The sequence below is a fragment of the Neocloeon triangulifer genome, unplaced genomic scaffold (assembly GCF_031216515.1).
Source record: "Neocloeon triangulifer isolate White Clay Creek 2 clone unplaced genomic scaffold, ASM3121651v1 ptg000022l, whole genome shotgun sequence".
Taxonomy (NCBI): domain Eukaryota; kingdom Metazoa; phylum Arthropoda; class Insecta; order Ephemeroptera; family Baetidae; genus Neocloeon; species Neocloeon triangulifer.
The window spans coordinates 4,717,560-5,278,350 of NW_026775562.1; the positions used below are offsets into that span (position 1 = coordinate 4,717,560).

A 560,791-nucleotide genomic window follows, 5' to 3' on the forward strand; every position below is an offset into this window, starting at 1 on the left:
TGACCCAGGATCGATTAAATTTATTTAAATTATTTTCTTCAATAAGAGCCAAAAATTATTGAAAATGGTTAATTTGTTATCAAATTTCATCATAATCATGGTAAAAACTGAATAATTATAATTAATTTTTTTTTTTTAAATTAAATTGGAATATTTTCAATTTTTAGAACCAAAATTGCACTGGCCTCTGTTATTATTTGCATGGATAATGAGCACATGCATGTGCATATATCATTATCCAAACAGGTTATTCCGTTGAAAAATATACATAAAGTAGCAGATGATGAACGGAGCTTGAGTTAGTATAACATTATTATGCAAATAATGCATCGTTGCACCGCAAATCCGGGCTAATTGATCAAGTTTTCGCGCCAAACAAAATGTTCCGGTTCAAAATATTCTCCTTTTAAAAGTCTCACCTATTTTTTGAAAATTATTTAAATAATATTCAAATCGTTGTTTTCATTATTGTAATTTAATTTCTTATTATAACAAAAGTTTAAAATAAATTTGATTGATGTCTAAAAACAAATTTACAATAAATATTTTCAAAATTAAATAATTTTACAAGTTTTTATGAAAAATTTCAAATTTCCACTTCATACTTCATTTTTATTCCTAATTATCTTCTTAATTAAGAGAAAACGATATATTTTTTTTTTGGTAAATTAGTAATTTCAAGATTCGCATTCCTTTTCAATTTTTTTTTTTTTATAAACGAATGATAAGATCGAAAAAAAGAACAAAAATAATTTGATTCTGCCGGCCACATGTGCTGAAAAGCCCAAAAAATCTCAACTCACCTACCTGATTTTCGACGCTCCCCGCTGAGTTCCGCCTCCGATTCTTCGATCTCCATGACCTTTGACCTCTTCAGGATGAAAACCGAGGCACGACACTTCTCATCACGGCATCAAACACTGATAAATCACCAATAATTCGATTGTCCCGAAAATCTACACCCTGCACGTCGCTGGGTTCCAAAACAACTGCCCTCGTCAGCTGATTGCGGTGACTCATGAGGGGGTGTGGGATAAGGAGAGTCGAATGAGCGGAAAAACTCATTTCATCATTTCATCATTGGTTTTCTCTTTGAATGTTTAAAAACATAAGAAAATGTGTTGATGAAAATAAATTAAAATAAAATATAACATTCAAAACTCATTTATTTAATTTAAAATTGAATTTTATTTTAAAATTTTGCTTAATTATTTTAATCATTAAAAAATTTTTTACTTTTTATCTTTCAAGGGATGATTTTTAACTCTATTTCATTAATTCATAATTAAATTTGTTATAATTATTATATAATTTGTACTTTTCTCCGTAACATATACAAATTTTCATCAAAAATTTTGCAGAATTGAAAAATTAACAATATAATTTAATTGCATAATATATGTTTAACTATTAATATTTAAAAGTTAAATAATTTTTATATTTATATTTAAATTTATATAATATAATTAAGTTATTTTCTATTAATATTATTATATTTAAAAAAATAAATTTCTATAAAAATTGTTATTAATTAATTTAATTTAATATTTAAATTAATAAATAAAGTTTAAATGTTAATTTTTACAATAAATTTATGTATTCTTCAACATCAGATATTTTAATTTTCATTGAAATTCATTTTTATATATATTGATATCCAAAAAAAAATCCTGCTAAACTTTTTTTAGACGAAATTGACATAAATTTATCTTAAGTGAGAGTTTTTGCTTAGATTTTTTTTTCTTTTTTTGTTAGAAAAATGAGAAACTATAAATCTTTGTTATTTCGCACTTTCTTCCCATTGCAATTTAATAACAGGAAAGGCTCTACTCACAACTTCACGGTGATGCTACACATTACAATGTTTACGAGGAGTCGGCGAAGCGTGCCCAATGCAGGTCACTTTTATGCTATACTTTGTCAATGAAAGTCAAGGCCATCAATTAGTCTCCCGCCGCGGCTCGTGATTATTTTGCGGTGACCATAATAATGGGAATCATATAATCCTTTCATGCTTTCGCCTCCAGGGGACAACGTGACTATGAATCGTCAATTAAATGATATACAAATTTTAACCAAGCGAATATAATTTGCATCTCGGATTTCTGCTCTGAATGTCGCATTCAAACAAGAATATGTCAATTAAATTTCTCACCTAAATCCTGAAATTATATAAAAAATAAGATCCTCAAAGGTCGTTTAACTCAAATATAGCACCAAAAATTTCATTATATTTGGAAAAAGTTAATATTTTACTGCTATGAATTTGGTGAGTTGATTTTCTATTATAAGTGAACAACTCAATCAGTGGAATTTTGCCTTATTTAGAAGAAAAATATATTCCTTTTTTATTGCCACATCATGCTGTTCAGGTAGAATGGTCTCCTATGAGTAATTAGCTCCCATGTATAAGCAAATTTTATTACTTCGTAAAACTCAAAAGGGTCAGTGACCTCTCTGTGTACCTAAATATTGAAGTATAATAACTAGGCTCCTGCATTTTAGTTGGTTTTTAGGGGTAAAAAAGTCGACTATTTTTAGTTGATTTTAAATAAATTTAGTCGCCTTTTTAGCTGGTTTTTTGCCAAAATAGTTGGTTTTAGTCGATTTTTTAAATTGGATTTTTTGAGCCATAAAATACATGAAAATATTAATTTTAATCGATTTTTTCGGATAACTTTAAAAAATCTCCATTTTTGGAAGCATAAATAATAATTTATCACCCATTTTTCATCACTATTAAATTTCATAGAGCAATTATGCAGAGCTTCGTGATTTTATGATACAACACGTTATATAGATTAAGGAATACAATTGCTGAAACCATTGAATTTTTGTAATATTGTGTTGAAATATATATTTTGAAGATAGTTGCACAGGGTAATTTACTTAAATGCATGTTTTGATTGATATTTGCGAACAAAATTTATATTTTGTCGCTAAAATTTTAATTATGATGTTCTAAAAATGCTCAAAAACATGTTTTTTCCACTGTTGAAAATTATGAATTTTTTATCCATCCCATGTTTGATTTCCTTTTGATTTAATTAAAGATTAAAAATAGCTTTACAAGATGCTGCTTTCAGTCGCTTGAAATAAAATCTGTATGATACAATTTTTTAAATAAATAAATTTTTAGCTTTACATAAATATTTTTTGACAAATTAATTTTTTGGAAATTTTGTTTCCAAGTCTGGAAAAACCTAGTTTTTGCTTAAAAAGTTGAAAAAGTCTGTAATTTTTGTCTGTTTTAGTCGCTTTAGTCGGAAATTGAAGAAATAGTCGGTTTTAGTCAATTTTAAGTAGGTGCCAATTGTAATAAAATCCGAAAAATGCATTTCCGTAACGAGCGACGTGGAAAAAAAGTTGATCGACTAAAAAACACGAGCCTAATAATAACTTTTTTTATAGGTAAAAAATGGAAATTAGCACAATTTTATGCTCAAATTTTGGAAATAATTTTAGTCTCTAATATTTTCTAATCAAAACCATTTTAAAATTCTGTGATTAATTGAGCTCACAGAAGTTTGATCAAAATTCTCTTAAAAGGTGTTTCCGTTTTTCCAGCAATATTTTAATTTTTACTCAAAATTCTACTAATATTTTCAGTATAATTAATAATTTTTTTTTAAATTTGGATAAAAAAAATTAATAATTTTAATCTGAAAACAATGAAGGAACTGATTTTTAATAATTGACATTTCAAAATATATTTCTTTTTTCAAATTAAAAGAGATACATTTCCTTCCATTCTAATGAAGTTATTAAAAACATGTACTTTTAAAAAAAGGCTAAACATTTTCTCCATAAAAGTTTAAACAAATATTTCACAAAAATTGTTATGCTTTGAAAACATTAAAAATAAATATTTTTTTCTCACTTTTTTTAATCACAATGAAGGAAATTGAGATTTCAAGACTAATTAAATTCACAGTAAATTTCAAAAGTAAGTCAAAGTAGAAATAACTTTTGCGTTTAAAAATGTCACTATTAAAATAAATTGGTCCAAATTTTAAGCACTCGTCTCTGCCTCTTCGCAATTTAGAGGCAAGGCAGGTTGCAATTAACCAAAAATACGGGTCTCTCTCTTGGTAAAATATTTGCAATAAAAATCAAGAGCATCCTTCTTTTTTTCGGCAAAGTGACCAGCGCAGGATCCTGCGCCACTGGCTGGGCTGCTGCGCGACCGCTACTTTTTAATTCCGTCAGCTGGTGCTGCTGACCCATAAAAGGCTCAGATGCGCCGCACCGCGAGTTCATTCCGCAGGTGGATCGCGTCGAGAGCAGACGTATAGTGTGAACATGCACCGGTGATCAGTCGATATATTGTAGAAAATAGAGAGGAAAAAGACGCGCAGTGAAAATAATCGAGACAGAACGCGGAAGAGACAAAATCAAAATGAGGTCGGTGCTGGTGATTTTGCTTGTGTCCGTGGCCACGTGTCTCAGTTCGGAATCGCCCGAAGATGCGCTTTTGGACAATATTGTGGTGGACTGCACGGAAAAGGCCGACCTGAGTTGCATCAGTAAAAACACATACAGGTAAGACCAAATTTACACAAAATTAGAGCAACAATTAAAGAAAAATGATTATAATTTGATTTTTAAAGAGAAGTTTGTTTTAATTCATTCAAAGTGAAAATAAAATGAATTGAAGATTTAGAAATTATGATTATCGGTATTTGGCTGTTTATATTTTTGTTTTTATATTATAAAAATTAAATTTTGTGCACAATTTCTAAGATTTTTTTTACTCGCAAAAAGTCATTCAAAACTTTAATTAAAAACAGCCCAATTGATTTTGTTGATATTTTAATTTTGTAGAATTCATAGGAATAATTAAATGAATTGGGACGAAAAAAAAATTTAAAATTTACATATTTTTGCGATTTTTTTTTAAACCAACGAACTCAAAATTGGTTTAATTGATAGAAATTTCATCAAATTAAAAAACAAGTCACCCCAATAAAGCGACAAATATTTAAGGATGAGTTATAGAATTCAATCCAATTTGAAACATGAAGTTAGAAATTTAATTAATTATAAAAACAGTTTTTATTTTATAACATTTCACTCTTTTCTTTTCAAATCTTCAGTTTTCATAAATATTTTTAAAATTAAGCGCAAATGAAATAAAATTTTAGGATGTTATTAAAATTATAAGAATTAATTTCAAAATCTAATTTTTTTTGTTCTAACTTATTGAAATTTTCAGGTACTTGGAAGGCACGTTCAACAACAGCACCTCCGACTGGCAGGTGACCGACGACATGGGCTTCACTCGCAACGGCCGGTCCGAATCGACCTTCCGTCAGGGTCGCACCCTGGGCGAGGACGGGACGGACGCTCTGTTCGCCAAGGCGCAGCAGTTTGTGGCCACCCACGACTTCACGTGGGCCCTTCCCGAGACCCTTTTCGGCGGAGCCGTGCTCAGGGTGAAGGCCCCTGATCAGGGCGCCACCTCACGCACCCTTTTCTCCGTTGAACTCGAAGCGCCCGAGGGCGGCGTCGACGCCGATTCGGAGCCGCAAGAGCCGCAGGAGAGGAGTTTGGAGACGGGACGCTTTTTCCTCAAGAAGATTTTCAGTGAGTTTTCTGATTTATTTTGTTTTGTTTTATTGATCCAAATTATTGCAAAGATAAAATTTTAGGATTGAATTATTATTATTTATTCTTCTCAGTCAAAGATAAGAAAACAGTTAATTGAAAAAAAGGTTAAATTTTTTGCTAAAACTTCCTGAGATCAAAAATACATTCTGTAAATTAATTTATTTATTTGCTTAAGATTTGAATAAAGGCTTAATTAAGTTATAAAGTTAATTACGGTTGATGATTGAGGCAATTTAACGCTACATTAACCTGCGAATATAAAATAAGCATTGCCCGTAGATGAAAAGATGATCTAGCTCTTTTTTATTTTATTAATTTTTTGTTTAATGATGCGTCGACTATTAACTTATATTTTTGCAATATTCCACGGAATGTAATTGCTCGGCTCATTTTCGCGTGTGTTATCTAAGAAAAGCCCGAATCAGAGCTGAGCCGTCACAGAGAACGACTCTCATCTCACTCGTTTTGTAACTGTTTCCATTTATTTACTCTCCATTAAATAAAAATACAGCGAGCTTCAGCTTTTCGGCTGCTGAATAATTATTTCCGTTTCTATCATTCTTCTTGGGAGAATTCGCAATCCACCGTTTACTTGCTTTGATCGTGGGCTTTTTTTTAATAAAAAAGAGCGAAACGGACAGAAAAGCGCCGGCAGTTTAAAAATAGAGGAAAATCGAGTGTTAAAAGCAGAGACAGAAACATCTGTAAAAATATTATAAATTAATCAATATGATGTTCTTAATTGACTTATAAATTCATTATTAAATAAATAAATTGATTAGATTAAATAAATAAAAAAAATTTTAAATTGAAAATTGTATTTTAAAAAAATTTTAATATATTTAAGACACTAAAAGTATTTTGGTTGGTTTTAGTCTTTTTAATTGAAACATTCAAAAATTTTAGTCTTGAATTAATTCTGTCTGGCATTAAATTTTAAGTTCTGATTTATGTGATTTATTCTGAATTATTTATTATCAAATCTTTGAAGCACGTCAATGGCAGATTTCGCGCAATGAGGCTGCGAACAAGCGCAAAAAGTTCTCACATTGCGGCTTTCAGTGCAAATCGCAGCGATAGGAGAGAATATAATTATTATTCCCTTTGGATTCTTTTTTTGTTTGTTTGACGAATTTAATTACAAATCGTGCCACTTTAAAAAATATCTTCGTCTTAAAAAGACAAATAAAGCAGGTGCTAAAATATTCCGAAATCCTGTTTTGCTTTTCGCGACCGCACCTCCCGATCGTAACTGTAAAAATGAGAAAAATATATTAGTCGTCAGGTATCCTTTACCTACTTTTGAGTGCTGCCATCACTTTTGTTATTAGCCATAAATCTCGGACGAATTCCATTGTCTGGCTATAATTGATGAGCCAGTTTGTTGAACCTTTTTTTTTCATTTTCAAGAGAAGAATTTAATTTTCACAAGGAAAAAATTCGGTGAGAGACACGGAAAGGCGCTTCTTGTAATTACATTTTTTTTTTTGACAAAGCGCGACTATTATTATCTTTGCACCTCTCCGGAGATGCTGAGAATTCGTGTATAACTGCGTCGGTTCGCAAGCTATAAAATTATATAATTTTATGCGAATTCCGGTGAATCTCCTCTCCGAAAAGAAACAACAAACCGGTTTTATTAGATAATAAACGTAAAAATAAACCTCCGTTCTATTAATAAAAATTATATTTGATGGAAAACCGAATTTTCTGGGCGAGCGGGCGTTGCATCCTCTCGGTCAGACCTACTTGCCTACATTTCCATCGGCGGAGAATAAAACGAGCCTGGCCGGTGGAACCGCGCACTTGTGTAGGAGTGGACAGGATAAAATAAATTTGTACCGAGAACGTGGCCTCGATTTTCTCCTCAAAGTCTGGACTCGATTCGGACGGACTCGATGAGGATTATGTTCTCTTTTGTGAGAGAGCTAGGATTTATGTCCCCAGTGCGTTATGAGATAAAAAAAAAGAAAGAAAAAGGTGCCACTCATCGCTTCCTCATCGTTTGCATTCCATTCAAAAACGTGATTTGGAAAGGAGAATTGGAGGCTTGCCCGCGATAGTAATAATAAATTGTACAATGTCATTGCGCTTGAATTTTAAATAGGGTGCCGTCATGTCTTTGTTTGAGAAGTCATAAAAAGAAAAGTTGTAATAAAAAAAAATATACTTCATTATCCAAAAATAAAACTAAAAACAAAGGCTGTACTATTAAAAATTGAATAAAAAATTTTATTTACGTTAAATTATGCAAATCTGCAGTGGTTTTTCATTAGAATTTTTGTAATCCAGAATAAAGAGGGCTTCAGATGGACTGCGACACGATTTATATGAGCAAGAAAAATTTTGAGAAACAGATTTTCAACGAGTTTATTAATTAAAAATAGAGTGCCTGAATTCTTCTCTTGAAAGATATAGTTACTATAGATGACTGAATAAATAGTTCTAATTTTTTGCTTTTGTTAATTGAAATTTTTTCAAAGGGAGGGAGAATTTTTGGACAAAACAAGCAAGAATTTTGCTGTATTTTTTTTTCTATTGAACTACACAAAAAATGTGTTATTACACGACTTTTATTACAATTAATTAGGAGTATGCTCTTAATTTGCAATGCACCGAGGAACATAATTTTTTTTCGTACTGTGAAGCCGAAAGACAAAAGGGGCTTAATTACTTGTACCTGATGCTGCCGAATTAGCCTTGCGCCGGCTGTTTACTTTGCTGGCGCGCGCGTCTAACTGTTCTTCAAATAACGACAACAGCGTTAACCATTCTGGCACATTTTTTTCTATGTTTTACATTTCTTGCTCACAACACTTCCTATGTAATAAGTGCTCATCATTTGTTAAGTTTGTTGATTTTTTGTTTTAGCTTGGACGAAAATAATTAAATAATATCCGATTTTTTTTAAATTAGCTATAAAAAAATCATTATGTCTTCACATTATTACAAATTATTTCATTCTGATTCAAAATATACATTACAAATAATTTTTTTAAATTAAATAAATTTCTTTTTAGGTGCTTTGACTATATTTTGAGACAAAAACTTGATTGTGACTATTTTTATTTCATACATTTTTATGAATAAATCAATCGGATGGGGTCTTTTTGATCTCGGAAGTTTTAGCAAAATTCTTACTTATGGTGGTGCCATTTTGTCCCACAGCTCATTTTTTCAAATAAATTGTTTTCAACAATTGAATGTAACAATTTGCGCAAATAAACAACAGTAAAAAAGCCTCTTTTAATAAAAAATGAGACTCTGCACCAGAAATAAATCGACTTATTTTAGGAAGGCTGCTTTCAAGATATTTCTCGTTGATCGGCCATCAGTTCAACCAGAACTTTTTAATTTACCAAAGCGTTTTTATAACTGTTTCCGATCCCTCTTTGTTTAAAAGAGAAATTCTTCAGCGTGAAGGTGCATCAAGTTCGGGCTTAACATTTTGAAATAATAATAATTTGATGGGTGATTCTGTCATGTTCACAACGCGAAATTAACAAAACTGTTTATTGTACTTTTGTCTCTGCCGCGATTATTATCGTGGAAAATCGCTTCGGGAATTAAGCATAATTTTTGCGGTCGGTGCGGAATGTAGTGCGAATTACCGGTCTCGTCTTTGCTCTTTCCATTCAGATTCTTGACGCCTGCGTTTGTGAGAAACTGTCGCGGGTATCATTTTCAAGGATCAAATTAAATTAAGCCCTCGCCGCGAAAATGCAAAACAATACCTTTGAGAGACTTTCTCACGCCGCCTGCGGCCGATTATCGCATTGTTAATGTTGCGTAAGCGCCTTGATTATTTTTCAAGTCTCCAAAACGTGAGCTATTAATTATATTGCCACTTCCTCGCACTCCGGTCAAATAAATTATCGTGACTTACTAAAGAGGAAAACAAAATGTGGGTTGCCTACTTAATAAAATTTACAGTTCGGTCGGAAACTGATTTTTTGAAAATTCCCAAGCCAAATATTACAAGAAATTTACCACAAATTAATAATTGATAATTATTGAAGAATTGCAGCCGCAGGAATTTATTTTACTCTTTTGTTTAATTTGTTTGGTGCGTTTCGTTTTTTTTTTCAGGCCAGAAAATCAAGAAGAAGCTGTTGTTTGGCTTCTTCGCTCTGCTGCTCATCATCAAGCTGATCAAGATCAAACTGTTCTTCCTGCTGCCGCTGATTTTGGGAGTGGGCACGGTCAAGAAACTGGCCATCAAGTTCCTGTTCTTCGTTTTCCCGGCGCTCGCCTCCCTCTTCAAGACGTGCCACCAACACCACCACCACGGCCACGTCAAGCAGTACCACATCCACCACCTCAAGCCGCACCACCACCACGACGACTACCACCACGGCCCACCCGACTACTGGAAGAGACAGGACGCCGCCGTCCCCGAGACGTCCACCGACTACTACGTCGAACCTGATAACTCAAGGTTTGGATAGTATAAAAATTTGTTATTGTTAAGTAATTGCAATATTTTAATATTTTCTTGTCATATGAAAAGCTCTAATTCTAGAAGCGCACTGTTCGCAGTTCGATTAAATTACATTCAAATCCAACTAAATTTAATTTTGAAATTTAGAACTTTCAAAGAGGACACATTGTTTTTGTAAAATTTTCCATTTATTTCTGAATATATTTTCATTTTTATTTCCTAAATTTAAAATTAGATAGAGTTTTTAGTTTTACGTTGTTTTCAAAATTTGAAACATGGACTACAGGGAGAAGACCTTGCTTTTAAAATTTTTTAAATTAATTCAGTCCTGCTCTTCTAATTTAATTTCATTTTAGTCCTTCTCTTCTAAATTCATTTCAATTTAGTCCCTCTCGTCTAAATTGATATCATTTTAGTCCCTCTCGTCTAAATTCATAGGACTATCGTCTATATTAATTTCAAATTTTTGAAATTATTGCGACTATTAAAGTTGACGTAGTTTTTAAAATTTTAAGCATGGACTACCTTAAAAAGACCTTGTTTTTGAAAATTATCCATATCATTTTAGTCCTTCTCGACTAAATTCATTTTATTTTAGCCCTTCTCGTCTAAATTCATTTTATTTTAGTCCTAATCGTCTAAATTCATTTCATTTTAGACCTTCTCGATTAAATTCATATCATTTTAGTCCCTCTCGTCTAAATTCTTGGGACTATCGTCTATATTAATTTCAAATTTTTGAAATTATCGACTAAATAAGTCATTTTGGAAGGGAAACGATTAAATTTAAATTTTTTTTCTTAAAGCCTTTATACAATTAGGTTTTGAATGCCTTAAATACCTTAATTTTGGAAGGGAAACGATTAAATGAATATTTTATTGTCTAAAAGCTTTTTCGTAAAATTAGGATTTGAATGCCTTAAATACCTTAATTTTGGAAGGGAAACGACTAAATTAAAATTCAATTTTCTTAAAGCTTTTTCAAAAATTAGGTATTGAATGCCTTGAATACCGTATTTTTGGAAGGGAAACGATTAAATGAATATTTTATTTTCTTAAAGCTTTTTCAAAAATTAGGATTTTATTGCCTCAAATACCTTATTATTGGAAGGGAAACGAATAAATGAAAATTCAATTTTCTTAAAGCTTTTTCAAAAATTAGGTATTGAATGCCTTGAATACCTTATTTTTGGAAGGGAAACGATTAAATGAATATTTTATTTTCTTAAAGCTTTTACAAAAATTAGGATTTGAATGCCTTAAATACCTTAATTTTGGAAGGGAAACGACTAAATGAAAATTCAATTTTCTTAAAGCTTTTTCAAAAATAGGTATTGAATGCCTTGAATACCCTAATTTTGGAAGGGAAACGACTAAATGAAAATTCAATTTTCTTAGCAGCTTTTTCAAGAATTAGGTATTGAATGCATTGAATACCTTAATTTTGGAAGGGAAACGATTAAATGAATATTTTATTTTCTTAAAGCTTTTTCAAAAATTAGGATTTTAATGCCTTAGATACCTTATTATTGGAAGGGAACCGATTAAATCAAAATTCAATTTTCTTAAAGCTTTTTCAAAAATAGGTATTGAATGCCTAGAATACCCTAATTTTGGAAGGGAAACGACTAAATGAAAATTCAATTTTCTTAAAGCTTTTTCAAAAATAGGTATTGAATGCCTCGTATACCTTAATTTTGGAAGGGAAACGACTAAATGAAAATTCAATTTTCTTAAAGCTTTTTCAAAAATAGGTATTGAATGCCTTGAATACCCTAATTTTGGGAGGGAAACGACTAAATGAAAATTCAATTTTCTTAAAGCTTTTTCAAAAATAGGTATTGAATGCCTTGAATACCCTAATTTTGGAAGGTAAACGACTAAATGAAAATTCAATTTTCTTAAAGCTTTTTCAAAAATTAGGTATTGAATGCCTTGAATACCTTAATTTTGGAAGGGAAACGATTAAATGAAAATTCAATTTTCTTAAAGCTTTTTCAAAAATAAGTATTGAATGCCTTGTATACCTTAATTTTGGAAGGGAAACGACTAAATGAAAATTCAATTTTCTTAAAGCTTTTTCAAAAATAGGTATTGAATGCCTTGAATACCCTAATTTTGGGAGGGAAACGACTAAATGAAAATTCAATTTTCTTAAAGCTTTTTCAAAAATAGGTATTGAATGCCTTGTATACCTTAATTTTGGAAGGGAAACGACTAAATGAAAATTCAATTTTCTTAAAGCTTTTTCAAAAATAGGTATTGAATGCCTTGAATACCCTAATTTTGGAAGGGAAACGACTAAATGAAAATTCAATTTTCTTAGCAGCTTTTTCAAAAATTAGGTATTGAATGCCTTGAATACCTTAATTTTGGAAGGGAAACGATTAAATGAATATTTTATTTTCTTAAAGCTTTTTCAAAAATTAGGATTTTAATGCCTTAGATACCTTATTATTGGAAGGGAACCGATTAAATCAAAATTCAATTTTCTTAAAGCTTTTTCAAAAATAGGTATTGAATGCCTTGAATACCCTAATTTTGGAAGGGAAACGACTAAATGAAAATTCAATTTTCTTAAAGCTTTTTCAAAAATTAGGTATTGAATGCCTTGAATACCTTAATTTTGGAAGGGAAACGATTAAATGAAAATTCAATTTTCTTAAAGCTTTTTCAAAAATAGGTATTGAATGCCTCGTATACCTTAATTTTGGAAGGGAAACGACTAAATGAAAATTCAATTTTCTTAAAGCTTTTTCAAAAATAGGTATTGAATGCCTTGAATATTCTAATTTTGGGAGGGAAACGACTAAATGAAAATTAAATTTTCTTAAAGCTTTTTCAAAAATAGGTATTGAATGCCTTGAATACCTTATTTTTGGAAGGGAAACGATTAAATGAATATTTTATTTGCTTAAAGCTTTTACAAAAATTAGGATTTTAATGCCTTAAATACCTTAATTTTGGAAGGGAAACGATTAAATGAAAATTCTATTTTCTTAAAGCTTTTTCAAAAGTAGGTATTGAATGCCTTGAATACCTAGTTTTTGGAATGGGAACGATTAAATGAATATTTTATTTTCTTAAAGCGTTTTCAAAAATTAGGAAATTATTGCCTTAAATACCTTATTATTGGAAGGGAAACGACTAAATGAAAATTCAATTTTCTTAAAGCTTTTTCAAAAATAGGTATTGAATGCCTTGAATACCTTATTTTTGGAAGGGAAACGATTAAATGAATATTTTATTTTCTTAAAGCTTTTTCAAAAATTATGATTTTAATGCCTTAAATACCTTAATTTTGGAAGGGAAACGACTAATTGAAAATTTAATTTTCTTAAAGCTTTTTCAAAAATAGGTATTGAATGCCTTGAATACCTTAATTTTGGAAGGGAAACGACTAAATGAAAATCCAATTTTCTTTAAGCTTTTTCAAAAATAGGTATTGAATGCCTTGAATACCTTATTTTTGGACTACACTAAAAAGATCCTGTTTTTGAAAACTTTTCATTTCATATTAGTCCTTTTAGTCTAATTTAATTTCAATTAAATCCTACTAGACATTTGGACTAAGCTTGGTATTTCGAGCACCAAACATTAATTCCATTATAAAATCTTCCTCATGGTTTTTAATTTAAATTTGGGCTAATTAACATCCATTTTAGTCCTTCTCTTCTATATTCATATAGGATCGTCTAAATTTATTCAAACATTTGAAATTATTGACCATAAAAGCTGATCAATTTCTTCAATTATAATTTTTAATACCCCTCAGAATTTAAAACGCACTTTTTAACTGCTTTGTGTGTAAACATAAAGAAAAATGATAACTCTCTAAATAAATTAACTTGTTTAAATTTTTGTTTTTAGATTTTCGGCCACGTACGCGAGTCCGATCGATCCGATCAGCCAGCAGCGCTTGGACGAAGAAAAGCGGCGCAAGGTGCAGCAGGCGTACGATTTCGAGATGAAGCAACAGTTGGCGCAAATCAACAAGAACAACGTGCACAGTGCCGTGGGCATCGTGCCCGTCAAGCGGGGCAACTTCAACCACCACGCGGCCCCGTTGGTGGCCTCGGCGGAAAACTACGACCCCTTCTATTCGCCCATCCTCGCCAGACTGGACAACATCTTCAGCCAAATGGGCTTCGGCAACGCCATCGCCGGCGCCGACCAGTGCAGATATCAGCTCGTCTGCCAAATGTACCAGACGCCGGAAAAGTACGCGCCGAACAGCAACCTCGTCTCGGCGGAACTTAGCAGGTAATTTTAATTAAAGGGCAAAATTTTCGATTCGTTGATAATTTTAGGTTAAATTTTTTTGAAAATTCAAATTTAAGGTTCTCATTAGAGTATTTTTTACCAATTATTATTATTATTGATCTTTATTGACGTATGAGGCGTCACCACGATGTAATTACTCATTGCGACATAGTACAAAACAAGTAGAAAATAGAGAGTAAAATACAACAAAAATTATTTTTTTTTTTTTTTAATTTTAAGGAACGCACAGCGTTGACTAGTATATTGGATCATGTTTTTTTTTAAATTTGAAATAAAGCACGCCATTGACTATTAAAAATTGCTAGTTTTTGAAAATTTGAAATTTAAATTTTTCGGTCGGGATTTTGATTTGAGCAATGGATTTTTGTGTTATTTAAGGAATTTAAAGATCCTCTCTGGTCCTTTGTATTGCTCTCTTTTCTGAAAGATTGCTAAATTTCGAGTATATCTTATGAAAACACTGTGTGAAAATTCCAAACCATTGCGTCGCAATCAAAAGAAAACCTAAATGAGAGTGATTCGCGCGAAAAACATTCGAGAATTGAGTTGCCAATCAGATCCATTCAAAAACTGCAGGATTTGGTCACATTGGCGCTGCGATCGCTGATTTTGCCAAGTTTTCTTGCACGTGGGGCACGAGTGGCACAAGAAAAATTAAATTACTAGATGGGGTCTTTAATGAGTATTTTTTTAGAGGTTTTTTTTTATTTCATTGAACATGATTTGAACGCATCATTTAAAGAATAATGTCAAATTTAAAATCTTCTCCACCCAAAAAGTGGGAATTTTGTTAAAAAAAGCCCTTTTATTTAATTTTTATATCTTCAAATAACACAAAAGATGTCCCAATAATTGCATTCCAACTTTGACGAGCGTCAATTTTTTCTGCGTTTTTTTTCTTCTTCGGAGTTGATTAGGATGAGTAATGGATTTGAATCGCCAAAACAAAGCTCGCTCGGTCAGAGCAACACGCTAACGGTATTTAATTGCACACACCAAAGAGCGCCGCGGCCTGCAGAACAAGCAAAAGTCCGAGTCATCTCCCCAGTTTTCTACGATTTGTGAATTATTTCGAGAAAGACGGAAACGGACTCTCGGCAATAAACTAGGATTTGAGTCGCGAGCGTGCAGCGATTATATTTGCCGCGCGGTCAGGCCCCGAATAAAACGTTCCATTTACTGCAGTCGCGCGCGGCGGCACACAAAAAAATTAACTCGCAGACTTGCTCTTTGCCTTTTCGTCGACGCTGGCCAGCTAACCTGCTTTCAATTCGCCGCCGATTCACTGTGTCTGACTCGTCAATGTAAGAGTGGTTCAGTGTTTACTCAAGAGAGGTTAATTCCCAATTAGATCTTCGTGAAAAAGCTAAAATTTCGCCATATTTTACGAAGTTCTCTAAAAAAATCAAATTTTTAATTAAAAATGAAAACTTTAATTTAGACTTTATTGAATATTATTTAATAGAGCTTTGATGAGTAAATCATAAAAAAACTGAATAATGATTAATTTTTTCATAAACTGTGCTGATAATTTTGAAACATTTATTAATTCCAATTTTATTTAAATTCCAAATGCAAAAAATAAAATTATCGGTAATGAATTTGAAACATTTTTTTATGTACCATTAACTTTTATCTTTTGTATTGGAACTTTAAATTATTCAGGAGTTCTTGATCATTTCCTATTTTTAAATTATTGCTAAAAATGGCTCTTATTCGATTTTTGCCAATTTTTAATTCAAATCTAATCTCTTTTACATTTGATAATTTATTTTGTTTCGGTTAAGCATTAATAATGAATTATTTTTGTTGTTTATTTGTCCAAATTGTTTCATCACATTGTATACATTTGATTGTTTAAAACAATTATTTAAAAAGAGAGGATTTGTTGGACAAAACGGCAACACCACTAGCAAGAATTTTGCTAAAACTTCTGAGATCAAAAAGAACCCATTCGCTGCAGTGAGCCTCGTTTGACTTGGTTTCTGTTCTTATCACTTGTTTTGATTTTCCTTTCTATTGAGATATTTGTTTACTTTAGCAGATTACGTGACGATTTTAAATTTTAAAATTGTTAATTAACATTTAAATATTTCCAATTAAAAAATAAACCTAAGCTTTAATTATCTTTATTTTGTATTCTTTCAAAAATTGAAATTTATCACGTTAAGTTGCATTTTTTATTTTTTTTTATTTTGGCCAGAAAGAAATCGCAGTTTCCGTAATTTTGAGCGTTTCTTTTTTTCACTTCTTCCATTCGCAGTCCGAGTCTGCTGACCGTAAAAATTCCCACGACCAGCTACAAAACAAACAGCGTCTTTCGCAATGGGCGCGGATCTCTTGTTGCATTGTTGCTTTCACCTCTCTTTCGTCGGCCCTTTGTGCGCACCTTCGCTTGCCCTACATGATATAAAGTGATGATTGAAAGAAAGAAAGAAAGAAAGAGAGTCGAGTAAAAAACACACAAAAGAGGAAGGTCGTAAAATTTAACCTCGTCGGTTTCTCTCCTTAATTCTTTGTTCGTCCAAAATTGAGCTCAATTACGCTGACAATTATTGATATTAAAAAAAAAATAAATAAATAAGTGTGTCGCCACATTTTATATCCGTCTTTTTCATCTGTTTATTGTTGTCCTTTTTTGCTTTTCTCTCTTCAGAATGTCATATTGTTAGTCTCAGTCAAATCGACTCAGGCCAAGCGTGACAAATTCTGGCTAATAGAGTTGGACCTGCAGAAACCGCAATTATTGTGCACATTGGTCACTTTTCGGCGTGCAGTTTCAATTTCATCCCATTATCTCCAGTAGAGCGTGACTCGTCCATTTGATTTGCAATGAAAATCGTGGGAAGAGAGACAAATTTATTACAGTCTCCTAAAAAAATAATCATAATTTTTTTTATTTTTCTCTTATATGAATAAATTTGATTTTGATGGAATTTTCTTTAATTTTATTCAAGCAATTTTGTAGTAAAATTATTTTCCCAAACTAATCAAAGTGACAGTTAATTTTATACAGAAATAAATCGCTCTGATTTTTGCGGTTTAACTCGCTTGGTATAATTTTTTATTTTTTCGGTGGTGTCCGAATTAATTTAGCCGAGAGAGATGCGACTTATTGAGCAGGAGGTTCACGCAAATGAGGTCGCGGCGGGTTCGAGTCGGCAACCGGTTCCGAAGAAGCGAAATAAATATTTCAGAGATGCTGGTAGCGGCACTTCCGTGAGCCGCGACAAAAAAAATCCTCTCTTTTGGGTCAACCCGTCACTCAAATCAAATCACCGACCTGCAGATTAAAATCAAATTAAAATTCCTCAGATGCAATCGAGTCTATTGTCCAATAGGACAGGAGAAAAAATGGTTCGTTAAACTAAAAAGTTTGCCGAAAAAAATATCAAAATTATTGTTTAATTGCTCAAACAAGCGTGGATCCGATTGATCTAAATTGCTCTTTCCGTTGACGAGGAAATAATAATTGTTGTTTGCTGGCCGTAATTTTACAGAAGGTCATCAGCCTACTAACTTTTTGCGGCTGATGGTCCCTAATTACTTTTTCCACCAAAGGATTATTTTGAAATCTTCGTTAAAAAAATCAAGAGAAATTAGGGATTTTAATTATTTGCATCAATTTTCATGATCATTTCAATCAACTTTAGAGGATACAAAATTTTAACGCAGATGAATTATAAAAGTGAACCAAATAAAAATGTGTTTAGGGTTTTTGGAAATTAAAATTGCAGTTTTTTAATAAGAAAATGATTATCTGAAATCACTAATCAGCTATTAATTATTTTGGCAAAACGGCGCCTATAAATTGTGTTTTTAGATCATAGTTCAAATATTACAGAATCTTAATTTAATTCAAATTCGCCAAGTTACAAAAAATTGATCATGAAAAAAAAATCATCACAAGAATAAAACAGTTAAATTTTAGAGCATAAAATTTAATTTGCGCTATAAAATTAAAAACAACTCACAAAATCTTAATTTTTTTTATTCAATCAGAATAAAAATCTGCAATTTATTTAAATTAAAATTTCCCTGTTTTCAATAAATTCTAATTCTGTTTTTTTTTCCTATTATTTTTTGCAGAGAACCCGAGGAGTTGCAGAAACCGCAGTCGGCCAACGAGCCGGTGCGGCGCTTCTTCCTCTTCGTGCAATCGGCCAAGGATGGGCAGGACCAGAAGAATTGCCGCCAGCTATACCAGGGGTGTCCGGTCAGTGTGGAACCGTAATCTGGGCACCCGTAACTGCGCGAGAGCTAATCTCGCCACACTGCATATTTTTAACGATGGACTCGAACCGCGAGCGAAAAGCAACGGACTCTTCGATAAGTGTGCGCGCGTGATTTCGTCGCGATCATACACACGGCTGCAGAGCTTTTTTCATTAATTTATTTTCAAAAAAATTGTGCGTGGCCTACTTTTTTATGTGTAATTTGTATAAGTATCTAGAATGGTGGAAAAGGTACGAGAAAATTTAGTTTGAAATGCAGTTTGTCTTTAGCGCTCGAAATTCTATATTTAGGAGTTTTCATTTTATTTTTAATCTCGGCAATGATTTTAAATTAATAAACTGATTCATCCTTATCAAAAATAAAAATTGCCAAATATGTTACAATAAAATAAAAATTTCTGGGAAAAAAATTAAAAAACTAAACAAGTCTTCAAGTAATTCAGAAATTAAAAAAAATCCGAATTTTATATTTTTTTGCAATAAATTTATAAAAAAAAGTATAATTCAATTACGCACATTTCTGAATCAGATCAATAAACAAATTTTATATTAATTTATAAAAAAAAATCTGAGATTTTTTCCACCATTCTAGTAAATATCAGGGTCCTCTTATGTATAATTTTCTCACCTTTCTCCGAATGCATTTATTTATCTAATCTAATCTTCGGCTTGATTTCTTTATAATTAACTCCGATTATATCTTTGCTCAAAAAGGAGTTTTTTTCTGATTGTAAATATTGAGTGCGGTGGCTCGACCGTATAAATAATATTTCACTTACCAACTGAACATTTATTTATGCTGCAAGTCAAATGGAGCAGCAATGAGGATGAGGCGTTTCGTTATTTGCTCGGGTGACTCTGCATAAATTTTTTCATTCTTCTCAGTCCGAGGTGAAAAGTGCTGGCGCATCAGGAACACTGTCGATTTCCACTTGCGCTAATTTTTCTGTGGGAAAATGGTTGACCGAATATTTGTCCAAATTGTTATAAAAAAATTTTAAATTGATTTGTTGAAAAATATGTAAAAAATTTTGCAATTGAAGCAAGGAGTGTCAAAAATTTTGTAAAACACCAAATCAGTTGAATTTTTAAATATTTTCGAGAAATTTTGTGCGGTAAGACCGCCAAGAATTGCAATTGCAGCCTTTTGGACGGACAAAGGCGTGCAAGTGTGCAAATCGAATATCCAGGCCGTTGCCTCTGCGACGTGCATGTCCAATAAAATAATGTGCAGTTTTGTCGCACCACTTCCGAGAGTGACCGTGCATGTGCATTATATTTTCATGCATCACCCAACAACCGAGCCACTGATTTGTATTTTCAGCACGAGTGAATGATAATTTATTTATTAAAAAAAAAATTACAAAAAATACAAAAATGTATCAAATACTCTCTGCCAGACAGTTGAGGATTGCCATTAATTTTGCTTTGTATATCAATTATATGCTTGAGATGCAATAAAAATGGAGGAAATATTTAAGAGCGAGTTGAATTTTGTTTTTTGTTATTAATTGGATTTTTTTTAAAGAATTTTACCCAATTTGTTTTGGCTGAAATTTTATTGTAGATTTGAATTTTTCCATATATAACAGCAAATTTGCATGATGGGTCTTTATTGAAAATTTTATCAAAATAATGGAGATTTTAAATACTGAAAAATGAGTTTTAATGAAAATTATAAGAAATTAAAAATATGAAATAAGTGAAAAATAATAAAACACAGTTTATAACATAGACCGTTGAAACTTAAAGACAATATCTGAAATTTTAAAAACCAATTTTTTAATACATAATTTAGTTATTTTAAACATTTTCTTAGACATTAATTTAAATAAAACTTCCGCAATTGTAATTTTAGCATTTAAATTTGATATATAAAAATGCTTTTTTTTATTGCGTTATTTTCCTGCTTGGTGTTTTTGTCACTGAATTAAAAAAAATTATATGTTAAATTAAACAATGCGAGCAAAATGAAAAATATGCAAGTTATACCCTTCATGTTTGCTGCCTGCCTCATCTATACCTGACCGGGTCAAGGTTAAATAGCTGGACCGGTGAATTTGGTTGCGCAACCAGAGTTTTTCCCAGCAGCTCATCTTGCCAAGCCCAGTGTAATTCCGATTCCGCCTCTCATTCTTTCTTAATCGGAGAATTTTATTTTTCCTCAACCTGTCGCGCCGCCGCGGACGAGTGGAGCCGCGCATAGCCAGGGAGGAGAGGGTTACTGGGCCACTTGACGGCGGGGTGACGTCACGACACCTCGGCGCAGCTAGCGGGATTCGCACGCGTGCAAACTATATTATATAGGATGGTAAAGAGCAAGACAGAATTGAAAAAAAATATATGTAGAAGTAAAAAAACAAATAATACTCCTTGCCGACGCTGACAACCAGGAAAAGCCACTCTTATTATAATTAACTGAATTAAAATATGAAAAATGTCAAATAAATAATTTAAAGGAAGCGAATAATGAAATTGAAAAAAAAATAATGTAATATTGAATTAAATTTAGTCGAAATATATTATAAAACATTTTAAGGTGAATTTCATTTGAAAATTATCAAAATGGTTCTTCAAATTCTAATTTTTCATGTTAAAAATGTCTTAATATGACCCCGACGTGACTCGAACACGCAGCCTTCGGAACTGGAGTCCGACGCGCTACCATTGCGCCACGGAGTCGTGACAATTGGTGCCAATCAATTAATACAACTCACCCGGCCGTTCGCGGACAACAAAAGAAACGCAAAAAGATGCATCGGCCGGGAATCGAACCCGGGCCGCCCGCGTGGCAGGCGAGCATTCTACCACTGAACCACCGATGCTTGCATATTAGACGTGGTGAGAAATTCAGTATTTAATCGTAAGACTTCGCTCAGCGAGGGTTTTTTGCTCCGTAAATTTATCAAATTCGATGTGTTTTCGCAATAAAATTTTTGATATTTTAATAAACTGTTCTTTATTTTCAGTTTACGTCGCATAATATGATTCACTGGATTTTGTGTACATAAAATACAGTACATAAAAAGCAATTTTAGTACAGTACATTGTATTCTATGCTTCATAGATTTTAACCAAATCTGTGCATAAGAAATCAACGCCGAGGGTAATATTTTTATACAACTTTTTTTCCATTATTTTAATTCCTAAAGACGAAAAATAAATAAAAGCTGCTTTAATACAAAGCACACTGGTATTTAAATTCAAACAGCAAATTTCAGGTTTTCCTCTGTGCAATTTTACTAACACTTGATCAGCAAGTGACGAATAAATAATAATTATAGCACAAACTTTAAGCAAAATATAATATAATAACATATATTTTCGCATTTCCTTGCAAATTGTAGAAAATTAAAATAATTATTGTCATAAAATAAGTTTTTAAGTGACGATTTTGACGGGTCTGTCTGATAAGTGACTTTATCGGCGATCGACTTTTAGTTTTACTACAGTGTCCGGAGATCATTTACAATTTATAAGTTTCAGTAGCGGCTCACTATGATTTTTGCAGGTGGAATGTATTTTTAATTTTGAAGAAATTAAATAAGACCCCCGATAATTGACACGTTTTCCGTGAAATAAAACTTTTGGTAAGTAACGCGTCAATCGAAGAATTCCCATCAAATTTATTTAATTAATTATACATCTACGCGTAAAATGCTTTTCCGGTTAATTAATTTGAGAGCGCAAGTGCAGTATAGGAATGATTGCTGCAAAACCATAGAGATTTATTTATCTTCAGTTACTGCACCGTATCACAGAGTCCTCGAGTCTGACACTTGGGCCAGTCAGAAGGAGCGTCGAGTGTCCCGGCGACTGTCCATACAAATCTGCACACAGCCTGCTCAAAAACTGGGACACCTTCCTCAATCACACTTGGAAAAGTCCCAAAATAAACAATCAGTGGAGAGGGAAAAATTTTCAAAATCACCTGACAAATTCAAATTTTGAATTTGGAGGGATTTGATTTTTAAACTCTCCACCAGACTTAATTTTGAGCCTGAGATTTTTTTAGAATATTGTGGCCGTGTGGAAATCAGAAGTAAGAGAAAACTAAAACATTCACAGACACTTTTGGACAAAATTTGAGTTTTTTTTCTTCAATGCAGCTCGAGACGAACGGGCAACGAAGTGTCGATTTCGTCGTCGCCGTTCATCTCCAGGGACACTTCTTCCTCATCGTCTTCGTCTTTGACCTCCGAGTGTCCGTTCTGCGCGACCACCGCACTGTTGATGCTGTTCAGGTTGGCGCTGATCTGCTCTCGCAACGCTGCGTTTTGCTTGAGCCAAGCCGCGTGCTCTCGTTTGTAGTCGACGACGGGGATCACAAATACGGAAATGTCGTCGATGGTGGCCGACTTGCCCTCGGAGGTGCGCCAGTTGCGCTCGGTCAGTTTGCCACGCGAGGACATCACTAAGTCCTGAGCTGCTGAGGTGTATCTGAGAATGAAGATTAGGAAAATTAAAAAATTGTTCTTTACTCACATCATAATAATTTAAAATAGAAAATATGAATAAAAATAAATAAATAACAATAGATTATAATATCAAATTTTATTTTACATTTGCAGATATTCCATAAATTTAATGAAAATAAAAGACAGATTCTTATTTTCCAATTCAAATTGAATTTTAGTTTGTTGCAAATTTTTTATATCCATGCCTTTATAAAAATCAACAAATATAATATACTTTTTTTAGAAATGGAATATTTCTGAAAAATTCAATTATTCAGAATTTCTTCAATTCTAGGAAAAATAACAATACCTTTTCTTCAATTCTGTTTTATCAAACAATAAACTCACCGGTACTTATTACGATTTTCGTCTGAAGGAAACTGCCTGAAGCTTTTTGTGACTATTTCTGCCACCCTCTCGTTACTCGTCACGTCCCAGAGGCCGTCTGTGCCCATCACTAGAACGTCTGCGTCGCTCCACTCTTCATCGTTGTCCAAATTTAAAACTAGTACCTGATTTGAACAATGCGGCTCAATTAGATATTCACAGAGATTAGAAAAAAAGCGCACCTCTGGTTGACACAGAAGGAATGGTTTGATGGGAATGTTCGAATAGAGGGCTTTCAGTTCGTGGTCGCCAAAGCCGCGGGTCACACCTATCGTGGCCAAAACTCGACTCTGCAAAACGATTAATTTTCATAATTACTGGATCTATCCACTAAAAAGAACATTTAATTTGTCATTTAACCTGTTTTGACCTCTTAAGTAAAATTTTTATTGGGGGAAGATGAGACAGGAACCAGATATTTACTACAATATCAAATTTCCTTTCTAGACTAAAACTTTATATTATTTATGAACAAAACACTTGGAAATTGTTTATGTCAAACAGGAAAACTGATAAGGAATAAAATTGAGATTAAGAAAAGAGGCCACTGACCCGCTTTCCTTCACCGTGCACGACAGGCAGTTTGAGATCGCTGGGGGTGACGGTTTTGTAGCCCCAGCCGGTCATGTACCAGTCTCGGTACAAAATCCTCTTGCCTATGTCTTTCTGCACCGGCCGCTGACAGTAGTCGAGATGTGTGTACTCGTTGCCCAACAATTCAGGCTGCAGAGCGGCCTTTCAGGAAAAAATTTGATTCAGATTAATAAAATTATTTACAAATGTAGAAAAAACTCACGAGTCGCCGCACTCGTTGTCTCTCAGACTCGGGGGTGAAGTCGTTGGACATGGGCTGAGCTCGGCTGTCCCGAACCAAAACGCCCCTCGAGTCGCCAGCGTTGGCGACAAAAAGCTTGCCGTTGATGAAGAGCGCCACAAGGGCTGTGCAGCCTCCCTTGACTTTGTATTTTAGTTTGTCTTCACCGATTAATTGGTCCTGTTTAAACAAAAAGACAGAAAATTAAAATTTAATGAAGTGAAATTCATAAAATTGAATTTGCTCCAATTTTGATTAAATTATTCTAACTCTTAGTAAACATAAATTAAAGTATTTCCCAGAGGAAGATTTAAAAAAAGTTCAACCCTGTTTTGTGAAAAACAGTTTTAGCCCAATTTTTGGTTTGTTTTATTTTCTAATGTATTTAAAATCTAGTCCTTTGTTTTTTAATTTACACAAGACATACCATGTCCCAAAAAGCGGACTCCAAGGCACCAATAATGAGAGACTCCTTGCTGACCTCCTTGCCAGGAAAGAAAAAGGCCAGTCCGCCAGTGCTCGACTTACTTTCCATCTGCGCCACTGGCGGAATCAGGTGGTCGATAATGTCCACCAACTTATCCTACAAAATTCAGTTTACAATTAAAATCATTTTCTTCTGGACTAAGAAAGTTTACATGGATGATGTGGTGAAGCTGGTTGGCGGCGGCCACGGCCGCTCCAGCACCAGCGTGGCCGTCGAAGATGCCGAAGTAGACGTAGGGTAGGCTCGGCGTTTTGTGGGCGTCGTTGAGATTCCTCTCGGGCCTCGTCAGCAGCCCCCGATGGACACACGCCTGGTCCTCGTTCAGAAGCGACTTGCCCGCGTTGACAGCCCTGAAAATTAATGTAAGAATAAAAGTGGCAAATTTGTTTTAATTGATCATCACATACTCGGCGTAACCAGCGCTCCAGGGCATGACGTTGACGTCCCTGGGCACGATGATGGGTCTAATGTGGTGGTCGGCGGTGACCGTGACCTCCTCCTCGGTGTGCAGCTGCAGAAAGTGCGGTCGCGTGTACGGAAACTTGTGCGGAAGGTGGCGGTCGCGCTCGTCGGGGCCGCCGCCGTCCACGTCCTTCATGCCGACGACTGGCTCGATGCCGCCGACCACGTTCATGAAGGCGCTTCGCACGCGGCTGAACATGGTTGCCGCCGGCTGATTTCACTCTCAAGCTGAATTCGACATGCGAAATGTCCGAATCGGTCTCTTATCTCTCGAAGGAGCTTCGAGCTGCGGAAGGAGTGGATGCAGCTGACAGGAAAACACGCAAAAGAAAAGGGAGTGATTTGGAATCTCGATCGAGGCGCCACCTGTGGTGGTGAACCGAACTAAAAACGTTTTTTATACTTTCGGGAATTTTTGGAAAAAAAATGCTAATGTTTATTTAAAAACGGGATTTTGAATTTTGAGTCACACAAAAAGTTACATGCCAAAAACTTAAGATTGATATCAGTTGATATTGGCAAGAAAATACATATTTCTGAAGGAATCCAAAATTTCCCGCGCTGCAATGTTTGAATTTTCTGCCGATAGAGGACTTAAAGGAACCTCGTGTTGCGTGCTTTTCGGGCGGCATCAAAACACAACAACAAACCAAAACCACCTTTTTTTAAACCTGAACCTGAAAACGTCTCCTGAGATTGAGAGGCATCGAAATCTCTTGGGTTTGCGCCTTTGCGGCTGATAAATATGGTTTCACTTTACAAAGAAATCGTTTTTAAAATAACCAGCGTCCAGCTGGAGGGCGACAACCCACACCTTCGAGGGTTTCTGATGAATCCAAAAGAGTAAGGCTTATGCATTTGTACTCAACTTTATTGATATAAACATTCGTGATCCAATTGTACAGTTTATTAATTTTTTCATCTATTCACAGGTTCGATAACGAGCTAAATAAAATTTCTGAGGCGATAGAAAGTCCGTCAAAGTCCGTGCCAGCTACACCTGTATCTTTGGAGTCTGTAACCGCCAAAAGAAAGAAAAAGGAGAAGAAGGCTGATGGCGAGGGCATAATGGCCCTGTCTCAGTTCCAGCAGTCCCTGATGATCCACTCGACGCCGATTCCTGGAGTCACAGCAGACCTACTAAAAGGGAAGAAGCGTAAGGCGGGAAAAGAGGACGAGGTGTGGCAAAGTGAAATACAAGACCTTGTAAAATTGGCCCACAAGGATCTAGAGCCACCAAAAAAGAGGAAGAAGAAGGTCCTAAAGCACCACAAAAGCAAGGAGGCTAAGCAGGTTGAATCTTCGTCAGCTGACTCGGACGAGGCTCCCAAATCTCCTATCAAGGAGCCCAGTGCATCAAAGGAACTGCTGAAAATAAACGGATGTGTAGGAAATTCGTCTTCAGTGACACCTAAGAAAGAAAAGAAGAAGGAGAAGAAATTGCTTGAAGATTCGCTAAAGGACGACATAGCCCAGTTGAATGCTACCCGAGAGTCGCTTTTCTCTAAACTTGTAGAAATTGACGACGATGAGGCACCAACGCCAAAACAAAAGAAAAATAAAAAAGAGAAAGAAGCCAAGAAAATAACAAAAGAGAAGGAAGCCGAGACAAATAAAAAAGAGAAAGAAGTGGAGAAAATTATAAAAGAGAAAGAAGCTGAGATAAATTTAAAAGAGAAAAAAGAGAATAATAAGAAGAAGGCGCAGAAAGAAAGTAAACCAAAAGTGGAAGAGAAGAAAAAGAAGAGCAAGAGCAAACCAGTGAAGAAAAAAGAAGCAAAGGAGCCAAGCGGGGAAGAAAGTGGGGAAAACTTTGCAGATCTTGATGTAACTGCAATTGCCAAAATGCTTTTAGCTAAGACCATGAAGGACATTTAATTTTTTTTTTCAAAATCGTGTAAAAACTGATTTCATGAACTATTAATTTTTTTTGCGGAATGAGCGAACTTTTTATATTTTATAAATCATGACATTAATGAATGGGAGTGCAATGTTTTATAATTCAATTGTTGTTAAAGTAATTCCTTTTGGAAATTTTAAATCGAAAATGTACGAGAAATTTGCAAAAGAATAAAATGAGAACTGAGAAAATATTAAAATTTATTTTATTTTCAAACACCCTAAAAAAAAAATAACTTAGCCGTGCCCCATTTATAGATAGTTGAATTGAATTCAAGTTAAGCTTTGCTTTAATGATTTTTAAATTGCTTCAAGTTTTTAATTGAAGTAAAAAAAAAAGGAAAATCAATGAATAATGACAAACGTGGTTGAAGTGTAAGCTTACTTTATTTGAGTAGACAAGTTCAGCACACATGATCGTGTGCAAACAATTTGAATGGCCATCTCGAGAAACACAATTGTTTGAGACCGAAACGGAAAATGCGTAAAAAAGCTTGCCGCTCAGTTCAAGCGACAAAAGTCTCAAAATCTGACTGAGTCTTTGTAAAGTATTAACATTAGAAAAATGCCACATGGGTAGTCATTGACAGACAGTAGGTATTGGTTTGTCATGTTAAATCATACAAATATAATTATATATGTATATTATCTTACCTGGAATCACAAAGTATCAAAATCGAAGTGCCAAAAAGCAAGTCGGAATATTATTTAATCGAGATGAGACAGACACGTCACTGCCTATTATTATACGCAATATACACAGGAGACAGTGTTTCATTGTTTCTTTTTATACACAATGCTCTATTTTAGCTTCTGTCAAATTGTATTCTTATCCAGTACGTAAAAAATGCATTAAAAATGCCGGCCTTGCACGCCGCTTCCTTTTGATTTTTGCACCGTTTGCTTTTTCTTCTCATTCCGACCAGGAACACATCAGTTCGGGGTAAGCTGCACAGACTTAGGTGTCCTCAGCGGCTAGGTGGTGCAGGTCGATGTACGTCATTACAGCTCGGTGCAAAAATTCGTACTGGGCCTTGATTTGAGTTCATTAGAAAATCAATCTTACAATTTTTCCCAAAAAACTTACATAGCTATCAAGCATGCCCTGTCTTTGGCAACGAAGTTTTCGGACGACAGACAAAATGTCCACTCTCTTCTCAGTTTGAATTTGCTGGATCAGGATGGCCAGGGCAACAAAAATTGCACTTCGATCCACACCAAGGCTGCACAAACAACGAAGAACAATTCAATTAACAAATAATTCCATTAAATTCTCTATACATACTGGCAGTGGACAGCAATGGGTCCAGAACTACCATCGGCTTCGTGGTGAGACAGAACGTGATCAACAAGGTCAGTCAACCCCCTGGCGACGGAAGGCATTTCACCATCCGCAGTGGGCCAGCCGTTGTATTGAAATTGGGTCACATTTATACTCTCGTCAGTCTAACAAAAGACAAAAAGGGTTAGAAATTAACAAATCAAAATTTAGAATTGTTCAAACCTTGCAATTAGTGACGTTGAACTCCCTCTTGGTGAAATAAGGGCCACTTTCACTCTGACTGTACTTGACTTTAATGTGGTTGTGGCTGATTTCGTCGTCGGGCCAGTAGCGAGGACACTTGGTGGTGCCTTCCTTCAGGTCCGACAGCATCACTAGCGTTGAAATGCCCTGCTCGGAAAGCATGCGCCAAAAGTCAGCGATCGTCCCCTCCAGAGGGTCCTGCGTGATGATGAATGACTCCGAGTTGTCATAGCCCTGGGTTCAAATTGATGTCAATTTAATTAATTCAAGTGCTTTTGAAAGCAAATTACCTCGATGAATGATGCATTAATGTAGGTTGAGTGCTCACGAGCTGGCATGGGTGTTAGGATGACTCTGTTCCGGTCGTATGGCAGAATTGTCTCGGAACGATTTTTTGATTTGTTTTCCTCACCGCTGGCGATGGTGCACACCTTTGGCTCTTCGTTCAAACGCTGCACCTTCTGGAATTCACAATAATCCAGTATTAGAATTATCCAAATATTTAAATTAAATTATTTAGCTCATTGCTAATTAAAATTACCTCATATTCTTCCTCAAGAGGACACTTGGTCTTGCCAGTCTCGACAACCTTTTTCTTCTCCAGTTCAACCTTGAACTTGGTCACCTTGCACTCGGTGTCGCCGAACTGCGAGAACTCGACCAGCGCTCGGTACACAAAGATGTACTGCTTGAGGTTCTGGACGAGGAAGTTGCGTTGGTGGCGCAGATCGCACACCGTGTTGAACACGGACACCTCTCCCTCCTCCTGGATCTGCTGCAGCAGCGAGTCGAGTGCGACCAGAGTGCCGGTGCGGCCGACCCCAGCACTGCAGTGGATCAAAATGGGTCCCTTCTCCAGCGAGTACACCTCATTCATCCTCTTGATGAACTTGAGGATGCCGTTCGGATGCTCCGGCGCCATGAAATCCTTCCAGGCCAAGTAATGGTACTGCACAATGCTGCGCTCGTCACCTTCCTCACTCCCCTGGTTAATTTTCAGCTCACGCACAATGTAATCTGAAATGTTTGGAAGTGTAATTTTTGTATCTATTCTGTTTTGTTCAAAAAACAACTTACCAGAGTATCTCTTTTCTTGAACATGGACAACGGTGATGTCTCCGAAAACCTTTTCCCCTTCGTCGGGCCAGTACTTGTAGCACTTGGTCTTGCTGTACTCCTCGAGGTTGGTCAACATGAGCACCAGTTCCAAATGCTGCTCCCAAATCATCTTCCAGAAGTCACTGACCGTGTTCTCCATGGGTCCCTGCGCGCAAATGAACTTTTTCCTCTCCTTGTAGCCGATAACAAAATTGGCGTTGATGTAGTCCGAGCCAGTCACGCCTTCCACCTGCGCCAGTTTGACTCTCGTCTGGTCGTACGACTTGATGTCTGGATACCGATTTTTATACAGATTTTCACGCGATTCCGAGGCCTTGGTTGTACGATCCGAGAAACGGTCTGGTAAGAGCTATGGATTTTAAACAAAAATTTAACCAATAAATCAGACATCTTTAATTTGAAAAGTGAAAAAGAATTTACCTCAAACTCATGTTGGAATCCATAGTCTGAATCCTTGTGCCTTTCCTGATATGCCGATGGCATGTCATCACGCAGAATGGGCGTCATGTCCGGAGGGTTGCTGATGACCGGCACGCGTCCGTTGCCGCCGCCCGAACGAAGACTCTGGCACAAATGCCTGCCACACACCATCTCGACTTCTGAGTAGCCCTTGTTACACAACACGGCTCTGCCAAGAGGAAAGAATATTCGATCCAAGTCAAAATTTTGCTCAGCGGAAATCCAAATGTGTGCTTAATAATATGCTTTCCTCAAGGAGGCAAAGTTGACTACTCATCAATGAATAATAAAATTTGATTGACAATTAAAAGGCATGCCCTTGTTGAAAGTAAAGAAAGTGGCCAGAAAATTTGACAAAAAATTACCTGAATGACTCTCGAAGTGAGAGCTCGACACCCTGCTGGTCGGCAATGCTCTTCGAGTATCTGGTGACTAGACAAATGGAGAGCAGCAGGATTAGCACCAAGACTAGCAATGCCATTGTGATGTTCAGGGCTAACGAAAGTATGTCCGTATGTGTGTCAGCCACAATCACATGGCTGTTGGGCCGAATTGCAGTGAAGTAATTGCTGAAAGTCTGCAGCATTGTGTTGTCTGGGCCGTGGACTATAAAAAAGAAAATACAGTTTAGAATAAAAATGGACTCTTAATGAATACAGTTTATCTTCCTGGGCTCAAAAGTAAGATTTACCTATGATTTGCATGAACCCTGTGTACTGACTGTCGATGTCAAGCGGACCATCCTGGACATGTGTAGGAAAGAGTTCAGCAATGGTGACTACCCTCTCTTTCTTGCCAACCAGGGCAGAAAGCAGTGGCGAGGTTGTGTTGTTTGGTGACGGCGCAGGCGGAACGGTGGTGGTTTCGGGAATGACTTCTGGTTCACGGAAGCACGCTCGACACATCATTTCACCATCAGCGCTCTTCAGACTTCCGTCGCCAATGAAGGTGGATGGCTTCAGGGAGCCGCTGTCTACCGCCTCAGCCACATAAGCACCACCCCTCTCACTCAGACGGACCTCGTCATATGAGGAAAGAACTGTGTTTTCAGGAGGTGGCAGATCAACAACCTGCATTTAAGAAAAAAAGGAACCAATTATGATAACAATTGATAATAAAAATAATAATAAATTTTTAATGTAGGAATTTAAGAAATAAGTGAAATATTTTTCATGAAACAAACCTTCTCGTTAGCTCCAAGTTTGACCACAATGACCCTGTAGCAGCAAATGGCACCATTGCGTTCAGTGATCCTTGAAGTAAAGAGCTGTAGCACGTAGCCAAACTTTCCGTCCTCAATGACACCCCAGTTAAAGGACGTCGTCTTGTCTTTGTCAGGAACCGTCGGTGGCATCTGGCACTCCATCTTGGCCTCGTCACCTCTCATTCGGTACGTATTGACACCCACAACCTTCACCGAATAGTTTGTGTTCGAAGGTAAATTTTCGAATGTGGCATCCTTTCGCTCAACGCTCTTAGACTTTGGTCCAAACGTGTCACTTACTATAATACCCCGCTCGTTTAAAAATGTGGCTGAACCCTGGATTTCCAGCTAGAGTTTCAAATAAGAAAATGTTAATTGAACCTAGTAAAAATCTAGAGAAATATGTCTTACATAGTATCTGGTGATGTTGCCACGAGGATCTTTTGGTTCTGCCCAAGACACAAAGACAACGCTGCTCTTGCTGACGTTGTCGTGTTTGCAGGACACTGTCAAGTCCGACACTGGCCCAGGAGCTGAGAATGGATTGATTTTATCACCAAATTCTATTTTGGAGCCAGAATTAAATCTTACGCAAGTCCATAGTTTTGCCCTCAACCAGTTTCGACCAGTCAAAGCATTCTTTCGTGTACTCGCTGCACGCTGCTACCCTGAGAGAGTAAGTGGTGGCCGGCTCGAGGTTCTGCAGCATGTGGAAGATGTGTTGACTGCTGTGTTCAGCCATCTTGACCGCCATCATGTTCACTTTTTCATTCATTAACTCCACTTTGTAATAGTGAATGAAGTCTTGCATTTTTTGCGGTGGCGAGTTCCACTTGAGAGTAAGGGAGGTACCCCCGTTCCCCGAAACGGAAGCGTCCGGAACGAAAACAGGATCTACAAGAAATAAATCAACCATTTTTATGGTTAAATGGATAATTAATAAAAACTTAAAACTTACCCTCTTTGAGAGTTTTGATTGGAGATCGGAAGTGAGCAAAACCGTGGCCAATGCTGTTCTTGGCCTCAAGCTGGATGCGGTAGGGCTTGTTAGGCTCTAGACCGTCCAGCACAAAACTTGTGTCGTTGACCTCGACCTTCTTGCTAGCATATTGCCAGCCTTTGTCTTCAGCCTGGGTGTACTTCAAGTGGTACGTCTCGATTGGCATGTTGCCGTGGTTCACGGTCCAGTTGACAAAAATTCGCTTGCTTCCGATTGCCTTGACATGCGAAAATGCCAAATGAGGCTTGTCTGAAATTAAAGATTTTAATTAATAAGTTTTAAGATTTGAAACATTTCAAAGCCTCACCTAGCACCAGTAAGGTAACAGGAGATGAGGCAACTTGGTTGTTCAGGGTTCCAGCCTCGCAAAGGTAAGTGCCATTGTCAGACCCTTTGGCCCGAGATGCCACATTCAAATGAGAGGTCCAGTGCGTCTTGTTTTGCTGCGTCACTTCTGAGCCATTTCTAGAGAGTCGATAGAAATTTTTAGTCGTTTAATATTTTAAAATATTGGGGGGGGGGGGGAAAGGATAAATATTTTGCATTAAGATATACTTTGCTTAGCTTTCGCAAACATCCTGAACCTAATGGATAATAGAAAATAATTACAGTTAGATTATGGCAATGGATATTCATTAAAGATTCATGCTTTTTTTTAATTTCCGCTGAAATTTTAGATAATTTTTAACTTACAAAATTTCTTCAAGTCCGTCAAGGCGCCATTGGACGAAGTAAATAGGGTAGCCCTTGATGTGACACGCCAGTTTGGCAGTTTCGTTGGCCCTGACCTTGACCACAGCGTCAACCAGGATGACGGGCTCCACTGAAAGAATGACTCTATGAATATTAAGAACTGAAATGCTTGGCAAAACAGTACCAAATACGGTCAGGTTTCCAATTCGAGTTTGGTTGTCCAACTTTGATCTGCAGACGTACTTGCCCTCGTCCTCGAAGGAAACCTTGGTGATCGTCAGGACGGTCGACCGCTTTGGCTCCTCTTCATTGAAGTCGTTGATAATAATGTGCCTTTGAGAAAAAAATCAATAAAGAATTAAACAAACAACAAAGCATTATACTTTTTGTTCGACTGGAGCTCAGGACCATCTTCACCCCTTTCCCATGCGAGTTCAGACTCAGGTTCGTAGGTGGTGCAGATGAAGGTTGCGTTGCTGCCCAGAGTCACTGGCTCAGCCGCTTTGAAGTGAATGTCCTGCTCGACTGTAAATAGAAAAGTTGCGTTTCAGTTTTCGGCCGGCGGAAAATTCGAATTCGGAGGAACTCACAAGTGTCCGAGTCTGCTGAGGCTGGGAACAAGAGGAAGGCCAGGAGGGCCAGCGGCCAGAGAAGCCCTTTAAGGGCTGGCCTGCTCAACATGGCGCCTGACAGGGCGGAGAGAGAGCCGGCGACTCGACGACCCTCGCTCTAATCGGCACAGCCGTCGGCGGGCGGGCCCATTTCGGCGTGCGAATCACTCGGGGCCGGTTGAGGGTCGATTCGCGTGGTCGGCGGCTCGGCGGACGATCGGGGTTCGGCGAATTCGGCGCTGCTTCGCCCCTCAACAACCATCCGCTGCGAAAAGAAAACAAATGCTAACTTCGGGACAAAATTTTAATTCGCAAATCGGCCGCGCGAGGCGCCTCGTTAATGACGAAAGAAAAATAATAATCCGACCAAATTATGCAAGATTTACAATCGATTAAACTGAAATTTGACTTAATAACATTCTCTATTTCGTCCTATCAATTTCTCATTTTCATTTGAGCCAATATTTCGCCATTAATTTCCTTTTTTTCAAAGGCGAGGGTCGAGGATGTTGGTTGGGGAGACAGGATGGGTGACGAGAGGGGGGCGTGGGGGTGGCAAACATGGCGGCAGAAAATCGTAAATAGCGGGTGACGAAAATGAATTTCGACCGAAGATGAAGCGAAAGACTGTGTGACTGTCGCGTTTGCTGTCGCGAGCCAGTTGTGAGTAAAACTCTTTAGCTCCCGTGCGTATCCGTTTGTCAAACAAAGTAATATTTCCACAGGGGATGATCGATTAGGAAAGAAATTCAATTGGAAATTTCCACTACTGTTGTTGTTGGCAGATCGGCATGAGTGGAAATCCGATGGCAACGAAGGCCGTCAACGCCTGGAGGCACTGGGTGGTGCTGTGGAAAAGGTACCCCCTGTGTCGAGGGATGGTCACTTACTCACTGGTCTGGCCCTTCTCCAGCATCTGTCAGCAGAAAATTGCTGGTGAGCATCAAACTTGACATTGTCATAAACACACAAATTTTGCAACCGACATTGACCTAATAATTTATTTTTGAAATTGTTTAGGCAAAGAAGAGATTGACTGGAAACAAGTGGCCCGTTTCAGCTTCTACGGGGGCTGTTACGTGGCTCCAACTTTATTTTTCTGGGTCAGATTGTCCAGCAGTATGTGGCCGTCGATGAATCTGAAAAACGGAATAAGAAAAGTAAGAAATTTTAATTAAATTGGAAGTTTTAAATTTTCAAATGTTTCAGGCTTTGGTGGAGCAAGTTTCGTATGGACCATTCGCAATGACCAGTTTCTTTTTCTTCATGACCCTGCTCGAGGGTCGAGGAGTTGACGCAGCAAAGAAGGAAGTCGCTGACAAGTTCTGGCAGACCTACAAAGTAATATAAAATTTAATTTCTTTTTCAGTTTGTTCTTGTTTGGAAGTACAAATTATTGTATTTATTTTAATCAAAATAATTTTTGCTTCAGGTCGGAGTTTGTTTTTGGCCAATTATGCAGACGATCAACTTTGGATTTTTACCTGAAAAGAACCGCGTTCCGTTCGTTGGCGGATGCAGCCTGATCTGGACCATTTTTCTCTCCTACATGAAATCTCTTGACGCTGAAAAGCAGGAGCAAAAGAAAATAAAAGAGGAGGCGGAAGCTGCAGAAAAAGCAAAAATTCAATAGCCTGTGCAAGTCTGTGGTAGTTTTTTTTTTAAGTTAAAACAATGGCATTTTTATAAACCAGAAAATCAAATGCCTCCAACAAAATGTGTGATAATCATAAAATATAATGTATATTTATATATTATTGTAGAATCCCTGTTATTTGTGCACAAAATGTTGTATTTTGACTAGAAAAAGTTGTTGGTCCTCTTGTTGAATGTGGTGTTATTATAATCGATCAAACGAAACGAAATCGAACTTTTACCCAAATTATTGCTGCACTTTTTAATTTATTTTCATACCCTTTTTCAAGAATTTTATTTTATTGAAAAAATAAATAATTCAAATTAGAGATCGGCAGTGATTGATCTTATAAGCAAAGGTTAAAAAATTAAATTTTAGTCTAAACTTGAGCGCTAGATCGGCTAGATTAAAAAATGAAGTCCATACTTGGTGCTGGAGTGGTTTAACCTTTAGAAGCTTCCAAGTTTTGCAATAGTAGTGCGCGCGCATTTCACTCCTCTCCCATCTCAGGCGCATTTTATTATAATTTCCCAGTCTGCTCGCAAGTATATACGGACAAAAAGACAAGAAATTTTAGCTTGTAAGGACTTAAAAGGAGGAATTCAAGAAGCAGGTGAGAATTTTTCAAATTTTAATAATTGAAAATGGGTTTTCCTTTTATTGAGAGAGTGTATGAGAACGAGTTTTATAAAAAAAATTCTTTTCAAAGCGGTTCAGTGGATCAGCGAAAGGCTAATGCCCTTGCTCTTGCTCCAACACACGCATGCTGCTGGAGAACGCAGCATTAAAAATTCAAAGAATCGCGCAAATGTGAAATGTTGCAACTGTATTTTACAAATTGTAATTTTTTAAATGATTCCATACCTATCTATTTAAAAAAGTAATATTTAAATAGTAATATGAAATTACACCGTTTGTCTGAAAATTATGCCAAATAATTTTTCAATGTCTTATTTCATTATTCTTGATTTTTTTTTCATTCTTACCGCATACTTATTTCTAATCTATGATGTAATGCAATAATGACGGGTTAAACCTTTAAACTTTTAAATCCCAACCCAAACATATGCGCTCACTCATAAATTTATTTGACATAATGAAATAAACCCGGTTCTCGTCGGTGATGTCATGCTTTTTTTCTGCATCGCAGCGATCGTGTGGCCGCGCGTTCTTTCTTTCTCTCCTCTCATATAATATACTCTCCAATGTATTTATGTATTTATTATACTCTTTTTATTTTACCGTTTGACCAAGTTTACTTAATTCACCTTTACCGCACACCAATGCGTTGCAGCACTACTTTTTTTTATGGTGGCCGAGGCGAAGAGTAAACTCGCGCCTCGACAAAATAAACAACTTTGAGCACCAGTCTTTCCTTCAACATGGACAAAATCACAAGTGCTTACCACTGGCTGCGCGGCGACCAAACTGACAGTGCAGTAAATCAGCAGAGAGGTAAGCAAATAATTTAAAATTAAACTCATTAATTCTAAGGTTAAGCGCTAAACAGATGTAGAGATCAACAAGATAATATGATGTATTTTTGGTTCAATTCAAAATTTTAAAAATGCATGAAAAATCTAAAAAAAAAATGACGAATAAATAATTTATCAATAATAATTTTCGAATAAAATTTGTTTAAATATTAAAACTAGAATTAAAAATATTTTACGGATGAATATATGGATTTTTATCGGTTTGATTAAAGACTTTATTATAAAGGGGCGATCTCTGACTCAACGAATCAATCATCAAATAGATCTTTTTGAGTGTTTAATTTAGGCTGACTCTGAGAGATAACAATCGAGGTGCCAAATATTTGTTCTGATGCCAGCTGCAACTCTTCTTTATTATAAGTGATAAGAGGAGATTTGTTGGCAGCGCCGTATACTAATTGACTATTAATCAGGGGCACTCTTTTGATATTGTAAATGACTCAAGCTACTCAAAATCAAGCCGACAAATTTTTAACACTTAACAAAGAGAGTAATTTAATTGAAAAATATTAAATTCGATTTGGCTCCTCAAGAAATGTTACACTTGTAATCTTTTAATAAATTGCATTTTTTATATTTTATTTTTGTTTTTGCTTTTTTTTTAAATTGATGACTCGTAATATTAAATAAAACTAAAATTAGCACCGAACGCATCTTTTGACACGTCTGTCTGTCCGCGTGTCTCAGCAAATTGAGATGTACACAAAAGAAAAAGCGGTGCTGCGCGGCCAGTCTTCAAATTGGAGTGGGGTTCGCCGGTGGGGTCGATGAAAACGAATCTATTTTAAATAGACCAAGAGAGAGGTCAAGTGGTGGGCCAGACGTCCAAAGTCCATGGTGTATTTAGTGTCTTCAGAGTTCAGAGGCACCCCAGGAGGAATTGACACCTCTCTTTGTTAAAAAAAGTAACTTCTTTTTGAAGAGCAGGAAAAAATGCTTTTCTTTGAATATGAGGAGGAGGGTAATGTTGCATGTTAAAGTATTTTTAAATGATTCTTAAATATTTTTGTTGTTTACTAATCAAATTGAAATAGAAATCAAATTAAATATTTGAACAAGAATTTCTAAGATTAAATTAATCAAATTGATACAGAGTTTCATCAAATTTAATATTTATTGTGATTTTTTGAAATTTATTCTATAATCTTAATCTTGCATCAATAATTAATCAAAAATTTATTGCTATAAATGATATTGTAATTTATATTAAATATAATTTTACTCCTAAAATCTGTTGTAGACGAGAGTTGATTGAAATTAAAAATTGGAGTCGGCCTTTCCTCAATTAAGTGAATCTTTAGTTCCCATTCTTTGTTTATTAAAAAATTACTTTTGTTTTATTTTTCCCAATAAAGGACAGCAAACCATCTTCCATTGAACTAAGAAAAAATTAAATTATTTTGAAGAAAAAAAACTTCCGAGACCGAAAGTAAATAGAAAACAATGGTGCAAACCACTGATTGTCTCTCAATGTAAAATTTAGATATTTTTATTTTGCATAGAGGTCAGTCAACACAAGCAAAAGCCACGATTGCAAAGTAAACAAAACAACATTTTGTCACATATTTTCGACTTTGCCAGCACCTTCAAAAAATTCAGGCGTCAAGTGAAAAAAATTATTTACTCGTAACTCAACATGCGCGTAATATAGGTGATTTCATTCACGTACGGCCGTAAATATTATAATCTTATCAGTTATATGAAAATTGTTATCAAAGGAGGACGCGTTTTGTGTAGCGTTGCAAACACGCCGGTCGCGCCGTTCCAGCATTTCCTCGCGCGATGTCGAACGGGGGTTTGCTCTCCAAAAGCAACTACGTCGTCTCCGAAACGCACAACCCTATTTTCCTGCTTGGTGTTTTTATTTTTGTCTTTAATTTAAAAATGTTATTTTATATTAAATTCCTATTCATTTTTTGTAGACCAACATGAGATCGAGCAAATCACGAAGACACTGAGCCGCGGCGCCTACCTGTGGAAGGTGCGCTCCTTCTCGCGATGGTTCCAAAGGTGGTTCTACGTCGACGCCAATTCACACCTGCTCGGCTACCACCGCAGCGGCTACAGGAAGGCAATGTGCTTCGTCAATTCAAAAGTCATATGTAAGCAATTTTTTTAAAATTAAATTTGCTTAGAGCCAAAATAATTTTGTAAAATAAATTTAAAAAATCGTTTTAAAACTGTAAATAATCCATAATATAAAATTTAATTTTATTATAATTGCAAAGAACTAAACTATAATGTAATTTTTTGCTAAATTGTTGCTTATCTTTTGAAAATGCATATTTTCGGAAAAAAATGTAAGTAAAAAAAAGGTTGAAATAAACAATTCTTTCCTAATTTTCTGTGAAATTCCAAATTTTACGATTTCGTACAATTTCCATTTTCTAAAAGATTGAAACCGGGCGAACCTCGTTGCAAAGAAAAAATGAAAAAATAAAGGACAACTGACCCCAAAGGCGACCTGCGGTCTGCTGGTACTTTTTTTTCATTTTTTCTTTGCAACGAGGTTCGCCCGGTTTCAATCTTTTATGAAATCCACCTCGAGTGTTACCATTCAATTTCCATTTTCGTTTGGTTTTTTTTTTCGTAAATTTTATATGTGGATTCATATATTGTTTAAAGTTGACTTTGGGGACATCGTGGATGTGCGCAAGGGTTGGCGAAGTGACGTCTTCAACCAGGTGGCGAAGGAGATCGAGCGGGGGAAGCATCGTCCGGGCATGGAGATCAACGAGGGCGCGTGTTTCACGGTGGTGCTCGGCGGCAACAATCGCAACCGCACCCTCGACCTGGTGGCCGCCTCGGCCGACGAGTGCGACGCGTGGGTGCGAGGCCTCAAGCACCTGCTGCACCTCACCAAACACCAGGAAAAGAGCCAACAGTTTGACAGGTGCCGAAACTGCCGAAAGAAAAAATTTTTAAAATTGACTAAAGTTAAAATTTAAAAAAAAAAAAAAAAAAAACAGTTCCTTTTTTAGAACCATCAGATAATTTTTAAATTTTTTTATATTTTTTAAATTGAAGGTGGCTGATGAAGATGTTCAAAGCGGCGGACGATAATAAGGACGGCAGTTTAAGTTTCGACGAGTGTTTAACTCTTCTCAAACAAATGAATGTGAAACTCAGAAAGAGCTACGCTAAGAGACTTTTCAATGTAAATTTCTAAAAATTTATTGAAATTTATTTAATTTTATTTAAATTTTGTATTTTTGCAGCAAGCCAACACCGTCACCAGGGAGCAGGATAAAGAAAAAGTACTTGACGCCAATGAATTTGTCGTTTTCTATCACCTACTCATGAGCAGGCCCGAAATCAACACACTTTTCAGCAGGTCAGAAAAAAGTTTTATTAAGTGGAAAATGTTATTTAATTTATACAAAAATATGTAATATGATTAAATTCTGAAAAAGTAAGAAATTTAATTTAATTATTTTTTGAATATATGGCAAATTATGTTATGAATGAAAATGTTCCTTTTTTCCGGATATGCAATGAGTTTCTGTTTCTTGTTGTTATTCGGAGCTCTTCAGTAATTTAATTGAAAATCTTTAAAAAAAAAATCATCATGCTTATAGGTATGCCGATGAAAATGACGAGCTTGACTCGGAAGGTCTGAGTCAGTTTCTGGACACAGAGCAAAAAATATCGAAGCACCCTGACGACTGCATCGACCTTATAACCGAGTTTGAGCCCTCGGACTTGAAACAACTCATTGAACCCAAGATGTCAGTCATTGGTGCGTTTAAATTTTTTAGTTCATTTGTAAAATTAAAATTGTTACTAAAATTTTACAAAACATCAAATTATTTCACAAAAAGACCAATATTTTGCTATCCAAGATGGAAATATCTTCTGGAAAATTTATTTCCCCTTTTTTGTTTTAACTTTTAACTGATATCATAATTTTAGGTTTCACGAATATGCTGTTAAGCGACGAATTTCAGTTATGCAACCCGATGCACCTGAATGAAGTTTACCAGGACATGACGCAGCCCCTTTCTCATTACTATATCGCAGCTTCCCACAATACGTAAATTGAACAATAAAAATGAATACCTTTTTTAAATTAACTTGAAATTTATTTAGGTATTTAACGGGAAATCAGTTGAGTGGGGAAAGCACTGTTGAGGGATATATCAACGCTTTGATGAGAGGCTGCAGATGTGTTGAATGTGAGTAAAATTTTATAAAATTTAAAAAAGCTTTACTTTTCATAAAATATATCTTCAAGCAAAGTAAAGATTTTTTAACATAAATATTTGTTTTTGTTTTAAAAGTTCTCTTTTTTTAAATTAAATAATTTTGATCTACATTATTTTAAATAAAACTTGATTTTTTACATTCAATTTTATGTAAATAATTTCATTGCACTAAAGCCCAAAACAGCGGCTCTATATATCTATTTAGTTAAATACAAATATAAGGAAGCTGGTCTCTGATTGGCTCTTGGATAAAATTTTAAGAAAAGGCCTCTCCGTCCAAATTATTTGGAGATTCCAAATTAGCTAAATAGAAATATAAGAACAGACCAATGGGAGAGGCAGAAATAAAAATTTAGGCTCGAGCGCCTAGCGCGGCAACTCTTGAAACTTTAAAGCAGCTGAGTGAGGCTGGATGGAGTGAAAACAACTTTGCTTTCCGCAAACTCGCAGACGGACATTTAATAATTATGGCAAATTTTAACGCTGTTTCTGAAATTCGGAGAGATCTCATAACTTTAGCAGGTCTCGAAGCTATATCAGTGGTAGCATCAGTGTATTTTGAAATTCAACACTGTTTGAAGCGAAAAAGAAAATCTGGTAAAAAAATCGGACATAGCGTGCACGCTATGAATAAACAACAAAAAAGAGAACAACAAGGCAGAGCGTCGTATTAATTTAATGAAATGTAATATTTAATTGTCAAATTGCATTTTAGGACATTTTGCTCATGCCTACCAGGAGTTGCGAGCAGACAACAAACGATTGTTTAAATACGCAAAGTTCCATAAACCAATTAAGAACGAAATGAGACTTGTTATTACGCTGGTATAATTATATTTATATTATATTTATTGGCGAGCTCATTGGTGGAAAGCATATATTTTTATTTCCGCGCTTCCCATTGGTTCGTTCGTATATTTCTATTTAGATACAAGCGAGAGCCGCTGCGTTGGTGATATAGAAATATAACTAAATTCATATTTAGGAAAATAGATATTTAAGAAAAACTAGCCGCTGTTTTGGGCTTTAAATGCTAAAATATTTGTTAATGATCAAAATAATATGCGTTTAATTGAAATGAAATGTGCCTTTAATGATAATTTTTGGACAAATTTTTCTTAGTGGATTGTTGGGACGGGCCGAAGGGAGAGCCAGTCGTGTACCACGGCTTCACCCTGACGACGAAAATAATGTTCCACGACATCCTGAGCGACGCCATCAAACCATACGCGTTCCGAAAGTCGGACTACCCCGTCATCCTGTCCCTGGAGGTGCACTGCTCCGCCGAGCAACAGGCGCGAATGGCGCACCACCTCGCCTCCATTCTGGGCGACATGCTGTACCTGGAGCCGGTCGACGACCTCGTCCAGCTGCCCTCGCCCGAAGAGTTGAAGCACAAAGTCATCGTCAAGGCCAAGAAGCTCAAACAGTGTGTCCGGGACTCGACTGACGGGACAGAAGAGTCTCTTTCGGCGTCCGAGGGAGAGTCGGAGGAAGAGGAGGAAATTGATGGAGAGGCTGCTGTAAATTCTGGAGTAAAAAAGGTATTTTTGTTATCCATTTTAAAGATTATTTTTTAATATCTGCTTAAAAATTTTACTCTTTCAAAGGTGAATTACTTTTTTAGCATAATTTTTTTTTAAAGCTATCAAGACTATAAAAATTACGTAATTAAAATTTTAAATGTTTAAAAAGTATTTTTACTAAAATTCCAATAAAAGTCTTGAAATATATTCAAAACATTTAGAAAGTCTGGAGTCCCGCAATAGGGCCGAAAAGAACAAGGCCGAAAACGGCTGAGCGGAACAAGGCCGAAAAGGAATAGGGCCGAAAAGGAACAAGGCCGAAAGCTGAAAAATAACCGATAACCGCGAGCGCGTTCAGCTCAGCGAACATTCAATCCTTTGCGCGTCAATATCAAAATCCGTCATGCGGCCGTTTCGCATTGCAAAATAGATGAAAATTGATTTTACACAAGATTTCGCAAAAAAATCTTCATTTTGGGCGAGACACATAATCACAAAATCACATAAATTTGGGGGACAACAAGATGAAGATAAGTTGATCTCTTGCACAGCTTAAAAAACCATACTGCATCGGAACTCGGAAAAGATCTTTCAAGAAATTATTTGTCCAGGAAACTTATCACTTATGTGTATAAACTTCTCAACCTTTTCCTATAAGATCATTGTAAATTTTTTATGTCCACTGACCTATTGATTTGAAAAAAAGCTTATTTTGAAAAAAAAAATAAATTCTAGGAAATTCTCATAACAATGCTAAATTTAAATTTCAAAAATTTGGTTCTCCTAACAAATTCATTTTGTCTTAACTATGTCTCCTTGGAACTGACATAAAAAATCCAATGCTAAAATGTAGAGCAAAATTAATTGGGTCATTTTTTTGCAAAAGCTCTCCTTAATATTGAGTTTTCAAGTCTGCTGGTCAGTTTTTGGTTCACGTGTTTCCAGCATAAATAAAACCAGGAAACTGAAAATTTCCTCCCTACCACATATTTAATAATTTAGATATTTCTTACTTTGATTTATAAGGGCGATGATAAAAAATTTGTGTCCTGAGACCCGAGGCGTTCCATTTCTTATTGGGATGGCGGGTTGACATAACACGGTAATCGCGGTGATTTCCCAAAAAAAATCGGTTCTTCCTAGTTTGTTTGCACCGGTATTTCGGCCTTGTTCCTTTTCGGCCCTATTCCTTTTCGGCCCTGTTCCGCTCAGCCATTTTCGGCCTTGTTCTTTTCGGCCCTATTCCGGCACTCCGAAAGTCTGTCTCAAAATAATCTAAAATTTAAAAGTTATATAAAATTTCATATTTTAAATTGTATTGAAACAATTTTAGAAAAAAAATTCAATTAATTTATTCTCTCCCAAAAAGTCATTTATATTGTCTGAATTATCTTTAAAGCTCTTATAAAAGTGAAAAAAATTTACCATTATATTTTTTTTTCTTTTTAATATAAAATTTGGAACATTTGCAGCCTGCCCATGCCGTAGAGTGCCACTTGTCCGATTTGGTCAACGTTTGTCAAGCAGTTCATTTCCACGGATTGGAGGCTGCGAAAAAAAATGGTATTTTTTTTTAAAATTTTGATTTTTAATTAAAGTAATGCTGAATAAATTTTAATTCAAAGGAAAGTGTTATCAAATGTCTTCATTTTCTGAGGGCAAGGCGAAGAAGTTGATTTCCAGTGATGTGGACGGGTTCGTTGCCTACAACATGCGTCAACTGTCTCGAATCTACCCTGGCGGAAAACGCGCCGACTCGTCCAATTTCAACCCCATCCCCTTTTGGAACGCAGGCTGCCAAATCGGTATTATATTATTATTATATTCCATGTTAGGAATGTTAAAATAGACATTTTAATAAATATTTCTTGAAATCAACTTAAATCGCACAGAAGAAAAATAAATAAAAATTGAAAATTTTGGGGGTGCTCTTTTGGGATTCTTCAAAAATCACCTCTTTGCAAAATATATATTGAATTACATTTACACCCTAATTGAAAACAAAAATTAAATTTAGAAAGTTTCACACTAAAATTTATCGGTTTTTATAAAAATAATCACATTCATCTAAAATAAATAATTGTTTTCCATAATTAATTATGTTTATTGTTGATCAAATTGTTTATTATCTAATTAATTTTGCAGTTGCTTTGAACTATCAAGGCAAGGAGAGCCCGATATTTTACAACGAGGCAAAATTCCAAGTGAACCAAAATTGCGGCTACCTTCTGAAACCTTCGTATCTCAGAAATCCAGCTTCGTTCAGTCTTGCTGCAGAACCATCTTGGTAAATTTTTTTGTTAAAAATTAAAATTAATGAGAAAAGATTATCAATGTAACATTAAATCAATGATTTTTATTATTATTATAATTTTTTTTTAACAGGAAGCCAAAACTCCTGAGGCTTAAAGTGATAAGCGGCCAACACATTCCGAAGCCAGACCAGTCGAGCGAAGGTGAAATCGTCGATCCTTATGTCAAGGTGAAAATAGTCGGAATGGAAATTGACCAGAGAGAGTTTAAGACTAAAGATATTCATGATAATGGTAAATTATTTCATCCATTTTTACTTCTTTTAAATTCTATATTTTTTTAAGGTTTAAATCCTGTTTGGGACGAGACTTTTGAGTTTCCTGTGTATTACCCTGACCTGGCGATGCTCTACCTATCTGTCAAGGACGAAAACAGCACCGGGGCCAACGAGTTGATCGGCGCGTACACGTTGCCCTTCACTAGCCTCCAGCATGGTATGAATTTGGTTAAATTGAGATTATTTGTCTAATTGTGTGCATTTGGGTAAAGGTTTCAGTCATTGTCCTCTGCTGGGGGAAGTGCGGCAGAAACTCTCCCCAGCCACCCTGTTCCTCCACGTGTCTGTCGATTGAAGATTTTGCAGGACGGAAAATAAAAGCACTGCCAGAATCGACGTCAAGCACAAATTTTATCTCTCGAAATGAATTCAAGAAAATTGTATTGAAAATTTTAGAAAATATCAAATATGAATTTTGGAGAAAAATAATAATAAATGTACCTTTCCAACAATAAAATGTTTTTATTCGGATATCTAAAAATGCATTTTTTCATTATTATTATTATTGTTAGAAGCTATTGTATTTTTTGTATTATTTGCAGAAAAAATTCAATATGTACATATGTTGTCTAATAAGATCATTGAAAATATTAAAAAAAAATTATATTTCTAGATTTTTACTGTGCCACGGTAAATTCAATGCGGGTGGGGTGTCCTTGCGTGCAAACAAATTAGTTAAGGCTGCATAATTGTGTGAAGCTCAAGCCCATGGGAATTTTTCCTGTTAAATTGAAATTAAGTACGCAGGGTGTTTTTTGCAACAGCCGAATTTTTCAAGAAATTTCGATCATCTCAATAATTGTTTTTTGAAGATTTGAACATTTAATTGAAATTTCGTCTTAAAATTAGTTTGGTACCAAGAAATGAGAATTGTTTAACGCTTAAAAAATATAAATAATTTCAGGGCAAAAATGTATTTTTTAATTTGGCTCAAAATAAAACAGTTATTTCTTTTCGCTGCTGAAAATACTTTTGCTCCCATTTTTCGTTGAAGAAAATCAACAATGCGGGCACTCGTCCGTCACTTTTGAGAGTTCTCTGCACTTATTTAGAGCGGTTTTATGTAAATGCCGGTAGATGTTTATAAAATAATTTAAGTTTTAGGCTACATTGGCAATGATTAATTATAACGCCAATTATATTTTGCTCTAGATTTTGAAAAAAGGCGTTCATGATATACTGCAATTTTTATAAAAACGTCTAAACACAATGCAATTATTCTCAACATATTAATTTTTTCTTTTTAATGAAGAAATATGCGGGCGCACCTTTTAAAGAGCAGAGGTGTTTGCACTTGGCGGCCAATTCACTCAAGTCAGTCGAGTTTCTGACATTAAAAGTGAGTGAACAGGAAGACAGTCATGCTTCTGAAAATAATTGTTTTCTTTCTCGCTGTATTGATTTCACTCCACCACGTAAGTTTTTACCAAATTTATTTTAAAGATATGAAAATTAATAAAAATAAATTTGAGCAGGCTTTTGCACTATATGAGAATGACAATCACCTTGGTAAGATTATTAAAAAAATGTATAAAATATAATTTTTTTCATTTCTTTTTGAATTTACTAAAGGAGTTGGCCATGCAACGGAATTGCCCATTTCCTCACTGACCCTTTTCATGTCGGAACCAAAAGTGATAAATAACGAAGCTCGGAACTTGCCCACGGAGATGAGAAAGGAAGACGAAGATACCGGTATTTTATAATTAAAAATATTTAAAAGAATTCATCATTTAATAAATTAATCTATGTAAAAAAAATGCTGATTAAAAAAGTTGGAAACATAGATTCTTTAAATTAAATTTAATTTGAACAATGAATTAATAACTGCATCTTATTTTGCTATGTCACAATTAGCGGTTTTTATTAGTTTAAATTTTAAATTACTCTTTAAGATTAAGGAAAATTATATTTGATAATTGAAAAATCAGAAGATTTCTGATAAAAAATTCTATTAGGCGAAGGTACAGTTCAATTGGTTCCTGTCAACTCAATCAAAGTTCGCTTCAATCCGCCAATTCAGCGCCAGAAGCCGAATTCGCCAATGACGAGTGGACAAAAGATCTGCGAGGCAGTTATTTTATAATTGATTTTTTCCCCAAAATTAAGGACCATTTTTTTTCAGGAAAAATGCAAAATGCCTAGCTTGCCAAGGAAAATGGCTGAAGCTGCCAAAAACTGCAATTCTGAATCTGAAAATCTGGGATCACTTTGTATATAAAACAAGATTATTCCCTTAAATTGTTTTTAAGAATGAAATATTTTTAGCCCAGAGAAATAGAGAAGGGCGTCCGGAGCTCAGGAGAATCAGTACAACGCACAGAGCATTGGTAAATAAAATTTTGTACGAATTAACTAAACTTTTTGGTTTATTTATTTGTTAGATTTGTGTATTCTAAAATTACTCTCAAAAATTATAAAAATTTATTTATTTCTTATCATTTCAGTGCAGTTCACATTGTGTTTTGACCCGACTTCATTTGGTGAGTTTTTTTTCACTGTTGCAGAAAATTTCAGGCATTCATTTAAAAATTTTAAGCTAGAGGAAAACGGATTGCCGAATGCTGACAGAGTGACCGGTTTCTTTCTTGAGCATTTCGGGTTCAAGTGGACGAGTGCATTGAGAACAGCAAATCTAGTTTGCTCAAAGGCCATTGAAAGTATTTTATCCTTTTTTTATATTTCCTATCTAATTCAAGTTTACGTTAGACTTGGCGCTCAGTGATTTTCACTTCAGAGATGACAAAGTGAAATTCTGCGAGATTTCGGTTACCTTCATGAAATGCTTGCACGAAACTTTGGAGAAAAATTGTCCTGAATCGTTTCTGGCTCCAGGTGAATCTCAGATTTTACAAAATTGGGAATAATTTTTATCAATAATTATGATTACTTTGCAGATTGCGAACAAGTTTAATGCAGTTTATTAGAAGATCATTACGATTGATTATGGCGCAGTTTTTATGTATCAAAAATTATAAAAAAAAAAATTAAATTACATGAATGTGATTTTTATTCCTTTCATTTACATCAAATAAAAAATTGCTTATTTTATCTTATAATTTTTGTTTTATTTAACACTAAATTATGAATTAAAATTTGATAAATGTGCTAATTGACTTGGTGCAACGTGCAAGTAGTGGACAAGGTCACCACCTGTGGCTGCGTTGGCCGGCAGCAGCTGCTGCTCTCTCGCGGCGCAAGGGTGGTGGTGGGGGTGCGCTTTGGGCAGGGATGGTGAGCGCGCACCGCATGACCGCACTTGGCCTGCGCATTTCGCGGAGCACGGACGCGTCGCGAGCGAGCTGGAGCAGCACCTTCTGCCGCAGGACACCCACTAGACTACCCTCCGTGAGATCAAAACCTGCATTTTACTTTCAAGAAAGTCCCAAAGAAGAAGAAAAAACGTCGAGCCAAAAAAAGGTAGGATAATATTTTGCTGCTTAATTTTTTTTTTTTTTTTTTAATTTTAAAATAATTTTTCTCAAAGAAATCAAAAGCAATTGATCTTGAGTTAATGAAATTTTAAACTAATTTTATACTTTGCTAGAATAGCAACTTTAATTGGGAATTAAACTCCATGTGATCCCGTGACCTTTGGTGGAGCAGTGTGGGTTTTCATATAAAATTCTTTGTGTGTTTTTCATGGCAATCGAGTCCAGTACTAGCTACAGTATTTTTTAAATTCAGTTCCATTGAGACATAAATTTGTGTTTTTATCAGTCCCAGAAGTTCACCTTTTGATGAGAATTTTATTATGATGAGCAGTTATTTGCTAAAAATCTACCCAATTATTGCAAAGTTTGCTAATTCATCCCTAAAAATAAATTCCATGTAAACTTCACATTAAAATTTTCATCGAACTTCGAAAAATTTTGATGGAAACTATTTCATTTGAGTCAAATAAAAAATTTTACAATGATATGATGCGACATTAGCAATTTTTTTAAAATCTTAAACACCTTAAAATTTTTTATTCACTGAGAGCTATTTATGTTCGAGCGAAGATTCCAAGATCGAAGTTTTTCAATTTTGCCACGGGAGGAAATTTCATTCAGCGCAGCATTCCAAATTCCATAACTGGCCTCAGGGCGTGAAAAGCAAATCGGAAAATCACTCGGATTTTATTGGATCGCAACACTTTCATTTTAGTGTCTCGTTTATGCTACAATATAATAAAAAGCTTGCATTTTTTCATTGTTTCAAGGCTCAAGAAAAATCTTATCAGTTTGCTCATTTTTGTGAGAATTTAAATATTAATAAAGCTGTGCAAATTTGAGAGCACATTATGTGTGGGTTTAGGTGGAACTGCTTCTTTTGATGTCGGGAATTCCAGTTTTATGAGTTTTATAATTCATAATTTTTATGATATTTCATAAATTTGTTTATAACAAAAGCAGTAATTGATCTGCTTAGGAAAAAAAGAAATGATATTTAAAGGACGCAACGCGCATAACGTAGATGTGCTGCAGGTTGCTGCTTGCTCCTGCTAGTTTAATTCCATTGATTTTCTTATTTGCAGAAATAACAATGAAAATTTAAAAAAGGCCACTTTAATTTTGTTTGAAATCTTCTGATTCCATCTTTTTTATTGAAGGAATAGGCATACAATTTTCAGTATACATTTTATTTTGTATAATTATTGAGGAAAATGGTATTGATCTTTCTGTAACAATTAAAATTTGTTTTAAAATGCAATATTTTTGGGGGAAAAATGGAAATTAAAAAAGTTTTTCTGGAAAACCAAGATGAGTTGAAAGTATCCGTAAGTCCAATTTTTATTCTAATTAATTGTAATAAAAATATTTATCTGCATCCTCAACTTATTGATTTTAATTATCATTTATCAAGATATTTTATAAAAATTGTTTCTAAGAACATATTATCAAAAATAAAAATAAAGTGAAATTATTCTGAACATTTTTTTTTTTACCAATTTGCAACTCCTTTCGAGCTGTACATAATAACATGGGGCACTGGGAATACAAAGGAAAATTTCCTTTTAGAATAGAAATGTGTGTGTACTCGATGTATATGTACGATTGACAGAGCGATTGCAATTGTTGTGTGCGAGTGCATTAGGACCGTGTCACGCCAGTTGCACCTGTTGCTCGTGGTGATCAATGGGGAAAAAGGGACGGCGCCGACCGGGGTCGTCAGCGTTAAACGCACACCCTCCGTTATGACAAATTGCTCGCAGGGCACACATACCACTTTGCAATGACAATCAATCAATCAGTTCAATCAGACGTTTAAATAAGGCAGCCAGATTCAAACTCTATCCCTTTCGAAAAATGGAAATAATGTTTTGTTAGGGGAGCAAAAATTTAATAATTATTTAAAGCAAATATTATATGAATTGTTTAAATCGCCATTGAAAAGAGATGAATAATAATTTGAAATTCATAACCAAAGCTTTGTTGATCTGTTCCGAGTAAACTAATTATTGAAACCACCACTACACCTTCAAAATCTATTTGATACGTTTTATTTTCATTTTCCGGGTTAGGACTTGTCAAGTTCTCATGAATAACGAAAAGATTCATTTTTAAATGGTATCAACGTCCGATTGAGCGATATGTTAATTTTTACTCCTTGGCCTTTATAGGTTTCTTTTCTGCTTTGATTTTTTTAGTGTTCTCGTATCTTAAGATAATGCAAATTATTTTAAAATTTCCATTTAATCCAGGTCAAGCAGTTATTTTTTTTTAATAATAACAATAAACAACAATTTCAACTGATAATTTTCCATCTATGATTTACAAAATTAGAAATTGTCACTTAGTTCAAATTATATTTCTACAAACATTTTGACTATATCCAAATTTGTACATTTATTGTTTTGTTTTATTTTGATAGAAACCAAGAGGACGGGGATGATTTTATTAAATTATTGAAATTAATTGTCCTTGTATTTTTTTTTATATGGTATAATTTGAAGTGAAAGTTTATGGAGTCAGAAACGGGCCTTGTTCTTGATAAAAACAACAACTTTTTTGTTTAATAATATCAAACGGATCTGTAGTTTAGGTCAAAGTGAATTTTTAAATTTTGAATATTTTATATTTTATCTTTCTCGTGAAATATACTTGGTTGCAGATTGTGATTATTCTGTAATTTTTAAAATTGTTTTGGTAATTATTATTATAATTGAAAACAAAACGCAAACTTCACGAGTAGTTGAAGATTTTAACTTTTAACAAAAATATATTTTTTCAAACTTAATTTTTGTTATTAAGGTTTTTTAAACTTTTTAAACAAGCAAAAAACTACCTTCTCAATCAAATCGCATTTATATTTTATTTTCAGTCAGTGCATACTTATAATTTCAATTGCTTTCACAAAGAATTTTCTCTGAGGAAGGATTGCGGTACGGAAAAAAAATACCACTAAATGTTTTAATAGTGAGAAAGAATCCTTGTGCATTTGTATTCTGCTCAACTATTTCCTTTTGTTGCATCACCAGCTGTCTTGATGGACACGTTATTGCCGTTTTATTTACGCTTGGGTCAATGTAGTAAGCAGCAATTAAGTAACCAGATACACCCGTTGGATAATCCACTGGAAAATATAAAAATTATTTTCTTGGCGAGCATCAGATTTGAATCGATTGAACTTACTAAGATAAACTTGAGTCCTCAAACACGTTTGCTTTGTTGTAGTATCAAACATGAACAGTCTGAGGCCGAATTTGCAGCAAATTGCAAACGCTTCAGGAAAACTTGATTTATTCTTATTCGTTTTTTTTATTTAGACAGGATTGCGGAAAATAATTTTGAGTGCACTTACAATTGCCATCGAGAGTGGCATAATCAAGCCCAGCAACCTTTTTCCACATGCCTCGGCCACTTTTCCAGTACCGTAAATAGATTTAAATGAAGAATTTGCTGCATTGAAAATTGAAATACCTTAAAACAACAAAAATTCTGGACTAAAATACCTGGCGCTCCATCAAAAGTTGCTTTCAAATCCACCTTAAAGAGGATAAAATAAATTATAAAAATTTCAGTTAATTAATTTTATTTTACATCCACAACACATTTGTGAATAGGGCATGTGGATGACTGGTTCGGTAACATAACAACAGCGTCATCAACGGAGCCATCCTTTGAAAATAATGTTTAAAGCAACCCATAAAATATTATTTTAACCGTTTTGATCACCTTAAATGTATTTTCTAGGTTATCAAGCAGGCTTGAAATGAGTTCTGGTGAATTTACTTGTCCGCATTTCATCAGGGCTGAAGCTCTGTCGCAATCATCCATTCCCTCTGGGGTAAAGAGTGAGAAAGGATCAAAGATTATATCAAATTGTCAGTTACTTGTAACATGCGTGCAATAGTCGAAAGTGCTGTATGATTCGGAAAGCTTGTCTACGTTGCCTTGTGACAGCGATTGAAACTGGGCGAGAATTTTTTCCTGCACTAAATCTCCATCCTTCATCTGGAATTTGCTGCCAATAAATACGGCACAAATTGACAAAAAAAAAATTGCAATACAAATCCCGTTTCCTCTCCAAAGCATTTTAAAAAACATTTTTCTGCGACATTTTTCGCGCTGTCGTTACGAAGCCTTGATACTTGCCCTAGCAATTTGTGTGTGATTTTAAGGGCTTAAAAATTTAGAAATTTGATCTGTTAACCAGCTGTCAACGAGTATAGGTCGGCACACTCTTTCTGAATCGTTTCGATAGTCCTCGGAGACTTTCCCTATTATATTATTTGCTTTCAAATCAACTACTTATTCGCTGTAATCAATTATTTACTTGGCAAATGTAGCGCATTTTTAGATTGCAATCCTCATCACTCAGTAGAGAATCCGTCATATTGACATAGATTGCCAAGCAATTTTGGCTTTTGGTTAAATCATCTGGTTGTCCGAGGCCCCATCTGCAGAACATTTTCTTTAAAATATTAATTAATTGATTTAAACGTACCTTGCTTCCCTTCTAAGAAGTCTATTTGACGAGCAATACCCAAAGCTACCCTCGCAGCCTAAGTCGGTACCAGATGTCCAAAACTGTGCCTGTGATATTTTTCCATCTAGTTTTTTTTTATTAAGTTACTTTCAATTTTTTCCAACTTTGGAACCGTTCATGAATGGTTGACCGCGAATTGGCCTAAATTTTTGGTTCACAATGCCATTCTGTAATCAAAGTATGTTGTTCGGGTTGATAAGAGGGTCCTCTGACTAAAATTTGAAATCAAAATTTTGAATACTTTTTTTGGAATTCGGGTTTTTTGTAAAAGTCAAAATTGCAAATATCTTTGCTTCTAGTGGGAATTTTGGTCTGTTCTCTTCACTTCCTGTCGTAACTTTTTATTTTGAACAACTTTTCTGTTGACCATTTTTGTGTAGGTCAAAGGTCAAGGTCACTGAAATTTAAATTTAATTTTTAAGTCGATTTTTCTCAAAAAAAGTATATTTTTGATATTTTTTGAGTAAATGCAAAAAATGTAGCTCATGAAATTCTGCTTCTGGTGAGTGATTTTCAGAATGGCATTATTTTTAGTTTTTCTGCAATTCTTGTCCGAAGATCGAAAAACGCGTTTTTTTCGATACTTGGCATTGGCAAACTTTGGTATATTTGGGAATATTTTCAAAATCTGTGAATAAAATACTAGGAGAAACCTCATAGACCATAAATTGTCAGAAATATTTCTTAATATCGCTAATATACCAAAGTTCGCCAATGCCGAGTATCGAAAAAAAAACGCGTTTTTCGATCTTAGGACAAGAATTGCAGAAAAACTAAAAATAATGCCATTCTGAAAATCACCCACCAGAAGCAGAATTTTATAAGCTACATTTTTTGCATTTACTTTAAAAATGTCAAAAATACACTTTTTTGAGAAAAATCGACTTAAAAATTAAATTTAAATTTTAGTGACCTTGACCTTTGACCAACACAAAAATGGTCAACAGAAAAGTTGTTCAGAATAAAAAGTTACGTCAGGAAGTGTAGAGAACAGACCAAAATTCCCACTAGAAGCAAAGATATTTTCAATTTCAACTTTTTCAAAAAACCCAAATTCCAAAAAAAGTATTCAAAATTTTGATTTCAAATTTTAGTCAGAGGACCCTCTTATCAACCCGAACAACATACTTTGATTACAGAATGGCATTGTGAACCAAAAATTTAGGCCAATTCGCGGTCAACCATTCATGAACGGTCCCGAGCACAAAAATCACTCGAAAACCTTTAAAAGCATTTTTTATTAGATCAAAAATGAAATCTTGGTGCAAACTGATGAGCTTCAAGCCAATAGAGCAGCATGCCATCAGTGATTGTTCATACTTTATGTTAATAATTACAAATTTTATTTCCCAACAGCCAAAATTGCACTTACCGACCGAGTGTCGTTTGGGTAACTGAAAACGTAATATCTTCCTTGCGTTGAAAACCACTGCCCGTGCATTGAAGGGTCTGTTAAGTAAAATTGACTGTATTGAAGCACTTTTTCTCAGTTGATTTTACTTTTTAAGTAATTGATGGCGACAGGACTGGAATTGTTTGAAAAAAAATTGCTCTGCAATTTTTTATAATTAGTTGTTTAGAAAGGAGTTGAGATTATTTCAAACATTAGACGTGCAGGTGATATTTGGGCACTGGGGCGCAGAACAGGCTGGCTTTGGTGTTGTCGGCCCCTGCACGAGAAACAATCGTAAATATTTTTTTATTTAGGCGTGATATTTTCGTCACCATGCAGGCAAAAGCACTGATTTCTCCACAGTACTTATCAGCTAATAGTGCAGTGTTGTTTCCTGGCTTTATTATAAGCTGAGCACAATTTTCCGACTTGTTAACGTTGTTGGGTTCCCCAGACTCCCAATAGTAAGATGATACGTTTGCTGTGGTTTGGCAAAATACAAATCTGGAAGGACTGTCACGCAAGCCTGATGTCCAATACCGAGTATTGTATGGCCAATTGAACCCTACATAATTTTAATTAACAATTTTTATGAGACGCGAAATTGTTTTAGTCGGGTATGAAAATAAAATGCATAATACCATTTATCATTCGATTGAAGCACATAAATTTATCCCGTGCCTCAAAGAATATTGGTACCATTCCAAGACTGCAGCATTTATCAAAGTTCTGCTGCCAGTTTGCCTATTAAAATTTTGTTTCGATTTATTTTCGCCTTTGATGATTATGATAAAATCGCAGTATACCAAAGTTTTTCCAAACACAAAAAGACTTCCGCACGTAGTTCTCCAAAATCCGTGGGCAAATGGATCTCCAAAATTATGTAAATTAAATATGTCAAAAACTTCACGAAGTAAGACTTCATTAAATAGGTTAAACATAATTGCACTCTCAAATATAATCAATTCTTATCTATTGCTCTACGTACCTCTTATTGACATATCAAGATCTAACAGTGATGCCTTCAATTATCAAATTTTAATTTCCATTGTATACAATTTAAATTTTTTTGCTTACATCACGTTGACATGATGTTGGGCATTTCGGATAAATCTATTTAAGCAAAGAAATATTTTTATATATAATTTACACAATGATTTTACTATAAGATATTACAATTGTAAAATGGAAAACTAAGGTCAATACCAAACCCTGCTCATCCCGAAATTATGTTGGTACACTCTGCTGCCGTCAGAGCCATGGGGCCTTATGGCTCTGGGAGGTAGACATCTATTTTTTTGGCCAACATAACAGAGCTGATGAGCAGGGTTTGGTCAATACCATATCCTAGTATTAATCAATGAAGTGCTTAGTCCTCGACAAATTACATTCTACATTTCGCAAAATCATATTTTTTTCAAATAAGAGTAAGGAAGGTTCAATTTGATCCTATAATTTCGGGGTTCACGTGGTATGCCAAATCTGTACCACTGACATATACTTAGCCCTTGATTGATTAGTTGCTAAAACATATCCATGATTGCCGTAGATTTAAATAATTTCTAAGTAAACATCATAGTGGCACAGATTTGTTACACCCCGTGAACAGGATCGTATTGACCTAAGTAGTCCTCTGATTTAAAAATAATGGGGGAGATTCAATGGACTTAGCTCTCCCGGGATAAAAGATATCCCGAGATATATCCAAAGGGATAAGATTTAGACCACTGTCCCCGGTTAAATATTTTTCGTCCCGCCTTCAATTTTTTCTCCCCAAGTCATTGGGGGATATCTTTTCTTAGCCCCCTCTACGGGATAAATATTATTATTTTTATTAATATTATTATTTATTTTAATAAATCAGCTGGTAAATAAAAGATCGTCAACATGCTCGAAAACTTTTTAGATTTTGGCCAATTGCAAATTGAGCAATTTGAGGTGCTCATATGTAGGTGCTCATATGTGCACCTGATATGAGGTGCTCATTTTAGGTGCTCATATGAGCACCTGATATGAGGTGCTCATTTTAGGTGCTCATATGTTCACCTGATGGCTGATATGAGGTGCTCATTTTAGGTGCTCATATGTTCACCTGATATGAGGTGCTCATTTTAGGTGCTCATATGTTCACCTGATATGAGGTGCTCATTTTAGGTGCTCATATGTTCACCTGATATGAGGTGCTCATTTTAGGTGCTCATATGTTCTCCTGATATGAGGTGCTCATTTTAGGTGCTCATATGTGCACCTGATATGAGGTGCTCATTTTAGGTGCTCATATGAGCACCTGATATGAGGTGCTCATTTTAGGTGCTCATATGTTCACCTGATATGAGGTTGAATCGTGGCAACGGCCTGTTCCACCAACGACTCAGAACTAAGAGAATAACTTGACTGAACTCCGGTCACCTCCTTCGTTCAGTCGTATTCTCTCAGTCTCTCTTTTCTGCAATTTCCTTCTTCTCCACTCAACTTCTTACTTTTCTTCTCTTAAACTATTTCCCTCTCTCTACTCTACCTAATCTTAAACTAAATCCCACGGGAAACTCCAACTCACGAACGAAAACCGCAAAGAATTACAATTTAAACTGAACCTCTATTTATTCTACTTGCTAACTTCACGGTACTTTACACTTGAAACGGCCAACAGCGCCTCTACCGGCAAAGGGAGGAAGGGAAACAAACTAACTCGATGGGAGGAATCGGGCCTCGGTTACCGCCGCCGCCGACAGGGCGCGCTCGGTTCACCGGTTTACACAAAACTCGCAACTTCCACTAATCTGACAAAAATATGCAAATTAGCGGCGAAAACAATTCAACCGCTAATTATTCCGACAATTTCCACGCAAAACTAAACAATTTCGGGACTTACAACTCAAAAATCGGCGGGGTTCAGCACCACGTGCGGCCGACGTAACTTCTCAAACCGGGCAAAATTAACTAAAAATCCAATAAACTCACCAAATAAACGCCTAACCAACACCAGACCAACTCAGGGAACAATTCACACTACCAGAGAACTCGCAAATCTAGGCCGAAATTCGTCCGAAACCCGTCGGCAGCCAAGAGCTCGCGGCGCGCAGCTCTTGCTCCTTCAGCGTCTCAGCACGAACTCTCTCGCTCAACTGCCCAGCGCCAATGAGAGAACGCATCGGTCGGCTTCTACTCGCTTCCAGAAGGTTCCGGCCAATCAGATCGCGAGTTCTCAAATCGGGCCTTATATGGTCATTTTCTCCGGGGATTACCCAAACATGGACGGCGGAGATGACGAGAAACGACAAAATGGGTTTAAATGACTTGAGCGGGCAATTAAACTCAAACCTGATGACTTATTCGGGTCGGGACTGGGACGAGTTGGCCGGCGGCGAATAAAAAGTGAGTCTATTTGCTTTCTTTCTTCTTTCCGGCGACAGCAAAAACACGAGGCGGTTTGTTTACTTTCTGATCGTTCCAATGTTGACCGGTAGATGGCCACGATCCGCCACTCACCGAGAAAGCTCGGCGGACAATCGCGGGCTATTCAAGCGGGCTCTCTCTGGTTCATGCCCCCCAAGTTTTTGTCATATGTCTCGAAGAAACATTTGGCAAAAACTTACTTAAGGAGCTTAGGGCGAGGGAATCGGGTGGATGATGACTTGGATGAATGTAAGGACGACACTCAGCAAATCTCGGGTCAGCCACGCAGAATGTGCGCAAGGGCAGCTTATCTGGTGGTTCTGAGGGAGGAATCATGTAAGGGGTAGCCCTGCTTGAACGCCTGTCAGACGACTTTCGCAGTCTGACCGCCCTGGATCCCACGTAGGTGTCCGATTGTTTCAGGACACATGGAGCAGTTTGGTTGTTATCAGCCTTGTCTTCCTTCAGAGTGATGTCCGGTCCATGCGGCTCGTCCAAGATGTTGCACCTGTTGTTGAAGAATGTCTTCTGCAGTGCAGGTCCGTTGGCGCGTACAGTTGTTGTCACTTGTGGCAGCAGGCCAAAACCAGAACCAGCATCAGCGTCTGCTAGCTTCGCAAAAGGTCTCACTTCTGTGTAGTCGTGCTGTAATGAGGCTTCTGTTTCAATGGTCAGCATCTCGTCCTTCACACAATCCTCTAGCGCCAGCTGGTGGTCCTCGTTGATGATTGTGCACGTCTCCGGCTCATAAAACAGGTCACTCAGTCCTAGGTTGACTTCAAGGTCAGATCCAGGATCCACATCTACGTTTCCCATCTGCACCAGTACAGGGTCATCTCCAGGTTCGGGGTCCTTTTCTGGCTCACAGTCATCATTAGGGGGATTGGAGTTCAATTTTTTAATCAGCTGGTTCAGCTGATAATAGGACAATTGTAGGTACAGGGAGGGCTCTTCCTTCCTGAAATAGGCTTGGGGTTTTGGAAACAGTTCCGTTTCACACCTGGGAACATTGGCGGTGTGTTGAGGGGACAAAGAGAGCAATGGAGTAGTATCACGAACATGTTGGTCAGGACGACGTAGAGGCTGAAGATCCTCATTCACTGCCAAAGAGCTGGAACCTTTACCATCTGACTGATCACCTCTACTAACTGCTGCTAACGGCCCCCCATCTTGTGAGTGCTGAGAAAGCTCGGCAACACCTTTCGGAGAATCTTCAGGACTCGCCAGTTCTTGTTGTGTTGATGTCAAAAGGTCACCACTAGAAATACTCTCTGAAGACGTTACTGCTCGGTTATGGACACCAATAGTGTTCTGCGCTCTTTGTGCATGAAGATCAATGTGTGCACCATGAGCATCACTGTTTGAAACTGGGCTGAGAGGAATACCACAATTGGCAACATTGTCAACAGGAGCACTAGAATGAGCACCAACAGGGCTAATGTATGAAGGAGCGTCACTATCAAAAGGATGCGAACCATCCTGCAGGCACTGAGGGAAGAATTGCGTGCGGAAAGCCGAAGCAAAAGTCACATAGGAATAACCTGGTGGCGTGTACACCTCAAAAGACTTAAACCATAGAGCTGCATGAGCCTCCAGAAGAACCTTCATCATGGACCTGCAAGCAACGTCAATGGAGACGGGAAGATGCAAAGCATATGTCTCAAACTGAGCTAAAAAATCTACTGGGTCAACCACGTCACCAATGCCTTTGAAATGTGGTGGTCGTTCGTGCAGCCAGGAGGACGATGCTGGAATGTGTGCAGTATTCACCGGTTGGAAACCTACAGCGGCCTGTGGAGAGGGCTGAGCACCGCTGGCACCAAAAGCAATATTCCCCTGTTGAGCACCAGGCGTTTGCGGCACCACAGCATGCACCGGTTGAGCACCAAAAGTTTGACGAAGGTTGTTGTTCACCATGGAGGCTGGTGTAACATGAGCACCATAAGCATTCTGCCCGCCATAAGCATACAGATTGCCGTGGGCTGCATGAGCACCATTAGAATTGGCTGGGAAGGGAACTGATTGGGCACCACTAGGGTGAAAAGGGAGGTGAGCACCACTTGCTACGCCAAGCTGAGCACCATTTGGAACCATAGGGACACTATGAGCACGAGCTGAGTTGACAAAGAATGGAATGGCGGGAGCACCACCGTTCACCATTTGAGCACCATTGTGCACCATTTGAGCACCAGGAGGAATTTGGGCTGATTGTGCATCGGGAGGTCCACCAAAATGAGCACCGTTTAGTACCATTGGTGCACCATGAGGTCCACCAAAATGAGCACCGTTTTGCATCCATGGTGGTTGCTGAGCCACCAGTCGGCGACGTTCCTCGGCAATCAATTGATGAGATAGTTCCACAGGTATCCATTTCTGCAACGGGGTGGGTGGTTCGCTCAATCGCAAACTATCGACATATGGGTAACATGGAGTCGATTGTGGGACAGGGAAATGGTTTGGAGAAAATACATCCATTGTATTACTCCTTTATTTACAGCAAATTCACACAATTTTTACAAAATGCAATTTCCAATTTTCTAATACTACAAGAAAAAAATTCACTCGAAACTAAAACTCCAAAATTTTCCTACACCTCGCGGGTACTATTTTCTACACTAACAAGGCCCCCAAGGACACTTACAAAGGGTTACCTTCAAAGACTTTCCACTAAAACCAAAAAGAAATTTCTAAACGCAACCAACTTTCCACTAAAAAGAAAAATTAACACACCGGATTACACCGTGGAGTCACGCCAGACGACGTGAGGCACGACAAGGCCAGGCCCCCAAGTTCTGAATCGTGGCAACGGCCTGTTCCACCAACGACTCAGAACTAAGAGAATAACTTGACTGAACTCCGGTCACCTCCTTCGTTCAGTCGTATTCTCTCAGTCTCTCTTTTCTGCAATTTCCTTCTTCTCCACTCAACTTCTTACTTTTCTTCTCTTAAACTATTTCTCTCTCTCTACTCTACCTAATCTTAAACTAAATCCCACGGGAAACTCCAACTCACGAACGAAAACCGCAAAGAATTACAATTTAAACTGAACCTCTATTTATTCTACTTGCTAACTTCACGGTACTTTACACTTGAAACGGCCAACAGCGCCTCTACCGGCAAAGGGAGGAAGGGAAACAAACTAACTCGATGGGAGGAATCGGGCCTCGGTTACCGCCGCCGCCGACAGGGCGCGCTCGGTTCACCGGTTTACACAAAACTCGCAACTTCCACTAATCTGACAAAAATATGCAAATTAGCGGCGAAAACAATTCAACCGCTAATTATTCCGACAATTTCCACGCAAAACTAAACAATTTCGGGACTTACAACTCAAAAATCGGCGGGGTTCAGCACCACGTGCGGCCGACGTAACTTCTCAAACCGGGCAAAATTAACTAAAAATCCAATAAACTCACCAAATAAACGCCTAACCAACACCAGACCAACTCAGGGAACAATTCACACTACCAGAGAACTCGCAAATCTAGGCCGAAATTCGTCCGAAACCCGTCGGCAGCCAAGAGCTCGCGGCGCGCAGCTCTTGCTCCTTCAGCGTCTCAGCACGAACTCTCTCGCTCAACTGCCCAGCGCCAATGAGAGAACGCATCGGTCGGCTTCTACTCGCTTCCAGAAGGTTCCGGCCAATCAGATCGCGAGTTCTCAAATCGGGCCTTATATGGTCATTTTCTCCGGGGATTACCCAAACATGGACGGCGGAGATGACGAGAAACGACAAAATGGGTTTAAATGACTTGAGCGGGCAATTAAACTCAAACCTGATGACTTATTCGGGTCGGGACTGGGACGAGTTGGCCGGCGGCGAATAAAAAGTGAGTCTATTTGCTTTCTTTCTTCTTTCCGGCGACAGCAAAAACACGAGGCGGTTTGTTTACTTTCTGATCGTTCCAATGTTGACCGGTAGATGGCCACGATCCGCCACTCACCGAGAAAGCTCGGCGGACAATCGCGGGCTATTCAAGCGGGCTCTCTCTGGTTCAGTGTAATTAAAAAAAATTCGCGAATTTAATTTATCTACAAATAAAAAAATTAGCTTGAGAATTTTAATTTTTCAGAGTTGAGAAATTTGAAATTTTATGTGCACAAAATTTGAAAAGAAAAAAATCCTTGCATAATTTCGCTTTGATGAAGAGGTCTTTAGAAATTTCTGAGCAAAATAAATAAGCAATTTTAAATTAAGATCGATACAGAATTTTGTGTTACCTTTGGATTTCAATTTTGCCCTCATTTCCATGATCCTCACAAAAATTTGATTTGAAAAGTTTTTTGTTCATTGCAATTGGCCAAAATCTAAAAAGTTTGCGAGCATGTTGACGACCTTTTATTTACCAGCTCATTTGATTTAAGCGCGGGTTAAATATTTATCCCGTTGAGGGGCTAAGAAAAGATATCCCCCAATGACTTGAGGAGAAAAAATTGAAGGCGGGACAAAAAAATATTTAACCTGGGACAGTGGTCTAAATTTTATCCCTTTGGATATATCCTGGGATATCTTTTATCCCGGGAGAGCTAAGTCTATTGAATCTCCCCCAATGTGACATGACGTGTGATACATTATAATGTATTTTGTCTTGTAAAGAGCACTTCATTGATTAGTTGCTAAAATAAATTGATGCTGGTTTGTCGCGAAAATGGCCCTTGATTGATTTGTCGCCAAAACTTATCGTGATGTGATTGTCGTGCAAATGAATCACAAGTCATTTGTCGCTGAAAAACAGCGTGCCATGATTGTCGTGCATTTAAAAGATTTCCATTTGCGCGACAAACCCATCATGATTTAATTCATCAACTAATCAAGGAAGCTCCAAATGCACGACAAAATGCAATCTACATTTCGCTACACTAAATCATGTTTTTACAAAAAAGAGGACTACTTAGGTCAATTCGATCACTGGAATCCTAGGATCGTATTGACCTTAGTAGTCCTATTATTTAAAAATAATGTGATTTGACGTATCATACATTATAATGTATTTTGTCGTGTAAAAAGCACTTCATTGATTAGTTGCTAAAATAAATTGAGGCTGGTTTGTCGCGGAAATGGCCCTTGATTGATTTGTCGCCAAAACGTATCGTGATGTGATTGTCGTGCAAATGAATCACAAGTCATTTGTCGCTGAAAAACAGCGTGCCATGATTGTCGTGCAAATGAATCTCAAGTCATTTGTCGCTGAAAAACAGCGTGCCATGTTTGTCGTGCAATTGAAAGATTTCCATTTGCGCGACAAACCCATCATGATTTAATTTATCAACTAATCAAGGAAGCTCCAAATGCACGACAAAATGCAATCTACATTTCGCTACACTAAATCATGTTTTTCCAAAAAAGAGGACTACTTAGGTCAATTCGATCACTGGAATCCTAGGATCGTATTGACCTTAAAAATAATACGATTTGACGTATGATCCAATAAAATTGCCCTTTCCTTACACGTGAAATCCGTTTTTGGAATTACCTCTGGTGCTTTCGTCGGTGCTGCAGTCGGTTTTATGAAAATGATCGTCTTCATGTCAGTGATTGCAGTTGTTGTCCCAGCAATTTTTCCAGTTGTTGATCCACCTATTATTTCGGTTGTTCCAGCTATTGTACCATTTGTTGTTCCCATTATGGTTTGTAAATTTGACGTTGAGGATGAACTTGGAACATTTTTTTGAGAGGCTTCCGGTGCCGCTAAACTACTATGTTGCAAACTATTCAAATTTGTAGTGCTTTCAACTTGTGCAAATGTTGATAAGGTAGTTTCATCTGCTTGCATTTTAGTTATTGGATCTGGAAGTATGGAGGAGACCGGAGTTTCGCTCTGGATCGTTACAGTGGTTTCTGTTGTGGAGTCTGACACGGCTGGTAAATTTTGTTCACTCGAAGATAGAGCTGACTAAAAATAAACATTCATCATATGTCATTCACAAAAATTAACTTTTCCTTGCAGTAATTTCATTGATGATTGCTGTTGTTGTTTCCACTGATTGAACAGGGGCATCGCTGATTTCGGACGATTGCGTTTCAGATAGCGTAACTTGGACATTTGTCACTCTCAACGTCATTGTCGACGCGGAAGAGGCAGACCCATTAGTTATTGCAGTTGTTGCTTTGAATATGGCGCTGAATTGAGTACACGACTGTGCACCACAACAACGAATAACTTTGTGCCTGGCTGAATTGCGATTGTATTTGGCTGACGAAAGCAAAAATTGAAATATTATGAAAGTTTATAATATTTTTTGTGCTATATATCACAGCAAACCTTTTCCTCGCCCATCCTTACGTTTTTGAGCCTAAAATGGGTAGGAAATTTTTCCAGTTAATCAAACAAAAGATAGCTTTCAATGATGTAACATTACTAATAAATATTAAGTAAAAATGAGGAGGCTAATTTGTTGCAAAGCGGTGGCACAAAAAATAGTACTTTTACAAAATTCGTAAAATTTAAAAAAAAATGTTTAATTAAATATTATTATTTCTTCTAATCTCTTTAAATAATTAAGATAGTTTTAGTTCATGTAATGATTTATGCTGGCTTGTGGATCAGGGATCAGCAAATTTAAGTTTGATCTGTGCTCTTTTTTATACGAAATTTTTTATAATTTATCCATTGAAAGATAGAAACACCCTCTATAATCTCACATTTAACGTCCCACTGGTGATTTTGGAAATTTCGTTCATTTTTAACATTATTTACAACAACTTACTTGGCTGATGTCAAATAATTTGGTGGAATGAAGCACTATTATCAATATAAAATAAAAGTAATAGTTCATTTCATCAGACAGATTGCTGTTTGCAAAGCATTTATAATTCAAACGACTACTCTGGTCGTCATGAGCTTGCCTCTCTTTACAGGAAGCATTACTTCCGTTTTTCAATTTTTATTATTTTCACCGCACCGACAGCTGGGAAATATGAGTAATCAAATAGGAAGTTTAGAGCGGATGAAAATTGCTCGCAAAAATTTTTATTGCATCATTCCAAAAAAGTGGCGTAACTTTCAAATTTGGGGCCGTGGGACCCCTTGTAAAGTAGGCTGCTTTGTAAAGTAGGTCCTTACCTAAAAGCAAAGCTGGTTGCCTAATTTTTCTTTGTTGGGCCCTTTTTGCTAGTGGGCCGTGTGCAGGCCCACTCTGCACAATAGCTGTTTACGCCACTGTTCCAAAAGAACTGAAAATGTAACAACGTTTTACAGTCATAGAGCTATTTATGTCGCGGGCGAAGATTCCAAGATCGACGTTTTTCAATTGTGCCACGGGAGGAAATTTCATTCAGCGCAACATTCCAAATTATATAACTGGCCTCAGGGCGCGAAAAGCGAATCGGAAAATCACCCAGATTTTATTGGATCGCAACACTTTCATATTAGTATCTCGTTTATGCTACAATATAATAAAAAGTTTGCATTTTTTCACTGTTTAAAGGCTCAAGAAAAATCTTATCAGTTCGCTCATTATTGTGAGAATTTAAATATTAATAAAGCTGTGTAAATTTTAGAGCACATTATGTGTGGGTTTATTGTGGGTAAGAGCTTCTTTTGATGTTGGGAATTTCAGTTTTATGAGTTATATAAATCATCCTTTTTTTATGATGTTTCATTTATTTGTTTACAGCTAAAGCAATTATGCATTAATCGGGTCTGCTTAGAAAAAAGGAATTGAAACCCTGTTTTTTAAAGGACGCAACGTGCATGACACGAATGTGCTGCAGGTTGCTGCTTGCTCCTGCTAGTTCAGTTAATTTCACAATCAGTATTGTCAGAAACCACCATGAAAATTTAAAAAAAAGCATCTTTAATTTTGTTTAAAATCTTCTCTTTCGTGTTTTTGTTTTTGTTTTTAGAAGAAATGGGCATTACATTTGAATTTTATAATACATATTTATGTCGTAGTCGTAGGAAAATGGTATCGATCTTTATGTAACAATTTAAATGTGTTAAAATGCATTATTTTTGGGAAAAATTGGAAATTATACCAAGATGAAACAAAGATGAGTTGAAACTATCCAAGATAATAACTTTCAATTTTTTTCTAATTGTTTTTAATAAAAAAATCTTAATAGTAAGCAAAGATAATCTCGATATCGAATTTATTTCGATTTTAATTATTATTTTGAAGATTTTCTAAAAGAAATCGTTTCTCAGCCCGCCAGTTGCACCTGTTGCTCGCGGTGATCAATGGGGGAAAAGGGACGGCGCCGACCGGGGTCGTCAGCGTTAAACGCACACCCTCCGTTATGACAAATTGCTCGCAGGGCACACATACCACTCTGCAATGACAATCAATCAATCAGTTCAATCAGACGTTTAAATAAGGCAGCCAGATTTAAACTCTATCCCTTTTATGGAAATAGATGTTTTGTGAATTGATTTAACAAAAATGAATTGGTTAAATGTCCGTGTGGAATAGTAGAATGATATAATTTAAAAATAAATGCCAGCCAAAGAACTGTTTCAGATAATAAACCATTTATTGAAACATACTCTAAATCTCTAAATTTTCTATTACTACTATATAATTTATCTCCGGGCAAGATTTATATTATCAACTAAAACAAAAATGCAAATATATTTCTAATTGTTTTCTTTACTATTTCAATGCAATTTCTAGGTTCCAATAGTTAAGACCAAGAATTTTACAAGAATAAACATGAACTTTTTACAGTTTTTTTAGTCGTCGGATTTAAAAAAAAATCAGGATTACAAGAAAATTAATGATTCATTTTGAAAAAAAAACCACAGCATCTTACTACTTTAATCGAACCACAAAAAAATCAGTTTTTAAAGTCTTCCATGAGAGGTCTCTTTTACTGATTTCTAGTCCATGTCATTTCTAACATCATTGGGAATTTTCAAAATCGAGGACTAAAAAATATTATGCCTCAGCACAATTCATTATTTTAGACGTTGGGACTATCATTTCATTCTGTCGTGGGTTCAAACATTTTAGTCCATGTCATTTCCAGTATCTTTGGGAATTTTCAAATTCGAGGACTAAAAAATATTATGCCTCAGCACAATTCATTATTTTAGACGTTGGGACTATCATTTCATTCTGTCGTGGGTTCAAACATTTTAGTCCATGTCATTTCCAGTATCTTTGGGAATTTTCAAATTCGAGGACTAAAAAATATTATGCCTCAGCACAATTCATTATTTTAGACGTTGGGACTATCATTTCATTCTGTCGTGGGTTCAAACATTTTAGTCCATGTCATTTCCAGTATCATTGGGAATTTTCAAATTCGAGGACTAAAAAATATTATGCCTCAGGACAATTCATTATTTTAGACGTTGGGACTATCATTTCATTCTGTCGTGGGTTCAAACATTTTAGTCCATGTCATTTCCAGTATCTTTGGGAATTTTCAAATTCGAGGACTAAAAAATATTATGCCTCAGCACAATTCCTTATTTTAGACGTTGGGACTATCATTTCATTCTGTCGTGGGTTCAAACATTTTAGTCCATGTCATTTCCAGTATCTTTGGGAATTTTCAAATTCGAGGACAAAAAAATATTATGCCTCAGCACAATTCCTTATTTTAGACGTTGGGACTATCATTTCATTCTGTCGTGGGTTCAAACATTTTAGTCCATGTCATTTCCAGTATCTTTGGGAATTTTCAAATTCGAGGACTAAAAAATATTATGCCTCAGCACAATTCATTATTTTAGACGTTGGGACTATCATTTCATTCTGTCGTGGGTTCAAACATTTTAGTCCATGTCATTTCCAGTATCTTTGGGAATTTTCAAATTCGAGGACTAAAAAATATTATGCCTCAGCACAATTCATTATTTTAGACGTTGGGACTATCATTTCATTCTGTCGTGGGTTCAAACATTTTAGTCCATGTCATTTCCAGTATCTTTGGGAATTTTCAAATTCGAGGACTAAAAAATATTATGCCTCAGCACAATTCATTATTTTAGACGTTGGGACTATCATTTCATTCTGTCGTGGGTTCAAACATTTTAGTCCATGTCATTTCCAGTATCATTGGGAATTTTCAAATTCGAGGACTAAAAAATATTATGCCTCAGGACAATTCATTATTTTAGACGTTGGGACTATCATTTCATTCTGTCGTGGGTTCAAACATTTTAGTCCATGTCATTTCCAGTATCTTTGGGAATTTTCAAATTCGAGGACTAAAAAATATTATGCCTCAGCACAATTCATTATTTTAGACGTTGGGACTATCATTTCATTCTGTCGTGGGTTCAAACATTTAAGTCCATGTCATTTCCAGTATCTTTGGGAATTTTCAAATTCGAGGACAAAAAAATATTATGCCTCAGCACAATTCCTTATTTTAGACGTTGGGACTATCATTTCATTCTGTCGTGGGTTCAAACATTTTAGTCCATGTCATTTCCAGTATCTTTGGGAATTTTCAAATTCGAGGACTAAAAAATATTATGCCTCAGCACAATTCATTATTTTAGACGTTGGGACTATCATTTCATTCTGTCGTGGGTTCAAACATTTTAGTCCATGTCATTTCCAGTATCTTTGGGAATTTTCAAATTCGAGGACTAAAAAATATTATGCCTCAGGACATTTCATTATTTTAGACGTTGGGACTATCATTTCATTCTGTCGTGGGTTCAAACATTTTAGTCCATGTCATTTCCAGTATCTTTGGGAATTTTCAAATTCGAGGACTAAAAAATATTATGCCTCAGCACAATTCCTTATTTTAGACGTTGGGACTATCATTTCATTCTGTCGTGGGTTCAAACATTTTAGTCCATGTCATTTCCAGTATCTTTGGGAATTTTCAAATTCGAGGACTAAAAAATATTATGCCTCAGCACAATTCATTATTTTAGACGTTGGGACTATCATTTCATTCTGTCGTGGGTTCAAACATTTTAGTCCATGTCATTTCCAGTATCTTTGGGAATTTTCAAATTCGAGGACTAAAAAATATTTTGCCTCAGCACAATTCATTATTTTAGACGTTGGGACTATCATTTCATTCTGTCGTGGGTTCAAACATTTTAGTCCATGTCATTTCCAGTATCTTTGGGAATTTTCATATTCGAGGACTAAAAAATATTTTGCCTCAGCACAATTCATTATTTTAGACGTTGGGACTATCATTTCATTCTGTCGTGGGTTCAAACATTTTAGTCCATGTCATTTCCAGTATCTTTGGGAATTTTCAAATTCGAGGACTAAAAAATATTATGCCTCAGGACATTTCATTATTTTAGACGTTGGGACTATCATTTCATTCTGTCGTGGGTTCAAACATTTTAGTCCATGTCATTTCCAGTATCATTGGGAATTTTCAAATTCGAGGACAAAAAAAAATTATGCCTCCTCCAGGACAAATGCCCGACCGCATATTCCCCGGTGAATACCAATGATACTAGAATAAACCTTAACTCTCTTGTTGGAAGATTTCTTCTCACTCACAAATGCCCATGAAGGCATCTAAGTGTGCTCTCATGCTCTGTAAATGCTTTAGTCGAAAATTTCAAAAATACTGGATATAGAATTAGACCTGGCCGGGGAATCGGCGGCCGGGCGTTTGTCCTGGAGGAACCTTTTCTGCCGCTCACTAAACATTGGGGGGGGGGATGCAAATTAACTCACAAGGCCAATTACAAACATCCCTGGCCTCTGGTAAATTCAATTGATACATTTCACACATTAGATTACTAGACCATCAAAATAAATTCTTTCAATTACTCGGTCATTGTTCAGTGAGAAATCCATTTTCATTAATCGTTCACAATGAACGAATAATTTTCTTGTAATCCTGAATTTGTTTTCAAATTCTAGGTTAATTGTCAATAGTCGTCCAATACTACAAGAATGTACATGAACATTTTGCTGATTTGATAGTCCTTGAATTTGAAAATCATATTCAGGACTACAAAAAATTGATCGTCCATTTTGAAAAAAGCACAGTTTCTTGCTGATTTAATTGAACCACTAAAAAATCAGATTTTTTAGTCCACTGTGCGGAGGTCTCTTTTTATCTGATTTTTAGTGGTTCGACTAAAACAGCAAGAAGCTGTGATTTTTTCACAATGAGCGATTATATTTCTTGTAATCCTGAATTTGTTTTCAAATTCTAGGTTAATTGTCAATAGTCCAATACTACAAGAATGTAAAAGAACATTTGCCGATTTGATAGTCCTTGAATTTGAAAATCATATTCAGGACTACAAAAAATTGATCGTCCATTTTGAAAAAAGCACAGTTTCTTGCTGTTTTAGTCGAACCACTAAAAAATCAGATTTTTTAATCCACTGAGCGGAGGTCTCTTTTTATCTGATTTTTAGTGGTTCGACTAAAACAGCAAGAAGCTGTGATTTTTTCACAATGAGCGATTATATTTCTTGTAATCCTGAATTTGTTTTCAAATTCTAGGTCAATTGTCAATAGTCCAAAGCTACTAGAATGTACATGAACATTTTGCTGATTTGATAGTCCTTGAATTTGAAAATCATATTCAGGACTACAAAAAATTGATCGTCCATTTTGAAAAAAGCACAGTTTCTTGCTGTTTTAGTCGAACCACTAAAAAATCAGATTTTTTAATCCACTGTGCGGAGGTCTCTTTTTATATGATTTTTAGTGGTTCGACTAAAACAGCAAGAAGCTGTGATTTTTTCACAATGAGCGATTATATTTCTTGTAATCCTGAATTTGTTTTCAAATTCTAGGTTAATTGTCAATAGTCCAATGCTACAAGAATGTACATGAACGATTTGCCGATTTGATAGTCCTTGAATTTGAAAATCACATTCAGGATTAAAGAAAATTGATCGTCCATTTTGAAAAAAGCACAGTTTCTTGCTGTTTTAGTCGAACCACTAAAAAATCAGATTTTTTAATCCACTGAGCGGAGGTCTCTTTTTATCTGATTTTTAGTGGTTCGACTAAAACAGCAAGAAGCTGTGATTTTTTCACAATGAGCGATTATATTTCTTGTAATCCTGAATTTGTTTTCAAATTCTAGGTTAATTGTCAATAGTCCAATGCTACAAGAATGTACATGAACATTTTGCTGATTTGATAGTCCTTGAATTTGAAAATCACATTCAGGACTACAAAAAATTGATCGTCCATTTTGAAAAAAGCACAGTTTTTTGCTGTTTTAGTCGAACCACTAAAAAATCAGATTTTTTAATCCACTGAGCGGAGGTCTCTTTTTATCTGATTTTTAGTGGTTCGACTAAAACAGCAAGAAGCTGTGATTTTTTCACAATGAGCGATTATATTTCTTGTAATCCTGAATTTGTTTTCAAATTCTAGGTTAATTGTCAATAGTCCAATGCTACAAGAATGTACATGAACGTTTTGCCGATTTGATAGTCCTTGAATTTGAAAATCACATTCAGGATTAAAGAAAATTGATCGTCCATTTTGAAAAAAGCAAAGTTTCTTGCTGTTTTAGTCGAACCACTAAAAAATCAGATTTTTTAATCCACTGAGCGGAGGTCTCTTTTTATCTGATTTTTAGTGGTTCGACTAAAACAGCAAGAAGCTGTGATTTTTTCACAATGAGCGATTATATTTCTTGTAATCCTGAATTTGTTTTCAAATTCTAGGTTAATTGTCAATAGTCCAATACTACAAGAATTTACAAGAACATTTGCTGATTTGATAGTCCTTGAATTTGAAAATCACATTCAGGACTACAAAAAATTGATCGTCCATTTTGAAAAAAGCACAGTTTTTTGCTGTTTTAGTCGAACCACTAAAAAATCAGATTTTTTAATCCACTGAGCGGAGGTCTCTTTTTATCTGATTTTTAGTGGTTCGACTAAAACAGCAAGAAGCTGTGATTTTTACACAATGAGCGATTATATTTCTTGTAATCCTGAATTTGTTTTCAAATTCTAGGTCAATTGTCAATAGTCCAATGCTACAAGAATGTACATGAACGTTTTGCCGATTTGATAGTCCTTGAATTTGAAAATCACATTCAGGATTAAAGAAAATTGATCGTCCATTTTGAAAAAAGCAAAGTTTCTTGCTGTTTTAGTCGAACCACTAAAAAATCAGATTTTTTAATCCACTGAGCGGAGGTCTCTTTTTATCTGATTTTTAGTGGTTCGACTAAAACAGCAAGAAGCTGTGATTTTTTCACAATGAGCGATTATATTTCTTGTAATCCTGAATTTGTTTTCAAATTCTAGGTCAATTGTCAATAGTCCAAAGCTACTAGAATGTACATGAACATTTTGCTGATTTGATAGTCCTTGAATTTGAAAATCATAATCAGGACTACAAAAAATTGATCGTCCATTTTGAAAAAAGCACAGTTTCTTGCTGTTTTAGTCGAACCACTAAAAAATCAGATTTTTTAATCCACTGAGCGGAGGTCTCTTTTTATCTGATTTTTAGTGGTTCGACTAAAACAGCAAGAAGCTGTGATTTTTTCACAATGAGCGATTATATTTCTTGTAATCCTGAATTTGTTTTCAAATTCTAGGTTAATTGTCAATAGTCGTCCAATACTACAAGAATGTACATGAACATTTTGCTGATTTGATAGTCCTTGAATTTGAAAATCATATTCAGGACTACAAAAAATTGATCGTCCATTTTGAAAAAAGCACAGTTTCTTGCTGATTTAATTGAACCACTAAAAAATCAGATTTTTTAGTCCACTGTGCGGAGGTCTCTTTTTATCTGATTTTTAGTGGTTCGACTAAAACAGCAAGAAGCTGTGATTTTTTCACAATGAGCGATTATATTTCTTGTAATCCTGAATTTGTTTTCAAATTCTAGGTTAATTGTCAATAGTCCAATACTACAAGAATGTAAAAGAACATTTGCCGATTTGATAGTCCTTGAATTTGAAAATCATATTCAGGACTACAAAAAATTGATCGTCCATTTTGAAAAAAGCACAGTTTCTTGCTGTTTTAGTCGAACCACTAAAAAATCAGATTTTTTAATCCACTGAGCGGAGGTCTCTTTTTATCTGATTTTTAGTGGTTCGACTAAAACAGCAAGAAGCTGTGATTTTTTCACAATGAGCGATTATATTTCTTGTAATCCTGAATTTGTTTTCAAATTCTAGGTCAATTGTCAATAGTCCAAAGCTACTAGAATGTACATGAACATTTTGCTGATTTGATAGTCCTTGAATTTGAAAATCATATTCAGGACTACAAAAAATTGATCGTCCATTTTGAAAAAAGCACAGTTTCTTGCTGTTTTAGTCGAACCACTAAAAAATCAGATTTTTTAATCCACTGTGCGGAGGTCTCTTTTTATATGATTTTTAGTGGTTCGACTAAAACAGCAAGAAGCTGTGATTTTTTCACAATGAGCGATTATATTTCTTGTAATCCTGAATTTGTTTTCAAATTCTAGGTTAATTGTCAATAGTCCAATGCTACAAGAATGTACATGAACGATTTGCCGATTTGATAGTCCTTGAATTTGAAAATCACATTCAGGATTAAAGAAAATTGATCGTCCATTTTGAAAAAAGCACAGTTTCTTGCTGTTTTAGTCGAACCACTAAAAAATCAGATTTTTTAATCCACTGAGCGGAGGTCTCTTTTTATCTGATTTTTAGTGGTTCGACTAAAACAGCAAGAAGCTGTGATTTTTTCACAATGAGCGATTATATTTCTTGTAATCCTGAATTTGTTTTCAAATTCTAGGTTAATTGTCAATAGTCCAATGCTACAAGAATGTACATGAACATTTTGCTGATTTGATAGTCCTTGAATTTGAAAATCACATTCAGGACTACAAAAAATTGATCGTCCATTTTGAAAAAAGCACAGTTTTTTGCTGTTTTAGTCGAACCACTAAAAAATCAGATTTTTTAATCCACTGAGCGGAGGTCTCTTTTTATCTGATTTTTAGTGGTTCGACTAAAACAGCAAGAAGCTGTGATTTTTTCACAATGAGCGATTATATTTCTTGTAATCCTGAATTTGTTTTCAAATTCTAGGTTAATTGTCAATAGTCCAATGCTACAAGAATGTACATGAACGTTTTGCCGATTTGATAGTCCTTGAATTTGAAAATCACATTCAGGATTAAAGAAAATTGATCGTCCATTTTGAAAAAAGCAAAGTTTCTTGCTGTTTTAGTCGAACCACTAAAAAATCAGATTTTTTAATCCACTGAGCGGAGGTCTCTTTTTATCTGATTTTTAGTGGTTCGACTAAAACAGCAAGAAGCTGTGATTTTTTCACAATGAGCGATTATATTTCTTGTAATCCTGAATTTGTTTTCAAATTCTAGGTTAATTGTCAATAGTCCAATACTACAAGAATTTACAAGAACATTTGCTGATTTGATAGTCCTTGAATTTGAAAATCACATTCAGGACTACAAAAAATTGATCGTCCATTTTGAAAAAAGCACAGTTTTTTGCTGTTTTAGTCGAACCACTAAAAAATCAGATTTTTTAATCCACTGAGCGGAGGTCTCTTTTTATCTGATTTTTAGTGGTTCGACTAAAACAGCAAGAAGCTGTGATTTTTACACAATGAGCGATTATATTTCTTGTAATCCTGAATTTGTTTTCAAATTCTAGGTCAATTGTCAATAGTCCAATGCTACAAGAATGTACATGAACGTTTTGCCGATTTGATAGTCCTTGAATTTGAAAATCACATTCAGGATTAAAGAAAATTGATCGTCCATTTTGAAAAAAGCAAAGTTTCTTGCTGTTTTAGTCGAACCACTAAAAAATCAGATTTTTTAATCCACTGAGCGGAGGTCTCTTTTTATCTGATTTTTAGTGGTTCGACTAAAACAGCAAGAAGCTGTGATTTTTTCACAATGAGCGATTATATTTCTTGTAATCCTGAATTTGTTTTCAAATTCTAGGTCAATTGTCAATAGTCCAAAGCTACTAGAATGTACATGAACATTTTGCTGATTTGATAGTCCTTGAATTTGAAAATCATAATCAGGACTACAAAAAATTGATCGTCCATTTTGAAAAAAGCACAGTTTCTTGCTGTTTTAGTCGAACCACTAAAAAATCAGATTTTTTAATCCACTGAGCGGAGGTCTCTTTTTATCTGATTTTTAGTGGTTCGACTAAAACAGCAAGAAGCTGTGATTTTTTCACAATGAGCGATTATATTTCTTGTAATCCTGAATTTGTTTTCAAATTCTAGGTTAATTGTCAATAGTCCAATACTACAAGAATTTACATGAACATTTGCCGATTTGATAGTCCTTGAATTTGAAAATCACATTCAGGATTATAGAAAATTGATCGTCCATTTTGAAAAAAGCACAGTTTCTTGCTGTTTTAGTCGAACCACTAAAAAATCAGATTTTTTAATCCACTGAGCGGAGGTCTCTTTTTATCTGATTTTTAGTGGTTCGACTAAAACAGCAAGAAGCTGTGATTTTTTCACAATGAGCGATGATATTTCTTGTAATCCTGAATTTGTTTTCAAATTCTAGGTCAATTGTCAATAGTCCAAAGCTACTAGAATGTACATGAACATTTTGATGATTTGATAGTCCTTGAATTTGAAAATCATATTCAGGACTACAAAAAATTGATCGTCCATTTTGAAAAAAGCACAGTTTCTTGCTGTTTTAGTCGAACCACTAAAAAATCAGATTTTTTAATCCACTGAGCGGAGGTCTCTTTTTATCTGATTTTTAGTGGTTCGACTAAAACAGCAAGAAGCTGTGATTTTTTCACAATGAGCGACTATATTTCTTGTAATCCTGAATTTGTTTTCAAATTCTAGGTTAATTGTCAATAGTCCAAAGCTACTAGAATGTACATGAACATTTTGCTGATTTGATAGTCCTTGAATTTGAAAATCATATTCAGGACTACAAAAAATTGATCGTCCATTTTGAAAAAAGCACAGTTTCTTGCTGTTTTAGTCGAACCACTAAAAAATCAGATTTTTTAATCCACTGAGCGGAGGTCTCTTTTTATATGATTTTTAGTGGTTCGACTAAAACAGCAAGAAGCTGTGATTTTTTCACAATGAGCGATTATATTTCTTGTAATCCTGAATTTGTTTTCAAATTCTAGGTCAATTGTCAATAGTCCAAAGCTACTAGAATGTACATGAACATTTTGCTGATTTGAAAGTCCTTGAATTTGAAAATCATATTCAGGACTACAAAAAATTGATCGTCCATTTTGAAAAAAGCACAGTTTCTTGCTGTTTTAGTCGAACCACTAAAAAATCAGATTTTTTAATCCACTGAGCGGAGGTCTCTTTTTATCTGATTTTTAGTGGTTCGACTAAAACAGCAAGAAGCTGTGATTTTTTCACAATGAGCGATTATATTTCTTGTAATCCTGAATTTGTTTTCAAATTCTAGGTTAATTGTCAATAATCGAATACTACAAGAATTTACATGAACATTTGCCGATTTGATAGTCCTTGAATTTGAAAATCACATTCAGGATTAAAGAAAATTGATCGTCCATTTTGAAAAAAGCACAGCTTCTTGCTGTTTTAGTCGAACCACTAAAAAATCAGATTTTTTAATCCACTGAGCGGAGGTCTCTTTTTATCTGATTTTTAGTGGTTCGACTAAAACAGCAAGAAGCTGTGATTTTTTCACAATGAGCGATTATATTTCTTGTAATCCTGAATTTGTTTTCAAATTCTAGGTCAATTGTCAATAGTCCAAAGCTACTAGAATGTACATGAACATTTTGCTGATTTGAAAGTCCTTGAATTTGAAAATCATATTCAGGACTACAAAAAATTGATCGTCCATTTTGAAAAAAGCACAGTTTCTTGCTGTTTTAGTCGAACCACTAAAAAATCAGATTTTTTAATCCACTGTGCGGAGGTCTCTTTTTATCTGATTTTTAGTGGTTCGACTAATACAGCAAGAAGCTGTGATTTTTTAACAATGAGCGATTATATTTCTTGTAATCCTGAATTTGTTTTCAAATTCTAGGTCAATTGTCAATAGTCCAATACTACAAGAATGTACATGAACAATTTGCCGATTTGATAGTCCTTGAATTTGAAAATCACATTCAGGATTAAAGAAAATTGATCGTCCATTTTGAAAAAAGCACAGTTTCTTGCTGTTTTAGTCGAACCACTAAAAAATCAGATTTTTTAGTCCACTGTGCGGAGGTCTCTTTTTAACTGATTTTTAGTGGTTCGACTAAAACAGCAAGAAGCTGTGATTTTTTCACAATGAGCGATTATTTTTCTTGTAATCCTGAATTTTTTTCAAATTCTAGGTTAATTGTCAATAGTCCAATACTGCAAGAATGTGCATGAACGTTTTGCCGATTTGATAGTCCTTGAATTTGAAAATCACATTCAGGATTAAAGAAAATTGATCGTCCATTTTGAAAAAAGCACAGTTTCTTGCTGTTTTAGTCGAACCACTAAAAAATCAGATTTTTTAGTCCACTGTGCGGAGGTCTCTTTTTAACTGAATTTTAGTGGTTCGACTAAAACAGCAAGAAGCTGTGATTTTTTCACAATGAGCGATTATTTTTCTTGTATTCCTGAATTTTTTTCAAATTCTAGGTTAATTGTCAATAGTCCAATACTGCAAGAATGTGCATGAACGTTTTGCCAATTTGATAGTCCTTGAATTTGAAAATCATATTCAGGACTACAAAAAATTGATCGTCCATTTTGAAAAAAGCACAGTTTCTTGCTGTTTTAGTCGAACCACTAAAAAATCAGATTTTTTAATCCACTGAGCGGAGGTCTCTTTTTATCTGATTTTTAGTGGTTCGACTAAAACAGCAAGAAGCTGTGATTTTTTCACAATGAACGATTATTTTTCTTGTAATCCTGAATTTGTTTTCAAATTCTAGGTTCATTTGTCATTAGTTATTAGACATTAATTAGTTAGACCGCTACTTTACATGATTTAACATAAAATTAGATTTTAAGAAGTAAGTGCGAAGTGAATTTGGCTAATTATAAATTATCAAGTTTTTTTTTACTTTTTTTACTAATTTTGAATAAAGGTTGAGGCCTGTGCTCTTTCCTAGTGGCGCAGAAGGAATTTCGACTTTTTTAATTAAATCCGTTTGGGGTTAAATTAAAACTACAAATTGTATCATAGTGGTCAATCTTAACTTTTGGTTGTCTTTGTATTATCTAAACCGTTCCACCTTAATTCTTACAGTGAAAGGAATTTAAGGTGCCTAAATAATTAAAAAATCTGCATTCTGCTTTATGCAAATGTAAAAGGCAAGCGCAATTATATACATTTCCCGCAGCCTGCGGCTTGAATTCTAATGCGTCCCTAACTGTAAACAAATTACATCGCTGCGCCTGTGTTTAGATGTGCAATTTTTATATATCCTCCCTTTTTAATTAAATAAACTCGCAGGGAATGAAGGTAGGAGCAAAAAGAAAAAAATCACAGAGATAAAACAGAGGAAATGAGAGAGGGAAAGTTATTTTTTTGCTTCCGCTGTTGTGCGACGAGAGCGGTTTTTCCCATTTTTTTCTTCTTCATCTCGAAAGCAGAAACGCTAATGAGGAAAAGGTAGAGATTCTATGAAAAGCAATTACATGAAGAAACCTCCCAAAATAAAAGTTCCGCGAAATAAAGTGCAATCGATCTCCGTAGCCAATAAAAAGTTGATTGCTGGCATTTAACGCGAGGCAGATGAGAGGTTTCCTCCAAAACCGCTTTTCTCCCGAATCGGTCCAAAGTTGCTCTTTGCAGAATTATGTGGTGCTCAATTATTCACCAACGGCGCACTCGCTGCCGGCAGGACCAATAATTTATGAGCTCGTAATTGGGCGGACGGACAAGCAAGCCTTTCTGCTTGGCGGACGATCCCGTCGGGGTTAAAAATCTTGCCTCCGCTTACAACATTAATCAATCTTGACCACAGCTTTTCTCCTCCGCAAATTCCATCTTGCTAAGAAATTGTTCAAATAACTTATTTTATTGGACAAAAATTGAGGATACAACTATAGTATAGAAATAATTTTATTCTTTATAAGTCACTCAAAATAAAATATGAAAATGGATCTTCGTGAGTTTTAAAATTTAAATCCAATTATTTAAAAGAGTAAAATTTTTATCTCGTTTGTCTTTATTGCTTTTAGATAAAATTTATACAATTAAAAATTTGTAATATTTTTTACTTGTTTCAAATATATTGACAGCCATTTTGGTTTAAACGATTTTTTTCAGTTTTTACCGTCTTTTATAATTTATTATTAACATTTTGCTCGTACGAATGGAGCCTTAATGATTTCGCTACGGAAATTGAAAATTGACTCTGCATACGCAGCCTGTACGTATAATATTTCATTTTCGGCGAGCCTTAAATCTCAAGTTGACACCCTCCAAATTAGAAAACGAAAGTGCGGCGCCAGCGGAAAGCGTGCGAACATTAATTACCGCCATTAGCGAGAGCGCATTAATTTCAACAACCGCAATTTAATTCGAGAGCCACTAGAAATGTGTCCAAAACTTCCAGTGGCGTTTTACCCTGAGGAGAGAAGCTGCTGCATAATGCAAAAGACTGGCAATTACAGACGAACATCTCGGAGCGTCCCCAGAGATGAGAACAGGCAGATTTATGGAGAACGATAGAGGTGTATATCTATAAAAATAGAAAGGGATGGAAAATACGATCGTGCGCTGCAGCAACGCGTCTCCTCGCATTTATTTTCTTGTTGTTGCAACAGAGACATTTATATACCGATTTGTGTTCACCGCAGCTTCTGCTAGGGGCCACACTTTGTCCGAAAATATTAAAAACTTATATACTTGAAAAGTTGAAAACTCGAATATCCAATTATTTGCATCTTGAAAAACCAATCTGATATCGGCCTAAGCTCGAAACATATCGTCATTTCTTGTCTCTCAATCAATGATCTTTATCTAAATTGTGCTCTTTTTAATAATATTTGGATCAATAAACAAAAAGTGATGAATTCCTTTTCCTATGTGTTGGTCTGAATAATATTTAAGGAAAAATCTTGAATATTTTTGTCTAAAAATTAATTTACAAAAAGAAGAAGAAGTAGATCCGAACATATTAAATAGGATTATGAGCACTATTTAAAAGAGAATTTACTTAATTTTTAAATCTACACTTTCCGTTATGGTTTATTTCTCCATAATAGATTGCCTGTTGAAAAGTTTATCAGGTAAAAAAATTGTTCGATAAATGCTTTCCATTATTGGTCGTTTTGTTGTCTCCCAGAACTCAATTTTTGAAAAATTTCATAGCATTTGTTGATCATTTTATAAAGTAATTGTATTTTTCTAAATCTCTTTTATACTATTTATTAAAATTTCATCAAATCAACGGCAAATCATCCTAATTTAGATAGAAGAATACAATTTTGGGATACCCGATTTATCCTCAAAATTGAATGTTTTGGGGAAAATTTTAACACCTGAAAATCATAAGTGAGAAATAAACATTACTAAAACAAAGTTAATCAATTTTTGAACATCTCGTTTGGCATTGTTTTATATTTTGGCTCTTTTAGACAACGTGCGGGACCCCCTTGTTTTCCTGTAGCCCGAATAAAACTAACTCTCCCCGGCCAGTGTTCTTGTCTTTCTCTCTCTCTCACTTATTTTATGTATGATAGCTACAGCTTCAATCGATACTTTGCTTATCTAAATACGCGGGTAGACAACGCCTTTGTACATATATTCTGTGTTTGTCGCATATGTCCGCATTTATGGCGTCGAGCACCGATGCTGTAAATAAAGAAGAAATGTTCGTAGGGTAGGCGTGGAAATTCGCAGGTGCAAACATTTTTACGGCATCCGCATCTGCGACGCCAACTTATTTATTTCTGACTGACGTGAGGATAACAAAAGGGAGGTTCAGTATTCTCACCGGGAATGCAAAAGATCTTTGTGACAAAACAAAAATAATGACATTTCTTTAGCATCGACCTATTGACGTGCGATAGTACAAAAGTTTTACATTTTATTGTGCTCTTTTCCAACCTTTTTGCAATTAAAAAACAAAATTATTTCGTCTGGTTAAAGAATAATATATTGAATTGAGATTTTCAGTCCTATTTAATTGCTTTAAATTAAAAAAAACCCCTATTGAATATCATTAATGCTAAACAAATGGGTTCTCTTATCTTTAATATTATTATTGAATTAAGTAAATTTTTGTGCATATTTCAAAAAATTTAAGCCAGATGAGAACTCTTTAACTTCAATTAATTTTTTAAATACAAAATACAATAGTCAAAAAGTTACAGAAAAGTGAGAAATTTTTAAAATAAATTGGATCAAAATGATATTCATATGAATCTGAAATTTGAATCTACAATTGATTGGCCAACTCAGAATTTTCCAGCAGAAACACTATTTTCAATATTTAGTGATAAATAATAGTAATTCTCCAATTTCGTGATTAACTTAATGTTAAAATTGATATTACAAATGAGCAATGCATGAGGTCCTTCTATTCTATAAGATTGAAAAAAGACTTACATGAATAAAAGATAATTAAATGAATAAAAGTCAAGTACTTTCTGTAAGCATTGATTTTGAAGATGCTTTTAAATTATATTTAAAAAAGTCATTTTTAAAAATACAAAAATGAACCATAGTTTCTTTGGTTTATATTTACCATTTAATCTTTACATACTTTCGTTTTGATGCGAACAATACTTTCAAAATCTGATTTTTTTTTTTTTTTTTTTTTGTCTACATTTATAACTTTTCTTGGTTTTTGTTTAATTTATACGAGTGGCTGGAAAACTCTCGGGGAGAAGTTTGCGATTCCCCGCATCCATCCTGCGGCGGCGGCGCCTCTACTGTTTGTTTCCGTCACAAGAAAAACATAAGTGTGTTTGTGCGCCTTGAGGTTTGAAATAAGTTTCACGATCGCGCTGCATATCATTTTCCGCTCGAATGCTGTTTTTCCTTCTTGCGAGCCAATAAAGAGCATCTCATCTCTCTGCGTGTGCAGCGGGAAAAAAAAGAAAGTTCTGCACCAAAGAATATAAATTATTCATCGCGTATGCGGTCGTTTTTTCGCGCCCCATTGTTCTTCATTTCCAACAAGTTCATTTGCAGTTCGCGGAGACAAAAGCAAAACAAACACACCATGCAAGAGCGTGATAAACTTTCCTCCCTTTCACTTTTGCTCCCTCACTCGGACGCAAACACACGACACAGAGCTTCATTAGCTTGCGTGTTCCTGCAGTAATTTTACACACAACCCTTCTGCTAATTCAATAAAGCATAAAACCGGAAACACCTGTAACGGCAACAAATGTTGTCAGTCTCTGAAAATTTGAATTTTTGAACATCCAAATATCATTTTGTATATTGTAAAATTATATTTTGGATTGACATTTTTTATTGAATTTGCCAAAGCTATTTAATAAAATAAATGGAATAGGAAATATTGTAAAAATGAATTAAATTGTGATTAAAATTAGGGCTCATGAAAATTTATGACAAATGAAAAATGAATACAAACAGAAATGTGATTGAAATTTAATAATTCTAAATATTCTCAAGTTGTAGTTTAAAATTAAAGTAAAATCAAAACTTGTCTAATTTTAACTATTGAAAAAATGAATTTTACAGCACATTAATTATTTCTACTTTTATTCTACAGAAACCGTAACTAACTCTTGGTGCGGCATTGCTGTTTTATAAAAATAAAATATTGCAACACAAAAGCTCTCAATAGAACATCGATCGCGACCCACTCGTTTTATATAAAGACGAAAGCAATAATTTCGCGGCGGCCGTTTCTCATATTCCTTACAGAGACCTGCTTTTTATGAAACATTAATTTCTCTTTCTATTCGCGGCAAGCCCCGGGTCGTAAAAGCATAGGCACGTCGCATTATTCTCGTCTCGATGCAGTTGTAAAACGAAAACGCGTAAAACGTCGTTAACGACCAGACGACTATACTTACTTTTCCCTTAGCCAAAGAAAAATAATACAAAAGTGTCTAATGGAATAATTGTAATGGTTAAAAATCGGTACTTTTTATAGATCAAAAAAGAATTTTTAAAATTATTCCCAATATTAAATTTTCTAGGGTTCTTAAAATAAGCTTTTGTTTAGACTTCTATTTGAAATTATTTAATAAAATTTGGATTAAAATCGTTATGATTATCAATTTTATAAAAATATTCTTTTGAAGAGGGTTTAAAATAATGTGATGAAACAAAGTTTCTTAATTTCACCTTTGCACAAAGAATTTAGTTCAAAAATATGTTTTTTTTAAATGATATGAAAGCAAGTGTGTGTGAAAAATATAATTAAACATTTTCAGAACTATTTTGATGAAGAATATCTGGAGAAATTATTAAAAAAAGGAAAAAGCAGAAATTTTATGTCTTTTTTTTTAATTTTTTCGTCAATGCTTCATTGTTCAAATAATAAAGATCTCTACTTTTGGAAATACAAAAATTATAATTACTTTCTGTGATGTTACAAAATACAGAATCTCCGTCGTAACTGATTTATTAATGTTGGTTGAAAATAAAACTAAATAGGATTATGATATATTCCAAAAAAGCAGTGATGGTTATTTTTGATCGCAGGTATTATATTTATGAACGGGGTCGGCTCCACTATATACTCTTGTTGTTCGCGTTCTCATAATATTACACGCACAATGAGTTTCACAACTCGCTCTTCTCTCACGCATTCCTCTCGGCCCCAAAGGGGGATTGCAGTCGTCACAGCCAATCAGCATCTCTGTTCGTGGAACAATTACGATAAACATTTTTGCGCGAAAACAGCCAACTGTCTAAAAATAACCGCAACTAGGCTTGCAAGCAGATTTCGGAAACGGGGAACACCGATTTAGGTAATCATTGCAGCAGAAAGCTTTAATTCGTCTGAAGATTTCAAAATTTTGTTTCACCGTTAAATTTCTGCAAATTCGATATTTATATAAATTTAAATTTTTCTTATAATCTGTTCTTTAAAAATTACCAAAGTAAACCAAATCCGCAAAGTAATTCTTATTTATGAGCGTAATTTTACTCCTATACGCAATTTTATTTCCTAATAATTTACATTTTTCCATTGTAAATATAATTTTTATATTTAAAAAGCAACAATTTTGGTTCAAATTGTTAGCTTTAATTGATAAAAATAGAATTCGAAGAGCAAAACTACTAAAAAAATTGCAATTTAACTTCATTAATAAAATTTATCCAATAAATTGTTACTGAAAATCGTTTTAAATTAATTTACATAAAATTTCTTCTTCCCAAATAACATTTTTCTTTACTTGAATTATTTAAAAAAAGATATAATTGACGATTCAGAATTCAATTTCTATTTTTACCTGAAGCGCAATTTTATTACCGATTATTGCGTCACTGCTGTGCGGGTTGCAAACATCTGCGCAAACGGTCAGTGCCCGTGCATATTTATTTTCTTTGATCCTCATACGTTTCAGGTGGGCGCTAATACCTGCTCGCTCCTTTGTCCTAATCTTGTGTACATAATTAACCAGCATGCTGAACAGTTAATTAGCACCGGTGTGTTTTTCTCTCTCTCGTATTCGTCAGCGCAGCGAGAGTAGCGGAGAATAAGAGCAGAGAAGGCTGCTGCGGGTAGGTCTGTGTCTATCTATAAGCGCGGCGGCAGTGCAAATCCGGCCGTCAACGGGCAAAGACAAACCTTTGCACTCAGAGCTCGCTTTGACGGGATTAGTGGAAGCTCGAGAGCCGCTCTGCATTATTTATCAACAAAACAAAACATGCCCGTCCGGCCGAGGTGAGATACGTTTGAAATAGTTGAGAATTATTGTTAATTAAGGGAAAAGTTGATGAATTTTCTCATTTATATTGTACAATTTTAGTTATTTTTTGTATCCTATAAAACCTAAAATATGAACTAATTCATTTCTTGAAGTATAAAAATATTTTTCTAGCAGAATATAATTGAAATAATTGAAAAATCAAATTCAAAATTGATGCAAAAGTTAAGTCAATAGTTTGCAGTGTTTAATTTTTTACGTTTATTTGGAGTTATGAAAACAGTTGATATAATATTTGCTCGTGTTACTTTAGTTTTTAAAAAGTAAATCAATGATCAACAACCATTATGTAAATTATTGATGTAAGGACGTACAAAATTGGAAAGAAAATTGTCAAAATTTTTAAATTTAAAAGAACTTCCAAAACTATAATTTTTCCTAATAATATTTAAGGAAGCTTCAAGAATTTCAAATCAAAGAAACTTGAATCTATTTATCAGTGGAATCTCATAATCGAGATATATTTTATGTCAAGTCGGCGCCAGCATAATGGATTTGGTGGTGCAACTTTTGATTGGCTGTTAAAGCGCGGTGGTGCAAAATTTAAATTTAATGAATAAAATGAAGAGGAATTAAAATTTACAAATAATTGCAAACCTCAAATACCTGGGATAGTTTTTATGAGTGGTCGGCTCTCGGCTGGTCAAGTAAATTCTGCTTTCGGCCTCAATTCGTTGAGATACGACGGCGATTCATGAAATTTTCTTTTCACCTTCTCGCCTTGTCCAAGGACACGTTGGGCACAAGGGCAGCGGCGAGTGAAAAGAGAGGGAGGGGGTTTGGGTGGGAGCGAATTCCATTCCAATGCTGCTGCATCGTGCAGGGTCGTGCCTCCTCCCTCCCTACCCTCCCTCAATTCCTTTTCCTTCGCCTGCTGCCCATGCGCTGGCGTCTCCAGAAACTTCCTCGCTGGAGGAAAAATGGCGAATCAAGCAAAAATATCAGGAATCTCACCGAATTAAGGTGAATAATGAATTTCTCGCCACATTCATGAAATGTCCCCAGGTATGTACCAAATGATTTGATTCTCATCCGTGTTAACATCTAAAATTATTTCTTTGATTAATTCACTTTTCCATTCAAAAATTAAGTTTCTACTCCGTTTGCGCCATCTTTGCAAAAGACACCTTTCAAGCACAAGTCGGTTGGCAAGGGGTTGTGGATTTATTTACAAAAAATCAGGTGAAAAGAATTCATAATTCGACCGATTTTGGCGTGGAAAAGTCAAACATTTTCCAGGAAAATACGCTTCTGCATATAGCTTAAAAAATGAATATCTCGGGTTCTATTTGAGATACAGAAATGCGGCTTAAAACAAAAAATTTTCTTTTCACCTCCTTTTCAACTCTATAAAATCTAATTATTCAAAGGTCAAGGTCATTTTCTAGAGTTAACAAAGATAAAAAAATTCCAGCAAAAATATACTGAAAATATTTTCTAACATAGTCCTTACATGTCATGTAGGGATAACATAATTATTAAAAATTCAGAATGGCACCTATTTTTGGTTTTTTTTTTAAAAAAAAATCACAAAGGTATGAAATAATGTCGGAAATTAATTTTTGGAATTTCTGAAAGATTTTTCTGCAAATTTAGCAATGACTTGTCAAAAAATTAACATATTTTCCCATGTTAAATGCATTATTTCTCGTAAGAAATTTTTGTTCATCTGTAAAATGTGAAAATTACACGGTTTATTACTTTTTTTATAAATGTCTAAAAAGATGTCATGAATTTTTAATATGATTTTCCTGCATGTTAATTAGGACTATTAAGGGCCTCCATTAACAGTTTTTATTAATGAATTTATATCAGATCTGCACCAAGACTAGACTAGTTTGGGACTTCTAGAATTTGCTTTCTGTATAATTTTGGCGAGAAATGGTGAATTTGAAGAAACCCTGTCTTAAGTTTCAACCCTTGCAAAACTTGTCTTGTCATCATGGTTTGGTTTCATTCAACGTAATTTTATCGACTTTTGAACTCAAGAAAAAAAAATCAATGCTGGAGAGACTCTCAAAGCCTAGTCGTTTTAACCATTATTTCAAGCGCACCCCGACTTTTTCTTTCTGTTCTTTTCCACGTAAATATATTTTGGGGTTCTTTGGTGCGATAGAGCAAGGCGTGCGAGAAAACGTGCAACCCGAGTTGGCGTACGTGACAAATGGCTAATTGGACGCGCAATGTAATCACTCTCCGGTATACCGTGCGCTGTTTACACGCGCGCATAACTGATTGACAGTGGCCGGTCCGAACGCCCCCGCACTAATCCCCGCTTAATTAAAGCGCACTCCGAACAATTTATATGTATTTGCAATAAAAACATTAATTAATGGCGGCTGAAAATAGAAAATTAAATTTGCCAGCCGAAAACGTGACAAATCCCTTCGGACTTCGTTCGCCTGACCCAAAATCCACAACACCAAACTGTTTGATGTCCTGTCCGGGTTTATTTGAAAAAGCAGTTGTTTAATTTCTTTAATCAATATTGATAATTGAGAGTTACAAAATTTGCCAACTTGTCATCAATTTTTTGGGTTTTAGTAAAAAGACAAAATTAATGTAATTAATTAAAAAGTTAAGTGAAACAAACAAAATTTAATAAATTCATTTATGTATTTAAATCTTCTCCCCTCAAATAAATCAAAATAACATTAGCATAATCATCTTATAAAATCAATTCAGCAAAATCAAGTAATTTTTATATTGATCAATTTATTATATTATAAGATATTCTGTTTTCAACATCTTAATCATTAATTGCTTTTTTAATTTCAATCCATTATATTGCATTTTTGATTCACGTGTTGCATTCTTTCATAACTTTGAACAGATTTTAATTAAAATGGGTTCTTTTCGGTCTTGAAGGTTTTAGCCAAATTCTTGCTAGTGGTGGTGCCGTTTTGTCCAAAAATTCCTTTATTTTCAAATAAGTAGTTTTCAACAGCTGATTGTAAACAAGGTTATGTAAAAATTTGGGCATAATAAAGAAACTGTTTTAGGAATTTAATTAAGCAATTATGAAATTTTCTTATAAATTAATATGCAAATTCGGGCATTTTTCATGCTTGAAATTCTGATATAAAGTTTCTTATTAAAACTTTTTACTATTTTATTTTTGTCCAAGCTTTTATATTAACAAACAGAGAAATTCCTAGATTTGTTTCTTCATAAAATGTTTGAATTTTATTAAATTGTCAAATATAGTTTTGTTTCTGATTTTTTTTTCAAAATATTGAACAAAGCAAACACGACCTTCTTAAACACATGTTCCATTCATGACTATTGATTTTGTCTGGCGTCGAGCGTGGTGTTGCAGGCAAATAAGTAAATCCTCAATCGGGACTCACGTGTGGAGCACAATATGCGTTTTGTGCGACACCCGCAGTACGGGTGATCAGCATGTTTCGCCGCTTTGTCATTGTCACGCTGCCGCTGCGGTTCATACACATGCGATTCGAGCTTTTCTTCTCCGACTCTCTCGTCAGCAGTAATAATACAACACACCGCTCGCTCCAAATGTGCCGCGCATTTAAATATTTGCTAAGTGGGCTTGCGGGTTGTGTGTGCCGGCCAGGGATTTAAATTTTGTGCTCGGCGCCCTTTCAGCATTTTGGAACTCTTTGTTTGCATAATTATAGAGTTCAAGGGCACACACGCTTCACACTATGAAAAAATTGCTTTTTTTATGAAAAGAGAGGCGAAATTAAAAATTCGAAACAGAAAAACAGTCGCTTTTGTTCTTGTAAGTGGAGTCAAGTGGAGTTTGCAAAACGGTTTCTAAAGAATATTTTTTAGAAAGCTAATTATTGAAGTTCATAAAAGTAAAAATGAGGAGTAAAGGCTCTGAATTTCTAATTAAAAAAATGACACAGGAAACAGGTTTGCTTATAAAAATTTCAATTTAATTTAATTTGACAGTAAAAAATAATAATGCGGGATAAAGTTTAAGCAAAGTTCTTGCAAGTGGTGGTGCCGTTTTGTCCAACAAAGTTAAAAAAAATCGAATTTTTCAACAATGTGATGAACGAAGTGGACAAATAAATAAATTTTCTAATTCAATGTAAGCGTTTTGACAACATTTATATGTAATAAAGTACACACAAGTATGCAAAAAAAGTTTAAAAAATTACTACAAAAATCTCTAAAAAAAATCTTTTTCGTGAAAAAATTAAAAAAAATTTAGAATTAAAATGACAGAATTTACAATATTTTCATGTGAACTAATAAAAAAATGTTATAAATAAAAACATTTTTCACCAATTGAATATAAAATCATATCTCATATCTTTTGGTGATATAAAATCTTAAATTTTGCTCGAAATTACTTTTTCATTTTAACGGAGCTTTAATTTGCATGTTGTTCGATTTTTTTTATACCTCTCGTCCAATTAGGGGAAGCTCGCTCTTGTACTCTTGGTGCTCTTGCAATAAAATAAAAAGCAAGCATGATTACGAATTGAAAAAATGCGCATCCCAAATGAACTCGAGCACGCGTATGAAAATAATCTGTGCTATGCGTGTAAGTGGCGTTTTCCCAGCAGAAATCCCATTTAATCTCCATCAGTGAGGCGCACACTGCTTAATATTTAACGAGGCCCGACACGCTAGCGTTTCTTGCTATAAAAGTAGTGCGTGTAATCATATTCGCAGCATCTCTAGCTCCAAAGGAGGAGAACTTTTTTGGCTTCAGAAAAGCGTGCTGCGTTGCGGAAAATCAGTCTGCAAATCGAAACCGATTCAATTCACCGCGCTATTAAAAAAAAGAAAAAGTTGCTGAGCGTTCAAACCGAGATAATTTGTTAAATGCGTAATAGGCAACCCGCGTGACACATAAATGAGTTTTATTTTATCTCTGTGGTTATAATTCATCCGAGTCTAAAGGGAAATTGTTTTTTTTTTTTAGGGTCAGGCCAAGACAAGGTCTTGTCGGCCTGTGCCCTTTATTGGTGGTACAGAAGGCACCACCCAATTAATTTTTTATTTTTTTATTTTTGGGTTCAACTTTATTTAAAAAATCATCATTTTTTGCTGGCATATCCTTAATTTTGGTCCACGCGATGATGACAAACAAAGCTGAAAACTAAAAGAGAGAAAAAAGATTAAGAAAGGATGTGGATTTGTTTGGGGTAGGGGAAGGTCAGATTTTGATATCTTTTGGTGTTAAGGATTTACCGCATAATTTTTTGTTTCAATCATTATGTCTATTTTTATTTTTATTTGTGCTGCAAATTAAAAATAAAAAGGTTTAATAAAATTTATTAAAATAAAAAATGTATTTTTGACAGATTTTTCACCTGCAAAAAAAAACTAGTCTTCAATTCATTATTTTTTTTATCGAAAAATCTTGAGACAAGTTTTAATCTATATTAGTTTTCATTGATATAAATATTGTTCGAATTTGCGCAAACAATAATAATTTTTTGACTTATTTTATAAAATATTTTGACAAATTTGACGCCGAAAAAGGACATTTTTCTGTTGATAGTTTATTTTACTCCTATTTTAAAATATCTAGTTGAACGTCATTAATTTAGCCAATCACAGTTTGTTGTCAGGAATTACTAAATTATTATTCTATATCAAACAAGGAAAATGTGTGAAAATCGCAGAATGATGCGAAAATAACAACGGAAATTCATGAATAGTAAATTGAAATATTTGAAAATTCAAAAACTTTCAAAACTGATCTAGTTTAAATTGGCGGTCTTAAAAAAAATTCAAATTTCTTTGTAAAGGGAATTATGATTAAATTAAAATTAATGGATAAATTATTCTCATATATCATAAATTAGCAAAAATTTTAAGTTATTTAATTTTCCTTAAAATAATTTTTGTTAAATTATATCATTTTATGCTTGCAAATTTTAATATTCTCAACAATACTTTTAGCGCTGACATTGAAACAAAACACGCATCAGCTCCAATCCAATAAATCTGTTTTAGAGAGCGAAACGCTCAGACCGAGAAAATTCCTCTCTCATGATCGTCATACCGACGAGTGCTTTCAGAAACGGCAGCACCCGTGATATGCCAGTTGATAATTTCGCATTCCAGCCGAACACGTTTCCATGACTACACCTTGCCGAAAGGTAGTCTGCAGAGATTAAAAAACAATACACACGCATATATAAACGCGAAAACAACTAACTGCTTTAACCTCTCCCTTCCGCCTGCAGCCCCTTTTCCGCAAATAATGAGCACCGTGTGCCCACTCGGGTGGAAGCCATTTTCGCTCAGTATTAATTTGAGCAACGTGCCTTTTGCAAAAAGCACAGCACGTTTCCCTCAAATCACTGCGCCAAACGCTTAAAGTTTATAGCGCTCGGCTGCTTAAATTTCTCCACGGTTCAGATCTTTGCCTAACCAAATCAGAAACAAACTAGAAATTTTGTTTTATATTGGCTGATATTAAAAAGGTATAGTTTTTTTTTTAATTTTTAGTTAGAATTTCTCAAGATATCTTGGAATTTCAATAAATTTGCAAAATGCAAAAAGGATGTTCATTATTTTTGCACAATTTAAAGATCCTCTCCGGTCATTTGTATTGCTCTCTTTTCTGAAATATTGCTAAATTTCGAGTACATTTTTGAAAAAACTATGTAAAAATTCTAAACCATTGCGTCGCAATCAAAAGTAAACCTAAATACGAGTGATTCGCGCGAAAAACGTGTGAGAATTGAGTTGCCAATCAGATCCCTCAATTTCATTCGAAAACTGCAGGATTTGGTCACATTGGCGCTCCGATCGCTGATTTTGCCACTAATGCCCCACGGCGATGCAGAAAACTTGGCAAAATCAGCGATCGCAGCGCCAATGTGATCAAATCCTGCAGTTTTTGAACAAAACTGATGGATCTGATTGGCTACTCAATTCTCACATATTTTTCGCGCGAATCACTCGTATTTAGGTTTTTATTTGATTGAGACGCAACGGTTTGGAATTTTCACATAGTTTTTTCGAAAATGTACTTGAAATTTAGCAATCTTTCAGAAAAGAGAGCAATACAAATGACCGGAGAGGATCTTTAATATTAAATTAATGAAAAATTTCATTTAATCAAAATTTGGTTTAATAATGTTGTTAATTGGGGATTTTTAATTAATTCATGAAGCCAATCTATTTAAAAATTTGACTCTGTTAGTTGCTTTATTTTTTCCCATTTTCATGATCAACTAGAAATTTAAATCAAGTTTGTGAAAAACACCTCAGGTGGTGTTTTAGTTGGTTGTCCTGTCACTGTTATTTTACTCAATATTCTCTTCAATCCATCTTGATTTAATTTGGAAAATTACCAAATTTTTGTAGCTAATGATGAGATTAGTTACCAAAAACAGTTTTTTTTTTATCAGAAACGAATTGAATTAACTGACCATTTTTAACTGTTCAGAAAAAAGGAGTCACAGATCGGGAATGAAACAAGCATAGAATAATTTTATTGAAATAAATTTCTTTGACGTTTTATTACTTTAGTCGCCAATTGCCTACCTTTTTAAATTGAATTTAATTTCCAAAGTTTATATTATAATCTGATTATAATAATATTTTGTTACAAAATTGTCCAGAATAGAACAAAAAATTACTCCATTTATTCCAAATTATTTCGAACCGAATAATATTGCAGTGGTTTTAAAAAAAAAAGCAAATACGCACTAATGGATGAATTTTTTACGACTGAATTGGAAAAAATTTCAGACGGAGGAAAAGAAGGAAAACGTCAAATATGAAAGAAGAGAGCACGGGCGGCGTGTTTTTATTTGAAAGAAGAGGCGCACCATTTTGCAAATGAAACGCGAGACTTTCTCCAAACAAAAGAACGCGCGCCAAACGAACAAAAATGTGCTGCGGGGGTTGTTGTGTTTGGTGCGGGTGGAAATCTCGAATTCAAACAATGGCAGCCGAGCGTGCATCAGGTGAATATTGTCTCTGATAACGTCTCCTGCAGGCAAAAGTAAAAAATAGCTCGTTAAATTAGCATCGATTTCATTTCTCGGAGGAGCAAATTAATTGAGAAAAAAAAGGCGAGCAGGAAACATTAATTACAGCTGTTCTAATTTCCAATATCGGTACACAAGATAGAGATACTTTCCTCCGTTCTGCGCACAAAATTACGCAATGTTTGTAATTAAAAACAACAAATCAGTGCAAAGTGCTTGTCTATATTTAAATATAAAAACTGAAATTTTGGTCAAATTTGTATTTCATCACATCATGATTTTAAACTCAGAAAAAATGTAACAGAAATTTCTTATAATTGACTCACTGAATTGTTCAGACGTAAAATTAAATCATAAATTTAAATCTATAATTGAATTCAATTGAATTTATTTAAAAAAAAGGCTCACTGCAGCGCACGGGGTCTTTTGGATCTCCAAAGTTTTAGCTGAATTCTTGCTAGTTTTGTCCAAAAATTCCTCTCTTTTCAAATAATTGTTTTCATCAATTGAATGTTAACAATGTGGACGAATAAACAATAATAGCAACAGCGGTTATAAAAATTATATTTTGTCAACAAATTTAATGAGGGCGATTTTCAAAGACAAATTTTAAATTTGAATTCCGTTTCTTTAAAAATTTTCCAAGAGTTAACTTTGCTGCCTCAGTCAGGTTATAGGCTTAATGAAGTTTCAGAGTAATTTGAAATCTTTCAAAACCGCTTTTAAATTTTACTAAAACAAATCATTTCACTTTTTTATTCGAAGAGTTCAAATTAATTCGACCGATTTCAAAACACTCTTCAGTATTGATTTTTATTTGAAATTTTTGAAAATAAATCCACATAAAAAAGTTTTCAGAACAAATTTCAAGCTTGAGTGTTTTTTTAAATGTGTAATTTACACTGGTCGGAAAGAAAGTTTACAAATCAGTCCGTCAGCCGGAGTGTTGCTCGCGCAAGTGTCAAAAGGATTTGTTAGCACTTGTTCTCGACTCTGCGCCTGCTGGATCAGTCAGTTAATTTAGTCCGGCGGCGCAAAGCGAACTGCTTTAGTTTGTCTTCGCCGCCAGCACAGATAAGCAGCTGCTCTCTCACCACACTCTGTCGACAACTAAAACTTTTGATTCGCGGCGCACGTGTGTGTTTTCGGGTTGTTCTGTGCCCAGGAATTGCGTTTTGTCAGAGGGAGATGCACCCTTAGAGCAGGATTATGGTTCGAATTTTGAGCCCCTTTTCGGCGAAGGAACACTTCAAAGGGGTAAATACAAATCCGTCTTTGATTTTAGGATGTTTCCATTTATGATTTGGAGAGGAATTTAAGTAATACTATCAAATGATAAACAATTTTGTTTGTTTGTCCACATTGTTTAAATTTTGATTGTAACAATGAAGACAAAAATAACAAAAATAATTGCATTAAATCATTGAGAGGAAATTTGTTTTGAAAAATATAGGAAATATTTGAATAGAAAATTATTATAATTTGAAAGTAATTTTTGTTGGATTATTTGTTTCCTTTCAATTAAATAATTTGATTTTAATTAAAATGAAAGAAAAATATTTAATATTTGATGGAATAAAACTAACTTTAATCGCCCCTTTATTATAAAATTATCTACTTCAAAGTTGCAGTCATTCAAATGTTTTTTCCGTCTAGATTGAAATTCGCAGTTCATTTATTCTTAATTACTTTTTTTTATTAATTTTATTTAAATAACTATATAAATTATTTCTAAAAATTTCTTTAGAGTTATTACTTTGCTCAGTTTTCTTCTTCTTGAAAGATGCACAAAAAATTGTAAATATTGGAAAAATTGGACGCAGAAGAGGCAAAAATGAAGATGCTGCAGCGGACACGCAATATCGAGAAATCGGATTTGATCAATCATCTGATAATGGGAGAAAAATTTCGCTCCGGCCTATCCCTTGCCCATCCGATAAAGGATGAAAAATTCACCAAGCCATTCTCATCTGCAAGGTGAAATGATAATACCCCCCGTGCGTCTTCCCCCGAGACTCTCGCTACTTTTTTTTCCGGCGTGCTTTTCCAATCATCTCTTGCATCAATCCACGATGAGAGCAAGGCCAAATCCTTATCCATCATCGCACGCAGCCCCATCTGATTTATTTTCAGCCCTCCATTAACCGTTTCTTTCCGGCCACGAACGAATCTCGCCGCGGCCCCGCCAGGCACGCAATTATTTTCTGTACCAACGTAATGCACACGCCGGTTTTGTCTTTGGCCGATGAACGAGCGAGCGATCCGTTCGTGAGGCACGAAACACTTTTGCGAAAAGAAAGTAGTGTGTGTTTCCAGCTAATCGAGAGAGGGAGGCTTTCATTTCGCACCTTCGGTGTTTGGCGCCGATAGAGCTGCAAAATAAGCAATTTTCTGGCTATTTTGTTCAAGGCTTCAAAAAATCGAAGGTGAAAATTCACTCCGAACATTTAAACCCGACGATTTTTTATATTTTTCTGATGAAACTTGAGCGAAGCCATCATGGACGTGAAGAATTCGGGCTTATTCCTCGTTGTAAACATAGTTTTTAAAAACTCCGTCCGATATCGCTTGGCGCCGCAGACGTTAAAACAATATTAAGGTAGATGTAAATTAACAACAAATTAATTTAATTTAAGCATGGAAATGAAGAGATCGGGCTTTTCCTTGTTGCAGTAAAAATGTTTTTATTCAAATACACATTTAAAACGCTTTGAAGCAAATCGTTTTTTGAAAAAAGTAGTTTTTTTAGCAATTAAATTTCCTTTTCTTTTAAAATTAATTTTTAAGAATATTTTTATTTCCTTGTTGTTTAAAATTTGATGACCGATTTTCAGCAAAATTTTTTACACTCAAAAATCATATTTATAAGATTGAAGTTCTACAATGAATTGCCAGATTATAGCGCTAATTAATCTTAATTATTTAAATTATTGTAAAACTGTGACAAGAGAATAGTTTTTAATTATATTTGAAGAAATGGACACCTTAGAAGATGATCATGGAAATGAAGAAGTTCCTCGTTTTATGGTTTAACAAGGAACTTCATTATTTTCATTTTAAAATGTATCCTGAAAATTCTATTTCAATTTTAAAAAGTCTGAAAACAGCCCTGAAATTTGAAAAATTGTAATAAAATAGTATAAAACGTCTCTTCAGTGAAAATTTTAGGAAATAATAAACGGTCTGATATTGTCAAAATTGTCATCATGGGAGTGCAAAAACTTCATTTTTTTCTAATTTATTGAAAGCTCATTGAAAAGGCATTGGTTCCATTCCCACAATTAATGAAATTTTTTGTTATTTCATAGAAAAAATTTATTACTTTTTTATTACAATTACAATGTGACATTGCTTTTAAAATAAACCTGTTGTTCCATTTGGATTTTGTTGTAACTTTTGATTTGCGGAAAAGTTAAATGTAAATAAATAGAACGGCCGCGTCGTTCCACTCTCGAATCGATTGGCAAACTTGTCAGATGCAAACCGCAGAGACATTCCCACGCAAAACAGCTTTTGAATTTAATTAAAATAATTGATTTGCCTCCATTCGCATCTCACTCAACTTAATCAAAAAGCCATCGGCGGTCTGTTTTGATGATGGAAAGTGTTATTATATTTTTCGCAGGGTGCCGTCGGCGCGTCTTAGAATGATAGAGCAGCAGCATGTTTACAAAGAGCGCGAGCATGAATGAAGAGCCCCTAACGAGCGCCCCGAATGCAGATCAACAGAGCAGCCCGCTGCAGGAAAAGAACGGCAAGGGAAAGCGCTTCAGTTTCAGGACGGCGCGATCCGAGAGCACCGAGGTGAGTTTGCGGCCACAACAAAACTTGCGCACCCCTCTATCGCATTTCCGCCCCATTCCGAACAACCCCATCCGCGTGTTCTATCGAGTTTATCGCGTGCTTTTATTTTTGTATTTTCAGCTTAAGAGAGTTTTTCCGGCCACCCATTGACATTTAGAGAGCAGACGGAGATAAGCTAGAAAAAAGCAAAATGGATTGAGAAAAAAATAGCTCTAAAAAGTTAAAAAAATCATAAAAAAATTAATTGCTTTTCCATTTTTATTTAATTAAGGATCAATTTCAAAACGGGATTGAAAAGATATAATCGATTAATAATCCTCTCTGGTCTTTTGAATTTCTCTCTTTTCTGAAAGATGGCTAAATTTCGAGTAAATCTTGCAAAAAAACTATGTGAAAATTCCAAACAATTGCGTCGCAATCAAAAGAAAACCTAAATACGAGAGATTCGCGCGAAAAACACGTGAGAATCATGTTGCCAATCAGATCCCTCAGTTTCGTTCAAAAATTTGGTCATATTGGCGCTGCGATCGCTGATTTTGCCAAGATTTCTGCAGAGTGCTGTGGGGGACGAGTGGAAAAATCAGCGATCACAGCGCCACTGTGACCAAATCCTGCAGTTTTTGTACAAAACTGATGGATCTGATTGGCTACTCAATTCTCACAAGTTTTTCGCGCGAATCATTCGTAATTATAGGTTTTCTTTTGATTGAGACGCAACGGTTTAGGATTTTCACATAGTTTTTTCAAAAATGTACTCGAAATTTAGCAATCTTTGAAAAAAGAGAGCAATACAAATTACAAATGACCGGAGAGGATCTTTAAGAAAGGTCAAGTTCTATGGAATTGACCTTTGACCAACTACGGCGTCATTTTTAGAGTAAAAATGAATAAATTTCTCCCACCACGAAAAACACGCTACTTTTAAAAAATCTTTAACTTTGATGTAAGTTAATTTAATGATGATACAAAGAATGTTTTTTGCAAATGCCGAGATTATCGTGCAGAACACTGATTTGAACTTTTTATAAGGGAAATTTATCATGACAGAGAAAACCGAGAAAAACTATTAATATTGTTGTTTTTTCTTCAACATTATTTATTGACTTTGAAATTGGAGCAGGGAAAATAAATTTATTACTTATAATTTGTAGAACTTTTATGCTCAAAATGAATATTTTAAGCTGGAAAATTACAAATCATAACTTTCCACTTTCTATTTCGATCATGTATCATAAGAAACGCACTCAAAGAGCAAATCGATCCTCTCTTTTAATATCTAGAAAGGAAGTAAAAGAAAATAAGTGGAGCGCGTGAGTCGGTTACAAAAGCGGCGAACATAAAGAGCAAATCCCCGTTCCAAATCCGCACCACTTTCCGCCAATTAATCGTCACACATGAAAATCCGCGCCGCTTTCCTAACGAGTCTCGATTTGCCGGCGGATGGACGGCAACTTGTAAGCTGCGCCGGTGAACAATTTCGCTGTGTGTAATTTTTGCACACTGCCATTGTCGGCACGTCGTGTAAGCGCTCATTAACCGGATTATGTTATGTCTGCACATCGCCAGTTACGAGAGCTTGTATAATCTTTTACCGATTGTGCAATAGAGTGGAAAGTTGGTAACTCTCTCTCTCTCCCGTACGGATTAACAACCGACGTGCAAATTTGCCTTCTCCGTCGTGTGTGGCGATTTTACGCTTTTATTGCCACAACGTGCATGTAAAATCCGCAATAGGGTAGTAATACCGATTGTTCTAATGTGAAGAATTAATGGCTCATTTTAAGGTTTTGACTTTTGAAACAGACAAGCCTGGGGAAAAATCAATGAAACTTTGATTGTTATTTTTTAATTTTTGTTATAGAAAACATATTTATATTTTATTGAAAAAAAAATTGCTTAAAGTCAAGAATTAATATCATGAAAATTTTGTTTTTAAAATAAAATGTTAATGAAAAAAATTTGAAATGAAAAATTAAGACTATTCTCTCGGTAAAAAAATCCTTTTTCTAACCATTTTTCAAGCAAACTTCACTTCAGTAGGTTTAAATTGAATAAAAAGAGTTTCAGAATGAAACCTGACCTTTCTGAAGTACCAAAATAAATCAAAATTTTCCTTGAGAGAATTTAATTGCTACCATGGAAATTTACATGGAAAACGCCCCCAAAGTTTTAAATTATTTTGGCGGTAAAAATTAACCTTTCTTGAACCCCTGTTGACCTGCGAATTTTTTTGATTGCAATTTTGATTCCAGCAGTAAAATTTTGCGTCCTCTTGATTTGAAGTTTATAATTAATTAATTAAGTGCTCCTTTAACATAAATTTTATTCGCTAAAATCAAACAGATTAACAGAGTTTTTGGATCAATAAATAATGCTACAAAACGTTGTGATTTTGCAATCCGTGAAATTTTACCTCTCGTGTGGATTTACCGTTTTCCCTGTTTGCTAATTTTCAGTTATTTGCGTTCAGATCGAATTAACGTATCACGCACAAAACGGATGGCGTCGCGAGGGAGATGAATGGGAAATTAATTTGCATTAAAAGAGCTAATTGGGGCACGTGCAATAATAAAAGGCATCGGCGCGCAGACACTGCTGCGAGAGAGAGAAACAGGAAACGGGTGTAATTATAGCTGGAGAGCTGCGTCAGCCCTTTTGTAGTCGGCGGCGGCCAAATTGTTATTCACCAGGGAAAAGTTAATTTGCGCCGCCCGCCATGAATAATTGCTGCCCAAGCGTCTTTGCTCCGACAGCTGGAAAATTTTATAGCGAGAAAAAGTGCGAAAAGCCACAAGGCGGAATTGCAAAATTAACTTTTATCCTCGGCATTTATTATGCAAGAATTCCGTTTGAAGTTTTTAAAATACACAAAAAAAGCGATTATATAAAATGGATTTCTTTTAACAAAGTGGAACATTTGAATAAAAGAATTGGATAAAAGTCAATTTCAAAGAAAAAAGGTTTCTATAGAAAAGCTCAAAGTAAAAATTTAAACATTTAGAAAGTTACGACGAAAATACTTTTCCCGGGAAAGTTTGAAATTTTACACAAAATTTGAATTTTAAAATTTCATTAATTATTATCAATTCTTCATATACCCAAATTGAATTTGCCTCTAAAAATTGCCTTTATTAAATAATTTTCCAATTAAAATCACTTTGACAGATTTTTAGCGAAATAAGATTTGATTCTATTTTCAGTTCCGCAGGTAAAGACAATTTTAATTAAGTAAATAACGGGTTGATGATCAAAGACTTTGACTTTTCGTGCAGATTTTCCTCCTTGAAAATTCGTCTCAATGCTCCTTTCTAATTAAAAGGATCGTCCGCCCTCGCGCGCTATTTGCCCTCTTCGTCGTAAAACTCGTCGTGTCACCCCTTCCGAGAATCTCTGTCGACGAAAATTGAGTACGGGAAAGCAAATCCCACTTGTTGCCCTTGTCGATATGCACGTGATTACCAAAAGGGCCTGCAGTGCTGTCGGAGAGATCGCAGCTGTTGCCCTTTTCCTTTCATCTTGAACGAACACACACACCTGTCCTCCCATTTCACCTTTCTGCTCTCCTTCGGAGCGTCAAATTTGCTGTCTCAAATCTCAAAATATATATTTACAACTGATTCCGCGTATGAAAACAATTTATTCCGCCGTCTCAGTTTGCCCTTAGGGCAAAATATGATGCAGCGACGTGGAATATAAATCCACCATCCATCGCGGGGAAAGATGAGGGTCTTCCAGAAGGTTTTCTCTTAGAGAATTGAAAATTTCCATAAATATCTAATTTGAATACAAAATATGGATCTTGAAAAGGAAAGGAAAATGGAATTTACAAAAAAAGGAGACTTTACTCAATTACTCTAGTATTTTGGTTAGAAAACTACTTTTTGATTGATTAGGAAATTTATTTTTTCATCATTAATTAATTCCAATTTCTTCCAAAAAATATGAACATGTAAATAAGAAACTAAATGCATAGTTTTCATCAGATTTTATTAATGCCTCTTTTGTTGTAATTCAATCATTTTTTTTTTCATCACGAAGTTAAATTTTAGGTTATTTTAACCAACGGAAGAACTTTTAAAAGTTAAGCAGAAAAAATGTATTTTTTTTTCTGCAAAAATATTATTTCAATTTTCTTTTATATTTTTCATCATTTTCCCAGCTATTTCTGTACAAATTTTTCATTTTCAAAAGATAAATTAGAGTTTTGCGAGGCTAAATTTTTTGAAATCGAATCAAGAGAAAAAGTTTGCCCAATCATTTTGTCTTTGAAAAATATGTGTATAATTTCCAGAGCAAGCTTATTTATAAAATAACTTTGAAACTATTGGGAAAAAAGTCCAATTTCCAAACCACTTTTCTCTCTGGTTTGTATAAAATGAGAATTTGTGGGACGAGAAGGTGTGCGAAAGTTTTTCGAGCGAAAAGTTGGCCGTTTATATACGCGCGATTACCGGGAAATTTTTAATTCCTCTTCCCAGGTCGGGGCACGTCGGTTCAAAAGGGCTGCTGCCGGTCCAGCTCTCGCTCTTCTTGTCGAACTTTGTTCTCGGAGGCGCGCGTGTCAGCCGCGGCAAAGGCTTTTCCTTTTGACGAGAAAAGACGCTCGCGGGTCTCTTCTTTGAGAAAAGGAAGCTGCCCCGCTTACACGTACAAAAAGAAAAACGCATGCGGCGGAATCTCTCTCTGATAATAATAATAATGCGACCCGGTGTAGTGCACAGTCACCGCCAAATGGATATTGAATTTCAAGCGAGCGAAACGCGAAACCCGCCGCCGCCCGCCAGTTAATTGGAAATTCGACTTGCTCGGCAGCGTCGTTACCTAGAGTAATTGCCATCAAACGGGCGAATTGTCTCACACAATTACACGCCACACCTATGTCATTAAATGAAATTGTCATAAATTAATTCCGCAGTGAATTTCAAAAGAAATTCCAAAGTAAGAATTTTTCAGCCAATCAAATGTGAATCGATATTTTCATAAAAGTTTGCGCTCTAGTTTTTTATTTTTTATTTTCAAAAATTGGTTCCTTGTGACCGACTGACCTTTTAATCATGATGGGTCATATTTTGAATGTTCATGAAGTGAGCACAAATTTGGTTGTGCGGAACTTCTTCCAACCAATTAATCGGAGCGCTTAAATTCTATAATTATAGTTTTTTGTGAATTCTCATTGTTTGTACACTAATCGAATTTTTTTATTGTGATCTCTAATTTTAAATAATGCATTATTCAACCCCTGACTCAATTCAAAGATTCATCTGCATTTTGAGAAGAAATTTGAGGAAACCACTAATAAATTTAATTCTGGAGACAGATTATCTCTAATCAAGCTTAATTGAGAAATCCCATAATTTTCTAGAAATATTGAGGGCGATCCAAAAGGCTAACTTGGCCCGGTCTAAATTAACCTGGCCCGGTCTTATTTAACCCGCCATTCAATTTTGCTGGGGGGCTAAGTTAGCTCGGGGCCAAGTCAAGTTAGCCTGGGCCAGGTTAGGCTTTTGGATCGCCCTCATTGTGAAAACTCTTATTGTCCTCTTTATAATAGTGGTGGTTTCATAAATCCCCTTTAAAAAATAACAATCTAAATGATCTCAATCGCTCTGCATGTACGTTGAAATATAAATGGCTTTTTAAACCAATTTGTGTCAATCTATAAAGGGAGAGTAGGAATGTTTCTTTTATAATTTTATAGAAGAAAAGCGCAAACATATAACTCTTTCATCCCTGAAGTAAAAGGCAGACGCGAGTTCTATATTAAATCATATTTCCTCAAGTTCTTCCAACAGTGTCTCTTCATCTGAGGAAAGAGACGACTTTGTTATAAGTAGTTTTGCAACAACTTCGCCTGAAATAGCTTTTGCATGCTTAATTAGCATCAGATAATTGGAACTAGCGAAGAAATACTCATTTCCACTTCAGAGTGACTAAGTAAGTCGCTTGGATGATTCTCAGTTACAACAATTCCTAATTTGGTTAAATATATGTATAAGCGGAGGAATGAAAAATTAATATGATTTCAACATTGAAAAGTATATCTCTTATAAAATTCTTTAATGGTAAGAAATAAAAATTCCAATTGTGGATCATTTCTCTTGCCCTAGATTTAAACCTTCATTACCAAATAGTTAAAAATGGTCAAATAAATTAACATAATTACATATTGGCAAAAGAATTCTGCCGATTGGCCCGGCCCGAAAAGAGTACTTTTGGAGTGCTCATCGCTTCAATATTGTAAATCAATTATTGAAGAGTTAATATGAACATATTCAATTATCAATAGATTATAAAGTAAATTTAAAAGCAATTATTATTCGTAAAAATTAATCCTAAAGACCTTTATTTTTGCAATAGCATGCTTTTGCGATAGTCGCATATTTTAAATGTGAAATTTGATCCTTGTTTTTTTTTTAAGGACTGGTAGGACTAACATTCTGCCAAATTTAACCACGTATCTCTAGAAAAAATCAAAGTTTTCAAATAAACGACACTCAAATTCCATTCCAAGCGGATGATTTTGAAATATTCAGAAAATAAGCAGAAAGATGCTTGGACTCCACAGCGATAATCCTGTTTTTTCGAAATATTTCGGCCCATTGGCCCTGCCCGTGAAGATTTCTTTGTGAGGGATCTTCGCTTTAATATTGTTAATCGATGATTGAGGTGCTTATATGAACATAAACAATGATCTACAGCTCGCAATTAATATTTGAGAGGAAATATATGTAAAAATTAATCATCTGAAGTTGTCCTGAAATGGAGCTCCAGTTGCAAAATTATTTTGAAGAATTACATTTTGCAAATTGATGTCTTCAACGGACTAATAAGTCCCAGATACATGTCATAAAACGTTGATTTTTTACTCAAATGTAGTTTTTCATCAAGTAATGCTCGTGCAAACAATAGGAAATCAAAATAGTCGCTCATTTTGAAAATTTATGTAGGTGGTCTATTTTTAAAAAATTTAGTCCAATTGCAAGATGAGAACTAATCGGGAATTTTGAAAATTCATGTTCAATTATAAAAGTCACGTATCAAGTTACGACAAAGGCCCTAAACGTAAGTGTACAATCATGGCAGAGAAAAACGACTAGAACACCTTGTCGTTCTAAACAGCATGATTTTTTAATTACGTCTAAAGCGATTTGTCGTAAAATGTCACTTGAGATTTGTATAAAAAATGAATTTTCAAAATTACCGATTTAACCGATTATTCCTCAGTTAGCCAAAGGTCTAAATTTTCTTGCCAGAAAGTGTATGTTTCGGCTTCACCACAATGTTCGATAGTCGCTCATTTTGAAAATTTATGTAGGTGGTCTATTTTTAAAACATTTAGTCCAATTGCAAGATGAGAACTAATCGGGAATTTTGAAAATTCATTTTCAAATATAAAAGTCACGTATCAAGTTACGACAAAGCCCCTAAACGTAAGTGTACAATCATGCCAGAGAAAAACGACTAGAACACCTTGTCGTTATTAACAGCATGATTTTTTAATTACGTCTAAAGCGATTTGTCGTAAAATGTCACTTGAGATTTGTATAAAAAATGAATTTTCAAAATTACCGATTTAACCGATTATTCCTCAGTTAGCCAAAGGTCTAAATTTTCTTGCCAGAAAGTGAATGTTTCGGCTTCACCACAATGTTCGATAGTCGCTCATTTTGAAAATTTATGTAGGTGGTCTATTTTTAAAACATTTAGTCCAATTGCAAGATGAGAACTAATCGGGAATTTTGAAAATTCATTTTCAAATATAAAATTCACGTATCAATTTACGACAATGCGCCTGAAACGTATGTGGGCCATCATGCCAGAGAAAAACGACTAGAACACCTTGTCGTTCTAAACAGCATGATTTTTTAATTACGTCTAAAGCGATTTGTCGTAAAATGTCACTTGAGATTTGTATTTAAAAAATGAATTTCCCAGCCGATGGTTTTGAGATTGAAAAAAAATCAGATAGATGCGTCGACTCCACCCAAAGTTTACGATTAGTTAAATATTGAACGTGAAATTTTTTCGTTACTTCAACCAGATTTAACCTTATAGATTGCGAATTATTATTACACAAAATAAGAAGCGCTGTTAAGTAAACCTGTTAATCCTGACTTAAAATTTATGAAAATTTAATGAAATTACCGCCATTGATTGATGGAATTTGGGAAAGGCATAGATTTATATTTCTTTTTCGTTATTTTTTCACATTTTATTTCCAATTTTCAATTCAATCACAGTGTATTGATGTCCCATGAAGAAACCAATCTCGCTAAATTTCATTCCAGCTCCGCGACTCCCTCTCGTTCATTTTTTTTCTAATTTTCTTGTGTAGAATCGATTCGCTCTCTAAGATGCAGAAATAAATTACTTTCAGCCAGACATAATTTTCACCGCCAACTTTCTCTTATTTTTCTTTCGGCACGTCCCTTTATTTGTTCTCAATTTACATTTGGCGCACCAACCTATCCGAGCAAGAGTGCAAATGACGAGACGAGAAGAAGAGCTAACAAAGAATCATACATACTTTTCCCTGAGGGGCCGAGTACGAATCTTTCTGTACTCAAATAGTCTGCAAAGTTTATTTAAAAGCAGTCTCTCCGACACTATTTGTCTTGCCACTTTTTCCGGGAAAACAAACGACACCAAAATTGATAGAGGTCACCACTATTTGCCCAAAAATAGAATGTCATCAAATAAAATTTTAATTGATAAAAAGAAGAAATCAATACTTTGTCTTTAGAATAAAAAATTATTTATAAATGACATTTTCTAACAAATTTTTGAATGATTATATCAAAATATTGTTAAGGAGATTAGTATAAAATCAGTTTTCTAGGTTTTCTAATTAACCACCAAGTGTTTTTTTTTCTAGATAAATAACCTAAAAATTTAATTACTGTTTTTAAAGAAATAGTAATATTGACGTAGCAAAATTCACTTTCTCAGAAACATTCTTATTATGTATAAAATGAAAGTTACTTTTTTTGGACGGATAAAAAAAATATTTATTGACTCTTGGAAAAAATATTTTACTACACAAAAACACTTCACTAATTATTATATTTTACTCAAGTTCTATGTTGTTTACTCATCTTTTTAGATATAACTTATTTCCAACTATTCAGTTTTTGGGCTTAATGTGGGACCCCAAACTGACAAAAGCAAGTTTTTCGTCTGCTAGAGCGAGGAAGAAGAAGGAGTGCGGGTGCCATTTTTGCCGAGAATGAAAAACTAATTCGATTTTGAGCGAAGACGTATATTATCCGTCCGCAAACTGCGCCCTCTCAAGTTGCGAGGAGAAGAACACACGCAGTGGCGAAAATGTTTGTTTTGCACTTTGTCGGCAGCAACAGGAGGGAATTTGGCAAAGTTTTGCTGTCGGTTGGAAACTCGTCGGGCGGCAGCTGCCGAGATTCGTCATGCGGAAAAACACGGGGTCTACATCAAAGCGAGACGGAAAATCGTCTATTAAAAGATGAAAACAGAGCTTACAAAAGTGGCATCGCAGGGTCAAAGGGGAAAATCCGAGGACAACTTGCGGTTTGTTAAAAGAGAAGACATCATGGTGTTATGTAAACTCGGTTTTTTTAGGGGAGCTCATTATTTCACCTAATTTTAATTACCCGTGAAAGTTTTACAAATATATATGTACCCTTAAATGTAAAACAATTTTTAAATGGTATGTATTAAAATGGGTTTTTAAGGAATTTTATTTCTACAAAGTTGCCATACATTAAAAAAAAAGAACGTGAAGGTTTCAGCTCAATATTCTTTTTATTAGATGGAGTAAATTTGATCAAATTTGAAATATACTTTGATTTATGTAAAAATTAGATTTATTACTTTCAAACTTTTTGTAATATTTTCTTCTGTTTGAAAGTTTTTGGTTTAAAACTGAAATTAAGTTTAAATTAAATTTTCTAGAATGATTTTGCAAAAATACAATTTTTTAATTCGGCGAAATATTAAAAGAATGTGTAAAAAATGAGCATGAGATATTAATATTTTTCATAATTTATGACTCCTTACAAAATGGTTGTTATTTTAAAAATTCGTCTCATCTGTCTTAAGAACAAACAACTTTTGTTTTGAGCAAACGTTTTAGGACAAACTGAAATCCATGAAAAATTTTTTATCAACAGAAGGCTGGGTTTTTTTTTAAATAAATTTTGGAGAAAAAACTGCGACCCTCGAGCTTTTTGTAGAGAAACGGAAATTGCTTATCTCCTCTGGTGACAAAGTCCTCTTAGAAATGAAAAATGACATCAGAGGTTATTCCGCTCGCTTTTTAAATACGTACGTGATCATTTGCTCGGGAGGCTGCAAACTTCGTGACCCCTTTTTTACTTTCGTTTAGCCTCTCGGCAATTATGCATTAAGTTTGATGGGGCGATGTAATTGAAGAATCCGACGTCGGGCGCATGTTCCAATTCGTTTCATTATCCAATTAGGATTCTTGTAGAAGCAGGGAGAGACGCACTGCCACGTGATTAATAATTTGCATAATGATTCGACTGCTAAATATAGAAGGAAACGTGTCATTACAAGAATTCTTGTTTCCAATTATTTTTATTAATTTCCATTTCAATTTAGTAAATCCAGATATAATATTTTTTTAATTGAAATAAAATCGCTATTTAATTTTAAGATTTTTTTGAAATTTGTGCACTTTTTGCCTCGATCTTCTTGTTAAAAAAAATTTGAAATTTATATCTCTTATTTAATGATAATTATTAAGCAATATATTTAATTAATGTTCCCCAAGATTTAAATATTATTAAGGTTTTAAGAGAAAGGAAGATGGAATCATTTTAAATAACTTGGCATCTGAAATTTGAAATATGGTAAAATAATTATTATTTTTTCCCCCAAAGTTTTAGTTTTTTAATTTTTGTTTGCATTGAATAAAATTAATTTTTTGGTTGGAAAAGACTTTAATTAAAAAGTGCTTAAAAGACAACTTCTGAGTTAATATATTTCTGCTTATTTAAAATTATTATTATTATTTTTGATGAAACCTTCTTCATAATCAATCAAATCAGAATAAAAAATACACATATAAATTAACATTGATGCTCTATTTTAAAATACATGAAATGATCGCCGAAATTCATCGATTGATTGGACTCGTGCATTTTGCAGACGGCCCAGATGGCGGCGGGCAGCAACACGGTGGTGAAGACGCGGCGGTCCCGCAGTCTGCGGCACCCGTTCCGCGTGAGCACCTCGACGGCCGTCGAGTCGGCCAACAGCACCGGCAGCATGGTGTCCATCGCGCCGCACTCCTCGGCCAGCAGCACCAACCTGCAGCGCCCCAAGAAGTCCAACTGGGAGGTCATCGAACACTTCAACGCCTCCTCTGGACTCATCGCTTCCACACTCAAGGTAAAAATATTCAATTTAAAAAAATAAAATTATAATATTTTTTTGACTAAAATATTTTTAAGGAAAACAGAATTGTCAAAGAAGTTGTTTTTCGACGTTTTTTTTTTTTTAACTTTCAAGTTTCATTTTTTACCATTTCAATATAACTTTTTAATGGTTTTTTTGTTTTAGTTACAATTTTATTCATGCTAGTTTATCGACGTTTATGTGCCGAATATCATCAGTTCTATAAATGTCGGAATAGGCACATTTCTATTCCTTTATGGACGCATCGATCGCGTTGCTAAAATAACATCAATTTATTTGCATAGTGTAGACAAACAATACGTGTTTAGCCCTCGAAGGCCACTTCAGCTCCGGCTGGGCCACTTAATAAGTAATAGGGATGTTTCGTATTCGACTGCGCTCATCACTTTTGATTAATTAATTAATTCAAAATGGTCCTTCATTATACTGTTATGTTTGGTGGTAGCAAAATTTCCACGATTGAAATTTTCTATTTTGCACCTTATTTCTAAAACTGATTTCATTAATTTTTTTTACTTTTTTCTTCTTGATAAATATATATTTTTGCTTTTGCTATCCAAAAATATTCTGAATTATGATAATATGAAACTATAATTTGAGTCGTTTATTTTTTCCATTTGATCCATTTTCTCGTTTTCTGATCTAAATTACTTGAATTTCGCGATAATTTAGCATTTCTTTCTTTTGTATTTTTAATGAAACAAAACTAAAATAATATTAAGACACCTACATTTTGGCTTTTGTTGATATTGAAACGACCAGATTTCATTATTTAATTTTTTTACGCAACTTGGCTCCTTAATGATACTTTTCTTAATAATATAAATTACATGTTATGTAATTTTGAGGGTTGCATTGTTACAATTTTTGTTGAAGCCAAAAGATGAGGACGAGAACACGCTGGCCTTGAACGGATTTGACGATCTCGGCTTCGGTCACGCCTCGTTCTGGGAGAGATGCAAATACTTGTTGGGCAAGGCGTGGAATTCGCGCGGATTTGAAAATCCAGAGGTGAGTGGTCTCGTAAGTGCTTGCGTTGGCGGCAGAATGAAAAGCCGCTAGCTGGAATTTTCCACCCACATTTTTGTGTGGCAGAAGAGTGCGTTTATTTAAATCTCTACAGCAAATCCACATCCCCCTCCATAGCCTTTTTAACTGCAAAAAGATATATAATTTGTATTCTTCTTATAATTTATTTTTACTTTTGATTTTGATTCTCTATTTGCTGTTTGTTTTAAAAAAATATTATTTTTAGATTAGAAAATTTTATTGAACACAACATGTGTACGACTTAACAGAAGAAGAAATATATTTAATAAAAAAAAAAAAAACAATTATTTATTTTTTTCTAGGTGGAAATGCTTTATCAGCGATATTTCCTCAGAATGAACCAGAGCCATTTAATTCACCTTCTCGTCCTCCTGGTCGCTCTATCGTCCGTCCTTCTCCTCATCGTGCTTCTTAATTCAGGTAAATAAATAAGTGGATTTTTTAATTGATTTGAGTTATATTCAAAATGAGAAATTGGAAAATCTGAACTTTCCGAGAATGTTTTTAAAAATATAAGTCAACTCAAAGTATTTATACTTTATTAAACAGATAATAAACAATATTATTAAAAAAAAATTAGAAATTTTTAAAATCAGCCGTTTTAATGTTTTTCACCGATTACGGTTGTTAAACTTGCAAGCAATCCACACATTGCATTCGAATGAGGTCACGATTGATTTGTGACCAAAAAGTTAAGGTATCTCCAAGAAAACTCATATTTTTATAATTTTAGTAATTTGATTGGTCTGGTAGATTTCCCTCTCTACCAATTTTAAATTGACTTGAACTCGATTGTAATGCGTGCCAAATCTCTTTAGAAAGGTCTGAGGAATCAATCTGACCAAAAAATGTAAATGTTTTGGAAAAAGACATTTCTATTGAAGTAATTTTCAGAAATAACATAACTTTATTTGGTCAATTTAGCACTGTCTACATTTTGAATATTGAAATTTTCACCCGCAAATTTAGAAAAAAATGCTCATTTTATCATTTAATGAATATTTTCTATTTTCCTCAAGAAAAATTAATTGCTACAATTAAATTTCTTACCAAAGATTTTTTAATATAAAAGGTTTATGAGGAATAAATAATTCCTAAGCTAATATTTTTATTTATTTATAATAATAGAAAAAACCACTTATTTTTTTATAATAAGTTATTTTGTAAGTGGTCGTAATCGTACATGATTATTTTGTTTTTATTTGTCACATCTGTTGTTTCATCAGAAAAGAGAAGTATTTTCCTGTATTTCCTTCTCTCGAAATCAGTCACATTCAATTTATCACTTGATTTCGCCCCCAACGGAACTTCTCGTTGTCAACGTCAGCCTTGGCATCCAGTTTTTTTCTTTAGTAAAATAATATTACCCTCAGGAAAAGACAATTTTATTGAATTTTTTATGGCATTTATATAATTTTGACAAATGGGCAATTAAATTTTTCTACATTCGATTGTGTTCAATATTTTAAAAAATCGTTTTCCCACTTTAGGCCCGCGGTTGTTGGCCTGCTCGGTGCTTATCACCTGCATGTTGGTCTACCTGGCGCTGCTGGCCATGCTGTCCAAACCGTCCCTGAACGAGCTGTACCTGATGGCCGCCTCGTACGTGGTGATGCTCACCTTCGTCGGGCTGACCCTGTTGATGGCCCTGACGCCGCACAACTCGGTCTCGGCCATCATTTCCCTGGTCTTCCTGACCTTCGCCATGCTGCCCGTCCACCTTTTCGAGGCCGTGATCGCCTCCATCCTCCTCACAATCGTGCACCTCGTCGCCGTCGACCTCACCCTGGAGGAAACCTCCGTGCAAAAGGTCAGTCAGTAATTTTTAAAATGAGAAAAAATTTCTTTTAAAATTTGAGGTAAAGGAAATAAACTCTGAATAATCTCATTTGAAAGTTTCTCCTCAAAAATAATATTTGCTATTTTTGCTCTGGCTGGAATTCAAAGCAGCAGGGAAATTTCCTTCCGCTTTTTGCACGTGCGAAACGTTGACGTGCACTTAAATAAATACACCTACCTGTAGAACGACGAGCGCCCACGCGTTTTCGCTGCTGCCGTTTATAAATAAATAAACGGCCAAACACGAGCGGCGAAATTCAAGCTCTGATGCACCTACGAATAAACACCCGACGTAAAAAAGCAGCCGTACGTTAAGGGGCTGCGCGAGAAGGGCCATCAACATCAACAACAACGGAGGCCGCTTATCTCTCCCCTCGCTGCAGCTCAATTTGGAGGCGTATTTATGGCCCTCCGCATTACACTCAGCTGAAAAAAAAAGACGAGGAAAAAGTCGTCGTCCGTTCTTTCATTCTGTTGTGACACTTTTTTTACACTTTCTCCTTACTTTTTTTGCATTTCCGTCGCTCCGTGTTGAGAGAAAAGTGGTGCGAAACTTGAGCTCCTTGAGAAAAGACAAAAAGCAAAGTTTTCTCTCAGGCATTATTATTGTCTCTCCCCAGAGCGGCGTGGAGAAAAAATTACAGCAAATGAGTCGTCCTCTTCCTCGGGCAAACTTTTATACAAAGATGATTATACGCAACTCTCTCTCGCGGTCTCACTCTGATGTTCTAACGAGGAGGAAAAGTTGGCGTTTAGCAGCCAACTATATTTATACACGTAACAAATTCCAATTAGCAAGGCCGAACCGCTTAAATAAGTGGTAGGCAACCTGCCCGACACTGCGCATAAACGGGTTGCATAACCTTTCATTTTCAATTTATTATTATTATTATTATTATTATTATTATTATTATTATTGTTGTTAATTTGTCCAAATTGTTACATCACATTGTTAACAAACAAATTGTTGAAAAACATTTATTTTAGAAAAAAGAAATTGTTGGACAAAAAGGCACCACAACTAGCAAGAATTTTGCTAAAACTTCTAAGGCCAAAAAGACCCCATCTGAATTCTTGAAACGAATTTGAATTCCAAATTTTTATCGGTTAGAGAATTTATACCCTATATATTGAAAGAATTATCTATCAAAGAAAATTGTTTTCATGAATGTAAACAATTTGTTGAATTTTAATTAGACACATAAAAAACGAGGATTGAGTGTTCTGGTTGTTCAATCACAAGATTTCAATATTTGCCGTCCAATTTTTTTTAAATTTCATATAAACTTAATATTTTAAATAAGCTTTCTTCTTAAAAAAGAGAGTGAAAGATAAATGATTAATGATAACCCGGATTGCTCCTGGATGAGAATATTGATATTTGGAAAATTTTCCCCTCCTGAAAGCAATTTCTGTATTTCTGCTTACGTCAATGCAAATGAAATATCAAATAACTTTGAAACATATTTTTGTCTTTAGAGGGGGGGGGGGGATAATCCATACTGACAAAAATTGAAATTTGATCCTCTACGATTGTGTTGCGGAAAAAAATTAATTGCTGAGTTTCTTACCGAATTATCTTTGTGAGAAAAGACCTGGGGAATCTTAGAATTCCGAACTTTATGTAATAAAAAAAAATCAATCAAAAATATTTTTGGCTTAAAATCTGACTTAGTTGCAAATTATATTTATTGATTTATCACAGAGGCAATCGCTGTTTATATTCGGAGTATGTGTTGTTTTAGTGGAAAGAGAAGAATTTCTTCCTCTAGGAATCTGTCTCATCAAATTTATTGCTTGATTTCTCCACCAACGAAACTTCCGCGTTGTCAACGTCAGCCTCGGCACCAAGTTTTCCCCCCTTATATAATAATATTGTTTTGAGGAAAAGACAATTTGATCACAACTGCGAGTTTTGGATGGAATTACTAAATAATTTCTACCACTTATGCAATTAAATTTAATAACATTCTACCATAGCTTTATTGTTCAACATATTCACTCGAACATTTACGGTGGGAGGAAAACATCAAAATTTACATCACGTAGAGGAAAAAAAAAGCGACGTGCTTTGTGCAGCATTTCCGTGAAATTGGAGCAGCGGGAAAAAAATTCATTATTGCTTCAATTTGCGAGAGGCGAAACTTTCCGATGATCCGCCTTTTTGATGTAGTGCCGAATTTCAAAGAATAACGAAACACGCCTGTCGCAGCTCGGATTTCGCACGTTTTGTTTCGCAACCTGCTTTTATAGTGCGGCAAAACCGATACTAATTAACTGCTGCCCGCATTCAAACCTAGGTCACTGCAGAAATAGCTGCACTCTGCTGCAACACAGGACGTGGTCATACGTGCAGATCCGGGTGTGACCGCGATCCAATGCAAACAGTCCGTTAATTAACTCCAGAGTGCAGAGGCTCGGAAATGTATTTAAACAATTTATTTATACTGCTTCTAATACAACAAGGAAATTATGAATACAAACCGGAGCCCTTTTTGTTGTTTGCAAGTGTGTATTCATTTTAAACTAAATGCCGTATTTTATATTACAAATTTCAAAGGCTTGGAAATTATTGTAAACTAATTATAAGACGCTTTGAATGCATTTTGAAAATGAATAAAAGATAAATATTATTTAAATTTCAAACAAATTTATTATTTGTGCATGATGTTTGTTCATCAACTAGAATTTTTACATCATTTTGAGATTGTGCACGAACAGCGGAAAAAAGCAATTCATAATTTAAAGAAAATTAATTAAAGTTTTCTCTAAAGAAAGGGTGTAGCCGACATTGAATTAAGGCAACCTTAGCGATAATCGAGGATTTCGAAAAAATTTATTTAAACATTGAAAATTCTCGAAAAAACCCATTAAACTTAACAGTCAGTACAAAATCAATTAAAGCTACTCATCCACGACTAAATGAAACAAACCTTATCACAAGGTTCGTAAGGTCTGTTGTCTAAACCTATAGTCTAAGTTTGTTGCATGTCACTGACCCAAAAATATTATTGATCGTTAAATTTGAAAATAAGTATGGTCTGTTGTCTTAACCTATGTGTTGCAGTTCAATGACCAGAAAATATGATATGTCGTGAATTTTGAAAATCAATGTGGTAGGTCTATTTCTTAAAAAATTAGTCCGTTTGCAACTTGAACAATAATCGAGAATTTCGAAAAATATAAATTTTAACATTGAAAATAGAAGTGAAATTTGTGGATCAAACGAACTAAACCAAAACTTTGGGACAAAATCAATTAATGCTACTCAACCACGACTAAATGCAAATATATGCAAGCCATTTTCGATGACATAACGTTCTATTCGAATCTCTCTGGAAAAAATCTGTTTATGCTAATTATCAACGAATGCAATGAACCTGCATTCATTTATGTAATATAAATTTTCATAAAATTGATCTTGAACCACTCTTCCAGACTATTGATTTTTTTTTTATAAATTTACCAACAAGCTTTTGCTTTAATTTTTGTGCAGTTTTATTTTATTCCTTTATTCTCTGTTCGTTTGAATTAGTAGGAACAAAAAAAAGCATACATCATATAATCAACACATTACAATTTAATAATTTAAGCTTCATAATTTATTTAAAATTATTTTGTGAAAAATATTTTCTTTGTAGGTCAACCATAACAAATTGTGCAAAATTTTGATTTTACGAAATTAACTTCGACACAACGAAAATTCGTCTAAACATCTCAAATGTGCTCATATATTACAATTTTTGCAATCCAGGCATAAGAGAGGCGTTTGCAATTTGCATTTTGATTGGAAAACGTATCACAAGTGGCTCTAATCGCATTTGCATGCGCATATTGCAACTAGTAGGTCAAGCAGATTAAATCCTCTTTGCATTTTTGTTTGTTTATTTGAATGCAGAACAATAAAAAGGGATTGATTGATTGAATTTTTTTCCGTTGGCAAATAAAACGATCTATAATTTCTGTGACTGGAACGAAAATACTCTCGTGTAGGAAGTTCAAGAAGTGCCACTCAACTCTCGACCGCCCACTCGTATTTTATTCACTTTCAGGCCATCACGCTAGTTCGTATCTTTCTCTCTCGGGTCACATGGTCGGTCGGACAATCAATGAATTTTCCCCGAGGATTCGCGCTTCCTTGAATGTACACACAGGTTAGCGAACTTTGCAGAATTGCAGGGGTATTAAATAAACATGCAGCACGTAATGAGGTCGATGCAACCTGGCAGGGCAGAGCTGATGTGCAGGTTGCCTACCTTATTACATTTTATTTTTAATATAAAGCAAATTTCCTCTCAAAAATGATAAAACTGATGGAAAAGCTACATTGATTTTCATTTAATGCAGTAAAAACGGAATGATGACGAGAACGGATCTTCACTTACAATTAATTAATTAATTATGATATTAAAAACTGAGTTTAAACTCAGTTTTTAAACAGTTTAATAATATTTTACAAATGAGGCCAGGGAAAGTAAGAAAAATCTAAAACATTTGACCCGAAAATAGACAAATTACAATTTTTTAATTAAATTGAAGCTCTATAATTTAGGCTTTTTTAATGCAAGTAACAAGAAAATTAACATCAGACTATTTTTAATTCATATAGTGTAGAGCTCGATATGGATTAATAATTTAACTATACTTTCCAACTGGTGCCGACATAAAATATGTAAACATTTTCCTCTGCTGCAAATGCTGCTACTAAAAATACCTATTTCCAGGTATAAGAGTTTCCTGCAAACTCTGTTCCCAACGGAATTCATGATTTGAAAGCTTTGTTGTTCATTTTCCACATCCGAAAATGCTCCAGGGCGTTTTGTCGAGCTGGTTTTACCTATTCAGAAAATTTCAGTTTTTTTCATCTGAAATAATAAGACTGAATTCATGATTCAATTTTTAGAAGATTAGAGCCTTTGCTGAGAAGTTGATCCTTTGCTTTTCAGCTGCTGACCGACGGCCTGCTGCTGCTGGGTGCGATCGTTTGTGGGGCTCTGACGCACTTCCCTGGGGAACAGGCCCGCAGGACCGCCTTCATGGAGACCAGGCAGTGCATCGAGGCGAGACTTCGGACGCTGCACGAAAACCAGCGACAGGTGAGACACAACGTTTCTTCTAAAAGTTCTAAACCTTCCCAAAGTAAGTAGGTTTTAAACCAATCATTTTAAATTTTTTCAATTGCATTTTGTGATGAATGGAAAAAAATATTTAAGCGCCATGAAATTTTAGTACAAAATTCTAGTTTCTAATTAAATAATTTAAAATTATTATCAATTAGACATACAACTTGCAAAAAAATTCTAAATATTTTGAAGTTAAAAATTTGGAAGATAAACTTAAATCAATTTGAGCTCATTTAATATTACACGTATGAATTTAAATTATCTCTTGTTAATTAAATTACCCCAAAAAATATAGTGTTTTGGATAATTTTCCTTTTAGAAAAACTGCGAGTTAGTCGGAAAATTCGTGAGCAGATCGGTCAACACGCGAATATCGCCGTCTCTGTGCAATTTGCAAATTAGAGTGTGGTGGACGCGGATAATTGGTCCCAAATAGGACGTGGCCGGTCGAGTGTCAAATGAAAGGGCGGATGGACACATATTCGCATACAAGAGACGCGCGCGACCTGTTTTCTTGTTTGCCCTACGCAACACATGTTTATTATTCCCGATCATGAGTGTCGTCCGTCCCCGGCCAGCTTTGTCCGGCTCGTATTGAAATGGACTCTCCTGGGAGTCGCTCTCTCTCTCTCTTCGTTTGTTAAACACAAACAAACACGTACATGAGTCGACTGACAAATGAAACTCTTTGATGCAAACGATGTGTGTCCGCGTCGACAGAGAGGAAAACGACTCAAACTTCTAAAAAAAATTGTAGTTTCACCGTTAAATTATTTAAAATGTCTGTAGAGATAAAAATTTAACGTTATTTATTTACCAAAGGTCAAGAGTTAAAAGTGACCATTTCCATGCAATTTTTGAACTGATTTACTTCACAATCGGTTGCAATGTCTGATTCCGGTTTGCTAAAATGTTAATCTCTGGATGTTTTGGTCGGATATTTTAAGAATCTGATTTGTTAAAGAAATGCATATCCGTTGATTTTATTATCCTTAATTAATTTAAAACCTCTTTAAATTAAATTGTGAACTCACAATAGGAGGAAAGACATAAGAGGCGAAATTTCTGCAGTGGTTATCAATATAGATTTTTTTTCAGCATTTAATTATAAAAGCATGAAAATCTTCTCATTATCAGATCTTTTTTGATGCTATGTTGCGTATCATTTGCTTCGTTTTATAGTAATTAATAATTTATAAAAAAAAAGAGCAAATTTAGCTCCAGAGAAAGTTTCAGCTTATTACACGCCTTAAGGAAATAATATAAAAAAGTCAAATAAATCAGAAAATCGTTATTTTTTTTGTCAACTCTAATTTAGAAAAATATTCAGTGCTGTGTCAATATCTTCAATTTTAAATTCTGTTTTCTTTTTACTGATTGTGAGAAAAATAGAAATCGTGTTCCTTCCAAGGACGAACTCGCCCACTTTCAATATAATCGAACGCCTCGGCGATCCATACGTATAGAGGGTTGCAAAATTAATCAAGACAGACTCTGCGTTTCAATTAAGTCTGCATTTGAAATTGTGGTGGAGAGTCGACGGTGCTGATTAATCGGAAGGAAGGAAACGTGCCCCTGTTTGATGTTGCACTGACGCGAGAGAAACTGAAGAAGAGAGCAAAAGCAGTGCAAAGAAAAGGGCCCAAGGCTGTTTACACGCTTAACTTGATTCGCGCTGCATCCGATCTGATAAATTTTTTGCTCGACATTTCATTGCACTAATTAGAGCCTCAAGATGCTCTCTTTACAAAACGTCCTTGCAAGAAAAAAAAGAAACTGTCGCAGCTAGTTTATACCTGCAACCCTCGTAACAGACAAAATCAATAAAATGTTTCAAAAAATTGCTGAATAAATTTATTTCATATCGAATTATTTAAAATTAGGTTGATTTATTGGCAAAAATAAAGTTTGTAAACGGCAGATTTTTTGAAAATTTTGGTTTAAAATAAATATTTTCTCTTAAAATGCCAAAAATTCAATAAAAAATAAATAATTGGGTGCAAAATCACATAATTTTGGTAATCTTTCTGAAAATAAAAAATGAATGCAGTAATTTTTTAAGTCCATTTGACTTTCAAAACTGTTTGTAAAAATGGCTATTTTAGGATCAAAAAGAGACGATTCAGAAAAAAATTATTCAAAACCAAAAACGAAATCGATCTACAACATTTTTTGCAATCCAAGTCACAACCAAAATATATTCAAACATAAAAAAACCTGAACATGTGATTGATGGGATTTAAACCTGCTTTGAATTTGTCACTTTTTGCACATTTTCACGTGCCTCGACATTCTTGTCTCTCTCTCTATATTACGCCGAGAGCTTCAACGAGAGATCAAAGCCCTTTCTGGCTTGTGCATCTGTTTTAAACATTTCTCTCGTCGTATACGTATATGACACTTTTTATTTTTTGGATTCAACCAGGAGAGGCTTCTGCTGTCGGTGCTGCCGCGTCACGTAGCCATGGAGATGAAAGCAGACTTCGCCGGAAAACCCACCGACTCCATGTTCCACAAAATCTACATCCAGCGGCACGAGAACGTCAGGTGAGCGCGAAATTCCACATAAATAACACTTTCCAAAATAGAATCTCTCGTTCTCATTCATATATTCAAATATGCAAATCGACAAACACGGAAATATAAAATTATATTTGATATTGATCTGCGAAAAATTCATTCGGCTGTGCTGATTGTTGATAATTTTGTCGAAATGTGATTTTCAATAAAGACCGAGTTAACCTGCGCACTCAACAATTTGATTTCAGCATTTTATTCGCAGACATTTGCGGATTCACGAGTCTCTCTGACCAATGCACGGCTGAGGAGTTGGTGTGTTTGCTCAATGAGCTTTTTGCCAGGTAATGATAATTTCTATACATAATTTTGGAATGACTGAAATGAGAAAAGACCCTTTTAAATAAATCTACTTAATTAAAAAAAAAATATATTATAAAAAAAGTTAATAATAAAAACTCCTAAATTAAGTTATAACGTAATGGCATTAATTAAGGAACATTAATTAGAACAAATTTTGATTATATTTATTTATTTTACTCTATTTAATTGTGTCTCAAGCTCATAAATAAATATCTGCAATTTAAATATTACTTTTATATAAAATAAGTAAAACTTTATAAAATTATAATAATTTATATTATTACATTTAAGTGAATCTTAGTTTGTTTTTAGAAAATTAATGATTTTAAGTATTATTATTTTAAAATATTCTTATTGAATATTGAATACTAATCTCATTTTTAACGAGTAATTAAAACTATATAAACTTTTGACAAAAAGATGCCAAAGGTCAATCTTTCATAATTTAAAATGGATTAAATTGAATGAACCTTATTTTTCCATTTTTTTTTTAATTTAGCCCAAATTTTGTCTTCAAATTTCAAAAAACGTAACAAGTTTGCTGTCACAAGCAAGCGCCGAATAATTTCCTCCCCTTTGTTACGTGCCAAGCCTTTCATGTGTTTGTGTGTCTAAATATTGATTGGCATTATCTGCGGACAAACCACTAAATGTGTCAACAACACTCGTGACAGATTTGACAGATTGGCTGCCGAACATCATTGTCTGCGGATCAAACTGCTCGGCGATTGCTACTATTGTGTCAGCGGCCTGCCCGAGCCACGACCAGACCACGCGCAGTGCTGCGTCGAGATGGGTCTTGACATGATCGACGCCATAGCGTGAGTTCCAACAGTTTTTACATCTCATTGTCTTTACGAAAAACTTTCAAAAATAATTTGATTATAATCAAAATTGAAGAAAATTTTGGCATTACTTTTTTTTTCAAATTTTAAAGTCTATTTTAAAAAAAAATTCATTATTTTACTAAAAAAAAAATCCTTGCACTGAACCCTGACCACTGAATTAAGTTTTTTTAACAAACTTAACCAAATTACTTTGGTTTTACCATCAATTCTAGATATAATTTCAGATGAAATCTGCTGAAAATATTACTAAAAAGTGTAAAACGATTTTAATTTTCATACTCAAATTAAATTAAATTTAAAACACAATTTTTTTTTACTTTCGTTTAAAAGGTTGAAAATTAAATTGAAAAAGATGTCGTTTTTTCTAATATTTTAAGAATCTTTCAAATCCATGAAAAATTAAAAATTTCACCCCTTTTTTCCCTTTTTTCTGAATATTCTAAAAAATTCATCTACTGTCGGATGTTGATTCTCATTTGTATGGAGCCGCATTGTGCAAAAAGTTGTTTGGGTGCGCGGCCGTGACCGAGCACACAGCAGACGGAACTTCTTTTCCTTTTCTTTCGGTCCTTTTTGCACGCGTGGTCTTCTGGCTGACTTGAGAGTTTATTTTAATGACTTTGCTCTTTTTGCTCACCACTGTCTGCTCGCTCACGCCAGTTTAGCCCCGAGCAACGAAATTTCTTTTAAAAATTCAGCTGTCGGATCAAGTTAAAAATTTAATTTGCTCTGCCGGAAAAGTGGCTGACGCGTTTATATAATCCCCAAAATCCCTCGTCAGAAGCCTAATTACAGTGAATTTTTTTCATCTCAGTCTCTGGGTCTCAGCAATTTTAACAAAATGGGCTTGAAAATTTATCAAAAATATACACAATTTTGATGTTAGCTAATTTCAATGTTGGTTTTTATGGAATTTGCAAAAAAATTATACTGTCTTTGATCATCTTAGAAAGTTATTGTGAAGATTAATTCGTAAGTGGAAGTTTATTGAAATTTAAATTTTTTCTTGATGAGAAATTCAAAATTTGATAATTAATCATCTAAGTTTTGAGTATTTATTTTTTTAAGAAAAACGCATTATTTTCAATAATTTTGTAATATTTTTTTAAATTATAAAATTTCCAAAATTTTGGCAATGCCAATCTTTTTAAAATTTAATTTCTTGATAAAGAATTTAATATAATTTTATGCAACGCAGACTCCTCGGTGTCAAAAGTTTTGTTATTGATTCAATTATTTATATTAAGAATAAGAATAGATTTTTATTTCTTGAGACAACTCTGGACTTTCACGTTTCACTTTTTATTTTGCAGGCTGGTGCGCGATGTCACCGGGGTCAATGTAAACATGCGTGTCGGCATCCACTCGGGCCGCGTGCACTGCGGGGTGCTGGGCCTGCGAAAATGGCAATTCGATGTCTGGTCTAATGATGTCACCCTCGCCAACCACATGGAGAGCGGCGGCATTCCGGGGTGAGTACCCATTGTACTGCGCAACAATTTGCAAATTTCGCGAAATATGAGGAGAGGAAGAAGGGCCAAAAAATCCACTCAACCGCTGACATTGTTACGCAAAAGCAGCGAGGCCTTTTTCTTGTCGGGGTGGTTGTCTTAAATTTCCTATAAACTCTAATTTAAAAAAATTTCTACTTGAAAAAATTCATGCCAACTAATGTTAATTTAAAAAATTTATATTCTGCTCTAAGCTATGTTCTTCAAAAAATTAAAGTGCATAGTAAAAATAATTTTTTAGAAGTTAATTCCTCGAACTAGTATCTTCTAATCTGTTCTAATTTTCTTAAAATTTTAAAAAAGAAATCGTAAAATGTAGCTGAAAATCTATTTTTAAAAACTTCTAGTTCGTCCACGACTAGAGGATTCTGCACTTTGCAAAAATGAAAATAGTCCTTGGTTTAAATTAGATTACCTAATTCATCAGCGACTTAATGCTTTATGTATATGAATATGTATTCCAAATTCTAAATATATATATAGTTTTAGTACCTGTACTAACATAAATAAGGAGCAGGTTCTACGAAAATATCTACACCTTCGGCAACTGGTGGCTGTAACAAAAGTCGAGAATTTTGAAAAATCTTTCATCATTGATATTTAGTTACATTTTCATGGATCATTTAACGACAAATGATCTAGACGAGGCAGCAGTCCGCTATTATTCAAATCGATTAATCAACGACAATGCTCATTAGTCGTAACGTAAACGTAAATGAATCAACAAGCTCTTTATCCGGTAAAATCGCTTTAAACGTGTTTTTCTGGATAATATACCCATGCGACTGAGTAAACGTCAAAATGCTTGAGCAATCATTCAGTGTTTATTGAAATTCGTGGCAACTTTCACGAAAAAGTAAACTTGAACCTATTTTCTGGACTATGGCATTTTATGGTAAAATTTATCGACCACACGCAATTGACGTAAATTTTAACGGTAAAAGGCTTCCAAAAATATGAGAAACCTAGATTATTAAAAAAATCAACAACTTATTACTTAGTTCCAGGAGTATTTGATGCATGCACAATCCCTTAATGCCAGTTATCGGCTTAAATGTATAACTAAATCATACTTGTGTTTTTCTTCAGCTTTCCAATTCTCATCAAGAGCGGTCTTCAGAGAATGCTTTATGTATATGTATTCCAAAAATTCAAAATATATATAGTGTTAGTACCGGTACTTTTAAAATAAATCAGGAGCAGGTTCTACACAAATATCTAGACCTGCAGCAAGGGCGGCTGTGACAAAAGTCGAGAATTTTGAAAAATCGTTCAACATTGATATTTAGCTACATTTTCATGGATCATTTAACGACAAATGATCTAGACGAGGCAGCAGTCCGCTATTATTCAAATCGATTAATCAACGACAATGCTCATTAGTCGTAACGTAAACGTAAATGAATCAACAAGCTCTTTATCCGGTAAAATCGCTTTAAACGTGTTTCTCTGGATAATATACCCATGCGACTGAGTAAACGTCAAAATGCTTGAGCAATCATTCAGTGTTTATTGAAATTCGTGGCAACTTTCACGAAAAAGTAAACTTGAACCTATTTTCTGGACTATGGCATTTTATGGTAAAATTTATCGACCACACGCAATTGACGTAAATTTTAACGGTAAAAGGCTTCCAAAAATATGAGAAACCTAGATTTTTAAAAAAATCAACAACTTATTACTCAGTTCCAGGAGTATTTGATGCGTGCACAATCCCTTAATGCCAGTTATCGGCTTAAATGTATAGCTAAATCATACTTGTGTTTTTCTTCAGCTTTCCAATTCTCATCAAGAGCGGTCTTCAGAGAATGCTTTATGTATATGTATTCCAAAAATTCAAAATATATATAGTGTTAGTACCGGTACTTTTAAAATAAATCAGGAGCAGGTTCTACACAAATATCTAGACCTGCAGCAAGGGCGGCTGTGACAAAAGTCGAGAATTTTGAAAAATCGTTCAACATTGATATTTAGCTACATTTTCATGGATCATTTAACGACAAATGATCTAGACGAGGCAGCAGTCCGCTATTATTCAAATCGATTAATCAACGACAATGCTCATTAGTCGTAACGTAAACGTAAATGAATCAACAAGCTCTTTATCCGGTAAAATCGCTTTAAACGTGTTTCTCTGGATAATATACCCATGCGACTGAGTAAACGTCAAAATGCTTGAGCAATCATTCAGTGTTTATTGAAATTCGTGGCAACTTTCACGAAAAAGTAAACTTGAACCTATTTTCTGGACTATGGCATTTTATGGTAAAATTTACCGACCACACGCAATTGACGTAAATTTTAACGGTAAAAGGCTTCCAAAAATATGAGAAACCTAGATTTTTAAAAAAATCAACAACTTATTCCTTAGTTCCAGGAGTATTTGATGCATGCACAATCCCTTAATGCCAGTTATCGGCTTAAATGTATTACTAAATCTTACTTGTGTTTTTCTTCAGCTTTCCAATTCTCATCAAGTGCGGTCTTCAGAGAATGCTTTATGTATATGTATTCCAAAAATTCAAAATATATATAGTGTTAGTACCGGTACTTTTAAAATAAATCAGGAGCAGGTTCTACACAATTATCTAGACCTGCAGCAAGGGCGGCTGTGACAAAAGTCGAGAATTTTGAAAAATCGTTCAACATTGATATTTAGCTACATTTTCATGGATCATTTAACGACAAATGATCTAGACGAGGCAGCAGTCCGCTATTATTCAAATCGATTAATCAACGACAATGCTCATTAGTCGTAACGTAAACGTAAATGAATCAACAAGCTCTTTATCCGGTAAAATCGCTTTAAACGTGTTTCTCTGGATAATATACCCATGCGACTGAGTAAACGTCAAAATGCTTGAGCAATCATTCAGTGTTTATTGAAATTCGTGGCAACTTTCACGAAAAAGTAAACTTGAACCTATTTTCTGGACTATGGCATTTTATGGTAAAATTTACCGACCACACGCAATTGACGTAAATTTTAACGGTAAAAGGCTTCCAAAAATATGAGAAACCTAGATTTTTAAAAAAATCAACAACTTAATCCTTAGTTCCAGGAGTATTTGATGCATGCACAATCCCTTAATGCCAGTTATCGGCTTAAATGTATTACTAAATCTTACTTGTGTTTTTCTTCAGCTTTCCAATTCTCATCAAGTGCGGTCTTCAGAGAATGCTTTATGTATATGTATTCCAAAAATTCAAAATATATATAGTGTTAGTACCGGTACTTTTAAAATAAATCAGGAGCAGGTTCTACACAAATATCTAGACCTGCAGCAAGGGCGGCTGTGACAAAAGTCGAGAATTTTGAAAAATCGTTCAACATTGATATTTAGCTACATTTTCATGGATCATTTAACGACAAATGATCTAGACGAGGCAGCAGTCCGCTATTATTCAAATCGATTAATCAACGACAATGCTCATTAGTCGTAACGTAAACGTAAATGAATCAACAAGCTCTTTATCCGGTAAAATCGCTTTAAACGTGTTTCTCTGGATAATATACCCATGCGACTGAGTAAACGTCAAAATGCTTGAGCAATCATTCAGTGTTTATTGAAATTCGTGGCAACTTTCACGAAAAAGTAAACTTGAACCTATTTTCTGGACTATGGCATTTTATGGTAAAATTTACCGACCACACGCAATTGACGTAAATTTTAACGGTAAAAGGCTTCCAAAAATATGAGAAACCTAGATTTTTAAAAAAATCAACAACTTATTCCTTAGTTCCAGGAGTATTTGATGCATGCACAATCCCTTAATGCCAGTTATCGGCTTAAATGTATTACTAAATCTTACTTGTGTTTTTCTTCAGCTTTCCAATTCTCATCAAGTGCGGTCTTCAGAGAATGCTTTATGTATATGTATTCCAAAAATTCAAAATATATATAGTGTTAGTACCGGTACTTTTAAAATAAATCAGGAGCAGGTTCTACACAATTATCTAGACCTGCAGCAAGGGCGGCTGTGACAAAAGTCGAGAATTTTGAAAAATCGTTCAACATTGATATTTAGCTACATTTTCATGGATCATTTAACGACAAATGATCTAGACGAGGCAGCAGTCCGCTATTATTCAAATCGATTAATCAACGACAATGCTCATTAGTCGTAACGTAAACGTAAATGAATCAACAAGCTCTTTATCCGGTAAAATCGCTTTAAACGTGTTTCTCTGGATAATATACCCATGCGACTGAGTAAACGTCAAAATGCTTGAGCAATCATTCAGTGTTTATTGAAATTCGTGGCAACTTTCACGAAAAAGTAAACTTGAACCTATTTTCTGGACTATGGCATTTTATGGTAAAATTTACCGACCACACGCAATTGACGTAAATTTTAACGGTAAAAGGCTTCCAAAAATATGAGAAACCTAGATTTTTAAAAAAATCAACAACTTAATCCTTAGTTCCAGGAGTATTTGATGCATGCACAATCCCTTAATGCCAGTTATCGGCTTAAATGTATTACTAAATCTTACTTGTGTTTTTCTTCAGCTTTCCAATTCTCATCAAGTGCGGTCTTCAGAGAATGCTTTATGTATATGTATTCCAAAAATTCAAAATATATATAGTGTTAGTACCGGTACTTTTAAAATAAATCAGGAGCAGGTTCTACACAAATATCTAGACCTGCAGCAAGGGCGGCTGTGACAAAAGTCGAGAATTTTGAAAAATCGTTCAACATTGATATTTAGCTACATTTTCATGGATCATTTAACGACAAATGATCTAGACGAGGCAGCAGTCCGCTATTATTCAAATCGATTAATCAACGACAATGCTCATTAGTCGTAACGTAAACGTAAATGAATCAACAAGCTCTTTATCCGGTAAAATCGCTTTAAACGTGTTTCTCTGGATAATATACCCATGCGACTGAGTAAACGTCAAAATGCTTGAGCAATCATTCAGTGTTTATTGAAATTCGTGGCAACTTTCACGAAAAAGTAAACTTGAACCTATTTTCTGGACTATGGCATTTTATGGTAAAATTTACCGACCACACGCAATTGACGTAAATTTTAACGGTAAAAGGCTTCCAAAAATATGAGAAACCTAGATTTTTAAAAAAATCAACAACTTATTACTCAGTTCCAGGAGTATTTGATGCGTGCACAATCCCTTAATGCCAGTTATCGGCTTAAATGTATAGCTAAATCATACTTGTGTTTTTCTTCAGCTTTCCAATTCTCATCAAGAGCGGTCTTCAGAGAATGCTTTATGTATATGTATTCCAAAAATTCAAAATATATATAGTGTTAGTACCGGTACTTTTAAAATAAATAAGGAGCAGGTTCTACACAAATATCTAGACCTGCAGCAACTGGCGGCTGTGACAAAAGTCGAGAATTTTGAAAAATCGCTCAACATTGATATTTGGCTACATTTTCATGGATCATTTAACGACAAATGATCTAGACGAGGCAGCAGTGCGCTATTATTCAAATCGATTAATCAACGACAATGCTCATTAGTCGTAACGTAAACGTAAATGAATCAACAAGCTCTTTATCCGGTAAAATCGCTTTAAACGTGTTTCTCTGGATAATATACCCATGCGACTGAGTAAACGTCAAAATGCTTGAGCAATCATTCAGTGTTTATTGAAATTCGTGGCAACTTTCACGAAAAAGTAAACTTGAACCTATTTTCTGGACTATGGCATTTTATGGTAAAATTTACCGACCACACGCAATTGACGTAAATTTTAACGGTAAAAGGCTTCCAAAAATATGAGAAACCTAGATTATTAAAAAAATCAACAACTTATTCCTTAGTTCCAGGAGTATTTGATGCATGCACAATCCCTTAATGCCAGTTATCGGCTTAAATGTATTACTAAATCTTACTTGTGTTTTTCTTCAGCTTTCCAATTCTCATCAAGTGCGGTCTTCAGAGAATGCTTTATGTATATGTATTCCAAAAATTCAAAATATATATAGTGTTAGTACCGGTACTTTTAAAATAAATCAGGAGCAGGTTCTACACAAATATCTAGACCTTCAGCAAGGGCGGCTGTGACAAAAGTCGAGAATTTTGAAAAATCGTTCAACATTGATATTTAGCTACATTTTCATGGATCATTTAACGACAAATGATCTAGACGAGGCAGCAGTCCGCTATTATTCAAATCGATTAATCAACGACAATGCTCATTAGTCGTAAAGTAAACGTAAATGAATCAACAAGCTCTTTATCCGGTAAAATCGCTTTAAACGTGTTTCTCTGGATAATATACCCATGCGACTGAGTAAACGTCAAAATGCTTGAGCAATCATTCAGTGTTTATTGAAATTCGTGGCAACTTTCACGAAAAAGTAAACTTGAACCTATTTTCTGGACTATGGCATTTTATGGTAAAATTTATCGACCACACGCAATTGACGTAAATTTTAACGGTAAAAGGCTTCCAAAAATATGAGAAACCTAGATTTTTAAAAAAATCAACAACTTATTACTCAGTTCCAGGAGTATTTGATGCGTGCACAATCCCTTAATGCCAGTTATCGGCTTAAATGTATAGCTAAATCATACTTGTGTTTTTCTTCAGCTTTCCAATTCTCATCAAGAGCGGTCTTCAGAGAATGCTTTATGTATATGTATTCCAAAAATTCAAAATATATATAGTGTTAGTACCGGTACTTTTAAAATAAATCAGGAGCAGGTTCTACACAAATATCTAGACCTGCAGCAAGGGCGGCTGTGACAAAAGTCGAGAATTTTGAAAAATCGTTCAACATTGATATTTAGCTACATTTTCATGGATCATTTAACGACAAATGATCTAGACGAGGCAGCAGTCCGCTATTATTCAAATCGATTAATCAACGACAATGCTCATTAGTCGTAACGTAAACGTAAATGAATCAACAAGCTCTTTATCCGGTAAAATCGCTTTAAACGTGTTTCTCTGGATAATATACCCATGCGACTGAGTAAACGTCAAAATGCTTGAGCAATCATTCAGTGTTTATTGAAATTCGTGGCAACTTTCACGAAAAAGTAAACTTGAACCTATTTTCTGGACTATGGCATTTTATGGTAAAATTTACCGACCACACGCAATTGACGTAAATTTTAACGGTAAAAGGCTTCCAAAAATATGAGAAACCTAGATTTTTAAAAAAATCAACAACTTATTCCTTAGTTCCAGGAGTATTTGATGCATGCACAATCCCTTAATGCCAGTTATCGGCTTAAATGTATTACTAAATCTTACTTGTGTTTTTCTTCAGCTTTCCAATTCTCATCAAGTGCGGTCTTCAGAGAATGCTTTATGTATATGTATTCCAAAAATTCAAAATATATATAGTGTTAGTACCGGTACTTTTAAAATAAATCAGGAGCAGGTTCTACACAATTATCTAGACCTGCAGCAAGGGCGGCTGTGACAAAAGTCGAGAATTTTGAAAAATCGTTCAACATTGATATTTAGCTACATTTTCATGGATCATTTAACGACAAATGATCTAGACGAGGCAGCAGTCCGCTATTATTCAAATCGATTAATCAACGACAATGCTCATTAGTCGTAACGTAAACGTAAATGAATCAACAAGCTCTTTATCCGGTAAAATCGCTTTAAACGTGTTTCTCTGGATAATATACCCATGCGACTGAGTAAACGTCAAAATGCTTGAGCAATCATTCAGTGTTTATTGAAATTCGTGGCAACTTTCACGAAAAAGTAAACTTGAACCTATTTTCTGGACTATGGCATTTTATGGTAAAATTTACCGACCACACGCAATTGACGTAAATTTTAACGGTAAAAGGCTTCCAAAAATATGAGAAACCTAGATTTTTAAAAAAATCAACAACTTAATCCTTAGTTCCAGGAGTATTTGATGCATGCACAATCCCTTAATGCCAGTTATCGGCTTAAATGTATTACTAAATCTTACTTGTGTTTTTCTTCAGCTTTCCAATTCTCATCAAGTGCGGTCTTCAGAGAATGCTTTATGTATATGTATTCCAAAAATTCAAAATATATATAGTGTTAGTACCGGTACTTTTAAAATAAATCAGGAGCAGGTTCTACACAAATATCTAGACCTGCAGCAAGGGCGGCTGTGACAAAAGTCGAGAATTTTGAAAAATCGTTCAACATTGATATTTAGCTACATTTTCATGGATCATTTAACGACAAATGATCTAGACGAGGCAGCAGTCCGCTATTATTCAAATCGATTAATCAACGACAATGCTCATTAGTCGTAACGTAAACGTAAATGAATCAACAAGCTCTTTATCCGGTAAAATCGCTTTAAACGTGTTTCTCTGGATAATATACCCATGCGACTGAGTAAACGTCAAAATGCTTGAGCAATCATTCAGTGTTTATTGAAATTCGTGGCAACTTTCACGAAAAATGAAACTTGAACCTATTTTCTGGACTATGGCATTTTATGGTAAAATTTACCGACCACACGCAATTGACGTAAATTTTAACGGTAAAAGGCTTCCAAAAATATGAGAAACCTAGATTTTTAAAAAAATCAACAACTTATTACTTAGTTCCAGGAGTATTTGATGCATGCACAATCCCTTAATGCCAGTTATCGGCTTAAATGTATAACTAAATCATACTTGTGTTTTTCTTCAGCTTTCCAATTCTCATCAAGAGCGGTCTTCAGAGAATGCTTTATGTATATGTATTCCAAAAATTCAAAATATATATAGTGTTAGTACCGGTACTTTTAAAATAAATCAGGAGCAGGTTCTACACAAATATCTAGACCTGCAGCAAGGGCGGCTGTGACAAAAGTCGAGAATTTTGAAAAATCGTTCAACATTGATATTTAGCTACATTTTCATGGATCATTTAACGACAAATGATCTAGACGAGGCAGCAGTCCGCTATTATTCAAATCGATTAATCAACGACAATGCTCATTAGTCGTAACGTAAACGTAAATGAATCAACAAGCTCTTTATCCGGTAAAATCGCTTTAAACGTGTTTCTCTGGATAATATACCCATGCGACTGAGTAAACGTCAAAATGCTTGAGCAATCATTCAGTGTTTATTGAAATTCGTGGCAACTTTCACGAAAAAGTAAACTTGAACCTATTTTCTGGACTATGGCATTTTATGGTAAAATTTACCGACCACACGCAATTGACGTAAATTTTAACGGTAAAAGGCTTCCAAAAATATGAGAAACCTAGATTTTTAAAAAAATCAACAACTTATTACTCAGTTCCAGGAGTATTTGATGCGTGCACAATCCCTTAATGCCAGTTATCGGCTTAAATGTATAGCTAAATCATACTTGTGTTTTTCTTCAGCTTTCCAATTCTCATCAAGAGCGGTCTTCAGAGAATGCTTTATGTATATGTATTCCAAAAATTCAAAATATATATAGTGTTAGTACCGGTACTTTTAAAATAAATAAGGAGCAGGTTCTACACAAATATCTAGACCTGCAGCAACTGGCGGCTGTGACAAAAGTCGAGAATTTTGAAAAATCGCTCAACATTGATATTTAGCTACATTTTCATGGATCATTTAACGACAAATGATCTAGACGAGGCAGCAGTCCGCTATTATTCAAATCGATTAATCAACGACAATGCTCATTAGTCGTTACGTAAACGTAAATGAATCAACAAGCTCTTTATCCGGTAAAATCGCTTTAAACGTGTTTCTCTGGATAATATACCCATGCGACTGAGTAAACGTCAAAATGCTTGAGCAATCATTCAGTGTTTATTGAAATTCGTGGCAACTTTCACGAAAAAGTAAACTTGAACCTATTTTCTGGACTATGGCATTTTATGGTAAAATTTACCGACCACACGCAAATTACGTAAATTTTAACGGTAAAAGGGTTCCAAAAATATGAGAAACCTAGATTTTTAAAAAAATCAACAACCTATTACTTAGTTCCAGGAGTATTTGATGCATGCACAATCCCTTAATGCCAGTAATCGGCTTAAATGTATAACTAAATCATACTTGTGTTTTTCTTCAGCTTTCCAATTCTCATCAAGAGCGGTCTTCAGAGAATGCTTTATGTATATGTATTCCAAAAATTCAAAATATATATAGTGTTAGTACCGGTACTTTTAAAATAAATAAGGAGCAGGTTCTACACAAATATCTAGACCTGCAGCAACTGGCGGCTGTGACAAAAGTCGAGAATTTTGAAAAATCGCTCAACATTGATATTTGGCTACATTTTCATGGATCATTTAACGACAAATGATCTAGACGAGGCAGCAGTGCGCTATTATTCAAATCGATTAATCAACGACAATGCTCATTAGTCGTAACGTAAACGTAAATGAATCAACAAGCTCTTTATCCGGTAAAATCGCTTTAAACGTGTTTCTCTGGATAATATACCCATGCGACTGAGTAAACGTCAAAATGCTTGAGCAATCATTCAGTGTTTATTGAAATTCGTGGCAACTTTCACGAAAAAGTAAACTTGAACCTATTTTCTGGACTATGGCATTTTATGGTAAAATTTACCGACCACACGCAATTGACGTAAATTTTAACGGTAAAAGGCTTCCAAAAATATGAGAAACCTAGATTATTAAAAAAATCAACAACTTATTCCTTAGTTCCAGGAGTATTTGATGCATGCACAATCCCTTAATGCCAGTTATCGGCTTAAATGTATTACTAAATCTTACTTGTGTTTTTCTTCAGCTTTCCAATTCTCATCAAGTGCGGTCTTCAGAGAATGCTTTATGTATATGTATTCCAAAAATTCAAAATATATATAGTGTTAGTACCGGTACTTTTAAAATAAATCAGGAGCAGGTTCTACACAAATATCTAGACCTTCAGCAAGGGCGGCTGTGACAAAAGTCGAGAATTTTGAAAAATCGTTCAACATTGATATTTAGCTACATTTTCATGGATCATTTAACGACAAATGATCTAGACGAGGCAGCAGTCCGCTATTATTCAAATCGATTAATCAACGACAATGCTCATTAGTCGTAACGTAAACGTAAATGAATCAACAAGCTCTTTATCCGGTAAAATCGCTTTAAACGTGTTTCTCTGGATAATATACCCATGCGACTGAGTAAACGTCAAAATGCTTGAGCAATCATTCAGTGTTTATTGAAATTCGTGGCAACTTTCACGAAAAAGTAAACTTGAACCTATTTTCTGGACTATGGCATTTTATGGTAAAATTTACCGACCACACGCAATTGACGTAAATTTTAACGGTAAAAGGCTTCCAAAAATATGAGAAACCTAGATTTTTAAAAAAATCAACAACTTATTCCTTAGTTCCAGGAGTATTTGATGCATGCACAATCCCTTAATGCCAGTTATCGGCTTAAATGTATTACTAAATCTTACTTGTGTTTTTCTTCAGCTTTCCAATTCTCATCAAGTGCGGTCTTCAGAGAATGCTTTATGTATATGTATTCCAAAAATTCAAAATATATATAGTGTTAGTACCGGTACTTTTAAAATAAATCAGGAGCAGGTTCTACACAAATATCTAGACCTGCAGCAAGGGCGGCTGTGACAAAAGTCGAGAATTTTGAAAAATCGTTCAACATTGATATTTAGCTACATTTTCATGGATCATTTAACGACAAATGATCTAGACGAGGCAGCAGTCCGCTATTATTCAAATCGATTAATCAACGACAATGCTCATTAGTCGTAACGTAAACGTAAATGAATCAACAAGCTCTTTATCCGGTAAAATCGCTTTAAACGTGTTTCTCTGGATAATATACCCATGCGACTGAGTAAACGTCAAAATGCTTGAGCAATCATTCAGTGTTTATTGAAATTCGTGGCAACTTTCACGAAAAAGTAAACTTGAACCTATTTTCTGGACTATGGCATTTTATGGTAAAATTTACCGACCACACGCAATTGACGTAAATTTTAACGGTAAAAGGCTTCCAAAAATATGAGAAACCTAGATTTTTAAAAAAATCAACAACTTATTACTCAGTTCCAGGAGTATTTGATGCGTGCACAATCCCTTAATGCCAGTTATCGGCTTAAATGTATAGCTAAATCATACTTGTGTTTTTCTTCAGCTTTCCAATTCTCATCAAGAGCGGTCTTCAGAGAATGCTTTATGTATATGTATTCCAAAAATTCAAAATATATATAGTGTTAGTACCGGTACTTTTAAAATAAATCAGGAGCAGGTTCTACACAATTATCTAGACCTGCAGCAAGGGCGGCTGTGACAAAAGTCGAGAATTTTGAAAAATCGTTCAACATTGATATTTAGCTACATTTTCATGGATCATTTAACGACAAATGATCTAGACGAGGCAGCAGTCCGCTATTATTCAAATCGATTAATCAACGACAATGCTCATTAGTCGTAACGTAAACGTAAATGAATCAACAAGCTCTTTATCCGGTAAAATCGCTTTAAACGTGTTTCTCTGGATAATATACCCATGCGACTGAGTAAACGTCAAAATGCTTGAGCAATCATTCAGTGTTTATTGAAATTCGTGGCAACTTTCACGAAAAAGTAAACTTGAACCTATTTTCTGGACTATGGCATTTTATGGTAAAATTTACCGACCACACGCAATTGACGTAAATTTTAACGGTAAAAGGCTTCCAAAAATATGAGAAACCTAGATTTTTAAAAAAATCAACAACTTATTCCTTAGTTCCAGGAGTATTTGATGCATGCACAATCCCTTAATGCCAGTTATCGGCTTAAATGTATTACTAAATCTAACTTGTGTTTTTCTTCAGCTTTCCAATTCTCATCAAGTGCGGTCTTCAGAGAATGCTTTATGTATATGTATTCCAAAAATTCAAAATATATATAGTGTTAGTACCGGTACTTTTAAAATAAATCAGGAGCAGGTTCTACACAAATATCTAGACCTGCAGCAAGGGCGGCTGTGACAAAAGTCGAGAATTTTGAAAAATCGTTCAACATTGATATTTAGCTACATTTTCATGGATCATTTAACGACAAATGATCTAGACGAGGCAGCAGTCCGCTATTATTCAAATCGATTAATCAACGACAATGCTCATTAGTCGTAACGTAAACGTAAATGAATCAACAAGCTCTTTATCCGGTAAAATCGCTTTAAACGTGTTTCTCTGGATAATATACCCATGCGACTGAGTAAACGTCAAAATGCTTGAGCAATCATTCAGTGTTTATTGAAATTCGTGGCAACTTTCACGAAAAAGTAAACTTGAACCTATTTTCTGGACTATGGCATTTTATGGTAAAATTTACCGACCACACGCAATTGACGTAAATTTTAACGGTAAAAGGCTTCCAAAAATATGAGAAACCTAGATTTTTAAAAAAATCAACAACTTATTACTCAGTTCCAGGAGTATTTGATGCGTGCACAATCCCTTAATGCCAGTTATCGGCTTAAATGTATAGCTAAATCATACTTGTGTTTTTCTTCAGCTTTCCAATTCTCATCAAGAGCGGTCTTCAGAGAATGCTTTATGTATATGTATTCCAAAAATTCAAAATATATATAGTGTTAGTACCGGTACTTTTAAAATAAATAAGGAGCAGGTTCTACACAAATATCTAGACCTGCAGCAACTGGCGGCTGTGACAAAAGTCGAGAATTTTGAAAAATCGCTCAACATTGATATTTAGCTACATTTTCATGGATCATTTAACGACAAATGATCTAGACGAGGCAGCAGTCCGCTATTATTCAAATCGATTAATCAACGACAATGCTCATTAGTCGTTACGTAAACGTAAATGAATCAACAAGCTCTTTATCCGGTAAAATCGCTTTAAACGTGTTTCTCTGGATAATATACCCATGCGACTGAGTAAACGTCAAAATGCTTGAGCAATCATTCAGTGTTTATTGAAATTCGTGGCAACTTTCACGAAAAAGTAAACTTGAACCTATTTTCTGGACTATGGCATTTTATGGTAAAATTTACCGACCACACGCAAATTACGTAAATTTTAACGGTAAAAGGGTTCCAAAAATATGAGAAACCTAGATTTTTAAAAAAATCAACAACCTATTACTTAGTTCCAGGAGTATTTGATGCATGCACAATCCCTTAATGCCAGTAATCGGCTTAAATGTATAACTAAATCATACTTGTGTTTTTCTTCAGCTTTCCAATTCTCATCAAGAGCGGTCTTCAGAGAATGCTTTATGTATATGTATTCCAAAAATTCAAAATATATATAGTGTTAGTACCGGTACTTTTAAAATAAATCAGGAGCAGGTTCTACACAAATATCTAGACCTGCAGCAAGGGCGGCTGTGACAAAAGTCGAGAATTTTGAAAAATCGTTCAACATTGATATTTAGCTACATTTTCATGGATCATTTAACGACAAATGATCTAGACGAGGCAGCAGTCCGCTATTATTCAAATCGATTAATCAACGACAATGCTCATTAGTCGTAACGTAAACGTAAATGAATCAACAAGCTCTTTATCCGGTAAAATCGCTTTAAACGTGTTTCTCTGGATAATATACCCATGCGACTGAGTAAACGTCAAAATGCTTGAGCAATCATTCAGTGTTTATTGAAATTCGTGGCAACTTTCACGAAAAATGAAACTTGAACCTATTTTCTGGACTATGGCATTTTATGGTAAAATTTACCGACCACACGCAATTGACGTAAATTTTAACGGTAAAAGGCTTCCAAAAATATGAGAAACCTAGATTTTTAAAAAAATCAACAACTTATTACTTAGTTCCAGGAGTATTTGATGCATGCACAATCCCTTAATGCCAGTTATCGGCTTAAATGTATTACTAAATCTTACTTGTGTTTTTCTTCAGCTTTCCAATTCTCATCTAGAGCGGTCTTCAGAGAATGCTTTATGTATATGTATTCCAAAAATTCAAAATATATATAGTGTTAGTACCGGTACTTTTAAAATAAATCAGGAGCAGGTTCTACACAAATATCTAGACCTGCAGCAAGGGCGGCTGTGACAAAAGTCGAGAATTTTGAAAAATCGTTCAACATTGATATTTAGCTACATTTTCATGGATCATTTAACGACAAATGATCTAGACGAGGCAGCAGTCCGCTATTATTCAAATCGATTAATCAACGACAATGCTCATTAGTCGTAACGTAAACGTAAATGAATCAACAAGCTCTTTATCCGGTAAAATCGCTTTAAACGTGTTTCTCTGGATAATATACCCATGCGACTGAGTAAACGTCAAAATGCTTGAGCAATCATTCAGTGTTTATTGAAATTCGTGGCAACTTTCACGAAAAATGAAACTTGAACCTATTTTCTGGACTATGGCATTTTATGGTAAAATTTACCGACCACACGCAATTGACGTAAATTTTAACGGTAAAAGGCTTCCAAAAATATGAGAAACCTAGATTTTTAAAAAAATCAACAACTTATTACTTAGTTCCAGGAGTATTTGATGCATGCACAATCCCTTAATGCCAGTTATCGGCTTAAATGTATAACTAAATCATACTTGTGTTTTTCTTCAGCTTTCCAATTCTCATCAAGAGCGGTCTTCAGAGAATGCTTTATGTATATGTATTCCAAAAATTCAAAATATATATAGTGTTAGTACCGGTACTTTTAAAATAAATCAGGAGCAGGTTCTACACAAATATCTAGACCTGCAGCAAGGGCGGCTGTGACAAAAGTCGAGAATTTTGAAAAATCGTTCAACATTGATATTTAGCTACATTTTCATGGATCATTTAACGACAAATGATCTAGACGAGGCAGCAGTCCGCTATTATTCAAATCGATTAATCAACGACAATGCTCATTAGTCGTAACGTAAACGTAAATGAATCAACAAGCTCTTTATCCGGTAAAATCGCTTTAAACGTGTTTCTCTGGATAATATACCCATGCGACTGAGTAAACGTCAAAATGCTTGAGCAATCATTCAGTGTTTATTGAAATTCGTGGCAACTTTCACGAAAAAGTAAACTTGAACCTATTTTCTGGACTATGGCATTTTATGGTAAAATTTACCGACCACACGCAATTGACGTAAATTTTAACGGTAAAAGGCTTCCAAAAATATGAGAAACCTAGATTTTTAAAAAAATCAACAACTTATTACTCAGTTCCAGGAGTATTTGATGCGTGCACAATCCCTTAATGCCAGTTATCGGCTTAAATGTATAGCTAAATCATACTTGTGTTTTTCTTCAGCTTTCCAATTCTCATCAAGAGCGGTCTTCAGAGAATGCTTTATGTATATGTATTCCAAAAATTCAAAATATATATAGTGTTAGTACCGGTACTTTTAAAATAAATAAGGAGCAGGTTCTACACAAATATCTAGACCTGCAGCAACTGGCGGCTGTGACAAAAGTCGAGAATTTTGAAAAATCGCTCAACATTGATATTTAGCTACATTTTCATGGATCATTTAACGACAAATGATCTAGACGAGGCAGCAGTCCGCTATTATTCAAATCGATTAATCAACGACAATGCTCATTAGTCGTTACGTAAACGTAAATGAATCAACAAGCTCTTTATCCGGTAAAATCGCTTTAAACGTGTTTCTCTGGATAATATACCCATGCGACTGAGTAAACGTCAAAATGCTTGAGCAATCATTCAGTGTTTATTGAAATTCGTGGCAACTTTCACGAAAAAGTAAACTTGAACCTATTTTCTGGACTATGGCATTTTATGGTAAAATTTACCGACCACACGCAAATTACGTAAATTTTAACGGTAAAAGGGTTCCAAAAATATGAGAAACCTAGATTTTTAAAAAAATCAACAACCTATTACTTAGTTCCAGGAGTATTTGATGCATGCACAATCCCTTAATGCCAGTAATCGGCTTAAATGTATAACTAAATCATACTTGTGTTTTTCTTCAGCTTTCCAATTCTCATCAAGAGCGGTCTTCAGAGAATGCTTTATGTATATGTATTCCAAAAATTCAAAATATATATAGTGTTAGTACCGGTACTTTTAAAATAAATCAGGAGCAGGTTCTACACAAATATCTAGACCTGCAGCAAGGGCGGCTGTGACAAAAGTCGAGAATTTTGAAAAATCGTTCAACATTGATATTTAGCTACATTTTCATGGATCATTTAACGACAAATGATCTAGACGAGGCAGCAGTCCGCTATTATTCAAATCGATTAATCAACGACAATGCTCATTAGTCGTAACGTAAACGTAAATGAATCAACAAGCTCTTTATCCGGTAAAATCGCTTTAAACGTGTTTCTCTGGATAATATACCCATGCGACTGAGTAAACGTCAAAATGCTTGAGCAATCATTCAGTGTTTATTGAAATTCGTGGCAACTTTCACGAAAAATGAAACTTGAACCTATTTTCTGGACTATGGCATTTTATGGTAAAATTTACCGACCACACGCAATTGACGTAAATTTTAACGGTAAAAGGCTTCCAAAAATATGAGAAACCTAGATTTTTAAAAAAATCAACAACTTATTACTTAGTTCCAGGAGTATTTGATGCATGCACAATCCCTTAATGCCAGTTATCGGCTTAAATGTATTACTAAATCTTACTTGTGTTTTTCTTCAGCTTTCCAATTCTCATCTAGAGCGGTCTTCAGAGAATGCTTTATGTATATGTATTCCAAAAATTCAAAATATATATAGTGTTAGTACCGGTACTTTTAAAATAAATCAGGAGCAGGTTCTACACAAATATCTAGACCTGCAGCAAGGGCGGCTGTGACAAAAGTCGAGAATTTTGAAAAATCGTTCAACATTGATATTTAGCTACATTTTCATGGATCATTTAACGACAAATGATCTAGACGAGGCAGCAGTCCGCTATTATTCAAATCGATTAATCAACGACAATGCTCATTAGTCGTAACGTAAACGTAAATGAATCAACAAGCTCTTTATCCGGTAAAATCGCTTTAAACGTGTTTCTCTGGATAATATACCCATGCGACTGAGTAAACGTCAAAATGCTTGAGCAATCATTCAGTGTTTATTGAAATTCGTGGCAACTTTCACGAAAAATGAAACTTGAACCTATTTTCTGGACTATGGCATTTTATGGTAAAATTTACCGACCACACGCAATTGACGTAAATTTTAACGGTAAAAGGCTTCCAAAAATATGAGAAACCTAGATTTTTAAAAAAATCAACAACTTATTACTTAGTTCCAGGAGTATTTGATGCATGCACAATCCCTTAATGCCAGTTATCGGCTTAAATGTATAACTAAATCATACTTGTGTTTTTCTTCAGCTTTCCAATTCTCATCAAGAGCGGTCTTCAGAGAATGCTTTATGTATATGTATTCCAAAAATTCAAAATATATATAGTGTTAGTACCGGTACTTTTAAAATAAATCAGGAGCAGGTTCTACACAAATATCTAGACCTGCAGCAAGGGCGGCTGTGACAAAAGTCGAGAATTTTGAAAAATCGTTCAACATTGATATTTAGCTACATTTTCATGGATCATTTAACGACAAATGATCTAGACGAGGCAGCAGTCCGCTATTATTCAAATCGATTAATCAACGACAATGCTCATTAGTCGTAACGTAAACGTAAATGAATCAACAAGCTCTTTATCCGGTAAAATCGCTTTAAACGTGTTTCTCTGGATAATATACCCATGCGACTGAGTAAACGTCAAAATGCTTGAGCAATCATTCAGTGTTTATTGAAATTCGTGGCAACTTTCACGAAAAAGTAAACTTGAACCTATTTTCTGGACTATGGCATTTTATGGTAAAATTTACCGACCACACGCAATTGACGTAAATTTTAACGGTAAAAGGCTTCCAAAAATATGAGAAACCTAGATTTTTAAAAAAATCAACAACTTATTACTTAGTTCCAGGAGTATTTGATGCATTCACAATCCCTTAATGCCAGTTATCGGCTTAAATGTATAACTAAATCTTCTTTGTTTTTCTTCAGCTTTCCAATTCTCATCAAGAGCGGTCTTCAGAGAATGCTTTATGTATATGTATTCCAAAAATTCAAAATATATATAGTGTTAGTACCGGTACTTTTAAAATAAATAAGGAGCAGGTTCTACACAAATATCTAGACCTGCAGCAACTGGCGGCTGTGACAAAAGTCGAGAATTTTGAAAAATCGTTTAACATTGATATTTAGCTACATTTTCATGGATCATTTAACGACAAATGATCTAGACGAGGCAGCAGTCCGCTATTATTCAAATCGATTAATCAACGACAATGCTCATTAGTCGTAACGTAAACGTAAATGAATCAACAAGCTCTTTATCCGGTAAAATCGCTTTAAACGTGTTTTTCTGGATAATATACCCATGCGACTGAATAAACGTAGAAATGCTTGAGTAATCATTCAGTGTTTATTGAAATTCGTGGCAACTTTCACGAAAAATGAAACTTGAACCTATTTTCTGGATTATTAACAGGCACAGACCATTTTTTAGAAAAAATGAAAATAGACCTTGGTTTAAATTAAATTACCTAATTGATCACCGACTAAAGGATTATTAACAGGCACAGACCATTTTTTAGAAAAAATGAAAATAGACCTTGGTTTAAATTAGATTACCTAATTGATCAGCGACTAAAGGATTATTAACAGGCACAGACCATTTTTTAGAAAAAATGAAAATAGACCTTGGTTTAAATTAAATTACCTAATTGATCACCGACTAAAGGATTATTAACAGGCACAGACCATTTTTTAGAAAAAATGAAAATCGACCTTGGTTTAAATTGACAATAAAGTCCTTGTTTTTGCAAATTTGAAACTTTTCAGAATATTTGTCAGCATTTGTGTCAGAATTTTTGTCAGAATGTTGGTCAGCATTTTAGTCAGAATTTTTGTCAGTATTTGTGTCAGAATTTTTGTCAGAATATTGGTCAGAATATTTTTCAGAATTTTTGTCAGCCCGTCGGTAGACCTCACCTCGACATAAAGTCCTCGATTTTGCAAATTTGAAACTTTTCAGAATATTTTTGTCAGAATATTGTTCAACATTTTTGTCAGAATATTGGTCAGCATTTGTGTCAGAATATTGGTCAGAATATTTGTCAGCCCGTCGGTAGACCTCACCTCGACATAAAGTCCTTGTTTTTGCAAATTTGAAACTTTTCAGAATATTGGTCAGAATATTTGTGTGCATTTGTGTCAGAATTTTTGTCAGAATATTGGTCATTATTTTTGTCAGAATATTGGTCAGCATTTTTGTCAGAATATTGGTCAGTGTTTGTGTCAGAATTTTTGTCAGAATATTGGTCAGAATATTTGTCAGAATTTTTTTCAGCCCGTCGGTAGACCTCACCTAGACATAGAGTCCTTGTTTTTGCAAATTTGAAATTTTTCAGAATATTGGTCAGAATATTTGTCAGCATTTGTGTCAGAATTTTTGTCAGAATGTTGGTCAGCATTTTTGTCAGAATATTGGTCAGCATTTTAGTCAGAATTTTTGTCAGTATTTGTGTCAGAATTTTTGTCAGAATATTGGTCAGCATTTTTGTCAGAATATTGGTCAGCATTTTTGTCAGAATATTGGTCATAATATTTGTCAGCCCGTCGGTAGACCTCACCTCGACATAAAGTCCTCGTTTTTGCAAATTTGAAACTTTTCAGAATATTGGTCAGAATATTTGTCAGCATTTGTGTCAGAATTTTTGTCAGAATAGTGGTCAGCATTTTTGTCAGAATATTGGTCAGCATTTTTGTCAGAATATTGGTCATAATATTTGTCAGCCCGTCGGTAGACCTCACCTCGACATAAAGTCCTCGTTTTTGCAAATTTGAAACTTTTCAGAATATTTTTGTCAGAATAATGTTCAACATTATTGTCAGAATATTGGTCAGCATTTGTGTCAGAATTTTTGTCAGAATATTGGTCAGAATATTTGTCAGCCCGTCGGTAGACCTCACCTCGACATAAAGTCCTTGTTTTTGCAAATTTGGAACTTTTCAGAATATTGGTCAGAATATTTGTCAGCATTTGTGTCAGAATTTTTGTCAGAATATTGGTCAGCATTTTTGTCAGAATATTGGTCAGCATTTTTGTCAGAATATTGGTCAGAATATTTGTCAGCATTTGTGTCAGAATTTTTGTCAGAATATTGGTCAGCATTTTTGTCAGAATATTAGTCAGCATTTGTGTCAGAATTTTTGTCAGTATTTGTGTCAGAATTTTTGTCAGAATATTGGTCAGAATATTTGTCAGAATTTTTGTCAGCCCGTCGGTAGACCTCACCTCGACATAAAGTCCTCGTTTTTGCAAATTTGAAACTTTTCAGAATATTTTTGTCAGAATATTGTTCAACATTTTTGTCAGAATATTGGTCAGCATTTGTGTCAGAATATTGGTCAGAATATTTGTCAGCCCGTCGGTAGACCTCACCTCGACATAAAGTCCTTGTTTTTGCAAATTTGAAACTTTTCAGAATTTTGGTCAGAATATTTGTCAGCATTTGTGTCAGAATTTTTGTCAGAATATTGGTCAGCATTTGTGTCAGAATTATTGTCAGAATATTGGTCAGAATATTTGTCTGAATTTGTGTCAGAATTTTTGTCAGCATTTGTGTCAGAATTTTTGTCAGAATATTGGTGCCTAATTCATCAGCGACTAAAGGATTATTAACAGGCATAGACCATTTTTTAGAATAAATGAAAATAGACCTTGGTTTAAATTAGATTACCTAATTGATCAGCGACTAAAGGATTATTAACAGGCACAGACCATTTTTTAGAAAAAATTAAAATACTCCTTGGTTTAATTAGATTACCTAATTGATCAGCGACTAAAGGATTATTTACAGGCACAGACCATTTTTTAGAAAAAATGAAAATACTCCTTGGTTTAATTAGATTACCTAATTCATCAGCGACTAAAGGATTCTAAACTGGCTTAGACCATTTTTCTTTAAACTTTAAAATTAGTCGTTGGTTACTTGCATTAGCAGTATTAGTACTTTTCAAATAAAAAATCTATTTTTCTGTATGAATAGGAGCAAAAGTTTCTCAAGCGTTGCTCTCTTCTCCGTTATGCAATTAAAATTAGACGGTAGAGCTCTTCTCGCGAATAGAATCGTGAATATTTCATTGAGATGCGCTTTTTCTGCATTACAGCCGAGTGCACGTGACAAAAGAAACTCTGCAGTACCTGGGCGACAGCTACGAAGTGGAGCCGGGAAACGGCGGCCAGCGAAACTCTTACCTCCGAACGAACAACATTGCGACGTACTTGATCGTGCCCAAGGATGAGTGCCGCATCAATGTGAGTAAACATAGATTATTTATTAATTTCCACTGAGTGAATCGATTTGACCTCTGTTGTGCGCAACTCACTGACTGACACATTCAAATTATTCAGCAGATTCAATGCAAAAGATAATTTTTCCGCACAAAAATTTGATATTTTTTATAATTAAAAATGATTAAAGTTATGCTCGGCTTTCTTTGTTTAGAAATACAATTTTAGTTGTAAAATGGGGAAAAAATTAGGCAATTAACTGTTCAGTACTGTTTTGAATAATTTTCATTCAGAAATAAAATTTCACTGGCCACCGCAGTTTATAATTTTTTATCTTCTTATAAAAAGGACAATAATTAATCTTGCTGGAAAAAAGGAAAAAGGAGCAAAAAATGACACTCTAAAAAAAAGCGACTGTTTCATCATTAGTCATGATTCCCTCGTGAGCAACTTTCTATGGGGGAAAAAGAAATGAAAAGAAACAAGAGAGTATTCAAAAAACATATTGTGGGAATCTCAATTGCAATAGTTTTTAAATTTAATAATAATTTATAAATTCCAGCATAAACAAAATTAAAATAAAATAAATAAAATGGATTTTTGACGTTATTTCATAATTTTTTAATTCTAAAACCCTCAATTTATAAGTAAATTAAAAATTAAAACCTTTAAAATTTGACAATTAGGAGGAAGGATTTTTATTTTATCAAACCTGCAAGATTAAAAAATGATTACAAATAAAAATGGATATTACGATAATTTGAAAATTTAACTTTTATTTAAACATTGCACATAAAATAAATTTTCATAATTTTCACATATTTTATGTTGCACAAAAAATGTGTTTAAATTTCTCATATGCTTATTATTAATACAATTGTTTTTCTTAAAAATTAGAAAAATTTTTATTATAATATTCGAATATTGCACCTAATTTATGCACAAATTGATTTAATTATTCTTTAAACAATAATTTTAGTGCCCATTCTTTTAAATTCATTTTTAGGAAGTTATTTAACTTATAAATAACTTCCCTCACTTAAATCATCCGTTCACCAACCTTGAATGTCAATGACACATTATTTATTCAAATCCTCTATATTATATTCAAAACAATTTAAATATTTTGTAACGTGTGCGTGTGTTTTGTATTTAATTTGAATTTGATTGCGTGCAGCCCCAGAAGCAGGCGTGCAACTCGAATAACAAGGGCGCGAACGGCGTGAGCGTTTCCAAAGAGCTGAGGGTCATGGGCCATCACCTGATGGTGGAGAACAGGTTCGATTGATTTTTTCCAACTCGTTTTATTAATTAATGAGGGCTGAATTTAGACTGGAGGAGCCGCGTGACCAGCAGGAGGAGCTCAACGACTACCTCAAACGCGCCATTGACGCGCGCAGCGTGGACAGGTTGCGTGCCGAGCACTGCAAACACTTCATGCTCAACTTCAGGCAACCCGACGTCGAGAAAAAGGTTCGTTTTTCTCACTTTGCGAATCGCGCGTGGCACCTCCAAATCCGTCGGAAATTAGGAATAACGACTTGTTTACCGAGGAAATAATAAACAAATTTGTACTAATGGCAAACACAGTGGAAAGTAATTTTCGGGGATCAAAAAAGTTTAGTGTAAAAATAAAAGTGGAAGAGATTATTGGGTAAATACAATTGGAAATTAATGTTGATTTAATTAGGGCTTAAATTTCAAATTCGGAAATATTTCAAAGGGTTTTTAGGCAACAAAAATCTTAATATGTTTGAAATAAACATGATTTCCGAATTTACGTTAAAATTGATTCCCTTATTGAGTCAGTTTTATTTTGATATAAATTTCTCTATTTCATTTTTTAATTTTTCTAAAATTTTAATTAGTGTTTTAAGGTTATAAAAATGATCCGATAAGTAGCCAAAATGCCCAGCAAAATTTTCTTCTCGAGAAAGAATCAAATACGTGAGAACAAGCATAATTGGATTATAGAATGATTTTATTATTTTTTATCGAAATTTATTTAAAAAAAAAATATACATCATTATCAAAATATTTACAGATCCACTCCGGTCCTTTGTATTGTTCTTTATTCTGAAAGATTGCTAAATTTCGAGTATATCTTGTGAAAAAACTATGTGAAAATTCCAAACTGTTGCGTCTCAATCAAAAGAAAACCTAAATACGAGTGATTCGCGCGAAAAACCTGCAAGAATTGAGTTGCCAATCAGATCCATCAGTTTCGTCCAAAAACTACAGAATTTGGTCACATTGGCGCTGCGATCGCTGATTTTGCCAAGTTTTCTGCAGCGCCGTGGGGCTTTAGTGGCAAAATCAGCGATCGCAGCGTCAATGTGACCAAATTCTGTAGTTTTTGGACGAAACTGATGGATCTGATTGGCAACTCAATTCTTGCAGGTTTTTCGCGCGAATCACTCGTATTTAGGTTTTCTTTTGATTGAGACGCAACGGTTTGGAATTTTCAAATAGTGTTTTCACAAGATATACTCAAAATTTAGCAATCTTTCAAAATAGAGAGAGCAATACACTTAACCGGAGAGGATCTTTAATTAAATTTTCCAATAAAAGATGAATTTTTGAGTTTTTGCACTTTCTCATTTTTAATTTAAACTAATCAAAATTTTAGTTTCCTCACTTCCAAATCAATCCATTTAGAATTATTTATCTAAATTTTAGTTCACTTTTAATGCAAATTGTTAAAAAAAAAACTAACTGGTATATTTTTTTTGTCTGAAGTACTCGCACGAGCAAGACAAACTGCTGGCGGCGTACTTTGTGTGTTCCTTGCTGGTGTACTTGCTTGTGATGCTGGTGGAGGCGATCGCGAGCAAAAGGTAATTTGCATGGCGATTAATCAAAACTCACGAATCTCGGTGTCATATTTTTGGGTGTGATTTTTATACACAATTTGTACATTTCTTCTATTTTAGCTTACTTGCTCTTTTGGCCTGTGCTCTATGCAGCATACCTGGACTGATTTTAATAGCATTTATCAACTTTCTGACTCTATCCTATAAGCGTGAGGTAAGAATCGGTGTTTTATTTCTGCTCTTTCACTTTTCAAAATAAAGATTTGCACGCCCATCTTATTTTAAAGGGTCTGACGAACTAAAACTCAAATCAAAGATTCTCATAGATTTTTGCGAGACTATTCAAAGCTTTTTTAGAAAATTGTTTTTGAACAAAAATTGACGGAGTTATTAACTTTTAAAGATTTAAAATCTGCAGCCATCTTTGTTTTATCGAGAAACTTTGAAAGTGAATTACTCTGTCAATTTTTTGTTCAAATACAATTTCAAAAAAGTTTTTGAAACTTCATATACAAATTTTATCAGAATCTGCACAAAAGAAATTTTGTTTTTCAAAAAGTTGATGGTCCCTTTAAACTTTTATTGAAAAATGCAGAGCTGCAGCAATGTGTGCGGCAAACTCGTGACCAAAGTTTCGACCAAAATGAACCAGAGTCGTCAGGTGGCGCAAAACGTGGCCATCTGCAGCGTCGTGTGCATTTACGTCGCAGCCGTGCTTCCACTGGTGAGTCTCGCCAACTCGAACTTGTTGAAACGTGATCGCTCTGTTCTCTTTCAAAAGTTATTCAATTCGTGGCCAAGCGAGTGCAACGTGGACCAGCAAATGTTGCGAAACTTCAGCGAAGGCAACGCGACCGCCCAACCCGAGCTGAATGGCACCGTCGGCTTCGTCTACAACGTCAGCCTTTGTGATACCGAGCAGATTCCGGAGGTCAGTTTTTCCTACAGAAATTTCACTATATTCTGAAATTTTACGGAGAGAAAAATAAAATGTTTAACAATTGCACTATAATTGGTTAAAAATTTAAAGAAAAATTCAGCAATTAAGATTACTTTCGATTTAAACCTCAAAATTTCCAAAGTCTGAAAAACCTGATTTGTATTTTTTTTTTAATTTTTGGACTTTAATTTATTTAAGAATTATAGCAACACTTTTTAATGTTTTATTTATTATTTATTCTCGAAAATTAATTAAAATATGAATTTTGATGTTTTGACGGTAAATTTTGTTAATTGAAAGTGGAAAATTCATTTTTCTGTCAACGCTGAGCATATTAAGAAACCGTTTTGCTCCGGCGCTTCGAAAAAAATTGATAGGATTATTTATTACTTTTAACTTCTGCTCCAGTGGGTTGCCGGTTGCTTTGTGCTGGCGATGGCGGCGTGTGCCGAGAATAGGGCACTCACCACCCCTGTGAAACTGTCGCTGCTCGGTCTGGGCAGCATCAGTTCCATCCTCTGTTTGATGCTTCCACCCATGTCAATGTGAGTATTTCAACGATTTCTCTTTTAGGTAAAAATTTCAATTTTGATATTTTTATAAAATGCTGATAAAGAGAGAGAAAAATTGATGGTATAAAAAAAGAAAGATTCTAACAGTTTTTCCTCGTTTTTCAATTATAGTGAGGAATTTTTTTTTTATAATTTCATTTCCATTTCATGAATAAGTTGATAGCAAAAATTAATTAACTCAAAGTACTGTAAAAATATTATTTTGCTTTTTCATTAGAAGGATAGTTGGCCTTTTTATTAATGTATTTTTTTTTACAAAAATAATTTTCATTTTGTTTTTGCCTCTTGTTCTCTTAAAATGTTAAAATCATTTAAAATATATAGTGGAATTAAAAAAATGTTCTTGATTGTGAAGGTGGAGCCTTGGTGGTGATTTGACCGGGATGCCGGTCTTGCTGACCGCCTCTTGCATTTTATTTCTGCTCCTCGCCGCACTGATTCACAGCCAGCAGGCGGAGACAACTTCGCGCCTCGACTTTTTGTGGAAGCTCCAGGCAAATGGTGAGAATTTTTCTGTCCATTTATTGAGTGAAAAGTTTTAATTTATGAGAAGCTTTTTTAAAGATATTTTAAAATAATTGAAATCATTTATAAAATAGTTGTTTTGATATTATTTTGTTTTAAATTCAATTCAAATTCAACATTTTGTTAAATGAACAAAAAAAAAATTAAAAAATAATTGGCTTTTTATGTCCTTTTGCTTTATTGAGACTCAATGATTCATTTTCGGTATTTTTAATTTATTTTTTTCTTACTAATCAATTGATAAGTGGGAAATATAAGAATGACCCACAAAAACGAATTATGCAACCTGCTCGTTGGTGGTGTCGTGCCGGTTGCATATTCTCGCTTCGCAGCAGGCGCTCGCCAAATGGTGAAATCTCTCTCTCTCTCTCTCTCTCTCTCTCTCTCTCTCTCTCTCTCTCTCTCTCTCTCTCTCTCTCTCTCTCTCTCTCTCTCTCTCTCTCTCTCTCTCTCTCTCTCTCTCTCTCTCTCTCTCTCTCTCTCTCTCTTTCAAGCAATTTAATTTATTTCGAACGCGTGTGTTGCAGAGGAAAAAGAGGAAATGGAGCACTTGCAGGCGCACAACAGAAAACTGCTTTCCAACATTCTGCCCGAGCACGTCGCGGATCACTTTCTAGGCGGCGATATTGAGGTAAGGAAATCAAAAGTATTGGCGGAAAAGGCCTCCGCCGCGAGAGGCTTCTCCTTACGAATTTATTTCGCTCTTGGGCCTCTCCCTTTTAGGAAATATATACATAGTTCCCCTTCGAATTCATTTTCTCTTATCGCGAAATGCGTGGGATCAATATGGAGTTTCTCGGAAACTTCACCTTGTTACTCGGAGAAAATGATTTCGGAAACCTTGAGAGAATTTCATTCATTACTTTTATCAGTTCTAATATTAATGATAATTTAGTGAAAGTTGCAACAATATTTAATTTAAATTTACATAAATAACTCTGAGTTATGAATAAAACATTAAATTTGACTTTTCACTGCAAAAATTATACCAGAATTACAAAATTAGGGATAATATAAAAATTTTATTGTATCAATTACCTTATTGTCAAAATCCATTTTAAAAAAAAGCATAAAATTTGCTTGGATTTGATTTCAAATAAAAATTTTCAATAATTTTGCAGTATTTAAAGATCCTCTCCGGTGATTTGTATTGCTCTTTATTCTGATAGATTGCTAAATTTCGAGGATATCTTGTGAAAACACTATTTGAAAATTCCAAACCGTTGCGTCTCAATCAAAAGAAAACCTAAATACGAGTGATTCGCGCGAAAAACGTGTGAGAATTGAGTAGCCAATCAGATCCATCAGTTTGTTCCAAAAACTACAGAATTTGGTCACATTGGCGCTGCGATCGCTGATTTTGCCACGTTTTCTGCAGCGCCGTGGGGCATCAGTGGCAAAATAAGCGATCGCAGCGCCAATGTGATCAAATTCTGTAGTTTTTGTACAAAACTGATGGATCTGATTGGCTACTCAATTCTCACACGTTTTTCGCGCGAATCACTCGTATTTAGGTTTTCTTTTGATTGAGACGCAACGGTTTGGAATTTTCAAATAGTGTTTTCACAAGATGTACTCGAAATTTAGCAATCTATCAGAATAAAGAGCAAATGACCGTAGTGGATCTTTAAGTAAAATTATTAAATTTCTACAAAATAAAATAAATTACGAACAAAAATTCGTTAAAATCAAAAAATTTAATGAATGATTTCAAGGTTTCTTACCCTTACTTTGGTGCCTTAAATAAGAATTATTTTAAAGGTCGAAACATGATAAAATAATTTAAAAGTAAATTGTTTAATAAAATATTCAAATTCCACTGCTGATTTATTTTGTTCTTGTTGAATAAATAGGAGCTGTACCACCAAGAGTGCGAGTTTGTGTGCATCATGTTCGCGTCGATTCCCAACTTCTCGGAATTTTACGTCGAGTTGGAGTCGAACAATGAGGGCGTCGAGTGTCTGCGGCTGCTCAACGAAATCATCGCCGACTTTGACGAGATTTTGGCGGAAGAGCGGTTCAGCTCGATCGAGAAAATCAAGTCGACTGGCGCCACTTACATGGCTGCGTCTGGTGCGCACCGCCGAATCTTGCCGCAAATAATAATAATAATAATGCGCGCTTTCAATTTTGGCAGGCTTGACAGAGGAGTCTTGTGATCTCATTAACTTCACGCACGTCACCGCGATGGCCGATTACGCGCTGCGCATCAGGGAACAATTAGAATATGTTAACGAACATTCCTTCAATCACTTCAAAATCAGAATAGGTGAGACGAAAAAGTGTTGATTTTTTTTTAAATTGTTAAAAAATCAAAATAATTAAGAAGTTTATAATTATTTTCTTAAATTTTATTTATTTATTATAGTTTTTTTTAGTAATGTTTACTTTTTAAAATTAATTTAATAAAAAAATGGAGTTTTTTACTATATAAAATTAATTACAAATGAAATAAGTTCACAACGAATAAAAAAAAAATTAGAAATGATAATTATTTAATTTAACTTTTCAATTATAATTATATTAAAAAAAAGCATTCTTGTAATTGATAAGGTATGAAAATTTACATTTTTTAAACTTCTAGTTATGAAATTAAATTTCACAAAAAAATGCGTATTTGTTATTTTATTGAAGTAAATTTAATTAAATCTAAAATTTTAATTTTCTTAGGCATAAGTGTGGGTCCAGTGGTAGCAGGTGTGATTGGGGTGAAAAAGCCGCAGTACGACATTTGGGGAAATGCCGTGAACGTGGCCAGCAGGATGGACTCGACAGGCCTACTAGATTCCATTCAAGTAATTTTTCATTATTAAAACTTCTCATTAATTTAAAATTTTAATTATTTTTTTTTCAGGTGACGCAGGAAGTGTACAAAATTTTGTGTGAGCGCAACTACTCGTTGACCTGCAGAGGGCCTGTCGATGTCAAGGGCAAGGGTGAAATGGTGACCTACTTGCTGACCGGAAGCAGTTAAAATTTTGTGATCTTTTTAATTGTATAAAATCTCAGAGTATTTTCAGAGTGAAAAATACGCAGGGCTCCCTATTGAAATGTCATTTGATGCAAAGCTGTGGATGTATAGATATTTTATGTATAAAAAAATAATATGTTATTGTTACACACAAAATTATACTAAATTAATTCGGTTGTTTTCCAAAATTCAAAATTTGTTTGAAAAATTTAAATCAGAGAGAACAATAATTGCTTGTAAATATAAAATATTTTAATGTCGGAATCTATATTTTGTGGAGAATGTGAAACTGAATGTTATAGCAGGCCTACGAAAGAAATATCTTAAAATCTCTCATTCCGTGGTTTTAATGAACAATAAGATGTGAAAAAATGTCCTATTGTGTTGGTATATAAAAAACTGATAAATCAATCTCCTTTTTTATTTTTCGGCAACAAGGAGGCTCGTCATGAGTCCGCAGTGAATTGTGACGCATTATTATTTGGCAACTCATTCACGAAATAATTGTTCAGGAAGTTTAGGATTCCTCAACTATCACAAGAATAGTTGGCATTCCAAATAAAATTCCAAAATGTTTCATTTTTATTATTTATTCCTTATAAAAACACGATTTTCTTTAAAGAGAGAGATGAAATGCACAAATGTTGCGGATTGAGAAAATGCTAAAAGTGACCCCCGAGATGGATTCTATTCAAAAATTTTAAATTATATTTTACTAGCGAGTGTTACCGTTTTCAGGTGAGATATGATTGTTGTGAGCCATTTTCTTGTTTGCGACCGTTTCCTGATTTATAGTAAAATTTCAAATAACTGTTAGTAAAATAAAATCTTTCGAGGCGTGACATTTACCAGGATTTGGGAGGCAATGGAGCTGATCTGATTGGTGAAACTCTGGAGCTGTTCGAAGCGACGCCTGGTTTGCACGGCCAACACGTGGGCAGCTCCGTCGAGCCGCAAACTCTGGGAAAGATTCGATTTTTAAAACAACAGAAATATTTCAAATTGGAAATAATCTTTATTTTTTAATTGGAGGATAATTCATTTCAACACAAAAAATTGATTCTTTCTTTAAAATCAAAATTGTCTCACATGCAGAACTTCGATGAGCAAATGTGAGAACTTGCTGGAGGCAGCGATGGGCAGGGCGGTGAGGAGGTTCACCACGTGCACCAGCCGACGAGCGCTCTCCCTCGCCAACAGGGTGGTTCTCTGCTCCAGGGTCTCAGGTGCAGGCTGGTTCTCAGGTTCGTCTTGACTCAGCTCGCGCCACAAATTGGCCAAATAATCGACACTGCCCTTCGGATCAGTTACAGCCTGGAAAAGAAATCAAATTTAATTGTTTAAAATTCTTTTCCAGAAATTTAATTTACTTTTAAATAAAATAATGTGAAATTATTTGTAATATTTAATTTAAAAATTACACAATTAAAATTAATTATTTAAATGAAGTTACTTTAAAATAGAAATAAATGTAATCATTTAAAAATTAATTAATTAAAATTCTATTCCTCAATATTAAGTTAAGATTGAAATATCCAAATGTAAAATTGTTATTTTTAATATTTAATTTAAAAATTGAGCTACTAAAATTAATTAAAGTTCTATTCCTCAAAATTAGGTTATTTTGTAAACAAAAAAATCTCAATTTACAATGTTTTTTGAATATTTAATTTGAAAATGAAACATAATTAATTGATTAATAAAAATTATATTCCTGAAAATTAAGTTACTTTGAAATGAAAAAATTTTAAACTATTATTTTTATATTTTTTAAAATTTCAAAAATTAAACAAATTTTTTAAAATTCTTACAATTTTGGCGACGCCTAGCAAAAGGGTCACAGCATCCATGGCGTGCTCCCTGAGCGACTTGACCTGAGCAAGGGTGCGCCTGGTCAGACGGCGCTGGAGGGTGCGCGTGAGTCTGTCGACCCGATGCACAGTTTGCAGAGCTCGATGCGGATCTCGGGAAGGATTTTTCTTGAAATCAGTCTCGTCCTCACCTGAAATGAGGTTTTAATTGAGATTCTAGAGTGTTTTCAGTGGAAATACTGATGTGAATGTGGACGAAAATTATCTCAAATTTGGGAGACATGTGAAGTGTGCGTATCGACGAAGCAAGACTACGATTTGTTGTTCAATCTCATGACTGACTTTGGCAACTCATTCTGAAGAGCGAGTTTATTTTTAGCCTATCGAAGTCGTCATGTAATTTTGCTAATTATAACGCATGAGATGATTATGATCGTTAAAGTTTTCCAATGAAATTGTTCATAAAGTTGATAAAAAATGAAAAATCCAGACCAAATTTTTTTGGAAATTTACAAGCAGCAAATAATTAAAAAAAAAATTAACTATATTCACTGAATATGAACTTTTTTGTAATAATTTGCTGAGTTAATTAAAAAACTTGGGAATTAAAAGTATTTATTCTGGATAAATTTGAGGATCAAAATCAAATCATTAAAACTTTAAATAACAGGTATGTAATTTAATTATCTTTGGATTTAAATGACAAATCTACTTATTGCAATTTAATGAGCAGCCAAATTTAATTCATTTTTGCATGTATTAATTTTGTGTTAATATCTGTACTGAATTGATTAATTAACAAAATTATTAACAATTAATCAAGAAATTAATTTAATTTCTTTCTATAATTTTAATTTTTAAATGGATAATTTTACCATCTTTGAAAATAGCCTCATCAGAGGACTCTGGTGGCAAGTAAGTGTCCATCAACTGCTCAGCCAGTTCGAGTCCGACGTCGATGGACTCGGCAGCGATGGAGCCAACCCTGGTGTTCATGGCCTGGTCGGCCCTCTGCAGGCTAAAGTCGCAGGCCGAGTGCATTCCTCGGGCGGCCACTTCCTTGACCGAGTTGGCTCTGACGAGCACCGGCCGAGCGATGGCCTCGGCTTTCTCCGACACCAAACCGCGCATGTTGGACAAAATCTGGAATTTTAATCATTACAATTTGATTTGCTGTTAAAATTAAAGAAGGACTTGCCACTTCAGGGCGTTGTTTGATGGCTGGAAAATTGTCCTCGACAAAGCCGAGTCCGAAGCAAACGGCCGTGTCGGCCAAGTGAATGGGCAACTGCAGAGGACGGGAGGAAAGGGTGAAGGTGGCCACCGAATTTAGCTTTGATTCAGCCACACCGAAACTCCATTCTGTCACTTTGGTGCTTTTCTGAAAAATGATAGGAAAGTTGTTAATTTTTAATTTTGATGATATTTTTCTGAAAACTGAAAATAATTATTCTAGAATCTGACAAATTATGAAACTAAGTCTCAATGCCACATTTAAATTTGACAAAAATTTAAAACTAAATCATAAAATTAATATTAATCTCCTCAGGCCTTCTATTTTCATCAAATTAAGCAAATTTAAATTAAAATTATCACCTTGAGGCGGTCGTAGAAAATTCCAACGGCCGAAATTGCTGAATCCAGCACCGGAATCTCATGAATTCTGCCGACAAACTGCAGCTCGACCGGCGAAGGGCCGTGGCCGTTGGTGCCGTTGGCCGCCTGCTTGTGGCCTCTGGCCACTCGTTGCTCGTTCATCGCGCGGAGGTGTTTGACGCGGCGGTGGTTCAGCTTGTTCTTGAGCATGAAATCGTACGTAATCTCGCTGCGACTTTGGTCACCGGGGTCGCGGACGGCGTGTTCGCTGCGTGATAAGCTCTCGACGACAAAGACCGGCCGCATGACACCACCTCACCCTCTCTCCGCCGACCTTTGCTCCCGGCATTCTCGAACAGACTCGAATTCCGAGCGTTTGACCTAGCCAAAGGTCGATGCATCCGAGGAAGGATGGAATGCGGAGAACGCGTTTTTCTTGTCCGACGAACACCGCCGCATTTTTTGCCACTCTGAACCTGTGAATTTAGTGTAAATATAGAACTACATACTTGCAAATAAATCACCTACAAATCAATTAAATTAAATAAACAAAATTAGAAGAAAATAATGTTGTGTGCCAGTTTGAAAAAAGGCATTTAAAATAACTTAAATTTAGAGTTTTTAATTTATACCAGTTGTGTCAATAAGCAGAGGTTCATTCCGACAACTCTTCTTCTTCGATTTCTGCAAAAATTAACTTTAAAACCGAGTTTGACATTATTTTTCATTGTGATTTTCGCTTTGTTTTGGTCGTTTTTTGTAGCTTTGAAAGGTGTGTAAGTAAAGGAGCTAGAGATCTTTTGACTTAAGAACACTTTTACCTAGTTAAAAACAGTTTTATATGAACAAGTATCAGTTTGAGATTCATATTATCACATATATTAAGAGATAATGCATATATTTCTTGTATTATGGCAAAAAATTACACCTTTTTATACGCATACTTCCAAGCTCCTTTGCATACTCACTCAATTTACATTGCGTGACACCTGCTGCCTCTGGTGTCAAATATAACCAACTTTTTGCAGAGCCAAACACGGTGTCGTTATTATAAATTTGTCTCCAACATTCACTCATTTCACTGTGCGAATTCGTGTTAATTCCTACGTAAAATAAATTACCGCGATTTTCATCATCTAATGATGGATTTTTTTGGAGAATATCAGTTATGACTGCGACGCATTCTTCTCATGACGATGACGCCGACCAGCTGTTCCAGATCCAGAGGTATGTAAAAATAATTAATTTTCTAAATCTCTCATTGTGCATTATGTATACTCTTGCATTTCGTTTGCGTTAAAATATACAAATTAATTTGCGATATTTTTTGTTTCGACCATGATTAATTATTTAAAAAAAACCAATTATAATTATATAGATTGTTTATACACAAAAAATGGATGTATGCAAGATATTATATATGCCACATGAATTTTATATTAAATTTTAAAAATGAAAATTAATCTGGTTTTTTAATAAATCTTGTAGTTATTATGGAAATTTTTAGTTGCAAAAATGTATTTTTATGGATTCAATTTGGTGGGAAATGAGCACCATCTACAAAAAGGCTAGAGATAGGGTTAGAGAAACAATCAGCAGATCGCTTGTCTCTTTTAAAGCACCTTTTAAAGATCGCAATATATATTTATATTATATATATATTTGTCAATTTCCTTATTTGGTCGTAATTTCAGGTTGATTAATTTTTTAATCCTGTAGACGACTTTAAGGATTTAATAATTAAAAAATCAAAATTTAGTCAAGAAAAGTAGATAAACAGCTAAAAATTTGGATTTAAAAAAAAATATAAATATAAAATGAAAAAAAAACAATTGTTTAAAATTTGATGTAAAAGGAAATGTAAAAAAGACTTGCCCTTGACAGATTTATTGGAGTGTGAATTTTTGTGAGCGCGGGAAGCGGGAATCAACCCCGTGCTGCAGCCTGGGGGTAGTTTTGCGAAAACTGTGTCTGCGCACGTCGGTCGGTCATATTATGTGGCCGCGGGGTGGGAGGCCAGGCAGGGCGGCCACAGCGCGCCAGTCGATCTCAGCAGCCCCCAAATCTCGGACACACACTGCACTCACACACTATATCGCACCCTAAAACCAAAACACCACTCACGCAAAAACACACTCTTAAGAATAAGAGACGAAAACACACAGGTAGAAAAAATTCGCACTGCCCCCGCAACTGATCTGTGTTTTTGCTGTTGCTCGATTTATGTATTTGTTTGTTGCCCGCCCGCCCGCCCTTTGCGCCGGCCTTTGATGTTCGACCGACTAACCGAGTGCCAGCGCACTACCCTCCGCCACCCACCCACCCACCCCCTCACCGCAAAACACCCGCCGAGCTTTCCCTCGAGACAAACGCTTTGTGTCAACCCTTGATGTGCCCAAACGTGACTTGCGCCGAAAAAGACTTTTTTGTCGCCCAACAAATAAATGTGAAACATCCCTTTTTCTTCTTGTGTTGATTGCGTTTAGAAGGTTTTTGGATTAAAATCACAGATTTTAAAATTACTCCTCTTGAGTTACATAATTTCTTCGGATGGATTTAAAAAGAAAAAACACTTCGATTTAAAAAAAATATATTATTTTTTTCAATTGCTTCTCTGGAAATTCGCACAAAAAAAATCCAATAAATTTTCTCTTAAAACACATTTATATTAGTTAAATTCTAATAAGAATTGGCAAAAGAAAATTAAGACACGTTGAGTTAATTTCATTAAAGGAAAGACTTTTTTGTCGTACACTTAAAAAGTGATTTTCTTACATAAGAGACAATTATAGTTAAAATGAATCGGAATTAATCAGTCTAGAATGGGCAGTTTTAGGAACAAAATAGTTAAAAAAAATTATTTTAATGCCGTTTTGACATGGAAGTTGAAGTTTAATTTTAACTTAAATAAGAAACGGAGAAACATTTCTATTCCTCCGAAATTTGGTAAACTAATAAAGAATTAAATGAATTAATTGAGTTTTTGTTGATAAATTTGTTTTAATTTCTTAAATTATGACTTCCGGTATAATAGAGGAGATTTTTTGCAAAATGTTCCAGCAATTCTAAAAATATTGAACTCCATTTTGCAATTACAATTTTATCAAACTTTATTTGTACAATCTTTTTAAAATCCTATACTTTTATTACAATTCTCAAATTTTAAAAAGACAAAATTGCTATAAAAACGAGCTCTTGTGTGTATTTTCGTCATGAAACCTTTCATCTCTCATCAGCACATTATTTGTATGTTCTTGAGGTTTTGCTTTAATTCAATTGCAGAGCTTTTCTGCGTCATTTCTACTCAATGACCAAATTAGCTGACATTTCGCCGGCGCACTGCTTTTTGCGTCCAATTACGCCGCAGCAGGGATGAGAGAGGTTGTCGTTGTATATTCATAATGCCGAGCGTCGGAGGGTTGGTCGACAAAGTGACGCATTTGCAACCCCCTTTCCGTTCTCTGTGCCTATTAATTAAACCGCACTACCTCCCGCTGCGTTTGCCACAAAATCACATTAAAATCAATCATTTCAGGTATCAAACTCTAAAATTTATTTCTAAAACAACAATGAAGGCACTTTTTTCATAAATAAATTCAAGTGTGTTTCTCAGTCGGCGGAATTCTTCTTCAAAGCTTCTTTCAAGTTGTTGCCTCTCTTCATGGCTCCCAAAATGTTCATCATTTCCTCCACGGCTTCGGTGTTTCGTTTCTCCAAAGGTTTCTGCACTGGCCTCTAAATTTTCAAAATAAATTTATAATCAATTCAAAATTGAAAGATTGACAATCATACCTTGACAGCGGACCTAAGGGTAAATCTGCCACCCCTGATTTGATTGATGACGTCATCGATCGCGGCTGAAATTAACGTTATAATTTTAATCAAAAAATAAAAAAATTAATTTTACCTCCAGCAGCAGGTTCTTCCACCTTTTTCTCAGCTTTGTTGATTTTCAAGGAGCCACTTGGTGCGAGGCCTCCAGGAGGCATTGGAGGTGGTGGCGGTAGAGGGGCAGCCGGGGGTGGTGGAGGTGGAGGCGGTGGTGGGCCTGCCATTGAAGGTGGCGGTGGTGGTGGAGGAGCCGAGCCACCAGCCTCCAGTTCCTGTACTTTTTCCTCCAGTCTGGCGCTCTTTTTCTGTTCGCACTCAAGCTCAGTTTCCACAAGACGCAGCTTTTCTTCCAAAGCTTCCACTCGACCTTCCGATTGCATTTCGGATATTTTGAACTGAAATATTTGTTGATTTATTAGGCAAACTAATGAATCATCCTATTGATAATGGCAATTTTACTTTCCTCAGTTTTCCTTCATTACAATTAAGTACTCAAAGTAAAACGTATAACCTTCTTTAAATTGGCTCCCTGTACCCTTCTTAATTTCCCCTCTTTCGAATCGTTTCCCTTTCCCCCATCCTTTCAAACCCATTTCTCCTCTTTCCCCTATCTACCTTTCCCAGCGCATGTTTCCCCTACCGTCTTATCTCCATCTTACGTTCTCCCCTCTTTATTAATCACCCTTTCTTTCCTCTCCTTACCCCTTTCCCCTCTAGCTTCATATTATCTGCCATATATACCTGTAATTCCTCTACTTGCTCGTTGTGTTTATTACTCTCTTCCTCGAGTTTGGCTTTGAGATTTTCCACCTCCTGGAGCAAAAGCATGAGCCTGTCGTTCCCAGCCACGTCGACCATGAGCAGGGCACTTTGGTGGGCCAGAACGTTTCGTTCCTTTCTCGCCTGCGCAAACACACACCACAAGAATCAAATTCGCTCTCACAAAGCAAAATATGCGCCTACTTTGCCCGCTTCCTTTTTGACGTCGCTAATTAGCTTCTTTTCCTCCTCGAATTTCGCCTGCAGAGCTTTGTACTCTTGCGTTTGCACGCTCGTTATTTTCTCCAGGTTGGCGTGTCGCTCGCGCATCTCCTTCAACTCCAGCTCGAGCTTCGCTCTGTTCTGCTTTTCCTGTTCCAGCCACACGGACGTTTCGATCAGCTTTTCCTGCGCCTCGAACTCGTCCAACTTGGCTGCGTTCAGCTCCACTTGCAGAATCGAGTTTTCCGACGCCAAATCTAAATTTTATTTTTAATGTTGAACAAATTTTAATTACATTTAGTTAAGAACTTTTTAGAAACATCAATTTCTAATCTTTCTGGTTTGCAAGTTTCTGACAAAAAAATTCACCTTGTTGACCCTTTCTCAGGGAATCCAGCTCGTCGAAAATCTTCTTGTCGTTCTCATTTTCGGGAATGGTACTCAGATCTTCCGTGAACCCATTTGGAGAAACTTGCAGGTACTTTTGCACAAGCATGGCGCTCTGCCTCTTCAAAGCTCTGTTTTCCTTGTACCACTGCAGCGAAACGGAGATAATTTAAAAAATTAGAAAAAACTTCTTGACAAAATATTTGCAATTTCTCACCCCGGACGCCTTTTCAATCGCACCCTGCATCGCAGACGTTTCGACTTTGTACAACTCGGCCAACTTTTCGTACTCTTTACAAACGGTCTCCGAGGCTGATAAATTAATTGTTATAAATTGAAGTTTAAATTTATTCCAATTTACAAACCTTTTTGCAATTTGCCATAATCGGAGACTTTTTTCTGGTAGTTTTCTTTGAGGTTGTTGAACTCGGCCGCGATGCTCCGGTATTTCTTTTGAAGAGCTTCATTTTCTCGAGAGACTGCAAATATTAAAAGTAATTTATTTTTCATTAGTTTCCTCGACTCTTTTAATTAAAGAGAACTTTTCACAAAATTCATTAGAGAACAATTTCTTCTTGAAAGATATAATTAATTTTTATTTCATTTTTTACAAGTATTTGTGATACACTGAACAATATATTTAAAAGAATGTTGGATCTTTTGCTTGAAAACACTTAATATGGAATTGAATACAATAAAAAAAAATAGCTAAAATGATTTAAAAGCAGTTTAAAGTAAGTAAAATATTTCATACAATTATTAAAATACTTTAGTAAAATAAATATTTTATATCGTGAAAAAATTCACCATTTTATTTCCCTAATTTTTCGAATTATAAATTATTTGAATTTAATTAAATTGATTTATTTCTTATAGTTGTATTAATATTTCATTAGTTTGTAAGACGACATTAATAACAAATGGAGTACTTGGAATTATTACCATTTTAATTTACACAAATGACCCCGGAAGTGAAACTAAGTTTTAAATTTTTAGATTAGATTTCAAATATTTACGCCACAATTTAAAATTCGTCTTACTCTTTTGGTTGAGGACGACCAAGTCTTTTCTGCGTCTCTCGCAGTCGTCGAGTTGCTTCTTCAAGCGCACCTCGACCGCCTGATTTGTATTCCTCAGCTCGGCGACTGATTTGGCCGGATTGTTCCGCAACGTCGGCAGGGATGACGGTCCTGCTCTGCCGGCCTTGTTGACGCTCTCCGGCATTCTGCAGCTGCACCAAAAGATGTGAATAATTTAGTATTTTTCTCGGACTGGAAAACAGAAGTGAGGAAAAGGCTGCGGCACGTTCCGTTTTATATAGAGAGTAGATTTGCTGCGTTATCTTTGTTTGTTTTTCATATATGTGAAGTGTGGCGTTGTTGTGCGGTTTTTCCTTCCCCACCATAACTGATTCACTTAAAACGTTGGGAGGAAATAACAAAACCACTTGCGTCAAATTTCAAAACTATAGTGGATGATTAAACTACTATAGGCATCGGTCAAAAACTTCTGAAAGCTTTCGTGGAAATTCTTATCTTTGAATTGGCGTAGACGGATTTTTTGTTTTGCACTCAGAGATTTATTTCTTTTCCGCCAACCCATCACTCATTCACCACACTTCTATACCTTTTTTATGGTTGGAGCAGGCTTGAAAACTTAAAAATAGAACTTGATCATGTGGGAGCGTTTTTTCTCGTACGTGGGAGAAACCAATAAGTATAAACAGCTAGGTGCGTTATTTTTAACTCGCCTGCGCCTTCCACGCAACAGGCGCAGAGCAGGAAATTAAATTCAAGTTGAAAGAGTGAACGAAAGCTACACTTCCGTGTTGAAACGAAGGAAAAATCAAATTCATTAATGTGAAATTTAAGTTTAAAGGAAAATCTATTTAAATAAAGAGTCTTAAAAAAAATAAACTTACAAACAAATTCACTTTTTTAACTTCCTGTGATTTAATTAAGAGTGAAGTTTTTATTTCAAAATATGTTTTTTAAGGTAAATTAGAACGGATAAAATGTTTTTAAAGAAAATTTTCTAATTTATTTTACAATCCGAGTATTTATTTAATTTTATAAACAATTAAAGTAATTTTTAAGAGATTCAGAATTCAAGCATTTAAAATTATTTTTAAAGAGATTTTTATCTAATAATTTTAGTCCAAAATTGAATTCCATTAGTATAAATATTCTCCTTACCCTTTCGTAGTCATAATAAATAAATAATTGGGTCTCAACTCTCAATGCCGCGACATCGATCTGGCAGCAAATTAGCAATCAACCGCATTCTGCCGCCGGTATTGCTCTTGTTTACGTTTCGTGACGCAGACGGACGTCTTATCACTCTCATATAAAAAACATACATAATCCTCTCTTTCTTCTACTTTGACTCACCGCGCGTTAAGCAAATTGCGTCGCGAAAATTAACTGCCCATTGTTGGCGCCCGGTCTCGAAAAATCACAATCCTTTCCGGCGACCCAGTTCAGTGTCTGCGCTGACAAAGAAAGAAAGAAGCAAACCGCGGCGAGACGCTGCCGAGACTGCTGCTCCAGATGACTTTTTCACCTCGCGTCGGTGCTCAACCGAGAGCGCAATATGAGAAGTGTCGGCCAGACCACCAACTAAACCCCTTATCGCTCGCACTCATTTCAATTTGCTCCATTTTTTTTCATATTGTTTTCCGTGTTGGTTAATTTTATTGTGCGCATGATCGAGTTAATTGTTTATTTTGTAATTTCTAAGCGTTTTTAATAGGAAAAATTTAATTAAAATTGTCAATTGAAAATAAAAACCGGCCTTAAATTTTCGTTTCCTTGTTTCAAGAGGTGGAAAACGTGGGAATTCAATTATTCTTAATTAATTAAGGATTTTTTCAATTCGTCAATCTCTTTGATTTGCCAATTTACTTCAAAAATCCACCCCTGTATTGCTTAGGGGTGAACTTCAGCTTGTTCTAATATTTATCAAAATTATAGGCGATTTAAAACCTCAAATAAAAGTGAGAGGATGAAAAAAACCGGTTTTGATTAATTGATTAAAAAATTAATTGAAGCAGGTATTATTAAACTAAATAAAAACGATTTTGTAGAAGAATTGCACGATCGATACTGCTTGAATTATGAAATTATGATTTTCTTCAAAGGGTCAATTGAGTCGCTTTCTTATTTCAAAGAAAGAAATAAAATCAATAATTATCCTGCTCTATATTTTAATTGCGGTTTGCATATTTTTTTAAATTTATTTGTTAATTAAATTTTGAAAAAAAATTTGTACAACATTTCAGACACTAGAACAGATTTTTGTTTTAATTTCCATATTATTATAAATTTAAATGGCTCTGCATCCCAATTTGAATCGTTTTTATTTTGAAAATTTAAATTTAATCAACTACGCTTTCTCAAATTTTTTCCTTGTCGGAGAAAGAGACATGATGGTGGAAGCCGAAGAAGCAAAAGGGCAGCAGGCGTTCTTCTCTCTCGCACTATTGATTTTGTCGCGCGCAATTAACAAAATTACTTTCGAGCTCTCGGCACGACGGAATGCTTTTTGCGGCGGTCCAAATTTAAGTCAGTTGCACAACCCTCTATAAAAGTGGAGGTTTGGTGGGAAGACGCGGAAAGCAGTGCTTTTTTTATTTGCTTTTTAATTCTTTATGCATGACGCAATCTCTTCTTCGGACAACACACACTTGAGGTCATAAAAAAAGTATCAAAGTGTACTTTGCAGACCGTTTGGGAAGATGAATGAAGTGAAATTAAATTAAGAGTGTTATTTAAAAAAAATGACGATATCGGTCAAAAGAATAAAAAAAATCCAAAATAAAACAAAAAATATATATAATAACGAGAAATTTCTTAAATATTAAAAAAAAAATTAAAATCTCTGCCAAATTGCTTTCAATTTCTTCAAATCAACTGCTGATAAGGAAAAAGCATTTGAATAACTGGGTTAAAAAATCAACTCTTTAAATTGAAATGAATAGTTTTACTTCCTTTTTAAGTGCAACAATTTTCCCACTTTTTAGATTTTTTTTGCTGTTATTATTTCCATTAAAAACGCAGCTAACCATTGGTAATTAAATTTTAATTAATTGTAATAAATTATCCGGCAAAATTGGAGAAATTGTTAAAAATAATAATGAATGCAGCAAGGAAGCAAAAATTATCTTCGCGTACATTTAGGCAACTGGCAGAACAGGCTTGTCAAGCGGGTTGCCTGCTTAGGCTCATCAGGCTGAATAGTTTGAATGAATTAATTAGAATTATTTAAAAATTTAAACAAGCAAGAATTTCATTAATTTAATTTAATTTTCTATACCTGCTGCAAAAAATTCATAGTTTGGCAAATAAAAATACATTTTTTTTCACTGTAATTTCCCTTTTTAAAAATTTGCACTTTTTTAATTAAATCTCTCTTTTTTCATTTAAATTCATATAAAATTACAGGTTTTACTTTCAACTGTAAATTGATACGCATCAGGATGTGCATGCTAAAGTGAGGGGTATAATATTTTGCGACTCGCTTATCAAATACAAATTTCCTGCTGCCCCAGCAATATCACCGTCGTCATCATTATTATTATTATTATTGCTCTCCGGTGACGGGTGTCTCCCCATAGTGCGCGCGCCAAAGTAATAATACTGCATTAGGGACGAGACTCACCCCCTGAAAGCGCCCCCAGCGATCACTCCCTTGCTCCGCATCACACAAGATACATCGCATGATTATTATTGCGCGACGCCGTGTTTGCCCAAGACCGACCGGCAAAGAAAGTAAAAAAAAATATGGATCTTTTCGCTTTCACATTGACGAGTCCATTACTGCTCGGCAAATACCTAATGGCCTGTCTACATAGTCATGAAATTAATGCACTTTAGGTGGAAAAAGGGTGCTTGTTAATCCATTTTACATACGGAAAAAATCATACATTCAAAACGTAAATATAATTAATTTGATTAAAAAAAGATCTTGTTTCAATTTTATTATACATTTTCTTTAATTTGTCACAAATTGTAACAAATTCGAGTTAGTTTAATGAAAAATACGGAAAAAATATAGATTTTAGTTCTTATATGATGACAATAATTATTTTTAAGAATCTTCATAAAAAAATAAAATTAAAATTACATTTAAAATTTTATTAGTGAACTCATGTTTTTGTTTTTCTTTGAATGAAAATTGGTCGTAACAATTTGTATGAGAAACCAAAAATAGTTTAAATAATTTTCAGGAAGTCATTTTATATAAATGCAGGAAACCAAGGAAAAAAAAACACCTTCTTCTGAATTCTGAAGTAAAATTGAGCAATTTCGTTTTCAATTTTTCAGAATACATTACAACAATTGATTTTTATAAATCTAATTATGTGGAAAAATTAATCAATAAAATTATAAGTAATTGAAATAGTAAAATTATTAACATGATTTATCTTTTAGCCTAATTAAATATAAAATATACAAACAAACAATTAACAAATTCATGTGGCAATTTATAATTTTCTATGTTGTTCTTTTGCACAATTTCATGCTTAATGGAAAATTTTAATTTAAATTTTAATTACCATCCAATCATTAATGAATATTATTCAAAGGCCGCGCATCAGCTCTATTATGTTGGCCAAAAAAAAGATGTCTTCCGCCCGAGGCATAAGGCCCCATGGCTCTGACGGCAGCCGTGTACCAACATAATTTTGGAATGCGCAGCCTTTGATATTATTAAAGAATTTAAAGAAAATGGCAACGCCACTAAAATATTTTAATAAAAACTAAGAAATTAAGAAATCAATTTTAACGAAAAATTAACAGGTAAATTTTTAAATTTTTCATCACCTTTCAATTTATTCTAAACTCTCAATGAAATCAACATGCAAATTTACTTCAAATCGTTTAATTCTTTGCTTAGATCTAAAAAAAAAAAATGAAATGAAATTTATATATTTATTAAAGAATCTATTTTTTCTAACAAAATGGGATTAGAAAATTTATCAAATAATTCAAAGAAATAATTTGTAAAGAAAGTTATGAAAATCACTCTTCATTTTAATTAAATCCGGGTTTGAAGGGGTGCGTGGACCGGCCGTTGTCTCTCGTTTTTAGCTGCAGGGCGTGCGGTAAAAGAGCGCTGGTGCATTATTATTTTTCACAGGAACACACGCGCGCGAGAACGTCTGCTCTCTCTATTTATTAACTCAAATCAACAGGCAGTTTTAATGATGTGCCGGCCTCTTTCATGTTGATTCAGTTAGTCATCAACTCTCTCTCTCTCTCTCTCGCTGACTCGGTGGTTGAGCAAAACTACCCCCGAACCCGCGCTCTCCCCCTTCCCTCCCTCGGCACAGAAGCAATATCGCTTATCCCATCACAAGACGACTCAATTCTCCCAGCCAACGATGAAAGCGACTTTGAATAGACAGATTTACTCCTCTCCGGCCGGAATTAGCACAGCCGCGGCTTTTAATGATTCTCTCAAAGACTAACCACGTTTCAATTCGGAAACCTGTAAATTTTGCCTCCTGTAGATGAATTACATATAATCAAAATTTATAAAATTAATTGTTATTAACAAATTAAAACATTTTTCCATACTAAATATGAGGGGAAAGGCTTTCGGAAAAATTAAAATTGAGAATTTGCAAATACAAATGTCAGACTTTGATTTAAGAAAGTTAGTTTGCAATTTTTGCAGAAATTTTCAAAACTTGAAAACTTCCAATTAACTGCCTAAAACTGTAGAAACACTGGTTTCAACAAGGTTATGTTGGTTAAAAGCTTGGTTTAATTTCATTATCATTTGTCGAAATTGTTCATTTCACGTCCAAGGTAGGATTAATGGTTTGCCATTAAAATTGTACATTTTTAGTTGAAATTTTTTTATATATCTTTAAGTTAATAAAAAAAAATTGTAATAAAATATTTAGTGTTTCTTCTTGTAATTTTTACTAAAAAACATTAAGTCGGAAACTACAATTAGAACGCCGGGAGTAAATTCCAAGTAAAAAATAGAATGGGAAAATTTGAATAAAAAAAATTTACCAAATAATGTGAAATTTGTTTAGAAAATGTTTTAAAATTATTATTTTGCAATCCGAACAATTCCTTTTTGAAAGTAAAATGTTTGCAGATGTGATGTAACAATTGATCAACCCGGTTCAACCAAACAACAGTGATAAGCACTACTTAATTGGTTGTTAAAACAGATTTATTCTGATAAATTAAATATTTAAAAAAAGGAGAAAAATCCTTCAAAGGTTGGAAAATAGTTTTTTTTTTAATCCCTGTTATTTTCCTCTCCTTGTAAATATCAAATGTTTAAGGAAATTAACATTGTGAAAAATATTATCGATTTTTGGGTCTCTTTAGACAAAACAAATGGGATTATTTTCAATAAAAGAGAAGCTCTCTGTAATTAAAAAAAAAAAAAAAAAAAATTGAAACTGTCCCAAGTTTTTGACTTTTTTCCCTCTTATGCAGCTTTATTTTTTTTTAAACAGTTTCTTCTGTTTATTTTCTCTGTAATTTATCAAAATATTCCTTTCCTTTATTTCATTTTTAAGCGTTTTTGCATCATAGATCTGTGATTTTTTTTGCAAACGTTCATGCGCGGTTCTCTTTCATACGTCAGCTCCAACGAGCGTAACGTGGAGTAGCGGCGGCGGCGAATCGATTTTCATATAACGCTGTTTGCTTTCATTACGAGTATCACTGTTGCATCTTTTTCGTTCTCTGAATGAGCTTCAGAGCTAGGCGGGGGCGAAAGGGTGGGTTGCATCGGGGTGCACTCGGCGTGACCATTTTCGCGGGGGACGCCAACAAATCCCCGGCGATATTATTATCGTGCGCAGCCGGTTTCGCTGTTGCTCAAAACGTCGGAGTGATGATAACCGAGCGGCAGTTTTGTGCAAGTGCCCTCTGAGATTTAAATCCCCCCATTCTCCATCTCAATCAATTAGTGCCGAGGATTTTACGTCGCAATTTCAAGTCTCCTTTGTTCCTCGTTAAAATTGCAAACAGCTCTTTCATCAGTAAAAACTTGTCTTTTAAAATATTTATGTGGACTTTTTATATATTTTCCATCAATTTATTTGAAAAATTTGCAATGAAAATACAGAATTATTAATATTAATAAGCACGATATACCTCAGGATTATCTAATGTTTAATTGATTGTGGAGCTGAAAAAAATTATAAAAAACCCCGTAATTTATTTCAGTCGCCGCTATTTGTCCAAAATTTATTTGTCAGAAAACAGCATTTTACATTTATTAGAAAATTAATAGGCATTCATCAGAAAACCTTTTTTTCATATCAGAAATTAAATCGTAAGCAATGCAAAGGTCAGAATTTTTTCTTTTGGATTTTCATTTTTTTAGTTTTCGAATATTTTTTCGGAAAATTTTGCCTTCTGTATTTCTGAACAAGGAAATTCAGCAAATTGTTTTTGATTTTCCTCTATAACATTTTCCTCATCTAGAATTCCTGACCAAATATTATACAAGTGTACGCAATTATTTGAGGAAAACCACAACCACACAATGATAACTTAATTTATTAAAAAAAAGTTGTTGATAAAATTTAACCAATGAACAACTATGTAAATTTCTTTAAAATCATCCGGCTTTGTTGTAAAACACGTGAAAATTTCCGTATAAAACTAATAAATTGTACATTTTAATGTTGGCAAATTTTGAAATAATTAACTGGCATTCTTGAGAATAAAACTGCAAATGATAATTTCCATTCAATTTTAAATGTTTTGTAAGAAATATAATCAATTCGTTGATAAGATTGGTTTAACTTCCAAGTTTTTAGTGATAAATGAATCTAAAACAACAAAAAAACAATTCAAAGTAGAGAAGAAAACTATTTGTTATAAATTCCAAATAATTTCATAATTTTTAATTATACAACAGTCGGTTTCCTCTGATTGTGAAATGCAATAATTGATTCCAAATAGTGATATGAAATGGTTCAAATTATATCAAGAGTTGAGCTAATACAGTTGAAATTATGAAAATAATTTATCGCTCGATCCCATAAAGTAAAGTAAATCCAGAATCTAAAATAATTTACAAAAAAATTTGCATATTTTTTTAATTAATTGTATTCAAACTAGTTTTTTTATTGCAATTATTGATCCAAGTTAATTGTAAAAAAAAACAATATTTAAAAGAATCCTAAATTTCTCTCGAGAATTTTTATGCTGGGAATTCAGCTCATAGAGATTGAAATTTAACTAAAATTAATGGAAAATTAGTTGTTTATGCGAATTTCTGGAATTTATCGAAAATTCTACGACATTCATTCAATGACCGGATGGTATTTTAGTTTATAATGCAGTTCATGAATTCAACTTTCTACTTTTAAGGCAGAAAAATTATCAGAAAAATGTAAATAGTTCATGCTTGTGAACATAAAATCTGTAGATTTCAATCTGCTTTTAACATTGTCAAAATCAAATTAATTATTCTAGTGATTCTCACGAATTTATGCCAAAGCTTGGCCAAGCCAAAACATAAATTGATTTTAGTTAAAAAAAAAGCATGAGAAATAAAGAGGTCGTGCATAAAAATAATTTAATATAAAAATTTTTTATGAATATTTTGCAAAATTTTCAGGGTGCACCCTGCCCGGAAGGGCGCGAGTTGGAGTGGCTGGTGTGTGCGGCCGGCGGTGACCACGCCTCCGCGGCCACGGGCGGGCGGGGAGAAAGCGCCGCGCAGCCAGGCCCGAGGACGAAGAGAGCTCGTCAGTCGGTCGGGCTCGGGCAGCGTTGAGAGTGCACGGAGGAGATTTGCGTGCCAAGTGACCGCCGCAGCAGTGTCCCCGAAACGAGGAACAAGTGTCCCCCGCCGCAGTGACCCCCGGACGCCCCCGCCATGGACACCCTCCTTCCGATCATCGCACTCATCGTCCTCGCTGCCCCGCACCAAGGTAAGTTTGCAAAACTAAAATTCCAGTCCTTTATTTCTGGCCCACAACGGGTCCAGAAAGCAAAAATAAAATTTATAAAATATTTTTAAAATTAGAGAAACTATCAGGAACACCAAAGTTGGTATCACAAGGTTGCTAACTTATTATTCAACTTCAATTAAAAAAAAAAGATAAATCTTCATCTCAGAAGTCAAAATGAGTAAATTATCAAAAAAGTTAGCATTCGATGAGTTTGCTAACTTATTCACCCATTATTTTATGTTTATTAATTTTATGGACCTTCAGAATTGCAAACTATAGCCAGGAAATATCGGTGGGATTAATTTCAGGATTAAATTCCACTCAGAAAATGTTTGAATCATACGTTTTCCCGCAAGCTCAGTATTAAATTTGAGGTGAACCACTTTTTTTTTCATCAACGAGGATGATTTGAAGTACGTTTCAGCCGAATTTACATTTAAATTTTTGGGTAAACTTCAAATTTCCATAAATTATTTTGTTTAAAAAATTCGCTAATCACATAACTAAATGATTAATAAAAAAAAAAAAATATTCTGTATACAAATTAATGTGATTGAAGTATAAAAAAAGCTCTAAATTTATTAAAATAGATATTTAGATTGAAATAGTATATAAACATTTCAATCTGATACGACCAGAGAAACTTTAAAACCGTGCGAATTTTAAAGGCCAAAGTTGAAACTTTAAACAATGCTAATGCACGTCCATTGGTTTTTGCATTTTCTTTTGTTTTAAATTTTTGAATGCAATTCTAACATTTTTATTCATGATAACATTTATGGTCCAGAAATAAATGTCACATTTTCAAATATGTGGAACTTTGATTTGGGCCTCTTTTGATTAATAAAAATATAGATTTCTTGGCTTAAATTAATTTAAATTGTAAAAAATGCAACAGAGAAGCATCATAATCAATCACAAAACTGTTAAAAATGACAGCATTTTGAAAGAGGTTTGTTTGATCTTGATGATGATTATTCAAACATAAAAATTTTGCAGACCTTCTTTATACCTCTTAAAACAGACTGAATTTTATATCTCAAAATCAGAAAAAGTTGTTTCCAAAATATCAAAATTGCATCGAAACTACTTCAAAACAACCCAATCAAGTTCTAATAATGTAAAAGTCTTCAACGATTTGCGATTTGTGACGCTGAAAATCATACACTTTGTAAAAATTGTATTTGTATAAACATTTTTTCTGTTTAGCCGTTTTATTGTTCACAACATTTAAATTTTAATATTTTAAGTTGAAGTTAAAATTGTTCTGGGGCATTTTTAAATTTTAACTAGCCATATTTTTTTTTTTTTTTTTGAGCGGATGGAAATTCGCATAAATTAACTCTCAGCAGCAGGCAGTGCTTGTTTTTGCAGATTCGAATGTTTATATGTTCCCCTGCTGTTTTCTATGCTTTTGTGTCAAACTAACGCGAAACCGCGAGCCGGGAACTTTTATTTCAATTAAGCCGCTCGTCTTGTTTAATGTTCATGCAAATTGCACTGACGATGCTCGACGCAAAGCAGAGGAGAGAGAGCTTTCAAAGAGACTCTATACGAAACGCTGATTCGGCACACACAGCCTCCCCAAGGGTGTTCCTCCCTCGGTCCCATCAGGTTTCAACTTAATTAAATGTGCGTGTTTCTTATGCATGAGTTTGAAAAAAAAAAGCACAGAGAGAGAGATAATCTCGGAAAGAATTCGTATAAAGTTGAAAGAATCTGAACGGTCATTTAGAATTATTATGATGGAATCAGTAATAAATTTAAGTGTCTGTTTAATCGGGGATTAAAGTTATTTTTATTACAAAATATGCCAGGATGATTTGTAAAGATCAAGAGTGACTAAATTATTCAAATGATTTTCTCTTCTGAGGATTTAATATTGTTGGAATTTGGAATTACTTCGATTTCTAAACGTAAAACATTTAATATTTCCAACAATATCTTTTTTATCTCATATAAATTGTTTTCAGCAATTGAATGTAAACAATATGATGGAACAATTAGCACAAATAAAAATAACAATAATAATTATGAAATAAGTTAAAATAAAAATTTTAACTCCGCCAAATTTCTTAAAGAAAGTATGAATTTGATTTGTTTCGAACAATTGGAAAGAATTTAAAAAATATATATGTTCTATTTAAATGAATTAATTTCTAAGAATTTTTAAGTCTCAATTTAATCATAATGAATACATTTCATTAATTTTTGTCAAGATTTTTAAAAATATTGGAGGACTTGAACCTGAAATAATTTATACTTTCTTTGTTATTTTTATAATAACGTGTGAATTTTCTCAAAAACGTTCTCCTCGTTAATTCCTTTTCACTTTTGGAGTTTTTCTGTCTCAAATATTTGGACACCGGGCGTGTAAACCGAGAGTTAAGCAATCACAAAGCGTTACAATTTCGACCAGCATTGCGTGTCGACGCCCGGTTACGTAAAATTTTTGAAAACACACGGCCGACATAAATGCGCGTGCTATCAACAGATTCTCATCAAATATATTATAATGCACTTTTAAGCGGTCGTTTTGATAAAATAAAAAAATAAACGCACCGGTTGCATAACCGGGCCAATTGAGTGACTCTTCAAGGTCGTGAGAAAATAAATAAATAAAAAAACCTACCGGTTTGTATAAAACTGCCAGTTCGTCTCGGGTATATAATTTGGTCTGTTGTTTTCGCTTTTCGGTGAAAGTTTTTGACAATGACACATAAAGTTACAACATGGTATGCATCCTTTTATTTATTTTCTGAAATGGAATTAATCGAACTTGATTAATTTAGAAGGAATTTCGCAATTCCTCGTCCTGCATTTCTATGCCACCCTTTAAGCACAGCTCGTTCCATATAAGTTCTATTTTGTGCTGAGACTGGCGAAATACACCCCTATATATACAGTTCGTTTTCTAATCTAAAGTCAATCAGCTAATGGAGCCACGCAATTACGGGTGGGAAAGCAGGAGAGCAGATGCGGCCCTTTGTGTGTCCGAAGCATCAAGTGGCGCAGAGTAATTTGAAAATAATTCGGGTTTAATTCCAAATTCCGTCAGTGATTTGACCGTGATTGCGAAGAATAACAACAGTATTTAAATTTAAAATATTAGTTAATTTTAATATTTTTTGCATATTTTAATTTTTAAAACGCTCTCTAATTTAAAAATTATTTAAATATTTACTAAAAACCAAATGAGTAAACATTGTTCATTTAAAGTTCCAATAATGTTTATGAATTTGAATAAAAATTTTAAAACTTGTGCCTGTTTTAGCTCATTTCAGTGTTTATTATAAATTCCAATTTACAAGAGTTTTTTTTTATTATTATTTCAGTTTGTTTTGAAAGTCGATACTCCAGATCCAGAGTGCATATCCGAAGAGCCGTTACATTGCACCGGTGTTATAAAATAATAATAATAATACAGAGCCGGCGAATTGATGCCGAGTCTGCAGCACGAATGTAGTTCAGCAGCCGAATCGAGTACGGTGAAAGTTCGCGCCGAAGAAGAATTAAGTATCACATACCTGAGCGCGATATATTGCGTTTTTGGCTCAATGAAGAAGAGCCACTTTGTGTGTACGAAATGAGCGAAACGGGGTTTTGGGAAGTTCACTGGCGAGAGTTAAAGTCAACATTGACGTTCTTTCAGTGACTCATTCAATTTCATGCAAATTTTTACTGTTATTATTTACTTAGATTTTTTTTCGCGTTTTTAAATATAAATTTTTTACCAATGATATAAAAATCTTCATGATCAAAAGTAGCCAAAATAGCAAGAAAATTTTTATTTTGCTCTTGATGAAAATGATTTCAGGAGTTTAGTAACAATCAAGCACAAATAAATATCAATAATTTTCAAATTTAATAATTTATAATAAATAAATACTTAGTAAATGTAAAAATTCAATGATTTTTAAATTTAATAATTTATAATAAATAGTTCAAATAATTATTTTTATTGATATTCAGGTTATTTTTTTAATAAAACAAGCACCTACATGAATTTTAAATAAATTTTGATTACATTTGCTGGGTTAATTCGTTGACCTTTTTTTTGGCTCCGAGTTTTTTAATTTTTTAAAATAAGTGCAAATTGTTTTCATTTTTACTGCGCTTTTCAGCACTGTGAAGTTCTTTATTTCCATTAACACATTTTTCATGCTAATCGAGTCCCACAACACTGAAAGTTCTACAGTTGTATGCACCTTTCGCGTTATCTCGCAGTGAAAACTGTGCCACACACTATATTCCTCTTCCCCCCTCCTTTTTTCCTGACTCAGTGTCTGGCAGCTAATCTCGTCAGGTCGTTGCCCGCCGCTCACTTTTCATTTATTCTAGCACATTCACGTTTGTTGTTTTCGTTTTTCATCGGCAGGGTGCCAAAAAATTTCCAAATTCTATCAAAATAAAGTCGATAACATGAAGAGTGATTTCTACTTTCCAACTTTCATTGAGGTCAATCAATTTTTCAAAATTTTATATTCTTGATTTTTGTAGAATTAATTGACATTAACCATCACTGAACAATAATTTTGATTTAAAATCAAATTCACTAGAGTCAAATTTTGGAATTAAAAAAGTTAAGCCTATACAATTGTGATTTTATAAGTAACAACTAACTTTAATTTCTCATTTAAAATTTAAATCAGAAGGATAGGATAACATAATAATTAGTTCCATTATTATTATTTTTTTTCTTTTTTTAAATCGGTTGGTAGGGCAAAATTTCCTACAGTGACTTTTTTACAGATTTATAAAGAAAAAATCAAAGTCTTAAACAATCTGAAAATTTAATTATAAAAATTATAAAACTTTTTCCTTTTATAAACTTTTAAGTCATCAAACCGTAATCAAAAATGCAGCTTGTGCGATAAAATATTCCACATCCGTTTTGTGACTTTTTCCTCTACAATCATAGGATTAAAATACATCATGTTAACACACGCAGCTGTAAAAATTCTAATAATTTCTTTTCTGAATTATTTCAAAATCAGAATTAATTCAATTTTGAATCAGATGAAATTGAAGTTCTCCAAATTGATTTCCCAGACTTTTAAATCGAATCCTTTGAGAGAAAAAACCAAAAGTCAATTTTCGTAAAACTGGGGAAACTTAATGGTTGCAAATTTTATCTCAGTTTCAATTTCTGAACTAATTTTGTGTGTGTCAGTTTTTAGTTTGTAAGCACATTATCGGTTAAAAGATTGAACTTGAGACGTAATACAAAGTAATTCTGTTGGAGAATAGAATTAAATCTACTTTTAATTAAAACAGAATAAAAATTTATGATATTGAACAAAAATACTTAAATGGAACAATCGAGTAGTTTTACAAGATTTTATTTTAAAAAAATGTTCTTAAAATAATTCAAATTTAACTTTATCTTGTAGAGAATAATATTATTTAAATTGATTTTAAATCATCCTAATTGATTTATATCAACAAAAATGCTAATCTTCCGCCTAATCAAAATAGAGAATCAACCAAAAATTCAAAGTGGGGCAGACGAGCGTTCGCCATTTTCAATGTTGGCGGCGTGGTTAGAGCACCGATCTCGCACAAATCGGAGACAGTCGCCATTTTGTGTCCGGAGGGTTGCAGTTTCAAAGGGGCTGCGCGCGTTTCGCCAGCAAAGCGGCGGCTCTTCTCTCTCTCTCGCTCGCGCACCAAAAGTTTTGGGCCCGAAATCACGAGGCGCCGGCAGACGGATGGATCGATACCGCGAAACGCCGGCGTTGCATCTGCCGTGCTCGCTCCGCATTGGTCCGAGTGCGGCCCGCGTCGCTCGCAAATCCCCAATTATGCCACCCGCCCTTGCCCAACAATCGTCCAAATCAAGTGAAAAAATTTCCTGATTCGGGGTATTTTTCTCAAATTTCCAATGCGATTTTAAGAAGCAAGTTGGTTTTTTTCTAATTTCAAGAACCAATTTTTCAAATTATCTTGACAGAAAGTAGACGATTTTTTCATGTTTTGTTCTATCACAACATGAAGAAGATCAAATTATTTTAAATTCATGTGAATGTATTTTTTATAATATGATTTTAGAATGATGAAAAATGGTACTAAAAACTTATAGGCAGGGATGGGAAAAACCCATTTGTCGGAAAAGAACTAAAATTTGATAAGAAAACTCAGATATGATCAGCTTAAATTGTGGTTTTAAATTCCCTATTTTTCACTTATTTGAGTAAATACAAATCCATTTCAATGATCATCTCCTCACGTGTCAATTTCTTTACAAATTATTTTCACTTATTTGGAGATTTTTATCTTTTAATACCTTCGTTGACACACAAAATTTAACAGAAAATCGTGTATTTTCGTAATAGAGTAGCTTGCTTCAAAAATATTCTGACGTTTACTAATAGTAAATATTTTAAACTATTAAAAATTAAAATTGTCAGATATAAAAATCATTCAGAATCCCGCGCCTCCAGAATCTTTTTGAATTGTTGTAATTATGAAAAATAAATTAATTGAAAATAGGCAGCCTACATGACTTTCGTATGAAATTCAATATTGAGCTTGTCACCAGGGCTATTTGATCATGTCCGCACCACTCGCGCCTGCTGCTTTCGAAAGTATGCAACCTGCACGTCGCAGGGTCTCGTTTCTGGTCGATGATTTTTTATTTAGTATTCAATTTTTCTAAATAAAAAAGGCGTTCATAAAAAACTAGTATTTTGCAAAGAAATTTATTTAATTGTTATTGAAAAACAAGGCCACGGATTTCCATAATCAAGAGAGAAAAGTAATTTAGGGCAAAAATTCAAAAAAAATTGTCAGCAGCGTTTTTATTATTCCTCTCTAGCAAAAGTTGATAGATTGATTTGTGAAATTATTGAAATTGGGGTAAAAATTTTTAAATCATCTCTTTTAAAATAAAATTACTCGGACATTGTATTTGTAAATTTTTAAGCAATATTTTTCACTTAAATCTTTAAATAAATTGTGTTTGCTGACTATTTCTTGAAAAAAAGGTCAGAGATGAAAGTCTCTTTTCCTTGAAATGCATCTCCGTTTCGACCGAAAAATATGCATCTCAAGAATTATGCAGTTGCCTTGGCGCGTTCTGCGGGTTGCATTGAGAAATGCGGTTGCGCATATTAAATAACACGCCCACACTCGATCACAATTAGAAACGGAATCTCCATAAATGCAAGAGAGCAGAGAACTTTCAACAGTTTCAATCAGCAGAAATGAATACCGCAAGGTGGAATGAGTTTAGTTAAATATCATGACATTGTTTTTGAACAGAAACAAGTTAAAAATTCATTAATTGATAATTTATTTCATATTTGTTTATTCTAGTTCTCAATTTATTTAAAATGTATCAGAAATGCCTCTTGAATGTCTCGAGTTAAAATTAAACACCGATTTTTAATGGAGGTTTTTTTAATTTTTGAAAATTCTTAATTCTTTTATTTGAAAAATTAAAACTGATAATACAAAGTAATTTAAGACTTTGCATCACTTCAAATCAGAAATATTTTGAATCCATATTAATATTTTGCCTCAACTCTTTCAACCCTAAAGGATGATATTTATTTACATATCCAGGTGCAGAGCTAGCGGGAATGTCGAGGAGTCGTCAATATCGATCAGCCAAGCTCTCATGAATGTCAGGGGAAAATATATAATGTATGATTATATATTTCTGCGAGCGTCCAACATTAATATGAATGGCAGCTTTTCGACGCGTTGTTGGTGCAGCATTTTTATAAGGAGATGATGAGGCTAATCGCTTTTATTGTCGTACACGAGACGCGCGGAATTCCTATTTATGTACGCGGGGGATCGTCAGAAATGTCGATTCCTTGTCACCCGTGGAGACGATCTTGTGAGAAAAATTCCCCCGCGAGCTGAAAGGAGTCGATTTCCATAAATATGCAGGAGAGACTTCAGCCGTAGACTGCATGAATCAATTAATTGAAATAATTTTTTTATTTAATTTTAGCATCGGTTTTTAACTTAAAACAATCATTTAATTTTTAGTCTCCCGAAATTTATTGAAAAATTGGAAAAATATATGAAATTTTTTAATATATATTGATTTTATCATAAATTTTGAAGATTTGTACTACATTAATTTATAAAAAATTGGAAAAATAATCGAAAAGTGAAGAGATTTCTTTTTTTGGTAATGTTATAGTACGCGCGACGTGTTTCCCAAAATCCCTGATTTCAGTTGGCATCACTTGCATTACGTCGCGCGTTTAATAGTGGTTTTACGTCGCGCATACAATAATGGTTTTACGTCGCGCGCTCAATACTGGTGGCGGTGAAATTGTTAAGGAAACCGATTATTCCATCGATACCTCGGAAACATGTACAGCACGCGCGACGCAATTCTTTTCCTACAATCTTAATTAAGGGGACTGCTAGGAAGAATAGGGGCCCTTGGGATGGGTTCAGAATGGGGCAAGACGACCTCTGGAGGGCCGTGCGCACCCTTATAGCAGGCGCGACGTATCACTATGGGACGCGCGACGGTCGAAAAGCGAACTCCGGAGGGCGCTTTTCACCATCGTCAGAGGCGCGACGCATGGTTATAGGACGCGCGACGCATGCTTATAGTACGCGCGACGCATGCTTATAGTACGCGCGACGCATGCTTATAGTACGCGCGACGCACGATTATAGGAGGCGCGACACGCGCGGCAAATTAATTGAAAGGTGTTGCACGCGGCCGGAGTTGTGGGCACCCCACGAACCGGCAACTCGGAGGTGGGCAACCCCCAAGATTAATTTTTGCAGAAGCCGCGAGCGAGGGGTGGAGGCGCAGCGAGGTCGAGGACGTGGGGAAGGCCGTGCGGAGGGCGAGGACAAAAGGGCGGCTGTGTTCATGAGGGGGCTCCGCAGGAGCCCCCTCACGAACCCCGCCCTTTTGTCCCGCCCGGAGCCGGCCTTCACCACGTTCTCGGGCAAGCGCGCCTCCAGCCCGAAGCTCGCAAACCCACAACGGAGTTGCCCACAAAAGGTGTTGTCAGCAAAGGGTGTTTTGAAACCAAACGGTGTGGGTGACCACAACTCCCTTTTGTGGGCAACTCCGTTGTGGGTTTGCGAGCTTCGGGCTGGAGGCGCGCTTGCCCGAGAACGTGGTGAAGGCCGGCTCCGGGCGGGACAAAAGGGCGGGGTTCGTGAGGGGGCTCCTGCGGAGCCCCCCCACGAACACAGCCGCCCTTTTGTCCTCGCCCTCCGCACGGCCTTCCCCACGTCCTCGACCTCGCTGCGCCTCCACCCCTCGCTCGCGGCTTCTGCAAAAATTAATCTTGGGGGTTGCCCACCTCCGAGTTGCCGGTTCGTGGGGTGCCCACAACTCCGGCCGCGTGCAACACCTTTCAATTAATTTGCCGCGCGTGTCGCGCCTCCTATAATCGTGCGTCGCGCGTACTATAAGCATGCGTCGCGCGTCCTATAACCGTGCGTCGCGCCTCTGACGATGGTGAAAAGCGCCCTCTGGAGTTCGCTTTTCTACCGTCGCGCGTCCCATAGTGATACGTCGCGCCTGCTATAAGTGTGCGCACGGCCCTACGGAGGTCGTCTTGCCCCATTCTGAACCCATCCCAAGGGCCCCTATTCTTCCTAGCAGTCCCCTTAATTAAGATTGTAGGAAAAGAATTGCGTCGCGCGTGCTATACATGTTGCCGAGGTATCGATGGAATAATCGGTTTCCTTAACAATTTCACCACCACCAGTATTGAACGCGCGACGTAAAACCATTATTGTATGCGCGACGTAAAACCAGTATAGAGCGCGCGACGTGATACTTTTACATGGGAGCATAAGTGTTGCCAACCTATGAAAAAACACGTCGCGCGTACTATAACATTACCCTTTTTTTTAATATGTATCAATTTTATCATAACTTTTGAAGATTTTTATCATATTTTAAAGAAAATTATTAAACCTTATCAAACCTTATATTACAAATGATAATAATAAACAATTTTGCACTAAGTCTGAAAGACAAAATAATAAATAGAAATCTAAAATTGTGACGAAAATGATCCTTTTTTTTATTTGTCATGGTCAGTTGATCTGACGCCGCTTGTGATGGTCAAGATGCGAGGAAAATGCATCTTTCATGGTCCACGGCCGCTATTATTCGCATCAATCCACGGTGAAAAGTCTCCAGAGACTGGCTGTCAAAAGGATCGGGCCCAATATTGCTTTTTTCTTTCGCTCTCTCTCGCCCCCCCTGTCCCTTTGTCGAATCCCTCGCGACATTTCGCAACTCGAGCACGTATCCCATTCGCAGCACTGTTTGCTCTGCTCTCTTAAAAAGAAATCAAAACCAAAAAAACAGTGTCTGAACCGAAAGAACAATAGAGATGCATGGAAAAACCATAAAATTATAATTTTTTGGTTTATTTTTCTATAATGTGTATTTTAATTGTCAAAATTTAAGAAGGTATTTATATAATAAGCAATTTTACTATTATTGAAAACTGAATTTATTCAAATATTACAAATAAAATAATTATAAAAAATATTTCCTTAAAATTTTGGTTCTTGATGATTATTTAAATAAAAATAAATTACTTATTTATGCAATAAAGATAATAATAGTGTATGATTATTTGCTGTTGATAAAGTGCGACTAGTCTGTTATTTAGTAATATAGAAAATTATAGAGAGGGTGGGGGAGGGGGTGGTTGACACGCTCGCTCGTTTTCGCCTAGCTGCGTGTGCGACACCATGCATCATCAATTTGTCCGGGGGTGGCTTTTGTGCATGCATTTAAATCGGCGCGCTGGTGGAGAGGGTGGGAGGGAGGGAGGGTGGGTGGCACGGCGCGGCACAATGCGAAATGCACCCCGACATAGACAATAGCGCTAATGGACCACGCTGCTTTTCTGCTGAGAAAGCAGCCGCGAGTGTGTGTGTGCGATTGTGTGTATTAAAATCGCGCGCTCTTTGAATCTTTTCAAATCTCGGCGCTTTCTTCTCAAAACGAGAACATTTTTTTCATAAAGCAGGCGCGGGACATGAAGTGTAAAATATAAAATCATTGGAAGAAGACACGAATTTACATAAATTCCAAAAGTTATCTTTTCAATTTTAGTTATTGAAAAGATTTAAATTTGTTTTTAGCATATTTTTTTTTAAAATTATTAATGAGGTTTTTTTGTGTAGAATTTTAAGATCGAGGGTGTTTTGAATTTAAAGTTGGCTTTTCCTAAAACTTACGTTTCAATGTTCTGACCAAAATAATTATAAAAATTAATTTGTTACAAAATTTTGAATTCAATGGTCAAATTTTGTGTTAAATTCAAATCACCTTGTATTAAAAAGGAGTTCACTTGAGTTGGAAAACCTGCAAATTTAAAAATAAAAAAATCTACAAATTAAAGAGATTTAAATGTGAGATAGGTGGGATATTTATTTTCTTCAAATCATAGGTTTCAACTACTTTTTAATTCAAACTTTCCTTAATAATTTATCTATTCTTCGTGACCTCCAGTGACCTCAGCTTTCAAATGGTGCATTGTTTACAGGAGAACCAACCGTATTAATAGTTTTTTTTTTTTTTTTAAATTCAAGAAAAAAGTGATAAAACCAGTTTAATTAATGTAGTGATTTTATAATATTCTAGATTCATGCTTGATTAATTGCATCACAACTATTTTTTTCCAATTATCCGTATTTAAACTTAATTAATATTAATATAGTATTTTTATTTAACAATATTAACAATAAAACTGTAGCAATAACTATCATTGACATTTTAAAATCGAGATCTTTAATAAATTTCATTCAATAAAGTCAAACTTCATAATTTCACCTTTTAAAGGCAAAATCTTTGAAAAAAATTCGTAAAATTTGATCATGTCAATTTGTAAGTTTCTTTAAAAGATTTTTTAATTTCCCTTTTTTATTTTGGAAAATTCAATTTCCTGACGATTTCCAAGAAATTTTTAGTTTTTTTTATTGGCTGTTCCTTTGAAAACTTTGAAAGTTTAAAATCCATCAACTTTTGCTAACAAAATAGAGCTTTATACGTTGAAACCGAAAACATCCCACTCATTTTAAAAAATAAAAGTTATCAACCCTTTTTTCCTAAAAAAAATGTACCCATCGGTTTAATCACTTTTGAAACTTTATTAATTTAGATGTTGCGCCCTCTTTTAATTGCTCGGGAGCTGTTTGCAAAGTCAAACACAGCGTGTGCACGTATAAATAAACAGCCGTTTAATCCGCGCCCCGAGTAAAACATGCAAAATCCAGATAAGTTTATACCCCGGCTCTAGAGAGACCGGCCCGTTTATATAAATGTTGGAGCGCTTAATGGAATCACTTGAGCTCACTCTCTCGTATTTTCCTTCTCTGCACCCCTCTTTTCGACCAACATCGCTGATAATCTCTGGGATTCTCCACCCTGTCCGCACCCCAGCGCACGGAAAATAAAGCACACCGACTTAATACACTCGCTCTCTTTCTCTTGATCCCGCCAAATCCCCACGGCCGAAAAACGCACGCTCGCCAAAACACACTCCCCGTCCCAAGCATAAAATTTTACAAAAAGATCTGTTATCATAGTTTAGACATAAGAAATTTAAAAAATTTGGCGCACAAGAACAGAAAAATAAATTGTTTAAAATGTTGTCGAAAAAAAAATATTCTGAAAAAAATTAAAATTGCAGATACAACTTCAGGTTTCTCATCAAGTCTGCACGAAAAGGAAAAGAAAAGCTATTTTTCAGACTGGAAAATTTCTGAAAATTTCCAGTGGAAATTGAAGGACCTGTAGCTTAAAATTAGAAGAGCATCCTAGAGACGATACTGATTTTTTCACAATTAAGGATTTTCAAGGATCAGGTCAAGTTACTTGACCAGCAGTCCTGGAGACGTCACTGAATCTTGCGTAATTAAGGACTTTTTAGGTTCCACCACTAAATTTTAGAGGGCAGTCCTAGCCATGATTCTGATTTTTTATATTTGAGGACTTTCAAGGATTAAGGTCAAGTTACTAGACTAGCGATCCTAAAGGGACGATACTGATGTTATAACAATTAAGGATTTTCAAGGATCAGGTCAAGTTACTTGACCAGCAGTCCTGGAGACGTTACTGAATCTTGCGTAATTAAGGACTTTTTAGGTTCCACCACTAAATTTTAGAGGGCAGTCCTAGCCATGATTCTGATTTTTTATATTTGAGGACTTTCAAGGATTAAGGTCAAGTTACAAGACTTGCGATCCTAAAGGGACGATACTGAAATTTTCACAATTAAGGATTTTCAAGGATCAGGTCAAGTTACTTGATCAGCAAACCTTTAGACGTTACTGAATATAGCGCAATTTAGGTCTTTTTAGGATATGCTTCAATATTTTAGAGGGCAGTCTGCGCGCTTTTCATACTTTTATTTTAAGTCTCATTTGACCGGTTTTGATAAAAGAATCTTCAAAGAACTGCACCAACCGACGCGCCCTTCTTTCTTTTTTTCCTCCCTCATCCATAAGAGGTAAATCGCGTTACTGTCTCCAGGAAATTCAATTCGGTGCCGCTCGCAAATTAACTAAATCCCATCAAATCCGCGCCTCGAACAACAAGTGCATTACACGTGCTTTCTTTCGCAAACGCAGCCCTCCTTAAGGCCCTGCACACGGAGAGAGACGTGATCGATGGCCGATTGCGAAAGCAATAAACGACGCCGAAAAGTGTAAGGAGCGTTCTCGTCTCGCCCTCGAGAGCGAAACTTGATCGCCTTGTCTTGCTGCCGTGGGGTGGAAAAATGATCCCCGCAGGCGAAAATTGGAGCGATCATTCTCTCCGATCACGCCACCGATCACTTTTGACTCTTGGCAAAAAAATTTACAAATTCTGCACTGGAATCGAGGAGAAAGCGATATTATTTTCGTATAAACGCAGAAAAAAACTTGTTTTAAAAGGTGGGGATAAATGGCTTCGTTTAGTTTAACCAAATTTTATTTCTCTTTCAATGGGAAAAAATGTGTCATTTTTGTTGGAAATGTAAAAAAAAAAACGTGCAAAAATGACGCTGAAGTATAACTTTTTAAAGTTAAAATTGAGTTATTTGATAAAAACACCAGAAAAAAACATTTTTTCAATCCAAATTTCCTATTTTGATGGTCCTTTACGTTTTATAATTATCTTTTTAGTAATAAAATTTTCATCTATAATTAAAAAATTATTTTAGAAAAATTCCCTATTAACTGAAAAAATACTTTACAAAAGAAACATCAAATTTCTTCTTGGTCTCATTCTTACTTAAAATCTAGGAACTTTTAAGTTTATCTGATCTCAAAATATATAATTATATAAAATTTGTTAACATTAATTTATTTTTAAAGTTCAAAGGGTTACTATGGAAAATGTGATATTAAAACTGTGTTCAATTTAATCAAAGATGCTACTTTATTGAATTCCTAAAATAAAATCTAAATATTTTATTAAATTTTGTTCAGAAAATTTATTGAATTTCACAACTTGTTTGATAAAAAGTTTCGCCTTCGACACACAGTAATAAACAAAATTTTCTTTTCATAAAAAGGAAGAAATTCTTCCATTGTGAGAATATTCATAGCAACCCCATCCACCCCCTGAGATTCAGATTGAGTTTCGCCGACGTTTCACTTTTCGAGCGCACTTTGCTGATTGCACCCCCCGCCCGGGTTTCGCCGCAGCGCATGACTCAATTTTCATTTTGAATTTATTTCATCCCTCGCTTTTTTTCGTACCCACCACCTTTTCATGCGTGTGCCGCCGGAGTAAGAAGTAATCTTAATACCCACGTCAAGGGAAAAGTTCTCAGCTGGACATCGATTTGGCGAGAGAGACGAGAGTGAGTGAGGTGGAGCAGAAGTAATGCGCGCACATTTCCTATATTAAACTGCAGCTTTTTGCCTCGGTGTGGCAATTCATCAAACGGCATGAATCACTCGTGACAGAGGCAATCAAAGGCTTTGACAGAAAAACGACTGCCAATGACTCGCTGAAATTCATGTGCAGAAGCTTTTCCTGCAGACGAAGAAAATGAGCTTTCCGAATATTAACCGATTTTTTAAATAATCTTGTTCACATCAAAAATCTTGAACTATTTTGCAGAATTACTTAAAGTTTAAATTAATTAGAACCAGAAAATGGGAACAATTTCTTATTCAAAATTTTTAAATTGAACATAATTTATCATAATTATCAGAAATTTAAAAACTAAAAGAATGACTTTCATTAACAAAAATCTAGGCCTGGAAGAAAATCAATTCGTAATTTTAAACTTTTAATTCACATGATGCAATATAATTTTGAGTAACCTAAGCTATCTTTTAACAACTTTTTGATACAAATTTCCTCTCAGTTAGTCAACGAGACAAGCCAGCGCCCTGAAAAATATTAGAATATAGTAAAATATGTTTTAAAAAGCATTCTAATCATCAATATTTTGAAAAATATTCTTTAAAACATATTAAAAAAACCCCTAAAAATATTCAAACCTCTCATTTTCAGTCGACTAGAGATCTACCAGTGCCCTGAAAAGTATTATAAACTATTTTTTTTAAAAATATGGTAAAAACTATTAAGAATACTTTTTTTTCTCAATTCTTCGCATCCCCAATAGAGAATAATACAATCATTTGGATTATTTAAAATATAATTATTAAAGATCCACTCAAACATGAATACTCTGAAATTGTGCCGACTTGCATCCCTGACGTGCACAGATGAAATCTCATTATCCGTGGCGCACCCCTTCTTTTTGCGGCGCACGCGGCCATATCATCTCTCTCCGCTCGTTATATGTATATTGGCCATCGTTCTCTCTCTCTTTCTAAATTATCGATTTGCTTTGTGCTCACTCACGAGATGACGAGATGTCCTCTGAATAAAACATGAGCGAGCGAAAAAAGAGAAATCCCGAATGGGAAAATGTACTGTGCTTATTGGCTTTTGCATCTCTCTCGTTTGCGAAATGTGTTTGTTGATCGCATTCAAATTTCAGAGCGAAAAATTTGCGCACCCCACTCGCGTTCGTCGAGTACACGTAAACACACTTGTCAATGAATAAAGCCGATCGACGACTTGTGTCCTTATTATTTGCTTTTATTCAATATAAGCAACAGAAAATTAATGTGAAAATATGGAACAGTTTGTTCAATATATCATAGGGATGGAATATTTTTATGTTGAACGTGTTAAGTTTTAAACCTTATTAAATTTGAAAAACTTCTTTGGCCAGGACAGTTGAATTCTAATGACCTTAGTATTAAAACCTTGGACTAATAATTACAAGAAGACGATAAATTTGATAATCTTCTTTGGCCAGGACAGTAGAACTCTAATGACCTTTGTTTTAAAACCTTGGACTAATAAATACAAGAAGACGATAAATTTGATAATCTTCTTTGGCCAGGACAGTAGAACTCTAATGACCTTTGTTTTAAAACCTAGGACTAATAATTACAAGAAGACGATAAATTTGACCGCAACAAACATTTATCAATTCTATGGACCTATTTATCATATTATACGCCTGATTTTACATTTCAAAATATTTTTTTATCAAAATTTTATCACATCTAGAGATGATGGATTTATTTCATTACCTACGATTTTATTTGTTTATTAATCGGAATTGTTTGTACATATTTCACGTTTCACTGTTTGAAGTAAAAAAAATTACATGAAAATGACAAATGCAATTTCCCAGAGTAATTAAATTCTTATGTGTATTAACCAAAAATTAAATCATTCGTGCCTTTGATTGCAGCACACTCGCAACGTTACTCGGAGAGGACAAAATATGGCCGACTGGTCGGAGAATTCAAAGAGTACGCGCACGGAATCAAAGGCACCGTGTACGTCGTGGACGAGTCGACGCTTTTCATCAAAGGCTTCGCGTACGATGGCACAGGACCCGACGCCTTCTTCTGGGTCGGCAACCAGACGAGGCCGTCGCCAGAGGGTGAAATTGTCCCCTACCCCAAGGACTACAAGGGACGGTGAGATCACTTTTGCAATTTATTTATTTTCAGAATCTAGATAGCTTGTTGAATTTCCTTTTCATTGTCAGAAAAAAAATAAAATTAATTTATTTAATCACTATTTCTCTATTCTGATTAATTTAAAATAATAGGAAATAAAATAAATCTTAAAATACATGGCTATAAATATAAATTTAATAAATTTATTTTGGCTAGATTTCGTGATTTGTGACGGAATTATTATCATTTTGCTCTGTTTATTTTTCTCAATATTGTTGTTTTTATTGGTTCGACATTTTTATTTTTATTTTCAATTTTCTCCGAAATTGATGAAAAAGTAGCTTTGAAAATAGAATCGTTTGCAAGGCTTCGTCAACAGTTCTTTGGTTCAAGACGGTCGCTTTCATCTCTCACTGCCAGATCGTCACTTGATCTCTAATTAAAGCCCTAGCAACCCCCCAAGTGCAGTGCGGGGGTGGCAACCGCCCTGCTAGTCAAATTCAGACTGCAAATCAACAAGTACGGCGCGAGTGCAAAAGAGCGGAGGAAGAATGCGTTGTCGCCTGCGGGATAATTAAAATTGACTCTCCCTCTCCGCCCTCGCACTCTTGCCCTGCGAGCGAAATTGTCTCTGACTGTGCAGTTCAGCTCTCATTTCTATGTTTTAACTTTGACAAAATCATTTCTTTTTCCGAGCGAAAGTTCTATTTGACAATCAGTTAAGAACTAATTAATTGACTCTGGCTTGCAATTTCTGATAAATATACTTTTGTTTTAATGTTTTTTATTTTTTAAATTGATGAATAAAAAAATATTAATACAATTTTTCAAATAATTTATATTAAATTTCACAAAGAATCTAATTGTTATTATTTTTTTAAAACATTATAAAACTGGCCCAACTAAAGTAGTTTGCAAACTTTAACCCATTTTTTTTCTTTTTCCTAATAAAATTAAATAAATTTCAATGTATTTTTTACGTAACACAATATTTTTTGGCAGTAAATTGTTCAATTTCATGTTGTGTACAGAAAAAATCCGTTTTTCAAACGGAATTTTAAAGAAACAAGAATTTTTTGTAAATTTCGGACTTTTCTCTATTCAAACGATCCTCAGGTGTTAAAATCCACTAAAATTTTGTTAACCCTTTTCAACTGGACGCGAAACTAATGTTTCTCCATTTATAATTGTCGTTGACCGTGCCCGCTGTTGACCTTCTTAATTAGGAAAAATCACCAGTTCTAATCAAGTTTTCCTCCCCCATGAAAATTCTCCACTTTTCACTCGCGATAAATTTATTTCGCAAACTTACTTCTCCTCAGAGGCTTTTTCGAGTAAAATGGAACACTTATCACCGATCTGTCACCTCGATTGCGTTGACTTCTTGAACCGAAGTGATTGATGAATTTCCGCGGAGACTTTGTTTTATTTCCCCGGAGAAAAAAATCAATGTTCAATCAGGGAAAAAGTTTTTTTTATAAATCTTGTTATTTATCTTTGTAAAATTAGTCTGGTCAGGAAAACCACTAATTTGTTTTCTGATTAAAACGCTTTGCACATTTCAGAGAACCACCGATTCTTCCTGCCATAAGCAACGCCGACATCATTCTGCGACTTCCTTTCCCAAAAAGGATAAGGGATATCAAGTGGTTGGCCGTTTGGTGTCGCCGTTTCACGGTATGTGGTTTTCCTTATTAGTTTTTAATTAAGTTTACTGTTCTTGAGAGCGATACAGATAAATTTAAAGAGTTTTAGAAAATTAATTACTGCAGGAGATCTTTTTGAAACAGTGATTAGAAAATTACTCTGGGACAAAAATGGACTTTAAGTAAAAAAATATGATTTAAAATCGTTAAATATGTAATTTTATCTGTCTAAAACTTGCCACACCCTTTTAGACCAAAACTTTAAAATTAATTATTATTATTATTTTGTTAATAAAATTGTTCTTTCAACAAATTAACTTTGTAACGGGCAGCGAAAGTATATATTTTTTACTGGACGTCGGCAGAAAAGAAAGCCTTGGTCGTAAATAAGAGGTCTTAACGAGAGGAAATAATAATGTATTAATTTTATCGCAGGCTGAATGTGTCTGATCCGCGTGCACACGTTATCTCGCTTTCCACATTACTGCAGCACACCCCTGGGGGACGCCGCTAATAGGGGTGGAGCTCTCTCGCTCCGAGATTTCCACACCACTTGCACCCTTGACGGAATAGTTTCGCCCTGCCCTGCCAACTTTTTGGTTTTCCGGCTGGAAAAATTTTAATGGTGGAAAATAAATATTTTATAAAATTTTAAACAGAAAAGTAAAATGATTTCAGATGCAATTTTTTTGTTCAATCTAAAAGACGCAAAGACAGAACTATAATATTAACTTTTCCCAAAGTTAATAATTAACTTGCGATTGAGAAAAAGGAATTTTCATTTTTATATAAATTTTAAAATTAAATTTTCACTGTTTTTAGGAAAGTTTCATTGCAAAATTTCAGTGAAGTTGAAAAAACTATTGATATATTGATATACTTTTTTTAATACTTAATTTTTCTTTCAATGAATTTCGACCGACACCGATTTGCATAATAATAATAGAACTGAAATTTAAATTGTAAGCAAATATTTAAAATAATGCACTCTTTTCCATAGAAATATTGATTTCAGAAAGTGTAAGACGCATTTTGCTTTTTTTAAATTAAGATAATTTCTGAACGTACAAATTTTGTATATTTTTTAAGTATATTTCTATAAATTTAAAAAAAAACCAACATTATTATTTTTGTTAAATCTTTCCCTCTTTTTAAGTTCCAATAAATTTAGAAAAATCTTTTTACATTTTAACCTTTCGAAACGTTTTTTCGAATAAAATTTTATATTTCACTCCCTTTTTTTAAATAGGAATCGATTATTTGCAAAGAGCTAAAAGCATTTTGCCATTTGTTCTCAAAGTGGGGGGCGCCTCGTTCCGGCAATCGGTCGGACACGGGCGTCGAGCGGGTTGCCTGGCCGTGCAGGGGCCCCGCGCGCCGCATTTGCATGCGTTGCGAACGAATTTGATGGTTTTGTTACGATTTGATGCGCCCGCACAATGGTCTGGCGGGGGAGGCGAGAGGGTGCATTCGGAGGCAATCGAGTGCTCACAATGAATAAGGAAATGGACAAGCGTGAAAAGTCAGCCCGTGTTTGTGGCGGCGGCGGCGCCCGCCACGGGGGAGAAACTGCGAAACCGTGTCAAATGCGACATTGCGAGGCTAATGCGTTCATTTTTCATTCCGTTTTTTCCTCCCTGTTTTTTTTTCCACGTCCGGCAATTCAATCAAATCGTTATTTTGTAGAAAAAAATCACTGTATTGCTCCTCACATAATTAAAATATTTTCAAATTGATAAAAATTTGTTCAGTTTAAATAAAAAATCGTTCAGTTAATGTTTCGTATTTAGAAATTTCCCCTGATTTTTTTCTTTCAAAGATAATTTTATATAAAATTTAAATGTAGGCAAAAAGTTTTGCTTTTAAACATTAATTTTTCTCCATTTATTGGAAATTATATAAGAAAATATCTCTTACTTTTCAGAATGAAATTTTATTTATTATTTTTACTCAGAAATAATTTTTTACGAAATTCGTCTCAATTTTTTTTTGACGTTCTTTTAAAATTTCGTTTTTCCAGGTCAATTTTGGCGACGTTTTCATCCGCCCAGACTTGGACATTCCCAAGACCAAGGTGCTCCCTGAGTTCAAAAGACTGGCGCACGGCCTCCGTTCGGGCAACATCAGCATCCTGGACGCCAAAACCTTCTACATCCCCAACCTGCACTACGACGGCGCCGGCCCCGACGCCTACTTTTGGGTCGGAAACGGGTCCGAGCCGAGCGAATTTGGCTTCAAAGTGCCCAACGAGCGTGGATCGTGAGTTGGATAATTTTGTTTGAATTTTTTAAATTGCAATACACTTCAAAATTTAATAAAAAAAGGTTTTTTACAATGAAAGTGGATATAAAAGTTTGATTTATTCGATTTTAAACTGAGATTAGAATTTTCGTAAATAAGCGATTCTTAATTAATTTTAAAATGTTTAAAATTATCCACAAAAATATTAAAATTGGCAATTATTTTCAATTTTCTGATTAGATCCTTAAATTTGAAATCGATCGACAACAAATTCTTATAAAAGTTGCTTTAAAAATACAATCAAAATTCAAAGTTCCGTCAAATTGTAAGGTTAAATCGGATTTATCACTTCAAGTCTTGAAATTTTATTGTAATTTTTTTGTTCGATTAAATAAAAATTAAATTAATTTGCTTATTTAAATTTAGATTGGAACCACTGAGAGGATATCAGGGCGAGGACATAGAAATCCAGCTGCCCAACAACCTGACCGTTTACGACATTCAGTGGTTGGCCATGTGGTGCGTCCAGTACAGACACAATTTCGGTCACGTGATGATTCCTCCGAACCTGGACGTGCCGCCGGCTCTGGGCCAAACCAAAATAACTGTGAGTATTTCCGTGCTTTTTTCAACACAGAAAAATACGAAACTCACTTTATCTCACAATCATTCCCCGCTCCCTGTTTTTCTGTTTTCCCATTTGCCGAATTTTCCAAATTTATTTCTCTGATGACAAATTTTTGCGCAAGCCTCCATGGTGGTACAATCCAGTAAGTACACCTCATTCTCGTTTTTCGGTTTTTATTCTCTATATAATTAGCAGTAGCGTGTGCTTTTTCTTTTCTTTTCCACGATCCACTACTTGATTCATGTTGTTCCGGGCGATTGCGAGATTTTGCTGATTTTTTTCCCTCCGAATTATATAGACGACCAGCACGACGCAAGACCCGCTGCAAATGCCCAAAATGACAAATTGCAACGTGCTGCTCAAAGATCGGCTGCAGGTGCAGTGGGAAATGCACGGCAACGAGGTGCAGGTGCAGCTCTCGGGAAGAATCACCATAAATCAGTACATGGCTTTCGGCATCAGCGGCGAATCGGGAAAGTAAGTCGGGAATTAAATTACTTGAATGAAAAAAAAAATGCTTAAAATTGGAAATTTTCAGATCAGAAATGATTGGATCGGACGTGGTGGTTGCTTTTTACGACAAGGACCAGAAAGAATTCAGGGCTGTCGATTACCACATCACAAAATATGCCCAGGTATTTTATAAGTTTATGAAAATCTTCAAGATTTTTTGTAATAATAATCATAATAATCTTCAAAAACCTATGAAAAAAAGATATAATTTTATTACCAGCTAAGCGACCTAATGAATTATTTATAAAATTAGTTTAAAATAATAAATAATTAATTATTTTCAATTTATTAAATTGTAATTAATTCATTAATAAGCTTAAATTTAATATTGGACATCATAATACAATTAAAAACAAAGATTTAAAAAAATATTATAATTTAAGAAAGTTTATTCTCATTTTTTTCTCTTCAATTTTATATTAAATTATTTATTAAAAACAATAAGAAATTATTTTTATTATTATAATTAAATTATGATTTGAAATTTTTTGCCAATATTTCCCTTTCTTATTTCAAGTGTGATGGAGCGGAAGGCGTTTGTCCCGACGAGAGAATCGGCGGCAAAAACGACGCGATGGTCATTTCGGGCGAGCAAAGGGACGGCGTGATCACCATCACCTACAAGCGACCTCTGCAAACCAGGGACGGCAACAAGGACAAGTCCATTCCCTCCGACTCGGACGTCAACGTGATCGCTGCGATCGGCCCGCTCAACTCGAGGAAGGAGGCGAACGCGCACAACGCCGACGACCGGACGATCGGCGACCTTCGAATCGACTTCAGCAGCAAACACGACCATCAGTGCGCCACCACCCTGTCCGAAAAGATTGAAGGGCCCGTCCTGAAGCCGTGGGATCCTTTGAAAATCGAGGGGACGAAAGAATTCACTGCCCGAATTGGCCCAACTGGAGGAAAAAGGGGTTATATACCAATTACAGGTTAGTGATTGAATTGAAATTACAAATAAATTTATAAATAGTAATTTTACTTTATCTAATCATAATTTTTATTTATGTCACATCAGTTTAGTCATTTTTTTTTTATAAATTTATCAAATTAAAGTATAAAAATAATTAAAAAAATTAAAAATAAATTATTATATTTTAAATTTATTATAAAAATTAAGACAAAATAACAACAATAATAATAATGTTTCGTTAACTATATAATTCAACAGAAAAATTAATTAATTAAAAAAGTAACAACTAAATATTATATTTAAAAAAAAAAAAAACACTTATATGCCTAAAACTGAAATAAATTGTTTCAATTAAAAAGCTAATAAAATTGAAAAATTTATAATTTTTAAAAAACCCTTTCTTCTTCAGGTCATCCTTCTTGGGGCATTGCCTGGTACATCAACGATCTGCTGATTCCTGAGATCACCGTCGAGCGCGGAGAAACGTACATTTTCAAGGTTGAAGGAGGCTTCGACCGGACCAACCCTGCCAAGTACCACCCCTTCTACATCACAGACAGCAGCGAGGGTGGATTCGGACAAAAGACGACCAGGGAGCAGTTGAGGCAGAGGGTGTTTGCCGGCGTTGGTTACGACTCGGAGGGAAATCCGTATCCCAATTCCGGTAAAAATTTAAATATATTTAATTAAAATTCATAATTATTTTAAATTTCCATAGCGGGTCGGTATTGCGAATGGGTGCACAAAACCATTGACCAGTCGGCAAACGAGGAAACGTTCCAGAGTTTTACAAAAACGTTGCGATTGGATTGCGAAAATGGCGAGCCAGCAATTTTGAATTGGACCGTTGCTGCAAACACCCCTAATATTGTTTACTACCAGGTATAGCTATGAATTCAAATTTTTAAAAATGTAGAAAATAAAATTCATAAAAAAGAGTTAAATTAATTTGAGTCCCAACAACTAAAACTCATAATTAAAATGATTAAATTAATTTTGTTTATTTCCATCGGTCAATAATAATTATTAATAAAAAAAAAAATCAATAAATATTAAGAAGTAAGAAGAGAAAATTTTGTTCATCCTGAATGTGAAAGAGGCCAATTTACAAAAAAATTATACTGTGATGTTTTGGTCAAGATAATTTTGTAATTTTTCACATTCAGGAGTAAAAATTCCTCTTTGAAGTTTTGACTGACTTTTAATTATATTGAATTTTGAAACAATTACTTTTCCCATTGTCAAATTTAGAATGATTTCTATCATTTTTATGAAAAACGATTTAATTTCAGTGCTACACACACAACAATCTGGGCTGGAAGATCCGAGTGACGGGCGCGTCTGCAGGCTTGAGCAGCGCCACGCCGCTTTACACGACCTCCGCGGCAGTGCTGGTGCACCTTTTGGTCTTGGCACTCAACAGGTGAACAAGAAACAGAGCGACTTACCTATAAGCGTTTGCGTGATCTTTACACTACGAGGGACAATAATTTTAATGGATAGGTCGAGAGCAAGAAAATCGAATTTTTTGCAGGAAAAAAAACGTAAAAGTCAAATATATTATATGTGTAAACAATTAAGTTAAGGAAACAGGTGTTTAATTGTTTCAGGCTGGAGGAAAATAATGTAATGTCGAGATTTAAATTAAACTGTGTGAAAATTTTGTGATCAAATTATTAAAAAAACAAAATGTTATTCGGATTTGTCGAAGTACAAAAGCATTTGTCGAGAGATGGGGGGCCTTGTTTTTGCGGGATTGACTCAAATAAAGTTCTACAACAAAATAGCTCATGACGAGACAATAATTATAATGTAATGATATGGATTTTAACGAGTATGTTAACAACTTTGTCTTATAATTTCTCAGTAGATACAATTTTTAAAATTTCATTTTTTACTATATACAAAACTTATTACTGTGCAATGTGGGATGACAATAATTTTCACCTACTCTGCTGCAAAAAGCATTACTGAGATAAATGAATGAACTTGCGTCTGAAAAAGACAATAATTTTCACTGGTATCATATTTAAATATAACTGAAAACAATGAAACTGTTCGCAACTATATATACTTGAAATATATTTCCCCGAACCGAAAAATATTAATAATTTTTATATTAACTGATGCGCCAAACGGCGATCAGATTTTGCTTCGTGTTATATGAAATAAAAGACGAAACTAATGTCGAGATTTGTGGTCGAGAAGGAGATGCGTAATTTAAGGGTCACTTAGGGCCGCACACCGAAACTTTTAGGTCAATTTCCCGATGTTTCCGAACTTGATAGTTCAAAAACGTGTAAATATTTCAGCGTTGTACATATCTGACAATAATATAAATCATTTAGAGCTGTTAAAACCGGAATTTCTGTTGCCACCGAAAATGTTTCTTTGTAGAGAGGTTTATGTAATGTTACTAATAACTGTACCAAAATGTTAAATACGAAACAATGTCAGAGATAAACTGTAAAAATGTTAGAATTTATGACAAACTTCATATCCCTTTACAAAATCTTTAATTGCAAAAACATATCTCAACAATATCCAAATTTTTACTTTTTTCCATCTTAAAATTAAGGAGAGTAACGCGCGCTGGCGCTTTTTAATTTTTGCTCGATGTTGGCTAGAAATGTGTAAAGATAGAAATTGATTTTATTTTATACTTTGATTTTTACTTAAGATTTTAGGTGTTGCAAAATATAGGAGATTTAATGTTGTTAATAATAAAGCTTCCAAATTTCTCTCAAATTTCAAAAATTAAAAATTTTCTGGACTCCATTAAAAAGATAATAAACTTCTACTAGTAAACTTCACAGCCATACAACAAAAATATATACTCGCTAAGTTCTAAATTATTTTGCTGAATTTGCACTTAAAAAAGAGTGAAATCAAAATGCCATCAATGCTAATTAAGAGGTTCATAAAATTTGACCCTTTATTTAAAAAAATTTCAAATCTAATAACCAGCACAATTTTCAGGTCTTATTGTTAACTCTAAAATTATATTCCATTCAAACTTGCAACTAGATTTTTAATGTGCCAAGTGCCAAAAGTTAACAAGTTTGTTCTTATCTCTCAAAAAGTTTAAATTAAATTTCTCAAATTCTTAATGGCTTGTTAATTTTTGTTATAATAATTCGAGTGCCTGCTTTTGCAAGGGAAAATATGAAAAATCGAACTTATTTAATGACAATAACAAATGATAAGTCCAGATATATAATCTATAGGACAAAAACTGAAAATGAATGAAAATAATTTTTAAGTGTTGAACAAAGCTTTCAATTATTGTATAGGTGGAGAATCAAGAGGCATTTGTTTCAAATTAGAGTGCATTTTTCTCAGCATTTCCATCCCTAACAGTTTTCAAGCTCTGAAAAATATCTCTGTATAAAACGATCTTGCTGTCTTTGCCATCTAATAATTTTCTGTTAAATGTACATTATTTTTTGCCGGAACAATAAATATCTCAGTCTTGTTGCATTCAAGTGGAAGTTTCAATTAAAAAAATCACATTTTGAATGTATTACGAGAAATCACAATGCTTTATTTATTGGGATTAGAGAACTATGAAGTTTCGCCAAAGCAGGAAAAGTGTTTGATGACGTTGGAAATAATATGACTTCACAATACAATAGAAAGCCTTCAAAATATTAATTAATTGCAGTTATGCAAAAAACAAAAGTATTTACACTTAAATAAATTAATTTCAAGCAACAATAACCTCGTCATTATTTACAGACGGACTTAAGAGAAATTTAGCAAGCCTTCAGTACAGTTTTGACTACAAATCACATAAATTTTCAACTTAAAATCATTTGACATCAGCTACCAATTATCATCAATGGAAAAACACATTCTTTAGATTTAATATTTAAAATGCTACTAAAGAAAAAAAACTAGTACACCTTGACAATTAAGAAATTTGACTCAATGCAGAACAAATTAATCAATATTTTTTTTTAAATTAAATTAAAGATTTGCTCTTTCTCTCAAGTCCAGAGTAAAAATTGCATCGTCACTTTACAGGCTCTACATGAACGTCCATCTGTCCACCCAGAAGAGAAATCAAAGGTATCGACGGATAAATTAAATTGTTCAATCTTTCTTTTTTTAAATGGGAGCACGAGGACAAAACCAAGGAATGCACCACTAATTATACCAACAATAAAATGCACAGATTTTGGCCCTACAAATATAATTTATGAGGTATATAATTATCTTTTCAAGTAAACTCCCTTGCATTCCAAACAATTGCTAAAATTACCAAGTGAAGAGTTTTTTTCCATATGAAAATCGTTTAGAAAAATGGTCTGGCGAGGGAAATGATGAGTCCTACTTTACACATGAAAATCTCAGGGGCGTTGTTAGAATACGGGTTACATGAAAAATTCTTCCGTGGACAGAGAAAGGGAAAGTCATGACCTAGACGTCGCAGTTGCTGGCTCATTTAAAATTGAAATCTCAATCTGGAAAAAATGAATAAATTAAATAATTTTAATCATCCTTTTTAACAATTTCTATTCCTACAACTCTTAGCCCTCTCTCGGAAGGGTCTGTCAACAGAAGTCCTCTTGGTACGTAAACTCTTTCGTTCTGCTCCACCACAAATTTGGCAATTTTCTTCAAACACTGCAAAAATATTTAAGTTGTGATAAGTGAAAGGAATCTATGTCAACGTCGAAATGCTAACAGAGAAGAAGCCATGAAAAAATAGCTTACAAAACCACTTTGGCTTAATTCAAATTTAAAATGGGCTTCTTTAAAATTTTCAAAATTAAGAGAAATACGAATGCTCCGAACTTATATTCTAATCTTACTTTTTCGTAGTGAGTCTCCGTGCACATGTACATGAGATAAGCTGTGAGGCAGGCCATGCACCCCTCACAATAAGTCCCGCAACCTGCTTTTTCCGCTTCAGTGTACATTGCGTTCAGTTGGTTTATTGTGTACTCGAAAGCGTGCCTCTCTATCTGTGAAAACAAAAAGCTTATCAATCAGCAATAGCTTATCGCACAAAGGCAATTAATTAGGAAAGATTAGTCTAGAAGTAAATAGTCATCATTTTCTGTGATGTTATTTTTATAATAAAGACTGATTTAAATATTTATGATGTCCGAGCAAATTCAGTCATATACTTTGTCCTCGAGTTCAGGTGGGAACCAGGTGTTGAACTTGACCAGGGTGCCATCGCTGTAGTCTCTCTGGACAAAGACCTTCATGCAGCCCTGGTTCGTGGTGGTTGTTCTTGGCTGCTGGTTGCTCTGCTCGTGGCTGTGATTCTGTCAAATGATCAAATTTTAGAGATTTCTTTGACGGAGCAGGTCGAACTCACCATTTTGCAATCGTCAGAAATCCGGGCGCACAGTCATAGCCGACGAATGTGGACAAAGTCGGCCGATTTCACCGTTTATTTACGTCAAAGTCAGCAAAGTTTCGGAATTGTTTCGTTCGTGATCTGAATTTGGTGCCACGCCCCTTTTTTGGAACTTTTGCATTCGGGCCGCCAGGGGTCTCACGATTACTTGCCGTGCCGAAATTTTTTAGATCTTTGCATTTTCCTAAATAATTGCCTTAAACACATAAAAAAAAAACAATTAAATTAAAAGAAAAAATCAATCCAAATCATTAATTTCTCTTGTAGGGTCCACGGATAAAAATTTTGGTTAAAATTGCGGGAAAACGTTGCGCGGCGAGAAAACACGACTTCGGAGAAAGGCGCGTGCTGTGATTGGCTGGCCTTGGCCGAAACGCGCGCTGATTGGTCGGCCAGGAAATTCCTCGCATCCTTGTGCTCCGTGATCACGGGTGAGAGCAGATCGCGAACGCGAGTTTTTGGAACAGGCTCGCATGCGTCGGCCGTAGGTGCGATTTTCGCGGGTCGTCTCGTGTGCGACGCATGCGCCTTCGCGACTCCCAAATCGTCAGCATTCAATTGCGGCCATATTGCTGTGTGGTTTGTCCTTTTTCAACTAAACGTTCAACTTTCGAGGTAATTTTTTCACGCCGCGACGTGACAACATTTTCCGAAACGGGCACCTTCGGTCGGCCGAGGTGATTTCCTCCAATTCGGTGCCGACCAAAGGCACCTTTATTTCAAATGAGGCCAACGCGGCCCGATTTAAAACGGGCCTGCCTCGGCTCGGCTAATACGTATTTACTTGGGATTGAAATGAGGCCCTCGTCCGAGGGCACAGTTTTTCGTGTCTTTCGCCCAGAAACGTTTGCCTCTGCAAGTCTGGCACGCAAAGTGGTCTTGTCCATCCTGCATTCGAATTAAAGGTCGCTAAACGCAGAGGCTGAGACACGAGGCCTCGTCGTCAAATCTGGGCCTAAGAAAAGTGATTTGGCTTTTAGATTGACTCGGTACATAAATTCTTGTCGATTTCCGGATGCCTGAAGTATTAAAAACGTCATCGTTCTCATCAGTTTAAAAATTATATTTTTATTAATCCCAAATTTCTAATAAAATTGTTGTATTTTTCAGAGACATTTCTGGTGTCATCCTTCAATCATGACCGACTCATTAAAGTTTGGTCCCGAGTGGTACGTTTAAAGTTTTTGCTTATTTGACTAAAATGAATAATTTAAAATTTCAGGCTCCGAAATCTAACGCAGGCGTCTGACAGTGGCTCCGGCGGGACAGGAGGAGGAACAGCCAACATAACGCCTCGGTACCAGCTGGCAGATTACCGATACGGCAGGGAGGAGATGCTGGCCATGTTTGGCAACATAAAGCCCTCAGTGCCGGACGGTCTGGACAGCTTCCCGATGCTCTTCTTAGAAAAGCCATTGCCACCTCTGGCGCTGATTCAAATGACAGAAGAAGAAACAGTTTGTTTTCCGTCGTCTCTTGTTTATGTGTTTATTGATTATTCCAATTCCAACAGAGAATGTGGCAAAGGGGAATAAACAGCGAGGTGGCGGTCCGGACTTCTGGCTACGGACGGGGATCGGGCCCTGTTCCTATAGGAGGTCGAGGTCTGCCGTTGGTAAAGACTAGTGATTTCTCTTTAGACGTTTTCACTATTCTCTTTGGTAGCAAAATTCTTCCAATTACGGGCCTGTGGTCGGACGGGGACGGGGCGGTCGATTCAGTAACGGCAGGGGTCGTTTCGATGAAGACGCACCTCGGGAACCAGGAGGCGGCTTTCCAATCAACAATTACGCATCCAGAGGCCGATTCGAAAGATCAGTTGTAAGTCCTTTTAATTTACCAGGAAAAAAATGTGACATTTCTATGATTTGTGGCAGAGTGGCCAAGAACGGACTTGGAATGACAAGGCCGAAAACGGGGTTGAGTGGAGTGGAGGCTCTGTTAGTCCCCGTCGAGAGCTAAAACCGTTCTTCGGGAAGCCGCCTATTGACAATTGGAGAAACAACAGCATCGAGGGAGGGGAGGACGGACCTCCTGTAAGACGACCAAGCGGATCTGGAATGAAGTGGAGTCAGTCCATCACAAATTTTAATTTCTTCTCTTTCTAATGATTGAGAAATCCTAGACCGAGCTAGTAGTTGGCGCGACGCAGGAGGCAAGGAGCGGGAGGATTGGCACGGAGAGGGTGATCACGGAAAGGACTACAAGTATCATGACACACAAGAGAACGACAAGGACAGTACCAGTGAAAAACGATATAGGTAATAACAGTTTTTTTTTTTACTTTCAAAAGCAGGAAAGGGCTAATTTGTTTCAATCTAATCAGCATTGATCCCAGTTTCAAGATTCTTGACGCAATCAAAGAGGTGAAGGAAATATCGCATCGCAAAGAAATGCTTACCAAAGAGCTGGATGATTTGGACAAAAAAGTGAAATATTAGTAAGTTTGATTAAATTCCATGTTGAAGAATCATAATTATTGTTTGTCAAAACTAGTGAGGAGCAGGAAAAGTCAGGATCTTGCCAGATTGTGGACTATGCGGAGAGTTTTACCAAAAAGCATTCGATTCAGAGTGACATCAAAAAGCTGGGAGAGATAGAGGAAGCGCTAATCGAGAAAATCAAACTGCACCTGTCACAGAATCCCAGAGCGGCCGAAATGGATCCTGGAGAGGGTCACTTCAGAAGGCATCACGATGGCGATCTTCCCGAGTGGTAATTCTATTGCTAAAGAAAACCTTTGTAACACTTAAACTTGCTTTCTCTTGCAGGGCAACTAGCAATCCCACGGAGGAAGGTGGCTCTTTCGACGACAGTGGGGCATTCCACGGAGGGGTGTTCTTCTGTGAAGATGGCTCCGAGGGAGGATGTTCACCCATGGCAGGAAAAATCAGCACAGAACCCAGTCCTGAACGACTATCTGAAGGCCACAAGAACGCTAAAAACAGGCAGGAGGAGGAAAAACGAGAGGAAGTGAAGCAGCCAAAGCAAGTGTCCCACGTGAAACCCATCATCCCCAAGTACGAACAGCAGCAGGAGAGCATCAAGAAGCAGCCGAACAGAAGCGAACAGCCTGCGAACATTTTGCCTCTGATCATGGGTGAGAAGAGCAATGAAAAGTGGCCTGAGAAATTGGTTGATGATGTTGTAAAAGACGATATGGGTAAAGAAGACAATGTTCGACCCACCGGCAAAGAGGGCTTTTGGTTCTACCTCGATCCGCAGGGCTTTGAGCAGGGCAAGTTTTCTTCAGAGCAAATGCTCGCCTGGACCAAAAGTGGCTTCTTCCCTCCCAATCTGAAGGTCCGCAGGGACAGTGAGGGTTATTTCTCAGAAATTTGTAGATTCCCGGAAATCTGGGAGCAGGCGAGTTTACCTGCCACCGTACAAGAGCCTATTCGTAATGAGGTACTAGAGTTAAATATGGTTTTTTGCTGAACTAAATGTATTTCCCCTCAGTTGCCCCATATCCCAACCCCTTTGAGTGCTGCAGCAGGAAACAGCGGGAACCCGGCGAGCAAAATAGTCAATAACTCAAGCCATAATATCCAGACTGAATTTATCTTGCGTCAATTTGAGGAGGTCGAAAGGTGAATTTGTGATTAACTTCTTTGTTAGTCTTGCTAATTGTATTTGGCACAGGGTAAGGCTTGACAGGTTATCCTTTGAGCCCGAGGATGGTTATTTATCACCAGATGAAAGTTTCGAGTCCAGGAATTTTGATAAGCAAATGATTTGGAATGAACTCAAGAAGGAAAAGGAGAGGAGGGAAATGCACAAAGGACTTGGTGGCACCTTCAGCAATTACCTTCCACTGGACCCCTCCACTTACCCTAGCCTAAAACCAACCACTGCCTGGATAAGCCAATGGCAAGCAATATATTCTTCTTTATTAATAACATTTGGAATGCTAACAATTCATTTTAACTTTTAAGGATGCAAAAGCAATTCGCCAAATTGGCCAGCGGCAAGAAGCGCTTTTTGCCGGAGGAGAAGGAGATGCTAATTTTGTTCAAGATGCATGAAAAGAAACTCGAACTGGACAAGAAGGAGAAGGTCATGCGGGTCATGCCAAACGTTGCCCCCGGTGATTCGTGGCACCTTCCCACAGTTCCTAGTGTGCCTGACTCGCTCTGGGGCTCTGAGCCTGCGGCGCAGCCCACCTCGAGGCTTGTTGAGTCGTTGTGGGGGGATCTGGATCCCATTCCACTGCCGCAGTCGGTGCCATCGTCCATGTGGGGTCTGGCCAACAGCAATGGCATTCCGCATCCGAGGCAGCAGTTCAGTGGCACCTTTGACAAGGTAGAGGCGGACGCCCTCGAGCTGGAAAAACTGGCAGCCGAGGCCACAAGTCGAAGGGAAAATCACAGGCGGGAGGAGAATTTGCGTATCCAAAAGGAGATTGAGGCTGCAAAGAAGGCTATTGAGATGAAGAGGCTTGAGGAGGAGAAGAAATTGCAGGAAGAGGCTGAAAAACAAAGACAAGAAATGATTGCCAGGCAGATAGAGATGGAAAAGGAAAGGATTCGACTTGAACAGGTGTGCAATGGTCCATAAAAGATTGGGATTGTTTATTGAGATGGATTCTTTTTACTATAGGAAATGCAGAAAAAGAAAATGGAGGAGGAAGCTGCGATGAGACAAAGGGAGATGGAAAGAAAATTGGCCGAGGAAGAGGAAAGGAGGCGAGAGCATGAGGAGAAGGAGAGGAAGAAAGCTAAAAAGTATGTAAATTTTTTTCATGATTAGACTATAGTAATTTGTTTTATAAAATATTTTGTTTTGAAATTCTCAGGGCACAAGAGGAAGCGCTCAAGAAACAGCAGCAGCAGGCAGCTGCTCGGAAGAAAGAGTTGGAAATGCAGAGTGTACAGCAGGTGGAGGCGCAGATGAAGCAGCAAAAACAGGAGCAAATGAAAAGGCTGAAGGAGCAGCAAAAACAACAGGAGCTGCTCAAGCAGCAGCAGCAGCAACAGGAATTGCAAAGGCAGCTCGATATCCAGCGGCAGCAGGAGCTCCGGAAACAACAGGAGATCATGCTCGAGCAGCAGAGGAAAAAGGAGGCCAAGGCGGCCGGAGCGGCCAAGGCCGCAAAGACGGCCCCTTGGCTCCAACAGGCCGCCACTATGAAGAACTCGGTGACCAGCCTGGCTGAAATCCAAAAACTGCAGAAGGAGGAGACGCAGAGGGAAATCGCTGCCGTGCAGGAGCAGCGCAGCAAAATGCAGCAAAGTCTGTTCGTGGAGGAGCCGAGCCGGCCGTGGGAAGCTTCTGCACAAAAGGTCTCACAGACCATGCTCAACTTGCAGCAAATTCAGGAGGAACAAGTAAGTATTTTTCTTTAGTAGGAGTTTTAAACTAATTAATTTTGTTTTATTAAATTCATCAGGATTGGAACAACAAAATTGAAATTTTAGATGTAATAAAATCTGATTTCTATTTTAAAAACCATTTTAAATCTAAACTATTTTTATATGAAATTTTATTTGCATTATTTTACAGAAGAAGAGTAGAATTGACACCTCGACCTACAGTGCTCCTCCGATGCCAATTCCTATGCCAATCTCAAATCCTGTGAGCAACACCTGGAATTCAGCATGGTCTCAAGCTCCAACCCAGACTGTTGGCATCTGGGGTCAGAGCGCGACCTCTAAGGTCATCGCCAAGCCTGTCCATTCCACTCAGCCTGCGCCACAGGCGCCGGCGCCAATGCCTGCCAGCATTTGGAACGCAGACCCTGAGCCAGGTGATAACCACAAGCACTGAAAACTTACTTTGAACTAATTTGTCTTCCAATCTCCAGTTCAATCAGCACCCCCGGCAGCTCAAAAGACAACTGCGGCTGCCGCCTCAGCAGCCAAAAAGAAGCCCGCAAAGAACAAGTCCAAGAAAGAAGAGGCGCAAGTCATGAAGATCTTTGAGTCAAAGTCCTTCTCGGATGACTTCACGGCGTGGTGCGTTCAATCCTTAAGTGCCCTTGATTCGGACGTCGAAATCGACAGTGAGTCTCTTTTTTATATTTATCAAAAATGGATTTTGATTTTTCATTTATCAGTCCCCACGTTTGTGAGCTTCCTGAAAGATATTGAGTCTCCGTTTGACATCAACGACTATGTGCGTTCGTACCTAGGCAACGGCCAAGAAGCGAGAGAGTTTGCCAAGAATTTCATCGAGAAGCGGTCCAAGTGGCGCAACTCTCAGAGGAGGGCTATTGCCGAGGACGACATGTGCAAACCTGCCCCGGCGGTCAACCCTAATGATAGCGATTTCCTTGAAGTCAAGGTAAAAGAAAAACAGCCTTGTAATTTTGTGTGTGTAAATTTGCTAATTAAAATTTCTTTTTCACAGGGCAAGGCTAAAAAAATCAAGAAGAAGCCAATGATGAAGGTGGACAGTCGCATTCTGGGCTTCAACGTCACCGCAGCTCCGGACAGACTCAACGTGGGCGACCGCGACTATGGCGAATAGTGATTTGAAAGACTTTTCCAAGAGACTCATAACCAATAATCGCTTTCAGTCAACCACAATAACAATTAACCTTTCTCTCTCTATCAAAAATCAAAAGAAACAAATCCGAGCAGTATTATTACTTAATGCGCGAAAGTCTCATAATTTATTGAATTGCATTGCGTTGAACTTTTTGATTCCATTCCTTAAAGACTTATATATGATTGAACCCTCCTGCCTCTGACAAGAGAACAATATAATTTGCACGCGGCCGGATAAAATAAAGTATGTAGCCACATGAGCCACGGGTGAACAAACGACTGAAACACTTACCACGCACGGACGCTTCGTCTTGTGCTCGAACTTTGGAAAATTGTATTTTGAAAGAAAAAAAAGAAGCAAAGAAATTTGAGAATCATCTGCAAAATGATAATTGCTCCTTGTACAAAATGATATTTATAGTACGTTGAAAACAAACTGCAATAAATTTTATTTCCAACTACACTAATTTGCCTGTGATTTTTTAAAGATAGAAATTTAGGAAAGATGAAAGAGGGAGTTTCGTGTCCTCAACTAAATAAGCAAACCTGCTGCTGATTAAAACAGCAAACAAATAATTAGCGGCCTGAATACATAATTAAGTGCTAAAAGTTGTCAGACCATTTTGTAAACTGGTCACGTCAGGTAGCGCTGCTTTTTAAAGGTTTGAAATGAGGATTACTTTGATGAAAGCAGAAAACATTTTCAGCAATTTATTTTTTTGTAGTCAAGAGATTTTATTTAAAAAAAAATGTTGCTATTTTGCTAGCTTAGATTATTTTTATTGGAATTAATTAATATTTTTCCTTCTTAAAATTTGAAGTTTTAACTTATTCAATTCTGGAAAATTTTCGTACAACTTTTCTTTTTAATTTGATCATTTTTAATAATTTTGATTTAAATTTGTGTTTCTAAAATACCATAACTTTTGTACATGATTTTTTTTAAGTTAAAAGCGGTAGATTCATAAAAATTAATTTTAATTAAACAAAATAGTGCTTTTCCTGCGCACATCAGGGCCTTTTCCTCAGGTGGTGCTTCCGGTTCTCCATGATAACCGATGGCGCTCTCTGATTGGCTGTCGGTGCGTGACGTCAGGGGTGCCTCCGAATTTGTCCAAAATCTCGGCAACGAGTGGACGAATTTAAATTTCGAGTTCATAAATGGAAACTGCAGATCATTTCCAATCCAGCGATGTGCGAAACATAATTTCTTATGTGAGAAAAAAACCGCCAATCGGTTTTTCAATATCGATATTCTTCGCCAAAACCAAACGTAAACAAACACAGGCAAGTGTCATCGGCAGGTGTTGTCGGCCGAATTCGCTCGTGCGGCGGCGAAATCGGTGCGGTTTCGGCGCCGAATCGAGTCGAGAAGTGTGTCAGCCGTCGTGCGAGAGATAAATCGCCGACGTCGGCGGTTCGCGGGTCAAATTAGAGACTCGGACGCAAAAGTGCATTCGCAGCACCATTGCTCCTCGTTTTCTGTTTCCACAAGCCTGCTTTCTTATCTCGCTGTAGACAAACAATAACACTTGAACCCTTTCGAGGCCGTGGCCGTCACTCAGCACCGACGTGGCCGATCTGTCGGCCGATCCGTCTCCGACTGGTTATCCGGTTAATTAATTGTTCTCCGTATCATTCGATTGCCGCTAATCTTGGTTGAACGATAAGGAGCCTCTGGAGTTCTAATTGACCGGCGTTTACAACGAATTGTTTGCGATTGCTGTGTGAGTTGGCCGAATTTTGAACTTAAATATTTGTAAATTTCGGGTATTACAATCAAAATTATTATGTATCGCTTTAAAGATGAGCAATTTGTTATAAACATGGAGCCGAGTGGTGAGGACGGACGGGCACAATTTTTAATTTGATCTTCAACTGAAATTTCAATTCTGATTTTAATTTTTATAAATTTTTTTACAGAAGAACCTTATTCAGATTCAGCCTTGAGATGGTGAGTTTTCGTTTTGAATTTAATAATTAATTAAACTTCTATATATTTCATCCAAAATTTCAGTTTTCAGCCGTCTGAGTTCATTTCACTCCGTTTTATTAGCAAATTATGACAAATATGAATGAAATTGACAATATTTTGTGAGTCTACGCTATATTTTGAGTAGTTTGAAACTTAATGGAGTGTGTTATATTTTTTTGTAGAATTAAACCAGTTTTATTAAGTTGGAACTTTTAACTTTTCCAACGTCATCAAGTTGGAATGGGTTATCACTTTTTAATTTTGTGTTATCTTAGTTAAAACTATATAATGAGTAACAAGTGTACTTGAAACAAGTTTTAACAAGTCTCATCAGCTAAAATTGACGTTTTTATTGCAAAGGTCATTTCAATCAAGCTCTAGTTTAATGAGAAAATTTGAATTTTGATAAACAATTGATTAAATATTAATTTCTTTTAAAAACTTTCTCATTTAATTAAGTTTTGTGGAAATTCTTAACTTGAAAATACTTTTTAAATAGAAAATCAATGAATTTTGGTAAACTTACAAGAAAAAGTTGAAAAAAATTCCTGTTTTAAAGATATTTTATTTGTTGGTTAGCATTAAGATATCAAATAATATTTTGTTTTATCAAATCCTGATTTTCAATTTTTTAAGAATTAATTTTTCTCAAGTATATATAGAAGAAGTTGTTGAAATGTAAAATTGTGAACATTTCTTATGTTTTTCCAACATTCATCTAGGTTGTGGTCCCAAAATTCTCAAAATTTACGACAGAAATTTGTTAAAAAAAGATTCAAAATTAAATAAATTCTAATTTTTTTTTTTTTTTTTTTAATGAAAATCATATTTAATTTTCAGTTGAATCTTAGACTTTGTAATCCAGAGATATTAATTTTTTATAGAGTTAATTTCTCTCTCTTGAGTATTTAGAAAAATGAAAATTATTGAAAACGTTTCTTATTTTTTTGGTTGTGGTCCAAAAATTCTGCAGAGTGCGGTTTGTGTTGTTTTGATTGAAGGGGCGGGTCGTGCTAAAAATAGGCAACCTTTGTCTGGGGGTGAGGAGAAGCCTCCTGCAATTTATTCAGTTGCTCTTTCCCGTTTATCCAACTTCAGGATTAAGGTTTTCCTTCTCTCTCTTTCTCGTCTGATTTGCAAATTTGTGCCTTTCTTGTAAAATTGATATTTTATATTAATTCGATTTGAATTTCGGCAGGGGTGCCTACGAGTCTGGGAGCGAAATGCCGCCCAAGGGCGCGAGTAAAAAGGGCGGCCGGCACAGAAAAGGACGCAAAAACATGGCGAGTCTGAACGGCACGGCCGAGGACGAGGTGAGCCTGATGGCCGCCGGCGAACTGGAGCTGGACGACGACTTCCAGCTGCTGCACGACACCAAGCGGAAAAAGCAGCCGTCGGCGGCCAAGCACAAGTTCGAGCCCGAGGAAAACGTCTCCACCATCGCCGTCCAGGTCTTCATACCCTTCCTTGTGGCCGGACTCGGCATGGTCGGCGCAGGTCTCGTCTTGGACATTGTCCAGGTACAAGAATTTTTTATATAATCAAATTTTTTTATAAATTATTTTGAAATTAAGTGAATTAAACCTGTAAATTTGAAATTTAAATGAAAAATATTATAAAATAAATTTTTCCTGTCAATTTTATACAGAAATTTAAAAAATTACATAATCACTTTTTTATTATTTTTAAATTTGTCATGTTAATTACTAAATTTTAATTTTATTGCAGCATTGGGAAGTGTTCCGAGTAGTTTCCGAAGTATTTATCCTGGTGCCAGCCCTGCTCGGCCTCAAGGGCAACCTCGAAATGACGCTGGCCTCTCGTCTCTCCACGCAGGCCAATCTCGGCTACATGGACACTCCGAAGCAACAGTGGAGTCTCATCGTCGGAAACCTGTCATTAATTCAGGTACGTCTAAAACCTAGCTTAATTATTCAATTCTAAATTTATTGAGTCGTTTCAGTGTCAGGCGATCGTGGTTGGGTTTTTGGCTTCGATGGCTGCTATGATCATGGGCTGGATCCCAGAGGGAAAGTTCGACATCGACCACGGCCTTCTGCTGTGCGCTAGCAGTTTGGTCACTGCCTCTCTTGCTAGTTTTGTTCTAGGCAAGTTAGAAAATGCACTAAAATATAAATTTTTCAAATGGAGGGTTAATTAAAAACATTTTCAATGAAAAATGTAAAAAAATAACTAAAATTACCCAAATGAGGTTTAAATTAAAATATTATTATCAATTGAATCCATTTAAATCATACAATTCCATTTAGGAATATACAATTCCATTTAGGAATTTATTTTTGCTCCTAATTATTTAAATTGATGAATTCAGGTATTGTGATGATTGCTGTGATACTCGCTTCGAGGAAATTCAACATAAACCCCGACAACGTTGCCACTCCCATTGCCGCCAGCATGGGAGATCTGATCACCATCACCCTGCTCTCGTGGATTGCCTCGCTCCTCTTCGAAGCAATTGGTACTTTGACAATTTTTATTCAATTTTAAATTAAATTAAGAAAAGTTTATATTTTGAAAATTCAAGAACAAAACATATTTAAATTTATCATTTTAAACGTTTCTGAAATTGAATTTTGAATTAATTCTCTTTGATTCCCAAAATTTTAGGGAATTGATTTGTAAGCAATATTAAATTTTATTTTAACTTTTCTCTCAGGTACTCGGCCGTGGTTGGCGCCCCTGATCATCGGCTTCTGTCTGCTGCTGACTCCGTTCTGGGCCTGGCTCTGCCGGCAGAACAAGTACACGAAGGAGGTGCTCAGCTCAGGGTGGACGCCCGTCGTTCTGGCCATGCTCATCAGCAGCATCGGAGGCGTCATTCTCGACCTGACCGTGGCTCTGTTCAAGGGTATCGCCGTCTTTCAACCGGTCATCAACGGCGTGGGTGGCAACCTGGTTGCGGTCCAGGCCAGTCGGATCTCGACCTCCCTGCACAGGGACGGCAAACTGGGCGTCCTGCCGTCCTACGCGTCCAAGATCTGCATCAACCCTATCACCGTTTTCTGTGCCAAGGGTAAAATTTGAAATAATCTTCTATGGCAAAAATTAGATTTGTGTAAATTCTACAGGAGGCCATGCGAGAACTGCTCGAGTGTTGATGGCGATGGTCATTCCTGGCCACTTGATATTCTCATACACAATCAGCTACTTACAAGCGGGTCACACATCCTTAACTCCCATTTTTGTTGTTATTTATTTGATAGCAGCTGTCATTCAGGTATGAAATTTTTATAAATGCCATATTCATTTATGCACAATTTCCTCCTGGACTGATTTTGCAATGATATTTAATTGGAAAATTTTAGCAAAATGCATCTGGGTCAAAATCCAAGTTTTTTGCACAATTTTTTTTATTAATTTGTGAAATAATTTTTATGTTATTTTGTTATTTTTTTTATTTGATTTGCTAATTTTTTTTATTGAAGAACTGCTTAAAATTTGCAAATCTGAAGTTGCAAAATTTGTCTTGAGAAATGCAATCTCCACTTGGTATTTTAAATCATGAAGTAAATTTGATGATATTGTTTAGGTATTTTTGTTGCTCTACGTTGCTCACGTGATGGTACACTGGATGTGGACAAAACGGATCGACCCCGACAACTCTGCGATCCCGTACCTGACTGCCCTGGGCGACCTTTTGGGCACAGGTCTCTTGGCCATGGCGTTCCAGTTCCTCTACGTGATCGGCGACCGCGACAGTGACGTCGGAGACTAAGCGAAAGAAAGAAAGACAAACGAAAGTATAAATCTCAGAACTTGTTCAGTGATGTTGTTGGTTGGTATGGAGCCTCTAGTCCTGCTATGTTCACTTCAGGTTTGCCATAAATATTTAGAAAAACTCGTGTCATTTGTGTAAAGAGAATCAAAAGTAAAAAAGACAAATTTTTTAATAGTTTTGTCTGAATTATTGTTTGGCAGGAGAAAAAGATGTATTATTTTTAAGAAGAGGTTTATATTGAAGGAGTCTGATGAGGACAAATAATTATTGCAAACATTGTTAAGTTTTAAATTGAATTCTGCTGTTGTTTATGATATCGGGAGATTATTTCGAATCGCGTGACTTGCCAAGTGAAATTTTAATTGAACCAAATGGTGCCTTAAGAATCAATTCTCTTGATGTTCTCTTTGTGTTTTTTTTCGCCCACCAAAATGTGTTTTCGAGTTTAATTACAAACAAACAATGATAATATCGTTCTAAGCTCTGATTTCAAGAACACGAAATTTATATTAACTTATTATTGTTTCCCCATTGTAACGTGTAGAAATAAATAAATACATATCAATTAATCTTTGTGTTTTTTTGCCACTTCCGAAGACGAAAGTAATATAGACCATCAGTGCTGTGTGACAATGACATTCAATGAAATCATAGAAGGGCTTTTCAACAGCAGTGTGTTGTAATGTAGCAATTTGTTCAGCTGTAAACTACGAACAAATTCAAAGATTGATTTCTTTTTGCTAGAATTTTTGAAACAAAATAAAAATTAGACTAAAATAATTTCAGATTTTTAAAAAAAGGCTAAGCTTTAAAATTTTTTGCAAAAAAAAATCAACTGGGAGCAAGTTTCGTTTCGGAAGCGGAAGTGGCCGTTTAAGTGAGTTCTATCTTTGGCGAAAGATTGGCGGATTCTTTCTGTCACCTCGACGAGGGATTGAAGGACTTTCCGGGGCTAATTGGCCGCCTCAGCGAGAGTGGCAAAAGGCGCGGAGAAATTGCGTTGGCTCGACCACACTCCGAGTCGTCCTCTCGCCGCGACACCCGCCCGCACCATCCAGGCCCGCCGACGGCCCCTCAACACCATCCTTTCGACCGCTAATTCAAATTTTCAGCAAAATTAGTGAGTAGTGAAAATTTCCCTAAAAAATAAGACCAAATAACTTTCGCTTTCAAATTAAACAAAAAATTATTATACACAATCTTTATTATTTTAATTTGCATCTTTTGAATTTTATTTTTCAATGGAATTTTAAGTGAGTTTCGAAAGATTCGTTTGATGAAAACCGAGATCAAATTAATTGGCCGCTGACATTTAATGGAGAAGATTGATTCTAATTTGCATGCGGAGGCGATCACTTGCAAATCATGTCCCTCTAACGTGCACACACACATGAATCCACAAATTGACAAGTTACGCAACATTGACGATAGAATGAGTGAGCGCTGATTGTCTTATGCAAAAACGGCCGTGGAAATACATATAATAAAGGGGCACGCTGAGTTTCGAAATTCGAAAATTCCAAATGGAAACGAATCGCTTTTTGATTGCGTTTTTGTCGCGACCCAACGGCGGGATAAAAAATATGGCGACTCTCAAATCACAAGGGTCGCCACTTGGCATATAATTAATTAATGGGCTCGGGTGCGAAAAAGCAAACGTCGCAATTTTATTTCCAAACCGCGGCTACATCCTGCGAATTTAAATTGCAGAGATGATCGATTAAAGATGATTATAATCTTATATCTATACCTGAAATTTTATAATTTTTCAAATCGGATGTAAAAGAAGGTAAAAAATAAATAAAGGAATTTAAAAAAAGTTTAGAGTTTCATAATTTTTACTTGGATTATTCTTATGTTTGTCAATATAAACTTCTTTTCATGGCTGGGGACGAAATTATATCATGAAAAATAACTTTTTGCTACCGCGGTTGCATATTTTAAATGACATGCATCACAATAACTACTTTATTTTATGTTTTTTTCTGAACAATGAAGTTGGGAATTTTTCGAATTTTTTCTTTTAATTGCATAATTTGAAAGTATATTTTACTGTTTTTTGGCTCTACTTTATAAGCAGCAGAAATTTATAAAAAAAAATTATCCCATAAAAATTTCAACCCTTATTTCTTGATAAAATTTTAAAAATATGCTAATTTTTAGTCACTTTGGTTAATACAAGTAAATTTTAAAATTTCACTCAGAAATTACAGTAATTATCATTATTATAATGTAATTTTTTTACATAATCGAACCCATTTTAAATATGATCCCCTGGTAGATCTTTAATTAAATAAATGAACACAATTTAAAAATAAAATAAAATTAAAAAATTGTTATGCCATGAACGTAATTTAAAAATTTGCTCCTTGATTTCATAATTTCTCGGTTCCCATGGAATACCATTCTGATGAAGATTATCTCCGTTCAATGTTTTTGTTAGTCTTTCTATTTGAGACATTTCAAAAAAACCCTCTTTAATTTTATAAAACCTTATTATTTATAAATTACATTCATTCATTACAATCAATTTACATCAAAATTAAAAACTGTCTTAAATTTTATTTATTTAATTAATTTCTCAAATTCAAATCTTCAGACTTATTGTTTTATGGTCCCGATGAGGTCCTAAAAGGATTTGGCCAGACTCGAAAGTTATTTCTATCTACTTTAAATGTGCAAGGGCGGGAGGCGTTATTTCAGTTCTAAATTGTGCACACACGAGCTGCTCAAAAGCAATTGAAACGCAATTTTGTCCCATTAGCAATATGAGAGCGAGCGCGGGCTTTGTGATGGCACACATCATTATTGGTGTATCATATATATTTATCTGCTCAGTCAGAGTGTGGTGCGGATGAACACAGTACGTACCACTTTTGTAACGCAGCGATGTATTAACTCACCACGGATGTGAAAGAAATTGAATTAAAATTTATTTAAGAAAAAATTGATAATTTACGTAGCAAACAGATAAATTAAAATGAATAATAATTGTATATTTTAAGGAGTAGATTTAAATTAGTGATTTAAATCATTGAATTTTCAGTTAAATTACACCACAAGTGGTTTCAATTGAATAATTTAGTTCAGTATTATTTGCAATAATTAATATTCAGGCGGTTGCTCAAGATTCAATTAAAATTCACACTCCCGATTCTCAATCTGATTAATGACGTATTGATTAATCACGCCTATTCTTAATCAGATAATATTATTGCATCAGTATATAAATCGGATAATAGGATTACGCGTCTTTTGCAATAATTTCTCAGTTTTGTTTTGTGACGCACTTTGAAACTTGACGTCTGAAAAGAAAGATTTCTTCTCTATTCCAAGGCAGGCCCACTCATCACGACAGCTTTTTTGCGATTAGACCTTTTGTTGAAAAAATAGTCCAACACTGTCATAACAGAGATTGGGCATAAAGTCATGTTTTTGCGTCGCGAATCTCCCAGTTTAATAATAATATGAGCCACGAGTGGTCGGAGTTTCCAAGCATTTCACATTTATCCACTGGAACTCGTCGTCAAAATCAGGTCAGGATTTTTTATTATTAATTTTTTTTGTCAACCTTGTTCATTTTTTTTCGTAATAATCACTGAAATTTTTTAAAAACACAGAAAAAATGTTGTAAAGAGTTGCGAAGTGACCTTGAGATAAGATAATTTATCCTGCCAGATAAAGCGCAAGCTAGGAAAAATTAATTTTATGCGTGACATTTTTACTTTTCTTATCTCTGGCTCGGTGCTGAATCGTTTGAAGTCTACCCAACATGAAAGTCGAGTTGCAAAAACATTTTCTGGACGTTAAAATAGTTAAAGTTGGTTAAAATTTTGAAATTCCTTTCCTTCACAACAATTTGTCAATTTTGAATAAATTTTTGTGTCAAATGCAATTAATTTGTTGTTAAAGACAAAATTTTTAATCGAGATATTTTAAATTCGTAATGACTTCGGGGGGGGGGGGGGGGTGTAAAATTGGACGCGAAAATTATCCGCCTAAGGCTTAAAGTACCGAATTGAAAAAAAAATTTAGTGTCCCGTTCTTTTTTTCCTTGATTTGCCTGAATAAATTGAATTGAATTTTCTACCTTAGCATTAAATTATTTTTAATGACAAAAGCTATCGCCAAAGGTAAAATCGCGAGGAATTTCCCATAAGTAATTTGATATTAAGAGGGTTGAAAATTAAGGCGATAAAATAGTCCACTATGATGAACAGTAATGTGGATTTTGCACATTCAGTCAACGATTTAACATTATTAAACTTGTTCAACACTATCGACAACTATTTTTATTTTATCTTCAGTACTTAAAAATTGGTTATTTTATTAGTTTTATTATTTTCATCAATAAAATTTAGATAATTGAAATGTCCATTTATTTTACTTTACTTAAATTCAGTTTCCAATAAAAAAAGTAAACATTCTTGTGGTCAAAATTTTCACCACTGCGCTTTCGGCTTGTCTTCTCTGTTAATCACCATCATCGCCGGGCCAAATTTATGCTACTTCCTGTTTGATAAGCAGCTGTTGCCGGCAGGGGATACGAAATTTATACAAATCTCGGCTCCGCGTTTCTGTGTCAAGAGCGCGTAAAGACCAAAAATAAATAAGCCGTTCACTTGCTGACCAGAAAATAAATAACGCGAGATCTTATTACGCGTGACATAATTTTTGAGCCCTTCCCCAAAACAGGATTAAAAAAATCAAGGATAAAATTTAATGATTTAATTATTTTATAATTTGTGGTCATTACAACTAAAGTCTAGATTTGCTGCATCCTCATTCATCACATTGGTGATTTTTTACATCAAAAATAAGACTTTTAAATCAATAAAACTGAATCGCCGGAACGTGAATTTTCTTCTGTCAGGTTTGAAAAACCTCATCAAGCAATAAAAAGTATAAAAATCACAAACAATCCCGTTTTAATTAATTACGGCGCTCGATGGAAATTCTTCTAAATTATTAATTTTTACGTCTAAAATCAGACTTTTGAATCAATAAAACTGGAACGCCGGACGGTGAATTTTTTTCTGACTGGTTTGAAAAGCCTCATCAAGCAATGAAAAGTAAAAAAATCACAATCAATCCCGTTTTAATTAATTACGGCGCTCGATGGAAATTCTTCTAAATTGATAATTTTTACGTCTAAAATCAGACTTTTGAATCAATAAAACTGGTACGCCGGACGGTGAATTTTTTTCTGTCTGGTTTGAAAAGCTTCATCAAGCAATGAAAAGTAAAAAAATCACAATCAATCCCGTTTTAATTAATTACGGCGCTCGATGGAAATTCTTCTAAATTGATAATTTTTACGTCTAAAATCAGACTTTTGAATCAATAAAACTGGTACGCCGGACGGTGAATTTTTTTCAGACTGGTTTGAAAAGCTTCATCAAGCAATAAAATACACAAAAATCACAATCAATCCCGTTTTAATTAATTACGGCGCTCGATGGAAATTCTTCTAAATTGATAATTTTTACGTCTAAAATCAGACTTTTGAATCAATAAAACTGGTACGCCGGACGGTGAATTTTTTTCTGACTGGTTTGAAAAGCCTCATCAAGCAATGAAAAGTAAAAAAATCACAATCAATCCCGTTTTAATTAATTACGGCGCTCGATGGAAATTCTTCTAAATTATTAATTTTTACGTCTAAAATCAGACTTTTGAATCAATAAAACTGGAACGCCGGACGGTGAATTTTTTTCTGACTGGTTTGAAAAGCCTCATCAAGCAATGAAAAGTAAAAAAATCACAATCAATCCCGTTTTAATTAATTACGGCGCTCGATGGAAATTCTTCTAAATTGATAATTTTTACGTCTAAAATCAGACTTTTGAATCGATAAAACTGGTACGCCGGACGGTGAATTTTTTTCTGTCTGGTTTGAAAAGCTTCATCAAGCAATGAAAAGTAAAAAAATCACAATCAATCCCGTTTTAATTAATTACGGCGCTCGATGGAAATTCTTCTAAATTATTAATTTTTACGTCTAAAATCAGACTTTTGAATCAATAAAACTGGAACGCCGGACGGTGAATTTTTTTCTGACTGGTTTGAAAAGCTTCATCAAGCAATGAAAAGTAAAAAAATCACAATCAATCCCGTTTTAATTAATTACGGCGCTCGATGGAAATTCTTCTAAATTATTAATTTTTACGTCTAAAATCAGACTTTTGAATCAATAAAACTGGAACGCCGGACGGTGAATTTTTTTCTGACTGGTTTGAAAAGCCTCATCAAGCAATGAAAAGTAAAAAAATCACAATCAATCCCGTTTTAATTAATTACGGCGCTCGATGGAAATTCTTCTAAATTATTAATTTTTACGTCTAAAATCAGACTTTTGAATCAATAAAACTGGAACGCCGGACGGTGAATTTTTTTCTGACTGGTTTGAAAAGCCTCATCAAGCAATGAAAAGTAAAAAAATCACAATCAATCCCGTTTTAATTAATTACGGCGCTCGATGGAAATTCTTCTAAATTATTAATTTTTACGTCTAAAATCAGACTTTTGAATCAATAAAACTGGAACGCCGGACGGTGAATTTTTTTCTGACTGGTTTGAAAAGCTTCATCAAGCAATGAAAAGTAAAAAAATCACAATCAATCCCGTTTTAATTAATTACGGCGCTCGATGGAAATTCTTCTAAATTATTAATTTTTACGTCTAAAATCAGACTTTTGAATCAATAAAACTGGAACGCCGGACAGTGAATTTTTTTCTGACTGGTTTGAAAAGCCTCATCAAGCAATGAAAAGTAAAAAAATCACAATCAATCCCGTTTTAATTAATTACGGCGCTCGATGGAAATTCTTCTAAATTGATAATTTTTACGTCTAAAATCAGACTTTTGAATCAATAAAACTGGTACGCCGGACGGTGAATTTTTTTCAGACTGGTTTGAAAAGCTTCATCAAGCAATAAAATACACAAAAATCACAATCAATCCCGTTTTAATTAATTACGGCGCTCGATGGAAATTCTTCTAAATTGATAATTTTTACGTCTAAAATCAGACTTTTGAATCAATAAAACTGGTACGCCGGACGGTGAATTTTTTTCAGACTGGTTTGAAAAGCTTCATCAAGCAATGAAAAGTAAAAAAATCACAATCAATCCCGTTTTAATTAATTACGGCGCTCGATGGAAATTCTTCTAAATTATTAATTTTTACGTCTAAAATCAGACTTTTGAATCAATAAAACTGGTACGCCGGACGGTGAATTTTTTTCAGACTGGTTTGAAAAGCTTCATCAAGCAATGAAAAGTACAAAAATCACAATCAATCCCGTTTTAATTAATTACAGCGCTCGATGGAAATTCTTCTAAATTATTAATTTTTACGTCTAAAATCAGACTTTTGAATCAATAAAACTGGTACGCCGGACGGTGAATTTTTTTCTGACTGGTTTGTAAAGCCTCATCAAGCAATGAAAAGTAAAAAAATCACAATCAATCCCGTTTTAATTAATTACGGCGCTCGATGGAAATTCTTCTTTCTTCTAAATTGATAATTTTTACGTCTAAAATCAGACTTTTGAATCAATAAAACTGGTACGCCGGACGGTGAATTTTTTTCTGACTGGTTTGAAAAGCCTCATCAAGCAATGAAAAGTAAAAAAATCACAATCAATCCCGTTTTAATTAATTACGGCGCTCGATGGAAATTCTTCTAAATTGATAATTTTTACGTCTAAAATCAGACTTTTGAATCAATAAAACTGGTACGCCGGACGGTGAATTTTTTTCAGACTGGTTTGAAAAGCTTCATCAAGCAATAAAATACACAAAAATCACAATCAATCCCATTTTAATTAATTACGGCGCTCGATGGAAATTCTTCTAAATTGATAATTTTTACGTCTAAAATCAGACTTTTGAATCAATAAAACTGGTACGCCGGACGGTGAATTTTTTTCAGACTGGTTTGAAAAGCTTCATCAAGCAATAAAATACACAAAAATCACAATCAATCCCGTTTTAATTAATTACGGCGCTCGATGGAAATTCTTCTAAATTGTTAATTTTTACGTCTAAAATCAGACTTTTGAATCAATAAAACTGGTACGCCGGACGGTGAATTTTTTTCAGTCAGGTTTGAAAAGCCTCATCAAGCAATAAAAAGTACAAAAATCACAATCAATCCCGTTTTAATTAATTACGGCGCTCGATGGAAATTCTTCTAAATTGTTAATTTTTACGTCTAAAATCAGACTTTGAATCAATAAAACTGCTACGCCGGACGGTGAATTTTTTTCTGTCTGGTTTGAAAAGCCTCATCAAGCAATAAAAAGTACAAAAATCACAATCAAACCCGTTTTAATTAAATACGGCGCTCGATAAAAATTCTTCTAAATTGTTAATTTTTACGTCTAAAATCAGACTTTTGAATCAATAAAACTGCTACGCCTGACGTTGAATTTTTTTCTGTCTGGTTTGAAAAGCCTCATCAAGCAATAAAAAGTACAAAAATCACAATCAAACCCGTTTTAATTAATTATGGCGATAGATGGAAATTCTTCTAAATTGTTAATTTTTACGTCTAAAATCAGACATTTGAATCAATAAAACTGGTACGCCAGACGGTGAATTTTTTTCTGTCTGGTTTGAAAAGCTTCATCAATCAACAAAATGTACAAAAATCACAATCAAACCCGTTTTAATTAATTACAGCGCTCGAAGGAAATTCTTCTAAATTGATAATTTTTACGTCTAAAATCAGACTTTTGAATCAATAAAACTGGTACGCCGGACGGTGAATTTTTTTCAGACTGGTTTGAAAAGCTTCATCAAGCAATAAAATACACAAAAATCACAATCAATCCCGTTTTAATTAATTACGGCGCTCGATGGAAATTCTTCTAAATTGATAATTTTTACGTCTAAAATCAGACTTTTGAATCAATAAAACTGGTACGCCGGACGGTGAATTTTTTTCTGACTGGTTTGAAAAGCCTCATCAAGCAATAAAAAGAAAAAAAAATCACAATCAATCCCGTTTTAATTAATTACGGCGCTCGAAGGAAATTCTTCTAAATTATTAATTTTAACGTCTAAAATCAGACTTTTGAATCAATAAAACTGGTACGCCGGACGGTGAATTTTTTTCTGACTGGTTTGAAAAGCCTCATCAAGCAATGATAAGTAAAAAAATCACAATCAATCCCGTTTTAATTAATTACGGCGCTCGGAGGAAATTCTTCTAAATTATTAATTTTTACGTCTAAAATCAGACTTTTGAATCAATAAAACTGGTACGCCGGACGGTGAATTTTTTTCTGACTGGTTTGAAAAGCCTCATCAAGCAATGATAAGTAAAAAAATCACAATCAATCCCGTTTTAATTAATTACGGCGCTCGATGCAAATTCTTCTAAATTATTAATTTTAATGTCTAAAATCAGACTTTTGAATCAATAAAACTGGTACGCCGGACGGTGAATTTTTTTCTGTCAGGTTTGAAAAGCCTCATCAAGCAATAAAATACACAAAAATCACAATCAATCCCGTTTTAATTAATTACGGCGCTCGATGGAAATTCTTCTAAATTATTAATTTTCACGTCTAAAATCAGACTTTTGAATCAATAAAACTGGTACGCCGGACGGTGAATTTTTTTCAGACTGGTTTGAAAAGCTTCATCAAGCAATGAAAAGTAAAAAAATCACAATCAATCCCGTTTTAATTAATTACGGCGCTCGATGGAAATTCTTCTAAATTATTAATTTTTACGTCTAAAATCAGACTTTTGAATCAATAAATCTGGAACGCCGGACGGTGAATTTTTTTCTGACTGGTTTGAAAAGCCTCATCAAGCAATGAAAAGTAAAAAAATCACAATCAATCCCGTTTTAATTAATTACGGCGCTCGATGGAAATTCTTCTAAATTGATAATTTTTACGTCTAAAATCAGACTTTTGAATCAATAAAACTGGTACGCCGGACGGTGAATTTTTTTCTGACTGGTTTGAAAAGCCTCATCAAGCAATAAAATACACAAAAATCACAATCAATCCCGTTTTAATTAATTAAGGCGCTCGATGGAAATTCTTCTAAATTGATAATTTTTACGTCTAAAATCAGACTTTTGAATCAATAAAACTGGTACGCCGGACGGTGAATTTTTTTCTGACTGGTTTGAAAAGCCTCATCAAGCAATGATAAGTAAATAAATCACAATCAATCCCGTTTTAATTAATTACGGCGCTCGGAGGAAATTCTTCTAAATTATTAATTTTAACGTCTAAAATCAGACTTTTGAATCAATAAAAACTGGAACGCCGGACGGTGAATTTTTTTCTGACTGGTTTGAAAAGCCTCATCAAGCAATGAAAAGTAAAAAAATCACAATCAATCCCGTTTTAATTAATTACGGCGCTCGATGGAAATTCTTCTAAATTATTAATTTTTACGTCTAAAATCAGACTTTTGAATCAATAAAACTGGAACGCCGGACGGTGAATTTTTTTCTGACTGGTTTGAAAAGCCTCATCAAGCAATGAAAAGTAAAAAAATCACAATCAATCCCGTTTTAATTAATTACGGCGCTCGATGGAAATTCTTCTAAATTATTAATTTTTACGTCTAAAATCAGACTTTTGAATCAATAAAACTGGAACGCCGGACGGTGAATTTTTTTCTGACTGGTTTGAAAAGCCTCATCAAGCAATGAAAAGTAAAAAAATCACAATCAATCCCGTTTTAATTAATTACGGCGCTCGATGGAAATTCTTCTAAATTATTAATTTTTACGTCTAAAATCAGACTTTTGAATCAATAAAACTGGAACGCCGGACGGTGAATTTTTTTCTGACTGGTTTGAAAAGCCTCATCAAGCAATGAAAAGTAAAAAAATCACAATCAATCCCGTTTTAATTAATTACGGCGCTCGATGGAAATTCTTCTAAATTATTAATTTTTATGTCTAAAATCAGACTTTTGAATCAATAAAACTGGAACGCCGGACGGTGAATTTTTTTCTGTCAGGTTTGAAAAGCCTCATCAAGCAATAAAATACACAAAAATCACAATCAATCCCGTTTTAATTAATTACGGCGCTCGATGGAAATTCTTCTAAATTATTAATTTTCACGTCTAAAATCAGACTTTTGAATCAATAAAACTAGTACGCCGGACGGTGAATTTTTTTCAGTCAGGTTTGAAAAGCCTCATCAAGCAATAAAAAGTACAAAAATCACAATCAATCCCGTTTTAATTAATTACGGCGCTCGATGGAAATTCTTCTAAATTATTAATTTTAACGTCTAAAATCAGACTTTTGAATCAATAAAACTGGTACGCCGGACGGTGAATTTTTTTCTGTCAGGTTTGAAAAGCCTCATCAAGCAATAAAATACACAAAAATCACAATCAATCCCGTTTTAATTAATTACGGCGCTCGATGGAAATTCTTCTAAATTGATAATTTTAACGTCTAAAATCAGACTTTTGAATCAATAAAACTGGTACGCCGGACGGTGAATTTTTTTCTGTCAGGTTTGAAAAGCCTCATCAAGCAATAAAATACACAAAAATCACAATCAATCCCGTTTTAATTAATTACGGCGCTCGATGGAAATTCTTCTAAATTGATAATTTTTACGTCTAAAATCAGACTTTTGAATCAATAAAACTGGTACGCCGGACGGTGAATTTTTTTCTGTCAGGTTTGAAAAGCCTCATCAAGCAATAAAATACACAAAAATCACAATCAATCCCGTTTTAATTAATTACGGCGCCCGATGGAAATTCTTCTAAATTGTTAATTTTTACGACTAAAATCAGACTTTTGAATCAATAAAACTAGTACGCCGGACGGTGAATTTTTTTCAGTCAGGTTTGAAAAGCCTCATCAAGCAATAAAAAGTACAAAAATCACAATCAATCCCGTTTTAATTAATTACGGCGCTCGATGGAAATTCTTTTAAATTATTAATTTTTACGACTAAAATCAGACTTTTGAATCAATAAAACTAGTACGCCGGACGGTGAATTTTTTTCAGTCAGGTTTGAAAAGCCTCATCAAGCAATAAAAAGTACAAAAATCACAATCAATCCCGTTTTAATTAATTACGGCGCTCGATGGAAATTCTTCTAAATTATTAATTTTAACGTCTAAAATCAGACTTGTGAATCAATAAAACTGGTACGCCGGACGGTGAATTTTTTTCTGTCAGGTTTGAAAAGCCTCATCAAGCAATAAAATACACAAAAATCACAATCAATCCCGTTTTAATTAATTACGGCGCTCGATGGAAATTCTTCTAAATTGATAATTTTTACGTCTAAAATCAGACTTTTGAATCAATAAAACTGGTACGCCGGACGGTGAATTTTTTTCTGTCAGGTTTGAAAAGCCTCATCAAGCAATAAAATACACAAAAATCACAATCAATCCCGTTTTAATTAATTACGGCGCCCGATGGAAATTCTTCTAAATTGTTAATTTTTACGACTAAAATCAGACTTTTGAATCAATAAAACTAGTACGCCGGACGGTGAATTTTTTTCTGACTGGTTTGAAAAGCTTCATCAATCAACAAAAAGTACAAAAATCACAATCAATCCCGTTTTAATTAATTACGGCGCTCGATGGAAATTCTTCTAAATTATTAATTTTAACGTCTAAAATCAGACTTTTGAATCAATAAAACTGGTACGCCGGACGGTGAATTTTTTTCAGTCAGGTTTGAAAAGCCTCATCAAGCAATAAAAAGTACAAAAATCACAATCAATCCCGTTTTAATTAATTAAGGCGCTCGAAGGAAATTCTTCTAAATTATTAATTTTTACGTCTAAAATCAGACTTTTGAATCAATAAAACTGGTACGCCGGACGGTGAATTTTTTTCTGTCAGGTTTGAAAAGCCTCATCAAGCAATAAAATACACAAAAATCACAATCAATCCCGTTTTAATTAATTACGGCGCTCGATGGAAATTCTTCTAAATTATTAATTTTAACGTCTAAAATCAGACTTTTGAATCAATAAAACTGGTACGCCGGACGGTGAATTTTTTTCTGTCAGGTTTGAAAAGCCTCATCAAGCAATAAAATACACAAAAATCACAATCAATCCCGTTTTAATTAATTACGGCGCTCGATGGAAATTCTTCTAAATTATTAATTTTCACGTCTAAAATCAGACTTTTGAATCAATAAAACTGGTACGCCGGACGGTGAATTTTTTTTCTGTCAGGTTTGAAAAGCCTCATCAAGCAATAAAATACACAAAAATCACAATCAATCCCGTTTTAATTAATTACGGCGCTCGGAGGAAATTCTTCTAAATTATTAATTTTAACGTCTAAAATCAGACTTTTGAATCAATAAAACTGGTACGCCGGACGGTGAATTTTTTTCTGTCAAGTTTGAAAAGCCTCATCAAGCAATAAAATACACAAAAATCACAATCAATCCCGTTTTAATTAATTACGGCGCTCGATGGAAATTCTTCTAAATTATTAATTTTCACGTCTAAAATCAGACTTTTGAATCATAAAACTGGTACGCAGGACGGTGAATTTTTTTCTGACAGGTTTGAAAAGCCTCATCAAGCAATAAAATACACAAAAATCACAATCAATCCGTTTTAATTAATTACGGCGCTCGATGGAAATTCTTCTAAATTATTAATTTTCACGTCTAAAATCAGACTTTTGAATCAATAAAACTGGTACGCCGGACGGTGAATTTTTTTCTGTCAGGTTTGAAAAGCCTCATCAAGCAATAAAATACACAAAAATCACAATCAATCCCGTTTTAATTAATTACGGCGCTCGATGGAAATTCTTCTAAATTATTAATTTTCACGTCTAAAATCAGACTTTTGAATCAATAAAACTGGTACGCCGGACGGTGAATTTTTTTCTGTCAGGTTTGAAAAGCCTCATCAAGCAATAAAATACACAAAAATCACAATCAATCCCGTTTTAATTAATTACGGCGCTCGATGGAAATTCTTCTAAATTGATAATTTTTACGTCTAAAATCAGACTTTTGAATCAATAAAACTGGTACGCCGGACGGTGAATTTTTTTCTGTCAGGTTTGAAAAGCCTCATCAAGCAATAAAATACACAAAAATCACAATCAATCCCGTTTTAATTAATTACGGCGCTCGATGGAAATTCTTCTAAATTATTAATTTTAACGTCTAAAATCAGACTTTTGAATCAATAAAACTAGTACGCCGGACGGTGAATTTTTTTCTGTCAGGTTTGAAAAGCCTCATCAAGCAATGAAAAGTAAAAAAATCACAATCAATCCCGTTTTAATTAATTACGGCGCTCGATGGAAATTCTTCTAAATTATTAATTTTTACGTCTAAAATCAGACTTTTGAATCAATAAATCTGGAACGCCGGAGGGTGAATTTTTTTCTGACTGGTTTGAAAAGCCTCATCAAACAATGATAAGTAAAAAAATCACAATCAATCCCGTTTTAATTAATTACGGCGCTCGGAGGAAATTCTTCTAAATTATTAATTTTAACGTCTAAAATCAGACTTTTGAATCAATAAAACTGGTACGCCGGACGGTGAATTTTTTTCTGTCAGGTTTGAAAAGCCTCATCAAGCAATAAAATACACAAAAATCACAATCAATCCCGTTTTAATTAATTACGGCGCTCGATGGAAATTCTTCTAAATTATTAATTTTCACGTCTAAAATCAGACTTTTGAATCAATAAAACTGGTACGCAGGACGGTGAATTTTTTTCTGACTGGTTTGAAAAGCATCATCAAGCAATAAAATACACAAAAATCACAATCAATCCCGTTTTAATTAATTACGGCGCTCGATGGAAATTCTTCTAAATTATTAATTTTAACGTCTAAAATCAGACTTTTGAATCAATAAAACTGGTACGCAGGACGGTGAATTTTTTTCTGACTGGTTTGAAAAGCCTCATCAAGCAATAAAATACACAAAAATCACAATCAGTCCCGTTTTAATTAATTACGGCGCTCGATGGAAATTCTTCTAAATTATTAATTTTCACGTCTAAAATCAGACTTTTGAATCAATAAAACTGGTACGCCGGACGGTGAATTTTTTTCTGTCAGGTTTGAAAAGCCTCATCAAGCAATAAAATACACAAAAATCACAATCAATCCCGTTTTAATTAATTACGGCGCTCGATGCAAATTCTTCTAAATTATTAATTTTAACGTCTAAAATCAGACTTTTGAATCAATAAAACTGGTACGCCGGACGGTGAATTTTTTTCTGACTGGTTTGAAAAGCCTCATCAAGCAATGAAAAGTAAAAAAATCACAATCAATCCCGTTTTAATTAATTACGGCGCTCGATGGAAATTCTTCTAAATTGATAATTTTTACGTCTAAAATCAGACTTTTGAATCAATAAAACTGGTACGCCGGACGGTGAATTTTTTTCAGACTGGTTTGAAAGCTTCATCAAGCAATAAAATACACAAAAATCACAATCAATCCCATTTTAATTAATTACGGCGCTCGATGGAAATTCTTCTAAATTGATAATTTTTACGTCTAAAATCAGACTTTTGAATCAATAAAACTGGTACGCCGGACGGTGAATTTTTTTCAGACTGGTTTGAAAAGCTTCATCAAGCAATAAAATACACAAAAATCACAATCAATCCCGTTTTAATTAATTACGGCGCTCGATGGAAATTCTTCTAAATTGTTAATTTTTACGTCTAAAATCAGACTTTTGAATCAATAAAACTGGTACGCCGGACGGTGAATTTTTTTCAGTCAGGTTTGAAAAGCCTCATCAAGCAATAAAAAGTACAAAAATCACAATCAATCCCGTTTTAATTAATTACGGCGCTCGATGGAAATTCTTCTAAATTGATAATTTTTACGTCTAAAATCAGACTTTTGAATCAATAAAACTGGTACGCCGGACGGTGAATTTTTTTCAGTCAGGTTTGAAAAGCCTCATCAAGCAATGAAAAGTAAAAAAATCACAATCAATCCCGTTTTAATTAATTACGGCGCTCGATGGAAATTCTTCTAAATTGATAATTTTTACGTCTAAAATCAGACTTTTGAATCAATAAAACTGGTACGCCGGACGGTGAATTTTTTTCAGACTGGTTTGAAAAGCTTCATCAAGCAATAAAATACACAAAAATCACAATCAATCCCATTTTAATTAATTACGGCGCTCGATGGAAATTCTTCTAAATTGATAATTTTTACGTCTAAAATCAGACTTTTGAATCAATAAAACTGGTACGCCGGACGGTGAATTTTTTTCAGACTGGTTTGAAAAGCTTCATCAAGCAATAAAATACACAAAAATCACAATCAATCCCGTTTTAATTAATTACGGCGCTCGATGGAAATTCTTCTAAATTGTTAATTTTTACGTCTAAAATCAGACTTTTGAATCAATAAAACTGGTACGCCGGACGGTGAATTTTTTTCAGTCAGGTTTGAAAAGCCTCATCAAGCAATAAAAAGTACAAAAATCACAATCAATCCCGTTTTAATTAATTACGGCGCTCGATGGAAATTCTTCTAAATTGATAATTTTTACGTCTAAAATCAGACTTTTGAATCAATAAAACTGGTACGCCGGACGGTGAATTTTTTTCTGTCAGGTTTGAAAAGCCTCATCAAGCAATAAAATACACAAAAATCACAATCAATCCCGTTTTAATTAATTACGGCGCCCGATGGAAATTCTTCTAAATTGTTAATTTTTACGACTAAAATCAGACTTTTGAATCAATAAAACTAGTACGCCGGACGGTGAATTTTTTTCAGTCAGGTTTGAAAAGCCTCATCAAGCAATAAAAAGTACAAAAATCACAATCAATCCCGTTTTAATTAATTACGGCGCTCGATGGAAATTCTTTTAAATTATTAATTTTTACGACTAAAATCAGACTTTTGAATCAATAAAACTAGTACGCCGGACGGTGAATTTTTTTCAGTCAGGTTTGAAAAGCCTCATCAAGCAATAAAAAGTACAAAAATCACAATCAATCCCGTTTTAATTAATTACGGCGCTCGATGGAAATTCTTCTAAATTATTAATTTTAACGTCTAAAATCAGACTTGTGAATCAATAAAACTGGTACGCCGGACGGTGAATTTTTTTCTGTCAGGTTTGAAAAGCCTCATCAAGCAATAAAATACACAAAAATCACAATCAATCCCGTTTTAATTAATTACGGCGCTCGATGGAAATTCTTCTAAATTGATAATTTTTACGTCTAAAATCAGACTTTTGAATCAATAAAACTGGTACGCCGGACGGTGAATTTTTTTCTGTCAGGTTTGAAAAGCCTCATCAAGCAATAAAATACACAAAAATCACAATCAATCCCGTTTTAATTAATTACGGCGCCCGATGGAAATTCTTCTAAATTGTTAATTTTTACGACTAAAATCAGACTTTTGAATCAATAAAACTAGTACGCCGGACGGTGAATTTTTTTCTGACTGGTTTGAAAAGCTTCATCAATCAACAAAAAGTACAAAAATCACAATCAATCCCGTTTTAATTAATTACGGCGCTCGATGGAAATTCTTCTAAATTATTAATTTTAACGTCTAAAATCAGACTTTTGAATCAATAAAACTGGTACGCCGGACGGTGAATTTTTTTCAGTCAGGTTTGAAAAGCCTCATCAAGCAATAAAAAGTACAAAAATCACAATCAATCCCGTTTTAATTAATTAAGGCGCTCGAAGGAAATTCTTCTAAATTATTAATTTTTACGTCTAAAATCAGACTTTTGAATCAATAAAACTGGTACGCCGGACGGTGAATTTTTTTCTGTCAGGTTTGAAAAGCCTCATCAAGCAATAAAATACACAAAAATCACAATCAATCCCGTTTTAATTAATTACGGCGCTCGATGGAAATTCTTCTAAATTATTAATTTTAACGTCTAAAATCAGACTTTTGAATCAATAAAACTGGTACGCCGGACGGTGAATTTTTTTCTGTCAGGTTTGAAAAGCCTCATCAAGCAATAAAATACACAAAAATCACAATCAATCCCGTTTTAATTAATTACGGCGCTCGATGGAAATTCTTCTAAATTATTAATTTTCACGTCTAAAATCAGACTTTTGAATCAATAAAACTGGTACGCCGGACGGTGAATTTTTTTCTGTCAGGTTTGAAAAGCCTCATCAAGCAATAAAATACACAAAAATCACAATCAATCCCGTTTTAATTAATTACGGCGCTCGGAGGAAATTCTTCTAAATTATTAATTTTCACGTCTAAAATCAGACTTTTGAATCAATAAAACTGGTACGCAGGACGGTGAATTTTTTTCTGACAGGTTTGAAAAGCCTCATCAAGCAATAAAATACACAAAAATCACAATCAATCCCGTTTTAATTAATTACGGCGCTCGATGGAAATTCTTCTAAATTATTAATTTTCACGTCTAAAATCAGACTTTTGAATCAATAAAACTGGTACGCCGGACGGTGAATTTTTTTCTGTCAGGTTTGAAAAGCCTCATCAAGCAATAAAATACACAAAAATCACAATCAATCCCGTTTTAATTAATTACGGCGCTCGATGGAAATTCTTCTAAATTATTAATTTTCACGTCTAAAATCAGACTTTTGAATCAATAAAACTGGTACGCAGGACGGTGAATTTTTTTCTGACAGGTTTGAAAAGCCTCATCAAGCAATAAAATACACAAAAATCACAATCAATCCCGTTTTAATTAATTACGGCGCTCGATGGAAATTCTTCTAAATTATTAATTTTCACGTCTAAAATCAGACTTTTGAATCAATAAAACTGGTACGCCGGACGGTGAATTTTTTTCTGTCAGGTTTGAAAAGCCTCATCAAGCAATAAAATACACAAAAATCACAATCAATCCCGTTTTAATTAATTACGGCGCTCGATGGAAATTCTTCTAAATTATTAATTTTCACGTCTAAAATCAGACTTTTGAATCAATAAAACTGGTACGCCGGACGGTGAATTTTTTTCTGTCAGGTTTGAAAAGCCTCATCAAGCAATAAAATACACAAAAATCACAATCAATCCCGTTTTAATTAATTACGGCGCTCGATGGAAATTCTTCTAAATTGATAATTTTTACGTCTAAAATCAGACTTTTGAATCAATAAAACTGGTACGCCGGACGGTGAATTTTTTTCTGTCAGGTTTGAAAAGCCTCATCAAGCAATAAAATACACAAAAATCACAATCAATCCCGTTTTAATTAATTACGGCGCTCGATGGAAATTCTTCTAAATTATTAATTTTAACGTCTAAAATCAGACTTTTGAATCAATAAAACTAGTACGCCGGACGGTGAATTTTTTTCTGTCAGGTTTGAAAAGCCTCATCAAGCAATGAAAAGTAAAAAAATCACAATCAATCCCGTTTTAATTAATTACGGCGCTCGATGGAAATTCTTCTAAATTATTAATTTTTACGACTAAAATCAGACTTTTGAATCAATAAAACTAGTACGCCGGACGGTGAATTTTTTTCTGTCAGGTTTGAAAAGCCTCATCAAGCAATAAAATACACAAAAATCACAATCAATCCCGTTTTAATTAATTACGGCGCTCGATGGAAATTCTTCTAAATTGATAATTTTTACGTCTAAAATCAGACTTTTGAATCAATAAAACTGGTACGCCGGACGGTGAATTTTTTTCAGACTGGTTTGAAAAGCTTCATCAAGCAATGAAAAGTAAAAAAATCACAATCAATCCCGTTTTAATTAATTACGGCGCTCGATGGAAATTCTTCTAAATTATTAATTTTTACGTCTAAAATCAGACTTTTGAATCAATAAATCTGGAACGCCGGAGGGTGAATTTTTTTCTGACTGGTTTGAAAAGCCTCATCAAACAATGATAAGTAAAAAAATCACAATCAATCCCGTTTTAATTAATTACGGCGCTCGGAGGAAATTCTTCTAAATTATTAATTTTAACGTCTAAAATCAGACTTTTGAATCAATAAAACTGGTACGCCGGACGGTGAATTTTTTTCTGTCAGGTTTGAAAAGCCTCATCAAGCAATAAAATACACAAAAATCACAATCAATCCCGTTTTAATTAATTACGGCGCTCGATGGAAATTCTTCTAAATTATTAATTTTCACGTCTAAAATCAGACTTTTGAATCAATAAAACTGGTACGCAGGACGGTGAATTTTTTTCTGACTGGTTTGAAAAGCATCATCAAGCAATAAAATACACAAAAATCACAATCAATCCCGTTTTAATTAATTACGGCGCTCGATGGAAATTCTTCTAAATTATTAATTTTAACGTCTAAAATCAGACTTTTGAATCAATAAAACTGGTACGCAGGACGGTGAATTTTTTTCTGACTGGTTTGAAAAGCCTCATCAAGCAATAAAATACACAAAAATCACAATCAGTCCCGTTTTAATTAATTACGGCGCTCGATGGAAATTCTTCTAAATTATTAATTTTCACGTCTAAAATCAGACTTTTGAATCAATAAAACTGGTACGCCGGACGGTGAATTTTTTTCTGTCAGGTTTGAAAAGCCTCATCAAGCAATAAAATACACAAAAATCACAATCAATCCCGTTTTAATTAATTACGGCGCTCGATGCAAATTCTTCTAAATTATTAATTTTAACGTCTAAAATCAGACTTTTGAATCAATAAAACTGGTACGCCGGACGGTGAATTTTTTTCTGACTGGTTTGAAAAGCCTCATCAAGCAATGAAAAGTAAAAAAATCACAATCAATCCCGTTTTAATTAATTACGGCGCTCGATGGAAATTCTTCTAAATTGATAATTTTTACGTCTAAAATCAGACTTTTGAATCAATAAAACTGGTACGCCGGACGGTGAATTTTTTTCAGACTGGTTTGAAAAGCTTCATCAAGCAATAAAATACACAAAAATCACAATCAATCCCATTTTAATTAATTACGGCGCTCGATGGAAATTCTTCTAAATTGATAATTTTTACGTCTAAAATCAGACTTTTGAATCAATAAAACTGGTACGCCGGACGGTGAATTTTTTTCAGACTGGTTTGAAAAGCTTCATCAAGCAATAAAATACACAAAAATCACAATCAATCCCGTTTTAATTAATTACGGCGCTCGATGGAAATTCTTCTAAATTGTTAATTTTTACGTCTAAAATCAGACTTTTGAATCAATAAAACTGGTACGCCGGACGGTGAATTTTTTTCAGTCAGGTTTGAAAAGCCTCATCAAGCAATAAAAAGTACAAAAATCACAATCAATCCCGTTTTAATTAATTACGGCGCTCGATGGAAATTCTTCTAAATTGATAATTTTTACGTCTAAAATCAGACTTTTGAATCAATAAAACTGGTACGCCGGACGGTGAATTTTTTTCAGTCAGGTTTGAAAAGCCTCATCAAGCAATGAAAAGTAAAAAAATCACAATCAATCCCGTTTTAATTAATTACGGCGCTCGATGGAAATTCTTCTAAATTGATAATTTTTACGTCTAAAATCAGACTTTTGAATCAATAAAACTGGTACGCCGGACGGTGAATTTTTTTCAGACTGGTTTGAAAAGCTTCATCAAGCAATAAAATACACAAAAATCACAATCAATCCCATTTTAATTAATTACGGCGCTCGATGGAAATTCTTCTAAATTGATAATTTTTACGTCTAAAATCAGACTTTTGAATCAATAAAACTGGTACGCCGGACGGTGAATTTTTTTCAGACTGGTTTGAAAAGCTTCATCAAGCAATAAAATACACAAAAATCACAATCAATCCCGTTTTAATTAATTACGGCGCTCGATGGAAATTCTTCTAAATTGTTAATTTTTACGTCTAAAATCAGACTTTTGAATCAATAAAACTGGTACGCCGGACGGTGAATTTTTTTCAGTCAGGTTTGAAAAGCCTCATCAAGCAATAAAAAGTACAAAAATCACAATCAATCCCGTTTTAATTAATTACGGCGCTCGATGGAAATTCTTCTAAATTGATAATTTTTACGTCTAAAATCAGACTTTTGAATCAATAAAACTGGTACGCCGGACGGTGAATTTTTTTCTGTCAGGTTTGAAAAGCCTCATCAAGCAATAAAATACACAAAAATCACAATCAATCCCGTTTTAATTAATTACGGCGCCCGATGGAAATTCTTCTAAATTGTTAATTTTTACGACTAAAATCAGACTTTTGAATCAATAAAACTAGTACGCCGGACGGTGAATTTTTTTCAGTCAGGTTTGAAAAGCCTCATCAAGCAATAAAAAGTACAAAAATCACAATCAATCCCGTTTTAATTAATTACGGCGCTCGATGGAAATTCTTTTAAATTATTAATTTTTACGACTAAAATCAGACTTTTGAATCAATAAAACTAGTACGCCGGACGGTGAATTTTTTTCAGTCAGGTTTGAAAAGCCTCATCAAGCAATAAAAAGTACAAAAATCACAATCAATCCCGTTTTAATTAATTACGGCGCTCGATGGAAATTCTTCTAAATTATTAATTTTAACGTCTAAAATCAGACTTGTGAATCAATAAAACTGGTACGCCGGACGGTGAATTTTTTTCTGTCAGGTTTGAAAAGCCTCATCAAGCAATAAAATACACAAAAATCACAATCAATCCCGTTTTAATTAATTACGGCGCTCGATGGAAATTCTTCTAAATTGATAATTTTTACGTCTAAAATCAGACTTTTGAATCAATAAAACTGGTACGCCGGACGGTGAATTTTTTTCTGTCAGGTTTGAAAAGCCTCATCAAGCAATAAAATACACAAAAATCACAATCAATCCCGTTTTAATTAATTACGGCGCCCGATGGAAATTCTTCTAAATTGTTAATTTTTACGACTAAAATCAGACTTTTGAATCAATAAAACTAGTACGCCGGACGGTGAATTTTTTTCTGACTGGTTTGAAAAGCTTCATCAATCAACAAAAAGTACAAAAATCACAATCAATCCCGTTTTAATTAATTACGGCGCTCGATGGAAATTCTTCTAAATTATTAATTTTAACGTCTAAAATCAGACTTTTGAATCAATAAAACTGGTACGCCGGACGGTGAATTTTTTTCAGTCAGGTTTGAAAAGCCTCATCAAGCAATAAAAAGTACAAAAATCACAATCAATCCCGTTTTAATTAATTAAGGCGCTCGAAGGAAATTCTTCTAAATTATTAATTTTTACGTCTAAAATCAGACTTTTGAATCAATAAAACTGGTACGCCGGACGGTGAATTTTTTTCTGTCAGGTTTGAAAAGCCTCATCAAGCAATAAAATACACAAAAATCACAATCAATCCCGTTTTAATTAATTACGGCGCTCGATGGAAATTCTTCTAAATTATTAATTTTAACGTCTAAAATCAGACTTTTGAATCAATAAAACTGGTACGCCGGACGGTGAATTTTTTTCTGTCAGGTTTGAAAAGCCTCATCAAGCAATAAAATACACAAAAATCACAATCAATCCCGTTTTAATTAATTACGGCGCTCGATGGAAATTCTTCTAAATTATTAATTTTCACGTCTAAAATCAGACTTTTGAATCAATAAAACTGGTACGCCGGACGGTGAATTTTTTTCTGTCAGGTTTGAAAAGCCTCATCAAGCAATAAAATACACAAAAATCACAATCAATCCCGTTTTAATTAATTACGGCGCTCGATGGAAATTCTTCTAAATTATTAATTTTCACGTCTAAAATCAGACTTTTGAATCAATAAAACTGGTACGCAGGACGGTGAATTTTTTTCTGACAGGTTTGAAAAGCCTCATCAAGCAATAAAATACACAAAAATCACAATCAATCCCGTTTTAATTAATTACGGCGCTCGATGGAAATTCTTCTAAATTATTAATTTTAACGTCTAAAATCAGACTTTTGAATCAATAAAACTGGTACGCCGGACGGTGAATTTTTTTCAGTCAGGTTTGAAAAGCCTCATCAAGCAATAAAAAGTACAAAAATCACAATCAATCCCGTTTTAATTAATTAAGGCGCTCGAAGGAAATTCTTCTAAATTATTAATTTTTACGTCTAAAATCAGACTTTTGAATCAATAAAACTGGTACGCCGGACGGTGAATTTTTTTCTGTCAGGTTTGAAAAGCCTCATCAAGCAATAAAATACACAAAAATCACAATCAATCCCGTTTTAATTAATTACGGCGCTCGATGGAAATTCTTCTAAATTATTAATTTTCACGTCTAAAATCAGACTTTTGAATCAATAAAACTGGTACGCAGGACGGTGAATTTTTTTCTGACAGGTTTGAAAAGCCTCATCAAGCAATAAAATACACAAAAATCACAATCAATCCCGTTTTAATTAATTACGGCGCTCGATGGAAATTCTTCTAAATTATTAATTTTCACGTCTAAAATCAGACTTTTGAATCAATAAAACTGGTACGCCGGACGGTGAATTTTTTTCTGTCAGGTTTGAAAAGCCTCATCAAGCAATAAAATACACAAAAATCACAATCAATCCCGTTTTAATTAATTACGGCGCTCGATGGAAATTCTTCTAAATTATTAATTTTCACGTCTAAAATCAGACTTTTGAATCAATAAAACTGGTACGCCGGACGGTGAATTTTTTTCTGTCAGGTTTGAAAAGCCTCATCAAGCAATAAAATACACAAAAATCACAATCAATCCCGTTTTAATTAATTACGGCGCTCGATGGAAATTCTTCTAAATTGATAATTTTTACGTCTAAAATCAGACTTTTGAATCAATAAAACTGGTACGCCGGACGGTGAATTTTTTTCTGTCAGGTTTGAAAAGCCTCATCAAGCAATAAAATACACAAAAATCACAATCAATCCCGTTTTAATTAATTACGGCGCTCGATGGAAATTCTTCTAAATTATTAATTTTAACGTCTAAAATCAGACTTTTGAATCAATAAAACTAGTACGCCGGACGGTGAATTTTTTTCTGTCAGGTTTGAAAAGCCTCATCAAGCAATGAAAAGTAAAAAAATCACAATCAATCCCGTTTTAATTAATTACGGCGCTCGATGGAAATTCTTCTAAATTATTAATTTTTACGACTAAAATCAGACTTTTGAATCAATAAAACTAGTACGCCGGACGGTGAATTTTTTTCTGTCAGGTTTGAAAAGCCTCATCAAGCAATAAAATACACAAAAATCACAATCAATCCCGTTTTAATTAATTACGGCGCTCGATGGAAATTCTTCTAAATTGATAATTTTTACGTCTAAAATCAGACTTTTGAATCAATAAAACTGGTACGCCGGACGGTGAATTTTTTTCAGACTGGTTTGAAAAGCTTCATCAAGCAATGAAAAGTAAAAAAATCACAATCAATCCCGTTTTAATTAATTACGGCGCTCGATGGAAATTCTTCTAAATTATTAATTTTTACGTCTAAAATCAGACTTTTGAATCAATAAATCTGGAACGCCGGAGGGTGAATTTTTTTCTGACTGGTTTGAAAAGCCTCATCAAACAATGATAAGTAAAAAAATCACAATCAATCCCGTTTTAATTAATTACGGCGCTCGGAGGAAATTCTTCTAAATTATTAATTTTAACGTCTAAAATCAGACTTTTGAATCAATAAAACTGGTACGCCGGACGGTGAATTTTTTTCTGTCAGGTTTGAAAAGCCTCATCAAGCAATAAAATACACAAAAATCACAATCAATCCCGTTTTAATTAATTACGGCGCTCGATGGAAATTCTTCTAAATTATTAATTTTCACGTCTAAAATCAGACTTTTGAATCAATAAAACTGGTACGCAGGACGGTGAATTTTTTTCTGACTGGTTTGAAAAGCATCATCAAGCAATAAAATACACAAAAATCACAATCAATCCCGTTTTAATTAATTACGGCGCTCGATGGAAATTCTTCTAAATTATTAATTTTAACGTCTAAAATCAGACTTTTGAATCAATAAAACTGGTACGCAGGACGGTGAATTTTTTTCTGACTGGTTTGAAAAGCCTCATCAAGCAATAAAATACACAAAAATCACAATCAGTCCCGTTTTAATTAATTACGGCGCTCGATGGAAATTCTTCTAAATTATTAATTTTCACGTCTAAAATCAGACTTTTGAATCAATAAAACTGGTACGCCGGACGGTGAATTTTTTTCTGTCAGGTTTGAAAAGCCTCATCAAGCAATAAAATACACAAAAATCACAATCAATCCCGTTTTAATTAATTACGGCGCTCGATGCAAATTCTTCTAAATTATTAATTTTAACGTCTAAAATCAGACTTTTGAATCAATAAAACTGGTACGCCGGACGGTGAATTTTTTTCTGTCAGGTTTGAAAAGCCTCATCAAGCAATAAAATACACAAAAATCACAATCAATCCCGTTTTAATTAATTACGGCGCTCGATGGAAATTCTTCTAAATTATTAATTTTAACGTCTAAAATCAGACTTTTGAATCAATAAAACTGGTACGCCGGACGGTGAATTTTTTTCTGTCAGGTTTGAAAAGCCTCATCAAGCAATAAAATACACAAAAATCACAATCAATCCCGTTTTAATTAATTACGGCGCTCGATGGAAATTCTTCTAAATTATTAATTTTAACGTCTAAAATCAGACTTTTGAATCAATAAAACTGGTACGCCGGACGGTGAATTTTTTTCTGTCAGGTTTGAAAAGCCTCATCAAGCAATAAAATACACAAAAATCACAATCAATCCCGTTTTAATTAATTACGGCGCTCGATGCAAATTCTTCTAAATTATTAATTTTAACGTCTAAAATCAGACTTTTGAATCAATAAAACTGGTACGCCGGACGGTGAATTTTTTTCAGTCAGGTTTGAAAAGCCTCATCAAGCAATAAAAAGTACAAAAATCACAATCAATCCCGTTTTAATTAATTACGGCGCTCGATGGAAATTCTTCTAAATTATTAATTTTAACGTCTAAAATCAGACTTTTGAATCAATAAAACTGGTACGCCGGACGGTGAATTTTTTTCTGTCAGGTTTGAAAAGCCTCATCAAGCAATAAAAAGTACAAAAATCACAATCAATCCCGTTTTAATTAATTACGGCGCTCGAAGGAAATTCTTCTAAATTGTTAATTTTTACGACTAAAATCAGACTTTTGAATCAATAAAACTGCTACGCCGGACGGTGAATTTTTTTCAGTCAGGTTTGAAAAGCCTCATCAAGCAATAAAAAGTACAAAAATCACAATCAATCCCGTTTTAATTAATTACGGCGCCCGATGGAAATTCTTCTAAATTGTTAATTTTTACGTCTAAAATCAGACTTTTGAATCAATAAAGCTGGTACGCCGGACGGTGAATTTTTTTCTGACTGGTTTGAAAAGCCTCATCAAGCAATGAAAAGTAAAAAAATCACAATCAATCCCGTTTTAATTAATTACGGCGCTCGATGGAAATTCTTTTAAATTATTAATTTTTACGACTAAAATCAGACTTTTGAATCAATAAAACTAGTACGCCGGACGGTGAATTTTTTTCAGTCAGGTTTGAAAAGCCTCATCAAGCAATAAAAAGTACAAAAATCACAATCAATCCCGTTTTAATTAATTACGGCGCCCGATGGAAATTCTTCTAAATTGTTAATTTTTACGACTAAAATCAGACTTTTGAATCAATAAAACTAGTACGCCGGACGGTGAAATTTTTTCAGTCAGGTTTGAAAAGCCTCATCAAGCAATAAAAAGTACAAAAATCACAATCAATCCCGTTTTAATTAATTACGGCGCTCGATGGAAATTCTTTTAAATTATTAATTTTTACGACTAAAATCAGACTTTTGAATCAATAAAACTAGTACGCCGGACGGTGAATTTTTTTCAGTCAGGTTTGAAAAGCCTCATCAAGCAATAAAAAGTACAAAAATCACAATCAATCCCGTTTTAATTAATTACGGCGCCCGATGGAAATTCTTCTAAATTGTTAATTTTTACGACTAAAATCAGACTTTTGAATCAATAAAACTAGTACGCCGGACGGTGAATTTTTTTCAGTCAGGTTTGAAAAGCCTCATCAAGCAATAAAAAGTACAAAAATCACAATCAATCCCGTTTTAATTAATTACGGCGCTCGAAGGAAATTCTTCTAAATTATTAATTTTTACGTCTAAAATCAGACTTTTGAATCAATAAAACTGGTACGCCGGACGGTGAATTTTTTTCTGTCAGGTTTGAAAAGCCTCATCAAGCAATAAAATACACAAAAATCACAATCAATCCCGTTTTAATTAATTACGGCGCTCGATGGAAATTCTTTTAAATTATTAATTTTAACGTCTAAAATCAGACTTTTGAATCAATAAAACTGGTACGCCGGACGGTGAATTTTTTTCTGTCAGGTTTGAAAAGCCTCATCAAGCAATAAAATACACAAAAATCACAATCAATCCCGTTTTAATTAATTACGGCGCTCGATGGAAATTCTTTTAAATTATTAATTTTAACGTCTAAAATCAGACTTTTGAATCAATAAAACTGGTACGCCGGACGGTGAATTTTTTTCTGACTGGTTTGAAAAGCCTCATCAAGCAATGATAAGTAAAAAAATCACAATCAATCCCGTTTTAATTAATTACGGCGCTCGGAGGAAATTCTTCTAAATTATTAATTTTAACGTCTAAAATCAGACTTTTGAATCAATAAAACTGGTACGCCGGACGGTGAATTGGTTTCTGACTGGTTTGAAAAGCCTCATCAAGCAATGATAAGTAAAAAAATCACAATCAATCCCGTTTTAATTAATTACGGCGCTCGATGGAAATTCTTCTAAATTGATAATTTTTACGTCTAAAATCAGACTTTTGAATCAATAAAACTGGTACGCCGGACGGTGAATTTTTTTCTGACTGGTTTGAAAAGCCTCATCAAGCAATGATAAGTAAAAAAATCACAATCAATCCCGTTTTAATTAATTACGGCGCTCGGAGGAAATTCTTCTAAATTATTAATTTTAACGTCTAAAATCAGACTTCTGAATCAATAAAACTGGTACGCCGGACGGTGAATTTTTTTCTGACTGGTTTGAAAAGCCTCATCAAGCAATGATAAGTAAAAAAATCACAATCAATCCCGTTTTAATTAATTACGGCGCTCGGAGGAAATTCTTCTAAATTATTAATTTTAACGTCTAAAATCAGACTTTTGAATCAATAAAACTGGTACGCCGGACGGTGAATTTTTTTCTGTCAGGTTTGAAAAGCCTCATCAAGCAATAAAATACACAAAAATCACAATCAATCCCGTTTTAATTAATTACGGCGCTCGATGGAAATTCTTCTAAATTATTAATTTTAACGTCTAAAATCAGACTTTTGAATCAATAAAACTGGTACGCCGGACGGTGAATTTTTTTCTGTCAGGTTTGAAAAGCCTCATCAAGCAATAAAATACACAAAAATCACAATCAATCCCGTTTTAATTAATTACGGCGCCTGTGGAAATTCTTCTAAATTGTTAATTTTTACGACTAAAATCAGACTTTTGAATCAATAAAACTGGTACGCCGGACGGTGAATTTTTTTCTGTCAGGTTTGAAAAGCCTCATCAAGCAATAAAATACACAAAAATCACAATCAATCCCGTTTTAATTAATTACGGCGCTCGATGGAAATTCTTCTAAATTATTAATTTTAACGTCTAAAATCAGACTTTTGAATCAATAAAACTGGTACGCCGGACGGTGAATTTTTTTCTGTCAGGTTTGAAAAGCCTCATCAAGCAATAAAAAGTACAAAAATCACAATCAATCCCGTTTTAATTAATTACGGCGCTCGATGGAAATTCTTTTAAATTATTAATTTTTACGACTAAAATCAGACTTTTGAATCAATAAAACTAGTACGCCGGACGGTGAATTTTTTTCAGTCAGGTTTGAAAAGCCTCATCAAGCAATAAAAAGTACAAAAATCACAATCAATCCCGTTTTAATTAATTACGGCGCTCGATGGAAATTCTTTTAAATTATTAATTTTTACGACTAAAATCAGACTTTTGAATCAATAAAACTAGTACGCCGGACGGTGAATTTTTTTCAGTCAGGTTTGAAAAGCCTCATCAAGCAATAAAAAGTACAAAAATCACAATCAATCCCGTTTTAATTAATTACGGCGCCCGATGGAAATTCTTCTAAATTGTTAATTTTTACGACTAAAATCAGACTTTTGAATCAATAAAACTAGTACGCCGGACGGTGAATTTTTTTCAGTCAGGTTTGAAAAGCCTCATCAAGCAATAAAAAGTACAAAAATCACAATCAATCCCGTTTTAATTAATTACGGCGCTCGATGCAAATTCTTCTAAATTATTAATTTTAACGTCTAAAATCAGACTTTTGAATCAATAAAACTGGTACGCCGGACGGTGAATTTTTCTCTGACAGGTTTGAAAAGCCTCATCAAGCAATAAAAAGTACAAAAATCACAATCAATCCCGTTTTAATTAATTACGGCGCTCGAAGGAAATTCTTCTAAATTGTTAATTTTTACGACTAAAATCAGACTTTTGAATCAATAAAACTGCTACGCCGGACGGTGAATTTTTTTCAGTCAGGTTTGAAAAGCCTCATCAAGCAATAAAAAGTACAAAAATCACAATCAATCCCGTTTTAATTAATTACGGCGCCCGATGGAAATTCTTCTAAATTGTTAATTTTTACGTCTAAAATCAGACTTTTGAATCAATAAAGCTGGTACGCCGGACGGTGAATTTTTTTCTGCCTGGTTTGAAAAGCCTCATCAAGCAATAAAATACACAAAAATCACGATCAATCCCGTTTTAATTAATTACGGATTTTTAAAAAACAGAGCCATAGACCTGGAAAAAATTTATACCTGATTTTGACCATTTGTCACATTAGTCGTTCTGAACACTGAATTTTTTCAGACCTTTCCCACTGTTCTAAAAAAAATCAGATTTTTCACTACTAAAAACAAGATTTTACAAAATTCAGGGCTAACGATTAATTGTCGTGGATTTTAAAAAACAAAGCCATAGACCTGGAAAAAATTTAAACCTGATTTTGACAATTTGTCACATTAGTCGTTCTGAACACTGAATTTTTTCAGACCTGTCACTCTGGTCTAAAAAAATTCAGATTTTTCACTACTAAAAACCAGATTTTACAAAATTCAGGGCTAACGATTAATTGTCGTGGATTTTTAAAAAATAGAGCCATAGTCCTGGAAAAATTGTATACCTGATTTTGACCATTTGTCACATCAGACGTTCTGAACACTGAATTATTTCAGACCTGTCACTCTGGTCTAAAAAAATTCAGATTTTTCACTACTAAAAACCAGATTTTACAAAATTCAGGGCTAACGATTAATTGTCGTGGATTTTTAAAAAATAGAGCCATAGACCTGGAAAAAATTTATACCTGATTTTGACAATTTGTCACATTAGTCGGTCTGAACACTGAATTTTTTCAGACCTGTCACTCTGGTCTAAAAAAATTCAGATTTTTCACTACTAAAAACCAGATTTTACAAAATTCAGGGCTAACGATTAATTGTCGTGGATTTTTAAAAAACAAAGCCATAGACCTGGAAAAATTTTATACCTGATTTTGACCATTTGTTACATTAGTCGTTCTGAACACTGAATTTTTTCAGACCTGTCACTCTGGTCTAAAAAAATTCAGATTTTTCACTACTAAAAACCAGATTTTACAAAATTCAGGGCTAACGATTAATTTTCGTGGATTTTTAAAAAATAGAGCCATAGTCCTGGAAAAATTGTATACCTGATTTTGACCATTTGTCACATTAGTCGTTCTGAACACTGAATTTTTTCAGACCTGTCACTCTGGTCTAAAAAAATTCAGATTTTTCACTACTAAAAACAAAATTTGACAAAATTCAGGGCTAACGATTAATTGTCGTGGATTTTTAAAAAAAAGAGCCATAGACCTGGAAAAAATGTATACCTGATTTTGACCATTTGTTACATTAGTCGTTCTGAACACTGAATTTTTTCAGACCTTTCCCACTGGTCTAAAAAAATTCAGATTTTTCACTACTAAAAACAAGATTTTACAAAATTCAGAGCTAACGTTTATTTGTCGTGGATTTTTAAAAAACAAAGCCATAGACCTGGAAAAAATTTATACCTGATTTTGACCATTTGTTACATTAGTCGTTCTGAACACTGAATTTTTTCAGACCTGTCACTCTGGTCTAAAAAAATTCAGATTTTTCACTACTAAAAACCAGATTTAACAAAATTCAGAGCTAACGATTAATTGTCGTGGATTTTTAAAAAAAATAGAGCCATAGTCCTGGAAAAATTGTATACCTGATTTTGACCATTTGTCACATTAGTCGGTCTGAACACTGAATTTTTTCAGACCTGTCACTCTGGTCTAAAAAAATTCAGATTTTTCACTACTAAAAACCAGATTTTACAAAATTCAGGGCTAACGATTAATTGTCGTGGATTTTTAAAAAATAGAGCCATAGTCCTGGAAAAATTTTATACCTGATTTTGACCATTTGTCACATTAGTCGTTCTGAACACTGAATTTTTTCAGACCTTTCCCACTGGTCTAAAAAAATTCAGATTTTTCACTACTAAAAACAAGATTTGACAAAATTCAGGGCTAACGATTAATTGTCGTGGATTTTTAAAAAACAGAGCCATAGACCTGGAAAAAATGTATACCTGATTTTGACCATTTGTTACATTAGTCGTTCTGAACACTGAATTTTTTCAGACCTTTCCCACTGGTCTAAAAAAATTCAGATTTTTCACTACTAAAAACAAGATTTTACAAAATTCAGAGCTAACGTTTATTTGTCGTGGATTTTTAAAAAACAAAGCCATAGACCTGGAAAAAATTTATACCTGATTTTGACAATTTGTCACATTAGTCGGTCTGAACACTGAATTTTTTCAGACCTGTCACTCTGGTCTAAAAAAATTCAGAATTTTCACTACTACAAACACGATTTGACAAAATTCAGGGCTAAAGATTAATTGTCGTGGATATTTAAAAAACAAAGCCGTAGACGTGGAAAAAATTTATACCTGATTTTGACCATTTGTCACATAAGTCGATCTGAACACTGAATTTTTTCAGACCTTTCCCACTGGTCTAAAAAAATTCAGATTTTTCACTACTAAAAACAAGATTTGACAAAATTCAGGGTTAAAGATTAATTGTTGTGGATTTTTAAAAAATAGAGCCATAGTCCTGGAAAAATTTTATACCTGATTTTGACCATTTGTCACATTAGTCGTTCTGAACTCGTTAATTAGGAATCTTGCCGTAACTACCCATTTACTCCAAATAAAATTTTTAAAACCAAGCACTCTTATTAATTTACCAGAACATTTAATTTATTCAGGAATCTCGCCGCAACTACCATTTTACTCCAAATAAAATTTTAAAAACCAAGCACTCTTATTAATTTACCAGAACATTTAATTTATTCAGGAATCTCGCCGCAACTACCATTTTACTCCAAATAAAATTTTAAAAACCAAGCACTCTTATTAATTTACCAGAACATTTAATTTATTCAGGAATCTCGCCGCAACTACCATTTTACTCCAAATAAAATTTTAAAAACCAAGCACTCTTATTAATTTACCAGAACATTTAATTTATTCAGGAATCTCGCCGCAACTACCATTTTACTCCAAATAAAATTTTAAAAACCAAGCACTCTTATTAATTTACCAGAACATTTAATTTATTCAGGAATCTCGCCGCAACTACCATTTTACTCCAAATAAAATTTGTAAAACCAAGCACTCTTATTAATTTACCAGAACATTTAATTTATTCAGGAATCTCGCCGCAACTACCATTTTACTCCAAATAAAATTTGTAAAACCAAGCACTCTTATTAATTTACCAGAACATTTAATTTATTCAGGAATCTCGCCGCAACTACCATTTTACTCCAAATAAAATTTTAAAAACCAAGCACTCTTATTAATTTACCAGAACATTTAATTTATTCAGGAATCTCGCCGCAACTACCATTTTACTCCAAATAAAATTTTTAAAACCAAGCACTCTTATTAATTTACCAGAACATTTAATTTATTCAGGAATCTCGCCGCAACTACCATTTTACTCCAAATAAAATTTTTAAAACCAAGCACTCTTATTAATTTATCAGAACATTTAATTTAATCAGGAATCTCGCCGCAACTACCATTTTACTCCAAATAAAATTTGTAAAACCAAGCACTCTTATTAATTTACCAGAACATTTAATTTATTCAGGAATCTCGCCGCAACTACCATTTTACTCCAAATAAAATTTTAAAAACCAAGCACTCTTATTAATTTACCAGAACATTTAATTTATTCAGGAATCTCGCCGCAACTACCATTTTACTCCAAATAAAATTTTTAAAACCAAGCACTCTTATTAATTTACCAGAACATTTAATTTATTCAGGAATCTCGCCGCAACTACCATTTTACTCCAAATAAAATTTTTAAAACCAAGCACTCTTATTAATTTATCAGAACATTTAATTTAATCAGGAATCTCGCCGCAACTACCATTTTACTCCAAATAAAATTTTAAAAACCAAGCACCCTTATTAATTTACCAGAACATTTAATTTATTCAGGAATCTCGCCGCAACTACCATTTTACTCCAAATAAAATTTTAAAAACCAAGCACTCTTATTAATTTACCAGAACATTTAATTTATTCAGGAATCTCGCCGCAACTACCATTTTACTCCAAATAAAATTTTAAAAACCAAGCACTCTTATTAATTTACCAGAACATTTAATTTATTCAGGAATCTCGCCGCAACTACCATTTTACTCCAAATAAAATTTGAAAAACCAAGCACTCTTATTAATTTACCAGAACATTTAATTTATTCAGGAATCTCGCCGCAACTACCATTTTACTCCAAATAAAATTTTAAAAACCAAGCACTCTTATTAATTTACCAGAACATTTAATTTATTCAGGAATCTCGCCGCAACTACCATTTTACTCCAAATAAAATTTGTAAAACCAAGCACTCTTATTAATTTACCAGAACATTTAATTTATTCAGGAATCTCGCCGCAACTACCATTTTACTCCAAATAAAATTTTTAAAACCAAGCACTCTTATTAATTTATCAGAACATTTAATTTAATCAGGAATCTCGCCGCAACTACCATTTTACTCCAAATAAAATTTTAAAAACCAAGCACCCTTATTAATTTACCAGAACATTTAATTTATTCAGGAATCTCGCCGCAACTACCATTTTACTCCAAATAAAATTTTTAAAACCAAGCACTCTTATTAATTTACCAGAACATTTAATTTATTCAGGAATCTCGCCGCAACTACCATTTTACTCCAAATAAAATTTTAAAAACCAAGCACTCTTATTAATTTACCAGAACATTTAATTTATTCAGGAATCTCGCCGCAACTACCATTTTACTCCAAATAAAATTTTAAAAACCAAGCACTCTTATTAATTTACCAGAACATTTAATTTATTCAGGAATCTCGCCGCAACTACCATTTTACTCCAAATAAAATTTTAAAAACCAAGCACTCTTATTAATTTACCAGAACATTTAATTTATTCAGGAATCTCGCCGCAACTACCATTTTACTCCAAATAAAATTTGTAAAACCAAGCACTCTTATTAATTTACCAGAACATTTAATTTATTCAGGAATCTCGCCGCAACTACCATTTTACTCCAAATAAAATTTTAAAAACCAAGCACTCTTATTAATTTACCAGAACATTTAATTTATTCAGGAATCTCGCCGCAACTACCATTTTACTCCAAATAAAATTTTAAAAACCAAGCACTCTTATTAATTTACCAGAACATTTAATTTATTCAGGAATCTCGCCGCAACTACCATTTTACTCCAAATAAAATTTGTAAAACCAAGCACTCTTATTAATTTACCAGAACATTTAATTTATTCAGGAATCTCGCCGCAACTACCATTTTACTCCAAATAAAATTTTAAAAACCAAGCACTCTTATTAATTTACCAGAACATTTAATTTATTCAGGAATCCCGCCGCAACTACCATTTTACTCCAAATAAAATTTGTAAAACCAAGCACTCTTATTAATTTACCAGAACATTTAATTTATTCAGGAATCTCGCCGCAACTACCATTTTACTCCAAATAAAATTTGTAAAACCAAGCACTCTTATTAATTTACCAGAACATTTAATTTATTCAGGAATCTCGCCGCAACTACCATTTTACTCCTAATAAAATTTTAAAAACCAAGCACTCTTATTAATTTACCAGAACATTTAATTTATTCAGGAATCTCGCCGCAACTACCATTTTACTCCAAATAAAATTTTTAAAACCAAGCACTCTTATTAATTTACCAGAACATTTAATTTATTCAGGAATCTCGCCGCAACTACCATTTTACTCCAAATAAAATTTTTAAAACCAAGCACTCTTATTAATTTATCAGAACATTTAATTTAATCAGGAATCTCGCCGCAACTACCATTTTACTCCAAATAAAATTTTAAAAACCAAGCACCCTTATTAATTTACCAGAACATTTAATTTATTCAGGAATCTCGCCGCAACTACCATTTTACTCCAAATAAAATTTTAAAAACCAAGCACTCTTATTAATTTACCAGAACATTTAATTTATTCAGGAATCTCGCCGCAACTACCATTTTACTCCAAATAAAATTTTAAAAACCAAGCACTCTTATTAATTTACCAGAACATTTAATTTATTCAGGAATCTCGCCGCAACTACCATTTTACTCCAAATAAAATTTGAAAAACCAAGCACTCTTATTAATTTACCAGAACATTTAATTTATTCAGGAATCTCGCCGCAACTACCATTTTACTCCAAATAAAATTTTAAAAACCAAGCACTCTTATTAATTTACCAGAACATTTAATTTATTCAGGAATCTCGCCGCAACTACCATTTTACTCCAAATAAAATTTGTAAAACCAAGCACTCTTATTAATTTACCAGAACATTTAATTTATTCAGGAATCTCGCCGCAACTACCATTTTACTCCAAATAAAATTTTTAAAACCAAGCACTCTTATTAATTTATCAGAACATTTAATTTAATCAGGAATCTCGCCGCAACTACCATTTTACTCCAAATAAAATTTTAAAAACCAAGCACCCTTATTAATTTACCAGAACATTTAATTTATTCAGGAATCTCGCCGCAACTACCATTTTACTCCAAATAAAATTTTTAAAACCAAGCACTCTTATTAATTTACCAGAACATTTAATTTATTCAGGAATCTCGCCGCAACTACCATTTTACTCCAAATAAAATTTTAAAAACCAAGCACTCTTATTAATTTACCAGAACATTTAATTTATTCAGGAATCTCGCCGCAACTACCATTTTACTCCAAATAAAATTTTAAAAACCAAGCACTCTTATTAATTTACCAGAACATTTAATTTATTCAGGAATCTCGCCGCAACTACCATTTTACTCCAAATAAAATTTTAAAAACCAAGCACTCTTATTAATTTACCAGAACATTTAATTTATTCAGGAATCTCGCCGCAACTACCATTTTACTCCAAATAAAATTTTTAAAACCAAGCACTCTTATTAATTTACCAGAACATTTAATTTATTCAGGAATCTCGCCGCAACTACCATTTTACTCCAAATAAAATTTTAAAAACCAAGCACTCTTATTAATTTACCAGAACATTTAATTTATTCAGGAATCTCGCCGCAACTACCATTTTACTCCAAATAAAATTTTAAAAACCAAGCACTCTTATTAATTTACCAGAACATTTAATTTATTCAGGAATCTCGCCGCAACTACCATTTTACTCCAAATAAAATTTTTAAAACCAAGCACTCTTATTAATTTACCAGAACATTTAATTTATTCAGGAATCTCGCCGCAACTACCATTTTACTCCAAATAAAATTTTTAAAACCAAGCACTCTTATTAATTTACCAGAACATTTAATTTATTCAGGAATCTCGCCGCAACTACCATTTTACTCCAAATAAAATTTTAAAAACCAAGCACTCTTATTAATTTACCAGAACATTTAATTTATTCAGGAATCTCGCCGCAACTACCATTTTACTCCAAATAAAATTTTAAAAACCAAGCACTCTTATTAATTTACCAGAACATTTAATTTATTCAGGAATCTCGCCGCAACTACCATTTTACTCCAAATAAAATTTTTAAAACCAAGCACTCTTATTAATTTACCAGAACATTTAATTTATTCAGGAATCTCGCCGCAACTACCATTTTACTCCAAATAAAATTTTTAAAACCAAGCACTCTTATTAATTTACCAGAACATTTAATTTATTCAGGAATCTCGCCGCAACTACCATTTTACTCCAAATAAAATTTTAAAAACCAAGCACTCTTATTAATTTACCAGAACATTTAATTTATTCAGGAATCTCGCCGCAACTACCATTTTACTCCAAATAAAATTTTTAAAACCAAGCACTCTTATTAATTTACCAGAACATTTAATTTATTCAGGAATCTCGCCGCAACTACCATTTTACTCCAAATAAAATTTTTAAAACCAAGCACTCTTATTAATTTACCAGAACATTTAATTTATTCAGGAATCTCGCCGCAACTACCATTTTACTCCAAATAAAATTTTAAAAACCAAGCACTCTTATTAATTTACCAGAACATTTAATTTATTCAGGAATCTCGCCGCAACTACCATTTTACTCCAAATAAAATTTTAAAAACCAAGCACTCTTATTAATTTACCAGAACATTTAATTTATTCAGGAATCTCGCCGCAACTACCATTTTACTCCAAATAAAATTTTAAAAACCAAGCACTCTTATTAATTTACCAGAACATTTAATTTATTCAGGAATCTCGCCGCAACTACCATTTTACTCCAAATAAAATTTTAAAAACCAAGCACTCTTATTAATTTACCAGAACATTTAATTTATTCAGGAATCTCGCCGCAACTACCATTTTACTCCAAATAAAATTTTTAAAATCATTTTATTTATTTAAATTTATACACTTAACTTGTTTTGTATGTGCTTTACGTGTTGTATTTGAATCAAAATTTGCATCGTCCACACTTTCTCCACAAAACATTTTAGTGGTCTCAAAAAATACTGCATTTGTTATTAGCAACATAGAGCAATAGCCGACACATTTTGTGCTGAGTGCGGGTCTTAATATTCACAGAAAAAATACTATTATTGTCTATTATTTTATGTTTGCGTTTTGCAAGCATTTTTTCACGAGCACTTTTTTTCGCAATCTTACTCAACTCGGCGAGCAGTTGCGTTTTCCTTGAGCCTAAAAGTGTGTCTTGTGTTTTGTTGATTAAATGACGTAAATGCACTTTGGGGAAATTAAATGTCTTGATCGCGGGTCTTTCCTTATAAACATCATTTTCAAATGAGCAGAAAACGAAGGAAGCAGTCTTGCAATATCCGTAAACAGGATTTAAGGAAATTTTAAATAATAGTGCATAGGAATTTTTGTGGTCTTTCTCTCATATTTTTTTTTAGGAAATAAAGTTTAGCTGTAACAAGCACAAATATTTCATTTAATTTTAATTTTTATTGCTGCAATTAAATTTTATTTTATTATTATCAGCTCCCCAATTTTATTATTAAAATTATGCAAATTTATAATATTTTACTTAAAAATAATATTTTAAATAGAAGCTATCGCAGATTAAATTTTTACATTTCAACAAAAATTATTAATTATAATTTAACCGCATTTTCTTAATTCAGATTAATTATATTATTAAAAAGTAGCAAGCTTATGAAATTAATTTATTTCACCATAATTTGCGCAATTTTTTCATCAAATAGAAAATCTGAAAAAATGGTCCTTTCAATGAAATTTTTATCCTTGAAAAAGTTCAATTGAACAACACAGAGGTGATTCACATGTGGTTGCATTCGCTGGAGCAATACGCGTTTTTTTAAAATCGAGCGCCTCCGAGTCCGTGTTATCGATCGCATGCGGAACATCGGTGGGGTGGCGGCGGCGGCGCTGAGTAGAGGCGGCGCTGCCGACAAGTCCGTTGACGTCAGTTGCGTCGACCGTGCGCACGTCACGGGGGTGCACCAGCGGCGCCAGGCAACGACACGGGGGCTAAAAATTAGGACCTTTAACATCAAAGAGCGAAAGAAACACTCGAGAATGATCCAGAGGGCAACGAACGAGAATTGAATAAAAAAGATAAAGGGAAAAAGTTTGGTTTAAAAAACGAATAAAATATGGAAAAAAAATAATAAAAGGTGACTTTAAATTAAACGAATACATAAAATTGGATTGATCAAATGTCATAATAATTTTTTTTGCTATTGATTTTTTCTTAATTATTCCCACTTCTTAAAAGAATAAAATGGATTTTAATATAGACTATTTATTCATAATAAAGTTAAGTTAGGTCAACTATAATTTTTCAGCTAATTTTCAATTTAGAATTTAAAAACGGTTGATTTTTAAATATTTACTTCAATTTTTAAGTACAAACACCGTTTTTTTTAATAATATTCTTAATTAACAATTAAATTAAAATATCTCATTGTATGTAAAATTTTTAATCAAATTTTATTATTATTAAGATTTAAAAAATATTTAATATTGTAAAATTATTTTTTTGTCCTTTTCAATTATTTATTTTATTCAAATTTGCATTTTTTATGAATTTAATTTTAGAATAAAAATAATAAATAAAACCGAAAAAAATATAGTTACTTTTTTCATGAAAATTGTCCAACTGCGTCCGTACTTGCATTAATTTGCACTCGAGTGTTTAAAGCGCTCGTGTCGCAGTCACCGGTTCGAGTCCCCTTGCGAGTGACGTCACAGGCTAGCCGAGCAGCTCGAGCTCGGCCAGAGAGCAGCTCTTTAGTATGCCACATGCTGGTCGTTGGCATCACTCGTCGATCGCGCGCCTATCGTCGTGCTCAGCTATAATGTAATTCATCGCAGTTATTAATGATTATCCATAGCGCATTGGACTTTCCAAAGGTGAGTTTCGTTTTGACCTTTGTCTCACCGGTGTCGGCCTGGGCGCGGCGACCGGGGGGCAGCAAAAGCAGTGAGGAGTGCAGCTGCAGCCCCTACGGTTCGTCCATGCTGTTTTCTCTGCGTGAGCTCGCACGGGCGCATGAAATAAAGGGGCTTGAAAATTCCGAAAGTATCAAAATCAAAATGCTAATTTATTAGTGGGAGTTTGAAATTATTAACATTTTAGGTCAATTTCGGTTTCAGTGCAATAAAATAAGTTTAAAAACTAAAAATCAATATAAAATTTTGGACATTCTAACAGTTTTTATTTTAGATTTTAAATAAAAAACGGGAAATTATTTATAATTTCAAACTTTTTTTTCTCCAAAAAGTGATGCAATAGTTCCGGTTTATTAAAAATCAATTTATAATTTAAATAAACCGTTGCATTTCTCTTCATTCTAATAAGAATAATAAATCCGTGTTATTTCCATGATTTTTAAATAATTTATTATTCTATCGGATTTTCTGGCTAGTTCCGTCGTTCCGTGTTCTCCATTCGCCGAGTGTGCCAGTATTGATCCGGCGCGACCTAACTTTGACCTGAAAAACTGGCTCATTTCCAAGCCAACTCTTTAAAATTTCGCACACATTTGTCTTCTTTTTTTTTGGTGGACCACGTGGTGTCAGTCGCAAACTTTGTCCCGCACGCGAAAGGTGAAGGCCGCGGCTGTGTCGCCGCGAGGCAGATAATTTCAAAGAATTCGACCCTCAGCACAATTGGCTTGTTTTCAGCTGAGCAATCGCTGCAACGCTCAAATATAAATTTATACAATCCGCAACCTTGCATGCTGCCAACGAACACACACCCCGCCCGAAAAGTCGCTCAGCCGCGAAAAGCTGATAACGTGTTAGAAGAAAAAAAAAACTATATTTCTCCGGTTTTCCTACGTGACGCCAGCCAGCATCCTGATAATGCTTCTTTTCCTCCTTCGAATACCGCCAGTCAATTCGTGCGGCGCCGCGAGACAAAAGTATATAAAAAAAAAAATTGTTAAATAAAAAACAAATGTGAAAGATCTGCAGCCGCGTTTCAAGGCGAACGCCGTCGTTTTTTTTAGTATTTTTCCTTGTACGCCTCATTCCATTCATTCACCTCTTCTTTACTTTCGAGCGTGTGTTTATGTGCATTTTAATTAAACACAAGAGTCACATGAGTGGTTTTTTTTTTGTTCGACGCGGGAATTTTTATCATTAGGGTGGCAGGAAACGTCCGTCGCTTGTGCATGTAATATTGGATTATGGACGACGGCTGGTGTTGGATTTCTTTTGATTCCCCAAAGAATTTTCGAGAGGGGGGAACTTCATAACAAAAAAAAAACGCACACTTTGTTGTAGAACACATTAGAGCGACACGTGTAGAGAATAGCCTAGCCGACCGAGACGACCGCTGGAAAAAATATCATCTACCTGAAAAAGAACAAAAAAATCGGATTATAGATGAGGCTGAATTTTAAAGTAACTTATAATCTAGAATTTTTTATTTTAAAATTTCTGGTAATTTTATTTTCTTGATTTTTTCTTCTTTGGACCGTGATAACTACAAAACTGAGAAAATGACCATTTTGAAAATTACCGGGTCGATGTAAAATTTCACGGGCAACATTTTTTCCTATACCACGAAAAAAATCGGAGGGGGGTATCATCGTCAAAATTTGACTTTAATTAAATAATTTCCAAAAACTGAGATTTCCCTTAAGCCTACGACTTTTGTGTCAACAGCAAAGTTGTTCAGCGTGAAAAGCTGAGTTAGGAACAGTTTAAACCGTTTTTCTAACGTAAGCTGTTCTAAAGTTATAGAAAATCCTAAAAATTTAGGGTCAATTTTTCACACCAAAAACGTCTGAAAATTTGTGAGAGGATCCTTTTGGGCATCCCCTTTGGCATAAGTAAAAATCAGATAGGGTTATTTTTTTGCGTCCAATGCCCCCTCAATCTCACTCGGAAACGCTCTCTTATTTATTGAAAATTTCATAACTAACGAAAATTTTACTGTATTCCGTTGCAAATGGAAAAATGTTGATATTTAAAGAAAAATTGGCGCCCAAATTGTTCAGAAATTGAAATTGATGAAATAGCTTGATTAAATTATACCAAAATATTGTCACTTTTTAGGGGATATTGGAAAATTATTCTAAAAGAGTGACTTTTGATGAAACTTTACCAGAAAAACAAGTATTAATATTAAATTGGTTGGTTTTAATGAGAACATTGTCCTGAATTTCCGAAATAGGCAAGAATTGGGTGAATTTCCCCATTTTTCACCACAAAATTGTGATTTCGAAAGGTTTTAACAAATCTTTGTCATTCTTTTTGTCCCCGTAAAATGAATTTTTTTTCTCCCCAGCAAAATTTATTTCCTTTCAATGTTGAATTTTTGAAACAATTTGGACAAATAAATCAAAACAAAATAACAATTTAAGGTTGCATTGTGCATTTTTAGCGACTCATTTAATTCTTATAATTCTAGGAATTCTAACATTCTTGCTTGTGCCATTTGTCCAACGATTCCTTTTTTACTCACATAATTTTCAACAATTGAATTAAACAATATGATCTCACAGAAAAAATTTAGATCCGCATCGTGTTTACTTTTGCGATACTTCAGCTATACTTTTGCTATTCACTTGCTTTACTTTTTAAAAACTGTATACCTGTTTAACACGGGCCTTATGAGGGAGGGTTTTTATACCTGCTCGTCAAACTATTGTGTTTTGTAAAGAAAGGAGGGGGAGGGATGCAAACGCATGTATTTTAGAGCGCGGCCGGCAAGGGTCGCGCAGCAGGCGAGCTGTCAAAAGTAAACCTAGAGTATTGCAAATGTATGCGTGCGGGACCGAAAAATAAGCGTTTTAGACCGCGAGACGTGATGAATACTAAAAGTATACTAGAAGTATCGCAATTGTAAACACGATGGGTACCTAACCGATTTCTGTGAGATGAATCAATTCTGAAAAAAAATATTCTTTCTTAATTATAACTTCTTGATTATTTTACGCAAAGCGGTCATAAGTTTTTTTTAAACATAAAAAAATATCTGGCTGAATCAGCAAAATCCGATAAAATCACTTAAATTTATAACTCTTTTAACTAATTGCGTCGAGGAAAATTTCTAGAACGAGCTATTGCTAGAAACGATCGAGTTTCGCCAGAAATACACATTTCACTTTCTAGAGCAAGGGTTGAAATTCCCCCAAGCTGTCGGGGGGTGGGCGGGAGGCGCAGCTCGCCGCTATCACCATCCAGCGCGACCTAGATTTCGTGCAGTTTGGCGTGTGCAAAAATAAATACATAAGTTGAAATCAGGATTTGCGCAGGTAACTCGATGTACAGACTGACAGAGGCGGCGCCCCAAAATAAACATCAACAGACGTAAGAAGACTCTCGAAACGACGCAATTAGTCTACGAAAATTAATGTGATTAAGCCTGCGACTTGCGTCACCACATTTTATCACAAATAGAGAATCTTCCAAAATTATGCAAGAGAAACAACTAATTTTAAACCATAATTCTTGATAATTCTCTTTAATCTTCATTCCTACTTATTTACACAAAATTTAGTAGAAACTTCGAGCAAAGAACCTTTATTTAAATTAAATTATTTTTCTATTAAAATTTAATTTAATATTTTATTAAATTCAAACAATTTTGAATAAAAAATTGTATCATTTGATACGAATTTGAGAGGTAATTTATCCTTCTGACAGTTAAAAACTGCAAACTTGAGCTGAAAAAGCTTATCATTTTATGAGTAATTCACGGAAAATTTTGGCAAAAATAGGTTAGGCGCAGAGATAAGTAAAAATCGATGACGATTAGTGGCTCACACACGCTGCAGCAAAGAGAAAGACCCGTTCTTTCGAGCTGGCGCCCCTCGAGAAAGAGGATCTTTTCCAGCACGAGCGGAAAACGCTGGCTGCGCCACTTTTTTATTTTTTCTTCTAGTGCTTCTCGGCGTCAGCTTTGGAAGGCTCTTGATAATTCTTGCCCTCTTGCCGCGTCGCATGACTCCACGCGCCACAATCTGTCCTACCCTTGCAGTTTACACAACGATTAATGTGATCATTGCTTTCGAAATAACTCGCAACGCGAACGACTGCAAATTGGATTTGCATCATTTTTACTCGAGTTTCTTCTTAATTGGTTCATTAAATGTTTAATTGATATCGAAGGTTTTGCTAATTTTAGATTATTAAAAAAAAAATCCGCAGAGACAGAACTTAAGATGAAATTTTAAAATGGTTTAGATAATTTTAACTTCATTTAAAGCAGTTATTATGAAATGTGTCAAAATTTAAATAAACTCTTAAAATACAAATCTGCAGTTGTTGTTGAAATTTTGTTTCAGGTCCTATAATTTGATATTGTTTAAAAATTCCAGTCCTAAATCATTCATTAGTGAAAAGGATTGAAAAAAAAAATACCCATGCTATATAGTAACCGAAAAAGTGCTCTTAGAAATAATCTTTGGCTTTAACCAGGGCTTTAACAAATATTTAATTTTATTTATGCCGGAAAAAGTTTCTGTTTTTCTCAAAAGACGATTTTTAAGTTCAAAAAGTCCCTGGTGAAGATAATTTTTTAAGCAAATTCGTTTTTTGTAACATATTTTTAAATTCTTTATAGAAATAAATCAAATTTAATATATTTTTATTTTTAAAGACATAAAAATCTCTTTAAAGGGGTTTTCAATTAAACAAGGTAAATAAGGCAAAAGAATGAGAATAGCAATCAAAATTTACGCCAAAATTCTTGAATTATCCAGAAATTTGAAATAAATTTAAAACTATAAGTATTTTAAAAACATTATTCAATAAATTTAATATTTTAATCAAAAAAACACAATTTTAAAGTTTCATTGGTATGATTAGCGCGAATTGAAACAATTAAAAATACTTTTTTTTGTCTTTTTATTATTCCCGCTATTATTTTTAAGTTCTGCATCACTCAGAACAATTGACAAGTACTGCACAGATTCACTTAGGCTCTCCTCTTAGTTCTTATACCGCGACATATGAGCGAAATTTTCTTCCACACACGCGAATGCTACCTGAGCGAAAAATTATGCCAGTCCGTCTAGACAGACTCAAATTTCACGCCGTTCGCGCAATTCAGCCAGAAAATGAGCCGCCGAGAGATAGACGAGCCGGTCCCCTCGTGTTGCAGACCAAACTTGATCAGCCATGACCCCAGCCAACAAAATTCTGATTCGGCGAATAAAAAAAAACGAGGGTCGACAACCCGCCAGACACTCGAGCTCAACCGGTTGCATTTCACAAAATTAAAGTTTCCTTCTCTCTCTGTTTGGCAGGGGGCTGCATTGTACAGGGTATGCCCAGATCCGGTTTGGAGCTACCCAACGTCGACCACAACACCAACACTCACCCTAAACCAAGCTTCATCGCGAGCTGCGTCTCTTCTGACGGTCCCGTTCTCCGAAAGCAGCAACCATTTCGGCATCAAAAGTAAAATCGGCCGCCGCGGCCTCGACTCCATCAAAGCTGCTGAGGATGCTGTCAAAGGACAAGGACGCCACCGCGCCCATTTGTCTGGGCGAAGAGGTGGTCGAGCTCATCGTCGACCCCATTACCATCCAGGTATTCAACTATGAAAAAGTTAGTTTGGAATCCAAATTTTGATTTTTTTTTAAAATGTCCATTTTTATTAATTTATATATAAAAATTCATTATTTTTTAATTAACTGCATTCTTTCAACTAGAATTTTTAAAAGGAAATGAAAAATATGTTTATTATTTAAAAAATGAAAGTAATATTCATGACATTTAAAGTTTAAAGTATCATACAGGTCAATAATAAAGTAAAATTATTCCAAAAGTAAGCTAGATTTCATCATTATCATCTAAATTGCGATTAAAAATTCACACCTTTGTCTTTTCCTTCCCAAATCATTTGAACCTTTGAGGGAATCAAAAGTGATTTATTCTTACAAGCTTAAAAAGTTCAAATTAATTTAGCGGGAATAATAAAAGCCGCTAATAATAAAGGTTTCAACCTTTAAAGAGTGCAAATTTTTTTATCCCGATTTCGATTTTTTTCGTTACTTTCAGAATTTAAAATAAAAAAATTTGCCGTGTGATGGTCTTTAAGTTTAAAACCGACAGAAAAATCTCTGATCAATGCAAGGGTCACCGACCGCCCGTCTATTTAGCCATGCGCGGTTATATTTATGCACAAAAATATTGCACATTGCCTAATTGCATTCTTGCGTGTCTGCCAAGGTGGTCAAGGAGCAACTCGTGGACGACCCTGGCGACACCAACGGCGGACGCTTGCCAGACGTGGTGGCGGAGACAACAATGTTAGCGGACCCTGCGGAGGTGGTTCAGAGGAAGGATGAGAGCTACAGGGCTATGGCCATTCAAGTTTTTATTCCGTTCTTGGTAGCTGGACTTGGAATGGTTGGAGCCGGACTTGTTCTAGACGTCGTTCAGGTTTGTCAACAAGAAAATTAAATGAAATTTGAAAATATTTTTCCTTTTGCAGCATTGGTCAGTGTTTATGGAGGTAAAGGAGTTGATGATTTTGGTGCCTGCCCTGCTGGGGTTGAAGGGAAATCTGGAAATGACACTCGCGTCCAGACTCAGCACTCAGGCCAACTTGGGACACATGGACACTCCAAAAGAGCAGTGGAGCATGATTGCAGCAAATTTAACACTCATTCAGGTGTGAAAATTAATTTATTCATTAAAAACAGAATTGAATTTGAAAGTTTTATTTGAAATTAGAAATAAAATTGGCAAAAAAAAACTAATTATCTCTTTCTTGAAAGACGATTTTTAATTATAAAAGCTGTATTTTATTTACCCATTTACAAATAAATTATTCCTCTTGAAACTATAATTAATTTAAAAACAGGGCAAAAATTGAAATTCAAAGCTGAATTTTGAGAAAAAAGATTTGAATATTATAAGCAATTGAATTAAATTACAATAAAATACTATTTGAAATTAAAATTTTGGATGGTTTTTTTTAATAGAATTTTTATTTTTTTTCCCTTAAATTTATTTTGAACCGGCCACAAAATTGAAAATCCCTTTAAATTCATTGTATTATATATTAATATAAAAGTTATCTTGCACCATCTTATGTAACAATGGTCTTTGTTATAAAAATTGCAGTGCCAAGCTATTGTGGTCGGCTTTCTCGGCTCGGTGGCCGCGTTGATCATGGAGGCCAGCAAGACCCAGACCTTCAACTTGGACCACGCTTTTCTTCTGATCGCCAGCAGCCTCGTGACGGCATCAATCGCCAGTTTCGTCCTAGGTACATTTCCATTTACATACCAGAGATAAAACGAAAGCAATTGTAACTAAGACAGCGGGGGCGCGCAGGTCACATGGCGACCTGCTTGACCCCTCGCTCGCGAATATAAATCGAGTTAAAAAATGAACGCTTGCCCTCGCAGGTCTCATCACGGCGGCCGTCATCGTCTTCTCCAGGCACTGCAACATCAACCCCGACAACGTGGCCACGCCCATCGCGGCCAGTCTCGGCGACATCATCTCCCTCGCCCTCCTCTCATGGACGTCGACCCATCTGTACCACGCTGTGGGTGCGTTTTTGAAAAAAAATTTAAAACAAAAAAGTTGAAACTAAACTTAAATTATATTTGCAGGAAAACAAGACTGGCTCGCACCTCTCATCATCTCAGGGTTCGTCCTAGTCACGCCGTTGTGGGTTTGGATCGCCAAAAAAAATAAGTACACCCACGAAGTCCTCTACACTGGCTGGACCCCAGTGGTGATCGCCATGATGATCAGCAGGTAAAACAATAAATTGTTATTCAAAATTAAAGCTTATTGAATAGGTCTGATTTTATTACTAAAACGGCAATATTTCTTTAATAAATTAAAAAAATCCACCCAAATTTTCAAATAATGAATTTAAATTAGGTCACTTTAGTCTGACCCTTGACGCGTTAGGTTCAAAAAATATAATTACTCCAAATTTACATTATAAAAGAAACTGGTATGTTTAAATTTAAGCAAAATCCTTGATACTGGTGGTGCCATTTTGTCCAAAAATTCCTTTTCTGCCAAACTAGTTTTCAAATTAAAACAGTGATAATTGTTACAACTTTACTACAAGACTTAACAGCAATAGCAATCTAAACAAAATTGAACTTTTTTCCTGGCAGCTCTGGAGGTTTCATCCTCGAGGGGATGGTGGCGCGATTCGAGGGCTTCGCCGTTTTCCAACCGGTCATCAACGGCGTCGGCGGCAACCTGGTGGCGGTGCACGCGAGCAGAATCTCAACCTCCCTGCACAGGGACTTCCAGCCTGGAATGCTGGACGAGGAGGAGGGCGGCCAGAGCAGGGTCTGCATCACGCCTGGCCAGTCCTTCTTCGGCAAGAGTCTGCACGCGCGCACCTCAAGGGTCCTGATGGCCATGGTGGTGCCAGGCCACCTCATCTTCATCTACACCATCAACTACATCAAAGTGGGCAACGGCAACATGTCACCGCTCTTCGTCGCCGGATACTTGGTCGCCGCTCAACTTCAGGTGAGACAAAAATCAATTAATGTCGGATTTTTCCCATTTCAAACAAGTCTCAAAAATATATAAATTCTAACGTAGCAAACCTCAAATATTAAATACATGAGTTTTTTGCACAATTATTTCAACCTTTTTGGATCAAAATTAAGGAAAAACTTGATCGGCATGATTCAAATAAAATAAAACTTTCAAAATCAGAACTATATGAGATTTACTTATTTAACCTTTAAATTTTATTTAACTGAAGTTTGATTTTATGCCAAAATTTTGTTTTTTGTTTGCTCTTTAGGTCGGTCTCCTTTTGTACATCGCCTTCATCATGATTCACTGGATGTGGAAGAGGCGAATTGATCCCGACAACTCGGCCATTCCATATTTGACAGCTCTCGGCGACCTCTTGGGAATCAGCCTCCTCGCCATGGCCTTCGGCGTCCTTTACGCTCTCGGCGACGACGACATTTACATCACCGAATAATTTTTAAAACTTTGCCCAACCATACCAAAGACTGCTACGATTGGCTTGTAAAATTTTGATATATTCGAAGAAGAAAACGGAAATCTCGATTCGGACTTATTTTTTTGAGCAAAACTGAAAATTGGCTGGACCAATAGATCGAAATTCGGAAATGAGAGCAGTTAGCAAAAAAAGAGAAGCACAAGCTGTGAAAAAATCCTCTCTTTGGGAAAAGAAAAGTACGTGTGCTGACTTAAGTAATTATTGTAACACTAATCTTTGTCTGCTGTGCTGTTTATTTCACACAGTTCCATCGTCTTTAGGGAGAAAATTATTATACACACGTGTTTCGGAGCCTTTCTGTTTAAAAACGCGGTATAAAATAATGGAGTTAATAATTCACGTGCAATTGACAAGGGTCTTATACTGCATAGGTAGCTACACCGAGTAGAACAGTTGAAATTTTACTGTGATAGAGTTGACGAAACACCCAAACGAAAACGACCTCAGATAAACAACTGTCGAAACTATAACTTCCGAAAAAGAAAGAAATTTATTCCAAAAAGCTACGAACAAACTTTGTCACAAGAAGTCTTGCTTGGAATATCATCCAGTCTGATCATGTAATCCTCGTTTTGATAAATTTTAATCAAGAAAAGCACGTTCCAATTTTGATGAGAATGATTTATAAATTGTATAAAACTTCTTACCCTTTATTTACGCAAAAAAGAGACCAGTGGATTGTAATTTTTCGAATCTTAGCCCAAAAGAGCTCTCATGCCCCCTCTCTAGTCTTGAAAAATGGTGATTATACTCGCTATACTTCCAAAAACAAAATCCAAAGTTCAGGTCGAGAAGTGTATGGGGGCTTTCTATGGCAATTTATCATTGATTTTCCTTTAATTTTAGTGACCAATTCCAAAGGTTTTGAAATCGAAACGTAATGTTTTGATATAGTTCCTTCTCGACGCAATACATAGCAATGTGTGTAAACTCGACAGGCCTGAACATCATTCCGAGAGTTCCATCTCAGGCCCAGCGCGAGAGTAGAAATATCTGCATCGATTGCATTTATATCGAAACGAATCTTCAGAATTAACTATTTATTTCAAAATTTCAGTACTCTTTTCGGTCAGAAAACGTACGAATATCTTTGTAGTTTTAAGTTATTTTTAAAATTCACACTGTCAAAAAAACAAACAAATTTCGTCGCACTTTTAGTACTTAAGTAAAAAATTTGTCTCAAAATTTTGCGGAAATTTCCAATGTATTATTTTCTTACAGGCCAATTTTAAGAGAGAGTGTGTGCAATTTTTTTCAAACCCTGTTTTAATTATTATAAACATTACGAAAATTGTTAAAAATAAATACGATTATTTTTGAAAACACTTGATTTGCTAGTTTCTTAGTTGAGATTGCTGTTGCTATATCTACTTGATGACTTGTTGTGTTCCACGTCGAGTATAACAATAATTAGACTTTGATGCCGGTTTGTAACAAGAAGTGTTTGTGCCAAACATCCTGTACATGTGAAATAACGAGAGATCAATAAAGAAGGAAGTGTTGATTTGAATTCATTTATTATCATTCGAATACCTATCGACGCGTAACATCAAGGTTAAATGCGATAATGAGATTTGTAATTATGGCTGCTCACTTTCTCAACGACTCTTCAATTTCAAGCAGCGTCTTGCCCTTTGTCTCGGGCAAAAAGCAGTGGACAAAGGCCGTTCCCAAAATTGAAATCATTCCGAAGATTAGAAAAACGCTTCCTTCTCCCAACAAGGTCAACATGTAAGGGTAGGATTTGACGACGATGAAAATGTAAATGTAGACGATGGCTGAGATGATCCCTGAAGCCAATCCTCTGCATCTCTCAGGAAGCAGTTCTCCGAGCATCACCCAAGGAATAGCAAAAAATCCTGACAAAAATATCAGAATAAATATGTTGAAATTGAAAATTCTATATAAATATAAAATTCATTACTGAAATTTTAAGAAAAAATTGAGAATAACTGATATATTATATTATAATTTTTGTATGAAAGCTGGATTAAATTAAAGCGATTGCGGTATCAATTAATTTTAAATAAACCTGATTTTGGAGTACTTTTTATCAGATTTTGAGAAATTAAAAAATATCCTGAAATTAATATTTAAAAAAATTGAATTGAATTGTATTTTAAGGGAAATTTTTCATACTTTCAAAATAATGGCTTAAAAACGATAATTTTTCTATTGTTTGATATCCATAAAAAACCAGAAAAACTTGTTCAAGTTATAGTTTGAAAAGCTTTGAAGATTAGAAGGCAAGGTTTTTAAGACTATAGAAGTGTATAAACTCTGCAGAACATTTTTATTTTAATTTATACCATTTTCACGTTCATTTGCTATAAAAAAAATGAGTAATCAATGTAATATTTCATTTCAATATTTACCAAAAGTGTTGAATGCAATGAATCCAGTCATGCATGTCAGAGATGCTGCCAAGGGTGGTTTGCCCTGGAGGTGGATCACAGTGCCGAGGGTCAGCATGGACAGGGCCATGCCAATCCCCGAGATTATGGACACAGGTCGTCGACCGACTCTCGAGAGAATCGCGCAACTGACGCAAATGACGACGAGTCGAGCTGCTCCGATGACCACGGCTGACTGGTCGTCGGTCAAAATGCCACCTTCGGCCGACTGGAAAATCTGAACGGCGTAGAAAATTACGGCGTTCATTCCACAGAACTGTTGGAAGAAGAAAAAGACAACCAGGATGAGCAGCGGTCGCCGAGTGTGTCTCGAGATCAGCGACTTCCACGCAGAATCACATGGCGATTTTGAACTGAAAGACGTGAGAACGAATTAAATTTTTTGAAAGATCTAATTTTTTTTAAATTTAAAAAGAATTGTTTCCTCATGATTTGAATGTTGATAAAAAATTTCATTTGGAGAAATATTGATCGAATTATTCAATTTTTAACTTTGGAAATCAATGATTCCGTAAAATTTTGTCGGAAAGTAATTTTTCAAACAATTTTGTATCTTACATCAACGAATACAATTTGATTTTCTGGAAGTTGTCAGTTCCTTTTTAATGATTTTAATTAATTCTCAAACCTAGTTTCATCAGAGATTTGGCCTTGAAGCCACACAGGACTCTCAGGTAGGAAAATGAGCACCATGAAGTGGAGGAGAGGGACGACCGCACAAATTGCGGCGATGAGGTTCCACTGCAGGTGGAAAGCGCCCATGGTGTACACGGACAGCATCCCCATGGAGAAGATCAGACTGGGCGTCGAGGCCAAAAAGTTTCTCAAATGTGGGGTTGTGATTTCACTTATGTAAACCTTTCCGAATATTTTCATATTAATTTGATTTGCTTGAATTATTTGTTAGTAATTTAATTAATTACTAACAATTTTTAATAAAAAAAATATCATTTATTCTGCATTAGGATCGATTGGGACAGATTCTTGAAATATAAATGATATTGAAATAAGTAAAAAGACTTCATAACATCGACAAATTATAAAATTTTAATAAAATTGATGTAGTTGAAATTAAATAATTAAATGTAATTTTTAACAACGTTAATTATCAAACAATTTAACGTCAAAACATTGACATACAAATTTATCCCAATCTAAATATTTTTTAAATCAAATATGTTCATATTTAGATGTTTTTAATTTAATTAAATTACAATAAAAATTAATTTTCTATACTTGAATTGTGCAGTCAACCATGCCGCCGCCGAGACCGGTGAGAAGGCGGCCAATGTACAGCGTGTGCACTTCTGTGGACAGGGCCAGAAGAATCCAACCAATGAAATTCGGCACGCATTGAATTTGCAGCGTTCGTTTCCGGCCGAATCTGTCCATGATAAAGCCGACGAGAAAACTGCCGACGGCGAAACTCAACGCAGCCAAACTTGCTAAATTAAAAACAAAATAATATTAAATTAGAATTCAAAATTTTTGGACAGAAATTTTACTAGCTAGATTAGTTCTGGAATTTCAATCTTATTAAATTGAAGAGTTTCAGGAAACGTTTAATTAAAACTTTCTCTTTAAAGACACCAAACTTTTGATGATCGTAAGTCTTGAAATTGAAATTTTTGAAGTTTCTGCAGGTTTTACTATTGACAAAACAGACTTTTGTTAGAAATGAAATTTTTCATAATATAATTATGCCACATCTGGGTGAAATTTTTATGCGATTCAAAATAAACAGTAGATCTTTATGGACAGAAAAGTATTGCGCATTATGTATTAAATTTTTTAGCATTAGACATTGAAGAAAACAAACTTTTTTGCGCATCAGAATCAAAATAATTGACGCTAATAGAAGTTGGTAAATATTTGCCACAATCGCATGGCAATTGTTCACTTTCCAACAAGTGCACTCGCTCTCTCATTAGTTTTGCTTTTAGGTCACGCGCGCGCACCGACGCTGCTCATTATTATTTATCGGTCGGACATGCTTTTGCTGACCGATAAATAAGTGCACTTCTTCTTCTTCCGAGAGAGAAAGATCAATTGATATTGGCCCTGAATCTGAGCTGTTGATCAGGCTGATAGGGCACACCATTGATTATTCTGTTTTGCTGCTGGAAACAGCTGCTCTCGAACAATATAATTGCTCAAGAGAAAGTACTCCTTATTTGCATATTTAAAAAATTTAATCTTTAAAATAGAAAAATAAGCATTGAATTTTTTAATTATTTTAAATTTGGTTCACAATCTATCCTGAAATCCGCATGTTTTATTTAGAAAAATTACACTTTTTAATTTTTTGCAATATTTTGCTGATTAATTTTTTAAAATTAACTTAATAACTGAATTGATTCGTAAATAGTTTTTAAAATAATCAAAATTAATAACATTTTTAAAATTAAAACCTACCGAGAACCAATTTTGCTGAAAAAATATCTTCATCTTGGACTTTTAAATAAAAATTTAGACACACATAAAAGAAAAATTAGGAATTTATTCACCTATCCATGAAGCTTCGTCCTCTGTGACTGGCAGCCAACTTTCAGGGTGCTGCAGCTGCGGCAGGGCAATGGCCGAGTATCCCAAAATCATCCCATTTCCAAGCGAGGACAAGTCGGCCAAGAGGACTGTCACGATCTGCGATAGAAATTACGTTTAAAAATAATTTTACCTAAATTAAAAATTTACTTCTTTGCATTTTCCTTCCTTCAAATTTTGACTTGCGACTTTTGAAATTATTCGCGGCGGTGCAGAACCACCGAGCAAGATATTTTTCTCTTCTTCCTCCTGATCAGCAAGTTCGTCTCCACGACTGAAGATCAAAAATCATATAAAAAAAAGTGTGAAAGAACGTTTGCGTGCGAGTCAACTATCGAAAAGGTCGTACATGAACGAGCAAACCGAAAACTGGTTTGTATAACCAGAGAGAAGCAGTTATGAATGTCTCCCTGAAAACGTCCACAATCCTTGTAAATTATTTAAATTCAAAGTAAATTGAAAATTGTAATTTTAAATCAATATTATTTATTAAGCAAATAAATAAAACAAGTAATAATTAAAAAAAAAAACGTTTAGTTTATAACTATGAACTAAAACAGGATCCTTTATTCTTTTTAAATTTAATAAAAAATATTAAAAAAAAAAACGATTTTTAACATATATTATTAAAAAGCAAAGTTTTCTTTAATTAATTTAAAATAAAAATTCCAATGAAAAAATTTTTTTCACAATTTACCTAACATGTACTTTAAATTTTAAGAAATCTTTCCCACTCATTAAACTTGACGAAACATTCTTTCTTAAACTGATAATGTAAGAATTATGATAAGTGTTCACTCACCTGCACTCTTGATTTAGGTCCATTTTTGGCAAATGATTCTAGCCGGAGGTAACAACGAGGCGAGTCAGAGGCGCTGCCGAGCCAAGTGAGCCGCCGCCGACAACACTAACTTTCTGCCGCATTATTTTTCTCTCGCTTTATTAAAATGAGAGTGCCTTCCTTGTAGGGCGTGCAATAATCTCGCCGTGTCTGCGCGCACAAACTCGACTATGAAAACTGGAAGCTGGCCAAGAAGTGGCCGAAACGAAATGGATCTGCTGACTTTTGAGATAAAACGTGGAATTTGGGAATTTTGTAGTATCGAGCGACCCCGTTTTCGTCACAATTGAACCTTTTGGTGATATTTTAAAAATTGCTTCCAAAAAAAAGTTATGCAACTGACTCGTTTGCCGTGTAGAGCAGGTTGCATACTCAGTGGTTGGGAATTTATTAATTCAAATAGGAGTACATGGTGATGTGTTAATTGGTAGAAAGGAACTCTGTACATCGCAAAGCGCTGAATAATGCTTATTTTGCCCCATCACTGGTGGAGCTGGGGAATGCGTTGCATTGCCCAAATTCAAAGCCCACCTGTAAATCAAGTTTGAATTTGTCTTCCGGCTGAGGTGAAGGGAAAAATAAGTATGCTGACAATGAGAAGTTTGGCATCCAAGCGCCAGGCAGAATAGTATGAAATGTGAACAGTGACTTCAAAATGGCCGAATTAAAATAATCCACGATTAAGGACTTTGAGCTTCAGCTAATTCAATTCCATCTCCCATCCTATTAGTTTCCGTTTGAAGAATTGAATGAGATGAAGTCTTGAAAATACAGGATTCTTCCTGTGTAATTTTGAAAATATCAATAAAGTCCCGAATTTTTAACGATTTTTATATAGAATTCTTAAGGGTGCCATAAGACTTTTTAGGAGTGTCTTCAGACTACTCAAGAAGCTCTAAAGAACTCACGCAGACCTGCCAATGGATATCACACTGTTATGTACAGTGGAACAACATACACAAACAGGAACTATACATTGCGAATTTTTAAAATTCACGACTACTGTAAAATTTTTAAAATTCAGGACTACGCTTAATTAGCAAAATTATCGTCTATTGCTCAAATTTTGACAATTCAGGTTTCATTCAGAAGACGTAAAATTTGAAAAATATCGCTATTGTCGTGAATTATGAATATTTTCATTGAGACGAATTAGAGTTCTTAAGACTTCTTCAGAGTTCTTAAGAGTTCTTAAGACTTCTTAAGGGTTCTTTAGACTTCTTAAGATTTCTTAAGTTCTTAAGAAGCTCTACAGAACTCGCGAAGACAGTGTGCAAACGCGACGGAGATCACAATGTTATGTACAGTGGAACAATTTACCATACAAGAACGCCAAATATACATTGCGAATTTTTAAAATACTCGACTACCGTAAAATTTTCGAAATTCAGGACTACGCTTAATTTGCAAAATTCTCGTCTATTGCTCTAATTTTGAAAATTCTGGTTTCATTCAGAAGACGTTAAATTTGAAAAATATCGCTATAGTCGTGAATTTTGAAAATTTTCATTTAGACGAATTAGAATTCTTAAGACTTCTTAAGAGTTCTTAAGACTTCTTAATAAGACTTCTTAATAGTTCTTATGAATTCTTAAGAGTTTTAAGACTTCTTAATGAGCTATTAAGAACTCACGCAGACATTGTGCCAACGGATATCACACTGTTATGTACAGTGGAACAATTTAACATACACGAACGCGAATTATACATTGCGAATTTTTAAAATACACGACTACTGTAAAATTTTCAAAATTCAGGACTTCGCTTAATTAGCAAAATTATCGTCTATTGCTCAAAATTTGACAATTCTGGTTTCATTCAGAAGATGTAAAATTTGAAAAATATCGCCATTGTCGTGAATTTTGAAAATTTTCATTTAGACGAATTAGAGTTCAGACTTCTTAAGAATGAATGTGCAGTGATCTTTTCGAACACATGGCAAATTAATTAAAATTATTGCTCTTGAACTAAAAGTGGCTTATCATTCATCAATAAAACTAAATACAAATAATTATTATTTTCTTAAATTTTAAATTTAAACTTAGGTTTAGACCAACAGGACTATTCTATTTAATATATAAAGAGTGTATCAGTTTAAAAAGTTGATTGCATGAAAATATATCACTTTTCAGTGTGCAGCTACACTTTTTCATCAACGAAAAAAAGCTATAGCTTCCTGCGCGGTTTTTGAAATTTGAACAAAAACACGTCTACTCTTTAAGGCCACTAATAAGCTGTGAGTGCGGGTCGTCTCTTGGGTAAACTGCTGTCTGCGTGAGTTCTCAAATTCATTAAAACGAGTCTTAAGAGTTCTTAAGAATTCTAAAGAGTGTCTTAAGAATTTTTAAGAGTGTCTTAAGACTTCTTAAGTAGCTCTTAAGAACTATTCCATTTTTTAATGAGTTTTCAATGAAAGTCGTGAATTTAAAAAATAATTTAATCAATCCTTCTCACGCCGCGTGATGAATTACTCACGCCGCGTGACCTGGGTCTATGTTCGGAAATAGTCGAATTTTTAATGAGTTGACCCTCGCTGGGTTTAAATATGAATTTCCAAAATCAGTGACTTTTAATAGACGCATTCCATTATTGAAACGTAATTACGCTGTCATGACACGGAATTACACTGTCATGAGAAGGTTACAAAATTAAAGACTTATTGTTAGACGTATTGGACTATTTTGATTCTTTGATTTTGAAAAAACTTAAGTTGACCCTCGCTGGGTTTAAAAATGAATTTCCAAAATCAGCGACTTTTAATAAATTTATTTTATATAACTTGGACGAGAGAAAAACGCACAAGACCTCTTTTATTTCAATTGTTCACATAGACGAGAGAAGGAAGCACAAGACCTCCTTTTTATAAATTGTTAACTTTGACGAGAGAAAAACGCACAAGACCTACTTTTTATAAATTGTTCGCATAGACGAGAGAAAGTAGCACAAGACCACCTTTTTGTAAATTGTTCACATAGACGAGAGAATGACTCTTTATTTTAGTACTAGAATTTTAACAAATATAGAGTTTGCTTGCTATATATTCAGAAGACTGGGGCAAATAAATCAGTTAGTCGATAATTTCAAGAAAGCGTCAGGACTAAAAAATTTGGGGCAAAAAATTTTCAGCCCCAAATTTTTTAGTCCTGGTGCTTTTTTGAAATTATTGACTAACTGGTAGCAAAAGACCTCCTTTTTATAAATTGTTAACTTAGACGGGAGAAAAACGCACCAGACCTACTTTTTATAAATTGTTCGCATAGACGAGAGAAAGTAGCACATGACCACCTTTTTGTAAATTGTTCACATAGACGAGAGAATGACTCTTTAGTACTAGAATTTGAAAAAATATAGAGTTTGCTTGCTATATATTCAGAGGACTGGGGCAAATGCATCAGTTAGTCGATAATTTCAAAAAAGCGTCAGGACTAAAAAATTTGGGGCAAAAAATTTTCAGCCCCAAATTTTTTAGTCCTGGCGCATTTTTGAAATTATTGACTAACTGGTAGCACAAGACCTCCTTTTTATAAATTGTTAACTTAGACGGGAGAAAAACGCACAAGACCTACTTTTTATAAATTGTTCGCATAGACGAGAGAAAAACGCACAAGACCTACTTTTTATAAATTGTTCGCATAGACGAGAGAAAGTTGCACAAGACCTCCTTTTTATAAATTTTTAAATTAGACGAGAGAAAAACGCACAAGACCTACTTTTTATAAATTGTTCGCATAGACGAGAGAAAAACGCACAAGACCTCCTTTTTATAAATTGTTAACTTTGACGAGAGAAAAACGCACAAGACCTGCTTTTTATAAATTGATAACTTAGACGGGAGAAAAACGCACAAGACCTACTTTTTATAAATTGTTCGCATAGACGAGAGAAAGTTGCACAAGACCTCCTTTTTATAAATTGTTAACTTTGACGAGAGAAAAACGCACAAGACCTACTTTTTATAAATTGTTCGCATAGACGAGAGAAAGTTGCACAAGACCTCCTTTTTATAAATTGTTCACATAGACGTGAGAAAGTCACACAAGACCTCCTATCTATAAATTGTTAACTGAGACGAGAGAGAAACGCACAAGACCTCCTTTTTATAAATTGTTAACTTTGACGAGAGAAAAACGCACAAGACCTACTTTTTATAAATTGATAACTTAGACGGGAGAAAAACGCACAAGACCTACTTTTTATAAATTGTTCGCATAGACGAGAGAAAGTTGCACAAGACCTCCTTTTTATAAATTTTTAAATTAGACGAGAGAGAAACGCACAAGACTTCCTTTTTATAAATTGTTCACATAGACGAGAGAAAAACGCACAAGACCTACTTTTTATAAATTGTTCGCATAGACGAGAGAAAGTAGCACAAGACCACCTTTTTGTAAATTGTTCACATAGACGAGAGAATGACTCTTTATTTTAGTACTAGAATTTGAAAAAATATAGCGGCGAAAATATTTGAAAGGTGTATACTTTTGGCAGGGTCAACCGATCTTAACCATATTCTAGGACCTTAAAGATCATGCCAGGAGGTTTTCAAAAATATATAGTTTTACCCCGTTATCTCGAAATTTATGGGTTTTACGGGACATTCAAATTTGGATTTTGGAAATTTTCAATCAACTGTATCTTGGCTTCCCGTGGTTGTAGAACAAAATTCTGGATATGGTTGAATTCGTCTTGTTGCCCTCTACAACTTTGCTGTTGATTGCAAAATCGTAGGTCAAAGTGCAAGGTCACTTCCGGTGACCTCGTGACCTTTGACCTCAAAATTGAAGTTTATCCCCCAATTTTATTTTTATTCTGAAATAGCCATTTTGTAGAGCGTAAAATTTTACGCTATATAGGAAAATAAACCAGATGGCGTTTTTTGATATTAAATTAATAAAAAAATAAAAAGATTAAAAAACGTGGTTTTCCGAGCAAATTTCCTGGTAAAATGTCTTTGAGCCTCTGTAACTTTGTCCCTGAGCAAGATGGCCCAAAGTACCTAATGACAAAAAGTAATTGTCTTGACACGGTCTATCCAGAAATGTATTACACATTGTGACCAGGTCACAAAAGGTCATTGACCCCGGTGACCTTTGACCTTACCATATTTTTCCATCTTGTGCGACACATGGTTCGAAAGAAGACATTGAGGCGGTCATTTTCGTACCCGGAATTTTGCTGTAGCTCCAACAAAACTTGAGTTATTGACGTTTTTAGTTATTAAAATTGTAAAAATTGTAAGATGAAATAACTAAAAACGTCAATAACTCAAGTTTTGTTGGAGCTACAGCAAAATTCCGGGTACGAAAATGACCGCCTTAATGTCTTCTTTCGAACCATGTGTCGCACAAGATGGAAAAAAAATGGTAAGGTCAAAGGTCACCGGGGTCAATGACCTTTTGTGACCTGGTCACAATGTGTAATACATTTCTGGATAGACCGTGTCAAGACAATTACTTTTTGTCATTAGGTACTTTGGGCCATCTTGCTCAGGGACAAAGTTACAGAGGCTCAAAGACATTTTACCAGGAAATTTGCTCGGAAAACCACGTTTTTTAATCTTTTTATTTTTTTATTAATTTAATATCAAAAAACGCCATCTGGTTTATTTTCCTATATAGCGTAAAATTTTACGCTCTACAAAATGGCTATTTCAGAATAAAAATAAAATTGGGGGATAAACTTCAATTTTGAGGTCAAAGGTCACGAGGTCACCGGAAGTGACCTTGCACTTTGACCTACGATTTTGCAATCAACAGCAAAGTTGTAGAGGGCAACAAGACGAATTCAACCATATCCAGAATTTTGTTCTACAACCACGGGAAGCCAAGATACAGTTGATTGAAAATTTCCAAAATCCAAATTTGAATGTCCCGTAAAACCCATAAATTTCGAGATAACGGGGTAAAACTATATATTTTTGAAAACCTCCTGGCATGATCTTTAAGGTCCTAGAATATGGTTAAGATCGGTTGACCCTGCCAAAAGTATACACCTTTCAAATATTTTCGCCGATAGAGTTTGCTTGCTATATATTCAGAGGACTGGGGCAAATGCATCAGTTAGTCGATAATTTCAAAAAAGCGTCAGGACTAAAAAATTTGGGGCAAAAAATTTTCAGCCCCAAATTTTTTAGTACTGGCGCTTTTTGGAAATTATTGACTAACTGGTAGCACAAGACCTCCTTTTTATAAATTGTTAACTTAGACGGGAGAAAAACGCACAAGACCTACTTTTTATAAATTGTTCGCATAGACAAGAGAAAGTAGCACATGACCACCTTTTTGTAAATTGTTCACATAGACGAGAGAATGACTCTTTAGTACTAGAATTTGAAAAAAATATAGAGTTTGCTTGCTATATATTCAGAGGACTGGGGCAAATGCATCAGTTAGTCGATAATTTCAAAAAAGCGTCAGGACTAAAAAATTTGGGGCAAAAAATTTTCAGCCCCAAATTTTTTAGTACTGGCGCTTTTTGGAAATTATTGACTAACTGGTAGCAAAAGACCTCCTTTTTATAAATTGTTAACTTAGACGGGAGAAAAACGCACCAGAACTACTTTTTATAAATTGTTCGCATAGACGAGAGAAAGTAGCACAAGACCACCTTTTTGTAAATTGTTCACATAGACGAGAGAATGACTCTTTATTTTAGTACTAGAATTTGAAAAAATATAGAGTTTGCTTGCTATATATTCAGAGGACTGGGGCAAATGCATCAGTTAGTCGATAATTTCAAAAAAGCGTCAGGACTAAAAAATTTGGGGCAAAAAATTTTCAGCCCCAAATTTTTTAGTCCTGGCGCTTTTTGGAAATTATTGACTAACTGGTAGCACAAGACCTCCTTTTTATAAATTGTTAACTTAGACGGGAGAAAAACGCACAAGACCTACTTTTTATAAATTGTTCGCATAGACAAGAGAAAGTAGCACATGACCACCTTTTTGTAAATTGTTCACATAGACGAGAGAATGACTCTTTAGTACTAGAATTTGAAAAAAATATAGAGTTTGCTAGCTATATATTCAGAGGACTGGGGCAAATGCATCAGTTAGTCGATAATTTCAAAAAAGCGTCAGGACTAAAAAATTTGGGGCAAAAAATTTCAGCCCCAAATTTTTTAGTACTGGCGCTTTTTGGAAATTATTGACTAACTGGTAGCACAAGACCTCCTTTTTATAAATTGTTAACTTAGACGGGAGAAAAACGCACAAGACCTACTTTTTATAAATTGTTCGCATAGACGAGAGAAAGTTGCACAAGACCTCCTTTTTATAAATTGTTCACATAGACGTGAGAAAGTCACACAAGACCTCCTATCTATAAATTGTTAACTGAGACGAGAGAGAAACGCACAAGACCTCCTTTTTATAAATTGTTAACTTTGACGAGAGAAAAACGCACAAGACCTACTTTTTATAAATTGATAACTTAGACGGGAGAAAAACGCACAAGACCTACTTTTTATAAATTGTTCGCATAGACGAGAGAAAGTTGCACAAGACCTCCTTTTTATAAATTTTTAAATTAGACGAGAGAGAAACGCACAAGACCTCCTTTTTATAAATTGTTAACTTAGACGGGAGAAAAACGCACAAGACCTACTTTTTATAAATTGTTCGCATAGACAAGAGAAAGTTGCACAAGACCTCCTTTTTATAAATTTTTAAATTAGACGAGAGAGAAACGCACAAGACCTCCTTTTTATAAATTGTTAACTTAGACGGGAGAAAAACGCACAAGACCTACTTTTTATAAATTGTTCGCATAGACGAGAGAAAAACGCACAAGACCTCCTTTTTGTAAATTGTTCACATAGACGAGAGAATGACTCTTTAGTACTAGAATTTGAAAAAAATATAGAGTTTGCTTGCTATATATTCAGAGGACTGGGGCAAATGCATCAGTTAGTCGATAATTTCAAAAAAGCGTCAGGACTAAAAAATTTGGGGCAAAAAATTTTCAGCCCCAAATTTTTTAGTACTGGCGCTTTTTGGAAATTATTGACTAACTGGTAGCACAAGACCTCCTTTTTATAAATTGTTAACTTAGACGGGAGAAAACCGCACAAGACCTACTTTTTATAAATTGTTCGCATAGACAAGAGAAAGTAGCACATGACCACCTTTTTGTAAATTGTTCACATAGACGAGAGAATGACTCTTTAGTACTAGAATTTGAAAAAATATAGAGTTTGCTTGCTATATATTCAGAGGACTGGGGATAATGCATCAGTTAGTCGATAATTTCAAAAAAGCGTCAGGACTAAAAAATTTGGGGCAAAAAATTTTCAGCCCCAAATTTTTTAGTCCTGGCGCTTTTTTGAAATTATTGACTAACTGGTAGCACAAGACCTCCTTTTTATAAATTGTTAACTTAGACGGGAGAAAAACGCACAAGACCTACTTTTTATAAATTGTTCGCATAGACGAGAGAAAAACGCACAAGACCTCCTTTTTGTAAATTGTTCACATAGACGAGAGAATGACTCTTTAGTACTAGAATTTGAAAAAAATATAGAGTTTGCTTGCTATATATTCAGAGGACTGGGGCAAATGCATCAGTTAGTCGATAATTTCAAAAAAGCGTCAGGACTAAAAAATTTGGGGCAAAAAATTTTCAGCCCCAAATTTTTTAGTCCTGGCGCTTTTTTGAAATTATTGACTAACTGGTAGCAAAAGACCTCCATTTTATAAATTGTTAACTTAGACGGGAGAAAAACGCACCAGACCTACTTTTTATAAATTGTTCGCATAGACGAGAGAAAGTAGCACATGACCACCTTTTTGTAAATTGTTCACATAGACGAGAGAATGACTCTTTACTACTAGAATTTGAAAAAATATAGAGTTTGCTTGCTATATATTCAGAGGACTGGGGCAAATGCATCAGTTAGTCGATAATTTCAAAAAAGCGTCAGGACTAAAAAATTTGGGGCAAAAAATTTTCAGCCCCAAATTTTTTAGTCCTGGCGCTTTTTTGAAATTATTGACTAACTGGTAGCACAAGACCTCCTTTTTATAAATTGTTAACTTAGACGGGAGAAAAACGCACAAGACCTACTTTTTATAAATTGTTCGCATAGACAAGAGAAAGTAGCACATGACCACCTTTTTGTAAATTGTTCACATAGACGAGAGAATGACTCTTTAGTACTAGAATTTGAAAAAATATAGAGTTTGCTTGCTATATATTCAGAGGACTGGGGCAAATGCATCAGTTAGTCGATAATTTCAAAAAAGCGTCAGGACTAAAAAATTTGGGGCAAAAAATTTTCAGCCCCAAATTTTTTAGTCCTGGCGCTTTTTTGAAATTATTGACTAACTGGTAGCACAAGACCTCCTTTTTATAAATTGTTAACTTAGACGGGAGAAAAACGCACAAGACCTACTTTTTATAAATTGTTCGCATAGACGAGAGAAAAACGCACAAGACCTCCTTTTTGTAAATTGTTCACATAGACGAGAGAATGACTCTTTATTTTAGTACTAGAATTTGAAAAAATATAGAGTTTGCTTGCTATATATTCAGAGGACTGGGGCAAATGCATCAGTTAGTCGATAATTTCAAAAAAGCGTCAGGACTAAAAAATTTGGGGCAAAAAATTTTCAGCCCCAAATTTTTTAGTCCTGGCGCTTTTTTGAAATTATTGACTAACTGGTAGCACAAGACCTCCTTTTTATAAATTGTTAACTTAGACGGGAGAAAAACGCACAAGACCTACTTTTTATAAATTGTTCGCATAGACGAGAGAAAAACGCACAAGACCTCCTTTTTGTAAATTGTTCACATAGACGAGAGAATGACTCTTTAGTACTAGAATTTGAAAAAAAAATAGAGTTTGCTTGCTATATATTCAGAGGACTGGGGCAAATGCATCAGTTAGTCGATAATTTCAAAAAAGCGTCAGGACTAAAAAATTTGGGGCAAAAAATTTTCAGCCCCAAATTTTTTAGTACTGGCGCTTTTTTGAAATTATTGACTAACTGGTAGTAAAAGACCTCCTTTTTATAAATTGTTAACTTAGACGGGAGAAAAACGCACCAGACCTACTTTTTATAAATTGTTCGCATAGACGAGAGAAAGTAGCACATGACCACCTTTTTGTAAATTGTTCACATAGACGAGAGAATGACTCTTTAGTACTAGAATTTGAAAAAAAAATAGAGTTTGCTTGCTATATATTCAGAGGACTGGGGCAAATGCATCAGTTAGTCGATAATTTCAAAAAAGCGTCAGGACTAAAAAATTTGGGGCAAAAAATTTTCAGCCCCAAATTTTTTAGTCCTGGCGCTTTTTTGAAATTATTGACTAACTGGTAGCACAAGACCTCCTTTTTATAAATTGTTAACTTAGACGGGAGAAAAACGCACAAGACCTACTTTTTATAAATTGTTCGCATAGACGAGAGAAAAACGCACAAGACCTCCTTTTTGTAAATTGTTCACATAGACGAGAGAATGACTCTTTAGTACTAGAATTTGAAAAAAAAATAGAGTTTGCTTGCTATATATTCAGAGGACTGGGGCAAATGCATCAGTTAGTCGATAATTTCAAAAAAGCGTCAGGACTAAAAAATTTGGGGCAAAAAATTTTCAGCCCCAAATTTTTTAGTACTGGCGCTTTTTTGAAATTATTGACTAACTGGTAGTAAAAGACCTCCTTTTTATAAATTGTTAACTTAGACGGGAGAAAAACGCACCAGACCTACTTTTTATAAATTGTTCGCATAGACGAGAGAAAGTAGCACATGACCACCTTTTTGTAAATTGTTCACATAGACGAGAGAATGACTCTTTAGTACTAGAATTTGAAAAAAATATAGAGTTTGCTTGCTATATATTCAGAGGACTGGGGCAAATGCATCAGTTAGTCGATAATTTCAAAAAAGCGTCAGGACTAAAAAATTTGGGGCAAAAAATTTTCAGCCCCAAATTTTTTAGTCCTGGCGCTTTTTTGAAATTATTGACTAACTGGTAGCACAAGACCACCTTTTTATAAATTGTTAACTTAGACGGGAGAAAAACGCACAAGACCTACTTTTTATAAATTGTTCGCATAGACGAGAGAAAAACGCACAAGACCTCCTTTTTGTAAATTGTTCACATAGACGAGAGAATGACTCTTTAGTACTAGAATTTGAAAAAAATATAGAGTTTGCTTGCTATATATTCAGAGGACTGGGGCAAATGCATCAGTTAGTCGATAATTTCAAAAAAGCGTCAGGACTAAAAAATTTGGGGCAAAAAATTTTCAGCCCCAAATTTTTTAGTACTGGCGCTTTTTTGAAATTATTGACTAACTGGTAGTAAAAGACCTCCTTTTTATAAATTGTTAACTTAGACGGGAGAAAAACGCACCAGACCTACTTTTTATAAATTGTTCGCATAGACGAGAGAAAGTAGCACATGACCACCTTTTTGTAAATTGTTCACATAGACGAGAGAATGACTCTTTAGTACTAGAATTTGAAAAAAATATAGAGTTTGCTTGCTATATATTCAGAGGACTGGGGCAAATGCATCAGTTAGTCGATAATTTCAAAAAAGCGTCAGGACTAAAAAATTTGGGGCAAAAAATTTTCAGCCCCAAATTTTTTAGTACTGGCGCTTTTTTGAAATTATTGACTAACTGGTAGTAAAAGAACTCCTTTTTATAAATTGTTAACTTAGACGGGAGAAAAACGCACCAGACCTACTTTTTATAAATTGTTCGCATAGACGAGAGAAAGTAGCACATGACCACCTTTTTGTAAATTGTTCACATAGACGAGAGAATGACTCTTTAGTACTAGAATTTGAAAAAAAAATAGAGTTTGCTTGCTATATATTCAGAGGACTGGAGCAAATGCATCAGTTAGTCGATAATTTCAAAAAAGCGTCAGGACTAAAAAATTTGGGGCAAAAAATTTTCAGCCCCAAATTTTTTAGTACTGGCGCTTTTTTGAAATTATTGACTAACTGGTAGTAAAAGACCTCCTTTTTATAAATTGTTAACTTAGACGGGAGAAAAACGCACCAGACCTACTTTTTATAAATTGTTCGCATAGACGAGAGAAAGTAGCACATGACCACCTTTTTGTAAATTGTTCACATAGACGAGAGAATGACTCTTTAGTACTAGAATTTGAAAAAAAAATAGAGTTTGCTTGCTATATATTCAGAGGACTGGGGCAAATGCATCAGTTAGTCGATAATTTCAAAAAAGCGTCAGGACTAAAAAATTTGGGGCAAAAAATTTTCAGCCCCAAATTTTTTAGTCCTGGCGCTTTTTTGAAATTATTGACTAACTGGTAGCACAAGACCTCCTTTTTATAAATTGTTAACTTAGACGGGAGAAAAACGCACAAGACCTACTTTTTATAAATTGTTCGCATAGACGAGAGAAAAACGCACAAGACCTCCTTTTTGTAAATTGTTCACATAGACGAGAGAATGACTCTTTAGTACTAGAATTTGAAAAAATATAGAGTTTGCTTGCTATATATTCAGAGGACTGGGGCAAATGCATCAGTTAGTCGATAATTTCAAAAAAGCGTCAGGACTAAAAAATTTGGGGCAAAAAATTTTCAGCCCCAAATTTTTTAGTCCTGGCGCTTTTTTGAAATTATTGACTAACTGGTAGCACAAGACCTCCTTTTTATAAATTGTTAACTTAGACGGGAGAAAAACGCACAAGACCTACTTTTTATAAATTGTTCGCATAGACGAGAGAAAAACGCACAAGACCTCCTTTTTGTAAATTGTTCACATAGACGAGAGAATGACTCTTTAGTACTAGAATTTGAAAAAAAAAATAGAGTTTGCTTGCTATATATTCAGAGGACTGGGGCAAATGCATCAGTTAGTCGATAATTTCAAAAAAGCGTCAGGACTAAAAAATTTGGGGCAAAAAATTTTCAGCCCCAAATTTTTTAGTCCTGGCGCTTTTTTGAAATTATTGACTAACTGGTAGCACAAGACCACCTTTTTATAAATTGTTAACTTAGACGGGAGAAAAACGCACAAGACCTACTTTTTATAAATTGTTCGCATAGACGAGAGAAAAACGCACAAGACCTCCTTTTTGTAAATTGTTCACATAGACGAGAGAATGACTCTTTAGTACTAGAATTTGAAAAAAATATAGAGTTTGCTTGCTATATATTCAGAGGACTGGGGCAAATGCATCAGTTAGTCGATAATTTCAAAAAAGCGTCAGGACTAAAAAATTTGGGGCAAAAAATTTTCAGCCCCAAATTTTTTAGTCCTGGCGCTTTTTTGAAATTATTGACTAACTGGTAGCACAAGACCACCTTTTTATAAATTGTTAACTTAGACGGGAGAAAAACGCACAAGACCTACTTTTTATAAATTGTTCGCATAGACGAGAGAAAAACGCACAAGACCTCCTTTTTGTAAATTGTTCACATAGACGAGAGAATGACTCTTTAGTACTAGAATTTGAAAAAAATATAGAGTTTGCTTGCTATATATTCAGAGGACTGGGGCAAATGCATCAGTTAGTCGATAATTTCAAAAAAGCGTCAGGACTAAAAAATTTGGGGCAAAAAATTTTCAGCCCCAAATTTTTTAGTACTGGCGCTTTTTTGAAATTATTGACTAACTGGTAGTAAAAGAACTCCTTTTTATAAATTGTTAACTTAGACGGGAGAAAAACGCACCAGACCTACTTTTTATAAATTGTTCGCATAGACGAGAGAAAGTAGCACATGACCACCTTTTTGTAAATTGTTCACATAGACGAGAGAATGACTCTTTAGTACTAGAATTTGAAAAAAATATAGAGTTTGCTTGCTATATATTCAGAGGACTGGGGCAAATGCATCAGTTAGTCGATAATTTCAAAAAAGCGTCAGGACTAAAAAATTTGGGGCAAAAAATTTTCAGCCCCAAATTTTTTAGTCCTGGCGCTTTTTTGAAATTATTGACTAACTGGTAGCACAAGACCTCCTTTTTATAAATTGTTAACTTAGACGGGAGAAAAACGCACAAGACCTACTTTTTATAAATTGTTCGCATAGACGAGAGAAAGTAGCACATGACCACCTTTTTGTAAATTGTTCACATAGACGAGAGAATGACTCTTTAGTACTAGAATTTGAAAAAAAAATAGAGTTTGCTTGCTATATATTCAGAGGACTGGAGCAAATGCATCAGTTAGTCGATAATTTCAAAAAAGCGTCAGGACTAAAAAATTTGGGGCAAAAAATTTTCAGCCCCAAATTTTTTAGTACTGGCGCTTTTTTGAAATTATTGACTAACTGGTAGTAAAAGACCTCCTTTTTATAAATTGTTAACTTAGACGGGAGAAAAACGCACCAGACCTACTTTTTATAAATTGTTCGCATAGACGAGAGAAAGTAGCACATGACCACCTTTTTGTAAATTGTTCACATAGACGAGAGAATGACTCTTTAGTACTAGAATTTGAAAAAAAAATAGAGTTTGCTTGCTATATATTCAGAGGACTGGGGCAAATGCATCAGTTAGTCGATAATTTCAAAAAAGCGTCAGGACTAAAAAATTTGGGGCAAAAAATTTTCAGCCCCAAATTTTTTAGTCCTGGCGCTTTTTTGAAATTATTGACTAACTGGTAGCACAAGACCTCCTTTTTATAAATTGTTAACTTAGACGGGAGAAAAACGCACAAGACCTACTTTTTATAAATTGTTCGCATAGACGAGAGAAAAACGCACAAGACCTCCTTTTTGTAAATTGTTCACATAGACGAGAGAATGACTCTTTATTTTAGTACTAGAATTTGAAAAAATATAGAGTTTGCTTGCTATATATTCAGAGGACTGGGGCAAATGCATCAGTTAGTCGATAATTTCAAAAAAGCGTCAGGACTAAAAAATTTGGGGCAAAAAATTTTCAGCCCCAAATTTTTTAGTCCTGGCGCTTTTTTGAAATTATTGACTAACTGGTAGCACAAGACCTCCTTTTTATAAATTGTTAACTTAGACGGGAGAAAAACGCACAAGACCTACTTTTTATAAATTGTTCGCATAGACGAGAGAAAAACGCACAAGACCTCCTTTTTGTAAATTGTTCACATAGACGAGAGAATGACTCTTTAGTACTAGAATTTGAAAAAATATAGAGTTTGCTTGCTATATATTCAGAGGACTGGGGCAAATGCATCAGTTAGTCGATAATTTCAAAAAAGCGTCAGGACTAAAAAATTTGGGGCAAAAAATTTTCAGCCCCAAATTTTTTAGTCCTGGCGCTTTTTTGAAATTATTGACTAACTGGTAGCACAAGACCTCCTTTTTATAAATTGTTAACTTAGACGGGAGAAAAACGCACAAGACCTACTTTTTATAAATTGTTCGCATAGACGAGAGAAAAACGCACAAGACCTCCTTTTTGTAAATTGTTCACATAGACGAGAGAATGACTCTTTAGTACTAGAATTTGAAAAAAAAAATAGAGTTTGCTTGCTATATATTCAGAGGACTGGGGCAAATGCATCAGTTAGTCGATAATTTCAAAAAAGCGTCAGGACTAAAAAATTTGGGGCAAAAAATTTTCAGCCCCAAATTTTTTAGTCCTGGCGCTTTTTTGAAATTATTGACTAACTGGTAGCACAAGACCACCTTTTTATAAATTGTTAACTTAGACGGGAGAAAAACGCACAAGACCTACTTTTTATAAATTGTTCGCATAGACGAGAGAAAAACGCACAAGACCTCCTTTTTGTAAATTGTTCACATAGACGAGAGAATGACTCTTTAGTACTAGAATTTGAAAAAAATATAGAGTTTGCTTGCTATATATTCAGAGGACTGGGGCAAATGCATCAGTTAGTCGATAATTTCAAAAAAGCGTCAGGACTAAAAAATTTGGGGCAAAAAATTTTCAGCCCCAAATTTTTTAGTCCTGGCGCTTTTTTGAAATTATTGACTAACTGGTAGCACAAGACCACCTTTTTATAAATTGTTAACTTAGACGGGAGAAAAACGCACAAGACCTACTTTTTATAAATTGTTCGCATAGACGAGAGAAAAACGCACAAGACCTCCTTTTTGTAAATTGTTCACATAGACGAGAGAATGACTCTTTAGTACTAGAATTTGAAAAAAATATAGAGTTTGCTTGCTATATATTCAGAGGACTGGGGCAAATGCATCAGTTAGTCGATAATTTCAAAAAAGCGTCAGGACTAAAAAATTTGGGGCAAAAAATTTTCAGCCCCAAATTTTTTAGTACTGGCGCTTTTTTGAAATTATTGACTAACTGGTAGTAAAAGAACTCCTTTTTATAAATTGTTAACTTAGACGGGAGAAAAACGCACCAGACCTACTTTTTATAAATTGTTCGCATAGACGAGAGAAAGTAGCACATGACCACCTTTTTGTAAATTGTTCACATAGACGAGAGAATGACTCTTTAGTACTAGAATTTGAAAAAAATATAGAGTTTGCTTGCTATATATTCAGAGGACTGGGGCAAATGCATCAGTTAGTCGATAATTTCAAAAAAGCGTCAGGACTAAAAAATTTGGGGCAAAAAATTTTCAGCCCCAAATTTTTTAGTACTGGCGCTTTTTTGAAATTATTGACTAACTGGTAGTAAAAGAACTCCTTTTTATAAATTGTTAACTTAGACGGGAGAAAAACGCACCAGACCTACTTTTTATAAATTGTTCGCATAGACGAGAGAAAGTAGCACATGACCACCTTTTTGTAAATTGTTCACATAGACGAGAGAATGACTCTTTAGTACTAGAATTTGAAAAAAAAATAGAGTTTGCTTGCTATATATTCAGAGGACTGGAGCAAATGCATCAGTTAGTCGATAATTTCAAAAAAGCGTCAGGACTAAAAAATTTGGGGCAAAAAATTTTCAGCCCCAAATTTTTTAGTACTGGCGCTTTTTTGAAATTATTGACTAACTGGTAGTAAAAGACCTCCTTTTTATAAATTGTTAACTTAGACGGGAGAAAAACGCACCAGACCTACTTTTTATAAATTGTTCGCATAGACGAGAGAAAGTAGCACATGACCACCTTTTTGTAAATTGTTCACATAGACGAGAGAATGACTCTTTAGTACTAGAATTTGAAAAAAAAATAGAGTTTGCTTGCTATATATTCAGAGGACTGGGGCAAATGCATCAGTTAGTCGATAATTTCAAAAAAGCGTCAGGACTAAAAAATTTGGGGCAAAAAATTTTCAGCCCCAAATTTTTTAGTCCTGGCGCTTTTTTGAAATTATTGACTAACTGGTAGCACAAGACCTCCTTTTTATAAATTGTTAACTTAGACGGGAGAAAAACGCACAAGACCTACTTTTTATAAATTGTTCGCATAGACGAGAGAAAAACGCACAAGACCTCCTTTTTGTAAATTGTTCACATAGACGAGAGAATGACTCTTTATTTTAGTACTAGAATTTGAAAAAATATAGAGTTTGCTTGCTATATATTCAGAGGACTGGGGCAAATGCATCAGTTAGTCGATAATTTCAAAAAAGCGTCAGGACTAAAAAATTTGGGGCAAAAAATTTTCAGCCCCAAATTTTTTAGTCCTGGCGCTTTTTTGAAATTATTGACTAACTGGTAGCACAAGACCTCCTTTTTATAAATTGTTAACTTAGACGGGAGAAAAACGCACAAGACCTACTTTTTATAAATTGTTCGCATAGACGAGAGAAAGTAGCACATGACCACCTTTTTGTAAATTGTTCACATAGACGAGAGAATGACTCTTTAGTACTAGAATTTGAAAAAAAAATAGAGTTTGCTTGCTATATATTCAGAGGACTGGAGCAAATGCATCAGTTAGTCGATAATTTCAAAAAAGCGTCAGGACTAAAAAATTTGGGGCAAAAAATTTTCAGCCCCAAATTTTTTAGTACTGGCGCTTTTTTGAAATTATTGACTAACTGGTAGTAAAAGACCTCCTTTTTATAAATTGTTAACTTAGACGGGAGAAAAACGCACCAGACCTACTTTTTATAAATTGTTCGCATAGACGAGAGAAAGTAGCACATGACCACCTTTTTGTAAATTGTTCACATAGACGAGAGAATGACTCTTTAGTACTAGAATTTGAAAAAAAAATAGAGTTTGCTTGCTATATATTCAGAGGACTGGGGCAAATGCATCAGTTAGTCGATAATTTCAAAAAAGCGTCAGGACTAAAAAATTTGGGGCAAAAAATTTTCAGCCCCAAATTTTTTAGTCCTGGCGCTTTTTTGAAATTATTGACTAACTGGTAGCACAAGACCTCCTTTTTATAAATTGTTAACTTAGACGGGAGAAAAACGCACAAGACCTACTTTTTATAAATTGTTCGCATAGACGAGAGAAAAACGCACAAGACCTCCTTTTTGTAAATTGTTCACATAGACGAGAGAATGACTCTTTATTTTAGTACTAGAATTTGAAAAAATATAGAGTTTGCTTGCTATATATTCAGAGGACTGGGGCAAATGCATCAGTTAGTCGATAATTTCAAAAAAGCGTCAGGACTAAAAAATTTGGGGCAAAAAATTTTCAGCCCCAAATTTTTTAGTCCTGGCGCTTTTTTGAAATTATTGACTAACTGGTAGCACAAGACCTCCTTTTTATAAATTGTTAACTTAGACGGGAGAAAAACGCACAAGACCTACTTTTTATAAATTGTTCGCATAGACGAGAGAAAAACGCACAAGACCTCCTTTTTGTAAATTGTTCACATAGACGAGAGAATGACTCTTTAGTACTAGAATTTGAAAAAAATATAGAGTTTGCTTGCTATATATTCAGAGGACTGGGGCAAATGCATCAGTTAGTCGATAATTTCAAAAAAGCGTCAGGACTAAAAAATTTGGGGCAAAAAATTTTCAGCCCCAAATTTTTTAGTCCTGGCGCTTTTTTGAAATTATTGACTAACTGGTAGCAAAAGACCTCCTTTTTATAAATTGTTAACTTAGACGGGAGAAAAACGCACCAGACCTACTTTTTATAAATTGTTCGCATAGACGAGAGAAAGTAGCACATGACCACCTTTTTGTAAATTGTTCACATAGACGAGAGAATGACTCTTTAGTACTAGAATTTGAAAAAAATATAGAGTTTGCTTGCTATATATTCAGAGGACTGGGGCAAATGCATCAGTTAGTCGATAATTTCAAAAAAGCGTCAGGACTAAAAAATTTGGGGCAAAAAATTTTCAGCCCCAAATTTTTTAGTCCTGGCGCTTTTTTGAAATTATTGACTAACTGGTAGCAAAAGACCTCCTTTTTATAAATTGTTAACTTAGACGGGAAAAAAACGCACCAGACCTACTTTTTATAAATTGTTCGCATAGACGAGAGAAAGTAGCACATGACCACCTTTTTGTAAATTGATCACATAGACGAGAGAATGACTCTTTAGTACTAGAATTTGAAAAAAAAATAGAGTTTGCTTGCTATATATTCAGAGGACTGGGGCAAAATCAGTTAGTCGATAATTTCAAAAAAGCGTCAGGACTAAAAAATTTGGGGCAAAAAATTTTCAGCCCCAAATTTTTTAGTCCTGGCGCTTTTTTGAAATTATTGACTAACTGGTAGCACAAGACCACCTTTTTATAAATTGTTAACTTAGACGGGAGAAAAACGCACAAGACCTACTTTTTATAAATTGTTCGCATAGACGAGAGAAAAACGCACAAGACCTCCTTTTTGTAAATTGTTCACATAGACGAGAGAATGACTCTTTAGTACTAGAATTTGAAAAAAAAATAGAGTTTGCTTGCTATATATTCAGAGGACTGGGGCAAATGCATCAGTTAGTCGATAATTTCAAAAAAGCGTCAGGACTAAAAAATTTGGGGCAAAAAATTTTCAGCCCCAAATTTTTTAGTCCTGGCGCTTTTTTGAAATTATTGACTAACTGGTAGCAAAAGACCTCCTTTTTATAAATTGTTAACTTAGACGGGAAAAAAACGCACCAGACCTACTTTTTATAAATTGTTCGCATAGACGAGAGAAAGTAGCACATGACCACCTTTTTGTAAATTGATCACATAGACGAGAGAATGACTCTTTAGTACTAGAATTTGAAAAAAAAATAGAGTTTGCTTGCTATATATTCAGAGGACTGGGGCAAATGCATCAGTTAGTCGATAATTTCAAAAAAGCGTCAGGACTAAAAAATTTGGGGCAAAAAATTTTCAGCCCCAAATTTTTTAGTCCTGGCGCTTTTTTGAAATTATTGACTAACTGGTAGCACAAGACCACCTTTTTATAAATTGTTAACTTAGACGGGAGAAAAACGCACAAGACCTACTTTTTATAAATTGTTCGCATAGACGAGAGAAAAACGCACAAGACCTCCTTTTTGTAAATTGTTCACATAGACGAGAGAATGACTCTTTAGTACTAGAATTTGAAAAAAAAATAGAGTTTGCTTGCTATATATTCAGAGGACTGGGGCAAATGCATCAGTTAGTCGATAATTTCAAAAAAGCGTCAGGACTAAAAAATTTGGGGCAAAAAATTTTCAGCCCCAAATTTTTTAGTCCTGGCGCTTTTTTGAAATTATTGACTAACTGGTAGCACAAGACCTCCTTTTTATAAATTGTTAACTTAGACGGGAGAAAAACGCACAAGACCTACTTTTTATAAATTGTTCGCATAGACGAGAGAAAAACGCACAAGACCTCCTTTTTGTAAATTGTTCACATAGACGAGAGAATGACTCTTTATTTTAGTACTAGAATTTGAAAAAATATAGAGTTTGCTTGCTATATATTCAGAGGACTGGGGCAAATGCATCAGTTAGTCGATAATTTCAAAAAAGCGTCAGGACTAAAAAATTTGGGGCAAAAAATTTTCAGCCCCAAATTTTTTAGTCCTGGCGCTTTTTTGAAATTATTGACTAACTGGTAGCACAAGACCTCCTTTTTATAAATTGTTAACTTAGACGGGAGAAAAACGCACAAGACCTACTTTTTATAAATTGTTCGCATAGACGAGAGAAAGTAGCACATGACCACCTTTTTGTAAATTGTTCACATAGACGAGAGAATGACTCTTTAGTACTAGAATTTGAAAAAAAAATAGAGTTTGCTTGCTATATATTCAGAGGACTGGAGCAAATGCATCAGTTAGTCGATAATTTCAAAAAAGCGTCAGGACTAAAAAATTTGGGGCAAAAAATTTTCAGCCCCAAATTTTTTAGTACTGGCGCTTTTTTGAAATTATTGACTAACTGGTAGTAAAAGACCTCCTTTTTATAAATTGTTAACTTAGACGGGAGAAAAACGCACCAGACCTACTTTTTATAAATTGTTCGCATAGACGAGAGAAAGTAGCACATGACCACCTTTTTGTAAATTGTTCACATAGACGAGAGAATGACTCTTTAGTACTAGAATTTGAAAAAAAAATAGAGTTTGCTTGCTATATATTCAGAGGACTGGGGCAAATGCATCAGTTAGTCGATAATTTCAAAAAAGCGTCAGGACTAAAAAATTTGGGGCAAAAAATTTTCAGCCCCAAATTTTTTAGTCCTGGCGCTTTTTTGAAATTATTGACTAACTGGTAGCACAAGACCTCCTTTTTATAAATTGTTAACTTAGACGGGAGAAAAACGCACAAGACCTACTTTTTATAAATTGTTCGCATAGACGAGAGAAAAACGCACAAGACCTCCTTTTTGTAAATTGTTCACATAGACGAGAGAATGACTCTTTATTTTAGTACTAGAATTTGAAAAAATATAGAGTTTGCTTGCTATATATTCAGAGGACTGGGGCAAATGCATCAGTTAGTCGATAATTTCAAAAAAGCGTCAGGACTAAAAAATTTGGGGCAAAAAATTTTCAGCCCCAAATTTTTTAGTCCTGGCGCTTTTTTGAAATTATTGACTAACTGGTAGCACAAGACCTCCTTTTTATAAATTGTTAACTTAGACGGGAGAAAAACGCACAAGACCTACTTTTTATAAATTGTTCGCATAGACGAGAGAAAAACGCACAAGACCTCCTTTTTGTAAATTGTTCACATAGACGAGAGAATGACTCTTTAGTACTAGAATTTGAAAAAAATATAGAGTTTGCTTGCTATATATTCAGAGGACTGGGGCAAATGCATCAGTTAGTCGATAATTTCAAAAAAGCGTCAGGACTAAAAAATTTGGGGCAAAAAATTTTCAGCCCCAAATTTTTTAGTCCTGGCGCTTTTTTGAAATTATTGACTAACTGGTAGCAAAAGACCTCCTTTTTATAAATTGTTAACTTAGACGGGAGAAAAACGCACCAGACCTACTTTTTATAAATTGTTCGCATAGACGAGAGAAAGTAGCACATGACCACCTTTTTGTAAATTGTTCACATAGACGAGAGAATGACTCTTTAGTACTAGAATTTGAAAAAAATATAGAGTTTGCTTGCTATATATTCAGAGGACTGGGGCAAATGCATCAGTTAGTCGATAATTTCAAAAAAGCGTCAGGACTAAAAAATTTGGGGCAAAAAATTTTCAGCCCCAAATTTTTTAGTCCTGGCGCTTTTTTGAAATTATTGACTAACTGGTAGCAAAAGACCTCCTTTTTATAAATTGTTAACTTAGACGGGAAAAAAACGCACCAGACCTACTTTTTATAAATTGTTCGCATAGACGAGAGAAAGTAGCACATGACCACCTTTTTGTAAATTGATCACATAGACGAGAGAATGACTCTTTAGTACTAGAATTTGAAAAAAAAATAGAGTTTGCTTGCTATATATTCAGAGGACTGGGGCAAAATCAGTTAGTCGATAATTTCAAAAAAGCGTCAGGACTAAAAAATTTGTGGCAAAAAATTTTCAGCCCCAAATTTTTTAGTCCTGGCGCTTTTTTGAAATTATTGACTAACTGGTAGCACAAGACCACCTTTTTATAAATTGTTAACTTAGACGGGAGAAAAACGCACAAGACCTACTTTTTATAAATTGTTCGCATAGACGAGAGAAAAACGCACAAGACCTCCTTTTTGTAAATTGTTCACATAGACGAGAGAATGACTCTTTAGTACTAGAATTTGAAAAAAAAATAGAGTTTGCTTGCTATATATTCAGAGGACTGGGGCAAATGCATCAGTTAGTCGATAATTTCAAAAAAGCGTCAGGACTAAAAAATTTGGGGCAAAAAATTTTCAGCCCCAAATTTTTTAGTACTGGCGCTTTTTTGAAATTATTGACTAACTGGTAGTAAAAGACCTCCTTTTTATAAATTGTTAACTTAGACGGGAGAAAAACGCACCAGACCTACTTTTTATAAATTGTTCGCATAGACGAGAGAAAGTAGCACATGACCACCTTTTTGTAAATTGTTCACATAGACGAGAGAATGACTCTTTAGTACTAGAATTTGAAAAAATATAGAGTTTGCTTGCTATATATTCAGAGGACTGGGGCAAATGCATCAGTTAGTCGATAATTTCAAAAAAGCGTCAGGACTAAAAAATTTGGGGCAAAAAATTTTCAGCCCCAAATTTTTTAGTCCTGGCGCTTTTTGGAAATTATTGACTAACTGGTAGCACAAGACCTCCTTTTTATAAATTGTTAACTTAGACGGGAGAAAAACGCACAAGACCTACTATTTATAAATTGTTCGCATAGACAAGAGAAAGTAGCACATGACCACCTTTTTGTAAATTGTTCACATAGACGAGAGAATGACTCTTTAGTACTAGAATTTGAAAAAAATATAGAGTTTGCTTGCTATATATTCAGAGAACTGGGGCAAATGCATCAGTTAGTCGATAATTTCAAAAAAGCGTCAGGACTAAAAAATTCTAGGCAAAAAATTTTCAGCCCCAAATTTTTTAGTCCTGGCGCTTTTTTGAAATTATTGACTAACTGGTAGCACAAGACCTCCTTTTTATAAATTGTTAACTTAGACGGGAGAAAAACGCACAAGACCTACTTTTTATAAATTGTTCGCATAGACGAGAGAAAAACGCACAAGACCTCCTTTTTGTAAATTGTTCACATAGACGAGAGAATGACTCTTTAGTACTAGAATTTGAAAAAAATATAGAGTTTGCTTGCTATATATTCAGAGGACTGCGGCAAATGCATCAGTTAGTCGATAATTTCAAAAAACCGTCAGGACTAAAAAATTTGGGGCAAAAAATTTTCAGCCCCAAATTTTTTAGTCCTGGCGCTTTTTTGAAATTATTGACTAACTGGTAGCAAAAGACCTCCTTTTTATAAATTGTTAACTTAGACGGGAGAAAAACGCACCAGACCTACTTTTTATAAATTGTTCGCATAGACGAGAGAAAGTAGCACATGACCACCTTTTTGTAAATTGTTCACATAGACGAGAGAATGACTCTTTAGTACTAGAATTTGAAAAAATATAGAGTTTGCTTGCTATATATTCAGAGGACTGGGGCAAATGCATCAGTTAGTCGATAATTTCAAAAAAGCGTCAGGACTAAAAAATTTGGGGCAAAAAATTTTCAGCCCCAAATTTTTTAGTCCTGGCGCTTTTTGGAAATTATTGACTAACTGGTAGCACAAGACCTCCTTTTTATAAATTGTTAACTTAGACGGGAGAAAAACGCACAAGACCTACTTTTTATAAATTGTTCGCATAGACGAGAGAAAGTAGCACATGACCACCTTTTTGTAAATTGTTCACATAGACGAGAGAATGACTCTTTAGTACTAGAATTTGAAAAAATATAGAGTTTGCTTGCTATATATTCAGAGGACTGGGGCAAATGCATCAGTTAGTCGATAATTTCAAAAAAGCGTCTGGACTAAAAAATTTGGGGCAAAAAATTTTCAGCCGTCCAATTCTTTCTGTTCTCACATACCCCGCCCCAAGTTGAAGATATCAATATGAGATTTGCACCACTTGATCATCTTAGTTCCAAGGCAAGTCTCCTAAATTTTTATCAAAAAATTTTCAAAATTGCGGGTTTTATGGGACATTTTGAAAAAATAAAAAAACGCAATTATCTCGGCTTCTAGTGGTCGTAGAACAATTTTCCGGATATGGTGGAGCTCGTCTCAGCAAGTTCTACAACTTTTCTATAAAAAGCAAAATTGTCGGTCAAAGGTCAAGGTCAATTTTTTTGAGCGTAAATTTTCAAACTCAAAATTGAAAACCAGCCGACCATTTTAAATTAATTTTGAGATAGCCAAACGATTCCTCGTGAAATTTTACGTAATATATGTCAAAACTGCGATGAGGTTATTTTTTGTTAAATTTAAAAATAAATAAGAATATTAAAAAACATGGTTTTTTGCAACTCGGAAGGCAGGGTCAACATTATAATCGCTTTTAACTTCGTCCCTGATGATTTTAGGTAAAAATAGATAATGACCAAAGTTAATCCCCACGTCAAGAACAATCGAATGATGTATGGGTCAATGACCTTTGGTGACCTTCAGGCCAAAGGTCACCCAGTTCGGTGACCTGAGGTCACCTGACCTAGATTTATGATATGTTTTTGAAAAGGTCCTGTTGAGAAGATAATTTTGGTTACCACTTTTTGGTCTGTACCTGTACTACAAACCAAATGATTGTACTTTTGTTTAATTAAATGCACAATTATGTGAGCAGTGAATTCGAAAAGTACAATTATTCGGCTTGTAGGCGAGGTAAAGACCAAATTATGGTAACCAAAATTATTTTCTTAACAAGACCTTTTCAAAAACATATCATACATCTAGGTCAGGTGACCTCAGGTCACCGACCTGGGTGACCTTTGACCTGAAGGTCATTAAAGGTCAATGACATATACATCATTCGATTGGTCTTGACGTGGGGATCAACTTTGGTCATTATCACCTTTTACCTAAAATCATCAGGGATGTAGATAAAAGCGATTATAATGTTGACCCTGCCTTCCGAGTTGCAAAAAACCATGTTTTTTAATATTCTTATTTATTTTTAAATTTAACAAAAAATAACCTCATCGCAGTTTTGACATATATTACGTAAAATTTCACGAGGAATCGTTTGGTTATCTCAAAATTAATTTAAAATGGTCGGCTGGTTTTCAATTTTGAGTTTGAAAATTTGAAGGTCACTAAAGGTCATTGACCTATACATCATTCGATTGGTCTTGACGTGGGGATCAACTTTGGTCATTATCAATATTTACCTAAAATCATCAGGGACGAAGTTAAATGCGATTATAATGTGGACCCTGCCTTCGTAGTCGCAAAAAACCATGTTTTTTAATATTCGTATTTATTTTTAAATTTAACAAAAAATAACCTCATCGCAGTTTTGACATATATTACGTAAAATTTCACGAGGAATCGTTTGGCTATCTCAAAATTAATTTAAAATGGTCGGCTGGTTTTCAATTTTGAGTTTGAAAATTTGAAGGTCACTAAAGGTCATTGACCTATACATCATTCGATTGGTCTTGACGTGGGGATCAACTTTGGTCATTATCAATATTTACCTAAAATCATCAGGGACGAAGTTAAATGCGATTATAATGTGGACCCTGCCTTCGTAGTCGCAAAAAACCATGTTTTTTAATATTCGTATTTATTTTTAAATTTAACAAAAAATAACCTCATCGCAGTTTTGACATATATTACGTAAAATTTCACGAGGAATCGTTTGGCTATCTCAAAATTAATTTAAAATGGTCGGCTGGTTTTCAATTTTGAGTTTGAAAATTTACGCTCAAAAAAATTGACCTTGACCTTTGACCTACAATTTTGCTTTTTATAGAAAAGTTGTAGAACTTGCTGAGACGAGCTCAACCATATCCGGAAAATTGTTCTACGACCACTAGAAGCCGAGATAATTGCGTTTTTTTATTTTTTCAAAATGTCCCATAAAACCCGCAATTTTGAAAATTTTTTGATAAAAATTTAGGAAACTTGCCTTGGAACTAAGATGATCAAGTGGTGTAAATCTCATATTGATATCTTCAACTTGGGGCGGGGTATGTGAGAACAGAAAGAATTGGACAGCCCCAAATTTTTTAGTCCTGGCGCTTTTTTGAAATTATTGACTAACTGGTAGCACAAGACCTCCTTTTTATAAATTGTTAACTTAGACGGGAGAAAAACGCACAAGACCTACTTTTTATAAATTGTTCGCATAGACGAGAGAAAAACGCACAAGACCTCCTTTTTGTAAATTGTTCACATAGACGAGAGAATGACTCTTTAGTACTAGAATTTGAAAAAAATATAGAGTTTGCTTGCTATATATTCAGAGGACTGGGGCAAATGCATCAGTTAGTCGATAATTTCAAAAAAGCGTCAGGACTAAAAAATTTGGGGCAAAAAATTTTCAGCCCCAAATTTTTTAGTCCTGGCGCTTTTTTGAAATTATTGACTAACTGGTAGCACAAGACCTCCTTTTTATAAATTGTTAACTTAGACGGGAGAAAAACGCACAAGACCTACTTTTTATAAATTGTTCGCATAGACGAGAGAAAAACGCACAAGACCTCCTTTTTATAAATTGTTCACATAGACGTGAGAAAGTCACACAAGACCTCCTATCTATAAATTGTTAACTGAGACGAGAGAGAAACGCACAAGACCTCCTTTTTATAAATTGTTAACTTTGACGAGAGAAAAACGCACAAGACCTACTTTTTATAAATTGATAACTTAGACGGGAGAAAAACGCACAAGACCTACTTTTTATAAATTGTTCGCATAGACGAGAGAAAGTCACACAAGACCTCCTATCTATAAATTGTTAACTGAGACGAGAAAGAAACGCACAAGACCTCCTTTTTATAAATTGTTAACTTTGACGAGTGAAAAACGCACAAGACCTACTTTTTATAAATTGATAACTTAGACGGGAGAAAAACGCACAAGACCTACTTTTTATAAATTGTTCGCATAGACGAGAGAAAGTTGCACAAGACCTCCTTTTTATAAATTTTTAAATTAGACGAGAGAAAAACGCACAAGACCTCCTTTTTATAAATTGTTTACATAGACGTGAGAAAGTCACACAAGACCTCCTATCTATAAATTGTTAACTGAGACGAGAGAGAAACGCACAAGACTTCCTTTTTATAAATTGTTCTCGTAGACGAGAGAAAGTAGCGCAAGACCACCTTTTTATAAATTGTTCACATAGACGAGAGAGAAACGCACAAGACTTCCTTTTTATAAATTGTTCTCGTAGACGAGAGAAAGTAGCACAAGACCTCCTTTTTATCAATTTTTAAATTAGACGAGAGAAAAACGCACAAGACCTCCTTTTTATAAATTGTTCACATAGACGTGAGAAAGTCACACAAGACCTCCTATCCATAAATTGTTAACTGAGACGAGAGAGAAACGCACAAGACCTCCTTTTTATAAATTGTTCACATAGACGTGAGAAAGTCACACAAGACCTCCTATCTATAAATTGTTAACTGAGACGAGAGAGAAACGCACAAGACTTCCTTTTTTTTAAATTGTTCTCGTAGACGAGAGAAAGTAGCACAAGACCTCCTTTTTATAAATTGTTATCTTAGACGAGAGAAAAATGCATAATATATCCTTTTTAGAAAAAATGAAAAAGGCCTTGGTTTAATTAGATTACCTAATTCATCAGCGACTGAAGGATTATTAACAGGCTAAGACCATTTTTTAGAAAATATGAAGATAGTCCTAGGTTTAATTAGATTACCGAATTTATCAGCAACCAAAGGATTATTAACAGGCTCAGACCTTTTTTTAGAAAAAATTAAAATATTCCTTGGTTTAATTAGATTACCTAATTCATCAGCGACTAAAGGATTATTAACGGGCTAAGACCTGGGTTCGGAAATAGTCAATTTTTAATGAGTTTTCAATGAAAGTCGTGAATTTAAAAAAAAAATTAATCAATCCTTCTCACGCAGCGTGATGAATATCTCACGCCGCGTGACCTGGGTCTTTATTTAGGAAATAATTTAATAAATATGATAACCTCCTTCTATAGATTGCCCCGATTATGTTAATTTTTTTCCTAAAATGTTGTTAAATAATAATATTGAATTAATTAAAAATTTTTAATTCAATTTTCTTATTATTTATAATTGGATTCTATTTTTATTTAACTTTTATTTTATTTTAATTCAATTTTAATTGAACTTTAATTCAATTTATCCTCCTTTGAGCTAACGTTTCTTACTGCAATTTTCAGGATTCAGATTGAAATTAGATTTATAAATCTAAACCACTATCAAACTCGAAATATTATTTTATTCCTCGATAGAGGATTTTTTTAAGAGCTGGGTTGTTGACACTCCCCTGTTGGCCGGTCCTCGATTGGCCAATCTCGCATCTTTAAATTTAACATAAAAATATGCTAAATTTTTGTTTTGTAAATTTTACGACCGGCGGTAAAATAACGAGTTGGTAAGGTCTGGTTTTTCCGGTGGGCTCGTCGTTACGTTAAGTGTCGCCGCTTCTTCTTTAATACATTATTCGCCGCTCTTGACCTTTGCCGGTGTCGTCAGGGTCAGGTGGCGGTGACGGACCTGACGCAAGACCTGCAGATGATCGCAGGCGACTCGTGCATCAGTGCGTTCCAGAAGTCAGCAGCATGAAGGTGTCGGCCAGGGTGCGCGGAGAGTGGCTCCAGATCCCTTGCAAGGATGGTCAGTACCTCAACAAATTTAAAATTGAGCCAAAAATCTCACCCAGTTCGTTTGTTTGCCTGTAGTTTTGTTTTAAATGTTTAAAATTGGGGGCAAAATTGGTTAGATTTAAAATATGAAATGTTTGGTTTTATGGTTTTTAACATTCGCAAACAATCAATTTATGTATTTGGCAAAATAAAATATTTGTGAACTATTTTGGAATCCTCCTATTTAATTGTTATTATTAGAAATATATTTAAGTTAGTTGCATTTTTTAAATAAGTTTTCCATATGTATGAAAAAATAAACAACCATTTTTTTGTCCGATTTTTACTATTTTAATTATCATTTTTATCCAAAATTATTATTATTGAGCTCTTTTTTATTTTATTGCGTTACAAACAATAATAATAATAATAATAATGTAGAAGAAATCGAGTTTCATAAAGACAAATTGTTAATTTTACTTGCTTATTTTTCAGTGAAATGTTTTTTTCATGCTCAAAAAATTTTTAAAATATTTCTTTATATTTGCATGATATCATATCCTGATAAATAATGGCCTTCATATTTGTTAAAGTAACTTGTTTTTCTTTCCCAGGTCGGGGAAGATTTACGGTGACGTAAAATTACATTCATATTCCCTCTCGTAAAAAGCAGGTTTTCATTTCGCAGAGTGCGCATTATTTGCTTTATGGTTGTTTATCTCTTTAGAAATTGCGTTTTTCAACCTGCGCTTGGCCTTTTGACACTGGCAACCGGTCTAGCTCGTCTAACGATTAGAAATTAAGTGTAATAAAACGAGCGAATAATGTAGAAATTTGGTTGTTTTCGTCCGGACAGGTAAAGTGAGCATCAGTTGGCTCGGAGGAGAGGCCATCAGACGCTTCCAGAAGCTGCAGGGGCCAAACTCGAATCTGAAAGTTGGCGAGGAGCAAATCCAGGAGGTGCGCAAAACCAAAGGTGGCGCCATCTTGGACCCTGACGACCTCGTCAAGGACGTGCTTGACGACAACGATTTCGTCTCCATCAGTATGAAAATTTTGAATTTTAATATCACTCTCAGGTTAAATCTTCAAATATAAAAATGATGCGTATTTACTAAATTTGGAGAGTTAGAAATTTAAATTTATTCCTCAAGAGGTTACATAAAAGCAAAAGAATAACAAGTTTTAAAACATTGAAAATTACAAAGTACACTGTACATTTTAGTTTTTTGGTTTAATTTCCATGAGTGTAAAAAACTTTTCTTATTCTAATATATTTTTTGAGCTACACAACAACAAAATACTGATCTTTACTTACAATAATTATGATCAATTGTGGTTGATTTTCAATTTTAATGTAAATTTCAATTTCAAATCCTCTAAAGACTGAGAAGATCTTCTGGAACAACCAAAGTTTTGGGACAAAATCACATATTTTGGTTTGATAAAACTTAATTTATCTGTAATTTTCAGTTTTGTCATCCGACAGGACGACCCAAGTCACGGATAATTCCGAATTGGCCAAGAATTTGGAGGAGTACAATTCTCTGTGAGACTATTTAATTTATTAATTGCAATTAGTATTAAATTTTTACTTCACATTATTTTGCAGGAATGGGAAATACGAACCACCTGAAGAGGTATTTTAAAACGTTTTACTTTGTACCTGACTTAATAATTAGACTTTTTTAAATTTTCTGCAGTATCTGTTCCTGGACGGAAACAGCCTGTCCACCGACGACTTGGTCCAACTTGGGAAATGTCGCTACAAAATCAAACTCACAAACGAATCAGAGCAGAATGTTACCAAGTCTCGCAACCTGATCGAGAAAATCCTTCAAGAGAACAAAGGTGAGGTTCTTTAAAAGTTTTAATTAAAAAAATAGTCAAATTAAAATTTCAGTTGTTTACGGAATCACCACCGGCTTTGGAAATTTCGCTCGGACCACTATATCCGTGGACAAACTTGAGTAAAGCCTTTCCTTTATAAAAATGATGGTTTTAATAAAAAAAATTATTTCAGGGAGTTGCAGTACAACCTGATCAGGTCGCACTCGGCCGGGGTAGGACGACCTTTGTCCTCGGAGAAGACAAGAATGCTTTTGGCGCTGAGGATCAACGTCCTGGCCAAAGGGTACAGCGGAATTTCGCTGCCCACCCTGAAGCACATCATCGAAGCGTTCAACGGTATTTTTTTTTTTTTTTAAACTGAAAAGTTCATAATTATTTTTAAAAATATTTTAGCTTCCTGTTTGTCGTATGTTCCGGAGCAAGGGTCTGTGGGTGCGAGTGGGGACTTGGCACCCCTGGCCCACTTGGCCCTCGGATTAATTGGCGAGGGCAAAATGTGGAGCCCTGAAACCGGCTGGGGTGATGCCAAAAATGTGAGAAAATATTTACAAAAAATATTTTTTAATCTTCTTCAAATTAATAAATTTGCGATATTAGAAATATTTTACAAATCAATTGATAACCCTGACTGGTGAGTTAAGAAATAAATTTAATTCAAGCAAAGATGGCTGCTCTTGGAAACGTTTCGCGAGTCAATAAATCCACCAATTTTCGTCCAAAAGCAATTTAATTCAAACCAATGAAATTTTCTTCCAAAGTTCTATTATAATATCTCAAGTTCTTAATTTCAATTTTTTAAAGCTGACACCCCCTTTAAGAATTCAAATTTTTAAATTGAATTTAAATAAAAAAAAAAAATAACCAAATTTTCAGTTTATTAAATTTGTGAGCTCCAATGAAATTTACTAAATTATTTCATACAACTTTTGAAGAATATTTGAGTAATTTGAGAAGAAAAAACAAAGAAATTTTCCCTACCTTTTCTGTCCAGGTTCTCGAGGCTCACGGGTTGACTCCGATCCGGCTGTCGGCGAAGGAAGGCATCGCCCTGATCAACGGGACGCAGCTGATCACGTCCCTGGGCGCCGAGGCCGTCGAACGCTCCTCCCTGATCGCCCGGCAGGCCGACGTGGTCGCCGCCCTGACCCTGGAGGTCCTCAAGGGCACGTCCAGGGCCTTCGACTCGGACGTGCAGATGATCCGGCCGCACAAGGGCCAGATCGCCGTGGCCAAGAGGCTCAGGGCACTTCTGCACTCGGAGACGTACCCTTCGCAGATCGCAGGTACACAATTTCAAAACAAAATAGGTCCGAGAGACAAACACACTGAATCAGGAATCAACACATCGATGATTGTTGACGTTTACTTTGACGTTCCAGATGAGAAAAGGGGGAAAAAGCGCGCGAAATGTTCTCCCTACCCCCTCCCCTCCTCTCCCCTGTCATTTCCCGCATTGTATTTAATTCAATTTTTTAATTCACTCTTTTTACCGGTGCTGATTTCAGAAAGCCACCGTTTCTGCAACAGGGTTCAGGACGCGTACACCCTGAGGTGTTGTCCTCAAGTTCACGGAATTTCGCACGACACTATCGAGTTCGTCCAATCCGTCATCACCACCGAAATGAACAGCGCCACCGATAATCCGGTAGTGAATAAAACCTGTATAGAACTTTCTGAAATTAACTCAGTTTTGAATTAAAAACAAAATGGATTTGGAAGGAACAAATTAGAAAATTATTTTCCACAAAAATCTTGTTATAATTTCTATTTTTATTAAAAACCAGTTTGAAAATTTCTTATACTTTCACTGTTTCATTTTTATTTTCAGTTTCATCTTTTAATATTATAGTTTTTGGTAAAATTTATCCATTAAAAAGCACTGCAAATTTAGATTCCCCTGTAGTTTTTCTTTTAAATAATTTTATTAGTGGATTTACATGAAACATGTTCAAAACATTGTTTTTTTGCTATAAATTGATTTTAATTTCCTCTCTCGTTCTTCTTTAAGATCGTCTTCGCGAATCGAGGTGAAATTATTTCCGCCGGAAACTTCCACGGCGAATATCCGGCGAAGGTTCTCGACTACTTAGCAATTGGCGTCCACGAACTGGCCTCGATGAGTGAGCGGAGGATTGAGCGACTCGTCAATCCAGGTTTTATTTTTATATTAAAAAAAATAAATATAATAAATCATTTTCTCATCAAGCACTGAGTGAGCTTCCGGCGTTTTTGGTCAAGGACGGGGGACTGAATTCTGGATTCATGCTTGCACATTGCACGGCAGCATCTCTGGGTAAATGAATATTAAAAAAATAATAAAAAATCACAAAATTTTGATTAATAATAAATAAAAATAATATTATCAAAAATTCCAATTTATTAAATTATTGTCAAAAAATTAATTAATTGCATTTTTTATAGCACGATTGTGATGTCAAAAGTATTTGATTTTGCCTTTGTTTTCATGATAGAAAATCACCTGTTTTGAGAAGTAAAATACGATATCCTGTATTTAGCAAAGCGTAGACAAAATATTAAATTTCTTCCTTGTTTTTTGCACAGTTTCTGAAAACAAAGTGCTTTGCCACCCATCATCTGTGGACTCATTGAGCACAAGTGCTGGCACTGAAGATCACGTTTCCATGGGCTGTTTTGCTGCCAGAAAGTCTCTCTCTGTAAAACTTTAAATTTAAGTAAAAATTATAAATTAAACGGAAAATGTTCAGGTAGTGGAAAATGTGGAGCACGTGATTGCGATTGAACTTCTTGCTGCCTGCCAGGCCATTGAATTTCTGCGTCCGTTGAAGACGACCGTCCCCTTGGAGGAGGTTTACAAACTCGTCCGTTCCGTCGCTAGGTTTTAAATTATTTTTTTATTAATTAAATTGTATTTAAATTGAATTTTTAGACCCTGGGATAAGGACCGCTTCATGGCGCCGGACATCGAAGCAGTCACCGATCTGCTGAAGAGCGGAAAAATTTGGTCTGTGGTTCGACACCACGTTGATTTCTATCACGCGCCTCAGGTAAATTTAAAAATTAAATAAATTTAAGATTGCGAAATTTAATTTTTTTTTTCTTTTTTTTTAACCAAAGGAAATTGAGACACGTGTATTCAGTCCAACTGCAGTGATGGTTGGAGGGCTGCAGAGAGAAAAGGCCAGGGTGAGAGCAGGCTCTGCCAAAAAAAGGAAGGCCAACGACAACGGCCAATGAAAATTTTAAATGGAAATATGGTTTTAATTAAGGACCCTTTCACAAGAATTAATGATTATGTTCGTCGAAATATTGCTGTCAAATTTCTCATATATTATGTTCGATTCACTGTTTGGTGGTGGAATGATTTATCATTGATTGCAGTTTTAATAAAAATTTTAAACAAAATATCATAATTTAAAAGCTCTCTGATTAATTTATCAGTAATTAAATTTGTCTCTATGAATATGTCTAAACAAAATCAAAATTCTATTCTCATTAGCTAATTCTAATTGGATTTTTGACAAAAATTAACCATACTGATTTTGCTTCATTTGACTTGCTCCACCTTGCCGTCAAATTTATCTATTTTTTTTTATCGTGCAGCCTTATATTTTCATCTCTAGTAAATAATTGAAAATAACAAACATTCTAAAAAAGCTCCACACTAATGTAGCAATAAATTTACTTGCAAATTCATTTACATAAAAAAAATGTATAATTAGAAATGGTTTTTTATAACTTTATGCGTGTATAAACTAAATCGGTTGCAGTTAATGAGACCGCAGACGATACCATCTTTAAAAAAAAAATGCAAAAAATAAAGAAGCCACTTTAAATCTATCATCCAAAATTTATGTGGCGCAAAAATGATAGACGAAACACGTGAAAATTAACAAGAAAAATTCCTGCATATTGAATCTAAAATGAAGGAGTTCAGATGATAAATTTATATGGCCAGATCAAATTTTTCGTCGCGAGTTTGCGGACGTTGGGTAATTGCTACAATTAATTAAAACACAGTAAACTGCGTTATTAAACTCAAAAAAACTTTTTAGTTGAAACGAAAATAAAGGATTTTGACAAGATTTAAATATCACGTAATAGACGATTGCGTTTCTAATCGTCTGTTTTAAAAATTCATTGGCCAGCTTAAATTTTCCGTCGCGAGTTTGGAGGTTGAAATTAGTAGCATTAATTATTTAATGTATACTAAACTGCTTTATTAAATAAAGGAAATCTTGATAGTTGAAATTAAAATAAAGGATTTTTACAAGATTTAAATATCACTAAATAGACGATTGCGTTTCTAATCGTCTTTTTTTTAAAATTCATCGGCCAGTTCAAAAATTTCGTCGCGAGTTTGCGGACGTTGGATAATTGCTACATTTAATTAAAGCACAGTAAACTGCGTTATTAAACACACAAAAACTTGTTAGTTGAAACGAAAATAAAGGATTTTGACAAGATTTAAATATCACTTAATAGACGATTGCGTTTCTAATTGTCTGTTTTAAAAATTCATCGGCCAGTTCAAAAATTTCGTCGCGAGTTTGCGGACGTTTGGGAAATTGCTACAATTAATTAAAGCACAATAAACTGCGTTATTAAATACAAAAAATATTGTTAGTTGAAACAAAAAATAAGTTTTTTGACAAGAATTAAATATCACTTAATAGACGATTGCGTTTCTAATCGTCTTTTTTTTAAAATTCATCGGCCAGTTCAAAAATTTCGTCGCGAGTTTGCGGACGTTGGATAATTGCTACATTTAATTAAAGCACAGTAAACTGCGTTATTAAACACACAAAAACTTGTTAGTTGAAACGAAAATAAAGGATTTTGACAAGATTTAAATATCACTTAATAGACGATTGCGTTTCTAATTGTCTGTTTTAAAAATTCATCGGCCAGTTCAAAAATTTCGTCGCGAGTTTGCGGACGTTGGATAATTGCTACAATTAATTAAAGCACAGTAAACTGCGTTATTAAACTCAAAAAAACTTGTTAGTTGAAACGAAAATAAAGGATTTTTACAAGATTTAAATATCACTAAATAGACGATTGCGTTTCTAATCGTCTTTTTTTTAAAATTCATCGGCCAGTTCAAAAATTTCGTCGCGAGTTTGCGGACGTTGGATAATTGCTACATTTAATTAAAGCACAGTAAACTGCGTTATTAAACACACAAAAACTTGTTAGTTGAAACGAAAATAAAGGATTTTGACAAGATTTAAATATCACTTAATAGACGATTGCGTTTCTAATTGTCTGTTTTAAAAATTCATCGGCCAGTTCAAAAATTTCGTCGCGAGTTTGCGGACGTTGGATAATTGCTACAATTAATTAAAGCACAGTAAACTGCGTTATTAAACTCAAAAAAACTTGTTAGTTGAAACGAAAATAAAGGATTTTGACAAGATTTAAATATCACTTAATAGACGATTGCGTTTCTAATCGTCTGTTTTAAAAATTCATCGGCCAGTTCAAAAATTTCGTCGCGAGTTTGCGGACGTTGGGTAATTGCTACAATTAATTAAAGCACAGTAAACTGCGTTATTAAACTCAAAAAGACTTGTTAGTTGTAACGAAAATAAAGGATTTTGACCAGATTTAAATATCACTTAATAGACGATTGCGTTTCTAATCGTCTTTATTAAAAATTCATTGGCCAGTTCAAAAGTTTCGTCGCGAGTTTGCGGACGTTGGATAATTGCTACAATTAATTAAAGCACAGTAAACTGCGTTATTAAACTCAAAAAAACTTGTTAGTTGAAACGAAAATAAAGGATTTTGACAAGATTTAAATATCACTTAATAGACGATTGCGTTTCTAATCGTCTGTTTTAAAAATTCATCGGCCAGTTCAAAAATTTCGTCGCGAGTTTGCGGACGTTTGGGAAATTGCTACAATTAATTAAAGCACAATAAACTGCGTTATTAAATACAAAAAATATTGTTAGTTGAAACAAAAAATAAGTTTTTTGACAAGAATTAAATATCACTTAATAGACGATAGCGTTCCTAATTGTCTGTTTCAAAAATTCATCGGCCAGTTCAAAAATTTCGTCACGAGTTTGCGGACGTTGGATAAATGCTACAATTAATTAGAGCACAGTAAACTGCGTTATTAAACACACAAAAACTTGTTAGTTGAAACGAAAATAAAGGATTTTGACAAGATTTAAATATCACTTAATAGACGATTGCGTTTCTAATTGTCTGTTTTAAAAATTCATCGGCCAGTTCAAACATTTCGTCGCGAGTTTGCGGACGTTGGGTAATTGCTACAATTAATTAAAGCACAGTAAACTGCGTTATTAAACTCAAAAAAACTTGTTAGTTGAAACGAAAATAAAGGATTTTGACAAGATTTAAATATCACTTAATAGACGATTGCGTTTCTAATCGTCTGTTTTAAAAATTCATCGGCCAGTTCAAAAATTTCGTCGCGAGTTTGCGGACGTTGGATAATTGCTACAATTAATTAAAGCACAGTAAACTGCGTTATTAAACTCAAAAAAACTTGTTAGTTGAAACGAAAATAAAGGATTTTGACAAGATTTAAATATCACTTAATAGACGATTGCGTTTCTAATCGTCTGTTTTAAAAATTCATCGGCCAGTTCAAAAATTTCGTCGCGAGTTTGCGGACGTTGGGTAATTGCTACAATTAATTAAAGCACAGTAAACTGCGTTATTAAACTCAAAAAGACTTGTTAGTTGTAACGAAAATAAAGGATTTTGACCAGATTTAAATATCACTTAATAGACGATTGCGTTTCTAATCGTCTTTATTAAAAATTCATTGGCCAGTTCAAAAGTTTCGTCGCGAGTTTGCGGACGTTGGATAATTGCTACAATTAATTAAAGCACAGTAAACTGCGTTATTAAACTCAAAAAAACTTGTTAGTTGAAACGAAAATAAAGGATTTTGACAAGATTTAAATATCACTTAATAGACGATTGCGTTTCTAATTGTCTGTTTTAAAAATTCACCGGCCAGTTCAAAAATTTCGTCGCGAGTTTGCGGACGTTGGATAATTGCTACAATTAATTAGAGCACAGTAAACTGCGTTATTAAACACACAAAAACTTGTTAGTTGAAACGAAAATAAAGGATTTTGACAAGATTTAAATATCACTTAATAGACGATTGCGTTTCTAATCGTCTGTTTTAAAAATTCATTGGCCAGCTTAAATTTTCCGTCGCGAGTTTGGAGGTTGAAATTAGTAGCATTAATTATTTAATGTATACTAAACTGCTTTATTAAATAAAGGAAATCTTGATAGTTGAAACTAAAATAAAGGATTTTTACAAGATTTAAATATCACTAAATAGACGATTGCGTTTCTAATCGTCTTTTTTTTAAAATTCATCGGCCAGTTCAAAAATTTCGTCGCGAGTTTGCGGACGTTGGATAAATTAAAGCACAGTAAACTGCGTTATTAAACTCAAAAAAACTTGTTAGTTGAAACGAAATTAAAGGATTTTGACAAGAATTAAATATCACTAAATAGACGATTGCGTTTCTAATCGTCTTTTTTAAAAATTCATCGGCCAGTTAAAAAATTTCGTCGCGAGTTTACAGACGTTGGGTAATTGCTACAATTAATTAAAGCACATTATACTGCGTTATTAAACACACAAAAACTTGTTAGTTGAAACGAAAATAAAGGATTTTGACAAGATTTAAATATCACTTAATAGACGATAGTGTTTCTAATCGTCCGTTTTAAAAATTCATTGGCGAGTTTGGAGGTTTAAATTGGTAGCAATTATTAATTTTGGCTCGCTAAACTGCGTTAATCAATGAAAAAAATTCTTGCGTATTTATTCTAAAATGAAGGATTTAAGACATGAAAAATTTACTTTTAAGACGATTTCGCTTTGTATACTGTTTTTCTAAAATTTTTTGGCCAATTCAAATGGTTTAACTGCGTTTAACTGTATGAGTTTTTTTTATATATATATTTTCACTGGAGTTGAATTCCACGAGAAAATTTTTCAATTGTGTTAATGTACTTTTTTTTAAATGTTTTAATTGAACAACATTATTAAGGGCTTATAATTTATAATGATTCTATTTGCACAATACATTACGCTGATCTTTGGAGCTTTTCGAAGCGCTAGAATGTGCAAAACTACACCAGGAAAACTCATTCCATCCGTCTTAAATTCTTGCCATTAATTGCCAGTTGAGCAAAAAAAGAAACACGAAAACAAACGGATATTATTGCACATCTGCCGTCTCTCTCTTTCTTTCCTCCTTGTCTGCACGCGCCTCTGCCAGTTCGCGCCTCTCCTCAGCCAATGAGCGCTCGGCCCCAGCAGCCGACCAATCAGCGCTCGGCTCAGTCTTCAGCGACAGCTGACGCGAATTTTCGCAGCGAGTTTTGCTCTCATCGGGAATTCTGCACTTGAGTGGACCAGTTTCGCGTCCGAGGTGAGTGAAACGGGACCTTTTCGGTTCGAGACGCCGTCCCGGACACTCGGCCGACGCCCTCGAGTCGGCGTCAAGCGTCGCTTCGGCGTCGATCGGCCCTGAGACGGGCTTCTTTATTATTCATGTGCTTTGTGGTCTCTGCGGCTGTTTTATTACGCACGACCGTGTTGTCTTCCGACTGATTCAGCCCGAGCAAATATCACTTATCAATCGAGTTACAAGGATAAGCTGTCCGACAGGAAAGGGTTGAACCCAGCAGTGACGGTATTTTATTTAAAAAAAAAATCATAATTTCTCACTCGTGCACTGTAAAAAAAACTGGGTGGGTCCAAGAGTCAGTGTTTGACATTTGAGCGTTGTCAGGCCTCGCTAGACCGCATTTGACACACTTAGCCTGCGTCCTGACGCGTGAAACTTCTCCGAAACAAGTTTTGACCTCGATTTGAATTAATTTGAATTTTATTAAATTTTTTTTATTTTCATCAACTTAATAATTCCGGGTTTGTCCCCCGCGAGTTTGTTGACGTTTTTTATTGCTTGGGGCGGTCGGTCTGAAATTAAACTGCAGGAGGAGGGTCCGGGGGGTGGTTGGGCGTTCTATTTTGGGGCCGGAGCGGCGTTCGGGAGGATCCGACCGTCTCGCTCGCCGAGAGCAGCAATTTAAATTTGTCGAGATTGTGCATCATGTGGTGTTATTTTGCAGAATGAGCAACTGAGTGACCGTCCAGATGCGGCGGCCATGACCTTGTGAGAGCAATCGGAGAACAAAATTAAGGGCCTCTGTGGATAAATGGCTACGAAGGCGCAGGGTAAGTTGATATTAATCAAGATAATTTCAGTTTTAATTCGGAGCCAAATGTTAAAAAAAAAATCTTTAATTTTGATACCGATTTAATTTAGTTCAGCTGGGAATTCAAGTGACTCAGCCGGCACTTCGGAAATTCACGTCACGTGTGTCTGGATCAATTTTATTGTTCTCGAGTCGCGTACCATCTTGGGCCGAACGTGAAAGCCATTGTTTCCGTGCACCTGTTGCCAATTTTTAATTTTCCTTTTGCCGCAACTCGCACGACGAGTATTGATTTCTCGACCATTAGCCGGTTTTGTTAATTTAACAGCTAAAAAAAAATCTTCAGTTTCTCACAACTGGTTGGAAATACGCTTGATTGGCCTTGGAAATCGGATCCGCAGACCCTTATTACATATTATTCGACACCTTACACGCCGCACCTAGGTTGAAATCGAAATATACCCTGAAAAACCGTACCTTCAGGTCTCTACCCTGAGAAATTTTATTCAAAATTATGAATGAAATCATTTTAAAAACATATAGTTAAGAAAAATTTAGAGTCTTGAGTTTTGTCTACCCTGACAGATACAAAAATTACCCTGGCAGGTTTAAAATTTACCCTGAGACGCCTGAAATAAATTTTTGCTTTTTTTCCAAAATTTATCCACTATTAAATGAGTTTATTCTTCCTCAAATTTGAAAGGAATTATGTTATATTTTGTTCCTTGTTATTCAGGTCCAGGTCTAGGACCCTGAGAAAGGTTGCGAGTATTTATGAACAAAATCTCGTTGTGTTTGGTGTCGTTTGATGGGTTTTCGGGGTCGCCGAGTGCAAATCAAGTGTCAAATTGACAATCAAAAGTGGTCCTCGACGTGCTTTCTAAATAATCACAATGGTGCCAGTCACGTCCTTGAATTTTCCGGCCGAGCGCACACCCTCTCGCCGCTCGACTGATCCTCTCGCTTTCAGGGAACAAGATTTGCCTTCCGAAGCCGTCGCTGCCGCCAAAGCCGTCGCCCGAGTTGCTGAAACAGTCGCCCGGCAGACGTTCGCTGCGAGCCTCGATCGTCAGCAAAAATGCCCCCATCAGGTGAATTTGCGCCCCCTCTCCGCTAACACCAACCAACCCCCATCACTAACCCTTAAAAAGTACCCCTGCTAGCATCATCCGGACAAATTCTCTCACATTCATAGTTACATCCAGTGTAAGTAAAAAAGTTCAAGACCAATAATCTCTCAGTAGACGCACTTTAGCTGTTCGTAGTTTAAAGAAAAAATTAATTCCAACCGAAAAGATAAAGTTTAAAGTTGACACATTCTGTCTTTGTCGCAAGAGCTGATAAGACACCCAATTTAAAAAGTATTGTTTATTTTGTAATCGGGCACGCTCGAACCACTTTTCGGTATGCGGAGGCGTGTATAATATGTTGTGCAATCGGTTGGCAATTTTGTTTTTTTTTTCTTGCGCACACACAAACACACAAACACACACAGTCCATCACAAGCATATTGTAAGTTGTTGAAAGCATGTCGGTTTTTGTGTCTCTCGTTTGTCAAGTGTTTCTGCGATAGCGCGCTGAGGACAAAATATTTATTGTGACAAAAAAATTGTACATTTGAAGTAGTTGTTCCCTTCTGAGCGCAGCCATATACATAACAACTTCCCCCAGTAATCCACTAACGCTGTAGCAGAACTGGTAAAGTGCATGTTCGGTGTCAATCTTAGTAATTGATTAATTTATTGATTTATTTATTCAAAATATAGAAATTTCCTGCCTTTTCTGTTAAATTTTTAATAAATAATCATTATTTTAAATTGATTATTGAATTGCGGTACTATTTAAATTACAATTAAAATTTACAGAAATGCTCTAAATTCAATTAATTATTTAAAATTCTAGATAAATTTGATTTTAAATTGCTAAAATATTTTAATTTTAGTCAAATTGCAATTAAAATTTAAAGAAAAATGCTCAAATAATATTTAATTTATTATTAAAAATTCAAAAATATTATGATGTTTAATTGCAAAAATATTTTAATTTGAGTCAAATTGCAATTAAAATTTAAATAATTGCTCCATATTCATTTTATTAATTTATATTCTAGCTAAATTTGATTTAAAATTGCAAAACTATTTAAATGTTTGTCAAATTACACTTAAAATTGAGAAAAATATTTAATTTATTATTAAAATTCAAGATTATTATGATTTAAAATTGAAAAAATAATTCAATTTTAGTCGAAATTGATGATTCCATATAAATTTTTGTTTTTAATTTCAAAACATTTTATTGCGGCAGGAAGTTTTAGCAGCTTATCACGAGTTAATATTATTTCCTGTGCCTTTAATGTAGTGAGCGTTTAACAATCTTTAAGCAACCAGCTGTTTTTTTTTTCTTCCTATAATTTTCACTCTCTTCTTTCAGTCCTGAGCTCGCCCAGCGGGCCCTTCCCCCTCCACCGAAGCCCGTTCTGCCGGTGCGGACGGTGCCCCCGAAGCCGCAGCTGCTGCCCAAGCCACACCTCCCGAAGGACCCGGACTTGGTGTTGTCCAGCAAGAAACAGGCCCCAGTCGCGCGGTTGGACGAGTTCTCGGACAACCCGGTGCGACCCCCTCGCGCCCCAAAGTGCCAAAGACAGCCGGGATCGCCGCCCCCGGTGCGTCCGAAGCCCTTCCTGACGCCTCCGTGCGCCGCCACCAAGCAGAAGAGCGCCAGTCTCGGGAGGGACGTCGACCCTTCGGCGTGGTTCGTGTGGCAAGGCACGCCCATCAGACCGCCGAGGAGAAAGGGTGGGTGTCCGGCGAGGGCGTCGCAACCGCTCGGACGGAGCGTTTCGCTCTTCAGCTCCATCGAGCAGGCGGACAAAAATAACATCCCAATCTACGCCACCGTCAATTACAGTCTGAAGAAGAACCGACGGGTGCAGCAGCAGACCAAAAGCGCCGACTGTCTCGACTCGAAACCGAGGCGATACAATTTGTTCACCAATTCGGAGGAGCTGCTGGACAAGTCCGAGTTGTCGGAACAACCCGAGGAGGAGGAGGAGCGGAGAATCTCGACGGAGAAGAAGAATATCTACGAGGAATTGGAGAGCAATCTGGAGAGCTTCAGCAGGGAGCTGGAGGCGTTGGAGAAAAGCATCTCGGAAAAAAGTGACGAGCAGGTGCTGGTTAGTCAATCAGAGCCGGCTAATCTTATCAGCGGCCAAGATAAAGATTGCATGGGAAACTCGGAGTGCGCCAGTCTGCTCGATTTGTGCGCAAAAAACGTGGACAGGATTGATCTGGAATCGGGAAAGACGGAAGTGAAGGCCGAGTCCAACGAGGATGAGAATTCATCAAAGGTTAGTTTCCTGAATCCCAATTTTAGATTTTTTACATTCTTCTTTTTTCAGCTGGAGGAATTTTTCTCGGCCAACACGTCACATCACAGTAGCTTAAATGACATTATGCCGGATATTTTGGACGAGGAGGGGAAGCAACGGCCCGTCCGCGAGGATGACGAATCATTCGGCAGTGCCGAGAACGTAGTGCCGAGCGACAGCAACTACGTCACCATGTCCGACCACAAAGGGTCGCCGCACCTCAAGCACAAGAGCCTCTCAAAGTCTCTCTTGACCAGGAAAAAGCGGCACAAGCTGAAGAAGGAGCCGGACGGCGAGTTGTCCGCCGGCGTTTTGGGCGACCTCGATTCGGACACGGCGCGCTCCGTGGACGACGTCCAGGGCGACGAGCGCGAGCGGAAAAATTCCTTCTTCAACAATTTCATCCGCGGCAAGCAGAACCGCAAGTCCAAGGACAAGAAGGAGTCGAGCACGTTTTACCTCCGCAAGGGCAAGGAAACGCCCAGCATTGTGATCAACTCGGACTTCGAGACGGAGCCCGAGGAGGAGGAGGAAGAGGAGAACCTCAGCGTCAATTCAACCTACTCAAAGTTGTCGATAGAACCCACCCTGAGCACCAACTCGATTAACTCGACCAACTCGGTGTGCTCCGAGCCGGACACGAACTCGGACCTGAGCGAGGAGCAGAAAAAGGCGTTGAAAGCGTTCAAAACTGCCGAGGAGCTGATGACCTCTGAAAGGACCTACGTGGACTCGTTGAAACTTTTATGCGTTGACTTTCGATCCTACGTCAAAGTGCAATCTGGGAAGGATTCGAAGAATCCCATTATTCATGGTCAGTAAAGTTTTATTTAAAATAAAATAAAAAATTAAAAGCAAAATTCCAATCTAAAGGAAGGCTTAAAAAATTGATTTCGTTTAAGAGTTGCATTTACTCAATATCAAATTTATCTAGAATTTTAAACAATAAATTTACTTTTGAGCATTTCTCTCATTTTAACTTTAATTTAACTAAAATTTTACTTTTTTTGAAATTCAAAATCAAATTTATGTAGAATTTAAATTATAAAATGAACTTAGATCATTTCTCCAAATTTTAATTGTAATTTGACCAAAATTTTAATATTTATCTGATATTTAAAATAATTTATCTAGAATTTTAAACAATAAATTTAATTTTCAGCATTTCTCTCAATTTTAATTTGACTAAAATTTATAAATATTTTTGCAACTTTATATCAAATTTATTTCTAGATTTTGAAATAATAATTTTATTTGAGAGCATTGCTTTTAATTTCAATTGCAATTTGTCTAAAATTTAGAACTTTGCAGTTTATTATCAAATTTATTTAGAAATATTAAATTTGGAAAATTTTTCTATAATTTTATTTGTGATTTGACCAAAATATAAATAATTTTGCAATTTAAAGTCAAATTTATCTAGAATTATTAATAATTAATTGAATTTTGAGCATTTCACTCAATTTTTATTCAAATTTGACTGAAATTTTCAATTTATCAATTTATATTAAATCAAAATATCTAGAATTTTAAACTAAATGGAATTTTGAGCACTTATCTCAATTTCAATTGTAATTTGACTAAAATTTTCACATTTTTGCAGAGAGTGACCTGAACAAGATACTAAACCATTTGCCACAACTGCTGGTCCTGAATGAGGATCTGTTGCGCGACCTCGAGAATCGCATTGTCTGTTGGAACGAGAACGAGAAGATCTCGGACATCATCGTGAAAAAGGGTCCTTTCCTCAAGCTGTACACTTCGTACATGCAGGACTTTGAGGTGCAGGTGCACTTTCTGGACGAGTGTTGCCACAAGAGCGCCGCGTTCGCCAGGGTCGTGCACGAGTTCGAGGCGCTGCCCAGGTGCAACAAGCTGCGCCTCAGCCACTACATGCTCACGCCCGTGCAGAGGTTCACCAAGTACCGACTGCTGCTGCAGCAGTACTTGCACTACCTCGACCAACACTCGCCCGACTACCAGGACACGCAGGTGGCGCTGCAAATTGTCTGCGAGGTCGCCGAACATGCCAACAAAAGCATGAGGGAAGGGGTCAGTATTGACAAAAGGCTTAGAATTTATTTCAAAAATTAATATATTTACTGTATTTTTCAGGACGCCTTGTCTAAAATGTTGAAATTGCAATCGTTGTTAGGCTGTGAACTGATTAAACCGGGCAGGGTCCTCATCCGTCAGGGTGAACTGCAGAAGATCTGTCGAAAGGGCATCCAACCTCGATACTTTATTTTAGTAATAAATTCAGAATTAATTTTTTATTAAAATATACATTTTTGTAAAACAGTTTAGTGACTGCTTGATGTACACTTCGTATCACGGCTCGGCTCTTTTGAACGGGCTCAAAATGAATCTGGAGATTCCTCTGCAAACGGTCCAAGTGCGAGTTTCCTCGACCGAGGACTACAGCAATGAATTCAGTATTATCAGCGTTAAGAGAAGTTTCACTTTAGTCGCTAGGTACATCAAAATTTTGTTTTGAAATTCACAATCTCATTTGAATACGGTTGCAGTTCTGCCAAAGAAAGGGATGCGTGGGTTGAAGACATGAAGGCCGCGGTCAAAGACAAGGTCAGCAAGCAACAGTCATTCCAGCAGGCCAAGCTAATTGCTGATGGACTAAATAGGCCCATGACCACCTTGGGTCACACGGTAAAGAATAAAAAAAATGATTTTCTTAAAATTTGTACCACTTTGGAAATATTAGATTTGGAAAAGAGTTTTTTTTTTATTTAAACTTTCATTTACTTTTAAAATTAATTTTTTTTATCAATAATTAAATGTTAAATAAAATTTAACTTTTTTATTTAATTAAATTATTATTTTTAAATTTAACAGTATAAATTAATTTATTTTTTAATCAATACTCAATTTTATTTTATTATTAAATTTAATTTTTTCATTATTAAATTTAAAATACTAATTTAAGGCTCCTCTTTGGATTCCGGACGACCGTGTGACCACTTGCCAGAATTGTGCTGTTCGTGAGTTCAGTCTCACCCACCGAAGGCATCACTGCCGGGCCTGCGGATACGTTGTGTGCGGAGACTGCTCCACCAACAAGGCCCTGCTCAGGTACATCCAGTACCAGGCAGCCAGGGTCTGTGACAAATGTTACGACATTCTGCAAAAAGGTTGAGATTTTAAATAAATTTTAATATTTTACTAAAAATGAATTTCTAGAGTTTGACGATCCGCTGTTTTCTCTTCCGGCCGATCTTTCCAACGAAGCCATCAACGAGATCATGGAAAACGCTAAAATTTACTACAGGAAAAACTTGCCCAGCGGAAAGAAAACCAAAGCTCCTGTCGTCCCCCAAAGACTTTTAGAAGTAATTTGGAATTGTTTTAATTAATATAATTTAATTTAATTTTAATTTAGGTAACTGCAATGGAGTCCGAGTGCACAATCAAAGGCTGGTTGCAAAGACTGGTGAATCGTTCGTGGAAGAAGATGTGGTTCGTTTTGAAGGACCAGGTGCTCTATGCTTACAAAGCCTCCGAAGATGTCGTCGCCATCGAAACCACACCCGTCCTTGGCTTCTCTGTCGAAACACCTGTAAGTCTTTTGAAGAAATAAAAAGGAATTATTGTTAATCAAAATTTTGCTTCAGGATCACATGGTGGAAGGGGTGCATCCGGAGCTGGTCTTCACCCTTAGTCACAAAACAGCCTCCCATCTGCCTCTGCAGGCGCAGTCAAGTGTTCCGAAAATGGTTTTCCACGCAGAGTTCAAAGATTGTGCAGAGAGGTAGAAATGATTGATAAAGATTTTAGAGGAAAAACGACAATTTTAACTAAACTATTGAAATAAAGTAATTTAGCATAGTTATTTTTCGGATATTTTAAAATATTTGAAATTAAAATAACTAATTCTTAAATATTTAGAATTTCTAAATAATCAAAACTAATTATTTTTTAATTTAAAATCTTTTTAATTTTAAATGTTTAAGAAATATTTTTCTAATTATTTTCTTTTAATAGTTTAATTGAAATTTGACACTTTTCCTCTAGAATTTTTATAAATTTTAATTTTTTGATTTAATATTTATTTGTTTTTAATGAATATTTACTAATGAATTTTTTTCTAATAGGTGGATCGAAGCATTTAAGTCGGCAACTGTGCTGAACTGACGTGATTTAGACAATTGTGAACGCATCCGGTAGAAGATGTTTGTGCTCCTCTGCGTAATCAAAACTGCTTTCCCGCGCCATTTCTTGTTCATTTTTTTACATCGTGCTGATGGTGCCAATTACTAAAGAATCTGACCGTATTTGACGTTTTCCTAGGCAGCTGCATATCAATACAGATTTCATAGTCAACGCCCTCAGCGAAGCAACTCTAGGAGATTACGTTTTATTTGTTTACAATATATAGGCTCAGTGATTGAAGCAATATTTCATAAGTCATGTACAGCACACTTTTCCAGTCGACTGTTTTTTTATTCATTGCACCGCATGTCGCCATGTAACCTCTTTATTGCCATAGGCTTGTTGCAGTTGATTAGAAAAAATTGTATTTCGATCGTTGGTGTCTTAAAATTTAACACGTTTGTTAATTATACTTGCTGTTGAAAAGGAAATTGTTTAGTCAAAAAGCTGGAATTTACTTGAGAAAAGTTAGACTTTGTGATGCGACCAAAGGCATTAAGTGTTTTTGAAAATTGTAATCAGATCATGTCATTTATCGCTTGTAAGGCAAAAACATAAAACAGTGTGATATTCTACTACGATTGATTGAAGTTTTAGATGAATCTAAATTCGAGATGGTGTGTTATTGTGTCACAAAAATACCAGAGCAATATTTATTCGTAGAGATTTCAACTTTTTATTTTTCTCTAATTTACATCACATGTTGATTATGTACATTCGAGAGAACGAAATGGAATCGTTTCTGTCTCAAAACGACAGAATTATCGGAGTCAGGCGGATCCCTAGAAAATATAGTCACTTTACACAAATGATTTTTTTGAGAGAAAATAGAATATTCAGTCCGACTAGTTACTCATGGTCAATGTACAAAAATAGAAGGGTATGGTACACACTCGCCTCGGGAGGGAAGCTCAATTATTTTTTTTTCAACTCAGTCTTTCCCTCGGACAGCCCCTCGTCCGCACTGCACTACTTTCAGAAAGTTCTTTTGATTCTCGTATCCTAATCAGTCGTTGAGGAAGGATTGTTCTGGCCGAGGTCAAACGGCACTCTCGTCGTCCGGCCGGGCGTACAAATTGTAGTGGGCCGAGGTGGGCGAGGCGAGGGGGTGGCCTGGGAAGGCGAGGGGCGCGTAGCCGGCGTGCTGGTGCAGGGCGGCCAGTCGGTCGAGGATGCTCCTCGAGAGCAACTCGTCGCGCCACATGATGTCGCCGTTTTTGGAGTAAATGTCCGAGCCGACCGCCGAGTCGGGGCTCACGTCCTCGGAAGGGCCCCGTGGGTGTCGGGAGCCCCCTGAGGAGGAGGACGAAGAGGGCGACGACTCGTCGGTGAAGTCCGAGTCGGAGGGGTGGTGGCAGTGCGCCCAGCGCGGTTGGGGAATGGGGGGTCGGGGTCCCGGGAGCCCCACTGGGTGCCCCATTCCCCCGTTGCGGGACATGGTCCTGTGAAGAACTTCCTCCATGGGCTGCTCAGGGTCGGCCGAGGTGCGAAACCGGACGAAGCCGTCCTCGGCGAAGAGCATCGAGGAGGGCCGGTCGGTCTGCGGCTCCACTAGGTGGGGCACGGCCATGGTCACGGGAGGGGGAGGAGGGGCGACCAGGGTGCGCAGCTGGTAGGGGTCCTCGTAGAGTTTCTTCTGCACGGCGTAGTTGGCGCCGCAGACGGCAGGGTAGAGGTCCTGCGAGCAGTCCCTCGAGGGGTCCTTGAAGGCCTTTTTGGAGGGCGACGGCACCCTGAGGGCGGCCACGAAGGCCATCAGCAGACTGATGGACACCTCGATGACCCTGACGGAGAAGTGGAAGCCCCACCAGGGCCAGGGTCGGGGCGGTTGTTCGCCGAAGAGGCCAGCGACGCCGAAGACTCCGTAGAGGTGGACGCAGACCAGCAGGAGGAGGAGCATGGCCACGGCCAGCAGGGAGCGCAGGACGAGGCCCAGGGAGGCGGGAGGCACGTGCTGCGTGGTGGAGAACATGGGGTTCAGGGTGGACAGCGACCTGGAGAGCAGCGGGAAGGCGGCCAGGTAGGCCAGGGCGAGGGCCACGGCCCACACCAGGAGCAGCCACTCGTTGATCAGCAAAAGCCGCTTGGCCGTCGGTTGGGCCACGAGGCCGGCGGCCAGCTGGAGGCCAAGACAGGTGACCACCAGGAGGACGGCGCCGGCAGCCGCGGCCACCAGGGCTGGCCTCCTCAGGGACAAAAGCTGCGTCCGCGTGAACCGCGCCACAAATAGGAAGAGCAGGGCGAAGGTGAGGCACAGGAGGGGAAGCGCAAAGTGGAGGAGAATGGGCGCCAGGGACTCAGGGTAGGCGCGGTGCAGGTTGTAGGCGTCGTGCAGGAGGAAGATCGCCCTTCCGACGCCCACCGTCAGCAGGAGGCCGTTGCTCAGGTGCAGGTAGAGGGGGGAAAGGACGCGGCCGCCTCCCCTCCGCAGCCAGGTGATCAGACACACCAGCACCAGGACCAAGAAGAGGCCGCCCATCAGGTAGACGTGGACGTCCCAGGCCACACCCCACACCCTCAGGTCGTAGTCGTCCCCCTGAGTGAGGCGTTCATCCTCAGGTCGCTGGTCAGGGCGAAGGTCGTTGTTGAGGTCGTTGTCCACGTCCGGCACCTCCGACGGTTCCTCCTCTTCCTCCTCAGGTTGATATTCCTCCGGAAGGTCCGTCTCAGGTGGCGGCGGAGGAGGGGTGGTGGTCGAGGTGGTGCTCGTCGTCGGGTGCTCCATGGGGAACATTTTGTTCAGGTCGAGCAGCAACCTGGTGGGGCGGTCGTCAGGTTCCTTCCTGCCGTTGCTGCCGGACAGAATCCTGGTCACGGCCGGGTTCTGCAGAATGGGCACAAAGTTGATTTCGGTCTCGTTGTGGGGGTCCGAGTGCCTCTGGCCACCTGAGTTGGACCCTTCCTTGCCACCTGAACCGCCCCTGGCAGGCGTGTTGAGGGGTTTGTGCTTGAGGGGCAGGTCCGGGGGCCTGATGGGGATGCGCTCCTGCTCCGGCGGGCCTTTGGGCGGCACCGGGGGCGGCCGCTTGTGGCCTCCGTGCGACCCTTCGCTCAGGGAGCCGCGCAGAATGGGCTTGTCCGCGAAAGGGTTGAGGTACTCCGGGGGCAGGGGGTGTTTGAGCCGCCCCCGGGTGACGGGGGCCTCGGTCGAGGAGGTGGGCCTTCGGGGGGCCGGCGTGATGGGCCTCGGAGGCGGCGGGGGCGGCCTCCTGGGGGTGGTGGGAGGCGTCGGGGGCGGCACGGAGGGGGTGGTGCTTCCGTAGGCCGCGCGTTGGAAGACGGCGGCGATGTCCTTCTCCTGGGAGCTGTGGTTCCAGCCGAAGGGCAGGTCGAGGAACGACACGCTCGGCATCACGGCCGAGTTGGGGCTGGTGCTCGGCTCGACGGGGACGGCGGCGGCGCACGCCCACGCGACCAGCAACACGCGCAGCACCATCATGGCGATCACCTCATTCCAGGCAATCTGCAAATTTAAAAATCAGTTAGAAAAAAAGCAAAATTACATATTAATTAAAGAAAATTTTATATAAAACTGTTTGTGATTGTTCTCGTTCACTTCAGGTAAACCGAATAAATAATATTTAATTATTATTTATTTTTTTTCCATTTTAATTTAGCAACTTTTAAACTTATTTTGATTTTTTTTTTGTTATAAAGAAACAGCAAAGTCAGCTTATCAAATTATTTGATTTTAAAATTTATTTTAGAATTTATATCAAACCGAATTTACGTCCAATGCAGAAGTTACAGAATTTCACTAAAAAAATACATTAAAAAATCAACAATTTTGTTAATTTACTGGGTTTAAATTTCTATTTTATTATATATTTAAAAACTTTTTATTTCTAATTTATCTTAAAAATCAGTTCTTTCTTGATGATTTTACATGTTTACAAAACTTCATTAAATTAAATTATGACTTCAAAGCCTAATTTTTATTTGAAATTTATTTTTTTTTCCTTTGCCAACAAATTTATATTAAACTTTATTCAAATGAAAACCAATTAATTAAAATTGTTTTTGAATTGGAATTTTTGTGGCTGCCGAGAAGGTGATAAAACACACCGCATTCGTTATGCCACGACAAAAAAGGCCATAACTCTTTATTCCGATTCAATTAGAAGAACGGAAGTGCCGCCATTAAAAGAGGATTAGACGTGTAAAATTTGCAGTCGACGTCGCCGGCTTAGTAATTTACGGCTTATTGTGTGCATAAAAAATAAAAAGAAGGAGTTTTTCTTCGGCGTGTTATAATAATTTTACGCGCGGCGACTCATTAATGATATAACCCGAAAAAGGAAATTTATGTGACAGTAATTCAATTTTATGCGCAGTTGTAAAAATTCCTTTCACGCCTGCTTTTCAAGCGAGCGAGACTTGAACTGGGACAAAAAATATAAATTCAAAAATTACATACCTGCTGAATTGACGAGTCCGCCGCGGCTCACTCGAAGTCGATCGCGACTCACGATGACGTCATCGCTAATTATCTGAAACAAGCACAATAGGTTTTAGTTTTTTTTTATACTTTTCAAAAGATCTAGACAAATTTTATTATTATTATTTTTTTTCCGAAGACGAGTAGGTGCGGAGAGCGCGGAGGCGCGGAACGTCTCGCACCTGCCTCGCGGGCAATCAGACGCGTCTTTCTCTCTTTTTTATTGGGCTCGGGAGTATTCAAAGGCAGATGGCCAACAATTTTATCAGCGGCTCCTGCATGGTGATTTACTCTGTGTTTTTCGTCCTCATTTGTCCAGGTGGAAAAAAGAGCGCGTTTATTTAAGGCTTTGACACCCTCGAGCGCGCATTAAAAGTCACACCCGAGGGATAAAATTTTAAAATTTATTGACGGGGTGCGCATTAGTTTGTTTCCAGCACGTCCGGTCGTCACCTGGCACGAAAGAAGTGTCAAAAGGTATAAAACTGATAATTATTTGAAATTTAATGCGATTAACAAAACTATTTGGAGAGCAAAAAATTCTTCTCTTTGGCTTTTCAAATTGATCCTTCACGAGACCAACAAATTCATCCAACAGATATTTTAGTAAATTAATATTGTTTTTTTCAAGCAGTTTCCATCAATTCAGTTAATTTCATTTTAAAATAGTTTATTTCTTCAAATTTCAGCGTTTTCAATTCGAAATCAGTTTTAAAATTAATCCATTCTCCAAATCTTCAATTTTAATATTTTGCTTTATAATTTAATTTTATAGCAAGATAAGTCAAATCATGAAGTCTAAATAACTATGATGGTTAAAATTTCCAATTATTTGCCAATATTTACTTAATTTTTTAACTTTGATTGAAGAAACTGGCATGGAATTGAAAAAAACCAACGGCTCTACCAGTTTCGGTCACGATCTGCGAACCTATTTCACGAGCAAGTAAAAAATATAAAAAAAAACAGCAAATTAAATTTTTAGGTTTTTGAATTTTCTGATTTTTGCTTTCTCAGTAAATATTAGGGTCACAGACAGTGACCGAAACTGGTAAAGCCATTTGTTTTTTCTTTTTAATAAAAAACAATTTTTCAATGAGAACAAAACCGATCTCTTCATTTCCAGTCCTTATTTTTTACTTTCTAATTTATCAATTTTTAACTTATTTTGCTTTGTTTCCTTCACATTTTTTCCATTTACAAATTTGAATTTTTTCATATACATGTGGCAAACAAAGAGATTGGTTAAAATTTATTAATTATAAATTTATAATTTTATTTCAATCAAATACTTGACGACTACACAATTTTCAAGTACCAATTTATTTAATAATCTTTTAAAACAATGCAATTTTTTTAATCAAACCAGTTTATGCACTTGAAAGTTTGTTAACCCTCGAGTACACTACTTACATGTAATGCCTATAATTTAATTTTGCAGCATTACAAGAGACGGATTAACGACAATAATTGCGGCGAAACTCATCGATAATGCGCCCGAGCAAGAATTCGGGGCGAACCCTCAATTTGCCAACGGACCAGTTTGCCCAGGCGACTCCTTTTTTCTCTTATTTTTATATTCCCATTTAATCTGGAGCCGTAATCAAAAATCCAAGGCCGCGCTCGGCGCGCGTTGAAAGGAAAATAATTTTATTCTTAACAAGCATCAGCTTCTTTTCTTGTCCGTATACATTCTTCTATATAAATTTTCATTCCCTCTGCACGGATGGGAATTTGATTGTTCTTTCGCGAAGCTCCCAATAAATTTCATGTATAAATTGCGCGACGATACATATGCCGCGCTATAAATTTTTCAGCGCGGGCAGACGGCACCAATAAAAGATCTATTGTTTCGTCCCGAGACACAACCCGCAGCAACATCCTCTCTTGAAAAAGAGAGAGACGCAAAATAACACTATAAAAAAATGGCTGAAACTCGCAAAACATCGAATTGCCATTAGGAAAAGAGCTGCTATTTGAAAAAGTGGTCGCGCAAAACAATTTCAATCCGACTATCTCATGCAAGCCATCAACAATTTCAGGCATGTTAATGGATTTTCTACAAATTTCTTTAGCTATTAATTTTCCAAAAATCTGCCTATAAATCAAACAAGGAATTCAGATATTGAAATTAAACTTCAAAATTCCTAAATAGAAAATAGGTGAAAATGAATTCTGGTTACGTTGAAAATAAAAATTGATTGATTGTAAAAATTTAATTTTATAAATTTAATTAAAATTAATTAATAATTGATACTGTGTGATGTGTGATGCTTGTACTTTTTGAATACTTGTAAGTTTCTGATTTGAAGAGATTTTCAAAAGTATAAATAATAATATTAAATAATAATGATTACAATAACAATAATTTATTGCTTATAAAACGTGGTGTTGCAGGTAAATTACAGCACAATAAGTTGCTCCAAATTTTTTTTTTTTTTTTTAGGGTCAGGCCAAGACAAAGTCTTGTCGGCCTGTGCCCTTTATTGGTGGTACAGAAGGCACCACCCAATTAATTTTTTTTTTTTTTTTTTTTTTTTTGGGTTTTTTGTTTTTGACTGACCAATTTACTGGATAATTATCAGGCTCAAATAAAATTCATTGTAACTTCAGTTTTTTAAGTCTTCTTCAAGATTGAAGAATAGGATTAATTTCTTAAATTTTTATTTTTATTTCTAAAGCTTTCGATAATTCGTTTCCATTCCAATTTCTAAAAATTATAACGTTGCGTTTTCAGGTTTGGTGTTTTGTTCATTAGAGATTTTGCCGGAAAGATTACAATTTTATTGCACCCTATCATTTGCACGTCTCCGCCAACTCATTGTGTAGTTTATTTTGCAGCGAACGAAAAACCGTTTTTCTGACCTGGCTCGTTCCTTCGTAAACTTCACAAACTTATCATTTTTGAGTCTCTCCGCACTTTTAATTGGCCCAACACTTTTGAAACTGGAGATGAACGCACGATCTTTCTTTCTCTCTTCCTCTTTGCGGATGTTTTTAGCCTTAATTAAGAACAAGCGAAATGAGCAAAACCAGAGAAGAGAGGTCAAAACATGTGCATCAAATTAGGATGATTTATGGAACAAGAATCGCTCTGAGCACTGCTAATGATGCAATGAATTTTACGTTTTCGGAGGTTTTTATACCTTTTAAATAAAATTTATTTATTTGCTTTTTCTCTCTCATTTCAGAAGATTTTTCTCTCAGTCTCGGATGAATTCATTAATTTTCCGAGACGAGAGCGGAAAATCGGCCGGCGGTCACATCAAAGCACTTCGAATTCTGTTTGTTTGTTATTTCTTTCAAAAGGCCGCCGCCGACGCGTAATTTGAGTCACCGGAGCATTGCGGATTTTTTCGTTAATTTCTTCTTCCGTCCTCGACGAGACTCAAAATGGCGTCTTTTTAATTGGTCTAATGAGGCTGAACCATAAATTCCGATTGCGGCTCAATAAATATTTGATCCAAGTGAAGCGGACAGGTGGAATTAAATTAATTGGCACCTTTCGGGCTGGACTCTCTCTACAAAGAATGAAATATTATTCGGCTTCCACTTGAGGAAAGGCGACTCTGATTTTATTCTAACCGGCAATTAAAAACATTGCATTGAAATTACACTGTATAAAAAATTTATTCAGATTTTTTAACTATTCAGAGAAAGAGCGATTTAAAAAAATTAAAAATAAAAAACAAGCAAAGAAAAATAATTCAAGATCAATTTTTTGGAAAAATTTCATATGATTTCAAAGTAATTAATTAATTTCAACTAAAAATTCTCTTTATTATGTATTTATTATTCTAATTGGTTTGCAAATTTAAAGAGTAATTTCAATTCTGGTTGATAAAATTATAATTTTATAAAATTTAAAAATGAAAATAAAAACAAAATTTTATAATTAATTAAATTAAAATGATTGTTTTGTATTATCAAATGAAATTTTACTTTTAATTGAATCTTTGGATTCGATTTTTTTATTTAATTCAAATAAAATTAAGTCTAACAAAAAGTAAAAAATAAGTAATTTTAAATTTTCTAGAGATTTCGTTATACAATAAATTTCGGCATTTTTCTTTTGAAATTTCAAAAACGTGCCACCTTCATGGCCGTTGCAATTCAATACGCAAACTTTCCGTTATAGAAACACGGGTCGTCTACATTTTTCGCCCGAAATTGTCCAAATATTGAATCGCACACGTTTGAAATTTCAGCTTGCGTCTCATCAGCTGCGATATCGGTTTTTTTTTGTTTAATTATCTCCTCGTGCAGGACTAGGTGGAGCGAGAGAGACGCGTGTTCAGTTTCAGGTCGACATCGACACCTCGCCCTCGAACGAAAACCTGCTAAGGCTTCCCATGCCAAGATGTGCAGTGACACCCGCCGCCGGCTCGAATTTTCCTTGTCTCTCCGAAATTAAAAACGTGAAAATCGTCAAAAAAGAGAGAGGAATAAGAAGAGACACCGATGAGGGTTGAAGTTTTTTTTATAAAAACGGGTGCGGGCGATTCGTCCCCTAATCAGGTGCACCTGCATGGACGGATCGAATTTGACACCATATTAATATTTTAAAGTGAAAGGTGGTTTTCAAATAAATTAAAAATATTAAAATGTCATGTCAATTAATTTATTATGAATTAAAGAAAAACTGACAGAACAATTTTTACCTATTCTTTTGTTTTTCATTATGTAAATAAAAAAATTACATATTTCCAATTTCTGAAGGATTTTTTCACTGTTTCAACAAATAACTTTTAAGAAAAATTGAAAAGCTAGCAATTTTGTTCAACTTTTGGAATCTTTGGATTGTCGGAAATTGGATTTTGCTTGGAAAACTCAAATTGACCGTGCAGTTGAAAAGCTATGAGGTTTTGAAGTTTAAAAATTTACTGTTTTTCCAATAATTTATAACTTGACATTTTTGGTACTTTCGGGTACTTTAAAATTTAAAACAAACAAAATCCAAACTTTTTCATAATTTTGCATTTTGTCTCACCTTAAATTGCATGGAAACAGTACGAAGGTCAGCAGACGGTGCGGCTCGCAGGGTCTTTTGACCTTTCGGCGGCGCGGTATGCATTCCTCTTTTGGGCCTCTATTGTTTCTCGGGCGGCCATCTTACATTAATTGAGAGCCGCTGCGTGTAAGGTACAAAGGGTCCGTATTAAATTGCGCCTTTCATTGTGCGTTCAGTCTTTAATTTAAAAAATTTTCAGCCGAGCAATAACAAAATTTCAAATTTATTTCCGGCGTGGGAAAGTTTTTTTTTATATTTATTCCGATTGAAAATGTAATTCCATCGACTCTTTTTATTATTTAATTGGATTTTTTTTATTCAGGTAAAGGGTTGGAAATAAATGAATTTCCCACACTTTACTGCTTTTACACTTTTCGGGAGATATTTATTTTCGGTCCGACTGGGGTCTCTTTTTTCCGCGTATCACTAATTTGAAAGGAGAACTTTAATTGATTGGATGATGCGTCAACTTTCTTTGTTGCGGCGTCTGGAAATAATTCCAAAACCGGGCATTCAAATCACCGCATCTGCCGCCGGATATTTCATGCAGTCCAATTGCGATAATTAAAGAAGCAGAAGAAGAAGTACCTTATGTTTAATTAAAATTTTCCCCGTTTTTTTCCTATACACATCCCCCCTCCCTATTACTATAATGGGTATTTCCGAGAAAAAATAAAACGCGTGTGTTCGCAAACATCAGACAATATGTCATGAATTTTTGTTGTATATTTTCATTTATAAATGTGAGGGGGAAGAAGAGAAATGGGAATAATAAAAATATCGCGCGTGACAATCATCTGAAAATCACTTTCGCACGAACGCATCATGAGATGTAAAACAAAGGGAATTTTTCTCATTAAATTCTTCTCCCCAGCAGCATTTGCTATTCATCTGTCGTGCAGAATTCTCATCTCGTCGATATTATGCGTTCCTCTGGCTCCCATTCAAGTACGTCTCTCATGACACATTCAAAGCACGTCGCCTTTTGAAAAGTCCTAAGCTGGGATGCAAGTGGAACCGATTTAATTTTCGTTTTCGTCGGTCTCATTAGAAAAAGTGCGAGTTGCAGCGTCATGCCTGATAAATTACAAGTATAATGAAAATAGATTGCTCTCTCTCGAGCGCGTCTCGCCGTTTCTTCATTACTTCAATTAAACACTGAATTTTTTTCTTTTTTCACACACTGTAAAAATTTGTACCGATTCGTTTCATTGCAGTGAATTTTAAGGTCAAGCTTTTCTACAATTTTATTTTGTCCTCTTGTAATTTTAAATAATTTTATTCCTTTATTTAAAGAACCACTCCGGTCATTTGTATTGCTCTTTATTCTGAAAGATTGCTAAATTTTGAGTATATCTTGTGAAAAAACTATTTGAAATTGGTTTGGAAACCATTGCGTAGCAATCAAAAGAAAACCTAAATTCGAGTGATTCGCGCGAAAAACGTGTGAGAATTGAGTAGCCAATCAGATCCATCAGTTTGTTCCAAAATCTACAGAATTTGGTCACATTAGCGCTGCGATCGCTGATTTTGCCACTAATGCCCCACGGCGCTGCAGATAACTTGGCAAAATCAGCGATCGCAGCGCCAATGTGACCAAATTCTGTAGTTTTTGGACCAAACTGATGGATCTGATTGGCTACTCAATTCTCACACGTTTTTCGCGCGAATCACTCGTACTTAGGTTTTCTTTTGATTGAGACGCAACGGTTTAGAATTTTCAAATAGTTTTTTCACAAGATATACTCAAAATTTAGCAATCTTTCAGAATAGAGAGCAATACATTTGACCGGAGAGGATCTGTAAGTCTTGACAGATTTGGGGTGAAAAATAGTTTATAGACAAAATATCTGCAAAAAAAAATTCTAGAATTATTTTCAAAAGTTAAGTTTTACTTTTCGAAGTTTAAGCAAAATTGAAATCCATGCATACAAAAATTAATAAAGAAATAAATTATCATCAAATTTTTAAAATATTTAATTTCAAGCTGATTTTTTGATGACATTCAGCGTTAAAATTGCTTTTTGCACAGCAGCAGTTTCATCCTCTCTAGAAAATTGGCACGCGATCCGGATCATGTTTTTGTTGTACACACATATTTGCATTCATTTCTCCAATAAATGACTGCTGCACATTGGAGCGGCCGCATCTGTCACCAGGCGTGCGCCGGATTATATTAAAGAGGTGCAGCTGGTCCTTTGTACAGCTTCTTTCCTCCTCGGGCGATAATTACCCGCGGCGGCATCTGCATGGGGCGAGGCAGGCGCGAAAAGCAATTTGTTTCGTCTACTTGACTGCATTAAAGTCACTTTGCGGACGTAAAAAATAAATTAGAGCATGAATAATATTTGCTCTATAAGCAAAAAACGGGATAAGTTCTCAAATTCAACAAAAAGGAAATTAATTAATTTAATTTCAGAAGTTTCTGCAATTTCATTTATATACGTAAACGCGTTTTAAAGTCAAAATGTTTTTTTTTTTAATTTCAATAAGTGTCAATATTAATAATAAATAAATCATGTTTTTAAATCGTTTTAGTAAAAAAAATAATAAGAGTATTTAAATTTAACAAAATCATTTGTAATTTAATTAACTTATGAGGAGCAGACTTAGAAATTACTAAAATAGCATTAAAAAAAAAAAACAATAATTTGAATTAAAAATTATAAATAATCTAAAAATCTAATTTTCTCTACTTCATTTATAAAAATACCAAAAATAAATTTACTAATTCTTATTTTTATTGAATTTGTGACTTCCCCGCAAACTTTACTAACAAATTCATTTAATTTAAGATGTAAAATCCAAATTTTTACCCCTTTTTTCATCTTTCTTCTGCATATTATCAGAGCCGAGCCCTCAACAAAAACAAAAATAATAGCAAGTCTAAATCGAATATTATTTATTATTATATATTTAACTTGTTCCCATTTCCAGCTAACGATTCATATAATGAATGGCAAGCGAGGCCTTATGGGCGTCTCAGGACCTCCCGCGGCTCGTCGTCCCGCTTTCGCAGAAACAACGCCCGGGGCGCCGATTTCGCTCTGCCTCATCGAAAATTATACAAATAAAGAAACCGATCAGAGGAAAGTGGGAAAAGAATGACAGGAAACTGGTCGGCCGCAAGAAATTCAAAGTTTACCCTTCACTTGTGCGGGTATATATATTTTTCTGCGGTTTCATGCACCGTTGCCCTTCTTCTTCTTCTCGTCCACATTGAGATCGAAAATACAAAACTGTGTGAATGATGCTAATGGCGCGTCAAAGGAAGGGTCGCTTTCCCGCTGTGTGTGAAAAATCGGTCTGCGTTTTCACGCGCGCTTGAAATTTAATTTCGGATATATTCATTCTTTCGGGCCGCTGGAGATCATTCATGAAAGAAGAGCTGCGCACTTTGTCATGATAATTCGGCCATTGTGTCTTGCTGGAATTTCGTCACTTTCAAATATGATGATCAGCATCCCTTCCCACAGATCCGTTGATAGAATCCGAAGAATGCGTTTATGAGATTTATCGAAAAGAGTCTGTTTAATTAAAGGGTCTGACAACTTGAAGAAAATGAAGATTTCATAATAATTTCAGATCCTGATAGTTATTTTTGTAATTGTTGGAATGTTTTAAGGAAAGTTAAATTTGGACAAAAATTGATTGAGCAATTAATTTTCGAAGTTTTCCAAAAATAAAAAAATGGCTGCCGTTTGAGTAAATTTGGAAATTGTTAAAAGCATTTTTTTTTTATAAACTAAATAATCTATGAGATGTATGATTAATTTTCAATATTATTTATCCGGTTATTTGTTGCAAATTCACTTTTAAAATGAAAAATCCTTGAAATTGAAACTGATTGTAAAAAATCTCAAATTTTTTTATTCCATCGGGAATTGAAATTATTCATCCTCTCCCTTATACGAGGGTAACTGAAATTTTATTCAATCAATTTTTTTATATAATCCATCTCAAATCTATCGAATCAATTTTCGTATAATTTTCCTATTTTTGTATCAAACTTGATCCGCGCAAAACGCACTCATTCCCCCTCAAAATAACAACATTACGGCCTGTCAAGTTCTAGTATTTCATATGCCATCTGACAAAAGCGCTATTTTCCTCCTCCTGGAGAAGGAAAACTAGTTCCCCTCTTGTTGTTTGCTGGTTTGAACAAACTGCGGTTATAACGAGGCCCGTCTGCCTGATCAGGAGAGAAATTTGGCCGTCAGCTTTTTGAAATCCAATACTCCCGTTTGCCCTATCATTAGAAAAAAAAATAACCACCCCTAGATTAAAAGTATAGTGTTTTTTTCTCGCTGTCATTTCTGCGCTCCAGAGATCGATTTAATTATACATTTTGTGTATATAAAAGAAATTTACGCCGTTCTTCCTTTGCGATTGACTAATTGAACCGGAAGTTCTGATATATATACGGGGGTGGAAAAAAAAACTCAAAACTCACCTCTGCTGCAATTTTACGCTGTCCAGATCAACAGCACTCGTCCATCTGCAAATAAAAAAAATTTATAAAAATTTGAAATAATTAAGGAGCAATAAAAGGTGGACAATTAGTGTTTTCACTGCGGAAAGATAATTTACAATCAAGTATATAAATTCTGGCCCGGTGCCAGCTCGTTTTTTTTTTTATATAATAATGGCTTTTTATTGAGGATAATTTATGTCCCCGCTTGCAGGTGAGCCGCTGCTGCTTCTTCGTCGGGTATTAACGAGCTGAATTATTGTGCCTTAATGAACTTTGAGAAACGACTCTTGGGAAAATAAATAGCGCCCGTACAAGAGAGAAGGTACAATATTCGGCGGACGCTAAATAAATAGTCTGTCTAGTTGGATGACGAGAGAACAGAACTTGAAATTTATGGCCTTGGTGACTGTTCGTGTATATATTCGCAAAAAGTTTGAAGAGTTTTGCTGACTCAAGCAATAAAGATTCGATTTTTTTATTGCATCGTCAGATGGCTATTGATGTGGACGATGATTTCAATTAGTTGGGATATACAACGTCAAGAAAAGAGCAATTACCAAATAAAACTTGACATAAAAAGTTTAAATTGATGGTCAAATGAAGAGAAAAGTTTCTAATTAATGCTTAATTTCATAACATTAATTTTTAAATTTATAATTGCAGACATAAAGAATCAAAATTAATAGATTTTTATTATTAATCTTAATTAAATTTTAAATTTGTGCAAATTCTAAATTTCTGAAAAAAATTGGATTTTTTTTTTAATTCCTGAAAATTTACATAATGAAAAGCTCTTCTATGATTCAGTAATTTTTGTTCCAAAATTAATTGATACTTTTGAAAAGGTTTCTGAAAAGTTCCACTTTTGAGATAATTATTCAACAAGACCTCCACCTTTGTGTTATTTCTTATGAAATTATAAGCAATTTGGGATTAAATTAAAGCGAAAATTTTCAAATAATTCATTGAAGGTTGATTTTTATCAAAAATAACGAATAAAAATTCCACCAAATTCCATATTTATTTAACTTAAAATTTATGCACAAACAGATTGCATCTGTCATAAATTTCGAAGAAATATAATGCAAATGCAAACGTGAAAACAACGGAAACTTGTAATTTACTCCCTCTCCGTTGTTGTTCTTTGTGTTGTTGAATTGTTAAGTATCACATGCCTATTAATGTTCAAAACGAATTTCAGCGCGCCCAGCAGGGGTCGCTCCGAAATTCGCGGGTAATTACGTTTTTCCTCACCGGGCGCCGCTGATGAGAATTGTATTATTAAAATTACAAAAAAAAAAATTAAAACGCTGCACAAAGAGGAGATTTTCCGCAGAGATATCGGCAAACCCTCTCCTTAAAAGCTTGCACAAATTTTATATTGTGTTTTAACGAGAGCGATTTGGCAAAGAAAGCACCAAGTGGCTCTCTCGCAATATAATTTTATTTGGCCGTCGTTGTAAAAGAATAAAAGTTTCAGAATAAGGATCGAGAGATGCTGTTGGTTTATTTTTTTACTGCGGGACGTATAGTTTAATTTTTTATACGAATAAAAGGAGGCTTGTCGGCGCGGCCCTCGCGCAGATTTATTTTCCTTGTTCCATGTGCGAAAATCCGATTTTGCAATTTGTAAACCCGGTGCTAATAAAAAGCGCGGCCCGTTTCTTCCTTTCCGAAAAATAAAAACATTAAAACTTGGGGGCAATAAAAGTTTAGATAAGCCGTTAATCAAGAGATATAAAATAAATATATATATAAAAAGTCGAAAGTTTTAAATTCATTCAAATTTAGAAATAAAATCGTGGATAAGTTTCAAATAAATTAAAATCAGTTTGGATTCATTAATAATATTTCAAGAACTGCTTACATCAAAATTAGGATTTTGTAAAAGATTTGATTTTTTAATTAAATTCCAAAATCCTGAAATGGGTTTTAAATTTAAAAAAAATTCCATTATATTCTTTAAAATTGAGCAATAAATAGAAATTTAATACAAACCAAAAGAGAAAAATTAGGCAAAATTGTTATTATTTAATAAAAAACATACAAAATTTTCACTAATTTGACATTTTTTTTCTTAAATACTAGAAAATAAATTTTCAGGTGGCATTTATTTCTAAAGAAGATCCCAAATAATATTACCTTTCAAATTTTCTGAACGTTTTTTTTTGTACAGACTTTAATTTAATTTCACATCAACTTTGAGCCAAATAAATTTGTACCATTTTAAATACTTAAACTGATTTCGAGGTGTTTTCGAGGCAAAAACAAAACAGGAAACCTTCCTCAATCAACTAACGAACTAAAAGGTGAGCAGACGGCGTCCTTTATTTCCGACCCTGCCCTCGTCGTCGCCAGGTTGAAAAGATCATCTTTTTTTCTAACACACGCCCTCCTTTTTTTCTTTGTGCCCGATCCGGACGAGAAAGAGTGAAAAAAAATTTGTATTCATACATAATAGGAGGCCATTTTTTCCCACTTCTTTTGTTCGCGGGCGAGAGCAGATAATTCATATGTGGAGCCGCCCAATCAAACGGCGGACGTGTTTTAATTAATTATCGCGCTTGGATTTTGGCACAAAGCGTTCGGCAATTAATATCTGTCGGCCGGTGCGGCTCTCGGCGCGAGTAATTAGGCGAACGAGATAAATTAGCATTTTTTCTGCGAAGATGGGCTTGAGAAGGGAATAATATTTAAGAAAAGTATGCAGCGCTCGCGGTTTGCTGGCGAAATCATCAATTTTCATGATATGCACAGGGCAATAATTACCGCGGTTAATTATTGTTCGTCCCACTTAAAATTCCGTGGAAAAATATACGTGCTGGAAAGTTTTGTGCCTCCAAACAAAACCCACAATGAGGAAAAAGAAGATTTTAAGTCAAAATTTGGTTAATTATTATTTTTAATAAGGATAAACAAATAATTAAGAAAAAAGTAATTTGTAATTATAAGTAAAAATACAATTTTAACGAAGGATTATTATTTTTTCCAAATTTATTTTACTGCAAAGTTTCCAGCATTGAAAATAATTGTTAAAAATGAAAATCGTCTTTTTTTAAATGCACTCATTAAATTATAATAATTTAAATGATAATTTATGATTATTTAATTTTACTGCTGGCAATAGAAACTTTATATTTTCTATGTTCATACGTCTGGTGAATCTCAAATTTAATTATTTGATAATTCATTTGCTTATGAAAAAAAGGTTGTAAAATTTGATTTTTTTTTTACATTTGAATTTCATTCTACGTTTTTGCATTTGCAAATCATAATTATTCGTCTACTCATTTGTCCTGCTGCGCGAAAATTACTGCTGTCAAGCGCGTACATAATCGCAGAGAATGAAAATTGCCCGTGCAAAAAGGAAGTTGGAATAAAGAATAAGAACGCGCGCGGTACAAATTCTTCGGCACCTCTCTCGCGGTTATTACGAGGAGACGAGACTATGATTAAGGTCCTTGTCGGGCGGGAACCGCCTCCTCAATGACAGAAAAATATACACCTCCTGAGAGATAGAAAGAAAGAAAAGACAGCCCCGAGAGAAATAACAATAAAAATAGGCACGTTCTCATAAGGGACCCTGCCGAGCTCAAAACGGCTCAAAGGGTGCGGGTGGTTATTTTTTTTATTCATTCCACGATTTAATGATGGATTATTATTATTATATCCCGATACGAGCCAGGGCCAGTTTGTTTTGTTCTCACGCGCGAGATGACCGCGTGCGCGCTCTCGATCGTCGCGACCGCCTCTTAATTGGATGAGAAATCTACTCCTTGCCGGGCAGAGAGATGATTATTGTTTCTAGAGCGTGGTTCATATTAATAGTCTTTTGAATTTCGTATACAGATTGATCCCGGTGCAATGTAGATGAGGTCAGGATAAATAAATCGCCCCCTTTTTTTGTTTACTCAATCACGACAAACGTGTTCTGTATTCTCCGAATTTGACGGCCAAGGTCGAAATGCTTCAGTGATTCTAGTTCATTTTGGCCTCAAATTGGAAGAAAAGGAACAAAAAATTTGGTATTCTTATCAAAATCTCATTTAAAGTTAATTTTCTCCTTACAAATTAGCTTTTTATTAAATTAAAGAAAAATCATCACAGTTGATGACAGAAAAAGTTGACTTTCCCGCCGTAAATTCAAATTCCAAGGTAGTTGTGTCGATTTAACACTCAACAATGTTCAAGTATGTTTCATTAAATTTAGTTGATGAACAATTGAAAGGATTAATTAAAAAAAAATTCAATAAATTCAAAACTAAAAAATTGATTTATGATGGTTTCTTCAATTTAGAAATCTGAAAACGGAGATTAATCTGTAAATACGGTTGGTACACCTGTAATCAATGCAACACTGGGAATCTGAGGTCACAGGGAATTGATTTGTGACCATAAACTTTTGGGTCACAGCAGAAGTTTTTGAGAAAAGGTCGATTAAAGATCTAAAACCTTTGATTGGCTGAAAAAGTCACTTTCCTATTGGCTGAATTCGGATATTTGAAAGGTTTGCAGGTTGGCCAACTGTCTAATTAAAAACGTTTGCAGGTTGGCCACCTGTGACAAAAGAGAATAAAATCACAATTTTCAATTCAAATAATTGGAATTAAACAAAAGTAAAAAAAGAGTATGATAATTTAATATTAATTTAAAAAGTAATTTTACTTATTTTTCTCACCACTCGATTTTCAACCTGACGCCTTGCAAGCACCTTTCGTGGAATAAATAATAATTGTCAAACGAGATGTTAGATAAAAATCGCGGCTCTGCCTCTGGCTGCGCGCCGAGAGATGAAACAAAAACAATTTGCGGCGGTTGTTGCGCGGCATTGTATTTAAAAAAGGGCGCGACACGTTGGTAGGTCGGTCGGACTTCTTCTCGAGATGAGGACGACAATGACGCCATTGTTGCCGCGCTCATTATTTACATCGTGAACAAAAAAGAAAGATTCAGAAATGAGCAGAAGAAGAAGTGTTATTGTGATATATTAACTCCGAAGAGAAACGCGCAGCCCGGGCCATTGTGTTTGCTGCGGAGATGAGATTTATTTTTCAAGTGTCACCGCCGCGCATCTCTTTAAAATATGTATTCGTATTTATATCTACATATAAAATAAACGTTGATGATAATAAGCTGGTTTGGGCAGGTATACGAATGAATATATACAGCAGGGGCGCTGCCTATTCTTTTTCTCCGAACCATTTTTCAAGCGGGCCCGGCCGTAATGAGTCACAAAATGACACGAGAGCAGGACACCTTTTTTTCTTTTGTTGCGCCCAAAGTGCGATTATTTGTGTTGAAGGGACGAGCAGCCAATTTGCGTGGAACAATCAACGCAGAAATTAGATTTGCACAACTTAACAAAATTATTATGTAGAAAAAAAATTAACATTCCTTTTTTGGCCAAATTTTTTTCTTATTAACTGGAATGAATTAAAAAACTTAAAAAGAGGTAATTAAATTGTTGAAAAAACCTCAATCTGAGCTCAAATCTTTCTTGTTAGTCGCCAAAGTTTCCCTAGTTTTTAATTTTTAATTCTTTTGTGCTTCGTATATAAAATAATGATCTCATCCTTGACGAAAATGAGAGATTTTAATTAAAATTTTAATCAGCCGTCGCTTTTTTTTCAGAGCTCAATTACGGCTCTGGCTCAATTCGAGATCCGCTATCAGTCTTTGTCATGAAGCATTTTGCACCTGAAGACAATTTCGTATATAATTTTCTCATGCGCCGACGAAAATGAAGACGTTTTTGACTCGAAAAAAAGTGCCAAATCCGTCTGCAAAAATTTAACGCACGGTAATAATAATTATATTTGCCGAGTGGGGCAAAAAAAAAGGACTTTTTCCTTCGTAACGCTGCAAGAAAGAGAGTCTCCAATCAGATAAGCCTTTATATTGGAGGAGATTGTTAGTTGTTTTGTTGCTGGAAAGATTTGTACATAATATAAAAGTAATAATTACTCTCGTCGGGCTCGCTGCTGCGGCCAAAAAGCGCGAGATAATGACGTTCATTATTATATATCGGAGAGAAAAAGCAGCTCCTCTCTGCTCGTTGTTATTATATATTTTTTCTCTCTCTCTTTAATTTTGGTGCACATAAAATATTATACACATTAAACAAAATCGCCTCTCTCTATCAGGTTTTCTGCCGGAAAATTACATAAGTTGAAGGGAAAATGTTTTTATATATATTTTTAATCTCCCCGCCAGCTGGATAAACGTTTTGAGCCGACCAAAGTGTGGAGCCGAGAGGAAATTATTTTAATTACCCATCAACGCGGCGCGAGGAACAGTTAGATTGGCCAGTGAGTTTTACGGCCAAAAAGCAGCAGAGTGACCTTTAAATTGAGAAATTTGGAATTTCTCTTTGATCGCACCCTCGAATTCCGATTTAGGAATATAACTGGCCAGTGGCAAAGGTCGTCGATGTAAAACGCGCCGTGAGAGAGATGAAAAAAAGTAAGCCGCTGAATTTAGGAGAGGTCAAAACTCTAGAAACTCCACAATTTTGATACTCAAACTAAAATAAAATTAGATCGAATGAAATTTTGTTCTTAAATTATTTAAAAAAATTATAATTTTTACTGATTTTCTTTGATTTTGGTCAATTTAAGAGGAAAGATTTATAATTTTGAAGAAAATTTTGATGCTCACTGCGGTGGATGGAGTCTTTTTCATATAATTATCTTAGAAGATTTAGCAAAATTTTTGCTAGTGGTGAAGCCATTTTGTCCAACAATTCCTTTCTTTTCAAATAAATTGTTGTCAACAATTGAATTTTATTATAGTCATGTAACAATTTCGACAAATAAACAGCAATAATAATTATAATACATTTACCGAACCATTATTTCTGAACCAAATTTGAGCTCTTTGTCATTGTTTAGCTCAAAAATTAAATTGAAAAGGGCAGTATTTGTTCTAATTTTCAAAATTTGTAGAATCTTCTGAATCAAACTCAGTTCTAAAAATGAAAATTGACCGTTTACTTACAGAGTTATGGGATTTTGAAGGTTTGAAAACGTGATTTTCTTTTCTACTTTGATGGAATTGGGCCGACCTAGTTTCAAATTTGTTTTGTTGATAGAGAATAATTTATTTATTATTTTATATTGCAAGAAAAAAATGTTTGGAAGGGAATTTTGAAATTTTGAACAAAAATTGCAATGATATCGCTTTCCAGATCATTTAATTTATTTATTTTGGTTCTTGTCACTTTTAAAATAACAAGTTTTTAGAGTAAAAACTCCAGTAAAAGTGTTTCGCTCATCAACAAACAAACGTCTGTTCCAAATTAGGAAGGAAATCGGCAATAAATTTTATTGAACTCCTAAAATTTTTCCTGTTGGCCAATTTCGGCAATTTTTCTCTCTCTTTTCACGCAGAGTAATACGTTATGTGTATTATTATATTATATTCGAACAACACGGCGGGTTTTGTTCCAATCAAGGTTGTGGGGAATAAAGGAGGTGCGCAATAGCAATCCTTTTCCTATGGAGAATATTATCATGTGCGGCGCTCTTTTTATAAAATGTTGCCAGCAAGGCACACAGCAACTTTTATAGAGGAGGAATAGCTCGGCATGTATATATTTTTCATTTGTGCTGAGCTGGCAAACCGGCCGCGAGTGTACAAAATAAGGATTCCTCTCTCAAGGTTAAAGAATAAAACATCTCATGTAACGCGGCGGCGGCGGCGGCTGCAGAGAAGAAAAGAAGAGTTGCAGGAAAACGCGCGGCGCGTTACGTTGCTCCAGTGCAGAATATCCTCGGGTTTCGATCGCGAAATTTATGGAGGCCGCTCTGGTGTGACCTGACATTGCTGCACCGAGTGATATTGATATATCTCGGTGAAATATACGCGCATAGCCTTTCAATAGTTTCAATTATCAAAAACCGCCGATCGCTTTGTGGTTGAAAATGAAACTCTCAAGATTATGAATGGATTCTATTTTAAATATATTCAAGAATTGGAAATTTAGAAAAAAAGCGAATATTTCAAGGACTTTTTGTTATTTTTGTTTTTTAATTGTCAAAATGCATCATATTGTTTGAAAATAATTAATTTGAAGAGAAAAAACAGCAAGAATTTTGCTAAAACTTCCGAGATAAAAAACACTCCATTCGATAGAATTTATTTAAAAAATTTATATTTAAATATAATTATAAATTTAAGTTTCAATTTTCCGTATGATTTGAAATATTAAAAACTTACTTTCTGCATTCTGCACCAAATTAATACATATTTAACCAAATTTTATTAAAAAATTGTATTCTTATATAAAAACAATTTTCATAATTTGAGAATTTCAGTCAATTTTTTATTTTTAAAATTAAATGCTGTAGATCTGCTTTTATTTGTTTTCGAAATCGGTGGCCATTATTTCCACAAAATAGGCGCGTCTATTTAGCAGAGAGCAAAATGGACGCCGCGTCTTTTAATTTATTCTGATTGCACTGAATTAAGCCCTTATTTCCGTTGGTGCGCTTCCTTCACGGCTTCCGCCCTCTCGTTTTTTAATCGCGCCTCATCCCCCACCTTTTGTTATGCATACAACTGATTAACAACTTCACTACACTCGTTTTCTTGCACGCACCTCGTTTTCCAACAATTCAAACTCTGTCGAGCGAGACGCCGACAAATTTAAAGTAATTTATATAAAATTTCAAAAATTAATAATTGGATAAAATTAATTTAGAAAAATATTGAAAAGGTTCAAGTTTAATTCTAAATTTCAGCTTTAATTTGTAAGTTAATTTGAAATTATAAGTGTCCAAATTGACAAAAATCTCTAAATATTTGTTCTTGATTTTGATTTATTTTGTTTGGTCTTATTCAATAATTTTGATTACATCCTTAATTGAAAGAATTATTTATATTTTCAAAATTTTCGCGCGAAAAACGTGAGAATTGAGTTGCCAATCAGATCCATCAGTTTTGATCAAAAACTGCAGGATTCGGTCACATTGGCGCTGCGATCGCTGATTTTGCCAAGTTTTCTGCAGCGCCAATGTGACCAAATTCTGTAGTTTTTGGAACAAACTGATGGATCTGATTGGCTACTCAATTCTCACACGTTTTTCGCGCGAATCACTCGTATTTAGGTTTTCTTTTGATTGAGACGCAACGGTTTGGGATTATCAATTAGTGTTTTCACAAGATATACTCAAAATTTAGCAATCTTTCAGAATAGAGAGCAATACAAAGGACCGGAGAGGATCTTGAAAATTTTATTTCAGTGAATTAAAATAAAACGGTAACTTTTAAACCGTCCAACCATTTTTTTTTTCAAATTTATGAAAAATTTCTGTATTTTTTTTTTCAAATTTTTATTTTAAAAGTTTCTTTACCTGTTCCGATGGTGAAATTCCAGCTGCTCTGTGCCGGCCTAGAGAATTTCTGTGAACAAAATAAGGCACACACATGAGTCGTTTTGTATATACAGAAAAAAAAATGTTTATTCTCGCAGGGAGCGCGTTTTTTGGGACAAGTTCTGTCCAAACACATCTAGCCAAAGGAAAACACAGAGCAGCTCGTCAGCTGCCTCCGCAAAGGCAAACAAACGCTGCGCGGCGTTTGCTCTCCAGAAATAATAAATATCATAAAAGTCGAAAACTTTACGAGCAGTCAAAAGAATTAAAAGCGTGCGGTTTGAACACATTAAACATCGCTCGGGTGTCGACAGCTCTTGTTTTTGGCCAGAATAATTTTCCCGCCGCGAATTTGTGCATAAATTTTATTCAAAAGCCTAGGAATGAATTGGTCGTGTTGAGCGAGTGATAATGACCTGTGTATAGAAAAGAGCGCCCGCGGCGTCTCCGCGGAGAGTAGAAAAAAAACTCGTTTATCAGAGCACACACTGACAAAAAAATTTATGAAGTAAAAGAGAGACGGCGTGAAATAAAACATGAAATATGAATTCGGACAAAGGAGAAAATTATACGCGCGGCAAAAAACGCGAGAGGGCCGCAAATGATGATGAGGTAATGAGCGCATGTGGTTTTTATTTTTTATTTTTCATTCTCTATAAAGTCTCGGGCACCGAGCAAATCAGAAAACTCGCATGAGTTCGTGTGTGTTCTCATCACAAGTGCAAACAATATCAATTATAACAAACCTATACAATAAAAAATTACTCCACAATGAAGATGCAAAGTTTATAAATAAATTTTTTCCAGCAAATTCATGCAAAAAAAAATCTAAAAATTTGAATTTTTTCCCAGCATTTTAATTGAGGATTAAAATAATTCCAAATGTAGCCAAATTCTGGCACTTTTTATGTATCTTTCAGAAGATTCATAATAAAGTGAAATGTATAAAAAAAAATTTATTTTAATAAAGAACCAATGCTCGGAAAACAAATTTAACTGTCCAAATTACAATTTTTAATTCGAATTTTATTTAAAACTGACAAGGATTTCTGTTTCCAAGAAATTAATTTTACCATTTAAAACTTAAAACTTAATAATCAAGACAACATGATGTAGAGTGTGTTGACTTTTGTATTGATTTTTAAGTTTTAAACGGGAAATTTAATTTTTTTGGAAACATTAATGTTAAATTTGTTTGGAAAAAAATTATAAGATTTCTAATTTCAAGTTGAAATTTGGACATTTTTAATTCATTTTCAGAGCATTTTGGTTTTCTCGATCAGTTTCTGAATCAACGTAGAATTTCTTTAGAAAAATACATTATTATTTCCAACAAAATATATACTTAATTTACGAAAACAATATATTTAGAAAATTTTAATAATTAGAAGTAAGATATCTTTTTTCTAAATTGACTGTTTAAGGTTTGAAGTCTGCAACGTGGGACAAAGAAGTGAGCAACTTCATTACCTGATTTAAAAGAGAGAGAAAATAAATAAAAAAATAAATTACCTCTAAATAAATTAGAACCTATTATGATTGAAAATTGCCAATTTGAAAAAATTTCATGGAAGAATTTAATTCGAGGGTATTTAAATTTCATTTCATTTTTATTTTAGTTTCATGATTAATTAAATCTGTATTCAAAATTCGGAAATTGTAAAAGAAATTAATGGTGCAAAAATAATAAGAAAATGTGTCGATTATTTTTACATTTACAATAAATTTTTAAATTTCAGAACTTTATATCATAGAAAATATTAAATATAACAGCATTTTAAGCATTGAATTGTCCTTTGGACTTTCCGACTTTTTGTTCCAACTCGATCGAGGACAGTGAACTTGCATGTGTTTGTGGACGCGGTGTCGGGCGCGGCGTGATTAATCCAACACACGGTGCGCGCAGCGAGATGAATGTAACTCGTTTCCATTTGATGCATCGCAGGTGCGATTCTTTAATTGTTAATTGGGAGCATTATTTTAACACGGCAGAGAGAGAGAGACACGAAGACGAGATTCGTTTGCGAAGATTAATTCCGAGAAGCTAATTTAATTAATTCGGACTGACGCGGCGGCACACACGAAAAATTATATAGAGGGGGGACACGACTTCATTACCTATTAATTCATTAAATCCGCTAATTCACTCTCATCAAACGGGATCTATATATATAATTTTATTAAAAAAAAAGTTCAATTTTTTTTAGTTTTGAGAATTTTCAGAGATCGAAATTCAATTAAAGCGTCGTGGGAATGCATAAAAAAAGTTTCGTTCCTTTTTCGACCTGAGGTGTGTGGGAATGACCATAAGGTTGAAGACCATAAAGGGACGAATTAGTAACACCAGTCAGAAAAACGCATCAATTATTTGGCGACAGAGAAGAGCGGACAAAATCAAAGCCCTCGGAATTCCACGCTTTTTATTATTTGTCTCGCTCGAGAGACAAAAGCGACTTCCGCTGTCTGACGAATTTTTTTTACTGGAATTAAAACTATATTCAGGAAAATAAAAAGTTCCACAGTTCAGAAACTGCTTTATTGAAAAATAAAAAATTCAGATAAATTCCCAGAAAATTATAAAAATTAGAATAACTTGATCAATTTTTGTATCAATATTTTCTAGAATAACTTTTTATTACCGTTTATTTGTCCAAATTTTCAAATCACATTGTTTACATTCAATTGTTTAATTAATTAAATTAAATTAATAGAAAAAAAGAACCGCTAGCAAGAATTTTGCTAAACCTTCAAAGATAAAAAAAGACCCCGTCCGCCAAAGTGGGCCTCTGATGACTCGGTTATTTTTCTTATCACTTTTTACTGAATCAAAATAAGATTCTACTTATATATTTGGAATATTTCCTGACCCTTTTTGTATAGAAATATAAAAATTTTGATGATTTTCTGGTCAAAGTGCCGAACCTTCATTTGAAAGTAATTTACAGTCGTCTTTATAGAATTTTTATTGCGTCATTTTTAAATGCGCCGCCGTAAATAATTTCTCTCCCCTGAAAATTATTCCATTCGGCGCAGATAAAAATCTCCGGCAGCACAATAAAAAAGCACACGCAGGAATTCTGGAACAATAAAAATGACACTTTCCTCCGCAGCCGCGCGAGCCTCCTTTATGTTTTTTGAATTTTTCTTCTCTCTCGGCTCACTGTGCGGTCGGTACATAAAATTTATCCCCCTTTGATAATTTTTTTTTCCACGGGAAATTAATTTCTCCGATAAAAATGTACATATACGACTTTTTTTACGGAAAGAAAAGAAGTCCCAGCAGGTGCCGGCAATTTTTTTTTTGTATGATTGACAAATGACCCTTGAGTTTTTCAAGTTCTCTGCTTCCCCCTGTTTTCGCTCACAAGTTGACGTGTTTTTCGTGCTCAAGTTGTGGGTTTTTTCACAGCACATAAAACTATTAGGTGCAGAAATTGACAATTGCACGCTGGTGGGAATAACAGGGACAATCCGACCGTTTTAATAATTTTATTTTGGCGATTAAAATCTTCTCCGCACGCAAAGACACTGCAATTTTCTCGGAATTTCTACGAACTCTTCTTTTTGCCAGAGATCGACACCAAATAATTTAATTTTTCTCGACAAGATGAAAAATAATTCGCTGCCGAGGTAATTAGCGAGGAAAAGCTAATTTCGGAGATGCGACCCGACAGATAAAAACAACTAATTTCGTTTTACTCTCTCGGGAGGCGGATCGAGCGGTGGATTTTCGAAAAGCCTCACCGCCATTTTTCACGGCGAGATATAATAAAATATGATTTTCTTCAAGGCCTGTAATTATAGGCCGGGGTAGAAAAAGGATCATAATACACGCTGGCCGGGGCGGAGTAGGAAAGGAAATTAATAGATTCCCTTCCAAAGTGACTCACCGAGCGGAATTTTCGCTCTTTTTCCCTCAGAATTAATCCCTGCTCTGATGTGAAGGGTGAAGAGGGAGGAATATTATTTCGGAATATGAGTGCGCGGGAGGGGTGTCAAAATTATTATTGCTGCCGATAAATGAGTGTGGGCTTTATTGCCTGCGAAAGACCCTCAGCTATATTAATTTCTGATATACTTTCTTCCTTCATATAACATTTTACCAGGGGCGTGACGCCGGAAAGCCACAAAATTGTATTAATTCGGTGGCCAGACCAATATCGTTCTCAAATATTTGCAGACTTTGACCACTAAAGCAGGAAAAGAAATGAAAACGTTTGCAATTTTATTTCATCTTTGATAGAAAAATTAATCAATATAAATATAATTCATTAAAAAAAAAATCAATGTTTATTACTTTTTAACAAATTTCTGTCATTTTTTTAATTGATTTGTAGTAAAAATCATTGATTTTAATTAAGTTTTTTATTGGATAAATAATTTATTGATAAGAGACTTGAAAAATTAGATCAATTAGCTAATTTTTTAAAACTGACAGATACACAAAAGTAAATTTTTTAATTAATAATTACTGTTTCACACTTTACAACAACAAATTGTGACGAAAAAGTTTTATATTTATTTCCAGTTTTATAGTAAAACAGTTAAAATTGTAGAAACAATCTCATTGATTTTATTTGAAAAATTTAAAAAATAATTAAATAAAAGACTTCAAGATCTTTTAAAATTTCCTTTTTAGCTGCAAATTTTTTTTTTGAGAAGTGATGAAATGTAAAGTATTTTGCTGGTTATTCTTCTTAGAAAATTACAAGAAAATTAATCTTTTCATTATATTTATATATATATTTTCTTCTTTAATGTTATATTCATTTTTGATACGTTTCTCTTCACAATTTGGAATTTACACCACATCTCATTAAAAGTTATTCACAGAAAACGTGCCCGTCTGGATTGAATACCCTGAATTAGGGTCGACGATTTTGTCCCGAGTGATGTAGCAAAATTGAATGTTTGGCTGTTCAGCCAGAGTCAACGTTGCCATTTGACAAAATACGTACCCTGGGAAATTTATTATCGACCTGCTTCCAAATAAAGGTTTGTACTCTGAGGAGAAGAAAACAGAATTGTCATGAGAGTAACAATTTGAGGTTTGAAATTGGGACAAATTAGAAAACAAATTTAGAAAAATGGTTAAAAGTAAAAAAAAGGTTAAAAAAGTCAAACTATAGAGAACAAAAATATAATTAAATTAAAATTAAAAACAAATTATGGTAAAAAATTTGATTTTTTCCCCAACAGTTCAAGTTTTTCTCCCATAGAAATTGGTTTTCATTATTTATATTGATATCAATTATTAAAAATTATCAATATTAAATGGACAAAATTAAATCTCTGTGAAGTTAAAATTTTTATCACATCTGCATCTCTCCTTTCGTCAACCTCTTCAGCTGTTTGGACTTCTCACTCTTTTTTTTTTGCTCTCTTGTCGATTTCCCCCTGTCAAGAATCAATCACTTTTTCAGATGTGGAATCTGATTTGAGAGAAAAATTAGCCCCACTTTCGATGTCCGACGAAATATTATTCATCTCTCTCGGATCCATAATTTTTTTGTGCGCAGCATTCAGCGCCGCTGACAAAGGGAAACAAGAATCATCTCTCTCGTGCTTCAAAAGTCAAATCTGAAATATTATTTTATTTCAGCGGCCGCGGAGAAAGATATCTATCACGGCAGACGCCGATTTTCTCCTCCTATGAAGCTGCAGACACGATTGTATTGGTTTTTGTATTTTTATTTTTTTATCTCACGAGAGAGCACTTTGATGCCGAGAGAGAGAGAGACGGGAATAAATGTTATAATATGCGCGCTGGCGTGGAGGAGCTTTTTGTTCTGAAACACAGAAAGAAATACGTTGCTCTCAGCGTGATGCTTGGCCTGTCTTTTCACCAGAGATGCTTTGTTTGTTTTCGCTTTTATTGGGATTTTGTTTTGATTAATTAACTCGTCACTCTCGCCCGGAAATTTTTTGATTTGCTCTGCCATCAGCGCAACAACTCCAATTTGCTCCGTCATTAAATTTTATATTTCTCAAGAGAAGATTTAAAAAAAATTTTACGGCAGAATTTTTCCATTAACTTTAAGTAGATTTCTGCAAAAAATAAAGTAAATAAGAAATTTAATTAAATTGATTGTTATGATTTTGTTTTCAAATAATTTCAGGGAACTCTAAAGAAATAATTAAAAAATTGTAATTAATAAAAAAATTATTTAGTTATTTAAATAAAAATAAATAAATTTCAAAATAAGTTATAATTTTTAATTTGTAAAAAGGATAAAAAAACTATAAAAATAGCTAATTAGTCAATTAATTTCCAACATTAATGTTCAAAATAACGTAAAATAATAAATTATAATATTTTTTTTCATAAATTTTTGTACTCTGATTTCATGACTGTACCCGGATAATGAGTTTCTATGAAATTAGAGGATAAACCGAATTAATTGAGGAAAAATTCAGAGCTGGTTTGTCATTCAAAATCATGTGATACTCACTTCAAGTTTTATTTCCGAAAAGATTTATGTACTTTTTATATATAGTTGGCGGAAAGTAATAAAATAATTGATGCCAAGCCTTTCTTTCTTTCTCGATTGTGACCTTTTTCGTTTTTCCTCTTGTGCGGGTGTTCCCCTCTATATAACTGTTCCCTGCGGGCAAAAAGAAGCTCTCAAGTGACCAAAAGTGGTTTGTTTTTCAAACACACTCGACCGATTCGCGGAAGAGTTTTCTGTGTGCTGTGAGGTTGGCGTTTTTTTTCTTTTCGTTCGCCAAATCGGCGAGGAAACTGCACCTGTTGTTTCAAAATCGTAACTGGACATTTTTCGATATAAAAAAATTAAATTTCTGCCCGGCTGATTTTTATTGCCGGGGCCCGATATTTTTTCTTAATTGCCCTTTTCGTTTTGGACGCTGCGATGCGGTCGGCGCGGAGTGAAAAACAAGAAGGCAATTTAATTCCAATTGAGAATTCAGTTCGGCAGAGCGCCGGCAATAAAAAAGCCTTTGAGGAGATTATTGTTCGCGATAACGAGCCAAGAAAAAGAGCTAATCTGCTTTGTGGAACGCTAAGATGACATTTTGACGTCTCCCTTTAAAATTTAATCTTCCCGCCCCGCGCGCGTTTAGACGTCGAGTCCGAACACCACGTCAATTCACAAATCATAAATATGGCGGCGTGACAAATAAATATGTTTGCAATTTTGCCGACTGAAAGGAAAAAATTCAAATTTTGGGCTCTATTGATATTTTTCTCTTTAAATTTGATCATTTGATGGTTTTTAAAGAACCAATCTAGTGATTTTAATTAAAAAGATCCCAAATTTTGAGTTTATCTTGTGAAAAAATGTCAAAATTCCAAATTTTGAGTAATTCGCGCAAAAAAATATGAGAATAGAGTTGCAGGGTATTTCCATCAGTTTGGTTAAAAAACTTCATCAAGTGGACGCGTGGCGGCGCTGATAAGCGATCGCAGCGCCACAAGTGACCAAAAGCTGTAGTATTTTGAGCAAATACGAATTAAACGTTTTGGAATTTTCACATAGACTCGAATTTTGGTGATTTTTCTAAATAAAGAGCAATAAAAATCTCCAGAGTGGGTCTGTAAACATAAATTTTAATTTCTACTACACAAATTATGAAATATTCCAATGGAAATATTTTAATGCTCTGTATTGATTGTATGAATTATTTCTGCTGCTGCTTTTTGTTTAGATTTATATTTTGAGAGCACAAGTTAATAATTTATAAAAATTTAATGTTTAATCCGACCTCATAAATAACTTATTATTAACTTATACGTTTATATAAATTTCCAAGCCCTTCAAAACTTAAAACTTGCGATTATTAACGAGATGGGCCCCCATCTCTTTTCGGATCCGTGCGTGCCCAGGGTCCACTTTTCATGCATTTGAAAAGGTAGCTGGCGGAAAATAAAAAATCGTTTGGTCGGCCTCCCGTGGCGACGACCGCGCCGCTCTATATATCAAAATCAGCCGCCCCTGAGTAAATAAATAAACATAATTTTTATTGTGCTTAATCAAGCCGGAGCGCGGATGAAAATAAATTTCAAGGTAAAATTCCTGCGGCTCGTTAAAAATAAGTAAAAAAAATACGCGCGCGGCAAACGACACTTTGGCGCAATTTACGACTCGCGATTTTCACACACACCGAGAGAGAATATAAAAATTTCCGAAACTGGAATTCCTCGACGTCGTTTATTTGAATAAGAAATTAATTACATCAAAAATTCCCGATTTTGTCTGGTTGACTGCGTAAACCGGTGAGAAATAATCCGCGGAACAGTTATTCGAAATAAATATTTGGCCATTTGCGGACTAATCGTTTTACGAGAATCCATCGCGTGCACCAAACAGAGAGAAATAAATTTCTCTCTATAACAGTCTCACCTGTTTTTTTTTTATCTGTCCGAGGCCAATTCGTCCAAATGTAATTAATCGCGCTGACACAAAAAACCACAGGTGCCAAGAGGTGGAAAAATGCGATTTGATATAAATAAAAAATTTTATTTTTTATATTTAAAAAAATCGGTGTCGCGTGCGTGCGTTGTTTGCTGCGTGCCCAATTTTCGCTTCGAGACAAAAATATTGTCTTATCGGGAGAAAAGTCGTGAGCACGACTTTTGAACTGGCAGATGTGCGCAAACGGCATTTATTTTTGGCCAAAATACACGCGTCTCGAATTATTTCCAAACAGGTGTGTGTTTTTGCCCTGCGAGAAAACGTGGCGATTGCAAACAACCAGGCAATTCATTTGAAAATTAAAAAAATTTAATTTCCTCATAATGTGAAATTTGTAAAATTAAAAGGGAAAAATGATAAATTACAAATTGAATTTATAAAGGAATTCCAAACTTTTGATTTAAAAAAAATTGAAGCTTAAACTGATTAATTATCCACTTAAATCAATTGATTTATGACCTTTTCCGTTAACAATTTTTACCACAACCCTCTATTTACTCTTTCCCTGAAGATGTTTACCAAAAACACGCCCTTGAGCAAAAAGTGTGCGACACACACGAATTTAATTAGAATTAATGGCTGTTTATTCGTGAATTTTCTTCCCTCCTGCGCTCTCAGCGTCAAAAGAAGAAACGCGCATCTGCTCTCTTGGGGGGACACGTTTTTCCATCTTGCAATGAAAAGGTGCGCTCTGGTGACACAATAAAAGAAGAATATATGCCTTACTTTTTTACGTTTGCATCAGGGGTACGCACAAAAGTATACAAGCTTCCAACCCCCTGTGAGAGCAGAATGGCGACAAGCCACTCAGGAATCCAACAAATCGGATAAAACCACTGTGTGTAAGCTGATAATTCCTTTGTGCGCGAGAGCCTCCTTATTCCTTTCAATAAGAAAATTCGTGCCCGCCAGATGCTCGAAAATTGGACCTTTTTCATTCTGAGCCAGAGAAAAAAAAATAATATTCTCTCCTGGGCGGCGAATTTTATGAGAGAGGATAGAGAGGAGCAGTTCACAATTTTGATGTGTCGATTTAGATAAAACTGAGAAATTAAACTGATCGCTTGTGAGCAATTTGATCGATCTGTTATGGATTTGGAAAGGGAGAGGGAGAAATTATAGTAAATTTAAGGGTAGTGAATAATCAAACTGAATTTTCAAGTTTTTTATATGATTAAATCCTTATTAAAATAAAATGACATCTTTAATAAAAAAAATAATAAGTATGACAAAAAATGCGTTTTTAATAAATAAGTAAATCTGAAATTTCAAATTAGAAACAAATTGAATATTAAGAACAAAAAATTATTGCAAAATGATATGTTCGAAATCGTTCGTTTTCTTTTTCAGATTAAGAAAATTGTTCCATTAAATCTTCTAGTATTAATTATTTGGAGAATAAATTAATAATCATATAAGATTAATTCTTAGATTAAAATTTAAATAAAATCAAATTATATTTCTCAAACAATTTTGTATTTACTTATGTTGAAGTCTTAAACATACTTTCAGTTTATTAACAATTTTAATTCATTCAAAAGGTGCAACTCCGTACAATTTAATTAGCCGGTGGGAATTTTAATTTGCTCTTCGATGTTCTCCTTTTTTCATTGTCCGAATTTGCAATTCAAAATTCAAAAGGGCCACAACACAATGACACTCTCTGTATTCTTCTGTTGTTTTTTTCCAGCTCTTTTCCTGCTGATGAGAAGAACCACCGCGCACGTATATATAATTGAGTTGATGACGATAATAACACACGCGGCCGCGGCAATCACAGAAAAAATGACGCCGCGTCCAAATTATGGTTACATGCTCGTAATTATTACAATCACGCACCTGCCCGGTTCTCGAATTGCCTGCAATTAGAGGGAGGAATTGCATAGCTCGGATATAATTATTATTTTGTTATGAATTTCAACTAGCCCCGGCGTAACATTTTTACACACGGCGACGAGCGCGCGGCCTAATTGTGTTTGTTTTTAACACCGCGCGAGATGCGGAATGAAATTAAGAAGCGGAAAGAGAAGCTCATTTGCTATTCAAATTCCCACAACAGTTCCTTAAAATGTAGTGGAGTGTGGTTGAAAAACGTTAAAACAAAACTACTGCATTACATTTAAGTTCTTTTTGTAAAATTTCATTAAAAAAGGAAACCATACAAAATTATGCATGATAAAAGAGCCAAAAATTGAACAAAAGTATTTTTTTTTTCAAATTAATTAAAAAAAAAAATGCAAAATTTAATGCACAATATTTTTATTCCATAAAAATTTAAAGATATAAAATTTAAAAAATTCATCGTAATTAATCTGCCTTTCAATTGATATGGAAACTTATTTTCATAAATTTCTAAATAAATGCAATGAAATTATTTGCTTAAAGGGATATTTTCAGCAATTTTACAAATTTAAGAATGAAAGGATCTCGCCATAAAAATTACTTTATTTTATATTTTGGTATAAATATTTTTTCACACCGACGAGATGTTCAAAGAGGCACATTGTGCGCGACATTTGCAGCTTTTTGATATGATTTATATTTCACGCTCCCAGCAAGAAACTCTCGGACTTCACGCTTGTATTTCTTGTGTGTGCATATAAATGTGAGTCATCCGACTTGTGTTACTCTCCTTTTAACATATTTTATGAAACCGAGCAGTTTCACATGATCTCACGGATGAGACAGACCTTGAGGTTCTAAACAGAGCCGTAGCATTGTAGTATTTTACTTCAAACGAGAATGACTCAAAATTTGAAAGTTTAAAACTGAAAAATATAAAAAAAAATTGATAATACAAAAAAGGAGCGTTTCAGCGCCGTTGAAAAATAAATTTTTAATATTTAATACAGTTTATTCTCCAAATATATGCAAAAAAATTGCATTAAAAATACTGAATCATAAAAAAATTAGAAAACTATGAAAATATTTAAAAAATTAAGTTTATGAATTTTTTAAATTTTTTTATAATAAAAAAATATCTGAAATTATGTTGGTCTTTTAAATTTTTTCTCTCCCACAGCTTTGGTACTTTTTTTAAAATAATTTCCAAATAAACAATTATTGAATTAATCCTCTGTGAACTGCTCTTTATTTATTCGATTTGACTTTGAGATTCCGGCTTCAAGGAGAGCTTATTTGCGCGAAATCTACATGCCGGCCACGATTTTCACAGAACACTTGCGACCGGGATTAGAGAAGAGAAAAAGAAGCTCAGCCGAGCGAGTTGAAGACGCGCGGCTCATCCAGTGTGTGTAATTTTTTATACACCAAGAAAACCGGTTCTCTGCGGTGTTTGTGCTGGCCGAGCGTTTATTTTATTCTCTCTTCGCGGCAGAAGCAGAAGAAAAAACAAGAGGAAAATTTGGAAGCGCCAGAAATCTTGTCTCGGCGATAAATATACGAGAGGAATCTCTCGGCGCGTTTGATATAATTATTCGTCATTTATCAGCCGAAGAAAGTAACACGAGACCTTTTAACAAGCGATCGACTTGACGAATCCACTCTGCTTTTAGCCCCGAAAAGAGAAAAAAAAACACACTTTGATAAAACGCGTAATGCTCGAGCATGCACAACAAACTGCCGGAGTTTTAAAAGGGTCACGGCGATTTGTTTTTTGATGAATGTAAAACCATCTCGCTGCGAGTGCTGCGGAGTTAAGGAAAAGTTGTCCGAAGTGAAATTGCGTCACCTTAAATTACACTCATTTGTTTTCACTGCCTGAAATTCCACAGGAATTTCAACACCAAATAAAAAACTATTTGGAGAGTTAAAAAAATATTTCATCAAAATACCCATTTTTTATTAGTCTCTAAAAAATTGACGCAACATGACAAGATGAAAAAAAATCTGAATTTTTGGTGTTTCTCAATAAAATTAAAAAAAATTAAAATCAAATTGTGAAATAAAGTGAAGAATTTACACCAAGTTGGGTTCAAACAATAGAATTTTGTCCAAATTGAACGAATTCCTGATGGAAGAAGTTCCAAGGTGGAATTTAGTTGGGTTTTTTTTATCTTGGATCAATGTTTCTTCCAACAATTGCAATTTTTTTTTAATATTTCGTTACAAAAATAAACATAAATAGATACAAATATTATTATTATTATTTTGCTTAGAAGAAAATTTCTGGTAAATACTTAACTTTGGAATCAAAATTCATAAAATTTAACTCATATTTGAGCTTTATTTTCATTTTTTTTTCTTTTGTGCAGAGTCACGGTTGAAAGTCAACAAAAGCACGACTCTTCACATCAAAAATTCCATTTATAAGAGAGTTTGCAGCTCACAAAAGTGTTTGTTATTTTTGCGTCAAGTGACTCTCTTTCGCCTCCCATGTAAAAGATGCAGCTTTTGTTGCCGCCTTTGGTCTTTGGGCCGCTAATTCTCCCCCATTCACTAATGACTCCATTCTTTTTGCCAACAAAGAAGATTGATTGAAGGAGGGAAAATCCAGTGGAAATTATTGGATCAGTGGCAGCTTGTTGGAGGTTTTGCTAATAAGTGCAGCTGTTTGACGAAGGAATAGGTGTGTGTGTTGGAGAAGAAGAATCCGCCGCCGCCGCAGCCGTGGCAGCTGGAGATCGACCGTGCGGGCCAGGCACATAATTTACCTTTCATGCTCCCTGGCCCCCCCTCCCCTCCCCCGATGCCGACGCGGCCCTGGCTCAGGTACACTCACTTCACACAAAAGGAATCTTCTGCTCCCCCAACGCTGCTGCGTTTTCTAAAGCAGCCTCAGCTATATAATAAAGCAGCCAGGGGAAGTGTTAAAAAAATGACCACCTTTTAAACTCACTCCAACTCTAATAAGTACCTGTGGCAGCAGCTCCGGGGGATTTTTGAGTTTGATTGGGTTTCCGGCTGATTTGAATGGAAATTAATCGTCCACCCTGAGATTTTGCCCTGGAGGATCGACAGATTCAATTACTAACAAGGCGGTTTTAATTTGATTTAATTTTATTAAAAATACAATTGTGAAAAATAATTTAATCAATAAAAACATAGAAGATAAAACAATGCCAAAAATATGAAATTTCAAATAATTTTACTTCATTCTTCATAGATTCAAGCAATTTTCCTATATTTAATGAAAATTAAATTGAAATCGATTTTCAAATCTTAAAATTTATCCAAAAAAGCAAAAACTTCTATTTGCATCCAATTCCCCTTTAATTATTAAAATTTTCCGAATATAATTTTTTTCTAAATTCCCAATATATTATTTTTGTATTTCCCCTCATTGAATTCTATCACTGCCCTGGCTAGCTCGCACGGTCAGGCTCAATTCCATATAATACAGCACGCCTTTGACAAGTGATTCAGGGTTTTCGTTTCTGTTAATAATAGGGTGCCTCTCTTTTTCTTTCTTTTTTTCCGTCTCTCTCGTTTTGTTGCGCATATTTGTTAAAATTCAGCCCCTCTCCGCGATCCATCCCCAAACCATGAAGCCATATTTCATATGTAGAAAGAAAGTGTCAATAAGCCGCAGAGAAATAAAAATGCGTGCGTGTCCAATCGATTCGCTCGCCAGGCGGCGAAATCTGAGGAAACTTGTGAGGAGTCGGCGGTCACTTTGCCTTTGAGAGATTATGTTTGAAGAAGAAGCTTCAGTGTAATTACTTTTTGGCGACGACCACCTAGTTCGAGGAAATTCCTTTACAAGGTGATGAAAAATATAAGAAACCGCGCGGCAATTCTTCTTCTTCTTTTTGGGGGATTTGTTCGAATTTTAAGACAAAATAATCCGGAAGGCATTTTTTTTTACAAAACTTTCCGTGGGAAAGGAAAAATGTAAAGAGCAAATTTATTCCATACCCGCCCACACCGTTTTGTACTTTTGGTGAGAAAATCCGCCCCTAAATTTAATACAAGTTTTCCTCCCTGGCCGATTTTTAATCAGCTTTCCTCGAAAGTTTTGGGCACCTAGTAATTATAAAATCTCATAGCGTTCGGGCCGGTTTGTATATTCTCAGGACCCTTTTTCTCTTTTCTCCTCTTTTGCTCATCAATATGGAATTTATTATTTCGGTCTGTTGCCTTCTTCAACATCTCATTTTTTTTTGTATCCTTTTCGTGTTGTGTGTGTTGTGCTGATAAAACAATAGGTGCACGAAGGAATAAAAAGAGAGAAATAACATGGGAGGCGCGTCGGACGAAAAAAGCAGCGGGCACGACTTTTGTAATAAAAGAGGCGGAGTAGCCGAGAGAGAGAGAAAAAGGCTCTGGTGTGCAGCCTTTTCATCTTATTCCCATCTCGCTTTTTGTAATGAGAAAATTCTTGTAAATAAAAATAACAAACCTCCTCGTAAATTATCTATCGCGCGGCTCTCATGTACGAACCAGCACCGAGCCGAATGTAATTATTTTCGCCGCACACAGCCAAAAGTTGCACAATTTTTTTAATCGGAATTTTGAGATATTTTTGTGAGAATTATTGTTAAATACACAATAACAAAAATCAAACCAAATATAGATGATATTTGATCTCCTGAATTGTTTCCGAGCTTCAAAAGTAACTATTGACCTAACCCCAGCTTGAAAAAGTTGGACAAAATGCAAAATGTCCATCTTTTCTGTTATCGTTCGCAAACATCAGCGCCACCACGGCGGATTTTGAAAATTCTAATTATTATCTTTTTTCTCCGTGGACTAAATTAATGCAATTTTTCCAAATCCAAATCATGTCAATCAAGTTGACATACAATTAAAGGCGAAATTTATTTTCACTTTTATGTGGAAAATGAAAAGCCACTAATGTTACAGATTATCCTTTTTGAGCAAATTGGAATAAATTCAATTCTTTATAAAACCTCTTTTTGAAACTCTAAAAGGTCAGATGAGTTCGAAATCAATTACTAGAGAGATAAACAAACACTTTTGTGTCAGAAAATGATTTCCCTCGAGCGTTCCAACTTGTTGATCTCGAAAATAATTTTGTTTCATTCCCTTTGATGTATTCGAATTGACACAAGAAAGAAGGAGATGCGCTCACCTCTCTCATTATAATGCGATTACCCGAAAGGGTCGTCGTTTCTGATTTATCATACGCATTTGTACGAATGTGGTACTCACAAAAGGAGAAATTTGTTGCGTGCGCCGCGGCGAGCGAGCGGTTGTGCTCGTTAAGAATAAAGGCAGGTTCGTTTACCCCGGCAGGTCATGTGAGCACTAAATTATCAACTCCCAGAAATGATCTTTTATAAACCAAACATATTTTCCTCCTGACAGCAGCGGGTTCTATACAACAACCCTCGGTCTGCAGGTCTCTCAAGAGAGATGCGGAGAAAAAAATGAGGGTTCGAATATAAAAACGCAGCGTGAGTCTCGAACCGAACCCAGAGAGGAGAAAAATATAAAATTTTATTAATAATAATAAAAGAACCGACCGTGTTTGCTTATTCTTCTCAAAACGTGTACGAATCTTGTCCTACAAATTTTTATAATACACAGAAAAATCGATCAGTGCCGCCAACTTAAAAAAAAAAAACACTTTTAAGAAGGAGAAAAACACAAAATTTCATAACTTAAATCAAAATCCGGTTGCAAATGACTTTATTGGTCATTTAAATTAATATTCAAATTCTTTTGGCGGGAAAATTTGACTCCTTATTGCAATCCTCGAGAGTTTCAAGTTTTTAATGGCGATTTTGATTTCAGTCTGGAATTTTTTAATTTTTTTTTTTTTCATTCAAGAGTTAAAATCATTACGGGATAGGTCCTTTAATAATTGAAAACGCCGAAATTGAAATAAAAAGCGTCATCATCATCAACAAGCGAGAGTCGTGACGTCGCCGGTTTTCGTTATTCCTTCTCTCTGGCCCGAGTGTAATCAAACAGGTGGTTACTCTGTTTTTCTTTCTCTCTTTTTTTTTATTTTCTGTAGCGTCGTCGCCGCCGCTTTTGTGGGAGAGATGCGGGTTTCGGCGTTGCGTGTGGACCCGGAGTAAAATAAAGTGAAGACATTAAGACCCATTTTCCAACAAACAAATATCACTCGAGTCGCCGGAGGCAAAAAAAAAAACGCGGCGCGGCTAAACGGCATTTAATCATCGCGGCCAAAATAAAAATAGGAAACTCACCAATGCGAAAAAGTATACAAATGGCTCACCTCTGAAACAGAAAAAGAAACACTTGTTAGTTAATTCGATTAGGAGAGGATTGTGGAATATTTTTAAAAATTAGATTTAATTTAGACTCCGGAGTTTGGGAAATTCTCTCGGATGGGTCAGTGTTTAGCCCGATTAGCGGCGACTTGTCATTTTACTCGTTTCTTTCAGCCTCACGCCAATTAGTCAAATTAGACGTTTCGGTTTCGACGAGACGCGCGCCTAAGTGTGAATTTACTGAAAAGTTCTTCAAAACGGGATTCGTCAGAATGTATAAATCTTCGTTGAGAAAAGTAAATATAAAATAGCCTGCGGGCTCGCGAGAGACGAAAATTGTCCGTGGATAAATAAACAATAGGATGAGACCACACACTATATATTCCATTTCGAGAGAGATTCCGACCGCCTGTCCCGCATCGTTTTTGCATCATTAATTAGAAGGGAAAAAGTCAATTTTCTCCCGTTCCGACCTTGGGAATTGAATTACATAAAAAAACAAAAGAGTCAATTAAAAAATTGTGCGCCAAATTTCCAGGAAAGGTTTTCATGCATGCGTGCATTTCTGTAAAAATAGATTCAGTCTCGTTTGGGAAAACGCATTTCGTGCCCTGGAGCGAGGTGCATTCCTTTTTTTATATATTTGTCTGCGGGTCGGCGAGGGACCGCTTTTATTTGCAATTGAAATCGTTTTCTGACAGCAGGTAAAGATCTCCGGGAGAATTTAAAGTGCTTCCATCAATCTCGGCCTAATATTGTATTATGGAGGTAGAAATTCTTTCTTTCATACACCGAATAAAATTGCAAAAATTCCTATTCAAGGTTTGGAATTTAATCCGCAAATAAAACGTTGTAAATAATAAATTTAGAAAATTAAAGAGTCTAACAACTTTCATCAGAAATTCTCACATTCCATAGGTCAGACCTAGACTGATTCTTTTGCTATAATAAAATTAGTTTTCCACTTAAAATTGATGGAGTAATTAGAGTTTAAATCCCCCCCCCCCCCCCCAAACAAAGATGGCTTCCTATGGATTTTTTAATTCCGTTAATTTTCTTCAATTCTTTTCAAAATCAGTTTTTTTCTGGGTTTCCAATAAAAATTTGAAGAGTTTTTATTAATAATATATTCTATTATTGCTTTTGACCTCAAAATGAAAATTTATTTTCATATTTAAACTTTAGAAAAGCAATAAAAATTCTTCTTCTATACAAAAATTAAGCCGATAGACGTTCCATATTATAAAATCAATCCCGTTTTCTCCTCTATAATAGTTCCGAGATCATCATCTCTCTCTCTTCTGCATATAATAAAATTACACTCGTGGCAACTTTTTTGAGATCGAATAATAATAATTGGCCAATCTGGTGCAAAACGTCGTCGCATAAAACATAAAACAGTCTGCGTCTATATAAGAAAGATAAATCAAACAGCGCACGAAATATATAATTCCGCCGTTTCCCGTTATTTATTTTCCTATGGTGCGCCAATTTCAGTCTCTCTCCCATCATCCGAGTGTAATGATGGAGAGAGAGAAAGAAAAACACAAAATGTTGCGAGAGTCACGAGGCAAAAGGTTATCTTTAGTTCGTGGCCTAAGTTCGAAAAAGCGTCGGAATCGCGAGATTTTGCACGCCGCAGACATTTATTTATAAATTCTTTTTGCCCGATCGATAAGCCAGAAGTCGTGAACGAGTCTAAATTAAACAGACAAAAAATATCTCTCTTTCTTTCTCCTCTCTGATGAGATGATTTAATGGACGCAGTAATGAGATGGTTTGTATGATATAAAGTTCTATAACTGTTGTATTGGGAGAAAATCGACGGATGGCCTTTCGGAATGAAGAAAAAAAATAGAGATGAAGCCAACAAAGCTGTCTTATCAAACACGACCAATCGAAGCCGCGTGCTGGCCTAATTATCTTTTCATTATTTTACTGCACCGGCAGCAGAAGCACAAAAGGGAAGAAAACATTAAACGGTTAATGCGTTTTCGAAACATTGGTGATTTAAAAAAAAAATTATTACAAAATGAAACATAAATAAAATAATAAAAATTAAATTGTTTTCTTCATTTCTTTTCAAACATTAATAAAAATTATGAAGAGATGGAAATTCAAAATAGCAGTTTAAAAACATTTGAATGAATTTTTGTCAAATTTTTTCTTTTAATTCCTGGTATTTTTATTATTTATTTAATTTTTATTTCATTTGATTGAAATTATTATCCAATACCATCTAACAATTTTGGTTTTTATACATGAATTTATTGAATATTTGAACTTTTAAGAAGAAATAAAAAATTAATGCAATTTCTGATAATTTTATTATTAAATAATTTTTCATTGCAGGCCACGGTGAAATCCTTGACTCACTGTTTAATAAATTTTCACTCAAAACCATTTTTCCGTTTCGCAACAGATGATGATCGTTGCTGCTTATGCCGTGAATGGCCGCGCTTTTATTCGATTTGCGTGCTTCTGGAAACACAATTTCATGCACAGAAGCCCCGACAATCATAACACAAAACAACCCAAGGCTACCCATCAATTTCGTTTTCTCCTTCACGGCCGATGATGTATTAAAAAAAAAGAAACGAATATGTATAAAATAATGGAGAAGAAAAAAAAATAAGTTCGTGCCGATGCATTTTTTAATGGAAATTTTTATATTCCACGCGAGATCCACGAGGGATATTAATTATGGTGGGGAATAATAAAAAAAAGCGGCAGATGCACCAGCTTTGGCCGAATAAAAGGAAGATTAAATACGAGAAAGAGGGAAATAAAAAAAAATTGTGCAATAGATCAGTCATAAAGAACTATAAAAGAAACTAGAGTAAAATAACGTCAAAAAGAAAATAATGATTTTAGTAAATTTACTTTAATTTTTATAAAAATAAAAACGTGAGAAATTTAAAAAAGGCATGAAAATTTTTTCAACCGTGTATTTTTATTATTTTTTATCAACCGACAGGATAAATTCGAGCACGGTCGCCGCTGAACACAACGAAAAGTGACCACGCAGCGTGTCGCGTGAAAAAGAAAATAATGCAATCTTCGCTCAGGATCGCGCAGAATAATCAGCGAGCGTCTTATTCAATTGCACGCGTGTGAATTCTCACAATGGAGAGCGCAGGGATGATTCAGCGGCGCATCAGATGCGTATCTGCACGTGCATTTATTTATGCACCCTCACACACATAGAGAAATGCGAAAAACGACCCCAGCATATAATTATACGTATGCGATAAAATGCACCCTCGATAAAAGGACCAAATGAATCACTGTCATGACAAAAACACGAGATAACTGCTATTTTGTGTATGTGAGTCGAAAAGGGACAATCGACGACAAATGAGCTGGAATAAAACCAACCCCGGGTCAGCAGAGCGGCAGGGTTTGATCAATCCCTTTTAATTTGAATTAAAAGATCAATTCAATCGATAGAATAAACCTTTTGAATCAGTCAATTAATGAAACTGAATTTATATCTATAGAAGTTGAAAAAAAATGCAGTTGGCCAACCTGAGAAAATGAAAAACAATTGAATAACATTTTATTTTATTTAATAATTAATTAATTTAATCAAGGGTTTAATCAATACCTTTTAATTTGAATTAAAAGATCAATTCAATCGACAGAATAAAAGATAGAATAAACCTTTTGAATCAGTTAATATGAAACTGAATTTATATCTATAGAAGTATAAAAAAAATGCAGTTGGCCAGCCTGAGAAAATGAAAAACAATTGAATAACATTTTATTTTATTTAATAATCAATTATTAATATTTTTAAAATATTTTTTATTTCAAAGCAACAAAATCAGCAAGTAAAGTGCAATTAAATTAATTAGACAATCTGATTGCCTTAAGAAACTTTATGAAGCTTTTCCTATAAAATTATTCAAGTTTTTCTTTCTCAATTATACCAACTGCCCAACAGAGTCAATTTTAATCCGCTTTAATTCCATTATCTAATAATTCTTTCCTATGTTTTCATCCATTTTTAATCCAATCAACGTATAATTAAATTACCAAAAATGGATTTGGAGAAGAAACTTGATATATTATTTCGTCGTCTTGATAATATTGGGAGAGAGAAGCCCCTGTTCTCAAAACCTTAATTGGATTTGCGCAACAAAATATGACATAAGAAGCTCCTGCTCATCCCAATCTAGAAAAAAAACTTGATGCAATTACTTTCATTTACTATTACGAGCCAGGCTCGAATTTTTTTTTGGAGATGAAACAATTTCGCAATATAAAAAAAGAGAGCGGTTCATCAAAAAGATCACGATATTTTTAGGCGTGAAATTAAAAATTAAAATTAGATATTGATTGAATTTAAAGGGGGGAAATTGTCCAGTTAGAATTTTCTCACACGCCTCTTGTTATGTGAGAGTGCAGGACACTTAATATACTTGTATAATTATTGCTCTCAAGATGCGATTACGCTCGTCGATTTGCTGCACCGAGAGGAATTAGCATAAGCGGTATGAAGTCGTGCATCAAAACCAACACTTTCTATATAGACATGAACTTTATTTATGCCCGAATAGTAATGAGATGTGAAGCACGAAGCTTTTCACACTCTTTAACCTCACAATCAGATCTAAAAGATACATCACAGGTGAAATTGAAATTAACAGTTTTTTAATATAATTCATTTTTCTTCCGGCTTTCTCTATTAATAGAATTCAGATATAAAAATTAGTAGAAAGAAGTAAAAAAATATCTTTGAAAAAAAAGCAGAATTATTTGATTGGGTAAAATAATTTTATAATTCAATTTTTATTATTAGAAATTCCCCATCTATTTAATGAAAAATTTACTTTGCCAATTTTTTAAATGGTAGAGAGCAAACAAATCTGAATTTTTGTAAAATCAAATTTCAAACTATTATTTCTACCTAAATTTGGGTTAAAAAATTGAAATACAATAAATTATATAAAAAAAACTAATTTCGTGTTTCCTAACAAACCGAGAATTAATTAATATTTATTCAAATTAACAACGTGATGATATACATTTTCCCAAATCCCCTCCAGTCACTTTCATATTTTTCAATAATAATTATATTCTAATTTATTCCTCCCTCCGCTTCATATGGAAATGGCAGATTTGTCCCATTTCCTTTTCAATCTAGGCACCGAAAATCACCAACTCACGCAAACATATACTTATCATATAAAGACGAGCGAAAATTTCTCTCTCCCATCATGCAAAAGCGTTTATATTTACATATTTGAAGAAGAGGATTTGTGTTTGGAAATACTTTGCGGTGATGATGAGGTAATCTGTGCGGAGGGCTCTATGCAGCTTTCACCTAACAAATCACGTGTGTTTTTAATTCAAGAGCTACTCTTCGGAACGAGCAGCATCATTTCGTCTAATGGCCTTCGGGACGACCGCACCATGTAATAATGGAAAATTAAATTACGCACCCACACAATTGATGCAATTAAGATTTCGAAATTTATAAAAATAATAATGAGCTTGCGTAAAGAATTGGGATGGGACTATACAAAGATTATAATAAGAAAATGTGATGAGAAATTTCTTTAAAATCGGATTTTTTAATTTTGTGTCAGTTAATTATGATTCATGTCCTTAATTAATGAAGAACAAATTTCCTGTAAAGGAAAAGGAAAAAAATTAGAATCGCTTAAGATAATATATAATTAAATTTCAAATTAGTTAAAAAATTAGATACTTGAACAGTTTTTAATATAATTATATTTTAAAATTTTAATTAAAACTTTTATTTCAGGTCAATTAATATTGCAATATTTTGAAAAATTGTCAGTTCATTTCGGTAATTTTTTATTTTTTTTTTCCAGTTTAGAATATTAAATTACTTTTCTGCTTTTAAATTTGTTTAATATTTTTGAAGTGTTTCTGATTGGAATTTCAAACCCTTTGACCTGAGCAAATAACGCGTTTAAACCTGATTCGAAAATTGCATCACAGATTCACAGATTAAGCGTCTCTCGTCTCCATACAAAGTTTAACAACCTCCGGCCGTGTGCGTAAAATTCCCGCAGACACAATTTTTTTCCGAGCTCTAATAACAATAATAATGGCCGCGCGCAGCTCTTCCGAGGCGATCGCCGTCCATAAAGTTCGTATATATTTTTTGTCTGAGTACACACAAGAGCAGCTAATAATAATTTATAAGATGGCTGGTATAGCCTCGCGCTGCACGCCGGATAATGAGATGAAAATTTCCAACGCAGCTTTCCTTCGTAAATCGCTCTCAGCCATTTCAAATTAGCAGAGAGGCCGGATAAAATTAGATTCGTGTTTTGTTAGCGTAAAGAAATATTGATTTTTGTTACGTTTGGCCACAAAATGTGTTCAGAGATTTAAATTTAATTTAATTTTCCAAGCAACATTTGATGTTTCAAAAATACTGGAAATTTGAAAGGAGAAAAATGGATAAAAAAAAAGATGAAAAATATCAAAAAATTGAAATTCTTCCTATTCAGCTTTAAAATTTAACCCATTTTCATGCAAAAATGTTACCAAATTAGTCAAAACCTAACTTTCATCAACAATTTGAACCCCAAATTAATCACAATTTTGACTTTCAGGGTGAATTTTTTCTTCCTCGGACCGAAAATTTTGGAAGTTTGGCTTGAAATTTGTGTTTGGCCCCAGTTTTAAGCAAATCTGCCAACCAGGTGTGTGCTTTATTGGACCAGCGATCTCTTCTCCATATGCGTTATTTGAAACCTGTCTGAGGAGGAAACCTGTTGAGGTTTTCCTTTCTTTTTTACTATATTATTCAGAGCGTGCTGCTCTGTTGTGTTTTCTCATTCTTTTGTGTGCGGCGCAGGAATTTTTGTTGCCCTTCCTTTGAGTAAATATACAAGAAAAAAGGAAAAGTGTTTTTACAAAAGACAAAACCATTGTGGGCAAAACAAGTCCCTGGGAAGAAGAAGCATCCCTTTTGCTTTTTGTTTAATTTTCGCTGCAAGGGGGAGACAAACGACCAATTTCCTGCGAAGCCCCACAAAAGCGACAAAATTTTCCTTGAAAAAAAAAAACACACATATCCACAATTCGTCTCGCACTTTTCGAGATTTTCACTTTCAATGTGCGTTTTTACAATTCATACGAACAAAGAGAAAGTGCGCGCGGTGCAAACAAAAAGGCAGCACATGTGGGGCAACAATGGCAAAGGTCAAGCAGCGGCGACCCCCGCCTCGAAAGTTGCTTTTTAATAAGCTGGCAAAATTCCACCGACACCTCCAACCCAATTTCGAGCAGATTCAATTATGTTGAGCCACGAGAGGTTGCATAAGAAGCGCGGCACCTTCCGACCAAAAAAGCAGGAGACAAGCAGGGTTAATTTGCATTTGAACTTTCGATTCGAATAGGAGGAGCTTTTTTGTATACGAAATGCAAATCCGAGCCGGTCCGTATTGTGTCATTCTTCTCTCCATATAGAACCGGCGAAAAATAAAAAACTAATCATTTTGTTATAAAATTAAAATGGTCTCAATATTCCTAAATTGTGTGAAGAAAAAATTCTTCTATTAAATAAATTCCTATTGGTCATTTTTTTCTTGAATATTTTCAATAAGTCACAATTAAATATTTATTTCAATAAATTAATGAGAGGATTTAAAAAAATTAATATTAAATATTCTCAATTAATAAAAAAAATTATTCAATTTGATTTTAAGTCTTATTAGTATAAAACAAAATTGTTTTTATTAATTTTATTACTCAATTTATCCAATTTATTAACAAAAAACGTCAGAAATCAAAATTAACTTCATTTGACCTAAAAATTATATAAAAATTTTGGAATTTTTTAAACTTTTTTCTAATTTCTCTCTTCCTTGTTCTTGATTTTACTCGCATTATTTCAAAGGATTGAATTCTGCAGAGGTCGCACCGTCGGGGTCAAAAAACAGTCGGTGGAATTTTTCTGTGCGGAAAGAAAATGCAAATCCGCGAGCACAAACAGCTAGGTCCGCACATTGTGTGCAGCACCGCGTGTGGTCCATTTTTTAATTTCATTTATTCAGAAGTTTTAGCATCACGGGAGAAGATATGTTATAAGAGACTAACACGAATCCGTCAAAAAGTGGCGGGATTATATTCAAGACATAAATTTTCGCGACGCCGCCGCCAAATTGGAGCTAATTTATGTGATCAAAATGCAAATGGGCTGCAGATAAAAAAAAACAGCAACAGGTGAAGGAGCGAAGAAGAAATTATTAATCTGCGACTGGAGTTTTATCTGCGCGAAATTAAAAGGTCGTAAATCGCCTACTTGCGAAATATATTTATTTCCATCGGGGATTATTTTATTTTCGCATCAGGGCGTTGCGGGAAAAATGGCCAAAATTTATGCCACCTACAATATAAAATTGCGCGTCTCGAATTTTTACACACGCATTCGACATATATAATAAAATAAAAACGCGAAAAGTGTATCGAAAAGTACTCGGCCAATAAAATTTGAATAAGATCTCCGGAGCGCCCACGCAAGACATACTTCTTTGTCGCCGACGAATTTGCATAAATTGAAATATAATAAGAAAAAAATAAGAGAGAGGAAAAGTCCATTTCGGCGAAAGGAATTTTTTTGCAGACCGCCCCAAACAATGAAGCCGTTGTATAATGTGATAAATATTTTCGCCGGCCGATCAATCGAGGTTGAATGTATAATACACAAAATCTTTTCAAAAATGATTTCACGCTTTCGATTTCCTGCAATTGCTTTTCATACTCGATTTGCCATGCTCTTGGCAGATTTATTTTGAGGCTAATTGCATTTCAGGCTAGTTAGTTGCCTAATTATTTAATATTTTTGACAACAACATCAGTAATTTCAATTAATACAATAATAAAATGTGTTTTGATTTTTAAGCAGATTAATTTACTTGAGAATTTATTTGCCAATTTGAGTAAATTGACAAATTCAGATGTTTCAATTTTACAATAAAATGTTGACCTTTCATCTGTAATTTCATTATTTCCATTTTTGGCGTCACATGTGCACCTAAAATTTGATTGACTCATTGATTTTGATTTTAAAAACCACACCAAACAAAATGTATTTAAAAAAAAAACTTCCCGTCGCTTTGTTTATAAAAAATTTCAGCTAAACTAGAAATTAGAAAAAAGATTTGCTATAAAAAGCTATTTTGCAATTTCTGCACTGGAAATTGAATTTTACTAGTTTTATGTATAAAAATATTTATATATTTTTTACTTCGGCTCAAGCTTTAGGCGAAGCTCTGCGTTTTTTTTCGTTCTCTTCCAGGTCATTTTTTCTAGGCCATTAAAGACCTTCTCTGTTTCTATGACCCTTTCTTCCTTTCCTCCGTCGTTCTCGTTCAGACCGATTTTCATGTTCATTCTTTGAAGCGGAGCCGCCTCCCTTGTTATTTTATTTTTTTATATTTTCGGTCCTCGTCTTTAATCGAAGCATCGGTGGAAAGAATGGAAATAATCATTATCGGTCTCAATTAAAACCACTTTTTAATCGAAACCGTTCGTTTTCCCGTCACGTCTGCGAAGGCAAGGCGAGCGACACAAAATTTATATACTCCATATTCGGCCGGTTTTCATTTCACCTGAGGTTGAAGAGCAAAAAACTCACCTTTGTGCCGGAAAAAATACGAACTCCTCGAAAAGAAAGCACCAGAGCACTCGACGAGTGATAATTTCGCACAAGAACACAATTCAAATCCTTCAGTGGAAATAACTGCCGACTTCAGGGAGAGATTTCAAGAGACGGATTTCGGAACGGTCCTCTATCCTCGAGCGAACCACACACAATAAAAATATTTCCACGGTTCAAGCGCGGCCCAAGCTTCGTGCGCACTCGCGCGACCGCAGCGCTGCCTACCGCGCAGACGCTGGAACTAAACGGCGGACGGAAACCTTACATGATGATGGTACAGGAAAGAGGATTTCAACGCTAGCTTTTTATGAAAGAGATGAACTTTAAAGATGAGGGGACGTTTTAAATCTTTAGTTGAAGATAAAATATCCTTCGATGGTGCGCAATTTTTGTTTAATCAATGGCGGAGCCAATTAAAAAAGAAAATTTCGTTAATTTGTTAGTGTGTTTTTTGTAAATTTTAGTGTAGAGTTGTGTCGTGTTTGCGTTGTTAAGATTATTCCAGTTTATGTATTAAATTTTCAAAAGAATTTTAACGTGGATTCAGAAACTGAGTGAGAAAACCAATGCTCGGAAAACGAATTTGTCCAAACTTTTAACTTTTAATTGGAAATTTTAATTATTTTTAAAATAGATTTAAATTTCCAATTAAAAGTTGAAATCTGGACATTTTTATTCGTTTTCTCGCTCAGTTTTGGAATCCACGTTAAAATTCTTTTGGAAATAAATTTCATTGACAAAAAATATATATTTTTTTTTTATTTAAATGCACTTCAATGCAGCTAATATAAAGTGAAAATTTAATACATTTTTATAATTAATATTGGAAATATTTTTGTAAATTGTTCACAAGTATTTTGTGAAATGTCATTTTAAGATCAATAAGTCTTCTTAAATTATCAAATATAAATTTCCTGGAAAGAAAACAGGACTTTTAATTACAAATTATGTCATCCAGTTCAGAAAATGGGTCATTTAATAGTGGATTTATGCTCGAAAAAAGAGCGCCAAGCTAAAGTTGTAAATGAAATATTAAATTTTATTCAAATTTTATCCTTAATAGAAAGAGGTTTAATCAATTTAAGCTGAAATTAAAGATAGTTATCAAGGCGATCCTATAAAGCTTGTGCAAAATAAATTTGAAATAAATATGTGATTGTTGAACCAATTAAAAAAATTAACGATTACTATGTGTTGATTACTGTGAACGTTTAAGAGGGAACAAGAAATAAATTATTTATTTAATTTCGTTAACTCTGATAAACTGAGATTTTTAAATTTTGCTAGAATTAAGCGTTTGAAAAACGTAGATATCAAGTTTTGAAAATTTAATTGAATAGAGAGAGAATTGAGATTCGACTGAGGATCGGAAAATCAGGCATTTCAGTATTTACAAGTCAGTTTTAGTCTTTAAAACCCAGTTTTCAAATTAATTAATTTTCGGATTATCCTCAAAATAAAGTTCTGATCTGCAATCATTGAAATCTCTGCAGATTTTTGTTTAAATTCAATTCAAAGAAACTTTTTCCACAAATAATATAAAACTTTCCCTAATTTTGTCTTTTTGCCATAATTCAATTTTAGATTTTAGCTTGTTTTATAAAATCAGTCCAGTTTGGAGCTTCTGAAGCGAGCGAGGCCCCTTTGGATTTTATTATACAAAAAGCAAACTCGCGTCGCTCCTTAAAGTCTCTCTTTCTGTTCGTCTCGCCGAGCTTGGCAGCGGCGCCGTCCGACCTTTTTCTGCTGCTGCTCTTCTCGCTTCCTTTGAGCTGCTTTTTCTCTCCTCCTCTCCCAACTCCCATTTGTACTTATATATTTTTCAGCTCTCTCTCGCATACTTTCGGTACCACGCTGCGAGGAGAAAAAAGGGATACGAGTCCGGCGCGCTTGCTTGACCACGCCGTTGTTACGTCTCATCCTACCTGATATGCAACCTGAAGAAACGCGCGACCTGATTGTCCGCAAAACAGAAAATTCTATCAGTGCAATTTCACGCGTTGATTATTAAATTGGAAAGGCAGTCCGCGAGAAAAGGTTTTAATCAGCGAGCCACGAGAGCGTGTTTTTCTTTCGACAACGACACGATCTGCTGCCCAGATATTGAAACAATGGCAAAGTTCAAAAAGCACTGATCCGAAAATTAGCGCAACCGATTCGGTGGGAAGAGAGCAGATAATTGCCGATCAACCTCGTCAAAACAGAACCAACTTGAAATGGGTCCTGAAAAAAAATGATGTTTTAATTCCTGATAATAAGAACTACAAAAATGGTTCTTACAACCGTTTTAATTAATTATAATTAATCGTATTTTTATTTTAAGTAATGAACTAATAAAAAAAAATTTAAAAAATTATGAAACTGATAATTTATTAATTTTAATGAATATTTGTTAAATTTTCAATTTTTTTAACAACTTAATTAGACAATAAATTATATAGTTAAATACACTTTTTTTTATCGTTTTATAAATAGAAAAAGTAAAATGAACTCAATCAATTAGTCTCCAAGTTTTATTTTTACTATATTTTTGTTTAATAAATTTTCGGACAAAAATAATTATATAGTTAATAAATTTAAATTTATCCAAACACAAATTAATATCCAATTTTTAAAATAATTTGATGGATTTTTTTACATATTAATCTATACGTGGCCCTCAGTTGGAAGGTCCTGAGCCGTGCTTACATTTTTGGTCTCGTTTTTTTTTTCTTTTCTTCCGGGTGCCTGCGATTCACGATCGAGCAAAGAATGACTGGCCGAATTTGCCGCCACGGCTAATCGAATCAAATCCTGTTCGGTCTCAGCTCGAGATGAGCGCAGATTGCAATTAAGCGTGTAAAATCTTTTCCTCACTTCAAATTTGAAACTTTCTAAAAATCGCAGCTTTTAAAATTGTTTGGCAGTGTGTAATTATAAACGCGATGATTAATTTCCGCTGCTGATGAGCAAGGTGGAGAAGGAAAACTTTTAGTCTCTTTGTCTTACTCACCGGCGAATAATTCAGGACGTGAGGAAATCCAGCTTTTTTGATGGATGCCCTGAAAGGAATTTAAAACGGACCAAACGAAAATGACACTTGCTCTTGTGAAATATTAGACACTTAAAAAATATATAACTTGAGGAGCGGGATACTCTCAACACATTAATTGCTGCGATTTTGACTTTTATTAATAGGGAAAAAATCTCCCAAATGCTAAATCCTCAATTTCGCAACTTGTTAAAACATTTGTTATTCTGACCTCCATCACCTGCCTTAAAAAATTTGTTAATGTAAAACAGACGATCTTTTGTGTTTCTAAAAGATTAATTAGTAATCAAACTGATAAACTATCTATAATGTAAATTTTTTGTATTGATTCGTCATGTTCCCGATGAGTGCGTTTGAAAGACGTGATTCATGCAGGAGGAAGTTTCTGTAATGGATTTCAACGGAAAAATTATTTCACAAAGTTTTTATTTAAATGCCAATTAAATACTGAAACTATGAGAGAATTTTTTAATTAAGAAATTAATAATCCAACAACCCAATTATTTAAAAAACCTATTTTGTGTTTAAAAATATTTAAAACTTCATAAAAATTGAAGAAATATATGCTACTTAAAACTTCACAAAAGCAGGATACAATTTTGCAAAATTAAATTACCATTTTTAAAATTTTTCACTGCTAGTTACTCATAGTCTTTGGTCGCAAAAACTTTACTCTATTTTAACTATTAGCAAAAATTCAGCAATTAAACGCCCGTTTTCCAATTAAATTTTATAATTTATTAAATAATATAAAAAGATATAAAACGCAGATTATAATTTATCGCTGAAATTTACCAAAAATAAAGCTTGAAAATTTAGTGCAATATTCGATTAATTAGCCGATTTCTTTCAACAGCGGCAAAGATTAATTAAAAGTATGAAAATTGTATTAATTTTCCACATTTGATCTTTCATTCAATGAAAATCTGTGCAAATTTTAATTTTGAAGAAAAGTGCCGAATTTTGATTAACCGCCAAAATTGATTATGAGGAAAACGCGCAAATTTAATTAATGGGTTATTTAATTTTTTGTGCAATCTTTTATATATTCTTTTATTTGAAACTCATTTGAGTACAATCTTTTGTTTCTGAAATCCACTCAAAAAATTATTATTATTATTGTTTATTTTTTTATGGGTTTAATTCAATTTTTTAATAAAGTGATAAAAATTTAATTTTAATTATGAAAAATTGCATACTCTTAAAATTTTTACACTTATTGAGCTAATTCCAACCCTAAGTTTTGAGCAAAATGTTTTTCAATACTCTGTAAATTTCCGAGAATTTTCAAATAGTAATAAATTCATTGCAATTCAGGAATAAAAAATTGCATAATCGTCGCTAATTTATCATTGGTGAATTTCTTAATTCAACAATAAGTGCGTGACATTTAACACCGGAGAAGACTTGCGCGCATCTACATGAATTTTAATCTCTCCACATTTTATACAAACTCACTCGCGGCAGGGATGTTGTAAATTCACCTGCGAGCAACATTTTACTCGCGTTCGAAGTGGCCATAAAACGCGGTTTGTCGCGGATAAATCATTTTGATATAATTTCCACTCGCTCTGCGTTGCAGGCGTGAAAATAAAATAACTTTTGCGCAACAAAATTACCCCCAGAGATTATTTCCTTCCAAGAAAACGGAGTGAAACCGGAGCCTTTTCGCTTCTTTATCAGAACTGGATTTCTTTTCAAAATAAAATTTAACTGCCGAGAGGCGATGAAAATGGCGACCGAAATTAAAACTTGATAAATTTCCAGTCGCTTAATAAATTTTTATTAAATCTTTGTGTGCACCTCTCGCAAGTGTGCCAGTCAGATTATTGTAAAGAGATAAAATTTAATAAAAAGCGGCACTTGGCGAAAACGAGTTCATGATTTGCGTTCTTAATAAATAATCCTGCTTGGAAATTTATTTATTTATTTTCCTTCCACGGCTATGGAATTTCTCGAAGCTTGAATTGCATGATTTTTTTTTTGCTTCTTCTATACATTTTGTTATTTTGTTTATATATTTTCTTGCCCAAGTGCACTTCCTGCGCGACACTATGTGGGTCACACACATGTTGTAAAGCTGCCCCTTCTGCGAGCTTTTCTTTGTTTGTGAAAATCCTGCAGGGTATTTTCGGAGGAAAGTGTGTTCAGCAGAAGGGAGCGAAATTCAGGATTCTGGCGCCCAAACCATTAGAAGAATACACGAAGAATAACAAGGGTGCGTCTCTCCCTGCCAAACAATCTCCTCGTAAAAAAATATGAGAAGGAAATGCGGATTAAAGTCTTTAGTTGCATGGAAAAGGATGAAATAAATTTTGGTTTGGACCACTTTAAGGTAAAATCATGAAAAACAGAAGGACTTTCTTTAAAAACTTTGTATAGTGTTTCTATTTACAAAAATTTGGGTCAGACTCTGCATGCAAAATTTAAAAAAATGAAGCTTAATTTTGAGTGTTTTTTATTTTTATATGTACTAATTTTTATTTTTATCTCCTCGAAAAAATCTGACTTCATTCAATTAATAAAAACATCTTTCAGATCCTAATTTATATTTTTTTTTTACAAAGTGAAAAAAATATTGTTCTTTTAATTGGTTTAGTTAATTTAAAAATATTAAAAATTGAGTTATTATTTATTCTTCTCGGTCAATACATTTATTTTTTCTTAAAAACTGAGGTTTTTGGTGCAAATAACATTATCTTGGATTGTTATTTCAATAAACAAGTTTTCTAAAATATGATTTACTAAAAAATGTATCCTTCAAATTACTTAAAATTGTCTGTCATATGTTACAGAAATTGAAAATTGAGGATATTTCCATCAAATTTAATTAAAAATTGTGGAATATGAGATAAAAATTGCATATTTTCTTTAATCGATGATTATTTCATTAATTTACTCAATGAACTTTAAAAATAAGTAAGAGTATTTTTGCATAATCCTTTCTAAATTTTCTTCCTGAGCATTTATTTTATGAGCCATCCAGCTTAAGATTTCTCTCGTCGCTATATTTACTCTTACAATTTATTTAATCAGTCGGTCCAGCACAGAGCAAAGTGCTATTGAGCGCCGAGTTAACAAAGTGCGGCTATCGGAAAGACGATCGATCTGTTGGTTTTATATATTTAAATCGAAAGTGGTGCCCTCGTGGCAGCGAAATTTATTGCCCCAATTAATTTAAATATTTAATTAAATCAATTTTCCATTCCCACTCGGCAGCAAGCGAGAGTGAACTTTTTTTATATTATTTGCTCTCGATACAGGGAGGAGGCGCGCAACAAGACTCACTCATTTGAATTTATTTATGCGTAACCAGTTTTCCTCGACGGTCGCCCCGGGAATGTATAATGCATGCGGTGTGTTAAAACGCTGATTAAACTTTATTTGGAAAGGGTTAAAAAGGTCCCAGGATATGTGGCTCTTGAGCAAATAAAACGTTAGTTGATTAGAGTCATCGCGAGGCCGCTGCTCATGGGAACCTGCTGATTTTTTTTACTTATTTGAGATGTTTATTTTTATTTTCAACAGGAGTGAATTAATTTTGATTTAAAATTACTTGATTTCTTACATAACATTTGAAACTAAAGTTCATTTGAACAAAATTATGCCAAACTTAGAAAAGATATTAAAAATAAAGTGTATTTAAATTATTTTTAATCTGAAAAATAACAATAACGTCGTTTTTTTTAAACAAAAAGAGTCGCTAGAAACTTTTTTAACGTATTTTATTATTTTTATGTGGAAATTGAATTGTTGCAAAACAAAATTAAGTTAATTTAATTAATATTTTAGTAAGGAACTGCTTTACAAAGAAGAAGCAAACAACTGGAAAGAGAATATTTTTCATTGAATAAATCATTTCTCTTACTTAATTTTCATAATTCAGGATTTTTTGATCAACTGAAGATTTTTTATACTCTTAATAATGCAGTAAGTTATATTTAATTCAACCTTGAAATTTAAAATTACTTTATATCATTTATTTTTTAATTAAAACTACGGTTTTTTCAGTTTTTTCTTCCATTTTTTTTTATTATTTGAATTCAGGTGAAATTTATTTTCATTTTAAATTTTATTTCAACAAACAATATGGAATTTTTGAGCAAAAATTCCGTCTCTGCCTTTCGCGATCCGCCATTATTCGCTGAGAAAAGTGGCTTGTTGTCTCACGCGGGCGTGCAATTTCGCCTCTCCGCAGATTGTGCGCTCGTTTTTCGCCGGTCGAGCAGCAGCCGAAAAACAATTTCGGCAGTGTGGAATTCTAATTGGGCCCTGAGAAGCGCTATTAAATAGAATGAAAATAAGCAGCTAGTCGTGTCGGGCGGAGAATATAGTGGGCGGTTTTTACGGCCTGGTAATGAGCAAATCTGCCTGCCTGACCAGCCAGACCTGTTTCGCCGAATAAAATGTGCTCAATAAAGTGTCACCTCGCGCCAAATTTATTCCTCTTCGCGCGGCTCCTTAAAATCAATTGGCAGCCGAGAGAGCGACGAGACGAAAAAAAGACTCAATTGATTTCTCGGGCACGTGTGTGCAGCCTATCAATTACTGAACAAAACGCAATGAAAATTTATCATTGCTATATATTTAATTGTCCAAATTTACTAACTTTTAATTAAAGCACAATTGTTAAATTCATTTTTAGCAAATAATGGCTGAACTCATAAAAATTAAGGCAAACACTGATCTTTTCAAAATTTTCTTTTTCTTTTTATACAGAATTAAAAATAAAAACTGACATATTAGATTATAAATGCAGCAAAGAAATTTACAAATTAGTAAATTAAGTATTTAGTAAATTACGAACTGAAATATGCTTTTCAATTCAAGAGATTATTTTCATTTCTACTAGAAAAGAATCAAGATTTGGATGCTTATAAAAAAGGAATTTTTTTTCATTATTTATTTCCATAACGATTATTTGTGGGAACAAATTTCAAATTTGAAAAAACAGAAGAAAGATGGAAATTTGACGTTTAAATTGATATTGTTCCCTTTTTTTAAATGTGAGAAATAAAATTATTGCATTATTATTAATGTGATTGAAAACGATCATAATTTTGGATTTAATTTAACCGTGATTATAGCATTTTAAACTAAAAAGCTGGCGAAAATGAAACAATTTTTCTCATGTTACATTAGAGTTCACTGAATTTTTTCCTTGAAGACAAATTTATTGAATTGAAAATATTCAAATTTTTAAATTTTTATTATTTCACAATTAAAAAAGTTATGTTTTATTTCTCATTTCCAACCGACATTTCATCTCTACAGATTATTTATTTCAGTTTTACAACACCATACGTATTTATTTCGTGATGTTTCTCATAATCAGCCAATAACTCATGCTCGAGTTTCTTTCATCCCGAAAAGGATTTATCGCCGGCAGTATATTTTTTGTTTTTTGCTGGCTCGGATGTGTCAAAAGCGGCAAACAAGGTGTCTCCTTTTAGACTCGCAGCTTCCTTTCTCTCTTTTTTACAGCGCGTCTAGCTCATCTCTCGGTCCCCACCGCCTTTATTCAAATGCTTTTTTTATTTTAATTTCGCTCGGCAATAAAGTCGGCGTTTTACTTGGACGACGCAATTTTACGACTTATAAAAATGTCAAATTTTTATTGGAGAGCGAGTGAAAAAATATTGCCGGGGGACGCCGTTTAATTTGTGCCGCCCGCCATAATTGATTTTTATATATTTGAAGAAAATTATTTCTTCTCATTCGCGAGAAAATCGCCGGTTTAATTAGTACACGGTTGATTGCTCTCGCGTTGAAATTCAACACGACTCTCAGGCAGAAATATTTGATAAGCCTTAAACTTGATCCGCGTGGTCTAATTCATGACCTGAAATCTGCATGAAATTCGAAACGCACGACGCTATTTTTAAATCGCCGCAGAACAAGACATTTCAATATTTGATCCCAAAGTCAACCACAACAATCACAATAAATTTTGAATTTTGCTAAAAAAAAACATCAACGACCGATTGTTATAAGTAAAAATCTTTTAATATAAAAAGAAATTTCAGCGCAAATTTAAAAATTCGGAAGAAAATCAATTAAATTTCATGAAAATTGTTTAATTTCTCCCAATTTATTAACAAATAATGAATTTCAAACAATAAAAAAGTGAAAATTCAGAAAAGGATATGAAAAAAATTTAAAATTAAATTCATTGCAGTTCTATAACAAAAACAGCCTAACCAAAATTAGGAAAAGTACAAAAATGAAATTAATAGGATTTGGATTAAAAATTTTATAATTAATTTTAGGTTTTAGGAGAAAATTTGCATACTCTTCTCAATGAAAAAAATTGTTATATGAAAGATTGATTATCATAATTAGCTTTGGAAAATTAAAATATTTTAAAAATTAAAAAAAAAATAACCATTTCACGTGAACACGTTATTGAAATAAACCAATTTCAAGCAGGTGGTCATACCGAGATGAAACAAAACTGATGCAGACGAGCGAGGCGTCAGAGTGAATTTGTCGATGAGGCGTGATGAATGAAAAATTAACCTGGAGAAATAAACCCGAAAGCGCGTTGAATTGACACAAAAAGGGTCGAGCAGCGATTTCGGTCCGTAGATTTATTGGCCGCCGGATTTTATATCAGCTGTCACCGCGTGCTGCACGAATCTATTTATACAGGCGGAATATAAAGAGAGAGAAGCGGCTTATCTGCATTCCATCTCTTCTCTCTTTCCAATCTGTCATTTCATAATATTTTCATCCGCGGCGTGGCGGCGATGCTTCTGAGATGAATCTCGATGAGACAGAACACTTCATGCGCGTTTAAAATAAATATTATTTCAAAACGTCGCATAAAAAGGTATGATCCAATGAATCAATTGAATTTCCCGAAACATTTCTTGTGTGGGCGTCTATTTAACTTAAATTAATATTCCCAAATTTTGAAATTTTTGAGTGTGTGGCCGCGTTAGGCTCCTGGTCTATTTGTCTATAATTAAGATTCCCTAATTTTGAAAATTTTAAGTGTGTGGCCGCGTTAGGCTCCTGGTCTATTTGTCTATAATTAAGATTCCCTAATTTTGAAAATTTTAATTGTGAGGCCGCGTTAGGCTCCTGGTCTAATTGTCTTTAATTAAGATTCCCTAATTTTGAAAATTTTAATTGTGAGGCCGCGTTAGGCTCCTGGTCTATTTGCCTTTAATTAAGATTACCTAATTTTGAAAATTTTAATTGTGAGGCCGCGTTAGGCTCCTGGTCTACTTGTCTTAAATTAAGATTCCCTAATTTTGAAAATTTTAATTGTGAGGCCGCGTTAGGCTCCTGGTCTACTTGTCTTAAATTAAGATTCCCTAATTTTGAAAATTTTAATTGTGAGGCCGCGTTAGGCTCCTGGTCTAATTGTCTATAATTAAGATTCCCTAATTTTGAAAATTTTAATTGTGAGGCCGCGTTAGGCTCCTGGTCTAATTGTCTATAATTAAGATTCCCTAATTTTGAAAATTTTAATTGTGAGGCCGCGTTAGGCTCCTGGTCTATTTGCCTTTAATTAAGATTCCCTAATTTTGAAAATTTTAATTGTGAGGCCGCGTTAGGCTCCTGGTCTATTTGTCTTTAATTAAGATTCCCAAATTTTGAAAATTTTAATTGTGAGGCCGCGTTAGGCTCCTGGTCTATTTGCCTTTAATTAAGATTCCCTAATTTTGAAAATTTTAATTGTGAGGCCGCGTTAGGCTCCTGGTCTATTTGTCTTTAATTAAGATTCCCTAAATTTGAAAATTTTAATTGTGAGGCCGCGTTAGGCTCCTGGTCTACTTGTCTTAAATTAAGATTCCCTAATTTTGAAAATGTTAATTGTGAGGCCGAGTTAGGCTCCTGGTCTACTTGTCTTAAATTAAGATTCCCTAATTTTGAAAATTTTAATTGTGAGGCCGCGTTAGGCTCCTGGTCTACTTGTCTTAAATTAAGATTACCTAATTTTGAAAATTTTAATTGTGAGGCCGCGTTAGGCTCCTGGTCTACTTGTCTTAAATTAAGATTCCCTAATTTTGAAAATTTTAATTGTGAGGCCGCGTTAGGCTCCTGGTCTACTTGTCTTTAATTAATATTCCCTAATTTTGAAAATTTTAATTGTGAGGCCGCGTTAGGCTCCTGGTCTATTTGTCTTTAATTAAGATTCCCAAATTTTGAAAATTTTAAATGTGTGGCCGCGTTAGGCTCCTGGTCTAATTGTCTTAAATTAAGATTCCCAAATTTTGAAAATTTTAATTGTGAGGCCGCGTTAGGCTCCTGGTCTATTTGACTTTAATTAAGATTCCCAAATTTTGAAAATTTTAAATGTGTGGCCGCGTTAGGCTCCTGGTCTAATTGTCTTAAATTAAGATTCCCTAATTTTGAAAATTTTAATTGTGAGGCCGCGTTAGGCTCCTGGTCTACTTGTCTTAAATTAAGATTCCCTAATTTTGAAAATTTTAATTGTGAGGCCGCGTTAGGCTCCTGGTCTATTTGTCTTTAATTAAGATTCCCTAATTTTGAAAATTTTAATTGTGAGGCCGCGTTAGGCTCCTGGTCTACTTGTCTTAAATTAAGATTCCCTAATTTTGAAAATTTTAATTGTGAGGCCGAGTTAGGCTCCTGGTCTACTTGTCTTAAATTAAGATTCCCTAATTTTGAAAATGTTAATTGTGAGGCCGCGTTAGGCTCCTGGTCTATTTGTCTTTAACTAAGATTCCCTAATTTTGAAAATTTTAATTGTGAGGCCGCGTTAGGCTCCTGGTCTATTTGTCTTTAATTAAGATTCCCAAATTTTGAAAATTTTAAATGTGTGGCCGCGTTAGGCTCCTGGTCTAATTGTCTTAAATTAAGATTCCCAAATTTTGAAAATTTTAATTGTGAGGCCGCGTTAGGCTCCTGGTCTATTTGTCTTTAATTAAGATTCCCATATTTTGAAAATTTTAAATGTGTGGCCGCGTTAGGCTCCTGGTCTAATTGTCTTAAATTAAGATTCCCTAATTTTGAAAATTTTAATTGTGAGGCCGCGTTAGGCTCCTGGTCTACTTGTCTTAAATTAAGATTCCCTAATTTTGAAAATTTAAATTGTGAGGCCGCGTTAGGCTCCTGGTCTATTTGTCTTTAATTAAGATTCCCAAATTTTGAAAATTTTAAATGTGTGGCCGCGTTAGGCTCCTGGTCTACTTGTCTTAAATTAAGATTCCCTAATTTTGAAAATTTTAATTGTGAGGCCGCGTTAGGCTCCTGGTCTACTTGTCTTTAATTAAGATTCCCTAATTTTGAAAATTTTAATTGTGAGGCCGCGTTAGGCTCCTGGTCTATTTGTCTTTAATTAAGATTCCCAAATTTTGAAAATTTTAAATGTGTGGCCGCGTTAGGCTCCTGGTCTAATTGTCTTAAATTAAGATTCCCTAATTTTGAAAATTTTAATTGTGAGGCCGCGTTAGGCTCCTGGTCTACTTGTCTTAAATTAAGATTCCCTAATTTTGAAAATTTTAATTGTGAGGCCGCGTTAGGCTCCTGGTCTATTTGTCTTTAATTAAGATTCCCAAATTTTGAAAATTTTAAATGTGTGGCCGCGTTAGGCTCCTGGTCTACTTGTCTTAAATTAAGATTCCCTAATTTTGAAAATTTTAATTGTGAGGCCGCGTTAGGCTCCTGGTCTACTTGTCTTTAATTAAGATTCCCTAATTTTGAAAATTTTAATTGTGAGGCCGCGTTAGGCTCCTGGTCTAATTGTCTTAAATTAAGATTCCCTAATTTTGAAAATTTTAATTGTGAGGCCGCGTTAGGCTCCTGGTCTACTTGTCTTAAATTAAGATTCCCTAATTTTGAAAATTTTAATTGTGAGGCCGCGTTAGGCTCCTGGTCTATTTGTCTTTAATTAAGATTCCCAAATTTTGAAAATTTTAAATGTGTGGCCGCGTTAGGCTCCTGGTCTACTTGTCTTAAATTAAGATTCCCTAATTTTGAAAATTTTAATTGTGAGGCCGCGTTAGGCTCCTGGTCTACTTGTCTTTAATTAAGATTCCCTAATTTTGAAAATTTTAATTGTGAGGCCGCGTTAGGCTCCTGGTCTATTTGTCTTTAATTAAGATTCCCAAATTTTGAAAATTTTAAATGTGTGGCCGCGTTAGGCTCCTGGTCTAATTGTCTTAAATTAAGATTCCCAAATTTTGAAAATTTTAATTGTGAGGCCGCGTTAGGCTCCTGGTCTATTTGTCTTTAATTAAGATTCCCAAATTTTGAAAATTTTAAATGTGTGGCCGCGTTAGGCTCCTGGTCTAATTGTCTTAAATTAAGATTCCCTAATTTTGAAAATTTTAATTGTGAGGCCGCGTTAGGCTCCTGGTCTACTTGTCTTAAATTAAGATTCCCTAATTTTGAAAATTTTAATTGTGAGGCCGCGTTAGGCTCCTGGTCTATTTGTCTTTAATTAAGATTCCCAAATTTTGAAAATTTTAAATGTGTGGCCGCGTTAGGCTCCTGGTCTACTTGTCTTAAATTAAGATTCCCTAATTTTGAAAATTTTAATTGTGAGGCCGCGTTAGGCTCCTGGTCTAATTGTCTTTAATTAAGATTCCCTAATTTTGAAAATTTTAATTGTGAGGCCGCGTTAGGCTCCTGGTCTATTTGTCTTTAATTAAGATTCCCTAATTTTGAAAATTTTAAGTTTTTTTTTTTTTATTGGAAAAAGATATTTATTGTTTCAAATATTACAAGTCCAGCCAAGCCCGAAGGCTTATCGGCTGGTGCTCATTCTCACTGATGACCGCAAGCGGCCATCAGCTGCTACACTTACAAGCTTTGTTTTCGAGATGAGACACGCCGATTTTCTTAAAAATTGGTGTGTGCATAGGGCTTGGTGTGTATATCCCGAAAGTAACGTCACTTTTTCCCAATTTTGCTAGGGGCTGCGGGGGAGGCGTCAAAACTTTTCAAAGTTATGCAATCTCACTACATGCTGGTTTCGCGTGTTGCATACATTTTCATTTCTCTTGATAGTGGTCCGTGATCTTTGACAGCTTGCCACGGGCGAACCGTTGGTCGAATTTGAAAAATCTGAACAGATTCTGAAAGCCCAAATTTCTACAAATTTGACTGGCAAAGTAAGACTTTTTTCAGAGTTGTAATTGTAATTGTTTTATAAGGAAAACTAAAAAATGAGAAAATGACTTATGGGACTTCACATATATAGCAGTATTATGAGTGTCGGAAGTTAAAAGTGAAAATCATGTTTTTTTGGTAAATCGACCCTCCTGAACACGAATCCGGGGTCGGTTTTTCGATATTCTCATTATTTCTTATTTTTTTCCTTAATTTGCTATTTTTTTGCAAAATGTGCCAAAAAACTAACACGTGGAGATAAAAATCTGAAAATTGCTGGAGGGATGGATCTTGAACATAACAACAACTTAATTTTTCCATACTTGCTATTTTCCGGAAAATTGACCATTTTCACAAGGTATCCACGTTTTGGTCAATCTCTCGACTTCTATCGGAGTTAAAAACAAAAGTTAAAGTGATTCTGAAAGCTGATTAAATTTCCTATCTCTTTTCTGTGAGAGCTAACTTTCCAACACTGGCTTATTTTCCGGAAAAGTGAAGTAAAAAATTAACTTATTTTTCCCGGAGAGTATGCAACCCGCAAAAGAATGTCTAAATAGCCAAAATGTAACTTGTTTCTTTGGAAAGAAACCCCTAAAATTTCAAAACTTTTCCTCCAGCCGATTTTCCGCAATCGCCGAATTTTCCGACCCCTTGTGAGAAAAATGAAACTTTTCCGGAAAGGCATGTGTGATGCATCATTCGATTGGGCACGTCAAGGAGATGCAAAAAATTAATTTTTAGCAAACTCGGACCATTTTTCAAATTTTCAGAGCAGCTTGAAAAATGAACTTTTCTTAATTTACAAAAACTGCTCTGAAAATTTGAAAAATGTTCCGAGTTTGCTAAAAATTAATTTTTTGCATCTCCTTGACGTGCCCAATCGAATGATGCATCACACATGCCTTTCCGGAAAAGTTTCATTTTTCTCACAAGGGGTCGGAAAATTCGGCGATTGCGGAAAATCGGCTGGAGGAAAAGTTTTGAAATTTTAGGGGTTTCTTTCCAAAGAAACAAGTTACATTTTGGCTATTTAGACATTCTTTTGCGGGTTGCATACTCTCCGGGAAAAATAAGTTAATTTTTTACTTCACTTTTCCGGAAAATAAGCCAGTGTTGGAAAGTTAGCTCTCACAGAAAAGAGATAGGAAATTTAATCAGCTTTCAGAATCACTTTAACTTTTGTTTTTAACTCCGATAGAAGTCGAGAGATTGACCAAAACGTGGATACCTTGTGAAAATGGTCAATTTTCCGGAAAATAGCAAGTATGGAAAAATTAAGTTGTTGTTATGTTCAAGATCCATCCCTCCAGCAATTTTCAGATTTTTATCTCCACGTGTTAGTTTTTTGGCACATTTTGCAAAAAAATAGCAAATTAAGGAAAAAAATAAGAAATAATGAGAATATCGATAAACCGACCCCGGATTCGTGTTCAGGAGGGTCGATTTACCAAAAAAACATGATTTTCACTTTTAACTTCCGACACTCATAATACTGCTATATATGTGAAGTCCCATAAGTCATTTTCTCATTTTTTAGTTTTCCTTATAAAACAATTACAATTACAACTCTGAAAAAAGTCTTACTTTGCCAGTCAAATTTGTAGAAATTTGGGCTTTCAGAATCTGTTCAGATTTTTCAAATTCGACCAACGGTTCGCCCGTGGCAAGCTGTCAAAGATCACGGACCACTATCAAGAGAAATGAAAATGTATGCAACACGCGAAACCAGCATGTAGTGAGATTGCATAACTTTGAAAAGTTTTGACGCCTCCCCCGCAGCCCCTAGCAAAATTGGGCAAAAAGTGACGTTACTTTCGGGATATACACACCAAGCCCTATGCACACACCAATTTTTAAGAAAATCGGCGTGTCTCATCTCGAAAACATACCTTGTTAGTGCACATTATTACACATTTTTCATAATATTTTTTAATTCAGGTGCAAAAACAATTTTTTTATTTTATATTTTACATCATTTTTGTTTGTTAAATTTTTTAATTCATTTGGCAAGGAGTTCCATAAACGGGGTAACAGATATTCTGAGGTTCGGTTAAAGTACTTGTTTTCCGCCATCGGTTCAATTAGCGGATTAGATTGCAACATTCTCGTATTGTATGAGTGGGTATATGGGACACCATGATTCGAGTCAAAATATTTCACATTTATCAAATTGAGTTCAAATATTTTATCAACAGGCAAAACATTCCAAAACTTAAATTGGTTTTCTATTGTTCGCTTCTGCTTTCTTGAGCACATTTTGTACAAAATTTTTTCTTGGAGCGACTTTATCGCAGTAAGGTTCACAGAACCCCACGCTGTTATTCCATAATTTAAGTATGAGTGAGCAAGGGAAAAATACATGATACGTCTCACATTATATGGCATATTTGATTTTAAATAATTGAATTCACAAATAATTTTTCTTAATTTTTTTGATAAATTTTGTAGATGCATTTTCCAGGTAAAATCCTGATCCACAATTACACCCAGGTATTTGGTACTTTCGACTTGTTTAAGATTGTCACATTTACAGTCAATACAGAAATTATGTAAACAGTCATATTTGTGACAAGAAATGTTCAACTTAAGATCTTTGCGAGCAGATGGTTGACAAAGTGTGTGGCCGCGTTAGGCTCCTGGTCTACTTGTCTTAAATTAAGATTCCCAAATTTTGAAAATTTTAATTGTGAGGCCGCGTTAGGCTCCTGGTCTATTTGTCTATAATTAAGATTCCCTAATTTTGAAAATTTTAATTGTGTGGCCGCGTTAGGCTCCTGGTCTATTTGTCTTTAATTAAGATTCCCTAATTTTGTAAAATTTTAGTGTGTGGCCGCGTTAGGCTCCTGGTCTATTTGTCTTTAATTAAGATTCCCTAATTTTGAAAATTTTTAGTGTGTGGCCGCGTTAGGCTCCTGGTCTATTTGTCATTAATTAAGATTCCCTAATTTTGAAAATTTTTAGTGTGTGGCCGCGTTAGGCTCCTGGTCTATTTGTCTTTAATTAAGATTCCCTAATTTTGAAAATTTTTAGTGTGTGGCCGCGTTAGGCTCCTGGTCTATTTGTCATTAATTAAGATTCCCTAATTTTGAAAATTTTTACTGTGTGGCCGCGTTAGGCTCCTGGACTATTTGCCTTTAATTAAGATTCCCTAATTTTGAAAATTTTTAGTGTGTGGCCGCGTTAGGCTCCTGGACTATTTGCCTTTAATTAAGATTCCCTAATTTTGAAAATTTTTAGTGTGTGGCCGCGTTAGGCTCCTGGTCTATTTGTCTTTAATTAAGATTCCCTAATTTTGAAAATTTTTAGTGTGTGGCCACGTTAGGCTCCTGGTCTATTTGTCATTAATTAAGATTCCCTAATTTTGAAAATTTTTACTGTGTGGCCGCGTTAGGCTCCTGGACTATTTGCCTTTAATTAAGATTCCCTAATTTTGAAAATTTTTAGTGTGTGGCCGCGTTAGGCTCCTGGACTATTTGCCTTTAATTAAGATTCCCTAATTTTGAAAATTTTTACTGTGTGGCCGCGTTAGGCTCCTGGACTATTTGCCTTTAAATAAGATTCCCTAATTTTGAAAATTTTTAGTGTGTGGCCGCGTTAGGCTCCTGGTCTATTTGTCATTAATTAAGATTCCCTAATTTTGAAAATTTTTACTGTGTGGCCGCGTTAGGCTCCTGGACTATTTGCCTTTAATTAAGATTCCCTAATTTTGAAAATTTTTAGTGTGTGGCCGCGTTAGGCTCCTGGTCTATTTTCATTAATTAAGATTCCCTAATTTTGAAAATTTTTACTGTGTGGCCGCGTTAGGCTCCTGGACTATTTGCCTTTAATTAAGATTCCCTAATTTTGAAAATTTTTAGTGTGTGGCCGCGTTAGGCTCCTGGACTATTTGCCTTTAATTAAGATTCCCTAATTTTGAAAAATTTTTAGTGTGTGGCCGCGTTAGGCTCCTGGTCTATTTGTCTTTAATTAAGATTCCCTAATTTTGAAAATTTTTAGTGTGTGGCCGCGTTAGGCTCCTAGTCTATTTGTCATTAATTAAGATTCCCTAATTTTGAAAATTTTTAGTGTGTGGCCGCGTTAGGCTCCTGGTCTATTTGTCATTAATTAAGATTCCCTAATTTTGAAAATTTTTACTGTGTGGCCGCGTTAGGCTCCTGGTCTATTTTGCTTTAATTAAGATTCCCAAATTTTGAAAGTTTTGAGTGAATGGCTCCGTTAGCCAGCTGTGGACGATTGTCCCACAGTCTTCTTTTTTCCGACGCAATGTTTTATTTTTCGTTACTTCTTTTTCTGATTTTCTGTAACATTTGTAATTTGTAATAAAATTTGCCCTGTGCTGTGAAAGTTTGGTAAGCAGAATAATATTTTGGCTTGTATTCACCATAATACATGAATAATGAAGCGGAAGTTTACTTTATTATTAAAAATGGTACATTAAAAAGTAAATTGTAGAATTTACCGTTGAAAGAGCAATTTTTAGTTCAAAAGGCTGCTGATTCGCAGCCCAAATGTCAAAATAACAACTCGCAGAAACCAACAACCTGAGTATCTTTTTGTTCCAAAATTTTTTCTTGCGACCTAAACAAACCTTGTGTGTCTTCCCGGGTCTAATAAGATTTTAATTCTGTTCTCCTCCTGTCGTCATGAAGACTCAAGCTGGCCGGCAATTTATACACACAAAGGCTAAATATTTTCTTGAGGAAAAGGAAACTATATAAAGAACCTGGCTAGGAACATAAGCTTGTATTATTAAAAAACACAAGATTTTTATCTCTTGAGGAATAGTTAAATGTCAACATGGCATTTGTCACTGAAACAACTCCTTATATTGTTGGGAAAAAATTTCTTCAAATTAATTGATAATTTCTGTTATTATTCTGATAAAATATATAAATTTTTATGATTATTATTAATTTTATTTTAGTTTGATAACGATTTGAAAATAAGGACCCCATCCAGAATGAGTAATGATTTTATTCTTAAATTCAACTTCGAATTTCAGCTATAAATTAGGAATCACGGGCTGAATTTTCGTTTCATTTCTTAATCTCTAAATTTAAGAAAAAAAATTTAACAGGTTTTTAAATATTTTAAAACATTTAAAATAAAAAATGAATTGTGTTATTAATTCTATAGACGCGTAGGAAGGTTTCAAATTGTTTTATTATTTTTGGACAAATTAATCTTATTTAATTTGCAAATTTTATGAATAAATTTGCATTTCAATTCGAAACTGAGACCTAGATTCCTATCATGTACAATTTAAACACTTGAGATAGATATGAAATTAGCAGGAAAATTACACACACACATCTGCAAGTAACTGGCTTGATGAAAAATAAAAACCCACCATCATTCTCGACACGCACTTAATATTCCCCTATTTGAAAAACCATATTATAAACGGCCACGCGAAAATGCATCTCTCGCCGAGCTAATTAAAATGCAATAAAAATTCCAGAAGCAGAAGAGATGTGTTGCCGAGAGCGTGGGACTTTCCGCGTGCGAGAGGCATTTTTTTTCTTTTTGCTGCTGCTGCATTGTGTTTAACTTCATATTCATGCAACTTGTTTGAAACTTAATTTATGGTTCGCACGCGGATCACTACTTTTTGTTGTTTTATTTTTAAATCAATTTATGCAAATTTCTGCTTCGAATCGGCGTCGATTTTTTCAATTCAAATTTAAATCAAAACAAAAACAATATTTATAAGCATTTTGCAACCTTGGCCAGATTATGTTAATGAATGTAATTTGTGCGTTAGATGGACAATCTTTATTCCTCTGCGTGGCTATGAAAATGAAAAATCGCGCCGTAGAAAAATACTTTCCATAAGAATTGAGCAATTAAACACAATTTATGTGCGGCTAATTTGGCGTTTACGGCCGCAGAAATGCGTGTAAATTTATATTTTATGAAATATTCATTTCCTCTTGTTTCGTCCTAGGCGTATTGTTCCCAACCGTGTTTTTTTACGACCGCCCCTCAGACGTTTTTCACTTGCAAATTGGACATTATACATTGTTGCTACAATAACAGATTCATTACTACTCTGTCCGCTTAATTAAATTAGCGGGTTTTTATATTCTTCAATTGTGAGAGGCATAGAAGGTGATTTAAAATTTGAACAATTATTTTTGGTAAAAACTTTAAAAAAAGATGTAGTTATTTTTTCTTTTTTTGCCTTAATTTGTTTTGTTTAACAATTAATAGTACAAATTCAAGTTGGTTGAAATATGAAATTAACAAAAATTATTTACTTGGCACTCCTTAAAATTATTATTCCTATCAGATAAAATAACACATTTTTCTATAGCCGCACTTTGTCTTTAATTCAAAAATATAAACAACTTGCAAGGATGAAAATTAAGAAAATTATAGCACCTGCGACAGTTTGAGCTAATTTATAATATCTGCGAAATTTGCTTACTCAACATTAAATGAGATTCGTTTATTTAAATTAGTTCTCGTTTATTCCACATAATATGAAGGGACAGCTGCTGTTTTAGCCCTCGCCGGTTCGCCTGCTGCTTTTATTCATTTGAATATATACGAACGTTTTCCACCCACGCCCGATCTCGAGCTTCCCTGCCGCCGGAATAAATTATCGATAAATTAGAAAAAGGCCGCCGCCGCCACCGCACGTTCAATTTGATAAAACAAACACGTCGGCTTTTAATTGAGCCGTTCTCGACATCTGTTCGACCTTTGTTTACAAAACAAAAGTGTTCGATTAGTTTTCGTTTGCACACTCAACGGTTTAACTTAAAGAATTATCTTAAGGTGTAAAACTTTGCTGCAAAAATTCAGTTGCATGCATGGTTTTTATTTTTTATATATTAAAATAATTTAAATCAGGATTTTTGAAGCAAAATTAAAGAAAATTATGAGAAATGCAATAATAAAAACAACTTATGACACTTGAAATAAATTCTGGTTCCAAAACTTTCTTGGGATCTTTTCATAATACAAAATTTATTAAAATTATTTCTCTACTTAATTAATAATCATGATTCTTGATTCATTATTTTGCTCATTAACACAATTTTAATTACTTTACATTTCAATTGCCACATTTTTACAGAAATTTATAAATATAATATATAATTTAAAAAAAATATCTGATAATTTCAGAAAAATTTCCACCGTCTTCTCTCTTTATTTTTAAAATAAGATTCTGAAACTAGAAAATTTACCTGTAATTTTAACTAATTTTCTTTTTATGCAAAAAGTTTTCTTCTGCAAAGTATTCCGCTGAACCAAAATTGTACTAAGAATTCGGTGAATAGCAGGAAAGAGGCCTGGCTAATTTAATTTGCCGGTGGAATAACTGGTTGACAAAGGAGAGGCCAAGAGCAGTCGGGTATCAATTGTCACCCGCTCCTCGCCTCTCTTTTTGTCGGTTTAACTCGCGCCGTTATCTGGGCATTCAGATCTGATCAAAAGTGTCACGCGGATTCCGAAATGAATGCGCCGCGTCTCCTCTCTGCAGCTTTTGTGTAAATTTGGAAGTCGCTCGCCCGTCAACCTGCTCTTTCTTTGTGCAAAAATGCCGCTGCAGAACTTTGAATAGGAGAATAGCATGTATAAGTTCCTTGATTGATTAATGCAGGCGACGGGAAAAAATTAAGTTTTATTTCATTGAAGGAAGAAAAATTTTATAAGAGTTTTATGGTGGATTTCCACATATCGAAAATAAATTCTAGTTAAATAATTAAAGTTTTTTACCCCACAAATTCAATTTGATTGTAAATTAAACTGCCAAATTCAATATAAATAAAAATGATTAATTATAAAAAACTTGTTACTTGCAAGAGTAAAATTCGTCTATAGTTTGCATTAAAACTTTCTTCATCAGGTCTATTCTATGCAAAACACTGACAAGTTTGTAGTCTTTGAATCAGATCTTAATTCAAAATTATTTTATCACCAATTGCGCGCGAGTTTCAAATTGATGAAATTTAATCTTGATTCTTTCATTACAAGCAAAATAATTAGCTGAAAACTTATGACGATCCTTGATTTAAGACAATTGTTTTGAATTAAAAATCGAAATTCTTAAAAAATTCAATGCCATGAAGACAATTAAAATAAATTTATTTCTTAGAGGAATCTAAGACAACTATTTTTTATTCGAGCGTTTGTTTTAGGACTAAATATTTTCTAACTTTATTTGGAAATGAAATTAGGGTAAATTTAAATTATAACAAATGATAATTCGGGATTTTGATTAAAAGAATTCTATTAAATTTAAACCATTTTAAAAACAAACTTCAAATTAAATTAGTGTCATATTGTGCAGAGGAAACTTGAGCATTCATCCTATAAAATGAGGAAACGGATTGTCAAGATTTTTTGCTAATGATAAACCGCATTTTTAGACGCAAAACATCGGTATAGACATCTGATTTGTTTATCAAGCATATAGAGAAAGAGCACCTTTGAATTCAATCAAGCGGTGACTCCAGGTGACACGTCCCTGAGCGCCGCGGTCTCCGAAAATAAAAACACACGCTAACTGTTCTCCATGAGTTCGCCGGCGCGGCTTCGGAAAAAGAGGAAGGTCGAAAAAAAGGCAGAGGCAAATTTTTGGGTGCAGTCGAGCGGAAATTTCCGCCGCGAGCTGCACCGAGCAAACCATTGGATCGTGAAGCGGCCAAAATCCTAACATGATAATTTAGGCTCCCATAATAGAACCGACCTGATTAGTGTTGGTGCGCAGTGGCGAATTCTAGGAATAAAATGAAATGGGCACAGAAACGTTTTTAATACAATCCTAATCAAGAATTCTATTTTACAATCTATGCATTTTTTTTAGAAATAAATTTAGAGAATGCAGGGGGAAATTTAAAAAAAAAGGGATAAATATATTAAACTGAAACTCAATTTTTGTGAGAAAATATAAAACAAGATTCACACTGAAAAGATTAATTTTAGGAAACTTTTAGCAGTTTCATTTTGAATGGATCAATTGATTTAATCAGTAGAATTAATTATAATTTTTTATCTTCAAAATTTCCTGTTTTGTTTGTAGTGCTGCCGTTTTTTTTATGATATTTCTCAAAGAAATTTATATTTAATTTATTTTTATTTCTAATACAAATGATTTTCCTTTCAATTTTTTTACATAAATTGTTTCTGAAAACTTTAATAACGAATAAAATTGAAATTTTTCAATATGCTGGAATTTTTTTTTTTTTTTTTTGCTTTTTTTGTACTTTAACTAACCAAACAGGGCGTGTTATTCGAAAACGCTGCTATCAAAGTCGTTTGTCTAATTCCTCGAGTGTTATCGCGAGGAAAACGGTGGTTGCATGTCACAAGTGGTCAACTTCAAACTCAGGGCTATTAAAAACTATGATAGAGGCAGGATGGCTGGTTTCGAGCTAGGAGCACCTGCGAGCCAGGGTGTTATTAAAATGATCAAGCGAGTGGAAAGAAAAGGAACCAGCCGAAAGTGCAACTCCGTGTAGTTTTATTTCATATAAGGCGGAGACAAACAAAACGATATAAACGTGCGTTAAATACGTGTGCGTGTCGCTTTTGATGCACCTCAACACAATCGGTGGTGTAAAACGGGCAAGATTATATATAGAAAAAAATGCACCTGAGACACGCATGTGAAGCTCGGAATAAATTAATTTTACAATTGGATTTTCTGAAAATTATTTTAAAAAATTTAAAATTTTTAATTACTTTCAAACAGTTAAAAAACGTTGAAATTGTTGGGGAAGTTTTTCAATTTCAAAATCATTCCTCATATAAAGTTTTGATCCAAGATTTTGAAGTTGAATGTTGACTTTTTCTGACTCCACTTTTAGGTTTGACTAATGAAAGAAATTTATAGAAGAAAATCCAATAAAAAATAACCCAGCAGCTCATTAAGTTGATTGACCCTCTGCTCTTCCTCTCCCCCTTGAAAAAAGTGTAATTGTCGGCCAGACTCCTTAACGAGGTAACAAAAGCGCCGCCAGATCAATTTTTGAGTCACATCTTTTCTTTCCGCATCCTTGATATGAAAACTTGTGTCCAAAATAATGTGAAAGAGTCGTGAGATTAATTTCGCAGATCGAAACTATGCAGACAACAAAAGCTATAAAATTTGATCAAGGACAAATTTAATCATGGGAATTTCCTGCGAGAAAAGAGCAATAATTTCAGTTTAATAGGTACGTGCTGTACTCGGAGAGGCGAGAGAAATATTATCGCACTTGCTTTTTTTCTTAATGTTGAAACGTGTGTGGCCCACAACTGAGACGTTGGATAAACAATCCGACATAGCGATGTGTGAAGATTTGATGATAATTTAGGCGTAACAGCAATGCACAATTTTCATACTGTTATTTCAAAATTTATTGTAATTACTGCAAGCGCAAACTATAAAATTATAAATTATATTGTTGAATATTATAATAATTATATTACTTTAAATTAATTATACTGAGTTAATTTTCATTTTTTAATTGTAAAATATTGATATCCAATAAAAAATGTTAGATTGAAATACAATTTATTTGAGAAATTATTCTAATATTTTATTATCTAACGATTATTACAATAATTAAAACAATTTTTGACAGAGAAACATTGATTGTGATTGGACAAAACGAAAGCAGCACTAGCAAGAAATTTGCTAAAACATTCCAAATCAAAATAAATATTCTTCCTCTTATTTATTATAAGAAATGAAGATGAGAAATGAAAAAAAAAATATTTAAAAACTTAAAAGTTATATAAACCAAATCGATTGAATGTTAAATTTATATATTAATTTTTAAAACAACCGAATAAATGATATTTTTTATGAGATTTTTTTAATCTTTTAACAGGAATTTTTATTAGTTAATGATTTTCTATATTCAGAATTTATAGCTATGGAAGTTAACTTTAATATTTCATTATTTTTTTAAATATTTGTATTTACTTATATTCAATTTTTACCATATCTATCTTTACAATCGCCACAAAATAAATTGAAATCCGAATCGCACAATTATTGTCAGTCCAACTGCCAGCACAGTTTTATCGCAATTTATCTTGCCCATTGTTGGCTCATCAGGCCAAATTTTTTGCCTTCTTCTTCTTCTCTGCTCGTTTTCTCATTATCCCGCTTTTTGTTCTTTTGTGGGGCACGGGCAAAAAGCTCATTGTTTTCTCGCTCACGACATTATTTTATTACTTGATCAGCAGCGCCGGTCGTGATTTGTTTCAATCCTCGCGAAGAGAAAAATTATTCTTTATCCGCGCGGCGCGCACACGGCACCGGTTCGTCCATCTATCAGATTATTGGACTAACGGTTCCCGCCGGTGCAAATATAAAGATTTCGTGTGTGTGCCATTTTGCGGGCAACGTGCAGTCTGTATCAATAATCAATCAAACAGTCTCGTTTTTGATGCGCTCCATTTCAGACGTTGATGGATAAAAAAAGCAATTCTTTATCCGCTTTTATCAAAAAGTTTAAAGAATCGATCATGAAGGAAAAAACACCGAATTTTTCGCTTTTTTATTATTATTTCGTATTCATTAAAAAATGTCAATTCCTGTAATAAAAGAATTCATAAATGGACTAATTAAATTTTTTTTATCAAATTTATTAATTTCTAGAATCCAGAACTTCAAAATATAAATTAAAAAAGGTAAACAGTGCCAGTTTTATACAGAGCAAAATTACTAAAAAAATCAGCAATAAAATTTTCCACATAAAATTAAATTAGTTTAACAATAATTTATTTTGAGGGCCCAAATTATTTTCAACCTTTTTATATTCATCATCTAAACACTAATTATAACGAGCCTGCTTAATTATTTCTAAGCACCGTACATAAATAATGAATAAAAAAATAAATTTATCAAGGACTTTTATAAATGAAATTTTAAGATTTTATTATGTCTATAAAATTATTTACGATCAAAATTAGGATCTATTGTTGTTACGGAAAAAAGTGAAATTTTTGTTCAGAATTTATCAAAGAAAAAAAAATCATAACCTTAATCAGAAAAGTTAAGAATTTCGTATTAAATTAGTAGCTCTGGTATTTCCATTTTAATTGTGAATTATAAAGATTTTCCATCTCTAAGCAAAATAAACCAGATTTTTTAGAAAATTTTCAAGATTGAAAAAAAAATTCCAACAAATCCAAACTTCCTGTCTCTGCTTTTGACGGCCGCATTTGCTCGTTTTTCGCTGCGGCGCATTAAAAATTCCAAAAGTCGTCACGGTGTTGATGGCGAAATCGCGTCCGTCCGTCCAAATGCGTGCAGATGCTGTGGGGGGTGAGAGGGTGTAAAACAAGACGGGCGACAAGCATAACCACCCCTGCTCGTAGTTAGCGGCGCGACACACCAGATTGCAGCCCTATAAATTTTCCCTCAGGGGGTGGGCGCAGAGCAGGGAGAAAAACCGCAGCTGTTTGTTTTTCGGCTCACCCCAAAAACCTGCACTGTCGAGTTTCAGCGATTTTCCTTTGGTAATTTTGCGATTTGGCATAGATTATTTATTTTACGTATCCCTTTTCCAAACAGCGGTGCTTTGTGTAAAGTCAATGGAACGAATCAGTGAATGAAATTTATTCACTTTTGTGTCCAAGCTATAAAAAAAAAAAAATTATAATAATGATTGCTTTTTATCAGTCAGTAAATAAATTTTTTCGAGTTATTTATAAACATTAAATTTGCAAAAAGAGGAATAAATTATAGAAATTAATATTGGAATTTTATATAAATGCTTATAAATTTTATGACTTTTTAATAATATTCTTGTCAAGGAAATTTTTCATCAGTGAATTTCAAAAAAAGTGGAGAGAAATCTTCAGAATAATTTCGTTTATAAATTTTACTAAAATATTTATTAATTCTTTATAAATTTTGAATCTTCAGTCATTACATTATTTACTCAATAAATTAATTCATAAAAGTTTAAAAGAATTAAAAAATGGATCAAAATGCAGACTTGAATAGACGAACGAAAATCTGAATTATGAAATAATTATTTTGTTTTTCAGAAATTAAAATTTCTAAATGAACCAAAATTTCAAGTTATTATAAGAACAAATTGCCAAATAATTTAAAATTTTCAATTTCCCAACCAAATAAATGAAAACAGCCAAGAAAAGCTTTATCAATTTAAAAGAAAAAACGATTAGACATTTAATTTCGTGGCTACCGCACTTTTGTAACCCATATTTTATAACAAAGCCGGCGTGGAAATAAATACATATTCCACGTGATCGGTGAGAAAATAATGCACGAGAGATCGCGTGTTTTCGGCCCTGAATCTGTGCGGAGACCCTGAGGCCGCTTCCTCGCGTGAACCACTCGCCCTGAGCTGACCCTTGGGCTCCTTATTTTCTCACAGATTTCCTTCAGCATCCATCCATTCTCTCGGCAATTAACAAATACAGAAGCAACAACTATTCTAATTCCGTTGGCCTGAGAAAAATTTCCGCCGGCCATTCCTGAGGGATCGTTTTTTTTTTCAATTGATATATCTTTAAATATGTATATGGGAGTCGTGCAAGTCTTCTCAATCGAAAAAATATAGAAAATCGTCTCGCGCCCTCACGCACACACCTGGCGAGCCGAGAGAGATCGATTAGTGCGTGTGAGCTTCAACAAGCCCTCAAAACATTTCATTTCTTTCAAAATTGATAAGTAAAAAATAATTTTTAGTCGAAAAATATCATATTTAGTTTAAATTTTCGTGCTTATCTTTAAAATTTAACTGCAGAAATTGTTATTTTATCTCAAAAAATTAAATTCATTTCCTGCAATCTTCAGATAAATTGCAGGTGATTTTGAAAATTAAATTATATAAATTTGTGCAGATTTATTTTTATATTGCACCGACTCAATTTAGCATAAAAATCTGTTGAAATTTTAAATTTTTATTGTATTTTGTTGTACTTTTGCGATTCTTTTGAAAAATATATTGCGAATTGATTTAATTTTGTTCCATTGCAGCTTTTTTAATGTAATTTGTGTTGAATTCAGACATTTTTCTCCTTCTTGCAGGAATTTTTATTGTTCATCTTTAAATCTCTTTTGAAGTTGATGAAGAAGTCGAAAAGGAGGATAAGTGGGACAAAAATTGCACCTAATTACTGATACTGACTGCAGACAAATCGTGACGGGTCAATCACATTTTATTGCTGCAATATAGGATAAAAATATTCAGCAAATTCCAAAATGAGATTATTCGTTTAAATAAAATGGTTTAATAATAAATAGTTTTACCTCCTCAAATTTCATTCAAATAAGGGTTGATTTATTTTTTCTTGGCTCTCTTCCTGAGCTTTTGTTTTACAAATGCAATTTTAAATTAATTGTACTTCCTTTTCATGAATAATTACTTGAAAAAGAGCGAACACGTGTGATGTGTTCTTCGCCAGCACGAAGCGCGTCCGAGAAAACAATGAGCAGGATAATGTTGGAATTCATTTTCTCTACCGCGCGCACGAACCAGGACTTGGTTTAATTAATTAACTAATTAGGTCTTTTCGAGCTTTAATTTAGTGCTGCGGCCAAGAAAAGAGTCCAATTATTTTCATTCCGAGAAATTCTCCATTCACGTTTTCAAAATGCAAAACTCACACAGCAATAGGGGATAAATTTCCTTAAAGAAAATTAACATAATGCTGCGAATAAATTTAGGACAATTCAGGTGTGTCAAAAAATAATTGAAGAGATTTTAATTATTCGATATTGATGAAATTTCAGAAGCGAAAATTTAATTAATTTCACAATAATATTTTTACATTGCATTTCAATTTTATAGATTTCCAGATTATAAAAATTTAATAGTTAATTATTCACAATGCTCATTAATTTAAAAAAAAATCTAAAATGACAATTGAGCAAATCTGCACGTGGGGCGTTAACGAGCAGTGCTGACGGAATAATTAGCTTCAATGCACAATGTTCATTTCTTTTGGTTGCACTGTGTACTTTTCGCGTTTGGTGATGCAAGAAGAGCCTGCGGTGAAACAGAGAGCATGAAAACGGCGGCAACTCACGTGAAAAGGGTTGCGTTTGTCGCGCTCAGCAGGACGTCCGCCACGCTTTTGACTTCTCTGCGCTCCCAATGACTTATTCCTAATGGCCTGGTTCGTTTTTTTTATATAAATGTATAAAAGAATTGTGCATGTAACCTTTCCGTTGCGCAAACATTGCATTAGAAATTGATTGAGACATCGCCAAAAAATAATTTCGGAAAAATTTAGCATACCGAGCTCTTGAATAGGTTTGATTCTTAATAAATTTAATTAATTCCAATTGTATGAATGCAAAGATGCGCCAGAAAACTAAAATTAAACGTGTTTGCAAATAATTAGAAATAAGTTAATCAAGTGGTATTTAAAATAACTTGCAGATATTTGACTCAACTTTCGGTTGTTAGCTTTCATTTTTACTTATCTTTAAACGAGTAATTTGATTGTGCAAGATTAATAAAATTGATTATTTTTAAATTTTGAATTAATTTTCTTCATAAAAACACACCAGTTGATATTTGGGAAAATTTACCCATTACAATAAAGGGTTATCTTTTGGGGAATGGACTATTATTGAATTATTATAAGAGGACAGCGCGAACGCAGTCCTCACTACCAAAAATTACGCGCCCGAGTTACCCACATTTGGGGTAATCGCAGGGGTCAACCCAACCGTAGTGCAATGGAAGGGCCTCACCCTGAGGGAACCGCCTTCTTGATCACGGTAACCCCTACGCCAGGTAAGTATGAGTTCAGCGGCTTGCGTTTGAGAGCCCGGCCTAAAAGCCAAGACTGTCTACACGTCGCAGTTCCCACCACTTTCAAAACGCCACTTAATTTTTCAAACCCCCAATGAAAAAACAAGCACCATTGTTACTTTGAAGAATAAACTTTGCTGCTAAAGAAATAAAACACTTTGCCATTTTATACATTTTTGTTGCTGTTTTTGCACAAAACGTAATTATAAAGGAGAATGTTGAAGTTATGAGTTGCGACGTTGGCAGTTGGCGCTGTTGTCTGTGATCGGTTTAGTGAGGTCGATCGAGCGAGCAGATGACGTCACTCGTATGCTTTATAGTGGGTTAAACGAATTGTCAAAATTTTCTACGGATTTCAAAGAGCAAGCTGAAAATGAATTTAAAAAAATTGATAAGTTGCAAAAGAATCGCGTACCTCTCTCTCGTAAAGCCAGGCATGACATACGGACTCCCTGCATGGCACCCGACGACGAATATCAATTTAAAAAAGCTCGATAGAGTGCAGAAACGGGCGCTGCACTTTATTCACGGCCGCACCCTTCCGCCGGCAAACGAGCAGAGAGTTATGCCCCTTGACATGCACCTCAGGTACACCGACCTTTTATTTTTCAAAAAGTGCCTGAGCGGCGAGACTGATTTTGACGCGCGTGCCCGAATCATCGAGGGCCGTGTGCTGCGAGGCGACAACAGCCGGCATCCCCGCCTCCAGCCACCCCCGGTCCGAAGTGTGTTTGGCCAGCGCGCTTTTTCCTTCAGGGTCGTCAAGCCCTGGAATGACCTGCCACCGACCCTCAAAGACTGTCCAACCAGCAATTTTCCCTCCCTTTGCAAGCAGCATTTGTGGCAGCAATTTTAAAGTGTCGTGATTGTTCTTTTTTTTTTTTTCGATAGTGTGGGTTCACGCGGTGGCCGATCTCTTTTTGATGTCGGGCGTTTTAGCAGACCTCTGCTAGTTGTGATACCCTTTCTGCTCATTTTTCTAATAAATTTTTTCATGTATGACTTGAGTAGAATAAACAACAACAACAATTATAATTTTTTAAGTTAATAAAACATTTGCCATTACTTTCTCTTTTTAAGATTAATATTAAATTATTTAAGATAATTAATATGAATTTTTAATGTTTCTTTGCTAAACAATTTTAATTTAATTAAAAACCATTCGTAGCTTAATTAAGGCATCATAGAATTTAATTCTCTACCTTCTCATATTTTAGTTTAATTCTGATTTATATTATTATACTTTTGACACCTATTTTTATTTACTACCAAAGTTCAAATGCGGTCAATTTTAGTTCCGGCGCACGATGGGAGTAAATAGTAACGATAAATTATGCAAAAGAGGCGCAAATAACATGTTCAAATATTGACAGGGTCGGTATATTTATAATAAAACAAGCAGGAGAGGAAAGGACGCGCGGCGGCAGCGGCGGCGTTGAATGAAAAATTAAAGCAAGCGCTCTGGCAAAAGTCCCCGCGGCTCTCATTGAAAAAGTCGAGAGACCGAGACCGGCAATCAAGCTGTCATTTACACATACATTATTTTTTAATGGTCACATTTTCATAAAGATTACATAAATTAAACGAGCACCGATTTGACAAACTCGTTACTCACTCATTAAACGGTACAACAAAACTTACATAATATTTATTCTTCCGGGGTGAAAAAGTACAATTTAATTAAATTTATAATAACCATTTTACTTGCTTTGAATTAATTTTAATAAATTAATTGGTACAAAAACTTCGTGGAATTGTCAATTAAAAAAAAAGACGGCAAGGGTTCCAAGTTTCCAGATTGGAATTCAATTCAATTGACATGAATTTAATTTTACAAGTTTAATATTTTTCCACACTTGGTTTTCACGATTCAAGAGTGTTTTTGTCAAAGAGTTTAAATGCAGGAAGCGGGTCTTATTTCCCCGTCTGGACAGATAAACAGAAAAGAAGCGTCCTCTTGATGGCACAGGGACGAAATAATTGCATTTCAATGGAGTGGAATTTGATCTTTTTATGGTATTGTTCCTGCTGCAAGAAGAGGACGGCTTTGAAATTCTGAATGAAGGGCTCCTCTTTATTCGTTCGCGCTCCGACGCCGCCACTTTTGTCGGTTTTTCGAGTGCCTAATCGTCTTATCGAAATAATCATAAATCCCAGACAGTCATAACATATATACAAAGCAAAATAGATAAGGAAACGGCAGAGCCAAAAAAGAGTTCAACAAACCAAACAAACCTGCGGTGAAACCCAATATTTTCTAATAATTGACAAAACAAAATTGTATAAGTTACTAATTTAAAATTAAAAATTTGATTCAGTAATTTAATTTTCATTAATTTTTTTTTTAAACTTATTTTCAGTTTTATTTGAAAAATATTTAACCCTAACCGTCGGTAAAAAGTTTTGACCAAAGAATGAAAAATATTTAAAAACTAAATTGAAATTGAAAATTATGATTATTTTTCACAAAAATATAGGAAATACATTGATTAATTAACCAAATTACTCGAAATTCTTGTATCCCACTCAAAATTAGATGATATTTCTATTTAGATTCTGATAACTCAAAATAGTCTTCCTTATATTTGCAAAAAAATACTCTCTAATCAAATCATTTTAAATTGTAAAATTTAAAAATAAAAACAACCACACCTTTTCACAGCTGGCACGTCAACCCTTTCCTGCAGCATCTGCCTCGAATCTCAAACCGTTTTCCAGATTATTTGTCTCGACATTTCGAGTGTGCAATATTGCCGTTTTGAATTCACACTGTTTTGTTTGCAACGTTTTGTTTCTTCTGAATGGTGTTTGGCTGTGCGGATAGCAGTTCAATTAGAGTGGAATGCAGCTGAGAAAAGTCTGGCTCGTGATCTTGAAAATATTATTAACTAAGCAGCTTGCTCGGATCATTATTCGGGCAGGTGAAGCAAAGCACTCGTTTTTTCTCCTCTTCCTCGCCGGCTGGCCAACATGTTATAGCAATAATAATAATATGGATGGTGCCGAGATAGCATCTCCTCTCGCAACTCCTTCTTCAAAACCCACCGAGTCCGACGAGAGACCGGACGAATTTATTTTATGCAAAGCAAAACACCTCTCGGGACCGCCGCCGCCGCTTTTATCTCTCTCGGCAAATAAATCCGCTTTTTATTCTAATTCCCCTCGCAGTTGATTTTTTAATTTTTTTTACTTTCGAATGGCTATGTTAATTTTCAATTTGAGGAAGGCGGTGCTTCGTTTCAATCAAGGTTGCGATAAATTTGCATAAAATTCAGATTTGACGAAAAAATATCAATATTTTGGTAAATTTCGCACAACTGAAGCAGTTTGTTCTGCATTTTATATTTTAGAAAGTAAATTATTAAATTCACTATGAGAGGATTACAATTTTACCAGCTCCACTTTGTTTTTAGTCAGACTTTGAAATTTCTCTTCAAAATTTGCTGATTTTTTCCGGAATTCAGTCTTTCTTTCTAAAGTATAAAAAAAGCAAAGATTTTCAGAAGAAAAATGTTTACTTGAAGGGAAAAATCAATAAATTAATATTTATTTTGCTTTTCTGACCAAAAGGTTAACAATTTCTTGTAAATTTAATGATGAAATTTACTTAAAAAACGATTTTTAAACTTTAACTGTTATTAAAGCGTTTCATTCCATAAAATACGTTCCATTCACGCAGCAGAGAAACAACCCCTTGGCAGATTGGATTGCAGGAAACGTGTGGCGTTCGCCAGTGACGCGTAGCAGCACGTGTGTGCTATCATTCTCAAAAACATACTCTTTACCCAACCGCATTAAGGTTCAGGTTCAACACGTGCAGTGCTCCTTTCCCGGAAGCCCAGCGCATGCATGAAAAGATTGACATTTCAATTCAACACCTTAGAATTATAATTTGGGCATAATTAACAGGGAATTTTGGAAAACATTAAAAATAATTGTGAAAATCGTTAAAAACATACATAATTTTCTAAAAAAAAATAATGGATTTTGTGCTTCAATTGTTTAATCTAAACATATTTTGTAAACTTATGAAAAAAAGCTGCTGTAACAAGAAATTTTAAAATAAATTTTGGCCGAATAATAGTGTCCGAAAAGCTTAAGCGTTGCAAACAACTAATTAATTCTTATTAATGTATTTTCAATAAATAATAAACAATTCATTAATTCTATATTAATGTAATTTAAATTAATAATTGAAATATCATTTGCGTTTTTTTTTTTTTTTTTAAATAAAATTTGTATTTCTGATGATTTTTTTTAAAAGCCATATTTACAGATTTTTTAGATAACAAATTTACAATGAACGCATAAATTTAAACATAATTTTATACGTCAAGTTTGTTTATGACGGACTCGTTTTCTTTGTCATTCATCAGTGGTAAATGAGCCTCTATAACGCAAATCCATACAATTTCCACCTCCTCGAAAAACGCTGCTGTAAATAATCGGAAGAGGCGCGCCCCGCCGCTTTTTCATTGTCCTGTCTGGACTTCTTTCTTGGTGGAGGTGTCATTTTTCTCGTTAGTGCTTGGAAGCCAAAAACACCCACTCGTTCAGAAAATAAAGGGCGCTAATGATCAGCAGCGCGGGATAAATTCAAGCTGACCGACGCGCCGACAATTTATGGCTTTCTTTCGCAGAAAGAATATCCATCAACCAAAATAAAATATATCACTCTCCGCTTCGGAAAAAATAAAAATAATCAAATTTTTTTGTATAATTTATTCTGCGTTGAAATGGAACTCTTTGGTATACGCAAAACTAATTGCCTGTCTCGCGTGTGGTGAAAAATGCGAGGGTCCGAGAAAATTAATATCAGCCCTTTCGCCCACGTGATTAATCAATTCCTAGAAAAATGGCAATTTTTATAGTTTCATTCGATTTCAATTATAACGGCACGTGGTAGAAAGCGATACGGTCCGTGGTTTATTTGATTTCCACCCCTTAATTATCATTTGGCCGCGAGGGTTGATCGTTTATTATTTTTTATTGCCACAGAAAGCGACGGGTGGTGTAAAATTTTATTCAACTCTAAAAGAAGAAAAAATTTACAATTTTATAGGTTCGAAACTTTTTATAAAATAATTTCAAATACACATTTTTTAAAGAAATGAAAACAAGGTTTTTATTTAAAATTAATATGATTTAATTCTGAACGATATTTTATAAACATTTTAGTATCAAAATCGAACGGTTTTTTTACTTCATCAAACTTGCTGCAATTTAATGTTTGTTTATAATTACCAAACACTCCTCTCTTCCTAAATTATTATCTCGTTGAAGGCATCAAAAATTGTCTAGGAAAGTCCAATAAAAATTAAGGTGCGTCAGATTAATTAGCTGCTGATAAATTTAGAGGAGCATCAGTTTTTCATTATCAAAATTACCTGTTTTCCTGTAAAACCCTCAATGGACTTTCATTATTTATGTACTTCGTGACTATAAACTATATAAAAATTAGATTTAAAAATTAAGATCTAAATACACTGATATTCAGAAAAATATAGAATAAAATCCTTTTTTTTATAAGATAAATTTTTGTTTATAATATTTTCCCCCTGTTATGCAAAGAAAATGTTTGTCTATAATTATTTTCCATTTAAATGAATTATAGTAAACTCTAAAACGCAATTTTCTGTGAAGATTCACAAAATTGTATAGACACGCACTGCCGGAATTTTTAATTAAAATATTTCCAGTAAAACGTCTAAGAATTAATGGGCTCGTGCATCTACGCGTTGGAAAAAAATATGAAATGCCTGACCAAAACGTAATTATGCCTCCTAATCTGATCCCACGCACATCAATAATAAAGGGGCACACACACACAAAATTTTCTCTCTTCAATCCCAAGAGTGGAAAAACAACTCGTGATTGTATGTGTTTTTGATCCAAACAAACTGCCCTCTGCCGTTTAATTAATTGTGCGGTCGTTTCGTTTTTATTATCTTCGGACGATATCTCAAATTCATGAAATATTCTCTAGTTTGTGTTAATAAAAACTTATATTAATTATGCAGTTTTCAAAAAAACATGGAATTATTCATTTTAAGCAACTTATAGAATCCAAATTATTTTAATAAAAAAATCTGTAAAATTGTGAAGAGCGAAACTAATTGGATTTGTTTATATATTAATAAAATAGTGGCGCCAGTTAGAGTAAATTAATTTTATTTCTAATCCCAAAGCAATAAACAAAAAGGTGTGGGAGTCTGTCTTGCTCTATTCCTAGCTGCATCTTGATCTCGGTTTTTTTCTTTAATTTTATTACAAGGGCACATTATAAAATTAAAGGCGCAGGCTCGGCAATTAGGAATTTTTATAGCGGCCCCAATAACACACCAAATTCCGAAGAATAGGGATGCGCACGGCCCATCATAATAATTAGTTGCGTTTTATATATTTTCTCTCTCGCTCAACCCTTCCATTTTTTGTACACTTTGTTCCGAGTGATTTTTCTTTCTCAGGCTCTCCTTTGATTATGTTTTTTTTAAAGCACGTCTCTTCACGTTGAGCTTCAATGTGTGTAATTATTTTGTTTCCAGCTATAGCGTGAGCGGAGAAACGACGAGCAGGAATCCTCACACACGCGGGCCGATCGATATCTCTCTGAATCAAATAGAAAAGTCGTCGATTGTATATGAAAAGCATAATCTGCTGGGGAATTTGTTTAATGCACGGTGAGGAATATAATTGCTATGCACTGCATTAAAGTTTTAAAAATGTGAAGAGAAAAATGCTTCTATTTATATAAATTATGATCAAAAATATTAAAAACATTCTCTTAGGATTTTTTAAGTAAAATATTTTTGTACATAAGAGAGAAAATTATTTTAGCGAATTGATTAAGTTTCCAACATAAATTAGGTGATATGAACAGTATGAACCGGTTAATTAGTGATATTTGTATAAATTTTAGTCTAATTTTGAGAAAGTCCCATAATTTTCAATTCAGCAATCCCAGTTATTTAAATTTTTATATTATATCTCCTTGGAAGAAACGTCTGCAAAATAGTATTAATTATAGATACAATAAAATTTATTGGGCAGAAGCTTCCTCTTAATTGAGTTGGTTTGATTTTTGTATAGATTTTCTCTAGTTTAAATTTTTTTAAAGGAAACCACGTTTATTAATTTATTTTGATTAGTTGTTTTTAAAGAATAAATAGCATCAAAGTAAAAAAAACTTTTCATCAGTAAAAAAACATATTAAATTTGGTATATTTTTGATATTTTAAGTTATTGTCCGTTATTTTGTTATTCGAAACGGACGTTGCCGTCTCTCTCTCTATCTTTCGTACTCACATTGTCATGGCTTGACATGGTAATCTTTTGAATGGGAAACTTATTATTTATTATTATGTCGGCCGCCGCCGCGCACTTTGTGTTGCTGCTGCAGCCGGGCTGGGAACACAATTTTTTTCCCCGCCCGACACATAATTATGTAATTTCCTATTGACTGCTTCGGCAGGCAGCGTGATCGATTGTCCGAAATTCGAGATGCTTTTTCAGTCACCTCGAAATTGTGGCGCGGGTGGCTCTCGTCCAATTTTCGTGTTATGTTACCAGACGTGCCTTCGTGCACTCAAAATATTTCATCATATCTCACTTTCGTGACACACACAAAAATTTTACACCGAAATTTTTAATAAAATCGGAAATTTAATAGACTTACAAACGTTATAAAGAAACTTTGCATTACCATTTTAAATTCGAATTTAAATTTTTCGATGTTTTTGTGGAAAATCTTGATTTCAAAGTTGATTTGAGTAAAGATTTTCCATTAATGTACAATTTTAATCGGCAAATTTGGGTACAAACTACATTTTAACAGTTGTAAAAATTCATAACAAATTATTAAAATTATTTTCTTGATCTTGATTTGTATAAATTTAAATTTTAGATAGAAATTGGAGAAATAAACATAAAATAATGAAACAAAAATTGAATTTGGAAATAAATAAAAAGTTTAATCCAAACTTTGATTTGAAAATAAGAAAAAATAGCAATAAATTTGCACTTTTATTTTCACTTTTCACCAATTTATGAAATTGCAACAGATCTACCGTGTTATTATTTTGGATTTCCTAAGGAATTTTCGGCCCTGAACAAAAGGCCGTAAACGTATCTTCTCTGCGCTCACGAGGCATCAAAGCTGGCTGTCTCGCGATCCGATGAAAAATTGCCCATGAACAATCTTCGCGGCCGCCACACGATGAAATCCGATCTGGTAACGAGCAAATAATGAAACGACGCTCGCTCAGGCATTTTTCCCTTGCTCGAGATAGAGTCATAAAAGGAGCAGGGATATATCGTTGAATGGAAACCGCAGAGTGCATCGTTAAAGTGATAGCAAAGGAGAAAGAGACCGCAGCATCCTTCCAGCTGCACACGCACCGGCCCAATATAATAATAATCAAATTTCATGCCTTATTCTCTCGGCTGAGAGGAAACAATCGTCGCCGGGAAATCTGACACGTTTGTTTGCCAAAAAATGAAATCAAAAACGCTCCCTTGTTTTCCCACTTCCGGCCCGTACTGAATTTTTTTGGTCGACCCCCAACGAATAAAAAGTCTGAAAATAAATAAGAATGTAAAATTTAAACTTAATTGTTTTCAATTTTATATAAATGATTAAAAGATTGGTATTCCATTTCGAAAGCAAAGTCAACTGTAAATAAAAGTAAATTTATGTTTTATTTTTATGAAACTGAAATAAACTGACGAAAAAAGTCTTAGAAATAATACAACTTTTCAAAATTATTCCCAGGTAAAGTCATTTTTTTGAATTAAAAAAGGTTCAAAATTAAGATGATATTTTTAAATTATATTGAAATGAAATTAATAATATCAATATGTAATTAAATTGTTTTTCAAAGAAGATACTTAGATCAAAAAGGGCCAAATTTAATTTACATCATTAAAATTTAAAATGGTATGATCACCAAAAAAGCATTGAAAAGCAAAAAAATCAACCAAAGAAATTACATTTTAAATTTTACTGCTTTCAATGAAATATTCTTCAATATTCCTTTTTTCTTCTTATCAAGCTTAAATGTTTTAGATTTTGTTATCATTTTCCATTATTATTTGGTCAAGTTCAGTGAACGCATCGTGCATGTTTCATATCTGTCTGAAGACGGTTGAAGCAAATGGACTCATTGTTATTTTTCCATACCTTAATGGTCTTGCATTCAAACAAAGGCAGGTCGTAAACTCCTCATCGTTTCAATACACGCACGGAATAAAAAATGTGTTATGCGCCTCGACCGTTTCCAGCCGCTTCAAAATCCAAATGATCTTTTATATATGTTGCCGGCGTGCTCGCGCCACAGAGCAACTTTACACTAACAATCGGGCAGAGAGACAAAAAGAAGCATATTTATTTTATTGAGAGTCGGAGATTTGCCGGGGAATATATTTCAGTGTCTTCCTCGCGGAGAGCGGCCATCAATCATCATCAAATCGGAACGCAACAAAAACAACTTAAAAAGAAAAAGAGTTAAGCGGCCTGCACCTCTCTGGATAACACACTTCTCGTCACTTCAAACCTTCACGCCCGTAGGCTCAATAATTCCGAAAAATATAATAATGTATTAAGCACGGGTCCATTTACGTTGATTAATTGCTTTCAAATTTAAACGAGATACTATTAAACTATGAAAAATTCTTCAACATTAAAAACAAGAATAAGTATGACTGCGTCGCAGAGTTGGAATTTAGTACGCCAGTGTTTATTATTTTTGTTTTTGTTAGAATAAGACCTAAACTTTGCATTCAAGTTGACCATTTTGGACAAGATTAACAATTTTCTTTAGAAATTAATTTTTATTTATACCTTTTTTTAGTTGTTGTTTTCATTAAGGCCGGTTTTTAACATTTTATTTTTGACAAAATTAAAAAGATTTCCATTTTTAAAAATCACTTTATTTTAAATTATTGAAAATACTATATTAATTATCATTAAAGGAGTTTCTTTCAAATAAATTTAATCTTTTTGTTTTTGAAATTGTTCATTTTCAAATAATTCCAATGAAGGATATTTCGTTGTTTTTTTAGTATTTGGAATTGAGTTCCACCACTCGACCATCGAGCTCCTGCAGAGGTCTGAAATTACTTTCAAGAGGGCCTTCGTGACTCCACAGTTCGGTGAAGGCTTTGACCTGGCAATAATAATTTCATGTTGAGTTATTTGCAATTTTCAAATTAAACCGACGCACTTGTTCGTTTCCGATGTAATAAGGTTCGGCCAGGACGATCCAGGTGACGACCTCGCTGCAAGGAGGGGTGGTCAAAGAACCGAAATAGGTGAAGAAGTTGCGCGTCTTGTCGTATCGCTTGAACCAATTCATGGCGTCGCCGGAAATAAGGGTCTGCGAGTCGGTCGGAACGATTTTGCTCAACGAATCGACGATCAAATTCAAATTGTTGTTTGCAGATTCAACGCCCTGCATTTAAATTAATTAAATAAAGAATGTTTGGAAAGATAAAGACGAAAATTGACAAGGATTTTTGCGCGACATTCAAAAGTTTTTTGGACAAAAAAAATGATGGAAAACTTTGAAAATTAATAACTCCGGTAATTTTGTTTAGAAAATTTTTGAATCCGTCATGATCATTGCAATTTGTTAGGAATTTTCAAAAAATATCAAATCCTTTAATGAAAAAATTGTGTCTTTTCCTAACCTTGAAGAGGACTCCGACCACTGCCAAACCATCGGGGTGGTGAAGAGCTTCGGCGACGGAGCCGTATTTTGTGTTGTAATGGACAAAGTGACCTTCCAGTTCGAAGCTTTGATGAGAAATTGAAATTTGTAAATTAAAATGGAAACAGTTGAAATTAAGAAGTGTCTCACAAGAAGTTGTTGATTGCGTGTTCGCTGCCCGATCCAGCAGTATTTCCCCAGTGGAAATGGACTTGCGCAAGGGTGTACTCGGAATTCAGAGGTCCACCGGTCAGAGTGGGAGCCACTCCGGAGTAGACAATTTGTGCTAATTGAAAGAGTTTGTTTGAGTCATGTTTTTTTTTAAGTTAGGCAATAGTTGATGTAGCGAAAAAATGGACCGATTTTCAAGACAATTTCCGCAGAAAGTTCAAAAGGAAAATAAAATTAACACATTTCTTTTTAATTAGTCACATTTTAGGCTGCGTCGGTCTCGATTTAGTCAGTTTAAGCTCAATTTTAAATTGGGATTTCTGGCTTAAGATTATTTGATTCGCTAAATTTAACCCTTATTTTTGTATGGTTTGTCTCTATATATTTTCAAGATTTGCCAGACTGGCAATTTTATATTTATAAACAAAAAATAATAATATAAACTTTTACCAGCATGTCCTGTGTTTTTCAACACAAATCCGCCTTCCTGGAAGTTCCAGTGCCCGTTGAACTGCAAAGCAGGGTAGTGTGCTCGCTTGCTGTCCTCAATGACTAGATTGATCGGCGATTGATTGGCGCCATGACACGATTCGGGCCACTCACCTTTGTTCAAAATCAAATTTCTTACGATCCCGATTTTTTAATTTAATCTTACTGTATGATGCAATTAAGTTCTGGAAATTGGTCCTCGGAGCGCTTTCGGCAGCTAAAATAAATTATTTTTGAATTTGTAAAAAATTGTGGAAAAATTCTTACAGTTCCAAAGGACCACCAGAGTTAAAACGAGGCAGACACGGCTGAGCGACATGATGTTAGAGATTTGAAACTCAAACGATATGTGCTTAAAGGGCCACTTAAATTTTGCGCTTTTATAATCGAGAGGACGTCTAGACAATCGGGAATCTCAAAGTGTAAACTTTATCAATTGTTTGTAATCAATTATATGGAAACGCGAAAGAGAAGAGCAGACGCGTGCAGGAATCGTTTTCAGCGACCTTTACTCGAAATCAGAATTGACTATTTCAATATTTTTTTATTTAAATTATTTAAATTTTAAGGCCCCATATTATCCGACAAGAATAAATAATAACAATAAAAATAATTTGACAAAAAAAAAGAAAAAAAATCACATACCCTCTAATTATGAGCCACCATTTTATGGCTAGTAAAAATTAATAATCAATAATAAGACTTTTGAACTGGCCAAATTTTGTCCCTTTTACGATTTTATCATTGATTTTCTAAAGAAATTTATTTGTTTGAAAATGAAACCATTTTGAATGAAAGTATTTTTTGATCAGTTGCGAATAAAATTTATTTACTACGCCGCAAAATTTGTGCATCGGTCCTTGAACGATAATATTGTTCACGCGGTCAGTGAGTGCAAAATCAAATGGTGCACTAGCTATTAAAACATGTACTTTAAACCATTTGGGTAGAAACAACTTCAAAATGTACGCCTCAAATAATCTTCTAAACGGATCCGCGGCGTGATAGATATGATAAAATCAAACTGGTACAAGCTGTACTATAACTGGACTCAATATAGAATTTCGGGTAAGTTCAATTAAATCCTTTAGATCTTCTCTTTGATAAATGCACTTTTGTACATTATGTTATGTAATATAATGTTGTAAAATTCAATTTGAACAATGAAAAAATGCTTTAAATATTTCTTATTTCTCCTTTTTCAATGAAAATTTTCATTGAAATATTATATTATTTGCAAAAATCTTAACCTGTGTAGTTGAAAAACAACTCTTTGTCCTAAAGAAATAAAAATATAATTATAATCAATCCCTCTTGACTTTCACTAAATTTTTGTGTTAGTCCGCGAAATAATATTTTAGTTGATTTTGAAGCAAAACTTCAACTTATTGTTTTGCAATAAAAAAACGAAACAAGAAAATTCTTGCAATGGAACAGTAAATTTTTCGAAAATTTGGGAATACAAAGAGGATTTGGCCAAATTTGTAAATATTTTTGAAATAATTTTGTATTTTTATAAAAATTCCTTTGATTTGCTCATATAAGGATAATTCATGAATATATAAAATTAAATTAATTTCAAAATTAAAAGTCTCGAATTGACTTTTGCTATGAAGATATTATTATTTTAGAAATCGACTTTGAATATATTTATATTTTGATAAATTGCGTTCAGTGGCGGCCGCCCCCGTCAAGTCATTATCCCCAAAAAGAGACGAACGCTTTCTCGCGTGTAATGAGTTGGACACAGTGCAGCTCTCTATGTTGTCAGTGTATAGCATTTGAAAGAAACCTGTTTGTTATTGTTTCGAGCGGAGCGAGGTATGTATATTGTGTACATGTACATTTTTGATTGATTGCGGCCGTAACCGAGTTTGAATAGCTCATTTCTGGCGGCGCACCATAATCAAAAGAGAGGAAATATCCATTCTTTTATATCTCACCTCTCTCTCTCAGCCAGCCAACATCTCACATAATGCCCTAACACAATGAGATCGAGACGCAGGGGCGGTTTCCAAACGCCGCCTGCTTTTCCAGCACCTCAACTCATTAACGAGTCTAATGAACTCTCTCGCGCCCGAAAAGTGATCGATCTGCCCGAATGCCGAATGGCAATTTATTTAGATGTCAAACTGCATTTTGCTTTATGACATTAAATAATGAGAAATGAAAATCATGTATAATTTTTTTTCATACAGTTAAAATCTATTACTTTTTAATCAAAAAACTTTTGGTTTAATTACAATCATTAAAATTTGAAAATCTGAATTTTAATTCACACAATAATTTTAAGGATGTTTGAATAAATATTGATAGAGAAATTGCCATCAAAATTCTTACTATATTCTGATTTAATTAAGAAAAAATGAAAACTTATAGCTTTAACGGACTGAAAAACTTTCTAAAGGAAAATCAAATTTTGGCCCCAAACCACCATTTTTGTGCTGTATTACGTTCAGTCATTTTTAAATTTTATTTTCTTAAAATGAATCTTGACAAAAATTATCAAACCTATTTCATCTGGAAATGAGGGTGGATTTTTATTTCACCCATTTTTTCACCCACAAAAATTTGTGATAGAAATTGACCAAACAAAATATTTTATGCAAATATTCTGTTTCCTTTCAGTTACTTATTAATTTTGCTTCTTTCTTAATTGAAACTTGGTAAAAATCATTCCTTAAATATTAATAATTTTTGTATATAAAAACGCATGATTACTATTTCTTAATAATATATAAAAATTAATCTTAATTTGAAACCTTTAATTAAAACGATATTTATTTCAGGTTGATTATGGCTTCTTTTGGCTTCTTTTTTATTGAGTAAATCGCATCAAAACGTTAAATACGATTAGCAATTTAAAAATTACACTTCAATCACAAATCTTATTGTTGAAAAGTGTTTCTAACCTCCAACGTGCGATAAGAGATTTCACTCTCCGATCTATTCCAAGAAAAGAAGAAATTAACCAAAAATTGTGCAAAATAGAGAATTTTTCAATAATTTAATAAAAAAACAAAACTTCAATTATTAACCAATTTAAATGGGTTTTAAATAAAAAAGTAAATTAAATAATTACTAAAGAAACTGAAATTAAATAAGTTGATGGTTAATTTAGCTTTATCAATCATACAAAAATGTTTTAAATTTTGTTATATTTGCATCAATTAATTTAAAATTAATTATCCCATTAGTCGATTTGTCAAAGTTGATGATATTTCAAGGCTCCTGTTTTTGTTTTCTCGCGCCTAATGACAGTAATGACGAGAATCGCGAATCAGCAGTTTCGTAGATGCCGCGATAAAATATTTTGATGCGATTAGGTTTGAGAGAATAATATGAAAAGGAACCGCAGCAGCGCAGGAAAAACGCCATCAGAAGAGAAGTGAAGCGGCAGCTGCTCTGCTCCATTTGATGCGTTTTCGCTGACAGTTCAGTATTGTGTTTATTCTTCGGCGGCGGACAAAAAGGTGCAGCGGCAGAAAAGAGGATCAGCCCCAAATTATTGCCCCTCTCGCCATTGTGCACGTCATTTTTCCCGAAAAAATAACCGAAGAGGAAGTCCATGAAAAAATAATATTTTGAACAAGTTTTATCTCGCATTGTTGGCCGAAAGGTGCTCGCTTGAGCCGATTTCCGCACCTCATATTGTCCTCGTTCAAACATCCAAGCTGCCCACCGAGAGTGAAAACGAATATTTTTTCCTTCTTTAGTCCGATGAAAAACCACACGTGCCTGGTTGTGATTTGTGATTGGAAGCAAAAAGTATTTAATCGTTTTAAAAATAAGTCGAATTTGGAAGAGTTGAGGGTGTTCGGTCGTGAGCAGTCTTGCATAAAAGGTGCAGCACCTGCGTCGACAAAAAAAATCGAGTGCAACCTTTGAGGTAAAAAAGCTAATCGATGAAAGAAAAGAAGGCGATCCGGTTCAGAAACTTGCGGTAATGGTTATTTTACCCTCTATTGCTCACACCGACCACCCTTGACATCGAAGCCAAGCATAAATTCATTCTCAACAGCAAGACGAAATAAATCAAGAAAACTTATTTAAAAAATTTTTATAAGAGGAGAGATTATATGTACCATTTTATACAAAAAATTGTGTTAAATCATAAGAAATAATTAAAATGTTCCATAAAAAATTTCTATAAATAGCAAACTGCAAAATTTTCATTCAAGATTTACAGATTATCAATTGAATTATGGAGAATACAATTTTCCTATTTTGGTACCGGTTTTTTTTACTAAGTTTCTTTAAATAGTGAAAAATATTTTTTTACTCACCAAAAGTAGAATGACGAACTTGAACTTCTCAAAAGCTGGCCGAATCCATCACCGAAGCCTCTTTTGCGATAGCCTGAAATTTTTAGAAAAAAGAGAAAATTATAAATAATTTCATTGAAATTTTCATTATAACGGATGAAAGAGTGTGTAAAATTTGTTTCCTTCTACATAGGAAATAAAAGTAATCATAAAATCAGATCTGAAAAAATGATTTCTGAGTAAAAATTCCCCATTTTCTTGAGCTTTTCTGATGATAAAATTTGTTTGAACCGCCGTAACTTTGTTTTTGAGCGAAATAGCTCATGAGACCTAATGACAAAAAGTGTTTGTCTTGTCACGACCTATCCAAATATGTAACACACTTTGTGACCAGGTCACAAAAGGTCATTGACGTCGGTGACCTTTGACCTGGCAACATTATTTCCATCACGTAAGACACATGGTTTGAAAGAAGGAATCAAGGAGATTATTTTGGTACCTTTAATTGTTCTGTAGCTCAAACAGAAGCTGCGTTATTGTTAAATTATTGATCAAGATTTTACATACATAAATGAGGGTTGACTTTCAATTCTGGTCACATTTAAATTCTAGTGTTGTTTTTTTTACACATAAACTCTACTTATTCAAGCGTAGGTTAGATTGAACAAAAAATTACATGGCAGGTTTGGATCGTCAATGAGAATTTGTAAATTTTGCTCCAAGATTTTCTATTAATGAAGTCAAATGTAAAATTTGTCAGTTAATTTGAGTTGACGGGCAAAATTGCAAGTCAATCACAATAGCTAATATTTTGTTATTATTTTTTTAATAGCTAATTTGATCAGTTTATCAAAAATTAATATCAGAAATATTTACATTTACAATGTAAACAAAACAAAACAATTGACAAAACCAAAGATGATTGTTTCCATGCGTACCTTTTTCTACGTAATGACGTAATTCACCAGTCACATGCTTGTCTGAGTTTAAAAATGAGTGAAGAATACTGCATGTCCAAAAAAACAGCACATTAATTGAGAAAAAACAACGAAAATGTAAAAAAAAAACACATGTCAAACACGCGCCGTCGAGCACCTGAAACCTGAACACAGCACGTGTAGCTTCCCTAGTCAGTCACCCGATCGTGGCAGCACCGTCCAGTGTTTAAAATGAAAATAATTTCCCGCCACTGCGCGCAGTTCTGTTTCTCGTCCGTCTCGTCCCTTCCATCCGATTTCCAGCACTGCCATTGGCCAATTTTGGTAGGCTAGAGAAACGTAAACAAAACGCTTTTGACGACCGGCGAGACGCGAGACCATGCTGGTTTTGAAGCTTTGATAGGTAAAAAGTTCAAAAATTAACATTGATTTCACCCTACAATTTGCGTTAATTCCCTTAGGTTTTGGCGGATTTCGTTCACGGAGTTTACAGTCTCGTCAGACAAGAACATCTAGTCGTCGTGAGTCCCTTCTCACGATGGATAAAAAAGGAAAACGTGGACGTCCAAGTGATGAACAAAGCACGCCGCCGGTCTGCATTTTTAAAGCGTTGACATAAATATTTACAATGATTGATTTTTATCTATTTCTGCAGATCCGGCCAAAAAAAGTCAAGACAAAATCAGATAACCAAGCAAGCACCAGCAGTACCAGCACCTTGAGCAATGACAATAGCAAAGACCTGAAAATGAAGAAAAAGAAGGCAAATAAGAAAGGTGAGACTTTTTTTTCTAAGCTGAATTCTTTTTCATTTAACTTTGATTAAAATATTAATATCATTTACGGCAGTGTTGAAATCATAGTGTTATTTTATTGTTTCAAATTTCAACAACCTATAAAACACAATTGATTAATTAAATTTTTTTCTAGGTGAGCCGCAAAAGGCCCTTGACAATGAAATCGCCAAGAAGAACAATTCTAGTCAGAGCTCAAGCGTTGTTGCTCAACCAGGAGGAACTGTCAACATTGAAGAACTGCTTACGGAATTGCACAAGAAGTACGGCCGACCTGAAGATATGATTATCGGAAGGTGCAAAACCACCATTGGAGAGGTTCTGGACAGTGTTACCTCCATGTCCAAAAGTTTCAACCTTAGCAAAGACTGTCTCTCTGCCATTGCCTTCCATATCATGCAGTTCCTACCTTATAAACACTCCTTCCGTGCCAACATGGCCCTTGTGTCTGAAAAGGTCGAGGAAGTGAAGACGAAGTTGAAAGAACCAACAGTCTCCTACCATTGCAGTGACTGTCTGAATTCCGACATTCAGTCATTCAACTCCAAATGCAGCAAATGTTTTTCTTCGTCGATTGCAGTCAACGTGCAAAGTGACCTGGCAGCTGCGATCAAGTACCTCTTTGAGCACCAAAATCTTGCTAACTTGATCAGCGAGCAACAGAAGTATTTGTCAAGCAACAATAAAGATGGACCTGAAGGGGAACTAGAGAGTAAAGTGATTGGACCATACGACTTGTCCCTCATTTTGAACGTTAGTGCTTTTCCAGCCTTCGGGCACCTTACGGCCAAAGTTTGGTCGCTCCTCTTTACAATCTATGAAGTTCCATTCCTCTTCCGAAAGAGATTAGTCATGCCAGCCAATTTGTGGTACACCCCAAAGGAGAAGACCAACCTAAACGAATTTTTGGAGCCATTCATTGCTCTGATGAAGAAACTTGGCACTGTCGGGGTTAAATGGAGACACCCCGAGACTAAGGAGAAGCACAACAGCAAAATTTTGGTTCGCACATGTGTTGCCGGTGCTGAAGCTAGGGCCAAATTGCTGAACCTCAACAGCCCAAGCGAGCTCTTCAGTTGTTCATTCTGCGAAATTCCTGGTCAGAAGTTGAATGAACAGTCCGTTTCTTTCGTTTGCCCTGATTTCCCGTACGAGTTGAGGACAAGTGAGAGAATGGAAATGCACGCCATTACCCTTGAGGAAGTCCAAAGGGAAGCAAGTGCTCACTTGCCAACGTTGGACTGCATCTTGGGTGTTAAGGGTGCTTCCTCCATGGCCCAACTGCACAACTTTGACATAGGGAGAGATTTTTGCCCTGATGATGTAGAAACAATTCTTTTGGGAGTTGTAAAAAGCCACCTGAAAGAAGTTTTCAGCTCCTGCAACGCCGAGGAAGAATTTTACATCGGTCATTTGCAAGACATCGTGTCCAACAGGATGAAAGAAGTCACCACATCCGTATTGCCGGGAAGCATGCCACGAGACATTGGTACTTTGGACACTTGGACGTCAACAGAATTGAAGAACTGGCTGCTCTACTTCAGCTTGCCTTGTTTAGAGGAAATTTGGCAGGAGGAAAAGTTCTTTGAGCATTACATGCTGCTGGTTCTCGCTACTTACACTATTTCCCTAACAAAAGTATCTAAAAAGGAAATAGCCTTTGCCAAGGTTGCCTTTAAAAAATTTCAAAGTGGATATGGTGAACTGTACGGAGAAGAGAGAGAAACGCTGCCACTGCATATGCTTCTGCACCTTTTGAGGTCCACCTCACTTTTTGGTCCTCTGTTCACTCAATCAGCCAGCTTGTTCGAGGATTCGAATATGCTTGTGAAGATAGCTGTTGAAGACGCTGCAGAAATAGGAGTTGACCAAAAACTTGTGAAGACGGCCAAGTTTCTCAGCCTGGAGCCTATTGTGACTCATTTCTGTGCTTCCAGACCAGATTGCTTGTTCTTGGGGGAACCAGAGCATTCAGATAATGTTGCTCTCAGAGTTCTGAATTTCCTCGAACGACTGTACAACGGCCCAACTTCTGTGACTTTCTACCCTCGTATCAATTACAGAGGGTTAATTCTGACCAGCGCAGCTGACAGGCAAACAAAAAACACGTGCTCAAACTTCATTGCCTACACTTTCACAAACATTTTTGAGTCAACCCCTCTAGTGGCCAAAGTTCTTTACTTCTGCAACCTGCAGTCTACCTTTTCTGGCGGCTCGATGGATATCTTTGTGGGCAAGAAGGTTATACTTAAGGAGCCAAGGTACAAATTCAAGACAATGAAAGTCAAGCATATTTTGAATTACAAACAGACTAATGATCTGGTTTGGGGACACATTTTCTCGATTAAGTCACCTGTAGTGAATGTTTCCATTCCTCCAAAAGACGGTTTTAAAGGTTGTCAAGTGATGTGCCTCCCACCAAACGTTCAGGATATCTAATCCAAAGTGAGAAAAAAAAAATCATTTTTTCTAGAGTCTATTATCAAATATATATTACGAATAATGAAAGACTGATTTGGATAAAATCAGCAATGTTACTTTTGAAATCAAGTCCTATTTTGTAAGCAAGATATATGAAATTTATTGAGTGAAGATTAAGAGTCAGAATAAAAAGATGAAATTGATAACTAGGCATTTTAATTGTTATTTACCTAAAATTCATTTATATTGTTGCATCAAGTTTTTATCATTGAAAAGCATTTTGTTTCAAAATAATTACATAGTCAATATTTTATTTCATTTCAAATACTTTCTATTTGTTTATCCACTTTTAATTTGAGACAACAGCCATTTGACTTACACTCTGCGCTTTGACAGGAAATATACATGACAAATAAAATTTAGATAGAATTACAAACAGAAACACAACAGTAAATTCTTTGTATAAGAAACTTAAAAGTTCAACATGAGGTAATATCTAACGACGCCTCGAGTCAACACCAAATAAGAGCTGCACACAGTGGCGGATTTTAGCGGTGAGCAAAGAAGAAGAAGAATGATCATCTGCAATCACAAACCCTCGTTTCTGAAAATCAAATCAATGGCCTCTGCGACGTTGGCCACAGTGTAATTGGGCTCTCGAAGTTTTTCTTCAACAGGAAGGAAATCCCTCGGAGAGTGGTCCAGGGTACTTGTGGAGCAATCTTGGCTATAAACCCCTGTCTAAAAATACATGAAATTAATTTCAAACCTTAATCAAAACCTAGAGTCAAAGTACCTCCACAAGAATGCTAGAACAGGTGCTGGCGCCCAATTCGACCATTTCGCATGTCTCGTCGTGTCCTCCGACCAAATTCTCGATGCTCCTGGCCACCTGGACTGCTCTTTGGGACCCAATGATGCACTGATTGCGCAGGTATTGCTGGTACAAATTGGCACCAAAGACGTCTGTGTTGATATTATCCCTGAAATCATCGATTCATTTTATAAACTGGCTTCGGACTTGTGTTAAAAAATTAAACCAACCCGATGGCATAAAGGGCCTTGAGGTGCTTCTCTAGGCCAAGCAACTTGGCCTGTTTCATGACCATGTGGTGGGCGTGATGATACGTCAATTCACTGGGCTTGCCAATAAGTGCGGTGTAAATTAGGTCGTGGCCGGTGATCTTCTTGTAGAGGTTTTCCAAACACAAGAGAAAGGCACCGTGCCCAAATCTATAAAAGAGAGAAAAATATTTTAAAACCAAATTGAAAGTCAAATGTAAAAAATTTTTTGATTTTCAATTTCAAGACCAAATTTGGTAAATCTGAACATTACGAGAGCCAAAAACCTTTGGACTTTGGTTGATTACAATATAATAGTGCATTTAAATTATTTCATGGTAGTAGAACCTTAAAAAGTAAAATTGAAAAGAAAAATTGGATCCATTGAAAAATTACCAGTAACATAATTTTTGTCCTTGGAAAAAAATTCAACAATTTTAATCAAATTTAAAAAAAGCCCATTTTCCCACCTGGGCATGCATGCTTCAGCCATCCACTGCAAATCCATGTTGCAGGCCAATACTGGAATGTGAGGGTAGAAGTGCTTCGAGGGGGCTTTTCGGGGCAAACCGTCCGTCATCAGAACGTCCACCAACAACTGCAGGGCAGTTTCCCACCTGACAGGTTCGCCGAAGAGCACCAGGCCTTCAATGCGAGGAAAGTATTCCTCAAAAGAGCAGGGCTATTTTATAATCAATTTAGATCATTTTTATTTAAATTCGGAGAAAAGCTCACGACAGAAATTCTCCTCTGGTGGTCGACTGCGTCCAGCGCAGGAAAGGTTGCGCGCAACTCCTCTATGGTGGTCACCTTCTGGAAGCCCAGGTACTTTGCGATCTCCTTGACGGGACCCTGACCTGAGACGAGCATGTGTTTGTTGTGAAACTGGTGGAACATGCGCAGCGGCGAGTGAGCCATGACGACTTGGTCTTCGTGCACCTGACAACAAAATTAACTTCAATTAAAACCAGTTAAAACAAATAGCAAGAAGTGACACTTAACAGACATTAGCAGCAAGTTGTGACCATTGATAAGAGGAAGGCTTGACTTTCAAAATATTTCTAGGTTAAATTAAATGCATGAAACTTTCGAAAGTCATCCTTTGTGAACGGATTTACTTTAATAAATAATAATTACACAAATTTATACTTAATTCTAATTCTAATTGTTGTAATTTACTAAATAAAATAATAGATTAACAAATTAAATTAAATTCTTGGACCTTGTACCTCGGAGATTTCAAAAGACGGCATTTATGTAATGAGTTTATTATAGTGGGTCAAAGTGAAATAACTTTTGTTGACGTCACAGGCAGCCATTCAAGTGCAAATTACACAATATTTTGTCTCCGCTAAAATTAAACTACAAGCAAGCCACTGGCGGTAACCTGTCTGTACTGGTTCTTTTGTATAATTTCCTTATAAGGAGAAAATTCAAGGCTGTAAATTGTAAAATAAAATTTAATTACAAACATACAAACTAGATTTTCCCACAGGGAATAATAAACGCCTATGTAAGCAAAAGATTAAACACAGATTAGATTATTTTTAATTGTTACTGTTGATCATTTTCTTTAAATTTTTAAGTCGAATTCAACAGAGAAATTTGATCATTTTGAAATGTTAATTTTCTTATGATTATAAAAAAATTTGAATTTTGAATAATTTTATTTTTACATGGAACTTAAAATTCTTAATAATACTTTGGGTATAAATGAGTGACTTTATGGGTTTAAAAAATACAAAACACAAAAATATACCTTCACTTGCAGCCACTCGGAGAGTTGCTGAGCTTTGTCGTGTCGAAGAGCGTTTCCAGCATTGGTCACAAACACGGTGGGCACCCTGAATTTGCCCTTGCTGTCCACGAGTCGCTTGAAGCCGTCGGCGGCCGGTGGCAACACCTTTTTGCCCCTGACAATGACACCATCAATGTCGAAGAGCAGGCCAAAGCGAGGAACAGTCTGTCAAAATACACGATTTGCAAAATTTTGTGCCAAAACTTGTAAGGTTGCAGCCACTTACCTGGTTGCTGAAGGCGCGACGCACGAGGCGACCTGACCCGCTGGCCGCCTCCAGCGGCCGCAGCACCTGCATAAAAGTGGCCGTCGACATTTGGCCGTCCAGCCGCCAGCAGCTGAGCAGCAAAACCAACAAAACTTTCGTTCGTCAAAGCAAGTTTTCAGCGAATTCAGCCTGGTCGGTGACGTAAGAAGAGGGTAGTAGAGAAAGGAGTCGCAAATACTGGATACTAATTTGAGACAAAAGAATTGATTATGGCAATTTACCGCGATTTAATTAAAAATTGAATAAAATAGAAACGTTTTGTTCACAAATATATATATAAATGTGAAATGTGTATTGAATGAAATAAAGTAAATAGAATTTGATTATATATACCTGAGCTCCTTTTTGCACGCACCTTGGACTATGACGTCAGAAGCACGAGTTGGCGCAGTTGGCGCGCGAGCCCCCTTTTCTGGTGCGCGAAATCGGAATGGAATAGAAACAGGAGATTCTGCCTCCGAGCCTCTGCTGCATTGAAATACGACACATGTTTTGCTCATTTTGCTGCGTTTAGCAGTCTTTAACCAGTCAGAACCCGCACGGCCCGCACCATTCTCAGATCGTCACCATTAAAACTTCAGTCGTCCAAACCAAAACAGGCAAAACACTTCAAAAGAAGGCTCCATAAGCAGTTAAAAAACTAGGTAAAAAAGTTTTTTTTTTTATCAAATTACATACATAGCGCTTAGCGCTTCAACTTTTACATAGAGATTATGTACCGATTATGTAGCTCTCACACATAATGAACAATAATAAAATGAAAAGTTGAGAGATTCATGTATGCCCAAGGCCCAAACAATTATGTATGTATACATTTTTTGAATTTTTTTATTCTTGAAGATTTTTCTTTTTAGATTCAGCAAAAGCATCCCATTTTTATAATGGCATCATCTGCCACCCTTGATAAGACGGAGCTGATGCAGAATGATGAACTTGGAAATAAACAACCTACCACTCTGTGGGATCCGATGGCTTCGGCGTTCTACGACAAGAATTTCAACTCCTACCTGCACGGCCCAGGTCGGAGCTTCTCTGAGCGAGCAGCTGGGAGGAAAAAGTTATTTTTTTATAACTTATTTTTAATAACTTTTTAAGTAAAAATTACAAATTTTTTAGAGGCGAGCTTGTGCAGCTTTTCTTCCATAATCTTCCTGAACTTCTGGACCAGGTTTATTATCTCTGCACCTTCGAATAAAATATATTTTATTAAATTCATAAATTTTGATTTAATAGCACGGTCTCTGGAATATTTGTGCCAAAATTCAGCCAAAAGTTGCAAGAAGCTTAGTCTTCCGAAACAAAAGGAATCAAACTGTGGGAATCGTCGGATACTGGAGTATTAGGTATGTATGTTTTTACAAAATTCCACAGTTATCTGTGAAAAAACAAAAAATTATTTGTGGAAATTTGTATTTTTCAATCTGAATTAATTAAAAGCTTACACTGTTATGAATTTATATTTCAATTTAATATATAGGCTTAATAAAAAATGAGCTAAGAAATTAAAATCATGTACTGATTCAGGGAAGCCCAAGAGGTTTTGCTGGCCCTTGACCAAACTCCGCCGTGGCACATGCGAGTGACCTTTGGCTGGAGCATTGAGACGAAAACCAATCAGGAATCCATCCGATTGCACAAGGAAATCTGGCGCCAACGAGAAGAGCAACGAAAAGCAAAACTTGCAATCAAGGACGTGGAGGAGTTCAAGCAGATTAGCTGGACCTTTCCAGTCAACAACCTGTCCGTCGAGGCCAAATCGGCGTTGATCAATTTTGCCGAGTATTGAATTTTCTCAGATCAATATTATAAAAGAAAATTTAACCAAAAAAAAAAACCAATTGTTTTCAGAGACGGCTTCTTTAACTGGAAATTCTGCATTGGTAGAGGAGCGGCTTTACCGCCACGTCAGCCTTTCCTTTCCAATCAATTGAATTTCCTCACTTTCGACGTGGAGCACTACAGGGCCATGATGAATCTGGACTTGGATGGTAACCGTGAAACGGAGCTAGACGTTTTCGGCCACATCTCTGGTGAAATCTAATTATTTCACATATTTTACAACAAATTTATTAAAAATCTATTAAACTTTCTCCAGCATCTTTCTTCGCAGAATCATTGGCTGTTATTGAAATGGTGTGCGAAGAGAGCCGAAGCAAAATCAGCACAAAACCCAGAGTCATGTTTGGAGGTAGAGCTTATTTCCACAATGGTTCTTCTGCTCCCCTCGGGTAATATTTTTCTTCTTGAGAGAGTTTAAAAAATTAAGCATTTTTGTTGATACAGCAATCATCAGATTTCCATGGAGCCCTTTGAATTCTGCACTGCTGGCTTTAAAAATAGTGAGCTTGAGTTAATTTTGAAACTTTTTATTTGAAATATTTTGATTTTAGAACTAGCTGGGAACTCTGCAGACATCAATGAGGAGGGAAAGATTTCAAATTGCACTTTCTGCAAATTGGCGACAAGTACTTGTTGTTCCACATGTTATCTGCCTTTCTGCAGTGCTTCATGCATTGACCAACACAAAAATGCAGTTTGTCAGAATGAGTGAGGATTAAAAAGATTTTATTGATATATAATGGATTTAAAGCAAACTTTTTGTAGGGGCGTTTTGATTCATCCGATCTTCCAAGCAAAGATAGCTAAGAAGTTTGCAGAAATTCCAAGAAACCTGACTGTTCGTAAAAATTGAATTTCATAATAAAAAGGTCTCATAAAAAATACTTTAATTTTTCAGATTGATTGTTATGAGGGAAGTAAAGAGATTACATCTAAAATGTAAGTTTTTTAGTGGAAAGTATACACAAAAATTGGGTAAATTTAAAATAAAATTTTCAGCTTATGTCCCAGCTCCATAATGAGCAATTTGAGTAATGCCAACAGTGGACAGCTTCTTGTCCAAGACATTGTCACTCAATTTGGTGAGCCGCAGGCGTTTACTTGCATTATTCTGACCGAAGAGTTGAGACCATTGTTGAAAGCCTTTCACAATCTCCACTCTGGCAAAGCAACAAATTCCTCTACAGTCTTGATCAAATTAGAGCCAAAGTACTCCAAAAACAAAATTTTAATTTCAGTTTTAAATCTAATTATTTGTATTATAGCTTTGTTGTGGGCGAAATGAATTTGGTTCCGTACGATGGACGCTTTTGCCGAGCACTGCTTGTCGAGAAGGTTGGCCCAAATTGGAGATGTATTGTGGTGGACAAAGGAGAGACGATCGAGGTCTCGGAAGCAGACATGGCTGCAGTGCCCTTGGAATACCTGAACCAACCTAGACTGGCACTTCTGGCCACTGTCACTAAGTATTTGGTGCCCTTCAGAGACTTCTGGGCTAAATTTGTTAGCGTAAGTGACTCTTAATTTCATTTTTTATTTAATTTCAATTAATTTAATTTCAGCCTAAGAAAAAGTTGTCTCTAAGAAATATTGAAGTCTCAAAGCAGCCGGATGGAATGGTCCAGGCAAAAGCCATGGTTAAAGGTCGCAATAAGGGAGAGGAGTTGTGCCACATCAAACTCTCCGACTGGCTGCCGTTGCGCCCCGAGGTGTCCAAGAGGCACTTCAAGACGATTCCTCTGGATCACAAAACTCAAGTCGTGGTGACCACGTTTTGCAGCTCAAACGTCTGCTACGCCCAATTGCAGGACAGGGCCTCTGAGTTGTGGCAATTGCAGAGCAAACTGAGCACCATTCCATTTCAATGTAACATTTTAAATTCTAAAATAATTTTCAGCTTTCTAAAAAATGATTAAATAATTTAGGTCAGCCCATGAGTGTTGTCCCAATGGCAGGAAGTCTTGTGGCAGTCAAGTCGGGGGTTGACTCGAGAATGTACCGCGCCATGGTGAAAACCCAGACCGGACGAAACACAGCAATTGTTTTCTTCGTAGATTTCGGAAACCAAGAAGAGGTCTGCGCGAATCAGATGTACCCACTGCCCAAACGTCTTGCTCAGGTTTGCAATTATGAAAATTTTAAATTAGATTAATATTGGAGGAATTTCAGGAAGCTCACCAGGCAGTTCTGGTCAAGCTGAAAGATGTTCCAGCTAGGCCTATGACGTTGGCTGCATACATTCAGTGGTGCAATTTGGTCGAGTCCAAAATAGCCATGGAAGTGCATTTGGACCCGAAAACCAATCTTGCATCTTTCATTTCCACTTTGTCCAATGAATGCTTCAACTCGAAGTTGCAAAAAGCACTGGACGGTGACAAGGACTTTGACGAAGGTATTTTTATATGAATATTTTCCATTTAAAATTGTTCCATTTTGGAATTTTTCAAATATTAACAAAAAAACTTTTTAATATTGTTTAATTAAATTGTTGATTAAAAAATTTTTAGATTCTGGTGGAAATATCCCAACAATTTCCCTCGAAGAAGGGAAAATGGTGCAGCTGCTGGTTCTGCAAGCGCCAGTGGACCATAAATTCGTCTGCACCAAGGCCTCCTCACCATTGCTGAGACACGTCCTTGACACGCAGGTGCGCCTCGCAGCCAAGTTTGTTGCAGAGTGCAAGGACGGAAATTACATTCCCTGCTTCCAGGAATTATGCTTGGCTAAATTTTCTGGTATATTTATTTTTCGTAAAATATTTAATTTTTACTAAAAAAAAGAAATATCCATATTCAGATGGATTGTGGTACAGGGCTTTGAACGTCCACACAAACAAGAAGAGCTGTGAAGTTTTGTTCATTGACTTTGGAAACGTCGTGAATGTGGAACACGCTTGTTTGCGAAAATTGCCTCCAGAACTCAAAACTGCCCCAAGTTTGGCTTTGGTGGCAAATATTTTTGGTATGCATTTATCGCTTTTTATATATTGAATTATTAATTTACATTTTTATAATCAAAAAGGGTTGAAAGAAGCTGACTTTCCAAACCAGGAGGTTGAGTTAGCTCTGCAGGAATACCTTCAGCCGTTTCAATCCTACCAAGCTCTGGTTTGCAAGCAGAGAGAGGGAGAAATCGACATTGTGATTCCAGGTTTGCTTGAGCATTTAAGTGACCAAAGTTTGCTGCCTGCCAGCAAATTGGCTGAAGGTCAAAAGCTGCTCCTGTCTTGTGGAGACTACGTTCCTCCTAAGACTGAGCCGCTTTGTGACCAGTTGATTGATCTGACCGAATCTGAAGTGTCCACTGGAGGTCATCAGACAGTCGATATCTTCTTTGACGATGACATGTCAAACCTTAATTTGCGCCAGCCTTCTCTTTTGTAAGATTACGTAAAATGGTATCATGCAATTATTATTTTTCAAAAGCTTGAATTATTTCTTCTGTGAAAAATTAGAAGAAAATTGTGAGTTGATTTTAATTTTCTTTAAGTACAAGAATTAAATTGATACAATCTAATGATGGCAAATTTAAAATTAATTATAGAGGCGTAGAGTTGAATCTGATTTATATGAGGAGGGAAATAAATCATAAATTGAATAATAAAGACTCGGAGTCATGGAGGTATGGATATGATTGACCTTAAGAAGGCCACATAAATTATGTCCTAAAGTGGAATGTCAAAACCAACATAACCAAAGCACCAATTATAAAAGAAGAATGAATTAAAATTTATTTTATTCTCTACTAATTGCAAAATTTATGGTTTTAATTTAGACACGACGAGTCTGAATAAAAGAAAAATTTCCATGACCAATTACGTTTATTTCCAGAAGCAAATTAATCACGGCGCAACACATATTGGGCGATAACCCAAAATTTCACGAGTTATAGAAATTTGTTTCGCGTCCGGGATTAACACGTAGGAATCGTACTGAGCATCGGGACTATTATTCACGCTAGCGTATCCTGAAAAAGAAACTGAGGCGTTTGATGTGCACCACCGAGGGTTGGTGCTGTTGATTCTGCTCAAAGCGACCCAACACCAACCGCCGCTGTACGGCGTGCCTGAAAAATATTTTATATTAAAATTTATGAATGTAAAATTAATCATTTTAGAGATGAAAGCTGAATTTTTAAAGAATTTAAACATTCAAGAATTTGCTTACTAATCCCGGCCAGGCATTGAATATCGTCCACAGTTTCGATAGACGCGAGTTTCATTCCGTACGAGCAGCAGACGTTAAACGCTTGTTGAAAATTTACCTGTGCATATATTTATTAAAGCGGAGCATTACTTAAGTAGGTGCAATTATTTTTACAGCATTTTGATAATTAAAGTACTTCTTGCCACAAATACTTCGCACGTGGCCGGTGGGAATCGTGCAATTTCCCGTACAGTTGGCCACTGAATCAGCAGAGGTTGCCTTTGGAAACAAATTTATTTTTGAAAATTAAAATAAAAAAAACTCCTACATTCACGACGCAGGCTTTTGGATCGTAACATAATGCTTGAGGCGGTAGTGGAGCAGTTTCCTGATTTTAAATTTTTATAATTTTTTTTTAAATTAATGGCAATTACAATAGGCATTGATTGGTCCATGGACATAATTAATCCGTTAAGAACCTCAGGCGCTTTCTCGCTGCTGCATTTTATCATTTGCGCCGCTTTGTCGCACTCGTCCATTCCAGCTAATTTATTTTTAATTCATTCAAAAATATTTTATTCCGCGGACAGAAAAATTTCGCACATGTCGAATTGCCGCACTCGTCCATTATTCCCATCGACTTTTGCAGTTCGTCCACATTTCCTGCAGATATTTTCTCCAAAGCGGCCAAAACCTCATTCTCCAAAAATTTTCCGTTCACCATCTGATAATTATTTGTATTTTGAAACTGGATTGTTTTAAAATTAATTACAGACCAATCCAGAGTTTTCGCCAATACATCTAACAAAGCACTGAAAAAGTATTATAATTATTTTTGTTAATTTTCAATTGTATTTTTATTTGCCCTTATCCTTGTGTCTTTTTTAATGCTGGGGTTCAAAATTCCATCTATTTCAGCTGTAAATTTTTAATAATATCAGATAATAATGTAAATAATATATAATAAATTTCTACTCTGGTTAACATTGTAAATTGCAGCACACTCGTCTCTAACTGCAGTGCCACCTGAACTTGATTTTGAAGTGTCCCGAGCCTGAAAATTTATTTATATTTTTATACATACATATAAACAGGCCAATTTTTTCAATTCTCACTTCACAAATGTATCTGATTTTTGAGTCCTCGTTGTAATCAAATAGCTGGGCTTTTGCGGAGTCGATAAAAACAACGACGGAACTTTCATTTCCGTCGGCGTTGTCCGGTTGATTTGGAGCCCAAATGGCCTCTTGCCGCAAAGTTCTCTTCGCCGTGCAATAACCGTAATTCGATTCGCAGCCCTGATCGCTGCCCGACGTCCAGTAAAAGTCACTCGACGACGCATTTTCTTTAAAAAAATTATTTCTATAATATTTATAAAGTAATATTACCTTTAATCGCCTGTATGACTGATTTGTATTTGTAGTCGTACTCTAAACTCAACAAAGTCATTCCAATTTCGCAACACGCCTTCATCGCTCCAATATACTAATTAAAAAATTTTCAATTTGATAATGCAGGAAATTTTAATTACAGTTGTGGTTTTATTTGGAAAACTGAATAGATAAGACCGTCCATTATAAGTGAACCAACTTCCGTGCAAACTTGGATCTGAAATTATAAGTTTTAATTTAAACACTCCTTAAAAGAGAATACTTAAAATTACTTGTTAAATATTGCAATTTTCCTGAAGTGGAATATAGAAGCATCTGAAAATTGAAGAAATTATTGAATAACCATTACAACTTAATATTTGCTAATATTTATTACATTTTTTGCACATGTAACATTTGGGCAGACGGGGCTTGAGCACGTTGGGGCCGGAGTTGGTCGTCCCTGCAAATTCATTTTGTAACATTTTCTTTTATAATTTTTATTTTAACTCACTTGACACGCGAATATTTGCGGATCGGTGCAAGTTCTGTCCGAGAAAGTGTAATTTGCGTTCGCTTTCGACACGTTGAGGTGCAGACAATTTTCACTGTTGTTGAAATTTTGAGGCTGTCCTGCCGCCCACGGTATTTTTCCTTTCTCAACCGTAAACGACCCGTTTTTGGTGCACCACGAAAAGTCGCTTTCATTCACTCGTAATCCAGATGTCCAGTAACTGGAGCTATATTTCCATTTGGAAACTATAATTTTATTTAATTGTTGTTTAATTCTTTGTAATATTCGTCATTCAAATATACCTAATTTTGTGAAACAGTCGAGTTTTGATGCATCTTCAAAAGTCAGAGGCTCCATTCCAAGTTTGTAGCATCTTATGAAATTGTCCCTCCATGTCGCCTTAATAGTTTTAAAATTAGATTTTTTAATAACACAAATTCTGGACAACCAAAGATTTTCCAAAGAGAAACTGCTGACCACACGATTGAACCCAAAACCCATACTTCTCAGGATCTAATTTCCATTAAAAATCGAAGAGAATTTTATTTTTTCTAATTATACCTTTAAGAGTTCCAGCAGTATCAATTAAAGTAGTCTGCAGCGTAAAGTAAATCCTTACAAAATCATATCATTACAAAATTCAAATTACGTCTCTTTCAAATGAAGTGTCACAAGTTCCAAGAATAAGCTCCTGAAAGTTGTAATAAAATAAATTATTTTATTTTATTTATTTTTATACATACCTCTTTCGTCGGAGGTTTTGTGGTTGTCGTAGTTGTTGGTGTTGTTGTAGTCGTCGGCGTCGTCGTAGTGGTTGATGTTGTAGTTGTTGAAGTACTTGTGCTAGTAGAAGTGGTTTCTGTAGTAGACCTGTGAAAATATTTGGTTAAAAAAGATCAAATTTGGAAGGGAAAAAAATTAACGCTTCAGTATATTGTTCCGTTGTAATTTCTTCAGTTAGAGGGTTCGTTTCAGGTTCCGTTGCGCTCTCTGTTGTTGAAGATGATGACAGAAGCTTGCTTTCAGTCTGAAAATTAAATTCACCTCATAATCATGGAGTAACACATTTTAAAAGTAATTTTTGTTACTAAATGCATTTCTTTTTTACACAACACAATTATTTTCACTTTAAATTCTGACAATGTGCATAAAAAGTTCTAAATAATTATGTTTTCTTTGCAAAAATACCGTGCTTTTTGAAATCGTCAAGTTTGTAGAAACCACCGTCTTGATTTTCGTAGCAGGTTTTACACAGGAACCTCCTCCGCAGCACTGCACAATTGCATGTCTCCTATCTGTTAAAACTTATTCTTAAATTTCTATTAAATATAAAATGCACATAGCCAGAAAAAATTTAAATGCTGTACCTTTCTTAGCTGCATCTGTTACATTAAGAAATGCGAGAACCTTTGGAAATTAAATAATATGAAAAGGAAAGATATAATATATAAAATGTGATAAATCTTTACAGTGACGAAGAGAAACAGTTTTAAATTTTTTCTTCGCATGTTTCGTTTTTTGCCACGCAACCTGTGCAACCAAATATTAACAAATGGTCCAACGGAAGGTTAGCACTCAAAATTACGGAAAAATCCCAGCTATTGTGTTTGGATTTCCCGAAGATGATAATAATGAATGTATTTTTTTTTTTTACTTGTGACATTGCCTTTGGTTACGAAATAAATTTAATGTGTTAACGTTTAGCTAATTCAATAAAATTTTCACGTTACCTTTGGAATGCGTGAAACTGCACTTCTGAAGGTAGATTTAGAAAACATTGTTAAACGTCGAAGGCCTGTTATGTGCTCTATTATTTATGAAAGTTTGAAAAAGTCAATATTGGACACGTTTATAAGAAAGGATTCCCCCCTTTCTTTAAATAATTTTTTTAAAGCAATTATTCATAATTATATTTCTTTGCTACAATATCACAATATGCCGACCTCAGAATGATGTAAGCAACTGTTTAAGCTTGTGTCGTGCAGATTGCATACATTCGTCTTGCAACAAATTTCACATTTATTTTGCGATTTTGTACATTTTCGTCCAAAATTATGAATGGGGCCACGTGATTGATTATTTCATTTGAATATGTTAAATTTTGAAACATTGTATATTTATTAATCATCACTAAAAAATTTTAAAATTTTGTTAGCTTTTCCCAGCTTTATCTAGAGAAAAGGAAAAGAAATTTAAAAACAAACAAAATGGTTTTTCTGCAAACTGAGGGGCTACGAATTGTCTGATTTTATAATTTTTGTAGTTTTCTGGTGAACTTAATTTAGACATCATTTAAATCTGCAATTGAAATTTTGAATCATCTGGTTGTTAACTTTTACACCAGATCAATCGCGAAATTTTTTTATCGAACATAAGTGCTTAAGGGAGGCTCACAAAATAAAACAATCGATTCAAACATAAAAAATAATGAAGTGAAATTTTATTTCACAGGTTTCACGCGCTTTACATAATTTTCAGCACCAGTAGGTTTCAATTTTTAACAGCCATTTTTGAGTGGAAATTATTCGCCGATCGACTTTCAGTTTTAACAATTTATCTTGATCGTGAAATTTCTTTTGCAAAATTAAACTTAAATATAGTGCATAATATTGATTGAGAACACACAACACATTCATCGAGAGCAGTTAATTGATTGTTAATTTTCCATTTTGAGGTTTCCCCTCTTTCCATTAATACCAATTAAGCTGTGATAAATTCCATTCTGGCCAATATTGTATTTAATCCATGTTTGTTTAAAAAAACTTTACTTTTGTTTTTAACTTAAAATATATTGATTTTATAATCAATCAGAATTCCTAGTAAAAAACTAGAGTGACATTCAAGATCATGAATATAAGTCTAAAACATAAGGAGAGCTTGGATGATTTAATTTAAGGATTTTTGCGATATTTGAGGAAACACCAAAGTCACATGGGATTTAAGGGATGGAATGCATGAAGGGGATGGAATAGACATTAAACCAAGAGGAACCAATTAAAGCATAGTTATGTTTGATGTCTGAATTTTACGGCGGCACCGCCCCCAACTCTGGATCTTGAGAAGGCCCTAATATGTTAGCTTTTAATGAAGAGTATTTACTGTCTTTATGTCTTATGTCACGTCAATTGTAAATTCTTAACTCAAGCAGGCGCTGCATTATTTGCACAGTACGCAATCAAAGTAATCATGTTGTGCTGCTCTTATGGTCTTGGCGCGTAGTTGCACTATATATATGTCGAGGGCCGGGTCTGAGCTATCTAAAATAGTGGTATATCCTGAAAATGACACTGTAGCGTTAGAGGTGCACCATCGAGGAACGGTGCTGTTGACTCTGCTTAACGCAACCCACGTCCAATCTGCCACCAAATAATGGGCTGTTAAAAAAGGTAGCTTTAAATTTATTTTTTCAAGAATATTCCTTCTGAACGTGCAGAATTATTACAGAATAAATAATATTTGTTAAAAAAATTCCGTACTGCTTTCAGAGAGACAGTTTAATTCGTCATCACTTTCAATGGAGGCTATTTTCATGCCAACTCGGCAGCAAACGGAGGATGCATCATTGTATGGAACCTAAAAATGGAGGCTAAATTAAAACTAATGCGATGAATTTTTTTATACTTTACAGGAATCTTATGGTGGTAGTATTTCTTGTTACACCGATTTAATGCAAAACCACTTGAGAGTTCGCAAAAACTGTTGACGCAATTGGTTACTGCATTGCGTAAAACAGTCTGTATATTTGAATTATTTTATTGTTCGCGCCTTTTATGAATAACTTTAAAAAAATACGTCAATAGGAACACCACTGCATGATGTATCCGGACAAACTGCCACTGGAGGCAAAGGGTACTTTTCCTGTTCAAAATATTATTGTAATTTAAATACAAATAGGGAATTAAGCATTTTTTATACCACAGGCATCACTTTGTCCATCTCCATGACAACGCTTTTTAGAACCTTAGGCGCTTTCTCGCTGCTGCATTTTATCATTTGGGCCGCTTTGTCGCACTCGTCCATTCCACCTAATTGATTTTATTCTTACTTAAAATGACGAAATTATTTCAGAAATTTTCAAACTTGTGGATTTTCCGCACTCGTCCATCACTTCCATACTTTTTTTCAGTTCGTCAAAATTTCCCGCAGCTATGTTTTCCAAAATTGCCAAAATTTCGTTTTCCAAAATTTTACCATTCACCATCTGAATTTGACAATTTAATATAATTATGAAGAATGTTGAAATTTTTTAATCAACCAAGCCGGAGTTTTCACCCAAACATTTGAGAAAACACTAAAAATTTTGTTTTAAGTTTTAATTGATTCACATATTTTTTTAGAGTGAAATTTCTAACCCTTATCCTTGTGCCTTTTTTGATGCTCGGGTTTAAAAGACCATCAATTTCAGCTAAAACAAGGATTACAATAAACACATAAAATAACATTAAATTTTCATCAAACTTTGAGTGACGTTGTAAATTGCAGCGCACTCGTCTTGCACTGCCGTTCCTCCAGAGCTTGCATTTGAAGAATCCCTCACCTTTGTTCAATTAATCAGATCATTAAATTATTATTTTTAATAATAAGTTTACTTCACAAATGTATCTGATTTTTGAGTCCTCGTTGTAGTCAAATAGCTGGGCTTTTGCCGAGTCGATAAAAACAACGACGGAACTTTCATATCCGTCGGCGTTGTCCGGTTGACCTGGTGCCCACACGGCCTTTTGACGCAAAGTTCTATTCACCGTGCAATAGCCAAAATTTGATTCACAGCCACGATCGCTGCCGGAAGTTCTGAAAAAGTCACTCGACGATACGTTCTCTTTTTTTGGGGAACATTTCATTTAAAAACGTGATGATTTTTAAATTTTAGATTTACCTTTAATCGCTTGTATGACTGATTTGTATTTGTAGTCGTACTCTAAGCTTAACAAAGTCATCCCAATTTCGCAACACGCCTTCATCGCTCCGATATACTGATCAAAAGTTTATTTTATTTTAATTATTTCAAGAAATTTCAATTACAGTGGTGGACTTATTTGGAAAACTAAAGAGATAAGTCCGCCCATTATAAGTAAACCATCTTCCATGGGAACTTGGATCTGTATAATTAAACATACAAAACTATAATTATATAAAAAAAACCAACAACTTTTTACTTGTTAAGTATTGTGTCTTTCCTACAACCGCAAAAAAGGAATCCTGCGCGATGATTTTTAATTTTTTGAAATATTCAACATTCATAATTTTCCATTACATTTTTCGCACAAGTTACATTTGGGCAGACTGGACTTGAGCACGTAGGGGCCGGAGTTGGTCGTCCCTGCAAATTCATTTTGTAACAATTTCTTTTATAATTTTTATTTTAACTCACTTGACACGCGAATATTTGCGGATCGGTGCAAGTTCTGTCCGAGAAAGTGAAATTCGCGTTCGCTTTTGACACGTTGAGGTGCAGACAATTTTCACTGTTGTTGAAATTTTGAGGCTGTCCTGCCGCCCACGGTAGTTTTCCTTTCTCAACCGAAAACGACCCGTTTTTGGTGCACCACGAAAAGTCAGTTGCGTTCACTCTTAAGGCAGACGTCCAGTAATTGGAAGTGTATTTCCATTTGGCGACTATAAAATCGTATTATTTTTAAATTTAAACCCATTAAATTTTATTTTTGAATGTACCTAGTATGGTGAAGCATTGACGTTTGCTCGCATTTTCAAATGTTAGGGGCTCCATTCCAATTTCGTAACATCGAACAAAATTGTCCCTCCATGTGGCCTAATTAAATTTATTTTTATTTTCTCAGTTTAATAATTTTTGGTGGTACCAAAGATTTTCCAAAGAGAAATTGCTGCCCGCACGACTGTACCCAAAATCCATATTTCTCAGGATCTTTTCATAAATGAAGAAATTTATTATTTTAATACATATTTAATTGATTTTAAATTCTGCCTTTTAGTGTCCCGTCTCTATCAAGTAACTTTTCCTGCATTGTTCTTTTATTATGAAACAAATTTATTGCTTGATATTTATGATATTTACGTTTTTCTTGAAATTTGTGTCACAAATTCCTCGGATAAGTTCCTATTTGATTTTAAGTTTATATATTGATGATATTCAATCATATAAAATGACCTCTCTGGTTGGAGCTTTTGTTGTGGTCGTGGTGGTTGTAGACACTGTCAGTTTTTTTGTTGCTTGTGTTGAGGTACTTGTTAATGACATTATTGTGTGTGTTGATTTTGAACGTATATTTGTTGATGTTGTTGTTGATGGTACTGAGGTTTTTGAAGATACAGTTCTTGTTGAGGTACTAATTATGGAAGTGCTTGAGGAACTTGGTGCCTCAGTTAGTGACTCTGAAGTAAAGCTGTTAACATAAAATTATACAAATTGTTTTTATTGAAAATAATATAAATAATTACATCGCTGACGTCAACTCTTCAACTTTTCCATTAGATTTCATAGGATCTGTGCTTGGAACTTCCGTCGGTTGTTCGATACTCCCAAGAACTAGCGTTGTTAATAATTTGGCCAAGTAAGATGGGGTTCTTGTTGTTGTTGAGGTGCTTGAGGAACTTGGTGCGTCAGTTAGCGACTCTGAAGCAAAACTGTAAACAAAAAATTATTCCAACTTTTTATTGAAAAAAATATAAATAATTAACATCGCTGACGTCAACTCTTCAACTGTTCCATTAGATGTCACAATATCTGTGTTGGGAACTTCCGTTGGTTGCTCGGTAGTCTCAGTACTTCCATAAACTAGCATTGTTGTTAACTTGGCCGAATAATTCTGATCATTTAAATTTCAAAATAAAACATGTTTCATTATTTTTTTTTCTTGAATTTTTACTGTTCCTACCAAGCTCTTAGATGGACTGATGATACTGGCAGGCATTACTTTACCAGCAAAATTTGTGCATGAAAGTTTGCCGCAACACTTTATAATCATTTTCCTGTTGTTATCTGCAATTAAAAATCAATTTAAAATTAAAAAATCAGAATTTTGTTCAACATTCACAATATCTTAATGTTCCTTTTTTCCCTTTTTTTGCTTCTGCTGTTTTATCATCTTTGAATACCTAACGAATTTCAAAATTTTAAAAATAAACTGTATACATGAAAAATTGAAACTAGTCGAACCTCGTTGGAAAGAAAAAATGACAAAATAAAAGCACAACTTGACCCCTAATTTTCAATTCTCCCAATTTTATTATTAATTTTTGATAAATTCCTCCAACTAAGTTTTAGTTGGGGACGAGAAACTCTAGTTTTTAAGTACCAGGTCGCCTTATTTTGGGGTCAGTTGTTGTATTATTTTTTTCCATTTTTCTTTGCAACGAGGCTCGCCCGGTTTCAATTTTTCAAGAAATCCAACCTCACGTGTTGGCATTCAATTGAAAACTTTATAAACTTTGCAATGAATTCACATTTACATTTATGAAATTCTAAGATTATTATAAATATAAACCATACCATGCATAGTAGAAATAAGTGCACAAGCACCATATTAACCGTTTTCATGTTTTTTCCTCCGTTAATAACTTTTTCAACCGAGTTCGTAAAGTTCTGTTGGCAAATGGCAAAGTACCGGACGGGAAACCGGGTTCCATTGCAAATTTATTTGCCGGCTATAAATTACGATATAATGCAATGTCACGTACTGGGTGTCAAATAAATAATCCGCGGTTGACAGCTCGCCACGGGCGAACCGTTGGTCCAATTTGAAAAATCTGAACAGATTCTCAAAGCCCTACTTTCTCCAAATTTGTCAGAGATGAAATTTTAATTTTGCTTGAAAGACTAAAAATGCCTATGGGAACACCCGTGTAGTGGCAAATGGTGTGTGTGAAGTTAAAAGTGTGAAACAAATTTTTGATAGGTAATTCAACCCTCCTGAACACGAATCTGGGGTCTATTTTTCTGTCATTCTCATCTGGAGTCTCGTTATTAAAAATGGCTGCCAGCTCGTTGATCGTTTACCATGTGCGAATAGATGCAAGAATTAAAATCGTTGATGTGCCGCTTCCCGCAGACTCATCTTTTTGGTGGGACATTCAGTATATGGTACTGCGCACATTTCCCCCCACAATTTTTACATTTGCATTCAACAATAGCTTCGTAGTGAAATTTTTTATTTTCATAAAACAAATAGTGATATCCATGACAAGAAATTAAGTATTCTAGCATTTTTTAAATAAAATTTTTGTGATGGTTCATCAACGGCCAAATATCCAAAAGAATCAAAATAATTAAGTTATTATTGATTTATTAATAATTTATCCAATTAAAACCCAGTGCTCTCCTACGATAAACAAAAGATAAAGTATCATTCATAAAGAAAAACTTTGAAAAATTTATTTTTCCAGGATCTGTATTTACAATCCACATACCAGTCTCTGCTGGTGGTGCTTTTGGCAATTCGTCTGATGCACATACTTTTACATTAAGACCATTTACATAGCATTGAATTTCATTGGTTCTCATGTAAAAATTTAATTGGATATTAAATAATATTAAGGAGAGATATATTATATTAAATGTGACGAAAGAAACAGTTGTAAATTTTTTCTTCGTATGATTTGTTATTTGCCAAGCAACCTGTGCGACCAAATATTAACAAATGGTCCAAAGGAAGGTTAACACTAAAATTTACGGAAAAATCCCAGCTATTGTGTTTGGATTTCCCAAAGATGATATATGCATAATATGTATTTTTTAGTTGTGACATGGCCTTTGATTACGATATAAATTTAATTTAAAATTTGAAGCTAATTCAATTAAATTTTCTCGTTACCTTTCGATTGCTTAAAATTGCCTTGCTGAAGTTAAAATGAGAAACCATCAGGCAAACGTCAAAGACCTGTTTGCCTTCTTCCATTTATTAAATTTTGCAAAAAATCAATAATGTTGACGTTTATGGGATAGGATTGTTCTTCCGCTATTTTTTTTAAATTTTTGTTTCTTAAATAGAAATTATTCATATTTTTTTGCTACAATATGCCGCACTGGACCTCATAATCAGAGTGCCGTATGCAACTGGTTAAGCTTACGTGTCGTGCGTATTGCATACATTCGTCTCACTAGAAATTTGTAATTATGTACGTTCTGTTAAAATTAAACTATGGATTTGTAAAAAGAGGCCACATAGTTGATTATTTTATATGAATTTATTAACATTTAAAACACTTGAATTATCAATTATTATTATTGCCACTCTTGTATAGGTTTATGTTGTGATATTTATTACAAATAGTGCACTGAAAGACGTAATTCACCCGTTTTCAATTTTTTTAGCTCTTCACCCAATGCAAGACTCATATCAGTGTCTAGAGTCCGTGTCGAGTCGCTAGTTAATGGAAAATGCACAAAAATGAAACACTTTTTTGGTTTTAATAGAAAAAAAAATTAATATGAAATTTTATTTACTGGGTGTCTTACAAAGTTTTCTTGGCATATCTAGGTTTTTTATTTAAATTTTAAGAGCAGAAATAATGAAAAAGCTGTAGAATTACGTGATTCGCATAAGATATAAATCAAGGCGCTGATTATTTGCACAATATGTAATTAGAGTACAACTGACTTGCGGCTATTAAGGTCTTGATATTTAGTCGCACTGAATATGTGTCGAATGCAGGGTCAGAGCTGTCTGAAAAGTTAGTATATCCTGTGAAGGACGCCGTAGCGTTCGAGGTGCACCATCGAGGAACGGTGCTGTTGACTCTGCTCAACGCAACCCACGTCCATTCTCCGGCCAAAACGTTGGCTGTTAAAAAAAGGTAGCATTTTATTCTATTTTTCTAGCTAAATCATTTTAATCAGGCAAAATTATTTCAAAAAATATAATTGCTATATAATTTTTTTTTTTAAATGGGAAATTTCTTACTACTTCCAGCTAGACAGTTTAATTCGGCATCACTTTCAATCGAGGCAAGTTTCATTCCAATTTGGCAACAAAGGGTGTATGCATCCTTATATGGAAGCTATAAAGGCTAAATTAAAACTAATTTGGTGCATTTTTTTTACTCTTTACGTAAGTACCGTGGTGGTAGTATTTCTTGTTACACACAGAATATACATAACCACTCGAGAGGGTGCACGAACCGATGCAAGTGTTCACTTGACTTTGAGCAACAGTCTGTAAATTAATTATTATATTTTTCATGCCGTTTTTTTGTGTTAATTAAAAAAAATACGTCAATAGCAACGCCACTGCATGATGTATCCGGACAAACTGCCACCGGAGGCAAAGGCATCTTTTCCTGTTCAAAATATTAATTTTTAATTTATGCGAATAATTGGATTTTTTTTATTTACCACGGGAATCGCTTGGTCCATCGCCATAACAACGCTGTTCAGAACCTGGGGCGCTTTCTCGCTGCTGCATTTTATCATTTGCGCCGCTTTGTCGCACTCGTCCATTCCACCTAATTGATTTTATCCTTCAAGGACGAATTTAAATAATAAAATTTCAAACTTGTTGAATTTCCGCACTCGTCCATCACTCCCATGCTTTTCTGCAGGTCGTCCAAATTTCCCGCAGCCATTTTTTCCAAAATTGCCAAAACTTCGTTCTCCAAAAATTTTCCATTCACCATCTGAATTTAAAATTTTAATCAAATCAAATTCTTATAAATTTTTATATCAACCAATCCGGAGTTTTCACCCAAACATTTGAGAAAACACTGAAAATTTTGTTTGAAATGAAATTAATTTTTAGTTTATTTCTAACTTTTATCCTTGTGTCTTTTTTAATGCTCGGGTTTAAAAGACCATCAATTTCAGCTAAAATGAAATAATTACCAGTGAAACTAAACAAAAATTAAATTCTCGGAATAAAACTTTGATTGACGTTGTAAATTGCAGCGCATTCATCTCGCACTGCTGTTCCTCCAGAACTAGCATTTGAAGTATCCCTCGCCTTTGTTCAATAAATAATTTTCCATTAAAAATATTAATTAATAAGTTTACTTCGCAAATGTATCTGATTTTCGATTCCTCATTATAATCAAATAACTGTGCGCTGCTGGCGTTGATGAAAACAACGACGGAACTTTCATTTCCGTCGGCGTTGTCCGGTTGATCAGGGGCCCAAACGGCCTCTTGCCGCAAAGTCCTCTTCACCGTGCAATAGCCAAAATTTGATTCGCAGCCATGATCGCTGCCGGAAGTTCTGAAAAAGTCGCTCGACGATACGTTCTCTTTTTTTGGGGAACATTTCATTTTTAAAAATTAGATTTTTAAATTTTAGATTTACCTTTAATCGCTTGTATGAGTGATTTGTATTTGTAGTCGTACTCTAAACTTAACAAAATCATCCCAATTTCGCAACACGCCTTCATCGCTCCAATATACTGATTAATTTTTTTTTATCTACAATTAGATTAATTCAGGAAATTTTAATTACAGAGGTGGTTTTATTTGGAAAACTGAAGAGATAAGACCGCCCGTTATAACTAAACCATTTTCCGTGGAAATTTGGATCTGAATTTTTTAATCATAAAAATTTATAGAATTTCAAAAAAGTTACAAATTTACTTGTTAAGTATTGTAATTTTCCTACAGTCGTATAGAAAAGATCCTGCGCGATGTTTTTTAAATTTTAATTTAATATATTTAACAATATTTTTTACATTACATTTTTCGCACAAGTTATATTTGGGCAGACTGGACTTGAGCACGTAGGGGCCGGAGTTGGTCGTCCCTGCAAATTTATTTTGTAAAATTTTCTTTTAAAATCAATTATTTTAACTCACTTGACATGCGAATATTTGCGGATCGGTGCAAGTTCTGTCCGAGAAAGTGAAATTCGCGTTCGCTTTTGACACGTTGAGGTGCAGACAATTCTCACTGTTGTTGAAATTTTGGGGCTGTCCTGCCGCCCACGGTAGTTTTCCTTTCTCGACCGAAAACGACCCGTTTTTGGTGCACCACGAAAAGTCAGTTGCGTTCACTCTTAAGGCAGACGTCCAGTAATTGGAACTGTACTTCCATTTAGCAACTATGAGTTAAATTTAAATGAAACACGCAAAATTTAAATTTTGAATTTACCTAGATTTGTGAAGCATTGATGCTTGCTTGCATTTTCAAATGTTAGAGGTTCCATTCCGATCTCGTAACATCTAACAAAATTTTCCCTCCATGTGGCCTATTGAAATTTATTTTAATTTTCAGATAATTAAATTTTGGTGTTACCAAAGATTTTCCAAAGAGAAATTGCTGCCCGCACGACTGTACCCAAAATCCATATTTCTCGGGATCTTTTTATAAATGAAGAAATTTAAATAAAAATTAAGACAACAGAATTAGAATAAATTCTATAACATAATAATATTATTAATGCCTTTTAGTGTCCCGTCAGTATCAAGTAACTTTTCCTGTTTTTTTTTTTTGCATTATGAAGCAAATTAATTAGATTATAATTTTATTATTTACGTTTTCCTTGAAAGTTGTATCGCAAGTTCCGAGGATAAGTTCCTAATTGATTTATTTTAATTTATAAACTTTTATAATATTGATTTTAAACCTCTTTAGTTGGAGCTTTTGTTGTTGTTGTAGTGGTCGTGGTCGTGGTTGTTGATGGTGTTGTGGTGGTAGTGGTGGTGGTAGTTGTTGATGTTGTTGTTGTTGTGGTAGTTGTGGTTATTGTCAGTTTTGTTGTTGCTTCTGTTGAGGTACTTGTTGATGACGTTATAATATCTGTTGATGCTTTAGGTATTGTTGTTGACGTTGTTGTTGATACTGATGGTACTGTGGTTTTTGTGGTTGTTGATATTACGGTACTACTTAAGGCAGTGCTTGAGCTAGTTGAGGGACTTGACGTCTCAGTCAGGGACTCTGACGTAAATCTGTAAATTCAAAATTAGAAAACATTTTTATTGAAAATAATAAAAATAAAAACATTGGTGACGTCGGTTCTTCAACAATTCCATTAGATGTCAGAATATCTGTGATTGGAGCTTCTGTTGGTGGCTCGGTTTTCCTATTCCCAGATACTAGGGTTGTCGATAAATCACTGGAGTAATTCTAATTAATTTAATTTCAATTAAAACTTCACTGGTTATTCATAATATTTAAATTTTTAAGCCGATTCTTTTTTTTTGTCCAAATTATTTTAGAGGACCAATTTCTTTCAAAATTCTTGGATACATTTGATTGCATTGAAAATTTCACACCCACATTAAATAATTTTTTCTCATAGTTTTTACATTACCGAGCTTTTAGATGGAGTGATGATACTGACAGGCTTTACTTTACCAGCAACATTTGTGCACGAAAGCTTTCCGCAACACTTTATAATCGTATTCCTGTGGTTGTCTGCAATTCAAATTCAAATTTAAATTAAGTAGCCATAATTTTAGTCAACATATTCGCAATAACTTGACGCTCCCTTTTTCCCTTTTTTCGCTTCTGCTGTTTGATCAATTTTGAATGCCTAACGAAATTAAATTTTTTTTAATTAACCATCACTTCGCAATAATTCAAATTTCCCGTAATTTCCATGTTACAAAAATCTCTTAAGATTATTTTAAATCATACCATCCATAAAAGAAAGTAGTGCACGAGCACCATGTTACTCGTTTTCATGATTAACCAATCTGACATCGACCAAACAGTTGGTTGGCAAACTACCGGAAACCAGGAAAAATATGGTTCCGTTGAAATTCATTTGCCAGCTATAGCCGACTTCAAACTCAATTTTGCTCTTGCGCAGATGGAATGATCTCTAAATAAAATTTTTGTAAATATTGGTTTGGGATAATTTTTTTTTTTTAATTCTTTTTGATTTTGAGAAAAATTACTTTAATTACAATAATAAAAATCTTACTGAGTGAAGACGTTGGCATTCAAGCAGATGAAAATGGACGTGAAGAACACCAGCTTTGTCCTAGTGATTTTTTTTTAAGCCTGCGTCACGGCCTGCAACCAAATTACAAAATCTTTCATCAAGGTGGCCGCGATTTGAGCCTCCATAAAAAGCATTTTATTTGTCGTTTGCGAAACAACTGGGCCGTATTTTTGGCGTAATTAACAATCTAAACTAAACCTCTATGCTCATATATCAATCAATTTAAAAAAAATTTCCACGACACATAAATTAAACTTTTAAACAATTTAATAAATCTCCCGGGCAGAGTTAGTTTGCCAATTTTCTCTGTATATTTTTTGCAAAATATTTAGTTTCATATTTTTCTTACTTATGGTAATTCTATTAAATTTCATTTCCTTCTTTATATATGAATATGGTTTTCTTCTTCTGCCCGTCCCGACTCCACAGTCTCCACTCGACAGGCGCTTTTTTAAATATTGCAAGGAAGCTGGTAGAGGGGAGGTGGAGTTGAGTTTGGTTCGAGCCGGCTTAAGAATCAGTCTGTATTCTTCATTTCGCTGAGTAGCATAAGCTAATCTTGCATTCTCTTTCATCGATTTGATCTTCTGTTAGTTCTGCTACTTGAATCAAGGTATGCTTTCGGTTAAATTTTAAACATCAAGTGAAACGGTTTTTCACATTTTGCATAATCAATTTTTTGAATTTTTTTGTAAGTTAAGATATGAAGCAGGGAAAAAAAACGTCGGGCACTTCCTATTCTTATGCTAATATTTCAATTATTACAATTAAAAGTCAGAAATTTGTGTTAAATTTTTTTCCTCTTGTATCAACAATTTTTGCACATCCTGTAAAATATATTTTAATTTTTTATTAAAAAAAATTGGAAGAGCATCGAATTGTTGCTAATTACGTATTTTTTTAATTAAATTATAAATTAAAATTTCTTGAAATTTTATTAAAATATCACGATATATAAATATTTTTTTTACCAGAATTTGGAGAAAATGGCATTGCAATTGCATGTAGGAGAAACAGTGTTTTCCTATGGACATTTCATGTTCCCAACGCCTGTAAACGGTATCGTGGACACCCAAGGGTTTCTTAAGGCAGCTGAAGGCATCAACTATTTTATAGGCAAGTATTTCTTGTGCTTTTTTTAGATATGGCGTGACTTATAAATAAATTGTGCATGTTCGCAGATCTTTTTTGTGGCGGTTCAAAGTCGGTGGCAGTCGGACACCCCTTTAACGTAGTCAGCGCCTTGTCAAGTATGCCTAAATCAGTGGCTTTGGGTGGCCCTTTGACCCAGCTGGCCCTCGGACATGTCCGAACTGTCCACAAGGATGTTATCTCACACGTGGCCTTAATTAATCTTAAGCGCAATTTGGAAGTAAAAATATTATTTTAAACGCGCAGAATGTATGTTTATTTCATTGATTCATTCTCAAATTTCAGCTGGTGTCCAGCGCGTACAACAATAATCCAAAAAGGTATGCTACTATTAACGAAATGGTTGAAAACGAATTGGAAGCTGGAGAGGATGCAGTGATTGATGCGCTCCTTTGGACCAAAAGGTAAATTCACTGTCGCAGTGGAAACATTTATACCAGAATTTTCAATATTTTTGCAGTTAATATTATCAGAAGTTTAAAATAAGAAATTAAACCAAAAATCGAAATAAAAAAATGGATGCATAACAGAAACTTTGGTTATTTATTATTATTTTTAAAATCAGTACATTTCTCTCTCTTTATTATGTTAGATGTCTGCATTTTGGCCAGTTAACAATGGAGTATCTGGTGGCTGATTATAAGAGGGGAGACTTTGATGGCGACGTTTTGCCTCATTTGAAGCGTGCCTACAAAAATGCACTTGTCAAATATCACAATATTTTAACCACCAACTCGGCTAATGTATGTAAGAAACGTGATTTAAAATGGAAACTTAATTTAATAACTTTTTCCAACATCTCTGTTTCGCACAGGCCGCTATGTACTTATCTGCTCCAGGCAAAAGAGAAGCAATGCTGAAAATGTGTTTTAATGTTCGGGGTCATGAGGCGGCATTAATAAGAGACATGGACCTTGCTGCTGAAAGCATGAAAAGAACAATCAGAGCTATCGACCAAATCTACAGGACTAATGGTGTGAACCTTGAAACCACTGAGCGCTGCATTATTTTGTGAAATAATGAACCATAATAAACCATTTTTATTTCTAATCGGAACTTCTTTGCTATTTTTTTTACTGTATAATAGCAATTAAAAAATAAAAAAATGGGGGAGGGGAGTAAATGTAGCAACAATAAGGGATTTGAAAAGCAACGCGTAATCTCATAATTTCAGTGTAACATGTCATACAATTAGGGAGTAGAAGACAAAAATTGTTAGCGTAAAGCGAGTCAATTTTTTTGAATAGCTGCCCCTGTCAACCTATGGGCTAAAAATGCTTATCACAATTCAATTGTAATCCCAAATAAAATTTGAAAATCACATTCACTGATTCATTTGATAATAATTGAAAATATTTCATCAAAATCTATGAATGTCACTGGATATCAATAAAAAACATTTTTTTAATTTCTGTTGATATTAGTAATTTCTTTAAAGCTAAAAAAATGTTTGCTGGAAAGAATCCGCATTATGAAATATTTTAATTTTCGTAATAATCATTAAAAAAGCAGATCAACATTCAAGAAGCGAAAATTTCGATCAATAAGTTGATAAAAAAAAATACCAAATATACATGAATAATTAATCCTTTACATAATTCGTCGTCCAAAATTACTTTGTAGGTTATATTACATAAAAATTTATTTAAATCGATTAGTAAGAAAAAAATTACTTTTCAAATAATTCATTTCATTTTATATTTTTGCCCAAATAATTCGCAGTTTATCGAGGAAATGCCTGTAATGAAATCCAAATAGGAATTTAATATTATTATATTATATTGCAACTCTTTCATTGTCTTATGGTGTGATATTACAAATAGTGCACTCACTCAGACGTAATTCATATCAAGAAGCCTTCTTTTAAGAAATTAAATTTAACAAGATACCCAGCACATACTGTTACTGAAAACAAAACATAATGATGGACATTCCTCGAGCGCACATTAAGAATTTGTTTAGCAAAGATCAGTCATAATTTTTTAGTGATTCTATATACGCAGGATAGAGAATGTATATTTTTTCAACACTTTGTGTGTCTGAACGTTTCACCGTGGGTGCCGAGGAGCAGCCCAGCAACAAGAAAAAAGGCAAGAAGACGTTCGCGGCCGGAAGATATTTATGGCAACGTCCAAGGACAAAAAGCCGCATCAACCAGCAGCATTTATTATTCTAGCTTTTAGAGGGATCGTTCTACAAAAAGAAGAAACTATGCTCGCTTTTGATACTAGCGTGGTAGTAAAGTGAAATTTAAAATTTTTTCAATAATATTTTAATTTCATTACATGACTTGATTATTTAATGTTCATTGGGTTCTAATTATTATCACGAATATTTATCGACATCAAAGCTTGGTATTATTAATATTCCTCTCCGTCTCGGTACAAGAATTTTAAAAATTGGAAAATGAGACAATTTAGAAGGAAGAGTTTACAACTAAAGCAGATGACATGAAAAGAAGCGGCCACCGCGGTAAACCTACACCAAAAATAAAATAAAAATCACAAGCACTTTTTGCATTTGCTATACCACAAAATGCTGCTTCCACAGGGAGAGAATGTTGCTGAAGGGGTAGAATTTAATGTCTCCCGACGCTCCATCCTTTCACAACTTATTCACAATTAAGAGCAGAGGGAAAAAATTATAAACATCCATTTTAATTATTTTTGATTCTGGATCGCTAAATTTTCAAATATCTGTTGTTCTCCTCCACAGCATCAAATCTCATGCTTTCAAAAATTTCAACAGAGACAAATCATTTTCAAAACGAGGCTTCAAATAAATGGAATTTTTTTCAGTTATTTGCTACACCCGCACAATATAAAAGTCGATGGGTTGTGTTGTCAGACACATTTAAAATTACCTCTAGAATCTTACGTCAAAAAATATGTATATCATTGGAGGTTTAAGCAGACCGCAGCTAGTTATTTTAATACCTTTTCTTCTCATTTAACTTCTCAATTAATTTTTTCGTGTAGAGTATAAAATAAACAATGTAAATTCATTCAATATATTTCAATTATGAGAAGTGTGGTTTTAATTTCAAGCAATGAAATATCAATACGCTTAATTTATTCAAGGTGAAAATAAAAATCAAAATTTCGAGGCGAAATGCCCAGCACACATACATGGTTATTTTTCACATAAAAAATTATTTACTATACGTATAGAACAGTTAAAATGAAAAACAACTGAATAGTTTCACCTTTTATTTCTCCGAAATGCAAAGAGACTCTCCTCAAATTGTATTTAAGATTTATTAAGTTACTATACTATCCAATCATTATATTGCAACACTTTTATCAAATATCATGGTGTGATATTTCAGATATAAATTCTCACTGTCAGGCGCAATCCACCCATTTCCAACTCTGGCCATGCAACAATAAAAAAAAAAGAATATTATTCTGAGTGCAATATATTTAATACCATACCATAGACAATAAAGGAGTTACAATATAAACATAAAAATAAATATGATTTAAATATCATCACTCATCACTCAAGATGTGCAATATTGAAGGTAGGATAACGGAAAAAACGAAAATACAACGTGATATCGATGGACTTTCTTTGAGTCACCACGATATAAATAAAACCAATTTTGTTTATCTAGCAGCCAGAATTTTTATCTGGGATATTATATGAAGCAGAGAGAGAGAATCTGCAAAAGTTTTTGGCAGAGAGTTTGTTTTGCATTCGATGTTGGATCGGAATGGTTGACCTTCTTGGGCGAGAGGAGCAGAGCGAGAACGAAAACAGTCAACTGCTGCTATATCTAAACTCATAAAATTTCTTATTTATGGACGACGGCGCAAAAGAAATTGACACAGATGAGGGCCTAATGGGCCTATGCGCGAAAAAGGCATCCGGCCCAAGAGACGTTGATAGCAACACGACCAAGGCCAAACCACACCAACTATCGCATTAAGATTCTTGCACTCCTAGAGAGGGTCTGAGGGAGCTTGTTACAGAAAAAGAAGAAAGTATGCTCGCGCTCTTGAGCTTTGCAAGGAAGCTAGAGAGGGGAGGTTGAGCAAATTTTGTTGGATAGATGTTATGTATAAGAAAGGAGCAAAGGCGGAGCCTACTGAACATCACGCGCTGTGCTGGTGCAAATAGAAGGTTTCTCGCGGCTCCTCCTTTTTTTATATTTTAAATTATGCCAAATTTAAGCCTGGTTCAGACGACTCGGAATAGTCACTTCATTCATATTCTCTCAGTTCAAGAGAAGCGACAGCTAATCGTGCAAATTAATGCTGAATTCTCTCGCTTATCCAATTACTTCATCACTTGCAATTTTGTAACCAAGGTATGTAGAGCAGCATTGTTTTCATTCATATAAGAGCATACAGTATATCCGTTTCCGGTCTTATTGTTAGACATTGATAAGGAATTAATAAGTGCTCAAGAGCTTTGATCATATTTCTTCAAAAATCTTTATCTATGGCACCAAATATTTCACAGGATGACGTACTTTGCAAATACAAAATTGATTTGAAACATTTAGAACAGTCTCTAATCTATCAATTTTTACCCGACCGATATTAGTCAGACTTCATAAAAAAAAAAAAAAAACATTGAAAACTCCTATATAGTTCCCAATCAAATTGTATTTTTTTTTTGCTCGGAGATATAGTCAAGTGCAAATTTATGAATATTTACCGAATTTGGCCGATAAAAATTAATAAATAGTTATTGCAGGCTTCTAGCAATTAGCGTTTATTGTAAATGGAATTAGAAAATCACGTTTTCTCGGCACGAGAGATAGAAGTTTCGGCTGTGAGTCCGTGAAATTTTTTAGACATGACACGCTCCTACTTTTAATTAACGCTCACTTTGACGCTCTTTATATCAGCGCGCTGCCAGCCCCTTTCCCACTCTTAAAATGTTTTCCAGTTGACGGCTGAGTTCAAATTCACCGCTACAAAGCACAAAGCTATAAACTTTGCATACATTTGGGAAGCTGATTTAATTAAAACCCTTTTTCCATTGAATCATGTTTCTTGTTCTTAATAGGACTTACTCAGCTGAAACTAGGGTAAAAATTATTAAGCCTGAAAATTTAAATTTGAGATTGAAATTTTTCACTAAAATTAACTATCTAAAATTCAATCTCCCGCCAAGATTACGCTAAAAAACTAATAGGGGGGGGGGGGGGCATTCTTTTGATATTATCACCTAGTATTTTATACAATAAATCGCAATGAATTAGCTGGAAGACTCTAATTATACCAATGGTGTAAGTTCCGGTTCCGCCTTTATTATTTCCAACAAACTGATTTTTTTTTTAATTTTTTAATAGGTTAACCTTTCCTCTCAATATGTGTGACAAACAAAATCAACCTCGATTAATTTGTTTAAATTCTAAAAAAATAAAATTCTAACTTAGCAATCCATATTATTCAGAATTAATCTTTTTTAATTACATTTATAAATAATCATTTGAATAAACTTATTGTTTTTTTTTTTTTTAAATTTTTATCAATGTCCAATAAATATTTTCTTTGGTATGCAAATTGATGTCCATAAAGTGGCAATATGAATGTATCCATATATTTATATATTTTATATTATCCATATAATATATAATTATATTTCACCTGGCAGCTTATGGGCGTTCAAATCATCATATTGTTTGCACCATAGTTTTAAAATCCTGTGATAATGTTAATTTAGTTAATGGGTCCTTTTTAGACTCTGCGTCTATCATTAATTGCTCTTTCAATTTTCTATTGCGAGTTGATTTGTGAAGAATAAGCAATAAAAATATTTACAAGCCTTTTTGCTTTTCGATTTTTGGGAATGTCGTGACATATGACAGGACTCGATTAATACTAAAACCAATAATCAGAGGCCTTCTCAAGAACCAATTCTGGAGGCGAGCGCTCCAGAGTTAAATAAACAAATTTTTTATTATTAATTGGTCCCCTATCCATTCCAGCACTTACAATTAATGCATTTCTCATCCCTTAAATCTAAATCCATGTGACTTTGGGCTTATCCTTCATTATCTTTGAAGATAAGGAAGGAGTGGCACCATACAGAAAATTGTCTTAATGGGTGCTGAATAGATTCCAAACTTCATCTGAAGTTTTTCATTCTCTCTCTTTTTATATTTTTTACCCTGAAAAGTGTTAGCATTGTATTGTATTGCTAAGAGGTCGTTTCATGGACGAAGTGAGTCAGAATAAACGCTCGTCTGCACTGAGGATTTTATTCAAATTTATATTACTGTTTGCTCTCCAATAAAAATTTGTTCTTTTATTCATCTAGCCTTGGTTAACCAACGTCACTGTCGTCACTATTTTTCTGTCTTATTTAAAATAGATTTCGCTCGAAGTACCATCATTACTGCGATGTGTTGCTGCATCATTACTGCTGCATGCTAATACAAAAATGGACGTAAAAGGCTCAAAACCAAACGATGACCAGCTACTAGAGATCTTACTTGAAAATGAAAAAGCAAATTTGGGCTATTATGGAGCGACGGAAAAGCAGCAAAATGCAAACAAGTAATAAGCAAATTTAAGATTTCTATGTCCATTATGATCAATAATCCATATTCATGATTTACAGCGTTTGCGTATTGGTAGCCAGTTTCCAGTTTGATGAAGATAAAAAATTGAAACGAACAGGAAATGAAGCAGATGTTAAAAATCTGAAAAATTCCTTTCATATAAACAGAAAATGTCGTTTCATTCATCTCAAATCACCAAAACTCCATGATCTGTTTAAATTCATATCCAGCCAAGAAGAATTGTCCAAAAACTTCAAAATAGAAGGCAAAATTACAAATAATTTTTTTGAATGTAATTAAATTTTCAATGTTCCAGGACCCCCCTCCGTTTTTGCAATGTTCATTCTGTCACACGGCGAAGAGAATGGAATCATATGGACAGACCACATAGATGTTGGTTCAAAAAAATACGAAAAATTTACAACTCAAAAAGTAACAGAATATATAAGGGCACTCCCGGATTGGAATAAAACACTTAAGATTATGATCTTCGGTGTAAATATTGACACTATCTATTATTGAATAGACATTGAAAGTATTATTTAATTCAAGTGTTGTCGAGGTACGTTGGAGGATTGCATGCATGGAAGTGAGAAAAAGACGACATATGACAATCGAAATGCTTGCCAACTGACCACATTCCCTGGTGATGAAAATTTCGTGATCGTCTACCCCACTGTTGAAAGTAAACTTTTTAATTCCTTGAACTATACTATTGCAGTGTGTCTGGTGGTGTATATTAATCTAATATCAACAATAATATTTTATTTAGCAACCGTGGCCTACCGAAACAATGCAGCAGGCACGTGGCTTGTTAATATGATGTGCAATACTCTTGATGGACTAGAGAATGACATGCCATTGGAGAATGTCCTCGCTATTGTCCAGTCAAAAATTAGCAACATAACCTCAAAGGAGAACGAAGCCCAGACACCCGAAGTAAAATATATGGCACACAAGCAATTTATTGTACACAGGTATATTTTTCAGTACTTTATAAGTCACATGTGTAGTGAATACTTTTTTTAGATCTACTGTTGATCCACTCACAAATTTTAATAGTCAAGACGCAAGCAAATCCAACAAAAACTCTGACGAAATAATTTGCTGCTCAACTAGAAACTCATTTTTTGGTTGGAAAACTGACGGAAATACTTATTTGCGTAGCAAATTGGCATACATCATTGGTTCAGGCAAATATTCTACAGAGATAGAACGCGCGCTTAGAGAAACTTTAGGCTTCGACACAAACTTCTTGCCAAACTCAGATGCTACATGGAGTAAAATCGGGAAAAATGGTACACTCCTTCTAAACCACAAATTTGTAAAGGGAAACTTAGCTAAACTTTAAAAATCTTATTTAATAGGTTTTCCAAGTGAAGTCGGATGCTTTATGGCTGTTGTTTTTGCAAATTTCTTTGTGATGGAGGATACTAATGAAATCTGCATGCGTATTAACGACGCGAAAAGTGTCAAGCTGAGTGAAATTATTTACCATTTTGTCGGACCTACAAATGAGAAGTGGATTGGAAGACCAAAAATCTTCTACTTTATTAATGGGTCAACTGAAAAAGATGGCGCTAATGAGGTATATTAAAAATTAAATCAAATAAAAAATATATTGTTGAAGTTTTTGTCGTTTTAATTAATAAATATTCTGTTGATTTTCAGAAAAACCAGGAGTACGCATTAAGAGCTACAAATCACAGTGGGTGTTTTGCCTGTATTCTTTACAATCCAGGTTAGTGCTTTTGAAAATATGAAGATATCTAATTTTTTTCGTGGGAAGGTATGGTTTCCTTTTACTGAACATTGTCCCCCTTTCTACAGATTCCGCAAAAAGGCTTATCGAAGTGTTTGAGAATCCCTTACTGAAAAGTGGTTCGAATATTTTGGAACTAAGCTTACAGCTTCTCAGAGACGACGACATTGAAAGATCATGCTCAACAGGACTTCGCCCACAACTAGTGACAACAATGGCTTACAAACTAGATTTTCCTGATTGGCCTAAAATTTTCATAGAGCCTGTGTTTGAAGTAAACCGGTTAACTCAATCTGATGATCCATTGCGCAATGACCAGGAAAAAGTGAATTTTGAAAAGCTGAAAAATGATTTGAGAAAGAACTGCCAGTCGAAAAATGCTTGTGTTTGGCTTTTCACTTCTATGGCTGGATCAGGAAAATCCACTGTCCTTACAGAATTAGCCAGCTTTCTTACGCGAGAACAAAATGATAAGAAAGTATTTACGATCCAACTTTCGCGCCTTTACAACTTTTTAAGGGAGAGACAAAAACCAAATATCGAAGAGGTTCTAGCAAAATCTAACCCATTTGATTATGATGTGCAATTATTAGTGAGTGTAAAAAACGTAATAGTGCTTTTGGATGGCTTCGATGAAGTTTGCCCAGACATGAGAAACAAAGCCTTGATCTTTGCTCAAAGTATCGCGAGTCAAAAGATCCCTCTGGTAATCGCAACAAGGCCTCAAGAAGAGGATGTAATAATCGAAAATCTCACATCATATCAAATAAGAAAAGTGGAAATAAGGCCGTTTGAAAGAGAAGCACAGATTAACCTGTTGCAAAAATTGGATAAACTATTAGGCAATACAAGAACTAGGGATTATTACAGAATATTTGGAAATTTGAGTCCCAGTTCTGCTGAAATTTTAAAAAATCCATTGCACTTGACACTGATCCACAAAATATTTGCAGATGTTTCTGACCATCGTGAATCCACGGCCGTCACTGAGTCCAGTTCAATACCAACGGACTCGGTGACCTCCGCGGACTCACGAGCCCTTATGTTAGGCAAGGGAATTAGCTTGTTTGACATTTTTGAGAAAGTCGTCACCATGCATGTGGAAGATGCACTGATCAAGCTAGCGTTTGACAAAACCAATGAAAGATTTCCATCAAAAGTGATACAGGAAATGAAAACTTTACAAGACTTCTCCGAAAAATTCCTCCAACTCTCGGAATTTTGCGAAGCAGATGAACGGAATATTGAGTTTATAAATACGACGGGCATTGCATCGGTTCAGGATTTGAAGAATATTAAATTCCTTCATCAAACGTACGCTGAATTTTTAGTGGCAAAGAGCTTTCTTGATAAGATCGTCGACGGAGGCCTACGAGAAATGTATGATTCAATCTTTGCTAAAGATAGCATGAGGCAATGCAGACTTTTTATTGATATCTTCACGATCAAGGAAAGTTCAGCACGTGATGCCCTAAGCATATTCCTTTTGGAAGATAAACGGATTAACAACGCTTTTAAGTATATTACAAGTGAAGGGCTGGTCAATATTTTCAGGATCATGTGCAAGAAGGTAACATTTAACACCCACGAGTCTGTAGAGAAAAAGTATATCGTAGGAGCTTTCTCACTTTTGCATGCAGCTTGCAGTTCCAACGAGGAAATTTCTATTGAGATGCTGCGTATGGGGGCTCATGAATGCGTTGAACAAGATCAAAGACCAAGAAGACTTTGTGAACTGATTGAAGGCATGGCTTCCAATAATTTCTTTCGTTTGTTTCAAGAACTGAAAAAGCGTTGTTCCGACTTACAAGGAATAATCAAAAACAGCGAAACGCTATTTGCACACGTAACAGCCGCCAAACACGATCACATTGAAATGCTTCAAGAGCTTATTTCATGCGGAGTGAACTTGAATGTTACGAACAATAACGGAAACACGGCTCTTCATTGGGCTATACGTAATGACAACATGAACATGATTAATCTTCTGCTTAATAATAAAGCCGATTGTGGAATTCGTGATAGAGAAGGTTGGTATTGCTTGCATTTTGCAATACGCTACGGATCGTGGGACACAATGATGTTATTTTTTAACAAAGATGTCGTATTAATGAGGACAAATTCCGGTTTGAATGGAATACATCTTTCAGCTTGGAATGAAAATGAAAAATTTTTGAAAAATTTCATAGAACTTCTGTTTGAACATTTTAAAAAGGAGGAACTGAAGAAACATTTTTATTTTCAAGCTGATTCCAAAGTTTTAAATACTGACCTCATTTGCGTTCTTGATAGTGATGAAAATGATCAGCCACGTGCTGAGAAGAACGGATCCTTATTTCGATATTTCGTGGAAAAAATGAAAGAACGCAAATTTGGTAACGCTAATATATTGAACTGGGCAGTTGGATTCGCAAATATAGACGTGGTTCAATTCTTGGTAGAGCAAGGCATAAAAACAGATGGCTTAAATGAAGACGGAGAGGACTTACTGCAAGGCGCTGCATTCAGGGGCCAGTTAGCAAATGTAGAATATTTATTATCACTGAAAATATTTGATCTCTCGAGAAAAGATGATGAAGCTGGTTCCGAAGGATCAAGAACAGCCCTGCTTGAGGCTGTGGCAGAAAACCACTTCGAAATTGCCAGGATACTCGTCGAGGCCGGATCGGACGTGAATGAGCGTCAAGAAGACGGATCGTCGGCACTTTTATTGGCAGCTAAATTTTCGTCCGTTGATATGTGTGAATTTTTGATAAGTAAAGGTGCTGACGTGGAACAAACGGACAAGGACGAGCAAAATGCTTTACATCATGCTTTTGATGGCCAAAAAAGAGAGAATGTGAAATTCTTCATAGAAAGAGATTACTTCAGCGTAGAGAATAAAGGCAAACAAGGCAGAACGTCTTTGCATCTGGCTGCAAGCAACGGCTTTGTGGAAATAGCTGAAATTCTTCTCAAGAAAGGAGCAAATGTAAATAAAACTGAAGAAGACCTCAACGCGACACCGCTTCTCCTTGCGGCTGAACACGCTTCAGTTGAAATGTGTAAATTATTAGTGGAAAATCATGCTGAAAAATGTGCCAAAGACAAGCACAAAAACAATGCTATGCATTACGCGGCTAAAAAGGGAAAACTGGACAATGTTTCGTACTTGTATGACTTGGGTACCTTCAGCATCGAAGAAAAAGGTCGCTTTGAACGAACTGCCCTTCATTTGGCGGCGATGGAAGGTTACGTCGATATAGCCAAATTCCTGATCAAAAAAGGCGCACAAATTGATGCTTGTGATTCAAAAAATTCAACACCTTTAATTTGGGCAACGAAGAAAAAGCATTCTGACATGTGCCGTTTTCTATTGAAAAACAAAGCTGATATAAACAGAGAGAATAATGAATCAAAATCTGCCAGAATGATTGCAATGGAGATGAATTTTCCTATAGAATTTGATTACGTTTATGACCGCTTGACCGACATTGAAACGGCCATCAGCGCCCCCAACTGCAAGCATGCTGCTGAGCAGGAGGCCCTTGTCAACGACATGAAGAAGGCCCTGGACAGCGTCCACAAACAGCTACTTGAGATGGACGCCAAGATTTATCAACTAAAAGTAATAATAGTGATAATACTATTCATATTATTGGTTTATTGTGTTTACACCGTGGCATTGCAGATAAAATAAGCACACCGGCACACAAATCACTTTTCTGTAAATATTTAAGTATGAAAAAGATTGTTAATAAATTTTCAAAATAACCATAAATCATAATACATCTCGCACAGAAAAAAAACTTGACATGCAATAATGCTTTCAGCAACCCATGAGGTTGTAGGTTTACCGCGCGGCGGCCGAGTTTCTTTTGATATCGGCCATTTTAGCAGATATCTGCTAGTTCTCTTTTTTTAAATTTTATCTGAGAAGAATAAATAGTAATAATAAAATTGACAAATTATGGGTCCTTCTGGTATTGAAATTGGCAACCCATTATATGTACAATCGAGCAATAAAGGACCAATATTATTATTATTATTTTTTTTAATTTTTTTTTAGGGTCAGTCCAAGACAAAGTCTTGTCGGCCTGTGCCCTTTATTGGTGGTACAAAAGGCACCACCCAATATTAGAACTGTAATTGGGCTCTAGCATAAGTATTGACGTATTGAAAAAAAAAACACAAGTTGAATATATTCGTGTTTTCTTATATAAAAAGAAGAGAAGCAGAGAAGAGTTTTTTCAACTCATCGATGAATTGTAATATTTTTGTTGTTTTTTAATCTTCTCTTCCATTTACTTTGTACAATGTTGCAAATGGGGCGCGTTGCAGTGAGTCACTACATCGTGGCGACGCTTCATAAGTCAATAAAGATCAATAATAATAATATATTTTGGATTGAAAAATTTAATTAATTCTGCTTCAAACCCGCTAACGTTCGAGTCGGCACATTTGAGTTATTGGGGACTGCGCGAGCCGTGCACTGGCGTAGTGCGCCTGGCCACTCCAATAAACCTCGACCCGGCGCCAAGCTTTCGAGCTTGGCTGGCCTCTTTGGCCTTTATATCATTATAATAAATTAATATCTTTCCTATAACAAAAAAAGTAAAGGGAAACGTGTATAGTTATGTTTAGTCACTAGAAAGTTTTTTTTACCAGATTTGCTTGTAATTTATATCACTGCTGTTTGTTGTGTGCAAAGAAAAACTGAAGTTCAATACAAAATCAAAAATTTATTTCTGTCGATAAACTGAATTTTACACACATGAAACACACTGGACATAATATACATTATATATGTTAAGCTTGGCAGACGTGTACCATCTGAACAATAAATATCTTTTTCAATAAAAAAATATTCGGTGTGATATTTTCTGTAAGTACTTTTATTTATTTATTCTCCACAAAGTCAAAAAATAATAAATATAAAGGCACAGGCCGTCAAGACAGGAACATATTAAAATCTGGATAAGTATGCTTAAAAAGGCGAATGGGGTCAAAAGTCAAAACCAGTCAAGTTTCCTTAACCTTAATTTAACAGATTGCATCATCGCATATCGCATCACGTGGAATTTTTTGCAGTCAACAATTTTGCCGGAGGAACAAGCAGGTTTCGTTTAAAAAAAGCAATAAAAAAATCACCGCAAACTTGCGCGTTTTTGCCCTATCAAATTACAAAGAGCAAAAAAGAGTTCCATGCACGCAATGTTCGCGCCAAATGAATTCAATTCCTGACATGCGCAAAAACGCCAACCTAACAGCAACATTCTTTTAAAATTATTTTCACATTTTGCTTAATTCTGCAGACAAATAACTTTATTTTAACATTTCCATCTCATAAAAATTTCAACGCAAATCTGTAGTTTCCTTAAAGTGTTAGTTAAAACAATTATATTAGAGGAAGAATCTTTGTTTAGTTGGCAATAGCTAGTGTTGTGCCATATGATCAGTTTCTCGTTCATCAGCCTGCGACCATTGCAAATCACCTCGGAGTTGACAGAAAATCTGCAATTTCGCGAATTCGGCGGTGGCAGTTGGGGCCGCGGGAAACGGCAGGTCCGTGTTTCGGCGGCTGCAGGTGCGGATCGGCGGGTCGGCGTCCGTGTCGACCGAGATTCGGCGAGAACTTGTCAGAGTCGAAAGGTCGCAGTCGGACAAATGACGACGACGAGGACCTGCTGCTGAGCGATTTCTGCGGACGATGTCGAACAAACTTCTGCACGGCTACAAGCGCTTCTTGCGCAACACCTACGACCTGCGGCGGATCCTCAGGGAGACGCGGCAGCTGCTCGAGGACTTGGCCGCGCCACACATCCTACCCTCGGGTTTGAAAATTCACCCAATTCTTGTAATAATATTTCTCAAAATTCAATTTTTTTGCAGAAAAGAGCGAGTTGATCGCCAAAATCCAGAGGGTCGACGATGTCCTGCGAAAGTTCCCGGCCATTGTCGCCGTCGGGCCGCTCTGCTTCGAGGTGCTCAGATCGATCTTCGGCCAGGACAGGGTGGAGCAGGACGATGAGGACGCATTCCTGCGCGTCGTCAACCCCACCTCGGTCTATCCCCCTTTAAAGCTCATTACCGAAATGGTGAACTTGACTTTTAAAATTATATTTATTTTCTAATTTTTTTTTTACAATTTCAAAGGCTGTGAAAGAAGAAATTGAAGTGAAGGAGGTCCAGTTGGGACACTCGCTGCTCAGGGACGGTCTGCAGGTGTTGGTGACCAAGCGGTGGAGCCACGTGCAGCTGGACGCGGTCCTGCCCATCGCTTTGTACGGCGTCCGAGCGGCCGAGTTGTCGGTCGACGACCTTTCCGATCTTCGACGTCTCAGGGCAGACTGGCCTGACCTGCCTCTCTGCCTCATCTGCATGCAGAACGACACCAAAGAGAGAATCCAGCAGCAGCTCAACTCCTTAGGTTGGAATTTAAAAGAATTTGAATATTTAATAAATTGTGTTTATTTTTGACAGATTTCGGACCAATTGTTTTGATTGACGATCACAACGGCTTCAGTGCCTTTGTCAAGAGTTGCCTGCAGAATCACCTTGTCTCTGCCTGCCTACATTTGAATGAGGTGTGCCTGAAATTTAAATTACTTCGACAATTGGTATTCAGTTTGTGCAATTGGTTGGAGAAAGTTTAATGAGGTCAATTTATTACTCATTTTTGCTTGGAGTGAATGTGTAATTTGTTTTTATTAATTATTTACAATTATCTTTTAAGAATATGATGCATATTTGTTTATATTTGAATAATATAACTAAAATTTTGAATTTGCCTTCTTTTTAATCAAAATTTTTGTTATTATTTGCAACTAAAATCACAATCAATACCAAGCAGTTTTATTAAAGCTCTAAATGAACCTAAATTTCTCACACTGATTTGTTGAAACTTGAAATATCAAATTGAGAATTATTTAAACCATCTTTCAATATCAGGTCCAGTCAACCTGCATCCGGAGTTTTATTCTGTCTGCGTTCGACATGGCTCGCGAGCTGCAGATCACACCAAAGCGGTTGCAGTACGTCCAGGACAAGGAGTCTGAGTTGCACCAAAGTCTGATACGGGTGGCCAGCGACAAGCAGCAGGAAATCACCGAGTTAATCGAGCACACCATCCAGGACATGCGAGAGGCGCTTCTCGACAAGGCCTCTGAGTGTGAAGCTCCTCTTGATGTTGCTGGCAATGCTGACACCATCCAAGCGGCCCAGGCGGCCACTAATGTAAACAAATGTCCTTTTTTTATTTTTATGGAAATTTAAAACTCATTTAAATTAAAATAGATAATATTTTTCAAATTAAACTTAAATGCTAGTAAAATTTTCAAAATATTGAATATGATTTGAAATAATTATTATAAATTCAAAATCTTTTTATTCATTCAGCTTAAAATAGATAATTTTTTTATTTAATATAAAATTAAGTCTTGTTTATAAGTATAAGTTATTTTTAATTTCATTTTTCTCTTCTGCTTTCAATAGGAAGTGCAGCAAATGGTGCTGAGCCGTTTGAGCAGTGCTGTGGCAACCCAATTAGCAAGCACGGTTGGTTGTCTTCAGGACTCTTACGTTGGCACCCTGCAAAGGTGTCTTGAGAGCCTTGAGAAGCACTGCCTGGACGCCGAGGAGGGCAGCATCCGGGCCACAGATGCCCTTCGACAAGTTGGAACTTATATATTTATTTGAAAACAAAAATTGATTTATAAAATTCTAGAGTCTAAGCGCGGCGTACTCGGTTGAAATCTCAGCGTGTCCGTCGTCACCATTCTTCTCCATGTTCGACTGGATCCGCAGCCTGATGAAGGGCATCCCTTTGCCATGGACGTCGCCACCGTCAATCGACTCCGGCTGGCGACGGACAGTGGCCGCAGACATTCTCGACTCTCTCAGCGCTTCAAAGTTGGCTCGGGGAATTTGCTCTCAGGTCAGGATTGTTTTAATTCAGACAATTAACCAAAAATTTACAAGAGAAAGAAATTTTAAATCAATATATTTTTTTTTTAGTAAAATTGAATTAAATTTTATTTTTTCAGTTCCGTGTAAAAGTGCGTTGTTCTCACGATTCATTCCAAAAAGCATTGTGTGCCCTGGAAAACAGAATATGCGGCAAGCTGGAACGGACTGAGGAGCAGCGAGTGGCCATCAGGAAGCATCACGCTCCTCAACTGGCACGTCTCTCTCTTGAAACCACTTCCATGTGCGACCTTGTCCGATACGGTATTCATTTCAAAATCATTTCTAAGAATTTATTTTCATTTCCTAAATTATTACAGGGATGCCTCGGCTGGGACGGGAAATTGGTCGAGGGCAGTACGGAGTGGTTTTTTCCTGTGATCCTTGGGGAGGATTCTCACCTTGCGCAGTGAAATCCGTGGTGCCTCCTGACGATAAACACTGGAATGACCTTGCAATGGAGTTCTACTATACAAGGTAAGTTGTTAAATTTCCTCATTAGTCCAAAAATGATTTTTGTTATTATCATTTTAATTTTGTTGAATTAAAATATTCATTTTTCATTTTTATTTTCAAACAGAACATTGCCGGAGCACCGGAGAATTGTGCGGGTTCGCGGTTCGGTCATCGACAGTGGTTACGGAGGAGGTTGTTCACCAGCGGTGCTGCTCATCATGGACAGACTGAGCAAGGACCTGTACTGCGGTCTCAGGGCGGGCATGTCTTGGCTTTCTAGACTGCAAGTGGCGGTTGACGTGGCCGAAGGTGTCCGTTTTCTGCACGCCCAGGGCCTCGTCCACCGAGACATCAAACTCAAAAATGTTTTGGTAAGAAAACTAAAAACTGTTTCTTAGATAAATCTGATTTATTTTTGGTTTGACAGTTGGACGAGGAGAACCGAGCGAAGCTGACAGACCTGGGATTCTGCATCCCAGAGGCTATGATGTCCGGCAGCATAGTGGGAACGCCAATCCACATGGCTCCGGAGCTGCTTTCCGGACACTACGACAGCTCAGTGGACGTCTACGCCCTCGGAATCCTTTTCTGGTACATCTGCGCCGGGCACGTTCGCATGCCTTATGTTTTTGAACAGTTCTGCAATAAGGAGCAACTGTGGAAGAATGTCAAAAGCGGTAAATTTATTTAGAAAATTATCTTCCAGCAACAAAAAATGAAGATTAATCAAAAGCATTCTGTAATTAGATGACTCTAAAAATTTGTTTTCTCAATTTGTATTGTCTCTGGGATGAAACAAAATATTGACTCATTTGCTACAAAATTGCAAAACTAACACAACTTTTTTTATCTGACCAGGTTTGAGACCCGAGCGTTTGCCGCACTTTGACGAGCAGTGTTGGCGGCTGATGGAGCAGTGCTGGTCGGCTGAGCCGAGTCAGCGGCCTTTGCTGGGGTACGTGCAGCCGCAGTTGGAGGCCATCATGAGGCGCTACCAGACGGGCGAGTCAATGGAGGCCGGCAGCAGCAGCAGCGACGCCGCCGTGCAGGACGACGACTCGTTCGTCCACCTGCCCAGCCTCGAGAATCTCGCCCCCACCTCCTAGTCTTCCCCAGGATCTCTGGTAACAAAACTCCTCCTCAACTTCCATCCTCTGTCTTCTCAAAGGGGTTTTGAAGATTTTTTTTCTTTCGAAATTCCAAAGACACAACTTTTGAATTTGAGACGATTCGAGAAAGAGTTCCAGAATCGGCGGTCAATTTTAAAATCGATTCGAAAAAAATTTCCAAGCCTCTTCGTCAAAACTTGTTCATTCCGTCTAAGACTTTGGTGCTCTCCGAAAACGACCGACTCTCCTCAAAATCTCACGCCACTCTTAGCCGCCGTAAGACTGAAAAAAAAGTGATTAGTGCTGCCTCATTCGGTGAAATATTGTGAAAAATATTTTCTACATTCACGCATGAACGTGCTTTAATATATTAATATACGTGTATACACTTATTTTAGCGACTCGTGAACAATTAAACCAAACTAAATGTCGTGTTTAAATTGCACTTTTAATTCAAATCCAGCCGTCTCAGCCGACAATTTTCAAGATCCGCGAGCTCAGCTCTGGCTTTTGAGTTGCGATTCGGAGACTGCCCTGCAGCCGCTCTTTCAGCCCCGGGCTGAGTTCCGAGCTCGAGTGGTGCACCCGCAGCCACGGGTCACCTTTTCCGACCGGCTCGCCGTGTTCCTTGAGCAGCGAGACGCCAACCGACAAGTCCAACTCTTGGTCCGCGCGACTCCGTCCTGCGCCCAACTCGCGACAAACGCGTGCAATTTCCAAAGCATCCAAATCGCCAACGAAACCTAAAAATTAAGCAAAATTTAAAGTGTTCCAGTTACAAAGGTAAAATTTTGGGAAAGAATAAAAAAATTAAACTGATAACTGAATTGAAAATACTTAAAAATTTTAGTCTGCAAAAACTAAATATATTATTTTTAAAGTGATTTATTCTACACATTCGTTTTTAATAATGGAAAAATTTACCATTTCGTTAGAGATCTTTTTATAATTTTTTTTCTCCAATTTTAGAAATATAAAATTAATCATTCAGAATTTTAGCGTCATCAAAATTTCATGTCATTTTTTCTTCTAATTTTCTCAAGAAAAGCGCATTTCACCCTAATTTATCCCTAGTTATTTTAGAAAAATTGCATTTTCACCCAAATTTTTCCCCATTAACGTTTTGAAACAAATCGCATATTCATCCCAATTTCCCCTGATTTACTAATTCTTCCCTAAATTTCAAAAGATAATTAATTTTTGACCCTAATTCTTCACCTAATTAAAAAATCGCATTTTTGACCTCATCGTTTTCTAATTTTAAAAAGTTTTCAAATTTTCACCCTAATTTTTTCCTCAATTATTACGTAGACTCAAATTTTCATTCAAATTAAAAAAAAAACACACACACGCACATTTTCAACTTACTTTTATCATAGAAATTTTATAAATGGATTTGTGTACGAATTTTCTTAATATTTGGTGTAAAAACTAACCATTTTCGGAGACGATCAGATCGGTGGTGAATTTTGCCCTGGGAAGAATCGTCCACTCGTCTCCAAAACAGAGTTTTTCGGCCACCTCGGCGCTCACGCCCTGGCACTCGAGCATCTTCTGAAAGAACTGCAGGGCCGAGCCGTCGTCCAGGGCCGCTGCCACTTTCGCCTCCCCTAATTCCACCGTTTCGACCACTCCGTGCATCTCCAGCAAAACTCCACCTAGAGCGATATTTATAAAATTTACTCAAAAATAGGGGAAAACGCACTCAGGGTGAGAACGAGTTGGCGTAGGTCGTGAGGACCGCGACCTCTGAGACACTCGAGCGACTCGGCGATCTCAAGGGCGTTGCCCACCGTCCTGCCAATTGGCACGTCCATCGCCGTCAACACCGCCTTTGTTTTCAGCCCCAACTTGTTTGCTGTTCCAATCTAAAAAATAAAACACAAATGTCTCTATGAATATTTAAAAAAAAAAAATAATAATAATAACAATAATTAAAAATATTTCGTGGAATTAATTGGAATTTTTAAACAGTTTGGTTGACATTTCTAGTATGAATATGTTATTTTTTTATTTTTTATTTCCACCTTTTTTAATTTTTAAAAAATTTTGACTTTCATAAAGTTAAAGGTTTGCGCTTCTCAAATAGAAGTTAATTTATATAAGAATTAAGAAATTTTCATTAGCAATCTATTTTAATCAAAGCTTAATTTAGAGCTGCCAAATTTCAAAATTTTTAGCTTTTGACGATAAAAATATTTAGATTTTTTCAGATAATTCAAAAATATCTAGCAGCTCAGGAATTTTAATGATTTTCAAAAATAACCAGTTTTGAAGCGACTTGCTCCGCTCGTTGTTGGCTCTTGAAAACGGCAGCGCGTCCGACCTTGACGTCCATGACCAGGGCCGAGGCCCCCGCCGCCACCTTTTTCGACACAATCGATCCTAAAAATATAAAAAAAACGGGTTCAAAAACGTTTTTAAATTCATTCCAATCCATACCGACGACCAACGGGTCCGAACCAACTGTGGCAGTCACGTCGCGCCGTTTGTAAAGTTCACGGTCTGCGGGCACCAATTTGTCCGTCTGACCTGCGATGAAGCAGCCGGCATTTTCAAGAGCCGCCCCCATTTCCTCTTTGCTCAACTGAACCCGGAAACCTATTCAATTTAAACAATCATTTTTTTTTTAATTTTTATATTAAATTGAAATTCACCCCCCGTTAAATTCGGTTATTGAGAATTTTTAAAACATTTAAGCAAATTTAATTAATTTTACATAATTTAATTTCAATTTTAAAGTTTTTCAGGTGCTTAATTAATTCAAATTTATGCTGATTTACATGAATTTTCTCCTCCCATTTAATTCAAGTTGAGCAAATTTAATTAACACATCACACAATTTAATTTATTTTTAAAAGTTTCTAATTATTCAAATTTTACATGATTTTTTTATTTTTAAATTGACATTCACCCCCCCCCCCCCCATTATATTCAAGTTTTTTTGGGAATTTTTAAAAAATTTATGCAATCAACTAATTAAATTAATTTTTTCAGTTCTTAATTTAATCAAATGTTACATGAATTTTGCTTTTTTAAAGCTTAATATTTATTTTATTTTTACTTATTTTTTCTCACCGGGCACCGATTCGAGTTTGTCCAAAGTTCCGCCGGTAAAGTCGAGCCCCCTTCCGGACACCATGGGCACCTTGAGGCCACAGGCGGCCAAAGCGGGCGCCATCGGGATGGAAACTTTGTCGCCGACGCCACCTGTGCTGTGCTTGTCCACCAAGGGCCACTCTTTCGGCCACTCCAATCTCTCCCCTTGACAAAACAGCAAACAAAAATATTTGACATCTCTACATTGACCCCTGACCTCCACCGGCGGGGTCATTTGCCTTACAAGTGGTAAAAATATTAATCTCGCCTTTTTATCTTTTCAATATGCAGACTGATTGCGACGAAAGTCATAAAAATCACTTGTCGCAATTGACCGATTAAGAAATATTGCAATTACCAGAGTTGACGCACGCCCTGGTAAAGTTGGTCGTCTCATCTTCCGTCATGTCGTTCAAGTAAATCGCCATCAGCATCGCGCCTTGAAAAAATACCCAGAGGCAATTAATTATAATTTTAATATTATTTATTTTTACTGTTTACAATGTTATTTTTTTTATTATGAAAATAAAATTTTAGTAAATAAAATTAATTTTAATATCTTCAGTTGACATAATTAAATTTGTTTGAAGAAATTGACACTCGAGGCCTTGTAATAATAATTTTTTATTTAAAAAATTTATAAACCAATTTTTAATTTTTTTTATAGTTTTAAATTGACTATTTATAACTCAAATTCAAATTACCTGCCAAATTTGTAATTAATTGCAATTAAATTAATTTCATCCTGTTCCTAATTATGATTTCTAACAATTTTTTTCCACTTACCCTGCAAATATCAACAGATTTATTCAATTTAACATATTTTTTCTTATACCATTGAAAAAATTAAAGAAAACTCTTTTGAAATATAAAAATTTTAACAAATTGGAAAAAAGGCTAATTTTGAAGGAATTTTCTCTTGATTGGTCCAATTTCGCCCGCCTTTGCAGTTTACGCTTTTTTCAGTTTGAATTTCTCATTTGATTTCCACACTCGACGCAATTTAAAAATTAGGTTGAATACCGATTTGACAGTCCTGGGCCGTGCCGTCGGTGACCATGGTCACGAAGGCCTCGATCTCCTCCCTGGACAGCTCGTGGCCGTCCCTCTTCTTGGCGATCACGTCCAACACGCTGGGCCGCATCTCGTCCAACTGGCAACCACCGCCAGACTGTTCGCTCCTTATCTCCAACTTTTGCATATTGGAGAGACAAACAAACCCACACACCTACCAGCGGTCGTGACGAAAGCCAAGGTCACCGGGTCACTCCGATGACGACTCGCGCGCGCACCAAAACGGGTTTAATTACGCACGCCGTTTCCGCTGCATGAAAATTTGAAAATTCGCAAAGTCTTAATTTATTCATTCATTTGTAAATTTAAAGAAATTTAAGAACTGAAATATTTTATTTTTTAAATTTTTATAAATCTTTTGAGAGATTGAAAATTTGACAACTTATTTCGTATAATAATTAGTTAGATTAATTAAGGGGTTTTGAAAATAAACAAAGAAAATTATACCAAGTCGCTATATATTCTTTATTTTAATTAAAAAAGAAATGTACAAGACAAAAATGTTTAAGCCGAAAATTAACTTAATTAAACATTAGACGAAAACTTGTTCTTTACACGAAAAATACATAATAGGAAAATGTCCGCGCGCGTTATTTAAAATAAGTTACAAATTAAAAGAACGATTTCTACGGTCCCATCACCCACGAAGCAAATCTAAGTTTTGTACTGGTCCAAAACCGAGAACTAACGTTTATTTTATCACTTACGTTGAAATTCAAAAGAATCTCTCCCGCCGACGCTAATCATCAAGCAAACGTGCGAAAGTCCTAACAAGGTCGCCGAGGTGAGTTTAAAAAAAAAATCGAATTTGTTTTTATTATAGTGCCACCCGAGCACTTGTTGCGTTGCACAGGAGGAAAAAGTAATAATTATTCTGCGCCCTTTGCTTTATGATGATTGCCCAAAAATGATCCGAAATTTTCAAATGTTTCCCGCCACCGAAATTTAGCACCGTCCTTCCGAGAGTCCGAACGAAAAATCTTCTTCTTCTTCTTTAGAGGCTAAAAGTGCGACACATTGCGCGTCCGTCCTTTCTCACTTTTCTCTCTTTCTCAAAATTTTGAAGTGTCCAATTGGCCCTTGATCGCGATTTTGTCACTCAGCAGGTCACGATCGGTCCTCCTGCGACTGCAGACGCAGCACGCCAGCCTGCGAGGCGGCGATGCTGCGCAAACTTCGCGAACGCTCGAAAAGCGACGGGTCCGTGTAGATCGGCTCACTCGGGTCGTCGAACGTCGGCCGGCTGCCGCTCACCGTCACCACAGGCGCCGTCGAACTGCAGTCGTCCTCACTAAAATTCATAAACAAAAACGTCAAATTAAGAAAAATAAGTTTCGGGAAAAAGCGATGGTGGCGCCACATTTTATGAAAATTGCCTGAGGAAACAAAACGAAGCCGTTTGAGAAAAAATATCAACAAAATTTTGTGGAAATAATTGACGTTTTAAATTTTGACTGATGGTTGTAAATTTGCAAAAAAAAATTTGAAGAGGAAAGGTTTTTTAAGCTTAATACTTATGAAGTCTAGTGGCGCCACATTACTTCTTGTGGACTTTTTCAAAATTTTAAGTAATACAGGATCTGGATAAAATAACATTTTTTACGGAAAATGGCGCTATTTTGATGACAAATTTGAGAGTTTCTGCTCCAATTTGTGGATTTACCTCGAGACACGTCTTGTAAAAGTGGGAATCATGAAACTAAAGTTGCTGTTGCCGGCAGAAGCTCCACCTCGCGACGCCAAAGAACCGTGACTTCTGGAGCAGGTGGTGAAGTTGTTGGACGACGCCCTGTCTGCAGATACGTTCTTCATCTGCACCGACCAGTACCGCCTTAAAAAATATTTTTGTGTTTGAATTAGTGTGGTGGCCTCGTTTAAAGTTCAAAGCACAGAAATTTTGTGTTTAACGTGAAAAAACGTGGTTTTTTTTCAACACTTAAAGCCTCTTAACTTTGGAACCTTTTTAATTTTAATTTTTGACCATTCCATTCTAAAGAATTCAAGAATTATAATAATTAGAAATTATAAATGCCCTTGTAATATATTTCTCTATCCTATAAAACGATAATGCTAAAAAAAATATCCCCTGAAAAGGATAATCCATATATATTTTTATTTGGACTACGAAAAACTCCAATAACTGAAGCATTATTTATAAAGTACTTTATTTTCAAAGTCTGACACCTTAGGCAAGGTAAAATTTGAAACACAAGATTGCCCCGGCAGCTCCCGTGTCATCTGACTCCCTGTCTGGCTCATTTCCTCCGGCACCGATGATGCATCAAGCACCATCGGTGCCCGAGAAGAGAAGTGCAAACCCGATATTATTCTACTTTTTCTTCTCCACTTTCACATTTTTGAAACTTACTTGTAAGCCAGGGCGGCGATGCCGGCGGTGGCGATCAGGGCGACGAGGATGATGATGACGGCCGAAATGAGGCCGTAGTACTCGCCGGCGGTGAGGCAGACGGCGTCCGCGAGCAGTCCCACTGACGCCTGCGCTCCCGCCACGTCCTCATCGCCATCGACCATTTCGTTCCTGTTCTCCAAAACCTTGATCATTTCGCGCACGTGCTCCTCCTCCTCGGTCCCATTGATGTTGTTGTTGCCGTTGCTGTCGGTCAGCTCGACGGTGCCGTTGACGTCACGACGCCGTCTGCCGAAGGACGGGTCGCTTCGGCCAGTGTGACCAGTGCAGTAAGCCTGGTTCAAAAATCAAGTCATTTTTTAAGGTGTTTCTCCGAAAAATATTTAATTTTTTCTTTTTAAATCGAGAAATATTTCACGTTCAACGGTGACAGTAGAATTCAAGTATGCCAATTTCTTATCAATGGCTTAATTAAACTTTCCAGAAAATAAAATAGAATTTTTTTCTAAATTTAAAATTAATCATCACCACCTTAAATTAAAGTGGTTACGTACCGGTTGGCAGCCGTCCCTGCAAGTGCGAACGGTGGCCTCAAACACGAGGAAATTGGACTCTGGGATTTTGAAAGCGTTGAATCGCGCCTCCAAACCGTCGCCCTCCCTCGACTTGTCCAGCCCAGGGAAGACGAAGTTGTCCACGGGACACCTGCGTTTGAAAATTAATCCCAAATTTCATGATTATTAAATTTTATCCTGACCCATATCGGTCGATCAGTTGAATGGAGCGGCCCGTGTAGGGGTCGCGAGCGATCACGTTGGTCGCGAAGATGTCCTGCGCGTAATTGTACCCGTCCTGCGCCTCGAGGCGGAAGGTCAAAGGGTCGCCGACGGCGATGGTCGTGGTCGGTCGGCCCTGGTACAAAATTAGCAGACGCACTCGCGAACTCAGCGAGTTTTCCGCCGGCAAATACTCGATGGGAATCGGACTGCCAGAACTAGAAAACGAGCAATTATTTAATTTAAATTGGAAATTAATGATTAAGGTTAAAATAATTAAAGTTTGCTTCAAAATGGACATCAAAACGTGTGACATTTTTATATTTTTTGAATTTTCTTCTTTTTTGTGCTGCTTTTTTCAATAGCATTTGGTCTATTCTCTATTTAAAATAAATAAAAAAATGATGAAAAAAGGACAGGCAATTTATTTTACCTATTTTAGATTTGCTTTGAAATTCCTTTTAAAACATTTTTTAAACATTGTTAACTGAAGAAAACTAAGTTATTATTTAATAAATTTCATTAATTTTGGCGCCAAACGAATACCGATTTCATGCAGTTGTGAAATCTTTCAAATTTAGCAAAAAACTTTCTAATATAATCTTAGCATAAATTAATTTACCCTGCGCCGATATAGCCTGAGGTTACGACAGCCTCTCCGGGTCCGCGGAAGAGACAAGTCAGGTTGTACCGCTTGTCCCGACCGGTCTGCACGTAGTCACTGAACTGCACCACCACAATGTTGGTCATCATGTCGCCGTGCTGCAACATTAAGGATAAAAAAATTAATTTCTTTATCAAATTCAATAGTCGAATCATATAAATATTCGTCTACGGCCAGTTACCGGATGCTGTCCCTGTCCAGGGTAGCCGGGTCCTTGTCCCGGCCCTGGTGCCCCTGATCCGTAGTAGCCAGCGCCACCGTAGTGCTGCGGCCCGCCGCCGTAACTACCGGCGTGCGGCGGCCCTTGCGGAGGACCGCCGCCGTGTTGGTAGTCGTAGCGGTAGCCTCTCGAATTGAGCTACATTTTTGTGTTTTCAAGTGAAGATGGCATGCTTAGGATGGAAAATTGAAGGGACTTACCCTCTGGGTGCCGCAGTCAGGGTAGCCGTGGGCGCCACTGACGCGCAACACGTTGACGGTGCCGCCGTTGCCGCGGAAGAAGCAGCGGTCGTAGTAGCCGTACGTGTAGATGCGGCCCACGAAAGGCTCCGTCGTGCGCAAAGTGAACTCCATTCCGTCTTCGCTGCAAACTTGACTCACTACGAAACAAAAAAGTGGAATTTTTAGATGAAAATTTCTAAAATGTAAATAACATATCAATAAAACTGTTCTTCCGAAATTTCAAATAATGATTTGAGCGGGAAAAGGTAAAACCCGATTAAAACGCTTTGGATTCGAATTTTACCATCATTATTTCGATTTTTCCAATAAAAATGTCTTCACTGTTACTCTCAGGAATAAAAAAAATATCATTGTGGGTCTTTAAAAACTGTTATTGCCGAAAAACGTGACTAACAACCCAATATTTAATTCATCAATATTTTGAAAGTTGAGCTACTAGAAATAAAAAATAATAATAATGAATTTTCAAATTATTTAAAGCATATAATTAATAAAATGTACTTGAAATTCATAAGAAAAGCTCACCGTCAAGGCAATCAGAATTAGCTCGGCCGCCAAATCTCTCATAGAAGTCCGAATCACCCGTTTGCTCGAAGAATATTGGGTTGTTGTGGTCCAACTCTCGCGAATCGCGGTCACTCAGCTCGCAATTGTCACGGTCTGCGTAGTGTGATGGTGCCCTATAACCATACAAATAAATTTTATTTTTAATTATAAAAATTCAATAGAATTATTGAAATTTTTAATAATTACCTGTAGTTGAAGGACCTGCACATGAAGTCATGCGCCTCAATACACGCCCTTTCGCACATGAGCAGAGATTGAGCGGAAGTAAACCTTCTGATGTAAGCCTGTCGCATGCGCATGCGCACTCCAACCTGCCCAAAAATGAAATTTTTAGATTTTTTGCACAAAAAATTACTCAGGTTGAGTTTCAAACCTGACGGAAAGCGTCGCCCTCGTCGCACCTGACCGGTTTGGCAGGGCCGCCGTAAGGTGCTCCGCCCCCGTAAAAGGAGTCGCCGGCTCCAGGGTGGCTGGCAATGCCACCCCCAATGCCGCCCCCGACGCCTCCACCGTATCCTCCGCCTCCTGCGAAGTTGCTTCCACTCGGAGCTCCGCCATATCCTCCGCCGCCTCCGATGAAATTACTGCCTCCGCTGAAGGTCGGACCTGCGGCAGGGTAAGGCCCCACCTGCGGCCCCACAGGCCCTGGGGGCGGTCGTCCGCCTCCGCCGTAGCCACCGATAGCAGGTCCACCGATTCCGCCTCCGCCGTACTGGCCCACCGATGGCGAACCGCCTCCAAATCCGTAACCGGCGCCGCCGCCTCCAAAACTGCCACCCCCAAGGTTGCTCGCGCCTCCTCCATAGTAACCTCCGCCGCCCCCGGAGGAACCTCCGTATCCACCGCCTCCACTGGCGACTCCACCTCCGTAGCCGCCTCCGCCGAAGGAGCTGCTCGAAGGGGCACCGCCGTAGCCACCGATGCTGCCTCCGCTGCTGCCTCCAAGGGGATAAACGCCGCCTCCACCTGTTTAGTTATAAATATAGATTTATATTTTATTCATGACTGTTTTGCTTTTAAAAAAGAAACTAAAATCCAAAATTTTACACCCCAAATATGAACTGTGAAAATATGGGGCTGGTAAGATATTGAACTTTTTTATTGAAGGCAATTTTTTAAGAGGAAAATATAAAATTAATTTAATTTATGTTTCGCTTCTTTTACATAATATATAGAAGACCCAGTTCAATTAAAAAAAAAAATAATTCACGCCTTTAGCTATTTTTGTAAAAAATCTAGAAATGACGTTTTCCCCAGCCCTGTAATGTCTAGGGCGGATTTAGGAAATAGAGCTTATGCTGTGAGTAATTGAATTGCCTTTGCCAATGCTGCTCCCACTTCCGCCTCCAAATGGATAAACACCGTCTCCACCTGTTTTTATTTAAATTTTTAGAAAAATATTTGTCTTTTCGTTACAATTCTTTAATGAAAGACAAAATTTTGGTTTTCACACAGTAAATTATAATTTCACTCTCAACATTTTACCCCAAAAAACTTTTAAGTGGTGTGGGAACTTAAAATTTGACGTTACTTTTTATTTTAATTACGGAAAGCAAATTTAAAAAGTAATAATCAATTTTTTCATGAATGATAATTTAAAAAGAAATCGTTTTCTGAAGGTTTCTAAAATTTAATTTGAATATAAACATAAAACATCGCAAAATGCCTATATTTTCCTCGCAATTTTGCTTTTTTTCTTCCTATCCCAGCCCCAACCTTTTGGATAATTAATAAATAAAATCTTTTGCGAGAATTAATTAAAGCTTATAGATTTTCTCCAATATTTTCCCTTTTTTTAATATATCTATAACTGACAAAACAAACGAAAAGTGCGCATAACAAAACAGATCCACAGATAACATGAAGACACATCACTTTACCTATTTGGGTGGCGGCGGGTTGGTGCTGCACGTTGGTGCTGCTGCCCTCAGGTTTGGGCCCTACGTCTGCAAACACACGGGACAACACACGGCACGATGACAAACGAGTGTGACACACGAAAACGAACAGAAACAAAAACAAAGAATGCAAAAATCGACTCACTCATCAGGTTCTCGTAGTAGTCGTAGTCGGCGTCGTAGATGACGCGGTAACCGTCCTTCTGGTTGAAGCGGCTCAGGCGACACGTGCGGAAGCGTTCGCTGTACACGGCCGAGCGACACTGGAAACTCGCCTGGCGCAGACACTCGTCCAGGCACTCGGCCAGCGAGCGGCCCGTGATCTCCGAGTGGAACTCGCCCGCCAACCGACTGTTCCGGAACCGCTGGAACGCGGTGTCCGGACGGCGGTCCGAGAACAGGTGCGAAGTCACCGGTGGGTCCACCTCGTTCGAACGGGCTGAAAAACACAAAAATCGCATTTTAACTTTCGGTTTTTCCGAATTCGGGGTTGGAAAACTTCTAAGAGATCGCTTGCAATAAAAATTGCTATCAAAAATTTCAGAAACATGAAACAAAAGCAATAAAATTAAAACCACATATCAACAATTATGCCCTAAAATATTTCAAATTTGGTAAAAAGTGACATAATTTGCTATCGCTTTGTCCAAAATTTCTCCAAATTTGCACGAAATTTGATATATTTTTTAACAAAAAAGTTTCACTTGCCCAATTTCACCAAATTTGATCAACTTTGGGACGTTAAAATTATCGAAATTGTCCCATCTCTTGTCCTAAATTTGGACAATTTGGGAAAAATTTGATAGATTATATTGATTAAACTATCTAATTTCCACTATTTTTATTGACTTTAGGTAACTTATCCCTTGCTCAATTTAAAACGTGGATAACTTGTTGAAAAAAAATGGACTCAACATTTACCGAATTTCCCATTCATTTTTTCCAAAATTAACAACTTTCGTCTGTGCAAAACTTAGACAAATTATTGATAAAATTATTAAAATTATCTAATAGCATAAATTGTATTTAAAATTTAAGCTAAATTCTTAAAATTTTATAAAATTCTTATTAGTTTTATTGGAACGTTTTGCTGAATCTCTCTTGAATTTGTCAAATTCAATCATTTTCCAACCCTTCTATGGATTTTAATTAAAAATTCGAGACTTTCACAGCGTCGGAACAGCTCTCGATCATAGAGACGCACGGAGCTTGAAAGTGAGTTAGTTTGGGTGTTCGGGGGTTCATACGCTTACGACTGTCAAGGCAGACGAGGTCGAACAGGAACTGGTGGGAGGGGCCAGCAGGGTCGTATCGGCCGATGGAGCGGTGCGAAGAGGCCATGCCGGGTCTCGGCAGGTGTCCGGTGGTGGAGCGCAGTTGTTCGCGCTGCGACACCGAGTCCTCGTCCGACAAGATGCACTGCCGCGTGTCCTGGTCGTACTGCACCGACCGGCAGAAGTACTTTTCCGACTTAAGGCACTGCGCCTGGCACTCGTCCATCGTCAGGTTGAAGAAAACCTCCATCTCGAACGGTCCGCCCAGCTTTATGTTCTCCTCTTTGACGAATACGATCATTCCGTCACACCGACGCTCCTCTGGCGAAATTTGTAATTATTAAAGGTTCGCAACGGAAATGTTTTTTATTTTAAATTATGAAAATAGACAAAATATCACGACAGGCGTTAAAAATCGCGATTAAAAATTTGTAACCTCCAGAGTTTAAACCGGGTTCCGCACTTTCCCGCCATCAAAATTTGAACTTACAAGTCTATTTTAAAATTTAAAAAATGGAGCTGTTTTAAGTGAATATGCTAATCTTTCAATCAGTTCAAATTAATTTGGTGGTAAAAGTTAATGAATTTCTAATGATTTTCCAGCGGTGCGAATATTTTCACCGAGATTTTAATGTCTATCGTCAAATTTAAAGCCATTTTCACAATTTAAAATAAAAATATGACCGGTGTTGACCTTTGCATTAATTCACGAACGACATTCAAGTTTCTGCGTTGTGCGGGTTGCGTTAAAAAATAAATAAAACACTCACGGTTGAGGCAGGTGTTTTCGAGATACTCGGTGTTCGGATGGTCCTCGAAGGCCTCAGGGTGCGTTCGGCGTGTGAAGCTGCTCAGCAAACACGTCCTGCTGGCAGCGGAAAACGACGCAGACCGGCAAACCATGCTGAATTCGTTCAGGCACCTTGAAAATAAATTGAAAAATATATATAAAAATTATTTTCTTAATTAAAGTTTTTAAGTAGTAACTTTAGCTTTGACCTTGAAAATTGGCTAAAAAATACCAAAACTTTCATATTTGGGACTAAAATTACTTTCAAAATTTTTATAGAGCAAAGAATCAGCAAATATTTGCCAATAATTGTTCATTTTTTACTCACTTTTCCTCACACTCTGTCTTATTAGAGGCCGGCACTTCCTTGACACCTTTGCCTGGTGTCAAATTTAGTCTCTTCCGAGGGTACCGCTCAAATACATATCGCATATTAGGACAGTCCCGTTCAATTCGATTAGCTAGAAATTAATTTACAGAAGATTAACGTCATCTTTCGGGGAAACAAGATTTATTTAAATGTGAAATCCTGATTGAAAAATTATTTTATTAAAAAAATTCTGGTGCCAATTTAGAACTTTTTTTATTAAAGATTTTGTTAGAATTTTTGAAAGTCTATTGGAAATGTAAAGAAAACTTGAATTATTTTTTATTTTTAAGTAATAATTCTGCCAAAACTTCATTCTGACAATGAATCTGAAGTCATTCGGATTTATATTATGTAAGACTTAAAGGATTTACTTTAATTTTTTTAGATTTTTCCAATTTTCTTCAAAATAATTTGCTTTGAAAGTTTTTTATTTCTGCATTTTTATTTTGACCTTTTTTATAAATTTTTTAGAACACATATGCTATTGATTTAGTTCAATAATTTAAATTTGAATTTAAGATTGAATTACAAGAGAGGCAGATTTCGTTGAAGTGCATGCTGGTGGGGACGAGTTTGAGTTCGCCGTTGCCCTCGGGTTGCGGCTGCTCCATGGCCATGTAGCACACGGACTCGCTGTACTCGGGCGTTTTTGTCTGCACGGGGTTGTTGTAAGGGTTGGGCGGGCTGACGATTCGACTTCCCGGTTGGAAGTCGAAACTGGTGCACTTGCGGATCAACTTGTTCACGGCCGTCACGTCGCGCAGACACAGCTCCTGGCACCGCTGCAACACGCGCAGCGGCGGCGAAGAATCCCTAACCTGAAAAAACGTAATTAAAATGATTTTTTTCCATTTAAACAAAAAAGAAAGAAGAAATTATGCAGAAAAATATTGAATGGAAAATAATTTCGGAAAAATTTGTAAAAATAATTTAATTAAAAAACTGACCACGTCGTCATCGTATCCACTAAGCTGCATGTCCGGAATCCTTTCGTAAACCAGCCGACCCACTCCGTTGTTGCACACGGTTTGGGCTTAAAACAAGAACATTAACCAAATTAAATAAATGATTCAAAATATTAAAATGTATTTAATGGTGATAATTTTAATATTCTTTTTATATTCCTGCAATTTCCTCTCGAAATTTTATTCAAATGATAAAAATTTACAAAATTCTAGTTCAACTAAATTTACTAAAGTTTTCTAAAAAGAAATGCTATTGGTCTCACTTCACACTTAAATTTTAATCCAAGTAAGAATAAAATTTACAATTAAACAAAAATAATTAATTTTTATTGGATGTGGAGAAAGTGTTTTGGGAATTGTGGGGGTGGGGAACAATATAATACACCTAACCTACTTAATCAATGACCGCATTAACTCAAAATTGCGGATGAGGAAAGAGACGTGGAATAAAAATAGCAGTACTAAAATACGGACCGTTCTATAACTTTGAGAAATTAGAGTTATTTTTTGTTGAATTCTAATTTTAGGGATTTTGTTTCATAAAAAAAAATACTTGATCATTTTTATCATCAATTAAAAAAGAAATTCTGTTTCTTTTAAATACATTGCCTAATATTTTATTATGAAATAATTTTCTGCATTTTTTTTTAGTTTTTTCCGAAATAAATTTATGCTCCATTTATTAATTTTTAATATGAATTTTTTGAATATGATAATATATTTTCTGGATTTATAAATTTTGACTAGAGAAACACAATAAACATTAATTTTTAGCATTTTCCGTAAAAATTTTAACTGCGTTGATTTTTTTTGCAATAAAACCGAGATGATTAAATTACTGCCGGACGTAGAGATGAAAATTGCACAAGTCGAGTGCACGCTCGGCTTCACCTCTGTGGTGCAACACGCGGATTTGAATTCAGGTTGAGTTTGATCGAGATAAGCATCTGTGACGGCCGACGGGGAGGGAGGGAGGGAGGGTGGGAACAAAAAGAGACGACCTTTGACCTCGGCGGCTCGAGTGGTCCAGATGCGTGTTTCCGACGGTGGCCGGATGTGGGGGACCGCGCGCGACTGCTTCCGGCGTCACGCTCGCCGACCACCGGCGAAGGTTATCGCCCCCCACGAAAAACGCATCCCTCTCCTCACGCGGACGCGCCGAAGTCGCGATAATTCGCCGATTGGTCGCGTTGAACCGTCAATTGGCAAATTCACACCTCACTGAATCGATCAATGGTTTTTTTTTTTATTTTAATTTAAAATCTTTCCAATTGGATAATAATAAATTAAATAACTGATTCTAAATTATTAAAAAATGATGAAATATGTATTTTTTTTTTGTAAAATTACAAAAATTTTAATGGATTTGCGCGAAAATTAAAAAAAAACGTGAATTTTCATTTTTATATCAATTTTTTATATATAAATTTAATTTTAAATATTTAAAATTACCAAATCAATATTTAAAAGAATAATTTTTGTAACAATTTTGAATGAAACTTTTTCTTTTATGCATTTTTTGGGTGCAAAATTTAAAAGTCTTCCGGTCGCGTTCCACTTGTCGCGTCATTTTCATATTTTATTTCCGCATCTGCTTGATATTAATTTGTCAGTCGGACTCAGTCAGCAGGGGCGTGGAGCGTGACCTGACAGTAGGGGTGTTGACTTGCGATTTAATTTGACGCCACAGACCACAGGTGCCACACACGCTCCCCTCACACGAAAGGGAGAAGTTGTGGGAAATTAATTTATTGAATAATTGCTTCAGGAAATACCTCCAGTTTTTATTTTACTTTTTTTGTAGCAGTGCAGATTTCTAATAATTTTAAAACTTAACATTATTTCTATTGCGGAGTTTCAATTGTTGACAAATTTTTTTATAAATTATTGGACATATAAACAACAATTATTACATTTTCTAAGTGAAAACCTGAATTTTTAGATGAATTTAAGTGTAATTGATTTATTCTCCATTCAGTTTGAAACTAAAAACAACCTTAAACTGCCCAAATTAATTTTTAATAGTTAGTGTATTTTTAAACTTTTAATTATTTTGGCTATAATATAATTCATGAATAATTTTAACTATTTTAAAATTTAAAAAAATTTAAGAAATGGAAAAAAATTGACGGTTAAACTATGGAGACTTCTTTTAAAATATTTACTTCTTTAGTAGAATTTTTACACTGAAAATGTAAAGAAAAAATAATTTCTCCAATCGCCTTTGAGGTAGGCAGCCGTTCCTCAAGAAACACTTGAAGAACGCGCGGGTTGCATACACTTGCGGTCTGCAGGCGTTCGAATCTCCAATCTAAAAGTACAGCGAACGGCACGTTTCCATTTTCCGACGTTCACGAACCCCGCTCAGGGCCTCTGTCGGACCTTGGAAAAGGTGAGTTCGTTGAACTGACCGTCCACCGAGGCCACCACTCGTGAGCAAGCGAGGAAAAGGAAGGGAAATATTGTGTGGACGCAGACGAACTAACCGCGCATTAAACTCCCGCGTGTGTTGTATTTTTGACGAGAATGACGCCAAATAATTTTGACTCTGAATTTTCTAAATTTTAAATATAAACACGTGGAGGGTTTTTAGAATAATTGCTCAAAAATCGTTTATCACATTCAGTTTTCACAATTATACAAAATTTTCATTTGTGTCATAGAAAATATATAAATTGTTTTATTTATTTTGCCTTTTCGCTGACATCTCTTTTTAATCAATAGCAATTGTTAAAACGCAAGATTAAATAATGGAAATTGAAGAATTCCAATGTCCTTTTAAACTTATGGAAAATTGCTGGAAACTGCTAAGTTCTAAATTTCATTATTATTAATTTTTTTTCTCAATTTAAATATCAATATCAAAAGCAATTTAGTTAAAATAGATGAAGGAATATTAAGAAAATTTAACTTTTACAGTTTAAATGTATTTCTTTAGAGACAAAGCAGAAACTTTTTAATTATTTTAAAGCGAAGTTAAAAAAGCGTTGAATTTTCTTGGCTTTCAATTAAAAAATTAATTCACTGCAATTGTTCAAATAATATGTAGAGCAAGGAAATTTGTAGAAAATTGAGCTTCTGATCTAAATCTAATCAGTTCCAGTGCGTTTGCAATAATTTGGGAAACGTTTTTTTCCCTCTAAACAATAATAATAATGTTAATCTTGTCGCAATTAATAAACAATTAAAAAAACATTCTTTGCATTTTAAAGAGAAATTAAATCTTATATTATGAAAACTAAAAATTGTATTTTCCCCATAGTTGGATTTTAAAAGTGAGCACTTAAAAGTTTCCCAATTTTTCGGTTTCCTCTTTTCCTGGGGGCAATAAATCGGCATGGCTGCTTTTATCGCCAAACAAGATCGGAACGGCCATGTTTGCGCCGCGGCAATTTGTCGCTGCACGGTAAAAATGATGGCAGAGAGTGAGAGAGATGCTGCGATGGACACGTCATCCTTTTATGCTCACCGACCAACATCCGCTCTCAATTTCGCTCGAAAACGCGCCGAGCTCGCCTAAAACTGCGCTCCCTACCCAAGTGAATCGTCAACATTTATGTTGCATAAAAATTTTCAATATTTCATATGCCGGACTAATTAAGAACAATTTAAAAACGTAACATTATTCGAATATAAATTTTTTGTCACCCTAAAAAACGTGAAAAAAAAAACGATGAAGAAGACAAAACTCCATTAATTTTTATGTTCTATTAAATTTTTTTAGCCAGCCTAATTCAAAAAATCAAATTTTTAAAATTACCACTAGGTAACTTCATTATTCATTCATAAATAAATTATAATAAAAATTTTAATTATTCATGAAAATTAAATACAAATAAATAAATAATTTTGAATTTTTTTGACTCACCATCGGTCAGCATTCTGAGCACAGTGACGACAGCGAGCGCTTCCATGATATTTGGCAAGTAGCTTTTCCTGGGCATTATTGCTGGTGAATTTCTCAAGGCGTCGCTCGGGCCTACGTTGGCATGCTTCGGCTCAAACGAGACGCAGCAGCTTTTGTCTGTGTTTTCGATTCGCTAGCTGCCGGTTGATTTGTGCGAACAAATTTGGAACTCGCGTGCGCTCGGCGAGAGTCGAACCGCAGAACTGAAGGTCCAGCGGCGACCCTCGCCGGAAGCCGCCGGACAATACCCCCCTCCACGGTGATCTGCTCGATTCGGCGCGCGGCTGCAATTTCAGATAAAGGAAAAAAAGACGAAAAAACTTTAAAATTTGCAGGGAATCCGCTGGGGAGAAAAGATGGACACTGCCAGGTCTCAGGCGAAGTGGAAAGAACTGGAGCGAGAGGCCAAGAGAATTCCTAATTCTTGTATCGGAATTATTGCTATTCTCTTGACTTAGCTCTCCCGGTCTAAAAGTTATCCCGGGATAAATCCAAAGGGATAAATTTTAACCCCCTGACTTGGACTAAATATTTTTTATACCGCCTTTTTTTGCTCGAGATAACTTTTTCTTAACCCCGCGTCGGCGGGATAAATATTTAGCCCGCGCTATATTTGAATCAGCTGTTTTTATTAAGCGACTCGGGAACTTTTTAAATTTTGGCCAATTGCAACAAACAAAAAACTTTCTCAGATCAGCATTTTGGAGGATCATGAAAATGATGGCAAAATTGATATCTAAAGCGAACATAAAAATCTGTGTGCAATTGAATTTGAAATTTTGTTCATATTTTTCTTAAACAAATATTTAAAGATCAAAGCGAAAATAGGCGAATTATTTTATTTTTTCTTTGAAATTTTATGCATGTAAAATTTCAATTTTTCAGTTGCACAAAGATTTTTATGTTTGCTTTGGATATCAATTTTCATGATTCTCGCAAAATTCTAATCTGAGTGAGAAAGTTTTTTGTTTGTTGCAATTGGCCAAAATTTAAAAAGTTCACGAGTCGTTTAATAAAAACAGCTGATTCGATTATAGCGCGGGCTAAATATTTATCCCGCCGACGCGGGGTTAGGATAAAGTTATCTCGAACAAAACATTTAAGGTGGGATAAAAAAATTATTTATTCCGTGTCAGGGGGTTAAAATTTATCCCTTTGGATTTATCCCGGGATAACTTTTAGACCGGGCGAACTAAATCAAGAGAATAGCGCCCAATTATTAAAAAAGTAACACATATAATTTTTTCTCTTGGTCGATAGAAAATTAAATGGAAAAATAATTTAAATTTATAGAGCAATCTCTTGAGCGCGGAGAAATGTTATGAAGAACTTGACAATTCTTGTTTGGATCCTTTCCTTACACCGACCCGTACACCCTGCTGCAATCGCCCTAGTCTAGGTGTCGATTAAATTAAACAACCAAAGTTTGCCTTGTCGGGGGCCAGGAAGGGACTGGTCATTTTATTCATCAAATAACATTGGAAATATAAAATACTTAAAATACAGCAAAAGAAATAAATATGAAGGTGGCGACGGACCTTGCGCCCCTGGGCTACTCGATGCTCCCTTTCACCGCTAAAAAGGAACTTCGGAGAGTCAGGGTCGAATGGAAGGATCCTTGGCTCGGCGCACCAGTCCTGCGAACTGAGCCGACTATCCTCCGGACAAGCATGGGCCGTGGGTGAGATTTAGTCTAGCATGACAGACCGTGCACGTTGGTTTGGATACCTCAATCAATGTTGTAAAATATAAATGAACATAATATTGAAAGAAAATTTCAATTCCAAGTGAAAGATGGTGATAATTTGGCCAACAATTGCATGTTCTCCTCTCAACTATTTTCGTCTCAATTTACAAAGATAAATAACAATAACAATAGGCAAACTGAAACCGTTATGAAAAAAAATATTAAATAATAGTGCGAACGATTTAATAAGCTTAATATTTTAAAACAATGTAAATAAAAATATAAAATAATTGATTTTCTTGCTCCATTGTTCACTAAGAACAGTGACATTTCTTTGGACGAATATTTAATGGCTACAGTGAGAGGTGTTTCATAAATATCGTCGCGTGTGTTGACGTCTGCCTCTTTTGAAAGAAGAAATTCGGCCAAAGCAATGTGACCATTTTGAGCAGCCAAATGAAGAGCCGTTTTTCCCTGTTTACCTTTCTTTCCTACGCTAAAGCCATTTAAACCCACCAAATACTGAACATTGTCCAATTTTCCATCGAGGCACGCTAAATGCAAAGCGTCGTTTCCGTCATTGTCCACCGCACTCAAATTAGCGCCGCTATCCACCAAAAGTCGACACATTTCTTCATTTGAAAAACGAGCTGCCAAAGTTAGAGGCGTGTCATTATCATCATTGCGTACATTGACGTCTGCCCCTTTTGAAAGTAGAAATTTAGTGACAGCGATGTGACCTTTTTGGGCAGCCCAATGAAGGGCCGTTTTTCCCTGTTTCCCTTTCTTCTCTACGCCGAAGCCATTTAAACCCAGCAAATACTGGACATTGTCCAATTTTCCATTCATGGACGCTAAATGCAAAGCGTCGTCTCCGTCTTTGTCCACCGCAGTTAAATGAGCGCCACTATCCACCAAATATCGACACATTTCTTCGTTTGAAAAACGAGCTGCTAAAGTGAGAGGCGTGTCATTATCAACATCGAGTGCATTGACGTCTGCCCCTTTTGAAAGAAGAAATTTAGCCACTGCAAGGTGACCTTTTTGAGCAGCAAAATGAAAAGCTGTTTTTCCGTGTTTGCCTTTCTTCCCTACGCTGAAGAAGCCATTCAAACTCAGCAAATACTGTGCATTGTCCAATTTTCCAGTGAGGCACGCTAAACTCAAAGCGTCGTCTCCATCTTTGTCCACTGCACTCAAATCAGCGCCGTGATGCACCAAAAATCGACACATTTCTTCGTTTGAAAAACGAGCTACCAAAGTGAGAGGCGTGTCATTATCATCATTGAGTATATTGACGTCTGCCCCTTTTGAAAGTAGAAATTTAGTGACAGCCATGTGACCTTTTTGGGCAGCCCAATGAAGGGCCGTTTTTCCCTGTTTCCCTTTCTTCTCTACGCTGAAGCCATTTAAACCCAGCAAATACTGGACATTGTCCAATTTTCCAGTGAGGCACGCTAAATTCAATGCGTCGTCTCCGTCACTGTCCACCGCACTCAAATCAGCGCCGCTATCTACCAAAAATCGACACGTTTCTTCGTTTGAAAAATGAGCTGCCAAAGTGAGAGGCGTGTCATTATCATCATTGAGTGCATTGACGTCTGCCCCTTTTGAAAGTAAAAATTTAGCCACAGCGATGTGACCTTTTTGAGCAGCCCAATGAAGTGCTGTTTTTCCCTCTTTCCCTTTCTTCTCTACGCTGAAGCCATTTAATCCCAGAAAATACTGGACATTTTCCAATTTTCCAGTGAGACATGCTAAATTCAAAGCGTCGTCTCCGTCTTTGTCCACTGCTTTCAAATCAGCGCCGTTATCCACCAGAAATCGACACATTTCTTCATTTGAAAAACGAGCTGCCAAAGTTAGAGGCGTGTCATTATCATCATTGCGTACATTGACGTCTGCCCCTTTTGAAAGAAGAAATTTAGCCACATCAGAGTGACCTTTTTCAGCAGCCATATGAAGTGCCGTTTTTCCCTGTTTCCCTTTCTTCTCTACGCTGAAGCCATTTAATCCCAGAAAATACTGGACATTTTCCAATTTTCCAGTGAGGCATGCTAAATTCAAAGCGTCGTCTCCGTCACTGTCCACTGCTTTCAAATCAGCACCGTTATCCACCAAAAATCGACATATTTCTTCATTTGAAAAATGAGCTGCCAAAGTGAGAGGCGTGTCATTATCATCATTGCGTACATTGACGTCTGCCCCTTTTGAAAGAAGAAATTTAGCCACATCAGAGTGACCTTTTTCAGCAGCCCAATGAAGTGCCCTTTTTCCCTGTTTTCCTTTCTTGTCTACGCTGAAGCCATTTAAACCCAGAAAATACTGGACATTGTCCAATTTTCCTCTGATGCATGCTAAATTCAAAGCGTCGTCTCCGTCACTGTCCACTGCTTTCAAATCAGCACCGTTATCCACCAAAAATCGACACATTTCTTCATTTGAAAAATGAGCTGCCAAAGTGAGAGGCGTGTCATTATCATTATTGAGTGCATTGACGTCTGCCCCTTTTGAAAGTAAAAATTTAGCCACAGCGATGTGACCTTTTTGAGCAGCCCAATGAAGAGCTGTTTTTCCGTTTCTGCCTTTCTTCTCTACGCTGAAGCCATTTAGACCCAGCAGCAAATACTTGACAGTGTCCAATTTTCCTTTCAGGCTCGCTAAATGCAAAGCGTCGTCTCCGTCACTGTCCACCGCACTCAAATCAGCGCCGCTATCTACCAAAAATCGACATGTTTCTTCGTTTGAAAAAAGAGCTGCCAAAGTGAGAGGCGTGTCATTATCATTATTGAGTGCATTGACGTCTGCCCCTTTTGAAAGTAAAAATTTAGCCACAGCGATGTGACCTTTTTGAGCAGCCCAATGAAGAGCAGTTTTTCCGTTCTTGCCTTTCTTTCCAACACTGAAGCCATTTAAACCCAGCAAATATTGCACATTGTCTAATTTTCCATTGATGGACGCTAAATGCAAAGCGTCATCTCCGTCTTTGTCCACTGCACTCAAATTAGCGTTATTCTCCACCAAGATTTGGATAATTTTTGTGCTTGAATTTTTAGCTGCTAGAATGAGAGGTGTATCACCGTTTTCGTCCGGCTTGTTTACTTCATCCTTCAGCAGCGATTTCAATTGCGGTTTCAACTCTAAAAGAATGTTGTTTAGCTTTTCTCCCAAAATTCTATGTACAGCAAAATTGTGGCTTTGGATTAAAACACACATCAAATTATCTCGGAAAGTGGCATTTCTAGAAATGCAACTGTCGACAAAACTCCGGCTCTGTCTTAAGTTGATGTTTTGGAATATTGGAATGGAAGATTTAAATTCATTTTTTATTTCATGAATGAACCGTTGAGCAACGAGGAATTCAGCAAAGGTTTGGTGAACGAATCGTATTGTCTCTATTTGCATTGATGCGACGCCGGTGTTGTTGATTAAATTGATGTCGGTTGGCAGAGGAATTAACTTGTCATTTAGGAGAAATCTTAGTGAAAGGTCCTGCAAGAGTCGAATTCGCTTGTCAATCTCGTATACTTTGGGGTTCCTGTTCTCCTTTGCAGTTTGTAGCGCTTCCTCTATTTTTTTTTTAATTACTATCTCATAGATGTCGAATATATCTTGAAATGATTCAAGCTTCACGTCACTTAATAGTGTTAAATGAAACGGATTCATGAGAATGTCTGAAAATCCAGAATTTTCGAAGATTTCAATTATTTTTTCACATTCCTCTGGAAGCTTTCCTAATTTCTCGAGAAGTTCAATTTGTTCTCCTTTCTCAAGAGGTTTTATTTCTATTTTCCTTGTAGACAGCCCTTCAAGAGACATTAAAATGGCCTCGGCTTCCTCAGGCCTTGTTGCGATCACCAATGGCATCTGCATTTCAGTCAAATCTTTAATCAGCTGCATCACTTTAGCTCGGTAATCGGGGCAAATTTCGTCAAAACCGTCCAAAAACACTATCCCTTTTTCAACCAATTGTTTCATGTCGTGGTTCACATGATTTGATGCGGATAGTATTTTCACAATATTTGGGTATCGTTCTTGGTGAAAATACTCGTAAAGTTGCTGAAGCTGGATGGTAAAGACCTTTTTGTCGAGCTGGTCTCTGTTTAGATAACTCGCAATTTCGAGGAGCATTGTTGACTTTCCTGAACCAGGTAGCGAGGATAGAAGCCACACGCAGTAATCATGCTTTTCAGAGCCCAATAACTGGCGCTGCATCATTTGTTTCAATTCTTCAAAAGCCAAAATTTCCTCACTACGCCCATGCATTTTAAGCGACGTGGGTTTATCTCGTGCCATGGAACTTGAACGTTCTTCTTTTTTGATTTCTTTTTTTGCGTCTGTTGTTGAGACGCAATTTGAAATTGCTAAAGTCAATCTAGGTGCAACAAATGTTATTGGCCACACGGGAATATCTACCAGGAAAGGAAGCGTTGACACTATTTGCGGAATTATGTCACCACAGTTATTAGGAAAATTTCGAACAAGGTCAAGGGCCAGCTCCTGAATAGAGGTTCCGTTTCTCAACAGGGGATTCTCAAAGAGATGGATCAATTGTTCAACAGAGCCTATGCAGAATAAAATTTTGATCAAAATATAATTTAATTAATTTAATCTGACTCACCTTTCCTTTTCAATATGCAAACGAAGCATCCGCTATGATTCGTGGCCCTTAAATGAAACTTTCGATCCTATATTAAAACCGAATGAGTGAGACTTATGACTTAAGGAAAATTGCTAGACATACCCCAACATAATCTGTCTCATTAATTATATCATCTACAAAGAAGAATATTTTTGGTCGTCCAATCCACTCTTCATTTGATGGACCGACGAAACTGTAGACTATGTCGCCTATTTTCATAGCATTTCCTCCAATTGATGCACATATTTCGCTTCGTTCATCAAGGTATAGCCTCGCAAAAACGCACATAATAACGCAACCAATATTAGTTTGCAGTTGTCCATTTTCAACTGCGTAATAAAAATCGTATTAAACGGAGAGAATTGATCAAACTAATTGCAGTTGATCGTACTTTTGTTAAAAAACATATCCAGACTTTGATTGGGGACTGGAATTGTGTCAAATTCTAAGCTCTGCCGAAGTGCCTTTTCAACGCCAGTTGTGTGGTTTTCTGCTCCTAAAATGTACGCCACTTTTCCTCTCACCGACTTGCAATTTGTATCATTTGACTCCCATTTGTAAAACGGCAATCGAGATTCATCTAAGGCTGGTTTACTTTGTTTTGCGTCATATTTGCTTGGTTCCTGATCACGAATACTGTAAAATAATGTTATCAAATTTTGCGAATATATGCTCAAAAATTGTAAATTTTACATACTGATTTTTTTCTAAAAAGCACTAAAAAGCTTTTACTTTTTTCGCTCTTGTAAATGTTTTAATTTTCATTTATAATTTTTTAATGCTTAAATAATGTATCTCTCGGTTAAGGCAGAGATTGCCTTTTGGTACACCAATAAACTTAATTTGCAACTTAATTAAGTAAAAGCAGTACGCAAAAATAATAATTAAAAATCCATAATATCTATAAGATTTTTTGGTTAATATTTCAATATTTTACCTGCTGATCCAAAATTTTTCGTGCACTGTATATTTGATCTCGGGAGATTGTCCATCATCCAATATTTTATCAGCAATTCCTTCTTGGACTTTGGTCAAGAAAACCTCTATAAGTGTGTCTTTTGTGAGCCCGTCTAGCGCTCCACATAATTCTTGTACCAGCCAGGTTCCATTCTGGGCATGTCGTATTGCTTTTGTTGCTATATGAGTTAAAATATTTATTAAATAAAGTCGTTTGTTAAGCATTTGAATTCACTTTCAACTGTTGGATAGATAAGAATGAAATTATCAGCGCCAGGCAAATTCGTCAGTTGACACGCATTTTTGTTACTGTAATTTTCATTTTTTTGGCTGGATGAGAAGATCTTATCTTGCAATTGGCCCCGACAAGACTATTTAATGAAAATATATACATACTTTGAATATGTAGATGGAAATTCTTTATGTTTTACCCCAAAAACAATTATTTTAAGGCACTTTTCTAAGTCTTTGTGGCTTTTTAACATATCGATAACTTCTTTGGTGGTGAATGTCTCATACTTTGTGTCGACTTTGTGATCCGTATAAATCAATCCATTTTCATCTCCGTGTGACAAAATAAAGAGCAGCAACACTGACGGTGCCTCTGAAATTTTTAAAAAATTAGACGCTCCTTTGGCAAAATAGTTATACTGTTTTAAATCATGCATTTCTAGCTTCAATCTTTTTTGATGATTTTACAGGATTTGCAAAATAAAAAAATTTCATCTATACATTCACAATAATAACCTGGGTCAATTTAATTTCTAGTTTTGCTGTTATTATATCATTATTTTTATAGCATATTAATTCTAATTATTATTATCTCAGTAACAAATAAATTATAAAATAGAATAAAAGCATGCCTTTGATGTTGAAGAGCTGAAAAATCTCGCTTGGGTTGGACAACAACTGAAACAAATCCCTCTTATTTTTAGACTTGAGACTCTGATACAAGCATTTTCTTTTGTTCATTAAACTTTCTTCCAAGTTGCGCAAATCTACGTCGTTTCCATCACGAATCCAACCTGGGTCGTCTTTGAAATCGTAACTGAACACCAAAACGCAAGCGCTGTGAGAGTGAAAATAATCAAACCCAAACATATGGTCTCCGTTAAATTTGAGAATACATACTTTTCGACGTTTTTTGTGCCGAAACGTCCAAGCCGGGTCATCTCTGAGACAAATTTTTAACAAAATTAATCCTCCAAACCAAGCTTATTGTTACGGAAATCTCACTGTCGCTCAATATATCCACGTTTAAGCAATAAACACTAATCTATCCTTACCAATTTCTTAGACTGTATTGAAAGTCAAATGAATGTTGTTGACTTCTTTAAACTAGCACCACCCGACCGCCAGATGGCAAGCCCTCCGGCTTGGGTACAGTGATATTTATATAAATTGGCTCTAAGTCAAATTCAGGCGCGGCAGGCGCCTGATAATAAATTTTGATCAAAAACGATGTCAAGTGCTTTGTAAATTAATATCCCTTTTGCAATCTCAAGTGTGCGAAACTCGATCATTTTCTGTTAACATAAATTGCTGTAAATTAAGTTCTCATTGAAATCTGCTTATAATTAATTCGCAAATTACTCGGCAAATGCTATTATTTTGACAAATATAATTTTTTTACAGTTCAATTTTATTCAAAATATTGAAAAAAAAATATTGAAGAAAACGGCACCACCACTATCAAGAATTTTGCTAATAATTTCAAAATAAAAAATTGGGTTAATTTTTTCTCTAACAGTTTTTAAGAGAGAAAAATTAATTGAATGATTTGTGTATAATTTTTAATTTTCATTTTGACAATGCCATTTAAATGTAAGATAATCTAAGTTAAAAATAAATATTTACTTGTATTTAATATTAAAATTGAACTATTACGAATTCTCTCTCAAGTGAAATTCACATTTATTTTTAAAAAATTAATTCAAAATTTACTGAATTTAAAAGTTCAAAAAATATCTTACAATTTTCAAAAATAACAATTTCTGCATATAATATGTTATATTGTTGTTTATTTCAGTTCAAGTGTTCCAGAGAAAAAAAGTATGCTATTTTGATATATTGAATCCAAATTTTCTTCGATATGGCTCATGAACTCCACAATTTTGTGTACCCATAAAAATGATAAGCGCAGCGATTAATGGGGCTAAAAAAATTGTGAACACTGTCCAACGCGGAGAATAACAAGCTCCCTTGACAAAAGTTTTAAATAGCTCAAACTATTTCATCGCTACGTTATCAAAAAAGGCAAAAACGAGAGCTGATTTCCCTTTCTAATTCAAACAGATCGCACTGATTCGTCCCAAATTGCATGCTAATTATAGTCAACATGTGCGTGTTTTGTGCTTCGTTGTTCCGAGCAGCGATCATTTTCATTTCCATGGAAATCGCTGGACCCTTGTTCCTATCCAGCGATCAAAAATGCAGCGCTCCTAAAACAACTCAATTTTCCCAAATGAAATAAAAAAATCTAGGAAAAATCTGGATTTTTGCAAAAATTGTACACATTCTACTTTTTACAAGATGAACGTGATAAATTTTTTTTCAACCAAAACCAGGTCAGAAATTAGCTTCGTGTGCTGGATGTTTGGGCGAAGCTCGCAACGCAGTCTGATTGATTTTCCTCTCTCTGGCGTGTATTTTTCAAGCTAATTGAGGTGCCGGAAATAAGGAGAGCTTGTTTCATTTGCACCGATTCGCCTCACAGCAGGGGACAAAACTAAAATTCTGTACACAAAAATGATGAATTAAAGTTGTCACATTCAAATGCAACACTTTTTATTTTCTATAAATGTAAATTTATGAATAATCAAGGATTTTTTTATTTATAAATCAAAGATCCATGTGAATAGTTAACATTTATATTATTTTTCCCATTTAGCACTTTTATTATATTAAAATTTTGATATCATTTTCTGGATTATTTTAATTTAAATTTGAAAGGAAAAAACTTTTAATATTGATTTTTTTTTAAATCTGCCATACTTGTAGCCATAAAAGATTATTAAATAATTTTTAATTGACTAAAAGTTTTTGGTTTGCGAAATTTTAATTAATTTTATTTTATTTTCGAAATCATGGAATTTTCTCAAATATATCGTTTTCGCCAAATATCTCATTGAAAAAGTCATCGTCCTGTTTGGCCTTGGTGAATGCCGAAATTATCCCCGTGTAATTACAGTGTCCGCGTGAATAATTGGCCCCCTGTTATCAAATAGCTTTTAATTACAACGTTTCGATTTCGCGCAACGAAAGTAAACACAATTGGGGAAATAAAATGTGACCGTCAGCGGCACGGTCAAAGGCAGATAAGAGCTGCGGATTATCTCGATTTTCTACTTTTTTGTCATTGCCGCCGCCGTTTTTGTTTCAATTCGCGATGCAGCTAGTGGAATTAAAAGGGGTCATTCGTGTGGTAATGACCTGAATGCATTTTTATTGCATGCGCACCTTTATTCAAATTAGGGACCAACAGCGTCCTTTGCCCTTCAGACTGACTCTTTTTCATTGAAACTATAGACAAAATTATTAACTGGAAATCCTCAATTGGTAAAAAGTTGGGAAAAAAACTATTCTGGAATGCTGAAAGACGCCAAAAATAAAAAATATAATTTTACTTATTGGCAGGGTATGATTTTTGTTGTTGCTAAATTTTTAATTTTCACAAATATCAACCTTAATATGCAATTTTTTTTTCATATATCAATTTTAAACAAAATAACATGAAAATATTATTCAAATTTGCAGTGGGATAAATTTTTATTTCGTTGTGGGCTCGGAGACTTAATTTTAAAAATAAGATGCATTTAATTTTTGTAAGTAAAAAAATGATTGAGGCCTAAAAATTATTTTCTCCAAAATTTCAATTTCAAAAATTTTATAATTTCTGATCACCTAATATCAAAATCGCCGCGTTTGGGATTAAAACAAATTACAAATTAATGCTCGAAAACGCATTTTGTTTTCATTTAATTGGTCTTTTTTTAACCTAAATAATTATAGAATTTTTGGCAAACTCTCCTAGAATAATCCCATTTTACAAAATTTAATTTTGTTTCAATTTTATTATTGTTATGAACTAATTGTAAAATAAAAACTAAATTGTATACATTTGTCATCCAATTGATTTATTTTTATTGATAGACATAAAAACAAAAATATAACATTTTTCCTCTTTGATTCACTCCAATAGTAGGACACTAGCGCTTCAGTTTGTGCCTCTTCGTAATTCTTCGCGCTTTTCGACACTCAGTTTCCATCGAAATTGGTGAGAATTTTTTTCACCGCCATAAAAACGTTGTACTCCAGAGTCACAACACTGCTTTTTTCTCTCATTACGTAGACCAGCACGTTATTTATATCTTTCTACAATTAAATATACATTTTCCTGTTTTCGGATAAAAACTTTTGCACTTTTTTTTCCCGTTTTCGGCTTAATTTATTTTCTTACTCATTGAGCTTACACATGAAGAGTATTTGTTGTTTACAATCTAATTTGTCACTGATCCCCGTCAACATAATAATTGTTGTGTGCTTCGTTTAAAAATTTCGTTTAGAATTATCTCGTGTAACAATAATAATAATTTGCGGCAGGAAACTTTTATTTGTCCATATTCGATTCGAAATTAATTTCAATCGCTGAAGGCACTCTCATTTGCGACGAGATGCACTGCATGAATTTTGCACTCACATTTAGTTTATTTTTATACGTGTAAATTTTCTACAAGCACTTCTTGGCTCCACACGGATTGATTCTTGAGAAAGATTGTCTCGCACACAGATTTTTCGCGAGTGGATCGTTTCTAAAATTACAATTGTACTTTTTGTCAATACTTTTTCCGTCTGATAATTTCATCCAGCAAAAGGCTCAGGTGACGACATTTAAAGCTGCTGAGTTGCTTGAAAAACAAAATTAACGGAGTTTTGAAAGTTTTCTTAAATTGACTGGAAACTTCCAGCCAATAAAAATCATTTTCAGTCAAAAATTTGTATTTTCTGAAAGTTTCCAGTTCCTTTAAGGGTTTTGTATAAAATTTTTCACAATTAATATGAGATTTGTAATTTGTAATTTGTGCTTTAAATTAATAAATCGGCACAAAAGTATCAGAAATGTAAATTGGATGAAAAATTCAAAGCTGAAAGAAAATTTAAAATATAAAATTGCATAATCATCCATTATTGTTAATTTCTCAATAATTTTCTCTAAAATTTTCAACCAAACAAAATAGAAATTCTTATTTTTAGATGGTTTTATCATAAACAGAAAGTTTAAAATTTGAGATTCGGTGGCAAATTTGCGGAGCCGTGTATCACATTGACAAGGAGTTTTAAATTTTAATTTGTGATTTTTCATTGAGATTCCACTGATCTCTCTCATGACAAATAATAACAATCTTTTGTGCAGAACGAATAAGCAAAGCGCATTATTTTTTTCTGTAATTTGCACACAAGTATAGTGTCTCAATCAACTGTATAAACGATTTGAGTAGGAGGAGGTCACTGCCTGCTTCTGACGTCGGCGGAGTGCTTAGTCCGTTTGTCCTGGGAGGCACAGTCTTGTTGGAGGAGGAGGGCGGCGTGGTCGGGCGCCGACCAGCGGCGCTTCAGGGAGGCGGGGGCGGTCGGCGCCGGCAGCCGCGGCGACAGCGACACGCACGTGTCGCCCACGCTCAGACGCACGCAGGGCAGGTCGAACGAGGTCAAACTCCGCTCTGGCGAGACCGAGCACCACCCCTTGCCGTACACGAAAAACGGGTGCTCCAGCACCACCTCCATCTCCACAATCTGCAAAGAATTCAAAATTAGTCAAAATTTAAAGAAGAAAAATTTCAACTGATTTTTAAAAAATATATATTGTTTAATGTTTTTATTTAAAATATTCAATGAATATTATTGGTTTATTATATTTAATTCATTTCTTTTAAATATCCCTTATTAACAGTATTATTTTTATATTTAAAAACATAAATTATATTTCGATATTTTTTCCAATGCTTTTGTAAATAATTAATTTTTAAAAATACATTTTATATATTTTTTTTTGTTTTTTATAAAGTTTTGATAATAAATTTGTATTCTTTGAGTAATTTGAAACCTGATGTTGCTGGTCTGGTCCGTATCTGAGGACGACGAGGGCCTGCTGGGGTTTGACGACGCTCTCGGCAATGCGCACCACAGTGGAGGGGTCGAGTCTGAGCGCGGGACACTTCTCGGCAGCAAAGACAAAGTCCTCCGTCCGGATGTCCTCGATCCGGACGACCCGCTCGTTGGTCAGTTTGATCAGGGAGCCCCTGGCGAAGTGGCTCTTGGTCTTTTTCGGGGGCTCCTCGGCCCTGCCGGGGGTCAGCAGGCGGTGCTTCATGGAGCCCTCCTTGCCCGAGGGCACTTTGAAGGGTTGCTGCGGGGGTGGGGGCGGCACCGGAGGCGGCGGAGGAGGGGCGCGAGCGGGGACCATTTTGGGCGAGGGGGCCAAGTTGAAGGCCCGAGGGGGCTGCTGCTGGGGCTGCAGACTGAACTGGTGCGGCATGGCCGAGTTGAAGTAGAGGGGAGGGGTGTTGGAGTAGGCGTGGGAGGGGAAGTACTGCAAGGGCAGTTGCCCTGCCTGTTTGTGCATCAGGTTGACGGCCACGTCGTCCTGCTGGAGCGGGTGGTGGTGGTGGTGAAGGTGCGGCCCAGGGTGGGGGTGCGGGTATGCCATCTTGCCCATCATCCTGACGGCGCCGTAACTGGGCATGAAGTTGTTCACCTCCCCTGCCGTGTACCTGAGAATTAAATTAAATTTAGTTTTTTTTTTTAATATCAATCATAAATCTTAAAAAATTGTTCAAAAGATAAATTTTATGCTCAAAATTAAAAACTGGATTAAACATGTTAATTTTTCAAAACTTGGATCTCCAAATCTTAATAAATTAACAGATATTTTCAAGTTTTCATTTAATGAAGAACATTTTCTTGAAAAAAATGTGCAATTCAGCAATTTAACTTGAAATTTTCAAAAAAAAATTAAAAATGTTATTTGAAAAATTTATAAATCAAAGTAGGATTGAATTTCTTCAGTTGCAATTACCTTGCCGCGGGCTTGGGCAGAGGTCTGAGGAACTCTGGGACCTTTGCCTCGTTGGAGGCGGCCGAGTTGGTGAGGTAAGGGTCGTAGGTCATGGCTCTGACTGTCGGCGGCTGCTTCGCGGCGAGAAGGTTCGAGCTTGTCGACAGCATCAGAAATCTGCAGACAAAATGGATAAAAACTTAGTTACAACTTTTAAAAGAAATTCTGAAAGAGCATTATTCAATTTTGGGAAGTTTTAAGTTCAATGAAAGCTCAAATTATTTATTTTCATTTGTGAAAATTTCCAAATTATTTTTAGAAAAATTTTCAGGGATCTCGTAATTTTACCGTTTTATTCTTCAAGATATTACACATTAACTACAGTTTATGTAAAAAATTAATAAAAATTAGTAATTATATCTGCTGGACCAATTATTAATTTAATATTTTTCTCGAAAAGTGGATTTGAACCTTAAATAAATACACTGAATTTTAACGCAAAATTTTCTGACAAAGTAGTCGATATTGTCGAATTTTATTGAAAATAGTTGCGTAAGTTTATTAATATTGTTTTTTTTTTTTAAATAACTATTTTTAATTTTGATTTAATTAAAACAAAGTCAACATCAAAATTTTTCCACATTTTTCTTAGTCGCTTTTCTTTGAAAATTTTGAACCTGGAAAATTTTCTTGATATTTTCAACACAATTTAAACATCTTAATTCGCATTTTAAAAGGGGAAGCACACATTTCCCATCTCGTGGCTCTCCGTGCTTTTTAAAACCTCAACGTGATTTTTGATTCACGTGCGTATAATTATCGGAAAGCATGAATAAATATTTCAAGGGAGCTAATATGCGAGAGCGACTAGTGGCGACGCGTCCGTCCGTCCATTGAGATGCATTTATATCGATCGGCCGCGCTTCATTCATGGTTGTTGCAACCGAATGAGAGAATTCCGCTCGCGCTATTGTCTCGCAACATTTTGGCCACTAACTTGCATTCCCCGGCCGGCTCGTGACATTTAAATTGTGCGCCGCGTCAATAATATTCAGCCACCGGTGCACATTTCTAATGGGCTTGTTTGTCAAGCATTATTCAATGGGAATAAAATTTTCCGACTCGTCAGCAGACTGATAGTGAGAGAGAGAAAAAAAAAACGCATCGGAATTAATTTTATGCAGCCGAGAGGTTGCAAAGTACGATTCGTCAATTTCATGGCGCGATATGGATTGTAATAACTGGAGGCCTCTTGAATTTGCTGAAAGTGACACTTTTGATTTGTAACTTTTCTTGTGTCAGCTGCAAAATATTATGCAAATGGAGGCAGACGATTCAGAAAAACCGTGAAATAAAAAGCATGAATTAAAATTGGTTTAATTTGTGAATTGTTAAAAAAATTGTTATTTGAAAAAATGATTATAAAAATTCCTTTGCAGAGAAGAATCGCTAATTTTGGGCAAAATATAATCTTCAAAGGGTCATTTCAATCTAAAGTTCGACTGGACCGTCAAAATTGTAAACAGTAAGCAGGGTTTTTATAGCTATTTTTGTTTTAAGAGGGCTTGGAAATCACTTGAAAACTTATCCTAAATGAAGAATTCAATAAGATTTTTGTAATTTAATTTAATTAAATTAATATTGGACAAAAACAAATGAAAATTTGTTTAGTCAATCAACAGTGGAAGATAAAAATTAAAAAGGATTCGATTGGATTCGATAATTATTCATAAATATTGATCTCGGAAGTTTTGGCAAAATTCTTGATGCTAGTGGTGGTGCCGTTTTGTCCAACAATTCCTTTCTTTTCAACAATTGAAATGTAACAAATGAAATAATTTTGACAAATAAAAATCAATTATATCAAAAAGACTGACGCGCAGAATAGCCAATTTTTCTTCTTATTTGATATTCAACCAAAATTTCTGTATTTTTTAATTTCAGTAACGTGTTCAAACCCTTTAAAAATTAATTCAGCATTCAGGATTTCTTAAATTATATATTTTCCCACATTGAGCTGCAAATACATAAACAAAAAAGAAAAACTTATGTAATATTTTTTTAGGGTCTTTCAAGTTGAACTTTTTTTATATAATTGGAATTTTTCCCTACAGTATTCAATTAAGATTTTCCAAAATTCTGAACTCGTGGTCATATTTATGTGGAAAAGGTTTTTAAATTATTTAAAAATCGGCATATCCAATGCTTTAGAAAAGAAATAGAATAAATTTTAGATCGGAAATGAAATAAATTGGTTAAAATTCCTATTTAGAAAGAGGCTTTTGCAAAAACAAATCAGCCCAATTAATTTTGATGCTAATTTTTCTGCTACATTTGTAGATATCAAGCAAATTGGAATTTTTGAAATTATTCCTTGTTTTGTATAAGAATTTTCAAAATTAATTATATCTAAAAATTGGCCCTGTAATATTTTTATAATTTAAAATTACCCTAAAATAAAGAAATTGAAAAACATTTTCAACTGAAATCAGCCTAGGGAACTTAATTTTGATACAAAAACGATCACCATTTCCACAATTTTAGTTCTTTTGTACCTGAAAAATCACCTAAATTGGTGCGAATTTCCCCCTAGCCTAGTTAGATGTGCGTGTTGGGAAAAAAACTCACACGTATGTCGGGTGGCGAACAAGCTGCGGCGGACTACGGACGAGCCATTGAGAAATTGGCGAGCGGAAAACGGCGGCGCTTCGGCCTGGGCTGCGCGTCCGGTGCCGACGACGGTGCGGGCGCCGACGACATTTGGTGGCGCCGACCCGTTGGTAGGCAACCTTGAACTTGCGTGTGTGTGAGTCGGCAGCAGCGGCAGGGGTGAAAAGAAGCTGCCTTGAAACAAAGCGCAGGCCCTGGAGTGGTGAGAGTGTGTGTGTGTGTGCGCGTGGAGTGTTGCGGGGATCAATATCGTGTATCAGAGAAGAGAGTGAATGAATCCCCGCTCGCTCCCTCACCACTCGCGTAGCAACCCGGCCAACGCCAACGCAGATGGGCCAACCCCCGACCTACCCCCGCCAACCCTGCCGCCTCCGCTCGGCAGAGAAATTTCGCAGAAAACCCGAGTCCCGTTCGTTCTGCGAAAAGTCCATTTGTTCTTCGGAAAGTTTTTTTTTTCATCCCCGAAGGCATTCAATATGATTTATTCATTAATTCCAATCCTGGTACAACTTTTAAGGGGAATTTTCAACTTTTGCAACAAAATGTGTATGAAAAACTGGTAAAATTTATTAATTTGCAAACTACAATTCATTCTGTTAACGGATTTTAGTAATTTTGAGGAAACTCATCAAACGTTGTTATAATATTTAAATAATAAAAGAACTTTTTGAGATTTCTGCCAAAAGTTTCAAGTTTCGGGACAATTTTGATGCTTTCATGGAATATGATTTTTAATTTTCTTAAATTTTTCGAAAAATAGATGGAAAAAATAAATTTCATTAAAAACGTTGTATTTTCACGAATATGGATTGTTTTTCCTTCTGCTTAAAAATCATGGCATAGAGTTTAGAAAAAAATTAAACTATAATTAATATGGAATGGCTTTTAATTTTTCACTTTTAGGAATAAATGAAAATTGGGACTATTTCAGATAAATCTGAGTTTAAAATTGGTCTTTTTGAACCAAAAAAAGGAATATTTCTCATTTGTCGGCTTTGAATTTCAATCGCATGTCGGGGAAAAAACAAAACTTGAATTCTTATTTCTTTTTTAATTCTTAATTATAATTATTTGTGTTTATTTATCGAATTTGTTACATAAAATTTATATCTAGTAGAAAAACAATTTTAGCGAGGGCAACACTGAAATTTCGCTAGCAGAATTGCAAATTTTTCAAAATTAATGTCAATTTAAAAAAGAATTTCAAAAATTCAAATTCACAAGTTTTGACCTTCAAATTTGCAATTGACAAAATTAATGGAAAGTTCTAGCGATGAACATTTTTTTTTTATCTATGCAGCCTTTAGAAGTGGAAAAATTTCTTTCTCTGGAATATTCTTTAATTATTTTCGTTTTTGTTTTAAATTTTTAATGGCGATGGTAAACGCCCAAAATTTGCTCAAACGGATGAGTTTGTATCATAAATTTTTCAACAACTCACCAACCAACCAACGTGTCACCACGAGAGATAGCGTGCGTATTTTCCACGCACCGGACACGAAAAACTGCTCAACACGCAACTGGTTATACGTTTTGCAACCGATTTTGAAAAAAAAAATAATAATAATAATTCTGCTCAGGTTTCGCAGAAGCTCTTATTTCTGTAAAGCCACGTGTGCTTGTTATTAATTTTTGCTTAAACAAACGTTTTTTTTTTATATTTGCGCTTTAATCTTATACAAAAAAATCGGTAAAGGAAAAATCTTTCATATCTTAAAAATAGTTCATCGTATTTCCTACACAAATTAATTTTCGTAGAGTTAAATTGAATTATGCACATCTGGTAGAATTTTCCTTTAAATAAATTCTGATTTCAATCTATTTTCAAAATATTGAAATCTATAAAAATCTAGAAAATGAATAATTTTTCCTCAGGCACTGTAAATGTTTCTTTCTGGTTTCAGTTTTAATAAAAACTTTCTATTAAATTGATCTTTTGAAGGAAAATTATCATTTTAGATAAAATCCTTGGTTAAATTGAAAAAAAATATTCTGATTTGAATCTAATTTTCAATTTCGTATATTTAATATAATTATGGTGATGTTATACGACTTTATTTATATAATTATTATTACATATTATTGTGCCTTTGATAAGCAAATTTTAAAGTTTTAGTCTTCTCTATTTAACTGATCAGCAAAAGTTTCTAAAATTGGAGCATAAGTTGGTTGATTTTCATTCACTACATATTATGACGTTTAATATTTAAAACTCTCAAAGATTGCTTTTGACTCTTTTGTATTTTAATATCACAGAAAATAACTTTGATCGTCCATCTCATTTTATTTTATCCTGCAATTTTGATTTTATTTTGATGAAGTGTAACGGAAATTGTTCTTTCAAAAATTCATTTCTTTTTACTACGTCTTCTTTAAACTAAAATTTACAAACCATTGCTATTGGAGTTAAAAAATTACCATCAAAATTGATCGGGCCGTTTTTTTTCTAGCTAAAGCCAATCCTTACAACCGGGTCGTTCTTAAGCAGAACAATTAATTTAAAATAACAATCAAATTTGTCTTAAATTGGTTTTTATAAAATATTTAAATTTATTTGGGCCAAACATATCGTGTGTTTTGTGTTGATTTGAGGCGTTGGAATGTGTGTTGCAGTGCGTGGCGGGTGGATTCAACTTTTCCTCCGTCGGTCGGTCCGCGCCGTGGAATGGGACTCGGCGCGGCCACTTTTTTTTGTGCGCGAGATACGCGCCCGGAGCGGCGAAGGAAATTCCTCTCTGCTGCTTCTTTTACAATGTAGTGCGTGAGTGTGTGAAACCATCGAGAAAAGAAGCGACGGACGGATTCACTGGCGCCAAACTGCATGAAAAGGCCCATTGTGCGGTGCGGGTTGTATAAATGAGAAGAAGAGGCTAAATCGCGCAGGTAGAGGCTCCCCCTCGCCTCCCCTCGTCTGCACCAGCAACCCTCAAAAACTACTTTCGACGAGGCCCAAACACGCGTGAAAATTCCTCTCCTTCACGTTTGTGTATTAATTTCCTCCGAGAGCAGCGATTACGACCGTGAATCGACAGATTGTTTCCTCTTCATTGATTAGTTTTGCTGTTAATGAACGAATGGCTGCCTCCAGTTGATTCAGCCCAGAGACTACTTGGGATTTTGTTTTTGTCCGCATTTTTTAGATAAGAAGAAATTAATTGCGCTTGTCAACGCACATCTTATCAGGCACTCTTGCTTGAAAGAAACAAGTTAATTTTCAAAGGTCGATGAATTTATTAATATTATGCAATTGTAAAAATTTTAATATTTGGCTAGCGATTGAAACAAATTTCAACAAATTCATGCACGTATTTTATAAATAACAACAAAAGAATATTTAAATTTCTTGACTTGAGTAGTGTTTTGAGCAATTTCTATTTAATTTGATGAATTTATGTATTTGAGGGCTAAAATTACAAATTCTATTTTTTTAAACATAATTAGAAATTTACAGTCGGTTTTATAGCATTGGTTGTTAATTTGTTCTTTTACAATTTGAAAACTTAGAATGGAATATTAACTCAAAAATTCACCGATAATTTAAATTTTAAGCCTATTATTAAAATTCCATGATTGAAATTGAATTTATTAGGCTTTTTAGACAAGTTTTTACAAATCGGAAAACTTTGGAACAATTAAAATTTACTCTGATTGTTGACATGTGTCGTGATGCGCAAATCTTGCCACATTGTTTGAAAAAATTGATTTTTCAAGAACAATTGTTTAAAAGTTTTTTTCTTCAATTAAACGGTGCTCTAACCTTTTAAGTAAAAAATTACGAACCAAAATTATGTATATTATTGTTATTTATTGAATTGTCGTGCTATTAAAATTTAATCTCTCGCGACGCAATTAATTTATCGGGTTGAACAATTTGCAAAAGTTCTGAAATAAGAGTTCACTTGTATACAATGACAATGACAATTTTAGAATTAGCCAAAGAGAAAATAATGAGGGGCTTTAGCAAAAAAAAGACAGAAAAAACGCTTGATTAATTTTGATGCTAATTTTTTTCTATATTATAAAGCTTTGCTTTTTTGATGCTAGTTCCAAGTAGGATATATAGTAAGAAAAATTAAATATATTTGGAGCACTGAATTTTTAATTTACCATTTTTTTCTTATTGAAATTTTCTAAAGTATTTTTTACCTCTAAATCGGCCCAATTAAAATAAGTAAAAAATTCAGCAAATCACGTTCATATCACCACAATTAAGACGGAGAAAATAAATTCAATAGGTACGTCGACAAAAAAAAAAAAATCAGAATTTCTCTCAGATTATTTTAGTGAAAATCAAATTGCACGGAAAATAAAGAATTGTGTTGTTTCTAAACCAACATTTTTTTTTTGTATGTTCCTTGTAAAAATTGATACTTTAAAGGAGGAAATAAAAAAAAATTATTATCTTGTATTTAAAAAAAAAGGAAACGTGTGATATTCAAATTATAGAAACGAATTTTAATACACATATCGAATGAAAATTTATATCATATAAATTTTCTAGAAACGAGTCTAATTGCTAGAGTGAGTCATGTTAGTTTGCCTGGCGCTGATTAATTTCAAGACTTCTTTTCCTCGTGCGCGCGGAGCCGAAGGAAGAAGAAGACACCAAACTTCTTCTTCTTCTTCATCTTCACTCTTTTTCTTTCTCTCGAGCTCTCCGTTTTAAATATCAATGACGTAAGTGCGCGCCGTCGGTCGGTATTTACACCCAAGTTTAACCCGGAGAATATCAGGGTGAATGGGAGTTAAATCTCGGTATACACGTAGGCGCCGGTGCCAAGCAACGATTCGAAATAACACCGGCGCATTTATATGTGTGAGAGAGGAAAAAGAGGATGTGTAAAAAATAACAAACTCACCGCGCGATGCGAATGTACGGCGGAGGGTGGGTGTTCGGACACTGGAGCCGATCGACCACCGACTCACGGGCGACTGTCCCCAGACATGGCGCGTGACAGGTCAGAGGTCGCGCGGTGCCGCACCTGCCCTTCTTTTCGCACTACTACGGACGGCCTCGTCGCAATATATACTCGCAATAATAGCACCAGTAGCAACAGACGGACGACGGACGGAGCGACGCCAGCGCCGCCCTCAAAAAATTCCGAACCTTCCGCACGGTGCCAACTTGACAGAGACCGCCGAACTCTCAGTTCGGCCCAAAACTCCAGCAATTCTGATCCGATTTTTAAAATTCTTTCGAATTTGGGACTTGGTTTGAGAATTGAAGTCGGTTTTTGAATTTTGAACGGGGTTGGTTCCGGATTTGGCCGCGATCGGTGTTGACTCGGGTGGGTGTCGGGTTGGCTGCACAATTTACTATGGTCCCCCTTCCTTGCGCCGCTTCTGGTATGTTACTCTCTCCTTCTCGTGTCGCTCTTTTACGCTACTTCCCCTTGTGTAGCCGGGCCCGAGTTTTTTTTCTCTCTCTCTTCAACAAGCCCCGGCGTCATTGCTTCTGCCCAAGGCCGTCCATCGTCCCGTATTGTGTGAAGGTCTCTCTCTCTCGTTGCTCCTCAAACTCCTCGCAGTCTCTTCTATTTGGCGTAGTGTTTAATTTCTCTCTCGCGAGGAGTTTATAAAATTAAATGCGTCCGAATAATTTTTATTTTAAAAATTCAGTCCGATGGGGAAAATAAGTTGTGGACAAATAAAATTCCCCCTGGGAGTTTATAGTTTCCCACAAACACCGGCCGCGCACATACAAATTCCAACCACATTCATTCTTGAGAGCGCGCGTAAAAAAAGAAACAGTTTTTTAGTACCTTTTGCTAGAGGTACATAATCTTGTGTCGTGCTCGCGCCGCATAACTTCGGGCTCGACTTTTTATTAAAGGATGGGAGAAAGAAAATCTGAACTACTATTTTTGAATAAAAAATAATAATTGTTTCAACCTTCTTAAAATAAATAGTTTCCAAATTAATTCACTTTTGTTCTAAATTCTTCAAGGAGGGAAAAACCCAAACAACTTGATACTGTTATAAATCAGAGCTCAAGCAATCAAAACTATTAACTAAAATAAATTTGATGAAAAAAAAATGGAATAAATGAAAAAAATACCTTTTTGCATTAACATAAACACGAAAATTGTACAGTTGTATCCGTAAAACTATTTTGATCAATTTTGAGTTTTCAATTTTTAAATTTGCCCTCAGGAATTTTCAGAGCCTATTACAAAAAGATTTGATCAAAAATTTTATTTAGCTTTTTTTCTTATCTCTTAATTGTGACATTTGAAGTAAAATTAAACATTTAAAAAAAAGGGGGGGAAATGCTTTTTTTTTAGAAAATACCTCTGATTTTGTTTTGTTTGTTATTTTTTTCAAACAGCTTTCTTATTTTTCCTCCACTCTCTTTGCGCTTTAATTTTCAATAATTTTCTTGCGAACAAAGCAGAGGCCATATTTTTTTTTATAAAGAAAATTGCTTTGATTTTATTGTAACAACATAATTTTATGTTTGAAAATTGTAACACAAATTAGATATTGAAAGAGAAAACAATTGTTGGGAGAAAAACGGTGATTTTTATTACAAATAGGCAAAAATTATGCTAAAAAGTCCAAGATCAAATGAGTAAAAACCATTCACCGCTGTGAGCCTCGGTTGACATTTTCTTGGGCAGAAATAATTAAATCAATAATAAGTTAAAAACACTCTCTCTGTCAAATTTTACGGGCTAAATTGATCCAATTTATTTATTCACATGCAATCTTATTTCACTTTCAAACAGAAAATATATGGCAGAGTTTCGTGATTTTTCCGGCAAGAAGACTTTTAAACAAATTTACTCATTTTTCTGTTTTTTGCCTATAATAATTTTTATTTTCAAGAGAGCAGGATCGATATCGCAGAAAGTGAGAAAAAATAATAAATTCTGTTTGGGACTTTTTTGTTCCAGGAAAAATGGCTTTGAAATAATTTGCAATTTCCAATTTTGCACAAATTTCACCAAATTTTTCTACAAGTTTATATAAATTTCCTTTTAATGAGGAAATGAAAGCTAATAAAATCAACCTTTGTGCTTATAGCCCTGTTAGGAGTAGATTTTCTTTCTAACATTTTATAGACTCTTTATGGACCTGGAATTTTTGGCGAAGCCCTATAGATTTCTTCGTAGGTGTTCCGATTTTCAATTTGGGGAATTTTATTCTTTCGGTTGTCATGGCAGGCGATCATATTTCGTCGCCGTGGCCACGATCGAGAGACAAAGGCGCAAAGAAAGAAAGAAGGTCCTGGGCGCGCTGTTACCAGGCACGGGTGGGCGGTGGGTCGGTCGTCGGGGCGGCGCGCACAATAAAATCTCTTCACAACCAGCCGCAGGTATTTCCTACTCATCCCACTACGCTCTCGGTTACGACGGCCCCGGCCTTTATACTCACAAAAATGGTACATACGCGCGCGCCACAGAGAGAAAACAAGAAAATCCAGTCGCTCTACTCGACCCGGCCGAGGCAGCGACTTTTTTATACTCGAAAAGATTACATTCGCAGCAACAGCGAAATATTCCAAGAATGAGAACCCATAAAATTGAGTGTGAGCACCGGAGTGGATAACAAAACTGCCTGGATATTGCCGGGTTTGATTTGATATTGCAAAAAAAATATTTATTAAAAATGCACTTCTCAATTTTAAATTCTAACAAATATCTTTAATTTATTCTTCACAAATATCAATCTGAATTTTTTTTAATTATCCTGGTTCTTCTCAAGCCAATTTAATAATTTGCAAATTATACTACAGAGAATCTTCACCGAACCGTCTTCCATAAATTTATATGAGCTTCCATTGAATTTATTTTTGTTTTCAGTCCAATTTAAAAAAAAAAAAAAAATGGCATTACTGAATAATAATTATTTTTTGAAAAAATTTGATCTTCTCAACTCCCACAATGTATTTATATTTTTCTTATTCACGTTCGGTTCTTGGAAAAATGTTATCTATAGAAACTGTTGCTAATGAGAAAACAGAAATCATCATCAAAATTTATCAAACGCTGTTTTTTATAGCAGAAAACACAATTAAATTATATTTTATTCCTTTCCGCCTCTTTTTTATTGTAAGAAGAATGATTTTTCTTCATATTTTTTTTTACTAAGCTATCGGCTATTCAATTTTTTTTTTCATCATATCAAACTTTCACGTCACGCAAAATTATAAAAAAAAGTTAGTGCAAATTTTTTTCAGCTTGAAATGGAATTTTTTTAGTCCATCCTGCACGTGCTGCGTGCCTGAACTATTTTTTTTTTTTTATCACAAAAGGAAGTAACTCGACCCCTCGGCAAAGTGTGTGATTTTCCACTGAGGCGAAAAGAAAGAGGGACACAGGAAATTGCTTTCTTGATTTCTGTTTTTTGTGCGTCAATTCACAATTTTCCTCGTACATACAAAACGCGACGACGTAAAATGCACAATCAACTTGCTGAAAGCCCGCATAATTTATATTTTTCTTTAATTATTTCCTGCATTTTTCAGCAAGTAATGTTTTATAATTATTTCAAACTTGAAACTGAAAGTCTCTTTTGTGACTTAACTAGTTTTTTATGCTGATTTTATTGGATTTTATATTATTCAAATTGTGAAATTAAATTAATAAAAGAAATTTGATTGAAAGATAAAAACGACACCACCAACGGCAATTAATTTTTTTAAACTTAATTCCAAGATAAAAAAAGGCCTCATACATGCTACAGGTTCATTTTTATAATTTATTTCTATTTAACTAAAAAGTCTCTAATTGACTTTTTGCCAGAATTTTAAATGACATAAAAAAATATATAATCAAAATCTTTCATAAAATTAAAAAATATCCATAAAATGCTGACAACAATTGATCTGAGCATCAAATTCAGCTAATTTGATTCGAAAAAATCAATTACAATTTCTAATTTATGTTACTTAATTAAAGATTGAAACGAAGTGTATTTTTTAACTTTTTAGTTCTTCTAGCAAATACGACCACGGTTAGAAAGGGTAGATTTATTTTTTCTGCGCCCTTGTGGTTTTAAAAGAGCTTTGATGAAAATCACACAGAAGAGATCGGCGGTGCGAGATTGTGCGTTTTATTTCGGGCTTTGTGTGTGCACATGGAGTGACGCGGGGGCTCACAATCCATTAGGTCATTCATGACCCCGAGCGAGAGTCTCTCTTCGGATCGAGTTGTAGGGACGGCGGGAAAAATTGATTTTCCGCCGCTCGCACTCCCAAGGCCGTGCGTGGCTATTTTGGGGTGTGTTTTGTGAACCTGCGCCTGCAGCAGCCCCTTTTATACATACACTGACTCTCTCACGTAAAACTCAAACGTGTGTTTGTGCACGCGTCAGACTCGAATATATCCGTCGCGTGACTCTTATATTGGGTGGCGAAATCGTTGCGAAACCCGCCAACGATTATTGTTTTTATTTCCCCGATTAAAACCAAATTAATCCGTCTGCCAGACGACTTAACTCAAAAGGCCATTAATACAAGCCCAGATTTGTGTATTATTTTCATTGAACCAGAAGTTAGAAGGAAGCCAAAAAGTGTTAAATACAAATTGAATGTAAATTAATTGCTGTTATATATTGTACAATTAATTTTTGGAAATATTTGGGTAAAATTTAAACATTATCATATTAAAGTCAATAAAGAATAATATAAAAATTGATATTTTAATTTAAACTTATTTCGATCTTTGCCGGACATAAATTAATAGAAAAAATATTGTGAATTAAAATTGGCATTCTTGAAACAGAGTTATGATTTATACTGGAATTTAAAGCGTCCTTTTTTAAATAAATTATAAAATATCATATGAACTTTCTCATTTTCATTATTTTATGCAATTCATCTATAAATTTCAAGCATAAAATAGATACATGAAGACAGAAAAACTTATAGAATAGTAAATTAATTGAAAATAAATGGGTTCAAAATCTTGATTTTTTTTGTATTCGACAGATAAAAAAACAAATTAAAATATAATAATATTAATGTTTAATTTTATTCTTGTTCTAACAAAAGCAACTTTTCATTACCAAGGACATGTTGCTTAATAAAAATGTTTACTTTTTTATTCATTTTAAGCTGCATTTTGTGATAAAATCACCACCAAGGTCTGCTTTCTTGTTAGTTTTGTTTCTACCTCAACATTTTCAAATTTAATTAATTGTAAAGCATATTTTTATACACGGCGGTGTTTATATGTTTGTTTGTAATTACAAATTAATTTATTCTCGTATTTATCCTCGAAAAGGCAGCGCGCACGCATATGCATATACGCGGGGCGCACAAAGGAGTAAAAAAACACAACAAATTGCACCGGAAGCGGCCGCGTAGGCGCGGCAACGTTATAACAATGGGGCCTGTGGCGCAATGCGAGCGCATCAGACAAAAAGGTGAATCACTCTCTCGGTGGCATTTGAATATCAAATTTATATATGTATAAATAAATGAGGAGCGCGAGAGGAAGTGGTGCTGCCGAGTAATTATCATCGCTTAACTCTTTTCTGTTAGTCACCGCGGCTGCAGACTTGCGAGAATTATTTTTCATTTTCCTCAAAGGATGCGCACCAAAGCCACACGAAAACACGTGCAAGAAACGAGGACAAACAAGGAAACGGGCTGAATTTTTTATTTAAAGTTTAAAACTTTCTTTATTGTGCCATTAATAAATAAAAAATAATGTGAAATTTGTCACTTTTCTTCATATCATATTTTTGCTTTTTATGAGACATATGCGTTGTTTTATTTTCTTATTTTTGTTCTTTTTTTTATCGTTACGAGTCAAAATATACATTTTCCGAGTAAAAATGAGGATGCGTAATTTGCCGCAGCAAACCAAGCATGACTCCATAACACTCGCTCGTAGGCTGCCCACGCGCCCAGTCAATGCCACAAACACTCACTCCGAGCCGCACCGTGTGTACTCTGCCGTGGCGTGTGGGTGTCTCAGTATTGAGCGGAATGTGCTTGAAATAATAATTCCAAAATTTTCGGCGAATTAATTTTTGTATCTAATTAAAACGCTAAATAGTGGTCAGGAATTTTAATAAGTCGGCTGTGCTGAGAATTCTCAAAATTTACAAAGTTAGGCAACCTGCTTGACTCGAGTGTCTTCCCGGTTGCATACCTACCAAAATGGCCCTGCCCGAAATTCCAATCCTTTTCTATCCACGCTTTGGCTTTTATCTCTCTTGCTGATGAGATTCACGAGTTAACTGTTGCCGAGTTGCGAAATAGGAGAGTGTGTGTGCAACTCGTGTAGTTATTAATTATCATAATTCTGAGCGGCACTGCCTACACGCTCATGTGTTGCAATTGCGTTTTTCTCAGCTCGTTGCAAGACAAACTTCATTTAGTTTTTTTTTTTAACAAATTTATAGTTTTATTTCAACAGACCGCCGCGGCGTGGAAATGTGGCCGCGGCGGGGCTCCTCCATTCCATTATTAAACAAGAGAAAACAAAATAAGCGTCTCACTCAACCAAAATTACGACAACATTCGCCTACGCACTCATACACTAGATAAAAAAGGCATCCATTCATCAAAAGTACTCAATTTGTCTTTCTTTTTTGTTCCGAAACACCACACTCGGATTTCGATAAATAATTTTTTGTTTCCACCGCCGTTTTACATGAGCTGAGGGTTTTTTGTGCCAGGGTTTTCTTGATGTTTCGTTCGAGTTGGTCTCTTCGGTTGGCACGACGGTGTGGAGGAGACGAGAGAATGAAAATATTCAGTCGTCGCTACGCTTTGCTTTTCTCTGGCGTGGGCTCTGCTTAGGCGAGCGCTGCTGATCTGTTAAATAAAAATGTTGTTTGTAATAAAATTGCATTTTCCAATTAATTCGTAAAAAGACAAATTTCATTGGTTAACTTATTTTGTTTTTTGTAAGATTCTGACACTAAATAATTTCTTTTTTTAATCAATAATTTTTGAAAAAGAGACTGACTGTTGAGGTTCTTGAGAGCGTCCTTGGGCAGCCATTCGTAGTTGACGTCGTTGGGGTTGTCGTTGGTGCCAGTCTCGAGCTGCGGCTTGCGCGAAATGTGGCCGCGCTTCTTGCCGACAGAGACGAGCACCTGCTGTCCGCCGACCAGCAGCAGCACCACGCATGCTGCCAGGAACACGTACATGAAGAACACCTCTCCGTCCAGACCCTCGTCCAACTCGACCACCTGCACCGTTTCGTTATACACGGCCTCCCTAAAGAAGCCACCGGACTGTAACAAAATAAGAATAGAAATAAGTTATCAATTTTCAAAAAGAAGAAAATAAAATAATTTATTAAATGAGCAAAAATTTATTCAAATCATCTGCAAATGAGGATTTTAATTCTTAAAACCACAGAGATTGCATAGATAAATGGACAATCACTTAAAAAAGAGAATAATGGTTATATTATTTTCAAAATGGCCAAAATAAATATATTTTCTAGAAAAAAGTACCTGCATTTTAAAAGTGAAAAAAAAATTATATTGGTTTGAACTGTTGAAAAAAATTGAGCCTGAAAAATGTATAAGACGAACCCATTTTTTATACTTTTAAAGAGAGTGAAGAATCTATGATAAAATTAATATAGATAATTGAATATTCATTATTGTTTTTAATTTGGCTGGTTTAAAAATAAAATCTTATAGAGAAGAATTGAATATTTTTCATAATTGTCTCTTAAACCCCAAAACTCTTGAAGTAAATTTAAAGTTCTTTGCAAATGATTGAAAAATAATTTAGTAGAAAATCTTTGATTTCTTCAAAGTTAAAATAAATACTAACGGCATCTCTGTAGTTGAGATTGATGCTCAGACCAAAGGGCCTGCCAGCGAAAGCCTCGGAGGGAATAAACGAGTAGGCCAGCGTGGCCTCGTGTCCAGGTTTGACCAGTCGACTGTAGGCTAAGGTCGAGAAGTTCTGAATGTAAAAGGTGAAGTCCATTGGGTATCGGAAGGACGCGTCCAGAGTCTCCAGGACAAACTCCTGCTTGCCCTTGTTGCTGAAGCCGACGAGGAACTCGACCAGCTTTCCGCCGGCCAGTTCTGTGAAGCGATTTAAAAATAAATACTTGTCTTCAAAATCGGTCAAATTTATTTATTTCAAACCCAGGTTAGATGAGCCGACCGGAGAGGTGAAAAGAATGGTTGTTTCTGCGTCGGGAGAGGCACCAGGCCCTGTCGGCTCTGCCGCCTCCTCGTCACCGGTCACGGAGGTCTCGACCTCCAGGTCCTCACCTTCGACGTCCACACCTTCATCGTCGATATCGTCCTCCGCCCTTACAAGAACTGCCAAAGGGAAAATTCATCAGGAAAAATTGTGCCAAAAAACAGCTGTTCCGAATTAAAGGGCCAAATTTGTGACTGAAAACCGGACCAAATGAAAAATTGCGCCACTGATAAGAATTCTTCAACTCTTAATTTTGAATAAAAAGAGAAAATCTTATGCATATTTTCGAATTTTAGGCCACGTAAAAGGAAAAGATTCGACGGTTGAGTAGGCGAAGAATTTTTCGAATCTCACCATTGTTGGAGGCTAACAAGAGAATCGCGGGCAGAACGAGCACGCCGAGCCAGAGGTGCAGCTTCATTTCGGCAGAGGAAGGCGCGGGATTCGGCAAAACAGTCGGCGGTCGGCCAGATGTCGATCGATTTGCGATTCGCACCGATTTTAACGCATCTACTTGGTCGACCGGCTATTTGTGATGTGTATTGGAATTTGATTCTCAAGTCGGCCACCGGAGCCGCGGCGGCGCTGCCGGCCGTGACGTGTCAGGCCAACGTGCTCACAGTTGGACGAATGCGACGTTGCCGCGAGTTCTTGAATGGGGCAGACGAAAGGGGCGGGACCAAACAAACAAACAAAACCCCGCGAGCAGCATTCTTTCCTTGTTTACAAACACAAAATTCGGACACCTGCCGTTCTCAGGCACCTGTCGGAATGGAAAAGTGAAAAATCTTGACTGAAGAGGAGGGCAGAAGGAGGTCTACAAATTTTTAGTAAGTTTGGTAATGAATTATGTTGCGTTTTAATAATTATTTTTAATAATTATTCCAGTCAGAATGGACGTGCGTCTTTGTAAGACGCTGTCGGTGCAGTACGGGGTGAAGGGTTTATACCAGAGCATGTACGAGATGGCCAAGAGAGGCAGGACGGAGCATCCGGCAAAGGAGGCCGAGTTCCGCCTGCTGATCTGCTGCGCCCTTCGTCTTCTCGGACGGACTGATGAGGCCAAAAAAGAGTCCGAGATCATCGTAGACCCTGAACAAGTGGACGCCTTCAAGTATACTTTAATTTACTAATTTGAGAATAATTAACTAAATTTTTTCTGAATTTAATGGTGAAAATTAAAAAAATCCACTAATAATACAAATAAATACAATTTGAAATAAATCAAATTTAATTAAACATAAAATAAAATTTTATTATTGATTTCATATTTACAAATTTTATGATTTTCAATTTTTTTTTAATTTTTTAATTACGTGACTGTTGAATAGAGTTTTAAATTAAATTTTTTGTGACAGGTACTTTTGCCGAGAGACTTCAACGCTGGACGGGAACAGTGAACACTTTGCGTTGGTCCTGCTGCTGATGGGCAAGCACCGGCAGTGCGCCGACCTGCGAGTGTCTCGTCCCAGCGTGTCCGCTCTGTGCTGCCAGGGGTGGAGTTTATTGGCCCTTGGGTCACCGCAAGAGGCGCACCAGGCGTTCGAAAAAGCGCTCAAGCTGAGTCCCAACGACCTGGAAGCCAACCTGGGCGTGGCTCAGGTCCTCAAGGCCAAAGACGAGCTGGACAAGTGTCTGGACGTCCTGGACAGACTGGTCGTCAAGTACCCGGACGTCATGGCGCCCATCGAGCAAAAGATGCTGCTCCACCTGTCCCTTTGCGACTGGGAACAGGCCTCCGAACAGGCCACCAGAGTCCGCACCGAGTCCCTGGACGCGGTCAAACTCGGTCTCCTCAGGGCGCTCTGTCTCGACGGCAACTTTGAACATGCCGAGGCTGAAATGGCGGCTCTCAACACACTTCTCCGGCAGAAGGAAAACTTTAACCCGTGGGCTTATTTCCAGTGTGGAAAACTTGTTTCAAGGCAATAAAATGACTTTTTTTTTGTATAAATCAATTTTTTTTAGATTCATTCAGGTTTTTTTTTAATTAGAGTCATTATCTAAACTTCCCCTTTAAAACTTTTAACTTTTTCTTCAGGGTGTGTTCCAAGAACGCTGCCATCCTGAGAGAAGCCCAACTTCTTGTAGAAAAGGCCATTGAACTTCAACCTGCCAACTGTGAGTTCCGCTGCGAACTGGGCCTGGTGCTGCAGCTGCAGGACAAGACCAAGGAGGCGCTTAAAGAGCTCAAGGCCGCCGTCAAGCTCGACAGCTCGTCTGTGTTTGCCCTGTCCAATCTGACCCTGTGTCAGGTGCTGGAGAACAGACAGAGCGACACCGTCAGGCAGCAGGTCGAGTTGCTCAAGGAGCTCCAAGGTCAAGACCCGTCGGCCCAGTTACTCTTCATGGCCTCCCTCCTCGACGACAGGGACCGCCACCTGCCTCTGAAGGCCCTGCAGGCGCACCTGCGCACCGTCGAAGGTCTACCCTTCGGACCTGATTACCTCACCGCCTACAACCCTGAGTTTGTCTTCAGCATCATCGGCCTCCTGCTCAACAGGATGCACGTCAAGAAGGACTCACCTGAGCTGCTCTACCTGCTTAAAATTCTCAAACCCATCACACAGACATGTCCAGGTCAATAATTGTCAATGACCTTACAATTATTGGAAATAGATTTCTTTGAAAAATCTCCATTAAAATTTATTGAAATTTTGCTTGAACAAATCCTGATTCAAGGAAAATTTACCTTGTCCTTATTTAAAACTCGCAATTCTACCCTAGCAAAAGCAGGAAATTAAATAAATTTCTTATTCTTTCTTGATTTTAAAAATTGCATATTTTTTGTCACAGGTTTGTGGGAAGCGAAACTTCTGCACGCAAAGGCTCTGCACCTGAGCGGCGACTCTTCAGGCGCCCTTTCTCAGCTGCGGCGGTTCAACCAAAGCAGCGAGGCACAGGTACTTGTGGCCACGATCCTGTTGGCTCAAAACGACCTGGCAGGGGCAAACAGCAGTCTCGAGTCGGCTTTGAGCTTTGACTTTGGGGTTAAGGAACACCCCGTGTACCTTTTAGTGCAGGCCAAGAGCCAGCGGGCCAAGGGAAACGCAGCCGACGCTGCAAAGTGGCTGAAAACCGCCCTCGCCAGTTCCACCCTGACCGCCGCTGACAAGGTCACCCTGAGTCTCGAGCTGGCTGAAACCCTGACCGAGTTGGGGCGACCTGACGAGGCGTCCGACCTTCTGCGCAAAACCATAGCCGAGTCCGCGGGAACGACTGAACAGGCGAGACTTGTCACGGCGCAGGCCGACCTGGCCCTCAGGGCCGGCAGGGTGGACCACGCCTTGGAAATCCTGAACTCAATCGGACCTTCGGAGCTGCATTTTCTGGAGGCGCGGCATAAGATGGCTGAAATTTACCTGGTGCATAAAAAAGACCGGAAAAAGTTTGCCGCTTGTTACCTGAGCGTCGTCGAGCAGAAACCTGGAGTCGAAAGTCAGGTAAAATTTAATTGAATTTCAATCAAATTCTGAAACTTAAATTGATGGAAAATTTCTTCAGATTTTGCTAGGTGATGCTTACATGAGGGTCCACGAACCCGAAAAAGCTGTCGAAGTCTACGAACAAATTCTGAAATCAACCTCCAAGAAAGATGTGTCTCTTGTCAGAAAGGTGCTTAATAAAAACTTTAATTAACACGATTGATATATTTTTTAAAAACTTCCAGATTGGTCAAGCACTCGTAAAGACCCACATGTATGGAAAGGCAGTAAATTTTTACGCAGATCAGGCCAAAAAGCACCCTAGTTTGAGGAAAGACCTGGTCGAGTTGCTCATCCGAATGAAGAACTTTGACCGTGCCGAGGCGATTTTGAAGTCTGCGTGTGCGGGCAGTGTGGCCAGCAACGACAGCGAAGAGTTGATGGCGCGCTGCCAGTTGCTGCTGTTGCTGGCCAGGGTGCAGGAGCAGACGGGACATGCTCCCAGCGCCCTGAGCACCCTGACCGAAGCCAAAGACATGCAGAATAAGGTGCTCAAGCGTCTGCAAATCGAGGGGACGGGAAAACTGGCAGCCCAAAAGGTGGTGGCCGCCAACATCTGCAGGCTGATGGCCAAACAAGGCAGCAACCAGGAGGCCATCAAATACTACAAAGAGGCCCTTGTCCACCAACCTGGCGACCCTGAAACCCTCATCGCCTTAGCCAAACTTTATCTTCAAGTCGGTTTAGCATTTTTTTACACAATTTTGTAAAATAAATTTTTATTTTTCAAGGTGGATGATTTGGCACTCTGTCAAGCAACCTGCGGCCAACTCCTCAGGTCGGACCCTGAGAATGAAGCCGCCTGCGTTATGATGGCGGACATTTCCTTCAGGAAAACCGATTTTGAAACGGCCAGTGTGCACTTCCAGCAGCTGCTGAATAAACAGCCCCGCTATTGGACGGCCCTGGCTCGTTTCATCGAGGTGATGCGCCGAGCAGGCACACTGGCCCTGGTTCTGCCTTACCTGGAAAAGGCTGCTCTCAAGGGAGATGAGCCAGGTCTTGCATACTGCCAGGTATTTTTATATTTCTTCCAAACTATTTCTAAAATTAATGATTAAAACTTTAGGGACTGTACAGTTGGTACAGCGGAGAACCAACACAAGCCCTGAAACACTTCAACCGAGCTCGGAGAGACCCTGAGTGGGGTCGCCAGGCTATCTGTTCCATGATCCAGATTTGCCTGAACAATGGTTTGTCTTTTTTTTTTTTTTTTTTTTTTTTAAATTGAGGAACAAATTTTTAGACTCGTTGGTTTCTTTAGAAAATTCCGCAGAGGTGGATTCTAAGGACTCGAGAGAGACTGCCTTGAAGACGGCTGAGAAATTACTTGGCGAGCTAAATCCCAGGCCAGTCACGGAGGAAAAGAATACATACCAACTGCTGGTTTGCTTTTTGTTGTTGGCAAAGCGTGACAAGGCCCTGGCAGAACAGGCCCTTCAGGAACTGACCCTCCTTGCAGGGTATTTAATTTCATTCCTTGCAAGAATAATTATAAGAGCTTAAAATTTTTTATTATTCAGGGTGGAGAATTCCAGGGTGAGCATTGGTGTGACTCTAGCCATTTCAATGGCCTACCTGGTTTTGAAGCAATCTACGAGAGCCAGGAACCAGCTAAAGAGGGTTTCCAAGCACCCTTGGACCTTCGAGGAGGCTGAATACCTCGAAAGAAATTGGCTTCTTCTTGCTGACCTTTATATTCAGTCAGGTACATACTGGTCTCTTTTTTCATATAAAATAAATTAATTTTTTTCTTCTATTCAGGAAAATATGATTCAGCCAGCGAATTGCTGAATAAGGTTCTTGTCCACAACAAGTCTTGCACCAAAGCTTTCGAAGGGCTCGGCCTCATCCACGAAAAGGAGCAGCAGTACAAGGACGCGGCAAGCAAGTATGAGCAAGCGTGGACCTTTGGAAATCAATCTAATCCGGCAGTCGGCTACAAAATGGCTTACAATCTTTTAAAAAGTAAAAAATATGTAGCGACAATTGACGTTTGTCACCAAGTTTTGTCGCAATTCCCCAATTATCCCAATATCCAAAAGGATATTTTGGAAAAAGCCAGGAGCCACTTGCGGACTTAATTAATTTTTGATCTTGATCTCTACCTTGCACTTGGTGATATTATTCTGTCCATTTTCAATGTATTTAATAAAATAGCAAAGTTATTAATTCAAATTAAATTCTTATTTATTGCACTTAAATAATAATCAGGCTTTTTAGTTTGGTTAAGAACATAGATTAAAATAATGCATGACTAAAATGCAGTTAACAGACTTCCTAGCAACTTTCTAACAAATGAGATTACAAGTTGAAGTGGATTTTACAACCTCAGGATTAAATTGAACATGGTTACTTTTTACAACATAAAATGTAAATAATAGGGTGAAATGAACTAAAAAATTTGATCAATGGGTCATTAAATGTTAATCTACGTCAGTACTGTTGAAATCCACTTGAATCACAAATAATTACGTGAACCGAATCAGAGGTCCGAGGGTAAAGCCGACGAGTGACTGGAGCGCCACCTGACCCACGTCGATAATGCTGGTGACTGAAGCCATGAGAAAAGTGGGTTTGCGCATCAGGAGCAGGTCCTGCCGATGGCAGTCAAGACAGTCGATCTGCTGCAACCTGAGTTGAGGTTTTGGACCGCCGAGGCCATCGGCCAGCAGCTGGCCGCTGAACCAGACGCGGTCTTGCGGCTGCAGAGCGGCTGTGAAGTTGGTGAAGAAGTGTTCGGCGACGACCTGCACCTCGGCGTCGCCACCCCACATGCGCTTGGCCTTCATCTTGACCTTCAGGGTGACCTCCGTGGTGGCCCAAGCGTCAAGGTGGCACTTCTGGCCAGTCAATTGTTGCAACTGGCACCGACTGGCTTCTGGAGGACACACCAACGGCACTTGTTCTCCGAATAGACAGGAAAGTGCCGACCCCACCACCGAGGGCAGCGACTGCAGCAGGTCGGCCAAAAGGTTGCGGTGCTTTGTGACTTCTACGGAGGTCACGTAGCCATTCCAGCTCACTGTGGTGCCAGCCAGTGAAGAACAGGCAAGCTGGAAAGAGGATTTTGATTAATCAATTGAAATAAAAATTCACAGAAATATAAATCGTATAATAAAAATATTGTCAGACCTGTGTTGAGGCAATTGAGGACTTTTCCCAGGCAGGTTGGTGGCAGTGGCTGTGATAGGCGTCCCAGCTGAGTCCGACATTCGGAACTGGAATAGATTCGGCCTCAACTTTTGCTCCCGGAGGCATGGGCTGCTCCTCCTGAAGGAAGGAGACGCCGTTCAGGGTGGTGCTGCTTATGGGGTAGAGCAACACCATCATGGCCACAACGCTGCAGATGAGTTGCAGAACCAAAACCAGGCGACCAGCCTCAACTGTTCCTCTCTGAAAACATTATGAAATTTTAATTACGTCAAATTCCATGAATGGTAATAATAAATAATCCTTAAAATGGATAGAAACTTTCAACGAATCAAATTTCTTAAAAAAAATACTGAAACAAACGCTGGTGGTTTTAATTTCTTAAGTTTCATTCCATAAATATTATCAAAGTGTAATAAAAATGGTCGTAATTGCTACAGGATAATTTAATTAAATTTGTTTAAAAATTTTTTAAAGATATTTTAGCTCACTCTGTGGAGTCGGGAGATCCACCAAGAAATGAAAAACGGTAGGGCTGCGACTAAAGTGGAGGTAGCTGCCTTCACAAGCAGTGTGGTGCTGGCAAGGGTCTTTAAAATAGCCAGGGCGGGCAGAAGAAGGAGGAGGACCCCGATGAGTGGCAAGCAGAAGCCGAGACCAACAATCGAGAAGGCTGCGCGCAGAAGACCAAACTTGGTCGCACTCTCGGCTGACAAAACGGCAATCTGGACATAACTTTCATTTTTAAAATTAATTTGGTAGTTGAAAAAACTGACCTGCCACCAAGCCAGGGCAACACAGTGGGGGATGAGAGCCCGACAGACGCCGGCCCAGCCGTTTCGCAGGGCCATCCTCAGCAGGATGACGCCGACGGAAAGGTGCAGAAGGGACCTGTACGTCAGGCAGAACTCGACGCTGCGGCCAACAATGGCCGAGGCAAACGCCGGCGCTCGCAGGTCCAGAAATTGCCATCCCTGAACCACCGCGTCAAAGTCGTACGGGTAGCTGGAATCGTTAAATAAATATTTCAATATCATCTGCTTTTCTTGCAAATGAGGTTTTTTCTAACAATTTTCTTAAAATGTTACAAAAATATTTTTTATTTTTATGACTAAAAAATTTAAAATTTGCAATTTGGAAATAAGTTTTATCTTTCGATGTTTTTAATTCATATAATTGCCATCCAAATTTTTAAAGTTACATATTATTAACAAAAAAAATCTAATTGAATTTCTCTTAAGACTTCAATTTTCATAAAAATTCTAATCATTTTTTTTATCACCAAGAAAATTAAATATTCGTACTAATTTGGAGCTTTTGAAAACCTACCGGGCTAAAACGTTGAGAGCAAAGGAAAGAATCATGAGGCCGTCGATCTTCTTCTCCATAAAGCTGAACAGAGTGATTACGGAGAGGACCGTGGCGATGACGGAAATCTCTGCATGAGGCACCCAAGTTGAGTTGACCAACGGATAGGAGACCAGGTAGAACAGCAGTGCAGCAAAAAACCTGGCAAACTGACTCAGGCCTCCGTTCAAAAATCGCCTCTCTGCCTGGCCAGAGTCAAGAAAGCCTCCCCCTAAGTCTGCTGGACTAAAATCATACATATCATTAAATAAAATATTTATTTTTATAATTTAATTTTGGTACTTTGAACTGTGGCTGAGGAAAAGTTGAGACCAGACACGGAAATGACGGAATTCCCTTTCCTGCTGCAGCATTTCCATCGAGGAGACAAACATGAAGCCGAAGGAGGTGTAGAAGATGAGCAAGGCGAAGAGCCACGCCAGACTTTCGGCACCCGCAAGCCAATAACACCCCAGCAGCACCAAAGTGTGGACAGGTGACGTCGGAATCAACTGGAAAATGCAAAAATTAAAATTCTGACCAGCTAAATGAATCAATTTGGGATTTTTCTGCTTTGTTTGACTTGTTTGGAGAAAAATAAAATGAATTGAATATAAATTTATTTGCACCATTTGCAAAAGCGCCGATCCGCGTCTGGCGAAAAACTCGAGCAGCTTCAGGTAGACTAGGACGATGGTGGCCCAAGGGTGCAGGACGCTCCTCTGCATGAATCCGAGTTGCTCGAGTTGACCTCGCTCGGGGTCTGCAAGCACGAGCACTCGTTGCACCAAGGGCAGTTGACCCCTCGTGTAGGTCGTTGCTGCCGAAACCAGACAATCTTCGGTCAGTTTCTCACCAGGGTAGCTCTGCCTGGCCCGGCTCGTCCAGTCTAAAAATAACAGAAAAAAGTATAAGACAATTTGATCTTTACAGAGTAGATAATAAAATTTTTAGTCAGAATCCTGTAATTTGTAAAACTCATTTTTTATTGATTTTTTTCATTTAAATTAATATTTATTGTCTTTACCATGATTACATTGCTCGTCTTCATCACTGCTTCCAGCAATTGGATCAGAAAGGCCCTTCAGTCTGTGCCTGCTAGGGCTAGAACGGCCTCTTTGCAAAACCACAATTCTCCTTCTCAACTGGTCTGTGGTGATGTAGTCCTGTCCAGCAGACAAACTGAAGACAAAATATTCTTCAAAAAATCTATATTTTTCTTTTATAAAAAATTGACCTATTGAAGAGCTGCCTAGCGGCCCTCCTGGCCAGCTTTTCGTCTTGGGACATTTTCAGACATTTATGGACATCGAGGAAGTTCTGCTCCGAGATTCCCTGGCCGATGTCCAGACAGTGCTGCAGAATTTCGGTGGCGTCGACGTGTCCCTGCTCGGACGCTTTGATCAGCCAGTAGACGGCCAGTCGCGCATTTTCCTCTTTTTCCTCTGCTGTCAAATCAAAATCGGTTCAAATTTTCATTACTGAAAATAAATTTTTACCATTTTCGGTGTCATTCAAGAGCTGCTTGGCAAGAGCTACTTGCGCCTCTGGACACCCGTCCTCGGCCAGCTGGCCTTGCAGAAGCCGCAGTGAACTGCGAGGACCGTCTGAAAGCACCATTTTCGTAATTATTGCCACTCCAGTGAAATTAAAAGAAAAAACACACCGTGATAAGTCCACTGTTTTCGTCGCGACGTTTTCTTCAGAGGCACCGGAACCACCCCTGCCATTTTGCGAGACGGCAGTTTTGACTTTGATGATATTTTCGGAGAACCCTCTCAGTCGATTCGGTGCAGACTTTGTCGAAATTGGCCGAAAAACGGAGCAGCCGGGTTCAATTTAGGTTTGTTTGTCTTTTTTTCGGCACCAGCTGGATTTGCACATGGGTAGTAGAGAAAGGAGTTATATATAAAATTTTATGAAAACTTAATTGTTTCCAAATAAGTTGAATAAATCAAGATAAATAATTTTCAAGTTATATTTTAAACTTATTTCACTTTAAATTAAGGTCTTGTGTTGTAAAGAAACGAAATAAGCAGATATAAATTAAACATTTTCTGTTCTCCTTTACTGATACCCGCTTCTGGAGTCGCACACGCCCACATGGTCGCTTGATACGCCCACGTTTGTTGTTTTGAAAGAAAATTTTTGCTGCAAAAAGACCAATTTTTTACCTTTTCATGTATGAATCTCCTCAAATTCGTCACTAAATCAGTTTAAAAAGACACAGTTATAATTTATTCTCTTTAGAAATTAAAAGGTAAAGCTTAAAAAAACCAAAATCAGTCAAATTTGCAGGAAAATTAAGGTTTTTTCTTACGAATGTTTTAATTTTCTGTTCTCTAGATTAAAACCAATTAAGCGGCCAACTTTTAAAGAAAAATGCGTCCACTACCATCCTTTGCGCAGGGTTATGGGCGGAGGGTGAAGGCGAGGACGCCCGCCATGGAGCCAATTCCCTTTAAGGAACTTCTGCCCCTGAAACTGAGAGATTATGTCTCAAATAAGAGGGGCGCTGCTGCTGGTATAAGTCTATGATAATAAAAAAACCAATTAATTTTTAATTATTTGTTATTTGAAAGGCGCCTCCTGTTTACAAGAAATGGCCAATCTGTTCACCTGCTTGAAAACCAATGAATTTAACCAGACTGTCTGCTCGAAAGAAATTGGCACTTTCCAACAGTGTTACAAAATGCATTTGGTAATCATGGTCATTAATTTTTAAAGTTTTAACTGATTGTTTTCGTTTACAGCAACAACGAGAAGAAATGAAAAAGGATACTTCAGGCATTGGCAGTAAAAATTTGTCGGCCAAACAAATTAACGCCTTACTGGCCAAATATAAATAGAAAGTGTACAAAGTGAGTAGTGGTAAGAAAGTAATAAAAAAAAGATTCATTATCATTTATTTATCTTATTAAATTTATTGATAATATAAACTGGCTCGAACCGAAATCAGACTTTATACATTTGCAAAAACTACTCTTTGACTTGAGCAGTTGCGGTTGAAAAATTTCAAACCTTTTCTATTTAAAACAAAACTTCAATTATTAAGGAACAAATTAATATTTTAGAGACAGCTTAATAACTATAAAAATTTGGCCTATAGAGACGATTGAGAATTTAAATTTGAGCTTTCAAAGCTTTAGAGTTGCTGTGCACTTTTCATTGGTTTTCAGCAGCGACCATCTCCGCAGAGGCCTCAGCCGGCACTTCCTCTACAATCTGAGAATCGAATGTTTCCTGTAGAAAAGAAACATGTAATTGTTTTTCAAATATCTACATTTAAATTTTTACTTGTGGGCTGTAGAAAGCATCAGTGGCGACGTTTGGGCTTGCGATGCGATTCATCGTGGGCATCGTCGGACTCTGCTGGCACGAGGACGGCGTCGGGGGCGGCGGAGGCGGACACGGGGGCGGCGTCACATACCCCATTGGACTGTGGCCGAGGGGCGTAGATGGGGTGACGCAGATCTGAGGCTGCGATGGACGCAAGAGGTGCCAAGCTTGGCCCACCATGGCCATTATTTGCTCCATGTGCATCTGCGGAAAGAAATTTTTAATTATTCTGAGAAATTATATATTTTTATTTAAAAAAAAGGAATTTCTCTCAGATTTGATCTCCAGTTTTTACACTATGGCTACGATTGTTTTGGAAATTAAATTTGCTCACCATCATCCGGACTGATAGTGGTGACAATTACGAAAAACTGGATTTCAAATTCTGGAGCTTGGGCAAGTTCACTCAGGTAGGGGATTAAACTTCCTACGAAGAAAGGCACTAGAACAGATGCCAAGAGGATTAAACCTCGTTCGAAAAACAAAAATTGACATTTCAGAATAAAAAACAATTTGATTAATTAGGATGTGCAGCAATGAATGAGTTGGTGTTAATTTCTAATTATAAATTTGGCATTAAGGGAAGTTGCTGCAACTGCAGGGAATTAAGTGCCAAGCTAAAATGGGAGCTGCTCTTGATTTGGCTCGCGGGCCTGAATTGATTCTTGGCCAACGAGAGCTGCTCCCGAAATTTCATGCATCCATTCACAAAAAATGTCGGCATGCTTTTCGAAAAAGTTTGCCTTCTCCGTTGGTGAGGTGGGCGCTGGCCGTGTGCATGTAACGCTGGGCCGCCTCCACGCCGGAGGCCGCGATTTTGGTGCAGCTCGACACCAACTGCTTTGTGCTGGACGACTCGAGTGCCGCCAAAGTTCTCACCTTCTCGGCGCCCATTTGCTTCAGCTCGGACGCCTTTTCCATCAACTGCAAAAAATAAAATTAATTTGATTTAACAACAAAAAAAATTAAAAGAAAATTATAATTGATCATCATCATGTTTTTCATTTGGACTTATTTAAAATAAAATATTTTTTTATTCCAAATATGAAATTAGATTAAATTTATTTCTGGCCTGATTGATTATTTAATTTTCATTTCCACAAAAAAATTAGATCTAATTTAAAATTTATTTCCACAAAAAAAATGCTTTCTCACCTCATGAGGCGGCAATTTGACAGCGGGCACCTTGGCCTCGACATAGTCGAGACTGGAGCAGAGCAGAGAGTCCACGCGCTTCAGATGCTTTTCCATCTTTTCTGCCACCGGAATGGCGTGCTCGGCGGCTTTGCTCATCGTCGACTCGGCCGTGCTCAAAGTCCAGTTGATCATCGCGTTGGATTCCTACACAAATCGCAACAATTCCAAGCAAAAATTCCGTCAGAAATTGCGATAAAAATATTTGAAAATAATAATTTAATTCGGCTGAATTAATTTAAAAGTTAAAAATTATGAAGTAAAATAAGTTTTTGTTAAATTCTCTGAAATATTAATAAAAAATTCGTTTTAAAGAAATTTTTTATTTCTTTCGAAAGAAGTTTTATTTTCAAAAATTGGCAAATTTGAATCTTGCCTTGACTCGGCTGTAGACGTCGTTGGCGATGCTGATGGACGACTCGACCATGGGCAGTTTGGCGATGCGATGGACCGCCTCCAGGGGGATGGTGTCCGACAATTTACGCTCCTGCTTGGGCGCTCCGGCCGTCTCCGAACTCGCTGCGCTCGACATCTTCTCGCAAGCTTGATCTCTCACAGACTGACGAAAATTGCAAGACAAAGACGACTCTCCACTCTCTCTCCCTCTGTCGGTCCTCGTCAGCCGCGCCAGAAAGACACTGAGTCAATAATGAAATAATAATTGAAAATAAAAATGATTAGGACCTTTTTGTAAAGTTTGGCCTAGTGAGTGTTTCCGATCGGCAGCTTTAATAAAAATTGATTAATTATTTTGTATGTATTTTTTTATGATTAATACTGAATAATTAATCAATGTAATATTCCATGTATCTATCTTGTTTCTTAATTTTTTACGTTATTTTATATTTTGCCCTCCTCTCCTTTTTAAATTTGATGTTTTTTTTTTTAATTAAAATAGAAAATTTATAAAAAATAAAAAATGCGAAAATTTGATAAGTGAAATTTTTAGAACACTAATCAGAATTTACTGCAGGACCATCTCTTTTCCTTGAGCAGATTTCGCAGATTATTATATAGTTTTTCGAATTTAGAGAGTTAATTTATTTTTTAATTTCGCTCGAGTCGACGCCCTTTTGCCCTTGAAGTAGGTGGCAAGTGATAAAAAACTTCCGCACCTTAAAATAAATAATTAAAGCCCTCAAATTTCTAAATCGTCAGAATGTGTGTGAAAATGTTCCCTAAATATTAAAAAATAAAATTATTTTTATGACTAAAACAAATAAAAATTCCAATTTTTTTTATTATTTCTTTAGCATTAATTACAGAAATTAACATATTTCAACAAAATTAAAACGTCAGAGAATAAAAATAACCGAATAACACGAATAACACTTAATAAAGTTACTATGAGTTACAAAAAGATGCACTAGGAACTAGGAATAGGATAATTTAAAATTAAACAAGCCTCAATGGTCAGATTCAAGCCTCAGTATTTCTCATAAAAAAAATAAAATAAGGAAAAAATCATCACGTATGCTTATGCTCGTCTGCGACGGCCACGATAACTTCACCACGTTTGCACGTGGCTTTTCCAACTCAGCGCCTTTCAAAGTGAAAAGTCTCTGATTGGCTGATTGAAAAGGGGGCGTGGTCTTTGCCGAACGAGAAGTAAACACTAGACGAACCTACTTCAATTTATTAATTTTTAGAAGAACTCCCTGGAAATCTTGCAGATTTTTAAATAGTATGGAAGCTTCTGCTCTGAGAAATGTATAATTTAAAAATTTATCTTCAAAATTTGACTAAAAATCATCTAAATTCTTCCAGTTTAAGGACTTCCTGCAGCTCTACAACCTGGTTTCGGAAACGTGTTTTAACAATTGCGTCACTTCCCTGCACTCGAGGGATTTGCAAACCGACGAGGTGAGTTTTAAATTAATTTAAAAATTAAAATCATTAAATTTTTTAATTCAGATCAGCTGCGTGGAGCGTTGCTGCGGAAAATTTGTCAAGACGAACCACGCGATCATGGCGACCTTTGTCGAGATTCAGCCGATCATCGTGAACCGCCGGATCGAGGAAATGAACGCGGCCAATGCCCTTCTCCAGCAGCAACAACCCCAGCAACAATAGAAAAAATGAACCGCAGGGTGGCCGTGGTGCTGCTGACGGGGTTGCCGGGCAGCGGAAAAACCACCCTCTGCCAGCAGCTCCTCCGACGACACCCTCGGCTCTGCAGACACGTCTGTTTCGACGACCTTCTGCACCCTGACGACCTCCAAAGGTGGAGGGCCAGCAGAGACCAGGTCCTTGGACAGGTCGAGACCGTCATCAAAAATTTTGTAAGCAGTTTTCATTTAAAATTCTGGAAAGCCCCAGAATGTGAAGTTGGTATAATAATTGTTTAGATTGCGAGCGAGGACAAAGGAAGACTTGTTATCTTGGTTGACGACAACTTTTATTACCAGAGTATGCGCAGGATGTTCTTCAAAATGGCCAGGAAACTCTCTGTCGTGACTTGTGTTGTGAGTTAATTGCATGTAATTTAAATAATTACTTCCTAGAAAACAATTTCACATGAAAATTTTAAGAAATAATAAATGGAAAAAATAAATTATTTAAAAGCATTTTAAAAGTTTAAAGGAATTAATAAGAAATTATTTATAATTAATTTCAAATTTAATAAAAAAAATCTAAAATTTGTAAAAGTTTTTTGTAGTTTAAATCTCCTAATATGTATTAATATTTTTTTTAAAATAATTATCAATATTTTAGCTTATTTTAAATTGCAATGAAGATCTGGCCATAAAGAGAGTGCAAGAAAGAGCAGCTGACGGAGGACTTTTTGTCGACGAGCAGGTTATTCGGGAAATGTCTGCCAAAATGGAGCCACCTGCTGAAGATAACTGGGAGAAATTTTACATAACAATTGACTCTGAAGTAATTTCAAACAAAAATTTCCTCGACTTTCTTAAAAACTGATTATTTTTTTTTAGGAACCTCTTGACATTGACAAAATTTGGACCGAATTAGAAAAACTAATCGAAGCTGCATCCGGGTGCGAAATTTTCCACAAACCTGTTGAGAATGTTGACGCCCAACCTCATCAGCCTTCGGAACAACAAAACCGAGACTTGCTCTTGCGAAAATTCATTTCTGCCGAAATGCAGCAGGCCCGAAAACAAGGTCTTTCACCAGCCGAGTTGTCCGAATTGGCCAATCGACTCAACTCCGAGCGCAAGTTGTTCCTCAAAAGCCTCAGTTTCTCCAAAGACTCGCCACTAGTGGACCAGTTTAGAAATTATTTGGAAAAATCAGTTTTGTGATTTATTAAAAATCCAGCAGTTGCAACTAAATTGACTATTTAATGCAGTCTTTTTTTCATTCAGTCTATGTAATTTTCAACGCCATCATTTGGATTCTCTTTTGGTCAGGGTGCATCTTCGGAAAGCGTGGTTGTCCTTCGGCATCGGTCAAATCCGAGTAGACAAGCTCGCCGAGCAGTTCGAATCCACTTTTGAGTGCAACCTTTTGGGATTGAACTGAGGTGAAAACCGTTTTGGTCAGGGGAATGTCCAGCGAGCGGCATAAATTCAGTCTGGCCTCGAGCAACATTTTTCCGATGCCTTTCCCTCGCCATTCAGAGGCCACGGACATTCCGGCGCCGTCCAAATAATGGTCAGCTGCATATCTGCAAAAATTTAAATCAAACTGTCTAAATTTATGTTGTGCATTCTCTAAAATCTGGTTATGAGTGTCTTATTTTAAATTAATATATTAATTTGGTAATTTAAGAAAAAGAAATGATTTATAATTTTTTAATATATTCGTATTTTATCTCTAGTAATGTAAAAGTGTTCATTATTAGTATAAATGCAATTTTGTGAATTTAAATTTAAAAATCTTATTATTTTCTAATATAAATTTAATTTAATTGTTATTATTATTTTTCTTTTGAAAACATTGGAGTTGAGAGGAAAATATCAGGTTAGGAATTTCAAATTAACCGATTTATATCTTTATCAAACCTCTAAAAATAATTATGTTTTTAAACAAATTTTCCTTCAAATTTTATGATATTTTATTTTTAATTATATAAAAGAATTAACACCAATTGGATTATTGATATTTAAAAAAGTTAACTCAGCAAAATGTTTAGGAAAGATTCATTAATAACAAAAGCTAAAACAATAGTTTTTTATAATTTACCTTTCGTAGACGTCAACTAGGCTGCTGGTTTCAAAAAAGGTATGAAGACAAGTTATGACCTTTTCACTTTTCAAAACCTTCCGGAAATCTGGCAGCTCATGGTCACTTTTTGAGGTCACAAACAGCAGATTTGCTCCGATTATCTTCGGAGGACAATCTTCGCTTACTGAAAAATTTCGATTTTGTCAAAGTTCTCTAAAATTAATTTTAAGAAAACCTTTTTCCAAATCGGCCCCTGGTGTTCCCTTTTGAAGGGCGACGATCGACACTCTCTGGCTCAAAATCAACTTTTCCCAAATCGCAGTCTGCTCGGCCGCGGCCAAAGGGTCCTCGGACACCCTCAGGGCCTGGTTCATCGGCTCTTCGGTCAGGTAGTTCTTGACCTGAGGGCGAAACTTGATTGTAAACATCACCAATTTTTAAACTCTCAAATTGTAGACCATGTAGTCGAGGACGAAGGGGTCAAGGTCGGGGGTCACGTCGCGCACCACCACCCCATCCTGCTCAAACCACACCCTGGGGTGCAGGTCAGGTCGGTGCCAGGATTGAGCTGAACTTAAACCGACCTCCAGAGCCACGAAGTGACCTAAATCGACGGCCATGGCTTTCTGAAATTTGAATAAGGCCGCTTGCACTCCCAAAAATAGAGCAGCATCTCTCGGAGGCAGACACAAATACTGTTCTACATTTTTTTCTAATTTAATTTGCAAGCTTATTAAGGATTTTATAAATTGAAAATATATTTTAAAAGATCTATTGCACTATTATTTCTATGTATTAGCGTTTAATCTATATAAAACTAAAATTTTCATTTTTAATTTAATTAATGGAGACACAATAAAATTAATTTTTCAGCAAAAAGCCAAATTTTAAACTCTCAGATCTCTATCATGAACTTTGGGTGGTCTGGTTCTATATGGAATGCGCAGTCCAGCTAAATTAATTAATTTGACATAAATAATATGAAAATGATCTTAATTTCAAAGTTTACATAAAAAATAATTTCAATTTTTCAATATTCGTTCAGATAAAATAAATCTGCAATTTGCCAACATGTGTCTCATTTTACAATACCACATACCAAATTGAAATTAGTTTTATCCAGCTGCTGCATAAGTTGGGAGGAACATATAGATACAATCATAGGAAAAATAAAAAAAGTTAATAACTTTTATGATTTTCATAACCATTGTATTCAGAATTTTCAAATAAGACAGTAAGTTGAAAAAGCATTTCACACAGTTTTCATATAGAAGGCAATTATAAAATTATAATTATGCGGGCACTGCCATGCCTAATTAGCACCCATCTCTGATACCAAATTATTCTTATCTCAAAATTGAGGAAACCTTGAGAGAAAATAATTAAGAAAAAATTCCAACAGTACTGAATAAGGAATCTCTGTACAAAAATTTCAAAAATAATTGTAATTATTATTTTTGATCTTTATTGACTTATGGGGCCACAATATGATGACTCATTGCGACGCGCCTTATAACAAGAAAGAGAGTAAAAATCAACAAAAATAATACAATATGCATCAATAAGTTGAAAAAAAGCTCCTCTTTGCTAATTAAATTTTTGTGAATGAACAATACGCCTCAAACTAGTCTCAAAAATCTTTTATCAAGGCTCCAAGCGAATATACAGGCAAATTTCTGTTCTACAAAAAGCAGTCAAATAAGTCAAAGGGATAATTTCATAGCAAAACATAATTTCTGAAGAATATTAATATATTTAAAAATAAGGTTAGTTTGAATTGTATAGACCAGATTTAGATTTTGACATTTTTCTTCATGGGGGAAATGACTCTCCACGATTAAAATGCATTTTACTGCGCTATGACATTTTTTTGGTCATCAGAAAAGTTATTCGGATTAAAAAGTTACCTACTCTGGTAAAAACCATATTTCTCCTATTGATGTTAACTCAATTGGACGCTATTTTGTGTTATTTAAACAACCAGCTCAGGGATATTGAAAAATAAACTCTGATTATATTTTATAATTTCAAAATTTAGTCCGAGACTTCTTATTGACCCCGCAATGACTGTGATCATGATTGCGGCAAAAATTTCACGATCATAATATTATATAATATTGTTGTTTATTTGTCCAATTGTTACATCACGTTGTTGACGTACAAATTGTTGAAAACATTTATTTTGAAAAATGGAATTGTTGGACAAGACGGCAAGAATTTTGCTAAAACTTCCGAGGCCAAAAAGACCTCATCCGCCGCAGTGAGCCTCGGTTGACTAAGATTTTGTTTTTAACACTGGCTCTGATCACAAAGTTTGCCACATGTGGGCCTTGCACAGGGTGGGAAATTGTTCCACCGGGCAAGTTCTCAGAGCGTCCGGGAGGGCATTCCAGGGCCCGACGACCTTGAAGGAGAAGGCGCCCTAGGCAAACTTGCTCCGGAGATCGGCAGGCTGCAGTTTTTTTTGGGCCCATAGCCTCTTACGTGTAAAAAGTGTTCTTTGTCACATTAATTTTGAATTAAAATTAACTATAAGCTACATCTGATTAGTGCGCCATTTATCGAGAATACTCTGCTTTTTTAATCACATAATTTAATTTAAATATATTGCGGAACGGACTTTAAAACAACTAAAATTAATGAAAGTTTTAGTTTTCTCTGTAAATATAATTGAAAATTTCAATGCTGCTTTGTATATCGTCACCTATTTTTGGAAGGTATACCGAGGTACCGCAAAAAGGTGCCTGCTCAAGTTTTTTGCCGATTCCTTAAGTTATTGGAATTCCTGGCACCAAATAGGGGCACATCATAAAACCTAGCAGCAGAACCTAGCTAATTTGGTGGGATTTCCAGCCGATTAGCACCGAAAAGAGCTATGTAGGATGATAAAAAAAAGTGTATAGGAAAATTCCGGATAAAAAATTTAAAGTACTTTGAAATAAAAATAAATTAATGTTATTTAATTCTCCTTAAGTTCGAGCGTTTGCCTCTTTTTAGGTAATAATTAGTAATATAATTTAATACATTCCAGGCAAATGCCGGCATAGTTCCCATTCATAGGCCGCAGCCGCTCACCTTCCTCATCCTTCAAATTCCCAACAACCAAACTCACCCTATGCTCCTTTCTCCCCAGCCCAGTGGGTCGCAAGGTCACCGTGTTATCGGTCCCAAAAGGGGAGAACCCGAGTTATCGGCCCTTGCGATTTAGCAGCCTGTCTGCTACCGCTGGTGCCTTTCCCAGGAGGGATAAAAAATTAAAAAAAAAGAAAATATACATTTTAAAAATTAAATTAAACATCACGAGTTGAAATATTACAAAGTAAGAAGTTAATAATTTCAAACAAATATAGCAAAATTATAATGATGCGCGTCACAGTAATTACCTGCACTGCCGTGCCTAATTAGGACATATCACAGATGGAAAAATATGATTTAACTCTCAAAATTGAGGAAAACTTGACGGAAAATAATTATAAAAAAAGCAGGAATCTTTGTCTTAAGTTTTGAATTTCCTGCTACTTTCCTTGGAAGTTATAATATAATTATAATGTTCCGAAAAGATAAACATGCAAGGCCACCATATCTTTGGAGATTATTTCATATATTTTAATATAAAAGGAGGATACATTATTTACCATAGACACAGAAGACACCATGCGTGTGCTCAAGATGCAAAAAACAATATGGCTTATGGCTGTCGTAATCCAAGTAAATATCTAACTTTTTTCATTATTATCCAGTCATTGCCTTATGTGATATGAAGTATATATTATTATTATTATTATTATGCTGTTACAAACCATTAATTATTGAAATTTGAATATATTTTTGAATTTGATTGCATCTCTTAACGTAAATTATTCCGCTAAAATTTAAAATAGAGGAATTTATTTTTAACAGAAGAATATTATTTTTAAGGGGGGAAATGTATAAATTAAAAGAAAGATATGGTATCATCTCAATAATAACTTACGCTAAGAAATATGCAGCAAAATTTGTAAATGAAATATCCCTATTCAGATGGCGGTATCTGTAAGCAGTCAAGTAAGTACTGACTCGACCGCATCCGAAACGACCCCGACAGCAACTACAGCAACAGGTATACTATAATATACAGATTTAGTGTGTTATTCCAAATAAATATTATTTATTTAGTTTTGTGAAATATTTGTCAAATATATTAGGATCAAACAGTCAGCTTACTAACCCTGGGTCAAAGGTTACGGTGCTAACCTTTGACGCAAGGTGACGCAAGGTATCATAAAGAATATGTAACTTGTAAGCATTCTATTCAAGCAGGGTGTTTTTGTAAATATCTTATACCATTGAGCCATAAAAAGATCCGCGCTTAAAGAAGTTTGAGAGACTTGAAATGTGCGTAAGTAGCCAGTAGTGTATGGCAATTTGTAAATTTTTTTTACAAAGGTTCATTGCCTTTGAATTAAATTTATAGTATATGTCATATGTCATTGGTTGTTACTTATTCACATTTCCAATCTCTCGCACTCCCTTAAGCGCGGATCTTTTTATGACTCATAATTAGATGGGAGGTGATTTTTTTCTTTTATCAAATGGTATACCATTATTTAATTTTAATTTTTAAAATAAATTTTGACTTCAATGCTATCTTGAAACTTTCTTTTGATGTGAGGCTGGTTTTTTTAACATGATTGAAACGTGCTACTGGGAGTACTGTGGCAGCGCATGACTTTAAATCTAATATATTCTAAAATTTACTTCAGTTGATTAGTATCCTAAAAAGCCCCTGGGTATTTGTTAAATTCATTTGCGGTTTCATCAGAATATTTTTTTGAAATTGATGACAGGTGTTTTTAACAGATATTTCAATTTCTGGAATGAATTATAATATACAGTACTTGATGTTATTCTCATTGATTTTGCCACAATATTGGGGCGCGTCGCAATGAATAAAGAAATCGTGTTGACACCTAGAGAGTAATGAAAGATTCATAAATATATCCATTAATTCTGGTTCAACAGCCACTGGCTCCACGGCTACCGGCTCCACGGCTACCGGCTCCACGGCCACTGGCTCCACGGCTACTGGCTCCACGGCTACCGGCTCCACGGCCACCGGCTCCACGGCCACCGGCTCCACGGCCACCGGCTCCACGGCTACCGGCTCCACGGCTACCGGCTCCACGGCCACTGGCTCCACGGCTACCGGCTCCACGGCCACCGGCTCCACGGCCACCGGCTCCACGGCCACCGGCTCCACGGCTACCGGCTCCACGGCCACCGGCTCCACGGCCACCGGCTCCACGGCCACCGGCTCCACGGCCACCGGCTCCACGGCCACCGGCTCCACCGCCGGTTCCACGGCCACGGGTTCAACGGCCTCCGGTTCCACAGCCACCGGCTCCACGGCTACCGGCTCCACGGCCACTGGCTCCACGGCTACCGGCTCCACGGCTACCGGCTCCACGGCCACTGGCTCCACGGCTACCGGCTCCACGGCCACCGGCTCCACGGCCACCGGCTCCACCGCCGGTTCCACGGCCACGGGTTCAACGGCCTCCGGTTCCACAGCCACCGGCTCCACGGCTACCGGCTCCACGGCTACCGGCTCCACGGCCACTGGCTCCACGGCTACCGGCTCCACGGCCACCGGCTCCACGGCCACCGGCTCCACGGCCACTGGCTCCACCGCCGGTTCCACGGCCACGGGTTCAACGGCCTCCGGTTCCACAGCCACCGGCTCCACGGCTACCGGCTCCACGGCCACCGGCTCCACGGCCACCGGCTCCACGGCCACTGGCTCCACCGCCGGTTCCACGGCCACGGGTTCAACGGCCTCCGGTTCCACAGCCACCGGCTCCACGGCTACCGGCTCCACGGCCACCGGCTCCACGGCCACCGGCTCCACGGCCACCGGCTCCACGGCCACCGGCTCCACGGCCACTGGCTCCACCGCCGGTTCCACGGCCACGGGTTCAACGGCCTCCGGTTCCACAGCCACCGGCTCCACGGCTACCGGCTCCACGGCCACTGGTTCCACGGCTACCGGCTCCACGGTCACCGGTTCAACGGCCGCTGGATCCACGGCCACCGGTTCAACTGTCACCGGTTCAACTGCCGCCGGTTCAACTGCCACGGGATCAACGGCCGCTGGTTCAACGGTCACCGGTTCCACAGCAACTGGTTCAACGGCCGCTGGTTCCACGGTCACCGGTTCAACGGCCGCTGGTTCCACGGTCACCGGTTCAACTGTCGCCGGTTCCACAGCCACCGGTTCAACTGTCGCCGGTTCCACGGTCACCGGTTCAACGGCCGCCGGTTCCACGGTCACCGGTTCAACGGCCGCCGGTTCCACTGCCACGGGATCAACGGCCGCTGGTTCAACGGTCACCGGTTCAACTGTCGCCGGTTCCACAGCCACCGGTTCAACTGTCGCCGGTTCCACGGTCACCGGTTCAACGGCCGCCGGTTCCACGGTCACCGGTTCAACGGCCGCCGGTTCCACGGTCACCGGTTCAACGGCCGCCGGTTCCACTGCCACGGGATCAACGGCCGCTGGTTCAACGGTCACCGGTTCAACTGTCGCCGGTTCCACAGCCACCGGTTCAACTGCCGCCGGTTCCACAGTCAGCGGTTCAACGGCCGCCGGTTCCACGGTCACCGGTTCAACGACCGCCGGTTCCACGGTCACCGGTTCAACTGTCGCCGGTTCCACAGCCACCGGTTCAACTGCCGCCGGTTCCACGGTCACCGGTTCAACGGCCGCCGGTACGGTCACCGGTTCTACAACCGCTGCTAGTGGAGCCACGACTGGTGCGGGAAACACTACTGGAACGACCGCCTCAACTGGATCAAATACAACCTCAACGTCTTCTACAAGCTCTACATCCACTTCATCATCCACCTCAACATCCACTTCAACATCCACAACAACCTCAACAACCACTACAACCACAACTACACGGCCATTAACTATACCAAGATGTGTGCAAATAAATGGGGTAATTAATATTCTATTTAATTTTAACCTCACCTTAATGAATTGATTGCAGAACGTACTTGCCAAATGTTGCACTCCAGTTGCACCACAGTTGCTTGCTTTCAGCAGAACTGAGGTCAAAACCTGCAAATCATCAAAATTGAAAATGAACGCATTCAAATTGTTGACACTGACCAAGCAACAAAAAACTAATAATAGTCCCGTTAATTCCATCAATTTTAATAGCCCGGCAGTAAAAAGGGCACTGGGAAATTCAGCTGTATGTAATCTACTAATTATGATGAGAAAAGTAACAGAGATTTTCAATTCTAGTGCCTCGTGAATTGTATTCTTACCTCCAGGGGAGCTGTAAGTACATCTTTTTCAATTAGATCTCTGGTATCATTTAATTTATTCCTTATTTTTTAAATTTTAATTATGTCTTAAAATGCAATGCTAAAACGTTTGTGTCGCGTTGGCGGCAAGAAAACACAGATCACGCTTAACATGTGGATCTTTCAAGTTTGTTTTAGATTTTAAACATATGGCGGTGTTTTAACGCCAATTTTTAAAAGTTTTCTATTCCTGTGGGGGCTCAGCGGAAAAATCAGTGTTTACTGCGCCACCGACGGCCAAAAATTCTACTTTTTTGTGTGAAAACTGACGAAACTGAGCTGAAATATCTAGTTAATACATTATAAGCTTCATTTCGGATTTCGTGCGATACATATGAATGAAAATAGCACAAAAACACAATACAAATTAACAATGCACTGTTCAAGAATAATACAGCATCTTGAACGCTATATTCATCATCTTTTTTTCACATCGAATCTCTTTTGCTTGTACTGACCTTATCCGAATTGTAATAGCTAACATCGGGTGTTCTGGATTCGAACATGTTAATCACACTTTTGACGGCGTCTCAAAGCCCAACGTGGACCCCTATCATAACCGATGCAGTGACAAAATGTGTCGACACAGTTGGTGGTATGTTATTGTTTATTTTTTCTAAGCTTGTTTAACTCCAATTTTTCATTACAATTGGAGAACTTAGAAATGAGAAAATATATTTTTTTAAGGGTCAGTCAGGCCAAGAAAGAGTGGTGGGCCTGTGTCCTTTTATGGTGCAGAAGGCACCACCCAATTTAATTTTTTATTATGTATATTTGTGGGTTAATCTTTATTTAAAATCCGTCATCAATTAAAACGACGGCATAACGTGTTCAATAGACATTTATAACAATAAAAATTATGATACTTTCAGCACTCAGCATTCCCAATTTTGTATTTGGACGACAATCTTGCGATGGAACAAACTTAATTATCATACAGTGCATACTGTCGGAGTTAGCTGCAGTAAGTTTTTAAAATAATATTTTTTTAAAGATCGTTTTGATGAAATTTCTACATTACAGAATTGTCCAAGCAGAGGTAATTAAATATTTTTATTTTATTAATTGAATTCGAATTATCTTCAATCTTAGGAATTACTAGAGCTTGCAGCAAGCAATACCAACTATTTGATGGGTGCGTTGGCAGTCTCTTTACTCACGCTGTTTGGAAGCAGGTTGGTGTCAACAAGAACAAAAACCAGATTAAGAAAGTCAAGAAGGTGAAGGTCGTCAAAGGGGACAAGGGGGCTGTTGGATTAAACGGCGAGGAGATAAATAAAAACAAGAAGAAAGTCAAGAAGATGAAAAAAGTGAAGAAAGAGAAGGGAGAAATCAAAGATCAATCAGGACAAAAAGGGTCCAAAAAGAAGGTGAAGAATGAAAAAAATAAGAAAATAAAGGAGAAGAAGAAGGAAGTTAAGAAACTCAAACAACAAAGCGCAGCAAATGGAACTAAAAAGAAAGAAAAGAAGGAGAAAAAAGAGAAGAAACAACAGATTGGTGGAAACGGGATCAAGAAGCAAAAGAAACAAACACAGATTGGTGAAAATCAAATCAAGAAGGTTAAGAAAGTGAGAAAGGAAAAGAAGGAGAAAAAACAAAAGCAAGAGATTGGCCAAAACGGTACAAAAAAAACTAAAAAAGAAAAAAAGACAAATAAACAGAATCAAGCAAATGGAGAAAAAAAGGTTAAAAAGGAAAAGAAAACCAAAAATGGAGCGAAAAGAGAAAAGAAAGAGAAGAACGGAAAACAGGAAAAAGAAAAAGGGAAGAAGGGAATTAAAAAGGTTAAAAAGGAAAAGAAAGTAAAGAAGCAAAAAGGAACGAATATAGAAAAGGCAAATATAAAGGTAAAAAAGGAAAAGAAAAATCAGAAACAAAATTTGGTGAATGGAGCAAAAAATGTTAAAAAAAATAAGAAGGAAAAGAAAGTAAGTAATCAAAAAGAAATATTGACTGGAAAAAAAGATATTAAAAAAATTAAAAAGGCGAAGACTGAAAAGGAACAAAAACAAGGGAACGGAGTAAATGGAATAAAAAAGGTGAAGGAAGAGAAGAAAGCGAATAAACAAAAAGAATTGAACGCTAAAAATGATATTAAAAAGATAAAAAAGGAGAAGAAGGAGATTCAAAAACAGAAGAATAGGAAAAATGTAAAGAAACTAGGAACGGATAATAATGTAAAAACTGGGAAAGTTGATGGAAAACAGATTAAAAAAACAAAGAAAGAAACAGCCAAGGAGAAAAATGTAAGGGGGAAATCTGAACGGAAGAATTTAAATCAAGATGATCAAGGAACTAATACCAATAAGAAAAAGGGTGATACAAAAGAAAAAGAGGCTAATATTGTCGTCAGCTAAATGAAAGAAGTTCAGATTCATCGGAGGTCATCACAGTGGAGCGCACTTGATTTATTCTTTATTTTTAATGTTTCTATCGATAGCTTATGCTATTGATGCCTAATTGGTTCAACCTTTATAATAAAAATATCTTTAATGCAAATGACTTTTCGGATTAATTCTTATTTCCAACAACAACTTCCTCAATACATTGTGCAAATAGTGCTATTCATCAAAAAAATATTACTCTTAATATTTCCATGATATTCAATGTGGTCGTGGGCTAATCTGAAAATTTCGTAACAGCAAAAGGCACTTGTAACCTGCTGGATTGTGCAGACTGCTGAATTTTTATTATTGTTGCTTATTTGTCCTCATTGTTACAATACATTGAAAAGCGGCAATAGCTGGACATGACAATAGTAACATTTGGTGGTTGCTAGATTTTTTAACGCAACCAGGAATTCAGGAAAATACTTCATAGTTCATATGAAAATTGATTTACAAAAATGAACCAATACTAAAATAATTCCTTCTTCACGCTCAAACACGCTGGCCGCTGACGAAAAAATAATTGAACAAAAATTAGATAACGGCAAAAACTCATGAATGATAAGATGCGTTGGCAAGGGTCATGCGATCTTTAGATAATTTTAGGAACTGAAAGACCATGTCAGTAGGTTTTCAAAAATATATAGTTTTACCCCAATTTCTAAAAATGTAAGGGTTTTACGGATTGTTCAAAATTGGGTTTTTGAAATTTTCAAACGGCTGTATCTGGGATTTCCAAGAACGTACAACAAAAATCTGGGAATGGCTGAATTTCTCTCGTCACCCTCTACAACTTTGCTGCTGAATGCAAAATTTTAGGTCACAGTTCAAGGACCTCGTGACCTGTTACCTCAAATTTTACAACCTGGCACAAACATTTTTGAAATTCTGAAATTGCCATTGTGTAGAACGTAAATTTTTACATAAAAGAACCTTAAAAAATTGTTACGTTTCATAGTTTTTTCATTTAAAAAATAAGAAACTATAAAAAAGTGGTTTTCCCGAGCTCTCGAGCCTGAAAAATGGCTTTGACACTATGATACATTTTCTCTGTTATATTTAAGACAATTAACGTGTATAATCACAAAAAGTCCCCTTGACTTTTTCTTTTAGACCATGTATCGCACATAGTGACCACGTCACAAAAGGTCATTGACCTTTTGACCTTACCACAATATATTTTGCAAGTGTGGCACATATGGTTTGAAAGAACATATCAAGAGGAACATTTTGGTACTTAAAAATTTGTTTTAGCTATTCTAGCAGCAGAGATATCGCAGCTCAATGATAAATTATATTCTTAAAATTATCATTTTCGCCCACGAAAAAATAGGATAAACCTGCTACTAGTATAGCTACAACAAAGTTGTTGTATGATCACGGAAAGCCAAGATATAGCCGTTTGAAAGTTTCAAAACCCAATTTTGAACGTGGCGTAAAACCCGTAAATATTTTGTAAAGATCGCACGACCCTTGCCAACGCATCGTACCTTTCACGAATTTTCGCCGATAAATAAAAAGTACTTGTGAAATAGAAGTGATTTAAATCGAACATATGAAAAAAGCCTTGTAGATTGATTGCACTTCTATATATTTAATCCTGTTAGTAATTAACATATTGTTAGTTTATTCCCATGTAATCCACCAGTAAACGTAAATATTGGTTATATTGGTTTATAATGTATATTTTCAATCCTAAGATATGTGATTTTTCTACCCCGGCAGAGCATTGAACGAACAATTACGTAAAATATTCTCTCAAGTTTCTTTTCGCCGTGAAATGAATTTTAGAGAGCCAAAAATTTACAAGAGCTGCTTGTTTGCTCCTGAAATAGGGTCGCAAGCTGTGACCGAAACTAGTACTTAGAAATTTTTTTTTTTTTTTTTTTGAATAAAAATAATATTCGCAACGAGGAATAGCCCGATCTCTTCATTTCCATAATCATCTCCTGGAGTGTCAATTTGTACAAAAAAAATCATTCCTCAAGTAGTTTTATTTCCCCTTATTAAGCTTAATTTTCTCCCTCTAATCACCTCTAATTGAATGAATATTATAGGAAATTTTTATTAAGAATACTGCAATTTTTAAAATTTACATACAGAAAGGAAATTAATAATTGTATGTTAAAAAAATTTTCAGTTTAAAAAAAATTAGAATCATAAATATTGGATAACATCTTGTGCATGTTATATTTTTGTAACATTATGAAAAAATTGTCAATTTTTCGATCCATATGCTGTAATAAAATTCCGGAAATAATGAACAAAGTGTAAGCAAGTTACAGACAGGATTTATTTTACTTTCCACAGATTTTTCATTTATTCCTCAGCCTTGTTGTAGGTTTTTAAGCGGATAAACAAAATAAATATTTCGCCAGGGGTGAAAACGTAGAATCAACGATTTTCACACAAAATTTGAGACTATGTGATCTAGGTTGAATTTTGATAATTGATTGTTTTGACTTGTTTGGAGAAAAATAAAATGAAATGAAACTTTTTTCTGTGTGATAATATTTTATTTTTGTTTCAATATATAATTATTTTTACTATTATTATTATTTATTCTTCTCGGTCAACACAAAAAATTTTAAATTGGAAAAAAGAGAAGAAAGGGTTTACAACTAGCAGATGTCTGCTAAAACGCCCAACATCAAAAGAGACGGCCGCCGCGGTAAACCCATGGGATTTAAAAAAAAATCGCTTTCTTGACCATTTATTTCATAGTAAAACATAATTTCTGAAATACCTATTTACATGAAAAATATGGTTAGTTTGAATTCTATAGACCAGATTTAGAATTTGATAGCTTATATTTTTTGGTTTCCAAAATTAAAATGAATTTTAGTGAACATGCAAAGACAATTTTTTTTGGTCAACAGAAATAGTTATTCAGAACAAAAAGTTAGCTACTCTGGTGATAATTTCTATGTCTCGATTGTATAATCTATTGCCACGGTCGCGATTTGAGTTGAGCCGAGAGGTACAGTCGATTTGTAACTCTGTTTAAAAATTTTGTGCATCGATACGCAAGTTTTACTACGAACAGGAGTTTCAAGAATAGAAAATATGTGTAAAATTCTTTTTTGTGCATGTGCTTTAACACATCAGCTATTTTGAATCAACATACAAACTATTGAAAGAGAATAATTAATCTGCTTTTTTTATTCATATAATTTGTTTTGAAATTATCGCGGTACGGATATTAAAATTAATTTGAACGTTTTGGTATAATCAAGTAAAATTTTGAAGATTTCAAATTTATTTATTTGTTCAATTATTGATTGATTTATTTATTCTTCATTCTATAATACATTCAAAACACAACATCTTATATATATATATATATATATATATATATATATATATATATATATATATATATATATATATATATATATATATATATATATATATATATATATATATATATATATATATATATATATATATATATATATATATATATATATATATATATATATATATATATATATATATATATATATATATATATATATATATATATATATATATATATATATATATATATATATATATATATATATATATATATATATATATATATATATATATATATATATATATATATATATATATATATATATATATTTATAGTGTTATATCAATAATAATAATGCACACAAAAACCATAGTATAATAATTTTCTGTTGCAAATGAGGCGCGTCGCTGTGAGTCTCTGTGAATCGGCGTGACGCGTGACATTATTCAAGGAAGAATAATAATTACAATAACGTAAGTGCCTGCTCAAGGTAAGTCTGCCGTTTCCTCAAGTTATTGGAATTTCAGCACTTCATAAAATCCAGCGGAACCACCAAATAGCGCTCGATGAATAAAAAACAAAAAAAAAATGCATGGGGAAAGGAAATGGAGGATAGAAAATTAAATTACATTAAATAAAATTTTTATGTTTATGTTATTGATAATTACCTCCTTTATGCTATTTTGTAACATACTTTTATATTAGATTTCTAGATTTAAATAATATGTATAAAATTCAACACGATGAGTGAAATTTTACAGTATATTAACAGATACAGATAACAAGTAAGAGAAAAATTATAACGATGCGCGTCATAGTAATTACCTGCACTGCCATGCCTAATTAGGACATATCACAGATGGAAAAATATGATTCAACTCTCAAAATTGAGGAAAACTTGCCGGAGAATAATTATGAAAAAGCAGGAATCAGTGTGGGAAAATGTCGAAAGTTTCATTTCCTGCTACTTTCCCAGGGAGTTATAATATAATTACAATATGTGCCCAAAAGATAAACAAGCAAGGCGGAGATTCTTTTGTATATTTCATTATAAAAGGAGGATACATTCTTTTCGACAGACACAGAAGACACCATGCGTGTGTTCAAGATGAAAAAAACAGTATGGCTTCTAGCTATCGCACTCCAAGTAAATATCTAACTTTTATCATCATTATGTCATATGTATTATTGTACTTTTACCCATGAGCCATTATGAATATATTTTTGAATTCGATTGCTATGTAAAATGAAATTATGCATTATGCAGCTAAAATTTAACATAAATGGTATTTATTTTTACCAAAAGAACATGGTAAATGTGTAAATTCAAACGACAAAAATTATATAGTTTGAACTCAATAATAACTTGCACTTAGAAATTTACAGCAAAATTTGTAATTTGAAAAAATAATATACCACTTTCAGATGGCGATATCTGTAAGGGGTCAAAGTTCTGACTCGACCGCAACCGCATCGACCCTCACAGAAACCACAAACACAGCAGCTACAGCAACAGGTACTTCTACAATACATATTTAGGTTTTTATTTTTTTCTCCAAATAAACATACATTTATTTAGTTTTGTGAAATATTTATTAAAATTTAGCTTATTTCTTTAAAATTAACTTATTTATAAAGTGGTCTATAGTAACTTATCTTCTTAGTCTCTAAAATATAATATCTGAGCTAATATTATATTTTTTCGGCTGCGGTCTCATTTCTTTGAAATTAACGAAGTCTGTTAATAAATAATCTATTTTAATTTCTGGAATGCAGTCTAAATTTTCTTTATGTTTCTTTAAATTTTGTACTTTGAATAAAAAGGGGAGCATCGCAATGAATAATATAAATTTTAATTTAACATAAAATATGACTGAAATATAATAATCTATAACAAAATAAATGGACTAAAATAAAATAACAACATAAACCTTTTTTGCGCCCAGTTTGATACAACGTACAAAATTTAAAGAGAATAGCATGAAGTAAAACTCGCATGATATAAATCATGAGAAAATAAAAGATTTCTTTCAAATTAACGAGCCTAATATTTTTTTAATATATAATAGAAAATCTCTATCAATATCTGGAAAGATTCTAGTTTTACTTCGTGCTATTCTCTTTAAATTTTGTACTTTGTATCAAACTGGGCGCAAAAAAGGTTTATGTTGTTATTTTATTTTAGTCCATTTATTTGTTATAGATGATTATATTTCAGTCATATTTTATGTTAAATTAAAATTTATATTTAATTCTTCTTAAAATTTAATATATTGTTGATGTTTTATTAGATGCAGGCAGGGCTTACATGATATATTTATGCGGCAGTGGTCTAATGAGAATATAATAGATTTCTTCAAAATTATCGAGAGTTATGCAATTTAAGTTATGGAATGAATACTAATTTTTCATCACGTAAAATTCTTTACTTTGTGTTAACTGGGGCGCATCGCAATGAATAAATAAATTAATGGTGATGAATAGAGTTAAACATTTATAAAATATCTGCAGCTGGTTCTACCGATACTGGATCAACTGCAACCGGCTCAACTGCGACCGGATCAACCGGCACAACCGCAACCGGCTCAACTGCAACGGGCTCAACTGCAACCGGCTCAACTGCAACGGGCTCAACTGCTACCGGCTCAACCGCAACCGGCTCAACTGTGACCGGGTCAACTGCGAGTGCCTCAACTGCAACTGGCTCAACCGCGACTGGTTCAACCTTGACCGGCTCAACTGAGACCGGCTCCACCGCGACTGGTTCAACCTTGACCGGCTCCACCGCGACCGGTTCCACCGCGACCGGTTCCACCGCGACCGGTTCCACCGCGACCGGTTCCACCGCGACCGGCTCAACTGTGAGCGGCTCAACTGTGACCGGGTCAACTGCGAGTGCCTCAACTGCAACTGGCTCAACTGTGAGCGGCTCAACTGTGACCGGGTCAACTGCGAGTGCCTCAACTGCAACTGGCTCAACCGCGACTGGTTCAACTGAGACCGGCTCCACCGCGACCGGTTCCACCGCGACCGGCTCCACCGCGACCGGTTCCACCGCGACCGGTTCCACCGCGACCGGTTCCACCGCGACCGGTTCCACCGCGACCGGTTCCACCGCGACCGGTTCCACCGCGACCGGTTCCACCGCGACCGGTTCCACCGCGACCGGTTCCACCGCGACCGGTTCCACCGCGACCGGTTCCACCGCGACCGGTTCCACCGCGACCGGTTCCACCGCGACCGGTTCCACCGCGACCGGTTCCACCGCGACCGGTTCCACCGCGACCGGTTCCACCGCGACCGGGTCCACCGCGACCGGGTCCACCGCGACCGGGTCCACCGCGACCGGGTCCACCGCGACCGGGTCCACCGCGACCGGCTCCACCGCGACCGGCTCCACCGCGACCGGCTCCACCGCGACCGGCTCCACCGCGACCGGCTCCACCGCGACCGGCTCCACCGCGACCGGCTCCACCGCGACCGGCTCCACCGCGACCGGCTCCACCGCGACCGGCTCCACCGCGACCGGCTCCACCGCGACCGGCTCCACCGCGACCGGCTCCACCGCGACCGGCTCCACCGCGACCGGCTCCACCGCGACCGGGTCCACCGCGACCGGGTCCACCGCGACCGGGTCCACCGCGACCGGCTCAACCGCGACCGGCTCAACCGCGACCGGCTCAACCGCGACCGGCTCAACCGCGACCGGCTCAACCGCGACCGGCTCAACCGCGACCGGCTCAACCGCGACCGGCTCAACCGCGACCGGCTCAACCGCGACCGGCTCAACCGCGACCGGCTCAACCGCGACCGGCTCAACCGCGACCGGCTCAACCGCGACCGGCTCAACCGCGACCGGCTCAACCGCGACCGGCTCAACCGCGACCGGCTCAACCGCGACCGGCTCAACCGCGACCGGCTCAACCGCGACCGGCTCAACCGCGACCGGCTCAACCGCGACCGGCTCAACCGCGACCGGCTCAACCGCGACCGGCTCAACCGCGACCGGCTCAACCGCGACCGGCTCTACCGCGAGCGGCTCAACTGCGAGCGGCTCCACTGTGAGTGGTTCAACCGCGACCGGCTCAACTGCGAGTGGCTCAACCTTGACCGGTTCAACCGAAACCGGCTCAACTGCGAGCGGCTCAACTGCGAGTGGCTCAACTGCATCCGGTTCAACCGTGACCGGCTCAACTGCGAGTGGCTCAACTGCATCCGGTTCAACCGTGACCGGCTCAACTGCGAGCGGCTCCACTGCGAGTGGCTCAACCTTGACCGGTTCAACCGCGACCGGCTCAACTGCGAGCGGCTCAACCTTGACCGGTTCAACCGTGACCGGCTCAACTGCGAGCGGCTCAACCGCGACCGGGTCAACCGCGACCGGGTCAACCGCGACCGGGTCAACCGCGACCGGCTCAACTGCATCCGGCTCAACTGCGAGCGGCTCAACTGCGAGCGGCTCAACTGCGAGCGGCTCCACTGTGAGTGGTTCAACCGCGACCGGCTCAACTGCGAGTGGCTCAACCTTGACCGGTTCAACCGCGACCGGCTCAACTGCGAGCGGCTCAACCTTGACCGGTTCAACCGCGACCGGCTCAACTGCGAGCGGCTCAACTGCGACCGGGTCAACTGCATCTGGTTCAACCGCAACCGGCTCTACTGCGAGCGGCTCCACTGCGAGTGGCTCAACCGCAACCGGCTCTACTGCGAGCGGCTCCACTGCGAGTGGTTCAACCGCGACCGGCTCAACTGTGAGTGGGTCAACCGCGACCGGCTCAACTGCGAGTGGCTCAACCTTGACCGGTTCAACCGCGACCGGCTCAACTGCGAGCGGCTCCACTGCGAGTGGTTCAACCGCAACCGGCTCTACTGCGAGCGGCTCCACTGCGAGTGGTTCAACTGCGACCGGCTCAACTGTGAGTGGTTCAACCGCGACCGGCTCAACTGCGAGTGGCTCAACCTTGACCGGTTCAACCGCGACCGGCTCAACTGCGAGCGGCTCAACCTTGACCGGTTCAACCGTGACCGGCTCAACTGCGAGCGGCTCAACTGCGACCGGGTCAACTGCATCTGGTTCAACCGCAACCGGCTCAACTGCGAGCGGCTCCACAGCGAGTGGTTCAACCGCGACAGGCTCAACTGCGAGTGGTTCAACCGTGACCGGCTCAACTGCGAGTGGCTCATCCTTGACCGGTTCAACCGCGACCGGCTCAACTGTGAGCGGCTCAACTGCATCCGGTTCTACCGCGACCGGCTCAACTGTGAGCGGCTCAACTGCGAGCGGCTCAACCTTGACCGGTTCAACCGTGACCGGCTCAACTGCGAGCGGCTCAACTGCGACCGGGTCAACCGCGACCGGGTCAACCGCGACCGGGTCAACCGCGACCGGGTCAACCGCGACCGGCTCAACTGTGAGCGGCTCAACTGCATCCGGTTCTACCGCGACCGGCTCAACTGTGAGCGGCTCAACTGTGACCGGGTCAACCGCGACCGGTTCAACCGCGACCGGCTCAACTGCGAGCGGCTCAACCTTGACCGGTTCAACCGCGACCGGGTCAACCGCGACCGGGTCAACCGCGACCGGGTCAACCGCGACCGGGTCAACCGCGACCGGGTCAACCGCGACCGGGTCAACCGCGACCGGGTCAACCGCGACCGGGTCAACCGCGACCGGGTCAACCGCGACCGGGTCAACCGCGACCGGGTCAACCGCGACCGGGTCAACCGCGACCGGGTCAACCGCGACCGGGTCAACCGCGACCGGCTCAACCGCGACCGGCTCAACCGCGACCGGCTCAACCGCGACCGGCTCAACCGCGACCGGGTCAACCGCGATCGGGTCAACCGCGACCGGCTCAACTGCGAGTGGCTCAACTGCATCCGGTTCAACCGCGAGCGGCTCAACCGCGAGCGGCTCAACCGCGAGCGGCTCAACCGCGAGCGGCTCAACTGCGACCGGGTCAACTCCATCTGGTTCAACCGCAACCGGCTCAACTGCGAGTGTTTCAACTGCGACCGGCTCAACTGCGACCGGCTCAACTGCGAGTGGCTCAACTGCATCCGGCTCAACTGCGAGTGGCTCAACTGCGAGTGGTTCAACCGCGACAGGCTTAACTGCGAGTGGTTCAACCGTGACCGGCTCAACTGCGAGTGGCTCATCCTTGACCGGTTCAACCGCGACCGGTTCGACCGCGACCGGTTCAACCGCGACCGGCTCAACTGCGAGCGGCTCAACCTTGACCGGTTCAACCGTGACCGGCTCAACTGCGACCGGCTCAACTGCGACCGGGTCAACTGCATCCGGTTCAACCGCGACCGGCTCAACCGCGACTGGCTCAACCACGACAGTCTCAACCGGCTCAAGTTCGACCGGCTCTACTGCTACTGGTTTGACGGCCGCTGGCTCTACTGCAGCTGGCTCTACGTCCGCTGCTGGCTCTACTGCAGCTGGCTCCACTGCCACTTCTGGCTCTACGGCCGCAGGTTTTATTACCACTACGCCTACCGCTACTTCTGCTGCAGGTATTGCGTTTTGAAAAATTATTTTTGAGCGTGTCCGAGTGAGATTGAGGGGGCAATGGACCCAAAAAATAACCCTATCTGATTTTTAAATATGTCAAAGGGGGTGCCCAAAGGGGTCCTCTCACAAATTTTCAAAAATGCGGCGTTACCCTAAAATTGTAGGGGTGTAAAATTGACCCTTAAAGACCCTCTCCGGTCATTTGTATTGCTCTTTAATCTGACAGATTGCTAAATTTCGAGTATATCTTGTGAAAACACTATTTGAAAATTCCAAACCGTTGCGTCGCAATCAAAAGAAAATCTATATACGAGTGATTCGCGCGAAAAACGTGTGAGAATTGAGTAGCCAATCAGATCCATCAGTTTTGTACAAAAACTGCAGGATTTGGTCACATTAGCGCTGCGATCGCTGATTTTGCCAAGTTTTCCGCAGCGCCGTGGGGCAAAATCAGCGATCGCAGCGCCAATGTGACCAAATCCTGCAGTTTTTGTACAAAACTGATGGATCTGATTGGCTACTCAATTCTCACACATTTTTCGCGCGAATCACTCGTATTTTGGTTTTCTTTTGAATGAGACGCAACGGTTTGGAATTTTTAAATAGTGTTTTCACAAGATATACTCGAAATTTAGCAATCTTTCTGAATAAAGAGCAATACAAATGACCGGAGTGGGTCTTTAATTTTTTGGATTTACTCTAAATATGGAACGGCTTACGTTAGAAAAACGGTATAAGCTATTCTTAACTCAGTTTTTTACACTGAACAACTTTGCTGCTGACACAAGAGTCGTAGGCTTAAGGGAAATGTCAAGTTTTGGCAATTATTTAATTAAAGTCAAATTTTGACGATGACACCCCCCTCCGATTTTTTTCGTGGTATAGGAAAAAATGTTGCTCGTGAAATTTTACATCGACCCTGTAATTTTCAAAATAGCCATTTTCTCAGTTTATGAGTTATCACGGCTCGAAGAAGAAAAACCGTGTCCGAACATTCGATTTTGCCCGAAAAATCACATTTTCTCTTCTTCGGACAGTGATAACTCAAAAACTGAGAAAATGGCCGTTTTGAAAATTACAGGGACGATGTAAAATTTCATGAGCAACATTTTTTCCTATACCACGAAAAAATCGGAGGGGGGTGTCATCGTCAAAATTTGACTTTAATTAAATAATTGCCACAACTTGACATTTCCCTTAAGCCTACGAATTTTGTGTCAACATCAAAGTTGTTCAGCGTGAATTACTGAGTTAAGTAAAGCACATACCGTTTTTCTAACGTAAGCCGTTCCATATTTAGAGTAAATCCAAAAAAATTAAGGGTCAATGTTTCACCCCTAAACTTTTTGGGTAACGCCCCATCTTTGAGGTCTGAAAATTTGTGAGAGGACCCCTTTTGGCACCCCCTTTGACTTATTTAAAAATCATATATTATATATATCATATATTATATAAAATATTGTAAACAAATAATAATTAAATGTGTAAATCCATATTTTTAACAGCGATAATAAATTTCTTGCCAGCAGGAGCAACGACTGCTGCCGGAGGAACAACCACTTCTGGCGGGGCCACTACCGCTGCCGGAGCCATGACCTCTGCTAGTGGGGCAACAACCGCTGGTGGTGGAGCAACAACAGCTGCTGGTGGAGCAACAACCACTGCCGGTGGTGCTACGACTGCAGTGGGAACGACCACTTCATCGTCCTCTACAAGTTCTACATCCACTTCAACATCAACAACAACTACTACAACTACCCGGCCATTAGTTATTCCAAGATGTGCGCAAATAAATGGGGTAAATATTATAAAATTTATTATTTTAATTTTTTAAAATTTATTCTGATTGAATGATTGCAGAATGTACTCGCCAAATGCTGCACTCCTATTGCACCACAGTTGCTTGGTTTCAGTAGAAGTGAGGTCAGAACCTGCAAATCGTCGAGATTGAAAATGAACGCTTTCAATGTGTTGACACTGACCAAGCAACAAAAAACTAATAATAGTCCCGTTAATTCCATCAATTTTAATAGCCAGTCAGTTATAAGGGCTCTGGGAAGTTCAGCTGTGTGTTTTATATTGCTTATGATGAAAAAGGTGATGGTGATTTTCAATTTTTAGTGCATCGTGAATTGTGTTCTTGGATCAAGGGGTGCTGTAAGTATCACATTTTCAATTAAGTGAAGTAATTGGTGACTAGCATGTTACTTTTTATTTTTATCGTCATTGATTTTTAGTCTACTGAAAATATGAAAATACAGTTATTAGCAGAGTTTCGTGAAAACAAAATCTTTTAAAGGGTGTGTATCTTAAATATATTTAAATTCTTCTGATGACCAAATAATTTCACAATCAACACATTGCCACAAATGATAGCAATTTTTAAGCAGGAACTTAACTATATGTACATACAGGTTGGCCCATAAGTAGTCCGTGATCTTTGACAGCTCGCCACGGGCGAACCGTTGGTCGAATTTGAAAAATCTGCACAGATTCTGAAAGCCCAACTTTCTACAAATTTGCCTGGCATAGTAAGAATTTTGCCAGAGTTGAAATTGTAATTGTTTTAAAAGGAAAACTAAAAAATGAGAAAGTGCCTTATGGGACTTCCCATATAGCAGCATTATGAGTGTCGGAAGTTCAAAGTGAAAATCATGTTTTTTAGGTAAATCGACCCTCCTGAACACGAATCCGTGGTCGGTTTTTTGAAATTCTCATTATTTCTAATTTTTTCCCTCAATTTGCAAATATTTGCAAAATGTGCCAAAAAAACTAACATGCGGAGATAAAAATCTGAAAATTGCTGGAGGGGTGCATCTTGAACATAACAACAACGTAATTTTTCCATACTTGCTATTTTCCGGAAAATTGACCATTTTCACAAGGGGTCCACGTTTTGGTTGATTTCTCGATTTCTATGGGAGATAAAAACAAAACTTAAAGTGATTCTGGAAGCTGATTAAATTTCCTATCTTTCCTCTGTGAACATTAGCTTTCCAACACTGGCTGCTTTTCCGGAAAATTGAAGAAAAAAATTAACTTATTTTTCCCAGAGAGTATGCAACCCGCAACAGAAAGTCTAAATAGCCAAAATGTAGCTTGGTTCTTTGGCAAGACACCCCTAAAATTTCAAAACTTTTCCTCCAGCCGTTTTTCCGCAATCGCCGATTTTCCCGACCCCTTTTGGGAAAAATAAAACTTTTCCGGAAAGGCATGTGTGATGCATCATTCGATTAGGCACGTCAAGGAGATGCTAGAAATGAATTTTTATCAAAATCGGATCATTTTTCAAATTTTCAGAGCAGTTTTTGTAAATTAAAAAAAGTTCATTTTTCAAACTGCTCTGAAAATTTGAAAAATGATCCGATTTTGATAAAAATTCATTTCTAGCATCTCCTTGACGTGCCTAATCGAATGATGCATCACACATGCCTTTCCGGAAAAGTTTTATTTTTCCCAAAAGGGGTCGGGAAAATCGGCGATTGCGGAAAAACGGCTGGAGGAAAAGTTTTGAAATTTTAGGGGTGTCTTGCCAAAGAACCAAGCTACATTTTGGCTATTTAGACTTTCTGTTGCGGGTTGCATACTCTCTGGGAAAAATAAGTTAATTTTTTTCTTCAATTTTCCGGAAAAGCAGCCAGTGTTGGAAAGCTAATGTTCACAGAGGAAAGATAGGAAATTTAATCAGCTTCCAGAATCACTTTAAGTTTTGTTTTTATCTCCCATAGAAATCGAGAAATCAACCAAAACGTGGACCCCTTGTGAAAATGGTCAATTTTCCGGAAAATAGCAAGTATGGAAAAATTACGTTGTTGTTATGTTCAAGATGCACCCCTCCAGCAATTTTCAGATTTTTATCTCCGCATGTTAGTTTTTTTGGCACATTTTGCAAATATTTGCAAATTGAGGGAAAAAATTAGAAATAATGAGAATTTCAAAAAACCGACCACGGATTCGTGTTCAGGAGGGTCGATTTACCTAAAAAACATGATTTTCACTTTGAACTTCCGACACTCATAATGCTGCTATATGGGAAGTCCCATAAGGCACTTTCTCATTTTTTAGTTTTCCTTTTAAAACAATTACAATTTCAACTCTGGCAAAATTCTTACTATGCCAGGCAAATTTGTAGAAAGTTGGGCTTTCAGAATCTGTGCAGATTTTTCAAATTCGACCAACGGTTCGCCCGTGGCGAGCTGTCAAAGATCACGGACTACTTATGGGCCAATAATCGGTTGCTATCTGCGATCTGTGAAAAGCGAAATTTAACAAATATAAAGTCAATTTAATCAATGAATTTTATAATACTGTGTTGCAATTGGGGCGCGTCGCAGTGAGTAATTGCATCGTGGCGACGTCTCATAAGTCAATAAAGAAGAATAATAATAATAATTAAATATTTAAAAATTTATATAATTATTTTTACTTGTGTTCTACAATTTTTTATTGTACTTAATTAATGTTGTGAGTATTCCATTTTTTTTTTTTTTTTAGAATTTGTATATAGTTAATTGCAAACAATTAGTTTTTGCCGTGTTTTATCTGCAATAACACATAGAATAAAGATTAAATTGATGATGTTTACTATTATTCACATGTCTTTAAAAAAAATTAATAAAATAATCAGTGCCAATAAAATTCTTTGATTATTAGCCCATATTATTTTCAATCGGAATTAGGGATTGAATGATAATTTTCCTTAGTATGCAGCTGGAGTTCTGGATTCAGCCAAGTTAACCGCTCTTTTGACAGCATCTAATAGTCCAACGTGGACTCCTATCATAACTGATGCAGTGACAAAATGTGTCTCAACTGTTGGTGGTATGTTTATTTCATGTTTTGCTATATATGCTTGCATTTCTATCTTGATAATTTAGCTCTCAGCATACCGAATTTTGTAAATGGACGACAAGTTTGCGTTGGAAAATACTTCATTATCATGCAATGTATTCTGTCCGAAATGATTGCCGTAAGTTTGCCAGAGATTTTTTTTTGTTTTTTGGAACATAATTTTATATAACTATCAATCTCGCAGAAATGTCCAACTAGAGGTAACTAAAAGCTATAGAGTTTCTTTGGAGCTAATTGAATTATCTTTCATTTTAACTCTAAGGAACAACTAGAAATTGCAGAAATCAATACTCAATATTTAATGGCTGCTATGGCAGTCTCTTTACTCACGCTGTCTGGAAGCAGGTTGGTGTTGACAAAAAGAAGAAGAACAAGGTAAAGATTGTAAAGGAAATAAAGAAGGTGGACGAAGGTGACAAAGAATCCGTTGTAAATAACGGTGAGAAGTTAAATAAAAACAAGAAGAAGAAAGTCAAGAAGGTGAAAAAGGTAAAGAAAGAGAAGGGAGAAATCAAAGATCAATTAGGACAAAAGGAGGGCGAAAAAAAAGTGAAGAATGAAAAGAATAAGAAAATAAAGGAAAAGAAGAAGGAAGTTCAAAAACTCAAACAAGAAAGCGCAGCAAACGGAACCAAAAAGAAAGAGAAAAAAGAAAAAAAGAAACCGATTGGCGGAAACGGTATCAAGAAGCAGGAGAAACAAAAACAGATTGGTGAAAATCAAATTAAAAAGGTTAAGAAAGTGAGAAAAGAAAAGAAGGAGAAGAATAAAAAGCAACAGATTGTCGAAAGTGGTATGAAAAAAGCTAAAAAAGAAAAGAAGGCGAAGAAACAGAATGAAGTAAATGGAGTTAAAAAGTTTAAAAAGAGAAGGAAAAATCAGGAGAATGGTACGAAAAGAGAAAAGAAAGAGAAGAACGGAAAACTTGGAAAAGAGGAAGGGATGAAGGGAAAGGGGAAAAAAGCCAAGAAGCAAAATGGAGAAGATAGAGAAAAGGACGTTAAAAATTTAAAAAAGACAAAGAAGACACTGACGCAAAAACAAGAGAACGTAGAAAATGGAGACAAGAATATTAAAAAGGTAAAGAAGCAAAAGAAAGTCAAGAAGCAAAATGGCGTAGATGGAGGAAAGGATATTACAAAGGTTAAGAAGGCGCAGACTGAAAAACAAGAGAACGGGAAAAATGGAATTAAAATGGGAAAAAAATCCAAAAAACCAAAGGATGGAAATGGAGACAAGAATATTGAAAAGGTAAAGAAGCAAAAGAAAGCCAAGAAGCAAAATGGCGTAGATGCTGGAGAAAAGGATGTTACAAAGGTTCAGAAGGCGCAGACTGAAAAACAAGAGAACGGGAAAAATGGAATTAAATTGGGAAAAAAAGCCAAAAAACCAAAGGATGGAAACGGAGACAAGAATATCAAAAAGGTAAAGAAGCAAAAGAAAGCCAAGAAGCAAAATGGCGTAGATGGAGAAAAGGATGTAACAAAGGTACAAAAGGTAAAAAAGGCGCAAACGGAAAAACAAGAAAAAGGATATAAGGGAATTAAAAAGGAAAAGAAAGCCAAGAAACAAAAGGGACAGAAGGGAGAAAACGATATTAAAAAGAAGAAGAAAGCCAAGAAGCAAATTCAGACGACATGGAACAATGGAACGAAAATTGAATCGGAGAATAATAAAAAAATGTCAAAAGATGACGGTAAAAAGTTAAAAAAGCAAAAGGAAAACATCGAACAAGACATTAATGAAGGGGGGAAAACTAAAAGGAAGAATACAAAACAAGGAAATGAAATAAAAAATGTTGAGAATCGAGGAACTAGACTGAAAAAGCAAAAGATTGATACTAAAGAAAAAGAAGGTAATCTTGGCGCCAATAAGACGAAAGATGCATAATCAGATTCATCTGAGGTCATTTCAACGCACCAAATTTAATTCGCTTATAATCCTTCTATTTGTACGGTATAATCGCTATCAGAGACTAATTTGTTGAACTTATATAATAAACATTTTAGAATCAAATGAAAACTTCGATTCTTATTTGTAACAAAAGCAAAGCACCCTAATTATTTGTATTTTATTCAACGATAGTGTTTTCCTTTTAAAGATTTCATTATTTATTCTTTTCGGTCAGTGCTAAAATTTTTAAATTGGAAAAAAAGAGAAGAAAGGGTTACATTTGATTTAAGTGAAGGTTCTTAAAGTTCCAATAATACTTGTAAAGTAGGCAACCGAAGCCAATTCAAGGAGATGTCGCCTAACTACAGCCCAATTTTAATTATTCTAACGCCAGTATTTATTATTTTACACCTAATATCACATATAGGACTGAAAAGATGAATTATTCTACGGATAGTGTTGTTACTGAATTAAGCAACTGGCGATTTAAGCAAAAGAGTGAACTTTTAGATGTATTTTTACATCTCAAATAGAATACTTTATTAGTACCAAAAATTAATTTGTATTTCAGGATTAAAAAAATTAATATTTAGAATTGCGGTGATTTTTTCAGAGTTTAAATTATTTGTGTTAATACTGTAAATTTTCGGGTCGCCACGTTTTGTGAGAAAATGCAATATCAGAAAAATGGAAAACTAAAATGTCAGAAATTGTTTTGTCAGAATATTAAATGAAAGAAAATTTTCTTGAAATGTCAGAATATTTTTTACTAGAAATATTTTTTGTCAGAAAACTATTACACGAAGTTACATTTACAGGAATGTAATTTTTATCAGAAAATTGTTTATGGTAAAAATACATTTTACGCGTCTACATTGGAAATTTCAAAGGCTAGAGGAAGTGTTTGTCTAGTGGGCCCCAAAGGAGTAGCTTCTTTTGGATCAAATGTTGAAGTGGGAAAAGCAATGTAGCAATTTGTATTATAAGACAATTTTGATGTTGTTTTACTGAATCTTCTGACTCCAATCTCCAAATAAATCTCTTCTTCATTAATTTTTGTGTCTTGACTTGATGTATGATGTTGTTGTAATAAATAAAAATGATTGCATCTAATGCAGAATAATTAAATTTTTACTGAAATTTTTGTTTCAATAAAAAAGATTGGTTTTCACTTTCTACAAATTTTACCAACAACTTTAGGTTTAGTGAGATTATTTCAAAAGTGGGATGCCGGTTGTTGTCAACTCTAAGAAGCACTCGGGCCTTGACGACGCTAGGCACCAGTGTTAGTCTCGCCACACGGGCTCTTTTGAAAAGAAGAGGTCGGTGCACCTTAGTCAAACGTCATACTCAACTCTGCCCGTCATCAAAAATTTCAGCTAGAAATGGAAATGATGAATTAAATCAAGTTAGATGATTTTTAGGGTCTATTTGGAACATATTTTACAGCTAACTTAGCCATTTGCGCCACGCACGCACGATGTCCAGATAGACAGAGAGAATTGGGTATACGGAAACATACGAAAACTTACTACTGAAACGGTGGATCTCGGATGTGTCTAGGGTTTTTTGGGTTGGCTGAAAGAGATGAACTTTACTCTAATTAATTGGATAATTCGCGGGCGAATTACTCGACGGCGGCTGCGAGTGCAGTCGTCTGATTCGGGTGATCTGAAATGTAAAACACGAAGGTGGGTGAAGCAGCCGGGCTAGCCTCTTTGCTTAGGAGCGGGCCGGCGGCACAGGCTTATAAGCGCGCCTTGCCTTCCAAGGGGAACACACTAAGTGAAACAACTTGAATTGCTCGTGGAACTGAATAGCCGGATGCAGTCGGTTTATTTGTGACATTCATCACATAATACATTTCTGTTTAAAGTCCAAGTTACAATATTAATTTTAATATTATTTAATTGACTGTTTAATATTTAATTATGGTTTGATTACATGCGTGTTGTTTATTGATTATTTTAATTAATTGATTGAGCAATTTAATTAATGATTTTTGGGGTTGCACAACCTATCTGAGAGTGGGAAGCAGCACAGTGGGCGATATATTGTTATCAAAAAATCGGTGCGCCCACGGATATTCACTACCCTTACCTGTAAAAATAATATTTTTAATTTTTTATTTTGTTGATCGTGAAGTTATTTATTTCATTTAAATATTTTAAATGTTTCAATTATTAGTTTAAACGAAGCAAAGCGAATTTTTGGAAGATTTTTTAAATACAAACAAAGAATGTGTTCAGAAATGCGCAACTTGTTCAGAGGGCCTATATATGCGGCCCATCTCGGCACGGACCTCTATTGAGGCTCAGCGTTTTAGCAACCTGTTTGCCAAAGGTGTTGCCGTACGTTTCTTCACATTTTGTAAAATTTTTTTTTGTTTTCATGACTTGATTTGTGAAGAATAAACAATAATGATAATAATAATAATATATTGAAAATAACTTTCATTAGATTAAAAATAATTATTATGATAATAACATTAAATGAGGCGGATCGGGTCTTTTTGATATTGGTAGTTTTATCAAAGTTCTTGCTAGTGGTGTTGCCGTTTTGTCCCAAAATTTCCTCTCTTTTCTAAAATTGGCGTTGAATACCTGTTTAAAATATATTTATGATATTAAATTTGCTGATCACAATATCCCTTATTATGTCAAAGCAGTCATTTTAAAAGTTTAGGGGTGAATGAAGCTGACTCATAAATTTTACATGAAAACAATTCTCCTTACTTAAAGAAGTTATTAATCCTCCGCGATGAGTATCACATGAGAGCTTCGAGTTCACACCGAACATTCCGCCATTTGATTATTGCAATAATGAATAATGACTAATGACACTTTCAGAATGTCAAGCATCTTTTTTGGAATGCTCTGCCGCAGAGTGTGTGGTTGGTGTTTAAAAAATTAAATATAAAAAAAACTTTTGAACCAGTGTATAAGGTGAATCAATGAAATTTATCTGAACCATTTATGAAAATTGAATGTAATTGCACTGACTAAAAGCTTAAGTGCCAGGCTAAATAAAAGACGAATATAAAGTCTAACCTGGAGCTATTGCAAGGAATAAGAGCAAAAACTAAAAGTAAATAACGGCATTTCAAAGTATCAGGCAGTTAAAATAAATACAAGCCCTCAGCAAAACACTTTTAATTGCTTGTTACACATTTCATAAATTTTAATTTTGATATTTTCTTACAATTCATATTAAAATTCTAAAAGGGTTCGTCGCAATGAGTAATTTCATCGTGGTGACGCCACATAAGTCAATAAATAGCAATAATAATATAAATAAATTTCATTTGCAACTAAAATTGAATGTAAAAAATCTGATGTAACATTTGGAAAAATAAACAAAAAAGAAAAATAGGCACTGCATTTTTTCAACAATACTCGTCGGATTCTCTTTTGATCAGGGTTCATCAGGTGTCCATCCGCATTGGTCAAATTTGAGAAGGCGAGCTCGTCGTCCATACCACTTTATTAGTGCAATCATTTTGGATTTAACAGAGTTCAATTAGTTAAAATGGGATTTTATTTAATATATTATGAGTGAAAATGGAGTCAACTGCAGCGGATGAACCAGAAATAAAAGCAACAACGTAAAGCAATTAAAAAATTGTCATTCCAAATATTTAGGATCTTTTAATTTAATTTTATATTACACTAAATAATTCAATTTGATATATTAAATATTTGATACATTTATCACCTTCCAACATTTAGGAAAAGACAAAGAAAGTTCATATTTTACTTTACCATTTTAAAATTAAAATTTATATTACAGTTACTAGGGGTCAATCTGAAAACCTTCTGAAAATCTGGTAGCGGTTGCGCATGGTCTATATTTAGAGATACAAACAACGCATTTGCTCAGATTATTCCTGGAGGACATAGGTTAAAATGGATTTTTTTTTAAATGAAACTTGAATAAAAAGGTTTAATGAAAAACATTATTCACATTAGCCCTCCGCATTACATTTTGAAGTTTTGATAATCGACATTCCCTGACCAAAAACTAACTTATCCCAAACAAGTGGCCTTTTTGGCACCGGGCCAACGGTCAATTCTGTGCTAGGAATGAACCTAACCACCAAGTTGACAGCAATAAAATTATACTAAGGCTTCTTCGATCTACAAGGGATAGATTGCGTCGAGAGTAATCAGTTTTCAATATTAATATTGAAAAATAATAATCAATTTTTATATTTAGATATAGTGGTTTTGTAAATAATATACTTTATAGGAAACAGCACAACTCAGATAGAGCAAAGAACAATACCTCAAGTAAAAAAATAAAAAACAAAAATGATAACAAGGTCAAATCTCTTGAAGACCGACACAATTACACCCATTCCTGCATGCGAATATTTCCAATCATTAAAAAAGTAAATCATTATGCAGAAGGTCAGATTTTCATACCCCAAAAACATTTCACAGCTCGAATTAAAATATTTGTTGAAAAATAAACCTATAAATTTTTTTTACTGTATGAGGTATGAAAGAAGCTTCTCGGGAAGAAGAGGACCGGAACTCATTGACAGGCTTGGTGATGAAGTCTGGATCAGACGAAACAGTTTTCCTAACAAGTAAAGTGCTTTAGATAATATTTTATATATGTTATATTTGTCAAATTGCTCGAAAAACAACCTAAATTGTGAAGCAATTTTTTTAAAACAAAAACATTAACAATGCAGGAAAAGACCGATCTCTTCTCTTCCATGATCATCTCCTGAAGGTTCAATTTCTTAAAAAAAGTAACAATAAATGTTTAGTGAAATCAACATGATGACTGTAAACTAAATCAAGGAATTACATTAAAAATTTCTTCCTATTATTTACACCCTTATATTGACTTATGGTGTGATAAAGCGATGCAATACTCTGGGCAGGCTATACCAATTTGCAAAATGTGGTTTTTGGGGGGGGGGGGGGGGGGGGGAAATCACAAATTGCCCAGGAAACATCTCCTCGGAGAAAAAGGTCAATAACGAAGCATTGTAAACATCATACCATTTAAAAAAAATACATTGATTTATCGCGGCGGCTGAGTCACTTTGGATGTCGGACGATTTTTCAGATATCAGTGTGTTGCAATTCCTTCCTTCTCATTTTTTCTGAATAAATTTTTTTTTGGACTGTCGGAGAAGAATGAATAATAATAATAATAACAACAGAAACATTTGGGTTCTAATTCTCGGTAGTTGCAAAAAATCCTGTCTTTCAATGACTTTCAAATTAAATTTATTCAAATTCATAAATCGTTGTAGGTGTTGATATCTAACAAAATGTAGCAACATACCATTCTCCTACCTCACCATTCCTGAATATTTTGCTTTTTATTGAGAGAATAACAAATAATTTGAGTAGCTACGATGAAATAACAAAAGAAAATATTTTCATGCGCAAGCAATTATTACAATTAGTGCGGGACGTAGTAATTACGTGTACTATCATGCCTAATTATCACATGTCCCAGATAGAAAATAATTATGCATGTCTTAAATTGAGGAAAACTAGGTGGAAAATAATTACGAAAATTGTTAACATGTACCAGACCGGGAATAACAGTGGGAAAGGTGAAAAATTAGTACTGACTACAATATACTCCATGAAAATTATGAACTAATTACTACGAGACAAAAAAAAACTAACCAAGCCACGTTATCGTCTAGAGATAGTATTTTTTATTTTTCAAATTATGCGGATATTTTTTCATATAAAAGGAGTATTATATGTTTGTACGACCATAGAGGACACTGCTTATGATGAAGATGCAAACAATAATATGGCTTCTATCTGTGACAATTCAAGTAAAATATATTGATACCTGAATGTTATTTTAACATTCTCAATTAGTACTTAAAAAAAATTAAACAAATTATTCATATTTTATCAATTAATAATCAAAATATTTGCTCACTAAATCGTGATTCTTTCAGATGGAAATATTTGTCATGGGGCTAGACTCTTCATCAACTCCCACTGTATCAGACACAGCAACAACTCCTACGGTGTCAGACACTGCAACGACACCAACGGCATCAGATACAACTCCTACGGTGTCAGACACTGCAACGACACCAACGGCATCAGATACAACTCCTACGGTGTCAGACACTGCAACGACACCAACGGCATCGGACACAACTCCTACGGTGTCAGACACTGCGACGACTCCAACTGCATCAGACACAGCAACAACTCCTACGGTGTCAGACACTGCAACGACACCAACGGCATCAGACACAACTCCTACGGTGTCAGACACTGCGACGACTCCAACTGCATCAGACACAGCAACAACTCCTACGGTGTCAGACACTGCAACGACACCAACGGCATCAGACACAACTCCTACGGTGTCCGACACTGCGACGACTCCAACTGCATCAGACACAACTCCTACGGTGTCTGACACTGCAACGACACCAACGGCTTCAGACACACCTCCTACGGTGTCAGACACTGCGACGACACCAACGGAATCAGACACAGCAACAACTCCAACCGTTTCAGACACTGCAACGACACCAACGGCATCAGATACAACTCCTACGGTGTCTGACACTGCGACGACTCCAACTGCATCAGACACAGCAACAACTCCTACGGTATCAGACACTGCAACGACGCCAACGGCATCAGACACAGCAACAACTCCAACGGTTTCAGACACTGCAACAACACCAACGGCATCAGATACAACTCCTACGGTGTCAGACACTGCAACGACACCAACGGCATCAGACACAACTCCTACGGTGTCAGACACTGCGACGACTCCAAATGCATCAGAAACAACTCCTACGGTGTCAGACACTGCAACGACACCAACGGCATCAGACACAACTCCTACAGTGTCAGACACTGCGACGACACCAACGCAATCAGACACAACTCCTACGGTTTCAGACACTGCAACGACACCAACGGCATCAGATACAACTCCTACGGTGTCAGACACTGCGACGACTCCAACTGCATCAGACACAGCAACAACTCCTACGGTGTCAGACACTGCAACGACACCAACGGCATCAGACACAACTCCTACGGTTTCAGACACTGTGACGACTCCAACTGCATCAGACACAGCAACAACTCCTATGGTGTCAGACACTGCAACGACACCAACGGCATCAGATACAACTCCTACGGTGTCAGACACTGCATCGACACCAACGACATCAGATACAACTCCTACGGTGTCAGACACTGCAACGACACCAACGGCATCGGACACAACTCCTACGGTGTCAGACACTGCGACGACTCCAACTGCATCAGACACAGCAACAACTCCTACGGTGTCAGACACTGCAACGACACCAACGGCATCAGACACAACTCCTACGTTGTCAGACACTGCGACGACTCCAACTGCATCAGACACAACTCCTACGGTGTCTGACACTGCAACGACACCAACGGCTTCAGACACACCTCCTACGGTGTCAGACACTGCGACGACACCAACGGCATCAGACACAGCAACAACTCCAACGGTTTCAGACACTGCAACGACACCAACGGCATCAGATACAACTCCTACGGTGTCCGACACTGCGACAACTCCAACTGCATCAGACACAGCAACAACTCCTACGGTATCAGACACTGCAACGACACCAACGGCATCAGATACAACTCCTACGGTGTCAGACACTGCAACGACACCAACGGCATCAAACACAACTCCTACGGTGTCAGACACTGCAACGACACCAACGGCATCAGACACAACTCCTACGGTGTCCGACACTGCGACGACTCCAACTGCATCAGACACAGCAACAACTCCTACGGTATCAGACACTGCAACGACACCAACGGCATCAGACACAGCAACAACTCCAACGGTTTCAGACACTGCAACAACACCAACGGCATCAGATACAACTCCTACGGTGTCAGAAACTGCAACGACACCAACGGCATCAGACACAACTCCCACGGTGTCCGACACTGCGACGACTCCAACTGCATCAGACACAGCAACAACTCCTACGGTGTCAGACACTGCAACGACACCAACGACATCAGACACAACTCCTACGGTGTCAGACACTGTTACAGCACCAACGACATCAGACACAGCAACATCTCCAACGGTGTCAGACACTGCAACAACACCAACGACATCAGACACAACTCCTACGGTGTCAGTAACTGCCACGACACCAACGGCATCAGACACAACTCCTACGGTGTCTGACACTGCAACGACACCAACGGCTTCAGACACACCTCCTACGGTGTCAGACACTGCGACGACACCAACGGCATCAGATACAACTCCTACGGTGTCAGACACTGCGACGACACCAACTGCATCAGACACAGCAACAACTCCTACGGTATCAGACACTGCAACGACGCCAACGGCATCAGACACAGCAACAACTCCAACGGTTTCAGACACTGCAACGACACCAACGGCATCAGATACAACTCCTACGGTGTCAGACACTGCAACGACACCAACGGCATCAAACACAACTCCTACGGTGTCAGACACTGCAACGACACCAACGGCATCAGACACAACTCCTACGGTGTCCGACACTGCGACGACTCCAACTGCATCAGACACAGCAACAACTCCTACGGTATCAGACACTGCAACGACACCAACGGCATCAGACACAGCAACAACTCCAACGGTTTCAGACACTGCAACAACACCAACGGCATCAGATACAACTCCTACGGTGTCAGAAACTGCAACGACACCAACGGCATCAGACACAACTCCCACGGTGTCCGACACTGCGACGACTCCAACTGCATCAGACACAGCAACAACTCCTACGGTGTCAGACACTGCAACGACACCAACGACATCAGACACAACTCCTACGGTGTCAGACACTGTAACAGCACCAACGACATCAGACACAGCAACATCTCCAACGGTGTCAGACACTGCAACAACACCAACGGCATCAGATGCAACTCCTACGGTGTCAGACACTGCAACGACACCAACGACATCAGACACAACTCCTACGGTGTCAGTAACTGCAACGACACCAACGGCATCAGACCCAACTCCTACGGTGTCCGACACGGCAACGACTCCTACTGCATCAGACACAGCAACAACTCCTACGGTGTCAGACACAGCAACAACACCAACGGCATCAGACACAACTCCTACGGTTTCAGACACTGCGACGACTCCAACTGCATCAGACACAGCAACAACTCATACGGTGTCAGACACAGCAACGACACCAACGACATCAGAAACAACTCCTACGGTGTCAGACACTGCAACGACACCTACGGCATCAGACCCAACTCCTACGGTGTCCGACACTGCGACGACTCCAACTGCATCAGACACAGCAACAACTCCTACGGTGTCAGATACTGCAACGACACCAACGGCATCAGACACAACTCCTACGGTGTCTGACACTGCAACGACACCAACGGCTTCAGACACACCTCCTACGGTGTCAGACACTGCGACGACACCAACGGCATCAGACACAGCAACAACTCCAACGGTTTCAGACACCGCAACGACACCAACGGCATCAGATACAACTCCTACGGTGTCCGACACTGCGACGACTCCAACTGCATCAGACACAGCAACAACTCCTACGGTATCAGACACTGCAACGACACCAACGGCATCAGACACAACTCCTACGGTGTCAGACACTGCGACGACTCCAACTGCATCAGACACAGCAACAACTCCTACGGTGTCAGACACTGCAACGACACCAACGGCATCAGACACAACTCCTACGGTGTCCGACACTGCGACGACTCTAACTGCATCAGACACAACTCCTACGGTGTCTGACACTGCAACGACACCAATTGCTTCAGACACATCTCCTACGGTGTCAGACACTGCGACGACACCAACGGCATCAGACACAGCAACAACTCCAACGGTTTCAGACACTGCAACGACACCAAAGGCATCAGATACAACTCCTACGGTGTCCGACACTGCGACGACTCCAACTGCATCAGACACAGCAACAACTCCTACGGTATCAGACACTGCAACGACGCCAACGGCATCAGACACAGCAACAACTCCAACGGTTTCAGACACTGCAACAACACCAACGGCATCAGATACAACTCCTACGGTGTCAGACACTGCAACGACACCAACGGCATCAGACACAACTCCTACGGTGTCCGACACTGCGACGACTCCAACTGCATCAGACACAGCAACAACTCCTACGGTATCAGACACTGCAACGACACCAACGGCATCAGACACAGCAACAACTCCAACGGTTTCAGACACTGCAACAACACCAACGGCATCAGATACAACTCGTACGGTGTCCGACACTGCAACGACACCAACGGCATCAGACACAACTCCTACGGTGTCCGATACTGCGACGACTCCAACTGCATCAGACACAGCAACAACTCCTACGGTGTCAGACACTGCAACGACACCAACTTCATCAAACACAACTCCTACGGTGTCAGACACTGTTACAGCACCAACGACATCAGACACAACTCCTACGGTGTCCGACACTGCGACGCCTCCAACTGCATCAGACACAGCAACAACTCCTACGGTGTCAGACACTGCAACGACACCAACGGCATCAGACACAACTCCTACAGTGTCAGACACTGCGACGACACCAACGCAATCAGACACAACTCCTACGGTTTCAGACACTGTGACAGCACCAACGGCATCAGACACAGCAACAACTCCAACGGTGTCAGACACAGCAACAACACCAACGGCATCAGATACAACTCCTACGGTGTCAGACACTGCAACGACACCAACGGCATCAGACACAGCAACAACTCCAACGGTTTCAGACACTGCAACGACATCAACGGCATCAGAAACAACTCCTACGGTGTCAGACACTGCGACGACTCCAACTGCATCAGACACAGCAACAACTCCCACGGTGTCAGACACTGCAACGACACCAACGGCATCAGACACAACTCCTACGGTTTCAGACACTGTGACAGCACCAACGGCATCAGACACAGCAACAACTCCAACGGTGTCAGACACAGCAAAAACACTAACGGCATCAGATTCAACTCCTACGTTGTCAGACACTGCAACGACACCAACGGCATCAGACACAACTCCTACGGTGTCAGACACTGCGACGACTCCAACTGCATCAGACACAGCAAAACCTCCTACGGTGTCAGACACTGCGACGACACCAACGGCATCAAACACGGCAACAACTCCAACGGTTTCAGACACTGCAACAACACCAACGGCATCAGATACAACTCCTACGGTGTCTGACACTGCAACGACACCAACGGCATCAGACACAACTCCTACGGTGTCAGACACTGCGACGACTCCAACTGCATCAGACACAGCAACAACTCCTACGGTGTCAGACACTGCAACGACACCAACGGCATCAGACACAACTCCTACGGTGTCTGACACTACAACGACACCAACGGCATCAGACACAACTCCTACGGTGTCAGACACTGCGACGACTCCAACTGCATCAGACACAGCAACAATTCCTACGGTGTCAGACACTGCGACGACACCAACGGCATCAAACACAGCAACAACTCCAACGGTTTCAGACACTGCAACAACACCAACGGCATCAGATACAACTCCTACGGTGTCAGACACTGCAACGACAACAACGGCATCAGACACAACTCCTACGGTGTCAGACACTGCGACGACTCCAATTGCAACAGACACAGCAACAACTCCTACGGTGTCAGACACTGCAACGACACCAACGGCATCAGACACAACTCCTACGGTGACTGACACTACAACGACACCAACGGCTTCAGACACAACTCCTACGGTGTCAGACACTGCAACGACACCAACGGCATCAGACACAGCAACAACTCCAACGGTTTCAGACACTGCAACAACACCAATGGCATCAGATACAACTCCTACGGTGTCAGAAACTGCAACGACACCAACTTCATCAGACACAACTCCTACAGCGTCAGACACTGCAACGACACCGACGGCATCAGACACAGCAACAACTCCTACGTTGTCAGACACTGCAACGACTCCAACGGCATCAGACACATTTCCTACGGTGTCTGACACTGCAACGACACCAACGGCATCAGACACAACTCCTATGGTGTCTGACACTGCAACGACACCAACGACATCAGACACAGCAACAACTCCTACGGTGTCAGACACTGCAACGACACCAACGGCATCAGACTCAACTCCTACGGTGTCTGACACTGCAACAACACCAACGGCATCAGATACAACTCCTACGGTGTCAGACACTGCAACGACACCAACGACATCAGAAACAACTCCTACGGTGTCGGACACTGCAACGACACCAACGGCATCAGACACAACTCCTCCGGTGTCAGACACTGCGACGACTCCAACAGTATCAGGCACAGCAACAACTCCAAAGGTGTCAGACACTGCAACAACACCGACGGCATCAAA

The 560,791-nt window shown here is 35.7% G+C and overlaps 44 protein-coding genes, 2 long non-coding RNA genes and 3 other non-coding genes across 92 annotated transcripts; 24 read left to right on the plus strand and 25 right to left on the minus strand.

The window, feature by feature from the left end:
* Positions 1–4,268: 4,268 nt before the first annotated feature.
* On the plus strand, positions 4,269–20,050 carry LOC132204222 (uncharacterized). Its single transcript, XM_059632593.1, has 5 exons — positions 4,269–4,542; positions 5,216–5,586; positions 9,700–10,048; positions 13,922–14,314; positions 18,425–20,050. Exons 1-5 carry the CDS (start codon positions 4,400–4,402, stop codon positions 18,567–18,569), a joined length of 1,401 nt encoding a protein of 466 aa, XP_059488576.1. The 5' UTR covers positions 4,269–4,399; the 3' UTR covers positions 18,570–20,050.
* Positions 20,051–21,180: 1,130 nt separating this feature from the next.
* Positions 21,181–21,252, minus strand: Trnaw-cca (transfer RNA tryptophan (anticodon CCA)). Its single transcript has one exon. It is a non-coding gene; the product is annotated as a tRNA-Trp (tRNA).
* A 72-nt stretch (positions 21,253–21,324) lies between these two features.
* Positions 21,325–21,395, minus strand: Trnag-gcc (transfer RNA glycine (anticodon GCC)). The gene has a single exon. It is a non-coding gene; the product is annotated as a tRNA-Gly (tRNA).
* A 284-nt stretch (positions 21,396–21,679) lies between these two features.
* Positions 21,680–25,512, minus strand: LOC132204192 (protein phosphatase 1H). The gene is made up of 8 exons (XM_059632531.1): positions 25,123–25,512; positions 24,867–25,065; positions 24,656–24,811; positions 24,211–24,408; positions 23,967–24,149; positions 23,597–23,704; positions 23,376–23,539; positions 21,680–23,010 (listed from the first exon to the last, which is right to left on the minus strand). The coding sequence occupies exons 1-8, from the start codon at positions 25,374–25,376 to the stop codon at positions 22,671–22,673; spliced, it is 1,602 nt and encodes a 533-aa protein (XP_059488514.1). The 5' UTR covers positions 25,377–25,512; the 3' UTR covers positions 21,680–22,670.
* Positions 25,513–25,770: 258 nt separating this feature from the next.
* Positions 25,771–27,081, plus strand: LOC132204311 (DNA ligase 1). Its single transcript, XM_059632757.1, has 2 exons — positions 25,771–26,020; positions 26,110–27,081. The coding sequence occupies exons 1-2, from the start codon at positions 25,923–25,925 to the stop codon at positions 27,053–27,055; spliced, it is 1,044 nt and encodes a 347-aa protein (XP_059488740.1). The 5' UTR covers positions 25,771–25,922; the 3' UTR covers positions 27,056–27,081.
* A 363-nt stretch (positions 27,082–27,444) lies between these two features.
* On the minus strand, positions 27,445–34,199 carry LOC132204315 (tyrosine-protein phosphatase 69D). Of its 4 annotated transcripts, none has more exons than XM_059632763.1 (20): positions 34,105–34,199; positions 33,667–33,952; positions 33,460–33,601; positions 33,261–33,409; positions 33,077–33,206; positions 32,691–32,848; positions 32,342–32,632; positions 31,975–32,277; positions 31,795–31,916; positions 31,363–31,731; positions 30,871–31,249; positions 30,545–30,785; positions 30,141–30,348; positions 29,679–30,069; positions 29,143–29,618; positions 28,892–29,062; positions 28,581–28,835; positions 28,362–28,522; positions 28,164–28,299; positions 27,445–28,109 (listed from the first exon to the last, which is right to left on the minus strand). In XM_059632763.1, exons 2-20 carry the CDS (start codon positions 33,755–33,757, stop codon positions 28,035–28,037), a joined length of 4,248 nt encoding a protein of 1,415 aa, XP_059488746.1. In that variant the 5' UTR covers positions 33,758–33,952; positions 34,105–34,199; the 3' UTR covers positions 27,445–28,034. The 4 variants fall into 4 exon arrangements, with proteins under 4 accessions (XP_059488746.1, XP_059488745.1, XP_059488748.1 ...); XM_059632762.1 differs by lacking the exon at positions 34,105–34,199 and adding an exon at positions 34,074–34,092; XM_059632765.1 differs by lacking the exon at positions 34,105–34,199 and having other exon boundaries at positions 30,141–30,297; positions 33,667–33,991.
* Positions 34,200–34,231: 32 nt separating this feature from the next.
* On the plus strand, positions 34,232–35,566 carry LOC132204316 (mpv17-like protein). 3 transcript variants are annotated; one of them, XM_059632766.1, is made up of 5 exons: positions 34,232–34,350; positions 34,413–34,623; positions 34,708–34,847; positions 34,897–35,028; positions 35,120–35,566. In XM_059632766.1, exons 2-5 carry the CDS (start codon positions 34,479–34,481, stop codon positions 35,318–35,320), a joined length of 618 nt encoding a protein of 205 aa, XP_059488749.1. In that variant the 5' UTR covers positions 34,232–34,350; positions 34,413–34,478; the 3' UTR covers positions 35,321–35,566. The 3 variants fall into 3 exon arrangements, with proteins under 3 accessions (XP_059488749.1, XP_059488750.1, XP_059488751.1); XM_059632767.1 differs by having other exon boundaries at positions 34,241–34,350; positions 34,473–34,623; XM_059632768.1 differs by having other exon boundaries at positions 34,268–34,397; positions 34,473–34,623.
* A 250-nt stretch (positions 35,567–35,816) lies between these two features.
* Positions 35,817–45,626, plus strand: LOC132204563 (1-phosphatidylinositol 4,5-bisphosphate phosphodiesterase delta-4-like). Of its 4 annotated transcripts, XM_059633143.1 has the most exons (16): positions 35,817–35,936; positions 36,618–36,778; positions 38,742–38,921; positions 39,445–39,712; positions 39,847–39,976; positions 40,038–40,153; positions 40,398–40,558; positions 40,732–40,852; positions 40,909–40,994; positions 42,147–42,568; positions 44,023–44,113; positions 44,176–44,355; positions 44,696–44,837; positions 44,936–45,096; positions 45,148–45,297; positions 45,353–45,626. In XM_059633143.1, exons 2-16 carry the CDS (start codon positions 36,706–36,708, stop codon positions 45,433–45,435), a joined length of 2,364 nt encoding a protein of 787 aa, XP_059489126.1. In that variant the 5' UTR covers positions 35,817–35,936; positions 36,618–36,705; the 3' UTR covers positions 45,436–45,626. The 4 variants fall into 4 exon arrangements, with proteins under 4 accessions (XP_059489126.1, XP_059489129.1, XP_059489128.1 ...); XM_059633146.1 differs by lacking the exons at positions 35,817–35,936; positions 36,618–36,778 and adding an exon at positions 37,564–37,724 and having other exon boundaries at positions 45,353–45,625; XM_059633145.1 differs by lacking the exons at positions 35,817–35,936; positions 36,618–36,778 and adding an exon at positions 37,565–37,780.
* Positions 45,627–46,262: 636 nt separating this feature from the next.
* On the plus strand, positions 46,263–48,152 carry LOC132204564 (uncharacterized). The gene is made up of 10 exons (XM_059633148.1): positions 46,263–46,555; positions 46,616–46,649; positions 46,713–46,835; positions 47,099–47,211; positions 47,266–47,353; positions 47,409–47,470; positions 47,588–47,623; positions 47,680–47,800; positions 47,850–47,975; positions 48,038–48,152. Exons 1-10 carry the CDS (start codon positions 46,502–46,504, stop codon positions 48,052–48,054), a joined length of 774 nt encoding a protein of 257 aa, XP_059489131.1. The 5' UTR covers positions 46,263–46,501; the 3' UTR covers positions 48,055–48,152.
* Positions 48,153–48,428: 276 nt separating this feature from the next.
* Positions 48,429–151,422, plus strand: LOC132204761 (adenylate cyclase type 5). 4 transcript variants are annotated; one of them, XM_059633508.1, is made up of 25 exons: positions 48,429–48,560; positions 96,198–96,376; positions 107,522–107,764; positions 108,668–108,802; positions 109,144–109,261; positions 110,332–110,651; positions 115,627–115,776; positions 118,229–118,350; positions 118,572–118,664; positions 119,358–119,504; positions 120,845–121,003; positions 143,116–143,263; positions 144,417–144,517; positions 144,571–144,712; positions 145,979–146,076; positions 146,173–146,266; positions 146,648–146,776; positions 146,834–146,983; positions 147,401–147,537; positions 147,920–148,065; positions 148,617–148,720; positions 149,943–150,162; positions 150,227–150,358; positions 150,760–150,884; positions 150,944–151,422. In XM_059633508.1, exons 2-25 carry the CDS (start codon positions 96,236–96,238, stop codon positions 151,061–151,063), a joined length of 3,474 nt encoding a protein of 1,157 aa, XP_059489491.1. In that variant the 5' UTR covers positions 48,429–48,560; positions 96,198–96,235; the 3' UTR covers positions 151,064–151,422. The 4 variants fall into 4 exon arrangements, with proteins under 4 accessions (XP_059489491.1, XP_059489489.1, XP_059489495.1 ...); XM_059633506.1 differs by lacking the exon at positions 48,429–48,560 and adding an exon at positions 84,465–84,592; XM_059633512.1 differs by lacking the exon at positions 48,429–48,560 and adding an exon at positions 85,588–85,640.
* LOC132204343 (uncharacterized) lies at positions 51,422–64,735 on the minus strand. Of its 2 annotated transcripts, XM_059632806.1 has the most exons (24): positions 64,612–64,735; positions 64,167–64,197; positions 63,850–64,097; positions 63,378–63,797; positions 55,585–55,620; positions 55,496–55,529; positions 55,314–55,378; positions 55,149–55,251; positions 54,840–55,072; positions 54,719–54,784; positions 54,615–54,666; positions 54,487–54,563; positions 54,337–54,433; positions 53,073–53,178; positions 52,902–53,025; positions 52,779–52,845; positions 52,636–52,721; positions 52,459–52,579; positions 52,301–52,407; positions 52,166–52,243; positions 52,078–52,111; positions 51,927–52,024; positions 51,758–51,869; positions 51,422–51,698 (listed from the first exon to the last, which is right to left on the minus strand). In XM_059632806.1, exons 1-24 carry the CDS (start codon positions 64,678–64,680, stop codon positions 51,466–51,468), a joined length of 2,697 nt encoding a protein of 898 aa, XP_059488789.1. In that variant the 5' UTR covers positions 64,681–64,735; the 3' UTR covers positions 51,422–51,465. The 2 variants fall into 2 exon arrangements, with proteins under 2 accessions (XP_059488789.1, XP_059488790.1); XM_059632807.1 differs by lacking the exon at positions 54,337–54,433 and having other exon boundaries at positions 53,073–53,161.
* A 210-nt stretch (positions 151,423–151,632) lies between the features above and the next one.
* LOC132204767 (lipid storage droplets surface-binding protein 1) lies at positions 151,633–155,230 on the minus strand. Its single transcript, XM_059633522.1, has 8 exons — positions 155,100–155,230; positions 154,468–154,943; positions 154,070–154,252; positions 153,747–154,014; positions 152,872–153,062; positions 152,150–152,374; positions 151,910–152,020; positions 151,633–151,844 (listed from the first exon to the last, which is right to left on the minus strand). Exons 2-8 carry the CDS (start codon positions 154,771–154,773, stop codon positions 151,776–151,778), a joined length of 1,353 nt encoding a protein of 450 aa, XP_059489505.1. The 5' UTR covers positions 154,774–154,943; positions 155,100–155,230; the 3' UTR covers positions 151,633–151,775.
* Positions 155,231–155,548: 318 nt separating this feature from the next.
* LOC132204766 (protein Skeletor, isoforms B/C) lies at positions 155,549–195,994 on the plus strand. The gene is made up of 12 exons (XM_059633521.1): positions 155,549–155,694; positions 169,276–169,591; positions 186,349–186,580; positions 188,128–188,239; positions 190,229–190,467; positions 190,876–191,056; positions 191,376–191,554; positions 191,616–191,712; positions 192,108–192,528; positions 192,919–193,173; positions 193,228–193,391; positions 193,802–195,994. Exons 2-12 carry the CDS (start codon positions 169,537–169,539, stop codon positions 193,934–193,936), a joined length of 2,070 nt encoding a protein of 689 aa, XP_059489504.1. The 5' UTR covers positions 155,549–155,694; positions 169,276–169,536; the 3' UTR covers positions 193,937–195,994.
* On the minus strand, positions 157,997–162,288 carry LOC132204270 (shootin-1-like). Of its 2 annotated transcripts, none has more exons than XM_059632669.1 (10): positions 162,057–162,288; positions 160,707–160,897; positions 160,032–160,145; positions 159,884–159,978; positions 159,649–159,814; positions 159,262–159,536; positions 159,040–159,201; positions 158,375–158,693; positions 158,260–158,324; positions 157,997–158,202 (listed from the first exon to the last, which is right to left on the minus strand). In XM_059632669.1, exons 2-10 carry the CDS (start codon positions 160,888–160,890, stop codon positions 158,077–158,079), a joined length of 1,506 nt encoding a protein of 501 aa, XP_059488652.1. In that variant the 5' UTR covers positions 160,891–160,897; positions 162,057–162,288; the 3' UTR covers positions 157,997–158,076. The 2 variants fall into 2 exon arrangements, with proteins under 2 accessions (XP_059488652.1, XP_059488651.1); XM_059632668.1 differs by lacking the exon at positions 162,057–162,288 and adding an exon at positions 161,862–161,992.
* Positions 195,995–196,610: 616 nt separating the features above from the next.
* On the minus strand, positions 196,611–320,374 carry LOC132204769 (golgin subfamily A member 7). Of its 2 annotated transcripts, XM_059633525.1 has the most exons (6): positions 320,364–320,374; positions 197,842–197,949; positions 197,645–197,788; positions 197,327–197,479; positions 197,037–197,138; positions 196,611–196,975 (listed from the first exon to the last, which is right to left on the minus strand). In XM_059633525.1, exons 2-6 carry the CDS (start codon positions 197,842–197,844, stop codon positions 196,925–196,927), a joined length of 453 nt encoding a protein of 150 aa, XP_059489508.1. In that variant the 5' UTR covers positions 197,845–197,949; positions 320,364–320,374; the 3' UTR covers positions 196,611–196,924. The 2 variants fall into 2 exon arrangements, with proteins under 2 accessions (XP_059489508.1, XP_059489507.1); XM_059633524.1 differs by lacking the exon at positions 320,364–320,374 and having other exon boundaries at positions 197,842–198,170.
* Positions 198,406–204,832, plus strand: LOC132204759 (GRB10-interacting GYF protein 2-like). Of its 2 annotated transcripts, none has more exons than XM_059633504.1 (19): positions 198,406–198,498; positions 198,994–199,052; positions 199,106–199,340; positions 199,397–199,498; positions 199,549–199,704; positions 199,761–199,953; positions 200,009–200,144; positions 200,210–200,323; positions 200,380–200,598; positions 200,655–201,291; positions 201,343–201,473; positions 201,526–201,753; positions 201,819–202,422; positions 202,483–202,607; positions 202,679–203,210; positions 203,386–203,629; positions 203,687–203,884; positions 203,939–204,165; positions 204,232–204,832. In XM_059633504.1, exons 1-19 carry the CDS (start codon positions 198,406–198,408, stop codon positions 204,349–204,351), a joined length of 4,353 nt encoding a protein of 1,450 aa, XP_059489487.1. In that variant the 3' UTR covers positions 204,352–204,832. The 2 variants fall into 2 exon arrangements, with proteins under 2 accessions (XP_059489487.1, XP_059489488.1); XM_059633505.1 differs by having other exon boundaries at positions 200,222–200,323.
* Positions 205,541–210,654, plus strand: LOC132204450 (solute carrier family 41 member 1-like). 6 transcript variants are annotated; one of them, XM_059632956.1, is made up of 10 exons: positions 205,623–205,658; positions 206,295–206,325; positions 206,389–206,465; positions 207,545–207,866; positions 208,075–208,254; positions 208,310–208,454; positions 208,679–208,825; positions 209,024–209,380; positions 209,436–209,584; positions 209,897–210,654. In XM_059632956.1, the coding sequence occupies exons 3-10, from the start codon at positions 206,434–206,436 to the stop codon at positions 210,080–210,082; spliced, it is 1,518 nt and encodes a 505-aa protein (XP_059488939.1). In that variant the 5' UTR covers positions 205,623–205,658; positions 206,295–206,325; positions 206,389–206,433; the 3' UTR covers positions 210,083–210,654. The 6 variants fall into 6 exon arrangements, with proteins under 6 accessions (XP_059488943.1, XP_059488939.1, XP_059488940.1 ...); XM_059632957.1 differs by lacking the exon at positions 205,623–205,658 and adding an exon at positions 205,737–206,098; XM_059632960.1 differs by lacking the exon at positions 206,389–206,465 and having other exon boundaries at positions 205,541–205,658.
* On the plus strand, positions 211,077–261,679 carry LOC132204345 (solute carrier family 41 member 1-like). 4 transcript variants are annotated; one of them, XM_059632812.1, is made up of 9 exons: positions 211,077–211,205; positions 256,445–256,748; positions 257,373–257,585; positions 257,638–257,817; positions 258,273–258,417; positions 258,560–258,706; positions 258,770–258,917; positions 259,292–259,658; positions 259,942–261,679. In XM_059632812.1, the coding sequence occupies exons 2-9, from the start codon at positions 256,644–256,646 to the stop codon at positions 260,125–260,127; spliced, it is 1,491 nt and encodes a 496-aa protein (XP_059488795.1). In that variant the 5' UTR covers positions 211,077–211,205; positions 256,445–256,643; the 3' UTR covers positions 260,128–261,679. The 4 variants fall into 4 exon arrangements, with proteins under 4 accessions (XP_059488795.1, XP_059488793.1, XP_059488796.1 ...); XM_059632810.1 differs by lacking the exon at positions 211,077–211,205 and adding an exon at positions 213,481–213,621; XM_059632813.1 differs by lacking the exon at positions 211,077–211,205 and adding an exon at positions 213,483–213,621 and having other exon boundaries at positions 256,445–256,730.
* Positions 261,655–266,245, minus strand: LOC132204346 (facilitated trehalose transporter Tret1-like). Of its 2 annotated transcripts, XM_059632814.1 has the most exons (7): positions 265,930–266,245; positions 265,278–265,401; positions 265,091–265,226; positions 263,820–264,028; positions 263,212–263,441; positions 262,545–262,936; positions 261,656–262,028 (listed from the first exon to the last, which is right to left on the minus strand). In XM_059632814.1, exons 1-7 carry the CDS (start codon positions 265,950–265,952, stop codon positions 261,760–261,762), a joined length of 1,383 nt encoding a protein of 460 aa, XP_059488797.1. In that variant the 5' UTR covers positions 265,953–266,245; the 3' UTR covers positions 261,656–261,759. The 2 variants fall into 2 exon arrangements, with proteins under 2 accessions (XP_059488798.1, XP_059488797.1); XM_059632815.1 differs by lacking the exons at positions 265,091–265,226; positions 265,278–265,401; positions 265,930–266,245 and adding an exon at positions 264,403–264,802 and having other exon boundaries at positions 261,655–262,028.
* Positions 262,409–265,598, plus strand: LOC132204348 (uncharacterized). The gene is made up of 3 exons (XR_009442521.1): positions 262,409–262,945; positions 263,216–263,413; positions 263,833–265,598. It is a non-coding gene; the product is annotated as an uncharacterized LOC132204348 (long non-coding RNA).
* Positions 295,376–300,733, plus strand: LOC132204254 (histidine ammonia-lyase-like). Its single transcript, XM_059632642.1, has 16 exons — positions 295,376–295,510; positions 296,336–296,524; positions 296,953–297,028; positions 297,092–297,119; positions 297,183–297,330; positions 297,383–297,449; positions 297,503–297,666; positions 297,724–297,863; positions 298,322–298,613; positions 298,836–298,975; positions 299,339–299,483; positions 299,537–299,623; positions 299,893–300,005; positions 300,057–300,187; positions 300,239–300,356; positions 300,427–300,733. Exons 1-16 carry the CDS (start codon positions 295,456–295,458, stop codon positions 300,544–300,546), a joined length of 2,013 nt encoding a protein of 670 aa, XP_059488625.1. The 5' UTR covers positions 295,376–295,455; the 3' UTR covers positions 300,547–300,733.
* On the plus strand, positions 305,672–314,746 carry LOC132204762 (FYVE, RhoGEF and PH domain-containing protein 6-like). Of its 2 annotated transcripts, none has more exons than XM_059633513.1 (14): positions 305,672–305,753; positions 306,457–306,562; positions 307,514–307,634; positions 308,974–309,892; positions 309,944–310,727; positions 311,517–311,965; positions 312,029–312,163; positions 312,216–312,388; positions 312,442–312,580; positions 312,858–313,062; positions 313,112–313,260; positions 313,311–313,487; positions 313,543–313,679; positions 314,023–314,746. In XM_059633513.1, the coding sequence occupies exons 2-14, from the start codon at positions 306,544–306,546 to the stop codon at positions 314,060–314,062; spliced, it is 3,447 nt and encodes a 1,148-aa protein (XP_059489496.1). In that variant the 5' UTR covers positions 305,672–305,753; positions 306,457–306,543; the 3' UTR covers positions 314,063–314,746. The 2 variants fall into 2 exon arrangements, with proteins under 2 accessions (XP_059489496.1, XP_059489497.1); XM_059633514.1 differs by lacking the exon at positions 305,672–305,753 and adding an exon at positions 305,773–306,017.
* Positions 314,717–410,180, minus strand: LOC132204765 (uncharacterized). Of its 3 annotated transcripts, XM_059633518.1 has the most exons (7): positions 410,004–410,180; positions 409,087–409,159; positions 353,894–353,924; positions 337,357–337,405; positions 327,983–328,027; positions 318,498–318,570; positions 314,717–317,543 (listed from the first exon to the last, which is right to left on the minus strand). In XM_059633518.1, exon 7 carries the CDS (start codon positions 317,517–317,519, stop codon positions 315,120–315,122), a length of 2,400 nt encoding a protein of 799 aa, XP_059489501.1. In that variant the 5' UTR covers positions 317,520–317,543; positions 318,498–318,570; positions 327,983–328,027; positions 337,357–337,405; positions 353,894–353,924; positions 409,087–409,159; positions 410,004–410,180; the 3' UTR covers positions 314,717–315,119. The 3 variants fall into 3 exon arrangements, with proteins under 3 accessions (XP_059489501.1, XP_059489500.1, XP_059489502.1); XM_059633517.1 differs by lacking the exon at positions 353,894–353,924; XM_059633519.1 differs by lacking the exons at positions 353,894–353,924; positions 409,087–409,159; positions 410,004–410,180 and adding an exon at positions 363,543–363,706.
* LOC132204890 (U1 spliceosomal RNA) lies at positions 393,263–393,424 on the minus strand. Its single transcript, XR_009442574.1, has one exon. It is a non-coding gene; the product is annotated as a U1 spliceosomal RNA (small nuclear RNA).
* LOC132204368 (carbonic anhydrase-like) lies at positions 403,376–405,174 on the minus strand. The gene is made up of 7 exons (XM_059632844.1): positions 405,068–405,174; positions 404,967–405,017; positions 404,762–404,914; positions 404,291–404,426; positions 404,121–404,226; positions 403,655–403,882; positions 403,376–403,597 (listed from the first exon to the last, which is right to left on the minus strand). Exons 1-7 carry the CDS (start codon positions 405,117–405,119, stop codon positions 403,490–403,492), a joined length of 834 nt encoding a protein of 277 aa, XP_059488827.1. The 5' UTR covers positions 405,120–405,174; the 3' UTR covers positions 403,376–403,489.
* Positions 410,181–410,308: 128 nt separating the features above from the next.
* Positions 410,309–413,416, plus strand: LOC132204764 (uncharacterized). The gene is made up of 4 exons (XM_059633516.1): positions 410,309–410,406; positions 410,465–410,595; positions 410,659–410,779; positions 410,934–413,416. The coding sequence occupies exons 2-4, from the start codon at positions 410,542–410,544 to the stop codon at positions 413,234–413,236; spliced, it is 2,478 nt and encodes an 825-aa protein (XP_059489499.1). The 5' UTR covers positions 410,309–410,406; positions 410,465–410,541; the 3' UTR covers positions 413,237–413,416.
* Positions 413,417–413,489: 73 nt separating this feature from the next.
* On the minus strand, positions 413,490–416,491 carry LOC132204768 (haloacid dehalogenase-like hydrolase domain-containing 5). Its single transcript, XM_059633523.1, has 7 exons — positions 416,305–416,491; positions 416,040–416,243; positions 415,016–415,219; positions 414,751–414,962; positions 414,263–414,451; positions 414,015–414,201; positions 413,490–413,959 (listed from the first exon to the last, which is right to left on the minus strand). Exons 1-7 carry the CDS (start codon positions 416,392–416,394, stop codon positions 413,807–413,809), a joined length of 1,239 nt encoding a protein of 412 aa, XP_059489506.1. The 5' UTR covers positions 416,395–416,491; the 3' UTR covers positions 413,490–413,806.
* A 288-nt stretch (positions 416,492–416,779) lies between these two features.
* LOC132204763 (uncharacterized) lies at positions 416,780–421,805 on the plus strand. The gene is made up of 19 exons (XM_059633515.1): positions 416,780–416,990; positions 417,201–417,403; positions 417,463–417,514; positions 417,580–417,689; positions 417,871–418,125; positions 418,195–418,376; positions 418,442–418,574; positions 418,630–418,685; positions 418,737–418,893; positions 418,951–419,023; positions 419,084–419,124; positions 419,185–419,394; positions 419,451–419,694; positions 419,748–420,051; positions 420,111–420,304; positions 420,355–420,577; positions 420,693–420,920; positions 420,982–421,146; positions 421,207–421,805. The coding sequence occupies exons 2-19, from the start codon at positions 417,228–417,230 to the stop codon at positions 421,566–421,568; spliced, it is 3,165 nt and encodes a 1,054-aa protein (XP_059489498.1). The 5' UTR covers positions 416,780–416,990; positions 417,201–417,227; the 3' UTR covers positions 421,569–421,805.
* Positions 421,806–422,017: 212 nt separating this feature from the next.
* On the minus strand, positions 422,018–425,078 carry LOC132204644 (uncharacterized). The gene is made up of 20 exons (XM_059633265.1): positions 424,958–425,078; positions 424,864–424,905; positions 424,776–424,809; positions 424,663–424,727; positions 424,517–424,613; positions 424,215–424,459; positions 424,098–424,163; positions 423,994–424,036; positions 423,862–423,938; positions 423,719–423,815; positions 423,446–423,675; positions 423,306–423,384; positions 423,196–423,248; positions 423,107–423,142; positions 422,934–423,054; positions 422,765–422,874; positions 422,659–422,718; positions 422,505–422,609; positions 422,352–422,448; positions 422,018–422,250 (listed from the first exon to the last, which is right to left on the minus strand). Exons 5-20 carry the CDS (start codon positions 424,569–424,571, stop codon positions 422,027–422,029), a joined length of 1,698 nt encoding a protein of 565 aa, XP_059489248.1. The 5' UTR covers positions 424,572–424,613; positions 424,663–424,727; positions 424,776–424,809; positions 424,864–424,905; positions 424,958–425,078; the 3' UTR covers positions 422,018–422,026.
* A 1,591-nt stretch (positions 425,079–426,669) lies between these two features.
* Positions 426,670–431,772, minus strand: LOC132204628 (uncharacterized). 2 transcript variants are annotated; one of them, XM_059633251.1, is made up of 26 exons: positions 431,683–431,772; positions 431,228–431,288; positions 431,069–431,172; positions 430,872–430,999; positions 430,632–430,817; positions 430,342–430,576; positions 430,249–430,290; positions 430,159–430,192; positions 430,034–430,098; positions 429,888–429,984; positions 429,586–429,830; positions 429,469–429,534; positions 429,371–429,413; positions 429,237–429,313; positions 429,091–429,187; positions 428,804–429,033; positions 428,673–428,751; positions 428,567–428,619; positions 428,470–428,505; positions 428,295–428,415; positions 428,130–428,239; positions 428,007–428,072; positions 427,841–427,948; positions 427,691–427,787; positions 427,335–427,588; positions 426,670–427,280 (listed from the first exon to the last, which is right to left on the minus strand). In XM_059633251.1, the coding sequence occupies exons 1-25, from the start codon at positions 431,728–431,730 to the stop codon at positions 427,371–427,373; spliced, it is 2,646 nt and encodes an 881-aa protein (XP_059489234.1). In that variant the 5' UTR covers positions 431,731–431,772; the 3' UTR covers positions 426,670–427,280; positions 427,335–427,370. The 2 variants fall into 2 exon arrangements, with proteins under 2 accessions (XP_059489234.1, XP_059489233.1); XM_059633250.1 differs by having other exon boundaries at positions 426,670–427,588.
* A 1,780-nt stretch (positions 431,773–433,552) lies between these two features.
* On the minus strand, positions 433,553–437,810 carry LOC132204631 (uncharacterized). Its single transcript, XM_059633252.1, has 24 exons — positions 437,746–437,810; positions 437,587–437,641; positions 437,420–437,523; positions 437,108–437,232; positions 436,733–437,054; positions 436,642–436,683; positions 436,550–436,583; positions 436,402–436,466; positions 436,258–436,354; positions 435,963–436,207; positions 435,845–435,910; positions 435,745–435,787; positions 435,614–435,690; positions 435,464–435,560; positions 435,178–435,407; positions 435,049–435,127; positions 434,939–434,991; positions 434,856–434,891; positions 434,684–434,804; positions 434,524–434,633; positions 434,403–434,468; positions 434,240–434,344; positions 434,093–434,189; positions 433,553–433,972 (listed from the first exon to the last, which is right to left on the minus strand). Exons 1-24 carry the CDS (start codon positions 437,791–437,793, stop codon positions 433,755–433,757), a joined length of 2,535 nt encoding a protein of 844 aa, XP_059489235.1. The 5' UTR covers positions 437,794–437,810; the 3' UTR covers positions 433,553–433,754.
* Positions 437,811–438,572: 762 nt separating this feature from the next.
* Positions 438,573–440,265, plus strand: LOC132204517 (uncharacterized). 2 transcript variants are annotated; one of them, XM_059633057.1, is made up of 6 exons: positions 438,573–438,668; positions 439,030–439,171; positions 439,237–439,427; positions 439,493–439,611; positions 439,800–439,950; positions 440,022–440,265. In XM_059633057.1, exons 2-6 carry the CDS (start codon positions 439,042–439,044, stop codon positions 440,220–440,222), a joined length of 792 nt encoding a protein of 263 aa, XP_059489040.1. In that variant the 5' UTR covers positions 438,573–438,668; positions 439,030–439,041; the 3' UTR covers positions 440,223–440,265. The 2 variants fall into 2 exon arrangements, with proteins under 2 accessions (XP_059489040.1, XP_059489041.1); XM_059633058.1 differs by having other exon boundaries at positions 439,800–439,954; positions 440,022–440,162.
* Positions 440,266–443,413: 3,148 nt separating this feature from the next.
* On the plus strand, positions 443,414–452,282 carry LOC132204279 (uncharacterized). Its single transcript, XM_059632681.1, has 10 exons — positions 443,414–443,519; positions 445,538–445,722; positions 445,787–445,992; positions 446,044–446,222; positions 446,280–446,412; positions 446,500–446,704; positions 446,757–447,025; positions 447,095–447,315; positions 447,399–447,468; positions 447,558–452,282. Exons 2-10 carry the CDS (start codon positions 445,607–445,609, stop codon positions 451,166–451,168), a joined length of 5,010 nt encoding a protein of 1,669 aa, XP_059488664.1. The 5' UTR covers positions 443,414–443,519; positions 445,538–445,606; the 3' UTR covers positions 451,169–452,282.
* A 656-nt stretch (positions 452,283–452,938) lies between these two features.
* Positions 452,939–457,754, plus strand: LOC132204415 (dual serine/threonine and tyrosine protein kinase-like). The gene is made up of 12 exons (XM_059632908.1): positions 452,939–453,302; positions 453,361–453,566; positions 453,625–453,898; positions 453,952–454,055; positions 454,420–454,704; positions 454,963–455,142; positions 455,195–455,404; positions 455,514–455,697; positions 455,754–455,910; positions 456,014–456,260; positions 456,317–456,566; positions 456,748–457,754. The coding sequence occupies exons 1-12, from the start codon at positions 453,179–453,181 to the stop codon at positions 456,993–456,995; spliced, it is 2,469 nt and encodes an 822-aa protein (XP_059488891.1). The 5' UTR covers positions 452,939–453,178; the 3' UTR covers positions 456,996–457,754.
* On the minus strand, positions 456,316–461,313 carry LOC132204416 (thymidine phosphorylase-like). The gene is made up of 8 exons (XM_059632909.1): positions 461,121–461,313; positions 460,456–460,536; positions 460,077–460,262; positions 459,441–459,599; positions 459,265–459,383; positions 458,704–458,866; positions 458,435–458,656; positions 456,316–457,741 (listed from the first exon to the last, which is right to left on the minus strand). Exons 1-8 carry the CDS (start codon positions 461,296–461,298, stop codon positions 457,467–457,469), a joined length of 1,383 nt encoding a protein of 460 aa, XP_059488892.1. The 5' UTR covers positions 461,299–461,313; the 3' UTR covers positions 456,316–457,466.
* A 647-nt stretch (positions 461,314–461,960) lies between these two features.
* On the minus strand, positions 461,961–475,492 carry LOC132204524 (uncharacterized). 6 transcript variants are annotated; one of them, XM_059633067.1, is made up of 19 exons: positions 475,174–475,492; positions 471,288–471,373; positions 470,870–471,158; positions 470,299–470,431; positions 469,951–470,102; positions 469,154–469,501; positions 468,052–468,345; positions 467,326–467,379; positions 466,382–466,974; positions 466,195–466,319; positions 465,967–466,121; positions 465,400–465,578; positions 465,161–465,337; positions 464,938–465,077; positions 464,297–464,533; positions 464,094–464,244; positions 463,540–463,874; positions 462,835–463,002; positions 461,961–462,462 (listed from the first exon to the last, which is right to left on the minus strand). In XM_059633067.1, the coding sequence occupies exons 1-19, from the start codon at positions 475,247–475,249 to the stop codon at positions 462,279–462,281; spliced, it is 3,876 nt and encodes a 1,291-aa protein (XP_059489050.1). In that variant the 5' UTR covers positions 475,250–475,492; the 3' UTR covers positions 461,961–462,278. The 6 variants fall into 6 exon arrangements, with proteins under 6 accessions (XP_059489050.1, XP_059489048.1, XP_059489049.1 ...); XM_059633065.1 differs by lacking the exon at positions 467,326–467,379 and adding an exon at positions 467,889–467,954 and having other exon boundaries at positions 475,174–475,491; XM_059633066.1 differs by lacking the exon at positions 467,326–467,379 and adding an exon at positions 467,889–467,954 and having other exon boundaries at positions 469,160–469,501; positions 475,174–475,489.
* A 1,145-nt stretch (positions 475,493–476,637) lies between these two features.
* Positions 476,638–483,848, minus strand: LOC132204174 (uncharacterized). 4 transcript variants are annotated; one of them, XM_059632500.1, is made up of 10 exons: positions 483,785–483,848; positions 483,630–483,672; positions 483,362–483,567; positions 482,930–483,102; positions 482,734–482,869; positions 482,479–482,677; positions 481,933–482,177; positions 481,644–481,870; positions 481,521–481,587; positions 476,638–481,464 (listed from the first exon to the last, which is right to left on the minus strand). In XM_059632500.1, exons 2-10 carry the CDS (start codon positions 483,668–483,670, stop codon positions 477,059–477,061), a joined length of 5,700 nt encoding a protein of 1,899 aa, XP_059488483.1. In that variant the 5' UTR covers positions 483,671–483,672; positions 483,785–483,848; the 3' UTR covers positions 476,638–477,058. The 4 variants fall into 4 exon arrangements, with proteins under 4 accessions (XP_059488483.1, XP_059488482.1, XP_059488484.1 ...); XM_059632499.1 differs by having other exon boundaries at positions 483,735–483,822; XM_059632501.1 differs by lacking the exon at positions 483,785–483,848 and adding an exon at positions 483,724–483,742.
* Positions 483,849–486,989: 3,141 nt separating this feature from the next.
* LOC132204486 (amyloid beta A4 precursor protein-binding family B member 1-interacting protein) lies at positions 486,990–497,310 on the minus strand. 2 transcript variants are annotated; one of them, XM_059633012.1, is made up of 5 exons: positions 497,082–497,310; positions 492,181–492,396; positions 489,574–489,729; positions 488,602–489,268; positions 486,990–488,291 (listed from the first exon to the last, which is right to left on the minus strand). In XM_059633012.1, exons 3-5 carry the CDS (start codon positions 489,720–489,722, stop codon positions 488,004–488,006), a joined length of 1,104 nt encoding a protein of 367 aa, XP_059488995.1. In that variant the 5' UTR covers positions 489,723–489,729; positions 492,181–492,396; positions 497,082–497,310; the 3' UTR covers positions 486,990–488,003. The 2 variants fall into 2 exon arrangements, with proteins under 2 accessions (XP_059488995.1, XP_059488994.1); XM_059633011.1 differs by lacking the exon at positions 492,181–492,396 and having other exon boundaries at positions 497,082–497,308.
* Positions 497,311–503,564: 6,254 nt separating this feature from the next.
* LOC132204252 (translocon-associated protein subunit alpha) lies at positions 503,565–505,926 on the minus strand. Its single transcript, XM_059632641.1, has 5 exons — positions 505,712–505,926; positions 505,297–505,476; positions 504,974–505,233; positions 504,150–504,420; positions 503,565–503,995 (listed from the first exon to the last, which is right to left on the minus strand). The coding sequence occupies exons 1-5, from the start codon at positions 505,776–505,778 to the stop codon at positions 503,934–503,936; spliced, it is 840 nt and encodes a 279-aa protein (XP_059488624.1). The 5' UTR covers positions 505,779–505,926; the 3' UTR covers positions 503,565–503,933.
* Positions 505,927–506,047: 121 nt separating this feature from the next.
* LOC132204377 (tetratricopeptide repeat protein 21B-like) lies at positions 506,048–511,019 on the plus strand. Of its 2 annotated transcripts, none has more exons than XM_059632859.1 (12): positions 506,048–506,187; positions 506,246–506,471; positions 506,716–507,282; positions 507,399–507,937; positions 508,154–508,800; positions 508,862–508,972; positions 509,028–509,519; positions 509,574–509,858; positions 509,912–510,035; positions 510,089–510,305; positions 510,366–510,550; positions 510,607–511,019. In XM_059632859.1, the coding sequence occupies exons 2-12, from the start codon at positions 506,251–506,253 to the stop codon at positions 510,924–510,926; spliced, it is 3,708 nt and encodes a 1,235-aa protein (XP_059488842.1). In that variant the 5' UTR covers positions 506,048–506,187; positions 506,246–506,250; the 3' UTR covers positions 510,927–511,019. The 2 variants fall into 2 exon arrangements, with proteins under 2 accessions (XP_059488842.1, XP_059488844.1); XM_059632861.1 differs by having other exon boundaries at positions 510,107–510,305.
* On the minus strand, positions 511,014–515,224 carry LOC132204378 (wolframin). 2 transcript variants are annotated; one of them, XM_059632863.1, is made up of 11 exons: positions 515,009–515,224; positions 514,842–514,949; positions 514,580–514,787; positions 514,370–514,524; positions 513,972–514,231; positions 513,646–513,854; positions 513,325–513,588; positions 512,772–513,000; positions 512,487–512,720; positions 511,978–512,238; positions 511,014–511,898 (listed from the first exon to the last, which is right to left on the minus strand). In XM_059632863.1, the coding sequence occupies exons 1-11, from the start codon at positions 515,070–515,072 to the stop codon at positions 511,314–511,316; spliced, it is 2,577 nt and encodes an 858-aa protein (XP_059488846.1). In that variant the 5' UTR covers positions 515,073–515,224; the 3' UTR covers positions 511,014–511,313. The 2 variants fall into 2 exon arrangements, with proteins under 2 accessions (XP_059488846.1, XP_059488845.1); XM_059632862.1 differs by having other exon boundaries at positions 514,580–514,790.
* Positions 515,225–515,442: 218 nt separating this feature from the next.
* LOC132204406 (small ribosomal subunit protein mS37) lies at positions 515,443–516,246 on the plus strand. Its single transcript, XM_059632898.1, has 4 exons — positions 515,443–515,602; positions 515,689–515,866; positions 515,925–516,043; positions 516,096–516,246. The coding sequence occupies exons 2-4, from the start codon at positions 515,725–515,727 to the stop codon at positions 516,189–516,191; spliced, it is 357 nt and encodes a 118-aa protein (XP_059488881.1). The 5' UTR covers positions 515,443–515,602; positions 515,689–515,724; the 3' UTR covers positions 516,192–516,246.
* LOC132204404 (lipid storage droplets surface-binding protein 1-like) lies at positions 516,247–519,357 on the minus strand. Of its 3 annotated transcripts, XM_059632895.1 has the most exons (8): positions 519,347–519,357; positions 518,560–518,601; positions 518,252–518,513; positions 517,837–518,022; positions 517,425–517,605; positions 517,016–517,123; positions 516,640–516,885; positions 516,247–516,585 (listed from the first exon to the last, which is right to left on the minus strand). In XM_059632895.1, exons 3-7 carry the CDS (start codon positions 518,405–518,407, stop codon positions 516,659–516,661), a joined length of 858 nt encoding a protein of 285 aa, XP_059488878.1. In that variant the 5' UTR covers positions 518,408–518,513; positions 518,560–518,601; positions 519,347–519,357; the 3' UTR covers positions 516,247–516,585; positions 516,640–516,658. The 3 variants fall into 3 exon arrangements, with proteins under 3 accessions (XP_059488878.1, XP_059488880.1, XP_059488879.1); XM_059632897.1 differs by lacking the exon at positions 517,016–517,123 and having other exon boundaries at positions 517,561–517,605; XM_059632896.1 differs by lacking the exon at positions 517,016–517,123.
* A 101-nt stretch (positions 519,358–519,458) lies between these two features.
* On the plus strand, positions 519,459–519,948 carry LOC132204409 (mitochondrial import inner membrane translocase subunit Tim10 B). Its single transcript, XM_059632902.1, has 3 exons — positions 519,459–519,585; positions 519,643–519,738; positions 519,790–519,948. The coding sequence occupies exons 1-3, from the start codon at positions 519,562–519,564 to the stop codon at positions 519,946–519,948; spliced, it is 279 nt and encodes a 92-aa protein (XP_059488885.1). The 5' UTR covers positions 519,459–519,561.
* A 5-nt stretch (positions 519,949–519,953) lies between these two features.
* LOC132204408 (L-seryl-tRNA(Sec) kinase) lies at positions 519,954–521,574 on the plus strand. The gene is made up of 4 exons (XM_059632901.1): positions 519,954–520,157; positions 520,224–520,340; positions 520,591–520,755; positions 520,812–521,574. Exons 1-4 carry the CDS (start codon positions 519,954–519,956, stop codon positions 521,139–521,141), a joined length of 816 nt encoding a protein of 271 aa, XP_059488884.1. The 3' UTR covers positions 521,142–521,574.
* On the minus strand, positions 521,141–523,153 carry LOC132204407 (uncharacterized). The gene is made up of 5 exons (XM_059632900.1): positions 523,106–523,153; positions 522,465–522,632; positions 522,242–522,407; positions 522,025–522,190; positions 521,141–521,506 (listed from the first exon to the last, which is right to left on the minus strand). The coding sequence occupies exons 1-5, from the start codon at positions 523,136–523,138 to the stop codon at positions 521,206–521,208; spliced, it is 834 nt and encodes a 277-aa protein (XP_059488883.1). The 5' UTR covers positions 523,139–523,153; the 3' UTR covers positions 521,141–521,205.
* A 2,453-nt stretch (positions 523,154–525,606) lies between these two features.
* LOC132204645 (autotransporter adhesin BpaC-like) lies at positions 525,607–531,864 on the plus strand. The gene is made up of 10 exons (XM_059633267.1): positions 525,607–525,714; positions 526,027–526,105; positions 527,008–528,986; positions 529,038–529,244; positions 529,298–529,333; positions 529,837–529,954; positions 530,232–530,323; positions 530,383–530,398; positions 530,452–531,290; positions 531,348–531,864. Exons 1-10 carry the CDS (start codon positions 525,661–525,663, stop codon positions 531,717–531,719), a joined length of 3,792 nt encoding a protein of 1,263 aa, XP_059489250.1. The 5' UTR covers positions 525,607–525,660; the 3' UTR covers positions 531,720–531,864.
* A 9,441-nt stretch (positions 531,865–541,305) lies between these two features.
* LOC132204256 (DNA ligase 1-like) lies at positions 541,306–548,437 on the plus strand. 2 transcript variants are annotated; one of them, XM_059632644.1, is made up of 8 exons: positions 541,306–541,572; positions 543,097–543,368; positions 543,431–543,637; positions 543,692–543,727; positions 546,274–546,391; positions 546,448–546,539; positions 546,606–546,621; positions 546,684–548,437. In XM_059632644.1, the coding sequence occupies exons 2-8, from the start codon at positions 543,162–543,164 to the stop codon at positions 548,309–548,311; spliced, it is 2,304 nt and encodes a 767-aa protein (XP_059488627.1). In that variant the 5' UTR covers positions 541,306–541,572; positions 543,097–543,161; the 3' UTR covers positions 548,312–548,437. The 2 variants fall into 2 exon arrangements, with proteins under 2 accessions (XP_059488627.1, XP_059488628.1); XM_059632645.1 differs by having other exon boundaries at positions 543,100–543,368.
* Positions 548,438–549,236: 799 nt separating this feature from the next.
* LOC132204706 (uncharacterized) lies at positions 549,237–550,077 on the minus strand. The gene is made up of 3 exons (XR_009442545.1): positions 549,946–550,077; positions 549,847–549,892; positions 549,237–549,693 (listed from the first exon to the last, which is right to left on the minus strand). It is a non-coding gene; the product is annotated as an uncharacterized LOC132204706 (long non-coding RNA).
* Positions 550,078–560,791: the final 10,714 nt, after the last annotated feature.

Bases quoted from the DNA above. Each gene is read 5' to 3' on its own strand.
- LOC132204222 (XM_059632593.1), top strand. From the start codon at position 4,400: ATGAGGTCGGTGCTGGTGATTTTGCTTGTGTCCGTGGCCACGTGTCTC. The intron at 4,543-5,215 runs GTAAGACCAAAT...TGAAATTTTCAG, and splicing joins ATCAGTAAAAACACATACAG to GTACTTGGAAGGCACGTTCA. The intron at 5,587-9,699 runs GTGAGTTTTCTG...TTTTTTTTTCAG, and splicing joins TTTCCTCAAGAAGATTTTCA to GCCAGAAAATCAAGAAGAAG.
- LOC132204192 (XM_059632531.1), bottom strand. From the start codon at position 25,376: ATGTTCAGCCGCGTGCGAAGCGCCTTCATGAACGTGGTCGGCGGCATC. The intron at 23,540-23,596 runs GTGCGCTTTTTT...TGTTCAAATCAG, and splicing joins TCCTTCTGTGTCAACCAGAG to GTACTAGTTTTAAATTTGGA. The intron at 23,011-23,375 runs GTGAGTTTATTG...CTTCATTCTCAG, and splicing joins GAAAATCGTAATAAGTACCG to ATACACCTCAGCAGCTCAGG.
- LOC132204311 (XM_059632757.1), top strand. From the start codon at position 25,923: ATGGTTTCACTTTACAAAGAAATCGTTTTTAAAATAACCAGCGTCCAG. The intron at 26,021-26,109 runs GTAAGGCTTATG...ATCTATTCACAG, and splicing joins TTTCTGATGAATCCAAAAGA to GTTCGATAACGAGCTAAATA.
- LOC132204315 (XM_059632763.1), bottom strand. From the start codon at position 33,757: ATGTTGAGCAGGCCAGCCCTTAAAGGGCTTCTCTGGCCGCTGGCCCTC. The intron at 30,786-30,870 runs GTAAATCTTACT...TCTTTTTTATAG, and splicing joins AGGGTTCATGCAAATCATAG to TCCACGGCCCAGACAACACA. The intron at 29,619-29,678 runs GTAAGTTGTTTT...CAAACATTTCAG, and splicing joins TCAAGAAAAGAGATACTCTG to ATTACATTGTGCGTGAGCTG.
- LOC132204316 (XM_059632766.1), top strand. From the start codon at position 34,479: ATGAGTGGAAATCCGATGGCAACGAAGGCCGTCAACGCCTGGAGGCAC. The intron at 34,624-34,707 runs GTGAGCATCAAA...GAAATTGTTTAG, and splicing joins CTGTCAGCAGAAAATTGCTG to GCAAAGAAGAGATTGACTGG. The intron at 34,848-34,896 runs GTAAGAAATTTT...CAAATGTTTCAG, and splicing joins TGAAAAACGGAATAAGAAAA to GCTTTGGTGGAGCAAGTTTC.
- LOC132204563 (XM_059633143.1), top strand. From the start codon at position 36,706: ATGGACAAAATCACAAGTGCTTACCACTGGCTGCGCGGCGACCAAACT. The intron at 39,977-40,037 runs GTAAATTTCTAA...GTATTTTTGCAG, and splicing joins ACGCTAAGAGACTTTTCAAT to CAAGCCAACACCGTCACCAG. The intron at 40,995-42,146 runs GTGAGTAAAATT...AATTTTTCTTAG, and splicing joins AGGCTGCAGATGTGTTGAAT to TGGATTGTTGGGACGGGCCG.
- LOC132204564 (XM_059633148.1), top strand. From the start codon at position 46,502: ATGCTTCTGAAAATAATTGTTTTCTTTCTCGCTGTATTGATTTCACTC. The intron at 47,624-47,679 runs GTGAGTTTTTTT...AAAAATTTTAAG, and splicing joins TTTTGACCCGACTTCATTTG to CTAGAGGAAAACGGATTGCC. The intron at 47,801-47,849 runs GTATTTTATCCT...AGTTTACGTTAG, and splicing joins TTGCTCAAAGGCCATTGAAA to ACTTGGCGCTCAGTGATTTT.
- LOC132204343 (XM_059632806.1), bottom strand. From the start codon at position 64,680: ATGAACTATTACTTTTATTTTATATTGATAATAGTGCTTCATTCCACC. The intron at 54,564-54,614 runs GTAAAATCAACT...TTTACTTAACAG, and splicing joins CGCCATCAATTACTTAAAAA to ACCCTTCAATGCACGGGCAG. The intron at 53,179-54,336 runs GTTTTCGAGTGA...AAAAAAAACTAG, and splicing joins AATAAAAAATGCTTTTAAAG to ATGGAAAAATATCACAGGCA.
- LOC132204761 (XM_059633508.1), top strand. From the start codon at position 96,236: ATGTTTACAAAGAGCGCGAGCATGAATGAAGAGCCCCTAACGAGCGCC. The intron at 118,665-119,357 runs GTAATGATAATT...CACTCGTGACAG, and splicing joins CTCAATGAGCTTTTTGCCAG to ATTTGACAGATTGGCTGCCG. The intron at 146,984-147,400 runs GTCAGTTTTTCC...CTTCTGCTCCAG, and splicing joins ATACCGAGCAGATTCCGGAG to TGGGTTGCCGGTTGCTTTGT.
- LOC132204767 (XM_059633522.1), bottom strand. From the start codon at position 154,773: ATGCGGCCGGTCTTTGTCGTCGAGAGCTTATCACGCAGCGAACACGCC. The intron at 153,063-153,746 runs GTAAAATTATCC...ACCTCATTTCAG, and splicing joins TGAGGCTATTTTCAAAGATG to GTGAGGACGAGACTGATTTC. The intron at 152,375-152,871 runs GTAAGAATTTTA...TTTCTTTTCCAG, and splicing joins TGCTAGGCGTCGCCAAAATT to GCTGTAACTGATCCGAAGGG.
- LOC132204270 (XM_059632668.1), bottom strand. The intron at 160,146-160,706 runs GTAAGACGAATT...TAATATTTGCAG, and splicing joins GGTCGTCCTCAACCAAAAGA to TCTCTCGAGAAAATGAAGCT. The intron at 159,202-159,261 runs GTAGGCGCATAT...GTGTTTGCGCAG, and splicing joins TCAAAAAGGAAGCGGGCAAA to GCGAGAAAGGAACGAAACGT.
- LOC132204766 (XM_059633521.1), top strand. From the start codon at position 169,537: ATGGACACCCTCCTTCCGATCATCGCACTCATCGTCCTCGCTGCCCCG. The intron at 169,592-186,348 runs GTAAGTTTGCAA...CTTTGATTGCAG, and splicing joins CCTCGCTGCCCCGCACCAAG to CACACTCGCAACGTTACTCG. The intron at 188,240-190,228 runs GTATGTGGTTTT...TCGTTTTTCCAG, and splicing joins TTTGGTGTCGCCGTTTCACG to GTCAATTTTGGCGACGTTTT.
- LOC132204769 (XM_059633525.1), bottom strand. The intron at 197,480-197,644 runs GTATATGACTGA...TTGTTTTCACAG, and splicing joins CACCTGAACTCGAGGACAAA to ATAGAGAGGCACGCTTTCGA. The intron at 197,139-197,326 runs GTAAGATTAGAA...ATATTTTTGCAG, and splicing joins CGGAGACTCACTACGAAAAA to TGTTTGAAGAAAATTGCCAA.
- LOC132204759 (XM_059633504.1), top strand. From the start codon at position 198,406: ATGCGCCTTCGCGACTCCCAAATCGTCAGCATTCAATTGCGGCCATAT. The intron at 200,324-200,379 runs GTAAGTTTGATT...TGTCAAAACTAG, and splicing joins GACAAAAAAGTGAAATATTA to TGAGGAGCAGGAAAAGTCAG. The intron at 202,608-202,678 runs GTATGTAAATTT...TGAAATTCTCAG, and splicing joins GAGAGGAAGAAAGCTAAAAA to GGCACAAGAGGAAGCGCTCA.
- LOC132204450 (XM_059632955.1), top strand. The intron at 207,867-208,074 runs GTACAAGAATTT...ATTTTATTGCAG, and splicing joins TCGTCTTGGACATTGTCCAG to CATTGGGAAGTGTTCCGAGT. The intron at 208,455-208,678 runs GCAAGTTAGAAA...TGATGAATTCAG, and splicing joins TCTTGCTAGTTTTGTTCTAG to GTATTGTGATGATTGCTGTG.
- LOC132204345 (XM_059632812.1), top strand. From the start codon at position 256,644: ATGCTGTCAAAGGACAAGGACGCCACCGCGCCCATTTGTCTGGGCGAA. The intron at 257,818-258,272 runs GTGTGAAAATTA...TAAAAATTGCAG, and splicing joins CAAATTTAACACTCATTCAG to TGCCAAGCTATTGTGGTCGG. The intron at 259,659-259,941 runs GTGAGACAAAAA...TTTGCTCTTTAG, and splicing joins TGGTCGCCGCTCAACTTCAG to GTCGGTCTCCTTTTGTACAT.
- LOC132204346 (XM_059632814.1), bottom strand. From the start codon at position 265,952: ATGGACCTAAATCAAGAGTGCAG. The intron at 264,029-265,090 runs GTGAATAAATTC...TTTTTAATTTAG, and splicing joins GGACGAAGCTTCATGGATAG to CAAGTTTGGCTGCGTTGAGT. The intron at 263,442-263,819 runs GTATAGAAAATT...ATATTCGGAAAG, and splicing joins TGGTTGACTGCACAATTCAA to GTTTACATAAGTGAAATCAC.
- LOC132204254 (XM_059632642.1), top strand. From the start codon at position 295,456: ATGAAGGTGTCGGCCAGGGTGCGCGGAGAGTGGCTCCAGATCCCTTGC. The intron at 297,450-297,502 runs GTAAAGCCTTTC...AAATTATTTCAG, and splicing joins ATATCCGTGGACAAACTTGA to GGAGTTGCAGTACAACCTGA. The intron at 299,624-299,892 runs GTAAATGAATAT...TTTTTTGCACAG, and splicing joins TTGCACGGCAGCATCTCTGG to TTTCTGAAAACAAAGTGCTT.
- LOC132204762 (XM_059633513.1), top strand. The intron at 310,728-311,516 runs GTCAGTAAAGTT...ACATTTTTGCAG, and splicing joins GAAGAATCCCATTATTCATG to AGAGTGACCTGAACAAGATA. The intron at 311,966-312,028 runs GTCAGTATTGAC...TGTATTTTTCAG, and splicing joins ACAAAAGCATGAGGGAAGGG to GACGCCTTGTCTAAAATGTT.
- LOC132204765 (XM_059633517.1), bottom strand. From the start codon at position 317,519: ATGATGGTGCTGCGCGTGTTGCTGGTCGCGTGGGCGTGCGCCGCCGCC.
- LOC132204368 (XM_059632844.1), bottom strand. From the start codon at position 405,119: ATGTCGCTCAGCCGTGTCTGCCTCGTTTTAACTCTGGTGGTCCTTTGG. The intron at 404,915-404,966 runs GTAAGATTAAAT...TTTTGAACAAAG, and splicing joins GAACTTAATTGCATCATACA to GTGAGTGGCCCGAATCGTGT. The intron at 404,427-404,761 runs GTAAAAGTTTAT...TCTTTCAATTAG, and splicing joins GAAAAACACAGGACATGCTG to CACAAATTGTCTACTCCGGA.
- LOC132204764 (XM_059633516.1), top strand. From the start codon at position 410,542: ATGGATAAAAAAGGAAAACGTGGACGTCCAAGTGATGAACAAAGCACG. The intron at 410,596-410,658 runs GTCTGCATTTTT...CTATTTCTGCAG, and splicing joins ATGAACAAAGCACGCCGCCG to ATCCGGCCAAAAAAAGTCAA. The intron at 410,780-410,933 runs GTGAGACTTTTT...ATTTTTTTCTAG, and splicing joins AAAGAAGGCAAATAAGAAAG to GTGAGCCGCAAAAGGCCCTT.
- LOC132204768 (XM_059633523.1), bottom strand. From the start codon at position 416,394: ATGTCGACGGCCACTTTTATGCAGGTGCTGCGGCCGCTGGAGGCGGCC. The intron at 414,963-415,015 runs GTGAGCTTTTCT...ATTATAAAATAG, and splicing joins ACCAGAGGAGAATTTCTGTC to CCCTGCTCTTTTGAGGAATA. The intron at 414,452-414,750 runs GTGGGAAAATGG...TCTCTTTTATAG, and splicing joins GCTGAAGCATGCATGCCCAG to ATTTGGGCACGGTGCCTTTC.
- LOC132204763 (XM_059633515.1), top strand. From the start codon at position 417,228: ATGGCATCATCTGCCACCCTTGATAAGACGGAGCTGATGCAGAATGAT. The intron at 418,686-418,736 runs GTGAGCTTGAGT...TTTTGATTTTAG, and splicing joins CACTGCTGGCTTTAAAAATA to AACTAGCTGGGAACTCTGCA. The intron at 420,305-420,354 runs GTTTGCAATTAT...GAGGAATTTCAG, and splicing joins TGCCCAAACGTCTTGCTCAG to GAAGCTCACCAGGCAGTTCT.
- LOC132204644 (XM_059633265.1), bottom strand. From the start codon at position 424,571: ATGGAGCCTCTGACTTTTGAAGATGCATCAAAACTCGACTGTTTCACA. The intron at 423,816-423,861 runs GTAATTAAAATT...TTTTTTAATTAG, and splicing joins TTCCAAATAAAACCACAACT to TATATTGGAGCGATGAAGGC. The intron at 423,676-423,718 runs GTAATATTACTT...ATTTTTTTAAAG, and splicing joins AGTCATACAGGCGATTAAAG to AAAATGCGTCGTCGAGTGAC.
- LOC132204628 (XM_059633251.1), bottom strand. From the start codon at position 431,730: ATGAAAACGGTTAATATGGTGCTTGTGCACTTATTTCTACTATGCATG. The intron at 431,289-431,682 runs GTATGGTTTATA...GAAATTCGTTAG, and splicing joins ACTTATTTCTACTATGCATG to GTATTCAAAGATGATAAAAC. The intron at 430,099-430,158 runs GCAGAATTTAAA...ATTTATGAAAAG, and splicing joins TAGAGACGGGACACTAAAAG to ATCCTGAGAAATATGGATTT.
- LOC132204631 (XM_059633252.1), bottom strand. From the start codon at position 437,793: ATGAAAACGAGTAACATGGTGCTCGTGCACTACTTTCTTTTATGGATG. The intron at 434,469-434,523 runs GTAAATAAAAAA...TATTTTGAACAG, and splicing joins TGGACCAAGCGATTCCCGTG to GAAAAGATGCCTTTGCCTCC. The intron at 434,190-434,239 runs GTAAAGAGTAAA...TAGCCTTTATAG, and splicing joins ACTACCACCACGGTACTTAC to CTTCCATATAAGGATGCATA.
- LOC132204517 (XM_059633057.1), top strand. From the start codon at position 439,042: ATGGCATTGCAATTGCATGTAGGAGAAACAGTGTTTTCCTATGGACAT. The intron at 439,428-439,492 runs GTAAAAATATTA...CTCAAATTTCAG, and splicing joins ATCTTAAGCGCAATTTGGAA to CTGGTGTCCAGCGCGTACAA. The intron at 439,612-439,799 runs GTAAATTCACTG...TTATTATGTTAG, and splicing joins GCGCTCCTTTGGACCAAAAG to ATGTCTGCATTTTGGCCAGT.
- LOC132204279 (XM_059632681.1), top strand. From the start codon at position 445,607: ATGGACGTAAAAGGCTCAAAACCAAACGATGACCAGCTACTAGAGATC. The intron at 445,723-445,786 runs GTAATAAGCAAA...CATGATTTACAG, and splicing joins AAGCAGCAAAATGCAAACAA to CGTTTGCGTATTGGTAGCCA. The intron at 446,705-446,756 runs GTATATTTTTCA...TACTTTTTTTAG, and splicing joins AAGCAATTTATTGTACACAG to ATCTACTGTTGATCCACTCA.
- LOC132204415 (XM_059632908.1), top strand. From the start codon at position 453,179: ATGTCGAACAAACTTCTGCACGGCTACAAGCGCTTCTTGCGCAACACC. The intron at 453,899-453,951 runs GTTGGAATTTAA...TATTTTTGACAG, and splicing joins GCAGCAGCTCAACTCCTTAG to ATTTCGGACCAATTGTTTTG. The intron at 454,705-454,962 runs GTAAACAAATGT...TGCTTTCAATAG, and splicing joins CGGCCCAGGCGGCCACTAAT to GAAGTGCAGCAAATGGTGCT.
- LOC132204416 (XM_059632909.1), bottom strand. From the start codon at position 461,298: ATGCAAAAGTTGGAGATAAGGAGCGAACAGTCTGGCGGTGGTTGCCAG. The intron at 459,600-460,076 runs GTGAGAAAAAAT...TAAATTGAATAG, and splicing joins CAAACTCGAATCGGTGCCCG to GTTTCCGGGTTCAGTTGAGC. The intron at 457,742-458,434 runs GTTAGTTTTTAC...CTTAATTTTTAG, and splicing joins TCTGATCGTCTCCGAAAATG to GTTTCGTTGGCGATTTGGAT.
- LOC132204524 (XM_059633065.1), bottom strand. From the start codon at position 475,249: ATGCCCAGGAAAAGCTACTTGCCAAATATCATGGAAGCGCTCGCTGTC. The intron at 471,374-475,173 runs GTGAGTCAAAAA...TCTTGTTTTAAG, and splicing joins GCTCAGAATGCTGACCGATG to CCCAAACCGTGTGCAACAAC. The intron at 470,103-470,298 runs GTGAGTAAAAAA...TTTATTTTCAAG, and splicing joins AAGACAGAGTGTGAGGAAAA to GTGCCTGAACGAATTCAGCA.
- LOC132204174 (XM_059632500.1), bottom strand. From the start codon at position 483,670: ATGACCCGGCTTGGACGTTTCGGCACAAAAAACGTCGAAAA. The intron at 482,178-482,478 runs GTAAAATATTGA...ATTATTTTACAG, and splicing joins GAAAAATTTTGGATCAGCAG to TATTCGTGATCAGGAACCAA. The intron at 481,465-481,520 runs GTGAGTCAGATT...TATTCTGCATAG, and splicing joins TTGCATATTGAAAAGGAAAG to GCTCTGTTGAACAATTGATC.
- LOC132204486 (XM_059633012.1), bottom strand. From the start codon at position 489,722: ATGCTGTCGACAAGCTCGAACCTTCTCGCCGCGAAGCAGCCGCCGACA. The intron at 489,269-489,573 runs GTAATTGCAACT...TTTAATTCTCAG, and splicing joins CTGCCCAAGCCCGCGGCAAG to GTACACGGCAGGGGAGGTGA. The intron at 488,292-488,601 runs GTTTCAAATTAC...AATTCTTTGCAG, and splicing joins GACCAGACCAGCAACATCAG to ATTGTGGAGATGGAGGTGGT.
- LOC132204252 (XM_059632641.1), bottom strand. From the start codon at position 505,778: ATGAAGCTGCACCTCTGGCTCGGCGTGCTCGTTCTGCCCGCGATTCTC. The intron at 505,477-505,711 runs GTGAGATTCGAA...TCCCTTTGGCAG, and splicing joins CTTGTTAGCCTCCAACAATG to TTCTTGTAAGGGCGGAGGAC. The intron at 504,421-504,973 runs GTTAGTATTTAT...ATTTTGTTACAG, and splicing joins ATCTCAACTACAGAGATGCC to TCCGGTGGCTTCTTTAGGGA.
- LOC132204377 (XM_059632859.1), top strand. From the start codon at position 506,251: ATGGACGTGCGTCTTTGTAAGACGCTGTCGGTGCAGTACGGGGTGAAG. The intron at 507,938-508,153 runs GTCAATAATTGT...TTTTTGTCACAG, and splicing joins CATCACACAGACATGTCCAG to GTTTGTGGGAAGCGAAACTT. The intron at 509,859-509,911 runs GTATTTTTATAT...TTAAAACTTTAG, and splicing joins CAGGTCTTGCATACTGCCAG to GGACTGTACAGTTGGTACAG.
- LOC132204378 (XM_059632862.1), bottom strand. From the start codon at position 515,072: ATGGCAGGGGTGGTTCCGGTGCCTCTGAAGAAAACGTCGCGACGAAAA. The intron at 514,525-514,579 runs GTCAATTTTTTA...TTTTGTCTTCAG, and splicing joins GCTAGGCAGCTCTTCAATAG to TTTGTCTGCTGGACAGGACT. The intron at 514,232-514,369 runs GTAAAGACAATA...TGTTATTTTTAG, and splicing joins AGACGAGCAATGTAATCATG to ACTGGACGAGCCGGGCCAGG.
- LOC132204406 (XM_059632898.1), top strand. From the start codon at position 515,725: ATGCGTCCACTACCATCCTTTGCGCAGGGTTATGGGCGGAGGGTGAAG. The intron at 515,867-515,924 runs GTATAAGTCTAT...GTTATTTGAAAG, and splicing joins TAAGAGGGGCGCTGCTGCTG to GCGCCTCCTGTTTACAAGAA. The intron at 516,044-516,095 runs GTAATCATGGTC...TTTCGTTTACAG, and splicing joins AGTGTTACAAAATGCATTTG to CAACAACGAGAAGAAATGAA.
- LOC132204404 (XM_059632895.1), bottom strand. From the start codon at position 518,407: ATGTCGAGCGCAGCGAGTTCGGAGACGGCCGGAGCGCCCAAGCAGGAG. The intron at 518,023-518,251 runs GCAAGATTCAAA...CGATTTGTGTAG, and splicing joins ACGTCTACAGCCGAGTCAAG to GAATCCAACGCGATGATCAA. The intron at 516,886-517,015 runs GTGAGCAAATTT...TTCTTTCCGCAG, and splicing joins CACTATCAGTCCGGATGATG to ATGCACATGGAGCAAATAAT.
- LOC132204409 (XM_059632902.1), top strand. From the start codon at position 519,562: ATGGAAGCTTCTGCTCTGAGAAAT. The intron at 519,586-519,642 runs GTATAATTTAAA...AAATTCTTCCAG, and splicing joins AAGCTTCTGCTCTGAGAAAT to TTTAAGGACTTCCTGCAGCT. The intron at 519,739-519,789 runs GTGAGTTTTAAA...TTTTTAATTCAG, and splicing joins GGGATTTGCAAACCGACGAG to ATCAGCTGCGTGGAGCGTTG.
- LOC132204408 (XM_059632901.1), top strand. From the start codon at position 519,954: ATGAACCGCAGGGTGGCCGTGGTGCTGCTGACGGGGTTGCCGGGCAGC. The intron at 520,341-520,590 runs GTGAGTTAATTG...TCAATATTTTAG, and splicing joins TCTCTGTCGTGACTTGTGTT to CTTATTTTAAATTGCAATGA. The intron at 520,756-520,811 runs GTAATTTCAAAC...ATTTTTTTTTAG, and splicing joins ACATAACAATTGACTCTGAA to GAACCTCTTGACATTGACAA.
- LOC132204407 (XM_059632900.1), bottom strand. From the start codon at position 523,138: ATGCAGCAGCTGGATAAAACTAATTTCAATTTG. The intron at 522,633-523,105 runs GTATGTGGTATT...TTCAAATTTCAG, and splicing joins ATAAAACTAATTTCAATTTG to AAAGCCATGGCCGTCGATTT. The intron at 521,507-522,024 runs GTAAATTATAAA...AAATTTTTGCAG, and splicing joins CTAGTTGACGTCTACGAAAG to ATATGCAGCTGACCATTATT.
- LOC132204645 (XM_059633267.1), top strand. From the start codon at position 525,661: ATGCGTGTGCTCAAGATGCAAAAAACAATATGGCTTATGGCTGTCGTA. The intron at 526,106-527,007 runs GTATACTATAAT...CTGGTTCAACAG, and splicing joins GACAGCAACTACAGCAACAG to CCACTGGCTCCACGGCTACC. The intron at 531,291-531,347 runs GTAAGTAATCAA...AAAATTAAAAAG, and splicing joins AAAATAAGAAGGAAAAGAAA to GCGAAGACTGAAAAGGAACA.
- LOC132204256 (XM_059632644.1), top strand. From the start codon at position 543,162: ATGACCTCTGCTAGTGGGGCAACAACCGCTGGTGGTGGAGCAACAACA. The intron at 543,638-543,691 runs GTGTGTTTTATA...TTCAATTTTTAG, and splicing joins GGGCTCTGGGAAGTTCAGCT to TGCATCGTGAATTGTGTTCT. The intron at 543,728-546,273 runs GTAAGTATCACA...AATTTTCCTTAG, and splicing joins TTCTTGGATCAAGGGGTGCT to TATGCAGCTGGAGTTCTGGA.